At 44.0% G+C, this 576,716-nt stretch overlaps 4 protein-coding genes and 4 long non-coding RNA genes across 16 annotated transcripts; 3 read left to right on the forward strand and 5 right to left on the reverse strand.

Moving 5' to 3' along the window:
- Window positions 1-21,191: 21,191 nt before the first annotated feature.
- HACD2 (3-hydroxyacyl-CoA dehydratase 2) lies at window positions 21,192-132,536 on the reverse strand. Its single transcript, XM_025475030.3, has 7 exons — window positions 132,343-132,536; window positions 128,383-128,500; window positions 102,534-102,552; window positions 57,859-57,947; window positions 32,739-32,860; window positions 30,592-30,770; window positions 21,192-24,266 (listed from the first exon to the last, which is right to left on the reverse strand). The coding sequence occupies exons 1-7, from the start codon at window positions 132,519-132,521 to the stop codon at window positions 24,184-24,186; spliced, it is 789 nt and encodes a 262-aa protein (XP_025330815.3). The 5' UTR covers window positions 132,522-132,536; the 3' UTR covers window positions 21,192-24,183.
- LOC112677162 (uncharacterized) lies at window positions 45,619-48,991 on the forward strand. Its single transcript, XR_003146853.3, has 3 exons — window positions 45,619-45,909; window positions 48,145-48,347; window positions 48,681-48,991. It is a non-coding gene; the product is annotated as an uncharacterized LOC112677162 (long non-coding RNA).
- A 192-nt stretch (window positions 132,537-132,728) lies between the features above and the next one.
- On the forward strand, window positions 132,729-155,482 carry LOC118353161 (uncharacterized). Its single transcript, XR_004811538.2, has 3 exons — window positions 132,729-132,992; window positions 151,901-151,993; window positions 155,349-155,482. It is a non-coding gene; the product is annotated as an uncharacterized LOC118353161 (long non-coding RNA).
- Window positions 155,420-334,854, reverse strand: MYLK (myosin light chain kinase). 6 transcript variants are annotated; one of them, XM_025474981.3, is made up of 32 exons: window positions 334,730-334,854; window positions 329,541-329,708; window positions 287,391-287,598; window positions 274,418-274,466; window positions 273,253-273,418; window positions 272,108-272,273; window positions 270,604-270,622; window positions 268,962-269,488; window positions 268,219-268,425; window positions 264,080-264,214; window positions 260,279-260,431; window positions 247,330-247,467; window positions 245,389-245,586; window positions 244,359-244,608; window positions 238,525-238,596; window positions 236,850-238,090; window positions 229,541-229,657; window positions 219,606-219,692; window positions 204,278-204,328; window positions 203,369-203,496; window positions 201,077-201,230; window positions 195,282-195,584; window positions 186,692-186,724; window positions 186,502-186,595; window positions 185,022-185,225; window positions 179,633-179,850; window positions 178,591-178,714; window positions 170,105-170,257; window positions 166,966-167,089; window positions 161,661-161,790; window positions 160,038-160,166; window positions 155,420-157,483 (listed from the first exon to the last, which is right to left on the reverse strand). In XM_025474981.3, exons 1-32 carry the CDS (start codon window positions 334,757-334,759, stop codon window positions 157,233-157,235), a joined length of 6,027 nt encoding a protein of 2,008 aa, XP_025330766.3. In that variant the 5' UTR covers window positions 334,760-334,854; the 3' UTR covers window positions 155,420-157,232. The 6 variants fall into 6 exon arrangements, with proteins under 6 accessions (XP_025330766.3, XP_048961347.1, XP_048961349.1 ...); XM_049105390.1 differs by having other exon boundaries at window positions 160,038-160,169; window positions 334,730-334,853; XM_049105392.1 differs by lacking the exons at window positions 244,359-244,608; window positions 245,389-245,586; window positions 247,330-247,467; ... (9 more) ...; window positions 329,541-329,708; window positions 334,730-334,854 and adding an exon at window positions 240,078-240,109 and having other exon boundaries at window positions 160,038-160,169.
- LOC118353163 (uncharacterized) lies at window positions 250,476-252,622 on the forward strand. Its single transcript, XR_004811541.2, has 2 exons — window positions 250,476-251,850; window positions 252,283-252,622. It is a non-coding gene; the product is annotated as an uncharacterized LOC118353163 (long non-coding RNA).
- Window positions 334,855-351,301: 16,447 nt separating the features above from the next.
- On the reverse strand, window positions 351,302-424,835 carry LOC118353160 (uncharacterized). Its single transcript, XR_004811537.2, has 4 exons — window positions 424,787-424,835; window positions 424,335-424,476; window positions 358,655-358,919; window positions 351,302-351,550 (listed from the first exon to the last, which is right to left on the reverse strand). It is a non-coding gene; the product is annotated as an uncharacterized LOC118353160 (long non-coding RNA).
- A 26,464-nt stretch (window positions 424,836-451,299) lies between these two features.
- CCDC14 (coiled-coil domain containing 14) lies at window positions 451,300-502,559 on the reverse strand. 4 transcript variants are annotated; one of them, XM_049105399.1, is made up of 14 exons: window positions 502,407-502,559; window positions 495,115-495,170; window positions 494,725-494,797; window positions 494,398-494,467; window positions 494,189-494,308; window positions 486,721-486,957; window positions 486,515-486,609; window positions 484,727-485,225; window positions 482,550-482,691; window positions 469,823-469,905; window positions 458,972-459,190; window positions 458,764-458,896; window positions 458,535-458,622; window positions 452,247-452,385 (listed from the first exon to the last, which is right to left on the reverse strand). In XM_049105399.1, the coding sequence occupies exons 1-14, from the start codon at window positions 502,434-502,436 to the stop codon at window positions 452,344-452,346; spliced, it is 1,887 nt and encodes a 628-aa protein (XP_048961356.1). In that variant the 5' UTR covers window positions 502,437-502,559; the 3' UTR covers window positions 452,247-452,343. The 4 variants fall into 4 exon arrangements, with proteins under 4 accessions (XP_025330754.1, XP_035565909.1, XP_048961357.1 ...); XM_025474969.3 differs by lacking the exon at window positions 458,535-458,622 and having other exon boundaries at window positions 451,300-452,385; XM_035710016.2 differs by lacking the exons at window positions 458,535-458,622; window positions 494,189-494,308 and having other exon boundaries at window positions 451,300-452,385.
- An 11,675-nt stretch (window positions 502,560-514,234) lies between these two features.
- Window positions 514,235-548,883, reverse strand: ROPN1 (rhophilin associated tail protein 1). The gene is made up of 6 exons (XM_025474963.3): window positions 548,659-548,883; window positions 526,990-527,117; window positions 522,384-522,501; window positions 520,929-521,090; window positions 514,911-515,086; window positions 514,235-514,432 (listed from the first exon to the last, which is right to left on the reverse strand). Exons 2-6 carry the CDS (start codon window positions 527,103-527,105, stop codon window positions 514,366-514,368), a joined length of 639 nt encoding a protein of 212 aa, XP_025330748.1. The 5' UTR covers window positions 527,106-527,117; window positions 548,659-548,883; the 3' UTR covers window positions 514,235-514,365.
- Window positions 548,884-576,716: the final 27,833 nt, after the last annotated feature.

Raw genomic sequence — 576,716 nt, forward strand, 5'->3', positions numbered from 1 at the left:
CAGAAATTAAACTGTTTAGATTTATACCCAAATATCCAATAAACATAGGAAAAGGTGACCCTTCCCACTACTCATCAAGAATGCACATTAAAGGGACGCCTGGGTGGCTCAGCAGTTGGGCATCTGCCTCCTCCGGTTCAGGGAGTGATCCTGGGGTTCCAGGATCCAGTCCCACATCAGGCTCCCTGCAGGGAGCCTGCTTCTCCGCCTCTCTGTGTGTGTGTCTCTCATGAGTAAATAAATAAAAATGTAAAAACAAGGCACATTAAAATCACCACTGCATACCCACTAGAAGGACTAAAATGAGAAAGCAAAAATGCAAGTGTGCACAAGGATATAAGAGCAAGGAGAGCGCTTGTTCACTGATGCTGGGAGTATTCATTAGCACAACCACTTTGGAAAACTGTGCCACAGTTCCTACTAAAGTTGTAAGTCTGGGTGACCTCTGACCCAGTAAATCCACCCTAAACCCGTCAAATAAAAACAGGTATAAGAATGTGGCTGGCAAAAAATAATAATAATAATAATAATAATAATAATAATAATGTGGCTGGCACCACTGTGTTTAAGAGATCCAACCAGGGAGTCCGTGTGGCTCAGCGGTTTAGCGCCGCCTTCAGCCCAGGGTGTGGTCCTGGAGACCCGGGATCAAATCCCGCATTGGGCTCCCTGCATGGAGCCTGCTTCTCCCTCTGCCTGTGTCTCTGCCTCATTCTCTCTTTCTCTCTTTCATAAATAAATAGAATCTTAAAAAAGATTTTAAAAAAAGAGAGTCCCAACCAAACCAAAGACATCCCAAAGATCCATCATCAGTGGGATTAATAAATAAACTAGCATATGTTCACACAATGGAACATGACAGAGCAATGAGAACCAACGAACTATAATCACGGGCAACAGCGTGATGAATATACACTCGCACCGTGTTGAGCCGAAGAAGATAGACACAAAAGAGGACATACTATTTGTTTTCATTTAAATAAAGTGCAAAAGCAGGATCTTCGGAGTTAGAAGCACTGTGGTTCTTCCAGCAGGTGGAGAGGAATCAGGAGGGAACACGAAGAGGGTTTTCTGAGGTGGTAATCATGTTTTGTTTCTTTTTTTTTTTTAAAGATTTTTCTTATTTATTTATTCATGAGAGACACACAGAGAGAGGCAGAGACCCAGGCAGAGGGAGAAGCAGGCTCCATGCAAGGAGTCTGATATGGGACTTGATCCAGGACCCCGGGATCATGCCCCGAGCCGAAGGCAGATGCTCAACCACTGAGCACCCAGGCATCCCTCATATTTTGTTTCTTGATTGGGATGCTGTTAACACGTGTGTGTTCCCTTTGTGAATTTTCGTCTTGCCGTACACCTATGGTACGTGGGGCTTGAACTCACGACCCGGAGATCAAGAGTCACTTGCTCCATCGACTGAGGCAGCCAGGCACCCCTCAAACACTTTTTAACATGTATTTACATTTCAATAAAATTTATAAAACAAGGGGCACCTGGGTGGCTCAGTGGTTGGGCATCTGCCTTCAGCCTAGGGTGTGATCCCAGAGTCCTGGGATCGAGTCCCACGTCGGGCTCCCTGCGTGGAGCCTGCCTCTCCCTCTGCCTGTGTCTCTGCCTCTCTCTCTCTCTCTCTCTCTCTCTCTCTCTCTGTCTCTCACGGATAAATAAAATTTTTAAAAAACAAAACAAAAAAACAACAAAACAAGAAACAAATGTTTCTTGTTCTAAGCAGCCAAATGCTGGGGCAATGTGTTTCGTAGCAGTAGACGGCTAACCCGCTTGCCTGCACTCACACAGCCTGTCCGCACTAGGACTGGAAGTGGACCCTGAGCGTGCCTGCGTCCAGCATCCACGCTCTTAACCTCTCCCTGTGCTGTTTCCCCTGAATAGTGGAAGGAGCACAACCAATATTTCAGCTGAACTGAGACTTCCTGGAACTGATGATGAGGCTGAGAGCTGAGTACCTTTGGGCAGGATGCTCAACCGTTCTACGCCTCAGTTTTCTCATATATAAAATGGGGATGAAGGGGTACCCGGGTGGCTCAGTTGTTGAGCATCCGACTCTTAATTTCGGGTCGGGTCATGATTTCAGGGTCGTGAGATCGAGCCCCAAGTTGGGCTCTGTGCTCTGCTTGGGATTCTCTTCCTCTGCCCCTCCCCCACCCCTTCTCTTTCTAAATCTTTTTTTAAAATGGGGATGATATGAACAACCAATTCCATAAGGTTGTTTTGGTGATTAAACAAGTTTATACATGTGAAGCTCTTAGAAACATAGTGAACATTCATTAAGAGTTAATTAACCATTAGGGGCACCTGGGTGGCTCAGTCAGTTAAGTGTCTGCCTTAGGCTTGGGTGGTGATCCCAGGGCCCTGGGATCAAGCCCGCTCAGTGCGGGGCTTGCTTCTCCCTCTCGCTCTGCCTGCTGTGCCCCGTGCTGGTGTTCTCATTCTCTCAAAATAAATAAAATCTTAAAAAAAAAAAAAGAGTTAACCATTATTAGCATTAGAGTAAATAACATATGCAAATATCAAATGAAATAATATTTGGCTCAGCCCACGCTCCTCTGAAAAATCAGTGCTCTCGTTTGCAAAATGGAGATAACAATATTACAATTCCTTGTTGTCAGGATTAGGCGAGCTAGGATAGAGTATGGAACATCCTAGAAGCTTAATAAATGGCACCCATAGTTTGACTACCTGGACTAATAATGTTCTAAGGGCAGTACCTGGAAGGTGGCTGACCAGTAAGTGCGTTACCGCCCAGCCCACGATGGTTCTACTCACCTGAGATACTTCGCGCTCCCCGGCTCTGGGGTCTGGGAGCCTGCGGAAGGAAGAAGGCAGGGCGAGAGAGTGTGGGAAGAGAGCATGTGGGGCACGGGGAAGTCCAGGGTCTAGACCTTTCTCCTGGTCCTTAGGAATGTGCTCCCTTGGAGCACTGTGCCGGCCACTAACAGAACACTCAGTGCTCCAATTAGAGGATTATGTTAACAATCCCAAGAAGGAAATTGGTTCCACAAAAATCCCCAGGTCCCTGGGGCTGAGAGGCTTAATGAGTCCCAGCACAAAGGACGCCACCAATTCTCGTTCCAATTGGATATTTCTTGTAATCGCATGGTTTGCGCTCAAAATGCACTCCAAAAGAAATAAATAAGTAAATAATACAGAAAAGATGGGCTTCACTCTGCAACCCCTATGTGGAAATGTTTGAGAAAATGCGATGACCATCTTTGTTCAAAGATTTGGAGATTTGTGAAACATGTTTGTGTAACTTTCTTTGCCAATTTCTGGTTGAGTTTTTTTGGCATATTCAAGTGCCAGATATCATAGAGAGGAAAACACAAAACAGCCCCCAAATGATATTAAAGCATACTTTTATTTCTTATATATATATTTTAAATTTATTTATTTATAAAGATTTTATTTATTCATGAGAGAGAGAGGCAGAGACACAGGCAGAGGGAGAAGCAGGCACCATGCAGGGAGCCCGACGTGGGACTCGATCCTGGGTCTCCAGGATCACTGCCCAGGGCCGGAGGCAGGTGCTAAACCACTGAGCCACCCGGGTGTCCCAAGTTTATTTATTTACTTTTTAAGTAATCTCTACCCCCAACACGGGGCTCAAACTCACAACCCCAAGATCAAGAGTCACATGGTCCTCCAACTGAGCCATCCCTGGAACATACTTTTAAAAAGCACAATTGCAGAGTACCCCAAATATTGCCGTTTCCACTAAGGTCTGACAGTGTTGGCCGTGGACTTCAGGCAGGAAAGACCTGGGTTATGGTCCTAGCTGGGACAGATCATTTCCTTTCTCTGGATTTTCTTGTCCACAAAGTGTCAGGCTTGGATCTCTCACTGGTTTTCAAACTGGTTTCCTGGGAGCTCCTGGGGTGCCCTGGGAGGGTTCTCACCCCCATAACAGGCAGAGCTGCTCCCCTTTTGTTAGCCTCATATTTTCGTATTCAGATTCTGATTTTTTGCAAAAAGGACCCCTTGGTGGCTCAGTTGGTTAGACATCTGCCTTTGGCTCAGGTCATGATCCTCGAGTCCTGGGATCGAGCCTGACTTCGGGCTCCCTGCGCATGGACAAGTCTGCTCCTCCCCCCGCTCCTTCCACCTCTTGTGCTCTCTCTCCCTCAAAATAAATAAAATCTCTCTCTTTTTTTTTAAGAGATTTTCTGGGGCACCTGGGTGGCTCAGTGATTGAAAGCCTATCTGCCTTTGGCCCAGGGCGTGATCCCAGCGTCCTGGGATCGAGTCCCGCGTCGGGCTCCCTGCGTGGAGCCTGCTTCTCCCACTGCCTGTGTCTCTGCCCCTCTCTCTAGGATAATAAATAAAATCTCTCATGAATAAATGAGAACGAATAAATAAATAAAATCTTTTTTAAAAAAAGATAATTGTTAAGAATTTATTGAAGGTAAATTTCTGTTTCTGATTCAAAATAAAGAGATTTTCCTGTTAGAAAATGACTTGAGCGCTACCTTCTTAGATCATCTCTAAGCTCCGGCCTAGTTCTGATATTGTTAGAGTCAGTGTTCAAGAGGACGGGGGGCAGGGGACAAGGACGACAGAGGACACACAGGAGTCAGACAAGGAGAAGAACTTCCCTAGCAGCAGAGAGCACACATCACCGTCACGCGTACCGTGGGAGGAGAGCTAAGGAGCTTGCACTTGCAGGGACCTCTGGGAACAGCCCCGGGGCTCGGGGCAGAACCGGTCCCACCCAGGGCTGGGGGCGAGGATTCCACAGCGGGAGGATTCCACGGCCCTGTGAAATTCCTATGTGGGCTGAGCAATTCCTGGACGGGGAAAGGCCTGCAAACCACAAGATAAAGCCTGTTTTCCACGCTTCTCTCCTTCTCCCTGAACTGTTTCATCCCAGCTTCCCACCCGGAGTCACGCTCTGGACACATCTATCTCCACGAGCGCCGGACACAGTGCAAGCACCCGGGTGGGGGCACGAGCCTGGCGGGGTCCCTGGCCCCCCAGAGCCAGCATCGCAGACGGGGAGGCGGAAGCCGACCTGCAGGCTGCACGGTCACGGTCACGGTCACAGTCACGGTCCCCTAGGGCGCCTGTCCCAGGGCCCCCAGGGAGAGAGGCCAGAGCAAGAGCCGTCGAGGGAGACTGGGCCCCAGGGTGGCCGGGGTGGGGGGGGGGGCTCCCCAGGCAGCGGTGCTTCAGGGAGGCCCTGCTAGGTAAGAAGTAGCCGGTGGAGTGGGAAGGGTCGCTGTGGCAAGTGAGGCCCCGGGGTCGGGGTTGGGGTCGGGGTCGGGGTCGGGGTCACGGCCTTTCCCTCCAAGGCACACACGTGGGGATCGTGCGCTTTGAGAGGATTTCCAAGTTCTAGGTCATGACTTCGCTGTTGGTTATCCTGCCACCCGGGTCGGCCTCCTCCCCCTCCACATCCAGATTCACTCTTGGCCATGGTACTAGGGAAGGGCTGCCTGGGGGCGGGGGGGCCGGGGGGCCGGAGTGACCCCCCTTCCAGAGCCGGACTGACCTCCACCTCGACGAGGGGCTCGGGCCAGAGGTCCCTGCGATCCTGAGACTGAGGTCTGGGGGAGAAGGGCCTGAGAGCAAGCAGCCCCCCATGACGCAGGGTGGGAGGTGGTGGGGATGTGGGGGTGCGGAGCATGCGGGAGCCACCGCCCTCTACTTTGGGGGGCCCGTCTCATGAGGAGAATCCTTGTGAGGGAGGGCGGGCCGGCGGGACCACATGGCGGGGTGTCCCCCCTTTTCTCTCAGGAGCAGCGAGGCCTCCGGAAGCTGCGGGCTCCGGTCCTGGCCCCTGAAGGAGGCTCTCTGACGTGGTGGACAAGGTGTCGCCTCTGGAGATGGATCTATTAGGCAGACCTGTTGCTGGCTCCCCGTGTGACCTCAGCAAAATTACTTCACCTCTCCGAGATTCAATTTCCTCATCAGTGCAATGAAAACATCTCTTCTCCCAGCGGGAGCAAGGGCCTGACACACAGCGGTTACTGCAGGACAGGGAGTCCTTTCTCTCCCTCCCTCTCTCTCTCTCTCTCTTTCTTCTTCTTCTTCTTTTTTTAATTTTTTAGGTTTTATTTATTTATTTGACAGCGAGCGAGAGGGCACAAGAAGGGGAAATGGCAGGCGGAGGGAGAGGGAGACGCAGACTCCCGCTGGAGCAGGGGGCCAAGGCGGGGCTGGAGCCCAGCATGCAGGGTCATGACCTGAGCCGAAGGCAGGTGCTTAACCAACTGAGCCCCCGGGTGCCCACCTCCCCCCCCCCGTAGTCCTTTCTAGCTACATCCTCATCAGGCTGAGTCAGGGTTCCTCTGGGGAGGGTGTCTAGCCTGGTGCTTCTCTCCGCTGCCCCTCCCAGGCTGGGTCTGCAGAGGCATGGGGTCAGCAGCGAGAGCCCCCCGCTTTCCCATGGGAACGCTTCAGGCTGCACAGGTGGTTCTCGGAGGCAGGTGGCATCCCTTCCCTCCACTGAGTCCCCTCAGCTCCTCTGCGGAGATGAAGGTCAGGCCTCCTGGCCAGGGACCCCCAGCATTTCCGCTGCCTTTCATTAGGCCGCAGCTGTAGTCCTGTTGACCAGCGGGTTTCCCTCCGGTGGGATGACTTGAGGTAGGCAGATGGTGGGGCTTGCAGCTAGAGCAACGACTGGTTGCAGGAGCCGAAGAGAAGGATGGTGGGGGAAGGGTGCCCAGGAGGGCCAGCCTAACAGGAGGAAGGCCCAGCTGACGTGCAAGCTGAGAGCATGGGAAGATCCCCGTGGAGGCCTTGGTCAGCACCTTGCTCAAGGTTTGCTCTGGGACATGCAGGTCATCCCATTAACGTGCCTCTTTGGCTGGGAATGCAGCAGGAGCTACTGCTCCGCACCCCACCCTTGGCCCATGTCAAGCCTCTCAAAGCCCCAGGAAACGAAAGCTTGCACACAGGTGCCCAGTGGGCCTGGACGCAAGCTCCACTAGGACTCATCCATCTCTGCCTCATGCGTGGGTTCATCCTCAGCATCCAACACATGGTCTGCCCAAAGACGTGTTCGGTAATGTCTGTCAAATGAATAAGGGAGACAAGGCCCTACAACGTAGTGGTTAAGAGCATGGGGTCTGGAGCAGGACAGACGTGTCAAATCCCACCTCTAAACTCACCGGCTGCGTGTCAGAGCCCCGTTCTCTTCACCTATGGGACAGTGATGGTGAGGACGGCACCCGATTCATGGGGCCCCCGGAAGAGCAAGCGAGACCGGGCCTGAAAGGGTCAGTGTAGACCGTGGCTGTTGCGCTCGGCGAGTACTATCTGCTCGTATTGTCGTGGGCTGAGGGGCAGCGCTGGGGCCTGACCACTGTGAGGAGAGACACCAAGGGAATTGTCCTATGAGAAGAATGACGCTAGATGGAGAAAGAACTTCCACAGTGGGAATGGATCGAAGGGCTGGAGGGACCCCACAGAGTTCTGGTGGGGCTCCCACAGGTGCCTCCTCTGTCTCCTGGAAAGGTAGAAACCAGGGACAGGAGAGACACAGAAGGAACAAGAGCATGTGAGGTGGGCAGGGCTGAAGAACCGGCTGAAGAACCGGTGGGGTAGCGGCCAAGCCTCTGGCCTGAGTCCGGCTGTGGGGTGAACTTGAGCCCCAGGCCATTCCATTCCAGCCATCCCCCAGCTCTGGAGCCAGATGACCCCTCCCCAGCCCAGGTAAGGAAAGGGGACTGAGCCCGACTTAGGCCTTCAGAGATGCGCATGCAGTGGGCATGTGGGACCTGAGGCCCTTAGCCTGGGACAGGAGGAGCTGAGCACAAGACACTAGGTTTTTTTTTTTTTTTTTAAGATTTTATTTATTTATTCATGAGAGACACGGAGAGAGAGAGGCAGAGACACAGGCAGAGGGAGAAGCAGGCTGCATGCAGGGAGCCCGACGTGGGACTCCATCTCGGGACCCCGGGGTCATGCCCTGGGCTGAAGGCAGATGCTCAACTGCTGAGCCACCCAGGCATCCCTTGTTTTTTTTTGTTTTTTTTTTGTTTTTTTTTTTTTTTAAGAGCTGAATAAGATCCAGCTTTTTATAAAAGGAGTCAATGGCCTGGGCAGAGGAGACCAGCTTCCAACCACTCCAAGCCCTGGGATAAAGCTGGAGGGGGTCCACCAAGGTCCTGGAAGCATCCGTGTGGGCAAGTGCTTTAGTCTGGGTGAGGGGAAGGACATGGGCATGGTTCAGAGCAAGTTCATGGGGTGGCATCTTGAGGGATGAGGAGTGATAGTAACAGCTAATGATTCCTGAGCACTTCCGATGTGCCAGGGCCTGCTCTGAGTGCCGAGCTCGTATTAATCCGTGCGACCTTAATACTGTGTGGCTGCTGCTGCTCTTGTTCCCATATAAGAGAGGAGGAAAACCGAGGGTAGCGGGCTGAGTGGTGTCTCCCCAAAAAGTTTGTCTGGACTCTGTGAATGTGGCCCGATTTGGAAAGAGGGCCTGCAAATAAAATTTAGGCATTTAGGATCCGAAAATGAGAATTCAATCTCATCTCAGGATGAAATAATTTTGAATTTAGGCTGGGTCCCCAATCCAGTGACTGGTGTTTCTATGAGACAGGAAAAGAAAGGAGGATTTGAGGTGCCGGGCACATGGAAGCGAAGGCCACGTGGACACAGAGGCAGAGACCACAAGCCAGGACACCCAGAGCCGCGGGAAACTGGGGGAGACAAGCGAGGATTCTCCCCTAGAGCCTCCAGGGTGAGCCTGAGCCCGGCTGTGCCTTGATTTCAGCCCAGAGTATGAGAAGTTCTTTCTGGAGAACTACTGGCCTTGGTAGACCAGTGTGACCGATCGCCCTTTCTTCCTGGACCCCCCAAAGGTCACATCCACACCACGGGGTGGCCATCGGCTGACCCAGGGGACCTGGTCCCCTCTGCCCTATGCCCTGCCCGCCAGCAACGGCCTCGCTGGCCGCCCCGAGTCCTACAGGCCAGCAGGCCCCTCGGCGGAGGGTCTGGGCTCCCTGCTTTCCCCGATAGCACAAAACCCCGCTGCCCGGCCCGCCCCGTTGGGAAGGAGGGCGACTCACTGTGCAGCCCGGCTGGGCCCTGACGGGGCCATCAGGAGACTTCGGGGTCCTTCGGACGGACTGAGCCTCTGGTGGGGCAGGCCGAGTGTTCGGGGGAGCTGGTAAGGGGCCTGGCTCTGCAGCTCCAGTGGCTTCTCGGGGAGGCTGGGGGACGGGTCTGCTTCTTGTGCAGAAGTCAGGTCTTGGGATCCCTGGGGGGGCTCAGCGGTTTGGCACCTGCCTTCGGTCCAGGGCCTGATCCTGCAGACCTGGGATCGAGTCCTGTGTTGGGCTCCCCGCATGGAGCCTGCTTCTCCCTCTGCCTGTGTCTCATAAATAAATAAAAATCTTAAAAAAAAAAAAAAAAAAAGTTCTTGCTGGAGCAGGGAAGGGACTCAGGCGCTCTCAAGGGAGACATGAGCCGTAAACAAGGCCTGGGGACCCTGCAGGATGGGGAAGAGCAAGGTTTGGGGAGGCTTTACTCTGGGCCCCGAGGGTGAGGACTCAGGAGGTGAAACAGGAGCAGCCCCAGCTCAGGCAAGCCCGGGGTGTCCCAGGCAGCCCCTCCAAGCTCCCGGGGGGAGGGGGGATTATTCCTTGGTGCGGAAGGCCAGCTCAGGGGCTCTGCGGGGCCTGGGAGGACTGTCAGACTCCACGCAGACCTCCTCCTGGCTTTGTTTATATTCCGCAACCACTGGCCGCTGCCTGGCACACCTCTGGTGACTCCCACACTTCCTCTAGGGTCTACGCAAGATGACGGTGTGGCCCCATTGGGCCAGAGTCTGTGGATGTTCTTTATGTGAGCGTGGGACCGACGTCAGTGGTCCCCCGGGGCGTGTGTGTGGGGGGTGTTAAGGAGCCTGGCAGCTTCCAGAAAGGAGGACCCAGGCTGCAGGGGCAGAAGGAGCCGTCTCAGGCATCTGAGTGAAATCCTCTGGCTAGGGCTGAGCAGGATGCAGTACACAGGGAAGAGAGGCGTGGGGACAGTGTCACCCTGCAGGCGCCTGAATGGGTCGTTTTGTTTCGCCGGGACAACAGAGGAAAGAGACATCCTTGTTGGGCCCTTTACTTTCCCTGTGGTGCAGAGATTGACTTGAAAACCAAAGAGGAAAAAAATAAAATAAAATAAAATAAAATAAAATAAAATAAAATAAAGCCAAGGAGGGTCCTTCAGGGCACTGGCCTATTGTTGGTATAGCTTGGCCTGTGCCCTCCCAGGGTGCTGCCCCGGAGCAGCTCAGAAGGCTGGGGATGCTGCTGGATGGGATTTCGGATGGCAGCGGGCCGGGGGCTCGGCACGGGCACCCTGTGTCCTTGGAGCTAAAGCGGAAGCGATATAGTTAGTGTAGTCAGAGAGGGCGGGTTCTGGAACGGCCTCTGGGTTTATATCCAGCCTCAATCAGTCACCTGCCAGGAGACCCCGGGCCAGTTACTTGACCTCTCTGTGCCTCAGTTTCGTCATCTGTATAACGAGATTCTAACAATATTGACTTAATAGAGTTGTTGGGAGAAATACGTGGGTTAGTATGTGTGAAAAAGTAGGAATAGTGCTTGGCACCTAGTAAGTGCTGCACGTTATTAAAGATTTTTTTTTTTTTCACGAGAGACACAGAGAGAAAGAGGCAGAGACACAGGCAGAGGGAGAAGCAGGCTCCATGCGGGGAGCCCGATGTGGGACTCGATCCCGGGACTCTGGGATCATCCCCTGGGCCCAAGGCAGGTGCCAAATGGCTGAGCCACCCGGGGACCCCAGGGCTGCACATTATTAGCTACGGGTCAGCCTTGCGGAGGGGCCCGCACAAGGTGAGTCGCCCTGCACTGGAGGACAGGCCTGTGGGTTTCCATATCCCAGCTCTCCTGCCACCTGGGCTGTCAACCACCCCCCCGGGGTCATGGTGCCTGGAGGCACAGGGCTTCCTGGGGAGGCTGAGGGGTGCTGAGCACAGGCCAAGTCGCTTCTGCCCCGGGCCTCTCTCTGTTACCTCAAAGCCTCAGAACAGCCTTTCTTGCCCATCCCTTTGGTTCCCTACTGTCCCCTTCTACTCCCGCACTGCGGACTTGGGATCGACGAGCACCCCTCCGACCTTAGATTCCTCCCCTCTGCCTAAGGGAGTCACATTGGGGCCAGAGGGTGCCTGAGAGGCCCCAGAGCTCTCTGGAACGCTTCCCTGTTCTGAGGAGCCAGTGAGTGGGGCTGGGGGCGTACGCAGTGACCCAGTGGGACTCCGTGCGTGACGCAGTCCTTTACAAGGCCCAGTGCTCTTTGCCCATGCTGGTACCTCCCAGAAGCAGGTGACGTGGTGACCATCCCCCGGCCTCCTCGGCCCCCCTGACTGGGCTGCAGCTGGAAGGCTCGGAGCTGGACGTTAGGAGGAAGAGAGGCAAGCGCGGCCCCTTCTCTCACCATGTGCCCTGCAGGACGGGGGCCCGGGGGCCCAGAGCTCCAGGTCTCTTTTTTCAAGAGAAGCAGGAAATTAATTTTTTTCTCTTAATTTAAAAATGTCGGTAACCGAAAACAATTTAGAATATCATCTTAGAAAAAGAAGAAATAAAGTAAAAAAAAGCCACGTTCGGCTTGCAGGCTGCCTGGGTGCAAGCTCTGCCCGATGGAGCTTGTTTCCACGAGGAACTCTCAGCTCCCCCCCACCCCCCCACCACCCCGGGGGGGGGGCCCAAGGCCGCAGGAGGAGCAGCGTGGAGTGGGGGTGGGATTGAGAAGTGAGGGCTGCGAGGCCAGGAGGAAGAGGGCGTCCAGATTTCCAGGAAGTTAGTAAACAGACTCAGACCAACGCTGTGCAAGATGCAAGAGACCACCTGCCTCTGAGCACAGAGGTGCCTCCCACCTGTGGCTCCAGGTCACGGGGCTGCCGGGCCTCGGGCAGGAGGAACCGGGCCCAGGAGGCTGAGCCGGGCAGAGCGGGAGGGTTGCTGGGAGGCGGTGGGAAGCAGCTCAGCTTGGTTGCTGAGAAGTGAATCACATTTCCATGTGATGGGTGCAGTTCACACTTTGTAAGGGAACAGGGAGCAACTGGAGCCTGACTTTTCTAAATATACCACGCAAGCCAACAGCCGCCTGGCTCCGAGTTGAGATTCCTGGCGGGAGGCTGGGGGAGCCCTTGGATTCCACACCCCAGGCTGTGCTCCTCCAAGGCGGGGAGAGGGGCCGATGCTGGGAGCTGGGACTTCTGGAAGGAGCCGCTGACTTCCAGTCCTGGTAGCTACGTGCAGGGACTCTGGGGAACTCTCATAGGTTAAGCTGTCCAACCTCAGGGCTTCTGTGGACAGAGGTGGCCACTGGAACCCCGCCGCAGGCTTCCCTCCCCCCTTCACAGGGCTGCCTGGCTCAGGGACCCCTGGTTGTGTCCTCCAAGCTTCCAGGGATGGGCAGGGTCCAGGACACCCTCCCCAGGGCCCAGGAGGGTCGGGCTCCCTGTATTCTCTGATCTCCTTGAAAGTCTACACCCAAAATCACAGCGTTTGTTGGAAGCTGAAGCTCTGCCTTCCTTGCCAGGAAGCTCAGGTCCCTGCAGGAGCATGACATCCTCTGCGCTCCCAGAAGGGCCCTGCGGGCTGTCCCGAAGGCTGCAAGGTGGGGACCGAGAAGTAGGCCGGCTCGGCCGCTGACCACCCGTGTCCCTTTGTCTTCTTGGCATCAGTTTCCCACTCCAGACAGGTGGAGGCTGGAGGTGACAATGCCCCTCTGAGGTCCCATTCAGACCTGAGAAGTCCTAGTTCCCTTGTGTGCGATGTGGGCTTGGGATTTGGGGTACGGGGGGTGCTGGTGTTCAGTGGCAGTTTTCCATGGCGCGGGTGGGGCTGCCACTTCTTGCTGTGCGTGTGGAGCGAAGCGGCCCCACACCGCCGGCAGGCCGCGATCAGTGCCCGGGCTTTCAGCAAGAGCTGGGGCCCGGGGGGCTCTCCTGACCTGGGGAGAAGAGGCAGGGACAGTCAAAGAAGTAGGGGCTGAGGTCAGAGGTGCCCGTGGCAGGTGCACCCACCTGTGCGGCAGGCACTGCTGGCCGGGCCTGGCCCAGGCCGGGGAGAGGCTCTGGTCCTGGGCCGCTGCTGATGCGCCACCCCCGGGCCTGCGGGAATTCCTTGTACCTAGACTCTCAGCAGCTTTGGGAATGAGAAGAGGCGGGGGGTACCAGAAAGTTCTGGGCCAGACCAGCAGCGCTCTGGCTGGAGGCACTCTACAGGGTGCTGCAGTCTGAACAGGGGAGGGGAACCCTCCTCAGGCTCCACCTTCCATTGTGCCCACTGGGCTTCTTGGAGAGCTGGACCAAGGGTGCCCCGGGGGTACAGGGAGAACTAAGAGTCTCCAAGAAGCTGGCACCTGTGTTCTCTGAGAGGCTTCCTGGGTTATGTCTGCCACAGGACATTCATCCTATATGAAGCCCCTGCCCCCCCCCCCCCCCCGCCATGTCCCTGTGTTCCAGGGAATAGGCAGGCAGCATGGTGGAGGGAAGGCCCTGTGGGCGTCAGGGGTCTGTGGGATCAGGATCAAATCCTGCCTCTACTGCTCCTCAGAGAGGCCACGCCTGTGCGCGGGGCGGTGGGTCCAGCGTCTGCCTACACGTGGCCTTTCCCACTTTCTTTAAAGAACTTCGAGTGTCTGGGGGCACCTGGGTGGTGCAGCCAGCCAAGCGACTGGCTCTTGCTTTAGGTTCATGTTGTGATGCTAGGGTTGTGATGTCAGGGTCCTGAGATTGAGCTTTCTGTTGGGCTCTACGCTTAGCATGGAGTCTGCTTAAGACTCTCTCTCCCTCTGCCCTTCCCCTCCACTCGTGCGTGTACGTGTGTGTTCACTCTCTCTCTCTCAAAAAAAAAGAAAAACCAAACTTCCAGCCTCATGATCCTATTTAGTATCTTGTTTTTAGGGGTACCTTGGTGGAGCATGGAACTTTTGCTCTTGGGGTCATGAGTTCAAGCCTCACATTGTGTGCAGAGCTTACTTTAAAAAATTGTTTGTTTATAAGTTTCCCACTAGTGTCCTAAGTCCCAGGGGGAGGCTAAGGCTGAAACTATGTGCCATGGGCTGGGAGGAGCCCCTGCCCTCCTGGAGCTTATAGTCTAGAGACGGTGAGAGAAGGTGGCAATAAGGACCTGGAAGGGGAAATCTGGGCCCCATCACAGTGATTTGGCAAATAAAAAGATTGCTTTTAAAAAAAATTGCCTCAGACATACTTACACTAATAAGAGTTTCACTGTTATCTGAAATTCTAATATATTTTTTAAAAGATTGATTGATTTAGAGAGAGCACATGAGGGATGCCTGGGCAGCTCAGTGGTTGAGCATCTGTCTTCAGCCCAGGGAGTGACCCTGGGGTTCCAGCATCGAGTCCTGCATTGCGCTCCCTGCATGGAGCCTGCTTCTCCCTCTGCCTGTGTCTCCCATGAATAAATAAATAAAATCTTAAAAGAGAGAGAGAGAAAAAAAAAAAAGAGAGAGAGAGCACATGGTGTGAGCACAAGTTGGGGTAGGAGCAGAGAGAGGGAATCTGAAGCAGACTCCCTGTTGAGCACGGAACCTGACTGGACTCGATCTCAGGACCCTGAGATGATGACCTGAGCTGAAGTCAAGAGCTGGAAGCTCAATCGACTAAGCCACCCAGGTGCCTCTGACATTCTAATTTAGAATTAGTTTTCCTTCTGGCCCGTGGCATTGTGGGAGCAGCCAGGAGGAGCACCAGGGCCAGTTCCAGGCCCCCGGGGCAGGTGCTTCCTGGAGGACCAGCAGGAATGGCCAGGTGGAGCGGGAGCGGGTCTCCCGGGCAGAGGGAATGCGGTCTACAAAGTCCACCGGGTGCCAGCCACGGGCCCCGAGGGCCTGGTAGTGTTTCGTGGAGCAAGGGGCGTGGGGAAGCTGGACACATAAGCAGACCCACGTCCCAGAAGGTGTCCGGGTCAGGTTCTGGGGTCTGGACTTCACACCAGGAGCGGCAGAAGGTTGCCGAAGGACTGCACAGGGAGCGACATGGTAACATTTTCATTCTGGCTGCTTTGTGGAGAATGGCTTTGGGGGAGGGCAAGAGTGGAAGTGGAGGGCCAGGTAGGAGGCTGCTGCCCAGAGGAGAGGGCGGGGGCGGAGACGAGAGAGGAGGCAGCAGGGGAAGGAGGTTGATAGATCCAACTGATCCTCAGGAAATAGAATCCACGGAATTTAGCAGCTGATTACAAATTAACTGAGGGAACAGAAAAGGAAAGGTGACTCCCAGGTTCCCAGCTTGAGTGACAGGAGGGTGGGGGTGCCACTCGGCAGGGCGAGGCCTGCTAGGAGGTGGGTGGGAGAAGAGGTCTGTGGCAGGCGGAGCCCGGGATGATCTTGTTTGGATAGGGCTGAGCTCAGGGTGCTTATGGGATATTGGAGTAGAGATGACCAGGAGGCCCGGAAATAGGAGCGAGCTTGAAACCATGCGGCCGTGCTCCTCCTCCTAGCTCCTGCTTCAGATGGTGGGGAGCGGGGGGCACGGCTGGGCAGGGACAGGAGCACCGGAGCCTCTGGCAGGTGGCCCTGGGGCCTGAGCCCCATCCACAGCCCTCCCGGTTTATCTCCGATGCCCAACATATGGGAATGTGGCCTCCTGCTGCCTCATCTTCTGATTCTCGTAGACGGCTTGTACGACATCTATCAATTTAAAAGCATTGGCAAAAAAATAAAAAATAAAAAATAAATAAAAAAATAAAAGCATTGGCAATTAAAAACAACAACACAACAACAACGTGAGCCAGACAGAACGTGTCCAGTGGCCAGACCCGCTCCAGGGGCCTTGGGCTGCCGTGAGCAGTTGGGGTGGAGGCCTCAGGGTCAGGAGCCCTCAGGCGATGCTCTGCAAAATCAGCCCCAAATCACCTTTGGGACTTGTGGAAAGGTGGCCTCCCAACCTCTGTCTCCGGTGGATCAGCTCTGGTAGGTCGGAAGGAGCCCAGGAATCTGATCTCATCAAGCACCCCAAGTGGCTCTTGATGCACTCGAGTCCGAGAACCTCTGAGCCGGGGGGAGCAGAGGAGACAGAGCAAGGCTGGTCACGGAGGCGGGGGGAAGCCAGAAGCGCAGAGATGGCCTCAAAATGATGGTGGCTTCCTAGGTCCAACCTCCTTCTCCTCCTGCCTCCACCCCATACCCCGCTCCCCCGCCCAAGGAAGAGGAAGTGAGGAAGCTACACTTGCTAGTGAGAGTGAATGGAGTCAGTGGCCATAAGGGCTGGGTGTGCGGGGCTGTGGGTCCCTCCTCTGGCTCCTCAACTTCCCAGCCTCAGGCGGCCTGCTGCCAAGCGTCACGGCATGTGCTCAGCGTTGCCGTCTCTTCCCTGGAGCTGGTGGGGGGTTGGGTCAGCTTCTCTCCCTCTCCCAGTGAGGAGACCGACGAAGTCTGTGCAGAAAAATGAAATGAGTGTGGTGGGAGGTGAGCTGAGCAGGCCTCACAATTTCCTTCAGTCCCAGCTACTTACCAGCTCTTGCTAGTTTAGGAAGCGGGAATGTTCTGCGAGGTTTGCCCAGCTTCCCAGCTCACACCACAGTTAACCAGCACACTTCTTGTTGGCTGTCTTGTCAGTGTTTCTTTCGCCTACACCTTTGTTAGGGATGCGTGGAGGAGAGAGGAGTTCAGGCCCAGGATGAGGCACTGCTGGGCCCCTCCCCGGTCTACTCCCAAAACCATACCATCGTTTCTAATATCCAGCATGATGGCTCCCTAATTTCAACCAAAAGACAATGACTGACAAGTGTGCATTGGGTTTCGTAACAGGGTCACGAGTGACCATGAACAGAGCTGGGCCATTGGCCTGGTAGGAAGCACCAGGCGGTAGTGAGATGGGCAGAGAGTGAGAGGTGAGAAGCAGAGAAGTGTTTGTAGCCAACCCTTCCAGGGAACAGGAGGAGGGGGGTTAGCAATGGAGTGCATGGGGGTCAAGGCCAAGGTGGGGAGGCAGGTGAGGGGAATTGCCAGCAAAGAGGAAGCACAGAGAGGGCTGGAGTCAGGGCCCTGGGGCGGGGGGCGGGCAGGGATGAACTTGGAAACACCCAGAGCACAAGGGGAAGTGGGTAGCTTTGGTTAGAGGGTCACCTCTTCCAATCTAATGGTAGGACAAGAAAAGTCCCCTTGCACAGGCGAGGTTACAAATTTGGGGAAGAAAGTTGCAGGAGTTGTTGTCTGATGGGTATTTTCTCTGTGAAACTGGGGGTGCTTTCCTGGGCTACGAGTGAGCCAGAGGTTTAAGCAGCAAGGAGTTTGAAGGGAATCTTGGACAGGGTACCAGGCAGGTAGTCCCAGGCGTGAGAGGCACAGGGAAGGGTAGCAGCTGGACTGACCCCAGCTTGGGGGTGCGGTGGGAGGGCAGGAGGGCACGAGGGTTCAGGTGAGAATGATGGAGTCTGGCACGAGGGGGCCGCTGGGGAAGCTTGTGGGGCCATAGGTGGGGGAGCTCGGGGAGCAGGGTGAGAGAGCTAGAAGCTTCAGCCAAGCCAGGGGATGGGTGTGGGCAGAAAAGGGCAGGGCACAGGTCTGGAGGTGCCCTGGTGCTGCGTGCGTGCCTGCGTGCGTGTGTGTGTGTGTACGCGTGTGTGTAGGGGCTGCTGAGGGCTAGTCCCAGCTGTGTGTGTGCGCGTGTGCATGCGCGTGTGCAGGAGCTGCTGAGGGCTAGTCCCGCTGTGTTACCGTGCAGCCCGGCTTCCCCTGCGCAATGGGCATTGGCTTCTGTGGCTCAGGAGGCCCCCGCGGGCAGCTGACACGGGAGGATGCTCTCGGGCCTTGCCAGGTGCCAGGCCACACCAGGACACAGCAGCCACCCCGTGGCGACGTCGGGGAGGGTGGGTGACGTGCGGTCTCCTGACACCAGGAGCCCCTCGCCCGCCCGCCGCGGCCTGGCCTGGGTGCAGCGGAGGCGGCCGCTGGGACACCAGGGCTCGCGCCCACCGGCACACCCGGGAAAGCAGCCACCGCAGACGCCGGGCAGGGCTGCTGACGCCCGGGCTCTCGAGCGCTTCATCGGTCCCCTTGACGATGGCGGGTCATTAAAAACAAAAACAAGGAAAATCTTCCCAGATCCCTGGCTCAGCCTCCATCTCTTCCTGTTCTTTGCTCCCCGCTGGATGGGTTAACATTCCCCCGGTGGGAAAAGTTGCACCAACAGATTAGCTTTTTTTTTTTTTTAATATTTTATTTATTTATTCGTGAGAGACACAGGCAGAGGGAGAAGTAGGCTCCATGCAGGGAGCCCAAAGTGGGACTCGATCCCGGTCTCCAGGATCACGCCCTGGGCTGAAGGGCAGGTGCTAAACCACTGAGCCACCCAGGTGTCCCCCCCCTTTTTTTTTTTTTAAGATTTTATTTGAGAGTGAGAGAGATGAAGCAGGAGCAGAAGGAGGGGCGGAGGAGAGGGCGACCCCCCACTCAGCGGGGAGCCCGACCCGGGGCTCAGAGCTCCCACCTGAGCCAGCCACCCAGCCGCCCCCAGATCAGTACTTTTCAAGGTGTTCAAGGAGCCTTAGCCCTGAAGATGTTTCTAGGACGAGTGCTGAAAATAGCGCCGGAAAATCTTGCATTTACAACCCCCTCTCTTGGAGATTCACAAACGGCACTCACATGCAAAAAGATCTGAAAAGTTTCGCAGGAGAAAAAAAAACACTTTAATTTCGTTTTAACTTTGTAAGCCACGGAGTTCCAGCCCCCCCAACACACTCCTCCTCGTCATCACTCAGAGCTAATATTCTGTGCAATTTTGACATTCGCTAAAGAAACCACCTTGCAGGAAGTAGACTGTTTCTAGGGACCCCTGCACAATCGACCAGTGCGCTTGTTGGGGATTACACGGACCCCCGGTTAGCTAGCTGGCATGTCCAAAATTGGTGTCATTTAAATAGCTCTCTTGAAGACTTTAAGCCCGTCAAAGAGTGAGAATAATCCATGGCATGAATAGAAGCATTTTACATCTGTGAGAAAACCCACAGCCCGAGAGTCAAGTTAACTCACACCCACAGAGTGTACTGGACATGCTGCAGACAAGCATTCTCGGGGCCAGACGCAGCCTTATAAGGTGGCCTGACATTTTCTCATGGCCCAGGCCACCCTCCAAAAATATCCGGAGACAGAAGAGTGGGAACTGACCTCCCCGAACCTTTTAAAGATTAACAAGCGGGCTCTCCATTAAGCAGGAGCGCTAACACCTGCTTCCCGAGCAGCTCCAAAAGCCCTGCAGGGTCGCTGCCGGGGAAGGTTCTGCAGCGGGAAGAGAACAAATGGATGGAGCCTCGAAACACACAAACAAGCGGGTTTCTTGGTTCAAAAAAAAAAAAAAAGTGTAATTTCCTGGATCCCTCCAGAATATGCTTTAAAATCCGACTGCCTTTGCTTTATATGGACAATAGAGACCCGTGGCTAATTTTTATGAGTTTGCCTTTGCCGTCCTGGGGCTGAAGCCGGGTTCCAAATGTCTCACTTCCCAAGGCCCGATCGCTTGTGAGGTGCTGCCCCCCAGCGGGGCAGCCCAGCGCCAACTATGCAGAAAGGGAGTTTGGCCTTGAACCAGGTGCGGTATCTGGAGACGCATCTGGCTGCATCCACGAAGGTCAAAGACTGATGTGAAAGCGCGGCTGTGCTAAGAAGTCTTGCTCTGGAACTGGTGAGCAGAAAACACAACTCCCAAATATAAAGATTTTATGAAATCGGTACTCGGTGCTTATCTAGACAGCCTCTCTGATACTTTATTTTTGCTCATTGAAGGAGACTTTTTAGGGGTGAAATGCCATTTCTGGGGAAAAGAGATTATTTTTGGTAATGTGATCTGCCCCAGTAACGCTAAGGAGAAGCTTTCTAAGTTCGAAAGCAGAAAAGATTGAATCGTCTCTCACATTTGAGAGGAAGTGTTGGTCAAAGACCCATACAGCTCTCGTAATTCTGGTTCTCAGTCGCAGGCAGGGGAATGTTAATAGGTAGGGCTATTTTTGGTAAGAGTTGCTTAGAACAGTTTCTTCACTACTAAACTGTATGACAATGAGCCAGTCCATTTGTAAGGCTGTTTTTTTTTTTTTTTTAAATAATATGAGGAATTGCAAAGCTAGTCTTCATTCTTGTTAAAGGGAACAGAACAACACACAGCGGTATTTTTGGAACAGTGTGTGTAACAGGAGGTCTCTTAATTATACCAATGGTAATTCCTCAGGCCAGAGCTTATTATGTTAACACAGTACACATAACTGCCACAAAATATGACAATGACAGATTAGAAAGCCCTGGTTTCCCATTACCACCCTAGGATTGTCAAGGTTGCATTTTCTGGGTAGCCTCTACTATTAACTTAACCATCTGTTCCTCAGCTTTAGTTGAAATAATTCTTTTCATAAATGAAATGCCTATCTCTGAGACACACTAGACTGCATACGAGAGGACTGGTCCTACAACCACCGTGCTGGGAAGGAAGGTCTAGGCCATGCTCGGACAGCCGTGAGAAAGAAAATGTTCCCTCTGCAACAAGGGCCACGCTCTTGGACCACAGTGATGGCCAGCTCGGAGAAGGACCTGGTAGGCCCGGCCGTGGGCATGCTACTGCTGCAGGCACATGAGAAACAGATCACTCGGAGATGACTCCCTAGACGATGCCCAGCCCACAGGTGAGGGCTGCACTGAGGTGAGGTCTGGGGTTTAGAGCCAGCAGGACGGAGGTGGCCCGGCGGGGTGTAGGCCCCCCACTGCCTACTGTGAACGTGAGAGTGCAGAAGGCATTTTCAGGAGGCACTTGACCACACCTTGCTTTGCTATAAGATGAGCATTGCCAGGCAACCTTATTTCCCATCTTAACTTCTATCAGAAAAACACACTGCCAAAAACCGAAACCACAACAAACCACCCAGCATTGTAAGGCAAGGATCCTCAATTGTTTTCCGGCTTTCTTAGGTTTCCTCATCACTTACGTGACTAATCCCTCTTGTCCCTCTGTGGCCAGGCTGAGAGGGCTTTGGGTAAGCTTGACGACTGACTGGCAGGAAGAAGGACTTGTTGGAAGCCTCTTAGTATTATAATCGTCTCCTTCTCTTGCAAGTGCACTGCGGACAGCAGAAACAGAGTTTAAACCTATCAAAGAAAGGACTGGAGTCCGTGACAAAACCGAAACCCTTCCATCGTCTTACAAACACCACGTTCAGGCCAACTTAACTGCGAAAAATCACTAGACTCACTGGTCAGTATTTGAAATCCAGGCAGAGCACACACCAGTTTATTTTGAAATGCAACACAGGTCAGTAGTTTATGGGTACAACTTATTACCACATTGACATTATCAGGTAAAAACGCTTCCAAATGCATGCATAGAAAGTTAGCCATAGTCTTGGAACTCCTTATGTCTAAATATACAAAAAATACATTTAAATTATATAATTTTAGTGAATCAAAGACTTATAAAATTACAATTTTGGTTTTCACAACATAGAAAAAATACAAAAATGACTATTATATGTGGCTGTATGATTTTTTTTTTACCCAAATTTCAAAGGAGTAATAGGTACTGGTTTTGATGTTTTATCTAGAAACTCAGAACTGAAAATAACTTGCAGGTCGTAGCACATCATTGCCGATCTTCTGTTATAAATGAATAACCCAAACAAACCAGTAGAGAGGAGGGCACAATCTGCATGTGCCTCTTTATCTCTACACATCTTCTAAGCCCCTTTCTGTGGGAAGTTTGCTCCCGAGGAACACATTCTGTCTGGAAGGACAGTGCTTTATCCCATGACTAACTCTCCACGGTGCCTTTGATGATGGTCAGTATGTGTTAAATGAGTGATCACAACCTGAGCAAACGGAACCCAGCGAGATGCCGATTAGCAGCTTGTGTCTACAGAGCACTACTGCGCACCTCAAAGAATTCTCTCCTGGAAAATGGTCCCCGGGGGGCGGGGGGTGGGGAGTCTGAAACACCCAACCAGGTGGGTGGCGGGGCAGATGATACCTTTGACTACGTCCTGAAATGGAAACAGTCAGCCTAACAAAATAGCCACCGAACGCCACCTCGCACTTTGCAAGATGTGACCGTTGGTGGGGTTGGGTGTTCTCAATTCAGAAAAGACCACTAGCCCATCAAAGGAGGAATTAATTCAGGTTAGAGTTAAAGAAACCAGTTACTGAGAGGGGGGAATGAAGGACATGGCCCGGGCATACCTTACTTATCTGCCACCAGCCTTTTAAATGTTGATGGATCAAAATACACACTGGGGTGGAGACCCTTTCTCAGGAGGGAGTTGCTCGCTGTCTTCTTGCTGCCAAGGTTCAATCTGATGCAACACCACTGTTGGCGACAGACTGTTCTTCGTAACTAGTGACAGAGTCTAACAGAGAGGCCTGGATAAAACCCCCAATCCACTGATCCTGGAAAACCTACATTTTTCATCCCATCTTCTATGACTGTTCCAGAAATGACTGAAAAAAAAAATCTTACCCAAACGAAGCAATAAGACTAATATAACTCAAATTGTTTCTATTTTACAGTAGAAATACATTTTGGAAAAAGAAAGAGAAAAACACATGAAAAATAATCTTTCCTCTATATTTAGTTTATGAAGTACAAGAACAGATTCTAATCTCAACATGCCCAAGTTAAGACTGCTGACTTGAAGCAGAATTTTAATGCTCAATTCAAAAATAATTTTATTATACATCTGCCTGCATTAAATTTGAGGCTCCATACTTTCTTCTCATTTTCATCTTAATTATCAGGCATCTATGAAAATAACATTTAAAAAATTAGTTTTCCATCATGACACTGTTCTAACTATGTAGTATGCTAGTAAGATAGGCTTTTAAAATTTCAAGTATCAACCATTAGAAAAAAAAAAAAGACAAAAAAGAATCCACAAAGACCATCCTATGTTTAAAATCTAATGCAAATCTGAACTTGGGCTTTACATTTTCATTAACCCTTTCCTGAAGAGTCTTAAATGCACAGTTGAGCAATTAAATGGTATGAAGACACGGTGGTAATTAGACATGCCTACGTGACCAAAGTATTTCTTGGCTGCTCGAACACATGGAGATGACACTGCATTTAGCTCATGTCTGCCCAACCGGGACACTCTGCTGCCTCTGGGTTTACAGCTTGGTAGGAACTACACAGGACCATAAATCGGAAAAGTATCCCAACAGGAGAGTTGAATGAAATTGAAAAATAAAAGGGTGTAGGAACCTATTCCTGAACGTTCTTCAGGATTACATTTCTAAAGCGACACCTTCCATGTGCTTCCAATGACAGATTCTCTGTCCCTGATGTGACTAGCCTGGCTTTGGGTCCATGAGTGAGAACAGCTACTGGTCGGTACATTACTCGGAAGTGTTTTGAGGATGATACGGGGAAAGGCACGTGTCATTTGCTTGTGACTGAGCTTTCCCTTTGTGAGAACTGTCACCGTGTTAGAACGTGACTGAGGCTGAGCCCTCGATAGGATAGGTTCTCGACGATGTAGACACACTTAAGTTCAAGCACGTTTCTTAGTGGCAAGTGGACATGACTGAACTGAAAACAAACCACAGGGTTCTAGCTGTTTTCAGATTATGGGCACTACCCTAGGCTTCGCAGACATGCACCTTACACAACTCATTCACTAGATAGGAGGGGGTAGGTCCCAGCCATAACCTCGTAACATTCCAGAGAACAAGGTTTGCCACGTCAGAAATGCAGACTTTCCAGCATGCAGTCAAGCATTTGGAAGAGAGAATGCTGAACACACCGCAGTCTGAAACAACCCTCCTGCACGCTGGGCCTTCAGCGGGCACGACTTCACTACTCAGACTGTAACTCTCGACTACTTAGTGTTACAGATCTTAATTTAGCAGATACATGAAGGAAACAGGAGGATGGAAAATGCCAAATCCCTTTCCAGTGCCATCATAAATATTGGGAACTTCGGGTTGAAAGAGCATGCTGAAATGGACCGGCCAGGATGTTTTATGTAACAGTTTCTGTTGTTGTTGTTGTTACTGTGTGGTGGTGGCGGCTGTTGTTGTTTAATAAAATCCCAGGCCTGTATGACACTGGATTTTGGTTTTTGTTTTATTATTTTTTTAATATTTTAAAAATAGTTCTTACTTATTTTCTATGAAACGTACTGGGAACTCAAAAAGTCTGCAGCATTTTTTTGTCACTGAAAAGTTTGTGTTTTGGGGGTGCGCAGAAAGCAGGAGCTATTCAAATTTCTTGTGTTCTTCAGTGTGAGAAAGGACCTTTCTTCTCTGGTGTATCATGTGGAAGTATAACTGGGGAAAAACTGTAAGAAAAGAAAGAATTGGTTAAGACCACTTACAACTGCATGTTGTATTTAAAGCACATGGACTTGAGGTCCTCTTTGACTCTGCTTTCTCATCCAGTATCCAAGGCAGGGAACATGGTGGGCTTGGGGAACGGGAGGAGCAATGCAGAGACTTACCTTTTCCTGTTTTAGCCGAAGGAGAAGGGTGGTACAGACGGGAGGGACAGGCGGTACCATCACTATGATTACCCATCAAGAGGCCACAGAGCTGCCAAATAACTCTCTACCCTCTCTCTTAGTGTCTTCACATTTATTCTCTGATTCTACAAGGAGGTGACTTCTAGTGATGGACCTGTCTACAGAGGAGGAATGCAAGCCCCAGAGAGGGTAGGTGACTTGCTGGGGGGTTCACAGCAAATTCTTGACAATTCTTGACCAGGCTCTGGGCTCCTGACACTCAGTCTAGTCCCTTCTGTCACCCAAGGGAATCTACCAAAAGTACTTCCTGAGAAACGTTGTTCCCTGAGTGGGAAGACTGATGAAGGGGAAGAAGGCCACGACATTTCATGTGAACATGAAGAAGCCAAACGTGGATGTAGAAAGTCCTTAGGAAAAGTAAGCTAATATCTTAGGCACTAGAGATTCTGCTCTTGGTCATTTTTTTTTCTTAAAGATTTTATTTTATAGGTTTTTATTTATTAGAGGGGGAGGGAAAGAGGGAGGGAGGGAGAAGGGGAGAGAGAGAGAGGGAGAGGGAGAGAGGGAGAGAAGGAGGGAGAGAGGGAGGGAGAGAGCGAGAGCGAGCACACCATCAGGTGGAGTGGCAGGCAGAGGAAGAAGCAGGCTCTCTGCTGATGCGGGGCTCAATCCCAAGATCCTGAGATCATGACCTGAGCTGAAGGTGGATGCTTAACCAACTGAGCCACCCATTTATTTGAGCAAGAGCAAGCGAGCGAGCGAGAGAGAGAGAGAGAGAGAGAGAGAGCAAAAGCAGGGGGGAGTGGCATAGGGAGAAGGAAAAACAGGCTCCCCACTGAGCCAGTAGCCCCATGTGGGGGCTCAATCCCACATGGACCCTGAGATCATGACCTGAGCTGAAGGCAGATGCATAACCAACTGAACCACGCCAGGTGCCCCTATTTATTTGAGAGAGAGAGAGAGAGAGAGAGAGCAAGCTCAGGCACAGGAAAGCTGGGGGAGTGGGGCAGGAAGGGAGAGGGAGAGAGAATCTGAAGTAGGCCCTACACCAACATGGAGCCCAAGAGCCACTCCATCTCACAACCCTGAGATCATGACCTGAGTGGAAACCGAGAGTTGGATGCCTAACCGACTGAGTCCCCTGTTCTTGGTCATTTCACAGATTACTTTAAAGAGTACTGGTTCTCAAATAAATGGGGTGGTTATCACCTCCCCAGGAGTATTTGGCAGTTGGGGGAGGGGACTATATTTGGAGGAGCGAGGTTACGGGCATTTAGCATGTGAGGCGAAAATGCCCAAATCTGCAATGTGTGACAGTTCCCCAAACTATTAACTGCCCCATCTGAATGTCCCCAGGATTCCTGCTGGGAAATGCCAGCTGAAGCTACCTGGCCTTCACAAGGTTATTGCGAACTGGGGGTTCAACAATATGGAACAGACTCCAGCCAGATGGCCTTAAATGTACAATATCCTTCCTTTCCTCCCTTCCCTTCTCAACAGCTCCAATCTGTATTTTGTAGGCAGTAACCTGTATTTCTGAGGAGGTAATTTCTACTACTTCCCTGACAGTTTCTTCTTCTTCTTTTTTTAAAGTAGGCCCCACACGCAGTGTGGAGCTCAATGTGTAGCTCAGACTCACAACCCTGAGGATCAAGACCGGAGCCGAAATCAAAGGTTGGACGCCTGACTGAGCCACCCAGGCGCCCCGACAGTTTCTTCCTTTTTAAATGGGTTCCAAGTTGGCCAAATTTCAAATTCTCCCAAAGTACTCCAAGACATCAGTGGGTGTGTGCACATAGATCTGATAAACTGCAGAGGAGGCTCCGATGCTGAACAGGGCTGCCATCCACTCTACCCGCTATTTGCAGGCAGGAAGTTATTCAGAGAAAAGACCCAGCTTGTGCATATAATTCAACAGGGAGAGAACTATTCTGGTATGAAAGCCAGAAAATTTGACAAGCTCTATAATCTAAAAACTGGAAGTAAAGATATAATTAAACCATAAGGAATGCTAATTGCAATCATTTAAAAATGTGGGGCCAGTCATATTTCTATAGATAAACTTTAGTAAAGGAAAACTTTGTGGCAAAGTACACTAAGGACTTTTCCACTGGTTGCAGGGGTGGTTGAAGCTTCGCTGCTAGTTCAGAGGGTGTGAGGAAGGATGACCTAGAAGGCATTCACCAGGCCCTTGGTGGCAGTTAAAGCAAGATGGGAGAGCATCCTCATCCCCACAGGCAAGGGCCTACTGGCTACCAAGAGGACCAGAGGTCAGAAATGGAGGGTAGGGATGGCCCTTTTAACTTTTTACAACTTCAGAAGTTTCTCAGTCCCCAAGCAAAGGAATGTATGAGGGAGGCCAGGGGAATGGGGGTACTTGGGCTGGAGGTTCTCTACAATTCTGGTAATGACCCCTTGGTGACCAGAGCTTGGGTGACACTGTCACCATCTGAATTACCCACATGTTTAGACTGGACCCAACTATTATGGCTGGAACAATTCCAGATACATGGCTACTATTTTTTTTTAAAGATTTATTTATTTATTCATGAGAGACACACACACAGAGAGAGAGGCAGAGACACAGGCAGAGGGAGAAGCAGGCTCCATGCAGGGAGCCCGATGTGGGACTCGATCCTGGGTCTCCAGGATCAGGCCCTGGGGTGAAGGTGTCACTTAAACCGCTGAGCCACCCAGGCTGCCCCATGGCTACTATTTTTAACCATGGGCTACAATGAAGAAAAACCCCAAGAGAATCTTGACCTGACAACATGCTATCCTCAATTCTACCCTCTGCTCTCCCAGTCCAGGACACATGGAATGGAGATGGCCGCTGTGCACGTGAGTGCTGCAGTAGGGGTGGGGGTTTCTCCACGGAGAGGAAAACTTGGAGGCTGAGAGCAAATGGAAATGCTCTGCCTAAGGCAAGTTTTTTCTCAGTCTCTTTAAAAATCTGAGGTGTGCTTATGGTTACTGACAATCTAGAGAGTGCTCAGCATCTTAGTGTCCTCACCCGACGTCAGTGTTTCTCATTTTTCAGGGTTTTTTTTTTTTTTTTTTTTTTTAAATCCCCACCCCTACTGGGTGGTAAAAGCCTAGTTTTACCAATTTGGAAGCAGGAAATGTAGACAGGACTTAGATGTCTACTGAGTCCCATAGATACTATACATACTGCAGCTGCAGTGAAGTGGGAGAGGAGCACCTTGTAAAGGATTCCAAAGCACCCCAAAACAGGAAACTCTTAGGGCCATGGCTCAGGGGCCACAATTTGGGCTACATGTGCAACAATGCAACAGTTGGGACCATAAAGAAAGGCTGTTACTTTGTATAATACATGTATCTCACCAACTTCCCATTAAAGATGAAAAGAAACTTAAGTTGTGGAAAGAAAACCAAATTTGGTAAAGGAGACTGGATGTCAACAGCAACCCCTCTTAACTCTGCATTTTCTTCTTATAAATACAAAGTTTTGGAAAGTTGGAAATGTGCTGCTGGCTGGAGTGAACTGTACAAACTGGTCTCAATATTAACAACCTAAACAACTAAAAACATCCAGGGCCACTGGCTGAGGCTGAGGCTGAAAGCATAATGAGTGCCAGCAGACACAAATGATTTGTAGCACAAGATACGGTCTGGGCTATCATCTTGAGCCTGAGTGTGGGGTCAGGGATTTGGAGAAAATCTGTCCATCTTTATTTGAAATCAACCCCTTTTCTTGGTCTATAGGAATTAAACTGTCTTAAGGAAGCACGAATATAGACTTGAACCAAGTGAAGCTCTTACCAAAAGGACGCTGAGAACCAAAGAAGGGGAAGGAACCACGGTAAAGAAAGCCAACTTTGGTTGAGAACACCGCCCCCCTCCCCTGCTTTGTTTTCTCTTCTTTCTCACTCTGAAGGCCCAGAAAGAAAGTCCCACAGAACGGGGATTGTTTTCCTTCAGGAATCCTATCACTAGGGAAGACTGCCTGTGCCTGTCCTGGCCCCTTAACTAGACCAAGGTGGGGGGAGGCAGAGGCCAAAGACTGGGCGCTCACTGGTTGGCCATCAGAGCACAAAAAACCTAGGAGGTACCCAGAGACTCAGGCTGTCCTGGAGAGCCGCCCCAGGAATGAAGACTTTCCTTCTCTGGCAGACTAAGAGCTCAGAGCAACTCTGAGGTAGGGGCCCCAGATTTCTGCCAATGTGGCAGCACCCTACTATTGGTTTGACTTTATTACACCCTCCCTGCTCCTCTTCCAGTTATCCAATCTGGCATCTACCTCTCATTCATTCAAACTTTAAGCTGATTTTATTTATTTATTTATTTATTTATTTATTTATGTATGTATGTATGTATGTATGTATGTATGTATTTATGTATTTATTAAAAGATTTTATTTATCACACACACACAGAGAGAGAGAGAGAGAGAGAGAGAGAGAGGCAGAGACGACACAGGCAGAGGGAGAAGCAGGCTCCATGCAGGGAGCCCAATGTGGGACCTGATCCTGGGGCTTCAGGATCACGCCCCGAGCTGAAGGCAGGTGCTAAACCACCGAGCTATCCAGGGATCCCTTGATTTTATTTTATTAAAGATTTTATTTGAGAGAGAGAGTATGCGCTCAAATGCGGGGAGACGGGGGCAGGCAGAGGGAGAGGGAGAAGCAGACTCCCTACAGGGAGCCCAACACGGGGCTCGATCCCAGGACCCTGGGATCATGGCCTGAGCCGAAAGCAGATGCTTAACTGACTGAGCCACTCAGGTGGCCCCTTATGCTGATTTTTAATAAATCCTGTGGTGCCCACTGGGATAATATGTGTTACTCTGGGTGTGGCAAAACTGCAACTGAGAATTATTGCTCTAGAGAGTGGAAAATGAAACTCTAAGGGGACAAAACAAAAAAGATGAACAACCGTAAGCTAATTTTTTATTAAATTTCTTGACTCTTCTCTATTGATGTTTTCTTTAGAAAGCAACTATCTTTTTCAATTTGAAGAGAAAGGGCCTTTGGCCATCATGGTTCCAGCACCAGAGAGGAGGCCTTGATAATTAATAAGGAAGGGAAAATGAATCATTAAGCAGAACTGCTGTTCAAGAATTCCTCCAAGATAAACGCTCACATGAAATCTGGATGTAGTTTTTTTCTCACAATGCATGAAATGTGATTTTCCACAGAAGGACACAAACATGTCGCTTACGATTGTTCGGATGATTCATTCAGTTCACGCTGTGGGCTGGAGAAAAATCCAACCTTCCTATCTGAATTTAACCTGAGGTTTAGGGAAGAATATAGCATCTTATAGACCAAAATAAGATTCACAGTCACAATGGCTACAGAAATAGCTCAATGAGAAAAAACTTTAACTTCATATGTCTTCGGGTAGAACAAAATCCTTTTGGGTATGTGAAAATCAATCCCAGGATTTTAAGTGAATAGCAGAATTCGAATAAAGGACTAAACAACTCTTCCTCAGCAAACAGGACTCACTTCACAGAAGCCTCAGAAATGGCCATTTCTCCTTGTTACTGAGTACACTGATAGGCACTTTTGATTATCTGTATTTAAACCTTTAGCAGTACTATTAAAATAATTGGAAACTGTTCTGAAGAGAACATAATGTCCTGTTCGGATGATGTTAGTGCATATTTCCAAACAAGAAAATAAGAAATATAGAAAAAAAATCTATTTTTATTTTGTTATTTGTTTCTAGTTCACTATTGATACCTTAAAAATGAAGTAACTGTCTATTCTGATATAATGAAAATGCAAAAATATCTTTACAATGTTTCCCAAATACCATAATAAGCCATTCTCAAGAAACAGAAAAAGTCAAGGTAAGGTCTTTAATGGCCTTTTTTGCTTTGCACTCAGTGCGATCCCCCAATAGGTAGTTCACCTTTCCTGGTATTCACTGTTTCAAACCCACACACGGAGAAGGGCTGCATTGTGGCAGCTGTATTGAGAAGCGTTCATCTTTATTCGACTAGTACCAGAGAAAATCCCCTCTGCAGTCAGCACTCAATAAAAACCAAAGCATTCCCAATAAATTAGATTTACGTTTACTTGGATATGGTATAAAATCATCTAGAAACATTTGACTCTAGTTATTGTAGAGCCAATTTTAAAAACGTAAATAAATATATGCGTTAATTGTTTACTTACTTGGAATGTAGGAGATCATTATCAGAATTAGGAATGCATAATAGTCAAAGGAGAAATTGTATTTGTTAGGTAAACTGATGGAGTACAGGCCAGCCTGTCTGACAAAGGGCAAAGCGGCATATATGGTGAGCAGTTCTCCTGACACTCCCATTGGGTACAGCACAATGAAAAGTGTGTACCTGAAATAAAACAAAATATTCATGACTGAGACTCCAAGACAGCGTTAATAAAAAGATACCCTGCCCCCCACATCAGTACTTGTCTTTCAGGAAGCTATCGTTTCTACATTTTCCTATTTACCCACTGTTTGTTTCTTTCCTTTTAAGCCCAACATGGGGGCTTGAACTCATAACCCTGAGATCAAGAGTCGTGTGCTCTACTGACTGAAGCCAGCCAGGTGCCGCTTCTTACCCACTATTTAAATTCAGGTTTTACAAGCCAGTTTTTCAAAAGGGCCTATAGCAGGTACATCTCTGAATGTTCTAAGATAAAATAAATGTGTTTGGTCAGCCTCAAAATTTGGCCCAACTAAATAAATAAATATGGTTTATAGAAGGGTCCTGCTCTGTGGCAGAGGTGGGAGTTGGGCTGGGGGCTTTGCAAAGAGTTGGTGGGGGAGGTGCTGGAGCATGTGTATAGGGATTCCTACACATTGTAGGGATTCATCCCTACAATGAACACCAAGTCTGGTCTGTGGACTGAAAAGAACAGAACATCCAGTGTGCTGCTTATCTGCTACCATTAGTCCAATGTCTATACCTATTATTGTGAAAAATGAAACAGATGCTAATTTTAAAAACCTTCAAAAATTCCCAATAGCTTTTGGTCACTGTATAATTTTTCAATGATAATAATAATAATAAAACCCCACAACCACCATTACCAGGGGAATCCACACAGTTTTTTTTTTTTTTCACCTCAAAAAGTTCTCTAATGTTTCAAAAAGAATTCAGAGAGAAGTTCATCATATGAAACATTATGGAAATCATTCTGAGGTGTAAGTATTGCTAAAGAAACTATCAGCTCAGATTTTAAAGAAGCTCTGGCTCTTTGTGGCTCAGCGAGCATTCTGGGCTCCAAACTTCCAGGTGCACAAATTTGCTGAGAAATCGGTGACAAAGAACGGAAGCCATGTTTCTGTGTTCCTGGGCGCTGCCAACTTCAGCTCTGCTAAAGGGGATGGTGGACCGGGAAGATTCTTCCATTGGCCACGGGCAACCACACACAACCACGGACAAAAGAATCCTTCTCCACTGTGAAGATCAGGGCTTGGCCAGCCTACTCTCCCTGTAACAGGAGATGCTCCCACAATGCCTGCCCAGGTTGGCTAGCAACTGCCATCTCTTCCCATCCTTCCCCTTTCCTAATAAAACTGTGTACTGGAAAAAGAAAGTACAGAAAACTGTGTACTTGAAATGTTGGAAACAAGTGGTTTTAGGTCTCTAATTTAGTCACCAGACTCCTATATTGTCTGGGCACCACCATTTTCCTTCTATGAAAAGGAGGCACTTGAGCCCCAACGACAATTTTGATCCTTTTGCTTTGTCACTCTCACCACAGTCCTCTCCAATTCAGAAAACCGCTCATAACCATCTCATGAATTAGCTCAGATAAACAGATGCACTGTCAGCCTTTTACCCAATTCATAAGTAAGATTACTGGTAAAAATGATCAAAGCAAAATAAAATTGCTGACAAGATAAAACCACATGTAATGTTGGTTATTAATTAAAAATTAAGAATCATAGCTCTTTGGCAAAATGGAGATTAGGAGAACGGGACTTGGTCCAAAAAACATAATGGCAGGGGCTCCTCAGCAAAATTTGACATGAACAAAAAGGGATTACATCAAATCTCTATTGAATAATTTAAATAATCGATCCAATAAAAATACTTATTTAAAACTAAAGTGTTTCTATTAATCAAACTTAAGCAGTGTCCCTTATCCTGATGAAATCCACAGACCAGTCTCAATCATCAATCCCAACTCCTGTCTCATACAATTAAAAAAAAAAAAAAAAAAAAAAAAGAAGTACAGATGACATCATACAGCTTTATTTTTAGGAGACTGGAGGCAATATTTAGCAATAAAGGACAAATACAGTGATGGATCATTTCAAAAGCTCATCTTCATCCCATGTACTTTACCTGGCCCATTTGATGAGGTAAGGCAGATGGTTTAATAGGCTGAAAGTATAAAAGGAGTAACGGATAATTTCTGTGATGGTCCAGGCAATAACAAACAGGAGGACACTGTCTTCACTCTGTACCTGAAGGAAATGAAAAACAAAAGCAAAAGCAAACACATAAAACATTTTAACGAAGAAGCACTCTCCGTGCGCAGTGCCAGCCCCCCGCGCCCTTGCAGAGCTTGGGGGCGGGGGTGGCAGTAAGCAAGTGGCCACAGCACAGGCTAGCTGGCCACATACAGGAACACGTGCCGACGACAACTGTGTAGAGCTAAGTGATTAGGGACAAGGGAGAAGAACTCAGCTTGCTGAGGAGTAAGGGAGGCAGGAACAGGAATTACACAGATGAGTGAGTTTTGTGTGTGGGTCTCCTGTGGAGAATGTGGACTGATGTTGGTGGGAGCCAAGACTAGTTAGATAAGAAGACAGAAGGTGGAAAGCTTGGGGGTTTTGTCCATTGATAAGAATTTTAATTTGATTTGCATGACAACTAAGAATTTGAACATTTCACAGAAGGGGAAGGTGGTGACTGAAACACAGCTGAAGATGAGGCTAATTCCCTGGGTAGGACGAATTCAAGTGAGGGAAGAAGAGCCAGAGACCGCCTGAAAGGCAGGGCCCATGTATGCCCTCCCACTCTTGACTTCTTCCCCCAGATGAAGCTTGGTTTAACTTAAAAATTAAAAATGCAGGACGCCCAGGTGGCTCAGTGGTTGAGTGTCTGCCTTTGGCTCAGGACCTAATCCCGGATTCCCAGGATCGAGTCCCACATCGGGCTCCCTGCATGGAGCCTGCCTCTCCTCCCTCTGCCTGTGTCTCTGCCTCTTTTTCTGTGTCTCTCATGAATAAATAAATAAAATCTTTATTAAAAAAAGTTAGAAATGCTTCCATGCTGACCACAGGAGGGGCAGAAAGCCAGAAGAGCTCTGGAATTTCCAAATTCCTCGGAATTGCTTTTACGCTGCAAACGCAAGGAACTTTAAGCCAGCCAGCCCTCTAGGTGATTGTTAGGGGCCGATGCCTTGGACTGCAAATCTCACATGGACACGTACTTCTGCCACCCTGGCATTTGCTTGGTGCCTCCGCCAGCCCCCTAGCCAGCTTTACGATGGTTCTGGTAGGCTTGAAGGCCAGTAACTAGAAACTACCTCGCACTCAATCCACTCACGTTTTCTTGGATCCGAAACAGGTAGAGAGTTGGGTGTTGCTAAGAAATTCCACTGAGTGAACATAGCAGATTTTGACAAGATGGATCTTCTCCGTCTCATTCCTAACACCTAATACAAGAAAGGTGCAGCATTCTAACCTTAACTTTTCTTCTTTGCATTTGCAATGTGAACAGTTTTTAGCACTTATATTCTTCCTCAGAAAGTGTACATGGAGCGATCCACCTACACAATAAAGTAACTAGTCATTTACATATCTATTAACTAAATTGCTCTGACAAAGAATTTCATAAATGCATAGTTACTAATCCCTAAAAATAATAAGAATTTTACATTGTCAAGAGCAAGAGTACTTTTTGTTTTCCTGGTGCTCTTAGCCAAAGTGAAACCTAAACACCTCTGAAGCTTTCATGTTTTATTTTTCAGTCTGTCCCTAAATCCTTGCTTTAAAACCCATCTATACTAAAACATAATTTCAGAGCACATTTTGCTTTTTGATGTATTTTGTAATCCTCTTCATCTGAAGGAGGTATATTTTACAGCTATGAGATGAAGCCTTGCTTAAAGACCTCTGGGTTGCAATAGGAAGTTCTTCCAATATTTTGCATTCTAATCATCTTGAAAGCAGGGAATGTGTTTTATTCATCTTCTGAGTCCCAAAAGCACTTTGTGCTTTTCACAAGTAGAAGCTCAATAAATGTTTGTGGAGCAAACAAATTCAATTCTCATCAGGTCACTCCAAGACTAAGTTCCTGCTTTTGATACCTGATATTAGTTTCTGTGCAGTCTTAAGTAGCCTTCAGAAAGACACGTAAGAAACAAACACCCCCCCAAACCTTACACTTTGATCCAGCGTAATCTGACTCATTCCTCACTCCCCACCCCCAAGTTAGACTTGAACCAAAAGAACTCTAATAAGCTCAGACTCTGGCTGAATTTGTAAAAGCAGCTGCTCCCAGAGCCCAGCTGTGAAGACCATGTTATAATTTTAAAAAGACAGGGACTCCTGGGTGGCTCAATGGTTGAATGTTTGCCTTTGGCTCAGGGCATGATCCCGGGGTCCTGGGATTGTGTCCCCCATCAGACTCCCCAAGGAGAGCCTGCTTCTCCCTCTGCTATGTCTCTGCCTCTCTGTGTCTTTCATGAATAAGTAAATAAAATCTTAAAAAAATTTTTTTAAAAAGACAGAATAGGGGAAATGGCCATTTCACAGAAATGATATCTTTAGATCAATAGGAAATACAACAGTATTATTAAGAAAGGACTTGGGAAGGGGCGCCTGGGTGGTTCAGTCAGTTAAGCGCCAACTTTTGATTTCAGCTCAGGTTATTTTTTTTTAAGTATTTATTTATTTACTCATGAGAGAGACATACACACACAGAGAGAGAAAGGCGGAGACACAGGCAGAGGGAGGAGCAGGCTCCATGCAGGGAGCCCGACGTGGGCCTCGATCCTGGGTCTCCAGGATCATACCCTGGGCTGAAGGTGGCGCTAAACCGCTGAGCCATCCGGGCTGCCCCTCAGCTCAGGTCTTGATGTTAGGGTCATGAGTTCAAGTCCCATACTGGGTTCCACACTGGGTGTGGAGCCTACTTAAATAAACAACAACAAAAACAAGGGACTTGGGTAAAGCTGGAGATCAAGCTTATTTGATTCGCAATTGTCCAATGACACAAAATAGCGGCAGAATGTAATGAGTTGAAGCTAGTAAGATCAATGTTCTCAAATGGATATGTGTACACCCGTCTTCATAAGAGTATTATTCACAATAGCCTGAAGGTGGAATCAGCCCAAATGCCCATCAGCAGTTCAATCCATAAACATAATGTGGTCTATACATGCAATGACATTAGTCTTAAAAAGTAAGGGAGTTCGGACACATGCTACAATCTGGGCGAACCTTGAACGCAGTTTGCTAAGTGAAATTAGCCAGTCACAAAAGGACAATGATCTCACACATATAGTACCCAGAACAGTCAGATTTAGGGAGACACACAGTAGAAGCAGAGGGTTGCAGGGGCTGGGGAGGGGGTCAGGAAATAGGGAATAAACGTTTAATGGGGGGTAGAGTTTTGGTTTGGGAAGATGAAAAATGTTCTGGAGACAGATGGTGCTGATGATTATACAACCATGGCAATGTACTTAACTGCACATGAACATACACTTAAAAATGGTTAAAATGGTAAATTTTGTTACCACAACAAAAAAACCCAGTAAGATAAGATTTAACCAGGTTAACTATAAAGTTACCGCCACCATAACAAAAAACCAGAAACAAAAGTTACCACAACAAAAAACCCTGGTAAGATTAAGATTTACCAAGGTTAACTGTGAAGTTATACATGATTCAGCTACAACAAAATGACTCCGTTATAGGATGAGGAAGACCTAGCTTATGAATCTAAGAGATGAGGAGTTTTTGATGAACCACAAGCTTCATATGTGCCAACAGGGTGCAGGTGGTTGTTCAAATGACCGACCAAACAACCACGCAAGCAAGCAACCAGTATCTGTCCACATCGATAGTCTCATCCCAATGATTCCATTCCACATAGATGAGATCCCACCCAGGGATCAGAGTAGGTTGTAAGAACCCTTGAACTAGCAAAGCTTACTTTGGAAAAGGAGAGGGTTAACTACTTTAAAATATGCAAATGACATAAGACTAATGGCAGACTTAATAGGAGTAAAATACAGTTCAAAATAAGAACTGTACAAACCAGATGACTAATAAAACAGGCCCTGCGTGAGGCTGTGTGCTCCCAGACCCAGGACACAGCCAAACTGAGGCTGCTCAGGACAAAGTCCTGTGAAGGGTGGAAGGCTGACTGGACAGGGCCGCTGAGGGCCTCCAGCTGCTGTTCTTTAGAGAAGGATGTGCACATAACCTGTACGTGGGAAAGGCATGAAACTCTGGCTAACACTAACTTCCTTGCATAAATGGAAATTTTTTTAGTTGGAAAAAAAAATGAGCAGAGACTTTAAATAGTACTTCTTAAAAATAATGTTTCTTTGTCAAAGAAGGTGAGAGAAGAGAGAGTAACTTAAAGACCTCCCTTCGTAATTGATTGCTGAGGGCATACCGTGGGGACAGCTCCCTGGCTTTATATTCCCTGTGAGGTCTTCAGGGTTCCAGGGCTGCTCCTCTCAGTTGGTTTTCTTCAGCCACTGACACAGGTCTGCACACAAGACAGGTGTGGAATCTGTGCCCTTTAGCTTGAGTGATATACCTTCTATTTTCTTTATTTTTATTTTTGAAAGCAGGAGTTGAGAACATTTTTCTAGCAAGTGGGGAGCCTCCTTTCTATCAAGGGTCAGTGACTCAGAGAAAAAGGATCAACAAGGCTTTAAAAAAAAATCAAACAGCCAGTTTAGCTTTGGAGGGGTTAAGGTCTAGGATTATAAGTTCAACCCAGGGGCACCTGGGTGGCTCAGTCAGTTAAGCAAGCGTCTGCCTTCAGCTCAGGTCATGATCTCAGGGTCCTGGGGTCAGGCCTTTGCATCAGGTTCCCTGCTCAGTGGAGAATCTGCTCCCCTCTCTCCCCCTGCTCTTCCACCCCCCATGCATGAGTGCTCTTTCTCTCTCTCTCAAAAGGATAAATAAGATCTTAAAAAAAAAAAAGTTCAATCCAGTTACTTTTTAAATCAGGAACAAGAAGCACATTATTAATTATCAAGAATAAGAGGCTTAATATGCCCGCACAAAGATGTACTGGCAAAGGGACACATAACATTACCCAGAACGACTAAAAAGTAAAAACCACCCAAATCTCCAGCAACTGGTAAGTGGATAAACAAAATGTGACATAATCCATACAATGGAATACTATTTGGCCACACAAAGGAAAGAAATACTGATACATGCTACAACACAGACGAACTTCAAAAACTCAATCTGCAAATGATCTCTGCAAATGATCTTTTTATACAAAACTTGCAGAAAAGGCAAATCTAGAGACAGCAGATTATTGGTTGCCAGGGGCTGGGTGTGGGAACGGGAATGAGCTTTTAAAGGGCATGAGGGGAACGCCTGGGTGGCTCAGTGATTTAGCGCCTGCCTTTGGCTCAGGCCGTGATCCTGGAGTCCCAGGATCGAGTCCCACATCGGGCTTCCCACATGGAGCCTGCTTCTCCCTCTGCCTGGGTCTCTGCCTCTCTCTCTGTGTGTCTCTCATGAATAAATAAATATAGAAAAAAAAAGGGCATGAGGATCACAGTGAGGTGACAGAAATGCTCTAAAACTGGATTATGGTGACCGTTACACAACTAGGAAAATTTACTAAAGAGCACCTAAAATGGAGAGTTTGATAGTATGTAAATTACACCTCCATAAAGTTGTTTTTCTAAAAAGAATATTTTAAAAATTTTTTAAAAAGTAATCTCTGCCCAATGTGGGGCTTGAACTCATGACCTGCAGATCAAGAGTCACACCCTCTACCAATGGAGTAAGCCAGGCACCCCAATGTTTATGTTATTGCCTTTTTTTTTTTTTTAAAGATTTTACTTATTTATTCATGAGAGACACAGAGAGAGAGAGAGGGGCAGAGACACAGGCAGAGGGAGAAGCAGGCTCCATGCAGGGAGCCCGACGTGGGACTCGATCCCGGGTCTCCAGGATCACGCCCTGGGCCAAAGGAGGTGCTCAACCGCTGAGCCACCTGGGCTGCCCGATTGTTATTGCCTTTTAAGAGAAAAGGAGGCATTTGGGGCAAAAGGGGGGCAGAGATAAAGGATTATTATCAAGGTTTACAAAAGAAAGGAGGGAGACAAGGGGTTGGTTGCCGAAAATGTCTCGAAGCCATGCTTCAAAGCTGCATCTTCACGATCAGGACACAGATGAGGGAGTGGGCGCAGGGCCCGCCAGGAACCCTTCCTCTGCCAGGTGCCTGAGCCACGTACCGGACCCCCCGCGCTGCAGAAGGCAGGTTTCCGGCCCGGCTCTACGAGGGAGGAGGCGCTGGGTGTGGGCGGCTTGTGTAATTTAGCCAAGGGAGTTTACACAGAAATTCAAGCTGGAGAAACAAATGGGCGCAAGAGAAAAACCTTTACACACAAATAGCATCATATGTTTGACTTTAAAAGGCTCAGGGAGTATCAGTACATGAAAAGCTGTCATTTTTATTACATTCAAAGAAAAGCAGATGGTGCCACATAAGAAAATCACTATTGTAGAACCCCCATCCTCCTTAGCATTTCGGAACCCACTGCTTACCACTCGGGTTCTTTCAAAGAAATCCCCTGCTCGTGCTTTATGGGAACTGTTCTTTCCTCTTCTTAATATCCCCTTCATTTGTGAAGAGAGGAGATTTTGGTAAAATCTAAGAGGCGAGGAGTAGAGTCTGTTTTTGGCAGAGCTCTGAGGAGTATGTTTCTCTTAAGTCTGCTCGGGCTGCCGTAATAAAATACCACAGACTGTGGGCTTAAACAACAGAAATGTGTTTTCTCACAATTCTGGAGGTTGCAAGTCCAAGGTCAAGGTGCCAGCATGTGTGGCGTCTGGTGAGGGGTCTCTTCCTGGTTTGCAGCTGGTGCTTTAACACCGTGTTCTCACGGGGCAGGGACCAGAGGGAAGAGCTCTCGGGGGTCTCTCCTTCCACGGGCACCAATCTCCTCAGGAGAACCCCACCCTCGTGGCCTCATCTAAACCTAAGGGCCTCCCACAGGCCCCGTCTCCAAGTATGTAACACCAGGGGTTAGGGCTTCAACACACATATTTGGGGGGAGCACAATTCAACCCACAGCAATGTTCCCAACAGGGTGTTGGCAAACTTTTTCTGTAAAAGACTAAGTAACAAATATTTTAGGCTTTGCTGCCACATGTAGTTTTTGTCATTTATCTTTGCTGTTTTTTACACACTTTAAAAACAAAAACTGGGAGCCTGGGTGGCTCAGTCGGTTAAGTGTCTGCCTTCAGCTCAGGTCATGCTCTCAGGGTCCTGGGATCAAGCCCTGCACCAGGGTCCCTGCTCAGTGGGGAGTCTGCTTCTCCCTCTCCCCCTGCATGTGCTCTCTCGCTCAGTTAAATAAATAAATAAATAAATACATACATACATACAATCTTTTAAAAAACCAAACATAAGAACCATTACAAATTATAGGCTAGATTTGGCCCACAGGCCAACCCCTGTTCTTAGGTTCATTTGGCTGCCCCCTTCTCAATTTTCCCTTCCTCTGACCTGTTTACCTCCATAAATGTCATTCTTCAGTGTTCCTTTGACAGAGTGTGTGTGTCAGGGGAGGGGTTCAATGTATCTACACCCAATGGACACTATGAAAAAAGGAAGTACACAGAAGCATGTCCTTCATGTTATGCCATCTTAAATCTCCGTAATCTCTTTTTTTGTCTGTGGCAAAATACACAAAATTTTTACCACTTTATTTATTTATTTTTTTTTAAGATTTTATCTATTTGAGACAGAGACAGTGAGGGAGCACGCACAAAAGCCATGAGGAAGGACAGCGAGAGAACCAGACTCCCTGTTAAGCAGACTCTGGGATCATGACTTGAGCCAAAGGGAGATGCTTAACTGACTGAACCACTCAGGTGCCTCTACTTTAACCATTTTAAAGTATAAATTCAGTGGTATTAAGTATATTCATCATGTTGTGCAACCATCACCACTATCCATCTCAAGAACTTTTCATCATCTCAAACAAACTGTGTACCTGTAAGTAATAATCCCATTTCCCTCTCTCTCTAGTCTCTGGTAACCACTAGTCTACTTTAAAACCACTAGTCTTTAAAAGTTTGCTTATTCTAGGTACCTCATATTATGTGTCCTTCTGTGTCTGCCTTATTAATATAATACCTTTAAAGTTCATTCATGTTGCAGTGTGTACCAGAATTAATTTTATTCATTCATTCATTTATTTATCTGAGAGGAAGAGAGAGAGTGAGTGATCATGGGGGAGGGAGAGGCTGAGGGAGAGGGGGAATTGTAAACAGGCACCATGCCTAACACAGGGCCCAACAGAAGGCTCCACCTCACAACCCTGAGATCGTGATCATATCAAAATCAAGATTTGGTGTTTAATCAACTGAGCCACCCAGGCGCCCCATAGAATCTTTCCTTGTAAAGGCTGAATAAATATTCCACTTTCTGTACATTATATTTTACTTATTCATTTAGTTGCTGATGGACATTTGGGTTATTTCCACTTTTTGGTTAGTGTGAATAATGTTGCTATGAACAGGGGTGTACATCTGAGTACCTTGTTTTTTGTTCTTTTGGATATGTATCTACGAGTGGAATAGCTGGGTCATATGGTGATTCTATATTTAGCTTTTTGAGAAACTGTTAAACTTTCCACAGTGGCTGCACCATTTAGCACCCCCACCAACAGTACACAAAGGTTCCAATTCTTCCCATCTTCATCAGCACTGGTCATTTTTTTCCCTTTTTGACTGTGGTCATCCTAGTGAGTATGAAGTGGCATCTCACTGTGGCTTTGAAACACAGTCCCTAATGATTATAGATGTTGAGTTTTTTTTCAAGTGCGTATTAGGTCACTTGCATATCTTCTCTTGAGTAATGTCTAGTCAAGTCCTTTGATCATTTTTGATTGTTCTTTTTCAATAATTCCTTTTTAATAATTTGGTGACAATAGCAGTAAAAATAATTATCCTCAATAGTTACTGAAGTCTTACTATATACCAAGCATGTTTTTACATATATTACCTGATTAAATCCCTACTTTACAGATGAGGCAAGTGAGGCTTACAGAAATTGAACTCAGGTCTGTGCTCCCAAACTCTGAACTGTTCACATACACAACACACCCCTATTGTTATGGGAAGAATGCCTGTCTTATGAAACCAAGCAAACTTCACAGGAACCCATATAAAGGAGCGGGAGAACAGATAAGGTAAATGTGACAGTCTTCTAGTATCAAGAAAGCTATTAAGTTCTCCAAACAATGTGGCCCGCCTCTGAAGAAGAGACATTGGAGGGACTGAGTGGAACAGACTCACTGAAAAGGACTGAGTAAAGTATGACACATTCTAGGTCACTGCCATCCAGGGATACCTTGAGTATATCCAAAATGAACTTACCCGTTAATCAACTGACTTGAGATAGAAACCAACCTAAGAACTTGGAACAAACCCTAATGTGTTCCCTACAGTTAGTGTGAATCTTCTTCCCTGAGCCTTGCTTTGTTAATAATCTTCACTGCTTTTATGTTTTAGCCTTGTTTTACTTCCTGGGGTTAGCTTATTCCCAAGACCCCTAAAATCTATCTCAAAAGTTTATTTCTCTTTTCTATCTCTGCTCTGTAGGAATAAAAATATAAGCTATAATTTGAATTCAAAATGAAAACAAACTCATAAAAACAAAGATAAAAAAGAAAATGAGAACAAAGAAAGAATGGAATACCTCTGGTTTTCCAGAGAAGTGATCATCCCAATCATTTCAAATTTGTCTCTGGGTAGGCATTAAGATTCACCTAAGTGTCTCTTTCCCTTCCTCTCATGGAGGAGTCAGCATGGGGGCTGAAAGCTCAAGGTGGTAAAGGGTAGGGAGCCATGTGGACATGAAGACCAGTGGGCCTGGAGGCCAAGGGAATGGACAGAAGAGGGAAGGTTGGGGAGCTACAGACAGGTGTGACCCAGAGGCTAGGCAACCAAGGATAGGGAGGTGGAGGAGAGACAAGAGTGATGGGCAGAAGCGATGGCCAGTGTGGATGGGGGATGGGAAATCAGTTATATGGAATGAGTAAACTAAGCAAAGAAATCAATATGCTAAAAAAAAAAAGGGCTTCTTACTGTTGGAGAGGTATTTACAAACATGGAAGGAAGATGCCAGAAACAACACTAAGGTGTTGGATTATAACTGGAGGAGTCTGTATGAACTCATAATTAAACATACATATGCACACCCACACAGAGCTATATAAATACTTTTAGATGTATGTGTGTATGAGTATATATGTATGCATAGTACATGCATGTGTGTGTGTGTGTGCGTGTGTGTGCGCGCGTGCACGTGTATCTCCTAGCTTTCTCCACTGAGAGGACCTAGAAGCAGTAACACCCCAGTAGCATGAAATGAAGCACCTCAGCTACCCAGATCTTCGTTCCTAAATACCATCTCCCACTGAAAGGAACCAGAGCTCCCTGGCAAAAAAGGCTGATTCCACGGCTGGGGCTGGGGAAGTTCAAGATGTCTGGAAATCTCTTTTGTCAGAAAGTAAAGGGATGTTCAATGAATGAGGGATGAGGGAGACATATCAAAAGGACAAGAAGAAAGAGTTCCCACTGGCCAAATCACAGATAATTTTAGCATCAAAGTAAATAACAGGTTATAATCCATGGAATTGCATAGGAACTCATGAGTCCAAACTGATATAAATGAAATAAAGAAATGAATAAATAAATGGGAGAAAAGGAAAGTTATTCCTAACAGCAGGAAGCCACCTAATATATGTAAAAGAGGAAACAGAAATAGAAGAGCATCATCTGGTAACCACAACAGAGGTGGCTGACATAGGTGGGAGTCATTCCCACAAAATACTAATCAATAAAAAGGGAAAAGATGGTAGGGCGCCTGGGTGGCTCAGATGGTTAAACGTCTGCCTTCGGCTCAGGTCATGAGCTCTGGTCCTCAGTTTGAGCCCTGTGTCAGGCTCCCAGCTCAGGGGGGAGTTTGCTTCTCCTTCTCCCCTTGCCTCTCCCCCTGTTCATGTGCACGTACTCTGTCTCAAATGAATAAATAACCCCCCCCCCTTTTTTTAAAGGGGAAGGTGGTGACTTGGAAGGTGGGAAAATTTTGCAGACACCGACAGGAGCAGGTGATTTGGGTCAACATTACTGGGATACGATGGGTAGTTGTGGCACTGCCACTTCACGTGATGCCCTAAGAAGAGCACAGCACCATTTCTGTAGTATTCTTGCCAAGAATACATGACTTGAACTGGTTATGGGGGAACACTGGATGGATGTGGATTGGGGGTCACCCTATAGAAATTAAGGCCTGTACTCTTTAAAAAGTGTCAAGGACATGAGAGACAGAGCAAGACTAAGAAGCCCTCTGAGGCTGATGTGTGTTAAGAGACCTGACAACTAAATGTAACACGTATGTGGCAGGAATACCATAGCAACATGTCTCTCCTTTCCCTGAGTATTCTAGTGATTAGCACAATAACTGGAGCACAGAAATACTTAGTAAATGTCTGCCATTCTAGAATGGGGAAAAAAAAAAGTGGGCAGCTAGTGAAATCTGAATGGGGCCTGTAGAGGAGGCAGCAGTGTTGTGTCAGTATTTGGAAGGTAATAGAAGCCATCACCTCCACCGCAGGTGATGGAGGAGAATGTCTATAACATGAACTTAAGTTTTTAGGGGTGACAAGACAGCAAACAGCCTGCTTTCAAGGTGCAGAAAAGGACGAGAATGGGTATATAAATACAGAAGAGAAGGTAATGGAATAAATGCAGTAAAAATGCCAAGAGGTGGAGAATCTGAGTTTTTGTACTTTTCTGGGGGCATAATCAGGAGCAAATACAACTAACATTTAGTTTCTAGATATATTGTTTCTGATATGAAGCCTCTGAATCTGCTCGAAGAGGCAGGCTATATGACCACAAAAAGATATAAGAAGATTTATGACAAAACATATAAGTAAGGGGTAGCCCGGGTGGCTCAGTGGTTTAGCACCACCTTCAGCCCAGGGAGTGATCCTGGAGACCTGGGATCTAGTCCCACGTCAGGCTCCATGCAGGGAGCCTGCTTCTCCCTCTGCCTGTGTCTCTGCCTCTCTCTGTCTCTCATAAATAAATAAATAAATAAATAAAATCTTAAAAAAAAAAACATATAAAGAAGAGCACAGAGAGGGTAACTTGTGAAGGAATAATATATTTAATGCTGCTTCTCAATTTATACTGTCTTAGATGGTAAATACCTTGAAAGCAGGTCTAGAAACTTGCTTTGAGGAGGGGTTAGCTTTAATTAAAAGGCAAAAAAAAATTTTTTTTTTAAGATTTATTTGAGAAAGAGCTAGAGAGCATGAGAGTGGGATGGGGGTGGGACAGAGGGTGAGGGCAAGAGAGACTCTCAAGCAGACCCTGCACTGAGCACAGAGCCCGATGTGAAGCTGGATCTCACAACCCTGAGATCATGACCTGAGCTGAAATTAAGAGTTGGACGTTTACCCGATAGAGTCACCCAAGAGCTGCCAAAATCTAATTTTTTTTTATTTAAAGATTTTATTTATTTATTCACGAGAGACACACAGAGAGAGGCAGAGACACAGGCAGAGGGAGAAGCAGGCTCCATGCAGGGAGCCCGACGTGGGATTTGATCCTGGGACCCCAGGATCATGCCCTGGGCCAAAGACAGGCGCTCAATCGCTGAGCCATCCAGGCGTCCCCAAAATCTAATTTTTAATAAATGCTTTAGATTAGGATAATAATAATGATTAAGATAATGATAACTCCCATTTGCAGGGCTAATTATTCCTTAAGTATGATCAAAGTAATTATGTATAAATTTTCGCCAGCTAACTGTGAGACTATTTTAATAAGTATAAAAAAACATTCATTTCTATGTGAAAAGTCAATTATATCTGTTTTGGACCTGAGGACACAGAAAAGAATTCAAAACAGCTGCATAGAACTTTGTCACTAAAATTTTGTGACATGATTAGATGACATCATAGAGAATACACAGCTAACAGTTATTGTATATTTCCTAAATACCACACCCCATTCTAAGCACTATGTATGTATTCCCTGGGTCCCCAAGACTATTCCGTGAACAGACACAACCCGGCGGGGAAGACTGGAACAAGTGACCACAGGTGCCGGGAGCGCCCTGTCCTTCCTCTGCCTTAGCCGTTATCCTACCCTATGGCACTGCTGTCTGCTCAGTTCTGCTCCTGGGCTATGGGGGAAGCACTGTGAGGACGGCACCTATAGGTTTCCTTCTCTCATGTATCCTAGTGCTTCGTGCAATGGCTGGAGCGTAGAAGGTACTGAATAAATATTTGTTGAGTGAATGAGAATGAACAAATGGTGACCCGTCTGCAGTCCAAGCCCGCATATTCTCTGACTTGGTTGGAACAGCCTTGGGTGAGGAGGGCAGCTCCCCAGTGAGAATGAGGCCGGGGGTCAGGGCTGGTGCCTGCTTGGTGACGTCAGCTGAGGGCTTGGGCTGGAGAATAGGACAATTGTGACGACAATCCTGGTCCTTTCCATAACTTTAGTAAAGTTTTTAAACAAAAATATAACTCATTTAGTTATCTACTTAAAAGGGAATTTCATCCTTGATAACAAAAGAACTAAAATGTAATAAATATTGACATGTGGTGATTTTAAAAAAAGTTTGAATCAGTATTAGTCTTATTCAAATGACAATTCATGTGTAAAGTGTCCTTTATGATTAAGCATTTATTAAAAATCCTTGATAGGGTATATATATAGTAAATAAACCAGAAAATACTATACCCTTTTCCAGGGAAAATGTGTTACATTATAAAGAAATATTAATATTTTTTCTCATTTAAAGGAGAGAAAAATGTGCATCCACATAGATTTTTTTCAACCTAAAATGACAAAGGAAACTGGTTAAAAAAATTCTTTCCATGACAACACAATAACTAAGGACTATTAGGACTATTTTTTGATGTAGATGATGGCCTAGTCAAATGTTTTTGGGCCTACTAAAACAACTCTTGGTTATGAAATCAACTTTTCTGAACATGCAACGAAAAAAATGTATAAACATGCAGTCAACACGAAGCAACACTCAATCAATGCTGTACTCATGACAAAGTCAGACATGCAGATTCGAATGCTAAAATGTCCCCAATTAGCCCAACTTTAATGCTGCCATGTAGTCAGCCTATTTCCTAGAAAACATGACAGGATGGTGGTAACTTCCTTAACCAGCCTCTTCTCTAATCAGTACCGCTCTAGCTAGAATCAGGGACCTTCAGACTTCTGGGCTGCACGTCCTGAGACAACTTACTTACCTTCACTGAGCCTCTGTTCCCTCATAAGGAAAAGGAGAATATATGCCTTTGCAAGGTTGTTGTAGGATCAGAAAAACATACAGGTACTTAGTAAAGTGCTAGCAATTTAATAAATAACAGTTGTTATTATTCCATGAAAAGAAAAATTCAATTCAACAAATAATTATTAAGTTCCTACTACCTTTGCTAGCTATGCTGTGACTCAGTGATGGCCACCTCTGTGGCTTAATTACCAAGACAATGTTTTGATGTTGTTTTGCATTCCGTTGTTTGCTCCAGTGTTGCTAAAGAGATGCCACCCCTCCCTCAACTTGAAGGTTCAAATGCCTCTACCAACTCTGGGATGTCTATGGACCTCCTGCTGCTAAGGTTTTCCAGGATTCTTCCAGAGTTGTTTGATTCTTTCACCTCCAAAGAGCCTATCATTTCATGCAACTATTTTCTTCATCCCAACCCAAGCGTGGAGGTCTCATCAGAAATGGGATCACAGGCAGTCCCAACCTGGATTCTATAGGTCTAATCTAGTCTAGAACCACAGCAGTAGGTTACTTACTGCAATCCCACAGGGAGACCTGGAGCATACTTGCCCCTCACTGTCTGCCCCCAAACCTTCAAATGCAGTGTGCCTACTCAACACTTCAGAGGGAAGAGGACTGATTATTGTCAGAAACCTAAATGTCAAACGAACACAAAATTGGCCATACGTATCGTGAAATGGCATAGTTCTTTTGGTTCTATAACAGTTTAATAATGGCAAAATCTTTAATAAGACAGAAAATAAAAATAAAGGCTATAAATACCATCTCCTGGAGTAGAAATATTGCAGTGGTGGTCCACAGTCCTGGACCACAGATGTTCTGTTTGGGCTTGTATGGTGCTTTAAAGATATTTGAGCCAATTTTTATAGCTGGGAGATTACACATAAAAAAAAAATCTAGATTTCTACCTTTTCTTTGAAAAAATTCGTACTGCATAACACTTGGCAATCACTAGCTGAGATGAGCACTTCTGCTCTTGTGAGAGGTACATCCTCCAGCTGCTGGGTTTTTCCTGGACTTTCCCTTCAAACCCACCTGTGGGATAGACATCTGCTACCAGCTCACAGCTTCTGCACAGGTCCTAAAGTGCTACACAAATGTAACATTTTGAAAGGCTTGAAGTTTTAAAAACTATACAATATTACTTAAAAAACTGGTTAGCTTGATTAGCTTTTACAACATAATTTTCTTTTAGGCAATGACCTCAATAAAAGATTCTTTAAACCTGATCTAACAGTCCAGCACCAAATGCAGAACGCAAACGAGACGTACAATTTTCAAGTTTTTGGTTATTCTGGTCATTTTTCGACAGAACAAAATAAGGAAAAGGGGAGAAGATGCCAAGTCTCCTCTTGTTAAAAACAAATGTTTATGGTGGCAATCTGAAGAAAACAAAAGGTAAGTCTGTAATGCATCAAGCCTGATAATTAGTTCTCCCCCACCCCACTTCTAAAATGCAAAGCATACTCTCAGCATGCACCCACACGTATCTGCACATGTACATCAAGTCACATCTTACAAATTCCCGAAGTGCACCAGGATTTCACTTCAGACTTGAAAAGGGTCCTCTTTCTGGAAAATGCAGACGACTTAGTAATATGCTTGATCTTAGTTGTGATGCATCACAGCTTGTAATGAGAGGTGCCTGACTTCTTGATAGGACTAAGTGTGAAACATTATTGAACCCTCTTCCCTGAAGAAACTAAAATGCATTGTGTATATATTTCATAGGAGCAGGGAGTTGCCCGTCATTGTTGGACTCCCAATGAGACCAGTTATCTGCTGCATTCACTGTGCAGGCCAGTTGTCAGAAGGCTGAATGTCCTGGTATTCTTGTCAATAAATATATCTTTAATTAAATTATCTCATACTCCATATTCATGCTTAAAAATAAAGTTATGCTGGAAAAGCTACAGTATATAAAAGGCTGATTTGGCAAAGGAGAAGGTAATTTAAGATATAGTTCCTCCTCCCACGTATTAAAAGTTTTCAAATGAATATTAATCAATGCTTTAGAAATGCCACTCATTGTACTGTGGAACACACCTTTTTAAAAGCAATTTATAGGTAATAATTTTTAACTTTCCTTGACTTTGCTGACATATTTTAGCAATGCTCACGATGCATGTCAATCATCTCACTTTTATAGTGTGAAATGAGAATCTTTGAGCTCACTGGGATAATAATGTTGACTGTACTTCTATGACACCTTTTACCTCAAATAGGATAGAAAAGGGTTATGAAATGGTTTTCAAAAAGGGCAAACCTGGGACATGCTATCATGGTGAGTCCACTGCAGAGGCTAAGTTGCAGGCTCTGAAAGGTGGGGCCCGCATGGCCTTCTGACTCACCAGCTAATCACCTGCTCTCTCTGCAACAGAGAATATCATCCACACTGTTTCCTCAATCTGCAGGTAGGATTTTTATAACAATTTAATCTCAAGTGTTAAAAAACAACAACCCAAAAAACCCTTGATCTAAAGAACACAGCATACCAAGTATACCATATAAACTTCTTTCCACTATTTGTTTTTTAAAAAATCACACAGTCAGGGGTGCCTGGCTGGCTTGGTCAGTAGAGCAGGAGACTCTTGATTTCAGGATCATGAGTTTAAGCCCCACATATAAAATTAAATTAAAATTAAAAAAAAACATACACACACAGTCATGTACATACGAGATCAAGTATATGAAAATCCAATTGATTGAAATCAAGAGAATGGCAAAATTCTCAGCTGCACCAATGTGGCAACCTCCCATCACATGTAGCTATTGTAAATTACATTACATTAAATTAAAATTCAGTTTCTCAGTCACACTAACCTATTTCAAGGGTTCAGTGTGTTTACATATAGCTAGTAGCTATGGTATTCAACAACACAGGTGGTATTCAACAACATTTCTACCACTGCAGATAGTTCTACCAAACAGTGCTGGGGAAGAGAAAATACCTAAAAGACAAATTTTGGTAACCAAAAAAGTTCCCCTTTTAGGCTTGGAATAAAAAATCTACATAAGCACCTTACTGCATTTCATTTTCAAACCATGGATAAGAACTGTTTTGAATGCCAGAATTTACTTCCTGGTAACTGTCCACTGACAATACAGCTCAGCAGCACAGTTCTGTGACGTAGTTTTGCTTCCCCATGTGCTTCTTTAATTCAAACTGATGCCATGTAACAAAGCTGAAACCATGTAAGCTCCAGCCCATAAATAAATCTCGTGGTCTTATTTGGGAAATTATTTCACAACCAAGGTATCCATTTTTTCCTTCCTTCATTCTCATTCCTTCTCCATGACGGTTTTCTAATGTCAGGAGTCAAGCATCTTTGTTAATCTCAGGACTGCAAGGAACCAGATTTGGCTCTAACCAGGCTTCCTACTATTTGCAAGCAGCAGCAATACATAGATTAAGATACTACCCAATAGTACAGAACTGTCTAATGCTTGAAGATGATGCATTCCAACAATAAATTTGTCAGAAATTTCATTACCAAAAATAGGAGCAAATGTAGGCCACCACACTGATGCATCCAGAACACCAATTTTAAGGGGAAAGGGGACTTTAGCATAATATATAAAAAGACTAACTGAACTATACAATGCACTAGAAAACCTAAGATCTGGAAGCTCTGGGGCAGAGGAAAAGGAAGTCACCAGTGCTCAAGTCTGAAAGGACTGGGCGCCTCCAGGATGGTCTGCAACGAGGTAGGCTAGGGCAGGTCTGGCCGCTGCTCCTCCTCCCCTGAGTGAGATCCTCCCCTCAAATGAAAATAACCATGCAGCCTTCTGGGGCATTTGCCTAATGTAACTGTTCCCTCTCATGCCAGAAGTGACAACTAGGAATGGTGGATGTCAGTGTTAGCCCTTGGGGTGAGAGAGCAGAAGAAAAGGTCCTGAGAAGCTTCAAGTGTAGGGGTGTCTGTGGGGCAGGGTCACCACGGGGAAGAGAGCCTGGAGGAGAAAAAGATTAACATGAAAGACAAATGAAACCAATTTCCTGATTTTGTTGCACTTGGAACCTATTCAATGATAAGCTGACAAAGGGGGCTGTGTTCCGCAGGAAGTGTTGGTAACACTGGCTTGGCTGATTTAAGAGGTTTGACTGTTTCTTGTCTTAACACAACTGACTTAACTATCAAAGGATGGTACCGTCAGAGTATAGTATGTTCTGAACAAATGAGTTCCAGTGGAATTTTGCAAGGGTTACAACAGCACTACGACAACGGGAGAAAGAAGCAACATGGACGGCAGAACTGAACTTACAAAATCTAAATATTTTCCAGTATCTTGAAATAAAAATCTTTATACATAGCTCAAGAAAATGTTGGAAAGAGACAGACAGAAAAACACTGAGAGAAAAACTGGCAGTCTGATTTTGCCAAAATCATCTGTGCTAAATATAGGCAGCAGCAGAATGAACCACCTAGCCAGGAGGAAGTACCACCGTCTTCGAATGCCCGTTACTGACAGCTGTGGAAGTGGCCACACAGGATGGCTGTCTCTGTCTAGGACCTGTCTCAAGTTTCACAGTGTCTGATTAACAATCAAGTAATGAGGCTTTCTACCTTGAGGAGAGGTGCTAATTTTAAAAGTGAAGGTGATGCAAATCCACCTACAGAAATATTTAAAATAGAAAGTAAGGGAATAGATGGAATTGGATGGGGACTCTGAGACATTCAGCATTCAAGGGGGTACAAGATACTAAACACATCCCAATGGTCCTTGCTAAGATGAAATGTCACTCTGGTAAGGGTGCCGTGCTGGAAGACAGAGCGGCATGGCTTCTGGTCCAAGTAGAGAGCCTGAGGAGGGACACTGCCCCAGACACAGCACTGAGCTCCTCATCTGATTCATGAGGTTAAGAAGGCGCCCTTCCTGCCTCATGGAAACACCATGCTCACAGATAGCCATTAGGGACGACAACAAGCATGTGCCGCTATAGGACACACTAACGGAAGCAGCAGCCTCGAGAGGTAACAAAGAGCACGCGCACGCTATGAACCCAGCAGAGAAGAAAAACCTGTAATGTGACCAAAATAGGATGAGGAGTGTGGGAGTTAGGGTGTCACTTTACTTCGTATTTTAGTTTCTGTAAGAGTGAAAAAGAAGAGGAGAAGAGGAAGAAAAAGAAAACTGTTCATCTATGAACGAAGGAGCATTCCTTCTGTGGTGAAACCACTTTACAAAGGCTTTCAGAAGTTGCTCAGCAAGAGCTGCAGGCTAGAGGACTTGGTTTCTGAATACCGCTGTCCTGTTTCCACAAACCCGTCTCATTTCACTTTCACAAAAACTCCATGACATCAGCAGGACAGATACTCACATTACAAGGAGAAAAACAAGGCCCAGAATGGTGAAGCCTTTTGTCTGCAGCTGCAGGATAAGTGTCAAAATCAAGACTCATCAACTCCTCACACACACTAAGCCTCCAAGTTCTATTATTCTGAGTTCTAATTATGTAGAGAATAATAAAACTGTCCAAGGAAGGCGACATTTCTTGATCAATCCCAGGAGGCGAAGTGTCTGCGTGATATTTCCTCAGGTGGGAATGGCCTCCTCAACAATCTGCCTGCTGGCTGAGGCCAAGCAACATGAAGCGCATGGCCAGGATCAAGCCCATCCCAGAACCCACTCCAAAGTGAAGCAGCAGGATACCATATTCTCTCTTTTAAGAACAAATGAAAGACAGTTTTGCTTCTTTAATGCTCTGCCTTCCCATCTTCTACTGCCTTCAAGGTGGGCCTCTCAGGCTTTCTCTGACACGCACGTGAGTCTCAGCTCAGCAGACTGTATTTTGGAAAAAGGTCCAGAAACTCCACAGTGCCTTTACTTAGCAGTATAAGGGAGCCCTAGGGCTTTCCTTCTTCAAGACTGAAACCATGGCTCTTGGACTTGAAAAGAATGCTGAGAACTGGTTAGGCTTCAAGTAACTGAGGTAGAAATATGAAGTGAAAAGAGAAGGTCAATTAAAATTACAGCACAACATATGGTATCTTAGGGTATCTGTCCAACCTTAGAATTCATAGAATTACCTCAGGAACTTAATAACAATGATATTCTCTGGCTCTATTCCCAGAGATTCTATATCAAGTGTGTGGTGGGACTTGGAACGTGCATTTTTTCCTAAGTTTTCTGGGTATTTCTGTTCCAAATAGTCCATAAACCCCAATAGAAAAACAGTCTTGGAACTTTCAAGGAGAAAGCTTAGTTAACTGGAGGGATTCATCACAGAGCCACTGGAGCACTAAACAACCGAGGAGCAAGTGGGGAAAGGGCTGCAGACGAGCGCCCAGAGCTCATGTGCGCATTTCACACACAGACAGGTGATTGACCTGACTGAGAAGGCCACCTCAGCATGCACGTGGCATGATGGAACTGCTTTAGAGGCGTGAGTTCCTGGGTCCGAGATGGGGGTTTTCCACTCCATACGGGATAGACAAAGCATGGTCAGCACACAAAAATGAAGTTGTGTTTACACCACAATTTAAATGGTGAGAAGGAAACTCTGATACAGTGGGAAGACTTTGGAATCAGAAGTCCATTTCCAGCTCTCTCATACGGTGGATTTGTGAAGTCACTTTGCTTCTTTAGCTTCTGACCTCTAATTGGAGGCTACAAGAGTGGCTATCAAGAGTGAATGAGCACAATATACCTTAATAAAGCCTTCTATAAGCTATAACATATCCAATAAAAATCAATAAAATGATAAAACTGGAGGTTACTTTCTTAAACACTAATTGCAAGCTTTTTGTGAGAAGTTGGCAAGAATGGCAGATTGGTACAAGGCCCAGTAGCATACCAAGGGAGGTGGGAAACAGCTGACTAGTAAAATCAGGAGAACTCACAGAACATTCTGGAAGAATGCAGGAAAACACTCCTTTTTTCATTGGTGGCAGAGGGTGAGGAAGAAAGGAGAGAAGGGTATAGCTTTATTTTATGCAAGCTATCACTAGTAGGACTGTAAAGGGTATTCACTGCACTTGGGTAAAGTCACAGTGAGAGTCCAGCAACTTCCTTCTCAACTACTGCCCACGTTGGGGATGAGGGACTTCTGCTCCAGAACACAGTGATCTTCTGCTGAGAACTCCAATGAGGATTTGGGTGGCTTCTTCAAAGAGAGTTGGGCCAGGAAAAGGCACAGTGGCTCATTTGTGTATCATGGAATCTGGGGCTCAGCTTAGCTACTTCGGACAAAAGAAGAATATATGCCCTATGAACTTGTCTGTTTTTGAAGGGGGTTATAGTGAGGGATAGAGGGTGCCATTTTTTCACTGCAGTTCACTTTGAAAAATGGCAGTCTTGTTTCAGCTCAATGAGGAGACAAAGGACAGACTCAGAGTGTGAGGAGAAAAAGCCCATCCATGGTGGTCTGATGTGGCAGCGGCAGCAGCAGCGGTGAGCCTGGGTAGAGGATGGGGAAGGAGCCAGTTCAAGCCTGGGACACAGGTGGGAAAATTCTAAAGGAAAGAGGTCATCTAGAATTGCTGATTCCTACAACCTACCTTCCACCCTGAGCTTGTCATTTTTCAGAAGCTTTACTATGCTCATATAGGTGCTCTCTTTAAAAGGAAAAAAGTGGGTAGGCTATTTGCTATGCTTAGATATGAAAAAGTTTTTCAATAGAGACCACAATTATTTCTTTGATATCCTGACACTCAAGATGTCACACTAACTAATGGGTGGGTCCTTTTATACCACAATAGAAAACCATCTGGTCACCTTCTGGTTCTACGATGTACATGACACCATTTATGTGACCAGCACTCCATGGGTAGAGAATTAAAATGACAAGTGAGATGCATGTCCCATAAGACCTCTTAAAAGGAAATATACCTCATATATAAAAAAAAGTAACATCTAGTCTTAAAAGGTATATTAGCCATACCCTAGCACACCATATACAATTACAGAAAAACAAAGGAAATGAGCATGGAAAACATGTGAAGGCCAGAGAGGAGGGGGCAGCAAGAGTATAAATCCAAATGTAATTCAATGAAGGTGAAGAATTCTTGTCCACTCTAGAGGGGAATAGGATATAAAAAGAAACTGAGAATGAAAGTAGAGTAGTATGAAAAGAATTTGAACATTACTATGAGAAAGTGAGATATATTTTATTAAGCAGTTCTTTCTGACATCAATTTCCTTATGTGTTAGTTACATGGTTGTCACCATTAAAGTAAATAGAGTTGAATATAAGAGAAATCAGGATATTTTAATGATGTTTCAGAAAACAGAAGAATGGAAGTTTAGCAGGGAAGCCATAAGTAATGTTATACAGAACATAGTGAATTATAGCTAATATGAGACTCTAAGGCAGGAAAAATAGCATTTGGGCAAGAGCAGGGGCTGAGGAACAGGTGACAGACAGCAGACTAGCTTCTGAAATGCCACAGCAACAGGCTTATTGATGACATGGCAAGAGGGGGGTCAACTATCTAAACAAAATACTGAGAGTTTTGTTTAAAAAAAAAAGGTGAACAAGGAGAAAAGAGCTATGATCCCTGAACAGCAGAAACACTGAATCCTAACTATGTGAGAAAGGAGTAAGTCAACAAATTAATAGGGTGTATGTGAAAAGAAGAGGCCCCAAGAGGTGGCAGAAAGACAACAAAACTAACTGTACCACGTTCTTAAGAAAATGATATGTCAATTATAGTGGAAACTGGGTAAGTGGCTACAGAGAAAGAATTTTGAAAATGTAAATGTAACAAGTATACAACTTACTGCAAAGCTCAAATATGACACTATATGTGAACCATATGAAATGGTCAAATCCATGCATCTGTCAGGCAGTATGGTTACTGAGGACAATAGCCAGGTCCATGTACCTGTAATCCACACAGACAGTTAACAGCTTCTAAACCAAGCAGTCTTACTGGTTGCCTAGGAAATCCTGGCAAATGTTGCTAGTAATATGGTGAACAGAATCGCTTGACCTGAATCATAAGCATTTAAGATTTACCTGTTACTCCCTTTGCCAGAGGCTAATAAGGAGAAAAGGAGAAGAGTGATCACAGAGGCAGAAGAGAGGAGGAAAAAGCAAAGGCCATAAGTAATCTATCAGCTGGAGCATCAGCACCTGGACAATTAATATCTGATTGTTTAGGCAAAACAACCACATGCTCATAGTTGACAAGACCCTGTCTTCATGTGCCTCATATTAAGTTACTGAAAGTACATAATTACCTATTTAAGAATATAGATGAGTTCCTATCAGAAAGAAACTTTAGGTCACTTGAGACTATCAGGAAGTTTATACGTTGTTGGTTAAAACAAAAAAGAAACCGTGTAAATACTTAAGGGAGAAAGAAATACTGGTTAAAAACGATCTGTAGAAAGAACTTTGAAATGAAGAGGTTATATGGAATTGTAAGTAATGATGTAATGAACACTGGATGTTATATGCAACTGATGAGTCACTAAATTCTACCCCTGAAACTAATAATACACTATATGTTAACTAAATTGAATTTAAATTAAAAAATTTTTAAAAAAGGATTTATGTGCCTGGTTTTTTAAACCCCCCCCCTTTTTTTAAAGAAAAAAAGAGAGATCACTTTTTAAAAAGTATGTGATTAAGCAAACAATGAGAGAAAGGGACAAATCAAAAAATAGACTCTTAACTATAGAGAACAAATAGATGGTTATATCAGAGAGGGGATGAGTAAAGAGGATTAAGAGGTGAAGAGGATGAAGAATACACTTATCATGCATGATGAGCAGTGAGTAATGTGCAGAATTGTCGAATCATTATAGTGTACACTTGAAACTAATAAAACACTGTATGTTAACTATACTGGAATTAAAATAAAAATTTTAAAAAGTATGTGATTATTTTTACATTTTTCTTGTACATAAAGCTTAAACATCTTCGAGAAATGAGAGAGCTTTTAAAAAAGCCTTTGGATCAGCAAATTTCGTATGGATGTAACAAAAATAATAACTTAGCTTAAACAGCTTTGGCTAAAAACTCATTAGCCATGTGCATTTTTTCTGTATGTATATCATATGCCAATAAAAAGCTAAAAAAAAAAAAAAGCACCTCATCAGCTGAAACACAAATGAAACTGTCAAAATAAATCCCGAAAAACAAAATGTTTTGACAGGGGTTTTGGAAGAATAGAATACAATGAATACACCAGAAAGAATGCTGCTAATGGATAAGCACATTTCACGAGCCCCAAAATTCCAATACTGCTGGTGATTGGGACTGAAAAATTGAAAAATGATCCTCCTGGGGGCTACAGGTATTCTGCTTCAAGGTGACATTAACAAGAAATAAATGACTTATAAAAAGCAAAATACACACAGGAAAATAATCCCCTTCTCCCATACTAGAAAATGAAAGCTTATTTGTGGATTCATACTGATGGTAATGCTGGCTTTCTCCCAGCATCCCTGGGCCTATCACCCCAGGTCCCCTGAAGAGCACTCCCCTTCCAGAGCCACTAGACTCAGCACATTTGGGAATTCCATTCATCTTCATGGGCAGGGTGGAAACAAGTTTGTTTCTCCTGGTCCTACAAAGAGGACTGCCCTGGACTGAATTAATATCCCCAACTCCCCCAGTAGTCCCATTATATATGGATGCAGATGTCCAGTTTAGTATGCTGGATACAAACAAGATACCCCCAAAATATAACTGAGTTGCAGAACCACGTCCACATTGCCCAAATCTCTATAGGAACTAGGATGACAGGACTTTATCATTTAACCAGTCTTCTCTTTAATAACACTGCATATTTGGAGTATGTTTCCCAATAGTAACCCAATTCCTTCAGTGACTTTGCATTTTGTTTGGACTATACTGATGTGACCTAGAGTTCCATCTTTAGCCATAACACACACGTAAGATAGAAAAGTTGACTAGCGCTGCTGATATTACTTTACTTTATGTAAAAACACTTACCTCTTTGACGCTATGTGTTACTGCCCATATCAGAAAAACTCTTGACATCACCTGGAAAGAAGTCAGGACAACAGAAGATGGAACAATTCCTGAAAGAAATTTTAGGATGGGTAAATAAATGTATATTGTACCAAGTTTCAACACGTAATAATTTTCTGAAACATTCAATTTTAATGTTTAGCTATAAAACTATCTTGAGCAACTGAAACTTACATAAACTGTTTTTTAATACAGTCAATATTAAAACCTTTTTTCCTCCAAAACACTAATATTGCTTTTTTTCCCAAAACTATAACATTGTTAATGGCAACAGCACACCATGGAATCTCAGTACCCTTCTTAAGCCTTTCAAAGTCACTGGCCAAGTGCAATACATTTTACATTTATCGTATAGAGAAAACAAAATCATTGCTTAACCTCTAAAATTAAGACACTGACAGGTCATTTTACAATTGGGTTTCAAAAAGGAACAGGCACCCATTGTAGGGAAATCAACTGTATTTGTATCTAGCAAATTTCTTATGCATTTCTTATGTCCTATCTATATTGTATATTGATGTATTACCTAATGGTTAAATTACCTTTCCTAATTCACTTGAATATTAAAGTTTACTAGTTTTATAAACCATTCTCGCCTTGTTTATTACAGTAAGCATTGGTACAGTTATCCTCCCAATTTCCTGAAATTGTAACACTGCAATCATCTTTATTTTAGATAATCATTAAGTTCTGCTAAGTTTAAATTTCTTTGGCTTATCCCTTCAATTCGCACAATCACAATCCTTATGTAGAGACTAGCCATCACCATTACAAAAGACTCTTGTCTCCTTTAGGTCACCTGAAACTCAGCAATAAGCCATTATCTGTAAGCCTCAGTTTCTCCTTATAACTTTGTACTGGCAAGGAACTGCTCCCAAAGTAGAATCTGGAAGAATTATGGGTATACAGTCCAGCAGCTCCTCCACCCCTACCTCTCTGGGTTTCTCTCTCACCTTAATGCTAGCAGCAACTACGCTTACCAACATCCTGGATGTTTCAGGTTGCAAGTGGGCCATTCCACACCTGCCAGGAACCCTCACCAGGGCTGCAGATCATCCTTCCACTTTAAAACTAACCTCATCTTCAATACAGCCACTGAACTATCCCAGACCAATTTTCATTCTTCCAAGCCTTTTAAAACACATTCAGACTTCTGAACATGTATGAAACAGACAACTTGTCAAAAGACTGTGTATAAATCAGAGATAAAATTGTCTCTATGGGTGTGCCTACAAAAGGAAATCACTTCCTATCTCATTAAGAAAAAGGGATGTGAGATCCTGTTAGAATGTGTTTCTTGAAGATTTGGGCTTTGAAGAGAGATGGTTTAGTTCCCAAAAGCAAGTAACACGGACATGTCAAGATGTTCAATAAATCTTTGTAGAACAAATGAAAGAATAAATATATGGACATGTAGCTCAATGGAACAGAGCTGAGAGTCTAGAAATAAATCCTCACACTTATAGTTACTTGATTTTCAACAAGGATGCCAAGACAATTAAATGAAAAAGTGTCTTTTCAACAAATGGTGCTGGGACAACAGGACAGCCGCATACAAAATAATGGAGTTAGAACACTTCCTTATGGGGTGCCTGGGTGGCTCAGGGGTTGAGCATCTGCCTTAGACTCAGGTCATGATCCCAGGGTCCTGGGATCGAGTCCCACATTGTGCTCCCTGTGTGGAGCCTGCTTCTCCCTCTGCCTATATCTCTGCTTCTCTCTCTGTCGCTCATGAAAAAATAAACTCTTAAAAAAAAAAAGAACACTTCCTTATATCATATACAAGAAAATTAAAGAAAAATGGATAAAAACCCAAATGTAAGAGTTAAGACTATAATACTCTTAGAAAAAAACATAAATGTGAATATTGTGATCTTGGATTAGACAACGGTTTATTAGCTATGACACTAAAAGCACAAGAAAAAAAATAAATTTGACTTCATCAAAATTAAACTCACATGCTTTGAAGGATACCATCAAAAACGTGAAAAGGCAACATATGAATAGGAGAAAATATCCATGAACTGTATGTAATAAAGGACTTCTATCCAAAAAAAAGAATTAAAAAAAATTTTTTTTGGAGAGGGACAGAGGGAGAGAATCTTAAGTAGGCTCTATGACCAGCTTGGAGCCTGACACAGGCCTTGATCTCACAATCCTGAGATCATGACCTGAGCTGAAATCAAGAGTTGGATACTTAACCAACTGAGCCACTCAGGTGCCCCTAAAATAAAGAATTCTTACAACTCAATAATAAAAGACAACCCAATTAAAAAATGGGCAAAGAATCTTAATAGACATTTCTCCAAAGAAGATATACAAATGGATAATAAAGACATGTAAAGATGCTCAAATTATTAGTCAACAGAGAAATGCAAATTAAAATCATATAGAGATATGCTTCACTGAGATGACTATAATCATTAGATGCATTTTTAAATTATTTGTTTATTTATGATACTCACAGAGAGAGAGAGAGAGAGAGGCAGAGACATAGGCAGAGGGAGAAGCAGGCTCCATGCACCGGGAGCCCGACGTGGGATTCGATCCCGGGTCTCCAGGATCGCGCCCTGGGCCAAAGGCAGGTGCCAAACTGCTGCGTCACCCAGGGATCCCGCATTATTATTTTTTAAAGATTTTACTTATTTACTTGAGAGTGAGAGCATAAGCAGGGGCACGGGGCAGAGAGAGAGAGAGCGAGAGGCAGACTCTCTGCTGAGCAGGGAGCCTGATGTGGGACTTGATCCCACCCAGGGCCCTGGGATCATGACCTGAGCCTAAGGCAGACACTCAACTGACTGAGCTACCCTGATGCCCCATCATCAGATACATTATTACAGACAGCAAGTGCTGGCAAGGATGTGGTGATATTGGAGCTCTCATACATTGCTGTTAGGATTATAAAATGGTGTAGCTACTGTCTGAGAGCACCTCAAAATGTTAAATATGGAATTACCATATGATCCAGCAATTCTACTCCTAGGTATATATGTACCCAAGAAAAATAAAAACATATGCCCACACAAACACTTGTAGTGAAAGTTCATAGTGGCATTCATATTAGCCCCAAACTGGAAACAATCAAAATGTCCAACAGACAAATGGATAAATAGAATGTGGTACCTACACAATGGAACATTAGAAATAAAAGTAAATAAAAGTAAAAAGTAATGAGTAATAAAAAGAAATGAAGTACTGATACATACTATAATATTCATGAACTTTGAAAACATGGAGATTGAAGAAGCCAGTGACAAAAGATCACATGTTACATGATTCAGTTTATATGAAAAGTCCAGAATAGACAAACTATAGAGACAGAAAGTAGATTAGTGGTTACCTGGGGCTAGAAGAAGAGGAGGGAAGTGGGAATGACTGCTAATGGGTATTAGGTTTCTTTATGGGGTGATGAAAATGTTCTAAAATGGATTGTGATGATGGCTGCACAACTCTGAATACTGAATTATATACTCTAAATGGGTGAATTGTTTATGTGAATTATATGTGAGTAAAGCTTTTATAAAAAAAAAAAAAATAGGGTGCCTGGGTGGCTCAGGCAGTTAAGCCTCTGCCTTTGGCTCAGGTCATGATCTCGGGGTTTTGGGATCAAGCCCCGCATCGGGCTCCCTGTAGAGTTGGTAACCTGCTTCTCCCTCTCTCTCTGCTGCACCCCTGCTTGTGCTCTGTGTCAAATAAATAAATAAAATCTTAAAAAAATAAAAATGTTATATGAATTAATAAGCACAAAGCCTGGTGATAATATGTAACACTGCTAAAGAAGCTAAATTAGTGAGCCAAACATTAAGTGAATACACTTAGCCAGTTTATACTATAGATCACATTACCAGAAAAACTAAAGATGCATAATCAAAGGCTTTCCTAAGTGAGGTATTAAGCAATTGCTGCTTAAGGAAAGAAAAAAGGATTTCTAGTTTGTTTTTTTTTTTTTAACTCAAAGACTAACTCATCACATAAAAATATTATTTTCCCTTTTATTTCTGCTTTCTTCTTTTGCCATTGAAACAATGGGCTAGACTGCTAATGGGCTGACCAGCACTCCGGCGTTGCTGATATATTTTGGTGGGAATCAAGAAGTCCAGGATCTGGACCTCAGATTTCCAAGTCCAAAAAAACTAATTCTATCCCATTCATGAGCAAAAGTCAGGCTCCTGGGAGACTGACCGAGACTAATCAAATCCAGAGAAGTCTAGTTAATAAACCAACATGTCATTTTATTCACTTACAATAGAAGCACAGCCTTTGTAATAACTGAGTGGTTGGCATTTTATTTTATTTATTTATTTATTTATTTATTTATCTATTTATTTAGTGCTTGGCATTTTAGAGATCCTCATCTTGGGGCACTTTTTTTCTCCTGTGGAAATCACAGTGCTTATTAGGAAGTGTGACTTCAGTGAAGGGATCTGGTTGCTGTGAGGGGTGAATATTGCAATTAGTGGAGCTGGGTGTATAACTATCCCTTCCTTACTATATGTCTTCCTTTGGAAAGTGCTAATTAAAAATTATTATTGCTTCTCTTAAAGTTTTATTTTTTTCTTAAAAGTTTTAATAGCCAAAAACATCTATTCCTTAAGTACATTTCTCACCATTCTTTTCTTCTAAATATACTTTTTAAAAAGATTTATTTATTTATTCATGAGAGACACAGAGAGAGAGAGGTAGAGACACAGGCAGAGGGAGAAGCAGGTCCTTGAGGGGAACCTGATGTGGGACTCGATCCCAGGGCCTGGGGCTCACGCCCTGAGCCAAAGGCAGACGCTCAACCACCGAGCCACCCACCCAGGCATCCCTATATTTTTAAATATAGTTCAATTTCTATTGTTTATACTCATTGTAGTTTGCTTTTCTCACCTAACATTTTGAGAAATTTTCTTACAACATATTCCTCAAAATATTTTAACTTGAGTCATAATATTCCTTTAAGTGGAATGTATTTGTTTATCTATTCTCCTTCTGTGAGACATTTAAATTGCTCAAATTTCTTGATATTATAAATGAAGTAATAAAGTATTACGAATAATACTTAAAAATTTCTGAGGCTTAGAAAAAAAAAGTTTTTTAAAGGATAATTTCCTTGGGATAGTTCCCAGAAGTAGAACTACTAGGTCAAATGCTATGAATGCCTTTAAAGATTTTGAAATACATTGCCAAATTGCTTTCCAAAACATTTGTATCAATATACACTCCCACCAGCAGCATACAAGCCTGGATGCTTTAGCCTACCCTCAATAGTAAATTTAAATCTTAGTAAGTCAGGGAATAAAAAGCCAGTAAATTTAAATGTTAATAAGTTAGGGAATAAAAAGCTGATCAATGCTTTCTAATTTGATACAGAGATGTTTCTGGCTTTGCCTGCAGGTGCTCCTAAATTCCCTATTCAGGAAACTGCCTATTCAGGCACCTGAATTTCCCCCCAAACGATGTCATTCATATCAACTCTCATTTGGTGTCTGTGGCATATGAACCTACCTCAACCAGTCACCCTGCAAATAGAAGTTTTGGCATTAGCCTGACAGCCTAAACTCAAAATGTCTGCCCTACTGAACCAGTCAAAAGACCAGCAGAAAGAAGGACCCTTTATATAAGGAAGACCATCTGAAGGCCAGGATCTCCAAGTTTATCCTTGGAGTTAAGCCAGATCAACAAAAGAAGACCACATAGATGGACCATATTATTTTTGCTCTGAACAGAATTGCTATCACTGAGTTGGTTTTATTATCAGCTGGATTTCATGAGGAGCTGTTAAAAAAAAAATCATTATTTGCTGTAGGAATGGTATGTAGTCTAATATACACTCTATCACTCAAAGTCCCTTACATAAAACCCTACTGGGAAGTCTGTCTTAGAAATCAATGCTAAGAAATATTTATGCCTTGGGGCACTTGGGTGGCCCAGTCATTAAGTGTCTGCCTTCAGCTCAGGTCATGATCTCAGGGTTCCTGGATGGAGCCCTGCATTGGGCTCCCTACTCAGCGAGGGGTCTACTTCTCCCTCTCCCTCTCCCCTTGGTTTATGCTCTGTCAAATAAATAAATAAAATCTTAAAAAAAAAGAGAAGTATTTACACCTCTCCAATCTGATAGGAATTGTATAACTGAATTGCCCTTTTTTATTATATTATCTTAATTTTAGTGCAGTTAACATACAGTGTCATATTCTCAGTTGCCCTTTGTAACATGGTAGTCAGAAAGTTTCAAGCCAAATCTGAAACATACTACCTTATTATGTTTCATGTGGAAATTATCATAAATCCTTGTGGAATGAGAAGTATAGACAGGATGGATCCTCTTTCTTTTCTAGACTTCTCGTAATCAATCCCAATGTGATTGCATTTATCATGCCATTATCCCTTATTTGAACATAATGACACAGTGTTTTTTTTTTTTATTGGCATTCAATTTGCCAACATATAGCATATCACCCAGTGCTCATCCCGTCAAGTGCCTCCCTCAGTGCCCGTCACCCAGTCACCCCAACCCCCTGCCCACCTCCCTTTCCACTACCCCTTGTTCGTTTCCCAGAGTTAGGAGTCTCTCATGTTCGATGACACAGTATGTTAAAACTACCTATACCGCAGATTTTTGGTTGTTGATTATGAAGGTTGGTTGTTTTCAGACAAGGAGAGATTCTGTAATCTTATCACTAGTAAGCTATCACCAGATCAAATTCATTAAAAAAAAACTGACTTACGAGGCATCTATTACTCATTAATTGAATTCAACAAATAATTTTGGAGTACCTACTCTGTGCCAAGTACTGCTTTCCATGCTGGGGATAATAATGGTGAATGAGGTATGTCCCTGCCCTCATTCCTAGCCCTGAGAACTTACACTCTCAGGCTATAATTAATTTGCTTTGGGATAGCTCTTATTTTTAGGACTTTTTTTCTGAAGGTGATGTGAGGCAACTAAACATTTGTAAACAGAATGGCATGACACTTCTTGGTTTCAGAAAAGTTTCTCTAACAGCAGTGCACATCTTTGGCAAGATGAGGTTTTAACTTGAGAAATAATTATAGGAATTTATGTTGAAAGGGCAATGAACTTTTGAAGCAAAACACTGGCAGATAAAAGAAACACAGGCATTTATATGTGTGGAGTGTGTGTGTGTGTGTGCCTGCTGGCGCATGTGTGTGTTAAGCAAAAGCTGTATAAAGGCAATCTGGCAGTCAGTTTGATTCTCCAGAACCAGGGTGCTCTGAGGACTCCTCAAGCCCTGCCGAGATGGGTAGCACTGGAAATCCTCCCTCCTTGGGACAGCCCTCAGATGGATGAGGTTAGTGGGCTTAGGAGATAAGCCACTTATGACCAAGACTGGTTAGGAAAGTCAGGTATAGTCCAGTAGGTTGGGAGCAGAGCAGGATAGTGTTCAGCTGGAGCCCACAACCAGAAAGGAGCCAACCATCAAGGAATACATGGCAAATGGAGGCCAGACCAAAGCAAGGCAAGCGACACAAAGTTGTAAGTGATGGCAAGTGAAACCAGAATCTCCCTACCCCAATACTAAATCCACTGAACTAAAAGCAGGAACATTCAATAACAAAAACAGCACTCACCAGCAGCAACCAAAAAGGAATGGGGTAACAACTGTATGCCATATATTTTTAAAAGTTCTAGCTAAAAAAAGAAAGATTATTGCACACCTCCTACTATCCCTATCTCCCAAAAGTGATATTGGTGAATCAACACAATCTTGAGAATTTTCACCAACAGGCTCAGATTTGGAGAGAAACACAAACTTCTGAGGGGAGTGTGACAGACATGGAGGCTGGAAAGTGACAGTAAAGTGGAGGATGTGACTAACAAGGAGCCGCCACATAGATGCCAAGTCTTTCCGGTCCTACACTGACCTGGAGGACTGGCACAAAGTCCCCTGTGGGAATGGGACAGACTTTTTATGAGGTAGCAGAATCCCAGAAGGAGTAATTAAATCTCAAGAAGGGAAGGAAGAGTTCATGTATTATTAAATAAGTAATTCATTTGCACTGTTCAAAATTTAAAAGTATGAAAAGATAGAGAAATGTCTTCCACCCAATTCCATCCTACTACCACTCAGGTGCCTTTCCCATATGCAACTAATGATTAATTCCTTGTCTATCACTCCAGAGATCTATTTTAGGTATATAACAGCAAGTATGTAAATGAACGTATAAAGACACATACATCCTTTTTCCCAAAACTTCTTACATAACAGGGCAGCATTTTATATACATTGTTCTATACTCTGCTTTTCTTCCCTTAAAAAATATCCTGAAGACCTTTCTTCATCAATACATATACGTGCTGCTTTAACTACTGAGACTGTATGTCTTAATATCTATGCAATCTTCTAAGCCCTATGTCCTCAGCATGTACAAAAATATGTAAAACAAGAAAACTCCAATCCTAAATTGCAGCTCAGAGGGGAAAACAACTGAATAAACATTGTGGAAATGTAGTCAGGGAGAATTCAGTAACATCCATATCAAAGCAAATAAAATGGCCACACAGGGCTGTTCCCACTTCAGAAAGATAGAGAGGCATGGCAATCATACAAATGCAATATAAGAAAAGAAGATAATAAAGCATGCATTACATCTAGGGGAAAGTAAAAATTTAAAACAACTGGAAAGAAGATAATAATTACAGAAAACAGGGACAGCTGGGTGGCTCAGTGGTTGAGCATCTGCCTTTGGCTTGGGTCATGATCCCAGGATCCTGGGATCAAGTCCTACCTCAGGCCCCCTCCCACCCCAGGGAGCCTGCTTCTCCCTCTTCCTATGTCTCTCTCTGTGTCTCTCATGAATAAATAAATAAAATCTTTAAAAAAAAAAAAAAAACTACAGAAAACAAAGGCAATCCAACAAAAGAATGATTGTTATCCCCAAAGTAGAGAAGCGAATATATGGAACAGAAACTATATTCAGGGGGATAACTCAAGAAATTTAAGAACTAAATTTGCTCTGAAAAGAATACACTGTGTTCCAGAAAAAAACTGATAGTGAATAAAAAGAAATTTCTTGGTTACAGAAATACTTCAGGGATCTAGACAAAAAAAAAAAAAAAAAAAAAAGCAAGTTACCTACAAAGTAGTAAGAAAATCAGCCTGGCTTCAGACTTCTCCACAGCAACATCCAATGTCAGAAGGCAATGAAGCAACACTACAAAGTTCTGAGGGAAAGAAAGTATGTTCGAGAATATTATACCCAGCCAAGATGTTACTCTAGCATGATGGCAAAAGGTAAATATCACTAAATATGAAAGAACTTGCCACATGCCTATGCAACCAACCTTAAGAAACACATGCTATAAAAAATTCGGCCAAACAAGAGATGAATCAAAATAAAGAATCAGGAATGGAGAAGTTATGGTCAGAGAGCCCAGGGTAGGCAATGAATCCATTCAAATATAAAGACTAAACAATTATGGTAATTATAGCTATAGTACATAGTATAAATGCTCATAAACCACAATAATATATTAGTAATATAATTTTAAAATGGGAGCCAAGGAAGAAGAGATGGAAGGAATAAGTGAAAATACTAATTTCCTAATAAAATTAAGAGATACTGGGGCACCTGGGTGGCTCAATGGGTTAAGTGTCTGTCTGCCTTCAGCTCGGGTCATGATCCTAGAGTACTGGGATAGAGCCCCAGATGGGGGTCCCTGCTCAGCAGAAAGCCTGCTTTTGCCCCTCCCTCTGCCCCTTTCCCCAACTTGTGCGCATGTATTCTCTCTGTCAAGTAAATAAAATCTTAAAAAGAAAAATTAAGAGATACTGCCTAAAACTAAAATATAGCCAAATATAATTCTAATCTAAATTTCTGGTAACTTTTTGTTCAACTTTAAGGGATTTTAAATAAATATCTCACGGTAGAAAGATTTTATATTTTTTTTTATAAACTCAATGATTTTAAAGTAAAATAGCATGTACCGTATGAACTTATCTTGATTCTTCCATTCATCTACTTTTTTCTTTTCTTAATATATATGTGAAGGAAACCCTCTCCAGAATGGTATTCATCTAATATTAATGAAGATTAGTTATAAAATGGTAGAATTTGGAGTCATTTGTAAACTTTGCTCTTTGTATTTTTCCACGTTGTTTGAACTCCTAACAAAACAGATGAATTAGATTTCAAAAATAATAAAATCATTACTCTTAATGAGAAATTACAAATTTGGCCCCAGCAAAAAGATAATTCTGAAACTGAGCTAATTCCAATTTTAAACAGGAATTTTCTTAAATATTTTCTCTTGGAAAATACTCTTATTTCTCAGGGAAATAAAATATTTCTGGCCAAAATGAAGAAAAGGATAGGAGTGTGGGACTTAAGGAAGATGACTGGCTTAAAAAAAATTTTTTTTTCCTTAATTTTTAAAAAGAAAGACTGACAGAAGGGCAATTCTCCTCTCTATTTTCTATTCTCTATTTACTGTTCAAAAACAGTGTAAGAGTCATTCAACACAGATCCTAAATGCGAACCAATTATTTTATCTAACATTCAAATGAAGAAAGACTAAACAATTTCAATACTGGAGGAAAAAGTGGCTATGCTGTAGAGTCAATACTAAGAGCATTGTGTTACATGAAGAATTCAAAGAATTTTTCATTGGAATTTTACCCCTATATAAGCAATTCTATTTTAGGAGAAAAGCCACAGCATATATACATAGTACATCATCCTGGTTCACAGATTTTCCCTGAAAAATTTTTTGGGGACTATCCATTTTTACATTAAAACATAAAAAAGGAGACTTCAAAAGTTTTCACATTTATGGCAGGCTATTTTGCCTTTACTCTCAAATCCCTGGGGTAAAACTATACTCCACCCCTCTCCCCGGTATTAGGGAAACTTGAGAAGAGCTGGAAAAACACAATGATACATAATAAAAATATAAGGCAGGAAGCTGGGCTTAGGGAAAATAAGGCTAAGAAAAATATCTTGAAACAATGGGAGAAATTAACACCTAAATAGATGCGGAGAGGGCCTGTGTACTTGCCTTTGGGGCAGACCACAAACTTGGCACTGAGCTCCTTTATGGTGGTGAATACAAGGAGAACAATCCAGCTGTATAATTCAGTGCACATAAAAGAAAAAGAACCAGATGCTTGGTTTTTTTGAGATATATCCCTACATTTTAAATGGCTTTGACTATAGTAGTAGTTTCTAGTTTATTAGGTGTCCTTTATACAGTTTACTGTTTCAGATGGCTAGCTGTCAAAGTGTCTGCCACTGGCAGCTTGCTCTTCTACTTAATTGAGGTTCTCACATGTAAAAAGTAATAATAAATTGGCTCCAAGAGAAGAACCAGAGACCTTGGAAGGGAATGAGCTTCTTGAGGACTTAATCAAATATCCAGAGGCTTTTCATTTGTTTACCTCTGGGGCCTCCACTCTTTAGGAATGAGGTTACTGAAATTCTAATCTCTGAATGAGAGCAAAATACAGACATGAAAAAATGAGACATATTTCCCACCTTTCTGAGGACAATAGAAAAGTAACACATTTTGAAAAACATGAAAACATAAAAACATTAGAAGCCGTTCTCTAAGAGAACAAGAGTCAATCGTAAGTCATGGAAACTCTCTCAAACCTCTATATTGTAGTTAGCATTTCTTTCTTTCTCTCTCTCTCTTTTTTAAAAGACTTTATTTATTCATGAGAGACACACAGAGAGAGGCAGAGACACAGGCAGAGGGAGGAGAAGCAGGCTCCATTCGGGGAGCCTGATGTGGGACTCGATGGATCCTGGGAGTCTGGGATCATGCCCTGAGCCAAAGGCAGACGCTCAACCAATGAGTCACTCAGGTATCCCGTTAGCATTTCAACAGCAAATTGCCATCCAATTATTGTTATTGTCCACAGCATCCAGGTATTTTAGACCAGACTGTTAACTGTAGCCTTGAAATACACATATACGTATTTCATATATATTATACAGCAAGATTACATCATAAGCTTCTCTTAAAAAAAGATTTAATAAAACTGTCAAGACCAAATAAAACTGATAGCTGAACCCTTAGATTTACAGTCACTTTTGGCTAAACTTGTGCTAACAATCCATAAATATCCTGAATACTGGGGATAGGAAAACATTTTATTTGCATCTCTATTTTAAAATTTTGTTAAATTTTGTCTCAGTATACTCTGAAAATTCTTTTTTTTTTTTTTTAAATTTTTATTTATTTATGATAGTCACAGAGAGAGAGAGAGGCAGAGACACAGGCAGAGGGAGAAGCAGGCTCCATGCACCGGGAGCCCGACGTGGGATTCGATCCCGGGTCTCCAGGATCGCGCCCTGGGCCAAAGGCAGGCGCCAAACCGCTGCGCCACCCAGGGATCCCTGAAAATTCTTTTTATGTAAACCTTCTCAAAAGGCTGAACCTGATCCAATGGTCACTTACTTGAAATAACACAAGATCTAATGACAAGGTTGAGAAAGTAGAATCATTTCCTTATGACTTGAAAAAACCAATAGTCAAAGGATTTCATTTAAGCAAACCAGGAAATATACTTCTGCCAAACCATGTTCTTTCTCAGAGTTCTACCAAGCCATGTGGGCAGCAAAGGAAGACTGAAGATGAAATTTAACCACACAGGTGGTGGTGAAAGTGAAAGAAGGCTCCCATACGATAGATGCTCTATTTATAAGAGCAGGGAACCACACGGGTTATTCAATATGGTGATCCATAGCTAAGAAACTCTTGGCTGTCAGAACTGGAAAGGATCTATGAGAGCAAGTTCAACTCAACATCTGACAGATGAGGAAAATGAGCTCTGGAGAGGTAGAGTGACTTGCCAAGCTTACAGAGATAGTTTTGAATACAATAAATTAATGTATATGTACAAAATTTAGTGGTTACTCTCAAACGTTACTTATTGATCAATATATAACTGGAATAGAATTAAAATATTTGCAACCAAGGGGTACTTGGGTGGTTCAGTCACTTAAGCGTCCTTGATTTCGACTCAAGTCATGATCTCAGGGTCCTGGATTTAAGCCCCACATGGGCTCTGCACTCAGTGGGGAGTCTGCTTGAGATTCTCTCTCCCTCTCCTGCCCTTCACCTCTTTTCTCAAATAAATAAATAAATGTTTAAAAAAATATTTGCAACCTATAAGATAAAACTTAACCTTCAAAGTATATAAAACAGACACTTATTTTGTCTTTTGAAAAATCAGGATCCTATTAGACAAATGAGCAAAGGGCATAAGTAAATAATCCACGTAAAAATAAACATAAAAATAATATGGAATTATATTTCACAATTAGGAAAAAATACAGTAAACAAGAGTACCTTTGAGTTTATATGATTAACCTAGTAAATGTTAAAAATAATCCTAATACACAAATGTTGATATTATGTTAAAACCACCAGACTTGCTTTGCAAATAGGCATAATCCTTTAGCAATTTGGCAATATTTTTAAGAATTAAAGGACATTCATACTCTTTGAATTAGTGATTGCACCTGAAAATGTACACAAAGCACAAAAACCAAAGACTGAAAAGTCTACATATCGACAGAGATATTGGCTGAAAGATTATTAATATTTAAAAATGGGAACAACCTAAACATTCTCCAATAGGGGAAGCATAATGATACTCTAATATAGTATTTTGTAGTGAATTTAAAAATTTTAAATATCAGTGAATGAAAGATGACCCTGAAACATCTTTTCATACCAGAAAGCAAGGAAGTTATCAAAGATGACTGGAGTCCTGTCAAAAAAGACTTGGAAGACAATCTAAAGATGCATCCAAAGATGGCCAATTTGAGCAGTATTAAAAGAAAACTTACAATGGACTGAATCACAACAGTTCTGCTAAAATTCACAAGTTCAGGGTGCCAGGGTGGCTCAGTGGTTGAATTTCTGCCTTTGGCTCAGGTTGTGATCCCGGGGCCTTGGGATCAAGTCCTGCATTGGGCTCCCTGCAGGGAGCCTGCTTCTCCCTCCTATGTCTCTGCCTCTCTGTGTCTCTCATGAATAAATAAAATCTTAAAAAAAAATTCCAAGTTCACGATGATAAAAAGAAGCAAAACCTTTACTATCTCATGAACATATCTGATTTTTGTTGTTTGGGAGAAGAGGTGTGTGTGTGTGTGTGTGCGTGCACGTGCGTGCCTATCAATATTAGTATCTGCCTGAGGTAGGAAAATTACATCTCTGGTTCTGTATGAGAAGGGTGTATAAAACAACATGAAATACTAGCCTTCATTTTGTTTTAAATTATAGACTAATGTTAATTGTTCTCAGAACTGGATTTTTTTTCCTCAAAATTGAAATGGTCTTTTCTTTCCAATTTAATAAAGTATTGCTAGCTGAAGCCAGTATGACATGCTGAGAGAGATGTCAGACTGATGAGAAACGCTGCCATCTAATTTAAAACCAAGCCCTGATCCTTTTTTTTTTTAATATTTTATTTATTATTTATTCATGATAGAGAGAGAGAGAGAGACAGGCAGAAGGAGAAGCAGGCTCCATGCACCGGGAGCCCGACGTGGGACTCAATCCCGGGACTCCAGGATTGCGCCCTGGGCCAAAGGCAGGCGCCAAACTGCTGAGCCACCCAGGGATCCCCAAGCCCTGATCCTTTTTAAAGAACAATAAAATATACTTCCTATGGGAAGAAAACCCCACAAACTTTCTAATGAAAGTAGTATGCTTTAGAGGATTTGGGGTAGCCAGTACATTAGTCTGAAAACTGGTATATACAAAGAAAGAATGAAGCTAAGAAAAAGAAGTATATATACGTTGTTATGTTACCAAAAAACAGGGAAATAGTTCTACCTCTAGATAAAGGGGATTGTAACTTGGATAAAAAGGAACCAAGGTGTGATAGGGACTTACTTTCCATCCACTGCATACCTTTTTATATCTTTTAAATTTTGTACTATGTGAATTAATGTGAGTTTTGTACTATTTGAAAAATAAACTCTTTAAAGTATCACTACTGAAATTATGTAACAAAATGGAAAATGATTAAATTAAAAAACCCTCAGAAATCATAAGATAGCCCCTTTAATTAAAACTATGTAAAAACTGCATATGCATATAGACCAGGCCCGGAAAAAAAGCAAAGAAAAATAAAATTGTTGCCTAGAATTGCAGAATTTAGGGGCATTTTTCCCCGTTGATTAAAATGAATTTCATTGTTATATCTATTATGTTATTTGTCCAATAAATAATGCTAAAGTGGCATTTAAATGGAAACATAGTATTTTCACTCACTCTGCTACCCACACTTATAGGAAAGCCTAGCTATTTGAACCCTGAGCCCATAATCAAGGCAACTAAGCACTATTTGGAGGGTAACTTAACTCCTTATAGGCAAGAGATCTGAGAAGGATAAAAGAAAAGGTCTACTGAGGGGTGTTCATACAGTAGCTGTTAGAAGTACAATGACTCTGCCCAGCTCTGTTTGCCCATCCCTGCACTAAGTGGGGGTGGGGGCGGTGGTGCTATTCACTGAGTAGGAGGCCAGCAGAACATGGAAAGAGCCTGTCGACAGTGCATAAAAGACACACACTGAAAACACTGCTTGCAGGAGGAGTGAAGCTTGTCAAAGTACTGCAGAGGCTGGGAAAGTGAAGAGAAGAGAGGGAGCAATTATAACCTGAACCTAACAATTCCTCAGCTAAATTTAACTAGAGAGGTGGAATATATCTGCAGCTTGAAAACGATAGGCAAATGAATGTGCAGGTACAAAAGGACCCAACCTACACAGATCTTTAAATGGTCACTGTTTAAACAAACAAACAAAAATCCCATTTTCCTATCAATCATCTGCTATTATTCTGATAATATTTCAATTGTGAGCCCCCCACCACAAATAAATAAATGGCCCCAGGGAGGAATAAGGAAATCATAGGCTCAGAGCAAAACCTTTTATTTTTTGTTACAAGATAAATCAAAGTCAGTAAGGATTTATTAATATCAAACTTTTCCATTAACACTAGTTTAAAAGTTTTCAGCCATGAATAATGAAAATGAAATAGCAATTTCTATTTACCTTTTTAAGGTTGAAATGGAGTTATTTATCCAAACTTTTCTCAAATTTTTGTGTCAAGAGATCTCTCAGTTAATAAACTTATTCGTGCTGAACTATGTTCACACATCATTTCAAAGTATATTACCGAAATACCTAAAATGCAAATACTTTATATGTGTAGGAATGTATACCAAAAAGGTAACGATAATTATTTCTGGGTAAGTTATTTCTATTTTCTTCTTTTTGCCTTTCAGCATGACAGGTTTTTTTTTTTTTTTTTTTTTTTACAATGTGCATGTGTTACTTTTATATAAAGAATGTAAGAAATGGGACGCCTGGGTGGCTAGTGGTTGAGCGTCTGCCTTTAGCTCAGGGCGTGATCCCAGTTTGGGGATGGAGTCCCACATCAGTCTCCCTGTGGGGAGCCTGCTTCTCCCTCTGCCTATGTCTCTGCCTCTCTCTGTATCTTTCATAAATAAATAAAATCTTTTAAAAAAAAAAAGAATGTAAGAAATAAAAGATAAATTCATAAGATTACTTTAGAAATCTTTTTTAAAAAATTACTTGATTTAATAAGACCTTTCCATTTAAAAAAAATTGATTTAACAGCCACCACATTGTAAATTCTGTTACAAATAAAAATGGGTACAATTTTAATCAAAACAATGTGTAATCATTGTCACACACAACTGATTTATAATCAATTTTGGCAAAAAATAACATATAATAAAAAATCTAAATTCAAGGAGCTTTTGGAAAATTTTATTCCAAAATTTTGTTTATTCAAGTAACTACTATTCTAGTATTCTAATGAAGACTTTGCCGGAGAAGAAGATGTACAGGTCATTACTGAGGTTTATGACCAGGTACACTAGGTAGGGGTACTGAGATTTAGAACCATATATACATATTCTCTAGGGATTAGCCAATCTATGTTTTTGCTTCTCAAATCCAACTTTAAAAATATAAAACAGATTAATTATTTGTATCAAGTACTATAATATCACCATATTCTGTTTGCCTAGGAACGACTGGTAGATTGCTATACTGGCTTGAGACTTCAGCAACTATCCAAACCCTTTGTGGCAGCCACCAATAGTTGCTTATTCACTGTGCATTCTCTTTCTCTTCCTCACTAACAGAAAACACTGATCTTATCTGGGGTAGGAGTGTACCCTGCTTAAGCACCAGCTTCCCTGGAATCCCCTACAGCTGGAGGAAGCCAGGGAGCCCAGTTCTGACCAATGAAAGAGAGTTTCTGAAGAGCCTTGCTATGCAGCACTTTCTGTCTGGAATATGACAGGATAACACATAACTCACCATAGTGGTCTTCTAACTATGGGATCACAGAAGTCACACACTAGGGATGGTAGAGCATTAGGAGATATTTCTGGTTACATGGAAAAAGAAACCCTTATTTGGTTAAAGCACAGTAGTTAGAATTCTGGCTACATGCAATCCTATCTATATAATTTCTATCAGAGTTGAAAAAATGAATCTCAAATCTGAAGGGAATTTGGGTAAACTTAAGAGATCAAACTATGTAAGAGTGTGGGACTAGATGATATTTTTTAAAAGAAGTTATTTCGATTATACTTCCCAGCCACAAAGACTAATGGTATCACTAAGAAAGAAAATGGTGGAAATTTGTTGTAATAATTCCTTCTGGTTAATGGTTTTCTAAATCATCTATAAAACAGAGTTCATATCTTTCAAAAAATCACTAGTATTTCATGTCCAAAAACAAAAACAAAATAAACCTGCTTTCTTTTGCAATTTTGACATGTGGTACTCATGAACATCTTTTAAAAACATCTTTCTGGAGCCAAGAATGTGGCAACTCAATGCCGGGTCAAGATCTAACAGATATAAACACAGTATTTACTGAAGTATTTAACTATCATATATAGTTGGTTGTTCTTTAATAAGCCATTTTTCTTTATAAGTGTTGGAATTGTAATTACCCCATCCCCCCTACAGAGATTATTTTAAGGAAAAACTCTCACATCAGCACTGTACTCTTTCTAAACAAATCAGTCCCAGATCTAAGATGAAATGTTATATGAAAAGAGTTAGGCTCTAGAGAGCTAGGAAATAGATATTTTACTGATTTTTAACAGTAAATAATGTACTATGAAGAATTATCTTGCTTTGAATTCCAAAGAAATATAATAAATATTTATAGGCTGAATATGTCAATGAACCCTAAGAATAAGGAACACAGAACCCGAATCCCAAAGCAGGTTGCTGCATAGTTTAGGAGTAAGTCCTTTTCAGGTCAGAGTTTCAGAGAGAAGAGGAATACACTTTTCTCATGGAAAATCATTAGGAAGCTAAGGCCCTTCCAGGCTACTCTCCTACAGGTGAGGTCTACAACGAGTCACCAACTTCCTTTGCTCCTATAATGTACCCACATATTCCTAAAGGACTTATAAAGATGTCCAGAAACTCTGCATTAGGTGCTGTGTTAGACCAAGTATTACTTCATATTATTTGGAAATAAAGAGAGAAACACCATAAGGCTATACTGTTGCCCAAACTGCAACAATATGGAAATCTATTTATTGAGAGTATTCTCCACATCAGTCATGGTTCTACATCCTTCATTTATATTAACTAATTTACTTCTCACATACTCTAATGAGGTAGGGACTATTATTTTCTTCACTGTATAAAAGAGGGAACTGAGATCTAGAGAAAGTAACTCATGTGAAATTACATCATGGGTAAGTGGCAAAACCAGATTCAGACCTAGTCAGTCTCACTCCAGAATCCCTGCTTTTAACTACTAAGCTATAGTACTTCTACCCACAGGAAGATGAAAATCAGGCAAAAAAGGATGTGATGATGTTTAAATATGCCCACAAATTCTTTGATATACCTCCCTTCAAGAGGTAGGCCTAATTCCCTTCCCCTTGATTGTGGGGCTAGATTCAGTGACTGGCTTCAAACAAATAGAAAAAATGGAAGTAATGGTGGTTAACAATAGGAACTAGATCATAAAAGGCATTGTGGCTTCTTCCTTGCCCTCTCTCTAGGATCATCCACTCTGGGGGAATCTACCTGTCATGTTATGAGGGACATTCCAGCAGCCCTATATTACGAGAGGACCACATAGGCCAAGACCTTTGGCCAACAGCCATGTAACTGAGTCATCTCAGGAGCAGATCTCCCAGTTCCAGTCAAGTCTTCAGCTGACCGCAGTCCTGGCTGACATCTGACTGCAACTATGACAGGGAATGAGCTAGAACCATCCCCTACATGGCTTCTGAATTCCAGACCCACAGAAACTATGAGATAGGAAATGTTTGTGATTTTAAGCCACTCAGTTTTGGGGTAATTTTTAATGTATCAATAGATGGAGAACATTTCAGCAGAATCATATTTTCAGTATAAATTGTAGTTAGGTAAGCTATAAATGCATAGTTACTTAATCATTTATTTATTTTATACATTTATTTACTTTTTAAAGATTTTATTTTTAAGTAATCTCTATACCCAATGTGGGGCTTGAACTTAGAACCCTGAAATCAAGAATTACATGCTCTACCAATTGTGCCAGCCAGGCACCTCTACTTAACGATACTGAGAGTCTGTTCACTCTTTGGAAGCAATAACCACTTTGAATCCTGCAGAAGGGTGGCACAACATATCCCTCAAAAGCATAATGAACTGAACTAGTTATTTTCTGAGATTCTACTCCATTTACTTTATTAAAAATTAATCAACATGTGCTAAACACATACACATGTAGAAAGATTACTCCTGCCTCAGATTGTCACATATCTTTTGCTTTTTCTATTTTTTTATAAGCCAATAAAGAAACAATATTCCAGCTCCAAAAATCTATCTATAAGAGCAAGCTATTTGATACCTGCCAGTCTATTCAAGGTGCTAATCTGCCATTATTTATAGACCCTTGACTTCTTTCTGAGCAGCTGTCACTAACAGAACAACTTAGAAGTTCAAAACACTCTATTCAACTCAACTGCCTCCTGGAATTATTAGTCATGCTCCTCAAGGCTACAACTGTGAAAAAAGCTAATGGTGAAATAAGTCTCAAGAAGGATGTGAAAAAGAGCCATCATTAAACACACCAAGATTAGTTGATGCTCACTGACTGATATTCCTTTAAAGCCCTCATTCTTGAGCATTCAGGTCTCCTTTATCAGGCTGAAAGCTTTCCAGGAGTGCTTCTTGCACCCAGGTTTCAACTGTGTGGCTTTCAAGGCACTCCACAGTTGTGATTGGGGATCCCATGTATGTTCAGAAGACAAATCTTGGGTCTCTCTTGGGGTGGAAGGAGAAGGGAGAGAACAGCAAGTTGGCTTCTAGTCTAGGACTATCGGATACTTTGCCTAGTCCATTCTCCTTTGCCTCAAGCTTCAGAAAGGGTACTAGAGGCATGACTAAGACTCATACTTGGCAGTGAGGGGTCTGAGAGTCTGAGAATAGGTAGTTCGGAGAGAACAAATGGAGAAGGAAGTGGAAAAAGAAATGGAGAAAATAGGCAACAATGAAGTGGTAAGAGAAATAAAGGAAGGGGGAATTAGAATTTCAGGGTAGTACATGAGAACAATGTGAGAGAGGATAAATAGAGGCAGAGAAACAATGTCCCCTGAAGGAAAAGAGAGAAAGAGAGATAGGGGTGGGGGCAAGAAGTCAAGGCTTACCCCCAGGTTTCTGATTCGGTAAACTAGCAGAAACTGGTAATGCTACAAAGAGGTCCAGAGAATAGGAGAAAGAGCAGGCTTGGCATACTAAGCTTTATATGAGGCTAATAAGCTTTAAACACATTGAGTTTGAGGTTTCTGCAGGGTAACCAAGTGGAGATTCTAAACAGACAGCTGGGACAGAAACTCAGGGGACAGATGTGGCCCAGAACTAAATATGTGGGGGCCACACTGAAGCCACAGGGAAGGTATGATAAGGTCACACAGAGGAGCCTGTATAAGGGAAGAAAAACAAAGCTAAGGGCCAAAGCCAAGGGAATACCGACATTTGAGAGACACAGGGGGAAAGAAGAGCCCACGTCAGAGTCTAAGGACAGGGGCAGGTAGCCTAAGGCACAGCAAGAGCTGGGATGGATGAGTGAGTCACCCCACCCCAAGGGGCAGCAGGGAAGCATGTCCTCAGAGAGAGCCAGGGTTCCATCAAGACAAGAAAGCTGAGGAAGAATTCTGTGAAGACAGAGGTGAGTTTGTTTATAGTAGAAAAGGGTTCCAAGATGTACTCTTACCTCTCCTGTACTCACATACTGCTTTGATTTCACCCTTTGGGCAAAACTTTGGTCACATTATGCTTCATGCCTGTGTCCCTGGCTCAAGAGCAGGACGGGTATTTGTATTCTCCGTGTGTAGTCAGTGCAGTGCCTGCCACCCAGCAGAAACTCAATACATTTTTGGAGGTTTTCTGAATGGCAACTGGGAAGTATGCATTAGTCAAAGTGTTCAATTTTTTTAAAATTTATTTATGATAGTCATACAGAGAGAGAGAGAGAGAGAGAGAGAGAGGCAGAGACACAGGCAGAGGGAGATGCAGGCTCCATGCACCAGGAGCCCGACGTGGGACTTGATCCCGGGTCTCCAGGATCACGCCCTGGGCAAAGGCAGGCGCTAAACCGCTGCGCCACCCAGGGATCCCTAGTCAAAGTGTTCAGATGTGATATCACTCTTAACCTATTTCTAGGAATTTGTCCATAGAAACTAATGATAGATGTATAAAGATTTAGCTACAGGGGATCCCTGGGTGTCGCAGCAGTTTGGCGCCTGCCTTTGGCCCAGGGCGCGATCCTGGAGACCCGGGATCGAGTCCCACGTCGGGATCCCGGTACATGGAGCCTGCTTCTCCCTCTGCCTGTGTCTCTGCCCCTCTCTCTCTCTCTATCATAAATAAAATAAATAAATAAATAAATAAATAAATAAATAAATAAATAAATAGATTTAGCTACAGGTATAGTTATATTTTGCATATTTTAAAACTATCTACATATTCAACAGACATAAACTAAAGAAAAACATAGACAACTATATAATAATACTATGCATCCTTCAAATAGCTATGCAGATCAACAATAACAAATCAATACAAAACATACATCTTTAGTACAACTAAAGACATAGACAACCACAGGCATGAATCACTGGGAAGCAGAAAAACAAACCAAATTCCAGCAGAGCTATGTTTTGAAGTGCCACCATGAACCTTTGTGGAAAGTAAGCAGTTTGGACAAAAGACATGGGAAGAAGAAGAAAAGAACAGAGGACCTAAATCTGAACTAAAATCACCACCAAAAGAGCCATTTCACCCTAAGTACAAAAACACTGAAAAAACACCTTGTCAATGAGAGCACCAGCTACAGGGGAGGGACTTACGTCCCTGGCACTTGAGTGGTAATCCCAAGAAAGCATTGTTTCTGGGTAGAAATGGGTAAAAAGGGAAGGGACAGGTGCCTTCTAGTGACTAGATGGTGAAGAGAAAAGAGATGGGGAAATTTAGATTCCCACAACACAAAATAGAGCTAAAATAATTCATGGGCATGCCATTTCTCCTCCTAGTAACCTCCTCAAATAAAAGGAGCTCAGTTGAGGGGGCTACACTTCACGGCATTTACAGATAAAAGTTTTCTCAAACTAGGAATATTAAAAACGAATTCAAACTTCCAACCCTTTCCACAAAGCAAATAGATGAAAGCAATTTAAAAAGATGCAAAGCTATTATCAGAAGAAAATAAACAAACAAAAAGATCAAAACATTTCAGCTAATGAAAATGCACTCCACAAAATCAATCACAAGGAAACTTAAACACTCCAGACTGAATTAAATATGCTTAAATAAGCACTTCAGGATATAAAAAATTATTTTTAACAAGAAGCTCAGAAACTAAGAGAACAGAAGTGGACAAAAAACAGGCAGAAGCTAAACAAAAATTGATGGACTCAGGACAGAATGAAAGAAAAAGACAAAATCATGTCTGAAATGAAGACTAATTTCAAGGTGATCAAAGGAGAATAGATTCAAATAAAATTTTAATAAAGGACACTGAAGAAAAGCAGCAAAACAACCAAGAGAATAAAAATGACATAAATAAGTAAAAAGGATTAGAGAAAAAGTGGTTGGAAGAGAGGCAAAGAAGATCCAACATAGAGACATACCTCCTTTTATTGTGTTTCACTTTACTGCATCTCATGGATGTTTTTCTACAAACTGAAGACTTATGGCAAACCCTACTTTGAGCAAGGCTATTGGTGCCATTTTTCCAATAGCATTTCATCATCTTGCATGTCTGTCACATTCTGGTAATTCTTGCAATATTCCAAACTTTTTCATGATTATTATATCTGTTACGCTGATAGGCGATCAGTCATCTTTGATGTTACCACTGTAATTGTTTGGGGGCAACATGAACTGTTGCTCATATAACGTGGTAAATTTAATTGATAAATGTTGTATGTGTTCCAACTGCTCCACTGATGGGCTGTTGTCCTCTCTCTCTCCCTGTCCTTGGGCCTCCCTATTCCCTGAGATACAACAGTTTTGAAATCAGGCCAATTAATAACCCTACAATGGCCTCTCGGTGTTCAAGAGAAAGGAAGAGATACACGGCTCTCACTTTAAATCAAAAGCCAGAAATGATTAAGCTTCATGAGGAAGGCATGTTAAAAACTAAGATGGGCCAAAAGCTAGACCTTTTGTGCCAAAGAGTTAGCCAAGTGGTGAAAGCAAAGGACAAATTCTTGAAGGAAATTAAAAATGCTATTCCAGTGAACATATGAATGATGAGAGAGCAAAACCAGCCTTCTTGCTGATGAGAAGAAAGCCTGAGTGGTCTGGATAGAAGATCAAACCAGACATAACACTCCCTTAAGCCAAAGCCTAATCCGGAACAAGGCCCTAGCTCTCTTTAATTCTAGGAAGGCTGAGAGAGGTGACGGACCTGCAGAAGGAAAGCTGGAAGCTAGCAGAGGTTGGTTCATAAAGTTTAAGGAAAGAAGTCATCTCCATAACATGAAACTGCAAGGGGAAACAGCAGGTGCTAACGGGGAAGCTGCAGCAAGTTGTCCAGAAGACCTGGCTCAGATAACTCATGAAGGTGGCTACACTAAACAACAGGTTTTCAATGTAGGTAACACAGCCTTCTATTGGAAGATGGCACCTAGGACTTCATAGCTAAAGAGAAGTTAATGGCTGGCTTTAAAGTCTCAAAGGACAGGCTGCTTCTCTTGTTAGGGGCTAATGCAGCTGGTGACCTGAAGTTGAAGACAGGGCTCATTTAACATTCAGAAAATCCTAGGGCCCTTAGGAATCATGCTAAATCTGTTCTGCCTGTGTTCTGTAAATGTAATAACAAAGCCTCGATGATAGCACATTTGTTTACAACATGGTTTACTAAATATGTCAAGCCCATCGTTGAGACCTACTTCTCAGAAAAAAGATTCTTTTCAAAATGTAACTGTTCAATGACAATGTACCTGGTCATCCAAGAGCTCTGAAGGAGACGTGTAAGATTAATGTTTTCATGGCTGCTAACAAAACATCCATTCTGCCCATGAATCAGGGAATAATTTTGATTTTCAAGTCTTATGGTTTAATAAATACATTTTGTAAGGATACTGCTGCCATAGGTGGATCTGTATTTGATAGATCTGAGCCAAGTAAATTTAAAACTTCCTGGAAAAGATTCACCTTTCTAGATGCCACAAGAACATTCATGATTCATGGGAAGAGGTCAAAATATCAACATTCACAGGAGTTTGGAAGAAGTTGATTCCAACTCACATGGATGACCTTGAGGGTCCAAGCCCCCAGGCGAAGAAGCAAGTACAGACGTGGGGGAAACAGCAAGAGAACTAGAATTAGAAGTGAAGCCTGAAGATGGGACTGAACTGCTACAATCTGATGATAAAACTTTAATGGATAAAAGGCTGCTTCTTATGGATGAACAAAGGAAGCGGTTTCTTAAGATGGAAACTACTCCTGGGGAAGATGCTGTGAAGACTGTTGAAATGACAACAAAGGATTTAGACTATGACATAAACCTAGCTGATAAAGCAGTGGCAGGGCTTGAGAGGACTGACCCCAATTCTGAAAGAAGTTCGGCACGTAAAATGCTATCAAACGACATCACATGCTACAAAGGAGCTGTTTGTGAAGGGAAGATTCAATCAGTGTGGCAAACTTCACTGTTGTCTTACTGTAAGAAATTACCACAGCCACCAGACCTTTGCAGCTGCCACTCTAATCAGTCAGCAGCCATCAACAGTGAGGCAAGACCCTCCACCAGGAAAAAGATTACTATTAGTTGAACACAAATGATGGCGAGTATTTTTTAGCAATAAAGTATTTTTATTTTTTAAATAAATTTTATTTATTTACTTGAGAGAGAGAGAGAGAGAGCGAGAGAGAGCGAGCGTGCATGCACAAGCATGGGGAGCAGCAGGCAGAGAGGGAAGCAGGCTCTCCACTGAGCAGGGAGCTTGATGTGGGCTTGATCCCAAGACCCTGGGATTATGACCTGAGCCAAAGGCAGATGTTTAACCAACTGAGCTACCCAGGTGCCCCAGCAATAAAGTATTTTTAAATCAAGGTATGTACATTGTTGTTTTAGACATAATGCTATTGCACACTTAACTGATTATAGTACAGTATAAATATAACTTTTATATGTACTAGAAATAAAAAAATTCATTTAACTCTCTTAATTATGATATTCACTTTATTGTAGTGGTCTGGAATCAAACCCACAATACCTCTGAGGTATGCTTGTACATACATTTGGAGTCCGTGAGAAAGAAACACAGAAAAATGAAACAACTGAAATTTAAAACTATAATCCAATAAAGCTTTCCAGAAATGAAAGAAGACCTGAATGTACATATCAAAAGGGCATACTAATTAGCTAGGGAAACTGGCCTACAATGATCAACTCAAAGGCATATCCTAGTAAATGTATTAGATTTTGAAAAAATCCTCAGTGATGTCAGCAAGAGGAAGAGTAGGATTATTCAGTGTTAATTCCCTCAATAACACATCTGAACAACAATGCACAAACAAAAATACCTTCACAAGAGCTAAGGATTCCAGGTGAAAGATTATAGGATCCAGGTAAAGCACGGAAATAAGAAAACATTCACTGAAGAGATTAGGAAGGGCAGTTTCACATTACCTACATCCCCCAATCTCAAGCCTGGGCAATACAGCATGGAGAGAGATACCCCTTGTTGTGGGGTAAGGAGAGTAAACACTCAACTTTATCATAGCAAAAGATCTACACCTATGGCCCCACCTGTAGAACCCTGCACTGGCCCAGTCCCTTCTGACCCAGGCTTTAGAATTACTCCAGTGCCAGGCTAGCCTCCAAAGACCTAGGATCCAGGCCCATTCCCATGAACCAGGCTTCAGGCCCATCCCAATGCCAGACAGGCCACCACAGCCCTAGCTTCCAGGCTGGCCCCTATGGACTCAGGATCCAGGCCTGACACTGCAGTCCCAGGCACCAAGCCTACCCCTGTAGACCCAGATTCAGACCCATCCTAGTGTACTCAGCACCAGGCCCACCTACCCAGCCTGCCTGACTCCAGCAGCAAGCTCCTGTGCAGATTCTCATCAGACAGCCTGCCCAGAATCTCTGGCCAAGTTGACTGGTAGAGGGTTTTCCCTGCCAAAGCCAGTATATAAACAATGGAAAAAACAACTACTTCTTCAAATGCACAGGTATCAATGCAAAGTCGCTAGGATCATGGATAATCAGAAAAACATGACACCATCAAAATAACAAAATAAATTACCTACCAATAATTGACCCTAAAGAAATGGAAAAGTATGAACTGCCTGACAAAGAATCCAAAATAATCATTACTATAAACATAAATGGATTAAAACCTACAGTAAAAAGACAAAGTGACTGAATGGATAGAAAAAAAAGATCCAACTACTGCTGCCTACAAGAGACTCGCTTTAGCTTTAAGGACACATAGGCTGAAAGTGAAGGTAGATATTCCATGCAAATGGAAACCAACAGAGCAGAAAACAGGCTAAAATGTATCAGACAAACAGACTTTAAGTCAAAAACTATCACAAGAGACAAAGATCATCAAATCATAATAAAGGTGTAAACACTCAACATGGGAGTGTCTAAACATATAAAGCAAATATTAACAGAACTGAGGAAAGAAATAAATATTAATACAATAATAGAGGACTTCAATATTCCACTTTCAATAATTGATAGGTCATTGTGACACTTATCCATTAGGGAACAGAGGACTTGAACAACAACTATAGACCAAATGGACCTCATATACACATACAGAACATTCCATCCAACAACAGCAGAATACACATTCTTTGCAAGTGCACATGGAATATTCTCCAAAATAGATCATAAGTTAGGTCACAAAACTAGTCTTAAAAATTTAAGAAGACTAAAATCTTAAGCATCTTTTCTGATCACAATAGTATGAAACTAGGAACTAATAACAGGAGTAAAATTGGAAAATTAGAAACCAAAATGGAAATTAAAAAAAAATATCTTGGGACAAATGACAGTGGAAACACAACATACCAAAACTTACGAGATGCAGCAAAAGCAGTTCTAAGAGAGAAATTGATAGCAATGCTTACAGTATAAAAAAAGATATCGAATAAACGACATAGCTTTATACCTCATGGAACTTGAAAAAGAACAGACTAAACCCAAAGTAAGCAGTAGGAAGGAAATAATAAAAGATCAGAGAAGAAATAAATAGAGACTAGAAAGACAACAGAAAAGACCAATGAAACAAAGAGTAGGTTTTCTGGAAAGATAAACAAAATTGACGAGTCTTTAGACAGACTAAGGGAAAAAAAAGAGAAACTTCAAATAAGTAACATTACAAATGAGGAAAGAGTATAACTGATACAACTGAAACACAAAGGATCATAAGAAACTATGAACATTTAAGTGCCACCAAATTTAATAACCTAGATATAATGGATAAATTCTTAGAATGACAAGATTGAATTGTGAAAAAAAGAGAAAATTTCAACAGACCAATAATGAGCAAAGAGAATGAATCAGTAATCAAAAACCTTCCAACAAAGAAAAGCCCTGGATTTGATGGCTTGGCTGGTAAATTCTACCAAACGTTTAAAGAATTAAAAGCAATACTTCTCAAATTTGTCCAAAAAATTAAACAGGAGGGAACACTTCCAAACTCATTTTATGAGGCCAGCATTATCCTGACACCAAAGCCAAGGAAGGAAACTGCAATAAAAGAAAATTACAGGCCAATATCCTTCATGAACACAGATATATAAATCCTCAACAAAGTACTAGCAAACCAAATTCAACAGCAAAAATCAGATACTATGATCAAGTGGGATTTATCTCTAGGATGAAAGAATGGTTCAACATATGCAAATCAATAAATGTGACATGCCACATTAACAAAAGCATTAAAATCATATGATAATTTCAACAGATGCAGAAAAAGCATTTGACAAAATTCAAAACCTTTTCTTGACAAAAACTCTCAACAAATTAGGTACAGAAGAAATGTATCTCAACAAAATAAAGGCAACATACGACAAGTCCACAGCTAATGTCATACCCAATGGTGAAAAGCTTTTCCTTTAATATCCAGAAAAAGACAAAGATGCCCACTTTCTTCACTTCTATTCACCATAGTACGGAAGTCCTAGCCAGAACAGTTAGGAAAGAAAAAAGAAATAAAAGGCATCCAAATCAGAAAGGAAGAAGTAAAACAGTCTATGTTTCCAAATAACATGGTTTTATATATATAAAAAAACTAGAGATTCTACCAAAAACCTGTGAAAATTAATAATTGAATTCAGTAAAGATGTAAGATATAAATTCAAATATAAAACTTTGTTGTTTATATACATTAACAACAAACTATCTGAAAAAGAAATTAAGAAAACAATCCCATTTACAATTGCATAAAAATAGTAATAATTTTAACCAAGGGGATGAAAGATCTATCTATATGCCGAAGGTTAGAAATACTGATGCAAGAAATTAAAGGCACAAATAAATGGAATGATATCTTGTGTTTGTGGATTGGAGGAATACTGTAAAAATGTCCCAAAGCAATCTACAGATTCAATGCAATCTGTATCAAAATTTCAATGGCATTTATTTTTTTTTTAACAGAAATAGAAAAAAAAATTCTAAAATTCACATGGAATCTAAAAAGACCCCAAATAGCCAAAAGCAATCGAGAGCAAAACAAACAAAGCTGGAGGCAACACATTACTTGATTTCAAAATATACTTCAAAGCTACAGTAATCAAGTATCATGGTATGAAAACAAAACAAAAACAAAAACCTAGCACGGTATGGTCATATAAATAGACATATGGACCAAAGTAACAGAATAGTGAGCCCAGAAATAAAGCCACAAACATATGGTCAACTAACTGATCTTTGAAAGAGGTGCCAAGAATACCTAATGGGGAAAGGATTCAATAATGGTGTTGAGAAAACTGGATATACACATGCAGAAGAATGAAACTGGACACTATCTCACACTATATACAAAAATCAAGTCATAATGAATTAAAGGCTTAAATGTAAGATCTGAAACTATGAAACTACTAGGAGAAAGCATAGGGAAGAAGCTTCTTGACGTTGATATGGACAATTATTTTTTGGATATGATCCTGAAAGTACAGGCGACAAGATAGACAAATGGGATTGCATAGAACTAAAAAGCTTCTGCATGGCAAAGGAAATAATCAACAGAATGAAGAGACTACCTATGGAATGCTAAATATTTGCAAACCATTCATTTGCTAAGGGGTAGATATCCAGAATATATAAGGAACTCAAGCAATTCAATACCAAGAAAACAAATACCCAATTAGAAAATAGGCAAAGGACCTGAAGAGACATTTCTTTTTTTTTTTTTAAGATTTTATTTATTTATTCATGAGAGACACAGAGAGAGAGAGGCAGAGACACAGGCAGAGGGAGAAGCAGCAGACCACTGAGCCACCTGGGCTGCCCTGAAGAGCCATTTCTTAAAAGAACACATACAAATGGCCAACAGGTATGTCAAGAAGTGGCCAACACCACTAATCATCAGGGAAATGCAAATCAAAACCACAGTAAGATACCACCTCACACCTATTAAAATCTTTTCTATTCTTTTCTTAGGTAGGCTCTAGCATGGAGTCCAACGTGGGACCTGAACACCTGACCCTGAAATTAAGAACTGAGCTGAGATCAAGAGTTGGATGCTGGGCAGCCCAGATGGCTCAGCGGTTTAGCACCACCTTCAGCCCGGGATGTGATCCTGGAGACCCAGGACCGAGTCCCACGTCGGGCTCCCTGCATGGAACCTGCTTCTCCCTCTGCCTGTGTCTTTGCCTCTCGCTCTCTGTGTATCTGTCTCTCATGAATGAATAAATAAAATCTTTAATAAAAAAAAAAAAAAAGAAAAAGAGTTGGATGCTCAACTTTTGCCACCTAGGTGCCCCAAAATAACGTTTTACAATTTTTACTTAAATTTTAGTTAACATATAGTACAATAGAATTCAGGAATAGGTTTCAGGAATAGAATTCAGTGATTCATCACTTACATACAGCACCCAGCACTCATCACAAGTGCCTCCTTTAATACCCATCACCCATCTAGCCCATCCCCCACCCACCTCTCTCCATCAACCCTCTGTTTGCTCTCTATCGTTAAGAGTCTCTTATGGTTTATTTCCCTCTCTCCTTTTTCCTCCCCTTTTCCCATATGTTGATCTGTTTTGTTTCTTAAATTCCACATATGAGTGAAATCATATGGGATCTGTCTTTCTCTAATTGACTTATTTTGCTTAGCATAGTACCCTTTAGTTCCATCCGTGTCACTGCATATGGCAAGATTTCATTCTTTTTGATGGCTGAGTAATATTCCTCTCTCTCTCTCTCTTTCTCTCTCTTTCTCTCTCTCTCTCTCTCTCTCTGTGTGTGTGTGTACAGCCCACATCTTCTTTATCCACTTATCAGTTGATGTATATTTGGGTTCTCTCCACCATTTGACCATTGTTGACACTGCTGCTATAAACATCAAGTACATGTACCCCCTTCAAATCTGTATCAAACATAACTATTCTTTTTTTAGGATGTTTATTTACTTATTTATTTTTTTAAAAAATATTTTTTAGAAAGGGGGAAGGAAGGAGGGGCAGATGGAAAAGGGAAGAGAGAATCTTAAGACGGCTCCACACTATGGGCTCAATCTCACAACTGGATCATGACTTGAGCCAAAATCAAGAGTTGGACCCTTAATCGAGACTGAGCCACCCTGGTGCCCCCAAAGTAACTATTCTTAGAAAGCCAAAAGATAAGTGTTGGAGAGACTATAGAGAAGGGGAACACTTGTATACTGTTGGTAGAAATGTAAATTAGTACAGCATTAATGAAAATATGGTGATTCTTTAAAAATTTAAAATAGAACTGCCACATAATTCAGCAATCCCACTTCTGAATACACACCCAAAAGAAATGAAATTAGAATCTTAAAGAGATGTCTGCACCCTCCATCTTTACTGCAGCATCATTCATAATTGCCAAGATAGGGAATCAACCTCAGTGTTTACTGATAAATGGATAAAGAAAATAATATTTCATACACAATCATACACACACAATATATGTATGGGATATTATTCAGCCTTAAAGAAGAAGGAAATCCTGTCATTTGAGACAACATGGGTGAATCTGGAGGTCATTATGATAAGTGAAATAAGCCAGGCAAACTGCATGGTCACACTTATAGGTAGAATCTAAAAAAGTTGAACTCATATAAGCAGATAATAGAATAATTGCCAAGAGCTGGAGAGATGGGGGAAATGGGGAGATGTTGGTGAAAAGGTACAAAGTTTCAGGTATGCAGGATAAATAAGTTCTGGAGAACTAATGTACAATATGGTGCCTAGAATTAATAATACTATATTGTATAATTGAAATTTTCTATGTAGATCTGAGTAGATCTTAAATGTTCTCACTACAAAAAAAAAAAAAAACCCTGTGAAATGATAGATAAGTTAATTAGCTTAACTGTGGTAATCATTTAACAATGTATAAAACCTCACACTGTATACCGTATATGGATACAATTTTTGACAATTATACTTTAGTAAGAGTGGGGGGGAAAAGTCCTTAGGGCTTTCAGGGAAAAGACCAAATATCTAAAAAGATCAAAATAATTAGGTTGGCATCAGACTCCCAAGAGAAACATATAAGCAAGGCAATAATGGAGCACCGTTTTCAAGAAATCCAAGGGAACAAACTGAACTGAGGATTTTACATCTAAATCAGTCCTTCAAATATCAAGGCTACAGAAAAAAGTCTTAAGCATGTGCCAAGTAGAGGAATACTGTGTGCCCACAAGCCCTTCTTGAGAAGCTACTTTTTGAGAAAGGCCATCTGACATGTGACACGGGCCCTGAGTATTCCTGCTAGGTGGGCCAAAAAGGCAAGGTGCTGATTGTTTTCCGTCCCAGTAGTTTCTTAGGTATACGTCTGCATAGAGCAAACTTTGAGGAGGAAGGCAGTATCTACTCAAAAGCAAAAAGCAAGCTTTCACTCACTCTGAAACCAGTAGATTCCCAAGCTCCATGTTCCTCTCTTTTAACACACACCATTGGACACTGCTAGCACCCACTCGACCCTCCGGGCTTACAAGTGGGGTAAAATCTGGGACAGCCCTCACAGTCCCTGACACTTGTGAGGGGTGACTTTCCTCCAGCTAAAAGGTGACAGGACACTTCAGCAAAAGGACAATGAATATTTAACATTAGACCAAGACAAAGGTGAAGACAGGACAGAAGAAAAACATATGGAGGTTATATGTTTGGACAAAGTAAAAATAACGTAAGTAAAAGACTGGGAAGAGAAGGGAGTGGGAATGATGGAAGTAGAATAAGCTCACTGACGGCCACACAGGCCATGGGTGGGGGGCAAAAGATAGCTTTAAAAATTGACAAAATAGGTCACAAGAATTAAAATAAAACAGAGAACTGAAGGGCCTTTAAAAAGGTATAAATACAGCGTCTGATTCTTGATATTGGCTCAGGTCATGATCTCAAGGTTGTGGGATCTGAGCCTCACATCAGGCTTCATGCTGAGTGGATTTTCTCTCCCTCTGCCCCTCCTACTCACAGGCTCTCTGTCTCTCAAATAAGTAAATAAATCTTAAAAAATGGGTACGAATGCAAAGGTAACCACTAGAACAAAACCTTCTAAATGCCAAAACAAATAAAAAACACAGCAAACACATCATGTAAGCAAACACAGCAAATATTACATAGCATCCGCAGCAATTATAAATGTGACAGAAAGGGCCGCAAATAAGACATTTTTTTAGCACTAAAAGTCACAATTCGCAATTAAGATGGAAGAGTTACAAAATACCTATGCACTGAATAATACAGCAACTACTTTTGCTAAAGCAGAAGCTATAGGAAAAAGAAGGAAAATTAGAAACACAGTAATAATTAAAGGCTTTAATTCTCAATCTCAGAGCAAAACAGATCATGCAAAGAATATGTAAGGATACAGAAGATCTAAAAAAAAAAAATGCCCAGCGATCTTATGTATGAATATTGAATTTTACACCTTGATGGTAAATATGAAAAAGGAAAAGTGTATTTCTTCAAAATTGGTTGTGGAGAAAAACCGATCTGGCAATATCTTTATTTTATTGAGTAAAGAACATTATGAATGCCAAACTGGAAGCTGTAGCTCCTGCAGTTTAGAAACAAAACAAAACAGAAATGTATACAGATTGGAAAGGAATAAATAAAACGGTTTTTATTCTCACAGATGATATGACTATCTATGTAAAAAATCCCAAAGAATCTACAAAAATCACTCCAGGAACTAATAAACAAGGATAGCAAGGTTGCAGGGTACAAGGTCAATATATAAAAAGTCAACTGTTTTCCTATATACTAGCAGTGAACAACTGGAATTTGAATTTTAAAAAAGCCATTTGTGATAACATCAAAAAAAGGAAATACTTAGCTATAAATCTAACAAAACCATCTGCCTGCAGAAAGCTACAAAACAATGATGAAAGAAATCAAAGAAGAGCTATTCTGTATTTGTGAACTGAAAGACTCAATATTGTTAAGATATCTGTTCTTCTGAATTTGATCTACAGATTCAATACAATCTCATTCAAAATCTCAGGAGCTATTTTGTAGATATGAGCAAACTGATTCTTAAGGTTATATGGAAGAGTAAAAGAACTATACAAGACTGAAGAAAAAACAAAGTTGGAGGAATTATATTACTGAATTCCAAGACTTAGTATTATCAAGACAATGTAGTACAGGCAAAATAATAAGACACAGAGCCGCTGAATACAACAGAGAGCCTAGAACTAGACCAACACAAATAGAATCAACTAATATTTGACAAGAGCACAAAGATAATTCAATGGGGAAAGAACAGTCTTTTCATTTTCAGTAAGTAGCTTTAAAACAACTGGACATCAAAATGCAAAAAAAAATGAACCTAGACATAGACTGGATGTCTTTTATAAAAATTAACTCAAAATTATCTGTAGAATGCAAAGCTATAAAACTTCTCAAGGAAAACATAGGAGAAAATCTACATGAACTTGGGTTTGGTGAGGATTTTTTAGATTTTATTTATTTATTTATGAGACACACACAGAGGCAGAGACATAGGCAGAAGGAGAAGCAGGCTGAGTAGGGAGCCTGATGTGGGACTCAATCCCAGGACCCCAGGATCACAAACGACCTGAGCCAAAGGCACTGAGGTGCCCCTGGTGATGAATTTTTAGACACAACACCAAAAGCAAGATTCATGAAAGGAAAAAGTAGTTAAGCTAGACTTTGGTAAGATTAAAGACTTGTGCTTTGAGAAGGACACTATTAAGAGAATGAAAAGTCACAGACTGGGAGAAATATTTGCTAAATATGTATCTGATAAAGGATTTGTATCCAAAATATAGTAAGAATTCTTAAATCTCACCAACAAGAAAACAAACAACCCAATTAAAAAATGGGCAAAAGATCTGAACAGATACCTCCCCAAAAAAGATACATAGATGGCAAATAAGAATATGAAAAGATACAACAAATGATTTTGTCATTCAAGAAATGAATATTAAAACAAAAGATACCACTACACACATACTGGAATAGCTAAAATCCAAAATACTGATTGCTGGCAAAGGTGCAGAGCAATGGGCACTTTCATTCATTACTAATGTGAATGCAAAGTGGTCCTGCCACTCTGGAAGACAATTTGGCAAATTCCTACAAAGCTAAACACAGTCCTTTGACACAATCCAACAATTGTGCTACTAGGGATATACTCTACTGATCTGGAAATGCAAAATTATTTTTTTTTTGTCCACATGAAACCAGTACATGAATATTTATAGAATCTTTATTCAAAATCATCCAAAACTGGAAGCAATCAAGATGCCCTTCAATAAGTAAACGGATAAATAAAACTGTGCATCCATACAATGGACTACTATTCAGAAATAAAAGGAATGAGCTATCAAAGCCTACAAAGACATGCATAAATCTTAAAGGCAGATTGCTAATTAAAAGAACATAGTGAAATAGAAACTATTATTGAGGGATGCCTAGGAGGCTCAGTGGTTGAGCATCTGCCTTCGGCTCAGGGCATCATCCTGGAGTCCCAGAATCGAGTCCCACATCAGGCTCCCTGAATGAAGCCTGCTTCTCCCTCTGCTTATGTCTCTGCCTCTCTCTCCCTCTCTGTGTCTCTTGTAAATAAATAAACAAAATCTTTAAAAAAAAGAAAGAAAAGAAACTTATTGAAAAGAAAACAATTATTGGAAAGATGTCCATTGTGAATGGAGAGGAAAATAATCCTCTCCCAGAAAAGCTGTACAGAACTATAAAAAAAGTCATATCACCTTCACACAAATATTCCTAAGCATTCTTGTTCCCTTTATTATTTATTTAACCACTCAACTCCTGCCACAGAGGCATAAATCAAGTAATTCTTTTGCTAAAAGAGAAGTTGAACTTTTCCCCTTTTGGCTCAATGGAATTTAATCAACTCAGTCACTAGGTGGTGTTTCCAGCTTCCTTGAACTAACCTTGCTTTGGAAGTTAAGAACATAAACGAAAGGTTTATTGACTTCAGATCGTCATAAGACATCTCACCAGAGAACTGAGAAAAAAATTTTTTTTTTGGCCTGGCTTTTTAATGAAGCAAATTAGGCTTACTTTTAAAAGACACTTTGGCGCCTTATAAAATATACAAAACAATTTCCTTCAGAGTAATGGAAAAAGTTCCAGTTTTTCATTATCTCCAATATTAATGACTAAGTCATTAGACTTGATAGAAAAAAATCCATTTCTTTGTTTTTTTTTTTTCTGGTAAACTTGTTCATTCCTTACTTTTAGCTATTGATTCATTACTATCTATTTTTATTAGAAGTCCTCCAGAAGTTCTTGAACTTCCAATAGAAAAATCTACTTATACAAGGGTGCCATCTAGTGATGACTATGGGTAAATGCATATTATAGAAACCGTGCATGTGTACATCCTCCCATTTCAATTCTGCTGAGATGTGGCTTTCAAAATGCATTGAGTGGAAAGATTTCCTTGAACTATTGTATTTGAAACAAGTTTCCTAATACTCATACGTAGGTACACTGAAAGACCCAGACTATTCTCCTTTTCTATCACTACTCAGGTAACTGAAATTTATCTCTGAAGTTACATTAGTGTCGTGGAATGTCAGATATTCTCAATGTCCCAACATCAAGTTGCAAGGAATATTAGAGATAATCCATTATCTAGCCCAACCCCTCGTTTATCAGATGTGAAAACTAAGGCCTAGAGAGAGGATGCCTGATTGGTCACAAAACTAGTAGTGTTTCCAATAGGCCTGGTTTGCTTCAGTTTGGTTTCTAAAGGACTGACGCTACAATATTACCCTACAGAGAAGATACTTTGAATACCTCAGTAACAAGTTTCCATTCAAACCAAACCTCCAGCTGCTCCGACAGAGGGTAAAAGTCCCCAGTCTAGGCTCTCTTCATGGCTTTCCCTTCTGAATCCTGCGTGGGCACAGAAACCCTGAGATCAAGTTTTGCCCACTACTCATCATTGGAGGAGCTGCTACAGTGTACTGAGTGCTGGCCAGGTGCCAGGCAGTGCACATGAGCTCTGGAGAAGTCTCCAAGCTTCCCTGCTCAGGTGTTTTGGGCTCCTAATGGGCATGTTCTTTTTCTCCCTTCCCTTTATCTCAGTACATTCACATAGAGCAAGGAACAACTGACAGAGCTGGGTGTTCCAGGCAAAAGAGACTGTACGTGCAAAATTACAGAGGTGTGAAAACAAAGTTTATTCAGAGAACAAGTGCTTTAGCTTTGGGTATCAGGAGAAGATGCAGGTGCTAAAACCATGTCTTTCCTCTTTGCTTCCTGTCTGGAAGGAAGGAAGCAAAATTTGATCAGGAGGCAAAATAATGAATGAAGAGCCAAGGCAGAGGGAGACTAAGCCAGGCTGGTGTGGAGGGCTTGACCGGTTTGGGAAAGATCATGGTTTGACCATGGTCATATGCTCTTCACAGAGAGCTCGGGTTGTTGGGACATTGGGAAACGACTGTAGCTAATAAATGACAAAGGCAGAACTGCAAAGGTGTCAAGGTTGACTTTGGCAACCTCCTATCCAGATCTCTAACCATCTCGCGGCACCCCAGGAGCAATCCAGGGGGAACCTTAGGAGCTTCTAGGTAGGAGAGACAGGACAGCCTGTTGGGAAAGGTCTCCTTCTTCCCTTCCCCATTACCACCACTTCAAACGCCCCCAGGCAGAAAGCGACACCTGAATCTAAATCTATTCCCTTTGCGAGGGGGTCAGGAGTTCCCAGAGTTGAGTACGGGAAGAACAGGGTGGAAGAGTCAGCAAGATCCATGTGAAGCTGTGGCAACTCCCAGTAACAAAAGGGGAGGTAGGTCTTAGATCTAGAGTTTGTACTTTGGGGATATGGGTATTTTTACACTGTTTGTATTTTGATACTCATTCCCTTTCTGCTCTTCTTCGCTATTTGGTAAAGTTCATTTGAAAAATGTCAACTAACCTAAGTGGAACCAAATAAAGTAGCTTTTGTTCAAAGCCATACCCCATAGGACTGGGCAGGTGCAGGGATGGAAACGGAATTCCAAGTAAGCAAATCCAGAGGAGTTAGTCCTTCCCTCGAGGATTGCTTTCCTTCCAGAGTTCTCCTCCACAACAACATGGAATGCTCTGGGTCTGGTTTTAATACGTGAGGATTGTTCCCCCATCACAATGCTGTACTGTAAATGACTGCTAAAAGCTTGACCCTCTTGAAGTGAGGAGCAGAAGGGTAATGGTTTGGAGATTTAATTCACTCTAACTGGTGGAAGAGAAATTACTTTTGCAAGAGATGTGGTCTTCTAGTGCTCATCTCCCCAGTAGCTGCTCCTCTTCCTCCCTAGCAGCATTTGTTACCTAATAAAATCAGTTCTGAAGCCACATGCTATCTACTATTATTACGGCAACTGCAAATTTCTTAAAATTCACTTTTCAAAAATAATAAAAGGTGTCATTAGTTTGAGAGAGGCGTATAGACTGGCATGTACAACAAATATTTGAAATCACAGATCCAGAATATCTTAGTAAAAGGGCTTCTATCCTTGTCTGTTGATGATATCAACTTTAGACATAATACCCTCTGGGCTATGACTGAGTTCCTCTTCTACACTTTTCAATCAAAAGAGAACTTGCAGGGGCACCTGGGTGGCTCAGTTGCTTAAGTGTCTGCCTTGGCTCAGGTCATGATCCCAGGGTGCTGGGATAGAGCCCTGCTCAGTGGGTAGTCTGCTTCTTCCTCTCCCTCTGCACCCCCCCCCCACTCCGCTCATGCTCTCTCTCTCTCTCTAATAAATAAATAAAATCTTTAAAAAAAAGAGAGAGAACTTGCAAACTTATTTAGATTGACAGTATAATTTCCAACACAAAGGTTAATGGAATGCACTCTGTCTCATCTTACCAAGAGTATCTTCAGTTCCAGCACCTCTACCTCTACTTTCTATCCCAACAAAGGAGACCCATACTCTGGGTTAGCTGATGGCCACCCCATATCCCATATACTGCTTCCACATCTAATTTGAAACACAACATAGGAAAATAGGTAATGACTTCTTTCAATACAAAGTGTACCACAAGAATTAAGAAACTAGAACCCTTCTATGTGGTCTTGTGAAGAAGACATGTCTCAAAGTGTTTTTTTTTTTTTTTAATTCTCATTTCTAAAAAGAAAAATGTTGCATAAACATAAAGAACTACAAATCTTAGGTTGAGGGCTGTAACCACAGCACTTAAAAATTTTGTCTCTGGAGCCCCTGGGTGGCTCAGTTGGTTAAGCATCTGCTTTCAGCTCAGGTCATGATCCCAGGATCTGCGATCCAGCCCTGCATCAGGCTTCCCGCTCAGGGGGAGTCTGCTCCTCCCTGCTTGTACTCTCTCTCTCAAATAAATAAATAAAATCTTAATAAAAAAAAATCTTATCTCCGAGAAAAGCAAATATGGCATCATCTCACTCACACATGGAACCTGAAAAAAAGAAACTCTAAACCAAACTCACAAATAAAGAACAGATTGGAGATTGCCAGAGGGTGGGGGTGGGAGAAATGTGTGAAGGTGGTCAAAAGATGCAAACTTCCAGTTAGAAGATTAGTAAGTCCTGGGAATGTAATGTTCAGCATGGTAACTATAGTTAATATTGTAGTCTATATCTGAAAGTTATTAAGAGAGTCATCTTAAAAGCTCTCATCACAAGAAAAAAAAAAACTGTGAGGTGATGGGCAGTTAACTAAACTTATTGTGGTCATCACTCTGCAGTGTATACATGTATCAAATCATTATGTTGTACACCTGAAACAAATACAATGTTAGATGTCAATTATATCTTATTTAAAAAAATACATCCCCAATACTGGTTTAAAATCACTCCCCCAACCCTAAAAAAGAACTCCTGTCTACATTACCAATGGAACAAACAACCTACTTTGAAATAATTGGGGCATGGGAAGCCTTATGCACAGACAGAGGCTTGACTTCTCACAGATACAAGTCCCTTATACAGAATTTTAGTCTATTGTTTCTGGAAGCTCTTTTTGCCAACTTGCATTGTCACAACTATGAGCTAGAAGCAACTCAAACTCCATATTAAGAATCAATGGTTCTGAAGCACTCACACAGAAATTATAACTTAAGAAAACTAAGAATATGGAAAAGTTATACTTACATACATATAAAAATTAAACATTACATTAGGGACAAAAACTTTTAACATTCTGTTATGTTGCTTTAGTTAATAATCACAGCTCCCACTTTGGGGGGTAGTTTTCAGCATTACCATGTTTTAGGCATGCTGATGAACAACCCAAATCTGACTGAGGTCCGGACTTTTCATCAACAATATGTAAATTAAAACCTTCTCAAGGCCCCAAAACAAATTTTAAAAGACCAAATTCTTATAGTGAAAGGTTCCACAAAGCCACAGGAATAAACTTAAGTTGTATGAATAAAAAAATAAGGCACTGGCTTTAGACTAATGCTAGAAACAGCCTATTTATTCTTAATTTATTTTTCAAAAGAACTGAAAACATTTTGAAACAAGTTTTGGAAAATGTCAGTAGAATTTGGTAAGATGAGGACCAAATGTTCACTGAGCTCCCACTAGGTGCCCTGTATTGTTAGATGCTGGGTTACGGGCATGAGTAAGAAACAGTTCTCATCTCTCAAAAAATTCAGTGCTGTTGATTGGGGATACCGGTACAGTGATAGATCATATTATATAGCAGAAAGTATAACAACAGTGAGGTGCAGGATATTCCAGAAAAGTGAGGAATGGTACCCAATTTAGCTAGTGCGTGGTAGGAAAGTTTACTGGAGGAAGAATGGTAAAGCGTTGCCAGCCCAAAGGGTACACTGCTCATTCCAGACAGAGAGCAAAGCCTGGCACAGACAAGAGGCAGGAAGTAGCACAGCAGAGACTCACAAAAAGGTCAGAATGCCTGAAGCATGGAGTGAGAGGCAGGGCATCGGTAAGGCTGGGGAGGCAGGCAGGGTCCAGAGCATGGAGAAGCTGAAACCAAGGAAGGGCTGTAAGTAGGGAAGTGACAAGCTTTGAATTATCCTTTAACTAAATCCCTCAAGGGCTACGTGAAGCATGGGCTTAGATTCACAACTCTTGGTTCTAGGTCTTATTAACTGTGAACTTTGGCAAGATATAAAACTTTCCAAGGGGGCGCCTAGGTGGCTCAGTGGGTTAAGCATCTGACACTTCAGCTCAGGTCCTGATCTCAGGCTCCTGGGATGGAGCTCAGCAGGCAGTCTGCTTCTCTCTCTCCTACTGTCCCTTCCCCATCTTGTGCACATACTTGTACTTTGATAAATAAAATCTTTAAAAAAAAAAAAAACCTTCTAAACTTCAGTCTTGTCACCCGTAAAATGGGAAATAAATGAGATAATGAATGTAAAGCACTGGAACATAGTAAATGCTCAGTAAAAGATAGTCGTATTATTACTATTAATATTATAAACCTAGAAGTTCAGGGAGATTCATAAGGGAGTCTAGATGAGGTATACTGAGCCCCTGAACAGTGATGAAAAAAAACCAGAACAATCTGAAAAATATGCAGGAAACAAAAATGATAAAATCTGATGACCACTTGGCTATGGGAATGTGGGTCAGGGGGAAGGAGGAACAATCAGTGAGCTCTAGGTCTAGGTTAGGTAACTAAAGGGCTGGTGGTTGGTGGTGCCCCTGATGAAAAGTATAGGAAGCAGAACAAGCCTGGAAATCTGCCTCAGATTGAGGAGAAGGTGTGTATTCAGAAGCAGAGAGCCAGCAGGTAAAGGAATGACCTGGAGTCTGGGGTACATGGGTGGCTTGGAGTTAAAAAGTAGGTGTCACAAGTATCTCACAGCGTGAGAAAGAAAGAGATTATCGACAGAGGGCACATTCAGTCAGAAGAGCAAAGAGTTAGGTCAGACTCTCGGAATACCCACAATGAAAAGCCAAGGAGAAAAACAAAAGGCCCCAAGGAAAGACAAGAAACACAAGACAGGAAGAGCCAGAATGGCTCACTAAAACGGAAACTAAAGGAACAGGACCTTGTGAAGGGAGTCATCAGTGGTGCCCCATGTGGTCGAAAAGTCCAGTAAATTCCAAACATGTCCTCAGAATTTAGCAGAAACTTGCTCATTTTAGACCAAAGGGCAATTTTACTAGGACAAGGAGATCAAACTGCTGGGTTAAGGTATTAATGGGAATGACAAAGTGGAAAAGAGTCCACGGCAGATCTGATAAAAGGGACAGAAGGAATGAAGTAGTGGCAAGAAAGGAATGTAGGGTCAAAGGTTAGATTAAAAATTATTTTTAGGGGGATCCCTGGGTGGCTCAGCGGTTTGGCGCCTGCCTTTGGTCCAGGGCATGATCCTGGAGTGCCGGGATCGAGTCCCACGTTGGGCTCCTGGCATGGAGCCTGCTTCTCCCTCCTCCTGTGTCTCTGCCTCTCTCTCTCTCTCTCTATGTCTATCATAAATAAATAAATAAATAAATAAATAAATAAATAAATAAATAAATCTATCTTAAAAAAAATAAAAATAAAAATTGTTTTTAGGATGGCGTATCCTGAGCATTTTGGGAGAAGAAGGTGGATGACAAAGAGTGAAGTCACAGGAGACAGAATCACTGACAGAGCAAGGTCCTTGAGGAACTAAGATGAATTTTTAAGTATCTATTAAGTGTCAGGTTCCATGCTAGGCCCTGGGACACCTGTCCACAAACTATCCAAGCGGATTATGACAGGAACACCAGTCTGTGGAGTGCACCCCTCCAGGGAAGCTCAGAAGGGTTTCCCACCTTACTGCAGGTTTCCCAAACCCAAGCTGTGGCTGCTCACCTTCCTACTCTCACTGTCCAACCCAGTGTCTGGCACCCGCTTGCCAGGCATTCATACGAATGAATACATATACTGGGTTAAGTATATATAATAAAGAAACTTTATTTCTAGGGACAGAAATTGTACAAAGATGTATGAAAATACATTCTAAGATAAAGGGAATTGGGGCATTAAAATACAATGAAATATTAATTAAAATGTAGCACGCATGCTCAGAAAACATGCGTCCTAAGGCAGCTGAAGGTTAAGAGAATGGGGAGAATGGGGCACACGTTCAATCATGTGGAAAAGGCCTGAAGTGGTTCCAGAACTCTGTCCGGCCAAATTGTATCTCCTAATCTGCAAGCTTATGCTTAAAATTCTTTTAACCATCTAAGAAGGGACAAAATTTTCCATCTCAAAATTGTAGATAAAGGATTAAAAAGGAAATGTGTGTGAAATTATGTATCAGCTAACACCTAGTTACTGGTATGTGACATAGCCCAGGTCTCATAACCGCTGGAAAGGCAGCCCATGGGGCAGATGAAACCCCAAGCCCTTTTCAAATCTCTTGCTCAATGGTTCTAAAGCACCGCTTCTTAACATTTTGAGGATCACATACTCCTGTGGGCATCTAATGGAAGTTATGATTTCTACCCAGCTGCCCCTAAAATAAATACAAACACATGCATACAAAATTATACAAATCATGAGAAATCCTTAATTGTAGACCTCTTTCCTAGCAGGAAATTAGCTGAGGTGCAGCTGTTTACAACGAAGATGCTTTCTTCCTAAAGTTAATGGAGCCAGGTATCAGAGTGACCCTGCAAAACCTTCAGGGGATAGCTTGTTGCATGTCCACCTGTGTGTCCTTCTGAACTAAGTCTCCTCATCTCTTAACTCCACAGTGCCTAGAACATATTACGCACCCAGTTAAGTTGTGAATTAAGTTGATAGGACCAAAATGGTTTGGATGCACGGTTCTGGAGTTTTCAGACCTTTGGTGCTTCCCGAGGTCAAGTGAAAATCCTTCTTTTCAGAGACAAGTCTAGACACATAGCAACCACCATGGGCTTACTCTGTATAGAATCTGTCCACTTTCCAATTGATTTCTATCTAATTAGAAGGGTCTAACCCACCCCAGACAAGAAACTATACTGCAGTTCTAGAGCAGAATTTGATGACCTGCCCCTTCCCCTCAAAAGAAACACACTGAATCTGCTTTTACTAGAAATCCCTTACATATAAGTCTTTATACTTAAATTCTTCCAATCCCTCTCACCTAAATTCAGTATTCATCTGGGAGGTAAGCAATAGATGTAGTACTCCATCTTAAACATGGGGAAAGAGCATGTAATATTTAAGTGATCACAGAAAGGGCTTTCTGCATAGCCCAGAACCAGGACCCCAAGTCACATTTTAATAAATTTGCTAGTGCTTCTGTCATTTTTATAACAAGGTGAGAGGGGTCTCTTTAAATTGACAGAGTGAAACAGCTGTGACATTTAATAAACTGTTCAGTGATAACATCTAAGTAGTACCTAACATTTTAGAAACCAAAAGCCATGCCAATGTAAGCAATTTTACATATGATTTAAATAGCTTAGGTTTTTTCAATATTAAGTCATAATCAAATGGACCTATTACTTATGAATTTTAAAAAAAGCAGAATTCACTGTACATAGTAGAGGGGAAATTCCATACTTACCTACTGCACAATGTAAAATCTAGAGAAAAAAGGGGAGAAAAAAAGAATTAGTAAAGATCAATAATAATACAGTTTATATAAACTCACCTTTCAGCATTAGACTTGAAAAACCAAACATTCCATTTTTAAACTTGGCTATTTAACAAAATGTACATTCTTGTTTATTTTTGTTTGTTTTTAGTTTGTGTATCCATAGAAGATTTCATAAGGAGTAAGTCTTTTCCAGTAGTCTGCCAAATGTCAAGGATCTTTTATAATACATAAACTTGTAAGAGCAATAGGTGTACATCTCCCATGCCCCATATTCTACAGAACAGAATTGTCACAGACGACAGAACACAGGGTGAGGAGAGCCTTTGTTGGCTCTTCTTACCCATAGGCCATTCAATGCAGACATTCATTCATCCTACAGAGCTCCACAGTCAGACTCCATTTTGTCTCATCTGGTAACCTCATTACAATTCCCAGTCCAATCTGCTGCCCCAGATCTCTTCATGTTCCAGGCCCATACTGCAAACTGCCTTTGGACATCTCCATCTAGGCGTACCAGCAGCAGCTCACACATGGCATGCCTCTTCAACAAATCCCCTCCATCCTCCCCCTTCATACCTGCTATGGCTCTTGATCGTCAGCCTCCCAGTCTCCTAAGTTCAGCTGTTCTTTCCTTCTCCTTACCTATAAGTCCCACTGGTTTCTAAGCCCTGCCAATGTTTCGGGCATCGGTCCTTCCTGTTTTTATTTCCAATGCCTTGGGTGAGACTGCTATCTTCTTTCCATCTCAGTGGCCATCCAAGTGGTCAATTAGGTTATTCTAAACTGTCTTCTAATGCATCTTGTATATGGCATGGCTTTAACCCTGGTGGTGGTTGTGGTAAAGATGTAATCTAAAGAGCTGGGTTCAAGATGGCAGTGTAACAAGATCCTGAACTCACCTCCTCCAAAGACACAACAAATCTACAACTCAGTATCGAATAATTCCTTCTAAAGGGCCCTAAAAGTTCAATGAACAGAGCCTCCACAACAAAGAATAAAAGGATAGCAGCAAGATAGGTAAGCGGGGGCAGAAATATAGACTTGCTAGGGAATAAAATAAACCCCAGCTATGGTGGGTCACAATTGGGAGGGACTTCAAAAGTGTGAACTTTTCCCAGAGGATCAAAGGTACCAGTTCCATATCTGGCACCCAAATCCTTAGATCCTGCACAGGATAGACTAGCCCCCAACATACAAGGCTCTGAAAATCAATAAAGATCACCTTTAGGAAGACTAGAAAGCTGCAGGGAATGGAAAATCTGCTCTTAAAGGACCATCACACACTCACTCAAACCAGAAACCAGTGCAAAAACACCAATTTGAATAGTACATACACCACAGAAAAATGAGAATTATTTGCTAATCTTAAAAGCATCTGCCTGAAGAGGAAGGAAACAGCAGGGACTCTCCCTGGAAACAGAGATTGGTGGGAGCAATTTTTGCGATTCAAGTCTACCTTACTAATCTGGGTGCTGGTGGGCACCATTTTGGAATTCCTCTAACATTCTAGTAACAACAGGTACACTCCACAGAGTACCCTGCCAGAAATACCCTACATCAGTTGTGGATGCAACCAGTAGCCCAACCACGTGCCAGTGCAGTCCACCCAATATGCCTCAGCCCCAAGCCCTGCCACTACAGAAGGATGCACACAGCTTGCACTGGGGAGACCCCTTGAGGGCCTGGTTCTAGTAACTGGGAGACTGTGTTTCTGGGCCAAATAGTACCATTTCTTGCATTAGGCCATGCATTCAAGACTGGGAGAGGTAGCTGACTTACCTAACATATAGAAACAAACACAAAGAATTAGGCAAAATGAGGAGACAGAGTAATATATTCCAAACAAAGGAACATGATAAAATCTCAGAAAAAGAACTAAATGAAACACAGATAAGCAATCTACCTGATAAAAAGTTCAAAGAAATTATCATACAGATGCTCAGTGAACTCAGCAGAATAGTTGAACACAGTGAGAACTTAAAGAGATAGAAAATATAAAAAAGTATCAAAGAGAAGTTTGAAAAATATACTAGAAGGGCCAGCAGCAGACTGGATGAAGTAGAAGAATGCACCAGGAAGCTGGAAGACAAAGCAATGGAACTTGCCAGACAGAATAGCAAAATGAAAAATTAAGATGAGTGAAACAGATAAAGAGGATGAAGAGGTTCAAACTTCCAGTTATAAAATAAATTAAGTCATGGAGATGAATAGTCAATACTATTTTAATAACGTTGTATGGTACAATTTATGACAAAGAAGGCAAGAATATACAACGGGGAAAAAGTCTCTTCAAAAATGGTGCTGGGAAAACTGGACAGCTACTACGAAAGAACAAAACTGGAACACTTTCTTACATCACACACAAAATAAACTCAAAATGTGTTAAAGACCTGAATGTAAGACCTGAAGCCATAAAACTCATAGTAGAAAACATAGGCAGTAATCCCTTTGACATTTGTGCTAGAAACATTTTTCTAGATGTGTCTTCTCTGGTAAAGCAAATGAAAGTAAAATTAAACTATTGGGACTCACCAAAATAAAAACTTTTGTCCAGCAAAGGAAACCATCAATAAAACAAAAAGACAACCCACTAAATAGAAGAAGATATTTGCAAATGATATATCCAATTAGGAGTTATAAGATATATATATAAATATATATGCCAAAATATATGAAGAGTTTATATAACCTAACACCAAAAAACAAATAATCCAATTAAAAAATGGGCAGAGGAAATTAACAGACATTTTTCCGGAGAAGACATACAGATGGCCAACAGACACATAAAAAGATGTTCAATATCACTAATCATCAGGGAAATGCAAATCAAAACCCCAGTGAGGTATCACCTCACACTTGTTAGAATCAAAAGGACAAGAAATAACAAGTGTTGGCAAGGATGTTGAGAAAAAGGAATTCTTGGGCACTTTTGGTGCAAATACAAACTGGTGCAGCCACTGTGGAACACTGTATGGAGGTTCCCCAAAAAGTTAAAAATAGAACTACTATTAAGATCCAGTAATTCCACTACTGGACATTTACCCAAAGAATATGAAAACATTAATTCGAGAACATATATACACCCCCTGTGTTTACTACAGCACATTTGTCTTGGCTATTTAGAATAGCCAAGACACAGAAATAACCTAAGTGTCCATTGACTGACGAATAGATACAGAAAGACATGTTTTATACACACACACACACACACACACACACACACACAGTGGAATATTACCCAGCCATAAAAAAGAATGACATCTTGCCATTTCCAACAGCATGGATGGATCCAGAGAGTATAATGCTAAGTGAAATAAATCAGTCAGAGAAAGACAAATATCAATAGTCCTACGTGGAATTTAAGAAACATGACAAACAAACAAAGAAAAAAGGGACAAAAACAAAAAACCAGACTCTTAACTATACAGAACAAACTGGTGGTTGCCAGAGGGGAAGGGGTGGAAGAATGGGTATAATAGGTGAAGGGGATTAAGAGTACAATTATACTAAGCAGTGAGTGCAGTGAATAAAATTGTTGAAACATTATATTGTGCATGTGAAGCTAACGTAATACTGTTTGTTAATAATACTTAAATAAAGCTACTTTACACATTTGAAAGAAAGAAAGAAAGAAAGAAAGAAAGCAAGCTAGCTGAAGCCCAAAGGCATCTCCCTAGTTGGCCAAAAAAAGTTGTATGGATGGTAACCAGACTCACTGAGGTGAGCAGAGCACTGCATAATATATAGAATTGTTGAATAACTATGTTATGCCTCTGAAATTAATATAACACTGTATATCAGCTATACTTCAACAGTAAAAATTAAAAGAAAAAGGGTGATGTAACTGATGAAATGTTATAAAACTGTGGAAGGTTTGAGGCACAAAGGAATCAAGGGCAGAATGACTAGCAAAGGAGCTGCAGCAGTTATTTAAGTGTGGTGTGATAATGGCCTGCACTGGATGAGAACTGAGAACACAAGAAAGAAAGAATGTAGCTGAAAATCACTTAAAGAACTGTGGGACTTGGTAATGGAAGCAGACAGTAGAAGGAGAAAAAATTACCCAAACTCCAATCTGAATCCAGGAGTTATAATGCATTGGTTTCCAGACAACTTAATTTCAAGGGCTAAGAAAACATTCACATTTTAAAAGGAGAAGGAGTTGATATAGCTGTTTACTTTGTCAAATGCCCATTTTTAACTAAATATCAAATACTACCATAATCATTTTTTAAAAGATTTGTTTATTTGAGTAAGAGAAAGGGAGAAAGAGGTGGGGGGGGGGGGGGAGAGGCACTTGGAAAGGGGGAGCAAGAAACCCAAGCAGACTCCCACTGAGTGTGGAGCCAGACACAGGGCTTGATCCCATGACTCTAAGATCATGACCTGAGCCAAAATCAAGAGTTAGATGATTAACTGACTGAGCCACTCAGGTGTCCCCACAATCATTTTTTAAGGAACAAAAAATTAGGAAGGATATAACCTGAAAACAAACAGTCTTTTGAAAAAAGAGAAGACAGGAAATTAATTAAAATTCTAAGAACAGTTCTGAGAATGTGAATTCAAGAAAAAAATTAGCAGATATGTCTCTATGTTCTGGCACTTTAGCTGGCTACTTCCAAAATATCTTATAATAATTAACACTTTCCCCAGTTTACATAGCACCTCTACAAATGTGGTTTTAAAAAAGAGGAAAAAATTAAGAAAAGTGAAGATACCTTAAGGGACCTTTAAGACAACATCAAATGGAATCATTCACATTATAGGACTCTCAAAAGGAGAAGAGAGAGAGAGAAAAGCAAGAAAAAATATTTGAAGAAATAATAGCTGAAAACTTCCCTAACAAGGGAAGGAATTGAACATCCAAGTCCATGAAGCCCAGAATTTCAAATAAGATGAACCCAAAGAGATCTATACCAAGACACACCATAATTAAAATCGCAAAAGTTAAGGATTTAGAGAGAAATCCTAAAAGCAATAAGGAAAAAACAACTTGTTATGTACAAGGTGAACTTGAGAAGGCTATATAAGCAGATTTCTCAGTAGAAACTTTATGTATCAGAAGACAGTAGCATGACATATACAAAGTGCTGAAAAGAAAAAACTTCCAACCCAAATTCTCTGAATGATAGCAAAGTTATCATTTAGAACTGAAGGAGAGATTAAGAACTTTCCATGTAAGCAAAAGCTAAAGGTATTCGTCACCACTAAACCTAAACCAGCCTTACAATCAATATTAAAGGGACTTTAAGCTAAGTAGTAAGAAAACAGGAAAGTAAAAATCTCACTGGAAAAGGTAAATATATAACAAATGTAGAGATCAAACACTTATAAAGCAAGCATGAAGGTTAAAAGACAAAAGTTTTGTCTTTTGTTTGTTAAGTTTTGTCTTTTGTCTTAAGTTTGTTTTCAGATAGCAAACTTATCTGAAATTATATTAAAGGAAGCATAAAATAAAAAAGATATAAAATATATCATCAAAAATTAAAAATGTGGGGGTAATAGTAAAAAGGCAAAGCTTTGAATTGTGTTTAAAATTAAGTTGCTATCAAGTCAAATCAGATAGCTATTTACAAAGAATATTTTGTCTGAACCTAACAATAAATAGCCACAAGGAAAAAAACACAGTAAATACAGAAAAGAAAATGAGAAAGAAATTTAAACATAACACTACAGAAAGTCAGCAAACCACTAGGGAGGAGAAAAAGAGAAGAAAGGAACAGGGAGGAACCATAAAAATGCCAGAAAACAATGAACACCAATAAGTATATGCTTATTAAAAATTACTTTAAATGTAAATGGACTAAATTCACCAATCAAAAGATGCAGAGTGACTGGACAAAAAAATGAGACCCATCTATATGCTGCCTACAAGACTCACTTTAAAGACACATACAGGGGGGATCACTGGGTGGCTCAGCGGTTTAGCACTTGCCTTTGGCCCAGGGCATGATCTGCCTCTCTCTCTGTCTCTCATGAATAAGTAAATAAAATCTTTAAAACAAACAAATAAATAAATAAATAATAAAGAAACACACAGAGTGAAAGGGAAGGGTTAGAAAAAGATATTCCATGCAAATGGAAATGAAAAGAAAGCTGAAGTAACTATACTCCCATCAGATAAAATAGACTTTAGGGTATCTGGGTGGCTTGATTGGTTAAACGTCTGCCTTCAGCTCAGGTCATGATCCCAGGATCCTGGGATTGAGCCCTGCGTTGAGGTCTCTGCTTCACTAGGAGCCTGCTTCTCCTTCTCCCTCTCCCTCTGCTGTTTCCCCGACTTGTGCTCTCTCGCTCTCTGTCAAATAAATAAATAAAATCTTAAAGAAAAAAAAAGATAAAACAGACTTTAAAACAAAGACTATAATGGGGCACCTGGGTGGCTCAGTTGGTTAGTGTCTGACTTTTTTTTTAAGATTTTATTTATTTATTCATGAGAGACACACACAGAGAGAGAGGCAGAGACTACTGGGTGGCTCAGTTGGTTAAGTGTCTGACTTTTTTTTTTAAGATTTTATTTATTTATTCATGAGAGACACACACAGAGAGAGAGGCAGAGACTAACGCAAAGAGAGAAGCAGGCTCCATGCAGGGAACCCGATGTGGGACTTGATCCCAGGACTTAGGATCACACCCTGGGCTGAAGGCAGACGCTCAATGGCTGAGCCACCCAGGCATCCCAAGTGTCTGACTCTTGATCTCAGCTCAAGAGTTATTAGTTTAAGCCCCACATTGAGCTCCACACTAGGTGTAAGCCTACTTAAAAATAAATAAATAAATAAATAAATAAATAAATAAATAAATAAATAAAACAAAGACTATATAAAAGACAAAGAAGTGTATTATATAATAGTACATGGGTCAATGCAGCAATAAGATATAACATTTATAAATACATATGCACCCAACATAGGAAGACCAAAATATATAAAGCAATAAGTAACAGACCTAAAGGGAGAAAATGAAGGCAATATAATAATGGTAGGAGACTTTAACACTCCACTTTTATCAAGAGATAGATCATCCAGACAAAAAAATCAATTAAGAAAATACTGGCCTTCAATGACACATTAGGCCTCTTCTCAATTGTACATGGAACATTCTCCAGGACAGATCACATGTTGGACCACAAAGCAAATCTCAATAAATTAAAAGACTGAAATCATATTAATCATCTTTTCTGACCACAATGGTATGAAACCAGAAATTAATTATGAGAAAAAAAAAAAACAGGAAAACCCACAAAAACATGGAGGTTAAACAACATGCTACTGAGGAACCAATGGTACACTGAAGAAACCAAAGGAGAAATCAAAAAGTACCTAGAGACAATTGAACACAAAAATCCGTTACATCAAAATCTATGGGATGCAACAAAAGTGGTTCTAAGAGGGAAGTTCATAAAGATACAAGCCTACATCAATAAACAAAAAAAGAAATCTCAAACATTCTATAACTTTGCACCTAATGGAACTAGAAGAAGAACAAAGGATCAAATTAGTAGAAGAAAGAAAATAATAAAGATCAGAGTAGAAATAAATGAAATAGAGATTTTTTTTTTAAAAGATTTATTCATTTGAGAGAGAGAGAATGAATGGGGAGAGGGGAAGAGGTACAAGCAAAATCCCCACTGATCAGAGGGCCCGATGGAGGGCTCAATCTTATGACCCTGAGATATGACCTGAGGTCAAAGTCAGACACTTACTGGGTTGAGCCACCCAGTGTTTTCTGAAATAGAGATTTAAAGTACAATAAAAAAAAAAAAATTCAATGAAAGTAGCAGCTGGTTCTTTGAAATGAGAAAATCAACAATCCTTGGCTAAACCAACCAAGTAAAATAGAACAGAGTATTCATGTACATAAAATCAGAAATGAAAGAAATTACAACTGATACCACAGAAATAAAAGGGATCATAAGAGACTAGTACGAACAATTATATGGCAACAAGCTTAACAACCTAGAAGAAATGAATAAATTCCTAGAAACATACAATCTTCCAAGAAGGAATCATGAAAAAACTGAAAATGTGAATAGATTGATAATAAGTAAGGAGTCTGAAACAGTAATCAAAAACCCCCCAACAAAGTCCAAGACCAGATGGCTTCACTGGCAAATTCTACCAAATATTCAAAGAAGATTTAATACCAATCCTTTTCAAACTCTTCCAAAAAATACAGAAAGGAAAGCTTCCAAACAAAATTTTTGAGGCCAGCATCACCAATACCAAAACTAGACAAGGACACCACGAAAAAAAGAAATTACAGACCAATACCCTTGATAAACATAGATGTAAAATCCTCAACAAATTTTTAGCAAACTAAATCCAACAATACATTAAAAAGCTCATACACCACAATCCAGTGTGATTTATTTCAGGGATGCAAGGATAGTTCAACATCTGCAAATTAATGTCATATACTACATCAACAGAATGAAAGATAAAAATCATATTATCATCTCAATAGATGCAGAAAAAGCTTTCAATAAAATTCAACATCCATTTATGATAAAAACTCTCAACAAAGTAGGTACAGAGGGAACATACATAATAAAGCCCCTAAATGACAATTCTACAGCTAACATTGATACCTACAGTGAAAAGCTTTCAGAAAAAATACTCACACTTAACTGCTTTTATTCAACACAGTGTTGAAAATCCTAGCCACAGCAATTAGGCAAGACAAAGAAATGAAAGGCATCCAAATCCGAAAGGAAGAAGTAAAACTGTCACCATTTACAGATGGTATGATATTATGCAGAGAAAATTCTAAAGATTCTGCCAAAAAACTGTTAGAACTAATAAATAGATTCAGTAAAGTTGCATGATACAAAGTCAATGTAGAGAAATTGTGGTATTCTATACACTAATCATGAAACATCGGAAAGAGAAATTAAGAAAATAATCCTATTTACAAACGTATCAAAAAGAATAAAATATCAAGGAATAACTTAACCAAGAAGGTGAAGAACCTGTATACTGAAAACTGTAAGACATGCATGAAAGAAATTGAAAAATACATAAATAAATGAAAAGATATTTTGTGTTCATGATTTGGAAAACTTAATATTGTTAAAATGTCCATACTACCCAAAGCAACCTACAAATTCAATAAAATAACTATCAAAATTCTAGTGGCAGGGCAGCCTGGGTGGCTCAGCGGTTTAGCGCTGCCTTCAGCCCAGGGCGGGATCCTGGAGACCCGGGATCAAGTCCCACGTCTGGCTCCCTGCATGGAGCCTGCTTCTCCCTCTGCCTGTGTCTCTGCCTCTCTCTCTCTATGTCTTTCATGAGTAAATAAATAATAAATCTTAAAAAAAAATTCTAGTGGCATATTTCATAGAACTAGAACAATTAACTTTAAAATATGAAACATAAGATCTTGAATAGCCAAAGCAATCTTGAGAAAGAAGAACAAAGCCAGAGGTATCACACTGCCTGATTTCAAACTATATGACAAAGCTATCATAATCCAAACAATATGGTATTGGTAAAAAACAAAACAAAATAAAAAAACAGACACACCTATCAATGGAACAAGATCAAGAGCCTAGAAATAAACCCACACATATATGAACAATTAATCTACAATAAGGGAGCCAGGAACAAAATATAGAGAAAGGTTAGTCTCTTCAACAAGTGGTGCTGGGAAAACTGGACAGCCACATGCAAAAGAATGACCACTATCTTACACCATACACAAAAATTCACTCAAAATGGTTAGACTTGAAAATAAAATGTGAAACCATAAAATTACCAGAAGAGGCAGTAAGGTCCTGACATCAGTTTTAGCAACATCTTTATGGAGCTGACTTCAAAAGCAAGGGAAACCAAAGGAAAAATGAGCAGATGGAAATACATCAAACTAAAAAGCTTGCGTACAATAAAGGAAATCATCATGAAAATGAAAAGGCAACCTACCAAATGGGAGAAGACACTTGCAAACTATATGAAAAGGAGTTAATATCCAAAATGTAAAAAGAACTCATACAATTCAACAACAAAAAAACCAAAGAGCCCTATTAAAAAGTGGGAAGAGGATCTGAACAGACACTTCCTCAAAGAAAGACATACAGATGGCCAAGAGGTACATCACTAATCATCAGGGAAAGATAAATCAAAACCACGAGATATCACTTTATGTTAGAGTGGGTGTTTTAAAAATGACAAGAAATGGGGTGCCTTGGTGGCTCAGCGGTTGAGTCCTGGGATCGAGTACAACATCGGGCTTCCTGCATAGAGCCCGCTTCTCCCTCTGCCTACCTCTCTCTCTCTCTCTGTGTGTCTCTCATGAATAAATAAATAAATACTTAAAAAAAAAAAAAGACAAGAAATAGTAAGTGTTGGTAGAAAATAGTATGGAAATTCCTCAAAAAATTAAGAAAAAATTTATCATATGACCCAGCTATTCTACTTCATATTTATCTAAAGAATATGAAAATATCAATTTGAAAAGATATGCATCCCTATGTTCATGGCAGCATTATTTACAATAGCCAACAACTGGAAACAACCTAGGTGTCCATTAATAGCTGAATGGATAAAGAAGTGGTATATTTATAAAATGGAATACTACTCAGCCATAAAAAAGAGTGAGATCTTGTCATCTGTTACAACACAGATGGACCCCTGAGGGCATTATGCTCAACAAAATAAGTAAGATGGAGAAAGACAAATACCATATGATTTCACTCATATGTAGATTCAAAAAAAAAACCAAAATAAGTAAACAAAATAAAATGAAAACAAACTCATAGAGAATAGACTAGTGATTACCAAAGGGGAAGGGAGCTATGGGGTGGGTGAAAGGGGTAAAGGGGGACAATGGTATGATGATGGTTGGGAACCAGAGTTGTAGTGGTCACTCTGTAGCATATACAGTTATCAAATTATAAAGTCATATACCTAAAACTTATATAATTATAAAAAAGTCATCTGAAGCCATCTATATTATTTAATGATCAAAGCTTTTCTGGATGATAAGAACTATCAGCTATTGTAGTATGTAGTACATTTTAGAATTTATATTTCTCTAGTAGTCATTCTATTGTCTGATCCTAACAACAACCCCAGCAGATAGGCAGGACAGAGACTTTTATTTATAGATGAGAAAACCAAGTCTTAGGAAAGTTATTCGAGGGATGCCTGGGTGGCTCAGTGGTTGAGCATCTGCCTTTGGCTCAGGGCGTGATCCCGGGGTCCTGGGATCGAGTCCCACAACAGGCCACATGCATGGAGCCTGCTTCTCCTTCTGCCTATGTCTCTGCCTCTTGTGAATAAATAAAATCTTAAGAAAAAAAAAAAAAGCTGTTTGAATTCCCCAAGGTAGTAAAGTGATGTCCAGAATCAAGGCTCTATTTCTACTCTACAGATTTTTGTATTATATTATTTCATTGTATTTTAGTTATAAGATATCTGCTGAAGCCATAGTTTGACAAGACGTGGCTCATCTAGAGTATGCCTGATAAGACTATGTGCTCAAACACTACTATTTCACTAAATTTTGAGAGAAGAGGGAGTTAAAGAGGCTTGGATAGAAAAAAAAAAATCAAGCTTCACAAATTTGTTGATAACTGAAAAGAACTATTATGCTGCAAATTTTACCATCTTCTTAAAAAAGAAAATGTTAAGAATCTCAAGTGTGTGAATATTATAAGATAATCTGGACCTCCTGCTGTAAAGTTGAGGAAAATAAAAGATGTCTATAGATATAAATGAGGAATAAAAGACATGAATAAAGAGCATGCTGAGACAAGACAGAAGATGGTGTGCAGACAGAAAACCTAACCGTGTACGTAGCAAGACATCTACCCAGGAAGCTGATTATTAATAGGACATTACAAAAAAAGGATATACAATTGGTCCTTACACAACAATGGCATGAACTACATGGGTCCACTTACATTCAGATTTTTTTCAATAAATACATATTTCTTTTTAAAAAATATTTATTAATTTTAGAGAGCAAGCACATGCATATCGGGGGTGGGGAGCGGCAGAGGGAGAGGGAGAGAGGGTCTTAAGTAGACTCTGTGCTGAGTGTGGAGCCCAGCATGGGGCTTGATCTCACAACCCAGAGATCACAACCCAAACTGAAACCAAGAGCTGGATGCTTAACCAAACGCACCACCCAGGTGTCCCAAATACATATTTCATATTGTGATTAATGAGTAAGATAGAGGTTGCCAAAAGACTAGACATGAAGGGAAGGTAGAGGAAAGAGGTGGAAAAGGCTGGGACAACAGGGCTCTTGCCTATTACTGGCACTCATCACCACACCACCCATCTGGGGGAAACTCAGTTCATTAAGATCTTCATCTGAGAGGTACAAAGGAACTGGATCTGGGGAGGAATCTCAACAAAGTGGCCAGTCACTGGCCAGTGTTACTCAAGGACCACAGAATGATAACCTGCCTCCCTGTAGTAAGAGATCTGGGAGAACTGTGGGGGCGGAGAGCACCAAGCAGAAACGGCCTGCAGAGTAAAGCAGGAGGGCGCTGTCCGCGGTGCTGAAAATTCTCAGGCTGGGAACCAATATCCAAGGGAACTGGCCTCTTGCAGCTTACTAGCGTTTCCCGCAAGCAGAAACGGTATTAGAACCATATAAAGTGGGTCAGGTGAACCAAGTGACCTAGAGGGAAGGTCTAAAGGTGCTGTGCCTTCATCGGTTCTCTGAGATCCCCTGAACTGTGCCTGGAATGAGGTTTCCTACATTCCTGGGAAGAGGGACATGGAGTGGGTGTCACTCCCGGATCCAGCTGTGCTAACTTTTGGGTGAGGACAAAGTGATGTATGGTGCCTCACTCTACTACTGTACGACACAGTAACTGCATTTTTCTCTTCCATATGATTTTATTTTTTAAAAGATTTTATTTATTTTTTCATGAGAGATACAGAGATAGAGGCAGAGACATAAGAGAGGGAGGAGACTCCCTGTGGAGCCCGATGCAAGACTTGATCCCAGGACCCCGGGATCACGACCTGAGCCAAAGGCAGATGCTCAACCACTGAGCCACCCAAGTGCCTCTCTTCCTTATAATTTTCTTACTAACATTTCCTTTTCTCTAGCTACCTTTATTGTAAAAATACAGTAAAGAATACACATAACACAAAATAGGTGTTTACCAACTGTTCATGTTATTGGTAAAGCTTCTGGTCAACAGTAGGCTATTGGGAGTTAAGTTTTCAAGGAGTAAAAAGTTACACATGGAGTTTCGACTGCATGGGAGGTTGGTACCCCAACCTCTGTGTTGTGTAAGGGTCAACTGTATAATCCTTCAGGGCTATCATGTTTTCTTTGTGTGAAAGAATAGCAGGTCTTAGTCCTAGAAGACCCAATCTCCACTTCTGAGTTGCATATATTTTATAATGCCTCTTCTATCCTGAAATGAAATTCACAGATGATAGAATCTACCTACACAGGGGAGCCTGGGTGTCTTAGTTAAGCATCTGCCTTTGGCTCAGGTCATGATCTCAGGATCCTAGAATTGGGCCCCGCATCCAGCCCTCTGCTCAGCAGAGGGCCTGCTTCTCCCTCTCCTTCTGCTGCTCTGCCCACTTGTGCTCTCTGTCAAATTAATAAAATCTTTAAAAAAAAAAAAAAAAAAAAAAAAAAAAAGAGGGACTCCTAGGTGGCTCAGAGGTTGAGATCTGCCTTCAGCCCAGGGCATGATCCCAAAGTCCTGGGATCGAGTCCCACATCAGCCTTCCTGCATGGAGCCTGCTTCTCCCTCTGCGTATGTCTCTGCACCACCCCTCTCTCTGTCTCTCATGAATAAATAAAATCTTTAAAAAGAATCTACCTACAGAATTTTTTTTTTAAAAAATACAATGTTTTAACTGTTATATAAAGAAAAAATAAAAAGTAATTTATTTTTTAAATTATGTATTTCACTATACAAATGTTTGAGGACATAATAAAGCAGTCAGCTATATGTGACAACTTATGATAAATAAGTTTGGATTTAAAAATAAGAATGTCAGAAAGCACCCTGAACTAGTATAGGACAACTGAAGAGCAGAGGTACAGACCAACACTAGAATAAAAAACAGTATTAATATAATGGACATAGGGAAGTAACCTTAACTTAGGCCAAAATAATATGCCAAGATAAGTAGTGGTCAAAATTTAAAAAAAAAAAAAAAAAGTATAGTTTCATTACAAATGAGCCTGGTCTTATTTATTTCTAAGGGGTGTCAAAATAACCTCTAAGTCATGTCATGAGACAAGGTACGAAGAAAGTATCACATAAAGCCCATATGCCAATATTCTGTGAATAGTGCAACAAGGAAGAGATGGGTTTGGTTAAAACAAACAAACCAGTAATGCAAGAGGCAATAAAGCACTTGTATTAACAGACTGGTGATAGTTTTAGGATAAAATTGAAAAACTATGGTGATCCCCCAAGAAGGCAATAATAAGATATATTATTAAAATAGTTCTATCTAAAAAAAAAAATCCAATGAAATCCTTGTATTTCATGTACCTTCACTAACTTAATTGAAGTCTGACCAGGAATTTCAATCTGTTACATAATTTCAGTCCGTTTCATTGCATTGGCAGTAACAACACAATTGCACTGAAATTCTTTTCAGCTAAATATGCAAGTTGGAAATGCTGTAATTCTTAGAGCGCAATGTACAGGGTGAACAAATTACTCAATTATTTTGAGATGGTATCTTTATTTCACTTAGGTTGCCTCATCATATCAACTGTGGTAGGCGAAATTCTAAAGGTGATTCCCTGGGATTCCTGTTCCTTGGTTATCCAAACACTAATCTAGATACTGCAGTGTAAGGATTTTAAAAAAGTAATTGAGGTTCCAAATCAACTGACTTTAAGGTATGGAGATTATATGGGTAGACTTGACTCAACAAGGTGAGCTCCATAAAAGCAGAGCTGGTTGCAAAAGAAGGAAGTGACCTCCAGCTAACAACTAGCAGGGAAGTGAACCTCAGACCTTCAAGACCTGGATTCTGTCGGGGTACCTGGGTGGTGCAGTGGTTGAGTGTCTGGGGTCCTGGGATCAAGTCCCTTATCGGGCTCCCCACAGGGAACCTGCTTCTCCCTCCGCCTGTGTCTCTGCCTCTGTGTCTCTCATGTATAAATAAAATCTTTTTTTAAAAAAGAAAAACCTGGATTCTGTCAACAAGCTGAGTAAGCTTAGAAGCAGATTCTTCCCTAGAGCTCACAGACAGAAGCCAGTCTGACTGACACACTAATTTCAGTCTTGTGAGGCCCTGTGTGGATAACCAAGCCAAGCCCAACTTCTGACTTATATAACCATGAGGTAATAAATAAGTGTTATTTTAAAAACAAGCTGCTAAGTTTGTGATCTTTATTATGCAGCAACAGAAAACTAAGATAACAACTTCCTTCTGACTTAATAAGCTTTTGGTTTAATTTCTCACAAAGACATTTTAGTATCAATACGTCCTATGAAACTATCAATTTCTATTTATAGAGTGGTTAGCCTGGAGCGCTATACAAAAGTCAGGGCAGATGCAGGACAAATCTTTATTGAGTTGGACTCTCGCAGGTGTTCTAAGAGATCTAGTCACAGCAACCCTACTCACTGTGGCAATCAAAACACTCTCACAAAGAAGTTTACCAAATCTCAAGAGGAGCTGGAACCCAAGCAGCTCTGGAGACCTCAGGCATGGTTCATGGATTTAATATGACTGCGTTACTGTGGGCCTCAATCTCTTTCAACTCAAAATTCCAAATTCTTGGGAGAAAAATATCTGACCAGCGCAGTATGGGCCAGGCATGCACCCCTGGGTCAGCCAGCTATGGTCTGAGGAGTCAGGGAGTAGAGATGCCCTTGCTATCAAGAAAGAAAGGTAAAAAAAAAAGAAAGAAAAGAAAAAAGAAAAGAAAAGAAAAGAAAAGAGAAGAGAAGAGAAGAGAAGAGAAGAGAAGAGAAGAGAAGAGAAAAGAAAAGAAAAGAAAAGAAAAGAAAGAAAAGAAAAGAAAAGAAAAAAGAAAAAAAGGAAAAAAAAAGAAAAGAAAAGAAAGAGAGGTCCAGCTGTAGAATTGGGAGAACTTCCAGGGAGGACAAAAATCTCCCAAGCTGGGCAACTCCACATGGCTGCCATACTCGTATTATTATGGGGAGGTCCAGAACTAACCTGAGTTATGTTGATCAGTATCTGCCTAGTTTTGAAAATTATCATACCATATGTATGTATAATTCCATTTTCTCTCAAAACATTGACTCCATGCATTTTCTTATGCTTATGTTTCTTTTCCCTGTAATGAATATAGCACTTACGATTGGAGGGAAACACCTTTTCCCTCTCCTCTAGCTTCTATGAGAAGCATTTTCTCCCAAATATTTCTGGTCTTTCTCTACCTGTTAATCACTTTATCCCAGGAAAGGAAGGATGCCTCATCTGAGCAGTAAATTTAGGAGTAATTGGGGAGTGCTCAACTGAGCTCTACCCTGGGGTTCTCACAAAGAACTCCAAGTTCTCTATTTACTCCATGCTACCCTGGCCGCTGCTGCCTAGGGCAGGGTGGGTGGTAATCTAATTTTAGAGTTCAGTTAGCAAACCCATTTAGCTTACACACTAACACACAGCCTCCAGCTAGGCCTTTATCGCTAATAAAGTTGATATCTGGGATCCTTATGCAATTCCTCTGAGTTACTTCTCAATGTTCAGAGCATAAGCAAGAAAAAGGGGGTATTTATTGGACGCCCTCAAAGAATCTAGTCCAAACTTGTTTTCAAAATCCTTTTACATCCATTTTTAAAGGAGAAAATAGGTGAAATTTCCTTAATTACCATTATTTTCTCTCATTTAATTTTACCTTTTATGTTATTTTCAGCTCTATAATTTGTTAATTCGTTACCCGCTTTATTTTCATAATCTGATAGTAAAATGCTAACTCTTACCAAACTTAAAACTGGGAGAAAACTAGGGGTGCCTGGATGGCTCAGTTGGTTGGGTGTCTGACTCTTGATTTCGGCTCAGGTCATGATCTTGGGGTCATGGGATCCAGCCCCATTTGGGGCTCTGCATTCAGCGTGGAGTCTGCTTGGGATTCTCTTTCTCCCTCTGACCCTCCCCCAGCTCACTCTTACTTTCTCTGAATAAATAAATAAAATCTTTAAAAAAAAAAAAATCTGAGAGAAATTTAAGGTAATCTAATCCAGCACATTCAATGCAGAGAGTTTAAGACCATGTGGCAAAACCAAGTCTCAGTACCCAAATTTCTTGTTTCCAGTGTTCTTTTACATATACTGACATTTCTTAAGTACAATTCTAATTTTACTTCTCTAACATTTCTGCCAGCTTTCCTATGATAATCATTTACCCATCAACTAATTCCACCAACGTGTTTGCCATGTTCCTGCTGCATGACAAATTGTGAACTCTGCCAGTTTCTCTTTGGCTTCTGCTCTGATATCAACTTATCTTATGCTGTATCTGGGCGGTTCTGCTTTTCTTGTATGCTTGGTCATGGCAGACTGGTTTTTCCTTTAGTAAGCTTGTCTTTCATAGCAACAGGCTGCTAAATTATGTTTATGTTTTGTTTTGAGATTTTTCCATTTATTTATGAGAGACACAGACAGAGGCAGAGACACAGGCAGAGGGAGAAGCAGGCTCCATGCAGGGAGCTCGATGCAGGACCCAATCCCAGGACCCTGGATCACGATCTGAGCCAAAGGCAGACGCTCAACCCCTGAGCCACCCAGACATCCCTGAATTATGTTTTTTAAACTGTTTTTTCTTTTTTTTTTTTTTTAATGATAGTCACAGAGGGAGAGAGAGAGAGGCAGAGACATAGGCAGAGGGAGAAGCAGGCTCCATGCACTGGGAGCCCGACGTGGGATTAGATCCCGGGTCTCCAGGATTGCACCCTGGGCCAAAGGCAGGCGCTAAACCGCTGCGCCACCCAGGGATCCCCTGTTTTTTAAACTGTTATTCATCACTATAACTTTTTATTTTGATACAACTAATGAGTCTATTTGTATAAACATTAGAAATTATGCGTTTGTGCTATACTCAGTCATCTTGTAGGTTTACTGTTATTGTTCCTTTTTTTTAACAACAGATGTAAAATTGTTTTTTTTAATTCTGTTTTATTTTTGTTTTTGTTTTATGTGTACTTCATTTTAAATCACAAGGTAATCTAAACTGCTTATATTAATTCCCTTTAAAAAATTTTAATCTTATTTTTCTTTTTTCTATTATATTGTATTACATATTACATTTATTGCATCTTTGTTTTTATTTTAAGATTCAGAGAAGTGGTATATAAGCACACACTAAAGTATAGAGAGTAAAGAGGAAAACTTCCTTCCTAAATATCACACCCCTCCATGGGAAGAAGCACCAGTAGTTCAATATATACCCCTCTATGTCTCTAAGTTCTAAGTTCTTAGTTAAATTTATTTATTTACATAAAAGTTAAATACCCCTTGATAAGTTTCTTTCAAAGTTTCATTACTTTTTATTGTCAAAAAGTCTATCTGTAGAAAATTGCAAGGTTATGTAGGAAACTAAGGCTTTCTCTTAACTTCATGTGGATTTTTTTGTTCTTAAAAGTCTAAGGTCCTAGGCTGTTTTACTATTACATTTTAAGATGTCTTTTCTGCTGGAAATTGCTTACCTTTGTTTTGAGTTTAAAAATTTAACAAATAGGTGCCCAAGAAGGGAAAAGATTTAAAAAGAAAAAAAAAAAAAAAACAGCTCCAGTGTGGAATTCTATATACTCTCAATAACCATACTGAGTTGGTCTTTCAGTTCAGAAAAATTTTCTAGAATCTTTCTTGATGATTTATGAGTTATATGTTCTAGCCTTTTCTATTGCTGGTACTCTTACTTTTTGACAAGATGCAAACCCTCAATCCATTTTCTAGATAGATCAGTCCTATTTCATTATTGATCTGTTGAATTTTATTACTTTCACACATACTTCATGTTTCTGTTTTTTAGATAATCATTTATACATTAGCTAGACCACCAACACATAATATCTCTGATCCACTTGGCAACATACATAATTTATAATATTCTTTTTTACATTTCAAATAATGAACCCTGAACCTTCCCCATAGCTTCTGCTCTGTAATCTATTTAGTCTTAGACTGTAACTGGGAATTCTTACCTTTTCTTGATCTTTAGTACAACCTACTTCTCTGCACTATGGTCTCCTTCCTACTCTCTAGTGATACCATCAATATTTTTAGATCATTAAAAAAAATGTTTGCCCACTCCTTTCTACAGCCATTAGCTGTCTTACATGCTTGAATGCCATATCAATTTTCTTCTATTTGCTCGAGTTGTCAGATAGTGAGACCTGTGTGGGTGGGCTCCTATTTCCCAGAGGCTCCCTCTTCCCTTCTAATGTTGTGACACTTATTAATTACACCAAATTCTATTTGTGAAACCTCTGGTTTTCACATTGTTTTTGAAGCTGCCTTGTCTGAGGTCTGTTGTCATTTCTGTTTATGTTAGATATCCCCACTATGATTGCTCGGCTAGCTTTTCAAAAGTCTTTTAGAGGTCTGTTTTCTTAAGTCTTCAGAATAAAGGCAGTCTAAAATGTATATATAACAGGAGTTTCAAAATTTCCTTTTTAAGATTTTTATTATTATTAATGGGAACCTGGCATGTTTTCACAAGGAGGGAAAATATTATAGATAGTGGTAATGTCCCCAGACAAGTACACAGAAGTAAACTTAACCAATGATATGCCTGAAGCATTATCGTATTAATAATACCACAGAACTTAACCTCCTAGTATCTCTGTAGAAAAAATTCATCTAGTATTTAAGGCAAACATACAGGAAAACTAGTAAGGAGACACAAGATGGGAGCCCATTCCTTCATAAGGACACTACAAGTTCTTAACATTTTGCTGTATTTTAGAGAAATACTCAAAATCAGCTTCCTGTATATATCATTAAAGGGTCTAAAGAGAGTTATGAGGTGAGATACAAGGAGTCGGACCAGATTACAGGGACAGGGCTTGGAAAGTGGTAGTAAGGTAAGAAGATACAACAAAAGCTATCTACTCTCTTCCACTGCTTCTCTGGAATCTGCTCTGCCACTCCAGACCTAGCTGTAGATCAACTCTAGAAAAAGATCACAAGTAAGACTGGGGAGCTGTCTCCTTTCTTTTTATAGGTGAAGGGGTTCCAAACGATAGAAGGATCTGGAAGAGAATGGGAAGGAAAGGGAATTCCTTCCCAGCTGGGCAGAGGTAGGTAAGTGATATATATATAGCGGCGTACATATATTGAAGATGGTCTCTATCAGTCTCAACAATTAATGTCTTTACAGAGCAGTCCTTAAACCACTGGAATCACATGGCCAATCACCAAGGCATGTCCAATCATGAGTATTTAAAATGTCTTTGGTATAATTAGTCTTTTTTTTTTTTTTTTTTTTTTGGTATAATTAGTCTTATGTTAACTAAGTCCAAATTCTCTCAGAAATAATATCATTTTAAAATTTTTCTTTAAAGACTTTTTGTTTTGGGGGTTGAGAAGAGGCAGAGAGAGCAGGAGAGAATCTCAAGCAGACTTTCCACTGAGCACAGAGCCTGACACTGGGCTCAATCCCACAACTCTGAGATCATGACCTCAGCCGAAATCAAGAGTGGGACCCTCAACTGACTGAGCCACCCAGGTGCCCCTCTCAGAAATAATTTTAAGCTGCCATAATATAACATTTTAAGCTATCTTAATATAACATAATATGATACTAAATTCTAATCTTTAACTCAACTCTAACAAAGCTGAAAAGATAGTCTATCCTTATCAATGAATATCACAGATCAAAAAAAAAATGAAGAAAACTTATCCACAGCTCATATGGATGACTTTTTAAAAAGTCATATAATTTACATACCATTAATTCTCCCCTTTAAAGTGTACAATTCAGTGGTTTTTAGTATGTTTAAAGGTTATGCAATCACCACTAATTCCAGAATACTGTCATCATCTCAAGAAATCCTGTACCCATTTAGATTCGTTCCCCATTCTCCCTACCCCACAACCTCTGGCAACTACTAATCTACTTCCTGTCTCTCTGGATTTGTCTCTCTGGACATTTTGCATAAATAGAATCATATAATGTATATATAGTGTTTTCTGTTTTGCTTCTTTCACATAGCACCATGTTTTCAAGATCCATCCATGTCATAACATGTATCAGTAATTCATTAACTTTATGGTATGGAAATTTGTTTATCTATGAATGACATTTAAAAAATATATTTTTGCTATGTTAATTAGCTCTCACAATTACTCAAGATTCATCTCATAATTTGCACATTATAATGTTGATTGTATTCGCTTCAGTACTTTGGTAAATACTAGGCTTTCCACCTAGCACCCCTTTTTCTAGAAATTACCCCTTCCCTTCAACAGTGACTGGTCCAGGAATGAGAACCTGATTCAAGCTGGACAAATTTGGCCCTTCATTGGTAATGTGGGACTGAGAGTAGGATTCTATTTCCAACAGTTGCTCTCCTGATTACAGGAGTAACAATCTTAGGAGCTTTTAACTACTATCATTCTTGCCATGTAGATTAAAAAAACAAAACAAGAAAATCAGTGTGGACGAAAAGAAAGAATCAGAGACAAAGAAAATGAGAGTAGCAGAGATAAGAGATGGAGCAGGAACCCCTGAGTTCCCTGCAGACTGCATCCCTGTCCTTGGATCCCATGGGACATCCTATAAACTTATAATAAAGTCCCCTTACTGTTCAAGATGGTTAAGGTGGTTTCTATAATCTCTAGCCAAGAGCCCTAGTATAACCAATCTATCCAATAAGATTTTAAGCTCTTTATTAACAAGGAATCAACCTCCATAGCACACATTATAGTAACTCACAGACACACTTAATCAAATGATCACCTGTGGAGTAACTTGCAAAATTATCTAAAAAATACAGTCAAGACCTTCTCTGATGAGTATGGAAAAAAAAAATAGGTTTTGTGTCCATATTATAAAAACCTATACTATTGTACCACTGACTCAATATTATCTTTACACCCATTTTGCAAAACATTAATTTCCTCAGAAGTAAAATCACCTATTGTACTACTCCATCCCATTTCCACTTGCCTTGGTAAATGTTTTCAAATCTTTTGAAAAGTATAGGGCTATATTTTTCAAAGAAAATTTGAAATTTCTTGCAAATAGCAAGTAATCTCTATTTTCTTTTTAAGCAAATTCCCACAAAACCTACTAACAAATGACATTCAGGGGTGCCTGGGTGGTTCAGTCCATTAAGCATCTGACTTTAGCTCAGGTCATGATTTCAGGGTCCTGGGATCAAACCCTGAGTCAGGCTCTATGCTCATTGGGAGGTCTGCCTCTCCCTTTCCCTGTCCCTCTGTCCCTCCCCTCACTCGTGCTCTCATGCTCTCTCTAATAACTAAATAAAATCTTAAAAAAACAAAACAAATAACATTCAGCATACAGAGATACAAGTAAGTAACCTCATTTATAGTGGCATACATATACAATATACATATATGATAATGTGATATATGTATATATAAAACAGAATATTACTCAGCCATAAAATAGAAAGAGATCTTGCCATCTGCAATACCATTGATGGTTCTAAAGAGAATTCTGGTGGTTGCCAGAGGGAAGGTAGGTGTGGGATGGGTGAAGAAGGTGATGGGGATTAAGAGCATACTTAACATGATGAACACTAAAGTACTGTACAGAATTGCTAAATTATCATATTGTACACCTGAAACTAATACAACACTGCATGTTAACTATATTAGAATTGTAATTTCTTTTAAAATATTTATTTCTTAAAAAATAAAAAATAAAAAAAAAATAAAATATTTATTTCTTCATGAGAGACACAGAGGGAGAGGCAGAGACACAGGCAGAGGGAGAAGTAGGCTCCTGGTGGGGAGCCTGAGGCGGGACTTGATCCCACCATCTCGGGATCACATCCTGAGCTGAAGGCAGATGGTCAACCACTGAGCCACCCAGGTGTCCCTAGAATTATAATTTAAAATAATGCAAAAAAAATGCAAAAAAGAGAAAATAAAAATAAAAACCATAAAACATTGGGAAATTAAAAAAAACTCAACAGACTCTTATATACAGAAAACAAACTGGTAGTGGCCAGAGGGAGGTGAGGGGAAGAAATGGGTGAAACAGATAAAGGAGATTAAGAGAGCACTTACTATATTTCACCCCTGAAACTATTAACACTAACACTGTAAGTTAATTATACTTCGATAAAAAATGTATAATGACATTAAGCATACGGAGATAAAAATGAATAACCTCCCTGGAATCATTCTCTCCTTTTCTCCTGCAAACAAGATATATTGTCAAACAAGTAATTCCCATAACTAATCTGTAATTCAATGACACTGTACACCTGTAATTATCATATGATGTAGGTTGCAGAGGCATGAAACATTCCTTAATCGACAACTAGGAGATACAGTCTTTGTGAGCCTGCTCTTTGCCCCAGGCTGAGAGGTCTAGTGCTGTCACTGACAACTGTAAAGCTAATTCCCTGCTATTCCTGGGAGTCTTGACTTCATTTTGCCAAGTCCTTTCCCCAAAATCAAATCCAGGATTTGTCACCTAATTGGTTCTGAGTGGGGATAACAGAAATAAAACCAAAAATCCAAAATGTTTTCTTAAATCCCTGTTAAAAATTCTATAGGGATAAATGTGCTAATCCTTCAAAGTATAAGATTTGGTTCCTGAGTGGATTTTGTAAAACATATTAATGTCACTACCTTCTCTAAGACATACTGAAATTTAGAAAATCGTACTTCTAATATTACAAAGGCTTACAGAGATAGAACCCCTTTAAATTATTGAAGAACTCTAATCAGGTACAACTGTATACTGTGTCAAGCAATGGGGCAATTTCTCGTGGCCTCAGCCCAAAACTTGCTTCTCTATAGCTGGAGAGAACTGTGCCGGCCAAAGCTCTGAGAGGCAAAGTCACTCACTCACTATTGGCAGCTTCCAAAAAATTTTTCAAAACTTCAACAAATGGCTCACATAAGGATTTGCTGAAGTTCTCTCAGACTCAAACTGTTAGGGAAGGAAGAGGCTTTGAAATCTACTTTAACCTAATTACTTCATAAATGAGAAGAAGGGGTGGACAAGAGATAAATGACTTGCTCAAATTCAAACAGTTGGTAAAACCAGCAGAGTTAGAATATGGCTACTCCATTCACAGCTGGAAGCTCACTTCCCCATACCATCTGCCTAAAATGTGGAAATATGGACAGTTTTGAAACCTCTGCTTCCTGAGAGAAAAACACAAAAACTTTAACTTTCTGCTTCAAACGTGAAGGTGAGAGGTTAAGCTGTTACATGCCATTTCCTGGAGGTAAAAGGTAGTATCCTTCCAAATGTCATGATGCACTTGCCCTGGAGGCTAAGTGAATGAAACTGAACACCAGATTTTTGCTGCAACGTGAAGGTTCTTTACCATTAAGAACTATGGTAGCCATTGATTCTGTGTGCCCAAAGCTACCCCATTCCTTCTTTTCCATTAACAAAGCCTATAGTCCCTTGGCCAGAAGGATGGGCATGTGTCCTAGACGAGGTTAATCAACCATTTCACATCACAGGCAAGACTGACTGGTCTAAGTAAGGCCAACCAGAACCCTTCTCCAGAACTGTGACATAGATGCTACGAAAAATAACTCCTTCCCCCTCTCCTGCCATGTGGAGAAGGCAGTTTGCAGTAGGAGAGCCTTAGACCAACATTCCAAGAGAAATAGACATAGACAAAGATGAGAGATGGAAAGAGTCTGGCAATGTCAAATCCTCATTCCTGAGGTGGTTCCTTTGATTCAGTAGGTTAACCCCATGTCTTTATCGACTATAAAGCCAGTAAATTCCTTTCTTGCTGAAAATACTTTGAATTGAGTTTCTGTCACTTGCAACTCAAAAATGCTAACATATACTGACCCTAGGAAACAGGACTAGGTATGTTACTCTCAATACATGAGAACTAATAAATGTTTATTTACTTATTTGCATTATATTGAATGTATTTAAAAGCTACTGATTTGGGCAGCCTGGGTGGCTCAGCAGTTTAGCGCCACCTTCAGCCCAGGGTGTGATCCTGGAGACCCCGGATCAAGTCCCACGTCGGGCTCCCTGCATGGAGCCTGCTTCTCCCTCCGCCTGTGTCTCTGCCTCTCTCTCTCTCTCTCTCTCTCTGTCTCTCATGAATGAATAAATAAAATCTTAAAAAAAAAAGCTACTGATTTATCATCAGACTTTTCTGTTGTTTTTTGAGAGACTGTATAACATTTTTCTAGAAATATTTATATTTAAAGTCTGAAAATTTTTTCATTACAATATTCTCTTATGGTTTTAAAAATTGACACAACCACAGAAATTGTATCAATGAACATTTATTTAAGAAAACATTTTTGACAGGCTTTTGGACAGGCTCTACTGTTTTTTCTATCTACCTTATCTGACACCCTACACTCACCAGCTTCATTGTTTCCATTATAAGCTGGCTGGTGAAAGTCTCTGAGTTTGCTAACACTTCCCTATGATTTCCCTAGGATCAAAAACCAAAATCCTATCATAAGCTTTCTTCATGATTTTCAGTAAACATTGAATGTAAAATATATTCCAGTTAACATAAGCTAAATGAGATTTTATTTTATCTAGAATGTCAAGAAGATACTCTAGTCATCAACACAGTATGCTATAAAGCAAGTTTTCAAATTTAAAGCAAATCCAACAGATATGGCTATTTCAATGGAATTTAGTAGCATGCTTTTAATTTTTAACAATAGAAACCAGTAACAATGAATCTCAGAACCTACCTCCAATAAGGCTCCAGTTTGGAAGAATTTCAACGGCTTTTCAATGGAATAATAAAGGCTATGGTAGCTACCCTTAGCCAGGTATGCTCTGACCAGTCCAACTGCTATAACCAGCCACCTAAGGAAAAAAAAAAAAAAAGAAAAGATGAGCAATCAAGAAAAAAAAAAAAGGTAAGTAGGATTGTAGGTAATAGAAAATTTGGCAACAACAGATACTACTAAAGGTGACCTCAAAAATCAGCATCCTGGATTTATCAACTATGGCCTTCAAGTGCCAAGCTGTAATGCACAGAAATGTTGCACCACCAACAGCACCCAACCAAGAGTGCTCTGCAAAAGCACAGTGGCACCTCACCCATCTGGAGCTCAGCTTTTTGGCAAACTTGCCTGTTGAGAACAAGGCCAAAATGAAGAGAATAAGCTAAATTGGTCCTTGAGCAGCTAAATTAAGTGCCAGAAGTCTAAGAGGAGAGAAAAAAGCTGTTAAAGGAAAATTTTAAATGGCCTGTGCAGTCAAAGGGTCTGTAATAATAATAGGGTGGAGGAAAGATGTTTTAAACTATTTTCACAAGTATCTCACAGAAACATACCCATACCCTACTCTTAAAATTGCAAATGAAATAAAAATAAAAGGTTGGTTTTTTGAAGAAAAAAAAAAAAGATTTTTCTTAAAGCTCAATTTTCCAAAATCAATTCAGTAAAATAAGCCAGATCAATACAAAACACAAAACAGGGAAGTGCTTAGGCATATCACTGTGAATGTTAGATTTCTGTTCTGTCCTCAAAAGTGAGTTTCTCAGACCCTGTAATTTTTTAAGTTCCATAGTGAAACAAATGGATCTTTATTAATAAAGTATGTCTCCCTGAAAGCAGTAATAGATTTACCTAAATAAATATACAATCCTAACTAGGCAATGGGATATATGGTCTATGTTATTTCCAGAAACTAATCATACAAAAACATCAAATAAGAATCTGCAAAAGAAATGAATTCCTTAATGGTGTAACTGTCTCAGCATTAGCAGCCTACCAAAAAGAAAAAAAAAAAAAAAAGACTACCTTCCTCTCAAAATTCCAATTTCTCTTTTTGAGTTAAGACACCACTCCCTATCCTCCATCACCAGGAATAAAGGCTTCTTTCCTTCTTTCCCAATGTATCTTAAAATCTCTCTCCAGTCCAGTGCTTTTGTTAATGCCTTTGCCCACAAGAATTCACATATAAATATAGAACACAAACTTCTGGACGTTCTTTTAAAGAATCACTCTCTGACCATTTGTGCGATAAAGAAAACTTGCATCTGCACTATTTCTCCACTGGCCTGTGAATCAAGAGAAATAAGTTCTAGATCCAGATCTATGACTAACAAGTTCAGTGGTGTCAAGCTAGTCAAGCAAATCACCACCTCTCTGAACCTAGGTTTCAACACGGGCCATTTCTGTGATAAAGCAATCAAGTCTATGGTCCTCCCTATATATACAGCTGTGTGAAAAATGCAAAGTGCTGAAATGCTAATATGACATTAGCATTTGGGTTAAAAAGGGTGTGTCTGTGTGTATACATATTTGCTTGCATCAGCATCTGAAGGAATTACAAAATTAGCACTTCCACAGAGAGGGGATCTGGGTGGAAGGGAAGGAGAAGAGCGAAGTTTCACTGCATGTTCTTGGGTATATTTTGAATCATGCACCTGCCAATGTAGTACCTATTTTAAAAATAACTAAAACTAGATGCGCACCATACAGTTCTTTAAACTTCTCTGCATCTTTGAAATTTTTCCTAATAAAATGTTAGAGAAAAAAAATTTTTTTTAAGATTTTATTTATTTGACACAGAAAGAGCACAAGTAGGGAGAGAGGGAGAGAAAGAAGCAGCAGGCTCCGTGCTGAGCAGGGGAGCAGGGAGCCCATTGTGGGGCTGGATCCCAGGACCGGGGGATCATATAACCTGAGGTGCAAGCAGGTGCTCAACCCACTGAGCCACCAAGGCACCCGAGGGGAAAAATATTTTACAAATGAATACAATTTAAAAATACATGGGACTCCTGGGTGGCTTAGTGGCAGAGTGTCTGTCTGCCTTTGGCTCAGGTCGTGATCCTGGGGTCCTGGGATCGAGTCCTGCATCGGGCTCCCCGCATGGAGCCTGCTTCTCCCTCTGCCTGTGTCTCTGCCTCTCATGAATGAATAAATAAAATCTTAAAAAGAAAAAAAGAAAAATAAACATAACGGGCACCTGGCTGGCTCTGTCAGTACAACAAGTAGACTACTGATCCATCTGGGTTGTACGCTGGAGCCCCATCTTGGGTGTAGAGATCACTTTAAAAATAAAATCTTAACAGAAATACCTAACAAGCAGTCGGATCCTGTGACCTTCCCTTCTAAAACTACGGGATCAGAGAACTAGAGGTACCTGGGGGCTCGCCTCACTAGGCAATGGATGGATACATGGTCTATGTTATTTCCAGAAACTAATCATACAAAGACATCAAATAAGAATCTGTAAAAGAAATGAATTCCTTTTTTTTTTTTTTTTTTACAGGTTGAAAAACGGAGGGCAAAGAAAAGCAAACGTGACTTGTCCAAGGTCACACAGCCAGTGATCGTCAGAACTAGAACTGGAGAACCTGCTGTGGCAAGAGGTGGAGCAGGGGCGGCGGAGGTAGGGACCCGCTTGGAGGAGTCTATGCCCCCCCTCCCCCCCCAGCAGCTCTCGGCCTTGCCCCCGCCCCGCCCCGGGGAGTCTCCAGTCCGCTCAAGCTCCTCAAGCTCCGCTCTGCTCGGGTCAGCGGCCAGAAACTTTGCTCGAGTTTCCCCCTTTACCTTTCAGATTAGAGCTCAGCCCGGATTTTGAAAACAGCCGCGCCTAAGTACGCGGTCAGTCCGCGGCCACAGCTGTCCCCACCGCCCCCGCGGGAGGCTCGCGTTCCTGGCCTGCAGCCCGGGCTCCCGCGGCCCCGCAGGACCGGCCCGCCCCCCCCCTGCGCCCCGGGCCCAGCCCCGACCCCGCCCCCGGCCACCCCGCAGGGCCCGCAGCCCGGCTCCGGCGCGCCCGGCCTCGGGCAACTTGCTCCGCGCCCCCAGCCCCGACCCTGCAGGGCGCCTCCCCCTCTCCGTCCCCCTGCGCCCCAGCCCGACCCCCCGCCACCCCGCCGTCCCTGCAGGTCCCCAGGACTCCAGCTCGGGCTCACCCAGCCTCGGGCAACTTGCTCCGCGCCCCCAGCCCCGACCCTGCAGGGTGCCCCCCCGCCCCACCCCTGCAGGGCGCCTCCCCCTCTCCGTGCCCCTGCGTCCCAGCCCCGACCCCCGGCAGGCCCCTGGGACTCCAGCTCGGGCGCACCCAGCCTCGGGCAACTTGCTCGGCAGCCCCAGCCCCGACCCTGCAGGGCGCCCCCCCCCCGCTCCCCCCTGCAGGGAGCTCCCCCAGCCCCGACCCCCGGCCACCCCGCCGTCCCTGCAGGCCCCCGGGAACTCCAGCTCGGGCGCACCCAGCCTCGGGCAACTTGCTCGGCAGCCCCAGTCCCGACCCTGCAGGGCGCCCTCCCCGCTTCCCCCCTGCAGGGAGCTGCCCCAGCCCCAGCCCCAGCCCCAGCCCCGACCCCCGGCCACCGCGCCGTCCCCGCAGGCCCCCGGGAACTCCAGGCTCGGGCGCTCCCAGCCTCGGGCAACTTGCTCGGCGCCCCCAGCCCCGACCCTGCAGGGCGCCCCCCCCCGCCCCCCTGCAGGGAGCTCCCCCAGCCCCAGCCCCGACCCCCCGCCACCCCGCCGTCCCTGCAGGTCCCCGGGACTCCAGCTCGGGTGCACCCAGCCTCGGGCAACTTGCTCGGCGCCCCCCGCCCCCCTGCAGGGCGCCCCCCTCGCCCCCCCTGCAGGGCGCCCCCTCCCCGCCCGGCCGCCCCGCCGACCGCAGGGCCCCCTCCGCGGCCGGCCCCGCCAGCGCCCCGCCTCCCCGAGCCCCGGCCTCACCCCGCCGTCATCACCACATTGTAGATGACCAGGTACGCCGTGGCCAGCGGCCCTGGGCCCTTCTTCTTCCGCGCGCCGCCAGCTTCTCCGGCCGCGGCCCCGGCCCCGGCCCCGGCCCCGGCCCCGGCCCGGGCCCCCCCGCCCCCATTCCCCTTCGCCGCCGCCGCCGCCGCCGCCATGTCGGGCGCCCGAGCACGCTCTCCCTGCGCGGACACCACCGCCCCGGGACCAGGCGCCGCGAGGGGGCGGAGGGAGGGGCGGGGCGGGGCCGAGGCCGCGGGGCGGAGCCAGGGCCAGCGCCCACGGGCCGCCATCTTGAAAGAGGGCAAGGACTCTCCGGGCGCCCTCCGCCCCGCCCCCCCGGCTGGCTTCACACGCCAGCGCCATCTTGGGTGACGGTGATCGCCGCCTCTTGGCGCTCCGGGTTGGAGCGTCTGGCGCCATCTTGGATGCGGTCAGCGTCGCCTGTGGCCTCCTTCGCCGGTGCCGCCGCGTCTGCCGTCTGGAGGCTTCGTGGTCCCTGAGTGTTTTCCTGTCCTTATAAGTGCCCTCTGCCTCCGTGACGGATCGGGAGTATGACGCCCTCGTTCTCCCTTCCCTCCTTGCTTCTGCCGAGGGCTCTGGCCTCGCCGCCGAGCACGTGACCAGCGGTAGGCCGCCATCTTGGGTGCGGGTAGGTTGACGCCGACGCCGCCCCCCTTCCGCCCTCTTCCGCCCCGGAGGCCCGCGACGGAGAGGCTCCCCGGCCGGGCGCTGCTCCGGGACCAGCCCCCGGGGTGAGGGCTGAGGGTTCGGCCGGCCGAGGTTTCTAACCTGGGCTTTTAAATGTCGGAGGAGCGGTGCGGAGCGGCAGGCGGCCCGCGGGAGGCGTTGCCCGACGTGGCACGTGCGGCCCTCGGCCCAGTGTCCGGGAAGGTTCCAGGGCGGCGTCGGTCCTCCGGCCCCGAGCCGCGTGGGCGCTCACCTGTCGCCGCGTCACCTGGACGGGGACGGGGACGGGGACGGGGACGAGGTGTCGGGCCGCGAGGCCGCCGGCCAGGGCGGGGCCACGGAGGAGCAGGAGTCGTCTTTGGTTGGGTTTGATCGTTAGCAGCTGGTTAGCTAGTTAGCAGCTGGTTAGCTAGCTAGCAGCTAGTTAGCTAGTTAGTCAGCTAGTTAGTTAGCTAGTTAGTTAGCTAGTTAGTCGGCTAGTTAGCTAGTTAGTCGGCTAGTTAGCTAGTTAGCTAGCTAGTTCGTTATTTAGTTAGCTAGTTAGCTAGTTAATTCCTTATTGAGTTATGTATTTAGTTAGCTACTTATTTAGTTATTTAGCTAGTTATTTAGGTATTTAGCGAGCTAGTTATTTCGTTTAGTTATTTAGTTAGCTAGTTATTTAGTTATTTAGTTCATTCGTTAGCTAGTTATTTAGTTCGTTATTATTTAGTTTAGTTATTTAGTTATTTAGTTATTTATTTTGTTTGTTATTATTTAGTTAGCTAGCTAGTTATTTAGTTATTCAGTTATTTATTTAGTTCAGTTATTCAGTTAGTTATTTAGTTATTCAGTTATTTAGTCATTTACTCAGTTATTTAATTATTATTATTTATTTACTTAGTTATTCAGTTAGTCATTTAGTTATTTAGTTATTCAGTTAGTTATTCGGTTACTTTGTTATTTAGTTATTTATTTAGTTCTTTAGTTAGTTAGTTGGTGAAAGGCCCCTACCGCTAATTTTCAGACATCTTAAATGCATTGCTGTATACGTGGCGGTATAAAATATTTATTCTAGAAAATGGAGCATCTGCGAGGTTGCACATGGGGGTGGGGGAGGGGGATTCCTGGCACAAAATGAGAGAGAGAGTCGTCTTCTGTGTCCCGGAGACCATTACAGTGGGAGGTGGTGGAAAACAAATCTGTGTCGGTTGGTGAAAGGTGTTCTCAGTTAGGAAGTTACTGCGGTAATCGGGTCCACAGGGATAGTGGTTTAGGCCAGAGCGGTCGTGATTGAGGTGATGAAAATGGCATTGAAATCTGGACGTATTTTAAAGGAGACCTTATTTTTTTATTTATTTATGAGAGTTACAGACAGAGAGGTAGAGGTAGAAGCAGGCTCCCTGCAAGGAACCCGACGTGGGACTCGATTCCAGGACTCCAGGATCAGGCCTTGGGCTGAAGGCAGACGCTCGACCGCTGAGCCACCCAGGGATCCCCGATAAAGGAGGCCTTGTGAGCAACTTTGGGAGAACTGAGTTGTAGAAGAAAGCATTTTGAAGGCAGAAATCAGTGATTTTGTTTTTTTACGTGTTGAACCTGAAATTTTCATTAGACATCCAAGCGGAGAGATGGAATAAAACCAATTAGATTTAGACCAGGTGCAGGCAGAGCTGTTCTTCTGGAGGTTCCCAGGGAGAATCCATTCCTGACTTCCTCCAGCTTCTAGAAGTCGCCGGCATACGGCATACGTTGGCTCACAAGTTGCATCACTTCAGTTTGCCCTCTCTGAACTTTCACCTGCTCTCGTAACAAACAGCCTTTGTAATTACATTGGGTTTAACCAGGTGTTCCAGGATAATTTCCCCATAGCGAGATTCTTAACTTCCATCACACCTTCACAGCCCCTTTTGCCATATAAATAACCTTCTGGGGATTAGAATAGGGACCTCTGTTGGGGGGGCCATCCTATAACCTATTTACAGCCCATTGCCAAAAAAAAAAAAAGAAAAGCAGCAAGCAAGAAAACCCCCAGACTTGAGAAAAGTGATATTATTTTTAAGCCATTATTAAATTTGCCAGAAAGTACGAGATCTCCAAAGTGGGAGCTGCGAAAGGGCTTTTGTTTGTGGTGGTTAAAAACAGTAAATTGAAATTAGAACAGTGATCACTTAGCAAAAGCAGAACAGTGATCACTTAGCAAAAGCCAAAACCAGGATTTATTTCTCTGAGGGCAAATGCTAGCACGAGGGCTAGGATTGAGAGACTAACCAGAGGAGCTTTCTAGGGCCTCTTTTATAGGGATGCTAATCCCATTCCTAATCACTCTCCAAAGGCTCCACTTCAGAATACTAGCATGTTAGGGATCAGGATTTCAACACGTGAATTTTCGGGGAACACAAAACATTTAGATTATAGGTGTTATTTCCCCTGGCAAAAGGGATTTTGCAGATGTGATTAAATCATGGACCTTGAGATACAGAAATTAGCCTGGATTATCTGAGTGCACCCAACGTAATCACAAGAGGAAGGCAGAAAAAGAATCAGAAGGGGGAGTGACTACAGAAGAAAGAGCGATGCCATGTTTCTGGCTTTGAAGATGGAAGCAGGCTTGATACTCACTAGTAACAGTTAACATGTATCACAGTGTGCCTTTCTCATAAAGAGTTTGATAAATTAATTGTAATATCTCCAAACCTACTAGTGGTATATGAAACAATACCACTTTTTTAAAAGTTGGCATTAGAATGTGGAAAACATAACAAGGCTTTTAGAATCTGGAAAACGTAAGGAAATGGATTCTCTCTGTAGCAAGAGATGCAGCCTTGCCAACATCTGATTTTAGCCCAGTGAGACCTGTATCAGACTTCTGACCTACAGAATTTAAAATACTATACATGTATAGTTTTAAGCCACTAAGCTTGTGGAAATTTGTAACAGCAGCAACTGGCAATACAGCTAATATATCTCTATTGAATATCAGTCAAAAAGCATTATGAGAGATAATTACGATGAAAGGTTCTGTTCATCAGGAAAACACAATTTTAAGCATGTACATAATCACATGGTCTCTGTGCTAATATTCCAATTCTGTGTAAAGAATAATAAAACATTATTGGGTGACATTAAGGAAGACCTAAAATAGCTGGAGAGATAGTGCATTTGTTACTGGACAGGAAACAAGTCTAAACTCAGGTTTGACTGCTTGCCGCTTGAAAATCAATACCTGAGACAAGGGATGGAGAGGAAGGTTGCTTTCCTTAGGAAGCCAGCAACCTGGGAAGATGGTGGACTAACATCTCAAAGAGCATCATCACTATCCACGTGAAGTTGGAGGGATATAAAGGGGAAGGTGGAAAAAAAGGGAGGGAGGCTGTCTGCAGGAGAAGTGGATGCCCAGGCAGTCCTATGGCGACATGACCCTGAACAGACTTGCTGGCATCAATGGCAGCTGCTTTCAGATGTAGTCAGGCCTTACCTTCTGGGAAGGTTTGGTCCTTCATTCCTCAAGGCCAATGGTCTGCAAACCTCAAGGAAAGTAAGTTAGTTCTGCTTACAGACCAAGGGACTTCGGTCAGCAAGCAAGAAGTGCATCAGCTTGAAGCAAGTTAACCCTTAAGACCAGTTGGAATTGTTACAAGTCACAAATTGAAAGACTCCATATGGTAGAGGTGACAGTTCTCCCTAAATTAATTTCTAAATTGCATGTGATCTCAAATCAGAATTTCATCAGGCGGTGATTGTTTGTTCATTTTGGTTTCTGTGGAACTTGATAAGGAAATGTAAATGTTACATGGAATTGTAAAGGTCCAAAATTTGTCAAGATATTGGGAGAATTTGATCTATAATATATCAAGACTTGTAAATTATAGTAAATGAGACAATATAGTGTTGGTATAGGAATGGCAAATAGGCTGATGGAGGAGAATAGAGAGCCTAGGAAACGTAGACCCTTTGTGTATGACAGAGATGATGTAGGGGAAAGATAGGCTTTTAAATAAATGCTGCTGGGACAGTTGGATATCCATATGGGGAAAAAAATTTCCCTTCCTCGCAGCACACACACAAATCATTTCTAGGTTTAAATGTGAATGACGACATTTAAGGCTTTTAGAAAGTAATGTAGAAGAATATCTTTATGATCTCAAAGGTAAAGAACTTTAAAACAAGATAAAGTACCAACTGTAAATGAAAAAACATACATTTGACCAGATTAAAATAAAGAACTTCTGTTCATCAAAAGGTAGAAAACTAGCAGAAAACTCTACAAAGTACAGAGTGGGACAAGATATTTACCACACACATAATTAGAAAGGACTAACCTTCACGACATATAAATACTCCCTCAAATCAGTAAGGGATAATCACATTGAGAAAGTGGGCAAAAGACTTGAACTGGGACTTTACCAAATTAAAAAAAAAACATGACAAACATGCAAATATCCTCAACTTTATTGTTAATCAGGGAAATGAAAATTATAACTGTATTAAGACACAATTAGCCATCCTCCAGGGTGGCTAAAATGAAACAGTTTGACAATACCGGTTGTTGGCAAGAACATAGTGCAGCAGAAGCTCCTGAAGCCTGCTGGTGGTGGTGGTGCATTCACTTCAGAAAATGATTGGACATTATCTAGGAAAGTCAAAGGTACACATAACCCGTGACTGATATTCTGCTGCCAAGTAGATGTCCTTGAATGCCCCTAGGATACGTATGCCAGAATATTCAAAGCAGTTTTGTTTATTAGCCCCACACTGAATACCACTCAACATCTTATATACAGTAGAATAAATAAATAAGTCATGACATGTTCTTACAGTGAGTTACTTTACAGCCATGCAAATAAACAAATTGGAGCTCTACTTGACAACTTGGATGAATCCTATAAACATAATACCGAGCTAAAGAAGTAAGGCAGAAACAAATGTATATAGTATGATTCAGCTAAAGTGCAAAATCAGGCTAAAACTATGGTTTTTTAGGGATATATATATACACAGAAAAAGCAAAGCAAAGCAGTGATTACCACCAAAATCACAATAATGGATACTTCTGGATTAGAGCTCACCACTTAGGAGCATTTGATTAGGAGGCAACCCTCTCCCTCATCTCTTTATCTTCATAGAAAAGGTGACTTCTACACAAAAGAGGACTGTAGTGATCATTTCTAGGTTCCTACACAACGGAGACCAACTTAGTTAGAAAAGGATTGTATTGTAAGGTCAGCGGAAAGCTCACAAAAATTGATGGAAAAGCTGATTGAATGAGATTTGGAACATGGACAGGAAGCCATGAGAAATTAGGCAGCCAAAAAGAGAGACCAGATCAATACACAGGAAGAATCTGGTTATTATCCAGCAGCTTGTGTCATTGGCCTGACTACCATTGGACATTGAATGCTGCCATTACTGGTCCCTCTATTACCCCTGAAAGATTCAACACTGCCATTTGCTTCTCTTTGTTACTCCACGGTCAGTCAAGGTCTTTGGTAGGAGCATCTGATTGGAAGGTCACAAGCCCAAATTCTAGAGACATTGTTGCTGGCAAAGGGGCTATTTGCCTACACTTGAGCTTGCTTTTTGGAATTCTCTCCAAATAGTGTGTTTTAAACTGGATGAGCCACCTTGGGTGGCTCAGTGGTTTAGCACCGCCTTTGGCCCAGGGCGTGATCTTGGAGATGCAGGATCGAGTCCCACGTCGGGCTCCCTGCATGAAGCCTGTTTCTCCTCTGCTTGTGTCTCTGCCTCTCTGTCTCTCTCTCTGTGTCTCTCATGAATGAATAAATAAATAAATAAATAAATAAATAAATAAATAAAATCTTTTTTCAAAAAACTGGTTGGTCAGAAATAGAAGACACCCATAACAGGGAATATGAGAAAATATATTCTAGCCCCCCAGGAAGGAGGAAAAAGAAGTATGATTAGTTAAAATCTGTGAAATTCCCTGGGCCATATTTTTACTAGGGTGCAAGACATTGTGCACAGTCATTGAAATGAAAGGCAGCCAGGCTTTTTCTTCCTTCTGTCTTGTAGTCTTGTAGTGTACTATTCTCTCTCTCTCTTAAAAAAAAAATTAATTCCAGTGTAGTATATATAGTGTTATATTAGTTTCAGGTGTACAATGTAGTGATTCAGCAATTATGTGCATTACTCAGTGCTCATCATCTAAGTGTACTCCTATTCCTCATCACTTATTTCACCCACCCCACCCCTACCTCCCTTCTGGTAACCATGAGTTTGTTCTCTATAGTTAAAAGTCTATTTTTTGGTTTATCTCCTTTTTCCCCCTTTAGTTCCTTTATTTTGTTCCTTAAATTCTTTATATGAATGAAATTATATGGTATTTTTCTCTGACTGCAGTTAGTTTGTTTCTAGGTATTTTCTTATTTTAGTGCAATTATAAATGGGCTTGTTTTCTTAATTTTGCTTTCTGCTGCTTTATTAGCATATAGAAATGCAACAGCTTTCTGTATATTTATTTGGTATCCTGCAACCTTATTGAATTCTGTACTAGCAGCACTGAAAAAAATTACCCACAGTAATTTTTGGTGGAGTATTTAAGGTTTTCTATTTATTGTATCGTGTCATCTGCAAATAGTGAAAGTTTTACTTCTTCCTTACCAATGTGGAGGCCTTTTATTTCTTTTTGTCGTCTGATTGCTGTGGCTAAGACTTTTGGTATATGTTGAGTAAAAGTGTTGAGGATTTTTGCATCTATATGTATCAGACGTATTGGCCTATAGTTCTCTTTTTGTTTTGGTAACATCTTAATCTGCTTTTCATATCAGGGCAATGCTGGCCTCATAGAATGATTTTGGATACTTTCCTTCCTCTTCCATTTAAAAAAATGTTTTACTTAATTCAATTTGCCAACAAATAGTATAACACCCAGTGCTTATGTCATCATGTGCCCTCCTTAATGCCCGTCACCCAGTTACCGCATCCCCCCATCCTCTTCCGTTTTTTGGAATAGTTTGAGAAGAATGGGTATTAACTCTTGAAAATATTTTGTGGAATTCACCTATGAAGCTGTCTGGTCCTGGTCCTGGACTTCTATTTGTTGGGAATTTTTTGATTACTGACTTAATTTCATAGCTGGTAATTCAGTTTTTGGAGGCTTATAGGTTTCTAGGAATTTATGCTTTTTTGGGAGAGGGGATGAGTCTGGTTAAAGGTTTATCAATTTTATTGATCTTTTCGAAGAACCAGCTTCTAGTTTCATCGATCTGTTCTGTGTATTTTAGTTTCCAATTTGTTTATTTCTGCCCTAATCTTTACTATCTCCTTTTTTCTGCTGGTTTGGGATTTTGTTCTTCTTTTTCTAGTTCTTTTAGGTGTAGGATTAGGTTTTTATTTGGGATTTTCCTTGCTTCTTGAAGTATAAACTTCCTTCTTAAAACCACTTTTGCTGCATCCCAAAAATTTTAGACTATTGTGTTTTCGTTTTAATTTGTCTCCGTGTATTTTTCTAATTCCTTCTTTTATTTCTTGGTTGACCCATTCATTGTTTAGTAGCATGTTATTTAATCTCCGTGTATTTGTGGTCTTCCCAGATTTTTTTTCTTGAGGTTGATTTCTAGTTTCATAGTGTTGTGGTCAGAAAAGATGCATGATATGACTGCTATCATTTTTATTTTGTTGAGATTTGTTTTGCAGCCTTATAGGTGATCTATTCTGTAAAATTTTCCATGTGCACTTGCAAAGAATGTATTTTGCGCTTTTAGGATGGAATATTCTGAGTATATCTCTTAAGTCCATCTGGTCCAGTGTGTCATTCAAAGATACTGGTTTTGTTGTTGTTGTTGTTGTTTTGCTGTTTTTCTTTTTTTTTTTTTTAAAGATTTTATTTATTTATTCATAGAGACAGAGAGAGAGAGGCAGAGACACAGGCAGAGGGAGAAGCAGGCATCATACAGAGAGCCTGATGTGGGACTGCATCCAGGGTCTCCAGGATCACGCCCCGGGCTGCAGGCGGTGCTAAACTGCTGCGCCACCAGGGCTGCCCTTTTGCTGTTTTTCTGTTTGGGTATCTATCCATTGATGTAAGTTGGGGTGTTAAACTCCCATACTATTATTGTATTACTCTTGATTACTTCCTTTTTATTAGCTGCTTTATGTATTTGGGTGCTCTTATGTTGGGTGCCTATATAGTTATAACTGTTATATCTTCTTGTTGGATTGTTCCCTTTATGATTATATAATGTTTTTTCATCTCTTGTTATAGTCTTTTATTAGAGTGTATTTTGTCTGATTCAAGTGTTGTTGCCCCAGCTTTCTTTTTTGCTCTCATTTGCATAATGCTTTTCCATGCCTTTACTTTCCATCTGCATGTGTCTTTAGGTCTCAAATGAGACTCTTGTAGGCAGCATGTGAATGGGTCTTGCTTTTTTGATCCATCCCATCACCCTATGTCTTTTGATTGAAGTTTTTAGTCCATTTACATTCAAGATAAATGATATTGATAGATATGCACTTAATTGTCATTTTGTTATTTGGTTTTTGGTTGTTTTTGTAGTTCCTCTTTTTTTCTCTCACTCTTTTCTCTCATGGCTTGCTGGCTTCCTTTAGTGATATACTTGGATTCCTTTCTCATTTGTTTTTGCATATAGCTGGGTTTTGTTTAGTGGTTACCATTAGGTTGATATATAACTTATGTGTATAGCAATTTATATTAAGTTGATGGTCGCTTAAGTTTGAATCCATGCCAAAAGCACTAAGTTTTTACTCCTTCCCCTCCATGTTTTAGGTATATTGTGTCATACTTTACCTCCTTTTATTTTGTAAATCCCTTGACAGATTTTTATAGATATACTTAATTTTACTTATTTTGTGCTTCCTACTTTTTTTTACTCCTTCTTCTGTTCTTTTATTTCCACTAACAAGTCCCCTTTAACATTTCTTATAGGGCTGGTTTAGTAGTCATGAATTTAACTTTTGTTTGTCTAGGAAACTCTTTATCTTTCTATTCTGAATGATAGTATTGCTGGGTAGAGTTTTATTGGATGTTGGGGTTTTTTCTTTCAGCTCTTTAAATATGTCATGTGACTCCCTTTTGGTCTGCAAAGTTTCTGCTGAAAAATCAGCCAGTAACTTTGTGGGGTTTCCCTTGTATATAACTGTTTCCTTTGCTTTTAAAATTCTCTCCTTATCACTATTTTTTTGCTACTTTCATTACTGTATGTCTTGGGTTGATTTTGTTGGGGACTCTCTGTACCTTCTAGATCTGGATTTCTGTTTTCTTCCCCCTTTTCTCTCTCTTCTCCTTCTGGGATCTCTACAATGTGAATGTTATTACACCCCATAATGTGAATGGTGTAATTTAGTTCCCTAGGTCTATTTCATTTATTGTTGTTGTTGTTGTTATTATTATTATTATTATTCTCTCCTGTTCAATGTGATTGCTTTGCATTACTCTGTCCTCTAGATTGCTGATCTGTTCTTCTGCTTCCTCTAGTCTACCATTTATCCTGTCTAGTGTATTTTTAATTTCAATTATTGAGTTCTTCATCTCTGATTAGTTCTTTATGTTTTCTGTCTCTTTGTTGAGGGTCTCAGTGAGGTCCTCCACTCTCTTCTCAAATCCAGTGAATATCTTTATGACCATTACTTAAAAATCTCTATCATGCATATTACTTATCTCCATTTCGTTTAGCTCTCTCACTGTGATTTTATTCTGTTCTTTCATTTGGGACATATTCCCCCTTATCCTCTTTTTTTCTAACTGTCTATTTCTGTGTGTTAGGAAAGCAGCTGTGTTTTCCCTGCTTGAAAATAGTGACCTTATGAAGAAGAGGTCCTGTCGGGCCTTGCAGTAGAATGTCCTGTGTTTACCAGGACCTGGAGCTTCAGGAGTGTCTCCTCTGTGTGTTGTGTGCACACTACTGTTGTGGCCGAGCTACTTTTGCCTTCAGTCCTGTCCTCTATGATGGCTCTCTTTGCCTGTGGTAGGCAGAATTGTCCTTGTGCTGTTAGTGGGCCAGTATAGGGCTGCCGTGGGCTTTAGCTGAGTCCAATCGTGTGTTTGCCAGAGATGTGGTAGTCAGGAACTACAGGGTCCCTTCTCCTTGTTGTCCCCTGAGAAACTTTCTTTGGTGGTTGGGGCCTGTAATCAGACCAGATGTCTTCCTTCAGTTAACTACTGGGGCTGCAGTTGGACTTGTGTATGTGGTTATCTTCCCCTGTCTCTGGAGCAGGAGTCACTTTGGTTGGTGCTGGCCCCTATCAGGGCTGCTTGCACAATGCCAGGCTTGTGGCACTGCTTTGGATGGGCTCCAGCCAAGGGCATATTGGAGGAGGCAGGTCTGCAGGAGGATGCCAGGGCTGGATGTCTGTGCAGTGTTAGCAGGGTTTGTCAGGTCCTGGAGGTTGAGGGGTCCTGGAGCTGAGGCCTGGCAAGACGGGGCCTGTCCACAGAGAATATGGGGGCAGGGGCACTGTTAGCCGGCTAGGTGGAGAGTGTTGGCACTGTGTTGGTTCCTGCAGGTGTCCATGTGTTAGGCTAGGGTTTGGCAGAGGGAAATGGCACCCACCAGGTCTTTTGTTCCTGGAGAAGTCTCCTAAAGATTCCTGACCCTCCAGCACATGCTCTGAGAGTAATAAATAACTCTCTTCCCTGTATACCCCAGGCATTTTCAAACTGCTCTTTCTCTGCTCTCTTTGGGGGCTATTTGTTAAGCTGTCTCTTTAAGGATAGGGACTCAGTTTCCAAAGCCCTCCAGAGTCTCCCAGAGTACAACCTGCTGATTTTTATTAGTTCTAGGTCTTAAGTCCTTCTGATTGTAAGAACTTGTGAAATTAGACCCCGCTGATTTTCAAAGCCAAATGTTAGGGGGAGTTGTCTTCCCCGTGCAGTTTCTCCATGCCTGGGTGCTTGGTGAGATTCTGTTTTCCCTCCAGCTGGCTGCATCTCTCCCTTCCATGAGCACTCCCAAGGGTCATTTTGCTCCTGACCATGTCTCCACCCTTCCTTCCTTCTTCAGTGTGACCTCTTCTCTCCATTTAGCTGTAGAGAGTCTGTTCTGTCAGTTTTTGGGTCATTTTCTGGGTTATTTATGCTGATGTTGATGTTACCTAGTTGTATGCGTAGGACAAGGTGACCTAGGATCTTCCTACTCCACCTAGATGTCTTAATTTTTAAAAAATATCAATAGCATCCTGTTTTTGCACCTGGATGTAAATGTTTTCTTGTATTTCTTTGAAGATACTATTTTTTTCTTCCTGTATAATCTTTATTTCTTTTAAGTCCTTTTTGATGTTTGTTGTCCTCTGTCTTTTTTTGTTAGAGACTTGCCTCAAATGGTCAATGGTATTTGATTATTTGTCTATATTTAAGAGTGAAGTACTAAAAACAAGTTTGTGTTTAGGTGGGGCTGTTCAGTGTGGGCCTTCCTGTAAAGTGCTTAGTCACAAGAATAACCTAGGAATCCTAGACAAGTCCGTGATATGCAGAATTCAGTAGAATGTAATTTTAATGTCTATAGCGGTGTAACCCTATCAGAAAGAAAACATTTCGGAATTCTACCAAATCTGGAAAGGTTTCAACACACTGAAGACACATAAGGATTAAAAACGCTGGCTATGAGTATTTATAGAGGTAGATGGGAAAGATTTAGATACCTAATGAGAAGTAAAGAATGAAAAGCCATTGAAGTCATGAAAGAAGTTAGCTACCATCTTTTAGGCAGTGCAGACTTTCAGGAATAAAGGAACATTTAGAACTTAAACTCAGGAACTGGATTTTAGAGTTGGAAACATAGTGACTACAGAAAGGGACTTGATCATCTGAGTCACAAGAAATATCACCAGGATGTGTTGTAGTTTCAGGTCTTATGCCCCATTGAAGTCTGGTTAAAAAGCACACTCAGTCAGCTGAGAAGGCAATGTTCCCCTCAATTGGGATTTGTTCAGGGCTGTAAGCCTGGTTCAATATCCACAAATCAGTTATTGTAATATACTATATTAATAAAATGCAGGGTAAAAATCATGGTCATTTCAGTGGATGCAGAAAAAGTACTTAACAAAATTCATCATCATTTATGATAACTCAAATGAAGCAGGAATGGGAGAAATTACCTCAACATAATAAAGGCTAAATATGACAAGTCCACAGCCAAAATCCTTCTCAACAGTGAAGAGCTGAAAGCTTTTCTGTAATATTGGGAACAAGACAAGGATGCCTACTCTCTCCACTTTAATTCAACATAGTCTTGAAAGTCCTTGGCAGAGCAATTACAAAAGAAAAAGAAGAAAGTCAACAAATGGTGTTGGGAAAATTGGACGGCCACATACAAAGAATGAAATTAGACCACTGTCTTACATGACACACAGAAATTAACTCAAAATGGATTAAGGACTGTCGAACACACAAGACCTGAAACCATAAAAGTAGAAGAAAACATAGGCGGTAAGCTCCTTGACATAGGTATTACCAAAAAAATAGTTTTTTAATCTGACACCAAAACAAAAGCAAAAATAAATGAATGGGCTTACATTAAACTAAAGAGCTTCTGCACAGCAAAGGAAAACATCAACTAAATAGAAATGCAACCTACCGAGAGAAAATATTTGTAAATCATGTATCTGGTAAGGGGTTAATATTAAACACATATAAAGAATTCATATAACTTAATGGTAAAAACCCTGATTAGAAAATGGACAGAAAATCTGAATAGACATTTTTCAAAAAAAGACATACAGATGGCCAATAGGTACATACAATAGGTACAATAGGTACCAATAGGTACTCAGCATCATTAATCATCAGGTAAATGCAGAGCAAAACCATAGTAAGATACCACCCACACCTATTAGAATGGCTGTTATCAAAAAGACAATAAATAAATAAATGTTGGGAAGGATGTGGAGAAAAGGGAACCTTGTGTAGTACTGAGGGAATGCAAATTAGTGTAGCCACTATGGAAAAATTTTTTAAGATTCCTCAAAAAATTAAAACTAGGGCAGCCCAGGTGGCTCAGCAGTTTAGCACCGCCTTCAGCCCAGGGTGTGATCCTGGAGACCTGGGATCGAGTCCCATGTCAGGCTCCCTGCATGGAGCCTGCTTCTCCCTCTGCCTGTGTCTGGGCCTCTCTCCCTCTGTTTCTCTCATGAATAAAAAAATAAAATCTTTTTAAAAAAAATTAAAACTATATGATTCAGCAATTCCAATTCTGGGTATTTATCTGAAGAAAATAAAAACACCCTATGAACCGTATGTTCATTACAGCACTTTTATGATAGTCAAGCTGTGAAAACAACCTAAGTGTCCATTGATGGGTGAATGGATGAAATTATCTTATGGATAAATAACAGAATATTATGAGCATAAAAATGAGTGAATTCTTGCTATTTGCACCAAATGGATGGACCCTCAAGGGCATTATATTAAGTGAAATAAGTCAGACAGAGAAAGACAAATATTGTATGATCCCTCTTCTGTGGGAATCTTGGGAGGGGGGGAACCTCATAGATACAACAAATTGGTTGTTGCTGGAGGTGAGGGTGGGGAATGGGGGAAATGTATAAAGGAGGTCAAAGGTTTAAAAAAAAAGTATTACATCTTGGTAAATTTATAAATCTACCAAATCATATCAGGAAACTGCATTTAATAGTTTAAGGAAGAGCTGAGTTTTAAAATTTGCCACATTAATAGGTAAAATATTAATTTAAAAAAACAGAATGGAGGGCAGCCCCGGTGGCTCAACGGTTTAGCGCCTGCCTTCAGCCCAGGGCGTGATCCTGGAGACCCGGGTTTGAGTCCCATGTCAGGCTCCCTGCATGGAGCTTGCTTCTCCCTCTGCCTATGTCTCTGCCTCTCTCTCTCTCTCTCTGTGTCTGTCATGAATAAATAAATAAAATCTTTAAAAAACAAAACAAAATAGAGTGCCAGGTTGGCTCAGTCAGTGGAGCATGCAACAACTCTTGATCTTGGGTCCATGAAGGCAAGCCCCATATTGGGCATAGAGCTTACTTAAAAAGCAAAAACCCCAGAATGGTTTCCAAGTAATCTTTTTTGAGCACAAAAATCACCCTCAAGTACATAAAATACCAACACTGACAATTTAATGAAAATTGGGGTGTTTTGTTGAGAAATTCCTGTATGACAGTATGTGTGGGTTATTTCTCCATGCTATCCAATTTTTCCAGAAAAAATGCTTCAGCCTCCTGCCTCTGCAGGAGTACCCTGCAATAAGGCTGGCTTCACAGGTGCACACTTGTGCAGTCACATGGCGCTTAGAAGGGTCTCATGCTTGTTTTAATGCCCTGCTATCACTGTCTTGAAATTCTTAATACTTTTTTTTTCTTTTTTAACAAAAGCCTCACATTTTCTTTTTTTTTTTTTTTAATTTTTATTTATTTATGATAGTCACAGAGAGAGAGAGAGAGAGAGGCAGAGACATGGCAGAGGGAGAAGCAGGCTCCATGCACCGGGAGCCCGACGTGGGATTCAATCCCGGGTCTCCAGGATCGCGCCCTGGGCCAAAGGCAGGCGCCAAACCGCTGCGCCACCCAGGGATCCCCAGGCCTCACATTTTCATTTTTCACTGGGCCCTCCAAATTACATAGCTGGTCCTGCCTGGCAGTCAGAGTTCTGGCAGCCAGCCACACAGGGGAGAGGGCTGGAGTTTTGAGGTTTAGTGTGTAGCTTTTCCCTGAGTCCTGTTTTCTGAGTTGCCTCACTCCCATCTCAGTTGGGCCTGTCATCCAGTCCATGGCCTCTCTAGTGTAACCAGAAGATCCCTTTTTCTGCCAGGATTGGGAAAGAGACTGTCAGAGGGGCCATATGGGCTACAGGAGGAGATGGGAGAGAGTCAGTCTAATGCCTCTACTTTTGCCTAGTTCTGTGGTAGGACTCAGTTTTCTCTTTGAGGATTTTTTTCCTGCAGACACTCGCGGAGTGGAAAAAGAACAAAATCAATTACCAATTAGTCTATCCCCCAATTTTGTCAACACTCAAATCTACCGTATCACCTCTCCCATCCTTTGCCCATGTGGGTTCATGCCTTTATCCTTTTACTCTCATTTTCTTGAGGTTTTGGGAGACAGGAAATAAATGCAAGTGTTCAGTCCACCATGTATGGCCACTAGTCTTCATTCAGTTTCCATAGAAACAACTACTTTCCCCTTTATCACTCAATTTTTCTTGACTCCTGTAATAATTAAATTATGTAATTACAGTTACAATTAGAATGAGTAAGTTTAAGAATAAACCCTATTGACTACACTCAGAAGTATATGGGCATCAGTTAATTTATTTTACAGAGGAATGAGAATTGTTAAGTTGGGCAAGTTGGATGAAATGGAAATTAGTTAATTGAGCTTCTGTTTTAAATGAATGTAAGCCATCCCTTAAGAAGGTTCATTATTGAAAGTCTAAACAGTTTGGCTTCTTGGACAACCAGTGTGAAGAGGCTTATCTGTCTTTAAAACTTGCTTGAGCAAGCAAATGCCTTTCTAGGACCAGGCTCTTTTCTGTACTTTATAGGTATAATGAGTGTGTTCAGACTGACTTCCTGGACCCTGGACCTTGATCTGTCCTAATTCCTAGTTATTCCATCCTACCTCTGTCCTGATCTCCTAGTTGGACTTTGACCTGCTTTGACCTGAAAGACCTTGGTTTGCATCTGTATGTTGATACCTTACATTCCCTTTAAAGATCCCCTTCATAAGCACCTGGTTCCTCCAGTCTCTAGCCTTTTAGGAGTTCTTCAGGGCAAAACTGACCTGCCTTTTACAGCTTCCTTCTCTGCGGCAAGTCAGATATCGGCTTCTTTTGTGCTCTAAGTCAGTTACCCACTCATTTGTTTGCTTTCTTGTCTTACAAAAATCAGGGATTTTTCACCTGTCTTCTCCCATATTTGTCTTTGAAGGGTTTACAGCTTTAAAAAAATTATTTTTCCTTTACTCTCAGTTTAGCATGGGTTCCAGAGAGAAGAGAGTGACTGCTTCTTTTCAGTAGGTCCTGTTTGGCTTCCACTCCTGCTATAGTAGCTTCTCATTTTCTAAGCCCTTGGTATCCTGCTTTTCCAGAAAAGGGCCCCTCCATTTTGAGTTTTGTAGACAATTAAAAAAAAGATATCTTCCCAACCATTTCCTGGGACTGCCTAATAGCGTGGGATCTGTTCTGTGGTTAATATGCAGTCAGGAACAAGTCAATGTGAGTTAGCTTTTGTAAACATCAATTAAAATTTAGAAATTTATACATTTCTTCTGAGTTCAATTTGTTGGTATATAGGTTTTCATAATATTGTTACAGTTGTTTGTATTTCTGGTGTTGGTTGCTATTTCTCCTCTTGCATTAGTAATTTATTTGGGTTCTCTCTCTCTTTTTTTTTTTTAAATGAATCTTGCTTGAAGTTTTCAAAGAACCAGGTCCTGGTTTCATTGATCTGCTCTACTCCTTTTTAGTTTTTATGTAATTTTTTTTCTGTATAATTTACTTCTGCTCTAAACTTTATTATGTCTTTCTTTCTGCTGGTTTTAGGTTTTATTTGTTATTTTTCTAACTCTTTTAGGTATAAAATTAGGTTGTTTATTTGAGATTTCTTTTCTCGAGGTAGGCCTGTGTTGCTACAGACTTTCCTCTTAGAACCACTTGCTGCCTCCCAAAGAATTTGGACCATTGTGTTTTCATTTCCATTTGTTTTCATGTAATTTTTAATTTCTTTTTTGATTTCTTGGTTGGCCCAATCATTGTTTAATAGCATATTAAATACCTCCATGTATTTATGCTCATTGTGATGAAAAAAATCACAAGATTTTTTCTTGTGGTTGATTTCTAGCTTACTGGTGTTGTGGTCATAAAAGATGCATGGAATGATTTCAATTTTTTTTGAATTTTTTGAGACTTGTTTTGTGGCCCAATATGTGATCTATTCTGGAGAATATTCCATATGCACTTGAAAAGAACGTGTTTTCTGTTTTAGAATGGAATGTTCTGAATATGATAAATCCATCTGGCCCAGTGTGTCATTCAAAGCCACAATTTTCTTGTTAATTTTGTTTTGATAATCTGTCCATTGATGTAAGTAGGGTGTTAAAGTCTTCTTTTATTATATTACTATTGATCATTTCTTTTATGTTTTTATTTCTTTTATGTTTGTTATTAACTGTTTTGTGTATTTGGGTGCTCCTATCTTGGATGCATAAATATTTACAATTGTTATATCCTGTTGGTGGATTTTTCTATTATTATATAGTATCCTTCCTAGAAGGAAGCATTGGCAAGGATGTAGACAATAAAGGAACCCTCCTGCACTGTTTGTGGGAATGCAAATTAGTGCAGCCACTGTGGAAAATAGTATGGAGGTTGTCAAAAAATTTAAAATAGAACTACCCTACAATCCGACTTGCACTACGGGGTATTTACTCCCAAAATACAAAAACACTAATTCAAAGGGATACATGCACCTCTGTGTATTACAGAGGTGTTATTTACAATGGCCAGCCTATGGAAGCAGCCCAAATGTCCATCCACAAATGGATAAAGATATAATATATACGGGGATGCTTGTGGGGGTCAGCAGTTGAGCACCTGCCTTCGGCCCAGGGTGTAATCTAGAGTCCCAGGATCGAGTCCCACATCGGGTTCCCTGCATGGAGCCTGCTTCTCTCTCTGCCTGTGTCTCTGCCTCTCTCTCTCTCTCTGTCTCTCATGAATGAATGAATGAATGAATGAATAAATAAATAATAAATAGATAAAAAGATAAAATATACATGCACACATATACATACACACACACACACAGTAGACATACTGTACAATGGACTCAGCCATAAAAAGAGTGAAACCTTGCCATTGGCAACAACATGAGAGAGCTAGAGAGTATAATACTAAGCAAAATAAGACAGAAATACCATATATAGAAAGACAAATACCCTATAATGTCATTCATATGTAGAATTTAAGAAAAAAGACAAACGATCAAAGGAAAAAAAACAAAACGAACCAAGAAACAGACTCTTAACCATAGATACCAAATATATAGTTTTTGTGGATGAGAGGAGGTGGATGGGGGGATGAAGGAAATAGGGGATGGGGATTATTTTATCATGATGAAGAAAATCAAATGATAAAAAAAAATCAAATGAGCTATTGACAGTGTGCTCTATAAACTGGGAGATACCACCAAAAATAAAAATTATTATGTCAAAAAAAAAGTGATCTTAAGATTTTCTTAGTAAATAAGAATCTGTGTGCATATCCGTAACACATTTCTCACTTAGTAAATCAGATTGTAGTTATTTTGCCACATGCTTTTTCCTTCCAACTGTACCTGTGTATAGAGCTGTTGATCTTCACACTTTTTTTTCATGGAAGTTAATGTTACTTAAACGGCAAGTAGATCAAAGATAAAGAAAAAAATTAGAGAACTCTTTGAGATAAAGGTATAGCACAATTAAAGCCAAGCTAAGTCTGAGAAGTTTCCTCTTAATTGCAAAATAAGGCTCATTAAGGTCAAATGAGCTATTCTCGTGACTATGAAGAGAGTAGCAATTGGGAGGTAAAACTTTCCCTTAGGACAAGAGGACAGTTTGTAGCATTTCCTAAACTCACAGCAATTCCCTCTTTTTTTAAAAAATATTTTACTTATTCATGAGAGACAGAGACATAAGCAGAGAGAGAACAGGCACCGTGCAGGGAGCCCCATGCGGAACTTGATCCTGGGACTTGGGGATCATGTCCTGGGCCAAAGGCAGATGCTTAACCGCTGAGCCACCCAGGGATCCCAGAGCAGCAATTATTTCTTGAACAATTGCATGGGTACTTTCAAATTCAAAGATCCTTTTCTGGGAGGTGGACGAATTTAAATGGTTATTTTCATCTTTCATTAGTATATAACTTTTTCACATCTGTATTTTGTTTCTGCAGGAATATAAACAGTTACTTGAGAGTAGAGGATGTTTCTGATGTATTTTAGCATCTCTGAGTGCCAGAAGAGTAGGGGCTTACCATCAGGATCAGGTAATGTGCATGACCTCATTTATTTTTATTTTTTAGAGGTGCCTGGTGGCCTACTTGGTTAAGCTTCTGACTCTTGATTCCTGCTTAGGTCTTGACCTCAGGGTTGTGAGTTCAAGCCCTGCATTGGGCTCCATGCTGGGCGTGCAGCCTACTTTAAAAAAAAAAATCGATCTATTTTTATTTTTGAAAGAGAGCAAGCATGTGCATGCATGCTAGCAGGAGAGGTGGGGTGGAGAGAGGCAGAGAGAGAATCTTAAGCAGGCTCCATGCCCAGCACGGAACCGACATGGGGCTGGATCTCATGACCCTGAGATCAGGACCTGAGCTGAAATCCAGAGTTGTATGCTTAACCGGCCGAGCCACCCAGGTGCCCTGAGCTCACTTAATTTTTATAACAACTAAGAGGGAGGAGCTGTTACTCTGGTTTTATAGATGAGGGGACTGAAGCACAAGCTGCACAGCTCCAGTAAGAGACACAGTTGTAACCAACTCCCCTTGACTGATTAACCAGGTTAGCTAAATCCTACCCGTGTATTCTGCAGCATTTGTCTTCAGTGAACATGTCAAGTGCCTTCTGGAGCGAGATCTTAGACTTAATGCACCCTACAGAACAGGTTGTATGACTACTTGCTAATAAATGTTTGATGAATTCGGTCTGAGGCTATCCTTCACGTTAACCTATACCATCTGGGATAAGGATGTGGAGGGGCCCAATAGCTCAACCTATTGCTTCACTATTAGTGACTACTTATGTCTGCCCAAAATAAGCTAGTAAGTGTGAATGACCAAATGGACAGGTTAAGTGATAATTTTCTTCTTCCTTAGTTATCTCCAACTAGAAGAAATCTAGTGCCATGATAATGTGAAGATGTATCATATACTTCATGTGGTCACTAGTGGGGCTATAGTCTCTGACATGAAGCTCTCCCTGCAGAATGTTAGCATTTGGAACATGTCAAGGCCTACAGGCTGAGATTTCAAACAAGCAGCAGTTAGAAATGTAAGGTTGTCTCCAAACACTGTAGGTCTCCTGGGTATTTCCAGTCCCAGTGATCAAAACAACCAATGTTAATGATCGTAGCTGTCCCAGTGGCCCCTCCCACCTCCTTTTTGGTTCACTGCCAAGGAAATCCTGCCCTAGTGACCCGGTCTCTCCTCTGCATCTATCTCAAGTGGCCCCATTGGATGCTCCCCTATCTCAGATAGCTCCAGGTTCCAAAACACTTGAGATTGCTGTCCTGGCTGGTTGTTTCATATCACAAGTAATCTTGTAATTGCTTGTGAATTGCAGGTCTACTTGGATTTGGTGGTGAGGAGCATAGAACTGGTACTTTTAAAATGTCTTAAAAAGTGAAAAATATATACGAATATAAATGAATAATCAAAAACTATAACCGGGTCACCTGATGGCTCAGTGGTTGAGTGGCTGCCTTTGGCTCAGGTAGTGTTTCTGTCCTGGGATTGAGTCCCTTATCGGACTTCCCGCAAGGAGCCTGCTTCTCCCTCTGTGTGTCTCTGCCTCTCTCTGTGTGTCTCTCATGAATAAATAAATAAAATCTTTATAAAAAAATAACAAAAAACCAAAAACTGTAACCTAGTTATTGAGTCTATATTATCCAGTATAAACGGTGAAACTATTTCACACAAACATTTAAGTTCTAATTTCACAGCAATACAGTTAAAATTTGGAGTTCTCATTTTTCCCTAGTCCATCTAGAACAGTGGTGATAGAACTTTACAGAAAGTTTTAACCTGTGCTGTCCAATTATGTGGAAACTAGTCATATGTGACTACTGAATACTTGAAATTGTGGCTAGCATAACTGAGGAGTTGAATCTTAAAATTTATTTACGTTAACTTGAGCTTAAATAGTCACTTGTGCCTTGTGGCTACCATATTAGTCAGAACAGATCTCAAATTTGATGATGGCCTTATAACAGGATAGTCTGTTATGTAGCAGCCACAAAGAACCCTAAAATCGTGGTGAATCATAAGAACCAAGTTTATTTATTTTTTTTTATGGTGAAAAAATTTATATTTAGATTTATAGCCGACTGGAACCAACTTTATTTCTTGTGTTATATATCCATTGGGGGCTGGCTTGGGACCTAGGCAGATAAAGCAGTCACTGTCTTACATGTTGCCAGCCATAATGGAGAATCTTGTACTGGTATTTAAGTACTCTGGCCCAGAGGGGATGCACATCACTTCTCCTCACAACTCAGTGACCAGGACTAGTCACAGCCCCATCTAGCCGGGGAGCCAGCAGTGCTGTGCCATGGGACAAAAAGCCTCAGTAATGACGGCACAGACATTAGAGTCACCCTTTCAAAATACAGAGAAGGAATTCCTAAAGGGTAAAGAAAGTAGTATTACTTGTGATTTCTTGAAAATTGGAGAACTTAGTTGAATTTAGAATTCAATTACCCTTCATGTCCTTGATACTTATTAGCATAGATTTATTAAAAGCCAGTAAGATTTGAAAGGTAAAACTCAAACACTTTGATCAAAAACAAAAAGAGACTATATAGAGTTGACAACAGTCATCATGTCTTTTTAATAGAAATATAGAAATATCATTTAATATGAAGTAATGCAATGTAAACAGCAACCAACGAGTTTTTATGTGTTTGGGATGAAAATGGAATGGGAGAAAATGTTTTTGTTATTTTTCCTGGTGCAGAATATGTATGGCCCTTTTTTCCCTAGCAAGGAATAAAAAGTTCTTTTCTTTAAAAATAGTAAGTTCCTCACTAGGAACATTTGTGAATTGTGGTTGCCTTAAAAAAAGGAAAAAATTGAAATATTAACTGGACAATGTATTGTTTCTCCTTCTAGACTACACTGTGGGTTCATAGAATCCTCTAATTCAGCATTTATTAGCATGCCCGATTCCTTTTAGAATATCTATAATATTGTTTGAAAACTCAAGACCTAAAGGGCTCACCATCTGATAACAGATTTTTGATAAAGCAGGAGCATTATCAGGAATTTCCTCCTAACAAATGTTTCAGTATCAAGACACGGAAAGATAGCACTTGGTTGCCAGTAACAAAGTGCACTAAAGTTACAAATGCAAACCAAGCCCTGGTCAATAATATTAACGATGGTGATTTTGTCACATGCCAAGAATGTCATATAGATCTTAGCATTATGAGGATTCTGTAGATAGCAAACGTCCATGGAATTTGAACTTATCTGTAGAATGCAATTGAATCAAACTGATGCTCAAGAGAGATTTTGTATATAATGTGCAAATTAGGCTTCCTAGTATAAACAAGGTCTATGCGAGTCCTTAGTGAAACACAACCATCTAAGCCATTCCCGCAGCACTGCATTTTTTTGTCGTTTCCAGGATGTATCTGGGTAGTCTCCAGCGAGTGGCATGGGAAGAAAGAGAAGGGTTAAGAGATTGAACAAACAGCGTGCACTGTGGTATCCTTTATTTAAAAACTGTGAGCTAACTACAGTTGTAGTGTTCTCATTTACCATTCTGATGGCATAATAAACTGGGAGAACATTAACACAATTTCAAGACATTAAAAACCTGTAGCAAACACACACCACACATGCGCACACACATGACAACACACATGCACACGCAGATTATAGTCTAAACACAACTAAGTGAAGAAAAGCTTCAAATGCTCTAAATCAAATTTTAAAACCCTTTATTATAAACTGTGGCAATACTGTGGCTATTATGAAAAAAAGTTGTAACTGCTTAAAAAGCAAAAAGAAAAATACTGGCAAATTTGAAACTAGCAGCAAAAAGCAGATAAAAATAGAATGGAAGGTAACATAAGACTAATATCAAAGTTCTAAAGTTGATACTGTGTAGGGTTGTACTGAAGTCATTTCAGATTGTTTCTTGAGGAACTAGTAAGAAGTCCCTTGAAATATGAAATTGCTGCACTTTACAAACAGTGGAAAAGAAAAAGTATTTGGAATGTTACACACACACACACACACACACACACAGAGAAATGTATTAGGCATATCAGTTTATAGTCTTTGTTTATGACCTTCAAAACGTTTATAAAGAAAAATTTAAGTGCCAATGTAGTGAAAGAAAAATTCCTAAAGATGCAAGTCTGAGTGCATTTATCAGGTCTAAGAATACATTTGAAGGCTGGGGGCAAGGCATGACTGATGAGCACATTCAAGAAGAAAACATCGCAGAACCCATAAGGCAGGTAGAGCTCTCTGGAGAGTGTTTAGAATCGAAAGTGTGTTAAACTCAGACTACCCCGAAGGAGATTCCAAAGTACGTGCAGTTCTACAGCCCTTCATCAGTTGAAATCTGTTTCATAGTGGCCGATAAATAATTAAGACTAACTTTTCAGCAAACTGATTTTTCATACATTCAAACACAAAAATCTTTACCACACATGAGAGCTGATATTCTAATAACAGCACAAATACGAATCCTGGTTTCAGAAGAAAAGCACATTAGCAAGGATCTTTTTTCCCCCCACGGGTTCTTACAAAAATGTCTGAAGCTGCTAGACATCTGCGGAGAGGGGATAAGTTTAGATTTCCTACTGATTTTGGAAGAAAAGAGATTCTGTTTTCCTAAGGAAGCCAGCCAGCCATGAACAGGGGACTGGTCTTCAGAATCTAAGAAGCATAATGTCCTTGGTGCTCAAACTCATGGCAAGTTCAGATCCAGAAAAACTGGCAGATGGAACAGGGGAGAGAAATGAAAAGTTTGAATGTACACAGTATACTTTGGAATCAAATGTGCCTCGTAAGTTAGAATGGCTCAACTGCTTTCAGAATGAAGTGCTGCAGTACTGGAGGAGACACGGTTCCCTGGAATTAGGAGCTGGGAGAGACAGGTCTCCATCTCCAGGGACCTTCTGGGCTGAGCTGTGACCCCAGGGCCTTATTTGTCATGAGTGCTTTCAGTTAGGGAATTTATGACTTTACCCAGATAAAGATTTCTTTTGGTTACTTTCTCTTTAATATCAACTGATCAGGCAATTACTGGTAATTTCCCAAAATGAAATCTGGCTGTGCTAGTATCTTAAGATGCCAGCTAATTCACATTAATGCCCATCAATAGCTGCTGCTAGGTACCACCTGCTGTTGCTGAACAATCAACCCTCAAATGACCTAACTAGATAATCTATCACACTAGGTGCTTTTACTATCTTGGATTTTTTGAGCTTTAGAGAAATAGTCTTGGTAATTTCTTTGTAATATGACTTAGAAGCTGCTTCTCTCTGGCTTTGTTTCACTCTTCCTCTTCTTCCTCTTCCCCTTCCCCTTCCCCTTCCTCCATGGTCTCCACAATGAGCTCTGCTGTGCAAGTGGCTTCTCCAAGACTATTGACAGCCTTGCAGGTGTACTTGGCATCGTCATCCCCACAAACATCGCTAATGATTAAAGAGCAGTTCCCATCCTCGTCGTAGTCTATCTGGAAGTGGCGGGACTCCCGGATTGACTGGTCATCTTTAAACCAGACAACTTCAGGGTCTGGGTATCCTGCAGCACAGGGAGAGAACACAAGTTGGGAAAACTGTTATTCAGAATTTCTTATCAATTCATGCAAGCAGCTCCTAAGCAACCTCTATTGATTTCGGGAGTAAAGGAAAAAAAAAATAATGTTTTGGCTTTTAGCATCTCTTTCGAGATTTACATTTGGATATGGGCATATACTGTAAGTAGTAATATCCAAAACTCCACAAAGATACCAGTCATGCCATTTGCCAGCCATGTGGGGCTTGTACTAGCCACCTTTATACAGATCTAGAGTACTACGTGGGACATAGCCCCGACTCCTACCACACACCTAGAGCTAAGTATCTCCTTGGGTGAAAAGAAAATTTCTTACCTTATATAAAAGTTGAATTTAACTTTAAATAAAAAATAAGAGAACAAATGGGCACAAGAGATCTTTTGGGGGTGATGGAAATGTTCTAAAATTGGATGGTGGTGATTGCACAATTCTGTGAATTTACTGAAGATCACTGAATTGTATACTTAAAATGGGTAAATTTTATGTTATGTAAATCATAACTCAAAGCTGACAATAAGCTCAATAATACATAAGTTAGAGAAGCTGATAATATTGCTTAAAAAAAAACAAACAATATTTATCTTAGCCTGATCCAAAGACAGATAATCTACCTATTGTAGATAACTGGAAATTGACCACATTGGGTACACTCATTTTATGTTATTAGTCATGTTTCTGCAAAGTTCATTTAAAAAATATTTTTAAATATATACATCATATATATATGTATATGTCCTATGCCATATATGTATGATGTGTATGTGAGATACACACACATATTGGCCTTTACAAATATATAATGATTCTAATGGACTCTTTCTTACATTTTGGAGAAATATTTTTACAGGAAAAAACATTCCAGCCCCATCCAGAATAAAAAATTACACCTAAGAACTTAAGAATTCTAACATTCTTTTCAAGTAGATTTTGTTTTTATCAAAACTGCAGCCATATGCTTTAATTCCTCCCTAGTGCTCCAAAGTTATGCAAATATGAAGGAAACATTCCCAAAGAGGAAAGTACAAAAATGAGATCACTGTGTTGTAATAATTTTTAAAAAGGAAAAAAGAACTTTAGAAGACCCCCAAGACAGTGGTGATGGTGAGAATTCTGAGCATTGGCCCCAGAGCTTTGAGCAGTACCCCCAATCTGCATACTTCCACATTAGCAAAGGCAACACACCCGCCTTTTTTTTAATTGAATGGAAAAAGAGAAAGATGATGATAGGCACTGCATTTACAAAGCAATTTTAATGACAGAGGAGAAGAACTTTCTTCATTCTTCACTTTGGGTTACTTTGCCCAAAATGTATGTAGTCAGTCATACTACTGGAGAATCTTAGATCGTGGGAGGCATGATTTGTTCTGACTGCTGTCCTGTGCTATGCAGCCTTGGGAAAGTTGCTTAATGAACTTCTGTGCTTTATTTGGTCAGACTGAAATGGGAGATGACCGTTCACTTTGGTTGGCACAGAACAGTCACAGACTTGAGACAAAGAATCCAGTCTTGCCCTAATCTTTCTGGAATGCTGCAATCTGTGGAAACTGAAATTTTTGTGTCACCAACATTGCTAACTTCTCAGGTTCTATGCTAAGATCACTTAAGTTCCCTGGAGCTCTAACAACTCACAATTCTATGGCCTCATTATTCTTGGCAGGCAGAGAAGCATGGGGAAGATGGCATAAGCATCTGGATCCCAGCTCCCCTCCTTTTGAGGTCACAAGGCATGCTCACTCTGCACTTACCAGTGTCACAACTTTTCCCTTGACTGCATGACGTCTTGAACAGACTTATAAGGTTTCCCCTTTTCACATATGTCCTCTGACAGCATCCCCAGAATTAGCTACTCAGGCATTAGACATCATCTTAAGAGACTAAGGCTTGGGATGCCTGGGTGGCTCAGAGGTTAGGGACACCTGAGTGGCTCAGCAGTTAAGCATCTGCCTTCAGCTCAGGGCATGATCCTGGGATCCTGGGATCAAGTCCCGCATCGGGCTCCCTGCATGGACCTGCTTCTCCCTCTGCCTGTGTCTCTGCCTCTCTCTCTGTGTCTCTCATGAATAAATAAATAATCTAAAAAAATAAAAAAAAAGAGCCTGAGGCTCAGAAGAGTTTAGATCATCACCCAAGGTCACAGAGCCCGCAGATGAGGAGCTGAGCCACCAGCTCCCCATTTTACACTCTTCATGCCAACCTTCCTTTGAAACCTCTTATGGGCAGTTCACATGCTTCCCAGAAGCTTGCAAAGCTCATTTCGCTAGGCATGTTCCACAGCCAAACAGGTCTATGATAAACCACTTTTAACTTGAGTCTAGAGGCTGATGTAAGTATGTGAACTAGCAGAGGCGCCCTAGGTGAGTCACTGAATGGCACCAGCCTTCAGGAGATGGAGTGGGAGCAGTGGGCCGAGTCCTCCCCGCCCAGGTATCCCCGCCGCCTGGCTACCCATAACGGGCACAGCAGGGCCCACCAGCCCACCACACCCCTTTTGTAGTCCAGGGAAGACTAGCTAAAACTTACCTTCAATCTTGCAGTCAAATCTAGCAGCGCTTCCCTCCACAACTTCTAAATCACGAATGGTCTTAGAGAAATAGGGTTTTACATGGGGCTTTTCCTCAGCAACAGCCTCAAGGAAAGCTTGGGACACATCTTCTAGGAGATGGGGAAAGGAAACACAGTCAGTTCTTCATTCCCTGTTCTCTTCCCTGGTGTAAAAAAGCTGACTTTTTTTTTTTTTTAAGTTGATACAATTCAGCAATTAACGCAGTTTAGAGGACTGAATCAAGCATACCTTTCTCCTGAGGACAGGTTGGCCTGCTGCCAGATGGTTTTGGCAGGAGAGAGAACTGTGCCCAAACTGCGGAAATGTTTGAACTCCCCCCTTCCCTTATGCTGACACATTGAAAAAGGAAATAATCTTTAAAAAGGATTTTTGGCTGCATTCCATGCTGTTTCAGGATTCAGTGGAGGATATCCAAGGAGGACAGAGCACTCCGGCCTTCCCGGTCTCTGTCCCCACTTTGCCCTCCTCCTGCAGTGGCAGGCTCTTACCTGCTCCTCAGGAAGGAGGGCCTGGGTCCTAGGCATGTCTTCGACTTGCCGGGAGTTCTGGTCCCCATGCTTACGCCGCCTTCACAGTGTATGACCACGGACCAGGGATTTATGATTGGTCCGGGGATAAGCTGTACTTGGAGGGGACCCTGTGCCCTCTGCCTTCCCTTCAGGGTCACCTGGGGAGCACGGATCAGGAGGGAGCAGGCCCACGTGTCGCAGACTGTGCCCCTGGCCCCATCAGAGCAGCCCGGGGGACACGCAGCCTGCCTTTAGGCACAAGAGGAGTCTGGCCCCTGCTTCTCCACCTTGGGACACGGAAAACACCAAGCAGCGGGAGGTGGGCGGGGGGGGTCTCTGGCCACATGAAGTGCCTCAGGAAGACCAGGGCCAGAACCCACATGCACCTGGAGCAGGACGAGGCCAAGGCCTTCACTGAGGAGCTGGCCAGGGCAGCATGTCGAGACGGCGCAAGCGGCTGACCCTACCGGTCTGCGGAGGAGCCCTTTCCGCACGCTCCACCCCATTCAAACGACCCGCTGCACCATCATGAAAAATGCCCAAATCAATAGGGACTGCAGTTCATTTTTTTTAAAGAAAAACACAAAGAATATGGACGGATATTTTTTAAAAAAGATAGTGCTCTCTGTGATTTTTATGTTTGCCTATCCAAATACCAAGAGCACTTTTGTAATGAGAGAAAAGGAAGCTTTTAATGAAGTCTTTGCTGATTCTTATGTGAAATATGGAGAAAAGAACAGCCGAGGTCAGCTGTTTCTGTTAAATAACTTTCCCTCTGAAAACAGTTAAGGTTGGACCGTTAAAGAGGAACCAGTAGACTGTAATAATTGTTGTCAGGAGGCAACCTAAAATTCATTCTGAATTTAACCCTTGTCGTTTATATTATTAAAAAAAAAAAAGAAGAAAGAAAGAAGAAAAAAAAGAAAGAAAAAAGGAAAGAAAGAAAGAAAGAAAGAAAGAAAGAAAGAAGAAAAAGGAAAAAAAGAAACTCCCCAAAGCCTCCACATGTCCCTTCCGTAACCCCTCCTTTCTCGCCGACTGGCTAGACAAGAATCTTCTGGAGCTCCTTACCTTCAGATTCTAGTTTTTCTGCGTTGAGCGGGCTGGTCGGTGATCCTGTTGAGGATTTCCTGCCACTGAGCCCTGAGATCATTGCCATAGAGGACAGTCTTCCGATGGCTCTCACAGCATTGCCCGTTTTCTGGAAAATAGGCAGCGGGGGTTGGGGTCGGGGTCGGGGTCGGGTCGGGGGAGAAGGGCGCGGCGGGAGCGCACTGGGCCCGGAGCGAGGCCCCGCGAGCCGAGGTGCCGCGAGGAGCGCCCAGCCCTGCTCTGCCCGCGCGCTCCGCGTGTCCGGGGATGTGCGCCGATGGAATGGGGCCCGGAGCGATGTGTGCGTTAATGTGACTAAACAAGGTCAACATGAGACAAAAACCCTTTCATACTGCGCTTCAACTCCCATAAAAGGGATAGTTTATATAAAGCAACTGCGGGCTGAGACAGCTCCAGAGACTCCCTGCTGACGGGCCCGGGGGCTGTTTCTCGTAAAACAATGCTGCTGATAGGGACCGAGCGGGAGTTAGCGCAGGACCCAGAAAAGGCTTCCTACGGACTTGGGGCAAGTCCCCTACCCCCACCCCCCTGCTTCACTTTCCTTCTCCGTGTAAGGGGGGCTGCCCGAGGTGACCTCCACGGTCTCATTAGCTCTGTTCATGATTCCACACTTGAGGGCCTTCGAGAACGGCTCTGACGGCCCGAGTGCGGGATGCACGGGCCTTCGGGCCTTCGGGGCAGCCTCTTGCCCGGGCCGGCCCAGGCCTCGAAAGCGAGGCCCGAGGACATGCGGAGCGGCCGAGGACATGCGGAGCGGCGGCTGCTTGGCTTTTCGGAGGGGAGAGGCCTCGGGGAGGACAGGGCTGCCGCTCTCCGATGAGGAGGCCAGAACCGGAGGTGAAGACTCTGCCAGGCGTGGGCCGCAGACCAGGACGTGGCCCGGGCCACAGCACCGGGCCCGGGTTGCCCCTTCGCCCTCAGGTCCCACAGGCCCGGAGGTTTCGGCCCCTTCGCACGTCAGTGCAGCGGCCCGGGAACCGCGTGTGTCGGCGTCCGGGGCGCCCGGGGTGTCCAGGTGCCGTGGCCCGGAGCGCCCGACGGGTAGAGCCCCCCGACCTGGGGCTCTCCGGGAGCCGGGCTGTTTCCATCACGGGCACTAAGGACTCATAGCGTGTGCACGCGCTTCACGCAGAGAACCGTGGTGGCCGCAGCCACTCCTCTGTGCCATGTCCCCCCCCCCTGCTGTGGACTCTTCGTGCACTCCGGACGGACGTGCCCCTCCGGCCATGTGCCCCTCCGGCCACGCGCCCTTCGGCCCGTATCACTGAGCTGTGGTCACGTTCCCGGCCCTCGGTCACCAGGCTGAAGCCGCGTCACTGAACAGAACCCAGGCAGCCCCGGGTGGAGGTGACTGGCGCGGGGAGAGGCACCGTGGCCCTGCAGAGAGTGTACCCGCAGGCCGGGCGCCGGCAGCCGCGCACGCTGTGCTGGGACGGGCCGCTCCCGGAGACCTCAGCCGTGTGTCTGGGTGCCAGCCTCGGCAGCCCTCCCTGTGGCGTGGACCTCAGACCAGGCCGTGCCCCCGCAGAGCCAGACTCTCGGACCCAGCCCTTCTGGCGCTCCATTCTCTTTACCCAACGAGACCGGTTGGCCTGGGCCAGGAGCCTCTCACCTCAGTTCATTCTGAACAAAGGGACGTCACTAGGCAAACCAGTTCCCTCCTGTGCACCTCAGCTTCTTGAACCAGAAGATCTGACTCTCCCTACAGAAAGCCTGTCACGCACACACGTGACGGTGCAGCAGGGAACACTCCCCCCGAGCCCATGGGCTCCCTAATTCCAAACGCCTGGGTCGTGACCGATCAGGACTGTCTTCACTTGTGCGGTGTGGAATAAGGAAGTCTTTCCTCTTCTTTTAACAAAATGACGAGTATGAAGTTGCCAGAACAAGGCAATAAATGAATTAGAATATTCCAGAGAAGGGAGCCAATACACATTAGCAAACAAATAGGCTACAAAGAGGGGTGAATTTTCTATCAGACGTAGTCTTACAGCATATACTTTCTAAAATGGGGAAAAGTAAAATGTGCTTAATAAGGACAATCTTAAAAATAACCTACATCAGATTCAATCTTTGGGAACTGATTTATGAGAAAAAAAAAAAACAGTGGAGAAGTTGTCAGAACTGGAAAAGAAATCTGTCTGTATGTTCTAGACTTCCAGTTTCATGCCTTTGAGCTAAAAACTGGTTGCTGCTCTACAAAGACACTTAGAAATCTTTGGAACATCAAGAAAGGAAGTTTCAATTCGCTAAGTTCCATCCTTATTTTGAGAAAGTCTTTTCCTTGTGTGAGGACAATTGCCAAGGCTGGGTCCCTGGGCTCCAGGCGGGCAGTGTTTGTACTGGACCTCCCTAAGGCCACACAGGCTCCCTCCCTTGGGAGAGCCAGCGAGCGTGACTAACCAGCCTGGGTTGCCTGGACTGAGGGGTTTCCCAGGATGAGTCTCTTTTGAGTATAAAGCTGGGATGGCCCCTGGCACACTGGGGCCAGTTGGTTACCCTAGAGCCAGCCAGCCATCACAGACCCTACGTAGATACCAACAGCTCTGAGACTCTGGTTTCCCCTGAGAAGTGCCAAGACTGACGGCCAAGAGTACTCTCTGCTACGTAGAGTCAAAGTTTTCTTCTCTCTGGGCCCATGGTCCACGCTGAAGTCTTTGTGGGTCTCAGAAAGTGAAGACGGCTGCCCGGAGGCCTCTAGTTCCTAGTCCTCTGCCTCAAGTCTTATAAGCAGAAGCCCGGTTTATCCTTCTCCACTCTCCCTCAGTGCTATCGTTCACATCTTTTTAAAATTTTTTTCCATATAAATAAAAAACATGCCTTCTTTCAGCATAACTTTCCTCTAAGATCAATGATACGATAATTCAATGACACATTACCTTATAGGGATCTACTCTCATGCTACTTCCTTCCTCCCGGGCCCTTTACGGAACCCACACCAGAACGATAGCAGGGAAGCTTCTCTTGTGCACCTGTGTCTGCCCTGGCCCTTCCTCTCCACCGCTTTGTACCACTGTACTTTGCTCTGCCCTACCACCCAGAACCTTAGCTGCTCTGGGAGGGAGCCCCCGACTCCCCCTTAGGTGTGCTGAGGTCCTGGTGTCGCGGGTAAAAACGGTGGATGGTTAGATGCAGCTGAACCATTACCAGTGAAATGATGCTTCAGGGACATCGTGTGCTGCGTGGGATTTTAGAGACTACTTTTGCGTGTCATTTTGTAAAACCCAACCACTGTTTTGGTGGAAAAACCATTTCCAAACCCTGCTGCCTATATGAAGATACGAAATTAAGGTTCCTCCTCAGAATTCCATCCTTTTCTTTTCCTTCTCACTTGCAGGAAACCTTATGGCTAATAACACTGTTAAGAACTAGAAAAAAATTCAAGTGATTTAAAATATCCGCACAAATTATGGTTCCCTGACCCATCGGACTAAAAAATTCCATTTATTTCCTCTCCCGTTTCCTTTTCTCTGCCCTGTCCCCTGGGTTCAGGTCCTTCCTGGCTTCGGTTCATCAACAGATGTGTCAATGCTCCCAGGGGACTTGAGGGATAAAGCTGCTTCTTAACCTACAGTGTCATCCAAGCAAAACCCAGTGAGACTGACTGCACTGAGGACCGCCACACCCCCACACCAGCCACCTTATCCACTCCAGAAATACCGTTATTTCCTTAAGATCTACTGGCCACAGGGTCGTTAATAAAGCCAACTTTGATTTTGTGGACCCCTTTCTGTTTTGTTTTAAGAACATTAGTTACTCTGATTTCACTGGATCCTAAGGATACCGGAGGGTAAGTGACACAGGTGTTCCAAGTCACCTAGCACTTGAGGGGGGCCGGGAGGTCCCCCTAAACCTTCACCGGGGGCTAACCAGGAGCTGACCCTCCACTGTGGAGGAGTCCTGGCTGAGCCACTCAGGGGGCAGCAGTCCCTAAAACCCACACACCCTAAGCCCCCTCCCCCCAGCCTCTGCTGCTCTCAAGCTCTGTGTTGTACTCTTTGAGGGGGTAGTGACTACAGTTTAGTCATGCTGTATGGCAAATTGCCAGTGTCCCAGTTGCCCCTAAAACAGAAATTTCCTTCTTCTCTGCCACACAGGCAAGTTTTAAATGCCCCAGTTCCCCCTGCTCTGTGGCTAAAGGACTCTGCTACTGTCAGGATGAGGTCGTCTGTGCCTTCTCCTCCTCCTGTGCCGTTATCTCCTCTTCCCTTGTTCTAGCCCATTTTCTACGACCACTTTCAAAGTCCTGCCCCTGGCAGCATTTCATCACAGCCATATCCAACTCTAGTGTGACTGGCTCCTTTCTCCCATCCACACTCACATATATGGCTATGTAAGGCTATACTGATAGTTTATGATTCTTGGTGTGCATTATGTCCTTTTATGTCCATTTGCTTCAGTTCCCCGTTACACTATACGTTCCTTGAGATAGAAACCATGGACCCTCCAATAGTTCAGAAATTTTGTATACTAATAGCGATAATACAAATAAAATAGCTGATGACAAGTTCTCTGTGGTTTTGGATGACAGTTTTTTTTGTATCTGCTATTAATCAGAGGCAATTCTGTGTCATTGTTAAGACTGGACTTTGGAGCCAGGCTTTGGGTTTGAATCCTCTCCTATTTACTAGCTACGTGATTCTTGGTGACTTTCCCTAACCTTTCTCTGCCTCGACTTGTCTGAAAAGTGGGGATAATAGTAGTACCTGCCTCCCAGGATTAAAAGACTCCCTGCATAGAAAGTGCTCTGAATGTTCCCTGACATATAGCCAGCCCTTCATATGTATGAACTACTGGTATCAGTTTTGAACGCCTAATATGTGCCATGCAACGCGCTCAAGGCCAGATGAGGATTACTTCATATAATTCTCCCAGCAATGCTGTGACGTTGGCTCCACTACATCCTCCATTTTACAGGTGAGAATATGAAGGCACAGCAAGGCTGTCACTCGGGTGCCCAAGGACACACATAGTAACATACAATCTCCCTGGATGGTGGGGACCATCTCTCTCTGTTTGTAGATCCTGTGCCCTCCTTCACTGTAAAGAAATGTAAGGCCATCCCACTGCCTTTCAGGAGATTACATCCTCCAGGGTTGCCAAAGAGTCTTCAAGGTGACATTGCTCGACCCTGGCCACCAAGACATGAAATGTCAGGCTTGGTCCGAGTCTATTTCAGAAACATGCATTTTGGGATTGAGAGTAGCTCGAAAAAAGCAAATGTGAGGGGCAACATCCGAGTCCAAGGTGACACCCTCATTACCTGCCATTTCCTTCTTGCCATGTACTTCTTCATCCGGTCCTTGGAGAGTTTCTTGGCTTCCATGTTCTTGGTGTCTTTCATGAGCCAGGGATGCTGAAGGCACTGGGTACAGTCCAGGCGGTTTCTGATGGAGGCAGAGATCAGAGGATTTCTGAGCAGGAGGGGACCTCAGAGACTGTCAGTCAGATCAGAAATGGGAGGTCACCTGTCCTTGGTCACACAGGGCAGAGCCCAGGGCTCTCTGTTCCCAGTACATCCACCATGATCACAGGGCCTTTTCCTCCCTTAGTCTAGATTACACTGACTAGACCCAGAATAGGGAAGTGTTAAGGTCTAACCACCAAGTAAGCAACTGGAGTCTTACGACCTTCCTAGGTCTAGGAAGGGTGAGGGAGGACACATCTGGGAATGGTATTCTAGGGTGGGATCATTCTACTGGTCACATGGGGACGGGGGGCTGTGGAGGCCTCATCTTCCTGTCTCCTTGTCTGGTGGAGGGGAGAATAAAACATTAGGTGCAAATCTCTGAGAATCACTGAGCTTTCATGTCTTACGGTGTGGTTGAGTGTCCGGTTTTCCTCATTAAAACTCGGAAGTATGTCCTACATACAACCTATGAATTAGGACCACCTTAGAAACTGCACTCAAATTCATTTAATCCTTCTGAAAGCTCTGGGATTCTAGGAATAATTCAGGGCCATCACTTTCATTGTAATAGGACTAATAAAGCCCAAAGAACCAAATGCTAACAGACATAGAAAAAGGAGTAAAAGTAAATTTGCTTAGTACAATGTAGTGATCTTCAGATAAAGAGATTATGGATTATTTAAATTTTCCTATACCCAAATTTTCTACAATTTACACGTATTAATTTTATAATAGAAAAGTATTTTGGGCAGCCCAGGTGGCTCAGCAGTTTAGCACCGCCTTCAGCCCAGGGCGTGATCCTGTAGACTTGGGATCGAGTCCCACGTTGGGCTCCCTGCATGGAGCCTGCTTCTCCCTCTGCCTGTGTCTCTGCCTCTTTCTCTGTGTGTGTGTGTGTCTTTCGTGAATAAATAAATAAAATCTGGGATCCCTCGGTGGCGCAGCGGTTTAGCGCCTGCCTTTGGCCCAGGGCGCGATCCTGGAGACCCAGGATTGAATCCCACGTCAGGCTCCCGGTGCATGGAGCCTGCTTCTCCCTCTGCCTATGTCTCTGCCTCTCTCTCTCTCTCTCTGTGTGACTATCATAAATAAATAAAAAAAAAAATTAAAATAAATAAATAAATAAATAAATAAATAAATAAATAAATAAAATCTTTAAAAAGGAAAAAAAAAGTATTTTTAAAAGTGCTGATAGGTGAAGGTTTCTGGTTGAAGAGGATATTTAATGTTTAATGTTTCTGGTTTAAGGGTTTATGGGAATCAAGTGTCTTGATAATTGAAATCAGTTTTTTGGTGAATCCATTTTATGAGCACAGAGGGGTCAGCACAGCTCATTACTGAATTTAATTCAAGGTCAGATGAGAAAACCGGGTATAGACATAATGCCTGTTCACCAAATCATCAGTGACTCAAGCTTGGTGGACAAAAGCCACCCTGGACCAGTGTTAATAGGAAGGTCTGCATCTCCGTCCGTGAAGCACTTGGGAGTGAGGCTCGCTCCCGCTAGAAGGGAATCTAGGCCCCCACGACACCCAGGTTCTACCTGGGCCATGCCTACTTCTGCTGCACAGGCTGTGAGAGCAAGACGCTAAGGAGGCCTCACTGAAGGAGTGTAGATGCAGCTTCTGGAGCAGTTTGGCCTGAGGTAGCTCAAAAGCAATGAGAAGCGGACATATTACCAGAAAACCAGAGCCTTCTGAGAGACCCTCCAATACTGTACTTTGAGCAGCTGTGCTCTTGATCCCAAACAGCATTTCTCCCAGAGCAGAGCAAGATGACCGGTACCCTGGGGGTCTGTGGCAGGCAGGATAGGGCTTTCTCCACACAGTCACCTGGCTGCTGCAGCCACCGCCTGCGGATCCGGCCGCCCTTCCTCTGGTCCTCCTCTGGTCCCCGCCTGTTCAACACCACCCACCCTCCTAGGGCAAAGCTTGGAGCTGAGTGCTCCCCGGGGGCTCCTGGGGCCAGGCCCCGCCTCATCTGGCCACCTGGGGACGTGGGCGAGGCACCCAAGGGACCGCGTGCGCTCCCCTGCCAGCCCAGCTCCCTCCCCGGGGCAGGCCAGCTTTCCCACGCACAGCCTCCCACCTCCTGGCTGCAGCCTCGCCAGCTGCCTCGCCCCAGAGGCCTCACCCAGGCCTGGGCTCCAGCTTCCTCGGCTCCCCTGTCGTCTCACGGGGACACTTGCACTGAGCGCCTGTGCGTCTGACCTGCCCTCACGGCCCCAGGCTGTCCGCGCGACACACACGGGCCTCCCACGGGTCACCCTTTTGATGTGTTCCTCGGGCAGCCCCCAAGCGGAGGGGACCTGCACGTCTGCGGCGTGAGGGGGGCCGAGGACACGTGGGACAGGCCAAGCCGGTCTGAAAGCGCAGCGGGAGCAGCACGCTGTTCAGGAGGGCACCCCTGAAGCACCTTGGATAGGAGAAGGCACAGGCCGGAGCAGCCGGGGATGACGGGGCCTGCGAGCGGGACACTCCTGGAGGCGTCACGGCTTCCAAGGCCACAAGCGCACACCCGAGACAACAGGCAAGCTGCCCCTCTCCCGGCAACCTCGCTCAAGTGTTGCTTTTCCAGGTGAGGTTTCTGTGCTTCTAAAGACCCATGGAGGGATCCCTGGGTGGCTCAGTGGTTTAGCGTCCGCCTTTGGCCCAGGGTGTGATCCTGGAGACCCGGGATCGAATCCCGCATTGGGCTCCCTGCAGGGAGCCTGCTTCTCCCGCTGCCTGTGTCTCTGCCTCTCTCTCTCTCTCTCTGTGTCTATCATAAATAAATAAAATTTCAATAAATAAATAAATAAATAAATAAATACTCATGGAGCATCTGGAACCAGGCAGCAGGAGGCCTAGGAAGCGCCCCCCCAACCACTCGCAGCGCCCGCCCTGCTCTCCTCGGGTGAGAAGGGCCCCACGGTGGGCAAAGGACGTCCCTGCTTCTGGACACCAGTCCAGGGAGTGGGGAGGCCGAAAGGATGGAAACGGTAATTCATTACTTCATATCTTTCTTCAGCAAATTGCTGATAAAATCCTTGGCGTCATCCGAGATCTCATCGAACGCCTCATCATCGAAGTCCCAGGTGGCTGAGGTAACGTTGGCTAGGGTTTCATTATCGTTGTCACCCATGAAGGGGGAGAGTCCACTAACCCTGGAAGAAAAGAGCAGGGCAGCAGGTGAATGAGGGTGAGTGTTGGCAGGGAGGGCGGGGTGAGACGATGCCCCCCAAGTGAGTGCCCGCCGGGGTCAAAGGTGAGGGCCCGCAAAGCCCTGCGCCCACAACGCCCTCGTGCCTGCCTCTCCTCCCACCGGAGGAAGGAAGGGAAGGTGCGGCTCAGACTCTTCTCAGTGCTCACTGCACTTTCGGGGTGTCCCTGCCTCCCATCACCACCTGCCAGTGAGGCTGAGAGGAAGGAATTTACTTCAGTTTATGGCTTCGGCAGTTCACAGTAGGGCCCCTCCTCCCTGTCCTCTCTTCTTGCCCGGAGCCCAGAACTTTCTCCAAGGCTCCTGGATGGGAGACTGTCCTCTCCTCTGTGCCGTTGCCACCCTCACCAGGGACGAGTCACAGGACACGGCACTCGCCACCGCACCGGGCTGTCTCTGCTCCCTTCTGCCTCTCCGCATCGTGCCCACCGGTGACAATGACAGGGCCCAGCACGCTCGGGATGCTTAGCAAGCATGGGTGAACGGCAGACTTCGAAGCAGCAACATGGGTTTGGTGATCCGTCCATCCCCGTGAGACGGAGGCACTGAGGCCAAACCAGAAAGCTTCCCTGAGAGATACCAAGGCTGAGGAATAGCACAGTCTGCTCGTTTGCTGGGTGATCTGGGACCACCTCCTAATCGCTCTGTGCCGTGTTTTCCTCCTCTATATAACAGAGAACTTTCTACTAAACTATACAGCAGTCACCACTTTTACTTATTCTACTTCTCTTCCTCTTTCTCCTCCTTCTCCACCAACAGCATCACGGCAGCAGACACTGTGTGCCAGGCACTGGGCAAACAGCTTAAAACAGACGAATTCACTCAATTCATTCAATCTTACTACCACCCTTTCCTAGAACCCAGGGAAGTCATTACCTTAACAGATGAGGACACGGGCCCAGAGTGGGGTTAAGTAACTTGGCCAAGGATTTAGTCAGTGAGATCTGAACCCAGGAATCTCTAAAAGCTAGGTCTTAACTGCTCCTTTAGACGAGTATTTCTATGAAGGCGAAGTAGTCATGGTGCACAGCTCTGGCACGAGGCCTGGTCCATAGCAAGAAGCTCTGCCCATGACTGCAGATACTACACAGCTCCTCCCTGTACAGTTCACCCCCCACTGCCTCACCAATCTGTGACCTTGGGAGTGACACATGTACCAATAACTGAAGCCAAATGAAATCTGAAAGGTGAAGTATCTCCAAGGCAAGTGGGACAGATTTAGTTTAAAGGCTTGATCTCTCACTTCTGTGTACCTCACCTCATACCATCCATGCCTCTGCCATTCAGCCTGACTTAGGGCAACCTCTTGGGCGGCAGGCTTATATAGATGCACAAGGCCCCACCCTTAGAAGGCCCCCGCTCTTGGTTTAATGATCTGCTGCCATCATATTGAAAGTCATAGTCATGTTTGAACAAGTCACTCTACTTTTTAATTTTGCACTGGGCCCCACAAATCACGTAGCTGGTCCTGCCCTGACCCCACCTGAGTCCCACATGATGGATCCAGGGCCTTCATGCCATCAACCTTCCAGATTAAGCCTTCACTAGTGTCCCTTTCCCCCAAATCCTTATGAACCCATCATCATAAACAATAACACAAACCCTTCTGGAGCCGGAGCCGCCTCTGCATCAAAAGGCCTCAGCTTATGAAATACAACAGCACCTGCAAACTAAAACCCACTGAAATACTGTGAGGCAAGATTGCCATGGGAGGAGCCCTCTGGTGAAACCTTTTGTAAAAAGAAAGAAAGCTTTTGCAACGTGAGTTATCTCACCTTAGTCAATATATTTGTGTTTTGGAATAACAGAGTTGTGCAGATGGCACTTAAAATGTCTTAATGCAAGACACCGATTTCCATTCTATTTGGAGAAGGCATGGGGATAAATATTCTCGGTTACGTGACAATGAAGGAAGGGTGGGAGCGTACCACTCCTGAGTCTGCACGGTTAAATGCTATTCCCTCCCCCACCACCTCGGGCCTCAGTTTCCTCTTTTTATACCAAGGGTACTGGGCTAGAATTCCTAGTGGCTTCCGGGTGTCCCCAGCTCTGTGATCCAGTGTGACCTCAGCCAGCCCCATCTAGAAGCAGCCTGACTCTAGTCTGTCAACTACCTGCCTCCTTCTGTCTTTACATTTTCCATTTGAAACAAAGAGGGGTAAGGTTCTGCAGCATTCCAAAGACTGCCGAAAGAGCAGACAACCCTGCTGTGGAATGCTGAGCCGTCCCCTTCTATAAACCTCCTTTCCTAATTAGGGACTGCAATCCTGCAGAGATAGGGCTTAATCTCCGTAAAGTTCACAGTTGAGGAGAGCCTCCTCGTCTCTGGCACTCCTCCTCTCTGGCAGCCCATCCATCTGAAATACCCCCAGCCCTGGCTGGCTCCTTGCCTGCCGAGCTCCCACAGAATTCCTGTTAAAAGAGTATGTCTCTAAAATAAAACTTGCAATATATGCGGAGCATGATGACAAAGAGAGTGTCAGAATTTCAGTAATGTCTCTTGGTGGTGAGATTTGGCAGGATTTTTAAATGTATTTTTTCTTTTTTGGGGCTTTTTATTGCTAGAATTTGCATAAGGATCACGTATGGTTGGGTTGGTCAATCAATAAAAATAAGATTAGCATTAAAAACACAACTACCAACCTGTCTTTCTAGTGTTATCTCATTTTTTAACTGAAGGGGATCAGAGTACGCCGCTCCAAAATATGCCACTCTGGTAGAAAGATTGTTTTGAGCTGAAGACAATTAGCTCTTTGCCCTCCCCTTTCTGTCTAAAAGCAGGACATACATTTCTCTCTGTTAAGGTGACATAAATTTCCATTTGTAAATATGTCCTCTCCCTTACCAGAAAGAGGAGACTCATCTTCATAACAGACCTCCTGAACAACTCTTGTTTACTGCACATTTTCTAGTCACCTTCTCACAACTTACCCCTCCATAAGACCCAAACCCCTTTTCCTTTGTCTAGTTATTTCTCTACAATTACTTGCTTGCTCTTTGCTAAAATAGTACGTAAGCTCCCAATTCTATACTTTCTTGAATCCCATTCCTTTGTGAACTCCTATGCATATGAACATAATTAAATCTGATTTTTTTTTCCCCTCTTGTTAATCTGTCGTTTGTCAGTTTGATTTGCAGGCCTCCAAGAAAAGAACCTAAGAGGGTGGAGGAAAGTTTTTTTTTCTTCCTCCCCAACAAAACCAACAGATTCATCTGGTTTTTACAAAACAGTAATCAGTGTGGGCAAGTTCTTGGATGCTCCACTTTTTTGTCATTTGACATTGTCCTTCACAGGTGTGTACAGAGTCCGTCACATTCATTTAAAAATTTTTTAATTTAAATTCAGTTAGCCAACATATGGTACATCATTAGTTTCAGACGTAGTGTTCACGTTCATTTTTAATGGTCGCTGATAAATCACAAAGGTCATGACTACAAGGAGTTCTGATTTCTTAATCTCTCAGTGAAGCAAAACTTCGCCTAGGGAATCTGATGCAGAAGACTGTTCTGCCTGCAGGGTGGAATGTCAGAACAGAGAAGGGTGCAGAAATATCTCTTATATGATACTTTCTTCCTAGTGTTTTTCAAGCAGCAGATAACCCTACTGCATGGATGGCCAGTGAAAGAGACCACAAATCTACCAGCAGATAGTGCTTAGGAATGTGTTAGTTTTTTATCCCATTTTAGCCTTCAGATCCTCATTTTCTGGAGTGGTGGAAAGATTTAAGGGGGCTGGGCATCACCCAGAGGAAAACTGGGTAGCGTTCTGTGCCGTGATTGAAAAGTAGACATTCTGTGTTAGCTACACTAACCACAGCCCATGTTCCTGAAGAGCAAAGCCTGTAGGTAGTGGCTGGGTATGGCATGGGCTCAGGGCACCTGGAGGTTGCAGGAGCTGGAATCAGAGAGCATGTCTGGGCTCAGCAGTGGGGAGGCCAGAGGCAGCCATTAGTGGTGCTGTTGGATCCCTCTGAAGAACCCTGTGTTAAACCCAAGTCTGAGTAGGCACCTGATACTTGACACTGGGCCTTCTCTCTATGTCACTGGGCTGATGTCCCCAGAAGTTAGACTCTGGGTAGAGAGATGGCCCCGGCTCTCTGGACCACAGGAGATGCTAAACAAATGAGCTGAAGGACGCCTGTGTGGCTCAGTTAAGTGTCTGACTGCAGCTCGGGTCATGATCTCCGGGTCCTGGAAGAGAGCTCCCGTGTTAGGCTCCCCACTTAGTGGGTAGTCTGCTTGTCCCCCTTTCCCTCCCCCCACTTGTACTCTTTCTCTCTCAAATAAATGAATACAATCTTAAAAAAAAAAAAAAAAAGACAAATGAGCAGAAATGGGAAGTCTGCTACTGAGCCCAGTAGGAAGATGTAGGGAGAATGCAGAGCAGTAATTGCCCTTCACCTGGGCTTGGAGCAGGGGAGAGAGAGAAGGAATTAGGGGTGAAAAGTAGGGTGAGAGGGCAGCCTGGGTGGCTCAGCGGTTTAGCACCGACTTCAGCCCAGGGCATGATCCTGGGGACCTGGGATCGAGTCCCATGTCGGGCTCCCTGCATGGAGCCTGCTTCTCCCTCTGCCTGTGTCTCTGTCTTTCTCTCTCTCTCTGTCTGTCTCTCATGAATAAATAAGTAAAATCTTTATAAAAAAAAAAAAAAAGAAGTAGGGTGAGAGAAGGGCACAGAGAAGGGTTTTGATGTCCCCGCAGGCAGTAAGGGAACACTAAGTCCTCAGAAAATAGGGGGGAGGAAAACAGGAAAGGAGGTCTTAGAAAAGGCGGCAAGGCTTAGAACAGCTTCCATGCTGAAGTGTGGCCTAGAGCACTCCCGTCCTCTCTCCCCCTGCCTGAAACCAAGCAGAGATTGCTAACATCGGAAGAATCTCCAGGAAATTCATGAAATCCACCATTTCCTTCCAGAATCAGGGGTGAGAGGGTAGGAAGGCCCATAATCCCTGCTCTGTCTGGAAAACCCAGGGCAGGGTGCGAGGCCAGGTCTCTAGTGCTGGGTCAGGATCAGCCCTGATCTCCCCGAGGGGTTTGAGGAGTTCCTCTAACAAGTCAGAACAACCCACGGGGACGGAGCTGGTCACTTAGGAGGTGCTCACCAAATATGTGTTGAATAGTAAATGAGTTATCACCGATTTCCCCAATTCCCTGGCCTCCCCAACTGTCACTAGTGCCAGAAAGGAGATGGGGAGAGGTGTGTTCCTCTGATACAAATGTGGAAGGTGGCCTTGACAGGGACTATCAGAACGACAATCAAGCTCCAAAGAGAGAGACAAATGGAACCTGAAGACTGCCATAGGGCCTCTTCCAGAGACTTCCAGCAGCAGCTCTGGAATTTTGCATAGCAGGGTCTGAAAGGAAGCAATCTGGCTGGCTCCAGCTTCTGTTTTGGGTACCACATGCTCACTCACGAGGGGAACTCCCAGGCCTGAATCCCCACTGAGAGAACCAACAGGAAAAATCCCAGAGGGCAGAGCAGCCCACTGTGGTGTGTGCAGGAGCCTGGGCACTGGGCGGCTCCAGGAGGCTCCACAGAGCTGACCCGTGTCCATCACGCCTGGCCCCCACCTGCCTCCCTGTCCCACAGACGCCTACCCTCTCCTTGCACCCTGCTGGCCAAACACCCTCAGGATGGCACCCCATTCATCAAAATTATTTTCTCCCTATTTCAAGAAGCTCTTCCCTATTTCCTGGTCTTAGCTCTGAAAGTAATCTAGTAAAGTAATATAACATCTTATCCAAGTTGTTATGTTTCTCCACCTAAAAGAATTTGCCTTTTAACATAAAGTGCTCTAATGGCTCAATAATTCTAGTTCTAGATCAAATATCCAGCAGAGATGCATAAATGTGTCAACTAAAACACATGGAACAGCATACTCGTAATACTGAAACTGGCATCTATTAAGAACACATCAGTGTGGACTGGATCAACTGGATCCATCCACAGCAGGATTCTGCACAGCGCCGAGAGTGAACAGCCTACAACCACACACACGATAATATGAATGGGTCTCACAAACAATGCTGAGCAAAGGAAGCCAGACACATCTTCCTGTATGATTTCTCTTATATAAAGTTCAAGAACAGGCAAAACTAACCTGTGACGTTAGACCTGAGGATGATGGTTACCCCTGAGGGGCAGTGATTACGAGCGGCCCCAGGAGGGCTGCAGGGACCCTAGTAACATGGGGATTCTTCATCTGGTACAGGTGACACAGGCACGTTTACTGTGAAAAATTTAAGGGTAGGCCCTGACCGGTAGGGAGACCAGTAGGGAGTATCCTAGTCTCCCAGACTGTCCTGATGTTAGCACTGACAGTCCCGTATCCTGGGCAGCCCATCAGGCCTGGGGACCTGGGAAGGCTGGTCCCCCTCTAGGACTGCGGGAAGTGGACAGCCATGTGGACATCCTTGGCCTTGGTCACCTCCAAGCCAAATGAAGACCACATCCCTGCGGCAACTCACTCCCAGGTTTGTCGTGAGGGTCAAACAGGAGCCCATGTGAAGAAGACCCACGGACAAGAGCCAGGCCATGGGACAGCGGTATCGGAACAGAATGAATTGACCAAGACTGTTTCTCAAGTGCCAGGCGTCTCCCCCGCGGCCAGAGATCCAGTGTGAGCCCCGTCCAGCATGGGGCGCCCCAGAAGGGGTGGCTGGGCCCGCTGCTCTGCTATTCCTCATTTACTAAGGGAGCCAGCAGTACAGATTGACTGCAATTTTCACTACTCATTAGCTCCCTTTCTCCTGGAGTAGGGCTGGCGTAGGAAGAAACAGGCAAATCCACTCCTAGCCCGGGAGTTTCTTGTCTGCCGCTCTGGGGGAGCTGGTGATGGTGGTGGGGGTGACCCTGAGCAAGGAGGAAGAGGACTCTCTGGGGTACAGAGTCCACGATACAGGTTTAACTGAGGGAGGCTGTCCTGACAGGCCAGAGTGAGAATAGAACTCCCGAGCGTGGGGAAAAGCCACGCTGCACACACACAAAATCACTCCATTTCTGCTAAAGCTTTTCTCACAGGGGCTCCTACATCTGGCCGTGCAGCAAAAATCACCCAGAGCCTTTTTCTCACTCAGGTCTGAGGACCCCAAGGGTCTCAAAAAGCATTCTTAGGTCCTCTTCAAGTTTTCTGTGAAAACATTAAATTTTTCCTTTCCCTTTAACAACAACAAATTTTTTTTTAGATGAATGCATGCATATCTGCACTTCAGGGGACCATCCCGTTACTGTGCGTTGCCGCACAAGATCAGGGGTTGTCTCTGAGGCTAATGACTGGGCAGCCTGGAGTTTCAGGGACTAAATCCATGAGGTCCCACCAAGGTATGTTCTAGAAAGTGTGGTCCTTGGACCAGCACCACTAGCAACCTGGGATCTATTAGAAGTGTGGACTCTTAGGCGTCGCAGACCTTCTGAATCAGAATCTGCAATCTAAGGAGAGGCCTGGATGGTTCGTGCGTATTACTGCTGACAAAGCACCGGTCTACACTACTGACCTCCCCTCTTCTTCTCTAGGGTTAGTAACTGAAATGGATTCCTATTTTGCACCTGGTTTCCCAATTCAAACTACCGTGTGGCTTTCTGTTGTCTGCTGACGGCTCTATCATCAAAAGGGCTTACAATTGGAACATATGCTGGGCTCAGGGATGAAGCTGGCAGTTGGGGTCCCCCTGCCACGAGGATGGGGTGCTGTCTTCTGAAGACAGTGATGATGCCCACAGGAGATGGGCACCTGGGCTCCATGGAATCATCTACACAAGTCGGGGTAAATTACACGGCACCAGCCACATCCCACCCCGGTGACCAAAGACCCCAGCCTGGTCAGCATTAGGGACAGTGAAGGGCCCAGAATGGGGTCTCGGTGTAAGCACTAGCCGAGGAGTGCAACATGTGGGGGGGGGTGCCTGGGTGGCTCAGTCCGTTAGGCATCTGCCTTCGGCTCAGGTCGTGATCCTAGAGTCCTGAGATCGAGCCCCGCATCAGGCTCCCAGCTCAGGGGGAGTCTGCTTCTCCCACACCCTACTCCAGCTTTCCTCTCTCTCCAATAAATAAATAAAATCCTTTTTTTTTTTTTTTTAAGTGCAACACGGGCTGCTTCCCTGGGAAACCAGGAGTGGGGCTGGCCCGGGCGGGGGCGTGGATAGGAGCTGCCACTCTCCTGACTCGCCCAGAGGTGGGGGGGTCCCCCCACCGTGACCCGCCCTGGCCCCTTCCACGTCAGGGCGGCCTGGGGACCCTCCTGCAGAGCTCTCTGCCCCTCCCTCATGTGCCCAGAGACTCACAGGATGTAGCAGATGACTCCGATGCTCCACATGTCCGTGGCATAGCCGATGGGCTCATAGTTGATCACTTCGGGGGCCACAAATTCCGGGGTGCCAAAGAGGACCTTCAGAGACCCCGCATTCTCTGTAGCCAGGAAGGAGAGGGACCCATCACCAGAACGTTCGGGAGGCCGCCTGCGTGCACGGCAGGGACACGGACAAGGCCTGGCCGTGCCTGCTCTCCCAAGGGGATGGCGCAGCGACGCAGGCCCACCAAGGGGTCACAGTGACACCGGCCTCAGTGCTGGGGCGGGGACACGTGCTTGGTGCTGGCCTCCGACGCTCACTGTGTCCTCTCTTCCCTGCCGCCTGTTTTATAAGGCCTTTCCCACTTCACATTCTCGACCACCCGGGGGGCGGAGTGACCGTCCCGTCCCGTCCCGAGGAGACAAGGCCCGGCCGCCGGGACCTGCCCTCTCCAGCAGCGGGTGGCCCAAGCCATGGGCCCCACTCCCTGAGCTGTCCCGGCCGCGGGCCTCTCCTCCGAAGGCCTGGAGGTGGCCGCCGGGAGGCGCGTGGTCCGGCTCCGGCGGCTCGTCGGGAGGCCCCGGGGCCCCGCGGAGCCAAGGCCGGGGGTGGTGGGCACGAGGCTGGGGCCGCCCCAGGCCTGGAGGGACCTGCAGCGCGGCCTGCAGAGCGGGGCTCCCGAACCTCCTGGCCCTCGGGCCGCCGGGGACCAGGAAGGCCCGTGCCCGGGCTCCGGAGGCCGTGCGGACGTCTGCGGGGCACGGCACCCCCAGCAACACCCCAGGTGAGCTGCCCGAGGGGGGCAGACAGCAGGGCAGGGGCCTGGCTCCTGCTAAGCAGCGGAGCGCTTGGGGCGCCTATGTCAGCCCGCGGAGTCCCCAGCAGCCCCGTGGGGTGTCAGTGAGGGACTGAGACTCGAGGTGGAGTCTGGGGGGCAGGGCGGGCTCGGAGCCGAGCGGCGCCCACAGCCTCGGGCTTCCACCCCACCCCGCGCTCCGTCCCCCCGCGGGTGACCAGAGGCCGGGCGGCGCCTTACCCAGCTTTCTGGCCAGGCCGAAGTCGATGAGCTTGATCCTCGTGCCGGTCTTATTGACGCACATGATGTTCTCGGGCTTGAGGTCCAGGTGGACGATGCCCTGCCGGTGGATGTACTCCACGCCCGCCGAGATCTGCCTCATGTACTGGATGCACTCGCGCTCCGTCAGCTCGAAGTCCTCGTCGATGATGCGCTCGAACAGCTCGCCCCCCGACACGCTGTGGGAGCAGGGGGGTCAGACGGGCGGCGGGGGCCGCGCATCTCCGCAGCGGCCTGCTAGGCCGGCCCAGCGCCCCCCGACCAGGAGGGCCTAGCGCCTCCCGGCTCCCCGCCCGAGGGACCCCGCTGACGCCCACTAAGCCGTCGGGGGACTCGGGGAAGCGTCTGGCAGTTTCAGAGGTGACCAGGAGCCGAGAGACCCAGACACCATCTCCTCCGCACACAGGTGACCACCAGGCAGCCTCCATCCCCGAAAGCCTACGGATGCGTAAGGGCCCCTTGCTGGGCTCCAGCTTCGTCTTCTAGTCCGAGGGAGTCAGAGCCTGAACCAGTCCCAGCAGCCGTGAGCATATTGCACGTGGCCGGCAACTGCTTCAATAACCCGGAGCCTCGGCACATTTTCTAAAATCCATGGACTGAACCCGTTACACTAAGGCTCTGGATCCTGACCATGGCGTCTCTGGGCCCACACTGGCATCTCCTACTGGGGACTGGCCCAGAGGGTACCGCGGGCCAGCACAGTGGCCTTCGGTGCAAATGCATGACCTTGCGCCTGAGTCACATGGGTCCTTTCTGTTCCCCTGTCCGGCCCTCTGACCCACCTGCCTTCCTTGCCGCTCAGAAAGTGTAAAGCCTCTCCCTGGTGACTTTTATAGCATCCAGCCACCACCAGTAAGCTCTTCTCTGCAATGGCCTATACGTCCACCAGCCGAACAAGGGTGGGTAGGCTTTGTTCTGGGCCCATCCTCTTCCAAGGGCCTTCCTTTTTTTTTTTTTTTTTTTTTTATTTGAGGGGCAGGGCTGAGGCTTCTCTCTTCTAAGAAGAGCCATCATGAAGAAGGGAAAGAGGTGAGTGTGGATCTTGTCCCCTGCCTTTTACAAGCTGTGTGATCTGGGGCAGGTTACTTAACCTTTCTGAGCCCCGGGTCTCCTTACCTGTCCCCACCACCTAGAGTTGTTAGGAACTAAAGGATGCGTTAGTAAAGCATCAAGCCTGACACGCAGTAGGTGCTCAGCACACATTCGTGACCATTTCACAACGTGTGGCGAGTGCGGGGGATCTTGTCAGTGACCCACTGAGGGACAGACAGACTGGGGCGCAGCATGAGGCCTCCGTGGGCCTCCCAAGGCTGACACTCTCCTGGGGGGTGGGGGGGGGGCTGAGCTGGGAAAGGTCAGGCTGTGCCAGCGACCCCTGGGGCGCGAGAACCGACGCCCTAAGCACCAACAGAGCAGGAGGTCCCTGGGCGCCCAGCAGGTGGCGCCTCTGTCCTCAAGCCCTCCATTTCCCTTGCTCTCCACCAAGGCTCCCAGCCAAACTCAAATTTCCATTCTCAGGCCTCCCACAATCCTTACCATCTCCGTGCCTCAATGTCCTCATCTGGAAGGTGCAGATAAAAACGGTACCGCCTCACAGGGTGCCGTGAAGACTTAGCGAATTAACACAGGTAAAGTGCTTAGAAGAGGGCCTGGCACATAGCAAGTGCTCAATAATGTTAATTACTTTATTATTATTATTATTATTATTATTATTTTAAAGAGTCAGTTGGGGCCCTGGTTGAAAATACAGACTCCCAAGCTCTTCCCCTGCAGATTCTGATTTAGAAAATCTCCGGAGGGGCCTGAAAACCCATATGTTAATATGGGTCATTCTTAGGATTGGGGCAAGCTTGGGAAATACTGGCTTACACAAGAGCCACCCCAGGGAGGCCAGCTGAAATTCACTAAGAAATTCCTCTGAGAAATCATTCCCAATTTCCCCATATAAAATGATCTTTCCATCCCTGGGTTTCCACAGTCTTCTCTGTGTATTTTTTGTATCGGGTCCGCCTTGGCTTAACGTTGTTTGGGAACATGTGTGGGAAAGGTCTGGCTCATCTCTAAGCCCTTTATTGATACCTGGCAATATCTGGCACTGACAAGGTGCCTGCCCCCCAAAAATGTGCGCTTTTCAATTTAAGATATTCTGGAAAAGCAAGCAACCATTATTTGCAGTGCCTTTGGGAATATTTAAGGCAATGAGTAGTAGAAATCTGAGCCATGGAGGTAATTGCCACTGCATTTCTAGAGGTGACCTATTCAATAGAAGTTTAAGTAGCTTCAAATCTATTCAGATACATCTGAACGTAGTCTGAAAGCGGTTCCCGTAGTCCATTTCCCAGGATGGAAGGGATTACAGAAACAGGATTAATGGTTCTACATAGGTTTCTCTTCCAAATACTCAAGACTATGGGTGGAAAGAAGCTGCCACCCACAGGGATGGAATCATGCCAAGCGCCAAGACTGGGCCAGGGGAAACCTATGCTTAGTAAATGAACAGGGAGTGAGTGAATGAGTGAATGAACACCTACTACCAAGGCTACACAATCCCAAGGGATCAAGTTTATCTGCCTCAAAATGTAGACTTTGGCGGGCCCTCGCCGGCAGCCAGGAGGAATGGTGTTTCGGGGGACTCCATACCCAGACCCTCTCCACTCCTTGTCTCATGGCAGCCAGCTGGAAATTCTTTGATAAATTTTGCCAATGGTAGCACAAAAGTGAGGTGGGCAGTGGGTGACTCAGCCTAACTCGTACTGAGCACTCCCAAAGGAGCCCGAGGGAAGCCCTGTGTCTGGGCAACGCTGCTATAAAGACGGGGGCCTGTGGCTGGTCCCATAAGCCGAGGTCAGAAAGGCTCAAGACGTACATTGCTGCTGATTTCTCACTGTGTCAGCGGTGGCTGAGCTGAACGAGGGGACCCTGGAGGACATTTTCATTTTTTGTGCATCACCAGGCACTGTCCTTCTCTCCATCGCAGTATCTCTATCGAACACGGGGAAGAGCTACCCGGGCCCCCGGACACCCGCCTGCGCCCTGTCACGGCCAACCCAGTCCATTTAGGCAGGAAGGGCCATCCAGATGGAGGGCCAGCGCACCCCCACTCTGGGTGAGCTCCTATCAAGGGCCAAGCCCCTCACCCCAAGTGCAGAAGAGTCGGCTGGCATCTGTGCCTGTCAGACTTGCTCCTGCCCACAGGGGAGGCGTGGGGAGGAGGGACGAAAGCCAGGCCAGCTGAAGCCTTCTTACGTTTTCTCTCGACTTTTTCCATCCGGCTTGCCAACTCCCAGTTCCACGCTAAGTATGGTGTTGTGCCCACTGGTGCTGCCGCCCGGCCTCACCCAGGCTTGGCTGCCTCTACCCCCCTCCCCGCACCCTCTCACAAACTTGCCCGAGGCTTAACTTCTAAACATGAGACATTTCTTCACATGTCCCCGCACGCCCACACCGCCTGGACCAAGCAACCTGTTCTGGAATAAATGTGAAGCACTGCAAGCCCACAGGGCCATTGCGAGGATGGGATCAGTGAGGCCACAGACACTCCTTCCCGAAAGCGGGGAGGTGAGTTCTCCAATTGAGAGCAGATTCTAAGACACCAGTGCAGGTTTTAAGTCCTTTACAGTTCCACAGATGTGTCGAATTTTAGAACCGAAAGGGAGTCTGATCCAAATACGCCTCCTCGCTGGAGGGATTTAATAATGACAAAATCGCAGCTCAGCGAACGGGACCCGACTCCAGGTTTCCTGAACGGTAGGGCTTTGCTCTAGGACACCTCATTGTGTGTTAAAAAAAAAAAAAAAAAAAACGCTCACCAAAGATTTTCAAATGGAAAAAAAAAAAAAAAGACCATGACACAGAAGAAGTCACTGTATCATGCTACTAAGAATAAGTCCGGATTATAGAGCACGACGCCTGAATACGTGACTCCGTTTAATCCCCACATTATGCACGAGGCAGCTTGTACCCCCCCCGCCCCCCCCCCCCCGGCCCCTTTTGCTGATGATCATTACACTAAGGATTGGCAAAGCCGAGCAGCTCATTCAAGGCCACGCAAGAAGGGAGAGGCAGAGCTGGGACTGCGTGAGGCTTCTCATGCTCACGCTGTATTCGGAGTTTGTGCTCCCGGCCCACTCTGGCTTTCCCAAAGGCACATGAGCCACAGCGATCACAGGGTGAGGGGAGAAGAGTCACACCGCAAGCCGGGGGGAGACCTCCCTGGCCTCACCTTTCCTGGGAAGGGAGGTGTTTATGATAGAGTCCTCCCCCCAGGACTGAGGTGAAGCTCAGGACAAGCAACTCAAGGATGCTGGAGGCAGTTTCACAACAGCTCTGAAAATTTCAAATGAACATACCCTTTGATCCAGCATGCCCACACTTCGGGGAATTTATCCTACAGATGTACCCAGGCATGAGTGAAAAGATGCACGTACAAGGTTACAAACACCGCTTGTTTGGGAAAGTGAAGGCCTGGAGACCGTGCAACCTCCTCTCAGAAGGAGACCTGCTGGAGTCAACTGTGGCTGATGCACACAAGCACCTCCCGTGCAGCAGGGGGAAGGAGGCAAGCTCACCAGCAACTGATATGTTCCTAACCGGTGAACGAAAAGAAGCAAAAATTTAGACTAGTGACTATGGGGATGCCTGGCTGGCTCAGTGGTCGAGCATCTGCCTTTGGCCCAGGGTGTGATCCTGGAGACCTGGGATCGAGTCCCACGTCGGGCTCCCTGCGTGGAGCCTGCTTCTCCCTCTGCCTGTGTCCCTGCCTCTCTCTCTCTGTGTCTCTCATGAATAAATAAATAAAATCTTAAACAACAACAACAACAACCCAGCCCTGAAAACTCTACTCTCTGGTGAGAAGTCAAGAGTACAAACAAGCACAGAGTGGGGGCCTGCGGAGCACAGCAAGACAGGAGCAAGGGCTACACTCCCACACCTCAAGCCCCCAGCCCTGGGCCCCTCTTCTTTTGAAGGCCATTCAGGAAGTTGCCCTGTGCTTCCCCTTCTACTCCGAAGTCACCCTGAGGTCAGAATGCCCCTGAAGGAGCCTAGGGGTTACCTTGGCACGTTCACAGGGACATGCGGGTGAAAAGGGGGCAGGGGTCCTCAAAGACCTGCCAGATGGTTGTGGAAATGAGGGAGGGGCTGCTGCGGACTGGTGGTCAGCGGTTAGGGTGCTACTGTGTACAGCTCTGCTCTCCCGAGTGGGGACCGTCGGGCCACAGGGGCGGGGTGGGGAGCGTCTTGCATGCCGCGGCCCTACCTGCGCGGCTCTCCGCCTCGGGCCGGAGGGGCTTGGGTGCGGGCAGTGGGGGAGCCTCACGAGGGGCTCCCAGGCCCACGGCAAACCACTCACATCTCCAGGACCATGACGATGTTGGCCTTTTCTTCGAAGGCATCCACACACTGGACCAGCTTGGGGTGGTGGAGGCAGTTCATGATGCTAATCTCCTGCCGGATATTCTCCTTCTCTTTGGCTGAATATGCCTTGAAGAATTTCCCTGCCCAGATTTTTCCAGTTTTCTTTTCTACAAGTCGGAAGACCTGTCCAAATTTCCCACTGCAAATGGAAGGAGCGGGAGAGAAAAGGCAAATTTAGCCAAGCTTTCCATGAAATTGGGGCTGACAAATGAGGGCCTATGGGAGAAATCTAGCCCACCTCTTTTTATAAATAAAATGTGACTGGAACGCAGCCACTGCCCACCCGTGTGCATAGTACCCCCGGCCCCTTTGTGCGTCTCAGCGGCAGAGTGGTAGCTGCCACGTGGCCCGGAAGCCCCACGGAACCTAGACTAGTCTAGAAAGGGCCAGGAAAGGCCCTTTTCTAAGTTTGCCGGCCCGAGCTCCAGGTCCCGAAGCGCACTTCCAGCACAGACAGCCCCACTCTCCCTCGGCTGTCAACCTCAGCCCACGCCCAGGCCCGCGTCCCCACCCAAACACCACCCAGGCTTGCTACTCTTCCGAGCTTATGGTTTCCTTGGGCTGAGGCCTCCACCTTGGCTGAAGGACTTCCCTCCCCTTCCCTGAAGACAGTCCTATGAAGTCGGGGGGACGAAGTCCTCCCGGACTACAGAGATGTTCTGAGTGGCTGCCTTCCTTCTGCTCCACGGTCCACACGGGTCCCCTGGAGACCACCCAGGAAGGCCCCTGCCATCCACTGAGGGAGAGGGGGGTGCAGACTCCTCGTATGCAACTGCTGTGAGGTTGGTGTCATTCCTTTATTTCCCAGAAACCTCCTGGAAATCAAACCCGAGCCCTACCCTCTTGGGCTCCACCGTGCTCCTCTGGGGACAGTTAGGTGGGGGGCAGACAGCCCTGGGTGCTGCTGCTGCTGGAGGGGGCTCAGGGTTAGGACATCCACACTCCAGGGCAGGGCCAGAGCAAACAGTGTGGACCAGGGTCATAAAGTGAGCAGCGCTGAGCAGCTGTACCTTTCAAGGGGGTGCGTTTTCCTGATGCCCTAAAGCTACAACTGCGGAACAGTGAGACGGATCAGGCTCGACTCACTCCCACAGGTGACACAGGAAGGTGACCTCACACGGTCCGACCCAGATCCAGTGCCTCGTCAGCCCGTGTGGGGTAAGGCCCAGGGAAGGAAGGGGCTTGCTCAACACCCTCATGGAGCTGAGCCAGGTGCACAAGCAGCAGCCGAGAGGGCCCCAGTGGGGATGCTCTGGCGGGGTGCTGACGGGGTCCGTGCCACCTGTTTCTGCAGGGGGGTTCAGCGTGGGAAGGCGGCAACCCCCAGGAACAGATGGAAAGGCAACGGAATTCAACGATGGGACCTGCACCACCCCAACCCTGGGGACCCGAAAGGCGCTTCCCGTCCCACTTACGAGCCTAGTCTCTCTTCGATGTCATAGAAGTCGGACACTTTTTGTTCAGTGTTGACCGTCACTGTCCGGTAGTCGACCTCAGGTTCCTTCTCATCTGCAGGGTGGGGGTGGGGTGAGCGTGAGCCATCAGGTTCCTCTCGCGCCCCCTCCACCCCTCGAGTCTACCTGAGGACAGGAAGCCAACACTCACCATCATCCGACACCTCCACTTCGTCCTTCGGCTCTGGGGTGAGACAGGGAGGGACACAGAAGACACAGCGATTAGTACTGAAGGCCCATGGAGAACAGAACCTGCTGGGGACCTCGTCGGGCCTCAGCCCTCCCAGGCCCACGACCATGAGGCCCGGAGCTCTGGGTATGGCCATGGGGGTGGAGCAGTCCTCACGGCAGCAGGGCCAGGGATACTCCTCCCCTACCCGGCAGCTTCTCTACGAGCTCTTCCCTCCATCCCTCCCTCTGTGACCTCATGACCCCCTAGATGCGCCCTTCTTCACAGCGCTTCCAGGCTCTCTGACTTTCAGAACCTACAAACAACCGCGCCGGCCCTTTTCTGCTCTGGCTCGGAAGTCAGCAACTTAAATCACTCCTAGCATCAAATCGATTCATCCATCTGATGGATAAAGGTACATGGGACCCCAGCCATGCAACAGGTATCTTGGAAGTTGCTGCGGGTGTGCAAAGTACGCAGAAGGCACGATCTGTCCTTTTTCAGGGCTTACGGTGTACTTGGAATCTCCATCCCAGGTGTTCTGGGATCACGCACATGCTATCACAGGACACACTGAATACACAGCGCAGGAAGTTGATACCAACTAGGGCAACTCGAAGTCCTTTATTCTGGGAAGAAGTAGCCCTTGAGCTGTGTCTTAAAGGAAATGCTGGAACGCAACGGGGAGGTGGGGCTGAGGGCGCACAGTGAAACCAGCAGGTGTTTAAGAGGTCTGGCGAGAATGGACATGAGCAGCCCACGTGGTTGCTCACGTGGATACGTCAGAAGTGAACGGGGGTGGGGGGTGTTGAGGGGACAGGCAAGCGCCACCCACTTCAGAGCCCCAGGCCTTCCTTTGCCTAGGCATAGCTTTGTCCCTATGGAGCCCCTATGGCTTCTGGACCTTGGCTCCATGCCTCTCTCTCTCTGGGTCCCAGTTTCCTCATCTGCAAAAGGAGGGAGTTGTATTTTTAGGTGATTTCTAGTGTCCTTGGATGGCTCTAGATGCCACGCTTTGTGATGTGTCTTGTGCTCCTTAGTCATAATGTGGGCTACGTCCCACTGACAGATGGGGACAAGGCAGGTTTCCTGGGGAGACAGAACAAAGACCTGAGAGAAGTCAGAGAGAGCAGCCAGAGATTTTACAAAGGCGCAAGCGTGTGCACGTGTGTGTGGGGTGTGTGTGAGTGTGAATAAGACTTGGGGGAAAGGGTGTGATAAGGGACAGCAAGAGAGGCTGTGATTTGTTTAGAGTCCTTTCTAAAAATTTTATTTTTTTAAAGATTGCATTTATTTATTTGAGAGACAGAGAGCAGGAGCAGGGGGCAGGGGCAGAGGGATGAGCAGACTCCCCGCTGAGCAGGGAGCCTGAGGTGGGGCTGGATCCCAGGACCCCGAGACCATGACCTGAGCCCGAGGCAGACACTTCACGGGCTGAGCCACCCAGGCGCCCCTTGTTTGGAATCCTTAAAATGCTGTTGATGAAATGAGAAACTAAACATAAGTGGGACGGAGAAGAATATTCTGTTGCAGGAAGGAAAAAAGCCCTGGGACAGTAAAAAGGGTGAGAGCGATGGGAACTCTGAGATCAGTGCTGGGGTTGCGCAGATGGCGCCGGGACGCGAGCCTAACTGACCCGGTCTTCAGGCCTCAGACTTGAGCGGAGAGAGGGACCCCCTGTCCGTTCACGGGTAATCGGGAGGCACCTGAGAGCAACACCTGGAAGGAGTCACAGCGCAGGCAGAATTGGATTATTCCGTTCCTGGGGTAACAGGCCTTAGGGCATCGAGCTAAAACCCAAGCGTGGGAGCCCAGGTGCTTAGCCTAGTGCTCTGGGCGACAGATGCTGTCCTGGCGGGTGTGGGGGGTGTGTGTGGGGTGGGGGGGGTGTGTGGGGGTGGGGGGTGAGGGTGTGGGGGTGGGGGGGTGTACCGGCTGCAAGCGGGACCTATTACTCTGCGCTCAGCAGGGCCTGGGGCGTCTGCTGCTGAAACTAGGGCTGCGGGCGCTTAGTCACGGGAGGGCTGGTGGGGAGACGGGGAGACGGAGAGGCGGAGAGGCGGGGAGGCGGGGAGGCGGGGAGCCACTGGAAGGGGCAGTGGCAGAAAGGGTGAGTCCTTTCCCGGGGGGGGGGGGGGGGGGGCAGGTGTCTGCAGGTCCTTCCTGCTTGCTTCCTTCCTTCCTCCTTCCCTTCCTTCCTTCCTTCCTTCCTTCTTCCCTCCTTCCTCCTCCCTCCCTTCCTCCTTCCCTTCCTTCCCCCTTCCTCCCTCCCTCCCGTCCTTCCTCCTTCCTCCTTCTTCCCTCCCCTCCCTCCCCCCTTCCCTCCCTCTCTCTCTTCCTTCCTTCCTTGTCCTTTCCTTTCCTTCCTTCCTTCTCCTTCCTTCATCCTTCCTCCTTCCTCCTTCCTCCTCCCTCCCTTCCTCCTTACTTCCTTCCTCCCTCCTTCTTTCCTCCTCCCTTCCTTCCTTCCTTCCTTCCTTCCTTCCTCCCTCCCTCCCTCCCCCTCTTCCTTCCTCCTTCCTTCCTCCCTCCTTTTCTTCCTCCCTTCTCCTTCCTTCCCCCTTCCCCCTTCCCTTCCCTTCCCTTCCCTTCCTTTTTGTAGAGGAAAGGGGCAGGGAAGAAGGAAAGAAAATCTTAAATAGGCTCCACACTCAACATAGAGCCCCACATGGGGCCCAATCCCAGGACCCCGGGGGCATGATCAGAGCCAAAATCAAGCATCAGATGCCCAACTGAATGAGATACCCAGGCGCCCCAGATACCGGTTTTTTAAAAATCACGATGGCCAAGGGTGAGATTAAGGTTACAGACTTTTATCAACTAATAATACCGTAACTTGAGGGAACAATTTCATGTCGTGCCTCACAGAGGACGAAGGCTGCATCTCAAGACGTAGGACGTCACCTCTCAAGACATACCATAAGAGCCACAATAGGTTCAACAGATGTTTAGGGCAGTGCAAGGATGGCACTTCAGACAGGGCTTTAAGGGAAGCAAGGGGGTTGAAGCCATTGACGAAGGATGCTCTCACGGGCTGTGCCCTGGAGACAACATACTGACAATAATAACAGCAACCTTTACTGTCGGGGATGCCCAGTGTCCTGATCCCTGGTGCCCCCATCTGAGAGTGTTCACCCGGTGAAGTGTCACCTTTCTTTCTTTGTCTCTCTTTTTTTAAAATCTATTTATTCATGAGACACACAGAGAGAGGCAGAGACAGGCAGAGGGAAGAGCAGGCTCCCTGTGGGGTCCTCCCATGACCCTGGGATCACAACCTGAGCGGAAGGCAGACGCTCAACCACTGAGCCACCCAGGCGCCCTCCCCTCTTCTTTTTGCTCCCATGCCACTCGTCCTGGTGTGGAATGAGCAGCAGGATGAGAGAGAAAGGAGAAGGCAGGGTTCTGGGCCTGGCATCCTTAGGAGGAACGGCCTGAGCCTCCCTGGCGCGGGGGCACCAGCCATCGGGCTCTCCAATGGCCACACGGAGGGGGCGTCTTGCTGGGAACCCTGAGGGGGCACGCACACCACTTGCACACCAGCTAGAAAGGACAGAGCTGGCCTTCTTGCTCTCACCACAACACCACACCTGCCCTTCACCTCTGCCTTTCTCCCTTGGCATTAAGATGCGGAATGTTCTCCTGATGCTGGGGAGGTGGGGACCTAGATCATCCTCGGGGAATTCATGGCCCTCTTTCTGGCTCACTGGTCCACCAAGACTTCTCCTCTGCTTGAAACAGGCCAAGACTCCAGGCTGAGGTGTCCCCCTTCTTCCTTTCCCTCCTCCTTCTGCCTCCAGTCTGCTTGGAGGGGGACGTGGCCGCAGGGAGAGGGGCAGGGTAGGAGCTGTGGGGAGGTCGCAGTTCAATTAGCCAAGGGAGCGGCGACCCCCTGGTTTCTATCTTTCCGCCACAGGGGCTGAGCTGCAGCAGGAGGGACGTCAACAAGGCATTTAAAAGAGCCACCTCTTCAGAAAGAGCTAGGAGAGCCCCGAGCTAAGCACGGGAACTACTTGGAAGATGCTTCTGAGGCATTTCTGCAAATAGATGCGTCTGCCGCCCCTGGCGTAGTGCTTGGGACAGGACCAGAGCTCGGGACGTCCAGATGAGCTCCTCAGGCCGCCCCCTGGACAGAGGGACCAAGCTCTCCAGGGCCGAGGGCTGCTGTCCGCCCAGTGGGCACTAGAGGGCACCCCAGCCCCAGAGAGGCCCCGGAGCCGCCCGGGTGAGCAGCCGGTGACCCCATCTCTTGCCCCCAGGGGCTCTGCGTCTCTAACTGCCCTCAGGCTTGCAGGAGGCCCTCGCTCCACCAGAAGCCTTTCTCACAGCTGTTTTGCAAACAACTATATATATTCTAGAACTAGGGTGAGGAGCACAAGGGGTGGCCTGGAGCGTTAGAGCCCCAGGTAGGGTGGGACAGACCTAAAAGCTTGGTGGTTGGGGGCAGTGGCTCTGCTTGCTGGGGCCTGGGGAGACAAGGAGGGGAGCTGAGCTGGGTTAGGGAGTCTAGTCTCGCAGTGGCTCTGGCCCACAGAGCCGGGTGGGGACACGCGTGCTTTGTCCTGTACCACCCGGAACAGTGCCGGCACACGGGACGGGTGCGGGATGCACGGGGGGGGGGGGGGGGGGGGGGCGGGGGGTACTGCAGGCAGGGTGAGGGCTGGGGTGCTTAGCAGGGATAGACTGGGGGGGGCCAGCTGAAGTGGAAAACCCAAGCTGCGGCGGCACTGGCGGGAGGGGTACCAGTGGCAATGGGGAAGGGGGATCCAAACTCGCGGGGCTCTGGCTCTGCCGTGATGAACGGCACTGGCCACTGGCCCCCAGGGAGGGGCTACACACCCATCGCCCTCGTGCCTCTTCTGCACATACGCATGCACGCGTGCAAGCACATGCAGCCCCCACACACGTGCGTACACACCCCACTCCTCCAAGGGCCCTTTCCCTTTTACAGTTTAAGAGAGATGACCTACCCAGGCAATAACTAGCAAGCATCTGACCAGTCTCCAGAGGGCTTCGCTTGGAACCCCCCCACCCCCCACCCCAGCCCCCGCCATCCTCTGCCCCTCGGGCCTCGTGCCTGACAACCCTTCTGCCCTCCCCTGCCCCCCAGGAATGCAGCTGGGCCTGCAGGTGGGAGCAGCTTCCAGCCTGGAAGCCCTGGGTGGCCTGGACCCCTCCTCTGGCTCACAGGCTATTTTTGCATTTCCTTTTGTTTGCTCCCAGCCAGGAGGGGCCCTCGGAGGAGAGGCAGAGGACCACAGCAGGGGGTTGCCGGCTGCAGGGAGGAAGGGAAAGGCCACCTGCCTGGAGGGAACCCAGGAACCCAGCTGCCCTAGCCCCTTGTCCCCACAGACTCTCCCTACAGCCCTGGGAGCTGCCATCCAGGCCTCAGGGGAGCCACACCTTGCGGTCCTCAGTATGGGATTTATGAGGGACTCCACAGTTTCTCCTGGTTTCCTCCATAGAGAACCCAGTAGCTTCCCTTTCCAGCTAAAGAACATCTTCTCTCCGCAACATTATCTCCTTCCATATTCCTTAGTGCAACATGCTAAAAACATAAAACTGAGGCCATCCTGGAGCCCCCACATAACCTGCTTATTCCCCACTCTGCTGGTTCCAAAGGGGGGGGCGGTCAGAGGGCAGCAGATGGCAGTTTTGTTACCCGGTTTCCCCCAGCAGACATTTGCAAGCAGCTAGTGGGCAGGAGTCTGGGAGCCCAGGAAGCTGCAGGGAGGCCCAGCGGGGCTGACCCAGGGGCTGGCGTCCACACCTCCATGGCTCCCGAGCTCCAGAGCTCACCGGATGAAGGCCCCCAAGACAGGGCTAGATCCAGAACACTGTAAATTTGGTGTGTTTTCTTCTGGCATCCTCAAATTTCTTTCTGGGGCCTTCATTTAATAAGAAAGTAGAGTCTTACTATCTATTTTATATCTAATTTTTTTTCGCCAAAGAAGGGCATCAAACTGTAATGGCCATTCCGTGCTCATGAGGCCTCTAGTCCTGTGGTGACTTCACACTGGCCCTGTCCAGCTCCTCTCTGTCTCACTCCGTGAAGCGATCTCTCTTGGGGTGTCTTTACCCCTGGTGTCCCTCCTCCTTGCCCCCAACCTCTTCTCCATCTTAAATTCACGGCACCCTTTTGCTTGTCTTCACATCATACACTTTCCACACTCCTGGCGTCTCCTTCTCCCACTTATTCCTTACCCCCCAGGGCAACCACTTTCCACCCGCAGAAATGCTTTGCACTTCACTCGCAAGGATGGCTACATCTGAGAGTCCTCATCTCTCTGCATTTGGCGCTGGCTGCTGTTCCCTGAGGCCTCGCTGCAACTTACTCCTTCTGCGTTTCTTCGACATGGCTCTAGCTTCTCCTGGTGCTCTCCCCCTTTGCCTTCTTTTTTCTTTCCTTCTGGTTTTGCAGGCTCCTCCATTCTGGTATATCCCTGTTGACTTTCCTACCACCCTCTTGGTTAGCTCATCGATGACCATGGCTTTAATGATCCATTAAACATTGAAGACTCCCAAATCTGTAGTTCTAACCTAAACCTTCTCCTGGGCTCTAGGTTCAACCAATCAGTAGTCTGAAGACTGTTGAACCTAGAGCCCTTAGCCACTCAACTGCACAGGAATGAGATGGGAACTTGTGTCTTCTCCAGGACTCCCTGCTGCCTAACCTCCAAGTCTCTAGAAGGCAGCCTGACCACTCCTAAAGGAATACAGGCTTCAGGTCAGACAGCTCACCATTTACATTACATGCTCTGTGATCCTGGGCAAGCAGCTTCACCCCATAAACCTATTTCTCCTTTCTATAAAATGGAGGTAGTAACGGTCACTACTTCATTGCTTCATTGTTAGATGCCTGAAAAGATGCATATAAAGTGCTTAACACCCTCTTAGCCTATAGCAAGTGCTTGATATACGTTAGCCACCGAGAACTGTAATAAATGGCTCTTAAATTTGTGTCCAGTTACTCAAGCCAGGAACTGGAAGTCACCCTGAACTCTTCTAATTTTTCCTTCAACTCTACCCAAAAAGTCACTGAGAATGGTTAGTTCTACAAGCTGAGGCTTTCGTTCACGCCCTTACCATCCCTCACCCAGACTACACCACCACAGAGGCCCAACTGGTATCTTGTCAACTCCAAAGTCATCCCCTCTCCACTTGGGTGCTTCCCAAACTGTCACACACATCTGAATCCATGGGGGTAGATCATGTTGAAATGAAGGTTCAGAAGGGACCAAGGGTGTGGAGGGGCCAAGAGTCTGCACTTACAGCAAGTCCCGGGATCCCAAGACTGCTGGTCCAGACCACACTTTGGGTAGCAAAGCTCTACTTTTCCTCTAATTCTCTTTCTAAAAAGGTGTGAGGGGCCTGGGTGGTTCAGTTAGTTAAGTGTCTGCCTTCAGCTCAGGTCATGATCTCAGGGTCCTGGGGTCGAGCCAAGTCTGGGCTCAAGTCAGGGTGGAGTCTGCTTCTCCCTCTGCCCCACTCTCTGTTCATGTTCTCTCTCTCTCTCAATAAATAGATAAACAACAACAACACCACACACACACACACACACACACACACACACACACACACAGATGTGATCATATCAATCCCCTCCCTGGAAATCTTTGGTGAACTTCACAATTTTACCTACCTTGCCCTTCAGGATTGCTTCCTCCTGTTCTGTCTCTCACGGCATATGCCCTGGCCACACACACGCTTTTCACAGTGCCATGCATTTCCATCACTTTGTACCTTCCCTCATGTTGCTTCCTCCGTGAGGAATGCCTCTCCTTATCTTTCCTGCCCCTTGGAAACCCATTCCTTTTCCCAAGACTCCTTACCTCTTCTAGAAGGCCTTCCTCAACCTTGATGGCAAACTTATTCATGCTTTCTGCTGTGTCCCCTCCTCTCTTTGTTTACACCGCTAGAATCATGTGTTTCCCATCTCATTATACTCACTGTCCTAGTTAGATTTTAAGCCCATTGTCTGATCTTTGTGTCCAAGAACTTGACACTGAGTGGACAGAGAGACAGGAATGCAAGAGAAGGAGGGAGGTGGGTACAGGGGGAAGGTGAAACTTCAGGTTCGTGGGGAGCTCCTGCGTTCCAGCACTGAGCTCCTGATTAACACACTATCGCCTCCTGGTGACAGTGAACTAAAATTGCTGGTTCAGTGGTTTTTGAAGGGTCACAGGTACTTCCTTTCAAGTATGGATTGGGGGCCCCTGGGTGGCTCAGTCATTTAAGCAGCTGACTTCAGCTCAGGTCATGGTCCCAGGGTTCTGGGATTGAGCCTGATGTCAGGCTCCCTGCTCAGTGGGGAACCTGCTTCTTCCTCTCCCTCTGCCCTCCCTGCCCTTCCCCCTGCTTATGCACACTTTCTCTGTCAAATAAATAAAATCTTTAAAAAAAAAAAAAAGAATGGATGAGCATCACAACCCTAGAAATCAAGACTGCCAAAGACTCTGGCAGCTGTCGCTGACATCTTCTCGGTCCCCGGCACCCCTCTCAGTACAGGCTTCTACATACGCAAGGTAAGCCATGCACACTGATGTCAGGCCAGTGATAAAGGAAGGCAGCTTACCCTCCGGTTTCTCTCCCACTGCTGTGAGTTCAGACTCCTGGCTCGGCTCACTGGTTCCATACACGTTGATGGCGCGAACGCGGAATTTATACTCTCGGTCAGGCAGCAGGTCCTGGACGTTAAAAGAGGTGCTGCGGCACGTGGCTAGTTCCTTCCACGTCTTGTCCACCGAGTCCCAGATCTCGACGCTGTAGGATTGCACGGCGCTGCCCCCATCATACGAGGAGCCATACCAGGACAGGGTCAACGACGAGCTCCGGATGTCGGAGGCGCAAGGTGTGCCCGCTGGGGGGTCTGGTTTGTCTGGGGACAGAGAAGCACAACATCACCCAAGTCTTCAGAATTGCAAGAGGGAGAAAAAAAAAAAAAAAAAAAAGAGCTGCAGGGAAGGAACCTTTCTGAATTAGCTTTGACTTGGAAGAGAAGCCCAGAGAACCCAAGCTGACAGCCCTGGTCCTGGCTCTCCGCTCCTTACCGTCACAGTCACACCTATGCACAATCACACAGAAAGCCCCACAAACACCTATTTGCCAGAAAAGAATTCTCTTTTTTTGGGGAGGCTAGTTTTCCAGTCTACAAGTCATGATTTCCTGTACTTTGCCTCAGTCCTAAACATATTTCTCTGAATAAACAGACCTAGGAAGCTTGCCCAGAAGGCGTGGACTGCTTCCCATCAAAACTGTGTTTTGAGAGAGAATTTAATGTGTGTGTGTGTCTCCGTCAGGCCCGAGGCCAGTGGCCTGTGACATAGCGAGGGCCAGTCTTCACTTTCTCTGGGACTTGGGAAGCGCCTGCCCCCAGAGAGCGGCACAGTTGCACAGTGAGCTCTGAAGTTAGACAGATCCGGGTTTGAACATGGCTCGGTCTCCATTCATTACTTGTTAACCTCTCTGGGCCTCAGTTTCCTCGTCTGTAAGCCACGTGGAGAACGGTAGCACTTGGATCACAAGGTGGTTGTGAGAAGTTCTTGGAAAAGTGGCTGGCGTGAGCAGCCATGACCATCATTATTGTGGGGGTTTATTTCTGACTTTATAATGCATAAAATATTACTCCTACCCTACCTCTTTTATCCTCCTAGAACCATTAGAAAATGAGAAAATTTCCAAAGCAAACCACGGTAGCAAATCACACCCAGCCCTGCCTAAGGGCTGGAAAGTGAGCGCAGGACACAAGCAAGCAGCAGCCCCTCTGGCCGGCTGCCTTCCCTTTCACTGCTGCCAGCTTCGGGGCACATCATGGTGGCCTACACTTTCCTGAAGTGACCGAGTTTTGCTGATTTTGTCAGCTGCTGCTCTGAACTAACTTCTCCGATGTTTCGGATTTTGTTTTCATCGGTGGCTGATTTAGCTACAGATACCAGTCTTCAGTAACCTCCGTCCCCCACTCCAAGGCAGTGTGAGGTGTAGAGTTCCCCAAACCAGCAATTAAAACCATGCTTTTCATGCTATGCCATTTCATAAGCTACGTTGACCTCGAGCAAATTCCTCAACTTCCAAGTCTCCAAACTTCTGGTTTGTCTTTTTTTATTTGGAAAAATGGTGCTAACATGTATCTAACCCGCTAGGGGTTTTGTGAACATCAAGGAAGCAAACCCAGGTAAAGTTCCTGATGTCTACTCTCCCTTCTGCAAGGCAGGAAAGCCAAAGAGAATTCCTGCAAACGACTTTGCATCTATCGGAGAGGAAAAAAAACCCCATTCTGTTGGTGTGTGTGTGTGTGTGTGTGTGTGTGTGTGTGTGTGTACATGGCTTCTCCGTCCCGGCTGAGGATGCCTTGCCCTGCAACCACCCATCCCTGTGCAGCCCTAGCCTGGGCCTCGCCTGGAGTGGCTCTGGGACTGTGACAGAGCTACTTCCACCGCTGGCAGCCACTCTGGAGGCCTCCCGTGATGGAACCACTTTCACTGGTTGTTTAAAGTGTTCTCTTAGAAAAACTGTTTGTTCTGAAAGATGTGTCGGTCTTTTTAGAAATATTTCTGGCGTTGGCTAAGATGTTTATTACTCTAAACTCTTGTAGAGGCAAGTGCTTCAAGTCCTCTCAAGACCCAGCTAAGGAAGAAAAAAAAGCCCAAAGAGGGATGAAAGACAGACTCGCTGCTTTCCCCCAAAGAAAACTGCCTGGGAAGCATCTCGCTGGACACATTGAGAGTGCAGATACACGCCACTGACTGATTTTTTTCTCCCCTCTGTGTTGGTTAGGAAAAGAAAACTTTGAGAAATGGGTGTTGCAAAAGAGGTACTATTTGTACCCTACCCTGTTCCAGATGTTTCTTGGCTGAAAGGGTTAGAAAAACTGACAGATGATGTATGTCACCCCCTGTAGCACAAGGGAAGATGCAAAGTTTGAGGAGGGGGGCTTTCATTCCGAGCAAGGCTTCAATGCTTTCAAGGAATCTGATTCCAAATTAAGGATTTCGGACAAGACTCAAGTCTGAAGTCGAGGGGATGGAAGCCCCGACCCCCATGCCCGCCCTTAGGGCCCTGGGCTGCGCCTGCTGCTTTCTGTTCAACAGACAAGAGCCTCACAGACAGGCTGGACTAGCCAGGGATGAAAACCCTCAGAACAGAACAAACGTCCTCAGAACAGAGGGCCTGGGAGCCTCCCTCCACACCAGAGACGCAGCTGCACGTGGGCTGGCCTGGGGGCCCTGGGCATGGCCTCGGAAAGGCAAAGCGAGCGCACAGTCTAGAACCCTAAGCTCCACGCTGCCTTAGAGTTCGCCTCTGGCTCCCTGGAGACTTGACCAACAGAATGGGAAACGCTGAGTCTAGGGGAACAGTCTGACGACACCAGCTTTGGGATTTTCTGTTCAGTCCCAGGAAAATGGAGGAGCTCCTCTCTACTTCTTCTCCCCGGACTGTCTGCCGTCCCTGGCGGTCTCTGTGCACCTGTGCGTGTGAAGGTGCTCTGTGGCATGCTTAAGCCCACCTGGACCTCCCTTCACTACGCCTCAGCAGCCACCTGTGGCTATTAGAGAAGGGCAGGGGGTGTGAGACACCCCCAGCCTCCCAGGGTCATCTCTCCGGATAATCCTGGCCCTTCAAAGCTGAGGCACTTTGCTTGCCAAGAATACCCAGCTAGCCAGGGGCAGAGCCAAAAGGAGACTCCAAAAATTCTCCAGACCCTGGTTCCAGGGGCCTGTTATTTTACAGGCCACCAGGCAGAAAAAGGATCAAGAAGCGTCTTGCTTATTAAACCCACGCCAAGCATTACAAAGGGAAATCTCCTGCCCTTAAAAACCCTGCAAGCTCCAAGCTCAGATAGTAGTTGGGGATTACTGGGTATTTGGAGATTCTCTCTACTTTGTTTTTCTCCTTTAAAGATACGCAAAGAGACCTGTTTTTCTCTTGCTGGACGAGTTGCAGGCAGGAATGCTGTGGGTCGGCTGCTCCCTGGGGCCCCTCCCTCACCTCCCCCCCCAAAGGCGGAGCGGGAAGGGCAGGCCTCGGCCCAGGCTCTCAGAACAGCACAAACTCCTGTGCTGCCTTTGAAAATATAAACCTTTAAAATAGACATCACTCATTTAAACTAACTGAGGGAAAGCCTACTTTTTATTATCATTTTAAAAATAGGAGTCATAGACGAGATGAAAAGAAAGTGGTATTTTAAAGGGCAGACACGAAGGGAAGTTTACTGCTCACCAGGAGGAGTCGTGTTAAATCGGCCTGATTCAGCCGGCCTGCCATGGAAGCTTCCAAAGTGCTCGGGACCCGTCTGCAGTAGGCCCAACAGTTCCTGTTTCATCTCATTTATATTTGACATCTACTTAATAAGCCCCGATCAGATAATGCACAGATGTCCCTAGAGACACGCAGGTAAATCTGGGCCTAATCCAGGTTTACTTTGGACTAATTCTAAATCCGCGGGCTCTGAATGAACGTGGCTTCGCCGGATCCATCAATGCGAGTCCTCATTTTATTGAGCAATTCTATTCTTAGCTCGAGGAGGGGGAGGCAGACAGAAAGCCCGTTCCTCTCCATTCCATTCCCCTCCCAGGACGGCATTTAACATGCTGCTCCTGCCAGCTGGCGGGCAGCCACGCCAATGGCCCTGTCAGCACTGGCCGAGGAGAATGAGAAACGAAACCATAAAAGGCGAGAACCACAGCCCCGGGTGGTGCTGGGGGAGGGGAGCGTGTGGCACCCGGAGCCAGCCAGAGCGGGGGCAGGGGCACCGGCCACAGGAAAGCGGCTCAAAGGAGCTGACCCCCCAGGTCTCCAAGCCTTTGGGGGGGGGGGCAGCTAAGAGAACACCAAGGAAAACTGGAAACCAATGCTTGCTGACCCGTAGGGCCAAAACCAAGACTTCAGGTACAAGTCTGAATGTGGAGGCTAACTGGATCACTAGCACCCTCCCAGGCCCCCAAATATTCTTGACTCCTGGGGGAAGATTACTGAAATGAACATCTGGAGTCGCCAAAGAAAGAAAGGGGTAGGGAGGTGTCTCCTGTCTTTTATAGATGAGAAATCTATTCCCTGACCCCTTAGCACACTGGCCTCCCCAGATTTAAATTTCCTGATCTAAAGAAGCAAACGAAAGGGGGTCAGATGAGTAACCACCAGGCCAAAGGCCTTCACAGATGCGTAGGGACACGGCCTGCCGTCAGTCTGCCCACTCCTGCATCTGCTGTTCCTTTGCTGCCCTGACCCCTCGGGGGTCAAGGAACTGAGCGCAACCCACCGTGTGGGACCAGTTAGGAAAGTATGTTGACATTTCAGGAGAGAGTCGCCAGGGCATGAAAAACAGCTACTGCAATGGAGAGGAAAACGTGAACTTGAAAACCAGTCTGGAGACAGACTCGACTCCATACGGGGCTGCAGGAGGTGAGAAAAAGGGGTGGACGTAGCATTGGGAGGTCACAGTGACCTCAGAAGGGTGGTCCCAGCAGACTAATGGGGGCGGGAGGGAGGCCACAGGGAGGAGAAGCAGCAGAACCAAAGTGGAGACTGGCCCCTTTTGGGGGGGTGTGGCCATGAAGACAGACAGAGAGAGAGAGAGAGAGAGAGAGAGAGAGATGGCAGGGTGGCCAGAGAGAGTCAGGATATTGCAGGAATACGTGGTCCTGCGTGTCGGCTGGGATGGGAGACCCTGGCAACATTTATGGGAGAAGTAGAGGGGAAGGCAAAGACAAGAGAGGGGGCGGGGGGGGGCACAGATGCACAGACACCTGCAGGTGTGGGGCACGGAGTCATGCAAGCTCATGCCTGACGCCTCCTATTTCTCAGAGAAGCGAGAGACCAGGGCCTGCAGGGTGACAGGCGATCACAGAGTCAGGGAGGACGCTGAGCCCACTGACGCCCCCGCCTAGGCATGAGTGGAGTCCAGCGCTGAGCCTCCGAGTCTGTGATCTTCTCCCCCAGTGTGTCCCCACATCAGGCTGGATCGGGGGGTGCAGTGGAAGGCAGCCCCGGCTGAAGGTGAGCATTTGCAAGGAGACTGAGAGGCCGGGGAGAGGGAAGGGAATGGACCAGAGGGAGAGGGAGCGACGGTGCCACGGGAGGAATGGGTCTGGGGTAGTACAGCTCAGGGCTTCCAAAGGCTAGAAAGAGCAGCCAGGAGGGGATTCATAGGAACAGGATAACGCGGTGGGGTGTGTGCAGGGTCTGGGCTTCTCCAGGAGCGCGGAGCCCAGCAAGGCAGTGAGGGCAGGGGGAGGGAACCCGGGAGCACGGGGGGCTGTGGGCAGGGTGCCGGAGGAGTAGGCCCGGGAGGGGCAGCCCCGAGGCCCACCATCCAGCTGGGGGCCGCTGCCTCTCCTGTCCTCCGACCGCGGGCCGCCCCGTCCTCAGACTCACCCACGACAGTGAGGTTGACCTGGGCCTGCCTGCTGCCCAGCTTGTTCTCCACCAGCAGAGTGTAGCAGCCGCAGTGTTCCTGGCGTGCGGCCACGATGGTGAGCCTGCTGCCATTCTCACTGGTCTCCACCTTGATGTGCTCGCTCTCCTGGATCTGGGGGCAGAGAGTGAGGCAGGCACTAGAGACAGGCCAGGAAAGGAAGAGGCTCTGACCTCCACTCCCCCACCCCTAGGGAATGCTGCTGGACAAGCTGCATGGGCCTCTGTCTTGTCTGGACTCCGGACCTCCCCTTAGGGCCCCTCCCCTCCTGCATCCAAAGCCAAGCCTCCCTGAGGTGGTCCAGGTCTGGGGCGAGCAGAGAGGGTGCTGAGTAGGGCCTGGCAGATGAACTAGGTCTACCTTGCGGCCCCGACCAGACTTGAGGATGGTCTCATATCTCTATGGCTTTGGGGCTGGGGGATGGCAGAACACGTCTGGGCAGAGTCAACCACAAAGGCCACCCCAGTGGCATTCTGACCTCTTCTGTGCTGTCTAATCCTGGAGCCACCAGCCACATGTGGCTACTTAAACTTTAATTAGTTAAGTGGGAATAGCCCCAATGTCCATCAACTGATGAATGGATTAAAAAAAACCATGGCACTGCCTCACTCTGTGTCTCTCATGAGTAAATAAATAAAATCTTAAAAAATAAAATAAAATAAAAATTTAAAAACCATGGCATACCCAGACAATAGAATATTACTCAGCCATAAAAAGGAATGCAGTACTGATTTATGCTACAATGGGATGAGCCTTGAAAACACTATGTTAAGAAAAACAAGCCAGACACAAAAGAATACATACTGTATGATTCCATTTATATGAAATGCCCCGAATAGGCAAATCCACAGAGATTGGCAAGTTAGTGGATGCCGGGGTTTGGGGGAAAGGGAGCAGTGGCTGCTAATGGCTCAGGGCTTCTTTGTGGGGTGATGGAAACGTTCCAGAATTAGATCATTGTTATGGTTGCACAGCTGGTGAATATACGAAAAACCACCGAATTGTACAACACTTTAAAAGGGCAAGTTCTATGGTGTCTGAATTTTATGGTGTCTATAACAAAGCCGTTATAATGATTTTTAACTAATAACAATTTGGAATTCTGTTCCTCAGTTGCACTAGTCACACTTCAAGCACTCGATAACCACATATGGTGGTGCCTACTATATTGGATCATGGATACGGAATATATCCGTCACTAGACAAAATTCTTTTTTTTTTTTTTTTGTGGGGGGGTTTCCAAGTTTTATTCAAGAACTCATGCAAAATATTTGAGATAAATGAGTTTTAATCCTCATCTTCCTCCTCTTCCTCGTCCTGGTTAATCTGGAAGTAACGCAACTTGTAACTCTCAACAAAGTTCTTTTGTCCCCAACGGGGACTTGGTCAAATGTCTCTGAAAAGGGAGACATTGCATCTTACTTCAGACGACACCAGTCCAGACAGCGCACAGAGCAAGCAACCTTAGGATGATAAGGCAGGATTCTCAGCTTCATCTTTTGAGACCAACCCTCCATCCCTCCCTGGTACTAGCCTCCCACCTCTGGGCCTTAGGACAATTTGAATGGTTTGGAAAGAGAGCACCGGAGAACTCAGAAGAAATCCTCACATCCCCCGTAAAGTTCCTGATTCAGCGCCAGCCGCTGCTTGGGGCCTTCGGCGATCACATATATGGCCACGTGTACCAATATGGGCTCCCCATGTCCCTTTAAGTTGGTCATTCAGAAAATCAAACATTTTTTTCATAGAGCCATGATTATAAATGGTACGTTCCTGGGCCAGCGAGCCAACGTTCTGTTTAATGTACAATTGATCCGTCCAAATACTCGGATTCACTTTTATCCCTTCAGCACGTGGTAAGTTGACGTTGTTACCACAGAGAGGGTTCGGCGGGCTCGCACAGAACGCTCGCAGGGCCTGAGAGGTCCTTCCGGTCACTGGTTCGATTTTCCTGCCTCTGAGGAGCATTCTAGACTAAAATATCAAAATCAGGTGGGTGGCCTGGGTGGTTTCTATTTTTTCTTTCACACTTTGTTTGGTCACACAGATTGTCTGTAAAGCAGATGTTCACAGTAGATTCAGAAGAAAAGGTTATTAAGAACTCCGACCTGGCGGGTGGGGACAGGACCCTCCCATTTCTAAGGCCCTGCTGATAGAGAGTGATGTTGCCACCGTGACAGGACAGCGTTTCTCTTCCCTTTTGGCCCAGGGCCTGAGAGGGTTGTTCTCGGGTCACTCCCTCCATCACTGACCTGCTTTCGGAACTTCATCCACGTACAGGTGATGGGCTGGGTGCCTGCCACTTTACCAAACAGCTCCACAGACTCTCCTGCGCGCACCTTTTGGTCCTCAGGAAACTGGATGATCTGAGGGGGCATGGCTGGGAGAGGACAAGTGACAAAGTGAGCAATGAGGAGGGAGCCTCAGACAGACTGATGTCACTCAGTGCCGCTGTCCACACTGGTCTGCACGTCTCACCTTCTAGAGCTTTCGGGGTAACACTGAGGACAGCGGCCACTTCTATAGAATGTCCAAACCGACGGACCTGCTAGGTTTGTTCATTATTTTATTTTGGTTCTTTGCAAGTGGCCCACACGATTTACGTGGCATGTGTCAGTTGCTCTGGAATTTGGATCTTACCCTAAATTTTTTAATCTACCTCCTAATTCCTTTATTAATTAAGCAGCACCTTGCATTCGAACCATCAGGTTACCCTGGCTGACAGGTTCCATGTGGTTCATGTCCTCAAATGTCTTTCACTGGGAAAGAGACAAGGCTCTATATGACGAGGACATATAAAGCGGAGCATTAGGACGGCATAAAGTGGATCGTCTCTTTAAATGGCAGCGTAGAGGGCGAGTGTTAGGCAGTTTCACAGTAAGGGTGGGAAAGTCACTAGTACTCTATGATGCCATATGACGTCAGCTAGGGACACTATCGGGGAAGCAGGAGAAAGGACGGGTCAAGTGAGAGAGGGTAGGAGACCAGGCAGTGCAGAGGCTCTTGGGGAAAGTTTGGCCTGAATAATGCAGAGCTGGAATCAGGGAGGGGCACAGCGGTGGTCTCCTGGGACCTTATGCCAGCGCTCAGTCTAGCAGGGCATAGGAAAACCCCCCGTGGCAGATGCCTCTTGCCCCCATTTGCTGCTGGTGACCCATTACCTGCTTTTGGAGGTGTCTTGGGGGCAGGTTTCTTTTTCACAGTTGCATCACCTGAAACAAAGACAGTCACAGATTATTTTCTATCAATTCTGGCTTTTCACAAAGCTCCTGAATCCTAGGACCCTTGGCCGCTGCCCCTGCCTTAGACAGAGCCCTCACTTTGGGTGTGTTTTTCAGATCTTGCACTCCTACAGAGACCACCTCATGACTGAATATCAGTTCTCAGGGGATCTCTGGAGCCTCCATTGAGATAAAAACTCAAAAATGCTTGAGTTTCCATTGTCCATTTCAATGATGATAACTCCACACTCACTCACTATTCCCTCACCCAAACTTCAGGAAACTCAGAAAGGAAATTACGTCAGATAAACCGTCTAAAATTAGCCTTTGGTGCGGATCCAAGGGTCTCAGGCTTCCTTTGGGTCACAGACTGTGGACTAGTGGCTTTCATTTTTTTAGTGTTTGCTAAATGGATCAATGAATGAATGAACAAATGAATGAACCCGCCAAAGGCTCTCTTCTATTCCCCCTCCATTCCTTCTCCAAATAACTTTCTCCAAATAACTCAAATAAGAAAAATTACTCAGACTAATTTCACAGCACAAACCTATTCATTCTGCTAAACAGCAATATGATGAATATGCAAAAGTATCCTCAGCTATCTTCATGGCTTGTTTTCATCTTTCTTGGAGGTCTTTAATCAAAACCTATTTATCCAGGTGGAATGAGAATCTGTGTACACACAAATATCTGTATGTGAATGTTTATGGTGGCCTTGTGACTACCAACAGCTAGAATTTATCCAATTATTCCAGAACTGGAGAATGGATGAACTGTGGTATATTTATACAATGAAATACTACTTATCAATAAAAGGCAACAAACTACTGATACACAGAACACAGATGAGTCTCAATGACTCATCTTTCTCTTTCTCTAAGAGAAGCCAGACTCAAAAGGCTGCGAACTGTATAATCCTATGTATAAGCTTTGTTCTAGAAACAAATTATAGGGACAGAGAAGAGATTAGTGGGGGATGGGACAGGGGTTGACCACTAAGGGACACAAGATATGTTTTAAGGTGGGAGAACCATATCTTGATTATGGCAATAGTTATATGACTACATAAACTACGTACTAGAAAGGGTCATTTTTACTGTATATAAATTATGCCTTAATTTAAAAAAAATGGGAGTCACTTAATCAGTGAGATCTTCCCTAACGACTCTATAACAAATAGCAAACCCCTGTAGCCAGCACTTCTTATCTCCCTTACCCCACTTTATTATACCCCAACATGGCACTTAGCACCATATAATAAACTATACATTTACCTGTTTATTTACTGTCTGCCCTTCTCCTATCTCTGAAGTATAAGGTTTTTGAGAGCAGGGACTTTTTCTTTTTTGTTCACTGCTGTGTCCTCAGTGTGCCTGGACATAGGAGGCACTTGGTAACTACTTATTGAATGAATGAGTGGAGGGAACGTTAGCAATTATTCATCCACAAATCTTCACCTCTGCCGATTACGGAGAAGGAGCACTATGTCATGGCTTGGACATGGCTGTGTGCCCACAGGCAGGTTATCAAACTTTGTGGATTATCAGTTGTGCATCTGTAAAGCAGGGAGAGTGGGGCTGCCCACCTAAGAACCGCACAAGGACTGTGTAAGGAGGTGATCTCTGAGATCACGGAGCTGATGACTACCAGTTACGTGATGAAGCCCAGGGTGAGGCCTGCTTCCACCAAATTCACCCTGCCTTGCCACCATTATCGATCCATCTGTCCATCTCACAGAAATTTACTGAGGACCTGCTGTGTGCCAGGCAGATGCCAGGCAGTACATGCTATTCACCTGGGTACTGAGAGGAAAACCAAATAAATGATAAATCAGAACTTGTCATCAAGGATTTAAACGTCAAGGCATGTGGTCCACAGGAAAGGCGCCTTTTTCCCCCTTTTGTCATAAAGGACATCAATGGGACAATTGGCAAAATTTGCATATGGTCAATAAATTATATGATACTATTGTACCAATGCTAATTTCATGTCTTGATCACGAAACTGTAGTTTTAATAAGAGACTGCTCTTGTTTTTAGGAAATATACACTGAAGTATTTGGGTGTCCAGAATACCACGTGTACAACTTATTCTCAAACCACTCATAAAAATTATATGTATGGATGTGTAGGTATGTGCATATGTGTGTGTGGAGAGGTATGGCAAGGAGAAAGGGGAAAAGTGAGGGAGAAAAAATACATGATAAAGCAAACATGGCAAAATGCTGATATTTAAGGAACTCAAGAGAAGGATATACAGGAATTATTTGTACTATTTTTTGCAACTTTAAGTCTGAAATTATTTCAAAATAAAAGTTATGGGGGACCTTGGTGGCTCAGTGGGTAAAGCGTCTGCCTTCAGCTCGGGTCATGATCCCGGGGTCCTGGGATGGAGCCCAGAGTCCCATCCCCTGCTCAACAGGGCGGTCTGTTTCTCCCTCTGCCCCTTACCCTGCTTTGTGTGTCCTCTCTCTCTCTCTCTCTCTCTCGATAAATAAATTTAAAAAGTTTAAAAGAAAGTTTTTTTAAAAGGTTTTATCCAGGGGGCTCCTAACTCGCTCAATTTGTAAAGCATGTGACTCTTGATCTCTACGTAGTTAGTTCAAGCCCCACTCTGGGTGTAGAGCCTAGTGTTAAAAAAAAAAAAAAAAAGTTGTATCCAGCTAACACAACGCAGTTGTTCAAACAAAAGAAAGTGCACCGTGGGCTGTGCGGATGGCTAGGAAGCGCTTGATGGTGGGACATGGGACAGATTGAGGGCCACAGAACATCTGAGCTAGAGACAGGAGAAGGGCCCCATGGTTCTGGAACAGAGCGGCCTGGAGTTGAGGATCATCGGGGTGATGTTTGGTGGAAGGCTGTCCAGAGTGCAGGCTGGGATCAGAGAACAGTGGTGTGAAGGCAGCATGATAGTTTAAATTAAATGTAAAATTCAGTTCCTCGGTCATGGTAATCAGGTTTGAAGGGCTCAAGAGCCACATGTGGTTCGAGGCTACCACACTGCAAGGACACGGAACATCGCTGTCCTCACAGTGCTGGTCTAGAATCCCAAGTCTGAGAGGTAGGTCTTTCTTCTGAGTGAACAGGGAGTCCTCACACAAACAGCAGTCTAGCTGAGCTTGAGGACCCTTGGAGGTCTCCACATGTCCTAGGGGACAAAGCTATCTGATTAGGGAAGGAAGTGATCAAGGTCCAGCCTTGGCAAAGGCAGCAGCAAAGCAAAGAACTAATAAAAGAGACAGAAGAAAAGTTAAAATACTGTAGGGGCTGAACAAGAAGGAGGTACAAAGATTCCTTAGAGATTTCTGGCTTGGATAAATGAAGAAAATTGTAGAGGCAGAGTACAAAATTTGGGAGTGGAAGAGAGGCATTCGGCTTGGTCCAAGTGAATGTGGTAGATGAAAGAATTTAATCCAATTGGAGGCCAGGAGCCCGGGATCAGGATTCTAGAGAGAGGTTGGTGGAGACTGGAAATGAAAGACTCCAGAATCAAACACGCGATCATAATGGAAACTGTGAGAATGCGTCAGTTCTTTGGGGCAAAGAATGTCGTGAAAGATGGGAAGGGGCCGGGGTCTGATCCCAGGCAATGCCCAAGGGGAGGGACTGGGATGAATGAGAGGGCTGTGAACCTCGACGGATGGAAGGGGGACTGTCCCTGCAAGCAAGGGCAGAGCAGGAGGTGGAGAATGGGCACTGGGAAGGGGGCTTCAGGGATGGCCAGCACTGGGTGATGGGTAAGGTTTCAGAGGGCAGGTTCCATGAGACAGTGGGGTCAGAAGTCACTCCAGAGGAGATTCTCCAGGAAACGGGAGGGAGTCAACTAATCTGACCAGAATTCTGGAGTTGAAGGGACAAGGAGAAACAGGGTGACGGAAGAAGAAATGTCAAGCAAGGCCTCTTCCCAGGTGAGAGAGGAATACAGGTTTGAAAGCAGAAGGCTGGGATGCCTGGGTGGCTCAGGGGTTGAGCATCTGCCTTCGGCTCAGGGCATGACCCCGGGGTCCTGGGATCCCCTGTGCAGAGCCTGCTTCTCCCTCTGCCTGTGTCTCTCATGAATAAATAAAATCTTTAAAAAAAATAAAATGAAAGCAGGAGGCTGGGGCTCAGTAGAGAGGGAGAGCCCCAAGGTGGAACAGCATGGGGAGGCCAAACCCCTTGGAAGTGGGGACCAGATGGGCTATGGAACAGCCATGACAGGCTGAACCCCGAAGCCCTTGTCCTCCTACATCTAGGGCTGCTGGGAAGGGAGCGGCACAACTGCAAGAGAGAGGCCCTCCAGGGAAGATGAAGGGCTCCTACCAGAGCCAGGATCTGACCTCCCGGGGAGAGCGAAAGCCATCTGTTCCCAGGAGCTGCTTTGGGCTGAGCTGCAGCCCCCTAAAATTTATATGTTGAAACTTTAGCCTCCCAGTACCTCAGAATATGACCATATTTGGAGATAAGGGCTTTAAAGAGGTAATGAAATTATGGTGAAGCCATGGGGCCTCAAACTGACCAGTATCCTCTACAGAAGAGAAAATTTGGACGTACAGAGACACCAGGGGTGCGTGCACAGAGGAAAGGCCACATGAGGACACAGTGAGAAAGTGCCCATCTGCAAGCCAAGGAGAGAGGCCTCAGAAGCCAAATCTGCCAGCACTGCTGAACTTGGACTTCAGCCCCCGGGACGGTGAGACAATGCACTTCTGTTGTGTAAGCCCCCCGGTCGGTGGCACTCTGTTGCGGCCCCGTAGCAGACAACACAGCTGCAGATGGGCTCCGGAGGCTGGGAAGGAGCTCGATAGGCCCTGGAACGGCAGGCCAACACCCACTAAGGAGGATCCCACTCCTAGGGGCCCACTCTGCTCTCTACTCTTTCCAGTAAACCTACGTGGCTAGAAGTAGAGCCCCAACTAGTCTCCTATCTTCCCATGTCACAGTTAAATGGATCGAAGGCCAAGGTTTTATGTTTGTTCTATACATTTGCATCTTCTACCGTTTGAATCGGTTAGCATTTGAAGCTGGTTCGGTTCCTATTAGTAAAGGCAATTTTAAATGTTAATGAAGTTCTATAGCCTATGCCATCCATAATTTTATACCAGCATCTGCTGAAATCCATGAACTGAGTTCGGGGCTTAGAAGAACACACTTAATGGCTTGGAAAGCAGAAACCCTTGATTCTAAAACTGGGTTTCACACAGAGAGCTGGACTTAGTGCATAGGGTCTAACCCACAACCTCATTGTCCTTTCTCCCATTGGGTTCTTTCCCCAACCAAATACCAGCAGGGCACCTTGCATTGTTTCCATGTTATGAAAAAGGAGATTGATTCCTAGGTGAATTGGCCAGGCTCATAAAAACCAGATATGGCTAAGGTAGAAAGAGGACCTAAACCTCCCAATGTCCTGTGCGTGGCTGCTTTCTTCCTGTTGCCTCTACTTCAGCTCACTCTCTGCTCCATCCCTCGAAACTCTTCTCTGACCCCTTGCAGAAATGCAGTGGGCAGAGGCTCTGGAGCTGGGCTTGGGTTTAGGTACTGCCCTGTTGCTTCCTGAGCTGTGTGACATCAAGCATGTCCCTTAGCCTTCAGAGCTCTCGATCCCTCATTCACCAAATGTGAAGAGGAGAAGTAAAATTTGTTGTAAAGCACTAAGCGACATTGTAAAGAAGGTATATAGTACAGAGCGCAGGCTCTAGTATCAGCTCCCCCACCCCAGTCACCCCTCTTCCCCAGACGGGTCCCCAGAGGACTTCTCTGTCCATTCCTTCACCTATTCATATGCCCCAGTGGGTCAGCTGAGCTCTGTGCCTACACAGTATCACTCGCCGGCTCCCGGAGCTCCTTCTCCCAGTGCAAGTCCTCAGTAGAGGTAATCCTCTTGCTGATCCAGATGCTCAAACTCTCAGCAATCCCTAGGTTACTAACTAGTTTCTTATCCTCTGGAGTCACCGGTCTCCCTATCTTATGATTAATGTCAGCCCTGTGTCTCATTCCTTTCTCTAACACCTTACACTTTTGCACCATCGTCAGAGAGGAACGTCCTGAAAGGAAAATAAAATCCAACTATCTTTGCAAATCCCGTGGCAGCTATTGGCCACACGGTCAAGCTAGCAGCTAATACCCTCCTTCTGCTTGCCACTCGGTCTGCCCCTCTGATGAGCAGCTCAGTCCCCATTCCCAGACAGTCAGCCCAGAGCAGCAGCTCCTCCTGGCACAGCACTCCTCCCCAAACTCTGATGCCTTTGGGGTCCTTTGCTCACTGCAGCTCTCGGAGTTCCTCTTTTTATTCCTCTCTGCAGGCCTTCATTTTACCTGGAGCCCAGACTTCTCTCCTCAGTCCACCTATATGTCCCACTACTTGATTATCCCCTCCCCTGGCATGGACTGCAAGCCCAGTATGTCCAAAAGCAAAATCAGGATCTTTCCCCCAAACCTGCTGCTTGCCCCTCTCAAGGCCCCCTCTCTACAATCTCCTGTCACTGACATCGGTCAATTCCACCCACTAAATACCTCCTTGGTCTGCCACCTTCCACATCCCCACCGTCACTATTCTAGTCCCAACTATACTACCTCTTCGGCCTCTGGTCCCCTGTCCCCAGGCTAACACAGCCATCATTCTGAGGCCATCAGTCCACTGCTTAAATCTCTCCAATGGCCAGCCGCTGCCCCTGAGGATCGAGTCCAGCTCATCTTATGAGGTCTTTCGAGATCCATCCCAGCTGTCATCTCATCTTCTTTCTTACTCTCCCCTCTCAGGGAACAAGGTCACCCAGGCCCTTGATGCTCAATGTCAGTGGTTTTCCAAATTGAGTGTGTATTACAAGCACCCGGGAAGTTCGCTAGAAATGCAGTTCCTGGCTGTCCGGGGCATGCCCATGCTGCTGGGCCCTGCCTCCCGCTCTGGCAGGAGCTGCTCTATCCCACACTGAATGCCTTTCCATTTCTGTAGTATCAGCCCTCTTGCCTTCAGCTCTTTGCAGACTCTGGTACTTTCTTCCAGCAGGCCTCACCTCATGCATCACTACTGCCAGGCTGCGCTCCATGGCCCCTCCAGGCGGTTTATCTCAGTGCTTGCTCATCAGAGGCATCCCAGTTGCAAAAACCCATGGCCGACATGCACACACCACAGCCAGCTTCCTGGGGACAGCACGGGGCCCAGTTTGTTCATCTTCTGTACTCCTAGTGCCTAGCACAGTACCTGGCACAAGCTTGGAAATCTATTAAGGGAATGTGTGGAGCCCCTGAGGATCTTTGTTACCCTGGGAGCTCCTGAGAACAAACCACCCGAGTCCTGGGATCCTGACGCTGGGAGAGAAAGCTCTGGATCTCGAGTCCCTGTGCAACTTTCCTTTAAAAGGAGCTACCTCCTTGCTCTGCCACCAACTAGATCAAAGCTGTTGGATGCTGAGCCTTCTACTCTAAAGAGGGGACTGAGGCTGGAAGAAGTGAAGCAGCCCAGTGGAAATCTCATGAATCAAAGCCTGAACTTGGAAGCCTGCTGGGAAACCGGGGGTGGGGGTGGGGGCAGGCCTGGGGAAGCCAGCCTCCCGACTGTCCGACTGTCCGAGCAACCCACAGATTGCTTCTGCCCCCACCTATCCAAGCCCTAAAAGACTCCCCGCCTGGTGGGCCTCCCTTCTGCCCCAGCGTGGGGGAGGAGGTCAGGGTCCACAAAAGTTTCCAGACTGCTCAGTTTGAAGGCACAGGAGTGCCTCTCCCATGAATCAGCAGAACAGAAGACCTGAGCAGGCCCTTGGGAGATATTTACAGAACCTTGAAGGTGGGTCTTTCTGCATCAAAAGGGTCTGAGACAATGGAAAGCAAAGGAGACTTAGGGAGGTAGCACGAACAGCCTTGGGTACAGGGACGTCCCTGGATGTCTGCTTCTCTGGGGACATTTCCCTTTTTAGGTAGTTAACTAAAAATAGACATCAAACCCTTCACAATTCCCGAAATCAGCATTAACTTTCTACCAAAGGCTCCTGAAGGTGACTCAGGCTGGGTGAAGTGTGGAGGGAGCACTCACGCACTGTGTCAGGTGGGGGGTTTGGGGGGCGGCTGTGGGAACCCGAGGGTGGAAGGCCGAATCCCACTGCCCTGCACTCAGGGGAGCTCGGGGCTCTGGGTGACCTGACAACCCCCAACACTTCCCCGCCACTGGCACACACCAGGCCCCTCTCAGTATGTCCTTATAGACAGACCTATGGAGGATTATTGGTCATTTTCCCAGAATTAACATCTCTGGGCAAATTGCCTAAACACAGCCCCTCACAGCAAAGGCAGTCGCACAGGAAGATTCCAGAGGAACATTGCTCTTCTTGTTACTGCAAATACTCATCCCCAAGCTCCTAGGACACGGAACGCCAGGATGGTTGTGAAAGAGGCAGCCCGGCACGGCCAGGATAGCAGTGTCAGTGTCCTCCCCAGGGAGGACCCAACCTCCCACTTAATGGGATCATGGGAGACAGTGGAAGAGTGGGGTAGGAGCTGGAAGCAGCCCAGGGGTGGAAGTCACAGGGTCACATGCATGGCAGGGTGGACAGTGAAATCAGGCACTAGCCTTCCTCATGGACCAATACTTTGGTTGAGAGTGGGAGTTGGTGCCAGCTTTCAAAGGCATTTAATAGAAACACCCCAGCTTTTCTTCCAGGATCCCACATCTTCCAGTGTCACTGCAAATCTTATACCAAATCTCAACATGGCAATCTCAGCATTTCCTTCCAGCTCCTTGAATCCTATCATGGTTTAACATTCCCCATGGCTTCAAGAGACTATTTAGAAGAAAAATTGGATCCTGGGGGCATCTTGAAGGAAAACTGGACACAGTTTTTGACATCCCAAGATGCTTTCCAGTTGACATGACTTTTCATATTGGAGAGCAACACACATGGGAGGCCAAGGCTAGGATATCTAAAAGCACCATCTGGGATGGTCCATCATGGCCACTGGAGTCAAAGTGACCAATGTCAGGCCAGTGCCAGGCATGGAATACAAAGGCATGCCCTGTCTGCATCATCCCCAAATCCTAGAAGTGCAGTAGAAACAAGGACCCTTAAAGCATGGGAACTCATGGATCTATTTAAAAAACCAAATACTTATTGTATCAGGCTAGGCATGGACATTTCAGAAATGAACAGGCCCTGATTCCTGTCCTCAAGTTATCAAAGTGTCCTATGCTCATTTATCTCTTATCTAAAGGACCATCAGCTCTACAGACTGATAGGAGGGATCTCTGAGTCTGTTACCACCCTGGCATTGCCACGTCCGTATTCTATAAAACCAGCTCTGAAGCCCCATCGATGCTTCCCTCACACAAGATTCCATTCAGATCCCCTCCGGCTGGAATGCTCTAGACCTGGACCTTCTGCTCAAAGCTTTCTTCCCATCAGGATGTTTCTACTACTGTGTGCCACAAGCCATACTTGCGGTAGCTTCAACCCATCACATATCGGATGATATGAAGGAGAATTAGTTGACCTCACCTGAACTGTGTCACTCAAAAAAAAAAAAAAAAGCCTTTTATTGATTGGAATGTTGTCAGAGCTGGAAAAGGCCTGGGCTCAGCTGGTGACAGTTCTCATCTGACAGGCCCAGAGACCAACGGCTTTGACCAACACCACATCGTCAATCAGAGGCAGAACCAAGACTTTATCCCTTGCTTTCTAGCCTAGTGGCATTTCTGGCCATGTCTTGTGCCCGAGCACTGTCCCCTGAATGGGCATCTGGAGGTCCAACAAGGATGTTGACACTTCCTGGTGCCTCCTCAGCTAGGCATGGTCCTGGATGCTTCTCCCCTGGGCCTGTGCACCTCTTTCTCGTCCTTTCTCCAAAGGTAGAGGGCAACCACTCTGCACCAGAGGAGCGGATGGAGTGTTCCAGGAGAGGGGTGAAAAGTAGCATTAAAGGGTATCCGAATAATTGACAAAAACTGAGCGTGCATTAAGTCGTAGTATGGGTTTAATGTTAAATGTCCTGATTTTATTCACTGCACTGTGGTTATGTTCTTAGGAGACGCACAATGACCTACCTAGAGGTCAAGGGTATGATGTCTCTAATTTATCCATAAATGGTATACGTATATCTAATCTATATGATGCATGGTGAGCATATATGAATATATACATAGTGTATACTTATCTGTATGAATATCTGATGGATGGTGAATATATTTATATGAATACATCCATAGAGAATGCTAGGACAATGGAGCAAAACGTAAATAACTGGTGGCTCTAAGTAATGTGTATACAAGAGTTCCTTGTACTATTCTTGCAACTTTTCCATAAATTTGAAATTATATCAAAATAAAATCATAAAAAAATTCCTCTTGGGAGGCTTGTGGCAAACACCCTGACAGGTCTGAGGATCCAGCCGAGCGTGCCAGGGGCCGCCCTCCTCATTCCCTCGGATCCCATGGCAGCAGACCCTGCCCCCTCCTGGGCTGGGGGAAGCACGGCCCAGGCATGTGTGGACAGCAGAAAGCACACCTCTGAGACCAGCAGGGCACAGGGCGCTGCAGCAGGAACGTGGATCGGGGTTGGGCCCACAGCTCTGATCTTACCAGCTGTCAGAGCCTAGGCAGGACAATTTAGTTCTCTAAGGCTCAGTTTTGCTCATCTGTAAAATAAGAACAACTACCCATAGCTCAGCTGAGTGAGACCCGCCTGAAGTGCCAGAGACCGAGCACCTTACAGGATGCCTGCTGCACGGGTGCTTGGTAGGTGCACAGTGAGCACCTGAGTCGGGGGGCCTTGCAAGTCCCTTCTGGCCTCCATGCAGTGCCTCCCTCCAGTGCTCAGGCAATGGTACCATTCCACTCCGACCATGCCACACTCCTCTCTCCTTCGTAACCTGGCTCAGAGCTCCCCTCGTCCCAAATCACCGCAAACTCCCACTCCTCACTCCTGAACTTGTGAGCTGGTGTCTGGCAGGTCAGCTTGTACTCCTGTCCATCTCCTCCCATCCTGCCCCCTGGGTTGGCAGATGGACAGTGGCCTTCGCCCTCACGGTCCTCAGCCGAACTCCCAGGACTCTCAGGCCACCGTGTGGACATGCGCCGTCTCCTCTCACACCTAACAGCTCGCACACAGGACTGAACAACGCAGCGGGGGTTGGGCAGGTCCTGTGGGGAGGGATCTGGCTATGATCTGTTTGACAAGAAAACCACTTGGCCTTCCCTCAGTTACTGGCAGGAGAGATGAATTTCCTAGTTAGATTAGGTACTTCCCAGCCCTTGAAAAAAATGAACACACACAGACAGCCAGAGCACTCGGGGACAAGAGAATCTGGGCTTTCTCATGGGATCAGAGATGCCTGGGACTGGGGGTGGCTATGCTAAGGGAAAATGCTAAGTTGCAGAGGTGTCCAGAGTGCATGATGTATTTACATATGTATAGGGAAATGCTTAAAAAAATTGTGAATATAATTGAGTAGGTGAGTGGACTGCAGGTAGATGACAAGAGGGCTTCCGGGTGGTATCTGGAATATTTCTATACTTTTTAGCATGTTTAAAGAAGAATGCGTAGATATTTAACTTATGTAATTTTTTAGAGTTAGAAGAAAAGGTAAACTTTCAGGTCAAAGAAAAATGTTTTAATTCATAATATATTTATCTCTATACCAGTGCAATTGTAAAATACAATTTGCATGTGTGTACAATTGGGGTATATACATACATAGGATTTCTTCTTCTTCTTTTTTTATTTTTTAAAGATTTTATTTATTTATTCATGGGGTGGAGGGCAGAGACACAGGCAGAGGGAGAAGCAGGCTCCATGCAGGGAGCCCGACGTGGGACTCGATCCCGGGGCTCCAGGACCACACCCTGGGTCGAAGGCATGCGCTAAACCACTGAGCCACCCAGGGATCCCCTTAACTTATGTAATTAATAAATACTACAAATTATTCCAAAAAGTAAGAGTTTGGAGGTGTAAATCTAAAAGACACCTCCCTCATTTCCTATCTCTGAGCATCTGCCTTCTTAGGGACCTTGGGAAAGGAAGCTCCATGGTGTTCTAGAGGCACCCAGAGAACACCACAGGTTTCTTAGCACAGGTGTGTAAGCAGGTGGAGGGGCCCCCAGAACCACCCTCTCAGTGCCCAGGGGGTGATGGGTTGGGGTGATGAGGGGCTGGGTAGATGGACCATTCGAAGTGGTCATTACTACACATTTCCCTTCCTTTCGGGGTCGGACATCAGTACTGTCCAGAACTGCAACAAGGCTAGAGTACAGTTCGCCTTCCACAGACAGGCAGGGTCTGCCAGAGTTCAACTGGTCACAAATGTGTTTATTCACTAAGGAAAGGGAGACAAGAACCTTCTACCAGCCCTGCCCAGTCCCCCTATGCGGTACCACTAACTGAGCCCCACTCCCCACTCTCTCTCTAGGGGTGAGCACCTTGGCTTCCAGCTCTGTTTCCAGGCTCTTGCTCCCTTCCTAAAGAATGGAGACTGTGGGCTGGCGCCAGAGATAGTCTGAGGACCTGGGCCCCACGGGCCCCAAGGCAGTGCGACACTTAACAGGCAGTGCAGGAGACCCCCCTCTGCTTCTCAAGCCCAACAGCGCCTCCATGTGCTTCCAGCCTGGCTGACCACGCTGCTGGAACTGGCCTAGGAGCTTGAACCAATACCAAAGCCTGGATCCCACCCCCAGAGATTCGGATTTAACTGAGCTGAGGCGCCCCAGCCACAGAGGTTTCAAAAGGTCCCCAGGTGAATCTAAGATGCAGCTGGGGTTGCGAGCCCTCACCCCAGAACTGGACAAGGACAACTTGATTGGCCTTCCCCACAGCCTTCTCTCCTCCAGCACAAAGACCCAGCTCCCAGGGCTGCTCACTGTCTCTAGCCTGTTTTCTCCTTTAGAGCTCTCCCCTCGACCCCACCTCACTTCCCCAGAAGTCTGCCTGCAATGAGGTGCCAGAGCTGAGGACAGGATGCTGCTTGACTCCCCAGCTCAAACTCAACGTGCTCTTGCTTCTGCTCCCAGGAGAGGTGAATGCCTGGCTCAGACCCCTAAGTCACAACCATTGGGTGCTCTTCCGAGATCCCATTTTCTCATAACTAATAGAGCATGGGCACTCTTAGAAAGTAAAACCACCAACCCATGAGGGCACTTGATGGGATGAGCACTGGGTGTTATACTATATGTGGGCAATCGAATGTCAATAATAATAATAATAAAAAACCCCGTCAATTCACTCTTACTAGGTTTTTCTTATAATTATTTGTGCATTTCCAGCAATTTATTAAATATCCACTCCTGATAACCTGAGCTCCCCACTTTGGTTAAATATTCCTTAGACATGATGGTTCCACTTTGGTAGGTTCCAACATACTGAAGGCTGAGCATCATCCCCCTGACAGCTGGCTGGTCTATGCACAAGGAACCCAAGCTCATCATCAGGAAGGTAAATATGTAGCTTTGAAAAGAAGAGAATAATAAAACTAAGTCACCGAATGCTGCTTTCTAACAGAAAAAGAGACTCGGCCATCGAAGTAATCAAGCTCGATCACTTTCTTCTACGAGTAATTAAGAACTTGTCTTTTTCTTTAAACATAAGAGTATTGGGGGAAATGGTCAAGCAACTCTATACCCTCTGTTAAAATTGGGGTTTCAAAGCAGAGTTATAACAAAACTAGACCAGTAATTACTCAGTAGGGGAGCCAGGGCTGTACTATGACTTTTGTGGTCTCTAAGCACCTTTGCCTTCATTAATTCCTTCCTCATTTAAAAAAAGAAGAAGAGGGCAGCCTGGGTGGCTCAGTGGTTTAGCGCCTGCCTTCAGCCCAGGGTGTGATCCTGGAGGCCCAGGATCGAGTCCCACATCAGGCTCCCTGCATGGAGCCTGCTTCTCCCTCTGCCTGTGTCTCTGCCTCTCTATCTCTCTCTCATGAATAAATAAAATCTTTAAAAATTTTAAAAAAAGAAGAAGAAAAAATCCTACGTAGGTATATACCCCTATTGTACACACATGCAAATTGTATTTTACAATTGCACTGGTATAGAGATAAATCTATTAATATTATGAATTAAAACACTTTTCTTTGACCTGAAAGTTTACCTTTTCTTCTAACTCTATAAGATATTGAGATATTTCTGTGGACCTGGGTGCTGTGCCTGATAGATCAGTGGGCCCTAGAGGAAGGGGAGACCCAGGAAGAGGGAGACAGTCCTATATAGTTACTGGAGAAGCTTCTTCCCTGAGCTGCTATTTATACCACAACCTCAACTTGGTTCTTTTTTTTTTTTTTTTTTTAGATTTTATTTATTTATTCGACAGAGAGAGAAAGAGCATACGCACAAGTGAACACAGGCAGGGAGAGTGGCGGAGGGAGAAGGAGAAGCAGACTCTCCTGCTGAGCAGGGAGCCCAATTTGAGGCTCCATCCCAGGACCCCAGGATCAGGACCTGAGGCTGAAGGCAGATATTTAACTGACTGAGCCACCTAGGCGCCCCTGCAACTTGATTCTAAGAGAGTCTATAAGGTCCTTCTCTGAGCAAGGCACGGTGCCCTGGAAGACCCAGTGGCAGCCCTCAGGGAACGTATGGTGGAGGGGGCAGCGGGGTGAGCCACAGACCCCCCGGCAGACATTGGGTCGGTGGCAGCAGGGCGGTGCTGAGTGCTCTGGGAGGGCACCGGAGGAAAGGGTCACTGTCAGCTGGAGCAAGGAAACACTTGGGGATGAGGTAGCTTTTCGGTGGGAGTCTGTCCCACGGAAGAGGTGTCTCATGTAGAGAGGAGCTCCCGGAGCAGAGGCATGATGGAAGACCCAGGGACTTCCAGAGCACCCTGAGGAGCCTCGTCTGGCTTGAGCATAGGAATAAGGAATTGGGGGCAGACTTGGAAAAGAAAGGCCAGGCCAGGGTCAGAATGTGTGTGCACAAGTGTGGCAGGAATGCCAGGCCAGCAACATGTGTGAGGCTCTCTTGTATGGGACTGGGGGTCAGGGGTGCTCTAGAGCCTGGGGACCGCCGGGCACCCCAACCGGGAGTGGTAGGATCAGAGCCACAGCATGGCAAGGTCTACCCAGCAGGAAAGACTCACCTGGGAGAAATCGAGAAGAGGAGTCTTGGTGAGAAGAACAGAGGGCCTGAGTGAGGTGGCGAGTGGATGTGAACGCGGACCCCTCAGGCTGTGCAGAGGCTGGGAGGGCGGGGCAGCGCCAGATGGCCACTGGCCCGGCCACCAGGACTTCACGGGGCTCACCGGGGTGCAGGCAAGGAAGCTGGGGCTCTGATGCCGGCCCTCAGTCCTGGGGTGGCCTAGAAAAGCTGAACAAGTACTTACTCTCTGTTCCTAGCATGGGAGGTAGAGAGCTCTTGGGCCTCCGGGCTTTCATCTCCGGGGCCTTGGCATTCTCCTTGGTGGGAGCATCTAGAACAGAACAGGGGACAAGCATTAGTTGGTTGCTGCCCAAGGGAATGAGCAGAGGAGGCATCTCAAGAAAAACCCCACCTCGACCAAGGTGGTAGCCACCCCCCTGCCCTGCCTGGCTCCCCATTCCGCTCTGGGGGCGCTCAGTGCCCGCTGAGCAGACGGCGCCTGCCCCCGGGCACGTTCCTCCACAGGAGAACCAAAGAAGGAGCGTCCACTCCACTGCGCCTTACAAATTGGGGGGCAGAGCACAGTCGCCCAGGCACGATGGATGGACAGGTCACCTGGGAGCTGGCTCGCACCTTCCCTGCCAGCAATCCCAGCACTGGCCGGGCTGGAGGGGACGCCGGTGCCCTCTGCGGTGCCCTCTGCCACCCCTCTCCCATCTTCGCCCTTCGCCGGGGCTAACCGCTCGGTGTCTCCCACAGCCCGCTCTGCAGAGAGAAGCTCTCCCCAAGGAAGGAGAGCGCAGGGTCCAGGCCCTCGGCTCACGGCCTCGAGGGGGCCTGACTTCTCAGACGTCCCTCTGCAGGTGGCCACTGACAGGCGTCCAGGCCGGGCGAAGGCCTCTGAGCAGACGGCCCGCATGCCGACCGCCCCCATCTGGACTGGCCCTTGAACCCGTTATGGGAGCCTTTGCATTCCTCCTCCAAGTGGACCCCATGAAACTCTGTGGAGCCTTCTGGGTAAACCTGAAGCGGTGCATGGGTGGGTGCACAGCTCCTCAGACCTCTTCTCCACGTTCCCTCTTCCACGTTAATGCCAAGTGTGGACAAGGCCAAGGGAAACTCTCCCTTGTTGGGGCAGATTAACATCATGCCAGGAGGGGTGGGGGGCTAGGCTGGGCCTAAACCAGGCCCCGAGGACACTGGACTTCAGGAAGTTTTGGGGAAACCACCCAGGAACTCAGATAAGAAGCAGCTGGTTCAACTGCTATCACTATGCTCCAGCATCTTCCCCACAAGAAACTCTCTTCAGGGATGAACTGGGAGGGAGCCTCCCCCTCCGAGCCCCTTCCTGCCGTTCCCTTTCCTGCTCCTGAAGAGAGGAAGCTCAGAGGGAGGAAGGAGCGGGTGGGACTTTCCAGCTGAAGCTTGAGACCGCATTCCTGCGGCTTGGCTGGGGAGGAAGGGCCGTCTTGCTGTCCTGCCTCCTAGATGGGGCAAGCCTAGCTGCTAACACATGCCCTTCGCCTGACTGGCTCCTGGGCTTGGAGAGGTTGCCCAGAACTAGGGCCTGGGGATGCACGCTTCCCCAGCGCATGGACTCCTGATGCTCCCATCTGGATGCACTGCTCCTTCTAGACGGCATTTGGGTCTCTTTTCTGCTCCAGAAGGTAGATCTGCCCATAGAACCCCCGCACCCCACCCCCTGCAAGGACTCAAGCTTCCTTCCCAACCTGAAGCCAGCCCACCCTCCATCATAGCTGCATAATCCAGGAACAGAGGTCTGGTGCAGGCATTGTCCAGCTCACCTCCCGGTCGTGGGGGCAATCCCCAGCGGACGTCAGCCTAAAGCTGAATGTGTGTCATGACAGGAATGGTTAGGTGTAGGCCTTAAGGAGTGTCACACCATCCCTAGCAGTGTATGACAGGGAACGGTCCAGGGAACAAAGCTCAAAGAAGTCCTTCTAAGCAGCACTTGATAACCTGGCCCCCTCCCCTGCCTCCATTCCTCACTCCCACCCTTCTGCTACCTTCTATAAGACAAGGGGGGGGGGGGGGCCCTGGGTGGCTCAAGCAGTTGAATGTCTGCCTTTGGCTCAGGTCATGATCCTGGGGTTCCGGGATCGAATCCTACATCGACTCCTGCATGGAGCCTGCTTCTCCCTCTGCCGTTGCCTCTGCCTCTCTCAGTGTCTCTCATGAATAAATAAAATCTCAAAAAAAAAAAAAAACAAACAAACAAACAAAAAAGGAAACCCAGAGGGTGAGTCAGGGGTCCCCACCTTCCATAGCTGACACTGCCTGTGTCCTGTCTCCTCTGTGGGCTGCCCCCACCCCACGCTCCACATGGATACGGATGGGGGAACAAAAAGTCCCAAGGGGCGGGGATGATTTCACTTCTTCGCACTGGGTACTCTTCCCAGGCCTGACGGTCATTCTCAGCTGCAGAAAAAGCCTCAGTACCTATTTGTCAAGCTCTGTGGTTCTCAACATTGGCTGCCCATCAGCAGCGCCTGTACCCAGGTATCGCACTCCCCAGATCCCGGTTGAATCGGTCTAGTTAGGGGCCTGGGTGTCGATATCCAGATGCCCCACAGATGACTTGAGTATGTCACTCCCACCCTCCTCAGGCTGTGTGTGTACATATGTGCATATGTGTGTATCTGTGCATATGTGTGTATGTGCACATGGGTCTAGAGTGGGGGTGAGGCACAGGGAGGGGGGTGGGAGACTATTCTAAGAGACAGGAACACAGATTGGTGCTTTCCTTGATGTTTGAGGGGGGGTCAGGATGCCATAAAGCAGGACATAGGGTAAGTCTAGGGCTCCCTCGTTAGGACTCCCCCTTCTTTCCTTCTTTCAAAACCCAACAGGCAACCCGCCCCAACATGTGTTTGTTTTCCCCTTTTTAAAGGAAGAGGAGGAGAGAGCCAAGTGTGTACAGAGTTCTGTGCTCTCTGGCTTGAACGCTGTCTGCCTGTCTTTCTTCTGGCGAGTTCTGGGACATCACAGGAGGGAGATAAAGAAGGATCAGGGTAGTTGTTGTTGTTTAACTGATGTGTCACTCGAGGCATAAGCCAGCAAAGGCTGAGAGCTGGTTCTCCTGGGTTCCTAAAGGGACATGGGGACTGAGATCCCTTCTCTCCTCTCGGGGTTGTGTGGGCCTTCGCTTCCAAGCATCCTGAGAGTAGAGACCCAGAGAGGTGGGTTCTAGTTTTGGCTTTGTCATCAGCAACCTTGGGATCATGAGCAGAACATTTCAACTGCTCTGGGTCTCTATTTTCCACATCTGTACAAAGGAAATGAGGCTTATTCCCTCTACTGCACAGTGTGAAAAGGCCCAAGGGAGAGAATGCATCCAGTAGTGCTGGGGCCGGGGCGGGGTGGGGTGCGAGGAAGAGAAAAATGACCATTTACCTATCAGCTCATCCCTCATGTCCACCAAATATCCTCGCCTCCCTCCAAATCTGCTTTAAATTGCTGCACCTTCAAAGAGCCCTGGCTGACCAGCCCCTGCCTGCCTCCACATCTGTCCTCAGCTTCTGGACGCTGCCTTTACACTGACGTGTGAGTGTGCTACCCCGCCATGTGCTTTGAGCTTTGTTTTTAAAAGTTCTGTGCACTTTATCTTTCCATCTGAGCACGAGGAAAGGGGCTCAAGTCTCCCTTTCAAACCAGGCACACCCCAGACTTGGAGTCCCCCGGGTAGGGGGGGGAAGTGGGGGCGCTGGCCTCTTCTTCCCTCTGTAGGCCTCCCGCCCCGTGGGGGCTGTGCACACACCACAGGCCACCAGCCTTCCATGAGAACTGCAGCAAGGAGTGGGCTGGAAGGACTGTGCGCTTAATCAGAACCAGCTTTGCACTTGCACGATGCCCAGGGGATAAAAATAATAGTAATACAAGTCTAAGAGCAGCTTGCATTTTCTATTTTAACCAGGTTGTGATGAAACTGAACTCCATTTCTAGATCTGGGCCCCAGGGCTGGAGTCCATTGCTGGCCTGGTTGTGCCCCCAAAGAAAGATGGGGGAGGAAGATGGAAGGATGGAGAGGTAGGGGGCCTCTGCATAGAGTGGAAAACGTGTCCTTATATGGGCAACACCTCACCCCTTCCACTCCTGGGCTAGCTCAGGATCCAGCCCTTCAGGGCAGCATTTTTGCTTCTGTCTTCTCCAAGAGGTTGATTCCCTTATATATAAGCCTAAGGCAGGGGGAACGAGGTGTTGGGAGACTTCTAGGAGGGGGTCCAAGCTTCCAGGAGCTCCGTGATGGGGCAGGCCAGAGGGGCTGGCACAATGAGAAGACAGGGCGTTCCAGGAGGAGACCAGCTCCTTTCTGGCTTTGCTGTTTGGGGCCTGTGAGTCCTTGGCCAAGCTCCCTGAACTCCTTTGAGCCTGACCTTCACCCAGAAAACAGGAATCACACTCACACCAACAGAGGGACCGAGATATGAAGTAACAGCGGGCATTTACTGGGTTCCTTAGTCCCTGCCCGGCATGATGCTAAGCACTTCATCTGCTGGTTTCAGGTTGAACCATACCCTTCGCCAATATTCAAGTGTCTTGGGCCTAGTGGAGGAGCAATTTTATTTAGTTCCATCTAATGCGTGTTAGCTGCCTGCGATGACAGGAAGGACAAATGTGAAAGTGGAGGTAGCCTTGTTACTATGGCAGGGCCCAGGCCAACCAAAGAAGGGGGCGTCACAATCAGCTCAGTCCCCGTCAGAGGGGCCCGATGGTCATGATGGCAATGAAGCATGGTAGTTAGGCACCAAGGCTCATGTTTAAATTCAATTCCCACCCAGCTCATTATTAGCTGCATGGACTTCAGCAGGCCCTCAGCCCCTACGCGACTCAATGCAGGCTTTTTTTTTTTTTTTTTACTATCACCCTGCAAAACCCCCTTGTCACAATGATGAATCACCCTGAGTTGCCAAACCCACTGGCCAATGATTAGACTCATCTTATTCTACTTGGCAGCAGCATCTGACACACTGATCCCATCATTCCTTTTTCAATGAAATGGCCACTATTTGGCCTCTGGACCACCCCTCTCTCCTGGATTTCTTCCTGTCCCACTTCCTTCTCCGTCTCCTTTGCAGACCTCTGTCCTGTCCTGCTTTTCCTCCTCCCGCCTCCATCCACATCCACCCTAGGGACCTCATTCAAACCCAGGACATTCAATGGCCTCTTAGGTGGATGGCTCCCCATATCCGGCTTCCAACTCTGACCTCCTTACTCAACTCCAGGTTCATTGAAATGCCTGCCTGGATGTCTAATGGGCAACTTGAACTTCACAGGTGCAAAATTCTTGACTGCCCCCGCCCCCTATATGCCCATCCAGACAGTAGTAGTACTGTTGATCTGTGCTCTCTCCCTGAAAACTAAGTTACCTCTGACTTTCCTTTCTCTCTCCCCATTTCCAATTCATGGACAAATCCTATCAGCTCTACTGTGAGAATAGATTACGAATCTGATGGCTTCCCACCTCTTCCATGGAGTCTAAGCCAACATCCACTCTTGCCTGGGCCATCACAGCAACCACCCTTGATCTCCCTGTTACCCATCCTGGGTCTGGTCCCTGTGGTCACCTGAGTGATCGTTCACAAGGTCCAGAGTTGGCCCACCACACCTGGAACACAATGTGGTCTCCCTGTCACAGCCTACCGCCTTGAAGATCTGGCTGCTGGTCCATCTCACCTCACTTCCCGCCACTTCACCCCCCTGCTCATGGCTCAGCACCCCCTGGCCTTCCTTCTTCTGGGAATGCTTCAGGCATGGTCTCTGCTCAGAGCTTTCTTCTCACCCTCCCCCTCTCCCCTCTTTCTCCCAGACTCTTCGCTTCCTCAGGCACCTGTTCCAATGTCACTTCCTCAGAGAGGCCTCCCAACCACCCTCTCCAACAGTCACATTCCCTACCACATCCCCTACTTTGCTTCCTTTGTAGCACCTGATACTGCTAGAGATCATATGATACATCTGTTCATCTGGATTACTGTCTCCTCCCACTAGACTCTAAAGTCCTCAAAAATAGGAACTTCTGCTTTGTTCACTGCTTTTAATCCAGCCCCCAAAGCAGTGTCTGGCACCGGGATGAATGACAGCAGGGATGTGCCCACTGGAGCGCCGCCTCCTGCCACACACATGCACGATCCTCCCTGGTCACAAAGCCCTTGATCTCACTGGTAGCTGAGGCCAGGTGCCCTAGCCAGCGTGGTTGCGGAAGACAGCCCAAGTTGCCATGTCTTGGGATTTTGGCCTACAAAGAGTTTTGTTTCCCCACCTTTCACCCAGGTCTGAATGAGAGGGAATGGGTCACTCAGGCCAGATGTGTGGAAGGACTTCCCAGCAGGAAGGGCTATTGCTAAGGGAGACCAGGATCTCTGGGGGAGTGGACAGTGCCATGTTATTCGCTAGACAGAGAGGCCATGCCAGGTCATGGAAAGGGCAGGCTTCAGAACCAGACACATGCAGGTGGGAGTCCTGCCAGGGTAACTCTCATTCTAACTCCCTGTGCGCAGTGGTTCCAAGGGCTTGGGCTTTGGAATCAGAGACACCCTGAAACTCTCCTATGAACCGTCTGCGTGGCCTCGGAAGGCTGCTGAACCTTGCCGAGCCTCAGTTTCCCCACTGAGAGATAATCTACGCCGCTGTTGAATAAACTGAGAATGCACAAGAGTCTCTGGCCACAGCAAACCTTGATCAGCTTTTGTCCCCCCCCCCGGGTGAGTTTTCCTTATCCACTCTGGGCTTCAGGGGCTTTTTTTGGGTACAAGTTGTCACTGGCCTTCTGCTGTACTTGGGAGGAACAGGGGTATGGCCAGAAGGAAGAAAGTGCAAAAGAGCACCTTTCTTTCTCAGGGTAAAGACCCACGTGGCATGATTAAAATAGCCAGGTGTGCTGGATTATAAAGGCCACCTCCCTCTGTCTTTACGACTGGTGGGGAAAAACAGGAGTGTGGCTACTACAGAAAGGCCGATGAGCCAACGTCATTTTGGTGAGGTCCTGAAGTGTATCACTGCATTGGTCACAGATGTATAGTCTTAACGGTGTTTGGCACAGGCTGTGTGAGTGGGAGCTAATGACTGCAGGGGCAGGGCCGGTGTGACGTCAGCATGAGCTACAGGCCCCACCCCTAGTTGAGAGGGACCCCCTAGTCCCTTGGGAGGGATGCAGCCCCATCCAGAGGTTGCGCAGGGAGCTGGAGCTGGAGAGAGCTAGGGAGACCCCACAGCATGAATGAACTTGCAAAATCAGTGATGGTTACTTCTCAGGGCAAGCAGTTCGTCCAGATACTATAATTCATGACTTCTTCTGAGAATTTGATGTAAAACTATGGGCTCTGTCTTCAGAAAAATGCTCTAATCCACAAACACACAAAATTCTGCATATAATTTCAAAGGGTACATGGACTGCACCCCATCCCCACCCCCAGATCTTTAAGTTCTGGATCGCCTTGGGGAGTGAGGAGAGCTGGGAGGATCAGGGGGTGGAACAAGGAAAGGAGACCAGTCCGGCTAAGGGGAGCCCAGGAGGGGAAAGGGTGCCGCAAGGTGTCAGGGGAGCAGTTAGGGAAACTGCCGTCCTTTCTCTAGAGATAGCTCGTATGGCAAGAAGGCCACCCGCATGCAGGACACAAATAGATGTCCAAGTCTAGCAAACAGGGAAAAGAGTGGGTGTGAAGGGGGCTGCCCTTCTTCTCTTTGAAAAACGAAAACCAATGCACTGAGAGTCAGTCCTGTTATCTCAGCTGCTCTCCCTCCACTCCCTTTGCTAGCTCTTCTCCTCTGACCCAGCTCCTAGACTGTAGCCCTAGGCCAAACCAGAAATAAATAATGTTGATCAAGATTAGCAGAGAGTACAAGGGAATCTAGTAGGAGGAGACAAATTTATAGGCAAAAAAAAAAAAAAAAAAAAAAAAATCCCATAAGTTGCAGAAAGAATTCCCCAAACCTTAAAAAAAAAAAAAAAAAAAAACCAAAATCCCAAATGTATTCTATAAGGAAAAAGAAAATTTTATTTTGAAAGCAAAGTCTTTTTTTTTTTTTAGCTTACACCACAAAAATTTATTTTCTCATGGTTCTGGAGGCTGAAAGTCCATGATTAAGGTGCTAGAAAATTCAGCTTCTGGCAAAAGCTCTCTTGCTGGTCTATAGATGGCTGCTTTGCTAGAACTTCACATGGTGCAGAGAGATCTCTGGTGTCTCTCCCTCTCTTATGTTGGTTTTAAAAATAAAACATTAGCTGTTTCTCAAAAAGGTGCTGACATTTTTGCAGATAAGAAGAATGAATTGCTATCATGTCAAAAAGCTACCCATGTAAATAAGGACCCAAAGAGGCCAGAGATTCCAAAGGCAGATATCCTCATTAGCAGGCTGGGCTTCCTTCTAGATTGGCTGCATGCAGCACAGGTCCCAAGTATGGGCTGTTAGAAATGGCTTTTGGGGTCAAGTTCCCAGAAACACTTTTTTTTTTTTTTTTTTAACTGCAGCACCTGTATTGAAAAAAAGCAGGAATCTGACCTGGGTGAGTGACAGCCCGGGTCACACACGGGAGTCTTTGACAGCAGCAGCTCCTACCTAGAGCCCCAAACACGAGTTTCGAGCCCTGCTCTGAGCACACCGTACGCTGACTTATCAGATCTGCCCCTTAGTCCCAGATTCCTGGTGACACACGTTCACAGCACCCCGGGGAGACACACACAATACACTCTACCATTTCAGCTTTGCTGCCGGCTATTGACAATTTCATTCATTTTGCCGCTGTATTTTTTGTTTTTTTTTTTTTTTTTAGACTTCTCTTTTCAAGGCTCTTTTTCTTTTCTTTTCTTTTCTTTCTTTCTTTCTTTCTTTTTTTTTTTTTTTAAGATTTATTTATTCATGAGAGACACAGAGAGAAGAGGCAGAGACCTAGGCAGAGGGAGAATCAGGCTCCCTGCAGGGAGCCCGATGTGGGACTCAATTCAGGATCCTGGGATCACACCCTGAGCCCAAGGCAGATGCTCAACCGCTGAGCCACTCAGGTGCCCCTCAAGGCTCTTTTTCTTAAAAATAAATAAATAAATAAAATAAAAAGATTCTTTTTTTTTTTTTTTTTTTTTCTCGCCTTCCTAATATATCCCAGATCTCCGTTCTTCTGATCAGGAAATCAGATCATAAAAACCGAGAATGGACCACGGTTCCTGCACCTTGCGGAGCGGCAGCGAAACGGGTTGGGACTCCATAACCCGAGTGATCATGCTCAGGAGTCCGAAGAACAACAAAGCTGGTCTTTGAGTTGCCTTATTTGGTCACTAGTTTTTCACGTGTCACTAGTAGTTCCTACCCAGGCATTTCAAGGGCAAGGCATTACTTCCCCCACACTCACTACCTTTTTAGAGGAGACAAGAGAGGGCTCTGGATTTGTAAGCCCCAGGATGGGCTTCTGGCTCTGGCCTGGCCCTGTGGGCCCGGGAGCCTCCGCAGGACGCGTTCCTTCTCAGCGGCCTTAGTCTCCTACCCTTTAAAGCCAGGACGGTAGCCTAAGATCATCCCAAGGCTTGTTCCACTTCTCAGGCTCTAAAGCTAAAGGTCACCCGGAGGAGAGAAAGGAGAGTCACGGACGAGCCTGGCCTCACCCTTTCCTCATTGGAAACCCCACTCAGGCCTGGCAGCCCTTTGCCCCCACGGGTGTCTTCCTCTCCCCCTGCTGTCTTATGATCACTCGGCCCCAAGGCGCGGCCCCAACTCACCTCCTCGAGGAAGTGTCCCCACACGGACCTCCCGCTACTCCGTCCTCACACAGGCCTGACCTGCCAGCACTGACACTTGTTTGTCTCAGTGTGTTTGTGAAATACTACGTAGTCATTTTCCTGTGGGCGTGTCTTCTCCTGCCCTGAGCCTGGCTTCCCTGCTCAGCAAGGTTCTGCAGGTGGGGGGGTCAGGACTGGGGGCGGTGGGGACACCAAGGTGAGCAGCCCCTCCTGTCGGCCGAGGGCAGGGCTGCAAGGTCGCACAGGGCCATCAGGTTGACCTCCCGTGTTCCTTGCTGTCCCATTCTTTGCAAACGATGGCTTGACACCCACAGAACGAATGCCTCGGGTCGGGATGGCCGTCTCAGATGCAGTTCTGTTTAGGTAGGGCTGGCAAGGGAAGGGCTCAGAAGCAGGGCTCTGTGCGTGGCAGTGATGGGTGGGCGTGACCTACCGTCCACGGTGACTTGGCAGGAGCACTCAGCCTGGCCGGCGCCATTCTTAGCTATGCACTTGTAGAAGCCTCTGTCCTCGGGCAGGGCCTTCTCGATGGACAGGGAGCACAGTGAGCCTGGAAGGGAGAGGGAGAACGGTTGAGTGACGGGTATTGGTAGAAGCCCAGTACCTGTCCCAGCACCTGGAACTTGGCAGAGGAGTGCTACTCACCCGGGCAGCGTGTGGAAGCCCGGAAGTCAGCCGTCCTGTGGGAACCAACCTTCTCTCCCTACCAAAGGCAGGGTTCTTTTTGCTGATCACCCGGGTCCAAAATACCTGATCCCTAAATATGTCCCTTCCTGGTACCCCCCTTCCCACCTCCCAGCGAGCTCTCTTATGGGGACATAATGGGAAGATACAGAAGAAGAGGGTGGAATAGTCTCTGCCCTTGGAGAACATCCAATACGATGGACCCTTGGGCCTGCACACTGGGATGTCACCAAGAGAGATAAGCAGTAGAGCCAGATGGGGGTTCACAGACCCGTGTTAGGAAAAGGGGCAGGTGGGATGCCTGGGTGGCTCAGCGGTTGAGCTGCCTGCTTGGGCCCAGGGTGTGATCCTGGAGACCCGGGGTCGAGTCCCACATCGGGCTCCCTGCAGGGAGCCTGCTTCTCCTCTGCCTATGTCTCTGCCTCTCTCTCTCTCTGTCTCTCAAGAATAAATAAATAAAATCTTAAAAAAAAAAAAAAAAAGAAAGAAAGAAAGAAAGGAACAGGGGCAGGTGAGGAAGCCCCACCCAGCTTATAGCAATTATTCTGGGAATGCATCTTAGGAAAGGGAGTTCTGAACAAAGAGGGGGGTGGTGAGGGAGGGCAGGAGTCCATGTCCAGCAGGGACACTGGCCCGTGGGAAGGTCTGCTGGGACGAGAGGGTAGCTATAGCCTGGGATCCTGGGGCTGGCTTCTCAGGAATGGTATCTGAGCTGAGAAGCATGGCCAACGAGGGGCACTAGGCTGGGAGAAGGGCACTTCGGGGCTGCCTCCCTTCAGTGCAGGGTCTTTGCGTCACCTCAGAGATGGATGGAGATGGCTTTCTCTCCCCATGGATCTCTCCACCCCCAGCACACATTTTCTGACCTGGTTGGGGGAAGGAGGAGTCAGGCTGGGCATGCACAGGATCGGGGTTCTGGTTCTTGCTCACCCTAGCCCTCTCATCCCAGGTCTGGTTACTTCTCTGGGGTATCCCCTTGGGGGATTTCCCTTGGGGTGTGGAAGAGGCCAGCTGAGGGCTGGGACGGCTGGGCCAGGCAGGAGGGCAGTGGCACCCAGGTTCCTGCCTTCAGACACACAAACAAGCCAACAGCATGGCGCCTTGCCCAAAGCTGCCCCCGTTGTCAGGGCAGCAGTCATCACACAAGGAAGAGGACAGAGCCAGGGCCATGTGCATCCTGCCGCCTGGAGCCACTGGCTTCGGCTACCTCACCCCCCTCACCTCCCGCTCCCCAAGCCAATGGCTCCTTGGCCTTGGGTGGGCAGAGCTGTGTGCACCCCAGGCCTTCGTGGGGAGCAGCATGGCCAGGAGGGAGGTCCCCAGGCAGTGGTCCCAAAGGGCCTTTGACCTCAAAAAGTACCCTCACCCCCACTAGGCAGGTCCGCAGACCTGAACAACAGGTACAAGGGTATTCAGAGAACCTCGCTAAGGCTGGAAGGGAAGGCAGAGGCACAATGGTTGCCTTTGCCTCCTGGCACCTGCGTCATGTCCTAAACAGGGAAACTTAGTCCTGCCGACCACCTCCCTCCTGCTCACACAGCGCCTCTCTCTCCAGGAAGGCCTCCCTACATTCTCCCACGGGGAGGGCAACGGGTCTCGATCTCTGCCCGCTGTCCTTCGGAGACAGACTTTGCAGAAACTGAACCAGAAAGGACTCAGGCTGGACTTTTAGGAAAATCCACCAAGAGAGTGAGGCCGTGAGCACAGGGATCTGGGATTGAGGGGAACTGTCCTCTCTAGAGAGAACCTTCCACTCATCTGGGAGGGCAGGAAGATGCTAAGATGACCTCTGGCTCCCGAATTTGAGGCTCAGAGGAAACACAGCCCCTCTTGCCACTTCCCTTCAGTGAGAGGCTAAGGCTGTGAGCAGAGACCCCACTGCCAGTGAACATCCTGCTCGAATTCCTGATGGTCCCCCAGCCCCTACCCCCACTGCCTTCAGCCCTCAGCCCAAATGGCACAAACCGCAGAGACTGTGGGGAGCCCACCAGGAGGAGTGGGGCATTTAGACCACAGCCCGCACCCCCTCACCCAGGAAAGCAGCAGAGCAAGCAGCCCTTCAAGCCCGCCCCAAGCCAGGACCCCTGGCCATGTGCGTGGGCTGGGGGAGGGCTCCCAGGCAGGCCTGGAGGCCCTGCTAGCCCAGATTGAAGAATCTGGTATTTCCTGTGGGACAGCTTATTCCTGACCTCCAGAAGAAAAACCGTTTCCCAGAGGTTTTTTTTTTTTGAGAAGCCTCGGCCTGGTGGGGAATTTTGAGAGGGAGGTGAGGGGGATGGGAGCAGTCACCACAGAAGGATCCAACAACTGGCTCGGCTAGAACTGCCCCTGGGAGAGCCCCTCAGGGCCATGGAGTCTGAAGATCCCCTATCTTGCTCCAAGAGTGTGGGAAGAGGGCAGGATGAGAGGGGAGTGCAGGGTGGGTGGGGGGGACCCAAAGCCCTGGAGGCTGCACTCGGAGGATGCCCTCAATGAGCAGTGCCTCCCTGACCTGGTCCCCTTGGCTGTCTGGACAGGATAGCTGAGCCCCAGGTCACCTCCTCCGGGTCGGTGCCTTCCCTGTCACCCATAAGCATCCCCATGATGCTCTTCCATGCCCTGAGTTTATCAGAGCACGTCTCCCAAGGCCACCGCTGAGACACGCTTGTCTCCCACACTGGTTCTCAGAGGGCAGTGACTCGGTCTATTATGAATGTTTTTCCTGAGCCTGGAATGCAGCCATGGTAAAAACAACAACAACAACAACAACAACAAGTCCAAATATATATATATATATATATCTGCCATTCTGAGAATGACCAAGGCACATTTCCAAGCAGGTGACCGAAAGATCTATGCAAGAGAAAGTCACCAACACGTAGTCACATATAACCGACGGTCGAAGCAGGCTGTATAGTTGCTAAAAGAAAAAAGTTCCTACCGCAGAGTTCTCCGGGCGGATCGTGCGGACACGATACTGCCTTGCACGTGGCAGGGGATGCATAGATCCTAGTGTTTTGTAGAATGAACTTATGTGGGTTTTTAAAAAGCCCTTGCAAGCTCCCGCATGAAAGGTGATTAAAAATGAATCATCGGTTGACAACAGCAACAAAAATGAATTCTCCTGATTAGATTGGGAGAGATGTTTGCCGGGGAGAGAAGCCTGGCCTGGGGACAGGAAACAGGGCATGAAGATGAAAGCACAGAGCTCGCCTTGGCTCACGGGCCATCCCTCCCGCTCCTCACGAGGCCGAGGCCAAAGGGGGTGGGGGGCACGGTGCAGTCTCCCCTCAGGCCTGGAGGGCAGGCCCAGCTGCTGTTAAGTGGACACCATCTACTCTGAAGCTCTGGGGAATACAGGAAAGGGGAAAGGGGACCTCCACAAGTCATTCAAGAATTAGCAGTCAACTCCAGCGGACTCCTGTCACACCTCTTCTGCTCTCCTCGGTGCTAAATGGGGTGACATGACCATGTTTCGGGGGGGGGGCCCTGAAGGCTACAAGCCCTCGCCAAGGTACATCGTTCAGAGAAGCCTCCTGAACCTACAAACACAGCGTCCTCTAGCAGTAGGTATGGGGGTGTACATGTGGTTGGTGGGGGAGGAGAGGACGGGAGCCTCTCCTGGCCAAAGGCTGGTGACAAGAGTCTGGCAAGGGGACCTGGAGGAAGTAAAGTTTGATCTTGGAGGAAGTAACAGCACAGGGCTCAGTGCAGTGGAGCAAGGAGGATTCCAAGCCAGGGAAGTGGGGGCAGAGAGGGTGCTGAGTGCAGCACGAAACTGGGGGGACCCTCTTAGCCACGTGCTCCACCTTCCCTCCAGGCCACCTCAAACCATCAGCTTATTTCCATCGATGCCAGCAAACGTGAGACCCCAGTCACCCAGACCCCAGCACGCAGTGGTCTCATGCTTCTTCCTCCTCTTTATCTGCCTCCTGCTCCCAAGCCAGGCAACAAGTTCTATTAACTCTGTCCTTGTTTCTGGAACCGGATGTTTCCTGTGTGTGCCATGGCTACCTTTTGCATCCCTTTCTCCCCAACCCCTTCACAGTAGGCTCCTCCCTGGTCTTTGGGCCCGGGGTCACTCAAAACCCCTAGCTTTGTGTGCACTGCTCCTCATTTCAAACTCTTAGATGGCTCCCTATTGCCTTTAGAATTGAGCTCCTCAGCGTGACACGGCGCGCCCCGGACCAGGCCTTCCCTCCCTGCCGGGGAGACCATACCCCCCCTCCACTTTGCCTAGTGCCCAGAGCCCTGGTCCAGCTCATTCAGCACCAGCCTTCCCTGCACTCTCAGCACTCAGCTCCCTCTTCTGCACCGACCAGCTCAACCTCAGCACTTGGCTGGGGTCGTTTTATCACTGCGAGCGCGTGTCCCTTCCCTCCAGATCAGTGGTGAGCACATCTACTCACACCTCTCAGAGGGCCCGGCTCCCCACAGGGGGGCCTGCTGAAGTGGTCACTGATAAAGCTGTAGGACAGGCTTTCTCCCGGGGCTCCGTGTCTAACCCGGGCTCTTGAAGACTTGGAGGGGGAAGCTCTAGAGAGAAGGCATGGAAAGAAAACGGGGCTGGGATTTTAAGACAAGGTACTCCCTACTGTGGCAAGGCAGCCTGGCCCTGCTCACTCCTCTGCAGTGAAGATACCAGAAACTTGGCAAGCCGAGAGGGCACCTCTAGGCTTCCGGCCTCTTGACAACTATCGACAGCGCTGAGGAGTTAAGAGCCATGGGCATTCCCCTGCTAGATGCCTGCTGCGGCTGCTGAGTGCATCACGAGGGGTCTCTCAGCTGCACCAGTGTGCTGACGTCTAACAAGAGTGAGCTAAGAGGTAACACAGCGGAGTGGTCCAGGCGTCAGAACTCAACGGCCTCATGTTCAATCCCCGCTCTGTGACCAGCACGGCTGTGCAGCCCCGGGCAGGTACTGCACTTCTTTGTTAGGCGGGCAGGATGGAATGAGCGAGAAGCGTAAGATGCCCAAGACAGCGTCTATAGGACGCGGTGTTCAATTCGTGCTATTCTTAGTTCTCAAAGGAAAATTACAAATATTTAGAATATTTTTTCGAAGTCGGAACCGGGGCTGTGTCTACACCCCCTTCCCACCCCTGTCCTAGTGCTTCCCTATTCCCTCCTCTGCTGGCCTTCTTTTAATCATTTCTTCTTCTTTGCATTTGGACCTCAGTGGTCCCTTTGGGGTGGTTTCTGTTGGGAGGCCATCCTGGAGTTTCCCGGTTTCTATGCCCTTTAATGCTGAGTGACAGCAGGTACCACATACTTGAGGCACTCTGGACACGAGCAGCCGGTGTCCAATGGCTCAGGAGTGGTTTTGAGACCAGGGCTGAGGTCTGCTCACATTGTTCAGCTGAGGGGATTGTTTATAAGCAGCTCCTAGGGGCTCTGCAGGTCCCGCACAGGTCTCAGGGCAGTGCGTGGCTCTGGGCACTGCCCTCAGCTGTCTGAACATCAGTCTCCCTGAGGTGAGCCTAGCCAGGGGCCTCACACCGTGCATCTGTCCCAAGGACGGGTGGCTATCCACCTTTATCCTTCCTGGACAGATCACCAAAGGGTAACCTGGGAGACACTCCCAGGCAAGGCCTTCCAACTGGGAGGGACCCACAGGGGTGACCGGGAGGCTGTGCCGTCCACTGCCCTGTACAGCTCACCCCACCATGGCAATCCCCCACGCCTACGAGGTGTGGACCACAGGCAGGCTGAACCAGCAGGAGTGGGGGAGGGTGGGGGAGATGACATGCCGTGTGGAGGACCCTAGCAATCTGGAGGTGACCACATGAAAGAGTTCTCCTAGCGACACAGCAGCAGAAAACATTTTCTCTCTCCCAGTTTTGCTTTTACTCTTTTAACACTTAGATTCAAAATGCTCAGTGGTTCCAGACTGGCTGCCTGAGTTACAGAATGAAGGGAGAAACTTCACTGTGGGCTGAGAGGGACACTGCCTTCTTCAAATGCATCATTCGGGTTTCAGGAGAAAGGACGGAAGCCTGATGAAGGAGGAGAGAGGGGGGTGCGGAGGACAGAAAGGGGAGTAGCATGGCCTGGGGTGTCTCTAACCCCTCAGCTGATCAGGATTGCCCAGGACCTGTCCACTTGGGCCTCTTCTTGGCTGCTGCCCTCTACCCCTTAAGGGTAAAAAGCCACTTGCTGGGGAGCTCTTGTACGCTGCCCATCCAGAGCCACCAGTGTCAGCCCCTAGCTCAGGCCAGGCTCTGTTCCAGCCCAGGTCACCAGAGTGGGGTATGGGAAGTCTGCTGAACCTGAAGCCCCCACAGGGGCTTGGCATGCTTGGTTGAAACATTTCAAACCAAATTCAGGGTCCAGGGGAAAATGCCCCTCTCACTCCCATCTCTTCTCTAGATCTAAACAGGCCCATCTGAGAACTCCAGACCCCGAAAGGCCCCAGATGTCAGGATTTAGTGGCCCCCCCTTCTCCCCACAACCCAAGAATGTGAAATACCAGCAAACAAAAGTCTCATCCAAATTAGGAAGCGAGTGGCTCTGTCCGCCCAGGAGTGTGTGCCGTAGGGGCTGTTTGGGGTTTTTGGCTTCCCCCCACAGATCCTTTCAAACCCACATTGTTATCAAGACTTAAGTTGTTTTGACCCCAAACCTCAGTCCTATGCCATCCTGTCACTGTACACCCTTCTCCAAACCTAAAATGCTGCTGCAAAAGCAGCTCTCAGCTCAGAGACCGCAGTGAGCCCCAGCCCCCAGGTTCCCTCACGCCTGCGAACAGAGCCCTCTCCATGTCAGAGCTGTGCAGCACTAGCTCAGGCCCAAGGTTTGCTCTGAGGAACCGTGGCTGGGGCTGCCATGAAGCACCTCTGCCAGACAGATGCCGAGACCCGGGCGGGTGCCAGAGGATCAGATGCCCACCTCTCACCGCCCAGTGATGGAGTGTGTGCCCAAGGGCCCTGAGCAGAACAGCCCTCTGTCAGGGAGGGGGCACAGAGGCTGGGCATTCCAGCCCAACTCTGGGCTGTGAGTGGCAGTTAACAAACCAAAGCCTCCAGGAGCCCCCAGTGGCCCTGATGGAGCCCCCTTCTTCCCGGCCCTCGCCCTGTTACCTTCTTGGGAGAGGATGATGAACTTGGTGGTCTTGAGTGTCTTTCCATTGAGCATCCAGGTGATGGTGGCTGGAGGGTCAGACGACACCTGACACTGGAGTAGCAGCTTCTCACCCTCTGTCACATGGACATCTTGCAGCTTCTCCTTGAAGGCTGGGGCTGTCCCTTGGTTCTCTGATCTTTTTTCATTATCTGTGGCTCCTGCCTGTGCCCTCTTGCAGTTCACGTCATTCTTAACCTCCTTCTTGAGTTCTTCCTTCCCAGCTGGTTTTAGGATCTCAGCAGGCTTGGCATTACCTATGGGTTTTGGGGTCTCAGCAGGCTTGGCGTTGCCCACAGGTTTCAGAGGTTCAGCAGGCTTGGCGTTGCTTATGGGTTTCAGCGTCTCAGCAGGCTTGGCGTTGCCCAGGGGTTTCAGGGTCTCAGCAGGCTTGGCATTGCCCATGGGTTTCGGGGTCTCAGCAAGCTTGGCATTGCCTATGGGTTTTAGCGTCTCAGCAGGCTTGGCGTTGCCCATGGGTTTCAGGGTCTCAGCAGGTTTGGCGTTGCCTATGGGTTTCAGCGTCTCAGCAGGCCTGATGTTGCCCACAGGTTTTAGAGTCTCAGCAGGCTTGGCATTGCCCAAAGGTTTCAGGGACCCTAAAGGCTGGGCATTGCTCACAGCCTTGGGACTTTCTGCTGCCTTGGCATTCAAGGCCTCAGCGTTGTTGCTACCATTCTCGGCTGGTAATTTTTTCTTGCTACCTAACACGGAGCGGAAATCTGGGGTGGCGGGTTTGGGAAGAGGTGCCTTCTCAGGCACCGGGGTCTTAGGAGTCCCCTTTTTGGCCAGGACCGAGCGGAAGTCGACCTGCTGAGGGCTATGCACCTTCCTCTCTTCCTCTGACACAGTCTTTGGCTTCACTTGCCGCTGCAGGTTGGCGCGGAAATCCATCTGCTCCGCTGGGATCTCCTTCAGGTCTTCTTCTGACACGGTCTTGGTACTCACCTTCTTCCCCAGGAGGTCACGGAAGTCCAGCTGTTCCACCTGCTGCTGGCGGATGGCCTCCTCAGTATGTTGCCGGGTCTCCACGCGCCTCTTCAGCACCCCCCGCACGTCCTCGCCGTCGTCCTCCTCCTCTGGCCAACCCTGTCCTCTCGCTGGCCGGCCAGGCCTCAGGGTCCCATAGCAGTCACCGCCACCACCATCAGCGCCGGCTCCCCGGCTGCAGAGGCCCTCGCAGCTGGCAGGCTCCCTCCCCCTGCAACCAGTGAAGGGAAAAAGGAGAGTAGCAAGAGGAAAAGGGGCCGGGTAAGAAAGAAACGTCAGGGGAGAGCAAATCCCTGAGGGAGGGAGGGTAGAGGGGAGGGGGAAGGGGAGGCTGGGGCTGACCGGGCTGTGTTTATAGAAGGGAACGTTGGTGAGAGGCTCTTGCTTGCTTACTTGGTTTGTTACATCGGTAATGACTTCAGTAGCCTTATAAGGGTGTGTGCAAAAAAAAAATAATAATTCACCCCCCTCTCCTCCCCAGCTCTCCCTCCCTCATCCCCCTTCCAATCTCCCTCTCTTGGCTCAGCAGCCTCAGCTGGAGGATACAAATAATCTGGGGCCGCTGGGCTGGGCCTGCAGGGGCCAGGAGGAGAGTGGGTGGGTGGTGGCCTGGGGCCCCGCCACGCACCTCCTGGGGGCACTCACCGCAGAGGGGCTCCGGTGGGGCTGCTCTGTAGCATCAGGGACACCTGGCAACTGCATTCGCCAACCCGGTTCCTGAAGAATTTGAGAGATCAATACAGCTCGGGAGGCTCTCTGAGCCAAGGGCCTGCTCGGTCTAGGGCTGTGAGGAAGGCAGGGCAAGCAGGAACTTGGCCGCCAGAGGCTGGCTGGCTGGCTGGCTCCAGGGAAGAGGGGGCTACGGGCTTAGCGGTGACCCTGAACACCCACACAAGACCTAGATTTAGGGCAGGCCCTAAATCTGCCCCACTTTGGTCTCCCTTTTTATCCTCAGCTTTTGTATGAAAAGGGGAGGGGGAAATCTTCAGCACAACAGCTTGGACAGACATCCAGAAGTAGGAATACTTTTCTCTAAGTACGTTACAAAAACAACTCAATCACTCAGTCTAAATACAATCACTCCGCACTGAAGTCCAAGCCCCCCAGGGTGTGATGGAGCTGCTCCATGGAGCCTGCACAGCCCTGGGCGTGACCCTGAGTCTGGCTCCGCACACCTTCAATACAGGGGTGGTTGCGTCCTCTCTGCACGGGCCGGATCCCCCCCCCCCCCCGCCCCCCAGCTGCCACCTCCCCCTCTCCCTCCTGCTCACCAAATCAAAAACACCTTCCAATCCCCACCCATCAGCTACTGCCCTCAGATCAGAACTTCCTGGATTAAAAATCAAACAGGTGTCTTCCTGCATGGGTGACCCCTTCTCTCCTTTCTTCAGGTGGGGAGAGCTCTGGACTCTTCAACCCACTGTTAAAACGTTAATAAAACGTCAGTGTCCCAGCGGTGCGTGGCCAGCTGAGGCCCCCTGTGCCCGGGGAGGGGAGGGGGCTGTAGGGGCCTTGGGCAGCGGGACTCTGAGCCCGCACGGCTGCCCTCTGCCCTCTGCAAGCGGTTCTGAGCAGCCAAGGCTGCTGGGGGGGCGGGGGGGGGGGGTCAGGGCCGTGCTCAGTACAGGGACGGGTGAGGGCAGGGCTGAGAGCCACGGGGACTCTTGCTCCGCCTTCCACTCACGTCCGTCACCTGTGCCTACAGCACCCCACTGAGGTACGCAGCACTATTGGGCCCACCGTAAAGGTAAGGAAGGCGCCAGGAGGTCAGGAGTTCGTCTGGGGCAGCGCGGGGCTCCCAGGCCTCCCCCTCATCGCCCCACAAGGCCATCTTACCAGCACTTCAGGGCCTACGTGTGCCCAGGTCCTCCCCCAGATGCGCCAAGCTCTGCGACGGGTCCCTCGCAGGACCCATCTCCCCTCACCTCACGACTTCTCTGTGAAGCCAGCACCGTTGTTATCAGGAACATAAGGCTCATAAAGGTTAAACAACTCGCCTTCACTCGCAGAGGCAACCGGCAGAAAAAGGGGCTGGCACCCAGGCCTACCTGAATCGGGACCCTAACCTTCCCGACCTGCCCTGCCCTGCTCGTCAGTACCAATCTACCGTGGGGTGTGTGTGTGTGTGTGTGTGTGCAGGTCTCTGTGTGAATGCAGATCGACCACACGCATGGATACACACACATGCGGGACCTTACCTGGCGGGCATCTGCATCTGCAGGTCCAGATACAAGTGCACAAGCACGGCCACCCCCACGTGGACAGACACCCGAGCATGTGTTCACGCAGCCCTGCTGACGTATGTGGGCGTCCGCCTTGCTTGCCTGGCTGCCCTCCCTGTGCAGGGCCGGGTCCGCATCAGACACTGGAGGTCCATGGCTTGGTAGGTGGTTTGCAGGGGGGCTGGGGGGTGCTGCTCACTCCCAGGCACGGAGACCCGTTTGAAACAAGGAGAGGTTGCTCTGTGCTGTCCTCCAACCCTCCTGCCATCTGTTGGGGTCCCCTCCTGGCCGCCTCGGTCAAGGCGCAGGCTCTCAGGGGGCAGAGACTGAAGGCTCAGGGAGCCTGGTGTCTCGGCAGTTTAAGCGCCGTGGGTGTCCCTTTGCTCAACGAGCAGCAGTCAGGTGCCTCCTTAGCGCCCGGCCCTGGAAGGTTAAGAGCCCCTCGGGACATCCCAAGCGCTCAGCACAGAGGGCTCACGGGGCTTTGGGTCAACTTGCAGAATAAACACGGAAGGTCATTTGCAGGTGAGGCCCAGCTCCCTGGCACCCTACTTATGTCAGACTGCTGGCCAGTATCAGGCCATTCTTTCCTCGCTATTCTTTCCAGCACAGGGTGACGAGCAGGAGGGCAGGAGGCCAGGAGGCCAAGGGCTGTGTTTTCCCAGTAGTGCTTTCCAACATTGCCTCAGCTGAGTTTCCTCCTGCTACAGGTACAACACAGCTCAGGTGCAAAAATCAGGAGCAGACACTGACCAGACGGCCATGCTTTACCCCAACCAAACCCTTCAGAGGCTTTAAATGGTGAGGCGCCCCGTCCCCTGAGCTGGAGTAAGCTCTAGCTCCCCGTGGGGAAGCAGGTAGGGGACTCTGCTGTCTTCCATCACCTGCCCTAAAGGAGGGAGCACAGGTGGCTTGCTGTTTGACCCATCCCCAGGCCTCAACCTGCGGCACCTAGGGAAGTCTGAGGGGCAGAGGTGGAGAACTTGGGATACCGTGGTGGGCCCAGTAACTGGATCATCCCTCGGGGTGATCTGGGGGGTCATCAATTCTGCTGCCATAAACTTAAACCTCTGTTGGGCCTTTAGGGCAGATCATGAGTTCATTGAGAGCCTACAAAGGTCAGAAAGGCTTGGACTTTGGACCCACACACCAGATCATCTAACCCGCCAGCCCGCCTCGAGGCCATCGGTATCTGTATCTACATCCTCGGTTACAAAGCAAGGCCTGGGGCTGAGGATGAGGCCCCACACCCAGCCCAGGTGCTGCCAAAGAGGCCTGGACTATGACCCCATAGGCTGCACCTTTTACAAACTAACAAAACTCTCTGCTCCCACCTCCCAAGCCCTGAATAAGAAGCCCACTCTGGTTACAAAGCTTCAGAGTCTGTCCCACTCTGAATCTCCCTCCTCTGGAATGGGTTTTCACACGCAAAATTAGTTTAAAGAACTAATTTCCTGGCAAGTCCCAAACTTTCAAATATTTTAGCTGGAATTTTGAACTGACTTTCTGATGACATTTCCTTTTAGACCAGGAGACAAGAGCTAGGGCATCCAGCTGCACCTACCCACAGCCGTAGCAGGGACAGACGGGACCTGCTGCACCACCCACCCCCCCTTCCTCCCAGCTACCCCAGCTCCCTCCTTGAAAGGCATTCTGTGCTGAGTCTAGGTCTGATTTCTGTCAGGAGGGGAACGGGGCCCCTGGCAGACCTGGCACGTCCTCCCCAGGAGAACTTTCCACTGACTTGCTCCTCGGCTGGGGACAAAGCCAAGGCCAGGGCACCAGCTACCCAAAGGAATGAAAAGGCTGGACTTTGGAGAGGGGTCAGGGACGAGAGCTGCGTGGACGGGGAGGCCAGCGCAACCTCCCGGATTCCCCGAGTTCCCACGCACTTGGGAGAAACACGGAATGGGAGAGAAGCCGATGAAAAGACAGAGATGAGGGTTCCAATCTGGGCTCTGCTACTTGCTTTTGGGTGGTCACGAGCAAATCCGTGACCCCGAGACCTCAGTTTCCCCTGTTATTGAACGATGAGTCGTCTTGATAACTTCTGAAGTCCCTTCCAGCTGGGACAGTGTAAGTTTTATGACTGTCCCCAGCTGGGCCCAGACAGTCTGCCTGCCGACGTCCACTCCGGCCTGGCCGACTTCCCACAGCCCTTGCTTTGCTCTTCCCTACCCTCTCCTGCTTGGCCTCTTCAACGTGCCCCCAACGGCCAAGGCCTTTACTCATTTGCTAAACCCTATTGTCCTCGACATCACACATGGAGCATAATTATCCCTTTTGGGTGTTTGGCTCGATGACTGTGAGGACTGTCCCCCAGCACTACTCCTTCCAGGCAGACAGGCTCTCGTCTCCCGTGTCATCAGTTTCTATTATTTGTACTGGCCTAGGGGAGGAAGAGTGTATCTTGTATCTAGGCTGGAGGCAGATTTGCCTTCCTGATAATACCTGGTTTGGATGTAAGGCAAAGGCTGCTGGCGTGTTCTGTGCATACTGCTGATGGTAGCGGAGGACCAGCCAGCCCACAGACCATCGCCACAGCCGACTACAGACATGCATTAGCTCAGCTGAGATCTGCTAAGCCTCACTCAGCCAAGCAGAACTTCCCAACAAATCTCAAGAAATAACAAATGGCTCTTTTTTTTTTTTTAATATATATAAAGCCACTAAGTATTTGAGCTGTTTGTTATGCAGCAAAACATAACTGGTATATGCATAAAGCACTTGGCCAGAAAGGACCCAAGTGGTGGGGCACGCACTGGGGTTTGTTATTATTATAGGAACAGTGCTCAGTCATGGCAGTGGCTCTGGCATGTAGCTCAGAGCCTTGAACATGATGTGCTCAGTACAGGGAAATGATTTATCCAGGAGAGCAAGCCCCTTGCAAAGTGCCCAGGCACCTGAGCCAGGACAGCTCGAAACATCTTTGGCACGTGACACACTCTCCTGTTAGCGGGTTGCAGACAACTGCTCTCCTTCAGTGCTTACATCAACCCTAGGGGCTGGTGTCCTGTCTCCATCAACCCAGGGCTGGCCATAGAACTCTAAGACTAAGACTTAGAGCATTTTAAAGGTAGAAGAACATTTCTGGATCACTTTCATTTAACAAACACTCGATGCTGACTCCGGGCAGGCACCGTTCCAGGTACTGGAAACGAAGCAGTGTGCCTTCCCAGAGCTCACCTTTCCACATTACCTAGGAAAACCATAAACAGGAGGAAAAAAAAAAAAAAAAAGGAACGGGCGTAGTTAACCTTCTGCAGTGGTTTTAAATGTCTACAAATTCTTTGACACTTCTCTCTCCAAGAGATGGATCCTAATTGGCCTTAGTGACTTACTTCCAACAAACAGAATGTAGCAGAAGTAATAGCGTGTGACCTCCAGGGTAGATCACAAAAGACATTAGGTCTGTGGAAGCCAGCTGCCATGTCACGAAGACACTCAAGCAGCTCTAGGGAGACGTCCGCGTGGCAAGGAGCTGAGGCTTCCAGTCAACAGCCCTGTGAGTGAACCATCTTAGAAGTGGATCCTCCAGCCCCAGCCAAGCCTTCAGAGGCTACAGTCCCTGCCAACATCCTCACTGTAAAAATCATTCGGCAAAGCTGCATCATATTCCCAACCCAAAGAAACTGTGAGATGGCAACTGCTGTTCTAAGCTGTTCAGTTTTGGGGACATTTGTTACACAGCAATAGGTAAGTAATACATTCCCTCGATCTTGCTGCTTTTCCAATTTTTTAAAAAGATTTTATTCATTTACTCATGAGAGACACACACACACACACACAGAGAGAGAGAGAGAGAGAGAGGCAGAGACACAGGCAGAGGGGGAAGCAGGCTCCCTGTGGTGAGCCTGATGCGGGACTCGATCCCAGGACCCTGGGATTACTACCTGAGTCAAAGGCAGATGCTTAACCACTGAGCCACCCAGGTGCCCCTGCTTTTCCAATTTTAATCCATTCTTCCCTCCTTCATGTTCTCCACACACCAAACAACAGGGGCACAAAAGCCAGGATGTAATAAGACAGAGGACTCTGGGGAACCAAGCTCAGGAGCTCAATGAACACCTTTGCATATAAGCAGGAGAGACAAAAGCTCGTTGGCAGCACCAACCCTGCCCTTTCTTTACCTTGAAACCCAGCTGCACGTTATTTTGTGTTTCTGCTGGCTTCCTAGTCCCTGGTGGGAATTTTGACAGGTGGTAGGAATTTGTGGGGTAGTGGGTAAAAGGAGGTCAGCAGGACACGCAGACTCACTTGAGCTGGATCTCGTACTGGCCGGCGTGCCAGGGCTGCACATTCTTTAGAACCAGGGTGAACACGTCCTCGTTCTGTAGCACCTCGAAGTGGCCGGAGTCTTTGGAGAGGGCTTTGCCATCTCGCAGCCAGTGCACAGTGGGGAAGGGGTCCCCAGCGATGGCACAGGAGATGAGGACAGTCTGGCCCAGGGAGGCAGTCAGTGAGCGGGGCTTGCTGATGAACCAGGGCTGGGTGCCATCCTGGGGCTCTGGAAGTCGGCAGAGGGTTGGATTAGAGGAAGGCCTTTCAGCAGACAGGGTCCACTAAGCTCTCCATGGTGGTAAGGGTCAAAGACTACAAGTTACCCAAATAACAGCTTGTCCAGAAATCACGTTTACTGGAATATGCAGTTACAGCACATCCTTCCCAAGGCGAATCTGTCTGGGTTATATTCTCTGAGGATAATATCGACATGAATGTGTACACCCAAAGTAGGGACAGGTAGCCCGGAAGGTCCAGGCGCACTGGGCCAGGTGCTAGAGATCTACAATGAGATGAGTATAATTGAGAGCTGTCGCTTGCTTTATGTGTCCTGACCTGGTCTCTCTTCTTAAATATAGGTTCTCTAAAGGCGAGGACCCTAACAGGCTACAGCTCACCTCAAAAGTGATCACTGTGTCAAAGTAATATCGTGTGTTAACCAGGTTTCAATAAAGGGGGGGAAAAAAGCTGTCACTGCCTAATTATCAAGTGCATCATAAGGTTTCTCTCCCAGCACTCTATGCAGCTTGTCACCAATGACCCAGACAAGGCAGGGACTTTGGAAGGCAGGGAATGGTGCCTCCACTCAGCCAGAGCCTGAAACGGAGGTGGGAAGCTGGCCTCTGGGGCTGGAATGGGACCAAGGGAGCACAGGGACCGTGGGGGAAACGAAGGAAGCTCAGGTGCTTTCCTCACCTCCAAACTGCTTCTGGGGAGACTGCTCTAGCAGCATGTTATTTCCTGCCCCCGCCAGTCCCTACCCCGGTCGGCCCGGTGGCGGCCTCACCTTGCACCATCAGTACCGCCTGGGTGCGGACCTCTCCAGCACTGTTCCAGGCTTCGCAGGTGTAAGTGCCTGTGTCCTCTGGGAACACTTCCTGGATACAAAGGCTGTGCTGAGTGCCTCTCTGTTCAAAGTGGAAGTCCTCTGACTCCTGGATCTCATTCCCGTTGTGAAGCCAGATGACCTCGGGGGGCGGATTCCCTGGTTGGGGAGACAGGGCGGGCAGACTGGTCAGGGAGCTGCTTTCCTGGGTCACGTGGCAACTTTGCCCACTGCACCAAATACTAACTTTCCTATGTCTCAGTTTCCCCATCCACAAAACCTTCTAATCACATCTTCCCAGGTTTGTTGGGAGGATTGAATAAATCAATACAGTCCCCCGGAGCAGCCCACTAGAACAGCAGATGAGAGGGCCGCCTGGGTGGCTCAGTCGGTGAAGTGTCTGACTCTTGATTTCAGCTCAGGTCATGAGATTGAGCCCCACACTGGGCTCCACGCTCAACACGGGTCTGTTTGGAACTCTCCCTCTCTCTCTGCTCTCCTCTTCTCTCTCTCTCTCCAAAAATAGATAAATAAAATCTTTAGCAGATTAGAATAGCATCTGGCATGTGGAAAGTGCTCAATGAATATTCATTGTAATTATTTAACAACAGATTTGCAGAAACTAGAAAAGATCGAAGCAAAAAAAATCAGAATTCAAACTACTTGGTAACCCTGGGCGGCGGCGGGGGGGGGGGGGGGGGGGCAGTGTTGAAGCCACACACGTGGCTCCCTGGGTGTGAAGCAAATGCATTTCCTGCTCTGCGCCGCCCCACACGCAGTGCATGCATCCCCAGGCAATGCCATGGTGGCTTTGCAGTAACTCCTCTGTCGATTTTCACCAGAAGGAAAAATCAGCATTTCATTTTGCTACCATACAAAGGCTGGGTCTGAGGGTGAGAGATGGGCACGAGCTCACGTAGTTTCCAAACCCAGCTCAGGGTGGATAGCATTTCCAGGTCTTACTGGCCGACTTTCCTGGGTAGATTCTCGAGCAGTTTGGTGGGGCATAAAACAATGGCCATCCATGAGGGTCTGTCCCTGCAGCAACACTGTGCTCTGCCCCTCCGAGGAGCAAGGCCCCGGGAGCGGGAGCGGTTGCCGAGGGAGGCTGTGCGGTGTCAGGCTCTCTCAAGGAGAGAGAGTGGGTCTGTCCTGCTGGGTTAGCCAGCAGCGGTGTGGAGGCCAGGAGGGAGCAGAGAGCCTCTGATCTGGGGGCAGGTGCATGGTGATCCCTGAAAGGGGGATCCCATCGGCTCTCCCACAGCTCATCTTTATTACTTCTGCAGCTCAAGAAGAACTAAAACCCAGGAGAGTGGCCTCCGGGCTGTCAGGGGAACGGACAGTGGTCAGCAATGAACTGGTCAGCAATGGTCTGGATATGCTTGGGCACAAGCCCATCGAGCAAGTCTGTGCCAGCAGAGGGCCTGAACTTCCCTCCCCGGCCGCTAGGAGCTGTGACAGCTCACACTGGGCTGCTGGTCCCAAGCTCTTGTCACCCTGCCCTGGTTTTAGGAGGACCTCTTTCTATCTTCTCACCTTAATCTTAATAGAGCAACAGAGTCTCTTCCAAGGACGGGCAGTTCTCACATCAGCTGGTTTTGCACCAGTGTTCACAACCTTCCAGCTACACAGGCCCCGCTGTGTTTCCCCACCAGTCCCCAGCCCTCTAGCTGTGGGCATCTTCTTCCTCTGGACCACCATGAATTGACCTTGGCTCCAGAGAATCCTGCCCAGGGGAAGCAGAAAGGAGGGACCAGCAGGCTCCACTTCTTTGGGTCCACGGACTGTCCCGTGCAGACTTTCTGGTGGGTCGATGATCTGAGTGGGATATGGGGGTGCAACGCCCACACTGCAACCATGCCCGTTTTTACATATACCCCAAGGAGAGATGCAGACACAGACCTGACACCTGGACTGTCATGGTGACCTGGCTTCCGTCCATGACTTTGAGGTCAGAGAGGCCCTGCAGGAAGAGGGGTGCGACGGGCTTGCCGGGAGCTGTGCGCAGAAGATACCCACTCTTCCTGTCGCTCTTCTTTTCTGGGTGGCAGACAACAGAATGTGGGGTGAATAGTCATTTATTCATTCGACAAACACAGACTAAATGACTGCTCGGCATACTACTATGTTGAGGCTCAGGCTCAGGCTCCGGCCAGAGACCAGCTGCTGACAGGTGAGGCGTGTGGGGAGGTGCCAGACATCGCCAGGAGCGAGGCGAGCCCGTTTCTCTGCTTGGCATGCCAGTGCTCCTGCCTGGGAGCAGGGAAAGGTGGGGCCTCTGCAGGGCCAAACCCAATGTAGGCTCTGGTTCTTCAGGAGAACTTCAATGCCTGGCATCTTAGGAGATTTTGGGTTTTGTTTTGTTTTTTCTTTAAGTTCACCTACCTTTTTTCAATTAGTGGTCCGCTCACATGGCACAAAATTTTAAAAGCACCAAAAAGTATTTATATAGTCTTCCTTCCACCCCTGACCTCTGGCCATCAGGGCACCTCTCCCCAGAGGCCATCAATATTCAGTTTCTTGTTCATCTTGCCATCGATGGTCTATGTACATAACACACACACAAGCAGATAGGTGTACTCTTGCGTTTTCTTCTCTTAAAGAAATGATAGCACACTACACACACTGACTGATGGCTTAGTTTTTCATTTAATTTTTCATTTAACAATATGCCTCGCTGCCTCTCATAAAACAGAAGTGAAGAGCTTCCTTGTCACCTTCTATGGCTGTGTGATGCTCTATCGCCATCCCATGAGATCTTAAGCACCTCAAGGAAGCCAAAGCCACTACACTTATGAGAGTGACTCGAATGGAAGAGACCAGCCGTCCCAAGCCCTGGGGTTGGCGAGATGTGGAGCGCCGGGACCCCTCACACACCGCCGCACCATGCTTGCTTACAGACCCTTGTGAAAACAGCTTGGCAGTCTCTTAAAAAGTTAAACATGCATTTACCATACGAGTCATTCTACCCCTGGGTATTTACACAGGAGAAATGAAAGCACATAACCAGACAAAGACTTGTAGGCAAACATTCATAGCAGCCTTATTCCTAACGATCCCAAACTGGAAACAACCCAAATGGCCATCAACAAGTGAGTGGATAAAAAGACTGTGCTATATTTATGCAATGGGATCCTGCTCAGCAATAAAAAGAAACAGACTAACGAGACACAACAACAGACAAACCTCACAAAAATGGCACTGAATAAAAGAAGCCAAAGAAAGAGTACATACTGGATGATTCCATTTATATAAAATTTCAGAAAAGGCAAATTAGAGGGATAGCAAGCAGATCCGTGGTTGCCTGGGGCTTACGGGGAAGGACTGTGAAGGGACATAAGGAAGCATTTGGAGTTGATGAAGATGTTCATTTCTTAAAATTGGGCGAAGTTTTCAAATTAAACACCATGAATATATGTACATCAATATTATCTTTAAAAAAAAAAACTGGGGAAAGAAAGTCTCCGAGGGAGGGAAGAAGTACACCAGCTAGTCAAAGACAAAACTAGAACAACTCTCTGGGTTCAGGGCTGGCCCCCTCACCCCCGTTTCAGTTCTCCAGGGAGATGGGGTCACAAACAGGCTGATATTCTTGGGCTGCTCCCCAAGCTGGGCTCTGACCTGCCTCCTGTGAGCTGGGGGGGAAGGGGCAGCAAAAGTGGCTGAGCCAGTGTCAGTGTCCGCGCAGGACAGCCCTGGTGCAGGAGGAGCTCGTGGCTGCCCAGTCTCTGATCCTGCCCTTTACCCTGTGAGCCAGGCGGCTTTGGCCTTCTTCAATCATTCTGTAGCCTTTTCATTTTGTGTTTTGGCAGAAGCAGGAGTAGGGAGGGAGAGGGCTATGGTATCTGTGACTTAAACTCTAAGTTTTGGGGAAAGGGGCTCTGGTATCTTGGGTTCTTATTAGCAAAGGCCATATATACCAGATTTGCAGAAGGCCTAGAGCCATGCGGATACATCTCCATGGTGCTTTATATACCGGAGAAAGATCCAACTCCAAATTTGCCACTGAATTTCTATCTTTTGGTACTTAAAAAAAAAAAAAAAAAAAAAATAGGGCCCACCGCAGAGCTCTCCCAGGGCAGCCTCTGGAATGAGGATGGGAGGGGCTGAGAAAGCTCAGGATGCTGGAGGGAACCCTCCTCCAAGGCAGGTGCATTGTGAAGGGCACGGACCTGGGGCACAAGGGCGGTCGAGGCAGGGGATCCCTACTGTCTGGGACCAGAGGATCAGCCCCAACTTCTTCCTCCGCCCCAGACCCCAGCACTGCTGCCTTTGCCAGAGGGGCAGCCAGGCAGGTTTGCCCTTGACCCGAGGCCCCAGGAGTGGGCTCGGGGAGGCCGCGTCCTGGAAGTGCAGAGATCTCCTTTCTCTGCCTGGACTGCAGTGGCCGGGAAAGTAGGCTGCCTCCGGAGAGTTGAGGAATTTCCTGTCCTGCACCGACGGAGGCTTGAGAACAAAATATTTTTGCCTGTCTAGATTCCCCCCGATTCGTGCTCCTCTGTTGCCGCAGCCAGTGCCCTGTTTCAGAGGTCCGTGTAGACGGGCATTCCTACGTGCTATGGGAGCATCAGAAACCGCTTCGAGCCCCTGGCGGCCCCTCCAGGGCCCCTCCCCTCTCTCAGGTGTTCGCCCCCCCAGGTTTCCTGGCCTGCACCCTATGGGGCGCAGCCCGTGGGGACGAAAGGCCTATCTGCGGCCTGGGCGCCCCCTCGCACGCAGCAGCTCCCGGTCCTCCGCCGGCCACAGGAAACGCAGGGCCGGGGCCGGGCCTCCTGGTCACTGCTGCTCCCCGAAGCTCAACTGCCTCATCTGTGTTTAGGGTCCCAACAGTATAATCTCAGGACTCCGGGGGTTTCAAAGAGCTAACGTGTGAACATACTCGGTAGGACCCCTCGGCACCAACCAGATCTGCGGTGTGAAGCTGACACAGGCACTGATTCCCACCTACCCACCTGGGCTTCATAATTTTGGGGTTTTCAGCTCCAAGGGAACAGAGATGGGGCCCTCACCCAAGGATCGCAGACTGGGGTTTTTTGTGGTTTTTGTTTTTTTTTTTTTTTTTACATGACCCGTGGCAAATATTGTTAGGAATACAAATGTATTGCTTCAAACTCTCCTGAGATACAGGTAAAATGATTTGAGAACAACCTGGCTGCACCCCGTCCGGGAGACAGATGAGTGGGCGCCCGGCCTGGGAGACATTGCGTCTCATGGCACCGCCGCCCCAGACCTGCTCTGTCTTCCCCAGGCCTCAGCCTGCAAGGAGGGCAAAGGGAAGTGACTGGGAGTAAGCGTGCAGAATGAACTTGGCCTCAGACCTACAGCCGGTGGTCACATGGGACCAGCGTGACTGAATCCAGGCTAGTGAATGGCTGAGTCATCCCTAGCACTCAAACACCGCAAATCCTTCACAGGGTGAGACACCGACCAACCCTCCCTACACACACTCGGCACCAGGATTATTACAGAGCCAGTAAGGATCTCAGTTTGGGGGCAAGTAGTTTTCCGTAAGAGGCCTGAGAACAGCAGCCCTAACTAGAATCCTGAAGCCGCAGTCCCAATCCCACGACTCCAGGCTCCTGACGGAGAGGCCAGGGCGCGCTCGGGTGAGTGGCCTGTGCAAGCTCACAGGGCCAGGCCCAGGCAGACCTAGAGCTCATACCCAGGCCTTGTGACAGAAAAGCCAGGATGGTCTGGAGGCCGTCTCCTCCACGGGAACCAGGCGTCTCCAGGGGCAAACTCTCCACAAGGACAGATGTCTTATCTGCTGACCCACATCCTAGGCCCTAGCTAGGAGAGAAAAGCTAAGGCAGAGCAAGGCCAAGCCAGGTAAAAAGGGCAAGACGTGTGTACTTCATTTAATTTCAAAGCCGAACACATTACTCTGTGTCACCTGTCGCTTATGTACTATGGCATCAGTTGATGCTCACTCTTGTGCAGGCTTAGATGAAATCAGAAGACAGATGGAGACTGGTGCTCTGAACTCAGAGATCTGGCTGTGGGATCTGAAGCAAGCTCCCCAACCCACAGTTATCACCAATTCTTGATGATACAGTGTTGATAAGAGTAACAGACACATCATCAGTACAACGCATGATGAATACTGCAGGGTTTTTAGATGATTAAAAGCAGCAACATATGTAAAGCAGCTAGAACAGTCTCTGGCACATAAAAAGTATTAAAATACATGGATTTTTTTTTTTTTTTTTCCTTTCCTAAACCAGCTGACTTTTTTTTTTTTTTTTGGTTGGGCACACTCCATGTGACCATAACGACAATGAGAACAGTCCTTCGTTCCCACTGAACCAGACAGTTCTGGAAGCTGAGAAGACATCGTCACAACACCACCTTGCAGAGTCCAGCACTTCAGGATTCTGAAGGATGTTCGCAGCCTGTTCAGCGTTATCCTTGACATCCCCAGAGGTGGGGCAGATTGTGTCCCCACTAATGTCGGAGAGAGCTGAGGCTCAGAGAAGGGAGCTGGCCCGTGCCAAGATCCCGGGGCTGATGCAGCCACCAGGGGCCTGGTCTGGACGCTCTCCCCCGCCGTCCTGAGAACAAAGGCCAGTCACCTAGATTCCACGGGGAGGTCTCTGTCATCGTTTGCACCAATGCCCAGGTTCCCCAGTGATCCTAGAGAGGGTCTCCCGGCACAGTCTCCGTCTGAAGCTGGTGGAGGGGGGCTAAGGTCTCAGGCGAGAGGCCCCCAGGAGCACAGGGAACCTGAGCCTTCTTCATCTGGGGAGGGCGAGCACTGGCCGGGGCACACAGACGGAGATGGCATGGGAGGGGACCCAGAGATGCTTCCCGGCTCAGAAGGAGCCAGATTAAACAGATTCCAGGTTTTCTCCGCAGGTGTGCTTCCTGCTGCTCTGCTGAGACCAAACCCAGAGAGGGGCTCCCTGCCCTCTGGAATCCAGGAAGGGCCCAGATGCACTGGCCTCAAATTAAAGATTGAACGTGAACTCACCTGTGGCGCTGGTACCTGGTCACCTGGCCAGTGACTCCGTGGTCACTCACAGACTCACTCTGTCATTTATCTGAGTAGCTAGCTACTGGGTGCTCTATTCCATTTCGAGAGAAAAGGAATAGATCAAGCCTGTCCTCCGTGGAAAGACAAGAACTGAGATCAAGAATACTTAGAGGCAAAAAAAAAAAAAAATACTTAGAGGCAGTCTGTCGATGACAGGAATGATGCCATATGCATTAGAGCTGGGACAGGACTGAGAAGGGAGCGGAGCGGGAGAGAGGACGGGCAGAGAGGGGATGGATGGGGGGAAAGGGAAAGACCCTACTGACCCTCCAGCGTTTTCCTCTGTGGCCACTTTTGCTGTTTTGACTCATCGGGAGCTGTTTTTGAAGACTCCTGTTGTGACCTTCCACATTGACTTCTTGCTCCAGTGGAGCAGAAGGAGCACATGGAGAACCCGTCAGGGTCCCCGAGGCCCAGAGCAGGGAGGTGTGCAGGCCATGGCGGCTGCAGGCCATGGCGGCTGCAGGCCTGGCGACTGGACGGGGTGTAGTGGGCGGCCGCCTTACCTCGGAGCGAGGGATTTCTCCACCTGTGAAGTGGAGCTAATTCACAAGTAGCAAGTGGCCTTGTTACGGGAATTAATAAATAAGATGAGCCAGCTTTCCTGACCACTTAGTGTTTTTCTATCAAAATGACGTTCCAGGGATCCCTGGGTGGCGCAGTGGTTTGGCGCCTGCCTTTGGCCCAGGGCGCGATCCTGGAGACCTGGGATCGAATCCCACGTCAGGCTCCTGGTGCATGAAGCCTGCTTCTCCCTCTGCCTGTGCCTCTGCCTCTCTCTCTCTCTGTGTGTGACTATCATAAATTAAAAAAAAAAAAAAAAAAAGACGTTCCACATTAAAAACACTTTTATATTTTTGGAAAGCTCTTATCCAGAGAAAGAGTTAAATACCCACACAACAGGTGCACTTTTCTCATTAATTCGTATACAGTAACCTGCATAGGCCCAGGCTGCTCCTCAAACCTGGGGACACGAATGACACCTTAATTGAAATTAAGAAGCGTCTGCAGCCCAATGGTGGCTGTGATCTAAGTCCTCCTTCAACACTACAATGATCCTCTTGTTCTTCCCTTTGGGTCCTTCCCTTCCAAGGGTTTAGCGGGAAAAACAATTCTAGTTTCTCCCTAGGAGCATTTTCTCCACCCGTCTCCTTTTATGAGCCAACCTGATGCTCCCTGAAGGCTGGTGTTTACGGAGCCGAACTTGCATTAAATACACATGTTTACGCTTTTGAGTAGTTTGCCTTGAAAAGGGCCCTCTGCAGGCTCCCAGCTCATTCCAAAGTTATTTCAGATTAAAAAAAAAAAAAAAAAAGTGGGAAAGTGCTTGAACAAATGACAGACATATAAACAGAGACAGGGTGTTGGTGGGAAACACTCTACCATCTAAAGAGCCCCCCAAGACTCCCCCACAGAAGGGCCCCCGCCTATTGCTGTCATGGCCGTTTACTAAGTCCCACTCTCAGAGCCTCAGGCCCTGTCCATGAGCAGCTTGCCTGCATCCCTAGATTCACAGGTGGTCACCAAATGAAAATGGATTGTGCAATGGCTCTCCCCTCCTTCCTAACACCCCATCTCCTAACGTCTCCCATGCACAGACACACAGACCTCTTGCAGATGCATAATTGGAGAGGAAAGAACTGCTGAGCTATTTTGCTTAGTCATTACAACACAAAATACCATCCCAACAGCAAATCTGATTCATTCCAAACCCTGTTATAATATGGGAATTCAGTAAATCACCAACTGAAGGAGCTCTGGAAGCACAGTCCTCCCTCCTTTCTTTATTTGGTGCTCAAAATCCAGCACGTTCCAGGACGGGTCACAGACTAGCCTCCTTTCCCTAAATGCCATGACTGTTGACTCTAGAGGACTTGTCAAAGGAAGCTCTACCTTCACCCAGCCCCTTCCTATTTGTGGGGTTTTTATGCAAGGTGTAAATCCCTAGGGAGGTATTTGACTTCTCTTCCAACAGAAGTCTGTCTCCTCACCATATAAACCTACTTGGTGATTCAGCAAAACTTCCACTTGTGTGTCACAAAAAGAGCCTTGCTCTGTTGGCTTTTCTTCCCCCCACTGGCTTCTCTAGAACCTAAGAAGCAAATGGGACTAGAACCGTACAAGGAGGAGAATGAAAGGAGACAATGGCGTATGACATTCCCCAAAAGATCTCTGGCCAGTAATGGTAGGGTTGCTGGATGGGACGCAGGAATCATTGCAACCACCGCCTTCTGACCTGACTCAGAAGTTAACAATCAATCTCTCTAGGTGAAGGTAGAGCATCCAAACCATCCAGTGCCCCCTCTTGGTGAGTGCCTGGAAACCACGCTCTCCACCACATGGTCATAGCACAGATCACATTTTTGCTCGTAGGGACACAAGGCTGTAATTCTGGATGGCACTCTTGACCAAGGACTCCGAGCAAGTAAATGCCAGATATGGCAAATAGCGGGCTGGAGAAGTAGACAGTTCTACATCTCCAGTTGTCCAATTGGTAAAATGAGGCTCCAGTTCTGATACGGACGCCTACGTGCAAACATATACACTCAGAAGACTTTCTGTGACATGAAGGACCTGCATGGTGCGCGATCCCGTTCCTGTTGTATCCAAACTATACAAAACTAGAATATTGGTTACAGAATAATTTAACATTTATTTGCTTGCCTTAGAATTTAAGTGACTTTTGGACAGATGTTGTGGGTGGACTAAGGGTCTTAAAAGATAAAGAAGATGTGGTCTATGTGCACAATGGAATACTCCTCAGCCATTAGAAACGACAAATACCCACCATTTGCTTTGACGTGGAGGGACCTGGAGGGTATTATGCTGAGTGAAATGAGTCAATCGGAGAAGGACAAACATTATATGGTCTCATTCATTTGGGGAATATAAAAAATAGTGAAAGGGAATAAAGGGGAAAGGAGAAAAAATGAGTGGGAAATATCAGAGAGGGAGACAGAACATGAGAGACTCCTAACTCTGGGAAATGGACTAGGGGTGGTGGAAGGGGAGGTGGGTGGGAGGTGGGGGTGACTGGGTGACGGGCACTGAGGGGGGCACTTGATGGGATGAGCACTGGGTGTTAAGCTATATGTTGGCAAATTGAACTCCAATAAAAAATAATTAAAAAAAAAAAAAAAGACAAACGGGATCCCTGGGTGGCTCAGCGGTTTAGCGCCTGCCTTTGGCCCAGGGCGTGATCCTGGAGTCCCGGGATCGAGTCCCACGTCAGGCTCCCGGCATGGAGCCTGCTTCTCCCTCCTCCTATGTCTCTGCCTCTCTCTCTCTCTCTCTCTCATAAATAAATAAATAAAAATCTTAAAAAAAGAAAAAAAGACAAACAAAAAAATTAAAACCGATGCTGATCCTTCTTCAATTGATTTCTCTCCAGCTAACATAAGCATTAGAAATGTTTGTTTTTAGTAATTGGAAGCTTATCGAGGGTAGAGTCCGTACTTGATACCACTGGACAGGTTATACAACATCCAAAGTCCCCGAGCATCACTTGGGAGAGAGGTGGCGGTGGCAGCTGTCAGGGCTCCTCGCTGCCCCACCAAGCGCCTGTCACTAACCTGAGAGTGACCGGGCCTCTCCCGACGCTCGCACATCCAGCCACGGCTGACTTCCCTGGCGCCTGGTGTTTCCATTAGAGGTTCTTCATCAAAACAAATACTCTATAAATATGCTTATTAAGGTTCTTTTATTTTTTATTTTTTTTACTCTATGAACCAGTTCTTTTAAAAAAAAAAAAATTTTACCAACATTTTATGTCCTTAGGTGCTTTTACGAGACCCAGTAAGCCTTCAGTTACATAAACACCCACTAAGTCAAAATGGGCACAGTTAGCAAGATAGTAAATCCAGTCACTTAAGAATTTTAGCCTTGACAAAGACACTCCAGGGGGAGATAAATTAAAATATTCTAGCCTGAGGAAGTCTCCCCCTCCCCCACCCCAATGACTCAGTCCAAATACACGGAAATATTTACTCTCCCTCAGATCTTCCTGGGCTCTGCAGGAATTTGGATTGATCATCCTTTGGTCTTCATCTTGGGTGGGGTTGGTGGGGGAAGAATTTCCATTGCTTGGTGGTTAACTATGGGGGATTTTCTTTTTCCCCCTGGGGCAGCGGGAGGACAGAAGGGGTATTTGTTGAGGGACTCTTGAAAGCTAGCTGGATTTCTTGCACACTCCCGCAGGGTAAGTCAGGAGGTGGAGGGATGCTCTGCTGCACTTCTGGGGAGGTCGCATCCCTGCGTGGGCTTTCCTACCTTCACTGGACACATGCTCACGTGTGTTCTACACGCAATAATGAATAAGGCATAGTCCCTGCCTGCAGGGAGCTTACAGTCTGGCAGGGAAGCCAATTAAATAAGCAATTAGAGTAAAATCTCACAGTTAGGATAAAGTGTGTGCTCCTTAGCCCTAGAGGCCCCGCATGAGGGGCCCCTGCCTCTCCCTCTGAACTCATTCTCTACCACTGGCCACCACACGCCTTGCTCCAGCCACACTGGTTATCTCGCTGCCCCTGGTATAGGCCGAACTTACTCCCAGTTTTAGGGCTTTTGCACTTGCTGGATGGCCCTCCTGGAGCACCCTCTCCAGCCCACGGAAGTGTCTGCTCAAAACAGCTCCTCTCCCTGCAGCCTGCCTTCCCCAGCCAGTGTCGTCACCCATCATCCAGAAGGATCCCTTCCACCCTTCTCAGCCAGTCTTTGATCAAAGGAGGTGCTGATCGCTGCACGTCTCCCCATCAGAACGCACACGCCACGAAGGCCCAGCTTGTCCGCCCTGCTCACCGCAGCCTCCCGGGAACCAGGATGGGCACAGAGCGGGGGCTCAGGGCGCGTTTGCTGACAAGTCAGCACAACGGTAAGGGGGGGTTCAGCCAGTAAGAGAGCTCACTCTGGGGTTAGCAGGAGGGCCTCCTAAAGGACATCTGTTGGGAAGAGAGGCAGATTTGGGAGGAAGGGGCTGCAGAGCAGAGGAGGCAGAGAGAGCTGGGGCAAGTGGCGCGAAGTCACGTCCAAGGGTTGGCCCCGCGATTTCTGGATGATGGCAAAAGCTTGGCGGGAGGCTAAAGGAGCGAGAAAGAAAGAGCCCACGCCCCGTGTTTGCCAGGCTCCTCTGCTGAGCCCGCCCACACAGCCGTCCTGGGAACCGCCCCTCCCGGGCACCCACCTGCACCCACCTGCGCACCCAGACCCCAGGGTCTGACCCCAGGGTGGCCAGGGCCTGTAGAAGGGCGCTCTTGGGCTCTCCTGTCCGCCAGACACCTCCCTCCCTCTCACGTTCTGGGGTTCTCTCCCCTTACTAACAACCACTGAACGGGCACACGGAGGGACAGACAACCGCCCAGCCACCGTGGCAAAGTTGGTCCTTTGGTAAAACCACTTAGAGTTGGCATTTTGGATCATTTTACCTTGCTTAAAGGTGGGGGGTGGTGGGGTCTTTTGGACAATCATCGTAGCAGCGCACGCTGAGGATGTCCGCTATGTTCATTAATTCAATCCTCAGTACCAGGGTCTGTGACTATCAGTGTCCCCACGGCCCAGAAGAGGAATGTGTGGCCTGGAGGGTCAAAGGGCACCCCGGTTGCCAGGGCAGCTGGTGGTGCAGCGGGGTTCACCCCCCGCCAGTCCGCTCCACAGCTCAGATGGGACTGCGGCCGGGGCCACACTGAGGGTTAACAGAAAGGCCGGGCTTGGGCAGAACCACGCGGGGCACAGGAGGCACAAATGCCTCTCCTGCAGTCCCTGCTACCCCTCAGCTCCCCCAGAGACCTAGAGCCCCAGGAGCTGCCAATAAAGTCAGAAAAACTCCACAGCTGAGAATGGTGCGGGACGTGGACATGAGCTGCCCAAGCGCCCTGGGGCAGGGAGCCAGGGAGTCGCCGTGCCAGGCTCAGCCTGCCTCACTCCTGTGCAGACAGCCCAGCCCTGTGCCCCGAGCGCGTGGCCGAGCCTCTCAGCCTGTTTCACCATTTATGGTATCTGAGCCTCTGTTTGGCCTTCACAGGCCAGCAAATCCCCACACCAGGAGGGAGTTCTCACTCATGCAGGGCTGTTCTCAGGGCAAACCCAAAAGGCTGCAGCAGCGTTCTTGCTGGGAACCTGTTTCTGCTTTAAAACACGCTTGGATGGGCAGGCCCCCAGGCCCCACTCCCCACACAGACCTGGGGACCAGGAGGACGGCCCCAAAGACTCCTTGATCCTTCATCTGGGGACCCTCGCCTCCAGAGCGACTATTAGCTCAGCTGAGTGTCTTTAATCCAATGTAAACCCAGGCAAGTGGGGGCAGGCACTGGATTAGTGGGGCCACTAGGCTGAAGCTAGCAGGGAGAGTCTTGGGCAACAGACCCATCGCATGTCAGTCTGGCCTTCTTGCCTGTTACTAGGCTTTGCAGTAGGCCACGTGGATGTCCAGGGAGATGAGGGCTACTCCCCGGGCCCAAAAACATGAAGCTCAGATCTGTTCTTGTCTCATGACCGCAGTTTCCCGAGCCTCTCAATGGGCCATGAAACCAGAATTCCAGCTGACAAATTCCCGAGAGGCCAGAGTCAGGCTCCCACCTGGGTGTGAATGACCTTCTTGGAAGGAAGCAGAAGCCAGTTCCCAGGTGAGGACTCCATGCCAGGGCACTTCAGAGAAACTGGGGAGGCCAGGGAGTGTGCCCCTTCTTGGCAGACAGCCTCAGAGAGCCAGCAAGCCCCTAATCCTTAAGGGGTGACAATGCCGGCCGACAGGGCCCAGGCTCTCCCTCTGGGCCAGAGGCTGCACACTCTGGGAAAGGCTCGGAGTCATCGGGATCTGGGTCTGAAAGACCAATCTGACCTACCAGCTTGTGTGCTTAGGCAAGGTACAGAAGCTTTCTGAGACTTCCAGACCCTTCTGTGTAAAAGCTAGGGACAGCACGGCCCTCCCCAGGGCTGCTGAGGTCTAAATGAGAAAGTATTTAACGCAGTAACCAGCACATGATTTTCTCCTTGCCTTTTTCAGTGAAACCATGTCCTGCGGCCTCCCAGAAGGCTGCTCACGTGGTAGGGAGACTCTCCCCACGGGCCCTGAACCCTGGGGGACAACAGAGAGAAGAGACATGGTCTCCTGCTGGGAAAACGGAGCACAGCACACCCGGTCTGAGCACCCGGGCCCCAGACACACACTGGAGCTGGGGCCCAGGCCCTGGGGTGAGGATGGGGAGGCCGGCTTACCTGAACACCTCGGCCCCAGGAAGCATTCCCTGCGTATTGTCACCATGCCCACCGAGACCACAGCCCAGACAGCCCTGTCTTGAGTGCTGTGGCTCCCCTGGAACTCCCTGGGGCCAAGGGCTTGGCGCAGATCAATGGATGAGCATGATAATCAGATTACTGGACACCAGGCTGCTGATGTATGAAAACAAGCCTCGGCAGGTGGGGAGGTGCAGGGTCAGAAGGAAAAGGGGAACGACCTGGGACCCTCTCAAAGCCTCAATGCCAGCACTCTGTTGGCCAGCGGCCCCTAGCACAGGAGGTGGCATTTGTGAGACCCCCTAAGTCCTAGGGGGTATGGGGGTACTCCTCCCAGAGCATCTTTCAGTGTGCGAGGTCTTCTTCCTACCACACTGGGAGCTTCTTGAGCCAAGGGAACCCTTGCCTCTCACCCCTGCATCTTCCCTCTGCCCTGACGGAGTGAGGCGGTGGGGAACTGGCCTTTGCATATTCACTGCGGACCTCTAGAGGCCATTTCCTCCACCTGCCTGCCTTCAGATGCAGTGCTCTTTCTCCAGAGCAGATGTCTGCAGCAAAGGTGCTTCTAAAGAGGTGCCCAGAGGCTCCTACCATGGACGGTGACCCGGGCGCTGCAGGACACCTGGCCCAAGGTGTTCTTGGCCAGACAGGTGTAAATGCCGTCATCTTCCGGCAGGGCATCCTGGATGTGGAGCTCGGCCACGCCAGCCTCGCAGGAGGAGTGAGCGTACTGGATGGGCTGCTCTGTGGAGGAAAGCAGAGGAAGGGGTCAGGCCAGGGGGCTCCCAGGGGCGGGGATATGATCCCTGTCCTCAGTGGGGCTGCTGCTGTCATGTCCCCATGCTCACTCAGATCCACAGGGGGCTGACGACGTGTCAGGCCCCCTCTCTAGCCAGCGGGTCAGACTGCTTGCAGGTGGAGAAGGAAGCAGGGGCTAGGGAGGGAGATGAAGGAGAGGCAGTAGTCTCCTTGGGGTGCAGGAGCAAGGCTGGGGCTCAAAGGACCGTGGGGAGAGATTCTGGAGGCATTCAGAATGCAGGAGGGAAAGGGACATAGTTCTGTGCATTTTGTTTAAAGAAACAGTCCCGACGTTCACATCCTGGACTTCACAGAATTCTGAGCCTGGAAAGAATCTTACAGGGTCATCTGGCCCACAGCCCAGCCGCAGGCATAACAGGCCTCACCCAGACAACATGAGGCTCCTGGCTCCTTTTAGACATCTCCAGAAATAATGATTCCATTTCCCACTGCAGATATTCATCAGAAAGCAAGTGTGTGACCTCAACCTGACGCTGCAATTAGGTGCATTTCGGTGCATTTTAGGGTTCATGGAAAAGATAAATATGGGAATCTAAAAAGGACTTTCGTCTTTTCTTCCCAGAGCCCCTGCCACAGGAGGCCCTTTATTCAGGTCACATAAAGTCCTGCAAGAAGACAGAAGTGCATGCTATGAACCTCAGTGGTTTCCTTAATGCTATATGTTCCTGGGACTTTATCATTGCAGGATGTGAGCTTTCATTTCCAGGGGGAGAAAAAAAAATCTCATTATTGAAGATTCTGGCCTCAGAACAGGAATGTGTCCACTCACCATATAGGAAGCAACTGTCAGTTTCTTCCCTTGTCGGGCCCCAGGGTCCTGGTTTGCACTTCATAAAAGTGGGGGTGGGCGGTGGGGGGAGGGAGAAAGTACAGAAAGAAGTCCTCTCCCTGCAGGGCAATGTTTTCTTCTGCACATAGCAACACGTCGTGTCTCCATGACGGTCTGCAGAGACTGCCAAGCGAGCATGCCATAGGGCGGGCGAGACCAGATACTGCGAGACCAGATACTGCGCGGCCTACTGCACTTCATAAAGGTGGGGCTGGGAGCTGGGAAAGGCAGGGGCCTGGATCCTGCTACCTGCTCTTCACCTTAAAACCTCTCTTCCCTGAGGATACCAGTACGTTCCACGACTGCCATCAAAGTACCCCTGTGGTCAAAACGTGCCAACAAAGTGTTGGAGACCTATTTGGTTACTGGAGCATGACTCATTTGGGCCCTACGCACATGGGATGGAATGGTGGCCCCAGAAGGTGTTGGCTCAGGGCACTCAGAATTGGGAGACACGCAACTGTCGGGGCCCCAAGACCGGTTAAGACCAGAGTTAGCAACCCAGGGAACTTGAGCACGATTGCCCTCTGGTGGTAACGGTGTGGAAATGCCAAGACTGGCCAAGAACAAGAAGGTGGGGTTGCTTTTCCCAGTCCTAGGGGGGACCTGGGGCGGGGGGAGGGGGTGTGTGTGCAAACCAGGAGTCGGCAAATACTGCTCACGGGCCAAATCTGACCTGCAGCCTGTTTTTGTACAGCCTGAAAGCTAAGAATAGTTCTTACAGATTTTAAATCGTTGAAAAAAGTTAAACTATTTCATGATCTGTGAAGATTGTATGAAATTCACATTTCAGCGTCCATAAATAAAGTTTTATTGCAACACTGCCATACTCATTCATCTGCAGAGTGTCCCCGGCTACTTTTTTGCTGCCACAAGAGCAGAGCTGAGTAATTGTGACAGAGACTGGATGGGCAGTAAAGCTGAAAATATTTACTATCTGGCCCTCACAGAAAATGTCTCTTAACCCCTGGTCTGGACTCTGAGCCAGACGGATGTGGAACTCTCTTGCTCAGATCCATTGCCAGTCTTTAACCTCCATGTTCTGTTCCAGCTGCAAGAAGGCTGGGTCTCTGCAGTCACCCCAGGATCCAACAGCAGCTCTGTCTATAGTGAGGGGTGGAGGGAAGGGTGACCTCAATTTTCATTTATTTGCCCAAGAAGATGACACCTAGAAAGACTAAATGGCACCTTCTCTCATTCTTTTTTAAAGATTTCGCTTATGTATTTATTCATGAGAGACATAGAGAGAGAGAGAGGCAGAGACACAGAGGGGGTGGGGGGAAAGAGACACAGGCAGAGGGAGAAGCAGGCCCCATGCAGGGAGCCCGACGTGGGACTCGATCCCGGGTCTCCAGGGTCATGCCCTGGGCTGAAGGCGGCGCTAAACCACTGAGCCACCCGGCTGTCCAGCACCTTCTCTCATTGACCAGAGATAATTTCTAGCAGAGCCTAAGCAAACTCTACCAAACAGGAAGGTCTACAAGTAACACATCAATAGTGTAGAAACAGCTGGGGGCTATTTGATGCATACGTGGCAGGTGCCACTGTCCCTTAAGGAGGCTACTCTGTCAGCCCTGAGAGCTGGCTGAGGTCCGAAACCTGTTCCAGCCCATCCTCCTCACCCATAAAGAAACTGATGCCCAGAGAGGTAAAGAGGGGTGTCCAAGGTCACCAGGCCACTAGATGGCAGAGAAGGATAAGTGCCCTGGTCTCCTGACTGGCAACTCGGCCTTCGTCTTCCCTGTGATCTGCAAAGCAGGGCTTCCCAAAGCAGACCCTGCTCAATTCCATTAATTTTGTGTACCGTTCTCAGTTCGAAAATTTTGGAATTGAAAAGTCTTTTAAAATTTTATTTATTTATTCATGAGAGACACAGAGAGAGGCAGAGACACAGGTAGAGGGAGAAGCAGGCTCCATGCAGGGAGCCCGATGTGGGACTCGATCCCAGGTCTCCAGGATCAGGCCTTGGGCCGAAGACAGGCGCTAAACCGCTGGGCCCCCGGGGCTGCCCTGAAAGCCTTTTTTAAAAAGAGAAGGGTGAGGGATGCCTGGGCAGCTCAGCGGTTGAGTGTCTCTGCCTTCAGCCCAGGGTGTGACCCTGAGGTCCCGGGATCGAGTCCCACATTGGGCTCCCTGCAGGGAGCCTGCTTCTCCATCTGCCTGTGTCTCTGTGTCTCTCATGAATAAATAAATAAAATCTTAAAAAAAAAAAAAACAGAAGAGTGATAACATAGGATAACTAATTTATCCAAAAAAAAATTAATTTATCCAATAAGTAAAAAAAAAAAAAAAAGTTGGCATGTCTCTATAGGACTATAATATTAAAAAGAATTACTGGTCTACGAATCCCAAAGCCAACTGCCATTAAATAAAAGGTGATGTTCCATGAGTAACTTCTAGTATGGGTCACTAATTTGTTAATTTGTTCGTTTATTGAGGGCCTACTATGAGCCTGGCCACATAGATGAGCCAAATTGCTTGTGCGGCCATGTACCAGGCACATTAGCTGTTTTATATTGAGGATCTAAGTTAATTTACAACTGCCACCTGGAAGGCAGTGGCCGTTATTCACATGTGGCAGGAGCTCAAGGCTGAGGGAGGAATAGAAGGCCCCGCATCCCCAGCCAGGCAACGGCGACTCCAAGGTCCCGTGATCTCCCTGTACCTGGTATGGCTCTGAGTGATAAATGGGGCAAGCCAAGTGAGCACACAGGCAGCCAGGGGCTGCAACAGGGGGAACTCACCATTAAGCAGCCAAGTGATTTGGGGCACCGGGGTCCCCTGCACTGAGCACTGCAGCACAAAGTCCTGGCCCTCAATGACAGCGCAGTCCTTCAGGACGCTGGAGAACGAGGGAGCCACCTCCATCACGGCCAGCCCTGCAAGGGCAAAGAACAAACAGGCCAAGTCAGACCACAGCTGACATGTTCCGGTGATGGACCAGTCACCCCGAGCCTCGCGGGCAGGTGCCTCTCTGCCACAGGTGTGGAGACCTGCAGCGTGAGGCATAGAAACCAGCCGGGGCTGAGTCACAGCCACAAAGCAGCCCAGGCCTGGCAGTGCCCGGGGACACGGGCCTGCCCCCTCTCCTCCAGGACTCAGGCACCTCCTAACCTGGCTTCCTTTTGCTGTCCTGGGGCATCCCAGCTCACCTAGTTCCGCTTTACTTTCCAGGGTCCCTCCTCCTCTAACACATCCTATTGTACCTGTGCAATCCTGAGAATATCTTTGCCGGCCCCCTGGTGAGGACAATTCAATTTTAAATTTTCATTTTTTTTTTTTTTCCAATTCTAGGACTGGATCAAATGACAGACTCCCATCTGTCCTACTTTTTCTAACCTAGGCCAATGGTTCAGGACTGCCGGGGGCCTTGGACTCTGCATGACTCAGTTGCCTCATGAATCTGAGGCATATTCTAGTTGAGAACTGCTGAGATGAACTTTCCAGAAGCCCTCTACATTGGTGGACTGGGGAGCATTTGTAGTTTAGGAGTCTTAACCAAGAGCAATAGGGACAGATCATCTCTTCTACAAGCAGAACATGCTACAGAGAGGTCGAGGCGGGTGACAGTCGAGAAGGGGTAACAGGTTTGGTGAGTAGAAGGGGCCTCACCAGTGCCTTTCAGGAGGAGCAGTTGGGGTGGGGGGGAAGCCACATTAGACTGCAGGAGTTTAAGGACAAAAACTGGTACCTGGGGGCTTACTATGTCCCAGATGTGACCATGACAGTGCCATGAGATTGCTTTCTTTAGCTCATTTTACAGACCCAGTTAGTAATTTCTCACAGTCAAGCCCAATGGTGGAGGCAGGCTTTATGACCGGCTCTCTGACTCTCCATCTACCCTTCCTCCTCCACGCCAGGACGCCCCTCCGGGGAGAGTAGGCTGCGGGAGACCAGCTACAGTCCAAATGATGGTGCATCTGATTGGGACTGGCACTGAGGGAAGGGATGGAGAGACTAGATCAAGAGGTGTGGGAAGGCACCTCATTCCTCTTCCCAGCCAGCAACCACTTTCCTCATGGGGCCATGCTTTGGGAGCCATTGAAAAAATATGGACTTCCGTGTCAAACCAACATGGGTTGGAAATGCGCTATCTTCTTCAAGGCATGTGACCTTGGGCAAGTTCTTAAACTTCACCACAGCTCAGTATTCTCATCTGGAAAATGGGTGTGACTAAAGTTATCTCCTAAGACGGTTGGTATAACTAAACGGAACAATAGAGATAAAGGATTTAGCACAAGGCCCAGGACACTGAGCAGGCTTTTGTGGAGAATTAGCTGTTACCATCCAATGGAAGCTGTGCGTCGAGACTAGACCTGTGGCGAGTTTGGGGGTGAAAGACAGCAGAGAGGTAAAGTGGAAGCTTAAGGGGCCACTGAGCAGAAGGAAGATTGTCTTTCCTTTCACCCCAGAGTATGCTTGGAGGGAGAAGAGAGAGGCCTCTGGACAAGGCGGGGGTGGGGAACAGATTGAAGAAATGGTGGGAGAGTGAATCATTAAGTGGGATCTTTGTGGAGAGGGGAAGATCCCCTGCAGAGAGAAGTCGTGGTAAGAGAGACAGTTTTGTGCAGTAACAGGAAAAAAGAGAGAAAGAGGGTGTTGCAGGAGAAGCTGAGAGAACGTGCCTCAGGTGATCCGCATCTCTGTGAAGTCCTCTGGAAAGGTTTTAGAACAGTCGGTATCTCCAAGGGGAGAGGGAGCCCACATGGGCTTTTGCAAATGGCAGAGGAAGGGCTTCTGAAAATCCGCTCCTCCATGCAAGCAACAAGAACACTGGCAAAAAAACAGTCAAAATCCACTTTTTGGGGGGACTTTGGAAATTAACCAACGGCCTACCACATTCTGAAGAGCATTCATTCAAAGACAGAGAGCTGACCGTTGGTGAGAAGAGCCAGCTTTGCGGCATGCTTCATTCCCACCCCGTGTGCCCCAGCGCTGTGGGAGCTTTGAAGATCACATTCTCTTTTCCCCTCAACTTGCTGTAAGTACAGTCTCGATGCACCACTTCCAATTAATAATAATAGCTACCGCTCCAACAAAAGCCTGTTGGTTTTCAACCTCTGGTGGACATGATGCCGCGTGTCCATCCCCTGCACGGAGCCTGGGATGAGGAGGCTCGAGCTCCTGGACTTGTGAACTCAACGGGAACTCCTACCGCCAAATGGAATGGATAGAATTTCTTACAAAGAAATTCATGAACAGTAGTAAAAATCCCAATTTAGAAAGAAATCAACAGCATGCATGCAGCAGGAAACAAGCCTAGCCCCTACCTCTTCCCCAAAATCCCCGGTCTCCCTTGCTCGAGGCAACTTGCGGACCCTTCCAGAAATGTTTTATGCACACATAAGCATCTGTTTGCACATATCTACATCGATTCTTTTCCTTTTATGCAAATAGCATATGAAACACGCAGCTCTGCACTTGGCTCTCCTCCCTTCCTAGTGTATCTTGGACATGTTTCACCATCAGAGTCGACAGGTCAGCCGTATTTGTTTTACTGGCTGCATGGAATCCTACTTTCTTGGGAAACATTTATTATGGCAAATTTCAAACACACACGCTAGTAAAGAGAGCAATATAGTAGATGATCATATACTTGTTTCTCAAACTTAATCATTGTCATCTCTTGGCTGATCTCATTTCATTAATACCTCCACCAGCTCCCACTACACATGGATTATTTCTGAAGCAAATATATCATTTCACCAGTAGGTAAGTCAATTTATATCTCTAAAATACACAGACTTCAAAAAAAAAAATAACCATAAGACCACCATCATGTCTTAAAAACAGCACTAATTCCTTTATATCAAATATCTTGCGAATGCTCAAATTTTCCTGGTGTCCTCTTTAAAGAATTTTTTAAATGTCTCAAAGTCACACAAAGTCCATGGATTGCGATTATTGATGTCTCTTACATATCTTTTCATCTAAGTTTCCTATAGGTTGTCCCTCCGTTCCTCTTTCTCTTACAATTTATTTGTTGAAAAAAAAAATAGGCAAAGGTTATTCGTCCCATAGAACTTCTAACAGCCTGAAATTTGTTGACTCTATCCCTGTGGTTCAATATGTTCCTCAATGGGTCAAGGGTCCCTGAATAGCATTTAAAAGAAGGAGGAAATTTTATAGAGAAATAGACAGGTACAAGGATATTTATCGCAATTTTGTTACAATAGTGAAAAAAATGGGAAAAACCTAAATACTCGACAGTAAGAACAAGAGTAATCAGCTATGCTATTTCATGAAATATTATATGGCCATTAAAACTATGTTTTTGAATAAGATTAAGTAATATAGAAAGAAACAGTATGGAAAGATGCTTATGTAACATGAGCAAATAAATTAGACTAGAAAGCAGTATACAAACAGCACAATGCCGATTTTGTTTTAAAAACATTAAAATATCATTTATTTCTGAGTCATAAGACTATATTGTGTTTAAATCCCCCACAATGAATATGCCCAAGTTTTATAAACAGATATTACAATAAACATAAAAGATGCGGGATCCCACATCATCTCATATGACTCTAAATGCACATATTTAGTGAATGTTTGGTTCTCTGTGGTTACAAAACTGAGTCATGGCACTCCCTTGGATAGCTGAAGAACCCAGAAAAGGGAGCTCTCAGCAGGGCTGGGCGTGGGGGTGGTGGGCATACTTATTCTGAGGTGACTCTGATGGGAACTCTTGATGAGGAGTCACCTGTCCTGGAGCAATGACTTTGGCGTTGGCATGTGGGTGGGGATGATGCTTCTGTCGGGTTGGACACCCAGCATGGGGATGGTAGGAGGGGACAGTCCTGCAGTGTAGGAAGCGCCCCACGGATGCCCGCCCCGCCCCCCAACAGAGAACCCAGGATGACTGGAGGAGCGTACTCACGTTTCACCAGGAGGGTCCAACCACAGGACACCTGGCCTCGGACATTGGAGGCCGTGCAACTGTAGCTCCCACTGTCCTTGGCCCGCACTCTCAGCAAGCAGAGGTAGTGGCATCCACCTTCTTCATAAACCTCAACCATGCCTTCTCGTCTCTTCACGGGGGCACCTTCCAGGAACCAGGTCACTTCAGGCTTTGGGGTCCCTGAAACTACAGGGCCAGGTGAAGGACATGAGGCTCCCAGAGAGTACACTGTGCTTGTGGGGGTAGGGGGGGCGCTGGACCTGAGGGAGAAACTTGGTCTGGTATGAGCTGAGCTGGCTCTCCTACCCCTCACCCTACACTATGGATGAGTACACATCTCAAGATGGAGGCAGGTCCTCGGGAGGAGGGACATAGAGCGACGAGCCAGGTCTGCAGATCAGCCAAAGCCAGGAGAAGGGACCAAAGAGAAGGAGCCCCTGTGGCTTGTTTTTTTTGATGGTGATGGTGATGATGGTGGTAAGAATTAGGACACAGGACTGATACCATATCCAACAATGAACAACGGGTCACTGTTGGGTGTTTCTCCAGAACAAGACATGTTACTAGACCGAGTGCTTCCTATATAAGGTGGCTGCTGGGGTGGGGTGGGTTCTAGTCTAAGGGGCAGGGTGGATACACTGTGCCCACGGAGGCAGTGGCCACCCAGGGGCTACATTGGTGGGGTGGGGCGGAGTGGGACAGTGACCCTTAGCTCTACTCACCCTCACATCTGAACTTGACTGTTTCATCTTCACTGACCTCCTGGCTTTGGGGCTTGCTCTCAAATTTGGGGAATGTGGAATCTCTCTGGCTCTCCATGGGGATTTTTCTGGTAGCAACCTTGTTCACAACCTCCTGGCTTCCCAGGCCAGACTGCCGGGCAGGGAAGGTGGCTGTGGGGGGAGCAGCTGGCCTCTCCCTCTCTTCTCCGGGAGACGAGAGGGCACTTGAGACCGGCGCTCTTGGCTCTGGCTGGACTTTTGCCGCCTGCAGGGTAATGGTGCTGGAAGTCTTCTGTAGGACGGGGCTCCTCAGGGCTTTCCTGGGTGGGTCCCCAGGCGGCTCCAGCTTGGACTCCCTCAGGGGCTGAGGCTGGCTACTTGTGGCCCAGGTGGGGGAGCCACCGATCTGGGTGCTGGAGCAGGGCCACCTTTCCGCTGCAGACTCCAGGTGGTCTAGTTTCGGCCCCTGCGTGGTTCCATTGGTCACCTCCTTCCTGATATCTGAATTGGCCACCTTTGTTAATGACCTGTTGGTGGTGATTGGGGGGCAATGGGGAAGGAGAAGGAGGAACGGAATGATCATTTGGTTACTCACAAGCATTACTCATCACAAGCACAGACTCCAGGCATCAGCAAAGCCCACAGATGAAGACCGAGTGTGAGCAGAAGCCTCTCTCTGCAGCCCTCTCAGCTTCCCAAGACAGAGGGCAAGCAGCCATGCCCGATGCTTCCTCGCCCCTCCTCCCAATCCAGAGCCTGTTCTATCTGCACTTACCCAATCTGCCCTTTTCCTCCCCGCCGCCACCCCGAGGGCCACCCTAGTTCCCACCATGCCACTGCCTCCCCCGTGTCCCTGCTGGCCCTCTCTGATCCACGGTCTACGTGGCAAGCACAGCTGATTGCCCCTGCCCTGAGGACAAAATCGAGCTTCTCAACGTGGCCACAGGATGCCCTGTGTGAGCTGGTTCCTGCTGCCTCTTGGGCCTTGCAAGATCACCTCCGATGCCCACCAGGCTGCAGGGTCCCCCAGTGCCCACCTCTCTCTCCTCTCCCCATTTTCACACGTGCTACCACCCTGCTGGGGACACTGTCCCTGAGCTTTTCTTTACCTGCCTAATAGTACCCTACAGGCATGAGCTCAAACCTCAGGGGTCCAGGGAGCGTTTCTCTGATGCTCTAACCTACATCAGTGCCGCTCGTTACTCTGCCTCAGGCGCTCCGCAGCCTGCAACTTTGACTTTGTGCAGCTCAGTTAAAGCCCTTTCCCTCCACCAGATGTCTGCTCACCCCAGGACCCAGGGTCTAGGACCAGGACTCATGCGCGGGAAAGGAAGCTCTGGAGGCAGATGTGCCACATGGGTGAGTGGGCATCCTTCCCCAGGATGGCTAACTGGTGCTGGCCAGACACCGAGAAAGGTGACAGCACGGTGTCCTCGAGAGTCTCACTCTGGTGGCCAGCCTCTACGGGACCCGTGGGGCACACCGCAACACGAGGGCAACACAAAGCACAACCATGCCCCCCAACGGTCAGTTCGCCCTCCTATACGACGACTTGGAAATTCAGGGCATTTCTCCATTGCAACCTCTCTTTTCTTGCAGGGCATCTCAAGATGGAAACAATGATTAAAAAGCCTAGACGTACCTACTGGTATTGTCCAAACCTGGAAAAAGGGAGAAGGGTAGACTGTTAGCCGACTGTTTTATGTACCAGGAGGAGAAAGTGATAAGACAACATGTTTTTTTATTTCTTTCGGAGTGTTCACCTCCCGGGTTTCCACTTTGCCCCTCGTCTGTGCTCCTCCCTCCCTCAGTCCCTCAGCTTCCCTGGGCCTGAACTGCCTGGTTTAATGTGATGAGCTCATCTGAGCCCAGCTCTGAGACCCCGTGAAGGCCTCCACTGCTGCCCTGGGCCTCCTCTGGTGGCCTCGGCAACGGTACCCTGCACCATGGGACCTGTCCTGCTCACCAGCCACAGAAGGAAACCAATCAAGGGACAAACAAAAATAAACATCTGAAAATTTCAAACCCGAACAGTGTAACTAACGTACGTGTGGCCCTCAAAAATGAACCTCCCCAAATAATTGGCTTTGACAAATATCTGCTTTAAAAACATCCAGGGAAAGTGTAATTTTATTCAGTTCTTCAAAGAAAAAAAAAATACAGTATACATTTTTTCCTGCCAAATGGTTTTTTAAAAAATTTATCATGGACAACTTCAAAGTATGCACTAGTGGATAGAACAAACTCTGAAAGCCATCACTCAGATTGAGGAAATAGCAACATTTCACCTTTTTTATCCTTTTTTGTTTTGGTTTTCAGAGGAGCTTTTTCTGGGGCCATTTAAAAACATGTCCCAGGGACGCCTGGGTGGCTCAGTGGTTGAGCGTCTGCCTTCAGCTCAGGGCGTGATCCCGGAGTGCCTGGATCGAGTCCTGCATCGGGCTCCCTGTGTGGGGCCTGCTTCTCCCTCTGCCTGTGTCTCTGCCTCTCAGATGCTCAACTGCTGAGCCACCCAGGTGTCCCAAGGAAGCACAGTTTCTGACACAGGAAGGGAATGTGGAAGAGAAAAATCATAAAAGAAAAGAGGGTAAGAAAAGGGAGGGGCGTGATGTCAACCCCCTTCCCTGCCCACACTCCCCACTTCCGCAGGCCAACCTTGGCGGAATCAAGGGAATGTAAAGAGGAGACAGATTCAAAGGGAAGCCCTGACAGGGGCTGATGCCTACAGGCGAGAAGGAGGCGAGGGTCAAAGAGGAGCTGAAAGGCCCAGCCTGGGCGAGGAGGAGAAGCAGAATCCTGGGGTAGAAGGAGTTAAGGTGAGGGAACACCTGATGTGAAGGACAGAGTGAATGATAAGTTAAATCTTTGGCAGGTTAAATTTGGGGTGATGGCAAGGTGTTAGCAGTGCCCACTCTTCCAGGGACAGTTAGAAGTACAGAAAGGAGTCTGAGTGAGAGGAAAAGGCTGAAGACACAGGTGTGGGGCACAGCGCAGGGACACGAGTTCAAGATCCTGCCCCTGGAGGAGCGCCCGGGGATGTGGGTGGGTCAGTGTAACACTGATCCGTAATGAACAGCAGCTCTTTCTAGCAGGGTATGGAAACTGGGCAGGGGTTGTGCTGCACTAGCCCTCCCACCACTTGATACCTTGGATAGAAAGCTCAGCCGACATGGAGGCCTTCCCCGACCCATTCACCACCATGCATGTGTACACTCCCACATCATCGCGGCTGACCTCATGGATTTCCAGAACTTGTACCCCGTTCTTCTCAGACATAGACACACGGGCACTTGGCTGCAGGGCAACATCCCCCTGTGCATGGCAAGAGGGTAGCTTGGTCAGAGAAACCTGCTTGCCTTTTGGCTCTATCCTACCTCCTGCCAAGCCTGGTGGGACAGACACCAGGCATGGACAGTAGAACCCTCCACTCTGGGCTCACTGACATGCTCAGAGAGCAGCCTTTGGTCAATCCAAGGGCCCTGACTCGGGGTCCGTGTGCGTGGTGTGGTATCAGGTCCAGCTTAGAGCAGGTGCATTAGCTTGTTTCAGAGGAGCCCTCGTTTGAGGTAGGCATCCTACATTCCTCACTTCGGTTCCACTTTGCCTCCTCCTCTTTTATTCTGTTTGCAGGGTCGGTCCAGGGGAATTAGGAAGTAGGGAAAAGGTGTGCCCTCACTCATTTTGATCCAGGACTTGCATCCATGAGAAAGCTATTCTTGCAGGGCTCGACCCCAAGTTTTTCCCTATGTCTTCTCACTGCCCCTGTTGAACACTCACCCTGCGCCTCATGCCCCCTGATGCCACCCCCCAGCCCCCACCTCCTCTGCTCTACCTTCACACTGCCCAGCCCTGAATGAAATACTCCCAATGGTATTTTGAGGTAGGTGGGATCATCTCTGCCTCATAGATAAAGAGACCAGTGTTCCAAGAGGCCAAATGACTTGCCTGACAGCTCATGTTTTATGAACGAGAGAGCTGTGGTTTGAAACCTAATCCCACGTCTTCAAATTCTACTTTCTTGAGATAGTCAGGTCTTTTCTGACTCAGAAACTTTATGCTGTTTGGGAGTATGTGAGATGAGAGGACACTGTGGGCTGAGTTACAGAGGCACCGTGTGCAAATATGGGCAGGAACAAGCGTGGCTATTGGATGTACAGAGAACCCTGGAAAACCATCTATAGTTTAGCAGAAGAGACTGATTGGAAAGATAGATTCCTATTGGTCTAAGGGGCTAGCCTCCACATTCAGGGTCCCCAGGCCTGGGCCAGAGTTGGAGCACATAAAATCTCACCTTGAGCCAGGTGACCTGTGGTTGGGGCCGTCCGGTGATCTTGCAGGAGAACCGTCCCGTCTGTCCTTCTTTGACTACGGCTCGGCCCAACTTGGTAGCAAACTTTGGTGGGCACTCTCCCCAGATGCTAGGACGGGTCTCCACTGCGGGGGCTGCAAATCTGTCCCTGGAAAGAAATCAGCAGAGGGTCCAGCAGCAAGTCAGATCTTCTCTCTGCCCCAACCCATGTCACTTAAGTTGGGTCAGATATCAGCAATGGGCAGCCTTCCCAATTCTGTGCCTCAAACACGTTTCTCATGCACCCTCTGGAAAAGTCTATGGCACCAAAACTTATTTTCTCCACCTCCTGAACATGCAGATAGACTATATATACTAGCCTCCCTCGTAGTAAGGTAAACCTGAATTCTACTGAGCGCTGGCCAGAAGCCTGGGATTTGGCCAACAGACTGCAAGTAGAAGTGATATATGCCACCTCTTGGCTAAACCCATAAAAACCCATAAAAACCTCCTTCACACTCTCTCTCATTCACCGTTCTGGCTAGATGCAGGAGATTCAAGAGAGGCACCAAGGCCAAGAGACGATGGAATCACAAAATAGAAGAAGCCTGGGTCCTTCAAAGATGATGGTAAGTTCTCCACCTGTTCACGAATACCTAAATTGACTTTGCTTGAGTAAGAAACATACTTTCCCCATATTAAATTGTTGCAATTTGGGGGCTTGTCTGTTATAGCAGCTATTGCTACTTACCTTTACCAATACAGGCTTCTTTTCCATAAGAAGTGCCTACACATTGATTGCCTCCTCTGGGTCGGCTTACTTAAGTCTGACTATTGCCTCGATTGTTGGAGATCCCTGCAGACTACGGCCACATAGCAGACTTTCTCAGCATCTAGCAGCTAGACCAAATGGGCTCTCCACACAGGCTACCCGGGCAGGAGGCATCGTGTGAGTGCCATGTCACATCCCAGTAGGCTCTTGCTTTATTTTTTAAGATTAATATTAAGCAAGAGGGATGCGTGGGTGGCTCAGTGGTTGAGCGTCTGCCTTGCTTTAGTTATTACAACCCAAGATGCCCAAGAAGACTTACATCCTAGATCTGTTTGGTCAGGTCAGCAGGAAAAGCCAATCCCGCCCTTACCCTGGCTTGAATATCCCACAACTTACCCCAAGGTTTTGGAAACAACGGGCTGACCATGCTTCTTCATGAAGCCCCCTGCAAGTGGGAAACAGAGAGAGAGGCTTGAAGAGGTGGGTCTGAGCCACCAACTCACAGCATTGAAAGTCAGGAAGGGTCAACAACAGGGGTGGGGTGGGATAATGATGGAAACAGTTCGCCCTGACTGAACTGTTTCCATCAAGCACCATGGTGGGTGCTTTACATACATCACTTAAGGAGGCTGGTACTACATCATCCTTCTATTTCTTAAACAGATGAGAAAAATGAGATTCAGAGAAGTTAAGTTGCCCACCCAAGTCACATCACCAGTAATAGTGCAGAAATGCATCCAAGCACGCCTGTTCTAGAACATTCAACCATCCTGCTGCGCTGTTACACACCACTGGACCTTCTGCTCTGGGGATTATCTGTGGTTTAAGGATTAATGAACCTTAGTGAAAATGGATTAATAGCTAACACCAGCATCACACGTAAGTTACGTTCCAGATTGACAATTATTGTACATGTATTGCTATTTAACATCACTATTTAGCAACTTGTGTACAGTTTTCATTTCATAATGTGGGTTAAGTTCTTGTCATTCAATAGCCTGTTCAAGCTTAAAAGAACTTCTAAGCAGATAAAGAGAAACTTGTTCTGGGAGGACGTCAAGATGCTGGGGCCCCTCCGACACTGCTGGAGGAAGTGCAAGCCCGTCAGTTCTTTTCGAAAGTATTGGAGCGAATAAGAATCATAAGCTCTAAAGATGCTCTTGTCTTAGACCAGCACCTTCCTTTCTGTCCTCCAAATCAAAGGAAATGATGCTAAACGTAGAAAGTTTACAAAACTGTTCATTTCAGTCTTGTACATGTCACACAGTAGGAAGATAATAAGTGGTTAAATAATGTCCAATTAAACAACCTATCCTGCCATCAAATGTTTAAGGATATGTGAAACATGCAGATATATGTTGACATATCATTTGCTCTCTAGCACACTCCACTTGGGTGGTGATCCTCTGTACTCCACTGGACTCGCCCTGACCCAATGGGTAATCCTTTCCCCTATCAGCAATGGGCAGCCTTCCCCATTCTGTGCCTCAAACACGTTTCTCATGCACCCTCTGGAAAAGTCTATGGCACCAAAACTTATTTCCTCCACCTCCTGAACATGCAGATAGACTATATACACTAGCCTCCCTCGTAGTAAGGTAAACCTGAATTCTACTGAGCGCTGGCCAGAAGCCTGGGTTTTGGCCAATAGAGTGCAAGTAGAAGTAATATATGCCACCTCTTGGCTAAACCCATAAAAACCTCCTTCCTTTTGAAGGAAGAGCACTCAGGTGCTCAATGGCATTTCATATGGGGCCATTCCACTCCCAAGTATGTTCTCCTCCAGACTCTCCTGCTTTAACCGGGTTCCTGTTCTTCTTCAACTACCTTCTCTGTTCTACCTTTGCAGGCGTGCGTGCCCTAGGGCTGAGTCCTGGGGCCTTGCACTGATTCCACCCCTAACCCGGGAGGTCTTAGACGGTCCCATCGCTTTAAATACCATCTATATGAAATAAGTCAATTGGAGAAAGATAATCATCATATGGTTTCACTCACATGTGGAATATAAGAAATAGTGAAAGGGTCTATAAGGGAAAGGAGGGAAACTGAGTGGTGAAAAATTGGGAAGATAAAACACTGAGAGACTCCTAACTCTGGGAAACAAAGGGTTGCAGAAGGGGAGGTAGGTGGGGGGATGGGGTGACTGGGTGATGGGCACTGAGGAGGGCACTTAATGGGATGAGCACTGGGTGTTTTACTAGATGTTGGAAAACTAAATTTAAATAAAATATTTTAAATATCGGGACACCTGGGTGGCTCAGTGGTTGAACTTCTGCCTCTGGCTCAGGGTGTGGTCCTGGGGTCCAGGGATCAAGTCCCATATCAGGCTCCCTTCGAGGAGCCTGCTTCTCCATCTGCCTCTCTCTCTCTCTCTCTCTCTCTCTCTCTTGCTCTCTGTGTGTGTGTGTGTCTCTCATGAATAAATAAAATCTTTAAAATATATTAAGAAGGGACACCTGGGTGGCTCAGCAGTTGAGCACCTGCCTTCAGCTCAGGGTGTAATCCTGGAGTCCCAGGATCAAGTCCCACATTGGGCTCCCTGCATGGAGCCTGCTCCTCCCTCTGCCTGTGTCTCTGCCTCTCTCTCTCTCCCTGTCTCTCATGAATAAATAAATAAAATCTTTAAAAAAATAAAATAAAATATATTTTAAAATAAATAAAATAAATATCATCTATAAGCTGATGACTCCCAAACTATATACTAGAACTTATTCATTCATCAGAGGTATTCAGAACAGTGCCCAAATCCTTATAGGGTTTAAATCCTTGTTAAATAAAGGGATTTTATTGGGGTGGTGGTGGTGGAAGAGCAACCTATGATGACGTTATCTATTCAATGTGATCTCAACTAGGAGAAAATAAAGAATCCAAACAGAGGAAAACAACCAGAAGGAAATACATCAAAATATTATTAATAGTGATTGTTTTGGGGTGGTGGGACTATGACGGATTTATTCAGCTGTATTTTTAAAACCTATAAATACGATGGATGGTAAAGAAAAAAACAAGCTGTGATCTACTTACCAAAAATAAAGAAAAAAAGGGAGGGCTGGAGAAAGAAACTAAAAAGAGGAACAAGAATCTGGAATCCAAGAGGTGAATAGGGCCTCCTATAGTTCCCTGCCAATACCCTAGCATCGGCCACATAGCGAATCACTGAGACCCCTTCTGAAAAATATCTATGTACCACTCACTGCAAGGAGTGAGTGCATTTATCATGCTACTGTATCACTAATTTCATCTTGGAGCAAAGATCTGATAAAAAATTAGACCGACCATCTGATGAATGGGTAAACAAATTGTGGTCTACTCATACAATGGAATAGCATTCAGCCATACAGAGGAACAAAGTACTGACACATGTTACAATGTGGATGAACGCTAAGAAAATTTGCTAAGTGAAGAAAGCCAGACTAAAAAAAAAAAAATGCATGATTCCATTTATATGAAATGTTCAGAAAAGGCGAATGGATAGAGACAACGCACATCAGCGGTTGCCAGGGGCTGGGGAAGGCAATGGGGGAGTGATTGCTCAGTGGGGATGGGATTCCTGCTCAGGGTGATGAAAAGTTTTGAGACTAGATGGTGGTGATGGTTGCACAACATGGTGAATGTATTTAAGACCTGTATACTTTAAAATGGTTAAAATAGTAAATTTATATGTATTTTCGCCATAATAAAAATAGACTAAGCAACTTTTTAAGATTCTTGGGAGCTAAATATCTTAATCCAAAGGTTAAAATTCTTTTATTCTTTTTAAAAAAAAAAGCAAAGCAAAAATATGGCATTGCCTAAAAGAATAGCAAGAGAATGCTGTTTGAAGGTCCTTCTCTATCACGGTGAGAGCAGTTAGTTTATGGTATGATCCAAACGTAAAAGAGCAAGCAGTCAGCTAGAAATGGAATGGGCTGCTTATTTTAATGTGAGTTAACACCAGAGAGCTGACATGAAAACGAAAAGAGAATTTGGGCTAAAATAACTAACAAGGTCTATTTATAGGCAAAAATTTGAAGTTGCAAGTTGTCAGATAAGGCAAAATTAATTTTGTGAAAGTATGAAAATCTGGCATAGTAAGGCTATGGAGGAAAATAAGTGGAAAGGGGATTAGGATAGAAATGCCAGAAATAGAAGAGAACGTTAAGAGAATTGGTGAAGACAGGATCGAGTTAGTGACGGGGGAAGAAAAGGCCAAGGCACTGAAAGTAGTTAAACAGTTCTCTTAGATTTTTCAAGGGCAAGTAAAAGAGAATGCTGGCAGGTTTTAGGAGTGAAAAGTTCAACAGTGAGGGAACCAGCACTTTTTGTTAAAGGATACAGAGAGGCTGGGTTGAGACACAGAATGCTGCCGACAAGGGGAATAATGTGATCAAGATGGTAAGGAGTCGAAATGCTTCCAAAATACGTGGTGATATAACTTACCGTCCACACAGGGACTCTCGACACTGGAAGGGACATAATTAATAATTCTGCTAGGACAACAGGCGCAAACCAGGACTGTTCCAGGCAAACCAGGGAGCAGTTGCCCTATTTGCAGGCAACTTCAGAGTGGATCTTAAGGATTGCTTTAAAATAGTGGCTTTAATCAGAAAAAAAAAAATGCCCATTTTTTTTTAATATAAGGTATTCAGAATTACTTCTCAATAAAGAGAGAAAAATTTAAAAGATGAAAAATATTAATATAGCATAATAAAGGTATTGTTAGGGTAAATGGCGAAGTGGACATACTACATAAAAAAAAAAAAGTATGAAATGACCTTAAAGGAAGGTAACATAGCGAGACAAGTTACAGAGCACTGGGGTATGGAAAATGAAAAAACAGGAGACTCTGTGTGTGTGTGTGCACGTGTGTGTGTGTGTGTGTGTGTATGTGTGTGTGTGTGTGTGGTGGCGGCTCTAAGTCTCCCTTTCCTCCTATCTCCCTCTTCCAAATCGTGATCTGCACCTAAATCAGACTCGTTCTTCCAGAACTAACCCAAGTCTCTCTTCCAAGAAGTCATCACAGACCATTTCAGCCTCCAGAGGCCTCATTCTCCTCTGAGTTTACAAGCCAATGTGCCAATTGTTTGGCAAAGAAACCCACTGCCGCCTTGGCTGGAGTTCCGCTTTCACGGGGCCTTTAATGAGCTGAGGTCCTATCAGACCAACTGGGTTCCTGCAGAAAGGATTCAGCAAAGGACTGTATCTCCCACACAGCACCCCACAAAGTCAACACCTCATAAATACACCCGGATGTTGAATCTTAACTGCAATATAATAATGAAATGTGAGGTCAAGAAAGCCAGTCTCTGCAGGGCAATACGCAACCCTCGCTGCCCTTGGAGCCCAGCACGAAGTCAGCACATTCAGTACAATCTGATGAATGAAGAGGCTAGAACTGGAGCTACTGGCTGGGGGCTGGGAGGAGTAGGAGAAGGGGCAGAGACCCAGGGTGAGGGGGGGGGCAGCGTCACAATGACAACCAAAGGGGGTAGGGGGCAGCCAGGCCCCCAGCAGAGGCTGTAGAGTACGGTGACTTCGGGAGTCACTCTTTGGGGGCAGAAAGAGGCCAAGGCATCTGCTGTATAGCAAGGTCTGGCCCTTCTGTATAGCAAGTAAATGGTGAGGCTTTTGCCAAGGCAGGCTTGACGCACAACTGTTTCACAGCCAAGAGACCCATGGCACAGAAAGAACAATGTTCATTTCTGACACATTTTTATTGTTAACTTTGAGGAGACAGAAAAGGACAAAAAAAAAAAAAAGACAAAAACTCAGAGCATTTTAAAATCCTGATTGATTTTTTTTTTTTTAATAGGGCATATATCCCTACAAAGAGGAAGGGGCATCAAGGAGTGCTGTAAGCTGAAAATATGAAATACCAATGGGGAATATAATTACAGGTCTTTGGGAAGGTGGAAAGTGTAGATGGAAAAAAGATAGTACAAAAGAAAAAGAGAGCACACACACATGGAGAATCACAACAGACATTCTTGAGGAATATAATAATTTAAGACTCAGCCGCCATAAACAGATGTGGGCTCAAAACCCATAACGTCGCCAATGTAATCCAATGTGAAAATAAAAGGGATCTGAGAAATCTGTCCCTGAAAAAGGGTATTGGAAAAAAAGAAAAAGGTGGCATAGGAGCATTTCCTACAAATTCAAAATCCCCAAGAATGCTGGTATCAGTGGACTTGCAGTCAGTAGGGCCACTCTTCTCCCTAAGTCCCATGACATGGGGTCATTCTCTGCTCTGCTGCCAAACTCTGGGCAGCTTACCACCTGACCCTTTCTCTCCCACACTATCAGGGAGTCTTAGCTTGCACAGGGGTTTCATGGGGGTATAGAGAGTGGAGGCTGCAGGACTGGGGTGGCTGGGACAGGGGGGATGTGTGCTTGGGTCAGGAGATGGGCAGGAGGCCAATCTTCCAGAAGAGGAAAGCCAGGCAGACCTAGAGAGGCATGGGCCTTGTTTGGAATAGAGACAACTAAAAGGCAAAGTGAAAACATACAGCTGTTGGCATCCACGGGGCCAGCCAGTGGTGTGGATAAGGGTTATCTTTCTGGGATAACTGAAGAAAAGCTAAACAAGTGACGTGGAGATGAAGGGCAGAGGTGAGTTGCTTTCTATCATTTCATTGGCCGATGTGCTGTTGAAAGATCCAGCACCCTGATCCCTCTGGTTCGGATCTGGGAAATGCCTTCTACAAGGAAACAGAAACATTGGTTTCTCAATTTCCAGGAAATCGATGTTTAAAAGACAGGAGACCAGTGACACCCCCTGCCATACACACACTTTACTGAGATATTTTGCCTACATCAAATCATGTCATTTTTTTCCCTCAATACCCTCCAATGGCTTTCCATTCACCAGGGTCTAGACCCCGACCGCCTCTCCAGGCGTATCCTGACTCTGCTGACCCCACTAACTCTCGCACCATTTATCCCTCTAACATAAGCCTGCAAAAAGCCCCCCCCCCCAGCTCTTTGGGGCTTTATTTCTGGTCTCAGGAGCAGACTCAGATCATACAGAGGACAAGCCAGAGTGATGGAGAGAGTTCATGTCTCAGGAAGAAGCCCTTAAGTAAGGATAGAGGGGGAAGCGGGGGTAAACACTCCGGCTTCAGCACCCTTCAGTGAACGCTGAGTTCTAGGGCCACCCTTACCCGTTAAACCTCATCACATGAGGTCACTCTTCCTCCTACTGTCACAGTCTAGGCAGCCTGCTACCTACCCTCTTTCTCGCACATGGTCAGGGAGTTCTTAATTCTACTACAAAAGTTCTATTTGTTACCTATAGTTTTTCTCTGTACAAAGTAAACTCTCAGGGAGCAGGGACCCTATCTCAGTTGCTCTGCTCTGTCTCCAGTGCCTGACACAGGGAGGAGCAGAGCCGTGAACAGGGCCATGGATGCCGAGATTCGCTCCAAACTCCTAGGAGACCCTCTGGGATGAGGGGATGTGTCTTTGTTATATGGCAGAGACAAAAGTGGGCAGAGCCTCAGAACCCATCCCCTCCAGGGGATGAAGCTGGGGAAAGAAGTCCACAGAGGGGTATCTAATAGGGAAGAAAGAGTGATGGCCAAGGTCCAGAAAGGTGTGGGGGGTGGGGAGGTTGGGGGTGGTCCTAAGTTTTTGCCCTTCCTATTTATTTCAAAGAAAACTCCCTTAGAGGAGGGAGCTCCTGGTCATATCTACTCCCCAGTGGATATATATTCATTCTTTTAAAATTTACTTTTAAAAAATTGTTCATTGCATTCTAATGCAGAGTGGTTAATGGCTTGGAACTTATTTTTCAGAGATGAAAATAAACTTTATCCCCATCTTGTGAAACTATCACTCTTGCTACTCCCCTTCCCCTAGAATTACTCTCAACATCACCTGTATGGCTTTCGAACTGCCCAGTGCACCGGACGCATCAAGCAGGGCGAGGATTACCATGTAAGTTATTTTCCAAACTAGGACTCTTTTGAAAGTCAAAGGATGTTCTATTTATAATGAGGAGGCATAAACCAGATAAATGGTCACACTAGTGACACCTGCCATGACCATGGGCCTGTAAATGGGGCAAGCACCCCTCAGCCATGTTTTATTCTCATCGCCCTGCCCTGCACGGTGCAGGCTGGCACATGGGGGCACCTGTGCTCAGGAGGACCAATCCCTGTCTTCCCAGCCACGCAGAAGGAGGACTGGAAGCGAGCTAGCCCTGGTTATATTATACCTGGTCTCTGCACATCTTCCCTTGGCTTTGTGGCTCCTTTCTCACAACCTATGTGCACGTGTTCCATTCTGCCTTTCTGGCCCATATCACACACCACTGCTTTTACAGCAGCTCCGTGTTATTTAGCTAATATTCCTAATGGGTAGCTCAAAGAGGAGAAATGTGTCAGATTCCATGAAATAATCCAGGAATATTCTAATAAAGTATTTAGTAGGTGTGATGGTTAACTTTATGTGTCAATTTAACTGAGTCATGGGGTACCTAGATATTTGGTCAGACATTATTCTGGATGTTTGTATGGAAGTGTTTTTTTTTTTTTTAAGATTTTATTTATTTATTTGAGAAAGAGAGAGACAGTCTGCCTGCACAAGCAGGGTGGGCGGCAGAAGGGGAAGGAGAGGCACAAGAAGACTCCACGCTGAGCGTAGAGCCCAATCTGGGTTTTGATCTTACGAGGGAACCCCTGAGAACACAACCAAAGTCAAAACTAAGAGATACTTAACCAACTGAGCCACCCAGGCACCCCTGTATGAGGGTGTTTGGGGATGAGATTAACACTGAAATGTTAGACGGCATAAAACTGATTGGCGTCTCTAATGTTGGCGGGCTTCATCCAATCAGTTAAAGACCTGAATAGAATGAAAAGCCTGACCCTCCCCCAAATAAGAAAAAATTCTTCCTGACTGCCTCTGAGCTGGGACATGGATTTTTCCTCTGCTATTGACTTAGAACATCACCTCTTCTGGGTTTGGAGCCTGCTGGCCTTCGCACTGAAACACCATCAACTCTCCTGGCTCTTGGGCCTTTGGACCTGGGTGAGAACTACACCATTGACTCCCCTGGGTTTCTAACTTACTGACTACAGCTCTTGGGCCAGCCTCCATAATCGTGTGAGCGAATTTCTTGTAACGAATTTCTTTCCACATATATATGCACGATCGATTCTGTCTCTCCGGAGTCTCCTAACTAGGTATAAGCACGAGCCCACTGGTTCTCAAAGTATCGGTCCCACTATGCAGTAGTATCAGCATCACCAAGAAACTTGTTAGAAATGAAAATTCTTGAGCCCAGTCCCAACCTACTAGATCAGAAACTCTGGGGCAAGGCCCAGCAGTTTGCAGTTTCAGAAGCCCTTCAGGTGATTCTGAGACATGCTTGCATTAGAGAATCACTGTTTCAGGCTAAATATTATCACATCAGTAATGGGATCCTTCCATGCTACTCAAAATGTGATCCACAGACCAGCAGCATGGGCATCATCTGGGACTGGTTAGAACTGCAGACACTCAGGCCCCGCTCCAGACACATGGAATCAGAATCCACATTTTTAATCATGGAATCCAAATCCACATTTTTAATAAGATTCCCAGGGGGATCTGGGTGTCCCCAAGTTTGCACTAAACAATCCTGTAGGGTGAGTGTGAGCCATCCGGAGGCTTGGATGTCCTCTCTGCCTGCCAGTTTGGCTTACCCTGGGCTCCTGAGTTCAAGTCTTCAAATTAACCCTCTATTCCTTGAAATGACTTGAGTGACTCCCTGGTCCCTGGAACCCAAAGGGCCTTCTCAGACTCAGACCACCACGTCTGGGGCACACCTGTCATTTCAGCACCACCCCTCCACCCCAAGTTCTAGGCTCCCTCTGTGGATGTGATTGCCCAGGACTACTCAGCACCTTCTTCACTTATGTGGGGTTTCTTTTTTTCTCTGTGTAAGCCTTGTTTATCTCTATTCAAGTGGAAGCTTCTAGATCTGAGCTGTCCAACATGATAGGCATTAGCCATATGTGGTTATTGAGCTCTTCAAATATGACTAGTCTAGATCAAGATGTGCTGTAAATGTAAAATATACTTCAAAGGCTGAAGAATGTAAAATATCTCATTGATAATTTTATATTGGCTATATGTTGAAATGATGGTATCTTGGATATACTGGGTTAAGTACAATATTTTATGAAAATTGACCTAACTTGTTTCTTTAAATGTGGCTACTAGAAAATGTAAGATTACATACATGGCTCACATTATATTTCTATGGGAAGCTGTGCTGGAGAACAGGCCTGTGGCCCCTCTATTGGAGAGAAATCTCCTGGAGGCCAGATGCCATGTTTCTTCTTTGCTCTGTACCAAGTCTCTGGGACCAGCCCTCTGGAGGCAGGGGAGTGTCAGGACTGGCCACAGAGAGCCTTTCTGGGGCCGACACTAGGGCTGCATCCCACTGCATAAGATCACAAACAGTCCTATGGTTAAGGCACGTGTGCTCACGGATGATGTTGCATGTTTCCCGGCCCTGGTTACCAAAGAGGAAATAAGATGAGGGAGCACGTTCCTCTACTCTCCATGCAGAGATTTCTCTCTGGAAGTAGCTCTCAGGATGTTAAGAGCAGATTCGAATATCACAAGACTACATTTACGGGGACCTACTATTTGGCACTGGCGCACCCACCCTTACTCAACCCCATGGGGCAGCTGTGAGTTCCAGTTTACAGGAAAGGAAATAAGGCTCTGAAATGTGAAGTTCCTCACAGTTAGAAATGAGTGGAGCTAAAATCCGAGACCATTTACCAACACTGCCTTCTGAGCTTGACCTCTAGGGGGTCAAAGTCTTCACATAGGAATTAGACTCTTAATTCTAGGACCTCTGCCCTTTTCAAGTTAGAAGCGTAGCACAGAGCTGGTGAGAAGGCAGGTCGCTGCTGGATCCCTTTTGTAAGAATTTCCACCCCCTTCCAGGCCCGTGGTCTATGGGGTGATTCTAAGCCACACATCAGTAGAAAATGGCCTTTGATGCAGAAGCAGAATGTATAGAGGGCCACTCACATTTAAAGACACTACATCCTTTAGGCCATTCTCTATGTCCTAGGATCTTAAGTGTCGGGGCCTCAGTCTCCTCACATTAAGACCAAAAGAGTTGAGAGACTTCATCTCCCCTTATTCCTCTATAGCTCTCCTGCCTTCTATCTTCCCTGTTGCCCATATCTTAACTAAGCAGGAAAAAATTTAGTAGGTCATCAGCTCTAACTTCATCAATAATAGGAATTGGAAAAAAAAAAAAAAAAGGTTTCATATTACCCGGGTTTTACATACCTCCTCTGTATGCCTAACCCATTCCACTCCTTTAAAATAGATCACAGAAAACAAAGGCTAGCCCAGGCTATAGAGACCATGGAATTTAAACTCTTTATTCTGTAGAAACAGAGGTCCAGAGGTTTAAAGTTACACATATGACTGGCAAAAGCTGGGACCAGACCCTTGGACCTCTGATTCATAATTTTCCATTTTGCCAGCAATAAACAGAAAGTCCAAAAAGGGAAATTATAGACTGAATTTTTGGGTTCCCACCCAAATTCCTAAATTGAAGCCCTAACCCTCAGTGTGATTGTATTTGGAGATAGGGCCTGGGAGAAGGTTTAGATAAAGGTTCATTGAGGTCATAATGGTGGAGCCCTAATCTAGTAGGGCTGTTGCCCTTATAAAAAGAGGAAGAAACATTGGAGCTCTCGCTCTGCCACATGAGGACACAGTGGTCATCTACAAGCCAGGGAGAGAGCTCTCACCAGAAACCAAACCGGGCTGGACTTCAATTTCAGACTTCCAGCCTCCAGCACTGTGGGAAAATAAGTTTCCATTATTGAATCCATGTAGCATCTGGTATTTTGTTATGGCAGCTTGAATTGACTAATACAATGGGGGAGAAAATAATTTTTATTCGTGAGCCTCAACTCAACGTTTGGATATTGAGAAGTATAGGGGAAAGCACAAGACCAGAAGCCTCCAAGATGAGGGCCATTCAGAGACTCTGACTGGGGGCCACTTTCCATCTGGAATGCTCCAGCCCACAGGCAGTTGAAGGTCATTAAAAGGAATGAGTCACTCAGTTAAAGAATTTGGGGAAAGCATCCGAACTATGTACATTCTGTTCCGTGAAATAGCCTGTCTTTCTTTCCATGATGTAGAGAAGCAGAGAAAGCATTGGCCCAGGTGCACCTCACCCCTTCTGGAACCTTCCCTGGCTACCTTAATGCCCACATACAGTGTTTCTTAAAACGAGGTTGGGAAGACTGTCTCCCGAGAGAGAAGTCAATCTGAACTTCTGGTTTATAAGCCCTTAGAAAGGCCTGTGAGGGTCAAGGGAACCTCATCATATTTCTGAGGGTCTCACAAACCCCCCACATCCTTTCGGACATCGGGCCTTTAAGCAGTAGCCAGTGGACTGAACTGGAAATGTGTTCTCCAGTGGAGAGGCTTCAGCATGTGAGAGGATACACAAGCAGCAGAAGAAACCGTCTTACTTAAGGTCAAATGTTTTTCCCGGAAGTTATAAGGTTGATAGAATCTTTTACGTAAAGAGTGGGGAGAAAAAGACCAAATAATTAGTGTTAACACACTGGTGGATTTATCTCCTATATATTTTTCTGAGTTTTACAATATTCTTATAACTAGGAGAGCATTACTTGGTAAAGATGATGAGAAACACTGTTCATTCATTCTCCAAATAGCTTGGTATCCATCCTGTGCCAGAAAGTTTTCTAGATGCTAGAGATACAGCAGAAACAATATCGATCCCCTCGCCTCCTAGCATTTCTAGTTAGAGATGAGGGTGGAGGAGAGAATAAAAAAAATGGGAAGCAGTGATGGCCCTAGAAGAAAATATTCGGGGGTAGTGAGAGGATGGAGAGTCCTGGGGATGGAGTGGTCGGAAAGGTCCTCTAAGGAAGGGACAGGTGAGCAGAAAGCTGAAGGAAGTTTCTGTGGAAAGAGCTCTTGCTTTGACAGGGAATGGCAGAAGGCCCTGAGACTAGCTCAAGGAAGGGGGGCCGGCGGCAGCAGGACCACAGTGGAGGGAGCCTGGATGAGAGCCTGGAGGGAAGAGGTAGGTGGGTCTAGAGAGCCCCGCGGGCAGTCCCATCTCAGTCTCCGTGTGAGGGGAAGCCATGGGAAGGCTGGAGCAGGAAAGCTGGGGTAATGTGAGTTTGACAGTGTCTCCTGGGAGGCCTCCCTGTATTCACAGGAACCACATTTCCCTCATTAGACTAAAAGGTCCTGAGTTCATGAATGGGCATGCTTTCTCTTGGGGGCTTCTCTTCTGCCCAAGAGAGGACAGAAGCAGGAGCTGCAGACCTTGGGAAAACTGACAGCTCATCTCCCACCACGGCCCTCGCTTCCTGAAACTCACCTTCTACAGTCAACTCCACTGTCACCTGGCGGGCACCACCATCATTGGTGGCTTCGCAGGTATACTTTCCCTGGTCCTCCTCACGGACAGCATGAATCACGAGGCTGAAAGTCCCCCGGATACCACAATCCAGCAGGAAGCGGCCCCCACTGGTGATGGGTTGCCCATTTCGGTGCCATGTCACCTGGGGCTCTGGGTAACCCCGGACCTTCAAGGAAAAGGAGAAAGGGTGAGCGCTTGTACTTTAGGAGTGCTTCCTCTATGCCAGGTGTGGTTCTGAGTGTTTTACACGTATTAACTCATTTAATCCTCCTAACATCCCTTGAAACAGATAAGACTTTTGGGACACAAGGAAACTGAGGCACAGAGAGTCTTTTTGTGGATTTCTCGGTATCTCAAAGGTAGAAAGTGGCAGAGTCGGGCATCTGGGCTCCGGAGCCCACTATACAAGTGACTCAAGCCTGGCTGCGTATTAGAATCACCAGGGGAAGCTTTAAAAAAAAATGCTAGTGTCCAGCTCCTACCTTGGACCAATTAAATCAGGATCCCAGGGGGTGAGGCCTGAGTGTGGACATTCTAGACCAGTGCTTCCTATTTGGATATGCAAATAGATCACTTGCTAAAATGCAGATTATGCTTCTCTAGGTCTGGGGTGGGGCCTGAGCTTTTTCAGTTCAGATAAGGTCTCAGAGGATACGGATGCTTCTGGTCTCCAGAACTCACCTTGAGCAGCAAGTTTCTAGACTTGAGTGGCCCAAGATGGTAGCCACGAGAGCCACACGTGCAACATTCCAAATGTGGCCAGTCCTAACTGAGCTGCGCTGTAAGCGTAAATTACACATCAGGTCTTGAAGACTTAGTATGGAAAAAAGAATGTAAAATCATCTTGATAATTAAAAAATATCGATTACAAGTTGAGAAGATGGTATTTTTTGACATGTGGGGTAAAGTGAAATATATTGTTAAAATTAATCTCACCTGTTCTTTTACTTTTTTAATGCGGTACTAGAAAAGTTACAACACACGTGCCTTTGCTTGATGTTCTTATGGGGCAGCGTGGCTTTAGACCGCACCGTCTCTAATACTCGTTAGCAGCGACCAAAGTGTTAAGCGCTTTTCTAAGTACCTGACACATGTGAGCCTTATAGTAACCTGTTGGAGAGAAGATATTTCTCCAAAGAGGGGAAAATTAAGAGAGAGAAATTCCAAGAAAAGAAGTCACCTTGGGTTTCAGACAAAGAAGTTTCCTCTAACCCCTGAAACAACAGGCCCTTCAGAAGGAACTCGTCTTCAGAGGAGAGGGGTACAGACTGGCCCATCAATGCACAGCCTGGGACCCAGAATTAAGGGATTTTAGCACTGGAAAATGCACAGCAGACAGCACAGAAGCCTCCTGAGAAAGAAGTTGTTTGCATCATAAAATGGTGGTAGCAACAGCTCTTACCCATGTGTGTCCACTGCAAGGCAAGAGACAATGGATATGGACAGAACAAAACCAAAATGTGCTGGGTGACCCCAAGTTGAATTTACAAAGAGAGCCTCCAATGGCCTCCTCACACCCCAGCAAGGTCAGAGAAGATGCTATGTCAGCACAGAGGAGAGAGCATCCATACAAAGGGGAGAGAGCTCGCCAATGCAGAAACAGAAAGTGAACGATCCCCCTCTTGGGTTATCCTATAGTCACCCCGTCAGTGCCACTTTATGCATCTCACAAGGCCTGCCTCCCCATCTTCACTAATTTGTAGTCTGGCCTTGATTAAAAAAAACAAAAACAAAAAAACAAAAATAATCAAGACGTCAAAGCAATATTATCCATCTTATTTATAACTTCTGGAAACAAAAAATCCTTCTCCTATTAAAAATCTAAATCATATTCATGAGAGAGATTGAGTGTCTGTGAGGGAATGCTTAGATTCTGAAGTCACTTTCCCCGGAAGCCGACAATAAAGCACTCGTATCCTCTGGCAGGTGGATGGTGGTGAGGGGTCCATATTCACTTGGCCAGATGAGGTGTAACATCTATTATAATACGAAACAAAGAGTTCGCAGTAGTTGTCTCTGGGTCTCTCCTCTTTTTCTTTACTGAGCAATAATTTTCTGGTATTTCTGCAAATAACATACCAGGCCTTTGTAAAATAGAAAAAAAATTAAATGAAAATATGTGTTTCTTTCTTTTTAATTAATTAATTTATTTCAGAAAGAGAGAGGATGCATGAGTCGGGGGAAGGCCAGAGGAAGAGAATCCTGAATCAGACCCAGAGTTGAGTGTGAAACCCAACGTGGGCTCCATCTCACAACCCATGAGATCGTGACCTGAGCCAAAATCAAATCAGATGCCCAACCCCAGGCGACCCACGTTTCTTTTATATTTGTATATATAAAGAACATACAGCACAAACACTCTTTAACTTGTTGAGCTTCTCAAGGAACTTAAATCTAGCAATGGAAATAAAAGTACAAATAAACACGCATTTTGATGGTGACAAATATTGTGTAGCCACATAAAATCATGTCATCCTCTGATGCTGTGTTGGCACAAAGGTTCATACAAAGGAATGTCAGCATATTTTTAGAAAACTAAGGAAATATACTCTCCTACAAAGGAAAGCCTGTTAAAAGTCTGGTCCTATAGTGAATTTGTGAATCACCATTATCTTCTCCTCTGCCCAGCTGGGTATGGCCAGCCTAACCTTCAGAAGATGATTACATAGCCTTCTATCAGCTTCATAGAAAGGGAGTGTAGAGCACTGTAATGGGAGGAGATAAATCATTAACTACACCAAAGGCATGGTTAGCATTCCATTAGCAAGTACTCTGGCCCCCTGCAGCAGGGCTGACTCCGGTGGCCCAGCAGCCCTGGGGGCATCAATGATTAACTGGGGACACTGCAAGTGTTCCAGACTCCAGGGACTCAGCTCCCTCTGTCCTTTCACTTTCCTCTGGCTTTCTACACTGCCCCCTGCCCCCACCAATTTACCTCTGAAATGTCCTGTTAAAATAAATTTTAGATTTTTAAATATGCTGAAACCGGCGCCTCTTAGAAAATAGCAGTTTGCAGCAGGGGTTTTGTAGCACCTTGCATCTGAAGCACAGGCAAGGATTTCTGGGACCTTGCTCAATTCCGAGGTCTGAATGAATTGCAACTCCAACTCTTATCTTCCCAATAGGAGAGAAACCAATTCAACCACTAGCTAACATTACCTAAAGACAATCAGCTTCACATAAACCCATTTTTATTGTCTGCCCCCCTATCTTGGACAGACTCCTGGGTGGGGAAGAGAAAGAAGCCTGGGCTCATATCCTCGGGACGGGACGCAAGACAACTGCCCTGCCTTCCCTGGGTGTCTTGTCTGCCTTCTTCCCAGGCCTTCAGCCAAGAAGCCACAGCTAGGATTTTTATAGTCTAGTCCAAGGCCATGCTAAAAAAATCACCAATACATTAGTTTCTAGAGGACCTTCACATATAGGGTCTTATTTGATTCTTATAACACATGAGGGAAGTGTCTTAGGTCGGGGTACCCAGAAGCAGAACCTGAAATATGGACTCAGGGAACCACATCTGTGAACCCTTAGCCAACACACCAGCTGGGAATGTGTATACTGGCCTGGTAAAGGGGGCCGGGGCGGCGGGGTGGGGGCTCCAACAGTGTCAGTGACAGCACGCACAGCCAATCATATTATAAAGCCCAGAGAGCTGAGGAAAGAGGCCCAAAGAAGTGATGATTAGTCAGTAAATGGCAAATTAAATGGAGATCTGGGGCCACAGTTTTGGTCTCCAAGTTGAATGGCTGTCTCACTGTAAAATCATGTTTTTTGGTGAGATAAATACTGTAGAACCTAAAGCACTGATAAGTGTCTTTCCCTAATAGACCCTAAATCTCTTCTAGGTAAAGCAATATCGGCTCTCCACTTTGAGAAAAAGTCAAAGGGTCCATAAAAGATATGGCCATGCCATATACAAGTCTTGGGTTGTTCCCCCAGAGTAACAATAGGGCAGTGCAAAAGACTAAATGCAGGGATGCCTGGGTGGCTCAGCAGTTGAGCGTCTTCCTTCGGCTCAGGGCGTGATGCTGGAGACCCGGGATCGAGTCCCACATCGGGCTCCTTGCATGAAACCTGCTTCTCCTTCTGCCTGTGTCTCTGTCTCTGTGTCTTTCATGGATAAATAAATAAAATCTTAAAAAAAAAAAAAGACTAAATGCATGTGTCCTTCCATAATTCAGAAGTTGAAACTTAAATTCCAATGTGATGGTATTAGGAGGTATCAGGATTGGGCCTTTGGGAGATGATTAGGTTGTGAAATTGGAGCCTTCGTGAATGGGATTAGTGCCCTTAATAAAAGGGATGATGAAGAGCCCCCTCACCTCTCCCATGATGTAAGGACACAGCAACAAGACAGCCACCTGTGAACCAGGAAGCAAGCCTACACCAGATACCGACTCTAGTGGTGCCTTGATCTTGGACTTCCAGCCACTGGAACTGTGAGATAAATTTCTACTGTTTAAGCCACTCAGTCCATGGTATTTCTGTTACGGCCACCTGAACAGTCACAGATAGACTGGATTAGTGCCATGCGTGTGCCCAGGACACCCGTAGGATGTTCAGTGTGATAAAGGAGGGCATGCTGAGAGCCAGGACCTGAGTCCTGGGACTGGCTTGGCTTCCTAGCCCCTTGTAATTCCTTCTTTCATCAACGATAAAATAGCCCTTGATACCTAAGGCCCCTTCCATCAGGTAGTGTGCTTCTGCATGGTGACCCACTTAGCTTCTAGTTTTTCCCTCCAGTCTCCTCTGGGTCCAGCCCACAGCCTTCCTACCCTCTAATCCTCCATACAGGAAAGCCAAGTGACCGCAAGGAGACATGCTCATGGACATGGACAGGCAGCCCTGACTTTTTACCATAATGAGCTTTTGGAAACAGCCCCGTAGAGGGTCATTCTAAGGAGAATCATATTTTTTGCCACACTAACCACATTTAATTGGAGGTTGTGTTCTTGAACAAAAGCTTGGGGTCAAATAAATCAAGAGCATAACCAACAACTTGTCATAAAAATAAAGATATAGTAACCATAACCCTTATAATAGTTTAAAATAGTAAAATTGTGCTCCAGCTCCACAAAATGTCCTCAAAAACCTTTACGTCCTCAAAAGGCCTTTAAAGGGAAGAGGGGGGGCTCATCCTGCATGTGCTGGATGAGGAGGAGAAAGTGGGACAGCTACTCAGTTGCAATACTACCCCTACCTGTCACAGTTGAAGGACATTTTTTCAGAAGCTGGTGCTGTTTTGAGATTTACTCACTGGTTGAAAGGGAGACATTCTTAAAGGCACTAAGGCTTCTTGGTTTTCCTCTGACGTGTGTGAAGGGCTTCCAGTCGATTCTGGGATAGGCTACCATAACCCGAGCCCAGGGTAGTGACAGATTCCCTGTCTCCACAGCCCTGGCAAGACTCAGAGCCATACATCTGCTTTCTTAGCTTGGTGGGCAGTAGAAAAGGGGGTGGATTTTGCTGTTTCTGATGATCAATGGCAAGTCCTTTGTTCCTGGACAGGTCTGTCCCTGTACATGCACCACAAGCCCACGAGGCAGCAATGCGGACATATCTACCGGCCAGGTCGGGCAGGAGGCGCATCTGAGGCTCTGCCCCCCTGGGAGGTGGAGGGAGACCAGGAGGAGAGAAACCAGGGCCGCACTGAGGCCACGGTGAAAACGGGCTGCCCCATGGGATGCTGGAGAGCCGGCAAGACAGAGAAAGAAGCCATGAACCGTGAGCTAAAAAATCTTGGGGCCGAGAACAGTAGACTTGGGGGTTGCCAATGAGTATCTGTTTGAATCTCGTTGAGTAACTGAATCGATGCTGGGAAAGGCTGAGCCTGGAGGACAGACATTACGGGCACCTGTCCGGGGGATGCCTACCCTGAGCTGGACAACATCGATGCTGCAACACGACTGTCTACCTGCTTGTAATTCCCTGGCCGCCGATAGCACACGACTCTGAACTTAATTTTTTTTTCTTTTTTCTTTCTGACTCTGAACTTCTTACCCCATTTGGAGGCAGCTTCTTAGATAATAAATAAATTCCCCTATGATCAATGACCTCTAGATCAGGACTGGTGATCTGAAAATGAAAAAAATAATAGGAAATAAACCCATGGTTTATTAGTTAAAGAAGGAATTAGTTGAAGAAGAATCCTTTGCCCCATCTCCAAGTATAAGCTCACTCAGATAATAAATGGATATAAAGGGCACCTGGGTGGCTCAGTCGTTGAGCATCTGCCTTCAGCTCAGGTCCGTGGTCCTGGGGACCCGGGATCCAGTCCCTCATCAGGCTCCCCACCAGGGAGCCTGCTTCTCCCTCTGTCTGTGTCTCTGCCCTGTTCTCTGTGTCTCTCATGAATAAATAAATAAATAAATCTTAAAAAAAATAAATGGATATGATGCACAGAAAAGAGAATGAAAATATTAACACCCCAAACAAATGAGACCACAAAAAATGTCTGTAAAACTGACATCATGGGTATATTATGAGGGTGAAGAGTGAAGGGCGAGCCACGGGCCTGGCACGACCAAGCTGAGGGGCCTGTGTCTGTGTCAGCATCTGGCACACGGCCCTGTAGACAGGCAGGCACTTTGAATAATCCCGTTGCCAAAAGTCAAAAGCCTTCACTGAACACACAGAATCCATCAGGAAGAGGTTACACCGGCCAAAAACAGCAATTAGTGAGAAGCTGAAACTGCCGGATGCACCCTGCCCCTAGTCCAAGTTGTGAAACAAGGAGGACAAAAGCGTTTCTATGAGAAATAAAATCAGAATGTAAAGAACCATTCCTCAAACCGGCTCAGCCAACACCACATATGCCTTCAGGGACAGATGCCGAAAGTCTCCCTCTGTGATCAGCCCACTTTCGCTTTCTCTGGCAAGTTTTCTTTCTCCACGAACCAAGACACAGGCACCCCTGCACCCCGAGACCTGCAAGTCTGAGAACCTCACATTTCTCCCACTGAGAGCACAAGGCAGGTGATGTCTTTGCAGTCTTGGCTTATACCCAGGCCCTCCTGAATCTTCCCCCCCCCCAAAAAAAAATCTATTTCTTTTTATCTAGATCAAGCTTATCAAGGCATGCAACTTTTAAATTTGATTCCATTTTAATGATACAAGAACCTAAAAACCGGGGATCCCTGGGTGGCTCAGTGGTTTAGTGCCTGCCTTCAGCCCAGGGTGTGATCCTGGAGACCCGGGATCGAGTCCCACGTCAGGCTCCCTGCATGGAGTCTGCTTCTCCCTCTGCCTGTGTCTCTGCCTCTCTCTCTCTCTGTGTGTCTCTCTCATGAATAAATAAATAAAATCTTTATAAAAAAAAAAAAAAAAGAAGCTCAAAACCTCCTAAGCAGCCCAACAAAGAAACAGAATCCTAAGTGTAATCAGGTACTTGTCACACTGACGCTCTCCTAGTACCTCCAAAATCCATGTAGCATGAGTGTCCTCCTGTTTGAACTACCAGTTGCTCCGGGGTGGTTGGGGATTATTACAACCTTTCCAGAAGCTTCTTGACACCGAGCCCTGGGGTTTTGCCTTGACTAGCTCTCACGATGGCTTTCAAGGACATGGCCTCTCCAGCGGGTGAGGCTGGCCAGGGAGCTCACCCTTTCTGTTACCAAGTTGAGATACGTTCTCAGATACATTAAAAAATTAATAGGAGGCATGTGACATTGTAGAGGCTGAACAAGTAAGTGCTGTGGCTTGGGTTTTGTTTGACTTGCTCAAGATCTCCAGCTCACCTTCCCCAGTGTAAGCTGCACACCCCATCCCCCTCCACGTACCACATGTGAGTCTGGTGGGAACGCTGGTCGGCCAGTTGCCCCCTGGCCAATATGCGTGGCCTCCAAAAATGGACATATGGTTCCAGCCAGCCAATCAGAGCTCTTCCCTGCAGTTTCAAGTTAGAATAAAGAGATCCCAAGCCGGGAAGATGTAAGCCTAAAGGTGTCTACAGCCATTGTCTCCCATTCCTGCCCCCCCCATTTTTTGCCCCCTCCCAAGAGAAGGAAGCCATCTGTTGAATCAGATGTCACGCACACAGTGAAGAAGAGAGATGGAGACCTTGCCTGACAACTGCGTTGGACTCAGGGTCATAGTATAAGACAGCACATCTCTTTTGCTTAACCCAGTTGGAGGTGGTCTCTGTCACTTGCAAACAAGAGTCCTGGAGCCCTTGGGTGGCTCAGTGGTTGAGCGTCTGCCTTGGCTCAGGTTGTGATCCTGGGGTCCTGGGATCGAGTCCCATGACGGGCTTCCTGCAGGGAGCCTGCTTCTCCCTCTGCCTATGTCTCTACCTCTCTCTCTGCATCTCTCATGAATAAATAAATAAGATCTTTAGAAAAAAACCCAAGAGTCCTGTCTGACTTGGGAAGGCGTACAGCCTCTGGAATCAGACACACCTGTACATGGATGCTGTCTGCACCAGTTACCAGGTGCCTGACCTTGGGCAAGTTATTTAACTTATTCGGCCCTCAGTTTACACAGCTGTAAGATGGGATGATGCCAGTATCCCCTTGTATGGAAAAGTTTATGATCAGATGAGATCAGCACAAGTACAAGAGCACATTAATAATGCCTAAAGGTTAGACCTTTTCCCTCTTCCCTTCAAAGTATTCTTCAGAATAAGGTACCCCAGAACCCATTCAGCTCCCAGCTTTATTAACATGCGAAAATGTCCTAAGCAATTTTAGTCCTTGTAAACGTCTAGGCTTGCTGGGCCTCATCCTTTACAACTCATGGCCTTAAGGACAACTTCAAGGCATTACGCTCTTAACCAGATGAAAACCTAACGCTTGAACTGAGAACACCTTCTGCTTTAGCTGAATTGGCTTATTATTTCCACCAAAGAGGTAAATCCCAATTGAAAAATCATCAGTGGGGATCCCTGGGTGGCTCAGCAGTTGAGCGTCTGCCTTCAGTTCAAGGTGTGATCCTGGAGTCTCGGGATCGAGTCCCATGTCAGGCTCCCTGCATGGAGTCTGCTCCACCCTCTGCCTGTGTCTCTGCCTCTCTCTCTGTGTCTCTCATGAAAAAAATAAATAAAATCTTAAAAAAAAAAAAGAAAAATCATCAGTGTTTTAATGTGACATCACACAGCACATTTGAAAACCAACATGCAGCCTGTAGCGCTGACTGCACCATCCATCCACTCCTGTAGCACCGTGTGCATCTCTCAGGCAGAGACGATCCCCTCATTTCTGCCTCACTGACTAATGCAGCCCTGGAATTTCAAGGGCATGGGTGAGCGTCAGAAAGGAAATAAATCTGGGGTAATAAATCTGGAGTCTCTCGCCAGCCGTGGTTGGACCTGGAGAGACAGACAGACATACTTCACTGACAGCAGATGCAGCAGAGGACTGCTCCCCCAAAACACAGAGCATTTGGCAATGCCTCCTTCCTCACCCCTCCAGCAGTGAAGCACAGATACCGTCGGCTCTGAAATCGGCTGCAGATCATACTGGAAAGCGTCCTGGAAAGGGGGCGCCCTGAGAACTTGAGGTTGCTCTGTGTAAAGGCCGAAATGGGCAAAAACAAGCCAAGGGTCCCAACAACCCGAAAACCTCTTGACTTGGCCCCTTTGGCTTGACTTCTGGTGTTGTCTCTCCAGGCTGCTCCTCGGACCCGACACCTGCTCCCCAGGCACCCCACCACACAGAGCAGGCGCTCCCCCCATTGCCCCAGCTGGCGGGCTGCGAGGCGGGGGGCGGAGCGGGTGCAGTTTTGAACGCGGGACCTTTCCTGCCACTGCATCCATCGGGGCCAGGACGGCGTCTCTGGGCTGCTGTTGGAGAAGACCTGGCGCAAGGGGCAGGGAGCAGCCACGGGAGTTTGCTCCTTTGTGGCACAACGTCATCTCCAGGCTCCAGCTGCCCTACACCGTCCTGGTCTGCAGAGACAATCACGCCACATAAGGAGCCAAAAGTTGGGTCTCGTGCAATGGCAGTGTCTGAGGGCCTGTCAGGATGAAAAACACAATCAAATCTGCTTTTAAAAAAAAAAAAAAAGATTTATTTATTCATGAGAGATGCAGAGAGAGGCAGAGACACAGGCAGAGATAGAAGCTGTAGGGAGCCTGATGCAGGACTTGAACCCAGGACCCTGGGATCACACCCTGAGCTGAAGGCAGATGCTCAACCACTGAGCCACCCAGGTGCCCCAAATCTATTTTTTTTTATAAGACAATACACACACATGGTCAAAATGTCCATTGGTACTCTAAGTCATAACAACAACAAGAAAAATCAGGCCTCTGCTCCACCCCGGCCACCCCCAATTTCCACTTCCTTGAGTGAGTCATCTTCAACTCTTGCCGCTATTTCTTCTGGTGTTTCTTTTCTCCCATGTTTCTAAACAGCCTTACGTAACTACTATTTTATTCTTTTCAGGAATTACTTCCTAATTTCTCTAGATGGAACCTGCGCTTTTAGCTGTCAAATCCCCCGCCCTCCACGAGCCCTTCCCCTAACCCCTAATAATTATATCACCATTTTTGTGTCAACGTATAGTGTTTTTTCATCGTAACTTTGCTCACTGCCAAGCTACAGGGTCTATTACAATTAAATTTCTTGAACTTTCCCTTTTCTCTGGAGTTAATAACTGCCATACTTTGGGTTTTCTTACTTTTTAAAGAACCTCGACTCCTTAGGAGAACTATAAGCTTCTCAACAATGGTCAAGCACATCGCATAACTAATGCGTCACTTGCTTTTATTTTTCCCTCCGTTGGAAATATCCTTCCTGGAATACTCTGTCCTCCTCCAGTCTACACTAGATGCTAAGCTTGGTGCATGGTGGTCCTTCCTCATCCCCAGGGCATTTCCTGGGATCTGTTGTCATTTTGGCTGAACACAGCCTCTTCCAGTGGTTTCTTAAGAATGAGTGCATAGAAGGTTACAACTTTCAAACCTGGCATTTCTGAGTGTCAATATTCTGACTTTACACTCAGGAATGGAATTCTAAATGGAAAATTTTCTTTCTTTGGCATTTTGAGGGCATCGTTTCATAGAATTTGAAGGCGATGGGGCTGGGATCCAGGCTACTGAGAGATACAAAGATACAATGCCACGCTGATCCTTTATCTCTCACATGCTGCGTGTGTGTGTGTGTGTGTGTGTGTGTGTGTGTGTGTGTGTGTCTATTACTTTTAAACTCGTAGAATTTTCCCTTTATCTCTGACGGTCTAAAATGTCATGATGATTTGCCTTCGTGCAGTGCTTTCTTTGATCACTCACCATATTGGATCTTTGGTAATAGGTCTTCTCATTGCTGGCAACGCCTCTCTTTAATTCTTAGGAATTTGTGTGTTTTGACAATTCGCTCTCCGCTGTGTCTTTTTTTTTTTTTAATGTTCTTTTTATGGAACTCTTGTGAGTTGGATATTAGCCCAACTAGATGACTTTCTACATTTCTTTTCTCACTTATTTTCCTCTTCCCTATTTTTGTTCTCTACAGGAGCTTTCCTTGTTTTATCTTCCAGTTTATTGAAGTTACCATTTTGACTATCACCAACTTCAAAAACCTCTTTCTTTTTCGGCTCTTCAAAGCTGTTTTGAATAATATCCTCTTCTTGTTTAATGGAAGTAATACCTTATCTCTAAGGGAAGATAAAATTTCCTTAACGTGTTCTGTTTTCTGTGGTGTGTATTTCTACTTGGTTCCTTTTTTTATTCTTTTTGTCTCGTTCATAACGGAGGCTTCCCTTAAGCATCTGATGATCCTTCACTGGTTTCTCATATGTGAAGAAATAAAAAGATCCAGGCACACAGGTGGGGCCTTGTCAATGTGTGGGACCTTCCAGTAAAGTGATTGGGTAAAAACCCTCAACTATCAATATCTGTGGATCTTCTCTCTTGAGATGATCCGTTTCTATAAAGGAGACTCTTGCTGCTTTGGTGGTGGTGTTGGGGACACGGAAATTACACCTGTCTACCAGCAACCCTCCAGTTTTCAGCTCTACTCTACAACCTAGGTTTTGAAAGTGCTTGATACCTTCAATTCCTCAGTCATTTAGGAACTCTCCAGCACAAGCTGACTTCTTTTCCTTGTTGTCCATTCCCCGAACTACAGGCACAGCACAACACAAGATGCTTTAAACCCAAGCCAGCCAATCATCTATTCACTTTCCATTGTTCATCAGCCTGCTGACATCTCTCTGCTGCTGCTTATAATTTTATAATTTTCATTTTCTTTTTATAAAAACACATTTTAAAGATGGTCATTAAAAAAAAAAAAAAAAAGCCACAACAGAAAATACAGAAAATAACAAGTGTTGGTGAGGAGAAACTAGAATCCCTGTGCACTGTTGGTAGGAATGCAAACTGGTGCAGCTACTGTGGAAAATAGTATGGAGGGTCCTCAAAAAATAAAAAATAGAGCTACCCTATGACCTAGCAGTTCCACTTCTGGGTATAAAGTCCAAGGAACTGAAAACAAGCACTTGAGTACGGTTCATGGCAGCATTATTCAGAATAGACAAAAGGGGGAAGCCACCAAGCGCCCATTAACAGACAAACACAAAAAACAAAATGTGGTACATATGTAAAACGGAATATTATTCAGCCTTAAAAAGGAAGGAAATTCTGACACACGACACAGTGAATGAACCCAGAAGACATGCTGAATGAAGTAAGCCAGGCACAAAAGGACAAATACTACTTGACTCTACTTTTTTAGGAGGTGTGCAGAATAGTCAAATTCATGGAGACAGAAAATAGAATGGTGGTTGCTGGGGTAGGAGGAGGGAGGATGAGGAATATTGTTATTGTGTAAAGAGTTTCAGGTTCATAAGGTGAAAAAAGTTTGGGAAAATGGGTGGTGGTAATGGTTGCACAAGAGGGTGAATGCACTTAATGCCACTGAACTGGACACTTAAGCATGGTTAAAATGGCCAAGTTTACGCCATGTACATTTTACACAGTAAAAAAAAAAAAAATCAATGAGTCTTTTCCTGATTTATTTCTAATTCTATTTTGTTTCGAATATCTTTAAGTTTTTCCCTTGCCAAACACTACATTGCCTATAACACAAGAGCTTTATGTTAAGTATTAAAACCAAGAAATAGACATTTGAAAAAAAATGACATTCAGACCAAAGTCACTCCTCTATTTAAAAATTTTCCAATGGGGGTACCTGGGTGGCTTAGTGGTTGAGCATCTGCTTTTGGCTCAGGTTGTGATCCTGGGGTCCCGGGATCGAGTCCCACATCGGGCTCCCCGCAGGGAGCCTGCTTCTCCCTCTGCCTGTGTCCCTGCCTCTCTCTCTGTGTCTCTCTGTGAATAAATACATAAAATCTTTTAAAAAAATAAAAAATTTCCAATGGCTTTTCACTGTATAAAAGTATAAGCATAAAATCTAATCACAAGGCCCTGCGAGACCTGGTCCCTGCCTATTTCTGCTCCGCTCCATCCTTGCCCACTTAGTTCCTGCCACATACGCTTTCTCTCTGGGCCAGGAAATAAGATGAACATAGCAGGTTCTCCACCCAGGAGTGCTCCCGGTGCCAGATGACAGGGGTATGCAACCTGCCAGAGCGTGCACAGTCAGTGCCACAAAAGAGGCTTGCATGGAGGACTGTGGGAGTGTGGTGGAGAGGGAGGAGCTCTGTAGGTGTGTGCTGCTAGCTGAGCAGGGAATCCCTGGAAGTGCCACCTTCCAGTATGGCACTCTGTCACAGGGAGCTGGGCCCAGGGACTGAGAGGGCTGGGTTCCTTCTGGCAGCCCATCAGGGACCCCATGGTAGGATGGGCTAAGAGAGAGGCCCCATGAACCAGGGAGGATCCCAGGCCACAGTGGTGCAAGGGCAGGCTGGCAGGGCCCTGGGGCTCCCTCTACTTCTCTGAACCTCTCTGCACAGACAGCTCCAGTTTAACCAGAGCAGTTCTCCTTAGCTACTTCTGCTTAATCCATTCCACAGTGAAGTTCTTGCACAAGCTGTTCAGGGATTTTAGGTCAGGGCCCCAAGGGACACAGGATAGAGAGAGAGAGAGAGAGAGAGAAAAAACAATTGGCAAGACAATTGGCAAGACCCTCAGATGAGGTCCTCTTGTGAGCAAGCTTATGCATGTGGTGCTTCTCTGGGTGTTTGCTGGTGGCGTGTTAGGGGCAGGAGGATACCAAAGGGGTTTGAGTCCGAGTTCAAAATACACATTTAAAGCACATTTAGACTTTCCAGTCTAAGCCACTGAAATTTCTTTTCTGAAGAAGCATCTGGAAAAAAGGGAGGGAAAAGCTGCCCAGTTATTTAGCAAAAATGAAACTCAAACTTTCCTCCCCCCCCCCCGCCCCTCCTGTCAATGTCCCTTTCAACTATGTGATCCTCAAAGATCCATGGGACTGGGGCCTAGCTGAGCTGGCACCCAGCATCTTCATTCCCAGAGGAGGCCAATGGCACGAATGGCAGCTATAGTCACCAACTAGAAGGCAAGGCACCTCCTGCTCCCCAGAGCCCGTGAACAGGGTCAGGGAAACCTGCTTTGGCCTGGCCAATCCCTGGCTGGTGGAGGGGGATGCGAAGCCAGTCCATTTCACGGACTATTATAAGAGAAGCTCAAGGGGGGAGCTACTGGGAGCTCTCTGTAGCCCAAATAGGGCTTCTCCCCCCACCCCTAGAACATTCCTAATTGAAGGAGGATGGTGAACGGGCCATCTACATAAAACTTGGGCATCTGCTCTTTTCTTGTCATAGAGAACTGGAAGAAATGAAAAAAGTGCCATCATTAGATAAAAGCTCTCATTACTAATCTGGGTCAAGGAGTCTGTAGGCAGTACTCTCCCCTGCCTCAGTGTAGGTACGAGGTGCAGAGGCCATCCAGCTCAGAGAATGCGAGCCTGAGCAGCTGTGAAAAGTGGGTGGATGTGCTGGCACCAGCGTGACCCTACATAAGGCCTTTATTGCTGGAAGCAAGTCAGCTGTAGTCACCTCTGGGCCTGAGGGGAAAGGGTAGGAATGGGTGGTGTTGGTCCCGTGGGAAGATCATCTTCAGGTGGGCACAGGAAGGCTCTAGAAACTTGTCGTGTCCCTAGAGAGTCCACTTGAGCCCAGAAAAGCTTAGCTCCTTCCATCGCCACCACTCACCTGCTCAGGGAGGCCCCAGACCCTGCAAACTCCTGCAACACTGCCTGCCTGTCTGCCAACACTGGAGCCCACCACAGCCTTGAACAGGTCGCGGGTTCTTGTCCTGGAGGAGGAGAGGAGCCAGGCCATTCTAAGTGCAGAAGGAACGGGCTTGCCTGGGGCCAGGGGCTCCTGGCTCTCAGCTCGCTGCAGGACGCAAGCATGAGAGCGGTGTTTATTCCAAAGCCGGTTTCTGTTTTAAGAGCCTCACAGCTGGGGCCAGGGCCAGGGTCCCATTTCCAAGGTTGGTATTTTTTCCTTCCTCTTGCTGGACAAGGAGAAGTGGAAAAAACCGATGCTGCTTTGGCCCTTAGCTTCTTTTGAACTGATTTTGCCGCCCCTGGCAAGCCACTATTGCCAGCCATGGCAGAGAATTCTCGGCTCTGACTGCCCAGCTGGGTCATCTGAGGGGAAGAGTCATGGCACAAAGGAAACCCTGACCGGCACGAATCACCAAGGCCTGCTCTAAGGCAAAGACCCCTAACAGCCCTCAGGGCTCAGGCCACTGCTACTCCTGACCCCTGGCCACAAGTTGATAGTGCTTATTTACAAAACCCAGAAAATATCCCGAAGTCTGCGCTAAATGCCAACACTGCCAATTCTCAGTTAGCTCCCTGTTGCAAAAGGTGATCCTTGTAGTTTTATTTCTATTTGTCTACAGGATGTGTCATACATCAGCCTTATCCTCCTAATTCCGTCCTTTCAAAAACACTCCCCACATACTGTTAGGTGAACAGGATAGACATCCTAGCAATATGCGCGGCTGGTGGAAGCAAGAGAAGAACAAATCCAAGACGCTCCATCCTTCCCTTCTCCACCATGTCCCCAGGACCACTCACTCCCTCTGCAGAAAGTCTCTTCCCCCATCCAGCCCTCACCTCCCTACCTCCTGCACTTATGCTATTATCTAAAGTGACTACATCTTTAAAACCAGCAGACACTTATCTGATCACAATACAGACTGTTGAAAATCAGTCCTGTCTCAGAAAATCTGGGGCAACTAATCACCATTACATCACCTTTCATATTTCTTTCTGCCCTACAGCAAGCACAGTGACCATATTTTCCATAAAATCAGGACACATTATCTGACAGGAGATTTATGGGCAGCCTCCAGGTGCAAGAAGTAGTCGGTGTTCTAAAAGTTTCAACATTAAAATACTGGAGCTCCAAGGGTATTTGGATGACTTTACTGGAAAAAATGAGAATATTTTAAGTCAGAATGGCTCACAACAATCTGGGATGACAGCACCTATACTATTAACACAGGTTACACTTCTGTTTATTCCAGGCACATTTGGCATAATTCCTTTTTAGACTTTGTGTTACTCAAGAGGAGGATCTAGACATTACACCTCTTTTGAAGTTTTCTCCATGCCCACCGTGGCTACTAAATCCACTACTGAGTGGATGGTTGACTAATTTCTCTTCTCTTCCAGCTCATGTGTCATCTCAGAGACACCTTTCTTGATTTCCCAAACAAAGGCATGCTGTTGCACTCTCATGGCACTGTGTGTTCTTCCTTCATGGTCTCATCACAGTTTGCAGTTCATTCTATGTATGGTTATTCTTATCTGTCTCAGCACTAGCCTGTATCTGCCTATGGAAAGAACTATAATGGTTTGGTTCCCCAATGAATCACCAACTTGGCATTCTGCTTGGTACACAGTAGGGAATCCATGGGTATTTTTAAATTAATGACACAGTCTCTCTGGTAGGTCCCAGGACGCCATAGTTCTCCTTTGCATCAACATTCTTATTAATGACTTAAATGAAGATGACAAGTCTGCTCAGGAGAACTGAAGTTGGCATCAATATGGTGGCACATAACATGTTAGCTCACAGAATCAACCTTCTAAAGGAACAAAGGTCCAAATAAAAAGAAATGAAAAGAGAACAAGTCATGGGAAGGTTCTAAATCCTCAACTAGATAAAATCAGAGGTGGGGGCAGCTTCCATGTAACAGGAGCAGGCAAGAGTCTCCTATCTAAACATTCGCCTTCAAGCCACGTTACCACAGCACGGTGTCCAAGTGAGGAGAAGGCTGTCCTGTTCCACCTAACCAACACTAACAGAATGCTTCCAGGTACAAGTGCCTCATGTTAATAGGACATTGATGACAGGGCTCATGGATCTATGAGGTGATCAATGCCCAGCTGGCACCTTGCAGGTACTCAACAGATACTTATTGAGGGAACATAAGGATTCATTGATAGAAGTAGTTATACTTAGCCTGACTCAAAACACTTAAAACACACTAAAACTGACTTAAAACACTTAAAACACATCAAAAGACGGGTATTAATATAGAAGGGTCTTTAATATATACAGAGCTCTTGTATAAAAGACTCTCTATGTTGTGTAGGTCCAACATACAGAGAGGTAGATTTTTGGATCATACAAGGAGGGATAACGGTGCCTAAATAAGGAAAGGGACCAAGTGTAACATTGTGGATCCCCATCCACATAAGTGTCCATAAGGAGGCTAGAGAACCATCTGGCTGGGATGTCATCAAGGGGTGCCTTCTGACCCAAATCCCAGTTTTCTAAGAATTTAGCAGAACTGAATACATTAAGGTGAGAGAGAACACGAAAGAAATATTCCATTTACACTATAAATAAGCTTCGTCCTACAAATACAGACCTTGGAATGATATGTTTTATGAAGAGTTTCATAAATTTACTCCCAAGGCTGTCTGGATCTAGTATGTTTTCAGGAGGTATTTCCTCAACCTTTCCAGTTTCTTATACTGAACTTTTCACATTTTCAGTTTCTCTTTTACTCAATTTTGGCAATTCCTATTTTATTAGAAAACAAAATCTGTTTCTTTCAAGATTTTCAAATGTATTATCAAAGTTGAACATGAAAATCTCATTTTTGTCAACTCCAGATCAGTGGTCAGAGTCTCATTTCTAAATTTTGTATTTTTCGTTGGTTGGCCTGGTTGGGTTTGGCTATTTCTTATTTCCAAGACTGGTCCTTAAATGTATTAATTAATATCATTTTCCTACTTTATAATGAAGTTATTTCTCCTCTTATAAATATCCTGCTTCTGCTTTCCTTTGGTTTGTTCTATTCTTTGATTTTGTGAGTTGAAAACTTGGTTTGTTCATTTTTAGTATTTTTTGTTCAACAGTAGAAGTATTAAAGGCTACATGTCCTCTGATATTGGCTTTAGCCTCTTATAAACTAACCACTCAAAAAGTAAGATTGTTTTCATATCCAGTAGCTATTACCAGTTAGAAAAAGTATACACACAGTCACACTTCATCCAGGAATAAACTTAGGAAGTGCAACGTTCCCATATGATGAAAGTTTTAAAAGTTTCTAAACAACTTATGAGAAGTTTAAAATAAACACTGAAAACTCTGCCCTTGGATTAAAAGTAATCAGTGAGATTACACTATTAGATATGGAAATGTTAAAAAGCTACAATAATTAAAACCATTCTGGTTCTGAAACAAGAATATACATATTGGTTAATAAAACAGTCCAGAAAATCCTAAAATAAATTCTATACGTGAGACCAGTATATGATAAAAGTGGCTTTAGATGAATGGGAGAAATAAAGATTATTAAACATGGATCATTTGGGGGAAAAATCATATTTAGGATCCCTATCTCACACTATACACAGAAACATCCATTTTGTTTGAAATATTAAAAGTAAAAGAAATACAGATATAATCTTAGAGATTCCAAGCTTGACACCAATGGCAGAAACCATAAAGATATGTGACCTCATAAATTTAGAACTTTGTACAGAAGTAAAATTCTTTTTTTCAAAAGTAAAATTCTAACCAAAATTAAAAGGCATCAAACTAAAAATATTGAAATTATACACAGAATATAAAGGTGAGGTTTTTAACATGCAAAATGTCTTTAAGACTAAATAAAAAGAACACATAAATGAAAAAGCAAAGGATATGAACAAGAAGTTCATGAGACAGCCAGATATACAAAAAATGTTTCATTTAAAAGTGATGACAAATGTAAAATAAAATGTGATACCTTTCATTAGAGCATGCTAACTTAATAGTTAAAGTGATTACTAGCACTTATGGGAGTAGGGGGAAAATAAAAATTCTTAAGTGGTGCGATGTGAGGGTAACAATTTGAGCTTCATTTTTCTTACCTATAAAATTAGCATAGTAATGCTGATCTTATACAGCTATCTTCACAATTTGGAAATAGCTATCAAAAGACTTAAAAAGATTCACTAGGTCTAATATCTGTCTTAGGAATTACCAAAGATGTCCATGATGATAAAATTTAAGTTCTTTAAAAGATTAAATATTAGAAACCCAAGGCCGAATATAGTTTATTTAAAATACTTAAAAACAATAAGATAAAATACTCAACATTATTAAAAATTATAATCTTGAGGCATAAAAGAAAACACTCATTAAATAAGAAGTAAAAAGGGAGCTTACAAACCATAGTTTAATATGTATACTATATTTATAACCATATACTTTCTTCCTATCATAAAAAACTCAGAAGTTTTTTTTTTACAAAAAAATGTAAAAGCTGTTATCTCTAGTGGTGGATTATTTGCTTTTCCATGTTTTCTGTATTTCCAATTTTCATCTTTATGATGAATGTATTATACTTTCTTGAAAAGCACCAAAACCAAAAAAAAAAAAAAAAGAAAAAGGAAAAGCACCAAAACAGGTGAAAAACTAACTTAGTGAGGTTCAAATTATGCAAATTTGCTAGGAGCACGCTTTCACGAAAGTAAATTAAGAAAGGGACTTGCTGTGACTAGAAGCCCCCACAGAAAGGAAAACTGAGAGGATGGCATGTCCTACTTGAAGAAAATTCGGCTGAAATGGGCGTGGGTGGTGACCAACTGGAATAAGATGAAAGGGGCTGCGGCTGCAGCCGAGCAAGCAGCAGGCTCCGGGGAAGGCCCTGGCCCCGGGGCTGAGGCTTGCACACGGGTGCTTGGAACGGTGTCCTCATTCCCTAGCTGGAGCCCCGCAGGATGGCTGAGGCGACTTCAAAGGACAACAGAGTCCATGTGCCACTCGCCCAGCAGACAGCCCCTGCCTCTGCCCAGAGAACCTCGCAACGGTTAACTCATCCTGCAAGGACTGGAGTCCGTGCTTAACTGCAAGCCCTGAAAGAAACACTGACCGGCAGGCCCGGCCAAGTCCCTTCTGGTTTAACTGGTTTCAACCTTTGAGCTGGAGTCTGCAGCCGGGCAGAGCCGCCGCCGTCCCCAGCCGAGTCCCCAGCCGGGGCCGCCGGGGCCCTTGGCAGAGTCCCGGGCCTGAGCTGCGTCCACAGAGCGGCCCAGATCCAGGGCAGGGAAAAGCAAGGAGAGGCTGGGCGCCAGCCTCCTCCCAGCTGTTTTCAATAAGGCTCCACTTCTGAGGTTGCTGGCAGACCTCTGGAAAGATCTGAACCAACCTCACATAATGTTTTCCATCAAGCCCACAATGAAGTGATATTCTCTTAACTCATGAACTGCACACGAAACCTTTTTCTTGTCACTCCTCAGCTCCTCTCCTAAGCAACCTACAGACAGGTCAGGCCAGGGTTACGATGCTTCTGTAGGGTCACTGGAGACCAGAGCAGAGGCCTTCCAAGGCAGTTACCACTCCTACTCCTGCTACACGGGACGAAGGGGATGGACACCTGGCCCCACTCGCACACATCACTACATTTGATCCCCCCAGGCGCCCTGGAAGGTCAGTAGTACTATGTTAAGTTTACAGGTAAGACAACTGAAAGTCAGAGCAGCTTAATTTATTAGTATAAGATACCCAAATTCATGCTTTTTCCACTATAGCCTTTCAGGGAGTAATAGGACCACAGGCAAGAAAGTTCCAGACATCAAAAAACTATTCCAATACCACCTAGGCTTCTGATAAGATTTTTCATCAGCGCCCCCCACCCACCCAGGGAATATTCTTGAGAGCATAATTAAGCACCACATCTTATTTCATGACTGAATAAATTAATGACTCCTGGAACAGCCTAAGATGGATCCCACCTTCTCTGTGAGGTCTTGGGAATGCTTCTTGCCTATAGCGTTGGTCACATATTTTATAGTATTTTATACTCTGGCCAGAGAGCATAGGGTTTTGTTCAGTACCTGGTGTTTGCTCATTCATCACTCAACAAAGGCTTATGGAGAAACCTTCCCAGGTACCGTGCCAGACATTTGTAGGAGATGCAAAGACAATGAAGGACCAGTCTCCACTCAGGGAGTACCTACTTTTACAAGGGGAATAGAGAGGACAGAGTCAACATAGCAAGTCTTACACAAGTTATGTGCAAGTCACATGTGTGCACATGGTGTCACTTCAATCAGGCTGCATCAACGCAAAGAACAAGAACCCAGTCTTCAGTGTTTCATGTCTCACAGGCCCTAGTACAGCATGTGCTGCATGCCTAGGTCAGTACAGAAGACATGGAACCAAAAAAAGAAAAAAAAAGAAGACATGGACCCTACCTGAGGAAGCCCCCTATCTGCTGCGTGGAAGGCAGTGTCCACCCCTAAGGGCTCCTTGTCTGGGACCCAATGAAGACATATTGACAAATATGCTCTGAATAAGGAGATGATTCCAATGGAAAGATGAAAATTAGTGGATATGCAGGGCAAGATCTGATGTGTGGAGAGGAAAAGAGAAAAAGAAGAACAAATTGTAATTCAAGACTTGAGCCTGTGTGGTTGGAGGAATCTCTGAGCTTGAAACTACGAGAGCTATCCCAGCCCTCTCTAGTCAGCATCTGACACCAGGACACAGAAGCCAGCACCAGGAGGTGAAGCCAGAGGACAGATGCAGACTGGGGCCCCGGGAAGGAGTCTGGCTTGGAGAGCAGTTTGGCAGACATAGGGAGAATCAGACAGTAAGCTGAGGCAGGAAGACGCTGGTGGGAGGGCATGTAAGCAGACAATCCGAGTGTGCATGTCGCAGATCAAGGAGCAGATGGGCCATGGAAACTGGTGCTCTCTCTCATCCCTTACTGATGGCAGTGCAAGCCAAAGGCTAGCCTTTCGGAAAGTACTGGAATTTAAAAGCGCCCCAGCCTTTTTTCCACTAATCCCCCTACTGTAAACTAACCAAACCCAAGAAAATAATATTAAACATGGAACTGAAGGCTTCATATACCAAGATGTTCACCAGAATCCAATCTATAAAAGGAAATATTAAAAATCATCTAAATAACCACCGGTGGAGGAATGACTCAGTACATAGCAGTATATCAAATTTAATGGAATAGCATTAAAACTATGTTAACAGCGGTTTGAAAGATGAGATGTTGGGTGGAAAAAAAAAAACTATTTTGGCAGGATACAAAATAGTATGAATGATTTTAATTATGACTACAGGTTATTAATGATTTATTATATGACTGTATGAAGCAAATGCACTTTAAACAATGCCACAATATGGGAGGTTAGTATCCTTATTTTATAGATAGGAAAGGGACTTCGAGAGTAAGTAGGCAAATTACCCAAGGTCACAGCTAGTAAAGGACAGGCCTGAATTCAAAATCAAGTCTGACCCCTGCCCCTATGAATACTACAGTTATCCCTATGTTGACAACAAAAAGAAATCCTCAGCTTAGCAAAGAAACACAAGAACCATCAAACAAATTATAATAGTGACTCTATAGCAAGGGGGAACTGTGATGGCTTTAACCTTTTTTTTCCTACTTCTGCTTTTCTTTTCTTTTTTTTAAAGGCTTTCTTTCTTTTTTTTTTAATTTTTTTATTTATGATAGTCACAGAGAGAGAGAGAGAGAGGCAGAGACACAGGCAGAGGGAGAAGCAGGCTCCATGCACCGGGAGCCCGACGTGGGATTCGATCCCGGGTCTCCAGGATCGCGCTCTGGGCCGAAGGCAGGCGCTAAACCGCTGCGCCACCCAGGGATCCCCTACTTCTGCTTTTCTAAGTTTTCTTAAGCATATTGCATTTTTTACTTTAAAACATTCTTAGAGCAAGACTTTTAGGGCCCTGTTACGGCAGACCAGTGATCCCGATCCTATTACTGGTATAAGTCCTATCATTTGATTAGGCAACTACTATGTGCTGGCACACTCCATGGTGTGAGGTAGGGATTACTATTCCCAGCTCATCTACGACATTTAGAAAACATAGTAGAAGAAATTCACGCCCAGATCTCTTGGCTGCAAAGCCCGTATTCTTTCTACACTTCCCACAACCCCACTGCACAGAGGTTCTTGGTGCCCTGCCCTGACGTTTTATGACCATGGGAGTCTTGGCAAGTATGTTTACAAGCACCAGGCTGGCCAGTGCTCTCCGAAGAAGTAGTCAAGGTAAACCAGGCCTCCCGGAGGAGCCAATGAACCTTTGGCCACAGCTGGAGTCCTGTCTACTTATCGCAGCTTCTACTCCTGAAACTTGGGAAAGGTCATGGCTCTCACCTGGCTCAGGGCCACAAAGGAGATGAGGGAGGGAGGGAGGGAGGGAGGGAGGGAGGGAGGGAGGGAGGTAAGTAAACAAACAAACAGGTGAAGGTCTGAGCCACTTTGGGAAAAGCCAGTTTGAGTTCTGGGGAGGAGAGGATCACAGGGCAGAGGACCGTGACAGAGCCAGGGTCTTCTACTCTTCTGCCCAAATCTTTCATCATCTTTCACCACCTTTAAAATCTAGATCATTCCCCTTATTTACACACAGATAAATACATACATATCCACAGATACACGCCATCTGGAGAGCTCCCACCACTTATCCTGTGGTGGCGTCTCCTGAGCAACTGGTTTAAGTTTTTAAGGACAAAATGGTTCTTGTACCTGATCATGATCTTTAGGAAGGTTATATATAGTCAGATCGCTAGCCCATCTTTAGCAACTATACACACTGTACAGCACTCACTTCTGTGTGCTATTCTTACCCCATTTTTTCCCTTTACTCTTTTCCGATCCCTCACCCCCTCCATCCCAGTAGAGGATCCTAACCATTATAAAACTTAATCTTATGTGGGGGTAATAGCACCCGGGGGGGGGGTGTGAAATTGGGGTTGGGGAGGAGGGGCAAAAATCTTTCTTTTTAGGTATGAAGCATATGCTTAGATGCTCTCATCTGCTAATGTACTAAATATATATACGCATGTACATAAGCAAATACAGAGTATAGTAATATAGAGCCACTAATCTATGAGTCGATCATGTGCTTGAGCAGCCCATCAGTTAAGAGAATACCTTCTGGATCGTCAGATGTATCATTCCCACAAGGCAGGTGACGCCTCCTCTTCCACTGTTTTGGCCACTCCCACACGCTCCCAAATGTGCAGCAAAGCCCGCAGCTGTGACCTTTGCTTCCAATGGTCCCCCTTTGGTGGTTTATAGAATAACCTGTAGGGGATGTGGATGTATTCAGATGCAGATTTCTCGGTCTAACCCCAGTGGGTCTAGGGTGGGAGCCTTCAAGCACCCCAGTGGGTTCTGATGGACCCCTTGTAAGAGCAACTCTACAGTATCTCTACTAATGACTCAGGCCCCTAGGTGTCCAGATTTCATCCCATAAATAGCCATACCCTGGCTGCTGAAAATGCAGGGGTAGAAATGGGGTGTGGGCTCATCTGATTTTGTTATAAAAGAGCTTTGCCCCAGGTAAGTCAGTAGTCAAGTGCCAGTGCTCGTGTTATGTGTGTGGGGCTGACTGGCACTAGGTCATTATGTTCATGACTTCCAGAAACCAGTGTCTCCTCTCTTCTTCCTGGACGTAACCTTGGCAGGTCACCCTGCCCTCTGGCATTCTGTGAGGTGGCATCTGTCCCTGAGAAGCCTGGCTGTGGGGGCTGCAGGCCAGGGAACCAGTCCCCACAGCCTCAACTTCCCCTCACTGCTCACGGATGATGCAAGCCCCGCATGACAGGCTGTGGAAAGTATGTTCAGGAGCTTGGCTCCTCTCAGCCTAATGCCTTTTAAATCAGGATCCAGATTTGATTTGCTTTTCCTTGTCTTCCAGGTCCTTTTTTTTTTTTTTTTAACTCCCCTGTCAGGCGTCCCAGGGTTTGGGGATGGGTGAGCCAAATCCTTCACACTTCACAGGCAACCCTGCCTCCCGAGCCTGTGCCTGCCCATCTCAAATGCCAGCATGCAATAGGCCCCACCCTGCTCCCGCTGTCATTGGCCCGTCCTACACCCTGCTGGAGTCTTCTGAGAGGGATGGGCCCGCATCTCTTAGGAGTTGCTCAGGGACCCCATGTGCCAGCAGATGAAAGAAAACGAGCGGCCTGTTTCAACCTCACCACCACTCAGACAACTCTGCCAAGGCACAGGTGTCCAGTCACTGTCACCTCCCTTTCAGGTCACACGGCTCTTGAGCAGAGGTGGAAGACAGAGATTCAACTTGAAGGAGCCTTCGAGTCTGACATGCAACATCGACACTCACTTCCTACCTTCTCAGCACGTCAGAGTTCAACGGTACGTGGTGTGGGTGTAGACGGGTGGATTTGAAGCCTTGGCTATTTGAGAATGTGAATCCGTTACATGTAGGGAAACTCCTTTAGGTCCTCTCTGTCATATTTTTATCCCAGGTCTACCAGACATCCTCCCCGTAATGAATGTTTGGTCATGTGATTTAACCAGCCACGGGGGTCGGCCTTCCTAAGTGTCATAGCTTCATGGAGCACGGGGCACACTCATGAAACCACTAGGTCTCTACCCTAAAACCTCATTTAAATTTTATTTTTATAGCAGGAAGAGGCACTGGAGTCATCTGATCTGAGCTCCTCATTCATGGATGAGAAAAATGAAATCCCAGGGGCTGGAGAGAGTTAGAAGCAAACACCCAGGCCCCTGACTGCCAGCCCAGCCCTCCTACTGTCACACTAGTCCTAAGAAAAACCAGTTCCCTATGACAACCAGCAAACTTCCAAGCAAAGATGCTTGTGAAGGATGGCATCTGAGCATCACCAGGCTGACCACAGTGGCCCAATGTATTTAAATCTATCCTTGTTAGCTACAATCTATCCAGGCCTTACTAAAAACCTACCATGGGCAGGGCACCATCCTAGAAGTTCTGGAGAGCACAAAAATGAGTAAGAAATCGCTCTCAAGGGAGCTCTCTCATTCTAGTGACAAGCATAGAAAAAAAAACAAAACAAAACAGCACATAAAGCCAAAGATATACAGTGTCAGAAGGCCTCAGGTGACTCAGAGGGAGGAGGCCATAACGGGCAAGAAGCAGGATGGGCTCCCCGAGAGAAGTGGAAGAGAGTCTGGATAGCGCTCTTACAGATTTGGGGTCCAGACTCTAGCAGAAAGATGACAAGTCAGAGGCAAAGCCCAGGACCCGCTCAGGGACAGGGGGCCCAGGTCCCAGGGCAGTCAGGAAGAGCCCTGGACTGGCCCCGTATAGTGGAGAACAATGAACGTCGGGAAGGGAGTCCGTACTCTAAACCTGAAAGCTTCTGGGTGGAGAAGTGCTCAGAGAAGAACCTCACAGTAGATGAAGCCTGGAAGGGGCTGAGTGGGGAGCACTGGGAGCCCTGGCAGGTTAGCCCAGCCCTGGGGGTGGGAGCCATTCTTCAGCTCTACCACCCAATAGCGGATGGGCTGATGTAACTCAGGGAAGGTGATTGGAAACTTGACCAACTTTGGTTCAGGTCGTGATCCCAGGGTCCTGGGGTCAACTCCCATATCAGGCTCCCCACAGGGAGCCTGCTTCTTCCTCTGCCTATGTCTCTGGCTCTCTTTCTGTGTCTCTCATGAATAAATAAAAATAAAATCTTTAAAAAAAAAATAAACTTGACCAATTCTTCAATTCAGGTCTCCCTGAGAGCATCATGCTCTGGGCCTTCATTCATACATTTCATTCCATTTAACTCTGCTTACTTTTCCCCAGCTGCTTAGAAACAGGAGCTGAAGTAACTAGCACTTTCTACCCTCTAACAAACCCAGAACGGCTTTGTGCACTATAAAATGCTATACAAATGTATGGCACATTATGGAAAAATAAGAAGTTTCACTGATGGATGAATGGGTAAGGAAAATATTATTCAGCTATTAAAAAAAGGGAAATCCTGTTATTTGCAAAAACATGAATAAAACCTGAGCGTATTATGCTAAGTGAAGTCAGACAGAGAAAGACAAATACCATATCATCTCATTAATACGTAGAATCTAAAAACGAGCTCATAGGAACAGACGTGGTTGCCAGAGGCAGGGAGTAGAAGCTAGGCGAAATGGGTGAAGGCATTCAAAAGTGCAAACTTCCGGTTATAAAATAAGTAAGTCGGGATCCCTGGGTGGCGCAGCGGTTTGGCGCCTGCCTTTGGCCCAGGGCGCGATCTTGGAGACCCAAGATCGAATCCCACATCGGGCTCCCAGTGCTTGGAGCCTGCTTCTCCCTCTGCCTATGTCTCTGCCTCTCTCTCTCTCTGTGACTATCATAAATAAATAAAAATTAAAAATAAAATAAAATAAGTAAGTCATGGGATGTAATGTACAGCTGGGTGACCACAGTTAATAATACCATATTGCAGGCACCTGGGTGGCTTAGTCAGTTAAGCATCCAACTCTTTTTTCCTTTTCCTTTTTTTTTTTTTTAAGATTTTATTTATTTACTCATGAGACCGAAAGAGAGAGAGAAAGAGAGAGGTAGAGTCACAGGCAGAGGGAGAAGCAGGCTTCATGCAGGGAGCCCGATGTGGGACTTGATCCCGGGACTCCAGGATCACACCCTGGGCCTGAGCTCAGCCCAGAAGGCAGGGGCTAAACAGCTGAGCCACCCAGGGATCCCCGCATCCAACTCTTGATCACAGTTCAGGTCTTGATCTCAGGGTCATGAATTCAAGCTTGGCATCCATGTTTTGCATGGATCTTACTTTAAAATAATAATAATAATATATTGTATATTTGAAAGTTGTTAAGAGAGTAGATCTTAAAAGTTCTAATCACAAGAAAAACAATCTTGTAACTATGTATGGTGATGGATGTTAACTAATCTTACTCTAGTGATCATTTGCAGGGTATACAGATATTGAATCATTATATTGTGCACCTGAAACTAATATGTTATATGTCGTTATATCTCAATTTAAAAAATAAGACATGATCATGGGGTACCTGGGTGGTTCAGTCGGATGAGAGTCTAACTCTTGATTGTGACTGCAGGGTTGTGAGATCAAGCCCCATGTCGGGCTCCACACTCAGCACAGAGTCTGCTTGAGACTCTGTCTCCCTCTGCCCCTCCCCCTGTTTGCATATGTGTGCTCTCTCTTCTCTCTCTCAAATTAATGAATAAATCTTAAAAAAAAAAAAAGACATGATCAGAACAAAATACAAAGAAAACTCCAACACCAAGATGTTGGAACTGAATAAAATAATAAAATGTTAAAGATGGAAACAACTGTCAAGACTGTTTGGTTCAACTCCCCACCTGCTTTGTAGATCCCAAATACTACAGAAGCTCACAAATGAGAGTCCAGCCTCCTTGAAAATTTCCCGTTCTAAACTAATACAGTGGCTGGCTTATAGTAAAGTGCTCAATAAACATTTTTAAGTGAACCAAATCCAAACACTCTGAAGGGTACCATAAATAAAAGTAGAACATTAATGACATAACAGATTAAAATTCAGAAAATCCATAGGCTGAACAAATCATCTTTCTTTCCTACACACCTACCAGGACCTGGGATTTGGGTATGTTTTTAAAAAACTGACATACAGTCACCTGGGTGGTTCAGTCTGTTAAATGGCTGCCTTCAACTCGGGTCATGATCCCAGGGTCCTGGGATCGAGTCTTGAGTTGGGCTTCCTTCTTCTTGGGGAGTCTGTTTCTCACTCTGACCCTTTCCTCATTTGTCCTCTCTCTCTCCTCCCCTCAAATAAATAAATAAATAAATAAATAAATAAATAAATAAATAAATATTTAAGAATTAAAAAAATTGGCATATGAAATAGGAAGCACACACAATAGTATATAAATCATAAAGCTTCAGATTGCAAAGGGCCTTAATGGACATCTAACTTGTGATCTGATACAAGGGAATCTGAGACTCAGGGAGGTTGAGTGGTTTGTTGAAAGTTTTAAGGCAACTTCAGAGAAATGAGAACCTAAGTCCAGTGTTCTTTCCAAACATGTTATGTTAATCATCTAATTAAATTCTAAATTGTAGAGTGCAGAATACAACTCTTCTAGAACGTGGCAATGGAAAAGAACACAGTGAGCGGAAAGAGGCTTCAGAGAAGAGAAAAAGTCTAATTTTCTGTAACCAAAATTGATAACCCATTAGTTGCAAGACTGTTGATGATGGGGATCACATTCTCTTTTTCTGTGTAGTCCCAGTTTCTAGGGCACAGAGAAAACTCATGTTAGCCAATTTTTAAGGAAGCATCATCTTAATTATTAAAGTTAGAAGGAAATTGCATATTATAAGAAATGTGAGCATCTCAGGTCCTGCAGAAACTGTATCTATGCCAGACCATACTGATACCTCCCATGCCCCTGCTCTCATTCTAATAACAAATCTCTCTTTCCCATGCCAAACCTGGAACTTCATACCTCCTCCCTTGGGCCACCATGAGCATATAGTTAGAGTAAGGAGAGCCTAATTTGGTCTCTCTCTCATTGCTCATCTTGCCACAGAACTCTGTTTCCATTTCAAGGCAGATAGTCATAATAACTGGAAAAAAGTAGTAGGTGCCTAAAAGCCTCCTTAGTAAGGAGACAGATGCATCCAGAAAGCATCAGCCTTCTTTTTACTCCCTAATAGGTAAACTATCGATGTGAAATTTAAAAAAAAAAAAATACACACACACACACACACACACAGACACTTAGGGGCTACTGGGTGGTGCAGCCGACTGAGCATTCAATTCTTGGTTTCAGCTCAGGACGTGATCTCAGGGTTGTGAGATCAAGCCCTCTGTTGTGCTCCGCACTCAGGGCAGAGTCTGCTTGAGATACTCTCCACTTCTCCCTCTATCCTCCCCCCACTCATGCTTGCTCAGGCATGCATGCTCTAATAAATATTTAAAAATATGGGCAGCCCAGATGGCAGGGCAGCCCAGATGGCTCAGCGGTTTAGCGCCTGCCTTCAGCCCAGGGCCTGATCCTGGAGACCTGGGATTGAGTCCCATGTCAGGCTCCCTGCATGGAGCCTGCTTCTCCCTCTGCCTGTGTCTCTGCCTCTCTCTCTCTGTCTCTCATGAATAAATAAATAAAATCTTAAAAAAAATAAAATAAAAATAAATAAATCTTTAAAAATAAATTTTAAAAATACACTTAACCTATAACAAAAAAAATGTCTATTGACATGGTTCCAAGTACTTTCCCAGTTTTAGGTAATGATTATGTAGATGCTTTTACGCAGTAGGATCAGAGTGTGCACGGGGTCCTTGCTCTCCATCTCTTTCCATTTTGCATCATTCACACTCATTTCCATTGATGGATGTAGCTCCCCAAAATGACAAGATTATGCAATATCTGCCATGTTGACTTGTTTATTTAGTCATCTCCTTTTGAGCACAGACTAGTTCCTTTTTTTGTTTAGATAGTGCTCTGAACATCTCTGTACCAACTAATTTTTCCTTCCCCATTAATGAGTTAGAATATGGTGTCAAAAGCAGATTCTTGGCAAAACATATCAATGGTTTGATTGTTCCTGTAATATTCTGTTGGTCTGAGCCTCAGAAAGGCTGAGCCAAGTGGTGCTCCCAACAAAGGAAACCTTCACTTGTCTCCTCATAGGTCAACAGTGAGCTCCTGGCATCTTGCACGTTGCTGGTTTTCAGGTACACACATACTTTAACTTCTGTTTAATCGCTCCCACTGCTGTGCAATGTGTTTTGATGCAGTGCTGTATATTTTTCCACATCCAGACTTTGCCTATGTTTTTTTTGACATAAACTGAGTGTTCATCTTTGACTATTTATCAAATGGAATCTGGACACCAACTCAGACAGATATATCAAGCCAATTTTATTGTGTTTTTTAGAAACTGCAGGAAGTCTTCCCTATCTATTGTTTAAAACTTCAAGCAATGTGCATAAAGTAAAATGTGAAAGTTGAGGGCAAAAAGTTTCTTTTCCCTCCCTGCAACAGTATCACTCTCCAGATATAACCACTGAAGTCATCTCTCTATTCTTATCATTCTTTTTTTTTTTAAAAGATTTTATTTATTTACTCAGGAGAGACACACAGAGAGAGGCAGAGACACAGGCAGAGGGAGAAGCAGGCTCCATGCAGGGAGCCCGATGTGAGACTCAATCCTAGGCCCCCAGGATCACACCCTGGGCCGAAGGCGGTGCTAAACCTCTGAGCCACCTCGGCTGCCCTATTCCTATCACTCTTATCTGTAATTCTAGCTAGAACATCGTGTCTATTTCTGGGTTTATAGATTTAGATGGCGGATTCCCACTACGAGTGATGAGTTTCGATGACTTACACTGCCTCCCCCTCGCCAGTCCTATGTTCATTGGTAGGTCTTCTATTGGACATTGATGGCAAGATCACGAATTCAAATGCGTACAGAGTCTGGGCAGGACACCCAGCTACAGGCAGTAGGTGGAGTCAAGGAGGGTCATGGCCCTCCCTGCCTACCTTTTCCTCTCCCGTTAGCAATATGAACATGGCTAGGGAAAAGGCAGCAGACAACTTGTTTGTGTATTGGGGGATGACTAGGAATGGGGAGGACCATAGCAACCTGGCAAAGATGCCCTCAGATGCAGGCAGCAGCACCCACTGCCCAACTGCTGCCACGTGGAAGGACTGACAAGTCTTACTTTGTGAGCAAAGCCATTCAGAAATAAGTTCTGGTGTGTCAGCTTTCCATTTGCAAATCTTAGCTCAAATTTTTTAAGAATACCACTGGCCAAACACAAAAGGTCTATGTGCTGTATATGGCCGATCAGTTGACCATTTTGACCTCTGTCATTACAGTTTTAAATCACGTACTCGAACATGTTATTTGATCCATCTGTTTTAGATGGTATCTCCTCACTTTGCACTCTGTAAGTGTAAGATGAGGACATTAGTGTCCTTAGAGTTTTCTCGTTCCCTCTTTTCCCGTCTCTACCTTCCATTCACCATTCCTTTACTTTTGGCTTTCCAGAGCTTACAGTTTACTTTCTGTTCTGTAACTATAACTAACACTTTTGAATTTGTCTATGGGTTGATTTTAGAAACAGGACAATCTTAAAAAAAAATTTTTTTTTAATTATTTGAAAGAGAGAGAGAGCGAGCACGTGCATGAGCAGGAGGAGGGGCAGAGGGAGAAGCAGGGAGCAGCCCAATGTGGGGCTCGATCCCAGGACCCTGGGATCATGACCTGAGCCAAAGGCAGATGCTGAACTGACTGAGACACCCAGGTATCCCTGCAGGACAATTTTCTTGATGACATTATATTGTATAAATATTTTCTTCAAACATCTGGTGGTGGGCAGCCCGGGTGGCTCCGCGGTTTAGCATGCCCAGGGCATGATCCTGGAGACCCGGGATCGAGTCCCACTCGGGCTCCCTGCATGGAGCCTGCTTCTCCCTCTGCCTGGGTCTCGGCCTCTCTCTCTCTCTCTCTCTCTCTCTCTCTCTGTCTCTCATGAATAAATAAGTAAATCTTAACAACAACAACAAAAAAACATCTGGTGGTCTTGAATTAACTATAATCTATAATAATTGAAGAACTAGTTCCCAAATGTAGGTAGCTGGTGTGGGTTCTCCACCTCTTGGGTTAAGTCCTGTCTCCCTGAATGAAGGGCCCAACCGCACGCTCAGGGCACCTGAGCAGGACACACCTACTGGCAGGCTTCACTTAGAACATCTGGGCCTGGAGCAACTAGACAGTCAGCATATCCAACCATTTCACCTGCTGGCAAAGTAAAAAGACATTCTTCTGAAATACTAACATCCATAGAAAGAGCTTTAGTTTTCTCCATATGGATATATTTTTAAAAGATTTTATTTATTTATTCATGAGAGACAGAGAGAGAGAGAGAGAGAGAGGCAGAGACACAGGCAGAGGGAGAAGCAGGCTCCATGCAGGGAGCCCGAGTGGGACTCGATTCCGGGTCCCCAGGATCAGGCCCTGGGCTGAAGGCGGCGCTAAACTGCTGAGCCACCGGGGCTGCCCTCCATATGGATATTAAGTAAACATCCTTTAACCACCCTGACCTCTGTCCTACAGCCCACTCCTAGTCTCCACATGCTTCTACCTCACATATGAGGCTCTCACTCCTGCCAAAGCCTCACCCCTCAGATGCAGTGGCAGGCAGTGCTGACATAGCCTTCCATGCAACCTCGAGAAAAAAAATCTCTCACCCCTCACATCCCCTCCCCTGTTCTCAGTACAGCTCTGAACTAATTCTCTTTGCAATTCCCTATATGTTCATTTCAATGGCATATCTGGAGGGAGGAGAACCAAAAAAGTCTGTTTAGTCTGACATTTTGAACCAGAAGTGGCCACCTGCTGACAACTGTGGTGGCTCCAGCAACACATTTCCTATTCTCCTGCTTCTCCCGTGAATACCATAGGAACTCTGTAACACCTAGGCAGACCACCACCAGCCTCCTCGCCATGAGAATTCCTGAGCCCCCTGGAAAGGACAGCTAGGGAAACTTTGGGAGCACATTCAAGTTAGCTAGATACCAAGATCATCATTCTTCAATGAAAGTGGAAGACAACGATTCTTTCATCAGAGATTACATATTCCTTTGAATGAATCTTATGCCCTAAGTAAATGCTCAAGAATTTAATATCTTATTTCTATTATAAATGGATCAACTATTTTTGGGGGGGATCAACTATTTTTAATATATCTTCTGGCTGTAGTCAATGGTTTTTGGAACTGACTTAAATATGAGTGGTCTCGATCAGCCGTCCAACAGGGATGACAGAAATGTTCCATAATCTGCAGCTTCATGTGGATACGGAGCACTTAAAATGTGAATGGTGTGGCTAAGGAACTGAATCTTAAATTTTATTTAATTTTAATCTTAACCTAAATTGAAATAGCTACATGTAGCTAATGGCTATTCTACTAGATAATACAGCTTTAGACCTCGAGGCAACTCATTCTCACTGAGGACAATGAACAGTAACTGATAAAACTGTAAACTGATAAAAGTAAAAAATGAGTCATACATGTAAGTACTATAGGAATCTAGAGAAGGAATTCATCCAGAGAATGGAGGGTTAGAAAGTTCATGGTTTTTTTTTGTTTTGTTTTGTTTTTTATGATAGTCACACAGAGAGAGAGAAAGAGGCAGAGACACAGGCAGAGGGAAAAGCAGGCTCCAGGCACCGGGAGCCCGATGTGGGATTCGATCCCGGGTCTCCAGGATCGCGCCCTGGGCCAAAGACAGGCGCCAAACCGCTGTGCCACCCAGGGATCCCCAGAAAGTTTATGTTTAGATCTATGTGTCAGTGTGAAAAATAAATGCCAAAAGATGTGAAGCAAAAAAGACCAAGTTGCAGATTAGTATACATACATGGGTCCATCTGTATATATAAAAGCAAATGCAGATACACACTTCTATTTGCAAAGAACATTTCTGGAAGGATACATGAAGTTGACAGTGGTTACCTCTGGAGAGAAGCAGCACAGTTCAAGGCAAGGAACTTGTTTACGTTGTTTGAATTTTTATTTTACAGATAGTTAAACATTTAAATCATTTTTTTCTCTATAACAAAATTACTTTAGATAATTCACAAATAATACATTTTTAAAAGGCCAAAGCAGACAACTCTTTCCTGTGGTTATTACTCACGAATGATCTTATATGATTATTGGAAATATTCCACATCCTAGGACCATGGCTCTTCTGTACTCTAATAAAATGCTTTTAAAAAGAAAGCATCCTTAAGGAGAGTAGCATGGAGGAGGCAAAATTTAATTTGGACTCCTATGCTGGATGAGATGGAGAGGAGGAGAAAGGGCATTCTTGATAAAGGCACAAGAGGAAGGGTGTGGATGTGTGGGTAAACAGTGAGGGCTCTAAAGGGCCAGAGATTGGATGGGATAAGGGGAGATAAGACCAAATCCCAATGAACTTGACTGGCAAGAGGTCTAAAGCCTTAGACCCTACCATCTTGGTTCTTGGGGGCACCCATCAGGTGACAGGCATCATGCTACTCCTAGGGCACAGTGATGAATAAGAAACAGTCACTGAGTTCAAGAAACCAGATGAGACATGTGACAGGAATGGCATCACCTAGTGTGAAAAATACAAGATGTGGGGGCGTCTGCCTTCAGCTAAGATCATGATCCCAGAGTCCTGGTTTCGAGCCCCACATTGGGCTCCTTGCTCTGTGGGGAGTCTGCTCCTCCCTCTCTCCCTGCTTGTGTTCTATCTCTGTCTCTCAAATAAATAAAATCTTAAAAAAAAAAAGAAAGAAAGAAAGAAATACAAGATTTGGACCCAAAAGTACTGCCTCCATCACTTACTGATATAACATTAACAAGTTTTGTAATCATTCTGAGCGCCCAGTTCCTCTATAAAAAAAAAATGGGAGCACTTGGGTGGCTCAGTGGTTGAGCATCTGCCTTTGGCTCAGGTCGTGGTCCCATGGATCTGGGATCGAGTCCCACATTGGGCTCCCTTGGGGGAGCCTGCTTCTCCCTCTGCCTGTGTCCCTACCCCACTCTCTGTGTCTCTCATGAATAAACAAATAAAATCTTTTTTTAAAAAAAATGGGGATAAGGCTACCTTACCACGGGGATGAAATGACTAAGTTTACATGCCTGACCCCAGAGGGCCCCAACAATGCCACTAGTCTGCCTATCACACCCTGCCCCCATTCCAAACCCCAGATCGACAGGAGATAAAATGCTTATTTACCCTTTCTCCTCAAAAAGTGAAACCAGAACAAAGTCCCCGTTCTGTGTCCTGTGGGCTGGGTGAGCGGGGCTAGGGCTGGCTGCACTAGGAGGAGGCAGCCAGGAGAGCCAGAGGCGCTGGACAGCCAGGAGCTGATGGCAAAGGCCTCTAGGCAGCGCTCAAGGGCCTCCTGCAAGGCTGGGGGACATTAAGCAGGAGGTGGGACAGTCAGATCCGCACTGCAGGAAGAACAAACTGGAGGCACAGAGTCAGGAGGCAGGAAACAGGTTTCCCACACCACTGCAAACCCTCCCTCAGTCTCTCTAAACTCCCACAGCACCAGCAATTTGTTGAACTATTCCAAGCCTCTAATTCTACACTGTCCTATCCTACTGTGGTACATACACACATTTTTTTTTTTTCTCCCAAACTCCCATCAAGAGTTCAGGAGGCACAGGACAAAGCAGATCCTTTACTCGAATTTCTCAAAGTAACCGAGCGCTTCTGAGTTAGCAGTGACCTCACCGGGCAGAGGTCAGCGTGGGATGGACACGATCACTGGCTAAGACAGAAACTGAGGACTTACGTGCTCGGGGGTCAGGTCTTCTCTGTTCCCGTCCTCCACCCTCTGCAACTTAAATATAAACATGCCTTGATGAGGTGGGGTTGGCCCTTCATTGCGAAGCAGCTTCAGTCAACTCGGAGACCCGGGTCTAGATGGAAGCCTCATTTGGGCTGGAATTCTCAGGAAACACTAGGAAGCATCGGCTCATTCGATTCAGCGCGGGCAGCCAGGGCCGCTCACCATGTTTGCTTTCTCTGATGAGAATGAATTCCAGGGCAGAGGGGAGGAAGTCTCCAGTAATTTCAATATATTTCTCCACCATCTTGCCCCTTTCATATTTGACTCCGTGTTGGGGGAAGCGGCCTATGGGCACTTCAGCCGCCCCTACAGTAATAGAGCTGGAAGAGTCTCCGTCAGCCCCTGGCGTGGTGCAGCCTTGGTTATCTGCACAAGGAGCCCCCACCCTGGGGCTCAGCCAGGCTCAACAGTGATGACACAGTGGAGCATATTCCTCTTCTCACCCTAGCGGCATCCTGCACGACAGAGTCCCACATCTGAGTTTTGTCCACTGTCTTCTTTCCCCAAGCAAACAGCTGCCCCCAACCACCCTGCTCGGGCCTAGCAGGCCTTCTGGCAGGAAGAGGCCCACACAGGCATGGAGTGGGTTTGGGTCCATTTGGCAGACAATTCTGAGATCCCTGCTACTCAGAACATGGGGGATGGTGTGGCTCCAGTGGGCACATCCTTTAGGCAGACAGATCCTGGCTGTGAGGTGGGGATATAGCCCGATGAAGGAGCCAGGGCTTCTAGAATGTGGGCTCAGGTTGCCTGGATCTGGAGATAGGACCGAAGAGATACAGATCCAAGGTTGATGAGTTCTTGAAAAGATAATCTCCAGTTGAGAGAGCCAAGAAAATTTTTTAAGAGGTAGGCAGCTTTGGCTTAATCAATAGACCCTGATTGAATAGTGGTTTTATAATGACATTATAGAAAATGTCATTAATAGTTAAATGATATTAACTCACCTCCTAACTCTATGTGGTTGACTTCCTCTCATCGATCCTAGACCCTGTCAGTTCAGGCCAGATGGCCAGAGCCAGGGAGGAATGAATTCTTCTAGAATGATTTAATTGCAGGGCCACTAACAACTTAGAATAAGGTACTCTCCTCACTATTGGTCAATTTGGTAAGGGTCTCTCTTTGGTAAGGTTTTTTTTGTTTTGTTTTTTTTCTTTTTTTTATTGCAATATAACTGACCTCTGACATTATGTTAGGTTCAGCTACATAACACAATGATTCGATATATGTATATAGTGTGAGATAATCACATTAAATCTAACATCCATCACAACACAGCTATAAATTTTTTTCTTGTGATAAGAACTTTGAAGATCTACTCTCTTAGCAACTTGTAAAAATACAGCACAGTATTATTAACTACAGTCATCATTCTATGATATCTCCATGACTTCTTTATTTTATAGCTGAAAGTTTGTACATTCCTGCCTTTACCCATTTTGCCTACACTCCACCCCCACCTCTAGTAACCAGCAATCTGTTCTCTGTATCTATGAATTTGGTTGTTTTTTTATCTTTTTTCTTTTCTTTTTTTTTTTAGATTCCAAGTAGAGAGATCATACAGTATTTATCTTTCTCTGATCTAAAAGAATTTTTTTCAGTCTTCTCTATGTCTTCTTCCCTATTTATTCCCATCAATTAAAAAGACAGTATCTCCACTGCATCTCATTGGGTGTTTATCAGTTAGGAACACGTTTTTGTAAAATTTCATGTGTGAATAACTACAGCCAAAGATCCTATTTTAAAAAGTGTTTAAGCTGTAGGATTTTGTGTGTGTGTGTGTGTGTGTGTGTGTGTGTGTGTGTGTGTGTCTCTTAGTTGCTTGTCATTATGCTCCCTTCACTTCTGTACCATCAACCTATGCCCACCCCCACCAATTCTCAATGTTCTGGTTTGTTGCCTCATGGGTTTTTTTGTTTGTTTGTTTTTGTTTTTGTTTTTGTTTTGCCTCATGGTTTTAAATTGGCTGCTGAGCACCAGGTATCATACCTGCATTCAAGGCAGAAAGCAGAGGAGAGATGGAACATGAGAACACCAGTGATTTTTTTTTTTTAAATCAGAAAAGAGCTTTCCTGGAACTTCTATAGCCAACTTCAGCCAGAATGGGTCACTGAGCCACCTCTAGCTAGAAAGGAAGCCTCTACAATGGCTCCTAGAGTAGAAAAGATCAAGGATAAAGGGAATTGGTAATGGGTTATGTGTTGGCTGTCCAAAAGGTCTGCCATAAAGTGGAGAAGCCCTAACGGATGTGACATACTGAGACCTACAGGGCTGAACATCTCATAGTTTGGAGCTTCTCAGATGTGAGCCATAAGAAGCACCTGTGGTCCTACTTTAATGTGACCAAGTCTTCTTGATAGAAAGAGGGGCTTTATGCCTATGAATATAGGTATAATAAGGAAATGAGGACAGGGCAGCAACAATTTTCTCTTTCGGAAATAAAAACAAGAAGTACAAATTTGAACCAACTTTCTAATTACCAGCTTTGGAAGGCAGCAGGAAGCAAACCTTTCTAACTTCCTCACACCCTGGTGTCTGCTGTGTTTCTCTGCAGTGATGGAAAGGTCCTTGTGGTCCCTGTTCAGAAAGAGCTGGGACATCCCAGTACCCTCTACACCAGGCTTTAGGACTCGAGCTGGTGGTGGCACTTTCAAGAGGGCCGTAGATGGAGCTCCTGGGAGCTGCCACAAAGAAGAGAAGGGTTCATGCTTGCTGCAATGAGCACCAGCCTGGGCCTAAGCAGTAGCTTGAAGGCTTAATTTTAGAAATTCATTCATAAGAGATTCTGCAAGAGCCCAGTTAATGAAGAGCTGAGGTCCTGATGTCACTGTGAAGACACCAGGATTGGTTTGGTACAGAATGAGCACCTGGAACAGGATGTGCCCCAGCACCTGGACGGCAAAGTCATGTGGCTGCAGCAATGAAGGGTAACCTGCATTGGAGGAAGAGAACCATGGGCTACACTCAGTGGGTAACCTTGTTTGGAGCTCAATCTTTTGTAACTCGCAACTCCTGCTCAAAGCCCACGTCACTCCAGGTTAATTCCAGCTTGCTTCTCCCTTCTCTGTGGGCATCAGGGCAGGAACACTCCCTGTTCGACTATGTCTCTGGTAGCAAAACAACCGGCATCCTCATTCTAGAATCTTCTAAGGTGACTCTTCCCTACTGCAAAATATCCCTCTGCCCTTTGGTATGGTGATTATACATACTTGCAGCACACTAGTTTAAGAGCATTTTCTAGGACAGCCTCTCCCTCTGTGTTTCCACTCGCAAAGCTCTCAGATGGAGCTAGATACTCCATCTAAGATCTCTCTGGAACTGTCTTCCTTCTGTGTCTGCTATCCACCAGCATGCTGCCAAGGTGTTGTTCTGCATTAATTTCAGGCAGGTTGGAAGGGGTAAAGTAGCTCCGCAGGCTGACTTTTAAGGAATGCATTCACTTTGACATATAATCCACACGCAACATAGAAAGTCATCTTTCACCAATAGAAGCAAAATGAAATTTTCAAACACAGAATTCTGTACTTTTAAAAATGCTACAGTCAACATTGTGAAAGCATTCGACCCACTGAATTGTTTATCTTATGACAGTTAAGTTTATGTTATGTGGATTTTAACTCATTAAAAAACTACTGTATTACTATGCTTCTTAACCGTATGAAGTGGTTTTACCATTTTCTCCCTCAACTTATTTTCTTTTCACATTCCTGTAGGCCAGAAATACAGAAACCACCAGCTGTTTCTTCTCAGATAAGAAAACCCAGGTCCATAGAAGGTGTGAAACCAACAGGAGGATGACCAACTAACAGAGAACTTAGTTGGCTGATGCCTGGGTCAGTGCTCATTCTACAAGTTTCCAAAGCAAATAACTCCAGGGCATGGTCCCTTCGTGACTTCCAAAGGCAGCAAAGGAAGTAGAAGTACCACCATGCTACAGAGGAAGCTAAGTCCTCTCTTCCTCTCCACGTCTGCCAGGATTTAAGAACAGGAATTCATCTGTCAGAGGCAGGAGTGCAGGAAAGAAGGTACTGGAGTCATTTTTGCTAAGCCATTTTTTTCCAGTTCATTTTTTATATATTATCTTTTAAGTATAAAGTCAGTGTTTTATAACACACTCACAAAGTGGTCCAGCCACCATCGCTGTCTCATCCCAGAACATCTCCATCAACCCCAGTAGGAACCCTCTGCCCATTAGCAGTCCCTGCTGCTCCTCCCTGGCTCCCGGCAACCACAAATCTACGACCGCTTTGCCTATTCTGGACATCTCCTACCCAGAGAGGCATTCAGCATGTGGCCTCTTGTGCCTGGCTGCTCTCACTTAGCAGGATCTTCTCCAGCGTGCATCCACACTGCAGCATGGATCTTCGGGTCGCTCCCTTTCATGGAGTAAGCCAAAGCTAAGTCCCCAGGGATTCTTTCCCTGCTTCTTTCCTGCCAGCTGCCGGGATGTGGGGGTAACCATCAGGGCAACAGAAGAGAGCCTTCATTCTGGCAGGGCCCAGAAAGAAGAAACAGACTCGCCCAGCAGCGTCACCAACATTCCCCACGATCCTCTTCAAGGGGAATATGTGACAAGGACCATGATGTCCGACTCACTGGCGAAGAGTCTTAACTATGAGACTGCATGGGGCGCACATCACATGCGGCCTATGCACTCTCCAGATGGTGAGGGCCATCCTACACAAGGCCAAGCCTGGTGCTGGAACAAAGGTAAGGCCCAGTGTCACTTGGGATGAGTGACATGCTTGCTCCCTTTCTTCTACAAGAGTGGAGGGGCCTCTTAAACTGTAGATTCATAACGCAACCTATGAATTTCTCATCACCTCAGCTGTCTTTTTGCTCAGGTCAAAGGCTTCTAGCCTCTCAGGTGTTTCCTGGGGTGGATTCCCCATGTTTAACTCAGGACAAATAATACCCGCCAATGTCCCGGACTCCCACGTGCATCTCCCCATCAAGCTGATGATGTGACTTCCTGGCGGCCTGAGCCAGCAGTGTCACAAGTCTCCCCACTGGGGCATAACCTTAGTATTCTTACAGCGGTTCGTCAATGTCCCTGCCATCGTTTTCTCTGTTCTAGCACAGGGTGGACAAGGAGTTACCATGCCTAATTTGCAGAAGAGTAAATGGAGCCCCAGTGGAGCAAAGGACCCGTATTCATTAGCACAAGGGACTCCATCTCCCACCCGGATGCTCTGGATGCACCAAGCAGATACATGAGAGGCTATTTCACAAAACGCTCCTTTGAGGGAGGAAGTGAAAGAAAATTTACAGCCTGTTCTCAACTGTCCAGCTTTGAGGACACATATTTCAACCCAAGCTGCATGGTTCCTGCCACCAGCCCCGGTCATCAGCCATGCTTAGGCAGCACATACCCAGAACATGCCCTATGTTAACAGTAAAACATCCCAGCATCCCTTCCCAACCCAGACCAACGTCAACCATAAATCAAACAAGTTGCGTAAGCTGAGAGACATTCACTTGATGTGTGGGTGCGGAGAAAACCAGGCTTCCACAAGCTCCAACCTGCTGGGGCATGGGCCGGGGAAGTGGTGACGACCCTGCCCCATCTCCTCTCCGACCTCCCCTCCAGCCACACTTCTCACACTTCTTACCCTCCCTTCAAACTTGGCGGTGGCTCCTTCTCTGATGCAGAGGTTCCGAGGGGGCAAAATGAAAGCAGGGGCCTCTGTCGGGGGTGCAGACCCGGCCCTCGAGTGATCCACACTGACGGAGGTTTTAGAAGCCTGTGTCAAGGCGGCCAGCTTCACATCCCCCATGGTCTGCAAACAGGAAGGAAGACCAGGTCAGATGAGACAAAGTGCAGCCCCTCGTCCCTGTGCATGGCCAGTGGGCGCCCCGTCAGGTCAGGGCTGGCCTGGAGCTCTTCTCTGGGAATGAGAGGCTCTGTGTCCTCCACATGCAAGGCTGCCAGGGTGAGGCTCAGCCCGCCCCAGCACCAGCACCAGCACAGGGCCACACACCTGCCTCCCCTACACCCTACAGAGAACTTCGAAGAAAGGGGGCAGCTAGGGACACCTGGGTGGCTCAGGGGTTGAGTGTCTGTCTTTGGCTCAGGTCATGATCCTGGGGTTGTGGGATCGAGTCCCATATCGGGCTCCCTGCAGGGAGCCTGCTTCTCCCTCTGCCTGTGTCTCTGCCTCTCTGTGTGTGTCTCTCATGAATAAATAAAGTCTTAAAAGGAAAGGGGGCAGCTGGAGCAAGAATGGAGGGACCAGCTGATCTCAGCCCTTCTACAGCTGACATCTAAAGCCAGTATTTAATAATCGCTGGCTCTTCAGGATCAACATGTAAACCAGGCACTCACAACAGAAAGTAAAAGCTGCTTTTGCCTGAACTGTGAGAGGTCACAGGCTAAAGAAAAACAGGATCCATCTTCCCAGAAAGGAAAGAGTTTGGGGTTAAAACAGCAAGGATCCTGGCTGAGGTGAGGAGAGGTGAGAGCGAGCGGATGAATGAGGGAAGGAAGTGGGTCTTGGGAGGACATCCCACTTCTGGGGACCAGATGGTGGAAAGCCTCGCAGGTCACAGAACGTGGCGTTCTAAGATTATTCAGGCTAATTTCTCCATTTGCCACCGAGGCCCGGAGAGGGTAAGTCACTAGCCCAAAGAGACAGAGCAAAATGATGGCATCATTGGCAAGAATACCTCAGGCTCCTGGCTCCTGGCACAGGGCCCAGTCAGGCCTGGACAGGATGTCGATGGGGGCTGGCAGGTTAGCTGGAGCAAAGGGACTTCCTTGGGATTGATTCCAGAAGTGGAATTAGTAACAGGTGCGAATCTGAGTTCTTGGTGGTAAGCAGCAGAACAGACTCTGGCTGTCACAAACAGAGAAGGGATTTGTTGGAAAGATGGGGAAGGAAGGGCTCCCCACGTCCACAGGAAAGAATGGAGGACAAGGCTGGGAAAACGGGCAGTGGTTGAGAGAAGCCGGGGAGCGGGAGGGGGGAGGGGTGATGAGACCCTAGGTAGTCGCTGGACGTCCACAGCCACCACCTGGTGGACAGCTCAAGTACCCCTGCTCTAGGTTCCAAGCCAGGTGGGAGCCTCAGCAGGCTGGGACAGCTCCAGATTGGGTATCGCATCTCACTGGCCATGGAACGGTGGTGTCAGGGGCATGTAATTAGTTTGTTGAAATTTCTAACATCTAATAAAAATAAGTAGGGATACACCTTTTAAAGCTGAAGCTCAAGTAACAAAGAGCCAGGTTTGTTTATAACAGAGCACGTCCTCTGCTTGACAAACCCAGCTCTCTTTTGCCAATAAGGTATTAGCTGCGCAAACAAAATCCTTTCCAAATGATAAGCCTCACAGGTTCACAGCGGTAGATGACAATATAAGCAAAGCTTCTGTAGCACTTAGCCTCCACCAGAAACTGTTCTAAGCACTTTTTTTTAAAATTTTTTTTTAATTTTTATTTATTTATTTATGATAGTCACACACAGAGAGAGAGAGAGAGGCAGAGACATAGGCAGAGGGAGAAGCAGGCTCCATGCACCAGGAGCCCGACGTGGGATTTGATCCCGGGTCTCCAGGATCGCGCCCTGGGCCAAAGGCAGGCGCCAAACCGCTGCGCCACCCAGGGATCCCTAAGCACTTTTGAATAACAGCTCATTTGCTCCTCATATAAACACTATGAGGTGGATAATCCCATCATCCCCATTTTATGGATTAGGCACGGCAAGATTAAGAAATTTGCCCAAAGTCGTGGCATTTAGTAGGGGCCAGGACTGGCACTTGGACCCAAGAGCTCCTACTCTTAACCACCGGCCCTCTTACCCCCTTGGATGTGGTTAGAGATGGCTGGTGGGGAGAGGGGTCTGAGGTTGGGGTAGCAAGTGAGAGAGCTACTAGCATATACACATAAAATTAAGGTTTTCTGCATGTCAAAATATACCATCAACAACATTGAAAGACGGATGGGATAAAGTGTTTGCAACAAAAACAAAGGACTGGAATACTTTACATCTGAGAAGGAAATGGCCCCACAGATAAATGGGCAGAGGCTATGACTCAGGCAGGTCACAGAAGACAGACAAATGGCCACTGAAACAAACGGACATGGCCTGACCTCAGTGAGAATCCAAGAGCGCAAATTAAGAACAAGCTATTGTCTTTCTTAAAAAACTGACCACACTGACATTTAAAAGGCAAGATAACATAAGACTGCGGTGAGGCGGCACAGTCACACCCTCCTGGGGGGGCTTATAAATTGCCAAATTGTTTTCCGGAGAGATGGCATCAAAGAGATCCTTAAAAAAAAAAAAAAAAAAAAGGTCCACTTCTCCTCCCAGAAATCTTACATTTAGCAATACTGGGAAAGAATCAGAGATGCAGCATAAAATTCATCTCTAGGAATGTTAATCACATTATTTATAGCAGAAGAAACTGAAAAATAACCCTGTGAAGTAGAAACAGAAATGAAGGGCAGGCCGGGTGGCTCAGTGGTTTAGCGCTGCCTTCGGCCCACGGTGTGATCCTGGAGACCCGGGATCGAGTCCAATGTCGGGCTCCCTGCAAGGAGCCTGCTTCTCCCTCCTCGGTCTGTGTCTCTGCCTCTCTCTCTCTCTGTGTGTGTGTCTCTCATGAATAAATAAATAAAATCTTTTTTAAAAAAGAAAAGAAACAGAAAGGAAGACCCAATTAAGTATCTAACAGTGAGAACTGGCTGGAAACAGTGCAATATCAGGCAGCTGTATGAGTGAATGTTTACAAGGAAAAATAATGAATGATCTAGGAATTTTAGACTCAAAATAAGTTTTGTTATGGAATACTTCATTCATACAGACATACAGAAAAGCAGGAAGGATGATAAAATGAGCACCTCAGATGCCTATCACCTAACTTCAACAATTAACACCTATCTGGTCCAGCAGCACCACCCAAGGGGGCAAACCCCACAGTCCAGCAAGGCCGCTCTGACTGTGCTCCTTTCACAAATGAGGACACCGAAGCTCAGAAATAAAACCTGTCCAAGGTCACAGAGCTAAGAAATAGAAACCAAAACCACACCTGACCTCAGTCATACCCTCGAGAGCTCCTGGAGCATCCCATGACCCAGACAAGGCATTTCCTGCTGTCCCCAGTAAAGGGACATAAAATAGGCAGAGGGTGGGGAGTATTGCCTCCCCTTCTGCTCCTAGGCCTGGCTTTGAAAGACACAAGACGGCCTCTTCCCATCCCCCCCTGCTTTCTGGGGAGCTAAAAACGAGGAGTGGTGACATCAGGTTCAGGACCCTCTCCGCATATTATCCTGATCCAAGATCTTCTGAGGTCTCTATTTTTTTTTAAGATTTTATTTATTTATTCATGGGAGACAGAGAGAGAGAGAGAGGCAGAGACACAGGCAGAGGGAGAAGCAGGCTCCATGCAGGGAGCCCTACGTGGGACTCGATCCCAGGTCCCCAGGATCGCGCCCTGAGCTGCAGGTGGCACTAAACCGCTGCACCACCAGGGCTGCCCCTTCTGAGGTCTCTAAATCTCCTGAAGGCCCCGGATGCTATCATCAAAGGGAGGTTGGCTTCAAAACACAGAAGCCTATCCCAATGGGAGGTCTGGCTTCATGGTTAGAAAAGGAACAGGCAAGTCCTTCTCCCTAGCCAAGAGACATCCAGTCCCCCACAAGGTGGTTGCAGGGAGTAGTTACTTAACCATCAGGCGAACAGGCGCAGGGCCCAGTCCCAGGCTGGCCAGACACACCAAACAGCTTCGCTCAGCCCATCGCCCCACCCACTGCCACCAGCAGCATAAACAGAGTTTGTCCACATTGACAAATAACGGTTACGGACATAACTGGGATGTTCTATCAAAAAAATAATAATAAATCAGGGGTGCCTGGCTGGCTTTAGTCAGCGGAGCATGCGACTCCCCATCTTGGGGTTGTGAGTTCAAACCCCCATACCGGGCATAGAGATCATGTAAAAAACAAAACCTTTAAAATAATAACAGTAAATCAAACCAACCATCCTTATTCCCTTCTAATGTCTCGTCCAGCCTGCTGACCACATTCCAGTCGAGAACACCAGAGGGGCTGGGTAACTTTTGCCATAATTTCTCTACTGGCAGAGCAGTGCTCAGTGGCTGGAAACACACCCAGCTCGGGGGTTCGTTCAATACCAGTTAAATGCAGATCAAAGGACAGAGAATTCAGAAGTGAAAAAAAAAAAAAAAAAAGGAGGGAGTCAAAGAGAACTGGATGAAGGCCCCCCTCCCCCCATGCTCAGGCCAAAGCTCACCTCCAAAGTTTTCACGAGTAACATAATTCGTTAACCATCCAAAGCAGCACTAAGTTAACTTGACTTTAATTTGATCAAAAGCACTTTAAATTGTTTCTTGAACCCAGAAAAGAACAGTTTTCTACTATGGCCAAAAGAGAGTGAACTGCGGCAGAAAGACCCAGAAGAAGTGTTAAAGCTTCGGGACGAAGTTATACAGCAGAACAAGTTCTGAGAAACCAGCAGTCTGTCCTCTTCGCTCCCTCCCCAGGGCTCATTTAAAACGATCGCGGTCTTTAAGCAGCTGACCTGCAGCAGGGCATCCTGGCGATAGCTGCACCTACCCTACAGGTGGGGCCGGGCTCCCAGCAGCCTCTGCACGGAGCTGGCAGAGGGGCCAGCGAACACCCAGTGCAGGGGCCCCAGGTCCCCCTGGCCTGCAGTCAGCTCCCGACCACGGCCCTACCCGCTCCCAGTCCCGCAGGAGCCGCTCCTGGGCTGTGGGCTGTGCCAGGTGGCCTGGCTGGGACCACGGGGGCCAACAGTGGGCCAGGGCCGCCGTGCCTTACCGTGGCCTCCTCCCCGGGCAGTTCTCCCATGAGTCGGATGCGTGGGCAGCTCCCCCGCGGGACCGGAGAAGGAAGGCGGCCCAGGGGAGCCGGACGCTGCGCGGCCCAGGGCTCGACTCCAAGCCAAGGGGCGGCCGCCGCCTCTGCGCGCAGATGTTGCAACTTGCCTTGGGCCGGGCAGCCAGCTTCACTCGGTTCAGGGAGATCTGTTGTTCTAATCCGCCCAGCTGGGGTGACCTTTGAAACCCCTGGCTGCCAGCTGTAGAGGCGCTCAGTGGAGTCCCGGGGAGACCAGGAGGGGAAGCTCACAGGTCTCTACTCGTTCAGAGCTGCCGATTCCAATCTCAGTGTGGAGCAAAGGGAGGATGCTGCCAAGCGGAGAGCTGAACCCTTGGCGGGGGGGGGGGGGGGGGGGGGGGGGGGGGGAGCTGGGCACACCCCCAGCTCCACATCTGGCCTGGAACGTCACTCACCCCTTGGCACATCTGGCACGGGATTACCACATAGGGCTCATGGGGATGTGAGCCTCCCGAGACCCAGCTCTTTCCTCCTTAAGCTGAAGAAGTCCTGCTGATGATCCCTGGAGTGGGAGGCAAGCCCAGAGAACAGGCGGACGGGGAACTCCCGTGCTGCAATCGTCGTCGGGAACCCGGGCTGAGATCTGACCCAGGCTCCAAGCATTCATGTCACACACAGGGCCTGGTGGGGCTCGTTCTGGCCCCCGGGGAGCTTCAGGACTGGTCCTTGGTGCGTACTACTGAGGCACGGTAGCAGGTGATGCCGGCCCCGTCCTCCTCCAGGGGACGGAAGGATTGCCCCAGCTGCACAGGGATCTCTCATCCTATGCGGCTCACGCCACGGGACGAACTGCAGATGCCTGCCTGAATCACGAATGACAAGGCTTTAAAGCCTTTCCGTTTGGGCCCTTGAATAACTGGTATTTTTGTGACACCCAGGTAGCCCCTCACCCTCTGGCTCAGCAGTTCTCAAGTTTTTGGTCACAGAGCCCCTTTATGCTCCTAAGAATCAGTGAGGATTCCAAAGAGCTTTTGTTTGAGAGTGACTGCTAGCGGTATTTACTGTATTCAAAATTAAAACTAGTAATTCACTCAAAAACATTAATAAGCCCATTTGATGTTCACATAACACTTTTCAAGGAAAAAGATTTTTCAAAGCAAAAAAACAGTTTAGTAAGAAGAATTGTTCATTTCTGCAAATTCCTGTAATGTCTGGCTAATAGATGACAGCTAGATTTTCATATCTGCTTCTATATTCAGTCTACTGTGATACCACTGCACTTGCAGCTGCTGGAAAGCTCCACTTGAGAGAGAAAGAGGGTGAAAAAGGTCAACGCCATCTTATTACAAAGATGATCTGGACCTCTGGGCCCCCGAACGAGTCTCAGGGATCCCAAGGATCCCCTGGGGGCCCACTTTGAGGACTGTTGCTTTAACCCAGCCCCCTAGCCTCCCCATCACCATCTGCTCTCCTGTCTGTCCTCCTAAAAATTCACAACCAGAAAGGGAAAAGTGGTTATACGGGATAGTGGAGTGTGGTTCTGAGGAATGGGGGAGGAGGAGGGTGAATCGATATCTAATTTGGTTCCACATTTTCTTCCAAAGAGAATGGCTCAACAAACATGCGCCGGAGAGATCTGAAGCTGAAACAGATACTGCAACACTGCACATAGACCTCTGGCCCCACAGAGGATAGGTTGGTCCCATTAGCAACATGCATCAAATCCCTTCCATCCTATCCTCTCTGTCTCAAAGATCAGAGTTGACAGTCACGTAGTTGTGTGGTTCTAAGATTCACATCTGCCCCCCTTCCCCCACTGGAGCACAAACTCTACTGGGTCAAGATCCCGTGTGTTCCACTAACTGCTGTATCCCCAATGCCTACAGTACTTAAAATACCTTTAAGTCAACTAAGCCCTTGGCCAAGACTGAATATAAATCCTAGACCTCTGGAAGCCATGGTAGATATTTGGATATTTTATGGCTAATAAAGGAAGACATAAATCTAAACAACAATGCTGCTTACCAATGAGGAATGGAGGTAAATTCGGATCTAAGACTTCTTACAGGGAGGTCTCCGGTGGTGGCAACAGGACTGGAAAGTCATTTTGAACTGGACAGAACCAAGGACTATGACGTGGACAAAAACGTGGGAGGCATGCCTATCAAACCTGTGGATTACACTACACGAGTAGGAACAACTAACATGCTCAACACAGCTCACGTGTTAAATACAGCCATGAAAGGTCAGCAAAACGGACCAGTTTGAGAGGAAACTTCAATGAACAAATTTTTCAAATTGAATACTTAGGCTTGGGAGCAAAAATGGGGGCGCCTGGGTGGCGCAGCTGGTTGAGCATCTGACTCTTGGTTTCCGCTCAGGTCATGACGTCAGCGTCATGAGATAGAGGCCCCATCTTGCGGTCTGCGCTCAGCACAGAGTCTGCTTGAGACTCTCCATCAAATAATAAATCTAAACCAAACCAAACCAACCCAACACAACTACCCAAGTACACAACGGCTAATTGGAAACACTGCACATAGACCTCTGGCCCCACAGAGGATAGGTTGGTCCCATTAGCAGCATGCATCAAATCTCTTCCATCCTATCCTCTCTGTCTCAAAGATCAGAGTTGACAGTCACGTAGTTGTGTGGTTCTAAGATTCACATCTGCCCCGCCCCCCCACTGGAGCACAAACTCTACTGGATCAAGATCCCATGTGTTCCACTAACTGCTGTATCCCCAATGCCTACAGTACTCATGAGCACATGATAAGTTCTCAACAAGTACTCGTGGAATACATGAACAGAATGTTGGGCTAAAAAAGTATTGGGAAAACAAAAAAACCTCTCCCAAATTATGACACCATTTAACTTTATTATATAGGGAATGCTAAGAATATTGGAGAGTGGATGTAGGGAAATAAGTGGGCGAACAGGTCACCACGATTAAAAAAATCTGCTCTTCTGGAGTCTATAGGTATTTGGTTCCAGACGCCTGGGTGCCAGTCTGGCTTTTAAACCAGGCATGTGAGTCGTGCATCCTTTCTACTCTGCTTCTCAGTCTTCCAGGGTGTGAAATGGGGATGATGATGTCCTGCCTTGGAACCTTGGGTAGACTGAGTTTCCCGCCGGCATTTCCAAGCAACTTGGATCCAGGTCCCCAGCTTCCCAAGGGAAAGCACTCAGTGCAAACCCTGTCTGAGCTCTTCCCTGGGCCACCAGGCCGACTCTTCCCTCCCCTGGACTTCCCAGGCCTTTTCTCTAAAAAAGCACGTGAAAGGAGGGGCTGGGGTTCTGCAGGCAGATGAGCTGCCCACGTCAGCCTGGCCACATCAGCAGAGCAGCAGACCACGGGCGGGAGGAAGATGCCGGCTCAGCGACACTACTCTGAGTGCCCACATCTTTGGCAGAAAGTTATTTTTAAATGTTCTTAAAAGGGGAGACACGCACATGCACACACACAAACACACACACGCAGATCAAATCAAATAAACACACCCAACCGCACACACAGCGTGAATGAGCAAGGCCTGGTCTCTTGGAGCTGCTCTCTTCCTATTGGGATTCTTGCTTAATTTGGGATTTAATGAGAAAAGGCTGAGAGAAGCTTTTTGCAATAAAAGTCACATACAAAAAAAAAAAAAAAAATCAAAGCCAGAACCAGAAACTCTGATTATAAGTAAATTAGCATAAGACACATTTCCATCACAATCCAGCAACGATCCTAAATGTTCATTCATTTTGTTATCAGGTCTTATTGCTACAGGAGGAAGTTTGAGGTCACAAGTGTGTTGATCCAACCATCCTCTTCTCCCTCTGTTAAGTCATACCAACTGTGCCCAGTTTTTTAAAATCCACAAGATGAGCACTGTGATACCCATGTAGAGGGGTCAGGCCCTACCACCCTGTGTCTGTGGGAGCCCAGAAAAGCACTTCGGGGAACAGGAACAGTACTCAGGGTGTCCATCCCCGGGATGCCCCGTGGACGGGAACAGACCGCTCAACAGTCAGACGCCGCATTTGCCGCTCCACTGTGTGGCCTGAGGCAAGTGAAAACCTCTGCGTGTCTTAGGTGACTCATCTACAAACAGGGCTCCTGCTAATACCCTGCCACCTGCACGCTGCCACGGGGGTCAGCAATGTGGAAGAAAAGCAGCCCCAGCCCAGTCTCTGGCAGAGAAGAAGTGTTCAACCTGTGGCAGCTGCTGTGGTTAACATCCTCGTTGTTGTTTCAAGATCTTTCAGAAGCTCAGAGGATCGAAGCAGCCTTGGCCATGGAGGAGGCCACAGGAGAAACCGGGGGTGGGGGGGTGAAGGGACATCTGAGAGACACTCAGCAACCCTGGTACTCACTGTGGCTGCACCGTAACCAGCTGTGCGATCTTAAGGAAGTCACTGCCCTTCTCTCCCGATGGATGGGCCTCTCCAGACACTTCCCGCCCTAGTCCACCTATGTCTCTAGGACTGCCACCAGCACGACATAGGACACCTGGGCAGGTGGGAAAGGCTTGGCAGAGAGAGCCAAGCCCACAGCAGGAACCTGATGCAGGACACCAGGAGAGGAGGAAAGAAACTTCTGTTCCCAGCCCACCACGCAGGGCTTCACAGGCTGGGCAGCCGAACCAGGTGGGCACACCTGAGAGACGCCAGCATCTGCCATGAGGACAGAGACGGGGTCAGGGCTAAGGACGGCCACTATTCTTGCCATTATTCCAGCTTCGCAGCCTCTGGCCAGCTCCCAAGCTGAGCCTCTGATTGGATGAAGTCTGTCCAGAGAGAAACTGGGGCAAACGCTGAAGAGGGACGCCCAAGGTAAAAAGGAGAAAAAGAGAGAACCAATAATAGCTATTCTTTGGTGGGCACGTACTTAAGGCGACTTACCTCATTTAATCCCTTAGAATGGAGAATATTAACAGCAAAATTAACGGGGCAGAGTGTTGGGCAGTATCATTCACTCATAAAGTAAATGGAACATGTTCCTTTTCTTTCTACTACTTTATTCTTCTCCCGCCCCCGCCCCAGTTCAGCCAATATCCAGCGCCAGTGTCAGAGGGATGAAGGAAGATCTAGAAGGGGGGGGGGGGGGAGTAAAGGAAAGGTCACCCCTCTGTGCCACAGTCTGCTCTTCAGAGAAGCCCAGGAAAGCTCTGGAAGAGAAAGCCCAGAGCGGAAGTGAGCCTCGCGAGGCTGCTGACCACTCTCTGCCCCAGCAGGGGCTCTGAACAGCCTCTCTAGCTCCACACTGGCGCGCTCCATCCCTTCTTCCCTAGCCAGCGCTAAAGCACCCCTCTAAAAATAAATAAATAAATAAAATAATTAAGAAAATAAAGCACCCCTCTGCCTTGTGCAGGCGGCTGAATTGTGGCAATGCTCTGAAGGGACAGGAGTGGACGACCTTGGGCTGCTCTAAGAACACAGACGTACAAGAGGGATGAGCAGAGGTCACCCAGGCCTGGCTGCTGGACCCGGCTCCTGAGGCTCCGCTGCACACAGTTCAGGGGAGATGCCAGCCTGTTTCTGGCCTGTTTCTTCTGGGAAAACTGCTCTGTGGTTGGACTAGCATCAGTCTGATCTGAGGGGAGACTGATGCGAGGAGACAGGACGAGGAGGACGCCTTTGTGGGAGCCCCGTCGTTCCATGTGAGAGCCTCGGGTTGGGCCGGAGTGTCCCCCAAGGAGTGTCCCCCAAGGATGGGGCAGCAGGAAGCGCTGCCACCAGGAGGGCCTGTGGAGGTGCAGAGCGCTGGTAGGAACCAAGGCAGGATCTCTAGATCCTCCTGGGGCCTGGGGCAGTGCCGTCACCCATCTGGCTCTAGCGTGTGCGTGCTTCGCTCAGGCTTCCCTTACCGAGAGGCCTTGGGACGCTTCTCTTGCAAATCCTCTCCCACGTGACCCAGCGGAGGAAAATGAGGCACGAGCCAACCTGATGTGTCAGCTCCCAGGGGCCCCGATTTGAAATTCAAGTTTGCAGCTGGTTTCTGTTTGCTCCCACCAACACGATCTGAATCCCCTGGCTGAAGCCAGAGGCCTGGCAAACTGTTCCGGATTTCCAGTGCGCCTTCCACCCTTGACTAGCGCTCAGACGAGAGGGCAGGTGCGAGAGAAGCAGAATGAGGAGGGAGCCAAGGCTGGGTGTCTCCAGCATGCCAGGAGCGAAAGCACTAAATCCAGCTAGGTTTCGCCCATGCAGTTTTCAGGCTGGTTGCCTCGGCTGGAAAGAAAGGACCAATTCCTCCTCGGGGGTCAAGCCCAGAACTGCATCAAAAACACAGCTGGGGTAACCACCCATCCTAGGACAAGAGCAATAACAAGTCGGCAATTCAAGAGCAAGCCAGGTGGTGACAGCCAGCCAATGGACTTTGACGAAGGGGTCCCATCCTAGGCTTTGTGGTCAAAAATGCCTGGGTGGCTCAGTGGTTGAGTGTCTACCTTTGGCTCAGGTCATGATCCCTGGGTCCCGGGATCGAGTCCTGCATCAGGCTCCGTTGGGAGGAGCCTACTTCTCCCTCTGCCTGTGTCTCTGCCTCTTTCTGTGTCTCTCATGAATAAATAAATCTTAAAAAAAAAAATGCCTAGACTTGACCCTGCCTCTGCCACTTAGCAGCTGAATGACCCTGCATGGTTTACTTAATCTCATTAAACCTTAATTTCTCTGTAAATCTGTTTTGTGGCGCTCTGCGGAGATTAGAAGCAACTTCAAGTATCTAACACAGAGCAAATACTTGGAATAGCCAATACATTGTAACTGTAATACGCAAAGCAACTTCTAACATCCCCTGGCACACAGCAATCCCTCCCTCGAATATGAATAGTTGATAATTATCAAATAATTGATCATTATTTACCAATTGATAAAATAGTCATTATGAAGAATAAGAGGTATCACGTTTCACTTAGATGTTCTAATTTATCTAAATACTGCCCTATTGCAAAGAGCAGATTACTCCTTCATGTCTGAATGTTGACTTGTTTTTATCAGTTGTCACTGGCCAGACAATATGCATCACACCCTCCCTCCCCACCTCTGGCTTACTATAAGCACTCTGGAATATGGCTAGACCATAGAACACTGAGGGTTGCAAGGGGACCTAAGTCATCTAGTCAAACCGCCTTTCCTTTATTTTCCAGATGAAGAAACTGGGGCCCAGAGTGGACCAATGTATCTTCAAAGATGGATGCAGGGGCCTCTGAGGTTCGTGCGGCATAGCCCAGGCCCATCGAGGCAGGTGAGCCCTGCGATAGAAGCTGATGATAATGCGTGTCTAAAAGCAACAAAACTCACCTGAAAAGGGGGATCTTCTTGAGTCACAAAGAACAGTTTGAGTCAAGAGAAGCTGAGAGAGTTACAGTCTTTCAACTGATTGAGACCAGGTTGTGGAGGGTGTAGAGGATGGCAACGCTCTTCACTTAATGCTGCCAAGAGGGTTTTTATTTAAGATTAACATTAAGCTACTGACAACTTACACAATGCTTTCCCAACCCAGATCTCACCTCAACTTCACAATATATATTGAGATATGTTATGATTCCATTTATTGATGGGAAATCTGAGGCTCTAAGACCAAGTGACTTGTCTGAAGTCATAGAGCTAATAAAGCGAAACTGGAAGCCAATCCTTCTGAACTCCAAATCCTAGCTCTATTTGGTAACATGCTCAAGAAGAATTCATCAAGATACGTTGAATCTTATTATTATAATAAATACTGTAATAAACACAAGGCCCAAAAGGAAATTTCCAGTGTGGCAGCTTTGGTGATATTCTCTTAGATTTATTGGAATGCTATCTGATGGGTACAAATTTGACTAATGTAGTTAATCCCTTGCCCAGGGAAAGCCCCTTATATTTGTCCTAAAGAAATGGGTGACTTCATTTCAATCCCTAATGCCTGAGAGCCCATGCATACTAGCTAATCTCTAGCAAATGTAAGCAGGCCCCTGTATACATCAGTAGATCTGCCCCCCTCCCACAGATGCTCCCTCTTCCCCTTCACAGGCTCTGCCCCAAAGCCTGCCGCTCATTTCCAGGCTCCCTTCCACTCCCCTCCCATTGGCTGGGCACGGCCCCAGACCTTGGCCTTGGGTACTACATCAGAACTGCCAGGAGGAGCATACCTTGGCAGAATGACGAGTCCTATGTTGCCACATGCAGTTCACCCCTTGCCCTCGCCCACCCTCCCATGATATGAGGGCCCATCCCCAGGACAGCTTCCAGCTGCAGAAGAGAAACAATGGCTTAGTGTTTCCTGGAACTTACCTGGGGTGGTGGAGGGCTGCCAACCCAACCCAGCCAGGTTTATCAGCCCATGGGCCAAAAGGCAGGCTCAGACACAGCCCTGCTCTTCCAGCCTTCCTTGGCCTTCACTTGGAGAGGCTGCATCTTCTCCCCCCTTCTGTTGCTTCCACCCCTACCCAACACTGTCCAGTCCCACTAGGAGCAAGGGCACCGAGAGCCTGCCCTCCGAGGTTCCTTCCAGGTTCTTGGGTACCACTTACCCTAGGAACCTGGGATGCTGCTGAGTAGGATCTTAGAAACAATGCAATCCCACCTCCATCCCCACAGGGGCACCTCTGTGTGCCTTCTGGGGACACTTGAGGCCATCTCATCCCAGAACATCAACTGTACTCAAAGATCTGGAGGAAGCATTTTTCTATTAAAACCAACATGTTCAAAAAAATAAATAATAAATAAAACCAACACATTCTGGGACACCTGGGTGGCTCCATTGGCTAAGCATCCACTCTTGCTTTCAGCTCGGGTCAGGATCTCAGGGTCATGGGATTAAACCCCTGAGTTGGGCAGGGTGGGGAGAGCTCGCTCAGCAAGGAGTCTGCTTGGGATTCTCCCTCTACTTCCCCCTCTGCCCCTCCCTCCCCACTCATACTCTGTCTCTCTCAAATAAATAAATAAATAAATAAATAAATAAAATCTTTTAAAAAACCCCAGCACATGCACATTATTGCATAAAATGACAACTAAGGGACTTACAAATAGATGTAGGACTTCAAAGAAATGTGATGCTTTCCACAAGGTGCTTCAGGCTACTACGCCCCAAGCCCCTATCCCTAAGCACATGTTCTTTCTCCACTTCCCTTGGGGATGGCAAAGTCAGAAAGTTGGAGAAGCACCAGTCCAATCTAACCCTTCTGTTTCACATAAAACAGAAGCCTCAGGTCCAAACAAATGAGAGGACCATGATCACAAATATCCCTGTTACAAACAGAAATAGCCCACCCATCCACTGCTTCCTGGGAGCCAGCTACCATAGCGAGGGTTGTTACCTAACTTTCATTTTCAAAACAACTCTATGTAATAGGTATTATTTTCATTTTGAAGACTCAGAGGTTGAGCAATGGCTCCAAGGTCACAGAACTCACAGTAACAGCTATTTCTTATCAGCTGGCTTTAAATCTGGGTCTGTGGCTCCAAGGTTCAGACCCTTGGTAACAGTGTCACACTGTTAGAGATGCCACGGGGAGGATCTTGGAGGGGTTGGAGTCCAAGGTCTTGGTGTCTTGTCCTGGCTCTGCCAGATGACTGACTCACAATCACAGACACAAGGGGACATTTGCTCACCTTATCAGTCTATAGATAAGAAAATCAAGGCCCCGAGAGAAGGGCTGGCTTAAGGCTAGAGCTACCAAATTTCAGGGACAGGATCAGCTAACAGTGACCCCTGGGAAAGTGCGAGAAGACCTCTAGCATCTCTCCTGGATGTGTGTTATCTGTTTATACAGATGTACATCATTTCTAATCCGATGTGCACATCCCGTCTGGCTCTGTGAGCCCAAGCACCTGCGGGGCCCTCACACACTCTGGTCTGCAGACAGCAGCTCAGACAAGCTACCCTTAACCTCTCCTGGGGGACCTGGATGAGCATGGTAAGGGAGCTTGTGTGACAATCACCAGTCACTTCTGGCTCTGAAGTGACCAGCTAGTCTGCTTGTAATTAGGTAAGTCTTGTACACCAGGAAGGAGAACGTATACACGGTAGCCAAAAGCCACAGCCACAAACACGCACACTCCGCTCAGCAAGGAAATTCCAGAAGTTCATTCATTCCTGTGGTTCACGTCTATAAGAATCTTCCAGATCCCAACCTCAAGGTCATGGATGTTTGTCTACAAAGCCAATCCCATGGCTGGACAAAAGCATGCTGACACGATGCAACTCCCTCTTCACTACTTAGAACGTTTATGTTATCGAGGCCACATGTTGATCATCTGGGCCAATCAAGCCAGGTTCATCGAGTTTGTGCTGCCCGCAGAGAAGAACCCCAGTTTAGGGTCAAAACACACAGTCTGTCCACATATCCACCACTACGTGTTTCTGGACACCTACGATGACGACTACGACTGTAAATAAGGTAAGAGGTTATATCAGAGCGTGCTAGACACTACATCCTCCCCATATAATAACGTAAGTGCTGCAGGAAGACTGAAAACACATCCCTTCCTTCTGACCTCATCCTGCCAGTGGCCTCCATTTGCCTCCATGATCTCCCTCCCTCACACCCTGACTGCCCTCCCCACCCCTGTACTGCCTTCCCTTCCTCACTGAAGTCGCCACTCTGTGGGTGAAGGGTTCAATCTGCAGTCCTTGAGCACCACAGGTGGATGGAGCATCCTCTGGGTCTGGAGCTGGGATCTGCTGAGCCCGGGGCCTCTCTGAACCTCAATCTCAGGTTTGGACCGGCAGTGTGTCAGCAGGAACACAGCAAACTGGGACTGACCTCCTGGAGAGGGGAACCTCTGCTCAGGGGTGTCGACTCACCTGGCTCTCAGTGGGGAGGAGAGAGCATCTGTCCCTCCCAATCCTCTCTCAGAAATGGAGACAACTCACATGCAGAGGGAAAAGCCTTTCCCCACAGGAGGTCCCATCAGCTGCCAGAGAAGGAAGTGCCAGCCAACAGGAAGATCAATGGGCCACCACCCCGCATTAGCTGGGAGAACACAGACTTCGAGGATGGAGGACTTGGAATCTGACTGGAGAGGCCAGATTAGCAGAGGACAATAGAACCACAGAGGCCAGGAAGGTAGGGTTAGAAATAAAACAGCTAGTGGAGCATTGGCCTGCTCACAGGCCCTAAAGCCCTTCGTGGTTTTCCACCCCTGAACCGAGCAATTCTCCATCCGGTGTGGGACACTCAGCCAACACGAAAGCTGCAGTGTGTTTCCCAACACCGGCGTAGAGGGAGACACGGCCCCAGCATCTGTGGGGCGTTAAATGTTCTCTCCCCCATTGGAACAAGATTGACACAGGACTCTAAAGAGAAGTACGCTGTCTGCCATCACTGCAAATGGCCATTCTACTTGTTAGACCATTTTCTTCTAGGCAACTTAGGCAAGCTTCTATCCAGTGGGCACAGCAGCCAACCAGCTAGGCCTCTCCAGATTTGGTTGGTTAGGCCTAAAACGGAGCTCCTTGTGTGCATGTCCACACCAAATATATGTATTAAGTTAACAATGCACATCTAACTACTAACCTTCATTTCTATTTATTTTTTTTTATTTTTTTATATTTTTTATTTTTAAATTTTTATTTATTTATGATAGTCACAGAGAGAGAGAGAGAGAGAGAGGCAGAGACACAGGCAGAGGGAGAAGCAGGCTCCATGCACCGGGAGCCCGACGTGGGATTCGATCCCAGGTCTCCAGGATCGCGCCCTGGGCCGAAGGCAGGCGCCAAACCGCTGCGCCACCCAGGGATCCCCTAACCTCCACTTCTAACAGTTGTATAACATTTAACAAAATGCTGTCACCCAGGGCAGCCCGGGTGGCTCAGCGGTTTAGCGCCGCCTTCAGCCCAGGGCGTGATCCTGGAGACCCGGGATCGAGTCCCACATCGGGCTCCGTGCATGGAGCCTGCTTCTCCCTCTGCCTGTGTCTCTGCCTCTCTCTCTCTCTCTCTCTCTCTCTGTCTCTCATGAATAAATAAATAAAATCTTTAAAAAATAAAATAAAATGTTTTAAAAAATGCTGTCACCTGGAGCTTTTATCATTAATGCTTGATGCAGAGAATCTGTTTTTGCTCTTAGTTTGGTGTTTTAGCATTACCCAATATGACACTTTTCTTGGAGAAAGCAGTTCCCAAGGCCCAGGGTCTGATACGGGGCGATTCGGGACATTATACCAAAGAACTCTTGCCATCAACTCTGCTCTGCCTCACGCCCATCAGCGAGGGCTCGGTTCCGTTTCTCTAGCGGCCTTGTCCCGCTTGGTTTTTGGGCCCAAGAGAAAAACTGAACTTCACTATTGATGGCACCTGCTCCCTGTGGCATAGATAAAATGCAATAAGGGAAAGACCAGAGCTGTCTTGTTTAACACTGTTCCAGTTTAAGCCTTCACCATGGTACTTTCTCCCCCATGAAAAGGTCGGGTTCTCCCCCGAGACCACTCTGGGAAGCTGGGATTTGCAATGAGCACCTGCTTGCTCAGGTGTCCTCTCTCAGCTGACCTCTGAAGGTTCCTGTCAAGTAGGTATAGCCTGGCCTCCAAAGCAGAGCTCTCTCTCTCCCTCTCTTAAGTGAGGCCATGCTCTTCTTTCCCCTTCTGTCTTAACTGAAGAATTAAAAGAGCATCCAGGCATCCCTATAAGTCTCATTTTTAGCAACTGTGCAATATGCTGCCAAGTGGATGAACCATAATTTACTCAATCATGCCCCTGTTGTTTACCATTTAGGTTGCTTCCAATCTCACTAAAACAGATGACATCACAAGTCACAGTTTCATGAACACAACTTTTCCTTCATTCTGGATTATTTCCCCAAGATATATTTTACGAATTCCAATTACTGGGTCAAGTGCATGAACTTCCTTATGGCTCGTAAATCTGGGTCCCCTTGATTCATGTCAGCCTGCTACATATGCTGACTCGTACCCACCCCCCCCAATATTCTCTCATTCCTCAGCTCCAGTTTGAGCTTGAGCTCCTTGAACTGGTGCCAGGGCTTAGGCAGGGGCCAGGTCCAGGGATTCCTGCACAGTTTGGAGGGATGTGCACTTAGATACCCAACCAAGTTAGGCAAGGCTTGGGAAGTGAGGCAAGTGTTGAGCAAGGCAGGAGAGGATCCAACTCCAAGGAGTCATGAAGTTCAAAACAATTGTTGTTATCGAGCAAACCATCAGGCCTACTGCCCCGTCCTATATAATGTTGCCAGTGGGGGAGCCCTGGATTGCCACGGGTAGTCTTTTCCCTGCAGCTGCATCCTGCTCGAATCTCAAAGTCCCCACTACTTGGAGCCCTTGCTAGCAGGGGTCTAAGACATGAGCACCCGTCCAGGACCAAGTTCCCACAAATCTGTGACAAAACACAAAACTGAGGATGGCGCCGGGTTTTCCATACACCCAGCGTGCGTAGTTTAACAGACGCATCTCAGTTCACGTCCTTCATACTTTGTGGTCATCAACATATTCTCTCATTTATTTGTAAAATGTCCGTGGCTTTGTTGCACTGGCAGTTCGTTCACTCACCACATACTTTTTGAGAGCTTGAGAGCTCTATCTGCCAGGTGCTATTACGGATCCTGGAGACGGTGGTGAACACAACAAAGGCACCCTTCACCAAAGCACTTGGATGGTCAGCTTTTCTGCCTGTAATGTAAGTGCCTGTCATTAAGCTTCTGATTGCTCGGGCATCCACTTCAAAGACGTCCATCTCAAACAATCACATGGCCAGCTACAGGACTAGATGACGAGCCAAGTCGCCCCACCCAGGTTCCCTTTTTAGAGAGCTGTGGTTGGCTTACACAACTGGGCCTTTGACCACTGGCTTTCCCCTTCCCACACTTTAATTCCTGCTCTTATGTTTTAAATACACCAATAAAGAGTGACCCTGTGAAGCCCTAGGCCCCCACCTTGGTCCCCAAGAAAAGCAGAACATGAGGACAACTCTCTCTCCCCACATGACCTTGTTCTGTGGCCCCAGGCATGCCATGTACCCTCTAGGAGGTAAGTAAGTAATAAATCTTGTCCTTTCTAAGTACCCTGATGGTTGCTCTTGAGTTGTGTCTCGCAACTGTAATAAGAACCACAAGGGCTGGTCCCAACACAACATTGGCCCTGGTCAGGGAAATCTGTGGGGGCTCGCCACAAGCAATATGGGCCCAGGGGAGAGCCCCCATGGGTAGGCAGACAGGAAACACGACCCCTGCTCAGCAGAGCGCCGGCTCGGACTGCCAGGCTTCGTGTCCACGGCCACAGCGTGTGGGGCGCCAGGGAGCTCGGGTTTATAGATCTCTGTATCCCCATGGCAGAGAGTTCTTGCTGAACAGTCCGTGCTCATTAAACATTTGCTGAGGACAGCACTTCAGAAAGACAGGAACACTTCCTGGAGGGCGAGTGGGGACGCTGGGTGCGTGCAGAGCCGAGGGCCCGCAGGCGGGACGGAGGGGGCGTGAAGTCAGCCAGCTGCCTGCCTTCCAATCCCCGCTCTGCTGCAGGACCCTCAGCAAACTCTTTCACCTCTGGGTCCTCACTTGTGAAACGGAGAGGATGGCAATGGTACTTGCCTCAAGAGGCTGCGAGGACGCAAGCCCTCAGCAAGCGCTGGCCATAGGAGAAGCCTTCCAGAAAAGCGACCGGGCTGTAGCAGTAACAGTGGCATCGTTTGGGCGCTAAACCAGCTGATTGTGTCAACATTACAGTAGGTGAAAAGGTCACAGCCCAGGGAACCAAACTGAAATCGAAGATGCGTTTGGCCACAGAAGTTAAGGAAGTAACAGGGAAAAATCAAATTTGTATAAGAAAGATGAAAAAAAAAAAAACTAGCTGGACTTTCTCTTCCTTCTCCACGGATGTCAATGATAGGAACTGATAAAATTTCATTTATGTCAATAATAGAAACATGACAAAATGCTCCTGCCAAACCCGGGTCTCTCCAATGGTGGGTGCATGCCAAGACCTAACCACAAATGGCCAAGATGAGTTGGGGGAAGCAGAATTCTGATACACAGTTCAGGGACTTTCCCAAAGTATGGACATTCCACAGACAGATCATTTCCGGTGCCACAGAAAGCTTTGGAATTTAAGAAGTCTGAGGGAGGGTGGGGAAGGGTAGGATACAGATCGTTGGCCACAAGCAAGCACAGAGACAAAGGCCCACGTTTGCGGAGGTTACTCTTAGCTCTGCAAGTGACTGAAATGGAATGCTGTGCAGATTTAATATCAGTGGCGCAGATAAAACAATGTCAGCAGACTGGATAATTAAAGATTTTTGGCTTACTGCTTCCCCCTCTCACTTTCTGGAGGGAGGTTAAGAGAGAAAATAGATGAGTCCAATAAACCAAGAATTCCTCCAATTTATGAGTATATTTTTAGTTACTCCTGACATCTGGGATAACAGAGACATTATTTCAGGATCAGACCTGATCATGCCCTTTACACTGGGCTAAACATCTCTCTCTAAAACCCTTTGATGAAAATGTAATTATTTTAAAAATATACACAGGCTAATCGAGACCATATTGAGGAAGTCTTTAGCTTCCAAAAGAAGGCATTCCTGGCTGAGTGCAACAGATGCCATTAAACCAGTTGCCACCACCCACTCCTCACCATCTTCCCAAATTCCTCCCTGGACCTGCACCTGGACCATACCTGCTTCGCCTAGGAGTGGAGCTGCCCAAGACAAGAAGGGAGTGACCATGGGGTGACAGCCAAGTCCTTACAGAGTAGCACTGGATCTAAACACTTGTTCCCACTTGCTTTTTAAAGCATGGGCTATTGACAAGGAAACAGTGAATCACAGAACCACAGATACATTTAAGAGACCACAGGGATCTTTTAATTCAACCTCCCACCCAGTATAGGAATCCTGTTCTGTCCTAAACTGGGCAACAGCGGGCCTGGTATGTGTGTGTGGACACTTGCTAGGGCCTGGCCAAGCCAGGAGGCTGGTGATTCAGGCTGGGAGAAGGATGGGAACAAAGCCATCAGAGTTAGAGGCAGGACTGAGCCAAGATCTTGCTGGGTCCCTCCATGAGACAGAGCAGGCTTCCAGCTGAGCCAGACTCTCCAGCCCCTGGGGGTGGACTGGATTCTCCAGTTAGGACACAGCCTCATCCACGTAGGAATCCCCTCTGGGCATGTCCGACAGTACAGAATTCTCAGAAAGGGGAGAAGAAGGGATGTCAGTGGAGGGAATTTGGGTCACTGTATTCAGCAGGGTCTGCTCTCTTAGGAAACGTCTAGAGCACCTCATTACAACCTTCCTCCTCCATCACTTAGATCCTATAGAGAATAGAACAGAGGTGCTTACTGAGGGGCCATGGACAGATCCAAGCCAGGGCATCCCAGAAGGCAATCTCCCAGAAAATCCTGCAAGAAGAAGTTCCCACACTCAGAAGCAGCCCATTCCACCATGGGCTGTGATATGCCTCCCCTTACCTGGACCCCATTCTGCCCCCTGGGGTCACGCAGAGTAAACTCCAGTCTGCCGTAAGACAGGTCTACAAATATTTGATGACAGTCACCACTTATCCTTCTACAGAAGAACACACTTGGTCCTTCCACTATTCCTTTTTTTTTTTTTTTAAGATTTATTTATTTATTCATGAGAGACACAGAGTGAGAGAGAGAGGCAGAGACATAGGCAGAGGGAGGAGGAGGCTCCATGCAGGGAGCCCGATGCGGGACTCAATCCTGGATCCTGGGATCATGCCCTGAGCCGAAGGCAGGCGCCCAACCACTGAGCCACCCAGGCGTCCTGGTCCTTCCACTATTCCTACCAGGCATGGTTTCCAAACTCTCTTCCACATCTTCAGGGCACACACTGGTTTCACCAGGACTCCCCTGGCGTGACCCCGAGGGCTGGAGAAAGAGCACAGGAGGAGAGCGGCTAAGCTCGCAGCCTGAATCCCAGCCCCAGCACTCACTGTGCCTCAGTGTCCCGCACGCCTGATAATCTGCGTTACGAGAACAACATCAGTCAGTTCACAAGGGCTCTTAGAGCTGTGAACTAATAAACAAACATCTGACTAAGCTCGGGCTACTTTTTAGCACAACGCTCAGCACATAAGAAGTAGGTAGCATCTACACAAACCCTGTGGCTGGAGATTCCAGTCCCATTACTCTCCAGCCTCCTTACTGGTAGAGCAATAGTACCACCTCCGTTGAGCTTTGACGAGGTAAGGGACTAGGTCTCCTGGTCACTGCCTGGGCCCTAACGAGGAGGCAAGAACATTAGCTGCCTCTCCCTTTCTACTGCTGAGGTGGCAGGTGGGAGCCATTCTCCGTGGGTCTCTCCCAGTTCTGCACACCTTGCAAGTGGAAGCATGGACTGCCTCTGTTCTAGACTGTCTTTTCAAGGGTATCTGTATCATAAATGAGAGAGATGGGGTCTCCCTTTGGAGCAAAGCACGGGTGTACCTACTGTCCATTTTACAACATTTGAGTTCCCTCAGCTCAGGATTTCTCTCCACCGTCACCCTATGGGGATTGGGGCTCAAAGAACCAGTGTGAGAAAATACTGGTACCCAGGTCACTGTTATCACTGTGAATCAAAAAGCCCTTGGTCCCTAACCCACAGGCCCCGTCTTCAGCCAGGAGCCACGAAACCGTGGGAGGCTAACTCAAGAGCTTGCAAGCAAGTGAAAGCTCAGACCCTCCACAGTTATTAACCATAACCTAGAGAAGAAGTAGCAAAATACACTCTCCCTGTAGTCTTTATCTTTTTTTATTTTTTTTTATTTTTTTATTTTATTTTTTTATAGTCTTTATCTTAAACTATCATCAACCCCATCACATTTTTGTCCAGGTTTATATTATTTCTTTTTAAAAAAAAATTCTAAGTGAAGGATATTTTTCTTACTTATTTCCTTATCTATTCATGTTGATTTTCACCTTCTTGATTTTAACCTAAAGTTCCATTTATTTGAGGTCCTTCTGAGACTTTGGAGGGCTTGGAAGGAGACATCTCTTGAACACAAACCTCTCCCTTTCAAGTTCCCTTGTCCGAGATGCACAGACCGTGGTATCTCCTCCCCCCACCCCACCAGGTACACCCTCCTAAATCTAGATTCTCATCCTCAGTATCAGATACTGGGTTTATGTTCCATAAAACGTACTGACCAGCTTCTTGCCTTCATTCCACTTGAGAATGAAGTGTGCAAGAGAAGCACAAGTCCTACCACCAGCCCAGGATGCCCCTCACTCCCTCGTCGGCCTCTCCTGAGAACACTAAGTGGGCCTCTCAGGAACCACCTCACCCCCGAAGACGTGAGGATGCTTGACCTGAGGGACATGGCACGGCTGGAGCTCAGCAGGATGCCAGCTGGCATGGTTCGGAAGGTAAGAACACCACTGACGTCCACGTGGGAAATCTGGCTTAGAGCTGCTATAGCTGTAACCAGGGCAAGCCACGGTCTGAGCAGGCCGCTGTACGGCGGGGCACGGAGGTGGAGATCCCGCCCTGAACGTGCTCCAGACCCACCTCAGGCACTAAGAAAAGAACACAGTCGGGGATAGTGTTGTGTAATACAATTTCAGCTCATCACAGGCAGCTTAGCGGGAGGCTGGTAGATGTGGAAGCTGTCAGTGGTTCCAAACCTCCCCAGACTCCATGAATTAACGGGATGTGATCTCTACCCCCTGCTCCTTGCACCACTTGTTCACATCAAGGATTCATGTGCTTTCCAGCTTTCTGTTGGCCATTCAGCTAAGCCACCAGGGATTTTTACCCTGAGATCATGACCTGAGCTGAAACCAAGAATCAGGTGCTTAATCGACTACAACACCCAAGCGCCCCCCACCCCATAAGCTACAGTGGTTTTTATAACTTTTTCTCTTAGGTACTTTCTTGCATTCTGTAATTACCCTCCCTCTCCACTACAAAACTGGGAATACCTAGGTCTCAGAATCTGGTATTAAGTTATGGCTTAGTATTCTTTTCAAAAATAAACACACCAATAAAACTCTTGAACTACAATGCTTTCCCCTTATTCCTCTTCTTAATTGGGGGGGGATTATTTTTAGATATTACTGTTTAAAGATTTCTTACAATATTTTTAGGCATGACAGGGTGTCCCAAGATGTCAACATCTGGTCATAAGTTATTTGCAGGATTGTAGCATAGTTTTCTTTCCTTTGAAAAATAATCTGTGATGGTTTTAATGGATATTTAATGAATAAAAAGAGCTTTTATCTTAACATAATTTTAGCAGCACGCTTGAGCTTTATCAGACTCCGTGATCAGGATTGTCTGGAAAAACTGAGTACTTAGGTTCCCAGGATAGCTCCAGGGAATGGACCCTTGGCTTGCAGGCTTATTACCACCTTAACCTCTGCAGGGCCAAGGATCTACCCTCATCCCACAAGCAGGGTCTCCTTTATGTTGTCGAGAGCTCTCAACTTCTGGTCCTGTCTCATCAAGACGGCCTCTCAGCTCTTCAAAGCTCTCAACACACCCCAACCACAAACTATTCCTATGCTTTCCTATGGTCCTATGGGTCCTCTGATTTTGCCATGTCTGTGTATGAGACAAGAGACGGGACAGGGTCCAGATCTCATCCCAGACTCCTGATGGCCAGAAAGCTCATATTTCTCCCTATGCAGATTAACTCCTAGTGTGCCCAGCCCTTGGGGATCTTCGAGGCTATTCTACCACGGACACTACTCTCGGTCAGAGATGGCCAGACTTTCAGGCCCAGTTACCGCCCCCCCCCGCCCTCCCCACAGACACAGAACAATGGAACCCAGTCAAGAGAAGAGGCCAAGACTGTCCCAGAGCATCACCAAAGAATTCTTTCCCAGATACAGGTCCCATTGGAAGTCATGAGGGCCTCCTCCATCCTTCTTAGCCATGGCAAAGATCATATATACTTTGCAGAGACAGCAGGTAAGGAATCCAACTGCTACAGCAATCCATGGCCAAAGAGCTCCTGATTCTTCAGTGCCTCTCTTCCTCAGCTATATGTTTACATTTAAGAGGTTGATAGTTCCCAAAATCAGGAATCTGATACTCCTCTGTTTTCCTTTCTGCTCTTCCCATTTGTCTTCTCCTTTTCTACCCAACTCATTCTACTCAGGGTTGGAACATCACTAGCCTCTTTGCCCAGGGTGGGACTGGTCCTGCACCTTCCTCATCAACACTGTCCCCACTGCCCCAGTGATGAACAACTCTGCAAGCAGCTTCCACAAGGAAGTGACCCCTCGGTAGGCAGTTCAGCCACAGCTTTAAGTGGCTCCAAGTACAAGCAGGAGAATATTGAAATAATCCTTGGCTTTGGTGAGTTCACAGTCTAACGGGGGGAAGACAAGGCCCACAGGCACATAAGAACCCAGGCAGTCATCCTGAGGACACTATTTCCAGCCTGATAATGTATTTAATGCTCTCAGCCGTACTGGCGCAGTCAGTCACCACTCCATCTGAAGACACTCTCTTCTCTCTGGATGGGGGGCGGGGGGCGTGGCTGTACACTCCTCTCTTTCCTCCTTCCCCCTCTTCCTGGTCTCTAAGTGATGGGCCTGCTCATTCCTCAGGGATCATCCAGTCCCACAGGTTTACATGCATTGGAAGGTCAGAGATTCCCAAACCTATCTTCTGTCCCAACCTCTCTGCCAACCTCCAGAGTTCTATATCCAACTGCCTACTCCACATCCCCAATGGTTTATGTAACAAGATGTAACAGGATCTCTCACCTTTCTCCAGCCAAATGTGCTCCTCCTGCAGCATTTCCCACCTGGGCCAAAGGCTCCGTCATCCACCCAAATACTCAAGCACAGGAGCCACCCCCACCCTCCCTCTCTCTCCATCCAATCCATCAGCAATTCTCACTGGTTCTACCTTCATTCTGATCACGCCTCGCCACCCCTACGCCACCAGCATCATGTCCTTAGACCCCTGCAGCAGTCTAACTACCTCCCTGGTTCCACACTCCTTCCCTACAGTTAGTCGATTCTCCACTCAGCAGTTAGATCGTGATACTCCCCCATTCAGCGCCCTCCAATGGACCCATTACCCATGGACTCAAATCCAAACTCCCTACCATGGCCTGTAAGGCCTTACCTCACCCAGCCCTGCCTATTGCTGCAAGCTCACCTGCTATCACGCTGTGCCTCACCCTCCTCTCTAGAGCTAGCTGGCCTGTCTGCTGTTACTCCGACCACATCAAGTTCACTCCTGCCTTGAGGCCTTAGCAATGGCCAGTTTCTCTGCCTTGAATAGAGTTGCTCCTCCAGATCTGAAAACTCACTCACTCGCTTCACTATGTCCTCTGCTCCCATCTCACCTCCACAAAGAGGCCCTCCTGCCTACTTGGCGATCCTATGTAAAATAATTCTCTGCCCTAATCCCTCCATCCCCTTACCCTGCACTACTTTTCTTCATTGCACTTTAAAAACATTGCCAGATATTACTGTCCTCCTCTCTCACTAGAAGGAAAACTACCTGAGAGCAAGGACTTTGCCTCCCTCACCACCAAGGACTACATGATAAATGAACAAATGTCATGTCTGGTACATTAATCAAATCAACGTTCACCACATTGACATGGATTATGTTCTTTTCTTGGGAAGGGGATCAAATTTCTCATAGAAACATTAGTATAAGGGATGGTTACAATATTAACCAAGGCCCTAATGCCCAACTTTTAAAGAAATAACATGAAACCCAATACTTAATTACAAGTTACATGTCAAGCAACATAAAGCTTTCTAAAATACATGTGCTTTCATTAGAAAAGACGACTCACAATGAAGCCTATGTGAATATAATTTGATGCAATGTGGCATCACAGTTCATTGTTCAAAGTAATTTTATCAAAAAGCAGAAAGAGCATCATCATTAAAGGTATGGAATTCAGAGGAGATTTTCCACAGGCATCTCTGAAAAAAAATGTATGGATGAAACTAAAGATTACTTGCCCTTTTGAGAATCTATCAAGCAACATTTGTATCTTGCTAAAGGTGCCTGAATGATCTGTGAGCGACCCATTAGCTCCGATCCTAGGGGACCCGGGACGAGGGCACCAAGTTCCGGCCTGACTCTGCAAGGACCAGGTGCATCACTGCAGCTCTGCTCTAGAGGCCCCCTTCCCTCATCCGTGCAGAGAAAGGAGTGCTGGATGATTTCTGCAGTCCTGTTCGCTCTAGGTTTTACAATGAAACTTGGACTACCCTCCTCATCTCCTCGCAAATTTCTCTGTCATGAGCATAAAATTGGAAACTCTACAGAAAGGGCTCCCTGCATAGCCCACCCCTCAGCACCAGTGGCTCTTATCTTCACCCTGATGTTAACCAAGGCAACCCTGGCTTTAAAATAAAGTGCTTGCATTAATTTTTCCATTCTTTGATCTCCTGCTTCTGCTGCCTCGCAATGTCAGAGTGCCTTAAGGCTCTGCCTCTCAAGGGAGCCACGCTCATACATACACAGTGGTCACTTTGATCCAGCCTCCCTTGAATCCCAAAATAATGGCCCCCCATCCCAGCCACACGTTCTGTATTTTCTTTCAGGCAGCAGTAGGACACTGCTTTCTCCTTTTATCTGCCACTTTAGAGTCCAACCTCATAGTCACTTTTTACAAATTCCTTTAAAATTACAGGATCTATTTTTTTTTTTTAACAGAAGGCCAGAACACTCATACTTCGTTTTGTCTGCCAAAGCAGTCTAAGAAGGTATTCTCTAACTTCAGTGATGGCACCATATACTTCAAAGCAGCCTTAGAACCACAGGGGGAAGTAATCAGTGTTATAAAATCGTAGGCTATGCTTCTTTTCACTGATTCCTCTTTCTCCTCCCTCCTTCTCACTTTCTTTGCTTCACTGAATTGGTTGGGTCCCCAGCAGCCTCCTCACAGTGAGAGTGGACAGATCTCTCCCAGGCTGATGCTGGAGAGGGCGGAGGGTGACAAAAGAAAACCCATCTTGGTCACTAGCCAAAGCTACAGAAAGCAATGGACCCCCACTCTGAAATTTCACATGGGAAATCCCAAAAGATCACTCAGACTTTTGAAATGTAATTGAGAGGGGTGCCTGGTGGCTCAACAGGTTAAGCATCTGCCTTCAGTTCAAGGCATGATCCCAGGGGCCTGGAATCGAGCCCCAAGTAGGGCTCGCTGCTCAGCAGGGGCGTCTGCTTCTCCCTCTCCCTCTGCCCCTCCCTCCTGCTCATGTTCCCTCTCTCTCTCTTACACACTCTCTCTCTCAAATAAATAAATAAAATCTTAAAAAAAAAAGGGGGGGAGGGCGGGCGGGAATCCCTAGGTGGCTCAGCAGTTGAGCATTTGCCTTCAGCTCAGGCAGGGCGTGATCCTGGAGTTCCGGGATCGAGTCCCGCCATCGGGCTCCCTGCGTGGAGCCTGCTTCTCCCTCTGCCTGTGTCTCTGCCCCTCTGTGTCTCTCATGAATAAATAAATAAAATCTTTAAAAAAGAAATACTATTGAGAACACTGACCATCATACAGTCACCCACGGAGGCACTGCCGTTGTGAGGCAGCCTCACTCTACTCTATGCCTGCTGTCAATGGGACAATGTCACGACGTGTCGATGACTGTGCCTGTGAAGCAGGGCCGGTGGGGGCTCTTGGTCAGGACCTGGAATAGCTTGGTCCCACAGCTAACACAGAATTCAACCCGTACTCCAATCCCAGTGATGGCTGCTTGCAAGGAACCAGAGAGTCAAAGGAAAAATCAAAACCAAATGCAGTTGACCAGAGCAGCCTCCCGGAGCAGCAGGAGAAAGGCGTTTTGGGACAGTTTGGAAGGACGGACTACCAGCTTGGCAGTGTGGACAGTTCCCAGCAGAGGCCAGAGCACCCAGCAGATACTTAATCTTGTTTCCTGGCTGGCTCAATGACCGTTCCCACCGACTTCACCAGTTCTAGAATGCAGACCAGGTAAGCCAAGGTCAACAGATAACACTAAGGCGTGCTGACTTCACTCCCACCTGTCTGGGCACCCGGCCAGGTGTCAGCTCACCTTGTGGGCGCTGGTCTCTCCTGGCCACCCAGTCACCCTCTCCGCCACGTCCTCAGGGTGGGCTGAGGAGGAACGGTCAACAGCACACTTTAAACCCTGCCCACTCAGCAACGTCTCCTCTGCTGTTTGTTGTGGCAACTGGATGGTGAGCACACGGCAGGACGTCTCGGAGGTCTGTCTCCCTGCGGGCTCCGGGAGCCCTTGGCCAGGGCTGGTGCTCTGCACTGCAGCTGGGGCGGCCTACTGGGGACCGCCTGGCCGGTGCCTGGTGGGAAGGAGGAGAGGAAAGCCAATTCAGGGGCAGGCGTGCACAAGGGAGCGGGAGCGGCTGGGAGGATGCACATCGCTCCCACAGGCTGTGTGGAACCGTGGAAACGTCCTCAGGACAACAGGTGATTTTATTATCGTGTGTAGGAGGTCAGGGGTTTAGAGTTCAGGAATAATGGTTACCAGGAGGACAAGAACTAGGTGCTTCTTTCCTCCAGAGAGGACAGATGCCAAAGAACTAAGGAGGGTGGAACTGGGGTGGGCTCACAGGGTGGGGGGAGAGGCCCTGGCAGGGGTGAGGGAGGCCACGGAGCAGGCGGTGGGCCCTCAGCAGTGGAATCCCCGCTGTGCTACAGTCCTGCAGACAGATGTCTTCCCCCCTGGACAAGGCGCTCTGGCGAAAGCTGATCCCACAGTCACGGCCCCATCTGCACCTGCTGCTCCTGGAGATCTGTTCGGCCACAGAACCACGTGGGAGCCCCGTCAGGATGGTGTATCCTCTAAGTAATGGTTTCTGTGCTCGTGGGCGAGGCCAGGCAGTCCAGCCAGCTCAGCCCCCCTGCTGACACTCACCTCAATGACTCCCCGACCTTGGGGAGGGCTCAGGGATACCTGTGGGTCTTTGTTCCTTGTCCCTTACTCCACTCCCAGCTTGGGCGCGCCTGGACCTCCCTCTCACCAGGGACCTTTTCACTTGCTGCCAGCAAGAGAGGCCTCCAGGCCTGCTGCTCCTCTTGTGCCTCAGGCCCATGACCCTGTCCTGTGTCCCCAGGGGCCTGGCTGCTCTGCCATGGGACTCGTGTGCACAGCTGAGTAGGCCACTCTGGGCTATAATCCTTCACAACTCAACCTGTACCAAGGACTGCTTCTAAAAGGAACTGAAGTCACTCGCAAGAAGATGCAAAATTAAGCTACTGATTATTTAAAAGTTAAAAATGTATAAAAGCTGAGAATATATGCAAAATGGTTTTCTATACTAATTTTGCAACCCTATCGAGCACTACATCTGTCTCTGAGTTCCCTGACATTCGTGACCGAAAAAAAAAAAAAAGTAGGAAACAGAATAGGTCACGTAATTCTCCTTGGCAGACAAGGATGCAAGGCTACTTCATCAGGAAACAGGGGCCCTCTGGTGTATTTCTCTACGGAGATGGGACTGAGCATCATGATGGATAATTCCCCCCGGGTGGCTTTCAGAAAGAAATATTCATGATTCAGAATATTTAATATCACTTCAGAATATTTAATATCACCACTTTTTAATATCAACATTTAATGAAAGCAAGGAAAATATTAAAACGTGACTTAGGATTTTCACTGGGAGCTAAAGCAGTGTGGTTTGGTAAGGGGTCTGATAACTTAATGCAAGACATGGTGTTTTTCAGGAGAAAGCTGTGCTGCTCTCATCCCATTCACAGGGAAAGTGGACAGGAGAAGGCTGGAGGAGGGGAGCACCGGGATGTGTAGTGGGATTACTAGTTGCCATAAGGACCACGGACAGGGAAAGGGGGAAAGGATGCTGAATATCCCACATTAAACACAATTCTCATTATAAAGAAGTGTTCGGGCGCCTGGCTAGCTTGGTAGGTTAGGGGTCTGCCTTCAGCTCGGGTAGTGATGCCAGGGTTCTGGGATCAAGCCCTGCATGGGGCTCCCTGCTCAGTGAGGAGCCTGCTTCTCCCTCTCCTGCTGCTCCCCCTGTTTGTGCTCACTCTCTCACTCTGTCTTAAATAAAATCTTTAAAAAAAAGAAAAGAGAAAAGAATTGTCTCATCTAAAATGCTAATAATGCCTCTGTTGCGAAGCACTGGAAGGTGAGTCAGAAATTAGCACGACTCTTGTAAAACCTGTTCTTAAATACCAATAATGTCTTCATAGAGAGCTGACAGCAATGGCTGCAGGAATGTCAGCTCTGGTGAGTCCAGATGAGGGGGATGCAGGCTTCTGACAACGTCAGTCCTACTGGTGGTGAAGGGGCTAGAGCCTGACAGGCACCACTGGCTACACAGACAGCTGGATAGTGGTGAGCTACAGGCACACCTGACAGGTGTGGTCTGTCCCCAGGAAAGGGACAGATCTCTCCTGTTTTTTATTTCTTCATATGTCTAAATGAGGACACAGCTGGGACACCAAAACTGGACATCACGTTGCAGGAGAAACTATTTTAGTCCAGAGCACTGGTTCCCAAAGTGTGGTCCCTGACCAGCATCACCTGGGAACTTGCTAGAAAGTTCTACAGTTCCACAGACTGGCTGAATCAGAAACTCTGAGGATGAGGCCCAGCCACCAGTGTTTTAACAAGCCCTCTACGTCAATCTGATGCAGGCTCAAGTTTGAGAACCTCTAGGTCAGGGCTAAAGACGGCAGTCAGTCACAAGAGATAGTTTAGAAATGCCACCTCATCCCTGTGTAGCGATTCTAATACACTCGCAGAAGGAGGGGTGTGTTGCAACCTGTCTGTTGCAGCCAAATGATCAGACATGGAGGGCATGAAGAGGGAAGATCTAAGTGAGAAATCAGGGAAAAGAGTAAATTATCCAGGGCCAGCCTAAGTATCAAGTTTGATTAACCACCCGAGAAGGATTTTGTTTTTATTTTAACTCGTATTCCTCCATAAATAGTCAATGTAATTATATGGTTCAAAACTCAAAAGATACAAAAAGGTATAGAGTGGAAGATCTTGAACCTGCCCCTTCTCCTCGGTACCAAGCTGAGTCAGCCATCCCATCAATGTCTTCCAGGGATATGTTATGAAAATACATCTATTTTTTCTTTGAGAGGGAGAGAAGGAGGCAGGGAAAGAGGAAAAGTATGAGCAGGGGAAGGGGCAGAGGGAGAAGAAGAAAGAGAACCTTAAGGAGGATCCATGCTCAGAGTAGAGCACAACTCGGGGCTGGATTTCACAACCCTGAGATCATGACCTGAGTGAAAATCAAGAGTCAGATCTTCAGCCAACTGAGCCACCCAGGAGCCCCCATACATATATTTTTATCCCCATTTTTTCTTAAATACAAATAATAGCATACTATACACATCCTTCTATACTTTGCTTTTTTTCGCTTAATATGTTTTGGATAATAAGAACCACTAAGAAGACTTCTGACCATCTGGAAACATATAATACCCCCGGGGGTACATATGTCTTCCCTGCAGAAAAGGAGCTGCTAGGCTATCATGTGATTCTTATGGATTTCCTGGTAAACTCCCTGTAGGGAAACTGTCCTGAAATTCTCAGCTTGGAGAACTCTCCACAAGTATTATAACAGAAGGAAGTGATATGTAAACTCTTAGGTCACTAAAGTCCGATAGTGACACTACCAGATAAGAGCAGCTCCTAGTGGGCTAGGCATCCTAGAATGGACAGTGGAGAAGAGGCTGAACCCTGGAGAGAACTCAAAGCAATGACAGAACTTGGAACATTTTTATCTGTAAGACTAAGAACCATAAATCACATTTTATCTATAGGAATTAACAAAATGCATAAAAGGATAAAGACAGGAACTAGACATGAACACTTAATACAGCCAGTTTTCAACACTTAGAATCAGATATAGAGCACAGAATAAAATAATATCCACAATCTCTAATCTTCTACCAGTTTGTGTTATAGTAACATTTCCTTCAGAATTACTTTTTGTTCTTCTTTCACCTTCAGTAAGAGGTCTTGTCCCTCTTTGACTCCTTCCAGACTTTTTATCAATGCAGCCTTTGAACCTAAAGCATGAAGGTTTCTTTTTAACAACAGTTTTATTGAGATATAATTCACATACCATATAATTCATCAATTTAAAGTGTGCAACTCAGTGGCTTTTTAGTGTAGTCACAGAGTTGTGCAGCCACCACCTCAATGCGTTGTAGAACATTTTCATCATCCCAAAAAAGAAACCTTGTACCCACTCACAGTCACTGTCCATAATCCCCCAGGCCCTAGGCAGTGACCAATCTACTTTCTGTTCCTCTGGATAAAGAACATCTCAATAGGCTCACTGGCACAACGCAACTGAAGAAATAAAATCAGTGATCTTGAAGAAAAGCCAACATAAATGATCCAAAATGGAACACAAAGTGTGCATCGTGGGTGGGGGGAAGGGAGGAGATGAAGCATCTAAGAGCTAAGAGATACTATGAAATGGTCTAACGTGTGTAATTGGAATCCTAGAAAGAGAAGAAACAGACAATGGCACAGAAGAAATATTTGAAGAAATAATGGTCAAGAACTAAAAATAATAAAATACAACATACCACAGATCCAATAAGCTCAGAGGTTCCAAGCAGTAAAAATAAAAAACGAAAACAATTAAATACACCTAGACACATCATATTCAAACTCCTGAAAATCAAAGACCAAAAGAAAATCTCAAAGGCCATCAGAGCAAGAGAGAAAACGTTACATGCAGGGTAAGAAAGACTAGTATTAAATCACATTTCTCATCTGAAATGATGCAACCAGAAAATAATAAAATAGAATCTTAAAAGCACTGAAAGAAAAAAAACTGTCAACTCAGAAGATTACTCATGAATATCTCTCAGAGATGAAGGAGAAATAGCAATGTTTAAGAATAAACGAGCTTGGGCAGCCCGGGTGGCTCAGTGATTTAGCGATGCCTTCAGCCTAGGGCCTGATCCTGGAAACCTGGGATCGAGTCCCACCATCAGGCTCCCTGCATGGGGCTCACTTCTCCCTCTGCCTGTGTCTCTGCCTCTCTCTCTCTCTCTGTCTCTCATGAATAAATAAAATCTAAAATAAAATAAAATAAAAAATAAAATAAAATAAAATAATAAAATAAAATAAATAAAATAAAATAATAAAAATAAACGAGCTTGAGAGATTTCATTACCAGCAGACTTGCACTACAAAAAAAAAAAAAAAAATTAAAAGAAGTTCTGAAGGCAGAATGAATATACTGAACAGAACTAGGATCTAGATAAACTAAGATCTCTAGAAGTGATTAAAATAAAGGTAAATATAAAAGACATTTCAAGAGACAGACTTTTAACTACAGAAAACAAACTGATGGTTACCAAAGGGGATGGCTGAAATAAGTGATGGGGATTGAGGAGTACCCTTGTTGTGATGAGCCCTGGATATTGTATGGAAGTGTTGAATCACTATATTATACACCTGAAACTAATATTATACTGTATATTAAATAATTGGAATTTAAATTAAAACTTTCTAAAAGTTTACCTTCAAATCAATTTTATTTACATTGATTTAATTTACTTGTTCTTAACAATTATGCTTAGACTACCCCCAAAAAACTTCATGAGGTTTTAGACAAAGTCAACCATTTTTCTACTTTTTTTCTGGCAAAGTTTGCAACAGAAATATCATGAACTTATTTGACTTTTAGCAAGCATAATCAAAATAAAACTTTTATATTAAAAAATAAAGGTAAAAATAAAAGACATTTAAAATTTTTTTATGTGCTCAAAAAGATAATTGACTGTTTAAAGTAAAAATAGTAGTAATTATACTGTGGATTTATAGGATACATAAAAGGAAAATATATGATAACAGTACAAAAGTAGGAAGGATGAACTTGGAATATAATATTCTAAGTTTTTTTTTATAACATACATAAACTGGTATAACATTATCTGTGATTTAAAATGTATGTTGTAGGGATCCCTGGGTGGCTCAGAGGTTTAGTGCCTGCCTTTGGCCCAGGGCGTGATCCTGGAGTCCCAGGATCAAGTCCCGTGTCAGGCTCCCTGCATGGAGCCTGCTTCTCCCTCTGCCTGTCTCTGCCTCTCTCTCTCTGTCTCTCTGTGTCTCTCATGAATAAATAAATAAAATCTTTAAAAAAATGTATGTTGTAAACACTAGAGACAACATTAAATTTTTAAAAATAAATATAAGTAGTAAGTAAGCCAATGATGGAGATAAAAAGAAATAATAAAAACTCTTGATTACTACAAAGGCAGGCAGAAAAAGAGGATAAAAGAAACAAAGAAGAGATTAAGTGAAATATCTAGACGATAGATTTTAATCCAACCACATTGATTATTACATTAAATGTAAATAATCTAAATATACCAATTAAAGATTGTGAGATTGGATTAAGAAAGCAAAACTCAATTATATGCTGTCTACAAAAAAAGTCCACTTTAAATATAGAGATTGAAGGGTGCCTGGGTGGCTCAGTCAGTTACGGGTCTGACTCTTGATCTCAGCTCAGGTCTTGATCTCAGGGGATTGAGTCCAAACCCCGTGCCGGGCTCCATGTTGGGCATGGAGCCTACTTAAAAAAATAACAAAAATAGAGAGATTGGTTAAAAATAAAAGGGTTTTTAAAAAGGCATAAATGTAAGTAGTAATCAAAAGAAAACTAAAATGGTTATATTAATATCAGACAAAGTAGATTTCAGAACTGGGAATACTAGTAGGGATAGAAAGTAAATTCATTATGATGAAAAAAATCAATTTGCTAAATATAACATTCCCAAATATGGATGCACCTAACAAAAGGACTCTGAAATACTTATTCAAAACTCTTAGAACAGAAAGAACAACTAGATAAAAATCCACAGTTGTAGCTGGAGACTTCAACATTCCTCTCTCAGTAATTGATAAAACAAGTATACAGAAAAAGGATACAGGGAGCTGAACACCGCTATCAATTAACTTTACTGAATTGACATTACACCCAACAAAGCAGAACATACATTCTTTTCAAGTGCATGTGAAATATTCTCCAAGATACACTATATTCTGGGCCACCAAACAAACCTGTATCTTTAAAAAGTGAAATCATAGAGAGATGCTCTACAATCATAATGAAACTAAACTAGAAGCTAATAACAGAAAGACATCTGAAAAACTCCTTATATATTTGGAGACTAAACAACACACTTCGAAATAACCTAAAGATCAAAGAGGAAGTCACAGGATATTAGAAAATATTTCACATTGAATGATTTGAAAACACAATGTCCCAAATTTGGAGGGATGCAGCTAAAATATAGAAGGAGGGGTGCCTGGGTGGCTCAGTCAGTTGAGCGTCTGTCTTTGGGTCAGGTCATGGCCCCAGGGTCCTGGGATTGAGCCTCTCAAGCAGGGAGCCTGCTTCTCCCTCTCCCTCTGCCCCTACTCATGTGTTCTCTCTCTCACTCAGTCTCTCAAATAAATAAATAAAATATTTAAACACACACACACACACACACACGAATTTTAAAGTGTAGAAAAAAATTTATAGCATTAAACTCTTTCTTTCTTTCTTTCTTTCTTTCTTTCTTTCTTTCTTTTTTTCTTGAGTGAGTGAGCATGAGTAGAGGGAGAGGCAGAGGAAGAGGGAGAAAGAGAATCTTAAGTAGGGCCCATGCTCAGCATGGAGCATGACACTGGGCTCGATCTCACCACTTTGAGATCAAGACCTGAGCCAAAATCAAGAGTTGGATGGTCAACTATCTGAGCCACTCAGGTGCCCCAGCATTAATCACTTATATTAGAAAAAGAGAAAATTTTCAAATCAATGATCTAAGCTTTCCCTTCAAACAATTAGTAAAAGAAGAGCAAATTAAATTCAAATTGCTCATTCATTACTGGGCATTTACCCCAAAGATACAGAAGTAGTGAAGCAATAGGACACCTGCACCCCAATGTTCATAGCAGTAATGTCCACAATAGCTAAACTGCGGAAGGAGCCATGATGTCCTTCAAGATACGAATGGATAAAGAAGATGTGGTCTATATATACAATGGAATATTAGTCACTGGAAAGTTTGAACACCTACCATTTGCTTTGATGTAGATAGAACTGGAGGGTATTATGCTGAGTGAAATACGTCAATCGGAAAAAGATCATTATCATATGGTTTCACTCATATGTGGAATATAAGAAATAGTAACAGGGACTATAAGGGAAAGGAGGGAAACTGAGTGAAGAAAAATTAGAGAGGAAGACAAACTATGAGTGACTCCTAACTCTGGGATATGAACAAAGGGTTGCAGAAGCGGAGGAGCGTGTGAGGAGATGGGGTAATTGGGTGATGGGCACTAAGGAAGGCACTTGATGGGATGAGCACTGGAGTTTTACTCTATGTTGGCAAATTGAATTTAAATAAAATATTTTTAAAAATTCAAATTGCTCAGAAGAAAAGAAATAATAAAAATAAAAGCATAAATTGTTGAAATTAAAAAAAGAAAAAAGCAATAAAACCAAGAGTCTGTATCTGAAAATATCAATAAAATTTATGAGCCTATAGCCAGGCTGATCAGGGAAAAAAAAGAAGGAAAATACAAACTATAATAGAAATGAAAGAGAGAATATTACTATACATCCCATAGACTTTTAAAAAAGTAAATATGAATGATTTTGTGCTCATAAATTCAAAAACTTAGGTTAAATAGACAAATTTCTTGAAAGGCACAAATACTAAAACTCAAGCAAGAAGAAACACATACCCTGAATTAAAGAAATTTTATAAGACCAACATGACTTGATATGAAAATTAGACAAAACATTACAAGAAAAGAATACTACAGGCTAACATTCCTCATGAACATAAACACAAAAATCGTTAATGAAATGACACATCATTATAACGTGGGGTTTGTCCTGGAAATGTACAGCTGGTTGAACATCTGAAGATCAATAAATGTCATCATATCAACTGATTAAAGAAGTAAAACTATATAATCATTTCATTAGATGATAAAAACAAAAGCACCTGACAAAATTCAGTTTCTAATAATGGTTCTGAGCAACTGCTTCAATAAGAATGCAAAAAACTGCAATGCCCCCTCAAAAAGATACAAGCTTCTTGAGGGATCCAGAAGTTCCCTCATGAGAAAGGTCTCAGGTGCTGTTAGAAGATGAGTGTGAGGGGACAGATATATGGTAGAGTCTTCAACATGTAATGGAATTACATGAGAAAGCTGGTTACTTTTAGGCAGATATCTACTGAATAAAGGAAGAACTCCATTATTATCAGACCTCTGGGCAAAGGCAGATGCTTCCCATTTGAGGTGGTGAGATTCTAAAACCACAAGTGTCCCAAATATCCTAGACAGCTATCTGTAAGGAATGCAGTAAAGTCTACCTCAGATGGGAAAATGAACTCAATGACATTGAAACTTCTTTCTAGTGCTAAGACAGAGTAGGAAAAAAAAAATCCGGTTGTCTTATGTAATATGTTTGTTAAGAGTCAGGTAAAGGAGTATGAGACTCATCTACATTTTAAAAATCATATTGCTTATCTTCATGTATTTTACACTAGTAACTTAGCAGAGATATATATTTCTATAGTATACCATGTAAAAACATTTGTTTTCATATATTTCTCTCTCTCCCTGCTACTTGCTCTAAAGAGGCTGTGTTAGTCTTGAGCCCATGAATATCTTCAACCATTCACATTGTCAGTTCCCTTTCTCTCTGCCTCCAGACATCCTTTCTTGAAAAAGACCCACAATTAGGCCTACTCCTCTTTCCAGTTACCACCCTATTTCCAGACTTCCTTTCCACTTAAATGTTCTCAGTGACTCATCAACACCTCCTGCCACAATTTCCCTTCCACCCACTCCCTCTTTAACCCCCTGCAATCAACCCAGTTGTTATATGCAGCACATGCATGGTCAAAATACATGGATTGGGGGGTTAAGAGTATCGTCAGAAAGACACAGCATTTGCACTCAAAGAGCTACCTAGAAAAAAAAAATCAACATAAATTCTCCAAATAACCATTAGGCAGAGATTAGAGGAAGGAGTTGTATAATACAGCTGATATTTATTAGGTACACTGCAGTATTAGATTGTGTCTCGTGATGACCATCAACAATTTCTCCATTCCTGTGCACTCATTTCACTTGAACTCCAATTGTGTAAAAAAAACAATAAATGTAACTAGACCAAATTCACCAGTTAAAAGATGCATACACTCACTCACATAACAGTTACAAGCTTTTTTACAAGATGAATCTAACACTGAAAGAAGTTGAAAGAAATGAATGGAAAAAAAATTTTTAAATATGTCAGCCAAAAACTAACCATAAGAGAGCTGGAATAGCAAAATTAATGTCAGACAAGATAAACTTTAATGTAATTAGACAAGAGAATCACTACAAAATGATAAGAGGAATGAGATAAAAACATAGAATTTATCACCAGCATTGGTTTTAGGAAAACAGTCTGGTAAATGTAATGTAAAGAGAACAGCTCAAAATCAGAATTCTACACAACTTAATGCAATCCCACAATTATTTGCAGAAAAGCTCTCCAGTTTGTTACCATGAGCAACAAAGCTTGATCTAACAGACATATGTAGAAGAACTTTGTACCCAATAATTATAAAATAAAATATGCATTGCAAGCACACTTCATTTTATTGTGCTTAGCTTTACTGCACTTTACACATACCACATTTTTTACAATTTGAAGGTTTGTAGCTATCCTGCCTTGAGCAAGTCTGAGGACACTGTTTCTCCAACAACATTTGCTCACTTACATCTCTGTATCACATTTGGTAATTCTCACAATATTTCTTTTTTTTAACAGCTTTTAAAATTTTATTTACTTTTAATGAATTTATTTTTTATTTTTTATTGAAGTTCAATTTGCCAACATATAGTATAACACCCATGCTTAACCCATCAAGTGCCCTCTCACAATATTCCAAACTTATATTTGTTACAGTGATCTGTGGTCAGTGATCTTTGATGTTACTAATATCATTGCTTACGGGGTGCCACAAACCATACCCATATAAGATAGCAAACTTACTCAATAAATGTTGTGCATATTCTGACTGCCCCATTGACCAGTGATTCACCTGTTTCTTTCCTTCTCTTCAGGTCTCCCTATTCCCTGAGACACAACAATATTGAACTGAGGTCAGTTAATAACCCTACTATGGCCTCTAAGTGTCCAAATGAAAGGAATAGTCATATGTCTCTTACTTTATTTATTTTTTTTAAAGATTTTATTTATTTATTCATGAGAGACACACACGGAGAGAGGCAGAGACACAGGCAGAGGGAGAAGCAGACTCCCTGCAAGGAGCCCGATGTGGGACTCGACCCCAGGTCCCCAGGATCACACAGAGCTGCAGGCAGCACTAAACCGCTGCGCCACCAGGGCTGCCCTGTCTCTTACTTTAAATCAAAAGCTAGAAATAACTAAGCTCCAAGTGCTACTCCAATAAGCACACGAAGGATAAGAAGAAAGTGTGAGTGTGCTTATTGGACACTTATTGTGAGTGTGATAGAAGACCAAACCAACACTCCTTAAGCCAAAGCTTAACCCAGAGCAAGGCCCTAACTGTATTCTATTCTAGGAAGACTGAGAGAGGTGAGGAAGCTGCAGAAGAAACACTGGAAGCTAGCAGAGGTTGGTTCATGAGGTTTAAGAAAGAAGTCATCTCCATAACATGAAAGTGCGAGGGGAAGCAGCAGGTGCTGACAGGGAAGCTGCAGCAAGTTGTCCAGAAGACCTAGTTCAAGATAATTCATGAAGGTGGCTACACTAAACAGGTTTTCAATATAGACAAAACAACTTCTAGTGGAAGAACATGTCATCTACAACTGTCATAGCTAGAAAGGAAAAGTCAACGCCTGGCTTCAAAGCTTCAAAGGATAGGTTCTCTTGTTAGTGGCTAATGCACCTGCTGACTGGAAGTTGAAGCCAATACTCATTGACCATTCTCAAAATCCTAGGGCCCTCAAAAATTCTGCTAAATCTACTACTCTGCCTATGCTCTATAAATGAACAACAAAGCCTCAGTGACAGCACATCTGTTTACTACATGGCCTTCTGAGTATTTTTAGTGCATTGTTGAGATCTACTACTCAGAAAAAAAAAAAGATCTGATGAAGAGGTACAATGAGGTTAATTTGTTTTCAGGGCTGCTAACACAACATCCATTCTGTAGCCCACAGATCAAGAAGTACTTTCAAATAATCAATACCACAAAAACAATTGTAACAGAATGTTATGAAAATCTATGTCCCAACAAACTGCACAACTTAGAAGAAATGGATACATATCTAGAAACATATAACCTATCAAAACTAAAGCAGAAAGAAACTGAAAATTTGAACAGGCCAATTACACCATGAAATTGAATCAGTAATTAAAAAAACTCCCAACAAACACAAGTCTAGGATTAGATGGCTTCACAGGTGAATTCTACCAAACATTTAAAGAGAGTGAATACCTATTCTTCTCAAACTATTCCAAAAAATGGAAGAGGTAGGAAAACTTCCAAATTCATTGTGTGAAGTCAATATCACCCTGATACCCAAACCAGATAAAGATACCACAAATAAAGAGAATCTAGGCCAGTATCTCTCTTGAACATAGATGCTAAAATCCTCAACAAAATACTAGCAAACAGAATTCAATAATAAAAAATTATACCTCACGCTCAAGTGGGATTTATTCCTGGGATGCAAAGGTGGTCAATATTCACAAATCAATCAAAATGATATGTCACATCAATAAGAAAAATAAAAACCATATGATCATTTCAAAATATGGAGAAAAGCCATTTGACCAAGTACCACATCCATTCATGATAAAACCCTCAACAACGCAGGTTTACTCAACATAAAAAAAGGCCTTATATGAAAACCCACAGCCAACATCATACTAAATGGTAAAAAACTGAAAGTTTTCCCCCTAAGGTCAGGAACAAGACAAGGATGTCCACTGTGACCATTTTTATTCAACATAGTACTGGAAGTCCTAGCCACAGCAATTAGACAACATAAAGAAATAAAAGACATTTAATGGATAAGGAAGAAGTAAAACTCCCAGTATTTGATATTTGAGATGATATGATACTCTATAGAGAAAACTCTAAAAATTCTACCAAAAAGCTAATATAATTGATAAATGAATTCTGTAAAGTCATGGGATACAAAAATCAATGTACAGAAATCTGTACCTTCCTATACACAAATAATGAAGCAGCAGAAAGTGAAATTGAGAAAAGAACCCCATTTACAATTGCACCAAAACCAATAAAATATCTAGGAATAAACTTAATCAAAAAGGTAAAAGACTTGTACTCTAAAGACTATAAAACATTGATGAAAGAAATTCAAGATGACACAAAGAAATGGAAAGACATCCCATGCTCATGAGTTGAAAGAACAAATATTGTTAAAATGTCTATATTACTCAAAACAATTTACACATTTAATACGATCTCTATCAAAATACTAACAGCATTTGTCACAGAACTAGAGAAAGCAATCCTAATATTTGAATAGAAACAAAAAAGACCACAAATAACCAAAGCAATCTTTAAAAAGAAAAAAAATAAACTGGAGATATCACAATTCTAGACGTAAAGTTATATTACAAAGCAATAGTAATTAAAACAGTATGATACTGGTGTAAAAATACACACATAGATCAATGGAGTATAATAGAAAACCCAGAAATAAACTCACAATTATTATTTTTTAATAAATTTATTTTTTATTGGTGTTCAATTTGTCAACATGCAGAATAACACCCAGTGCTCATCCCGTCAAGTGCCCACCTCAGTGCCTGCCACCCAGTCACCCCCACCCCCCACCCACCTCCCCTTCCACCACCCCTAGTTCGTTTCCCAGAGTTAGGTAAACTCACAATTATATGGTCAATTAATCTTTGACAAAGGAGGAATGAATCCACAATGGGGAAAAGTCTGTTCAACAAATGATGTTGGGACAACTGGACAGCTACATGCAAGAGAATGAAACTGGATCATTTTCTTTTACCATACATAAAAATAAACTCAAAATGGACTAAAGACCTAAATGTGAGACTGAAACCAAATGTGAGACTGAAGAGAGCACAGGCAGTAATTTCTCTGACATCAGCTATAGCAATATTTTTCTAGGTATGTCTCCTGAGGCAAGGGATATAAAAGCAAAAACAAACTATTGGGACTATGCCAAAATTAAAAATCTCTCCACAGTGAAGAAAAGAAACAAAACTAAAAGGCAACCTATGGAATGGCAGATAATATTTGCAAGTGACAAGTCTGATAAAGGGCTAGTATCCAAAATATATAAAGAACTTAGAAATCCCAACACTCCAAAAGCAAATAATCCAATTTAAAAAAATGGCCAAAAGACATGAACAGACATTTTTCCAAAGAAGACATCCAGACAGCCAAAAGACACATGAGAAGATGCTCATCATCACTTACTATCAGGGAAATGAGAAGTCAAAACTACAGCGGGATATCACTTCACACCTGTCAGAATGGCTAAAATCAACAACACAAGAAATAATAGGTGTTGGTGAGGAGAATAAGGAAAACTTTTGTACTGTTGGTGGGAATGAAAAATGGTGTAGCCACTGTATGGAGGTTCCTCAAAAAATTAAAAATAGAACTACCGTATGATATAGTAATGGCACTACTGGATATTTCTTTTAATTACAAAAAACACTAAGGTGGTAAATGAACCCCTGTGTTTATTGCAGCATTATTTACAATAGACTAACTATAGAAGCCAAATGTCCATCATTAGATAAATGGATAAAGAAGATGTAAGATATATACATATATAAAATGGAATATTATTCAGTCATAAAAATAATTGAAATCTTGCCATTTGCAACAACATAAAGAGAGTTAGAGAGCATAATGCTAAGTAAAATAAATCAGTCAGAGAAAGATAAATACCATATGATCTCACACATATGTGGAATTTAAGAAACAAAACAAAGGAGCAAAGAGGGGGAGAAAAGAGAGACAAGCCAAGAAACAAACTCTTAACCGTAGAGAACAAACTGTTGGTTACCAGAGGGAGGTGGGGGCTGGGGGGAATGGGTGAAATAGGTGATGAGGATTAAAAAGTACACTTATCATGATGAAAAAAAAAATCCACCCTCAAACTTTAGATTAAGCTCTATATGAGCTACAGTGGCTAAGTAAAAATCATATGGAAAAATTCAAACATTTTAAAAATAAAAGACTGGTTGCCAATCTTCAAATTAAAAAAAGGGGGCAATTTTAACTTTCAAGTCTTATTATTTAAGAAATATATTTCATAAGGCTATTGCTGCCATAGACCGTGATTCCTCTGATGGATCTGGGCAAAGTAAATTAAAACTTTCTGGAAAGAATTCACCATTCTAGGTACCATTAGGAACATTTGTGATTCAGAAGAAGAAGTCAAAATAGCAACATTAACAGGAGATTGGGATGACTTTGAGGAGTTCAAGACGTCAGTGGAGGAAGTAACCACAGACGGGGTGGAAAATAGCAAGAGAACTAGAATTAGAAGTGAAGCCTGAAGATGTAACTAGATTGCTGCAATCTCACGACAAGACTTCAATGGATGAGGGATTGCTTCTTATAGTTGAACAAAGAAAGTGGTTTCTTGAGATGGAATCTACTCGTGTTGAAATGACAACAAAGGATTTAGAATATTTAGTTGAAAACCAGCAGCAGGGTTTGAGACGATTGACCCCAATTTTGAAAGAAGTTCTACTGTGGGCAAAATGCCACCAAATAGCATCACATACTGCAGAGAAATCATTTGTGAGAGCAGGAAAGGTCAATCAAAGCAGCAAACTTCACGGCTATTTTCTTTTAAGAAATTGGCACAGCCATTCCAATCTTCAACAACCACCGCCCATGATTGCTCAGCAGCCATCACTGAGGGAAGACCCTCCACCAGCAAAAAATATTACAACTCACTGGAAGCTCAGATGATCATTAGCATTTTTTTTACCAATAAAGTATTTTTTAGTTAAGGTATGTATGTTGCTTTTTTAGACATAATGCTATTGCACACTTAATAGACTACAATATAGTGTAAACACAATGTTTATATGCACCGGGAAAACAAAAAACTCATTTGACTTGCTTTATTACAGTGGTCTGGAACCAAACCTGAAATACCCTGGAGGTATACCAGTATTCTTTGCAAACAGGAAATATTTTCAAAAATTAACCTATAAGAGGCCATAAGACATGTCTCAATGAATTCCAAAGAATCATATAGTCAATACTTAACAGAAAAGATCAAATTGTCTGTTGGCTTTCTCTATCAATATCTCATCCCTATTCCTTGTTGTACTTCTCTCTTTTGGCATCATATGTGGAAGTTTTACCTAGTCACTCATTTATTCAACACATTTTTATTAAACACCAAATGCCAGTTACTGTTCTTAGTGTAGGGAATATACTAATGGACAAAGCAAAACAGCCAAATATCCCCCCTATGCGGATTTTACGTTTTAGGGTCACCTCAGTCACCAGACTGCAAGCGCTTTAAGGTAGAACCATGTCGGGTACAGATTTGGCTGGCTCCCAAAGTGCTGCTGGGCCACACACTAGGCTGGTTCTGATAGTATAGGATGTACAGACCCTGATACTGAAGACCAAGAGCTTGGTGGGGCTTACAGTGTAGTGTGGTCTTGCGCTACTGCAGTAAGAGTGGAACATGGCTCATCAGGGACAGAGCTGGGACCAGGCTGAGTGTCAGAATCTAGACACCCCTCACCACCCTTCTACTGGCAATTCTATAGCTTAAGTCTCCGTGTTCCAAGGGTCAAAGCAGACCCAAGTCTAGGAACCATATTACCAAAGCAGAGCTGCAGAAGCCCAGATGAGTGTCAAAGTTTTCGAAAGCCATGAAGTTTAGAAGGAACAATCAGCCAGACAGATGAAACCAGACAGATTAGAAAAAACAAGCATTTCTCTTAATAAATTCTTGTAAATTGGGGTGTAGTTTAAAGAGGACAGACAAGCCAAGGGACCAACGGCAAGTGACCTTAGCCTACGGGTTTGCCTGGTTGTAAGGCTCTGTTATCCTTCCCTGGTGAGATAGAAACAGCTGGATTTTCTGAGCTAGCAGGACAAAAAAGAAGAGTATGGGCGGCTTACTGCAAATAGATCCATATTCTAAGAGGCAAAGAGCAAGATGACTGGCTTTACAGAGAATTCTATTCAGTTCCAGAATGGGAACTTCAGAATATTCCCAAAAAAGAAAAGGGCCTGAAAAGGACAGACACCTCTAGCTGCTGCTGCTTTTTGTCTTCTCCCTCCTTCTCTTCCTCCTCCTCCTTCTTAGTGTGTACAATGTGATGGTTTGATATATGTATACATTATGAAAGGAATGCCACACCCATGAACACATCTGTTACTTCATGCAGTTAGCATGCACACGCAGGTAGTGAGTACACTTCAAATGTACCCTCTTAGCAAATTTCCAGTATACAATACGGGATCTATTAGGTGGTATATTGGTACTGGAACTCCAGAACTTGTTCATCTCAAGACTGAAAGTTTGTACCCTTTGACCAACATCTCCCATTTTCCCACGTAGGCCCTACCTCTGACCCCTGATAACCACCATTCCACTCTCTGGCTCTCCGAGTTTGGCTTTTTAAGATTCCACATATAAGTGAGATTATACAGTCCATGTCTTTTTCTGTTTGGCTTATTTCACCTAAAACAATCTCCTGCACTTTCACCCATGTTGAATGGCAGGATTTCCTTATTTTTAATGGCTGAGTAATATTTATGTGTGTGTGTGTGTGTATGGGTGTCACATTTGCTTTAGTCATTCATCCATCAATCAACACTTCAGTTGTTTCCATATCTTAGGGGCTGTGAATGCTGTTGCAATAAACATAGAAATGCAGCTATCTCTTCCAGATACTGATTCCATTTTCTTTGGATATATATCCAGAGGTGGGTTTGCTGAATCTTATGGTAGCTCTATTTTTAACTTTTTGAGGAACTGCCATACTGTTTTCCATAATATCTCTACCAAATTACATTCCCTCCAACAGTGTACACAGGTTTCTTTTCCTCCATTTCCTCACCAGCATTTGTTACTTGTCATTTTAATAATAGCTATCCTGACAGGTATGGGGTGATACCTCGCTATTTTGATTTGCATTTCTCTAATGATTAGTGATGTTGAGCTGTTGGCCATTTGGATGTCTTCTTTGGAAAAATATCTACTCAGGTTCTTTGCTCATTTTTAATTGGATTATTTAGAGGTGTTTTGCTATTGAGCTGTATGAGTTCCTTAATATATTTTGATTATTAATCCCTAAATAGATATATGGTTTGCAAATATTTTCTCCCCTTCCATAAGTTGCCTTTACATTTTGTTGATGGCTTCTTTGAAGCACAAAACTTTTTAGTTTGCTGTAGTCCCACTTGTTAATTTTTACTTCTTTCTCCTGAGTTTTGAGTATTATATCCAAAAATCATTGCCAAGACCAATGTCAAGGAGCTTTGCCCCAAGGAGTTTTCTTCTAGGAATTTTATAGTTTCAAGTTTTAAGTGTTTAATCCATTTTGATTCTTGTGTAGGGTGCAAAATAAGGTCCAATCTCATTATTTTGCATGTGGATATCCAGTTTTCCCAACACCACCTACTCAAAAGACTCTCTCTTCCTCATTGTGTATTCTTAGATCCCTTGTCAAAGATAAGTTGCCCATATGTGCATAGATTTATTTCTGGGATCTCTATTCTATTTATATGTGTCTGTTTTTATGCCAGAATAACATTGTTTTGATTGCTATACCTTTGTAACACAGTTTGAGATCAAGAAATGTGATACCTCCAAATCTGTTTTACTCTCTCAAGATTGCTTTGGCTAGTTGGGGTCTTTTGTGATTTCATACAAAGTTTAGAATTCTTTTTTTTTTTCCTATTTCTGTGAAAAAAAATGCCATTGGAATTTTTACAGGGATTGCATTGAACCTGTAGATTGTTTTTGGCAGTACTGACATTTTAACAACAGTAATTCTTCCAATCCATGAACACGAGCTATCTTTCCATTTATTTGTGTCCTCTTCAGTTTCTTTCATCAATATCTTATAGTTTTCAGTGTACAAGTCTTATGTCCTTGGTTAAATTTATTCCTAAGTATTTTATTCTTTTTGATGCTATTGTAAATGGGGTTTTTCTTAATTTCTTTTTTGGATAGTTCATTGTTCGTGCCTCCAGCTTCTGACATAGGTTTTAATGAAGACCAGTTCCATCTGCAGGGATGCATCTCTTTCCAAGGGCCACATCAATCCAGAGAGAAAGACCAAAACAAAAGCCCCACAGCAAGAAACAGGAAGGAAGGGAAGCTATTCAAACTCTCTGCCCCTGGCCTCCATGGTACACAATAGCTGAGTCCTCTACTGGAGAATCATGGCTCCAAAAGAATCCTTATGACCTGGTGTTTTCTGGGATTTAAGCCTCTGTTTGAGCACTGTCACTATGGCGACAAGTCTGGGATGCTCTGCTCTAAGTGAGGGAGCTTATCCCTTCAAATATGCTTCTTCAGTTAGCAACAAAGGAATTCACTGAACCTCAACTAATCTCATATTCTTCTGGGAGACCTCTCTCAAGAGGCACTTCTCCTCCCTTGCCCCCATAAACCTCCCAGGTTTACACTCTGCTCATAAACAACCACATTTATGTAGTGATTTACAGTTTACTTTGACTCACATCACCTCAATCAAGCCCTGAGGCGTCCTCTTCAGTCACACAAGCCTCTTTACATCAACCAGAGACAAAGTAAGGCTCTTGGTTTTAGAGAGGCCTCCCCAGGCAGGCCAGCAGACGTGAAGCCTGCAGCTGGGATGGGATGGAGGAATTAGGGGTGGGAGGAGTGAGCCAACCCTTGTGGCTTCTTCTTTTCGAGAGGGAAGAGTTCACAGTGGCTTGCAGCTCTAGCAGGCCAGATGCCCACCTCCTTCCCCCACCAACTACCCCCACCCCCCAAGCTCTTCTCAGCCTGTTCCAGGCTGTTGTAATGCCTTGGCTCATGTTCTACATCATTCCTAGCCCCAGCTGTTCCAAGAGCAGCAGTCAGCTTGGGGGAATTTATCCTCCCTGCCTTCAGAGGGGTCTTCCTTAATTATGAGTTCTTAGAGCCAGCATGGCTTCCTGTAAATGTAAGAGGAGAACTCTCCTTTGTTTTTCTCTACTCTATGACAACACTATTTCACTGCTGGCCATCAAACATGTGTAGGTTTTTCCCTCACCAAGCAATTCTCAGATACTAGCTGGGTGTCCTACAATTTAACCCAATTCTGACACTACTTGCCTGGAGATGGCATCAGATCCCACAGACTGCCGCCATTACAGATGCCAACCGCAAGTCCAGGTTGTTGTTACCTGTACTTCTGACTGGCTATAAATCAAAAGTACCCACAAATCCCTCCTTGGGTTTGATCATCTGCTAGGAAAGCCCACAGAATTCAAGAAAATAGTTTACTTACTGGATTAATGGTTTATTACAAGGAATACTAAAAGACACGAATGAACAGTCAGATCAAGAGATAAGTAGGGTGAGATCTGAAAGGGTCTCAGGCACAGGAACTTCTGTACCCAGGAAGTTTGGGATGCATCACCCTCCTGGCATGCAGATGTTCACCATCCTGGAAGCTCCCCAAACCTCATCCTTTTGGGTTTTTATGGGTTTTCATAAAACCTTTTATGGGTTTTCATTACATAGGTATGATTGATTACATCATTAACCATTGGTGATTTAAGTCTATCTCCAGCCCTTCACCCCTCCCCAGAGGTCAGGAGGTTGCCATGAAAGTTCCAACCCTCTAATCACCTGGTTGGTTCCTCTGGAAACTACCCCCTTCCTGTGGTTATTTAGGGGCTTTCCAAAAGTCACTTCATTAACAAACTCAGGTGTGATTAAAAGGGGGTTGTTGTGAACAACAACAAAAAACCTACTCATTTCATCTTTGTGGTCTAGAGCTCTTTCAGGAACTGAGAACAAAAGATGCCTTTAGAGCTCCTATCACTTAAGCAATAACAAAGGTTTTAGAAGTTACTCCAAGAATCATGAAAAATTCATTACATCACAATATCACAATAGGCCTCCCTCTTATTAGTTTGGGGACCTTAGGAGATCCATTTAACTGTTTCTAACCCTGTATCCTTGACCTCGTCTGTACAATGGGGGCAGTTACATCTATCCAGAGGGTTGGGCTAAGAATGGAGGGACACAGATGCATTTCTATCACTCTTAGTTCCCTCACTACCCCAGCCCATGCCACCCTCAGGGGCAGGTGGTCTCCAATCCAAAGAAGGTTCATAACAAAGATAAAAACATGTACCAACCTGATCTTGACGTCTCTGGCTTCAGGGTTTTCAGTCACCTAAATCATTTCTGGGTGATACGTAACTCTTTCCCTCTGGTTTTCAAAACAAACAAGAAGGATGTTCAACCTGCTTTGTCCTTATTATGAGAGGCAATGTGGTTGAAAACAAAGATCATCAGAAGAGGGAATAACTTCTACGTTCCTGTCATCCCTGATCATTGAATTTCTCAACCTTGCTGGCCTCTAGGCATTCCTTTTGAAATAACTCCCCTGTCTTACCTCCACTCAGAAAGAGGATAGATAGGGTGCTCTTTTAGGGGCCCCTTCTGGCTGTAAGATCTCTGAACCTTGGGTGACTACCAAACAACTCATTAAATGGAAATAAAGCTGACCTCACAAAGAGACTGGCCTTGCTTTTTTTTTTTTTAAGATTGTTCTTGAGTGAAGTAAGCCAGTCGGAGAAGGACAAACAGTGTATGTTCTCATTCATTTGGGGAATATAAATAATAGTGAAAGGGAATATAAGGGAAGGGGGAAGAAATGTGTGGGAAATATCAGAAAGGGAGACAGAACGTAAAGACTGCTAACTCTGGGAAACGAACTAGGGGTGGTGGAAGGGGAGGAGGGCGGGGGGTGGGAGTGAATGGGTGACGGGCACTGGGGGTTATTCTGTATGTTAGTAAATTGAACACCAATAAAAAATAAATTAAAAAAAATAAAAAATAAATAAAAAAAAATAAAAAAAATATATATTTTTTTCTTTTTTTTAATGATATATTTGAGAGAGAGAACGTGTGTATATTCATGCATGCAAGCTGGTGTGGGGAGGGGTGGTAGAAGGAGAAAGACAAGCAGTCTCCATACTGAGTACAAGCGCCACGTGAGGCCAGATCTCATGATCCTCAAATCATGACCTGAGCCAAAATCAAGAGCCTGACGCCCAAACAACTGAGCCACCCAGGCACCCCTAAGTGTGTTCTATTTATTTTTTTTTTTTAATTTTCATTTATTTATGATAGTCATACAGAGAGAGAGAGAGAGGCAGAGACACAGGCAGAGGGAGAAGCAGGCTCCATGCACCGGGAGCCCGACGTGGGATTCGATCCCGGGTCTCCAGGATCGCGCCCTGGGCCAAAGGCAGGCGCTAAACCGCTGTGCCACCCAGGGATCCCCTAAGTGTGTTCTAAAGTAGGGCATATGGATGTGCAGAACACAAGAAGGCCAGAAGCATTAAACCCATGCAGGAATGACCTCAGAGACCTATTAAGAGTGAATCCACATAGAAACAGAGGTCAGGATAGAGAGTGGAGAGGACGGGAATCAGAGGAAATGGCTATGAGGGTCATTTAAGAAAAAACAAAATCCACCCCCACTTTTAAAAACCTATTTGGAAACAACTAGATTTTTAGAAAAGTTGCTAAGATGATACAGAGAGTCCCTTTAACTAATTTCCCCTAATGTTAACATCTTACGTTACCATGGGTATAACTGTCAAAATTACAAAACCAACATTGGTACATTACTATTTACCAAACTCCAGACTTTATTTGGATATTACCAGTTTTTCCACTAATGACCTTATTCTGTTCTAGGATCCAATCAGGATACCTCATTTCATTTAGGATAAAACATCTTTTAATGGTGAAAGATTTCTAACATAGAGATAAATAGATCTTTAATAAAAAGAACATCAGACACACATACAGCTCTTTGCAAACACTCTCTTCCTATTTTCACTCCCTTTCCTTTCTCCCCAGAGGTAATCAGTTTACTCTCTGTTTATCATTCCTAGGCATGTTTCCATAGATTCATAAAAAGACAATATAAGCATAAATACTAAGTATTATTGTTTTCCAGGCTTTAAAACTTAGGTAAATACTATTCTTATACTATTCATATCCTTCCAGAAGTTGCTTCTTTCATTCAATGTTGTTTTTGAGATTAATCTGTTAAGAAATACAGCTATGGTTCTTTTTACTGCTGCCACATAATATGTATAGTATTTCATTCTAGGAGTACGCCACTATTATTCTCTAATGGACATTTAGATTGTTTCCTGTTTTTCTGTTGCAATAAACATTTTAATGCATGTCTCCTGGCGCATACAAGAAAGATTCTCCATCTAGGGTTGGAATTTCTGGGTTAAAAGGTGTAACCAAACTGTTTCTTAAAGCTGTCGTACTGATTTACACTCCTTTCGGCAGTGAGTGAGTCTAGTTCTCCATATCCCCATCCATACTTGGAAATGCATTTATGTTATAAATTAATTTGGGGAGAATTGGTATCTTTATAATAGGTCTTCCAGTTTATGTACACAGCCATTTTCTCCATTTATTAAGGCTCTTTTTTTCTTCTCAGTAATTATAATTTTCTATAAAGATATTCTCATACCTTTTTTTAGTTAGGAGTACTTCTAGATATCTTGAGGCTTTGATTACTATTGAAAATGGGATCCTTTACTGATTTTCCTAATTGGTTATTACCGATGGATAACTTTGATATGTTGATTTTTTTGTCTAGGGAAATTGGCAAGCTCTTATTGTATATTTTCTACTTAAAACCCCCAGGGGGCAGCCTGGGTGGCTCAGTGGTTTAGTGCCGTCTTTAGCCCAGGGCGTGATGCTGGGGACTTGGGATCTAATCCCACATCGGGCTCCCTGCATGGAGCCTGCTTCTCCCTCAGCCTGTGTCTCTGCCTCTCTCTCTGTCTCTCATATATTAATAAATAAAATCTTTAAAAAAAAAAACAGGAAAATCATATTATTAGCAAAAAGAACATTTTGTCTTTTTTCAACATTCACATAATTTTTCTTATCTTATTGCATTGGCTAGAACTTCCTGTATAATGCTGAATATAAGTGGTGAGAAAAGGCTGACTTTACTGAAAAGGACTTTTCATGACTTTACTGAAAAGGAGCCCGAAGTCTTCTTGTTAAGGTTAGTTTTTGCTGTAATATTTTGATAGTTGCTTTTTATTGAGTTAAGGAAATGCTCTTCTATTTAGTTTCCTGAAAAGCCTGTTTTCACATGAATAAGCACTAAATTCTGACAACTGCAATTTCCGTATTTTATAAATCATAGGTATTATTGACCTGTTAGTATACGTTTTATTACATTAACATATTTCCTCATGTTGGATCACCTTAATTTCTTGCATAAACTCTACTTAGTCAGAATGTAAATATTTGGAATAGATTTGCAAATATTTCATAAGCATCTGTTTATAAATGAGATTGATTCATAATTTTCCTTTCTTGTATTCTTGTCTGGTTTGAGTATTTAGTTATATTATCATTGTAAAAGTAAATAGCTTAATTTTCTATTCACTTAAACAGTTTGTTAATGTTAGGATTATCTACTTCTTGTAAGTTGAATAAAGTATAGATATAAACCATCTAAGCCTGATAGTTTGTGGAGTGGAAGTTTTTTCATTATCAGTTTAAGTTCTTTAATGATTTTTGCTTTACTGGAGTTTTTTATATCTTTTGAAATAGCTATGGCAAATTATATTTACCTAGAAAACTTCTGTCTTTTCCCAATCCAAATTTTGGCATAAAATTCTTCACAGTATGTCTTCTGATTTTCATTATCTATTTCTTAACTGCAGTTATATTTCTTTTTCATTCAAAATATTATTTGTGACTTTTGTGGGGGGGGGGAGAAGTCTTGCTAGGGATTTATCTATTTTATAACTTTTTTGATCCTCAAAATTGTTTTCTATTTAATTTCATTTGTCCTCCTTTGTTTCCTTCCTTCTCTTTTCCTAAGGGTTTATTTTGTTCCTTGTTTATCTTCTTGAGAAGGACATGTATAGACAATAACAGCTGCCTACATAATATTTATTCTCCATTTGTTCTTACTAACATAACTCTTATTTAGTTTGGGGAGGCAACATGCCAAGCTAAAAAAACAGACAAATCATGCTTCCCAGACTCCCCTGCAGCAAGGAACTGGTCTATGTCACAGTTCTTAACACAGATACATAAATAAAAGTCACAAGGTAGGGCTTCCAGGAAAGCTCTTTAATTAAAGACAGCAGACCCAGCTGATGTATGCCTCTTTTACAACCTGTCCTTTTTTCCGTCATGCTTTGATTGCGGACACAAAGCTGGAAGGAAAGCAGCCATCCTTCAACTAACTATGAGGCAGCAGTATGAATATAAAAGCTAAGTTGAGATGAATGGGAAGTTAGAAGATTCAGAGGCCCTGATGGCATCATGGAACCTGCACATCTGCCTTGGACTGTCTAACATCAAATTTCTTGTTACTTCTTGTTCTCCTTTATACACAGCCCAATATACCTTTAAATGATACAATATTTAATTTATTTCTTCATATTTCAAATTTATGAAATATACACAGCCCAATATACCTTTAAATGATACAATATTTAATTTATTTCTTCATATTTCAAATTTTTTATTAATTCATTTAAGGTCATACATTTTCGTTAAAGAATAGCTTTATGGACTAAACTAAGAGATCAACTGTGCTGGCCCAGACCAGAAAGACCTCCTAGCCAACCTAGAGAATAGTGATATAAGTAAAAATAGTGATATAAGTAAAAAGTCTCTAAATTTTGGAGTGGTTTGTTATGCAGCAAAAGCTAACTAATACAGAAATGAAGAATCGGGTGCTGCCATAACAAAAAACTAAAACATGTGGTGCGGGCTTTGAAAGAGAAAGTGGCTAGGAAAGCAATAAGGAAATAGTGTGCAAAGGCTGAAAAAAAAAATGGAAAGAAAACTGCTTCAGCAGGCTTGGAAATGATGAGTCATGTTATATAGGGATAGAACAATTGATAAAACTAAAGCCTACAGTAACTTTGAGGGGGAGGAGGGAGAAAAAACGAACCTACTGGACTTTCAGTTACAGCTAAGTATATCTCCAGATAGAATTTGGAAAGTGTTAGGTGCTCTTAACTGCATATGATAAATTTTAGCAAGACAGAGATGAGCTAAAGAAGGAAATGTTCAGTTTGTAGCCAGAATTTAGATGGAATACAGAAGGCCCAGGACCTGTGGTTGTTGGAAAATAAAATCCTCTCCTGTCTCCCCAGTCCCCTCATATTTAAATAGTCTTCAAGCAAAAGATTCTCAAAGTAAAAGGAGACCTTAGGACAAAGAGCAAATAGAGGGCATGGTCATTTGTTAAGATCTCTGACGGATTTAAGGAAATGCTTACTATACTTTCTTAGCTAGAAAAAAAAAAGGAATCTTAAGGGCATAACAGAAGCCTAATGCCAAATTGCAGTGAATGAATCTAGAGGAGAAAACAAGCGTGGGTGTGGCTTTTGTTGTATGAGGTGGGCTACAATCTGTTATATAGAAAGCTTGAAATGTTTTAAAGAAAACTATACTAGTGAAAGTACTGTTCATTTGGACTAGAGGGACTCAGGTTGACTGATCTTCAAAGAGGTCTTCGGCTCTCAATCATCTATGGCCAAGAAACCAAGGAGAAAGCTACTGAACTGTTAACAAGGCCATTTCTTATCAAAATAAAGGAAAGACTTCTGGGGGTGGGGGAAAACTAAGGGGCTAGAGAATGGAATCAAGAGCTCTGGAGAACAATGGACTGGGAGGATACTCCCAGGAAGCAGAATGGGAGTCCTGAGCAAGGGTGATTCTGTGCCCCAGAGTAGGGTGACCTGGCAACATTTGCCATGGGGAATTCTATGTGTCTCCTGTTCTTCCATTTTTGGAAGGGAAGTACCTATTCAGTTAATCTGTCCCTGTCTCCACTGTATGTTGGGGGTGTAGAGAGCAGGTGACTTCTCATTTTAAATTCACAGATCTCTGGATCACGAGGAGCCTTACCCAAAGAACTACATGTAAGGAGCCTCATTCACATCCTGATGTGAGAAGATCATGAGGTCAAAGGCTTCCAGACTGATGCTATAAGTAGGATGAGACAGAAAGCCTGGAATGAAGATGAGCAAATTTTGCATGTGGGAGAAATGTGAATGATTTGTGGCCAAGAAGCAGGCTGTGGCAGATTCAAAAAAGCAGCCACAAATTCTTTTTCTCTTACTGAGGGGTGGAATCTATTTCTCCACTCCTTGAATCTGGGCTTGGCCAGGTGACTCGCGTTGGTTAACAGGACAGTAATAAATGTATCACAAGCAGAAGCTTGAAAAGTGTTTGCACAATGAGGCTTGCTTTCTGGCTGCATTTGGAAACCTAGACAACCATGTGAACAGCCCCAGAAGACAATATGTAAGATGAAAGGCAGTTTGAAAGAGAACTAAGGCATCCAGGAGACACACAGTTGACTTCCAGACATAGAAGTGAAACTATCCTAGATAATTTAGCCAGCCACCTGCCAATCACAGATGTACGATAGCATCCAGTCCAGATCAGCTGAGCTGGCGCAGATTTTAAAGATTGTTAAGCCAACCCAAATAATCAGGAGCTAAGTAAGATGGTGTTTAAGTTTTATAGCCGTTACATTTTGTAGTTGCTTCTTATGTAGCAAAAGTCAACCAATACAACTATATTTTTTTTCTTACAAACTCTATAAATTTCCAACTCTGAATATGGCTTTGATGTCCTTTCCCTCCCCCATCCCCACTGAATAGCCTACCCTGTATTGCTATTGTTGATTAGTTTTCATTTCAATTGTGGGTTTTTAAAAAAGATTTTATCTATCTGACACACAGTATACAAACAGGGAAAGCAGTAGGCAGATGGAGAGGGCAAAAGAGGCTCTCCATGGAGCAGGGAGCCCTATGAGGGGCTTGATCCCAGGACCCTGGAATCATGACCTGACCTGAAGGCAGATGCTTAACCGACTGAGCCACTCAGGTGCCCTTTAATAGTGATTTTTAAACCACATACACACTTGGAAATTTTTTTCATAGTGAACAGTTAAATAAATATAAATACATTTTATCAATTTCTGTGTTCACTTCACCATTCTCTTATATTGTATCTTTTCCATTGTTTATTTTTTTTTCTTTCTAAAGTATATCTTTTATAAACTATTGGAACTATATCAAAATAAAAAGCTTCTTCATGGCAAAGAAAACAAACAAAACTAAAAGGCAACCTACTGAATGGGAGAAGATATTTACTAATGCCATATCAGATAAAGGGTTGGTATCCAAAATATTTAAGAATTTCTAAAACTCAATAACCAAAAAAGTATATAATCCAATTTAAAAATGAACAGAAGACTTGAACAGTTCTCCAAAGAAGACATCCAGATGGCCAAAAGACATGAAAAGATGCTCATTGTCACTTATCATCGAGGAAATGCAAGTCAAAACTACAATGAGGGGATCCCTGGGTGGCTCGGCGGTTTAGCGCCTGCCTTTGGCCCAGGGCGTGATCCTGGGGTCCCGGGATTGAGTCCCGCCCCGGGCTCCTGACATGGAGCCTGCTTCTCCCTCTGCCTGTGTCTCTGCCTCTCTCTCTCTCTCTCTCTCTCTCTCTCTCTCTCTCTCTCTCTCTCTCTGTGTCTATCATGAATAAATAAATAAAATCTTTAACAACAACAAAAAAACTACAATGAGGTATCACCCCACACCTGTAAGAATTACTAAAATCAACAACACAGGAAATAACAAGTGTTGGTGAGGATGTGGAGAAAAAGGAACCCTCATGCACAGTTGGTAGAAATGCAAACTGGTGTAGACACTATGGAAAACAGTATGGAGGTTCCTCAAAATGGTAAAAGTAGAACTATCTTATGATCCAGCAATCACACTACTAGGAATTTACCCAAAGAATACAAAAACACTAATTCAGAAGGGTAAGTGCACCCCATACTTAGAGCAGCATTATATACAATAGCCAAGATATGGAAGGAGCCCAAGCGTCCATCCATTGAGGAATGGATAAAGGAGATATATTTATATATATATTATATACATATTATATATGTATATACATATATACATAATATATTAATATATATATAATGAAGTATCATTCAGCCATAAAAAAGAATGAAATCTTGCCATTTGCAATGAGATGGATAGAGCTAGAGAGTATAATGCTAAGGGAAATAAGTCAGTCAGAGAAAGAAAGATACCATATGATCTCACTCATGTAGAATTTAAGAAACAAAGCAACAAGCAAAAGGAAAAAAATAAGACAGCAAGAAACAGATTTTTCATTAGAGAGAACAAACTGATGGTTATCAGAGGGGAGGGGGATGTGGGGATGGGTGAAATAGGTGATGGGGATTAAGGAGCGCATTTGTGATGAACACCAGGTGTTGTATGGAATTGATGAAGCACTATATAATACACCTGAAACTAATATAATGTGTTAACTGGAATTAAAAATTTTTTTTAATTTGTTGCAATAATATATCTCAATAGTTCTTTTAGTGAGAGTCTTTGTGTTTCTACTCACAGTCTTTGATTTGTTTTCATTCTCCTAGGACAGTTTATTTAGGTATAGTATTCTAGATTCAACACATAGAAGTTGTTTCTACTCTCTTAACCCTTCTTACTGCTGCTGAAACATGTAGCTGTGTGCCATTTATTTACACATAATTTATATCTTTAACCTTGATTTGTAGTTGGTTGTTAGGGAATGCATGTTTGTGTCCCTCTGAAACTGATGTTGAAGCCCAAACCCTCAAAGTGAGTATATTTGGAGTCAGGGATTTTATGGAGGCAATTAAAATAAATGAGATCATGAAAGTAGGGCCCTGATCAGATAGGATTAGTGTCCTTAAAGAAGAGACAGGAGGGACGCCTGGGTGGCTCAGAGGCTGAGCGTCTGCCTTTGGCTCTGGGTGTGATACTAGGCCCCAGGATCGAGTCTCACATTGGGCTCCTTGAAGGGAGCCTACTTCTCCCTCTGCCCATGTCTCTGCCTCTCTCTCTTTCTGTCTCTCATGAATAAATAAAGAGGATCCTTTTTTAAAAAATAAAAATAAAAAGGGTGGTGCCTGGGTGGCTCGGTAGTTGAGCATCTGCCTTCGGCTCATTCCCTCTGTTTTCTGTGTAACTTTTATTAAAGAATGTCAATGCCTTTCAGTTCACCTTTCATATTCTTTCACATTTATATATAAATAATAAATATATATACACACACACACACACACCCATACAATCTTGTTATTTATGCTTTTTTCCCATAATTCCTTATTTTTTAAATGAAAATAATGTTTTTTTTGTTTTTAAATGTTTTTTTTGAAGGGGTACATCCTCTACCTACTTACTCTAAATTCTTTTTCAGACTATTCTATGAAATAAATTTCATCTGGGACAATTTCCTATTCTTAGGGCTGATCCTGTATTGCTTGATTTGTCATTTGCAATTTCAGAGTTGCAAGTTCCTCTTGAGTTTGTTCTTCTCCTTTTGTTATTTTGTCCCCTTCACTCCTCACCCATTTCTCCTTGATCCTCGAGGGTTCCAGTACAGAAGCAGGTTGGGTGTTGCAGCCCCACAGGAACATGGCGGCCACAGTCATAGAATCAACAAGCAGCTGGGCTCATTTCCTGGCAGCAAGGTCGTGTACTTGTTCCTTGCTTTCCTCAGCCCAAAACTTCTTTTTTCTTTTTTTTTTTTTCTCAGCCCCAAACTTCTGACTATTGTAGTCTCAACCAACAGGCCTCCTTCCCTCCCACACCCAGGCTTCTTTCATGACTTGGTGAGCTTTCCTTCAGCCCTTGGCTTCAAGCTTGACTCTGGGTCTCAATGCCTGCAGAACACCTCTGGTCCCTCTATTTCATAGCTGCCAAATTCTGAGCCACTGCCTTCCTCCAACCCAGAGCACAGCAAGCTTCAGTCCCTGATCACCATTTTGCAATTCTCATTTTTACAATCCACAATGATGATTGCTTTGTAGCTGAGGCTGTTTATACCCATTGTTTCTCCCTCTTTCCTTTTGTCCATAAAATTCAGTTTAGAGCAAAAATGGTTTTCAAAATATAAACAAATGTAAATTACCAATCTGGTCCTCCTTTCCAAAGTTGCATGTGCCCCCAAAATGAAACTTTAGAAAGGGTGGAGGGGATCATCTGTGGATGCCAATCCTTTCTCCCTGGATCTACAGAAGCATCATCACCTCACTAGAGGCTCTCTGTTCGAAAGATAAGCATGGTGATGAGTACAAGTAGACTCAACCCTGCTCTCTGCCACCACCCACCCTGGAGATTTGGAAACTCCTCCTCTGACATCAAGCTTCTCACAGATCATAGCAACTAAAATGGAGGACTTTGGCAAGAACTTAAAAGACTAATCTTTCCTATTCATTTAAGGGTAAAAATTTCAGGCAGAAAAATCAATGGAAAGAGGAAACAGTAAATATTGTGATGTATCGTATCTCAAAACTACAAGTCCATCTTTTTAGGGCAGAACTCGGTACATTGGGGCATGGACACCTGAGTCTCCAATGTCTGTGGTATTGTCCTTATACAGTTATTAGACAAATAAAGAAACATAACCTAGTCTGGAACCAATAAATGAAGAACCCATAACACTGAAGTAGTTTTCCTTCCTTTTAACCTAAACAGAGTTCTACTTTGCCTGTGAGCATGTAAGGAGAAATTTAGCTTTCCTTTGGAATGTTTTCCTCTGTAATATACCACTATGACTCTCTCATCTGTGTATCCAGTGGGATCTTCCCAGTATTGGTCTCTCCAGAACGCCAGGTAGGATGAGATGAGGCACTTCAATCTCCGTGCTAACCACCAGGAGGTTACTTCGTATGAGTGCTTATTTTTGGTTTCACTTTTGTTAATCTACCTAACACAGCCAGTTTTCCTGGCGACATTTAGTTACACTATCCATTCAAAGATCATGTGCTGATAATGATAATAACGGCTCCTACTTAATGGGGACCTTCTATATGCATGACAATACCTTTTACATACCCATTTAAACCTCACAACAGCTAATCATGCCAAGTAGGCCATGTTATTCTCATTTTTCAGTAAGAGAAACAGGCTTAGAGAAGGTCACTGATTTCTCAAAATCACATAGGTTGGAGCTTGAATTTGCAGATGACTCCAAAACCCATAATCTTTTTGTTATCGCAATCGGATACCTGTTCTTTGGTATATAGAAACTGTGTGTTATGGGTTATGGCCCCAGGTTTTCAACACTGAGGCAAAACCAGCCTAAAACAGCCTGTCTAGGCCATCACCCTAGGCTGTATATATTCATTTCCCCCTCCCACCTCAATTCTGTCATTTGTGCTTCCAGGGCATTTGCCTAACAACTCTAAGCTATAGGCAGGATGCAGACAGAAGCACCAAGAACCTTTGAGTCCCTACTGGTATTGGATTCTGGGCCTTTCTCAGTCAGTGCCCTGATGCTTGGTAGTTTTCTTGCTGCTGCTGCTGCTGCTTGCCCGGACTCTGTGGTATTGGCCTTGGCCCTGAAGATGGCATAATAGCAGAATGCAGTGGAACTTGGAAGAACTAAGTGGTTTCCAGAGTAGGAGAGGCCTCAGAGTGCTAAGGAAAAGAAAATTGGAGCTGGTTCCCCAGAAATGTGGACAGGTTCTAACTTTTCACCCACTCCTTCAGCCTTTTGTAATTCCCTCAACAGCCTAAGATAGCCATTGCCTTCAGTTTACCAAAATGCTTCTCCCCAGCCCATACAGAAACCTCTTTCCAGTCAAGCTGGCTTCCAATCGAAGATGTTAAAAATCTTCTCTCAATGACCTCATTGGATCCTAGGACATGGGCTGGGCAGGGGATATTAGTCCCATCCAAGCAAGATGACTCAGAAAGACTGAGATATTGGCTCATCAGCAGTAGAGTCAGAACTAAAATTCCTGCCCTCTTGACCTAAATCCAGTGTTTTTGTTGATCAAACCAGTACATTATTTATTGCCCTTCTTCTGATCTGACCTTAGCCTCTGTAACACTTACCCCTACAACTGCTTTTAATTGGGACCTCATTTTTCACTTGGATTACCCTAACAACCTACTTAGTCCCCCTTAAACCTAGCACACTAGCATCCATCCCCAAGTCATTTTGCACTTCAACCAATGGAACTTTCTAAAAAGCAAATCTGGTCATGGTACTTCCCCTGGTACGATCTTTCCATGGTTCTCTACGGTTTTTGTTTTTGTTGGTTTTTTTTAAAGATTTTACTCATCTATTCATGAGAGACACACACAGAGAGAGAGAAGGGCAGAGGCACAGGCAGAGGGAGAAGCAGACTCCATGCAAGGAGCCCGACATGGGACTCAATCCTGGGTCTCCAGGATCAGACCCCGGGCTGAAGGCGGCGCTAAACCGCTGTGCCACTGGGACTGTCCCTCTCTACAGTTTTTTAGGATGAAGTCCAAATTCTCTAGAATGGTGTAATGTGACCTTAGCCCAACTCAGTTCACCAAGTACCACCCACATCCTCCCACATTCCCTGTGATCCATACACCTCACTTCTGTACCTGCTCCTCCATTAACTTGAGCCAGATTCTTCCCACTTGACCTCCAGAAACATCCTTACCTGTTGTCTGTGTAACCTGTCTTATGGCAGGTTCTCCTAGAATGCCCTCCACCTGTCTTGTTTAGGAAACTCTCACAGAATCTTCCGTATATAGCTCATCCACCTCCATGAGTTCCTTGAGGGTTGTATATTGTTTTTCTCTGAGTCCCCAGAATGCAAAAGAAACTCTAGATGATACAGTAGTAGGTTAATAAACAACATATGGCTGAGGCCTAGGCTCCTGCCTTACATAATTTATGTGTCCTTCCTTAATCACATAAAGCTTCAGATTTGCCTTTCCCTAAACTTTCAGGTGTTTGATACAGGCTTCAAACAAAACCAACGCATCTAATCCACCTTCCTGATAGGCTTGCCAACATAATTACCGGAAACCCTGGCTGGAGAGTCCAGAATCAGATTAAATCAACACGTGATGATCACCCACTGTGTGTCACAAACTCTTCTGTCCTCTTCAATTGAACAGGCATCCCTTAGAAGACAATGTATGGAAAGGTCAAAGAGCATAATAGCCCTTTTACCAGTCAAAACATGGATAGGCCTTGTCACAGCCCAATCCCCCAAAATCACATTTGTGTGCACATAGAGATTTTAAATCTGTCTTTTCCAGTTTTTACTATGAAGCTATATCTATAGTAGTTTAGAGTAACAGCCTCTGCTGTTTGGTTTCAAATCCTAGTTCTGCCACTTGCTAGCTGTTAACTATGTGTATGTTATAAAACTTCCCTCTCCCTTGGTCTTTTTTCATCTATAAAAATGGAGATAATAGTACTTGTACCTTATAGGATGTTGTAAGGATTAAATGAAATAATGTGTTCAGAGCACTTAAACTGGACTTTGTAGTCACTTGATAAATGTTAGCTAGAGTAGAAGCCCTTTTAAATAACATCTGCTCACCCGAATCACCCTTATGGCCAACTCTTTTCATTCCTCTCTATAAGATACTGATGAATGCCACATCTTGCTGGATGCTCAGGGCTAGCAGAGTGCTCCCTAATTCTCTAGTTCACCCGCACACTTCTGAACTCTCCAGGTAAACTGTTTTTTGCAAGAGTGAGCTGGCTCGTCCCCAAAACTCCTTGTGCCGATTGTATTAATTACTAAAGTGATATAACCAAATTTATATATGTGTCATATAAAGTAAATTAAAATATGAATATAAAAGATAAGTTTCAGTGAAAATTAAATGATAGAGATGAATTGTTTAAAAAACTACTATGGAGGGGCACTTGGGTGCTTCAGTCAAGTTAAGCATCCGACTCTTGATTTTGGCTCAGGTTATGATCTCAGGGTCATGAGATGGAGCCCCCTCACTGGGCTCTACACTGGATGTGAAGCCTACTTAAGATTCTCTTTCTTCCCCTCCCCTGTTTGTACACATGCACTCTCTCTATATAACAAAACAAAACTACTATTAAATTAGGTGTGGATGAAACAACTGTAAAAACCTGAGAGAAAAATTATAAAATCTAGAAGGTTCTGCATTTCAATTGCTTTAAAAGAGTCCAAGTTCCCAAAAAGGGGGGTGCCTCTAAGTTGCATTCCACGCTAAAAAGATTCCAACTGGAAAGTATAGAAAATGTGTTATAGACATGGTATACACAAGAAAGATAACACAGACTCCCGCTGGGGGGTTCACAGGCAAAGAAAAGGTACTGGCCCCACAGTGAAAGTTTGGCGACTAAATGTTTAATATGTTTGAAGTTAAAATGTTTAAAGCATGCAGGCTTCACGTTTTCATCAGCTGTTTCAAACAGTCTATCAATTACTCATCCTCATCATACCTCCAACACAGTCTATCCCTGATTATTCAGACTCCAAATCCATGACAGGCTTGGATTCTTCCAAACATATGGTAACTAAAATAACATCGTTGAAGCCAACTCAGCCTGAATCCATCATGTCACTTGTCAGCCATTTCCAAAAAATCTAATCCATGTTCAAAAGATGAAGCTGTGCCATCACACAAGTCATTAAAAGGACTGTCCAAATATCACTATGATATAAAGAGCTTCTATAACTTGAGAAGAAAAAGATGAAGAGTTTGATAGAAAAATGAGCTAAGGATAAGAACAGAATTTACAAGTAGCCAAAAAACACAGAAACATTCCCAATTTCACTAGAGGTAAGTAAAAATTAAATTAACAATGAGATAGCCATTTACTACTCATTAGATTGACAAAAATTTAAACGTGGGTTATCATCGGGCTTTGGTAAGGTGCAGGCATCAAATGGTTACCAGTCATTTCCTGTAGGTAATAGAAGCAGCAAGTTTGTATACATATATAAATTAAGTGATGGGACTTTCAATATTTTCAGATGCAGCTCAATGAAAAGCAAAACGGAAAAGTTCCATTTCCTCCTTCAGAAGGAAAATAGAACTATACCAGGCCTTAAAGGCAATTCTAAAGCTAAAATCCCAAAGACATTTTGAACAATGCCAATGACCCTGGAGGAAAAGGTGATAATACATACTTTCCAAAGCAGACTATTTTGAAGGACATCAGTGATTTGGACTCTGACTTCCAGCATACTGGATAAAATACCCTCCTCCAACTCTGCAGTCCCTTCTTGGAGGGCAGGGCAGCCCTCTTCCCCTGGCAGGCCCAGCTCCTGACCAGAGGCTTGACAGGAGCCATTACCCCGAGCAACAGCACCACTCTATTCTCAACTTGTGGCCTTTCTCCACACGCTCTGCACAAGGCTTGGACTGTACCGGGGTGGACAGTGTACCTCTCATTCTTTGATCAGAGCACTGCTATGTCTCTGACCTCTCATGCTTGAAACAGGCTTGCTGGTACGTGAGCCCTTAGGACACCCAGCGCCTGCAATAAAACAGAGACTCAGCTTCTCTTGGAGACCCACTGAGCCAAGGACATAGTGTTCTATCTATACAATGAAACGCAGATTTCCCAATAAAAGGCAAAATTCTTGACTTCAGGAGGTTGAATAGAAAAGAATTCCAGCTGGTTAAATTTATGGCACTGAAAAAAGCCCCGTCTGAGAATAATTCTTGTATCTGAGCCCAAGATGCTGTAATCTTGCCATGGATTGTTAAAATATTCACTCACAGCATGCTCTCATCCTCAAAGCCGTGCCCTGAGACGGTCTAAATCGGTCAATAAACATAGTGGTTCAGTCTTGCTGCCTCCGCTTCTGAAATTAAGAATATTTTAACTGGTGCCAGGGCAAGATGGACAGGAGGCCATATTTAGTTAAAAACTGGTTGGACGCAATGTGATTACATGTTAAGATCATGACAGAAATGTCCTCCTTCCTGCTCTATATTTGCAAGAGGAAAGCTATAAAATACTAGCCAGCTGGGCCCTGCAGACCTAACAGGGTAGGCTCTGGAGCAAGACGGCTGGATCCACACCCTGGCACCATCACTTCCAGCCATGTGCATAAGTCTCCTGCTGTCTGTCCCTTGGTTTCCTCGTTACCCAGAAAATAGAAGTTACTAACAGAACGCACCTCACAGGGTCATCACAAGGGGCAAATGAGTTCATCCATGTAAAGTACTGCCCTTCCATCAGGCACTCAAATCTTAGCACAACTGGAAGGAAGAAGGTAGTGGGGTTGGAGATGCTCAAGGGCCGACTGTCTATCATCGTTTGACAGCCGATGTAGGATGCATTTATTCATCATATCCTCTGCTCAAGCTGTCTCCTGGCCATTCCACGCGCTTGGCCACATACAGCTGGCATTCACCACATCCCTCTTCATGAGCATGTCTTATCCCTAACCAGATCATGAGCTCTCAGAGACAGGGGCAGTGTTCTAACCCAGCATGGAGTCTGGACTCCAGTCTGGACTCAATGAACACTTGACTGACCCTGCTTCCTGGTCATATGCAGAGTAGACTGAACTCAAAATATTAATCATACAAACTCCAACTAAATGGGCTTTTCTAGAAATGCATCTAGGTCCTGCCTGCAGGTTCATCAAAACCAGAGGTAGATATGGATTTCTATGATTCTCTGGGCTATTCCTCCTGGAGGCAGGGGGGCTGTCTTACTCACTGTCGGGGAGCTGTCTGCTCGCCCTGAGCCAGAGCATCCTGTCAGCCTGCTTCAAAGCTCCAGGTCATGCAGAATCTGGGCAATGATATCCTTCCCAGGAAAGTGTTCAAGGCCATGATATCCTTCCCAGGAAAGTGTTCAAGGCCACGTTGGCTCAGTGTCACCTATGTGGACTACCTCCTATATCACCTTGAGTTTTTTAGAGATCAGCTCCAGGTCACAATCCTTCCTTCTTGCTCTGACTTTTGGGCCATGTGTTCTAAAATTACCAAACTGTGCAATTTAAGTTGGAGAATTCTGTGTTGTTGGAGGTCATTTGTTCATTCAGCAAGCATCCCTGAGGGCCTACCGTATTCCTGGTACTGGGAGTGAGGCACAGAAATGGGGCAACTTCCTTGAGCTCACACAGTTAGGGAGCTGCAGGGCTGCGATCCGGCCTGTGATCAGGTTTGTCTGGCACAGTGCAGACACCATAATCAAGATGCTTGCTGACCACCTTCTCCCCATCTCACTTAATCTATCACTCTTTTCTAGCTTTATGACTCTTGCTCACATCACACTTACCACCTAGATTCAAAAGATCTAGACTAATTGGATCTTGCCCATTTCAAAAAAAAATCTTCTGGACCAGAGCGGATGTGAAAGGGTACCAACCCTAATGCCGAACAAAAACAGTGAAGTTCAGTCTGGCCTTAATCATGTCCTTTTTCAGCACAACCCCATGGCTTGGCTGCCACCTCCCTCCTTCTTTTACCTTCTCCCCCGTGTGCCCCACAGGCTCCCTCCCCAACTCAGCCCCAAACTGCTCAGCTCCCTGCGGGAGCCTCCACTGGGCTGCCTCAGAGTCTTTGGCGGGAGAAGAACACAGAGTATTATGATGAAAAATACAGGCTCTGGGCTCTACCAGCCATAGGACCTATGAACAGGTTCCTCAACCCACCTCTATCTCAGTTTCTCCATGTGCAAAATGAGGATAAAAACAATACCTAACTAAAAAGAAAGTATTTTTCCAACAAATGGGCAGGAACAACCAAATACCCATCAGAGGAAAAGAATCCTGACCCCCACCCCCCACACACACACCTTAACATCTTATGCAAAAATTAATTGGAGATGGATGATAGACTAAGCATAAATACTAAAGAAACTATAGAAAACTATAGAAAAAAAAAACTAAAGCTAGGAAGCTTGTAGAAGACCTTTATAATGAATAAGCAATTTTCCAAAGTTTCTGAGCCCACAGGAAAAAGCATAAAAAGCATAGAAAAAACATAACTAAAGAAACTATAGAAAATATTAAAAACTAAAGAAACTATAGAAAACTATAGAAAAAAAAAAACTAAAGCTAGGAAGCTTGTAGAAGACCTTTATAATGAATAAGCAATTTTCCAAAGTTTCTGAGCCCACAGGAAAAAGCAGCCTTACCAAAAATAATGATAAATTAGACCTCATCAAAATTTAAGCCTTCCGTTCATCAAAAGGCACTGTTAAGAAAATGAATAGGCGAGCCACAAGTAGGAAAAATATTGGTGAATCATGTATCTGTCAAAGAGCTGGTACTCGGAATAAAGAAAGAATTCCCACAATTCAATAATAAAAAGACAACATGATTTTTAAGAAGGCAAAATATTTTAATAATACTTCAGAAAGAAGATATACCGACTATCAATAAGCACATGAAAAAGTGATTAATATGATTACTCAACTAGGGAAATGCAAATGACAGCCATTTTAGGACACTGCATTCCACCAAATGGCTAAAATTTAAAAGACTGACAGCACCAAATATTGAGGAGGATATGGAGCAACCAGACTCTCATATGCTGTTTGTGGAATTGTAAAAATGGTACAGCCATTTTGGCAGTTCCTTATAAAAAGAAACCTAGACCTATTATACGGCCCAGGGATATTCTACTAAGTATTTACGCAAGAGAAATGAAAACACATGTCTACCCAAAAGAGGCCTATATGAGAATGTTCATAGCTGCTTTATTCAGAATAGCTCAAACTGGAACAGCCCGATGTCCACCAACAGATGAAGAAACAAACTATGGTATAGCCATACAATGGACTACTACTCAGAAATCCAAGAAACCAACTACTGACTCACACAACAACATGGGTGAAATCTCAAAAACATTACAATGAGTCAAAGAAACTACAAACCAAAGAGTACATACTGAATGATTCCATATATATGAAGTTCTAAGAAAGGCACGATAATTCTATGATCTAAAAATCAGAGCAACGGTTGATTGGGAAGGAATATGCAGGAACTTTCTGGGGTGCCGGCAATGTCCAAATCTTGAAGGGGCTTGGGTTGCATAGGTGCGTGCTTTTGTCAAAAATCCTACAATGGTATGCGGAAGATATGTGCGTTTCACCGTATGTGAATTTTACCTCAAGAGAAAAATACAAACAACTACTGAAATGAATTGATGGTATGTACGCATGCTTAGGTATTTAGAGGGAGATGCACTAATGTCTGCAACTTTTAAATTTGTCACAAAACAAGATGGTCTGATGGATGGTAGAGGGATGGATAGATAAAAATAGGCAGATATAGGTAGATGATAATGCAAATACAGTAAAACGTTCATTTTAGAATCTGGGTGGAGGGTATATAGAAGTATTCACTATACATTTGTCTCAAGTTTGCTGCACGCTTGAAGTTTTTCATAATAAAATTATGGAAAACTGAACCCACAATATAACACTGTGGTATCATTGTTTACGCTCTCTTTTCTGTCACCGCTCACATGGTCTCCAACACCTGCTAACTTTGCCATCACTCATGTCCTTCCCCTTGTTGGCTCTCCTGCCATCTCCAGCCAGGGCCAGGCCCAGGTCCTGCATGTGGATTGCAGACCCACTGTCCTCCCTATCACTGGTGCTCTCCCCACTTTAATCCATCCTGAATATCACAGCCCTGGCAAGTGCCTAGTTCACAGTTCTTACTATGTGAACTGTGCTGCTTGACTCTCCATCAACTTACAACCTCTAAACCCTCATCCCGCAACAAGAATTATTGCCTTATTCTACTACTGCCCTACAGAAATGCAGAAATGCTTTGCTACAGTCAAACCAGACTACTGCTTAACCCTTGACACAACGGACACCCCTCTCATCTCCACACCCTTTCCTCTTCTCCAGGAACCTATTCCTGAGAGGCCAGAAGCCAAGCCACAGGTCTGAGCAGATCTGCATCTGACCAGAAGCTGGTCAGAAAAACTTTTGGCCTTAACAGACACATGAAAAATGCTCAACATCACTCATCATTAGGGAAATACAAACCAAAACCATGAGGAGATACCACCCCACACCTGTCAGAATGGCTAAAATTAACAACACGAGAAACAACACGTGTTGGTGAGGATTTGGAGAAAGTAGAACCCTCTTACACTGTTGGTGGGAACGCAAACTGGTGCAGCTACTCTGGAAAACAGTATAGAGGTTCCTCTAAAAGTTAAAAATAGAGCTACCCTATGATCCAGCAATTGTACCACTAGGTATTTACCCAAAGAGTACAAAAATACTAATTCAAAGGGATACATGCATCCTGATGTTTGTAGCAGCATTATCAGTAATAGCCAAATTATGGAAAGAGCCCAAATATCCATTGACTGAAGAATGATAAAAAAAAAAGATATGGGAGATATAGGGGATTCCTGGGTGGCTCCATGGTTTGGCGCCTGCCTTCGGCCCAGGGTGTGATCCTGGAGACCCGGGATCAAGTCTCATGTTGGGTTCCCTGCATGGAGCCTGCTCCTCCTTCTGCCTTTGTCTCTGCCTCTCTCTCTCTCTCTCTGTCTCTCATGAATAAATATATAAAATCTTTAAAAATTTTTTTTTAAAAATTGTACACCCTAAACTAATATTACACTGTAGGTTAATGAATTGGAATTTAACTAAAAACTTTTTTAAAAATTTAAAAAGGAAACTTTTGGCCTTGAAAGATCCCAGGCTCCCGTAGATATTAAATAGGGCTGCGCAGCACAGAAACCGTGTACTCCCTTTGTTCCTTCATTCACTCTCTAACTCACTTGCTAAGTACTTCAGGTGTGCCAGATAATCTCCTGTGGGCTGCAAAAGAGGTAAAATGACAGCACCCCACCCTGAAGGAACTCAGTGAGGGTGAGATGGAAGTGTAGTCGAAACTCACGGTAAGGCCTGGCCTGAAGGTGGCAACACCAGAAATCTCACTCAGGGTTCATTCCAGACTCAGGCCAGGGAGACTGTTACACGATCCCCCCATAGCAGTTTTAAAATGAAGCCTCAAAATCTCTGACACTCCTCCCCTCGAGGTAGGGAGAGCAGATGTTCCCTCTCCCTTGAATTTGGGCAGGCTTGTGACTGCTTTCACCAGGGGAGTATGCTGAAAGGGACACTATGTGACCTCTGAGGTCAGGTAATAAAAGATGGGATAGCTTCCACCTGGCTCTCAGGGAATGCTCATCCTCCCAGTCTGTCTCCTTCTGGGGACACTCCTTCTGCAAACCCAGTGCTGTGAGGAAGCCCAAACCACATGTGGGCGCTCGGGCTCCATGTGGCCCAGCTGAGCCCAGGCATCAGACTGTAAGTGCATTCATTCCAGCTCCCACCCATTTCAGGCACTTGAACCATTCACATCTTCCCAAGCCATGTCCTGTTCCAATTCCTGACCCACAGAAGTCCTGAGCATAAGAAAACAAATGCTATTCTATGGTGCTAAGTTTGGGGGTGTTTTAGACGACCCCTTCAAAAGCAGGAACTACTCATGGCAGGGCAGTCTAGGTTGGGGGTTTGGAGCCAACAAAAAGTGACACTCTTCCAAGATCATATCCCTTTTAAAATCGTATCCTACATATTTACAATATTTTCACTTATTCAACTTTCAACAAATATGTATTGGGTGCCCAGTATGTGACAGTCACTGTTCTCTCATTACATAAAAGCCCTGCCCTCTAGGAGCTTACCATCCACTAGAGAAAACAGACAATGAGTGGGACAAATAGATAAAATATAAATCATGCTGGATAGGGATTAAGTACAAGGAGAAAAATGAAAACCAGGAGAGGGGACATGAAATATTAGGGGTTGGGGTGAAATTTTAGAAAAAAAATGGCCAGGAAAGGCCTCATGGTCGAGGTGACTTGACCAAAGTCCTGTTGGAGGCCTGGGCCGGGAATTGCCAGGCGATCTCTATTTGTCCCCTTCCTGTATCAGCTGCTTACATCACGTCGCCTAGACAGACTTCACAATAAACCCTAATGTCAAGGAGCTTGGACTTCTTTAAAACGTTAACTCTCAAATAAGAAAATGTGATGCAGAAGGGAAAGGGCCCTCAGAGCCACCTCATCTTTCAGTGGGAAAGCTGAAGCCATGGTGTTCCGGCTGGTCTAAGACTTAGCATGAGACCCGCATATCTGACCCGCTCTCCTTTCTTCTGGCTACTGGCTCCTTAAAAACCACTTTCTCTTGGTCATGAAGTTCTTCGTCCCATGGTTGCATCACCCCAGCCAGATGCACCTGATCCTCCACAGCAGTTACTAGACACAGTCTGGGACCCATCCTCAGAGTAGGTGGGGTGCGAGAACGTGAGAACAGAGGCGGCACTGGCCCTGGACAATTGCCAGCTTTCCCACCAGTGGCACTACCACTGCCCTTAACATCTCCGTCAGCACCCCCTCCACAGTGCAGTCTCTGATGTGGAAAATGGATATTTTCCATGTTCTCTTCTTACCCCCTCTGTTGTGGGTTGAACTATATTCTCAAAAAGTCACGCTGACTTTTGAAATTAGGGTATTTGCAGATGTAATCAAGTTAAAATGAGGTCAACGTGGATTAGGGGGGGTCCTAATCCAATGCCTGGTATCTTTCAAGAAGAGTGAAATTGGAACACAGACACAGAGAGAAGGCCATGTGAAGATGGTGGCAGAGATCAGATGATGCATGTATAAGCCAACGAATACTTAGAAATGCCAAGGACTGGGCAGCCCGGGTGGCTCAACGGTTTAGTGTCGCCTTCAGCCCAGAGCCTGATCCTGGAGACCCAGGATCGAGTCCCAAGTCAGGCTCACTGCATGGAGCCTGCTTCTCCCTCTGCCTGTGCCTCTCATGAATAAATAAATAAAATCTTAAAAAAAAAATGCCAAGGATTGCCAGCCATCATCAGAAGCTAAGAGTCAAGGAAGTATTAGTATTAGTATTCTTCTCTAAGTCTTATGAGGGAACATGGTCCTGCTGACATTTATTTCAGACTTCTAGCCTCCATAGCCATGAAAGAATAAATTTCTGTTGTTTTTAAGCCTCCCAGTTTGTGGTGCTTTTGTTATGGCAGCACTAAGAAACTAGTACACCCTCCTACATAAAAAGCCTGGAGCACCCATGGTCTATGGATATAGTCTTTCTCCCTGTATTTCGAGGTCCACAGCTCAGAAGCATCTCCCACCTCCCCTCCTCCTTTAGTCCTACCTGCAGTGAATATGCAAAGACCTCCCACAGAGCCCAGAAGAAAGCCAGTGAGAGGCCAGCCATTCCCAGTGTTTTCAGTACAATTTGCTGACCGGCTTGGTCTGTGTCTTGCTGTAGGCGCAACCTATTTTATAAGGTTTGGCTCCAACCAGTCTAGAATCCGTTTTTAACCCTCAGGAAGACTGACTGACGGGACTGCTGAAAGATCTCAGAGAAGTACCACCCATGGGAGATAGATCACTCTCAAGGGTCTAGTAGTGGCCTGTTGGGAATCATCCGTCTAAATGGCTATTGGGCAACATGGACCAAAAGCAAAAAAAAGAAGATCATACCTTTTGACATGGTAATGCTGTTCTTGGAATATAATCCAAGGAAATGACACAACAGAAAAAAAATAAACCATTTGCACAAAGATAATTATAGCTTTGCTACTCACAATAGTAGGATAAAAACTGGAAACATTAATTGCAGAACAGTTAAAAGAAAGTACCATAGTAATACCTAACATTTCCTAAACCCTTAGTGTATGGCGGGCACTATGCCAAGCACTTCACTTGGATCATCTGGTTTAACCTTCACAAAAATTGTGACTTATCTGTATTATCTCCATTTTAGAGATCAAGAAACGTGTCCACGGGTCACATAGCTAGAAAATGGTAAGTGGCTATTTTATGCCCTCTGCTTAGAGTCATGACTATTTCTGGCCATGTGAAATTGGGGAAGTTCTTTTTAATTTTCCTAAACTTCAGGCCATCAGCTGTAAAATGGGAATAAGAAAAATACCAAGTGATTGACAGATTGAGTACAAAATTTGCAAATACATTAAATAAGCTTGAAAGCATTATCCAAATGAAAAGTACTTATAGCCATTCAATGATAACTCCAAATATCTCATGTGGCAGGAATCTAAACTGTATCCTATCTTTGCATGCCAGGTTGAACAGTTTGAAATTTTATCTTTTATGGAGAAGAGAATCAACATTGTTTTTCAAACCAGGGGTGTTGTAAGCAGATCTGTGTTTTAATGCTGTTTTAAGGTGCAATAATATAAAGTTATCATAGAGTGACAAAATTGGAACCTTATCTATTTCTGAACTTAAACAAGTTTTATGAGTTCTCTCTAGTAAAAGCCCTGGTCTGATTCCTTCAGACAGTGTGCAGACTGGACCTAGAAGCAACATTTTCCTTAATTCACTGACTTTCTGCAAGAAAGGAGGAATGCAAAGACCCCACAGCACACAAAGAGGTTGGTGGGGGGAGCAGTTCTGATGGCATCTGTTGAGGACGGTCCTCGCCCTTCCCTCACTAGGTGGTCATAAGGATGGTGTGAACACGTTCTGCTGGCAGTAAGGTCCTACACATGTACAAAGGCAGGTTATTATTGTCGCCGAGTCCTAGGGGCCTGGCACCACCAGATCCCAGCAATTACTCAATCGGTTCCACTGACCAGGGTCTTGCACAGTTTCACAACCCCACTGCCATCCCAGTAAGTCAAGCTGAGACAGAAGAGCCAAACAATCCAAAGCATCACCCAGATCTGGCAGTTAGCTCCTCCTTGCTCCGGAGCAAAATCAAGAGACTCAGCTCCTGAGTCACCCCTACTCATCCTTCAGCCCAGAAATAACTGAGAAGGGAGAAAGCAACTGACACTCCCTCTCCGCATCCTAGTCTTCTAGTGGATTTTCCCATCATGTTTGCAATTTGTTTTGCACTTCTCCAAGGACTTGCCCACATCCCCTGCTTTATATTCTTCAGTGTACCCCCTCATCTAACGCAGCCCAGGAGAAAGAGTGAGGGGCTTCATGTCAACCTCACAATGTTGGGATGCTGTGAGCATGAGGGGTGCCTGGGTGGCTCAGTTGGTTGGGCGGCTGCTTTCAGCTCAGGTCATGGTCTGGGGGTCCTGGCATTGAGCCCTTCCCTGCTCAGCAGGAAGCCTGCTTCTCCCTCTCCCTCTGCCCTTCCCTTACCCCAGATGGTACTTGCCCATGTTCTCTCTCTCTCAAATAAATAAATAAAATCTAAAAAGAAAAAAGAAAAAAAGAAAAGAAATGAGTAAATGAATGTTCATAGTAGTTAAATAATTTCCCAAGGTCATCAACTAATAAGTTGTTGAGCTGGGATTCAAAACAATATCTTGTTAGTTACAAAGCTCAGTCCCTTCCCATCTAGCTCTCCTAATCAATGAGGACACATCAGCCAAGATGGACGCTAAAATCTACCTGCACAAAATCTGTCTGGTGCACCACCCTCACCCCCACCCCCTCCGCCCCCACCACAGCCATGACACTATGTGGTCAACACAGAGCAGACCACAGACATGAAGGTCTGGAGTCTTCACCTTCAGAAGCCAGATGCGCCAAGCCCTCCTGCTCCACCTCTCACACACACAGACACTTCTCTATAGGAGACCATGGCCCAGGAAAGGGGTCAGCCAAGCCCTTCTGGAACACCAGCACTGGGCCAGCCTCTAGATGCCTGAGCTCTTGGGCCTGGCAGCCACTGTACCAACCACAACCCTCAGTAATTAGGAAGCAGCTCCCCACAGACCAAACTTAAGTCATGTTTCCAAAATAGCCTCCAAAATGAGAGATGAGCCTGTGCCTGCAGTGACAGCACTTGGGCCCAACTCCTCCATACAACCTCCATTTCCTCTGGGCCCCTGACAAAACTATAAAGGGGGTCTGGCAGAGGCATGGTCGTTTCCATCCAGCCATAAATGTTTAGAGCTATCCAATATATATATGCTTGATGGGAGATGAGAGGTGGTACTTTTGAGGTCCTCTTCCTGAGAAGCTCCCAGCTCAGCGACAACACAAGAAACAAAGACTGGACCAGGTACAGACCAGATGCTCTAAACTAAGTGGAGTTTATCTAGAGACTGGAAGGCTGGTTCAACATTTGAAAAGCAATCAGTGTAATTCACCATTAACTAAAGCAGAGGTAGGCAAACTATGGCCAAATCCAGCCTGTTGTCTATTTTTATAAACAGCTTTATTGAAACACGGCCAGTCATGCCCATTCATTCACATATATTATCTATGGCTGCCTTCCTGCTACAATGGCATAATTAAATACGTGTGACAGAGGAGGTACAGCCTGCAGAGTTGAAAATATTTACCATCAGCTCTTTACAGAGAAAGCTTCCCCACTCTTCCTTTAAGCCATTGGGAGAAAGACCTCTTACCCATAAAACTGCAGCAACTCTAACTCCATCTATCCTTTGCTCTACAGACCAGGTTGAGTGGCCAATAAGCATTTCAGACTATTAGCTGGAAGACCAGACCATTGCCTTCATAAGGGAAGTAGTCCAAGGGTATGACTCCTGCTCCTCTTTCCCCTGGTCCCACCCACAAGCAAAAGCCTCTGCACTCTTGAAGAATCTGGCACATGCTTTTACTGAAGATCTCATAATAAAGGCTTGGAGATAGAAAATTTTGTTCTATGTCTCCATGTTCACCTTCCCAACCCAGTCACCCCAGAAAGAAGAACCCTAGAAAGAAAGGGAAGGGAAGGGAAGGGAAGGGAAGGGAAGGGAAGGGAAGAAAAAAGAGAGAGAGACAAAGAGAAAGGTCTTAAACCAATGATCTAAGCATCCACCTTAGCAAACTAGTAAATCAAAGCAAGGAGAAGAAAAGAAATAGCACAGATAAAGTAAGGAATCAATGAAATGGAAAATGGAAAATAATAGAGAAAAAAATCAGTGAAACCAAAACCTGGTTCTTTAAAAAGATGAATAAAGTTGAATAAACCTTTAGACAGGCAGAGACCAAAAAGATACAAACTATAAATATTCGGAATGAAAAAGGAAACATCACTATAAAGACATTAAAAGGATAATAATTAAATACTATAAACAATATGTGCCCATAAATTCTATATTTTAGACAAAAGACAAATTACCCAAAAAATCACAAACTATCAAAAATCACTTAAGAAGAAACAGATAACTTAGATAGCCCTATATTTGTTAAAGAACTTAATTTGTAATTAAAAACTCTCCCAGAGGGTTACCTGGGTGACTCAGTCAGCTAAGTGTCTGCCTTCAGCTCAGGTCATGATCCCAGGATCCTGGCATCAAGCCTCACATCCACTGGGCTCCCTGCTCAGCAGGAGGTCTGCTTCTCTCTCTCCTTCTGCCCCTCTTCCCTGCTTGTGTTCTCTCTCTCTCTCTCAAATAAACAAAATCTTTTTGATAAAATTTTTTTAAAAAGAAAGCTCTCCCACTAATAAATTCCAGATTCAACTACCTTCACTGGCAAATTCTATCAAAACTTTAAGGAATAGGGATCCCTGGGTGGCGCAGCGGTTTGGCGCCTGCCTTTGGCCCAGGGCGCGATCCTGGAGACCCAGGATCGAATCCCACATCGGGCTCCCGGTGCATGGAGCCTGCTTCTCCCTCTGTCTGTGTCTCTGCCTCTCTCTCTCTCTCTCTCTCTGTGACTATCATAAATAAATTAAAGTTAAAAAAAATTAAAAAAAAAAAAACTTTAAGGAATAAAAAATAACAATCTTATATAAACTCTTTCAGAAAACAGAAGATGAGGAAACACCAAAATATGAAATACAGCTGTAAGTCTAGCAAAATGTGTTCAATATTTATATGTGAGCAACTATAAAACATTGACAGAGAAATCAAAGGAGACTTAAATAAATAAAGGAGAGATATAGCTTATATATGTATTAGAAGACCTAATATTAAGATGTCAATCCTCCCCAAACTGATCTGTAGATTCAATACCAATCAAACTGCAGCAGGATTTTATATAGATGCCAGTAAGATGATTCTGAAATATATTTGAAAGAAAAGATCTAGAAGGGCTAAAACAATTTTGAAAGGTAGAACTAAGTCAAAGGACCCATACTACCTGATTTCAAAATTTACAATGAAGCTACAACAATCAAGACAATGTGTTATTACTAAAGGATAAACACATACACCAATGGAACAGAATAGTCAGAAATAGACCCATACATATATGCTCCATTGATTTTCAACAATGATACAAAGGCAATTCAATAGGGGGCAGATAGTCTTTTCACTACAGTGCTAGAATAATTGGACATTTATATGCAAAAAAGAACCTCTACATATACATATATATATATATATATATATATATATATATATATATCCATCATGTGCAAAAAAATAACTCAGAATGGATCAGACCTATATATAAAACTGAAAACTATAAAATATTGCAAAGAAAGTATTAGAGGAAGAGGTTGGAAGATGGTAACTGAGTAGGAGGATCCTAGGCTCACCTCAACCCACAAATACAACTAGATAACTACCAAATCATCCTGAATACCCCAGAAATTGACCTGAAGACTGGCAAAACAAACTCCACAACCAAAGGTAGAGAAGAGGCCGCATTGAAAAAGGTAGGAAGTGCAGAAACATGGCCTGGGAGAGAAATGGATCATCCATTGCAGAAGAGGGAGCTATGCTCACAAAGAAGGGTGACACATAGACTAGCACATAGGGGAATACACGGGAGTGGGGTGATGAATCCTCATAGCAGTTGGCTTGGAAAATAAGAGGGGCCAAATTTTGTGAGTTCTTACAACCAGTGGAGCTTAAAGCCAGGAATTTAAAGGTCAGCAGGAATAGCTGGGATAGAGCCCAGTGAGCACTGTACTGCTTTTGGAGAAAAGGCAGGCAAACAACTCAAGGACATACAGCATGGAAACAGTGATCTGAAGAATGCCTTGGACACAGAGTAGAGAGGTTATTCACTCATCTCACAGCACAGCCCCAGAGAGGCAGCATTCAGAGAGACCCCTGCGGGAACAAAGGAACTGGCTGACACCATTTCCCTGCCCCACCCCTCAGCAAAAACACAGAGCCAGCCTCAGGAACCAGTGCAGCACTGACACTCACTACCTAACTTGTTATGCCAAGTCCCGTCTCTCTCCCCCGCAGTCTAGAAGAACCACCCTTCCCAGTCACCCTTGCCTCAGTACCAGCATAGTGGGCACCCTCCCCCAAAAGACCTGCCCAAACACCTGCCCACACTATGTCTTCTGATGCAGGAGTTTTACAGAGCCGTGGTTCCAGTGGCAGTGGGGACAGGTCTCATTTCAAACACTGACCAGAGCACACCTACTTAAAGTGTGCCATATTCAGGCGAGGGACTGTCCACAATAGGCAAAGAGAGCCTCTGCAGAGGACTGGCCTGAAGGATGAAAAATGAGGCAGCCAAGACAAAAGAGCAGAGTATATGCCACACATATTGGAGATGTTTCTGAAAGTGCCAAGCCCTGGGAAACAGGGGACACTACACAGCAGGGCATTACAGGACCTCTTCTTCATAAGGTCTTACGCTGGAGAACAGGAGACATAGCTGATTTTCCTAATATACAGAACCAGACACTGAACCTTAGACAAAATGAGAAGACAGAGAAACTAATCCCAGTGAAAGAATAGGACAAGGTCATACACAAGATCTAAGGGAAACAGATATAACAGATATAAGCCTGATATAAGCCTGATAGAGAATTTAGAGCAATAATCATAAAGATACTCATTGGACTTGAGAAAAGACAGGAAGACAGGAGTGAGACCCTTCCTTAACACAGAGATAAGGAGTAACATAGCAGAGATAAAGGACTTGACAAATAAAATGAGAAACACGCTAGATGAAATGAACAGTGGGATGGAAAAAGCAGAGGAACAAATTAGTGACCTAGAGGACAGAGTAATGGAAAGTAACCAAGCTGAACAAGAGAGAAAAGAATTATGCAAAATGAGAGTAGACTTAGAGAACTCAGTTACTCCATCAAACATAGTAACTCGTATTATAAGAGTCCCAGAAGAAGAAGAGAAAAGGGGGCAGAAAATTTATTTGGAAAAATACTAGCTGGAAATTTTTCTCTTTTTTTTAAAAATTTTATTTATTTATTTATGAGAGACACAGAGAGAGAGGCAGAGACATAAGCAGAGGGAGAAGCAGGCTCCCTGCAGGGAGCCCGGTGTGGGACTTTATCCTAGATCCCAGGATCATGACCTGAGCCGAAGGCAGACTCTCAACCACTGAGCCACCCAGGTGTCCCTGGAAATTTTTCTTTCTTTCTTTTTTATTTTTTTTATTTATGATAGTCACACACACAGAGAGAGAGGCAGAGACATAGGCAGAGGGAGAAGCAGGCTCCATGCACTGGGAGCCCGACATGGGATTCGATCCCGGGTCCCCAGGATCGTGCCCTGGACCAAAGGCAGGTGCTAAACCACTGCGCCACCCAGGGATCCCTGGGAATTTTTCTAATTTCAGGAAGGAAACAGATATCCAGATCCAGGAGGCAGAGAGAATTCCCATCAAAATCAACAAAAGAAGATCCACACCAAGACAAATTGTAATTAAACTGACAAAATATAATTATAAAGAAAAAATGTTTAAAGCAACAACACAAAAGAAGGCAGTAACTTACAAGGGAAAACCCATATGGATAGCAAGATATTTTTCAGCAGAAACTTCACAAGCCAGAGAGGAGGGGCAGGGTATATTCAATGTGATTAATGAGAAGAATCTGCAGCCAAGAATATTCCACCCAAAAAAGCTATCATTCAGAATAGGAGAGATAAAGAACTTCCTAGCCAAATAAAAATTAAAGGAGTTTATGACCATTAAAAGAGCCCTACAAGAAATATTAAAGGGGACTCACTGGGTGGAAAGGAGAAACCAAAAGTGACGGTGTAAATGTAAGAAAACACAAAACTAGTAAAAAAATGAATATTTCTGTAAAAAATCAGTCAAGGAACTCACAAAATAAAAGAACATAAAATATAAGAACATGTACCTAAAACATGGGAAGGAAAGGAGTATAGGATGGTTTCAAACCTAAACAACCAAAAAAAAAAAAAAAAACCTAAACAACCATCAACTTAACATAGATTGCAGTATGCAAAAAATGTTATATACAAACCTAATTGTAACCATCTATCAAGAACCACTAATAGATAAGCAGAGAATAAAGAGAAAGAAATCCAAATATATCAGTAAAGAAAATCAGAAAAACATAAAAGATAGAAAGACAAGAAAGGATCAGAGAAAATCTTCAGAAACAATCACAAATAATATGAGTATATACATATACGTATACTTCAAAAATTACTTTGAATGTAAATGAACTAAATGCCCCAATCAAAAGACAGAGGGTGACAGAATGGGTTAAAAAACAAGACCCTAAAAAAAAAAAAAAAAAAAAGAACAAGACCCACTGGGGCACCTGGGTGGCTCAGTAGTTGAGCATCTGCCTTTGGCTCAGGTTGTGATCCTGGGGTCCTGGGATTGAGTCCCACATCAAGCTCCCCAGAGTGAACCTGCTTCTCCCTCTGCCTATGTCTCTGCTTCTCTCTGTGTGTCTCTCATGAATAAATAAATAAAATCTTTAAAAAAAAAAGACCCATTTATATGCTGCATACAAGAGACTCATTTCAGTTCTAAAGTCACCTGCAGATTGAAAGTGAGGGGATGGAGAAATATTTATCATGCAAATGGAAATTAAAAGAAAGCCAGTAGCAATACTTATATCAGACAAAATAGACTAAAACAAAGACTGTAACAAGAGACAAAGAAGGACACTATATAATCATAAAGAGAAAAATCTGGGATGCTATATAATCATAGAGAAGATCTGGGACACCTGGGTGGCTTAAGTGGTTGAGCATCTGCTTTTGGCTCAGGGCATGATCCTGGGGTCCCGAGATTGAGTCCTGCAGGGAGCCTGCTTCTCCCTCTGCCTATGTCTCTGTCTCTCTCAATGTGTCTTTCATGAATAAATAAATAAAATATTTTTAAAAAAAGAGAGAGAGACAACAATCCAACAAGAAGGTATAACAATTGTAAATATGCCCCTCAACTTGGGACTCAATCATATAAACCAATAATAAACATAAAGGAACTCATTGACAATAACACAATAATAGTAGGGGACTTTAACATGCTACTTATGTCAATGGACAGATTATTTAAAGGGAAAATTAACAAGGAAACAATGGCATTGAACGACACACTAAAACACGGGGATTTAACATACATATCCAGAACATCCCATCCTAAAACAGCAGAATACACATTCTTTTCAAGTACACATGGGACATTCTCCAGAATAGAAGATGTATTAGCCCACAAAACAAGCCTCAACAAATTCAAGAAGATCAAAGTCATACCATGCATCTTTTCTGACCACAATGCTATGAAACTTGAAGTCAATCACAAGAAAAAATTTGGAAAGACCACACATATATGGAAACTAAATAACATGCTACTATACAATGAATGAAACAACCAGAAAATAAAAGAAAAAACTAAAAAGTACACAGAAACCATGGAAATGAAATGGACACAATGGTTCAAGACCTTTAGGATGTTAGCAAAAGCAGTTCCAAGAGGGAAGTATATAGTAATACAGGCCTTCCTCAAGAAGCAAGAAAAATCTCAAATAAACAACCTAACCTTACACCTAAAGGAGCTAGAAACAAACAAACCTAATACCAGCAGAAGGAAGGAAATAATTTAGAAAGATTAGAGCAGATATCAATGATTTAGAAACTACAAAAACAATAGAACAGATCAGTAAAACCAGGAGCTGGTTCTTTCAAAAAAATCTATAAAATTGGGGTGGCCCTGGTGGCACAGCAGTTTAGTGCCGCCTGCAGCCCAGGGTGTGATCCTGGAGACCCGGGATCGAGTCCCACATCGGGCTCCTTGCATGGAGCCTGCTTCTCCCTCTGCCTGTGTCTCTGCCTCTCTCTCTCTCTCTCTCTCTCTCTCTCTGTCTCTCATGAATAAATAAATGAAATCTTTTTAAAAAAATCTATAAAATTGATAAATCTCCAGCCAGACTTAACAAGAAAAAGAGAAAGAACTCAAATAAATAAAATAAAAAATCAGAGAGGAGAAATAACAGCCAACATCAAAGAACTACAAACACTTATAAGAGAATATTATGAAAAACTATACGCCAACAAATTGGACAAGTAATAAGAAATGGAAAAAGTCCTAGAAACATATAAACTACCAAAACTGAAACAGGAAGAAATAGAAAATTTGAACAGACTGATAACCAACAAAGAAATTGAATCAGTAATCAAGAAACTTCCAACAAACAAAAGTCTAAGGCCAGATGGCTTCATAGGAGAATTCTAACAGACATTTAAAGAAGAGTAAATACCTATTCTTCTCAAACTATTCTAAAAAAAAAAACGGAAGAGGAAGGAAAATTCATCCTATGAGGCCTGCATTAGTCTGATATCAGAACCTGATAAAGACGCCATAAAAATGGGAAACTGCAAGACAATATCTTTCATGAACATAGATGCAAAAATCCTCAACAAAATACGAGCAAATTGAATTCTGTAATGCATTAAAATAATCATTCACCACAATCAAGTGCAATTTATTCTGGGGATGCAAGGGTGGTTCAATATTCACAAATCAATCAACATGATACATCATATCAATAGGAGAAAGATAAGAAACATGACCATTTCAATGGACACAGAAAAAGTATTTGACAAAGTACAACATCCATTCACAATAAAAGCCCTCAAGAAGTAGGTTTAGAGAAAACATACCTCAACATAATAAAGGCCATATATGAAAAATCCACAGCTAACATCATCCCTAATGGGAAAAACTGAGAGCTTCCCCCTAATGTCAAGAACAAAACAAGGATGTCCACTCTCACCACTTCTATTCAATGTAGTACTGGAAGTCCAAGCCAAAGCAATCAGACAACACAAAGAAATAAAAGGCATCCAAATCAGTAAGGAAGAAGTAAAACTTTCACTATTTGCAGGTGACATGATAATATATATATATATATATATATATATATATATATACATACACACACACACATATACACACACACAGGAAACCCTAAAGACTCTAAAAAAATTTGCTAGAACTAATAAATGAATTCAGTAAAGCTGCAGGATACAAAATCAACGCACAGAAATGTACTGCATTTCTATACACCAATAATGAAGCAGCAAAAGAAATTAAGAAGCGAATTCTATTTACAATTTCACCAAAACCAATAAAATATCTAGGACTAAACTTAAAGAGGTGAAAGACTTGTACTCTGAAAACTATAAAACGCCGATGAAAGAAATTCAAGACGACACAAAGAAATGGAAACACATCCCATTCTCGTGGATTGGAAGAACAAATATTGTTAAAATGTCTACTACCCAAAGCAATTACATATTTAATGCAATCCCTATCAAAATCCCAGCAGCATTTTTCACTGAACTAGAAAAAACAATCCTAAAATGTGTATAGAACCACAAGACCACAAATAGCCAAAGCAATCTTGAAAAAGAAAAGGAGGGACACCTGGGTTACTCAGTGGTTGAGCGTCTGCCTTTGGCTCAGGGCGTGGTCCCGGGATCCCGGGATTGAGTCCCACATCGGGCTCACTGCATGGAGCCTGCTTCTCCCTCTGCCTGTTTTCTCTGCCTCTCTGTCTCTCATGAATAAAATATTTTTAAAAAGAAAAAGAAAAACAAAACTGGAGGCATCACAATTTTGGACTTAAAGTTACATTGCAAAGTTGTAGTAATCAAAACAGTATGTACCTGGCACCAAAATAGACACATATATCAACGCAACAGAATAGAAAACCCAGAAATGGGCCCACAACTATATGGTCACCTAATCTTCAACAAAGCAGGAAAGAATATCCAATGGAAAAAAGTCTTTTCAACAAAAGGTGTTAGAAAAAAAAAAAACAAATACAAAAACAAAAGGTGTTAGGAAAACTGGACAGCAACAAACGAAAGAAACTGAACCATTTTCTTTCTCATACACAAGAATAAATTCAAAATGGATTAAAAACCTAAATGTTAGATGTGAAACCATAAAAATCCTAGAACAGAGCACAGGCAATAACTTCTTTGACATCAGCCACAACTTCTAAATAGACATCTCTCCTGAAGTAAGGGAAACAAAGGCAAAAATAAACTATTGGGACTTCATCAAAATAAAAAGTTTCTGCACAGTGAAGAAAACAATCAATAAAACTAAAAGGCAACCTCCAGAATGTGAGAAGGTATCTGCAAATGATATATTCAATAAAGGGTTAGTATGCAAGATATATAAAGAATTTATAAAACTAAACACCCAGAAAACAAATTTTAAAATTCCAGAGGACATCAACAGATATTTCTCCAAAGAAGACATCCAGATGGCCAAAAGACACATAAAAAGATACTCAACATCACTCGTCATCAGGGAAATGCAAATCAAAACTACAACGAGGGATCACCTTACACCTGTCAGGATGGCTAAAATCAACAACACAAGAAATAACAGGTATTGGTGAGGATGTGAAGAAAAAGGAACACTTGTGCACAGCTGGTAGGAAAGCAAACTGGTGCAGTCACTGTAGAAAACAGCATAAAGGTTCCTCAAAAAGCTAAAAATAGAATTACCTTATGATCCAGTAATCACACTACTGGGTATTTACCCAAGAAACACAAAAACACTAAGTCAAAGGGATACGTGCACCCCTATGTTGATAGCAGCATTGTTTACAATAGCCAAGATATGGAAGTAGCTCAAATGACCATTGATTGATGAATGGATAAAGAAGACATGGTATATATACAATGTCTATATTATTGTTCAGCCATAAAAATGAACGAAATCTTGCCATTTGCAACAACATGTATGAAGCTAGAGAACATAATACTAAGGGAAATAAGTCAGTCAGAAAGATAAATACCATATGATTTCACTCATATGTGGAATTTAAGAAACAAAACAAAGGGAAAAGAGAGAGAGAGAGAGACAAACCAAGAAACAGACACTTAACTATAGAGAACAAACTGATGGTTACCAGAGGGGAGGAGAATGGGGGGATGGCTGACATAGGTAATGGGGATGAAGGAGTGCACTTGTCACGATGAGCACTGGGTGATGCATAGAATTGTCAAATCACTATATTGTACACCTGAAACTAATATAACACTGCATGTTACCTAACTGAAATTAAAATAAAAACTTAAAGTTTTGGACAAAATCTTAATGACCTTGTATTAGGTAAACAGATCTCAGATACAACACCAAGAGAATACATCTTTAAAAACTGATGTTGGGATCCCTGGGTGGCGCAGCAGTTTGGTGCCTGCCTTTGGCCCAGGGCGCGATCCTGGAGATCCGGGATCGAATCCCACGTCGGGCTCCCGGTGCATGGAGCCTGCTTCTCCCTCTGCCTGTGTCTCTGCCTCTCTCTCTCTCTCACTGTGTGCCTATCATGAATAAATAAAAATTTTAAAAAACTGATGTTAAAAAAATAATAAAAATAAATAAAAATAAAAATTGATGTTAGACTCATTAAAATTAAAATCTGCTCTGCAATAATAGTCACTGTTAAGAGAGTGAAAAGACAAGCCATAGACAGTCAGAAAATATTTGCCAAACTGGTACCTGATAAAAGACTCATGTTCAGAATATAAAAGAAATATAGATATAGGTCTCAAATCTCAACCATAAGGAAACAATCCAACAAAACCCAGGCAAAAGGTTTAAACAGATACTTCACCAAAGAAGATACATAGATAGCAAACAAGGCAAATAACAAAGATGCTCGACATCATTAGTCATTAAGGAAATGCAAATTAAAACCACAATGATAAGGCTATACGTATTAGAATATCTAAAAATTTTAAATCTGACAAATACTAAGTGCTGACAAGGATGTAGAAAACTATAACCCCCGAACATTGCTAATGGGAATGCATAATGGTACAGCCACTTTGGAAAACAGCTTGATATGTTATTGTAATACACTTACCGTACGTACTACCAGCAATGAAATGAAAATCTATGTTCACATAAAAACCTGTATACTAATATTTATAGTGAGTTATTCATTATCACCCCAGACTGGAAACAACCCAAATGTCCTTCAGTTGGTGAATAAATACCTTGTGGTACATCCACACAATGAAATAAAACTCAACAAAAAGGGGCAACCTTACCGAACACCCAACAGTGTGGATGAACCTCAAACACGTGGTGCTAAGTAAAAAAAGGCAAACTAAAAAGGCTGCATATCCTATGACTCCATTTACATGACATTCCCGAAAAAAGGCAAAACCATAGAGATAGAAAACAGGTCAGTGGCTCCTAAGGTCTTTTAGGAGAGGAAGACCTGACTACAAAGTACATGAGGCAATCTTCTGGGAAATCGAATCCTGCATCTTGATTGTGGTGGTGCTTATAGGACTATATATGCTGTCAAAACTCATAACTGTATACCAAAATAAAATAGGTGGGTTTTATTGCATGTAAATTATACCTCAATTTTTTTAAAGTGAGAAAGAAAAAAAAAGTGTCTAAAAAGGATTCCATCATGAGGCAGTGTTGAAAAGAAAAGCTATTGTGAATCTAAAACAACACCCGCCCCTTGTCAAGCAATGGAATCAAATGGCAGCAAGAACTGCCAAATTTATCAGAATATAGACTTTTCAAAGCTAGAAAAATTTGGTATTACTGACTCATGTGCAACACATGATCAGTTGGGTACTGAACAATAATTTTTTCAAAGCTTCTGGTTAACTTTCAGAAGATATTTGACTTTTAGCAACATTATTTACTTCTAGAAAAACCCGAACTGTAAGTTTGACCTAAAGAAAACATAGATAAAACTCTGGTATTATTTAACTTCCCTCGGAATTATTCTGTTAACCCTAAAAGGGCTTAAGATGTCAGAATCAGGGTCACATACAAAACTGGCCAAGGACAGCAAAGACAATAATTATGGTTCTCACTTATGCCCATAAATGCAATAAACCCAATAAGATATTAGAAAATCAAAGCCCAACGGGGTATTTTTTTTTTAATTATACATATACATCATGACCAAACATTTACCTAAGAACTTATCCCAGGAATTCAAGGCGGAGTGAACATTCAAAACTCAAGAGCACAAATTAGGAAAAAACAGTATTTCGTTTTGAAAACATGTGTAACTGTCATAGACAAACACAATTCAGAAGGATCTCAGTATTTTGATTGCGATAATGATGAGGAAAGTGGCATATAATTTTACGAATAAAGGCATACTGTAATTTAGAAAATTTTCTAAAATTGTGTATATTAAAGGAAATGCTTTATCCCTAAGAAACTATGGAGTGATATGAATCTTACAGCCTAAAGTAACTTGGAATCAAGAAAATATGCAGTGTCATCTTTGACCACACAGCGATTATCTTTCTCTTCCTCATTAGCTAGCCTGTGTTGATTTCTGTTAATTTTAACAATCCTTCCTCATACACAAATCACAGAAATAATCGCATAATGAAAAATCCACCAAAATGGATTCCCAAATCTGGTTGACACAAGAAACACCTGGGGAGCTCTGGAAAAACAGAGATTCCCTGACCCCACCCAGGTAATCTGGGCTGGCTACACGGGAGGCACGCATTATTTTACTAACAAGGCTCCCACTGGGACTTTGTTATCAGCTAGTTCTGGAACCAACACCAGGAGAAAATAGAGGCATTAGGCACGTCCTTCCTTTGAAGTTTCTTCAATGTAGTTATAGATCTAAACTTTTACCATAAAAATAAATAAATAAATAAAAGATTAAAAAAAACATTCCAAAATAATAAACGATTCGTCACCACCAAAAGAATTTTGCAGGAACTCATTGCTACAGAAGTTCGAACAACGAAAAGAATTTGAAGCTGAAGAGGTCAGAGCCAGCCTCCATGTTGGGGCAGTGCCTGACAGGTATTGGGAATTTAATTAATTCCCTGAATAAATGTTTAAGGATAGAAGGACGTGTTAGTCAAAGAGCCGAGTGAAGAATATTCCAGGAGAAGATAAACTCAGGAGGAAAGTGTATACATTAGGTTCAAGGACAATAAGTTAAAGGATCTCTCTGGTGTGGGAGTCAGATTATAGAGGCCCTTGATTTTCAGGGTAAGGTTGTCCTGTGAGAAGCAGGGACCCGCTGAAGGTTTCTTTTTCTTTTTCTTTTTCTTTTTTTAATTTTTTTTTTCCACCAAAGGTTTCTGAAGGTGGAGTGAGGCAGTCAGTCTGGACTTTGACAAAGCTGGGGCGCCTGGGTGGCTCAGTCCGTTAAGTGTCTGCCTTCTGCTCAGGTCATGATCCTGGGGTCCTGGGATCCAGTCCCACATTGGGCTCCCTGCTCAGCAGGGAGTCTGCTTCTCCCTCTACTCATATTTTCTCTCCCCCTCTCTCTCTCTCATGAATAAATATAATCTTTAAAAAAAAAAAAGATTAACAAAGTTACCAAGTGTAAGATGTATTTGTGCCACAGAGAGGCTCTGGTAATACTCTAAGCATGCACTAGCAAAGGCCTGGTTAGGAGCAATAGCAATACCCAAGTAAAACCAAGGGATCCTCTGCCTAGGATAACCAGAGAGCCCACCGGAGGAGGGACTGAGCTGCTGAAGTCATCTCATCTGTGACCAGCAGGAGCCCTACGTGGCTGTCCCATCACAACAAAAGGTCTAAGAACTCCCTGAAACACCACTGGTTGGAAGGCGATGGGGTAAAGTTAGTAGCGGTTGCATTAATTACACCATGCCTACTGTGAAGACAGAAGCTTCTGGTAGCAGTGAGAGGCACAGGGTGAGCGCTGTGTTTCTCCAGGCACTCTGACACAACCGGTTGCCTCTCCATTTATACATTCATTTCCTCAAGGTTAGCAACCAAGCGGCTACAGAAATGGTCGCTCTGCTGACCCTAATATGGATATATCGAATGGGAACTTACCCTGGATAATGGGCAAGGGTAGGGCTAGGTCCACCGTAGGCGCGTTCTTTTTTTTTTTTTTTTTTTTTTGGGGGGGGTGTAGGCGCGTTCTATGACTAGGCTTAGCACTCAGCTGGAAACATGCATAAAGTTCAGGAGAGAAATTAGGATGGTTATACCTAACCACGAAGAAGAGATAACCGCCAAAGGTGGGTAGAGGAGTAGAAAGTGCCCTCTTGCAGAACAGCAGTGGGAAGTCCCTTAGAATCTTTTGCTGAGCATTTCAATTCAGCCCATTAGCAAGTCCTAGAGTAAAGAAGGCGGCCTTCCAGCCTCTGGAGGACCAGGTGGAGATGATGGAACCAAATTGCATCTAACCTCTGGCCTAGGTCAGGCCCTCCCACCGCATCACCCATCACCATTGGAGTAGGGTGATAAGAACTCTGGCTGCTTCCGGTTCCGCCACCCAATTGCTTGGCCTCAGTATGATGCAGGTGTCAGGTGGACCGGTCTCCTCCAGCCCTAATGCCTGCCATTCCAGAACCAGGAAATGAGCTACAATAAATGAAGCATGAGAAAAGAACATAAAGCCCTGGCAACCCAAAAGTCTTCCATGGGTCTGGCTGTGGATTTGCTTCTCATTATTTTTGATCCAGGGTAAAATTAAAACAAAATTTTTCCAAGAATATTCTGGGCAGCAGAGGGAAAAACAAGCCTGGAATGAAAACCATCCCCCAAATAAATCTCAGAACAAGCAGGCCTGCATGGTTGAGAGCTCACCGCAGGGTCAAAGGTGTTGCTTCAGGGTCCAACAAAGGAGGAGTTGGAGCTTTTGGACACTAGAGCCAAGTGTTCCCACCTTCCCCTCTGCTGGTCAGTACCCGCCTCCCTTCGGGGTCCTGACCCCTGGAGTCATGCCCACCCTCCTTTCTCCTCATCTTTGAGGCCTTTTCACTCTGGCTCTGAATATTTGGCCACCCTTAAATTCCCCTGAGTCTGTGCACAGAACTTGTCTCTGTTTTCTAATTTTTCATAAATATTAGCCTTTCCCCCCACATAGACTCGAAGTCTCTTGGGGGTACTACCTTTGTTTCATAAACTTCCACAGGGCCAGATGGAGGGTAGGTCTGTAATTAATGTTTGTTGGCTGAGGAACAGGCCATTCTACAGACAAAAAGAATACCACTCTATGTATGGTAATAGTTACTCCTTCTGTGCCTCTTATATTCATACATTCATTTAATTTTTCTAACCACCCTTGTCCTCAGATGAGGAAACTGAAGGCACTCACAGAGGCTAAATACCATGCCCAAGAATCAGAGCCAGCGAGTGAGCCAGAGGGCTCTGAACCCAAGTTTAACACCAAAGATCACATAATACCCTCGTGCTGCTACCTCCTGCCAGAAATCTGAAGGAGAGCTTCTCTGTACTTGACATCTCAGTCTCTGAAAACAAAATAAGTAAGTAAATATATAAATGGCATCCTCAACTATGAAAACCCATAACTGTAGTTTTTTGGTTCCCAAAAGACTATGAAGATCCTAGATTAACAAATCAGCATCAGATCCGAGGGCCCAGAGTGGAGAAGGGGGTAAAGAGGCAGATATAAAAGAAAGGGAAAGCTCTCTTCATTGCTGTTGTGTCCAGAGGGCTCTGCACTCAGGACCCAAGAGGAGAAGAGGGGAAGGGAGGAAGGGGACAGAAGTACCAACGCTGGGGGGATAGAGACAGTGGTGGGGAATTCAAAAAGTTGGATCTATACAGATATTGCCACAGTTCCTTAGTGGGGTGCCCGTTGTGAGTATTCACCCTCAGACACCAAGGGACAGTGTGCAGGAGGACAATGAAAATAGGGTGGTGCGAGCATCTGGAAATGCAGCCTTATCCCCAAGAGCTGCAAACAGGGAGCAGTTCTTACTGGCCCTCTTCCTGCCCCAGCCCCCCTGGCCTGGCTTTCATCTCACAGGGTCTATGGCCCTGGCACACCAGGCGGCACATACAGGGCAGGAAGGACACACCTGCAGGTGTGTAGTGACAAACGCCGAGGTCTCCTCACCTTGAGATTGTAAGAATTGCACTTGCTTACCATTTTGGCTTAAAATGAATAGAAAAATAGGAAGTCAAAACTCGATGGAGAGCTAGGCAGTCAGCTGCAGAATGGCGCAGGTGGGAGAGGCGAGTGGCTGGCTCCGCAGACCCCGGCCCGGCACATTCACCTTCTGTGCTTGTGGGGCAAGAGGATGGGGAGTGAGGGGAAAGGGGCGGAAGCCACATGGCAGGGGAACCATCCCAGTGACACATGAGATATCCCCATTCTGGATTACTTCTGGATGGTTTCTTCATTGCGAGCCCACATGCCACCCAGGTGTCCACCTGCACATTTCCCCTGCAAATGGTCCTCTCCAGCGTTCTCTGGGTGTCCCCTCTATAGGTCAGAGGAAGATGACGTAATAGTCAAGATTGGCAAAGACTATGGCTTCTGTGGGAAAAGTCACTTTCTGAGGCTTGTTCTCTAAATTTTACTACATTTACAGAAACGATAGGTAGGAAGCTTTTAAAAATGAACGATTTTCCAACCTGTGCGTGTTGGTTTGAATTGGGGGAAGTACAGTTGGGCTTCTAAGTGGCCTTGGTGTTAATTTCCAGAATACCAAGAAGTGTTGTTCCCAGAAAGATACTGAATAAAACTCCACATGTTTGTGAGTTATCTGGATCCCTACCTGCATTCTGAGCCTCTTAAAAAGCAAAGAGAGAGAGGGATCCCTGGGTGGCGCAGCGGTTTGGCGCCTGCCTTTAGCCCAGGGCGCAATCCTGGAGACCCGGGATTGAATCCCACGTCGGGCTCCTGGTGTATGGAGTCTGCTTCTCCCTCTGCCTGTGTCTCTGCCTCTCTCTCTCTCTCTCTGTGACTATCATAAATAAATAAAAATCAAAAAAATAAAAAAAAAGCAAAGAGAGAGAGAGAAAAAAAAAAACCCAACTAGTTTTAGACTCTAGATTCATATTTTGGGGGGAAAGGCAAGGGGTCTTGCAGACACTGAATACATGATGACCCCAGTGTTCATAATCTATTCCTTTGAGGCTGGCAAAAACAAACAAACAAACAAACAACAACAAAAACCCAGCCAAGATCAAGACTCCTCCCCCATCTTTGGCACTGCAAGACCCCTTAGTTAGCATCATCTGCCACCAGCTTCATCTTCTGACAAGCCTTCCCAGCAGACTCCCCTGGAACTGCCAGCTAGGGGCCCCTGCCTTGCAGCGAATGTACTTCTGTGTCTACCAAGCTTCAGGCAGCAGCAGGTGGACCCACATGACCCTGACCTTATCAGTTGCACCAGGAACTTCCCAAGGGTCTAGGGTGCTCTATACATATCCCCCGGGGCAAACAGTCTATTGCTGAGGGGGTCAGCAAATCTCACACAAAGAAATACTACAAAGCCCCAGCCAGCAACCCCCTCAGGTAGCCAGTTATTGCACAAAAGATACCAAATGAGAAAGGATGGACCAGCACAAACCCCTCACCACTGTAGGGTGGTTCTCCAGGCTGATGCCTAGTGGCGTGTGAAGACCAGCATTGTTTCATATTATCAGTAAATGGGGAAAAGACATGTACACCCCAGTGAAAAGGGTCTTGCACGAGTCCCCCAGAGTACCCACTACTCAATCAGCATCCAGTGTCCAGTCACTCCCCACCTAGAGCCAACTCCCCAGGGCTCAAGACCCTTGGCCCACTGAGGGTGGGAGACAAAGGGGGAAGCCTCACTCTGGGCAACGGGAGGGAACACACTATGGTGGCCTAGGGCACTATGGTGCCACAGCATCACCCTCCACAGTCCCTGCAGTGTGAGGAAGAGACAAAGTCGGACTCACAGAAGAGAGAAGGGAAGGAGGTCAAGAATTTAAGGGAAAGAAAAAGAGAGCAGGAAAAGAAAGTGATGAAAACCAAAACTTTATTTTGCTAGAACTCAAAATGCCCTTTAGGGACCCAACAAGGTTACAGGAAGCACCTACAGTTCCCCCAGGGACTTGTATTGTGGATATCTGAGGCTTTGAAGTGTCAAGGGTTCCCCCAAATGGTCCTCTCCAGCCGTCCCATTTGGAGATAATTTATTGACAAGCTATTCACTTTGACATAAAGGAATCCACTAAGCCAGGGAAGAACCCATGGCCCCACTTGCAAAGGGGGATTTCGCTCTAGGGCAGGCACCTAAAGGCTGGGGTGCCTGGGGTGAGATGGGGACATTGCACATAATCTGCTCTTTGCACCTGGAGAGAGGAGGGATGGTGAAAAACAGCGGCCTGGAGGCTGGCACCATGCCCACTTCCCAAGTGTAACCCCCCAACCCCCAACCCCGACCCCAGTGCAGTTCCCTGAATTGCACTCTAGGCCCCCAAGGCCTGGGTCTTTCTCCTTCAGGTTATCATATACAGGGTGCTGCTCCCAACCAGACACCTCGCAGAAAACCTGTCCCCATCACTCCACCTCCCCACCTACAGTGCCCCCCTAACAACTCAGTCCTTCGGGTCTTGAGGGGTGTTAGGAGCCACAAGTTCCCAGGAAGAGTCTCCACCTCAACCGCAGGAGCTAACGCATCCCGGGGATTCGTTACCCCAAACTTTCGGTGAGCAAGGACCCCTCAACCACAGAAGCTCGGCGGGAGGGGCCCGCGGAAGGAGCTGCAAGGCCCCCGACCGCGCCCTGGGGACCCAGTGGCCGCCCCCCGCCCCCCCCCCCCCCCCCGCGGGCGGACCTTCCAGACTCCGGGCTGGGAAGACCTTCCCGCGGCGCTCAGTCCTCCTGCGAAGGGCTCGGACCGGACCGGACCGGGAGGGGCCCACCTGTCTTCCTCGAGGGCTTCCGCGATGAGCACCCGGTCGGGACAGCCGGCTCACCTGAGGTCCCCAAAAGAGAAGTGCTGGCTGCGTCGTTCCCTTGCGCCGCCCCCACCACCCCATCCCTCCCCCACCTCCCCCATCCCCATCCCTCTCCCGCCCCCACCCCAGTCCCTCCCCCACCTCCCCCATCCCCATCCCTCCCCCACCACCCCCGTCCCTCCCCCCATCCCCATCCCTCCCCCGCCCCCTCTCCTACACCCCCCTCCCCTCCACCTGGGGAGCCGGGGTCCCTCGCCCCGACCCCCACCCTCTCCGAGGGACTCCCGGGGGCCGCGCCGGGACAAAAGCGCGGGGCGCGCTCACTCACCGGCGCGGCGAAGGCGGCGGCGGAGCCGGGGCACCGCGCTCGGCGGGGCGGGGGCGGGGCGGGGGCGGGGTCGGGGCTCGCGGGGCGGCCGAGCGGGCGGGGAGCGGGGAGCGGGGAGCGGGCGGGGAGCGAGCGCGGCGGCGGGGAGCGCGGAGCTCGCTCGGACCCCTCGGACGCCGGCGGCGGCTCGCACGCGCTCGTTTGCATGTCGTTTGCATGTCGTTTGCATGTCGTTTGCATGTCATCTGCATGGCATCTGCATGTCGTCCGCAGAGCGCTCGCGGAGTGGACCCGAGGCCGCCCCGCCACGCCCACCGGCGCCCGCCGCCCGGCCCGGGACAAAGGGGGTCGCTCGCGGGACTCGGCCGCGGCCGTGGGGGAGCCACGCGCCGGGCCGCTGCCGCCCGCCGGGGACACACTTGTGGTCCTCGGGGCCTCGGGGCCAGTCGCGCCGAACACGGAGTCCGCCCGCTTCCAGGGTTAGGAGGAGTTGGGCGCAGCTCGGTTCCGTCGGCGAAGAAATAGGGGAAACGAGCTCTTACACCTGCGGGTTCTGGGGCTGGGAACACCGCCCTTCTCTAGCTGCAGAACGGGGCAGGTGACTTCGGACCCGGTACTTGGTTTTCCCACCTCTAAAATGGGTTGACCTAAGTGCCTCATAGGAATGCGAGGTTTCAGCGGCTAACGAACTCTCAGGGAAGAGACAGTTACTGTTAAACATATAGTCACTGTTACCTTTTTTTTTTTTATCTCCAAGATTTTTATTAGAGAGCGCAGGTGCACACAAGCAGGGGGAGAGGCAGAGGGAGAGGGAGAATCGCAAACAGGTTCCACACTCTGCAAGGAACCCAGCTTGGGGCTGATTCCCAAGACCCTAAGATCAGGACCTGAGCTGAAATCAGGAGTTAAAGCCCCGGCAGCCCGAGTGGCTCGGCGGTTTAGCGCCACCTTCAGCTCAGGGCGTGACCCTGGAGACCCGGGGTCCCACGTCGAGGTCCCTGCGTGGAGCCTGCTCCTCCCTCTGCCTGTGTCTCTGCCCCTCTCTCTCTCTCTCTCTCATGAATAATAAAATCTTAAAAAAAAAAAAATTGAAGCCTAACCAACTAAGCCACCCGGGGACCCCGTTCCTGTAAACCCTTAAATATGCAAGCATGGTCAATGTCTGCTGAACCTAGAGCCAGCCAGATGAAGGAGAGGGCAAGAGGGAGGGAGAAGGGGGAAGGAGCTATAGATGCAAAGAGAAAATGTGCTAAGGTTACAGAGAGTCTCCAGAAGGTTCCCGGGTTTCCCACCCAGCTCTGCTGTCAGGCCAACTAGCCTCAGCTCTGAGAAAGCAGTTCTGCATCTTCTTTCTCCCCAGAAGATCCAGTTTTGAATGCATTCTTTGAAACGTCCTCTTGGGAACATTCTGGAGAAGCAAAAAGTGCAACTAGCCAATTCTTCAAAAAAAAAGAAAAAATGAAAAGGAAAAAAAAGGAAGGAAAAGGGAAAGAAAATAAAGTGCAAAAGGATGCAAAGTCTGTGTTGTGGTGGGAAAAGTCCCAGATGGGCAGGCCTGGGTGTTAGACCTGCTTCTGGTCCTAGCTTTGTGCACTTTGCATAAGACACTGTCTCTGGGCCTCAGGTTTTTAATCTGGAAAATGAGGAGGGTCCATGGGATTTCTTAATTTTATTTTTCTATGTATCTTCCACCTCCACCTCTGAAACTTTAGCTCCAGGGTTCCTCTGACATCTTCCCTTTGTTGTGTGTTAATCTCTTACTAGGATACCTACAAGGTCTTTTAAAAAAAGGTTTTTTTGGCTTGCCTAATATTTACTTTGCACCCGAAATGACATATATTGTAGAATTTCCTGATTTGTTCACTTGGATTGTGAGGTAAATATCTTTGCAGTCACCACCCAGGTCAACAGAGAGAACTCTGACAGCCATCCGGGAAGTCTCTCCATTGCCCAGCCCATAAGGGCCCCCAATCTCCTTCCTCCCAAAAGCAACCACTAGCCTGGCTTTTATATCATCACTTTTGCTAGTTTCTTTACAATATTATCTCCCAAGTGCATCTTCCCACTTATTTGTTTTTGCTTTTGTTTTTGGCTTGATGTACCTTTTAAGTCTTTGTTACAATTACCAGTTGAAGAATTTAGGCCTTTTGACCTGTGGAGTTTCCCCACAGTCCGGCAATTGAACTTTTATGGGAGCAGTTCAGCATATTCCTCTCCTCTGCATTTCCTGGAAATTAGCAGCTGATCCAGAGGCTTCATCAGACTGAGGCTTGATCCGTTTTACAAGACTTCAGGTAGTGGGGTGTCCTTTGATCAAGAGACATGTGATACTTGGTTTTGGTTTTTTCTAAGGTTAGCAGCTGTAACACTCAATTCTTATATCCATGAATCCTATGAGGATTGCAAAATGATATTTTAATTCTGTCATTTTGTCTTTACTTATTAGCTGAATGCATTTATAAGGAGACGTTTCCCCTCATCTAGTATTTGGTTACCAGGAGATAAGTTCATATAGTAAAGTCAGGATACATATTTGCTTCTTTCTTTTAATTTATTCCAATTTCAAGATGATCTTGTCAAGACATTGTCATCCTCAGAATGTAACTTTTAAGTTTCTTTCTTAATATTATTAAAAATTCATGGATTTAAAAATATTTGATAGATTTTAATCTACTGAAATTGCAGTCCTTATTAAAGCTCAAATTATTGCATCTTTGGCCAGTAGGTAGCTTCCTTCCTACCTGATATGACAGGATGTTCCAGTCTCATCATTTACATTTGCTGCCCGACACATGGAATCATCCATCTCTCCAAGAAGCTCTATTTTCTTTTCTTGACATTTTAAGATGACAATATGAGAACTGGCGGTATTCATTACTACTAGATTGGTGACTGTTTCTAGGACTTTCCAAAAGATAGAACTAGGTTAGAATACTTCATGAGTTCATATTAATATTTCAAATTCAATTTCAGAACTACAGTGTTTTTATGTAACCTCTTCTATATTATATGACCTTTTCTTTCCTTTCTTCTATGTGGAAAATTCTGGTTCTCAAGAATAATGGATTGGAATATTTACTAATTTGAAATTTATTCATTTGCTTTATTTCACATTAAACATACAATAATCTCAAAGTAACAGTATTAAGACTACCACCACTGATTATGATTCTTGAAAAGCTATTTTGCATGTAGTATCTATTTTATTATAGTTGTATTCTTTCTATATTATTAGCTTCTATAGCCATTGCATACTATAGAACTTTTCATTTAACCCTCATTTGGCCTTAGTTCTATAGGTAAATATACATTTAATGCTCACCATTAGTTCCTTATTTCTCTCTATTCTAGTCATTTTGATTGTGTGAAAGCCTGTCCTCTAGTAGATTCCTTAGAAAGGGCTTATGGAAATAGTATTCACTGAGTTTTTGCACACTGATTACAGTTTGCCTATGCCATTTATAATCACAGGTCAATTTTGCTGGATATAAATGCTTGGCTTGCATTTTCTTGAAAATCTTAAATATATTTTGCAACTTATTCATAGCATAAAACATTGCTGTCAAAAAGTGTGATATAGTTTACTTTTCTTTCCCTTTTAAGTTAGAATCTTTTTGCATAGATACCCAAAGAACTTTGTCTATTTTTTTAAGCCCAGTGATTTTACTAGACAATGTCTATTGGTCATTCTTGTTTGATGTTTCCTGAGTAATCAGTGTGTTCTTTCTTTCAAAATGTAGCCTCAAATGTATATATTTAATTTCAGGAAAGTTGTCTTTTTTTTAAGGTTTTATTTAGTTATTCATGAGAGACACACAGACAGAGGCAGAGACATAGGCAGGAGGAGGAGAAGTGGGCAGCCCGGGGGGCTCGGCGGTTTAGTGCCGCCTTCGGCGCAGGGCGTGATCCTGGATTCCCCAGACCGAGTCCCGCATTGGGCTCCCTGCATGGAGCCTGCTTCTCCCTCTGCCTGCATCTCTGCCTCTCTCTCTCTCTCTCTCTCTCTCTCTCTAGTCTCATGAATAAATAAAATCTTAAAAAAAATAAAGAAAGAAAGAAAGAAAAAGAGAAAGAAGAAAGAAGAAGGAAGGAAGGAAGGAAGGAAGGAAGGAAGGAAGGAAGGAAGGAAGGAAGGAAGGAAGGAAGGAAGGAGAAAGAAAGAAAGAAAGAAAGAAAGAAAGAAAGAAAGAAAGAAAGAAAGAAAGAAAGAAAGAAAGAAAAGAAAAGAAAGAAGAAAGGAGTAGCAAGCTCCATACAGGAGCCCCATGCAGGACAGACGTTCCAGGAAGGTTGTCTTTAATTATAGTTTTTAATATTTATTCTGTTGGTTCCTTTGCTTTGGATTGCTTTCCTGGGGACTTTTATTATCTGTATGTTGGACCTCCCTCTTTTGCTGTCTTCAATATTTGTACTTTCCCCCTCAAGTCCCTTTAATTTCTTTACTCATTTCCTCATTTTGAAACTTTCCCTCCTTCTTATTTTCTCTTTCATTTAAGGCTTTATTTGTTGGGCTTATTTGCTCTTTTGTTCCTTATAGTTTAATCTTTATTTCCCCAAATGCTTTTTTAAAATTCTAATTCTTCTTTGAGTTCTGATCTTTTTGTTGTTGTTGTTGTTTCTCTAATTCTGTGGTGTGTTATTTGTATATCATTCCTCAATATCTTTTAGCCGTTTTAGAACATTACAGCTTTGATCTGATTTTTCATCATATCTTTCTGGCAAGTTTTCATTGTGGGCATATTATTGTTTCTTACTCCTTTTTATTTTTTATTTATTTATTTTAATTTTATTTATTTATTTATTTATTTATTTATTTATTTATTTATTTATTTATGATAGTCACACACAGAGAGAGAGAGAGGCAGAGACACAGGCAGAGGGAGAAGCAGGCTCCATGCACTGGGAGCCCGACGTGGGATTCGATCCCGGGTCTCCAGGATCGCGCCCTGGGCCAAAGGCAGGCACCAAACCGCTGCGCCACCCAGGGATCCCTCTTACTCCTTTTTAAAGTGAGTTTTCAATAGAGTTGACCTTACTAATTTTCCATTGCTCATTTTGACATGAGTTTTGTTTTCCTGAAATTTTAGAAGGAGGTTTGGTTCAAAATGCTTTTCTAACTTCACAGAGCTCACCATGTTTGTTGTTTCTGTGTGGTGTTAAAAAAAAAAAAAAATGGTGGGAGCACCTTGAATGGCTCAGTCAGTTAAACGTCCAACTCTTGATTTCGGCTTCGGTCATGATCTCAGGGTCATGGGATCAAGCCTTGCATAGGGTTCCATGCTGGGCACAGACCCTGCTTAACATTGCCTCTACCCCTGCCCGTACTGTCTTTCCTCCTCCCCCACCCCCACCCCCAAAAAAATTGGTGCCTGAATGTCTGTGATTTCCTGGCTTTGTTTCTCTCACTCACATATATCTGGCTCTTCCTTTTCATTGCACTTTAATTTTCTCTATCATGTCCGTTTTGTTTTGTTTTTTCACTTTTCTATTGTGGCAAAACATACATAAAATGTACCATTTTAACCATTTTTAAGTGTACAATTTAGTAGTGTTAAGTACATTCACAGTTTTGTATAATCATTGCCAGTATTTCCAGACCTTTTTCATCATCCCAGATAGAAACTTTATACATATTAAGCAACAACCCCCCCAGACCCCATCCCCTCCTGTCAGTTTTGGTTTCTATCAATTTGCCTTTTCTAGATACCTCATATAGTTGGAATCATACAATATTTGTCTTTCTGTGTGAGTTTTATTTAACATAATGTTTTCAAGGGCCATCCATGTTGTACCACGCACCAAAACTTCATTGCTTCTTATGGCTGAATAATACTCCATTGTATGTATAGACCACATACCACATTTGGCCTATTCATTCATCTATAGATGGACACTTGGGTTGACTCTACCTTTTGGCCATTGTGAACAATGCCACTATGAATATTGGCATTCAAGTATCTGTTTTATTTCCTGCTTTCACCCCTATTGGGTTTATATCTAGGAATGGAATTGCTGGGTCATACAGTAAAGTCTCTTTATTTGAAGAACCAGTAAAACTTTTGGAGGAACCACTGAACTGTTTCCATAATGTTTGTACCATTTACAATCTCACCAGCAATGCACAAGGGTTTCAACTTCTCCACATCTTCACCAATATTTTAAAGATTTCTTCTTTGACCCATGTGTTATATACAAGAATGCTGTTTAATCTCCACGTATTTTAGGATTTTCCAGTTATCTCTCTGTTACTGGCTTCTAGTTTAATTCCACTGTGGTGTGAGATCAGATGTATGATTTCTATCCTTTTAAATTTGTTAAGGTATATTTTATGGTCCAGGATATGGTCTCTTAGTGAATGTTCCATGTAAGCTTGAGAAGAATGTGTATTCTGTTATTGATAAAATTGTCTATAGATGTCAAATTTATATCCAGTTGATTGATGGTGTTGTTGAATTCAAATATGTCCTTACTGATTTTCTGCCTGCTGATTTGTCCATTTCTGATAGTGGTGATGAAGGCTCCTATTATAGTCGTGGATCAATCTATTTCTCCTTGCACTTCTATCATTTTTTGCCCCATGTATTTTTTTGCTCTGTGGTTAGGCACCTACAGGTTAAGATTATTAGGTCTTTTTGGAGAATTGATTCCTTCATCATTATGTAATGCTCCTTTATCCCTGAATACTTTCTTTGCTCTAAAGTCTATTCTTTCTGAAATTAATATAATTACTGCTGCTTTTTCTATCAGCCTTAGCATAGTATATCTTTCTCCAGCCATTTATTTTGAATTTCTATGTGTTTTTATATTTAAAGTGTGCTTGTTACAGGCAACATATACTTGGGTCTTATTTTTTAACTACTGTGAAAATCTCTGTGGGGATCCCTGGGTGGCCCAGCGGTTTGGCGCCTGCCTTTGGCTCAGGGCGCGATCCTGGAGACCCGGGATCAAGTCCCACGTCGGGCTCCCGGTGCATGGAGCCTGCTTCTCCCTCTGCCTGTGTCTCTGCCTCTCTCTGTGACTATCATAAATAAATAAAATAAATAAATAAATAAATAAATAAATAAATAAATAAATAAAATTAAAAACAAAAGAAAATCTCTGTGTTTAATCTGGAATATTGGGACCACTGATATTCAAAATAATTGTTGATTTGGTTGGATTAGTAGCTACCATATTTGCTACTATTTTCTCCTTGTTTTCCTTGTTCTTTGATCTTCACTGTGAGAACAAAGTTGAGCTACTGGAGGTAAAAACTTCACAAATGTGTGGGCCCCTGCCCTCTCCATGTCTGAGTTCCTCTGAAGGTTTTAACTCTCAGAATTGTCCATACTGAGCTTCCATCAATTTGTCAATTACAGTTTGGTTTTTCCTATGCTGGCACTCATTAGTGCTTCTGCTTCTGGGTTTCTGCTCTGGTAAGTTGTGATTCTCTATATCCACTGGTCTATCTCCAATATTGGAAGCAGCAGTTTTCACAGGCAGTTTGCCCTGTGAAATCACTTCTCTCACAGACCTAAGAAGAATTGTTGATTTTTGTTTGTTCAGCTTTTTATTTATTATGATGAAGATTTCCAAACTTCTTACATAACAGATCAGAAACCAGAGGTTTCCTATCAGCATTATTAATTTTCTGGGTTTTTGAAATTTTATAATAGCCATCTTAATGGGTATGAAGTATATTCCATTATAGTTCTGATTTGTATTTCCCTGATGACTAATGATATTGAGCATCTTTTCATGTGCTTATTGATCATCTGCATATTTTCTTTGGAGAAATGTCTGAATTATTTTGCCATTTGTTAACTGGATTGTTGGGGGGGTGTCTTTGAATTGTAGGGTTTTTTTTTTATATATTCTTGATACTGATCCTTTGTCAAATATATGTTTGCAAATATTTTCTCCCATTCTATGGGCTGGCTTTTCATTCTGTTGATTGTATCCTTGGATGCACAAGAGTTTTAAATTTTGATGAGGTACAGTTTGTTTTTTCTTTTGTTGCTTGTGCTATTCATGTCATAAACTACTACAAAATCCAGGGTCATAAAGACTTTCTCCTATATCTTCTTCTAAAAAAAATTTATAGTTTTATCTCTTATATTTAGGTCTTTAATCCATCCTGAGTTAATTTTTATATGATGTTAGGTAAGAGTCCAACTTCATCCTTCCACATGTGGGTATCTAGTTTTCTCAGGACCGTTTGTTGAAAAGACTATGTTTTTCTCATCAGATGGTCTTGGCGCCCTTGCCAAAAATTAATCGACCAAATATGCAAGGGTTTATTTATACTGTCTATTCTATTCCATTGGTCTATATTTCTGTTCTTATGCCAGTTTCATACTGCTTTGATTATTGTAGCTTTGTATTAAGTTTTAAAATCATCAAGTGTAAGACTTCCAACTTTGTTCATCTTTTTTTTTTTTTTTTGAGATTGTTTTGACTCTTGGAGGTTCCTTGAGATTTCATGTAAATTTTAGGATTTCTTTTTCTTTTCTACAAAAACCACCATTAGGATTTTGATAAGGATTACATAGATTGCTTTGGAAGCATTGTCATCTTAACAATACTATCTTGCAACCCATGAACACAGGATGTTTTCCTATTTATTTAGGTCTTCTTTAATTTCTTTCAGCAGTGTTTTACAGTTTACAGTGAACAAGTCTCGCCTTAGTTAAATTTATTCCTAAGTATTTTCTTCTTTCTCATGCTATCGAAAATGAAAGTATTTTCTTAATTTCCTTTTCAGATTGCTCATTGCTAATGTATAGAAATACAGCTGATTTTTGTTTATTGATTGTGTACCCTGCCCTGTTACATCAGTTTTATTCCACTTCGAAAAAATTCTTCTTAGAAAGAAGCCAGTACTAAAAGGAAGACCTGTTTGGTCATTTTCAAGAGTTAATGAGAACTAAACTGTACCAGTCCTAAGCTCTGGTTAGTGATTGGAAATGAAGAGGGTTTACTCAAAGTTATAGGAAATATATCACTTAGACTGAAAAATGGTATGGCCCAGTCACACAAACCTAGCACATATACCTGGTTTGTCAAGATGAAATAAATATGCTTCAGAGAGAAATTTGTGTTTTGCTTCCTTCAGTGTCCTGAAATAATGCAAGTTAGCTCCACTGCCCCTAAGCAAGAAACTAGTTGTAGAATATATTCCTTTCCTTGGTGGAGAAGGGGTGTCTATTTATGTATACTGCTTTCCCAGGAAGTTTAATCTGCAAGCGCTGGCCTCCATCTGTCTGTGCATATCCTCTGCACTTCCTATCTCTGGATCCTTTCCCTGGCCTGGCCCCCTTCACTGCTGGCCCTTGTTAGGAAAGTTAAAGGAGAGGGGAAGGGAAAAAAGAGAAGTTAAAATGTCACAATTTATTAATCTCTCATAAGTATAGCATAATAAAGGTTAAAGACTTGCTGGTTCTCAACTCTGTCTTCATGTTGGATTCACCTGTGGAGCTTTTTAAAAAACTTATGTCTGTATATCCTCCTCCAGAAATTGATTCAGTTGGTCTGGGGTGCAGCCTGGGGATGATTTTTTTTAATTCCCCATAATTCAGATGTGAGACCAGAGTTGAGAACTACTTAAAGCTTAGGTTAAAACCATAACAGAAAGAACAATTTAGAAATCAAACAATTGTGCTTCTAGTTGTTTTTCAGTCCGTAAGGCTAATTATTTGTTTAAAGACCAGTACTTTGACCAGAAGAATTAAAAAATGAAAATACATAATACTGAACTGCAGAAAGTGTTTGTGTACTTGTTCCTGTAGTAAATATCTATAAACTGATTTTCTGTACAGTTGACCCTTGAACAACATGGTTTCAACTGTGTGTGGGCCCACATATATGTGGATTTTTTACAGTACAATATTGTAAATGCATGTTCTCTTCTTCCTTAATAATATTGTCTTTCAGGACACCCTAGGTGGTTCAGTGGTTTAGCACCGCCTTCAGCCCAGGGTGTGATCCTGGAGACCGGGATCCAGTCCTACGTCAGGCTCCCTGCATGGAGACTGTTTCTGCCCGTATCTCTGCCTCTCTCTCTCTGTGTGTCTTTCATGAATAAATAAATAAAATCTTAAAAAAAATTGTCTTTCCTCTAGTTTGTTTTATCATAACAATATAGTATATAATACATATAACATACAAAATATGTGTTAATCAACTGTTTATGTTATTGATAAGGCTTCCATTCAATAATAGGCTATTAGTAGTTAAGTTTGGGGGGACTCAAAAGTTAGACATGGATTTTCAACTATGTAGGGGGCTGGGACCCCTAGTACCCCTCCCCTCACACTGTTCAACGGCCCAATGCACTTTATTTTTTTTTAAGGTTTTATTTTTTTAATTTTCCCTTTTTATTTTTTAAGATTTTATTTATTCATGAGAGACACACAAAGAGAGGCAGAGACATAGAGAGGGGAGAAGCAGGCTCCATGCAGGAAGCCCCATATGGGACTCGATCCCAGGACTCCGGGGTCACGCCCTGAGCCAAATGCAGATGCTCAACTGCTGAGCCGCCCAGGTGTCCCCTATTTATTTTAGAAACAGAGAACAGGCATGCACACAAGGGGGGAGGGTCAGAGGGGGAAGAAGAAGGAAAGAATCCCAAGCAGACTCCATGTTGAGCACAAGTTCCACAGAGGACTCATCTCACAACCCTGAGATCATGACCCTGAAATGATGACCTGAGGTGAAACCAAGAGTCAGATAGATGCTCAACTGACTGAACCACCCAGGCACCTAAAGAGTCAACTGCACTTTAAATCCTATTATTTCATGCCTTGTCATTAATATAATTGAAAAAGCTAGCCTTAAAAAAAAAAAAAGAAAGAAAAAAAGAAAAAGCTAGCCTTTCACAGGAAAGTATTTGACTACAAAGCCAGTAATTAAAATATAACTCCTAACTCCAGAAAAAAATGTTTAAATTATTTTTTTAATTAGAAAAGTCACAATTCTAATTTCTAGGAAAAGAAATAAAGGAAAGAACAGTATAGTAGGTAGAAAATAAAGGGTAGCCATCATCTTACCCACAGCTGCACACTGCAATCCTCTACTGAGAATTTCTTGGGTATCTTTCAGGAAAGGGCTATTTCACTATATCACTTCTTCTAATAATAACTATAAAATTTATTTCAAGATATTATACTTAGTATGATAGAAGCAAATTTAATCCAAATCAATGATTTCAAGCCGTAGAACTCCCAGAATTTCAAGAGGTGATCAGAATGGATAGAGTGGGGATTTGGGCCAGGCCCCTAAGCACCCACCCGCTTCTTGTCCAGAGCAGCTCTGCTTTTCTTGATTTTATATACTAAACTTTCATGTATGACATTGCAAAACACTTCAATCCTTTGTTTTATATAGTCAGAAAGAATAACAACAGTTTAAATAAAGACAAATATGGACTCAAGTGATCACTTTCTATACTTTCACATTCTATCTACCATCCTCCCTCACATTCTACTACTAAGCCTATAGGTTCTCTATTTTCTCACCTTCCCCACCAAACACAATTGTAGAAGTTTATCTTAGAAACTACAGAGGGAAGTGCTATTAAAGCACAGCACAGCAAAGACCACATTTAAGGACAAAATGAGTACATGAAAACCATGGCTGAGAAATCCATCTATTGTGTAAAACAAAATTTGGGGGCATTTTATATGTAAGTCCCTTGATTTATGAATTCTGTAAGCTCAATTTTCTGCATTATGAGAGTCTACAGCCAGATGAGATCATCTATTAAAAGTTCCTTTGAGGGAAATGGAAATGAGAGGGTATGGGACCATGGACAAGTAACTTAAATTCTTCTGGCACTTAATTTCCTAATTGTTAAAAATGAGGTACAGGTGAAATAAACCCCGACTGCTCCATAGGATTGTTTTGAAGGTTGAGAAGATACACTGCAAAGCATGCTAGCAGAGTGCTTGATACATAATAATTGTTCCACAGATGGTAACTATTATTCTGTGGAGTATCAATTATTCAATCTTGCCATGCCAAATTCAATACTCTGGCCTCTGGTGCGCTGAAATTTTTTCCATTATTTGTGAATATACAAAGTGAATGAATGGGTACATTTACTATATTACTTACCTGTGGAAAAAAATTTTTTAAGGTTTTCATTGCAAAGCAAACCAACCAAACTATATTATAATAACAAAATGGAATTTCTAAGAGGTGGGGGAACAATAGACGAAATCCTTTTTGGGGAAATTCTTCCTCTGGATTACCTCTGCATGTTTTATAATGGTCTCCAACAGGTCCATGTACCCAGCAGAAAAACTGGTTAATTAAGTCAAGAGCTGTCACATAAACAGAAGCCTGACATTAGAAAGTTAAATAAAATAGCAGCATTCCAGGGTTGTTGGTCTTCCAGGGCTCATCTGGTCCCTCTCTCTACTACCAGAAAGACCATACCTGAACGGTCTTCAGTGCAAATCCTCCTTTCCTTCCTGGTAACAGGAGAAGCAGATTTCAACTCAGCTAGGAGTTCCAGTGACTGGACATTCTGCCTGGAAAGGTTTTTCTTATGTCTCTGTAATTATTAATGCTGCTAATAAAATCCTCTCAAATTATGACAGTGACAGCAATTCTAAGTAGTTACAGATTTAACAAGATAGACTCAGGATCTATACTGAAGAAAACTGGGGCAAAACCACTATTGAAACACACAAAACAATATTTGAATAAATGGAAAGTTATATTATGTTCCTAGAAAGAAAGAAAATATGAAACTGGTAATTCTAGGGATGCCTTGGTGGCTCAGTGGGTGAGTGTCTGCCTTTGCCTCAGGTCGTGATCCCAGGGTCATGGGATCCAGTCCCGCATTGGGCTCCCTGCGTGGAGTCTGTTTCTCCCTCTGCCTGTGTCTCTGCCTCTCTCTCTCTCTGTGTCTCTTATGAATAAATAAAATCTTTTAAAACAAGCAACTGGTAATTCTAATAAATTTAATATATACATTAGATGTAGTTCCAATTAGAAGTCCAACAGTGTTTTTCTTAGAAATAGGTAAAATGGGGGTGGCCTGGGTGGCTCAGTCAGTTGAGCGTCTGACTCTTGGTTTCGGGCTTAGGTCATGATCTCCGAGTCCTGAGATGGAGCCTCCATCTGGGCTCTGCACTCAGTGCAGTCTGCTTCAGAATCCCCTTCTTTAAAAAAAAAAAAAAAAAAAAAAAAGAATCCCCCTCTTTCTCCCTTTGCCCCCTCTGACTTATCTCTCTCTCTCTCAAATAAATAAATACATAAATCTTAAAAAAAAAAAAGAGTAAAATGATTCTAAAGTTCACACAGGAAACAAATGCCAAAGAACTAATGCAACTATAAAAATGTAAGAAAGGAGAGAGTATATATTCGGAGGGGCTTACTAAGATACCAGTCATACAATACACTTTTACAAATTCAAATCAGTAGGGCATTTGTGGAACAGAAAAAAAAAATTGATAATTACATGATAGTGGTTATCATAAATGTGCTAAAGTGGTAGTTCAATGGGGGAAAAAATGAACTATTTAAAAAAAAGCGCAGGCACAACTGGCTACCCATCTGAAAGAAAATCAAAATGGACTAAATTTAAAAGGAAATTGCAAATGAATTAAAGATTTAAATGTAAAAGAAAAATAATTTTAAAACTTGAAGAAAAATATCTAGGAGATTACACATGCACAATCTATGGCTGGGGGAGACTTTCCATATTAAGAAACAGGAAACTACAAAATACAAGACAGGTATATTTGACCATATACAATTATATTGTAAATATACATAGCCAAAGGTACTAAAACAAAGTTAGTAGCAATCAAGATGTCTGGAAAAATGTTTGTGCTACTATATTCTCACAAAGGATTTCTTTCTACACAAAACACCCTTAAAAACTGATAAAACCAGCAACAGAAGAAACCGCGACACAAATAAACAATTCACTAGTTGAAGTCAAAAGATCCAACAAACATGAATATGCCAAATTCACTAGAAATTAGAGAAATAAAAATGAAAGCAACATAAAATTACTTGATACCCATCACAGCGGCATGCATAAAAATAGCCACTGATCAATTAAAGTATCAGCAAGAATCACAATTGCAATGAATTGAAACACATCAAATAAATGTAATTTATGGACTCATAATGACACTAAAACCATTGAAGGATGCCTGGGAACCAATTCATTATTTCAAAAACTGGTAAAAACCTGGAAAGAACCTAGCATTTTTCTTGTCTTATACATATAAACTGTATCATTGGGTAACCAAACAGCAGAGGTGAGAAAGTTTTTACAACATTAATGAAAAAGGACAGAGTTGGACTACCATTTTGCAACCTATGTCTCTGCCTTCTCTCCATGTCTCTCATGAATAAATAAAATCTTTTAAACAAATAAATAAAATAAAATAAAATAAAATAAAATAAAATAAAATTATATGAAATGGGAAATGGATAGGACAGGATTGGCCATGGTGAGATAATCACACCCTGGGCTTAAGGCAGATGCTCAACTGCTAAGCCACCCAGGTGCTCCTGGAGTCAAAAGTTCTTATGGTAGCTACCCGATGCCCCCAAGTTCCAGCTCAAGTATTCAGCATGACTCTGGAGCCAGTCAGCATCTTCCTGACTATGATAGACACAGTGGTTCCCTTGGGGAGACGGGGGTTCTGTGGGATTATGGTGGAAGCCACTCCTGGAAGCCCAGTCTAGAGCTTGCTACTTGGGTCCCTCTAATACTTTCATAAGTCCTGAGTTCCCCACATTAAATCCTTCTCTACTTAAGATAACTTGTTTCTATAATATACAATGAACCAAATTGTTGAGTAAATTCTAGTATTGTATTTCTGTATCATGGAATATGAAGCAGCCATTGGAGAGAATATCTTGGAGGCATACTAAATGACTTTCTGGTTATCAAGAGGGATTTTTATTTCTAAGAGTGAGAAAATAAAAATATAGAAAAGTAGGCATAACATGACCCATTTTTGTGAAATAATGATTAACTCCCTAAAATGTCTATGAACAGCAGGATCTATATAGGATTTTATGAGCATGGAGAAAATACTGGATTATGAATAAGGTTATAGACATATAATTAGGGAATAGAAATATGGATGAAGAGGAAAGGTGTTGAAAAAATAGCAAGCATGATATGATCCTATATATATGTTTACTTGTGTATGCATATTGCATGCACAAAGAATGCTTGAAAGGATAGCATGTTAGTCTCAGGATGATGGGATTTTAGGTGGGATTCACTTTCTTTATAAATTTATATAAAGATCAAATTTTTACAGTGATCATTTTTAAGAAGATTTTATTTGAGAGAGAGTATGCACACCTGTGTGTGAGTGGTGGGCGGGGCAGAGGGAGAGGGGGAAGCGGAGAAGCAGACTCCCCATTTAGTGGAAAGCCTGAAACAGGGCTCCCAACCCTGGACCCTGAGATCATGACCTGAGCCAAAGTCAGCAGTTTAACTGACTGAGCCATCCAGGAACGCTTCATTTGTTTTTGTTTTGTTTTGTTTTGTTTTGTTTTGTTTTGTTTGTGGGATCAGAAAATATCAAGGTATTTTCATTGTGGAAAAAAAAGGCAAAAAAAAAAAAAAAAGTAATTTACCATAATAGCAAAAGCTGTAAGGTACCTGCAAATAAATCCCACAAAATTTTAACAAGATCTTTATGGGGCAAATAAATGGAGCATTACACAAAGTAATGAATTAAAGGTCTCAGAATAATAAAGATGGTAATTCTCCAAATTAAGCTAGAAATTCAAAGCAATTCCAGTAAAATCTCAAGAGGATTTTTCACGGAACTTGACAAACTGATCCCTGAATTCACACGGAAGAGTAAAGGGCCCGGAATATAGCTCAGACAATTTGGAAGATGAAAAAGGAGAAAGAATCATCCTATCAGAAATCAAGACATTATAAATCTGCAATAATTAAAAGCATCATATTGCACAGAGGCAGATAACGCATAAGTCAAACAGACTTGAGAGAGTGGCAATAGACCCACAGATATTGTAGAACTTGGTGAGAGACAGAGGTGACATTACCCATCAGTGGGAAAGACAACATGGCAAACAAACACAGATTGTGGGCCTCCTTTCAGAATTCACCTTAGAAAGGCTACAGAAGCGATGGGTGGGTTAATGACAAAAAGAATATAAAAACATTGAGAAACATTCAAGAAGACAGGAAGCGGTTTTGTTCAAGTATGTATTTGGGAAATGGTAGCTTAGAATAATAAAAGAGGACAGGTTGTGGAAGAACAATTTTATTGTGTTTTCTTCCCTCCACACTGTCCTGGGTGAGTAACTGCTCACCTGGGCCCCTCTGTCGGGCAGGACAAGAGTGACGCCAGGACAGGGCTACTGGATATTAGAATAACATGGCAGAGCTGGAATGTGGCTGGTGGAGAGTGGGTAACCACAGGTGCAGATCAGTGTTGGGACCTCTGAGCAGTCCTTACTCCCATCCAATCCTCAGGAAGGATTGAAAAAGAACAGAGCTGAGGGAAGAGTATGGGCAAAGCCAATTCATGTGGGTGGGTAAAGAGGGAGTGACTACATCTAGAGTGAAATAACAGAAGTCACCAGTCTAAGGACTATTTCCTGCCACTATGACCACCGCCCCATAATGTCATACACATTGTATAAACTCATCATGAGAGGTCGTAAGAGTATGGATTTCAGTCTCTTCTCCAAGGTATGCATTACCTGTGTCTCGGTAGCTAGTGTTCCCAAGGTAATATGAAATTATAGGGGGAAAAATTATACAAACAAGGTGCATATAATTAAAGGTCCATGCTAAAGGGAACAGAATCAATAGATCAAAGATTTAAAATATACATAATAAATTAATTGAACGAGATTATTATCAAATGAGATAATATGAGTAATTGGAAATGTGAAGCAGGGGGGGATCCCTGGGTGGTTCAGCCAGAAGACAGCAGTGTACTATAATATGCAAAGAGCTGAAGGAAAACAAGTTTGAACCTCGGATTTTATATCAAAATAAGGCTCTAAATTTATTGATTTTTCCCTTCATTTCTGAGATGGCTTAAGTTTTACCTTTCTTTTCTGAGCTCTGCTAGTTCCTTTATCATCTCCTATTGTCTCCTGTTGTCCCTAAGCTCTTGTTTCTCTGCTTAATGCTCTTGATTTGAGTAAACAGCTGTTTATAATTGTTTTATTTATTTTCTTAAAGGTTTTCTTTATTTATTTATGAGAGACACAGAGAGAGAGAGAGGCAGAGACATAGGCAGAGGGAAAAGGAGGCTCCATGCTGGGAGCCTGATGTGGGACTCGATCCCAGGACCCCAGGATCACGACCTGAGCCAAAGGCAGAGGCTTAACCACTGAGCCACCCAGGTGCCCCTATAATCCAGTTTTCAAAATTCATGGTCAAATATTTAGTCGCAACTTTTATCTACTCTTTGGCAACATTTTTCTGTTAAGTGTTTTTATTTTTTGTTTTTTTATTTTTTTTTCTTATAAGTGTTTTTAGTTTATGGTTTCATTTTTCTATTTCTTTCATATTTTTCTCCTCAAAATATTTTAGTATAGATTCTCAGGGATTCCTGGGTGGCTCAGTGCTTTAGCGGCCCGCCACCTTTGGCCCGGGGCGTGATCCTGGAGTCCCGGGATCGAGTCTCACATCGGGCTCCCTGCATGGAGCCTGCTTCTCCCTCTATGTCTCTGCCTCTCTCTGTGTGCCTCTCATGAATAAATAAATAAAATTTTTTTAAAAAAAAGATTCTCTGTCGATCCTTCTTGGTGACTCAGTTTTTGAAGCACATAAGGAAGGTTTCCCTGGATCAGCTATCTGCAGAGCGCTTGTGTGTAAGAAGGGTTGGAATTTTCCTTAATGCTCAAGAGTTCAGTGCAGTGATTTGTTTAGTGTTTCTCCACACAGTAACAGGCATCTATCTGTGTGTTTCCCTCCAACGTAAAGCCTGTGGATCTTCTTCCCGTGTCATAAACTAAGGATCTAAAACTTCTCTCTTTGAGTGAGCTGGTCACCGTTGAGAAGTGTGCTTTGCTAGCTCTTTCTGCATCTAGACTCATGGCATCTACCCTCTATTCCCTCTCATCTGCGCCCTGCTTGACAACTTCCACTTTTGGCGGTCCTTCTCATCTGTGGCTTGGTTTTAGAGCTGTCTCCTGCTTTCCCTCACACGTGGAGTTTGTACTCTTGTTCATCTTGATTTCTACAAAAGAAGGGAAAAGATTCTACGATCCCACATTGAAATCCAATGGAAACTATTATTTAACATGAGGGTGAAACTAAAATATTCAAGTCCTCAGAAAGTCACCACACAAAGATACTCTCTGAAAGTGACATCATCCAGGAGAAAAATAAATAGGGAGGGCACTGAAGTTAGCAGTATTAAAGGAAGAAAGAAACAACAGCAATGCAAAGCTAAAATTCTGTATGACATCAGCATGGTTTGAGTGTCTATCAGAGGTACGTGCCTAGTTCCTTTGGTATTGGGAGTTCTCTCCTTGGAAAATAAAGCATTTGAGCTGAAGAGAATTTGAAATTAAATCTCCTCATTTGGCAGTTTCTGGTGCCCTAGGTCCCTCAGAGGCACACTTTGTCTCATTTACCTTTACATGCTCAGTGTGTAGCACTCAGTAGAGAGATGATAAATTATAAATGAATGAAAGTCCTATAGAATATGAAGACAATCACTTGATCATCGGACTCATGATTCAGAGCTCTTGCTCTTCTAATGCACCATTATTAAAATAAACCTATCCCCAGACTTAAATATCACTGCCTAAGTGTCTTATATTCATCAGTGATCTATCTTGACCTCTTCCCAAAATTTGGCCAAAGATACAAAACTACAATTTAAGTTCTCAGGAGTTGTTTTATGCATTAGTCATCCATTATTACAGGAATCTGATCAGATGGATTTTTAATCCAGTTGGGATGGGGGGATGGGAGAGGTAATGAGAGAGGGCTCAGTTCTCTGGTGAAAAAAATTATCATTAGCTTTGTGTTGGGAGAAGAATGGAGGAGTGGCATATAGGTCACTGCTCTAAATAGTGAAGGTCCACTTGCTCAAATATTTATTTATTGACTTGTTCTAGTTTGTGTCTCATATTCCACCAATATCCCTATCCTAAGACAGCAAGTCTGATAGTATTGACCTAAAAAAAAAAAAAATTCATTTTCTCTCCATCCATTGAGGCCCTGGATTTGAAAATTTATTTTTCCTTTACTCCTTTCTTCTTGCCAAACCACAAACAAACTACTACCCTCGAAGAGGGTCTGTTCTGCTTGTTTTGGAGCTGCTGACTTTGGAAATATTTGATTCTGGTATCCTATCCCCTTCTTGGCCTAGAGCTCCCAGCCAAGTGCAGAATAATCTGGAAAGGATGGTGGGGTAAAAATATGTACCTTGGCTGTGTGCTCCCTACTGAGCAGCAGATATTTCTTGTTATAGATCTAAACAAACGTGTAAGCCTACAGCTCCAAAGGGGACCAAATTTTCTCCTGGATAGTTTATACCTCTACAGGTCTTCTTGAAGTGCCCATGAAGAAATGAACCCTTTTACCCTCTGGGCAGAGTAGATGGTAGTGCTGGGGTCCCGGAAATGACAGAACTCATCGTGAATGCCAGGATCCACGGGAGAAAAACTCATGTAGCTGTCCCTATTTACTTTAAACACAGGGGTTTTTGTTTTGTTTTTAAGATTTTTAGAGAGAGCGCGCCTGTGAGAGAGAGAGAGCGTGCGCAAGGAGGGGGTGGGGGAAGGCAGAGGGAGAGGGAGAAGCAGGCTCCCCACTAAGCAGGACCCTGGGATCATGACCTGAGATGAAGGCAGACACTTAACCAACTGAACCACCCCAGCCCCTAAACACAAGCTTAAATAATGACTTTTGATGGAATTGGTCAAGTGATAGGTGGGAAGACTGTTTTACTAGTATTATGCCACATGCTACAGAGATTTTATTTTTTATTTTTATTTTTATTTTTTACAGATTTTAAAAACACGGTGTGCCTTTCATAAAGCAAAACTTTAAGTATCTAGCAGAGTATATATATATATACACACACATACATGGATCAATTATATATAGTGATCATTATCATCTATTTAGTGTTATAATTCACAAGGCAGTTTCTACCTATGTTATTTAATCCTCATAATAAATTCCAAGGGGAATTCCTTATTAGACAATGATAGTAGAGAAAGAATGGCTTACAGTTAGATTCTGGTGACAGATTTGGAGCTCTAGGGGCTTAAGGGGTCATAAGAATTATCTGCTCTCAGGGAGACAAAATAGTGAAGATAGACTGAAAAAATCAGAGTATCTCTTCAAGGAGTTAGTTGTGTGGCTTTGAGCAAGTGTCCATTATTTGGATTTCAGTTTCCATATTTCTAAAATGAGACTAGTGAATCATAGGTAAAAGGGACCTATAAAAGTCCTGTAAAAAATAAAGCAAAAATTACCGACAATCTTCTTTATACCAGGAGTATTTTGAACTTCTAAGTAGGGAATATTGATAGAAATGGTGATGTTCAAAAATTAGTCCTGAGATAGAATTATTAATAGAGGTATCAGTAGTTTCAGAGGTTTTTTTTTTTTTTTTTTGGATCATAGGTGACAAATAATGATCTCCCTTCTATAAATCTTCTCTAGAGTTGGCAGGGCCATTCCACTGATTAGGAGAATAACCTGTCTACTTCATATATGGTTCTGAATACCATGAGCAGAACCTTCACAGTCGACTAATTGAAAGATGTCGTTAAAATGCTAGAATACAATATTAAATAGGAGGTTAAATCATGGAGTGACCAAAGAATTTTTAGTCAAATCCCCACAATATATAACTGTAAAACAAGGTTCATACAGAAAAACAGTAGCAGAACCTGAACCTCGGTCTCCTGATCTCCAGTCTGCCTCGTTTCATCATTCTTTATGGCCTTAGGAGCAGACCTAGCTTCAAGGACAGATGAGTTTGTGTTAAGTGTGAAGTCTTTCTCTGGGCAGCTGAGACCATTTGTTTGGTCAGAACCTGAGCTTTGAAGAACTGCTCACTTCTAGCTGGTCAGGAAGGAACTGGGTCCCCCTGAGCTATCCTAGCACGATGCCACTCAACATCAAGAATGACAATGTGAACACTATCTGGAAAGGAACTACAGCCCTATTATGACCTGTAGTAGAATATAATGGCTGAACCAACCTTAACAGGATTATAGGAAGTGGTAATCTGACTGCATTCTGCTTGATAAATCACATCTGGAGTTCATCTGCTCACTACTGGATTTAAGTTTTAAGACACTGACAAAGTGCAGGACATCAAGAGAGAGCAAGCAGGATGGCGAGGGCTCTTTAAATGTTGTAAGTCACAGGTTATACAGTGCCCTCGTTTTCAAAGTGCTCTGGGAGGATAGGATAAGCTGGTAGGATGAATTATCCCTGCAACAGTGACAAAGTTAAATGTTTCACCGTATCTCCTTCCCTCCTAAATATCCAAAAATCTGTGGCTTCTCCACAGCACAAGTAGCATGTGGATACTTGCTCAACAAGTGGATTTTGCTTCAGAAGTTAATAATGGGAATAAAGAATTAAAAAAACAAAATACAGGGAGGCTAATGCTAGGGGCTTGGATGTGTGTAATAAAGCTACAAACTGTTCCATGAATTTACCAACATGGAGAGAAAATCAAGTGAAGCTGAGATGACTGTTTGTCAGGGGTTAAGTCAAGTCCAGCAATTGTTAGCTGCCTACGATGGGATAGGCACCAAGTGCCATGGGAAGTGTCAACGATGAATCAATGCTAGTCCCTGATTGGAAGAAGCATACAGGGTAGGAAAGACTGACATGGAAACAGATGCCTGAGTCAATAGAGGCATGTACAAGGGACAACAGTAGCACCATGGAGTCTGAAGGAGTAAGCGTCTGTCAGTAGGAGCAAAATGGTAGTCCAGGCAAAAGGAATATACATGGTGCACTCAGGATTCCATTAATAGGAAGCATCACTATAGAAAAGATTCCTTCATTAGGCAGAAGTGTGAGATAGAGGACTTTTAAAGTCTTCAACAATTCAACTTTAAGCCCTTCAGAAGTTTCTAACATCTTACAATCTCTGATAATAATTTTCAGGGAGTTCCTATTCAGACCAGCTGCTTAAAAGAGAAAGAAAGAAAAGAAAGAAGGAAGGAAGGAAGGAAGGAAGGAAGGAAGAGAGAGAGAGAGAGAGAGAGAGAGAGAGAGAGAGAGAGAAAGAAAGAAAGAAAGAAAGAAAGAAAAGGAAAGAAAAGAAAAAAGAAAAGAAAGAAAAGAAAAGAAGGAAGAAAGAAAGAGTCCAGTTCTCTACAAATGGTGTATGAAAACATCAAAATATAAGGTGAATTTAAGCAATTCTGAGAAGGAAATGTAGAATCAACAGATCTAAAAAATGATTAAGGAAGTGTTAGCTTATAAATCAAGTCCAGCTTTATCTGGTGGTATGCTTAAATTCTAGATTCCTAAACATAATTTTTGAGAAAGGGCTTCTTAATCTAATAATGGAAACTTGAGCCAATTGTCAATCACAACTCACCGAGTATTTACTGCTCATGTTGCGAGGTGATCTCTTTACTAAAGATTCCTTCATTCAGTGAATAAACGAAACATTTTTTCCAGATGGTTGAAGCAGGCCTTGAAAACTTTCAAGGCACTTGACATAGATGCCATTAGTGAAAGAAAAGATTTTTGCAAGATGTGCTGAACTCCAAGGGGAAGTAAAGGAATAATGTGTACAGAGTACTTCCTTGGCTTCTTTAGCCCTTAAGATCTCTGCACTTGATCACAGGACCCGATTCTTTCATTTTCAGTGATACTCACAAACCCATTTTGTCTGTACATTACCTCCACAAATCCAAGACAGGACAGAACAGTGACAAAATGCTGGAGGACAATTCTTTCCGATTCTACACTCAATATCTACTGAGGAAACACCGAGTTTACCCTGTCAGAGGCTGGGGGATACTCCATGAATCTGATTTTCAATTTCTGAGACATCTGAAAAGACTTTGTGCTGGGGGCTGGGATTTGGGGCCAGACTGACCCTTCTGAGACTATGAAGAGGCAGTCCCAGTGGCTTCTTGTGTGAAGACCTAGAGGACTACCGAGAATGGGCATGCTTTCCCTCCTTTTTATCCCACTCTCCATTATCAGTACTAAGACTTAACTTGGAACTAGACCAAAACTTTTTCATTTGAGATGTTGCTCGGTGTTACTCAAACTGATCAAACTGGAGACCCTGGAGTCATCTTTGATTTCTCTTTCATTTCCTATTAAGTCACCAAGCCCATTAAAAAAATGTTCAATTTGTCTCTCCTTTTTTGCTTTTATTGCCAAAGGCTTGTCAATATGTCTGAACTACTGCCACAGCTTTCTAGGTGGCTTCCAGCCTCCCCCTCCTCTACTATGTATAATCACTCTATGCAATTTTGAGAATACCCAGTTTTATCTGGTCCAGGTCCTCAATTTAAACAAAACAAAACACCACCACCAAATATACCAAATACCCAAGACCTCATGGTTAATGATTCCTCCTCAGCCTGAAGCTCAAGACAGTCTAGTCTGACCCTCTTTTTTTTTTTTAAAGATTTATTCATTCATGAGATACACACACACACACACACACACACACACAGAGAGAGAGAGAGAGAGAGAGAGAGAGGGGCAGAGACGCAGGCAGAGGGAGAAGCGGGCTCCCTGCAGGGAGCCCAACGTGGGACTTGATCCTGAGACTCCAGGATCAGACCCTGGGCTGAAGGCAGGTGCTAAACCGCTGAGCCACCCGGGCTGCCCTGACCCTAACTCTTCTAATTGTGCTATTATTATCTACTGCTACCATTATCGTATACAGTTGACCCTTGAACACAGGTTTGAACTGTGCAGCTCAACTTACACATGGAGTTTTTCCTGATAAATACAAGATAGCATGGTGAACATATTTTCTCTTCCTTGCAATTTTCTTCTCATTTTTTTTCTAGCTTATTCTAAGAATACAGTATATTAATAGAGTTAGGCTTCTGGTTAACAGTAGGCTATTAGTCAAGTTTTTGAGGAGTCAAAAGTTATACATAGATTTTGATTGCATAGAGGGTGTTGGGTGTCCCTAACCCTTGTGATGTTCAAGAGTCACCATAGCAATCCTTCTCTCTCTGTTAGGTTGGTATATACATCATCCTTTTAATATACTACTCAACCCCTATGATTTGATAATACTTTCTTACAAGGTAAACACTGTGAGGATATTTACAGGATTATTCAAATCCTACTCGTTCTTAAATGTCAAAATGAAGTTTCTTCTCTTCTAGGCCTTTCTGTACTATTTCCAAGTTTCTTTCTAGTATAAACTTCTATGAAGCTCACTGTCTATCCCATCCTTTTTTTTTTCTATCCCATCCTTTTTTGCTAGAATCTCATTCCACCTTGAAATTTATTCAAATTATTTCATGTTTTTATGCCATGTATGTGTCTTATATTGAGTAGTAAGCTCCTGGTAAGGTTTCTCAAGGATTTTCCAGTCTCATTCATTTTTTAATCACATTGTTAACCCCTAATTAAGTGAACCGATAAAGCATTTAATAATTTTCTTTGCATGAAAGAATACTCATTTCTATTTTAAGGGCAAAATACAATGTTCTCCTTGTATTATCATATAATAATCTTAAGATTTTACTTCTGCATATGAGTAACAATTCATATGGGAATAGATAGATGACACAGTTATCTTCCTTGATGTATTTTATATCTCTAAACTGTGCTTTGTAATTTACGTTGCTGAAGAGTTGTGGCTTGTTACCTCCAAATACACCAATGAATTAATTTATGAACACTGGAAGAAACATTAGAAATATTAATGGAAAATTCTATGAAAAAACCCTAAAAATTCATTTAATATTTTTAGACTTAAGACATCCTTATCTAGGGACTCCTGGGTGGCTCAGTGGTTTAGCACCACCTTTGGCTCAGGGCGTGATCCCGGGGTCCCAGGATCGAGTCCCATGTCAGGCTCCCTGCATGGAGCCTGCTTCTCCCTCTGCCTGTGTCCCTGCCTCTCGCTCTGTCTCTCATGAATAAATAAATAAAATAAAATCTTAAAAAAAAAAAAGAAAGAAATCTCTATCTGTAAAATCTGAACATGTCAAAGAGATTGTATCTGGGTCCTTCAGAAGTTGTAGCACCAACACTTAAGAAAAGGTCCCGGTGCCAGCAGAACACTTTAATGCTGAAGCCTGCCCAAGAACCATGCATAAAGACACCGGCAGGTGATTATGAAGTATTAGTGATCGCATAACCCTCAGTCTCCTAGCAGCCTGAATATGCTGCTTACATGGACGAGGTGATACTGAGTAGTTAAGAAGTACTAGTACAGAGAAGCAGAGACTAATTTCGTTTATATTATTTATAAAATAAAGGATGTTCTTAGCTAAAGGGCTGAAAAGGAATTACATTGGGAAAGGGAGAATTATAACCAGTGCAAGATTTACAACTCCTTGCGGCATTTCAACGGCTCAGGGAGCTAAGCGTCTCCCTTTGGCTCAGGTCAGGATCTCAGGGTCCTGGGATTGTGCCCAGCATCAGGCTCCTTGTTGGCTGGAGAATCTGCTTCTCTCTCTCCCCCACCTGCCCCCCTGCTCATGTACATGCTCTCTCAAACGAATAAATAAAAATCTTTTTTTCTTTTAAGATTTTATTTATTCATGAGAGACATACAGAGACAGGCAGAGACACAGGCAGAGGGAGAAGCAGGCTCCATGCAGGGAGCCCCATGCGGGACTTGATCACCAGACCCAGGATCATCCCTGAGCGGAAGGAAGATGCTCAACCACTGAGCTATCCAGGCTTCCCAAATAAATAAAAACCTTAAAAAAACCAAAGAAAAGATTTAAAAACTCCTTTATGTTCAAATATAATAAGGACAAAAAACAAACATCTCTCATTTATTTAAAAAAAAATCAAACTTCTCAAGTTAAGACTTATCTATTAGCATTTCTTTATCAGTCTGACTTTATTTTTTAAAGGTCTTAAACATCCATTCAGGATAAAAATAAATAAAAACGCCAAGGTTTTCAGAAACCATTTGCTAATTCAGGATGTTATTTACATTTTCTTGGACCAATCAATGTTTTTTAAGAAATGGACATACTGGCATTTTTTTTCTTACAAGAAATATTTATATCTCACCAACAACACTAGCCTGCAGCATAGAGCATCCCATATAAAAACACAATGCCATTAAAAAACAAACAAGAATCCGGAAAGAGAAAAGAAACTCTAACTTGAATATGATAAATTGTACCCAGAGACGCCCTTTTCACTATCCTTTAGGACAACCAGAGAATCCTTCTGACCTGGACCCTCAGCCCAGCAGGGTAAATAAAGACCTCTAAGGGTGATGTTCTAAAATAAAATATTACTTACAATACTTTCCCATTTATCGACAACTTTCTTCTCTTAACAAATGTCAATTTCTTAAGACAGCTTGTACATATAAGCTCCAGACTGCCAATATAGTCCAATAATAAATTTATTATTCATACAATTATCATACATAATTAGTATAATATAAAATATCATTTCTCTAAAGAAATTGAAAATATACATTCAATGTAGCCATGTTCTATTCTTAAAGAGAAGCACTCAATCGTTTTTCTTCCGAGTTCATTTCTCCAGAAGACCAGTCCTTAAGGACTTCTGGAGTCTAGCAATATTGGCATCCAGTGCTGCAAGGCCATTGCGGAAGTCTTGTTCATCACGAGAAGTGAATGTTGAAAAAGAAGAGATGCTCCAGTCAGACATTAAGTCAGAATTTAAAAAGCTACCATCAGAGACAGCACTACTTCTCACTTGAAAGCTGCTGCTCTGACAAGTGGAGGGGCCATGACCCGCAGCGAGTTCTGGTGGCTCCTCAGGGGCAGCAGGGATCTTGCAGATGGCTTCTTTTATTTTCTTGAGGAGCTGCTTGTCTTTCATATCGGCTGTTCTGGGAAGTTTCTCAGGTGCATCTTCTGCTTCCTTTTTGGAAGAGGAACCAACTCCAGGTGCACACGATTTATTTTCTTTCTCAGAGACACATCCACTGTTGCCGACCAGCTGTGGTGAAGCCACAGTGATCTGTGGCTGAGGGGATAATCTCTTAGATAGTGGTGATTTCTTTTTAGATGTGCTTCTAGCAAATGGAATGTAAATTGTATTATCCAGATTACACCCATCATCTATTAGAGTTGTAATTTCGCTGTCCTCCACCAAATCCTGTTTTGAAAGGGTAGGAATGATCCCAGGGGCTGATGCTTCCTCCATGCTCTTTGTATTACTCTGTTGAGGGCCTTTGGAGGGCAGAGCATTTTCATAAGGTCTATCTGGCTCTATGTTCTCCTCAGTGTTAACCGCAGAAAGTGGCTCTGAATGTGTAAAATTGTGATCTGTTTCTAACTTACTTAGGTAGCTCATTATGGAAGTATGAGCTGGGATTGGGTCATGTTGAGGTTGTTTTTCATAAATGTTCAGAAGTGCTTTGGTAAGATTCCCAGACTTGCAGCGAGCACTGTCCATGCTAAGATCTGAGAGAAGCCTTGCCATACTGCTCTGTAAAGTTCTGTTAAGAAGAATTTAGTACACCAATTATTCTTTGTTTTATCTGTTTCTTTCATTTATTTATTTATACCTCATCTTTAAAAGAATTTGAAGCAAGCGCCTGGCCTGGTTTATAACACTGAAAAAAGCAACTAAAAGCACAAAATCACAGAGTGCACTCTGGAATGAGTAAATTGCAATAACAAATAATTAAGGAGATCTTGGTCTGTATCAAATCTAGTACTATGATATTGAAAAATACAGGTTCAGAAATTTTTTTCTCTTAGGGTATGAAATACTTTGTTCTTAAGCAACATTGCAAGAATGGTGTGGATTCTGTTAGTAATTAAATTCTTTCTATTTAAGTATACATGCAAAGGACACTGGGAAACAATACTGAGAAAAAAGGACAGAGATAATTACCTGGTATAATTAGGAATGAGCAACAACTAGGTACCAAGAGAAGTGTGATATTAGAAAAAACACTCAGGATTTGAAGTCAGAAATGGAATAAAATCCTATCACTAGCTGTGATCTTGGGCAAGTCATTCAACCTTTCTGAATCTCCAGTTCCTCGATTGCAAAATGAAGACTTTTGGAATTACAATGAACATTAAATAAGATAAAATAATAAAATGTGAAGGCCAAGTGTTCAGCACCACTTCAGGCTATAGAGGTGTTCGTTTGATGGCAGCTTTTATTATTAGTCCTATTAGAGCCATTTTATTTTTTTTATTTTTTTTTTTTTAAATTTTTTTTTAATTTTTATTTATTTATGATAGTCACAGAGAGAGAGAGAGAGAGAGAGAGAGAGAGAGAGGCAGAGACATAGGCAGAGGGAGAAGCAGGCTCCATGCACCGGGAGCCCGACGTGGGACTCGATCCGGGGTCTCCAGGATCGCGCCCTGGGCCAAAGGCAGGCGCCAAACCGCTGCGCCACCCAGGGATCCCTAGAGCCATTTTATACCAAGCTTTTGGTCCTTTTGAATTGAATCATGTATAGATTCTTACATATCAATAAAAAAAGAAATATGTCAATTTTTAAAAAAAATACAAAGGACATCAAAGAGTAATTTTAAAAGATTACAAGTAGCCAGTAGGGATGTTTTAAAAAGTTCACCTTCTAACCAGAGAAATTCCAATTTTTAAAATGATGTTTTTCTTTTTTGGCCTATCAAATTACCATGGTAAAATAAGAATAATGCCTACTGTCAGAGAAGCTTGAAGAGGCAGGTCCTCTTCAAACGTAGTGGGAGCATACGCTAGCATAACCCTTCTGGAGAGCAAACTGGCAAAACATCAGAAGTCCCAAATATCTGTATGGCCCACTGATTTGCACTTCTAGGAATTTATTCTACATATATGAGCCAAGAGGCAGTACCCAAAGATATACTTATAAATATATAATTTATAATAGAAAATAGATGGATTTAGTATCTCTATCTTTAAACACAGTAGAATGATTTAGATAAATTATGCTTTGTTGCACTACAGCCATTTATGGTTGTGTTGTAAGGAATATTTCCTGATGGAGAAATGTTCATTATTTAAGATTAAACTCAAAAGAGCAGTCCGTAAGTAACATAGATACATTGCTATTTTTGTAGAAACAGTCATGCATATCCAAACAAAATACCACAAGGAAATCTTTATACTACAGCAGTGATTTACCTCTGGATATAAAATGAGTGATTTTTTTTTCCTACAGAAGGAAAAACTAATTTTTTTCCAACCTGGCTTATGCTGTCATCTTAAACCTATTTTGAGTTCTGATTGCTCTCCAAATGGCAAGGTCTCCTACCACTTTTTCTCATACCTCTCTCAAGAAGCTAATGAGCTATTATTAAAAGACAAAAAATATATGCTATGAACATACCTTTTAAAAAATGCTGTAATGAATAATCACCCACTTATTAATTCCAGCAGACTACATACTGGAATTTTCATTTTTATCTTTTTTTTTCTTTTCTTTTCTTTTTTTTTTTTAATTTATGATAGTCACAGAGAGAGAGAGAGAGAGGCAGAGACACAGGCAGAGGGAGAAGCAGCTCCAGGCACCGGGAGCCCGATGTGGGATTTGATCCCGGGTCTCCAGGATCGCGCCCTGGGCCAAAGGCAGGCGCCAAACCGCTGCGCCACCCAGGGATCCCTGGAATTTTCATTTTTATGTGTTTTTAGAAAAGCAATACTTATGTTAAGGTTTCTTTCCAGACTTAAATAAAAATATTATCTTTGCTGTGAACAAAATCAGTGATGAAGAAAGGAAGAAAGGGACAACGACATTAACATGTTTCATCTCTGGAAATTAATAGTAATCACTAAACTTCTGATTTAAACAGAATATGAATCATTGTCTCTGAAGCTAAAAGAAAAATCTCTGGGATTCCTGGGTGGCGCAGCGGTTTGGCGCCTGCCTTTGGCCCAGGGCGCGATCCTGGAGACCCAGGATCAAATCCCACGTCGGGCTCCCGGTGCATGGAGCCTGCTTCTCCCTCTGCCTGTGTCTCTGCCTCATTCTCTCTCTCTGTGACTATCACAAATAAATAAAAATTAAAAAATAAATAAATAAATAAATAAAAGAAAAATCTCTGTAAGAAATGACAATATGTCAAAATTATAAAGAAGCAATATGAATACCTCAATAGCTATGAAGTGGATACATTTCTGTTTCTGTTATTTGGGATATACCTAAACACACTGATTTTTTAATGCTTAGAAAGCTGACATATCTTTATAATAAGAAATTTAAGGTTCTTTCTCAGTTATTTATAAGAGTATACTAACTTAAATAAGTATCAGCACTTATAAGAGTGTTCTTAGAAGCTATTAGAATACCACATGTTCACTGAAAACATGCATTTTCCTCACATTTTAATGGTTTTATAACGTGTGTTATAGTGAAATTTTGAAAAAGTGATAAGGGTGTATTTCAAAGTTACTGAGGGTTAGAAAAGGAAGAGAGAGATAGTTTAGGGTATTTGTTTAGAATAAATACATGCACCTTCTAGTCCCATTATTTCTCCCCAACTGTCTGAGAAAGGCATTCAGAAATTTTGTGAAATCTTTAAGAGATTATTTAAAACACATACAAAAAACACACATCTGCCTTACTGAGTGTGTGACTACAGGGAAGAAGGAGGAGGCCAGCTGAAGATTTAGCTATACTGGCAGGGGCTGCTGCTTTACCCTTTGTCAAAAGTAAAAGTGGTCACAGAAGCCCAGCTCTAGTATTGGAGTTATTCCTAATTAACTAAACTGCACAGGATATCACCAAACATACCATAAATCACCAGCATGGGTGAATTTAGATGCAATTAAGCTCAAATATGAACTTTTTGTTTTGTTTTGACAAAACAAAATTTGCCGTCTGTGGGTATGCTTAGATTTTGAAGCTGTTACTGAATCTTCAGAAAACATAGGGGTAGTACTAAGTACTGTGCTAAGCTTGCCCACTATGTTTCTATAATCATTTATAGAGACTATTTAATCTAATGGGTGACCTAGTAGTCGTGACATAGGATTTATGCCCAGCATAAAAAGCAAAGGTCCTTGATAACAATGGAGAAAAAAACTGACAGGAAACTCTTGAGAGTCTTAAGGAAAGCAAAACATTTACATTTAACATTTTAGACACAGTCTTTCCTAAAAGCAGATAATATACAAGAAGTAAAGACCTTTTTCATCTCCTATGCTTATATGTTACAGTGAATGTTAAGAAAAGGCTCTAGTTGCAAGTGAATCATTCTCATTCCAAAAAAACACTACAAAAGGCAGATTGTGATTTTCAAAGAATGAGCAGGTACAAAGGTAGAACAATCTTTTAAAAACATGTCCTTTTCTGTCAGAGAGAAGCTGTGATTTTCAAAACAGGAAGCAAGGTTAAAGAGGGAATCTAAAATCTTGGCTCCGGTGCCAGCTTGGGCACTGACTGGCCATAAAGTCAAGCGAAGTCCCTTCATTTCCTGGGGCTTCATTGATGCTAATTTCTATAATAATTATACTATTACTTGCTATGAAAACTGTCCTTACATTTTTAGTATCAATTTTCTTCACAAATGCACATGTTAAATAGTATTTAGTGAGTTTATTCTTAAAAAAGCATGTATCTTCGTATATCCATCATCAAGCTAAAAGCTAAAAGCTTGATGATATGGATATTCATAAATAAACTAAGATTACATATTTTTGTATTTAACACATATATATTTAGAACATGATATATAATAAATGTTTATTGAATAAATGAATAAACAAATGAATCCATCTATTCATCTTTACATCTCTCAGGCAAAAAAAAAAAAAAAATGCTAAGGTTCACTTAGACTAAATTACACATGGAGTTGTTACCAGGAATAAGCTATTTTAGTGAAGGACATGCCATGTGCAAGAGTGAGAGAAAACCTGACTAGGATTAAGAGGTGTGCGTTCTAGTCCCAGATCCATTATTAACTTTAATATTTAACTTGCCTGGTCTCAGTTTCTCCATCTATGAATATGCAGATATTAAAATCTTTCCATCATAGACAAGGACAAATAAAATAGATATGGGAGAGAAGATTTGGGGGAAAAAATATCAAAGTACATTGTAAATAAAAGATAACATCAGCTTCTTATTTCATGCTCATCAAGGAGCTAGGTTTAGTGGTATGAAGTAAAGACTGAGAAGAAAAGCAAATTCTCAGGCAACTAGATCGTCTGCTTCAATTCCTGCTAGAGGCTAAGCGCCATGCCCCTTATACTGAGATGTTCCCAGGGACACCTACACAACTGCTCATGGAACCTGACCATGCTGACTTGCTATCCTACTTTTCTTTTCCACATGGACTCTACACCACATGCATTGAGTTTATTGAAATATAAACTTGAGTTTATAAGTTTATTGAAATAAAATTTATTGTTTATTGAAATATAATTTATATACTATAAAATTCACGCCTTTAAAGTATATAATTGAGTTGTCTTTAGTATATTCAGAGAGTTATATAATCATTACCTCTATCCAACTTTAGAACATTTTCATTACCCTAGAAGGAAACTCTATTCCCATTAGCACTCACTCCCCTCTTCTCTTCTTCTCCCAGTCCCTGGTAACCACTAATCTATTTTTTGTTTCCATGGGGTTGCCTATTCTGAACATTTTATATTAAGTGGAATCATACAATATGTGGTCTTTTGTGACTGGTTTCTTTTACCATAAATACTCGATAATAACAGAGTTTTCATCCCAAAATTACTCCTCAAAAAAAGAGGAGATACTTTTCTTTGGCAACTTTATAAAGGCTTTCATAAGGAGGGGCATTCTCTCACTTTACATTCTCTCACAAGAATGGTATAAGCCAACATTTTAGAAACTCTGACTAGAGCCTAATTAATTATAGCACAACATGTATATACAAGTGTCTTTTGCTCTTCCCCATTGTTCAATAAAAGTTTGAATGAAATATTAATGTGAGAAAAATGCAGTATTTATATATTAACATAGCTTATATAGAATCATTTCAAATGTTTGCAAAACTAGTAAATTAAGTATTATATACATACATATGTATCATTATTTCATCTATTTCCCTAAAAGTTCATAATTCAAAACAGACCTTCTCATTTGAAATATAAAGGAGATTGTTTTATATTCAAAATTGTTTTATATTTGGAATGATGAACTTGCAGGATCATGTAAATGCAGGGCCACGTCTGATGATATTCAGGCCTAAAATCGCTGACTTCTCCTCTGGGATTTAAATAAGTAGTTAGAAATCCAATTCTTAACAAATGTTTCAAGAGAAAACTGAACTCTGAAAGTAAATATCATATAAAAATTGAGTGGTGTGATTTTATTTATTTGAGAAAAGACATGTTAGGGAAGCAAGGGCTCTTAGGGATTCCTGCCAACTCCCTCACTTTCGTGATGAAATCACTGGGACTCAAAGAGGCTAAGTGACTTTCCTAGGATCATCTGGCATGAGGGCATCTGTGATCAGGGCCTCATGGGAATGATTTCTTAGTGTTCCTATCAACCCTAATCATGCCCCATTTTACAGCTGAGGTTTAGAGAGGGTAAATAACTTGCTTAAAGTCACACAGCTAGTACATGCTAGAGCTGGGATTTTCAGGTCTCTCTGGCTTCAGAGCCAGAGGGCTCCTCTCCATTTGCTAAGTTAGTCTTCAGCTTACTTTTAAAAAGCTGAAGCTCCTTACAAGCACCCTTTTCCAGGAATCACATGGCTTAAAAAGCACCGAGCCAGGCTTGGCATTTCTAAACCTAATTAGAGCAGAAGAAAACATCATTAGAAATTACTGACAAAATAAGAGGAAAGAGGGAAAAAGAGCAAGTCTAAAATGATTTTTGAAGTCTATAAATAATCTGACAAGAGGCATGTTATTCAAATGAAGTCAAAATTACCTGGTTAATTCTCTCAGGCGAGTTACTTCAGCATCACGTTGACGTAATGTTATTCCCAATATTTGATTTTCCTTTTCAGCAGCTTCTAACTTAAACTGGGAGCTTTTCAAATTGACTAAGGCTTCCTCCAATTCTGAAACCACAAGAAAGTTTCAGTTTCCTCATCCTTTCTAAAAAATGTGACCATAACTACAGTTCAAATACATACCAATTTTTATTCTTGTTGTCTCAATGTCAAATTGCTGTTTATTTTCAAGTAAAGTTTGATCTTTCTCTTTAAACATACCAGCAAATTTTTTGTTTTCATCTTTCTGATTTTCAATCACTTTTAAAAGTTCCTCATTTTTATTCTGTAGTAATTCCTGGCTCTTCAGTGACTCCTGTAATTGGTTTTGCAGGGACTTGTTCAATGACTGAAGGGAAAACACTGCAAGACAAAGCAGATCAAATAATTGTTGCCCAAATTTAAAAAGCACAAAGTTAGAAAAGATCTGTTTTTGAAAAAGATCTGGAATTTATTGATTTTGCTTTACCATTATATATTTGAGCAGTTCTAGGTAAATACTAAATATATTTTTAAAATTTGATGCATTGGTCATATCTTTCTTCCTCAGTTGATATCTGGGGCATTAAAAAATTTTTTTACCCTTATTAATGAAAGAATAATTCATGCATAAGGTAAAAAAAAATTCAAACGTCATGACATACCAAATGATTCTCAATGAAGAATCTTCCAGCCCACCCTACCTTCACTCTCCTCCCAAAGGCAATCACTATTACTAACTTTGAGATCTTTCTGGAAAAATACTTGTGCATATAACATATTTATTTAAAGACATGAATCATACTGTACCCATTGTTTCTAATCATGTCCTCCCCCCGCCATTAGATCAATATGTATCAGCACAAAGATCTATCACATTCTCTTTAATGGCTATAAAAATATACAGCACAGAGCAGCCCCTGTGGCGCAGCGGTTTAGCGCCGCCTGCAGCCCAGGGCGTGATCCTGGAGACCCTGGATCGAGTCCCACATCAGGCTCTCTGTATGATGCCTGCTTCTCCCTCTGCCTGTGTCTCTGCCCCTCTCTCTCTCTCTCTGTCTCTATGAATAAATAAATAAAAAATCTTAAAAAAAAAAAGTATATAGTACATTCATTTAACAAATGCAGCCTCGAGTGAAGTCTTACTAAGTGTGAGGCAGGGTATTAGAATCTGGTCAGACATGGTCTCTGCTCTCAAAGAGCTGATAACAAACAAGTTATTATTAATAGCAATACATGCTCTCAAGGGAACAATAAAGTAAATGAGCAGAGACCAGAAAGAGATTAGCTATGTAGAATGGCAACCACCCATCTCCCCACGTCCCATTTTGGCCTCTTTTTCCCACCCCTACTGTTTATTCATAGGGGAATCAGAGTGACTTTTTTCTTTTTCTTTTTTTTTTTTCAGAGTGACTTTTTTCAAAATTACTTTGGTGAAGATGACACTTTTACGAAATATGTGTTCTGTATTTTTCTTACTGCTTTGTAAGAGCTATTTATATATTAAGAAAATTAAGCCTCTGTCATATCCTGTATTATGAAAAGTTTCCCCCATTTTGTTGATGCATTTTTAAATGTGTTTACAATTTTGCTGTGCAGAAAATGAAAAAAAATTCTGAGGACAAATTTTATTATGTCTTCCTTTGTGGCATCTGAGTTTTGTCAGGCTTAGGAAAAGATCCCAAGAATAAATAACAAAGAAACAAATAGGTCTCATCTTTTCCTCTGGTACTATTATTTTTTTCTATTACTATTATTTTTTTCTATTATTTTCAACTCTACGATTCATAAGCACAATTTGACAATATCTGGCAAAATTCCAACTGTATATATCCTTTGACTCAATAATTCTACAGCTAGGGATCCCTGGGTGGCTCAGAGGTTTAGTGCCTGCCATTGGTTCAGGGCATGATCCTGGAGTCCCGGGATTGAGTCCCGCATCGGGCTCCCTGCATGGAGCCTGCTTCTCCCTCTGCCTGTGTCTCTGTTCCCCTCTTTCTCTCTGTGTGTGTCTCTCATGAATAAATAAATAAAATCTTTAAAAAAAATAATAATTCTACAGCTATAATCTACAAAATGCTCACACACATGCACAAAGACATGCATAAGATTTTTACTACAGCACTGTTTGCACTAGGGAAAATACCTACATAGAAAACTTCAAAAAATACATTATGATGGAATCACAGAAGCATAATATCCAAATAGTTCCTAAACAGAAAGAAAAATATCCATTACAGATTTTACTGGGGGGAGGAGGAAAGCTAAGATGGTGGCATAGTAGGACCACCCTAGGCTTGCCTTGTCCCTTGAACACAGCTGGATAACTATCAAATCATTCTGAACACCCAAGAAATTGATCTAAGGACTGATAAACTGTACAACCAGAGGGAGAGAAGAGGCCACATCAAGGAAGGTAGGAAGTGCAGAGAAGAGGTTTGGGGGAGAAACAGGTTGCTGCAGAGGGGAGGGAGCCTTGGTCGCAGAGAAAACTGAGATAGACTAGAGCGTACAGGGGTTTGTGCAAGGCGAATACTTCTCCAAAGCCATTGGCTGGGAAAATGAGAAGGGGTTGACTTTCATGAATTTTTTACAACCAGTTTTTTAAACTTCTTTAAGCCCAGAGGTCCCTGGGTTTGGCTGGGATAGAGATCTGAGGGTGTCGCCCTACTCCTGGAGTAAAGGAAGGCAAGTAACCCAGGGCAGAAAATATGATCTGAGGACCCCCAAAGGGGCATAAGGAGCGACTGTTCCTACTTCTTGAAGCACATCTGTGAGAGGTGGTTGCCTCTCCATGGACAAAAGAGCCAGTGGGCTCCACTTCCCTCCCCACCCCTCAGCAAAGGCAGAAACACCTGCTGAGGGCGGCTAACCAGGACATTGCCTGTTTGACCAGCTTGCTCCAAATCCACACCCCCTGTCCTCTGGCATGACTGCCTTTCTGGGTCAAACCTGCATCAGTCCCAGTGCAGAAGACCCTCCTCCAGAAGACCAGTGCAGGTCTTTACCACACCAGGCCCCCAAAGTTTGGAGTTTTACAAGTCGGCAGGCTTGGCTGGAATAGAGCCCAAAGTGCACTACGCTGCTTCAGTAGGCAAGTAACCCAGACATGGACACCATAAAAAGAGCAATCTAAAAAATGCATAGGATACACAAGGGGAAATTATCCACTCTTCTGAGAGGGCCCCCTTAGAGCAGCAAGTACAGACTCCCCTCTCTGGGGACAAAGGGAGTGGCTGGTGCCATTTCCCTCTCCCACCCCTCAGCATAAACCAATTCATCACCAACACCGGCTGCCTAACCTGCTTACACTAAGTCCTGCTGTACATTCTGCTGGTACTGCTTTTCTCGGGCAAGTCTGTTTAAGGACCAGCACAGCAGGTCCCTTCCCAGAAGACCAGCACAAACCCTGGCACACACCACGTCTACCAACCATAGAGTTCTAGTGGAAGTAGCATCAAGTCTCATTTAACAAGCAAACCAGAGATACCTACTTAAAACTTGCCACGCTCTGGCCAAGGTTCAAACACTGCCCACAGCAGGTAAGGAGAACCTCTGCAGACAAATGACCTGAGGAACAGAGCAACCAAAACACAGTGGCAGAAATGCACGCAGCACACACCAGAGACACTCCCTGAAGCACCAGGCTCTGGACTAGACACTACGTGACCTCTTCCTCAGAGAGCCATTACTCTCAGGACAGCTTTTCTAACACAAGAAGATAGAGACCTAGACAAAATGCCACAATGGAGGAATTCATCCCAAAAGAAAAAAACAAGAAAAGATCATGGTCAGAGATTGAATCAAAACAGATAAAAAGAAAAAGAAACAAATATGTGCCTAATGGAAAATTAAAAAACAATAATCACAGGGATACTTGCTGGACTTGAGAAAAGAATGGAAGACTTCAGGGAGGCCCTTACCACAGATACAAGAGTTAAAACGCCATCTGGCAGAAATGAAAAATGTAGTATCTGGGATGTGAAACCATCTGGACCACAGGTATGGAAGAAGCAGAGAAACAAATAAGTGATACAGAAGATACAATTATGAAAAAAATAATGATGCTGAACAAAAAAGGGGAAGAAAAATGATGGATCACAAGAGTAGACTTAGGGAACTCAGTGACTCCATTAAATGTTAATAACATTTGTATTATAGCAGTCCCAGAAGAAGAGAGAAAAAGGGGAAGAAGGTTTATTTAAGGAAATAAAAGCTGAAAATTTCCCTGATCTGGGGAAGGAAACAGACATCTAGGAGGCAGAGAGAACTCCCATCAAAATCAACAAAAGCAGAGCAACACAAAGACATATTGTAGTTAAATTACAAAATACAGTGATAGGAAAAATTCTAAAAGCAGCAAGACAAAACAAGTCCTTAACTTACAAGGGAAGACCCATAAGGCTAGCTACAGATCTCTCCACGGAAACTTGGCAGGCCAAAAGAGAGTGGCATGATATATCCAACATACTGAATGGGAAAAATCTGCAGCCAACAACACTCTATCCAGCAAAGCTGTCATTCAGAGTAGAAGGAGAGATAAAGAGCTTCCCAGACAAACAAAAACTAAAGGAGTTCGTGAACACAAAACCAGCCCTGCAAGAAATATTAAAGGGGACTCTTTGAGTGGGAAAGAAAGACCAAAAGTGACAAAGGCTAGAAAGGAACAGAGAAAATCTCTAGAAACAATAACAAAACAAGTAATAAAATGGCACTAAGCACATATCTGCCAATAATTACTCTGAATGTAAATGGACTAAACACTTCAATCAAAAGACATAAGGTGTCAAAATGGATTAAAAAAATAAGAGATTCATTTTGGATCTTAAGACACCTGCAGATTGAAAGTGAGGGGATGGAGGGGGGCACCTGGGTGGCTCAGGCGATTGTCAGACTCTTGGTTTCGACTCAGGTCATGATCTCATGGATAGTGGGGTCAAGCCCTATTTGTGGCTCTGCGCTCAGTGGGGAGTCTACTTAAAGATTCTCTCCCTCTGCCCCTCCTCCCACTTGCACACACTCTCTAAGGTAAATGAATAAATCTTTTAAAGAAAGAAAGAGGGGAGTCTGGGTGGCTCAGTGGTTGAGTGCCTTTGGCTCAGGTCGTGATCCCGGAGTCCTGGGATCGAGTCCCACATCAGGGTCCCTCCAGGGAGCCTGCTTCTCCCTCTGCCTATGTTCCTGCCTCTCATAAATAAATAAGTGAAATCTCTCTAAAAAAAAAAAGAAAAAAAAGAAAGGAAGAAAGTGAGGGGATGGAGAAATATCTATCATGCAACTGGATTCAAAAGAAAGCCAGAGAGTAGCAATATTTATATGGACAAGCTAGACTTTTCTTTTAAGTGTTTTATTTTTTTTAAGATTTCATTTATTTGAGAGAGATCATGAGCAGGGGGAGGGGCAGAAGGAGAGGGAGAAGCTAACTCCCTGCTGAGTGTGGAGCCAGACATGGAGCTCAATCTCAGGACCCTAAGATCATGACTTGAGCCAAAGGCAGACACTTAACCAACTGAGCCACCCAGAAGCCCCCAAACTAAACTTTAAACCAAAGTTATGTACTGTATCATAATAAAGGAGACTATTCAACAAGAAGATACAATAATTGTATTTACAATTTATGACCCCAACTTGGGAACACCCAAATGTATAAAATAATTAATAACAAACATAAAAGAACTCATTGATAATACAATAACAGTAGGGGACTTTAACACCCCATTTACATCAATGGACAGCTTATCCAAGCGGAAAATCAACAAGGAAACAATGGCTTTCAATGACACACTGGACTAGATGGACTTAACAGATATATTCAGAACATTTCATCCCAAAGCAGCAGAATACACATTCTTTTCAAGTGCACATGGGACATTTTCCAGAATAGATCACACACTAGGTCACATATAGACCTCAACAAGGAGAAAAAGATTGAGATCATACCATGCATATTTTTTGACCATAACAGCTATGAAATTTGAAGTCAACCAAAAGAAAACATTTGGAAAGACCACAAACACATGGAGGTTAAACAACATGTTACTAAAGAATGAATGGGTCAACTAGGAAATTGAAGAAGACATTTAAAAAATACATGGAAACAAATGAAAATGAAAACACAATGGTCCAAAACCTCTGGGATGTAGCAAAAGCAGTCCTAAGAGGGAAGTATTTAATAACACAGGCCTTCCTCAAGAATAAAAAAAAAAAATCTCAAATAAATAATTTAATCTTATACCTAAAGGAGCTAGAAAAAGAAGAACAAATAAAGTCTAAAGCCAGCAGAAGGGAAATAATAAAGATTAATGTAAAAGTAAGAGATATAAAAGCTAAAAAAACAGATTAATGAAACCAGGAGCTGGTTATCTGAAAAAAATTAATAAAATTTATAAACCTCTAGCCAGACTTCTCAAAAAGAAAAGAGAAAGGACCAAAACATAATCACAAAAGAGAGAGGAGAAATAACAAGCAACACCACAGAAATATAAGCAATTATAAGAGAATATTATGAAAATTATATGCCAATAAATTGTTATTTTTTTTAAAAGATCTTATTTATTTATTCATGACAGATAGAGAAAGAGAGAGAAGCAGAGGCACAGGCAGAGGGAGAAGCAGGTTCCATGCAGGCAGCCCGATGTGGGACTCAATCCCGGGACTCCAGGATCATGCCCTGAGCCGACGGCAGACCCTTAACCACTGAGCCACCCAGGCATCCGACCAACAAATTCGACAATCTGAAAGGAATGGATAAATTCCTAGAAACACATAAACTACGAAAATTGAAACAGGAAGAAATAGAAAACTGGAGCAGACTAATAATCAGCAAAGAAACTGAATCAGTAATAAAAAAATATCCCAACAAACAAAAGTTCAGGGCCAGAAGGCTTCACAGGGGAATTCTATCAAATATTTAAAGAAGAGTTAATACCTATTTTTCTTAAACTATTCCAAAAAATAGAAATGGAAGGAAAACCTCCAAATTCATTCTATGAGGCCAGCATTACCCTGATTCCAAAACCAGTCACAGACTCCACCAAGAAAGAGAACTACAGGCCAATATTCCCGATGCACATGAATGCAAATATTCTCAACAAAGAGCAAATTATATCACATAGTACAGTAAAAGAATCATTCACCATGATCAGGAGGGATTTATATCTGGGCTGCAAGGGTAGTCAATATTCAGAATTAATCAATGTGATACACCACAACAGAAAGCCTTTCTAAACAAAAGAAAGGCTAAGAACCATATGATCCTCTCAATAGATGCAGGAAAAGCATGCGACAAACTACAACATCCATTCATGATAAAGTAGGTTTAGACGAAACATACCTCAACATAATAAATGCCATATATGAAAATCCCACAGCTAAGATAATCCTCAATGGGGAAAAACCAAGAGCTTTTCCTCTGTGGTCCGGAACAAGACAGGGACATCCACTCTCATCACTGTTATTTAACATAGTATTGGAAGTCCTAGCCTCAGCAATTAGACAATACAAAGAAATAAAAGTCATCCAAGTTGTCAAGGAAGATGTCAAACTTTCACTGTTTGCAGATGACATGATACTGTATATAGAAAACCCCAAAGACTCCACCAAAAAATTGCTAGAACTGATACACAAATTCGGTAAAGTCTCAGGATACAAAATCAATGTATAGAGGGATGCCTGAGTGCCTCAGTGGTTGAGCGTCTGCCTTTCAGCTCAGGGAATGATCCTGGAGTCCTGGGATTGAGCCCTGCATCCGGGTCCCTGTGGGGAGCCTGCTTCTCCCTCTGCCTATGTCTCTGCCCCTCTCTCTGTGTCTCTCATGAATAAATAAATAAATAAAATATTTAAAAAGAAAAAAAAGAACAGAAAATGCAGAAATGAACCCACAACTATATGGTCAACTAGTCTTCAACAAAGCAGGAAAGAATATGCAATGGAAAAAAAGATGGTCTCTTCAATAAATGTACTGGGAAAACTGGATGGCAACATGCAAAGAATGAAACTGGACCACTTTCTTACACCATACACAAAATAAGTTCAAAATGGATGAAAGATCTTAATATGAGACAGGAAGCCATCAAAATCCTAGAGGAGAACATGGGCAGCAACCTCTTTTACATTGGCTGTAGCAACTTCTTACTAGTTAGGTCTTCTAAGGCAAGGAAGACAAAAGCAAAAATAAACCACTGAGATCTCATCAAGATAAAAAGCTTCTGTACAGTGAAGGAAACAATCAACAAAACTAAAAGGCAACCTTTGGAATGGGAGAAGATATTTAAAAATGACATATCTGATAAAGGGTAAGTATCCAAAATAAAAAACGTACCAAACTGAACACACCAAAAACAAATAATCCAGTTTAAAAATGGGTAGAAGACATGAATAGACACTTTTCCAAAGAAGATATACAAATGCTAACAGATACGGAAAAGATGCTCATCACTCATCATCAGGGAAGTACAACTGAAAACCACAATAGGGCAGCCCGGGTGGCTCAGTGGTTCAGCGCCGCCTTCAGCCCAAGGCCTGATCCTGGAGACCTGGGATCGAGTCCCGCATGGCACTCCCTGACTGGAGCCTGCTTCTCCCTCTGCCTGTGTCTCTGCCTCTCTCTCTCCCTCTCTGTGTGTCTGTCATGAATAAATAAATAAAATCTAAAACAACAACAAAAAAAGAAAACCACAATAAAATATATCCTCACACCTTTCAGAATGGCTAAAACTAACAACACAGGAAACAACAGGTGTTGGTGAGGATATGGGGAAAGGGGAACCCTTTACAGTGTTGGTGGGAATGCAAAACTGGTACAGTCACTGTGGAAGACAATATGGAGATTCCTCAAAAAGCTAAAAATAGAATTGCCCTACAACCCAGCAAAACTGTACTACCCAAAAGACACAAAAATACAGATTCGAAGGGATATAGACACCCCAATTTTTATAGCAGCATTATCAATAGTCAAATTATGGAAAGAGTCCAAATGTCCATCAACTGATGAATGGGTAAAGAAGATGTGGTGTGTGTGTGTGCGTATATATAAAATGGAATATACTCAGCCATCAAAAAAAAAATGAAATCTTGCCATTTGCAATGAGGTAAATGGAACTACAGAGTGTTACGCTAAATGAAATAAGTCAGGGAAAGACAAATACCATGATTCCACTCATATGTGGAATTTAAGAAACAAAACAGATGAACATAGGGGGGAAAAGAGATAAACCATAAAACAGACTCTTAATAAAAGGGAACAAACAGGGATGTCTGGGTGGCTCAGCAGTTAAGCATCTGCCTTCGGCTCAGGGAGTCATCTTGGAGTCCTGGGATAGAGTCCCACATCAGGCTCCCTGCATGGAGCCTGCCTTTCCTCCCTCTGCCTTGTCTCTGCCTCTCTCTGTGTCTCTTGTGAATAAATAAATAAAAATCTTTTATAAATACATACATACATTCAATTAAAAAAATAAAATGGAACAAACAGGGAATTGTAGGAGCAAAGGTGAATAGGGGAACAGGTTTAACGGGTGGTAAATATTAAGGAGGGGACTTGTGGTAAGCCGTGGGTGTTGTATGCAAGTGAAAAACACTAAATTCTATACCTGAAACTAATATCACACTGCATGTTAATTAACTGGATTTAAATAAAAACTTGAAAAAGAAAAAAAAGAAAAATGGCTCTACATGTTGAGTAAATACAAGTTTCTGAAAAACATGTGCAGTATAATCTCATTTTTTTTTGAAGATTTTATTTATCTATTCATGAGAGACACAGAGAGAGAGAGAGAGAGAGACAGAGAGAAGCAGAGACATAGGCAGAGGGAAAAGCAGGCTCCATGCGGGGAGCCTGATGTGGGACTCGATCCTGGGACTGTGATCACACCCTGAGCCGAAGGCAAGATGCTCAACCGCTAAGCCACTCAGGCGTCCCTGTAATCTCATTTTTAAAAAAGAAAAAATACATATATAGTTTTTTTAGTGCCAGGCACACAGTAAGAACTCAGTATTTGTGAAACAGATTAATTCTATATGTGCAGGAGACATGTGAAAGGAAATATAGCCTTTAAAAAAACAGGGCTGTATTATTAGGATGTAATAGCACAGATCTTTTAAAATTTTTTTAAATTTAAATTTAATTAATATAAAGTATATTATTAATTTCAGGTGTAGAATTTAGTGACCCTTCAGACAAGATTGGGCACATTCAGGGTGGTATGGCCATAGACTTTAGGGACTCTTCAGTTGCATATGCCCTCTTTTTTTTTTTTTTTTAAAGATTTTATTTATTTATTCATGAGAGACACAGAGAGAGAGAGAGAGAGAGGAAGAAAGAGAGAGGCAGAGACACAGGCAGAGGGAGAAGCAGGCTCCATGCAGGGAGCCTGACATGGGACTCGATCCCGGGTCGCTAGGATCACACGCTCTGGGCCGAAGGCACCTCTGAGCCACCCAGGCATCCACCTGCATATGACCTCCTTAATGGCCATCACCCAGTTACCCCATCCTCTCCAGTGACCCTCAGTTTGTTTCCTAGGGTTGAGTCTCTCTTATGGTTTGCCTCCCTCTGTTTTTATCTTTATTTTTCCTTCCCTTCCCCTATGTTCATCTGCTTTGTTTCTTAAATTCCACATATGAGTGGAATCACACGGGATTACCTTTCTCTGACTGACTCATTCTGCTTAGCACAGTACCCTCTAGGTCCATCCATGTCATTTCAAATGGCAAGATTTCATTCTTTTTGATGGCTGAGGAATATTCCATTGTATGTATATACCACGTCTTTTTTATCCATTCATCAGCCAATGGACATTTGGATTCTTTCCATATTATGGCTATTGTGGAGATTGCTAATAGCATAGATCTTTTATTTTTGTTTCTGTGCTATTTTAATTTTTAGCACATATTATTCCTATTTTTTCAAATATAAATTAAAAGAATTTTTGAAACAAAGTGATTAAGAAAGCTCAATTCTTTATCAGTATTTCTAAAACAAAGAATTTACTATCAGTTCTTTGAAGTTCTTTTACCTACATTCAAGGTTGCATTCCAGAGCACCAGATGCCTTTTGAGTTTTTTCTTGTTCTCTAAGTTGCCGGTTCAAAATTCTCAGTTGCCTAAAGGAAATAATAAAGAAACATGAATCTATGAATCCCAAACTCATTTAACAGTGTACATCTAACAGGCTATTAAAAAATACAACAGCTCCCCTCTGGTAACCATCAGTTTGTTCTCTATAATTAATGGTCTTAGTTTGTTGTTCTTTTTTTCCCTTTGCTTGTCTGTTTTGTTTCTTAAATTCCACATATGAGTGAGAGCATATGGTATTGTCTGGCTGGCTTATTTCACTCAGGTGAGCGGAAGGGGGGCAGTTTGAGGGGAGAAGGGGATAGGTATCAAAGAGAACGTTTATCATGATGAAAAAAGGATTAAAAAATAAAAAGTGAGGACAATACAAAAGATGGTACCCACAAGGACTGCAGAAATCCATCTCATCCCCAAAACAAAAGACAAAAACCAAATAAACAAAACAAAACCACATTACTGTCATTATTCATAGGGCCTGACCTAATTTTTTTAAAATAAATTTATTTTTTATTGGTGTTCAATTTGCCAACATACAGAATAACACCCAGTGCTCATCCCATCAAGTGCCCCCCTCAGTGCCCGTCACCCAATCACCCCCACCCCCCGCCCTGCTCCCCTTCCACCACCCCCAGTTCGTTTCCCAGATTTAGGAGTCTTCATGTTCTGTCTCCCTTTCTGATATTTCCCACACATTTCTTCCCCCTTCCCTTCTATTCCCTTTCACTATTATTTATATTCCCCAAATGAATGAGACCATATAATGTTTGTCCTTCTCCGACTGACTCATTTCACTCAGCATAATACCCTCCAGGTCCATCCACGTTGAAGCAAATGGTGGGTATTTGTCATTTCTAATGGCTGAGTAATATTCCATTGTATACATAAACCACATCCTCTCTATCCATCATCTTTCAATGGACACCGAGGCTCCTTCCACAGTTTGGCTATTGTGGACATTGCTGCTAGAAACATCGGGGTGCAGGTGTCCCAGCGTTTCATTGCATCTGCATCTTTGGGGTAAATCCCCAGCAGTGCAATTGCTGGGTTGTAGGGCAGGTCTATTTTTAACTCTTTGAGGAACCTCCACACAGTTTTCCAGAGTGGCTGCACCAGGTCACATTCCCACCAACAGTGCAGGAGGATCCCCCTTTCTCCACATCCTCTCCAACATTTGTGGTTTCCTGTCTTGTTAATTTTCCCCATTCTCACTGGTGTGAGGTGGGATCTCATTGTGGTTTTGATTTGTATTTCCCTGATGGCCAGTGATGTGGAGCATTTTCTCATGTGCATGTTGGCCATGTCTATGTCTTCCTCTGAGATTTCTCTTCATGTCTTTTGCCCATTTCACGATTGGATTGTTTGTTTCTTTGGTGTTGAGTTTAGTAAGTTCTTTATAGATCTTGGATACTAGCCCTTTCTCTGATATGTCATTTGCAAATATCTTCTCCCATTCTGTAGGTTGTCTTTGAGTTTTGTTGCCTGTATCCTTTGCTGTGCAAAAGTTTCTTATCTTGATAAAGTCCCAACAGTTCATTTTTGCTTTTGTTTCTTTTGCCTTCGTGGATGTATCTTGCAAGAAGTTACTGTGGCCGAGTTCAAAAAGGGTGTTGCCTGTGTTCTCCTCAATTGCACCCAAAAGCATAAGATACCTAGGAATAAACCTAACTAAAGAGGTAAAGGATCTATACCCTAGAAACTATAGAACACTTCTGAAAGAAATTGAGGAAGACACAAAGAGATGGAAAAATATTCCATGCTCATGGATTGGAAGAATTAATATTGTGAAAATGTCAATGTTACCCAGGGCAATTTACACGTTTAATGCAATCCCTATCAAAATACCACGGACTTTCTTCAGAGAGTTAGAACAAATTATTTTAAGATTTGTGTGGAATCAGAAAAGACCCCAAATAGCCAGGGGAATTTTAAAAAAGAAAACCATAGCTGGGGGCATCACAATGCCAGATTTCAGGTTGTACTACAAAGCTGTGGTCATCAAGACAGTGTGGTACTGGCACAAAAACAGACACACAGATCAATGGAACAGAATAGAGAATCCAGAAGTGGACCCTCAACTTTATGGTCAACTAATATTCGACAGAGCAGGAAAGACTATCCACTGGAAGAAAGACAGTCTCTTCAATAAATGGTGCTGGGAATATTGGACATCCACATGCAGAAGAATGAAACTAGACCACTCTATTTCACCATACACAGAGATAAACTCAAAATGGATGAAAGATCTAAATCTGAGATAATTTTTAAAAAACTATCTGGGACAGCATAAATTTTCCTCTCACAAGAAAAAAGATGACTGCTCTTATTTTTCCTCTTTCCTTTTTTGTTCTCTTTTTATTTTTTTTAAGATTTTTATTTATTTATTCATGAGAGATACAGAGAGGGGGGGGGGCAGAGACACAGGCAGAGGGAGAAGCAGGCTCCACGCAGGGAGCCCAATGCAGGACTCAATCCTGAGACTCCAGGATCAGGCCCTGGGCTGAAGGCAGGCGCTAAACCGCTGAGCCACCCAGGGATCCCCTCTTCTTTTGTTCTCTTAATGATTTCCTTGTCTTTTTTTTTTTCCAATCTCCTCCGTTTCCTATCACCTCTTGCTATTTTCTTCTTCTGTCTTCCTTCTCTGTATTTTGATTACTGTACAAACGACCTACTTTTTAAAAGAAATGTCACAACTATGAACTAGAATACCTACAGGGACTGACTGCTATCAGACATGCTCCTGCTTGGTTTGTAAATCTATGCTTCTAATAATTTCTTTATGAGATGGAAAAGTTAATGGCCTTATTTTATTTTTTAAAGATTTTATTTATTTATTCATGACAGACACAGAGAGAGAGAGGCAGAAACACAGGTAGAGGGAGAAGCAAGCTTCCTGCAAGGAACCCGATGTGGGACTCGGGCCCGGATCCTGGGATCACGCCCTGTGCTAAAGGCAGATGCTCAACCGCTGAGCCACCCAGGCGTCCCAATGGCCTTATTTTAGAAAAGTGAATGCTAGTGACCAGCCACTTTGTCCTGCAATGAACTTCACAATTTGTGGCCACTTACAAATGAGAACATACCAAAGAAACTACAAAAATGTTTACTTCTAAGAAGTTAATGCTAAAAAAAAGTTGTCTCTATTATCTTTCCAAAATTACCTAAAAATATTCTGCATTATTTGTTATTGAATCCAAAATGATGGCACCCTACCTCACATCATTTAATGTACTAATTCCATATATATTAAGGAGGTATACATAAAATAGACAAAAAAACAAGACCAACTATAAGTTTTAGGTGGAAATCTATGATTCCTAAGCAAGACTCAAAATCTACCAACCATCAAGGAAAAGAGTAAAAGACACATATATAAGAGACAAAAAAAAAAAAAAAATCCATAACACTTCAAGAGCTCCTGCAAATCAGTAAGAAAAGGCATAAAAATGTAATTCACAGAAGAAATAGAAATGGCCTATAAGCATACAAAAAAGTGCTCAGCTTTACTAATATGAAGAAATGCAAAGTTAAAACAGGAGATATTTTATGGCTGCAGGATTGACCAAAATAAAAGGAAATAACTATTTTTTGGTGAGGCAAATGAATTATCTCATTCCATTTGAACAGCTATTTGACAGTATCTAACAAAATGTAAAATGTTCTTATCTTTGACAAAATAATTCTAACTCTAAGTTATCTAGTCTCAGAAATATAATTGATCCTTGAACAACACGGGTTTGAATGGTGCAGGTCCACTTATGCACAGATATTTGAAATATACGCACAGTACTATAAATGTAGTTTCTCTTCCTTGTGATTTTGTTAATATTTTTTCTCTGGCTTACTTCATTGCAAGAATACTGCATATAATACAAATAATGTGCAAAATATATGTTAATTAATAATAACATCCAACGCTATTGATAAGGCTTCCAGTTAATAGTAGGTTATTAGTAGTTACGTTTTGAGGGAGTCCAAAGTTACACACAGATTTCTGACTTTGTAGGGTGTAAGGACCTCTAAATCTTGCATTGCTCAAGGGTCAACTCTAGCTGTACATGTGCAAAAGCATCTACAATCTTCAGATATAGATACAAAGATGGTCACAAAGCAATATTAATAGTAAAAAGTAAGGAACAACCTACAATGCTGCATCAATTGTGGTATATCCGTAAGAAATACTAATAACACACAAGTAGTTTTAAAAAAAGATATATCTACAGGTACTGAGAAGGAAATATCTTCAAGACTCACTGAGAAGTAGAAAAAAGGAAGCTACAGAACAACAGTATAATAAAATCTCATGTTTGTTTTAAAACAATTCTGCTCTTCTGAAAAGTTCTCTCTTTAAAATAGTCATCTAGAAAAAGCAGAGTAGACTGGTAATCGAGAGCTCTAGGTGGAATGCTTCTTTTGGTATTTTCTAGGAGAGCAGAAAGTACTGAGGTCCTCTTACATACCCAGTGCGTGAGGGAAGCTTTGCTTGACAATCTTCTTGTACTTATGTGCCTGATCAGATTCTTCTCTTCTCTTCCCCTATGTGGGCAACCTAAGATTTCATCCCTCACTGTAAGCCTCTCACTCCTATCTCCTCCTCTCAGTAGGATACTTTCCTATTTTCACTAAAAATAACATGGCTTGGGGACAAACTGTTACCCTGCTGCCCCAGGGTGTACAGATTCATCCATTTCTATATACTAATCCTCACTTCTTTCTTCTAATCTTAGAGAAAGGGAGCCTCATCAACTTTCTGGATCCCATCTTCTCCTCTACTGTAAAGGACCCTGCTCCTATTCACACTTCTTTTATGGTCTCCACCTGCAGCTTCTCCCTGTTTACTTGCTTCATGTGGCTAAGCTGAGAAGCATAATAAAAGTGCTTCCATATTTAGGAAAATATTCTCTTCAACCCAACTGTACCATTAACTACTCTCCTTCCTTCTCATTCCCAACTTGCAGGGCTAGGCTTTTAAAACATGACTGTCCTATTAAAAAATGATAACATGATAAAAAAATAACAAAAGATAATCTTTTAGAAATGGATAGTTATGCTTTTAACAAATATTATGTATTATATTTTCATGTACTTGATTTAAACAAAGGAAAAGAACTGCTGACATTTAGGCAAATATTTCTTTTTTTGGTTTACTCATTGTTTTTAAATATGGTTTTACTGAAATGAAACATATGTAATAAACTGCATGTAAAGTATATAATTTGATAAGTTTTAACATATGATGTGGTGAAACCATTGCCACAATTAAGATATTCATCACGTCCCCAAATTTCCACATGCTCCATTTTCATAACAGCCCCTTTGCAACCAACCACTGATTTACAGATTAGTTTGCATTTTCTGGAATTTTATACTATATACTTATACAGTATACAATTATCTTATAAATGGTATCATACAATATATACTTTAACCTGCCGTCTTTCACTCAATATAGTGATTTTGAGATTCATCCATGCCCTTGCATGCATCAATAGATCCTTGCTTTCTGCTGTTGAGTGGTATCCTATTATAGGAACATACCACTATTTGTTTTCCCAATCACCTGCTAACAGACATTTGGGTTGTTTCCCATGAACATTCACAAGAAGGTTTTGTGTGGACATATGCTTTTACTTCTCTCAGTACATACCTAGGAGTGAAATGACTGGATTATATGGTTTATGTTTCACTTCTAAGAAACTATCAAACTATTTTCCCCAAGCAGCTGTATCATTTTTTATAGTCCCACCAGTAAATTATGCAAGTGCCAGTTCTTCCACACCCTCACTAACATCTTGTGTGGTCCTAAATTTTAACCATTCTAATGGGTATGTCGTGTTATTTCGTCATGGTTTTAGTCTGTACTTTCCTAATGATTAACAATGATGAACGGATTTTCATAGGCTTATTTGATACCCATCTATATCTTATCTGATGTAGAGTCTTTTAAAATATTTTGCCTGTTTTCGGAGTCGAAATAGTTCTTTATACAGTCTGTATGTACAAGTCCTTTATCAAATATATGTATTGCAAATATTTTCTCTGTTGCCTCATTTTTAGTAATAGTGTCTTTTGAAGAGCCAATCTTAAATTTTGATGAAGCCCAACTTAACCAATTTTTTCTACCTACATTTTTTGTTATATTTAGGAAATCTTTCCCCACCTAGGATTTCTAAGATTTTTTCTTATGTTTTCTTTAAAAGTTCTGTATATTTAACTTATATATAGTAAGATTTGTGATTCAAATTCATCTATGGTGTGAGGTAAAGGTTTAAGTGGTTGTCCTTTCTTTTTCCCCCCTTTTTTGTATATGACTCTCCAATTGTTCCAGCACTATTTATGGAAAAGATTATTCTTTCCCCATTGAATTTCCCTAGCATCTTTGTCAAAAATAGGTTACTTTTATTTTATTATTATTATTTTTTAAAGATTTCATTTGAGAGAGAGAAAGCACTAGTGGGGTTGGGGGGAGAGGGAAAGGGAGAAGCAGGCTCCCTCCTGAGCAGGGAGCCAGACCCCGGACCCTGAGATCATGATCCAAGCTGAGGCAGATGCTTAACCAAATGAGCCACCCAGGTGCCCCTAAAAAATCAGTAACCTTTATATGTGAGTTTATTTCTGGACTCTATTCTGTTTCAATTGTATATCTGCCTATCTTTACACCAATGCCACACTGTCTTGATTACTATAACTTTATGTCTTGAAATAGGATAGTACCAATTTTGCTCTTCTTTCCCAAAGTTGTTTTGGTTCAGTTATTTTAGATTCTTTGAATTTCCATATAAATTTTAGAATCATCTTTCCAAAAAAAAGATGGGAGTTTTCACCAGAATTATATAGAATCAATAGATCAATTTGGGGAGAACTAACATCTTAACAATAATAAATCTTATAATCTATGCATCCAGTTTATCTTTCACTTATATAGGTTTTTAATTTCTCTCAGCAATGTTTTATAGTCTTCAGTATACAGGTCTTACACATTTTAAATCAAATTTGTCACTAAACTGATATTTTTTGATGTTACTATTAATAGTATTGTTTTTAAATTTCACTTCAAACTGTTCATTGTCAGTACATAGAAATATAATTGCCTTTTGTATATTGATCTCATATCCTATAACTTTGCTAAGCTGACTTATTAATTCTAGTTGCTTTTTTGTAGATTCTGTAGGATTTTCTACAAAGACTGTCATGTCATTTGTGAATAAGACTGGCTGTACTTTAAAAAGCTTTTATTCCCTGTCCTTGATTTATTGCACTGGTTAGAACCTCCAGCAAAATACTGATTAGAAATAATAATCACTACTTGCTAGATATCATTTGGACATTTTTTAAGCCCATACAGAGAGAAAAAATATTACTTATTAGCCAAATAGATAATATTATAAATACTATTACAAATACTATTATAAATACTACTTTGCAACATTACAAATATTTTTATAGATACTATTTTTATAATATTACAAATACTATTTTAAAATATGACATATTGAATTTAGGATCACATGATTTTATCTGAGGGAGAAGTAACAAGCGAAATCAGGACTAATGAGGTCTAGGAAATATTTCTCTACTTCATAAAATAGTATTTTTAAATAACCTTAAATAAAGGAAACAGGACTTAAGAACTTTTGTTTTCGAATTTATATTGTCAAGGTTACTAATAAATTCTATTTTGTAATCTTAATTCCCATAGTTGTCTTAGTTCTATGCATAGATTTAATGTTTATCTCTAAACACTTTTTTTTAAGATTTTATTTATTTATTCATAGACACACGGAGAGAGAGGCAGAGACACAGGCAGAGGGAGAAGCAGGCTCCACACAGGGAGCCCGATGTGGGACTCGATCCCGGGTCTCCAGGATCACACCCCAGGCTGCAGGCGGCGCCAAACCGCTGCGCCACCAGGGCTGCCCCTAAACACTTCTTTATATGAATTCATTTCTTGGTTGGCTGGAATTTGCCATTCAACAACTTTTTTGTTATTTTTAAAGGAGTCCAATGGTGCTTTACTTTCTAAATTCATGAACACTTGGGATTATGACTGTTGCCTTTACACTAAAAGGACTGCTGGGCCACATAGAAGATTCTTGGGGACGTTCTTTCTTCCCCTTAGGTCTTTGTAAATAATGTTCTATGATCTTTGGGCAATGAATATCCCTGTAAAAAGGCTAAGGCCAGCCAGCCTGATGTTTTTCTCTTTACACATCTACTTTTATTTTGAATGTCTAATAAATGTTAGTTTTATTTTGTCCTTAAGATGTGGTGACTTAATAGTTTATGTCTTGGTGTTGATCATTTTAAGTTTTTCTGGGATCATAAGTGCCCTACTAATCTGCTGACACAGCTCTTTAGTAAATTTCTCTTTATTTACATATCTTTTAACATTGTCTTTAATCTATTTGTTTTGTTTTCTTAATCAGGAATAATAATAATGCTAAATTTTGCATTCTTTGTTTCTCTTTCATATGTATCTCCTTTATAATAATTTTTAGTTATTCTCTATTTTATTTTGTTTCTTCCACCTTATCCACCATGCCTTCAGTCATTTAACAAACATTTATCAGAGTGAGTGTTAGGCACAATTCTCAGCACTGGAAATAACAGCAGCAAACAAAAGAGACAAAAATTTAACCTTCTCAAATTCACACAGACAGAAAAGAGAACAGATGTTACCAGAACCTAAGAGAAAAGGAGAAAGGGATTTACTGCTTAAAGCAATCAAAGTTTATGCTAGAGATGAAAAGTTTTGGGGAATAAACAGTGGTTATGGGAACACAGTGTTGTAAAAGTATTTAATGCCCCTGAAATGTACACTTACAAAATGGCTAAAAAGATAAATAGGTCATATATATTTTAACACAAATCAATACATTTTTTTTAAAAGGACTTGGGAAGAGGAATAGTTAATGTTGGTAGGAGACACTGAATTATGAATTATTTAGTAGCAAATGAAACAAAGATTTTGGGGAAAAAAGCAAAACCCCCAAAACAACAAAATCAGCATTCATATTGTTCAGCTTCCAGTGGAATATAAGCATCCTAATGGAATATAAGACTCGTGACTTCATGTTTGTTTTCATTTTTTAAGATTTTTTTGCTTTTGGGGACACCTGAGTGGATCAGCGATTGTCTTCCTTTGGCTCAGGGCGTGATCCCAGAGCCCGCCTGGATCGAGACACACATCGGGCTCCCTGCAGGGAGCCTGCTTCTCCCTCTGCCTGTGTCTCTGTCTCTCTCTCTCTCTGTGTCTCTCATGAATAAATAAATAAAATCTTTTTTTAGAAAAAGATTTTTTTTTTTGCTTTTGTTTTCCTGAGCTCATCTAATTCACTTTTCTTCTCCTTTTTTGTCTTTCCTTCTTTAAGGATTTTCTATTCTCCAGCCTCTAAGAAGAATTCTACAATCTTTAACTTCCTTGAAACTATGAATACTGTTTTAAGTTTTCTGGTTTTCTTTAAGCAATTCACCTGGTGATGTTTATTCTCGACCCTCTTTTATCTCTTTTGTCAGTGTATTTACTCTGAATGCTATGTAAAGATCTCTCCTATAAATTCTTTCTTCCCATGGCTTTTGTAATCTCTCTCCTGGGTTTCCTGCCACTTCCCTACTTGCCCCTTCTTGGGTTTCTCTCACAGCTTCCTGCTCCCATGATCTTTTCTTAAAAAGCTGCTATTCCCCAGCAACTCAGTCTTGGCTGGGTTCACATTCTATATCTTCCTGGTGAATTTACCACTTACATGCTGATAACAAATCCCTTGGGTTTTAATCACCATTGTCTCCAGTGCCTACAACAGTGCCAAATCTATAGTAAAAGCTCAATAAAAATGTGTTCAGTGAATAACTCCCAAGTCTGCATTTCTATCCTGGGTCTTGTTCTGTGTTCCACTTATACCATATATATCTCCAGATGGTCTAAATGACAAATTTGGCATTTCTAAATCTTAACTCACTGGCTCTCCTGTATCTTCTATTTCAAAAATAACATGAAATAAACAAATAAACAACATATTCTTCCGTTAGTAGCTTCCATTTGGGAGAATTATGTTACCATCTGTCAAATAATCAAGCCAAAAGACTGAATGCCATTCTTGGCTCCTCCTTCTCACTCTTTTCCTTTTTTTTTTTTTTTTTTTTTGTTCTATGTGAATACATAATGGTCTCATATTTGAGTCTAAAGTTAGGAAGTAGTCATGAATTCCAACTTGCCCTATAAATATTAAGGAACTCTCTAGCTCAATGGTTTTTAACTGGAAGTAGTCCCCTCCCAACCCTCATGCAGGAAATTCCGGGATGTGCCAGAGCTTTTGGTGGTCACAATAAATAGGGCACTATAGACATTTCGTGGGTTGGGACCAGGAATGTTGAGCATTTTATCAGAAGTCCCAAATAAAAACTGTGCAGCCCAAAGTGCCAAAAATGTCCAGATGCCATAGAAATATTGCACCTGGCTATTTTTTTAAGCCACAAGATGGCAATAAACTCCAAGTCCTGAAAGATCACTTATCCAGCTAAACAGAAACGCGTAGTTTCTAAATGTCCAAACAGGAAAAAAAAAAAAATTGTTTTGACTGAAAATTCCAAAAAACAGTTTTGAATGAATCTATGTATTCCAACTTTGATTTGTAATGGAAATTATGGATGATTCTTTCCAATAAAGTTACCAAAGAGGCACAAAAATTTCTAACCCTCTGCTGGAAAGCTCATTCTACTAAAAAGACAAATTGACAAATTATTTGGTTTTCAAAAATTTCACTTTTAGAAGGTCAAGTGAACAGTGAGAATAGCATGCTATATAATCTTGGTCCTCTAAGAACATAGATTCAAAAAGATGTGGTGACAAATTGGAAGATTAAGGTTAAACATCGAACTAACACCTTTTAAAAAACTTAAAAACAAGCAGTAGACCAATAAAGTATTAAGTCTCATTTTCTTGAGTGGCTTATAAATTAACTCCCAAAACAATTCTAGCATGTTCTAAAGAAGGGAAATAAACAAGAACCACTTATACTTCTCACAGTCACATGTTAAAACATAATTTTCTGATGCTTAAGTTCTGGTATGCTTATTTAAGAAACCAATAATTTTAACAGTCATACCTTTAAAAACATGCTTCTTTCAAATAGCTTACAGTATGCAGTCTGCTAGTCCATAAAATATACTTAAATATTGAAGTACTGAAGTATAAATAAGTTAGATTCTACTTCCTAGCAGAAGCAATGCAGGAATAGAGAAATTAAGATAATTTGTTCTCTAAAATCAAACTACCCAGTTTGAATTTTTTTATATATGTGACTTTGAACAAGTTACAGGGCCTCTCTGTGCCTTGGTTTCCTCATTTGTAAATGAGATAACATAATACCCACCTCTTGGAGCCATTCTGAGAATTTAAAGAGATGACATATATAAAGGACATAGGCTAACCCATTAGAAACATTCAATAAATGATAGCAATAGTATTAGCTATTACCATTACTATTATTTATACTTGTTTTTTATTTTTGAAATGCTATTATAGGTCAGAAATGAAGACAGTATTATTAGAATTTAAACCCAACAATCCCATCTTATATCACACTATCTTAGAGACTAATGACCTTTGGAGAAATACTCCTAAGCAAGTAAATCTCACTAGATGTCAAGCCTTTGCAGGCTCCAGATCCATAAATTTGAGCTACTCTCCAACTAGGAATTCTATTTTATTGCTTTCTAATTTCTTGAAAATGTTTCTGCAGGTCCTTGCAGTTCCTATCTGGTACAATGTCTACAGCTCATGCAACCATAATACGCCCTCAAGACACACTCACACTCCAGGGCCTCAGAAGCACTGACTACATATTCTAATTCCCTGCAAAGTACAAACCCCGCAGTAGTGGCCTTGGCGACCATCACTGAAACATTCGGAGTGAGGATATTCCTAATAATATTTAAGTCCTTTCCTACATAGGTTAAAAAAGCCAAAAGAAAAAATAAGAATTTAAATGAGTTTTTTCTATGTATGAGCATGGTGTGGCTACTGGTGCTCACCCCATCAGGTTCTCCTTTCCTCCCACAGAGTGTATGGGCAGTATGGGAAGATTTTATGCCCAAATTTTTGCAATTAGGCAGGGCCATATGCCTCACTTAGCCCACAAAACAGAAGTAGAAGTGAGACTATCGCTCCTGGGCTGGGGTGTATACAGTTGGTGTGCCAGACCCGTGTTCTCTTTTCCTTGAAAAACATGTATGAAACAGTGGCCTCATAAGATGGAGGGAACCTAAACCCTCAGTCATAGGATGAAAGAGGGTCTTTGATGACCCATGTCAGTCTTGGCATGAGGGAGAGAGAAACCTTGGTCATGCTTCCCCACTGATTCTGGAGCTTGTTACTGCAGCATAGCCCAGACAAGTTTGACAAATGCCCTGAGGAACTTCATTTTCCTCTCTATATCCTGCCAATCAAGTGACAATGGAGGGAAAGGAGTTGGGAGAAAATATGTACTAGTGAGCAGAAGAAACAGAAGAGGAGTTAGAGAACGCTGGCAATGTTCAGACATGGAGAAGTAAAAGTAGAAACACAGTAAAACAGTGAATCTATTTTTCTTACGGAGTCCTAGATAACTCATCTGGCACCTTTGTTCCGGCCATAGGACATCTTTGCATATGACAAAAATATTCAAAGAACGATTCGTACCTGCGTAACTGAGCATTTTCACTTCTTAGTGGTTGCATGGCCAGTGCTATTTCAACTTGGATATTTGTGTTTCCACTTATTGCTGGAAGCAGAGATATACAGGCGTCCAATTCTGTAATCAACCTTTGAATTTCTGAATCCTCTATAAAAGGGAGAAGAAGTAATAACAATACCATAAATTGTTTTTGGATAAGATTATTCATGGGTATTACTAAATAAGAAATATTTTCAGATATGTACATGTTTGCTATAAACAAACAACTCAATTACTTATCAATGTGATATATAAATCCTACTTTCCTCTTCCCTACTGTATGCATTTGCTTATTCAAAAGAATTCTAAAGAAATTAAATTCAGTAAAGATTAATCTTCTATCATAGGATTCTTAGTGACTTTTTTCTGTTGAAATTAAATTCAGTAAAGATAAATCTTCTATCCTAGGATTCTTAGTGATTTTTTTCTGTTAAGAGTCTAGTAGGAAGATAGTTGACATGTCTCCTGGCTCACATTCCCAAAGGACTACTGGACTCCTATCACTGCTAAAGGGTGTCCTATAATTGATTACAGTATTGACATTTACAACACAACCTTTGCATCCTGACATAAGCAAATAATTCACTTTAGGTGATTCAATTTGGCAAAATATTGAGGGAAGATCTACTCTGATAAAGTTTTATTATTTAATTTTATAAAGTAGATTTAAAATAACCAGGCATACCTCATTTGGTGCTCACTATCAAAAACAGTACCATTTTTGCTATTAACTGTGGGGAGTGGATGGTTTGGAAGGTGGCAAACAGACACAGGGAGAAGGTGGATTTTAGATCTTTTGTCCTTTTATATATTTGCCCCTTTATTCAAATTTTCTGTGGACTGAAAACATTTAATAAATACTAACTCTCTTATACTCAAAAGAGGTAGAAAGTATATCTATCCTAAATTACAAAACTTTACTCAATCCCATGGGTATTTTAACACCCTGATGTAAATAAAGTACATATACAAAATAAACATCTGTGACAAACTACTGAGATGTTCCCTACCAATCCTTTGTACAGTGGTTTTGCTCATAAGCATTGGAGGCAGAGACCTGGGATCCACCATTTTGAAAGCAATAGAACTTTAGTCAAATTATTTAACTTCTTGAAGTCTAGATTTCTCCAAGGTTAAATGGAGATAACACCATGAGATAATACCTCAAGGGGTTGTTGTCAGAATTAAGTGAGGTAATGCATATAAAACACTCAGCACAGAGCCAGGCACATGGTAAATACTCAATAAATGACACCTGACATTGTTACTCTTACTATTCTTACTATGATTAAGTATTTGGTTAAGAAAATAGTAATAAATTGAAGGTCTGAAAACACGGAGATTTTAATATATTAAACCTTCAAATTAATAGTGCATTGTTCTTCTAACACATTTTAAGATCTGGGATTTCTTTTTGTCAGACTGCAAATATTAGGTATTCAGTTAGTGCTTCCACAATCAATTACTGTGGTTTCTAAGATGACAAATCTCTAACTCACTCCAAGTGAAAGCTTTTATTTAGCATATACACATAATGAAAATAAACGACTACAACTTGGCTCAAATACCTCATAACTCCATCTAGACATTTTTCTTGATTTAATTTTTTTAAAAAACCCTAAAAGTAAACTGAAAACGACGTTAAGAAGTTTGGATTACTTCTCAAAGTCAGATCTGTTAAACCTTTTAACAACTGGTTATTAAAGAGATGATGGGAAAAAAAATCTCTGCATCTTTTTAAATAGGAAAAATTACCAGTCTGTTCTGGGCATTAATTACAATTACCCTCTGGGCTCTTCTAACCCCTAAAAGTTTATGGCTACCAATTCTCTTTGGCTGAATCTTTTCAAGGTCCTTTTGAATCAAGTAGAATGAATACACACTTGTAAGTAAAAGACTGTTTGACACTTTCTTATACATTTCAAATCCACAGGAGACAAGAGGGATCAAAACCTAAAAAATAATAAAATAGGCAGAACTCATTTCCTTATTAGCTCAAGATATATTTCTATGGAAAATACCACAAATTCCATATTGGCTATTCTAAATTATAAATGATGACTAAATAATAGGACACTGCTATTTAGGATATTTAGCATAGGACACCATGCTTCAGAAAATTATTCTAAAAGTGCTCATATACCTTGCTCTGCTAGCAGGGCCTTGAGCTCTCCCAACAAATACTTTATAGTTCTGGCTTTTTCAGCACTCTGGTTCACATTTTTTGCCTTCTGCACATCCTTTATTCTTAAATCTCGCATGTGTATGTTTAAATCCTTTCCTTCGCTTGTGACTTCTGCAATTTGTTCTTTGGTGCATTTGTCTTCATTATTGGACAGGGAAGCTGGCGGTAACAGAGTGGGGCTTCGGTGTGTCTGACTGGCCGGATAAGAATGCAATAGATTCATGTATGTTTGAAAACACTTTAATAAGTCTGGTTCCTTAGGAACTTCTTGTTGTGGGAGAATTCCATTAACAAGACCCAACTGCTGAAATGATGGAATAGCTGGTTTGTCTGTTCTGGACAGGCTACTTGGAACTCCAAGACCAGTACTGATGGAACTTTGTAGAATATCAGTACAGTTCATAGAAACTGCTTTACCCTGTGATGCAAACTGGTTATCACCATCAGTCTGAACCTCCTATAGACAGAAAAAAACAAGCCTTCAAAAATGTGAGCACTGACTTATAGGCATTAACGATAATAAATTCAAACCAGAAATGTTAGAAAATGATTTTTGCAGGATGGAGTTATAGATTACCAGCAAGTAAGCTGGATTTTCCCTGAGCACAGTATTCTAGTTTTTTAAAGCTTATTAATTAGTTCACTCTGCACTATGGAAACATTATAAGGTCATGACTAAAATAAACTCAAATATCACACATGGTTTAAAGGTATCAAAAATCAGTCTACCTTGGGATGAAAACAAACTTCCACTTTGGAAAACTGCATTGCAAGAAAATAAGCTCAAACATACAAAAAGCTTTTGCACAAACATATTTATAGAAATATTATGGTAGTAAAAACCTGTTACTTAAATGTCTAATCATAGGGGAGTAGTTACACAGTTTACAGTATATCTACTAAATAGAGTATTATAGTATTAAAAACTTACAAAAGGTATATATTAGAAGAAATAGGTTTACAATAAAGTGCTAAGTAAAAAGGTAGTAAATAAAACTGTATAACTTACTTATGACTATATGTATATATATATATATATTTTTAAAGATTTTATTTATTTATTCATGAGAGCCACAGAAAGAGAGGCAGAGACACAGGCAGAGGGAGAAGTAGGCTCCCTGCAGGGAGCCCGATGTGGAACTTGATGCCTGGACCCCAGGATCACGCCTGAGCCTAAGGCAGACGCTCAACCACTGAGCCACCCAGGTGTTCCATTATGACTGTATTTTTAAAAGAAAGCAAACTTAAATAAAAACCAGAAAACAGGGATCCCTGGGTGGCGCAGCGGTTTGGCGCCTGCCTTTGGCCCAGGGCGCGATCCTGGAGACCCGGGATCGAATCCCACGTCGGGCTCCCGGTGCATGGAGCCTGCTTCTCCCTCTGCCTGTGTCTCTGCCTCTCTCTCTCTCTGTGACTATCATAAAAAAATGGAAAAAAAAAAAAAAAAAAAAAACAGAAAACAAAACCAGAGATTTAAATGATTGGCAAGTACTCTATCAATATGTTAACAGCAAATGTGCTTAAGTGATAGGCATGGGTGATTTCTTTTTTTCTGCTAATATCTTTCCCTTTCCCCCTTTCACCATTGACCTTAATGAAGAGTAAAACTTCTAGTAAAATATAATTTTTGAAAAATTAAGTATTTACATCTTAGGGCATTATGATACAATCAAATTTAATTTCTCTCTTAAACTGACAATTTCTAAAAGCAAATAATTATCCGTATAATGTATAAACTGTACCCACAGAATCAACCATTGGAAGGCAGGATGGATGCTGAAGTAACTGGACTGGGGTGGAGGAAGATAAACCGTAACTAGAATGTAGAGTTGCCTGAGATTCTAAAAGGTAAGAGGGAGAAAAAGTTATCACATCTCATGCTGCTTTTACAGTAAGTAGGCAACTTAATTAAAGTTTATATTCATGCTTTTTAAAACATCATTCATACTAACCAGAACCAGACATGGTGTGGTAAGGTACAGCAGGAATTCCATTAGAGTTGTTCTTTGAAGCCAACTCATTCATCAGTGACATCTGAGTCTGCACATGCTCACAGAGGGCTTGGTAGATTATGGGTGAATACATTCTATAATGATCTTGCAATGACCAATTTTGTGGTATATCTGATGAGTCTCTCTCACTTCCAGCAGAAGCTTCATTAGGTATACGTTTTTTATTACCTGAAGATACTAATATGGAAGAAGCAAAAACAAATTCTTGAAACACGAGTCTTCAAAACTTTTACCATAAAATATTAGGGAAGAAAAAGACTCTCAGAAATAGCTCAATTTATCATATACAGTATAGAAGGGCTTTACTACTATCACCCCCTAAAGAAAATTACCTCAAATTCTCTTTTAAAAATAGTTAGTAAATTGTGTGAGTTCTCCAGTCAAAAATTATCTGTATTACATCTTTAAAATATTTATTAAATGGTATTTGTAAAATCTCTCAGTTACAAGGCCCCTCTTTAAGGGTGTTATTTCTGAAATCCAGTAAAACTCTTTCACCTTGCTCCTTCTCCAGTTCATGCCCTCAGGGGAAAAATAGAAAAAGAGAGACAGAATTCTCTTTAACAATTTTGATGCTCGGATCATTAAAAAAAAAAAAAAATCAGGGGAACCCTGGGTGGCGCAGCGGTTTGGCGCCTGCCTTTGGCCCAGGGCGCGATCCTGGAGACCTGGGATCGAATCCCACGTCGGACTCCCGGTGCATGGAGCCTGCTTCTCCCTCTGCCTGTGTCTCTGCCTCTCTCTCTCTCTCTCTGTGACTATCATAAATAAATAAAAAATAAAAATTAAAAAAAATCAGAGCTTTGAGAACAAGAATAAAAGTGTGATTAATCTACACACTGGGCCCCCAGACAAAAATCTTAACCTGGCATTTAAAGTTTCCGAAGCCTGAGCACCACAACCAACTTTTCCAACCATCGTCCTAACAACTCCAATTAAAATTTTTCATTCTGGTCAGACCAACGTAGACACCCAAAAAGCTTCTCTCACCTTCCTGTAACATTACTCATGATGAACCATTCCTTCCAATTCAGTTCTATCCATTCACGAAGGCTCATCTGAAGGCTTCCCTTTTTCAATCCTTCTACTCTTATGACTGCTCTTCACCATGCCAGAGCAGTGTCTCTGTGCAGCATATACCACTTGCACATTGTGCTATATTGCTGATCTTCCATTTTCTTGTCTGACTAAAGTATAAGCAGAGTCTTATCTGATACTTCATTATTTGCCCCCATAGAGTCTTATATTAGTCTACAAAGTAGTACAAAGAAGAAACCTGCAATAAACTAATGTATGAAAAACCACGTTCTATAACTACTCTATAGATCAGTATCAAAATCTATTTCCCTAATTAGGTCCCCTTCACAAACTTTTTTAAAAGGTGAGAATATTCTTGGTAGATCATTGGTTATCAGGTACAAAATAAATTTAGAAAATACCTAGCTTTTGGCAGGACCTACCCAGCCTAAACATATATTCCTATGATACAGCAATTGTGCTCCCAGGTATGAGTGCTCGTGACTACCAAAAGATGTGTACATGAATGTTCACAGCAGCTTTTTTCTGCAGTAGCTAAAAAATGATAACACTCAAATAGCTATGAAGAGTAGAAATGCATAAATTGTGGTATACTCATGCTGGAACACTATACAGCAATGGGAAAGAACAAATTACTGGTATGTCCAACTGCCTATAGGAATCTAACAGACATAATGTGTGAAAGATGTCAGACACAGACTACATAGTATATAACTGTGTTGCAAGAAGTTCAAAAACAGGTTAAGCTCTCCAATGGAGATAGAAGCCAGCAAAGTGGTTAAAGATGAGGGGTGGGTGGTGGTGAGACTAATGACGAGGCAGAGGCATGGTAGGGTGCTGAAAATGTTGTGTCTTCATCTGGGTGGTGAATGTATGGGTGTATGCACATGCAAAACTTTATCGAGTTGTGCACTCGATTTATGCATTATTCCTTAATTGTTTAAAAAGTGAAGTTTTAAAAATTTGTATGAACTTCCTCAATTATATATATCTTATTGAAAATAAAAACATTGCTAAAAGCAAGAAACTTATATGTAAAGCAATAAGTTAAAGGCATATTAACTACTATAACCAATGAAGATAGACAAAAAATTTAAAGAAAAAGACTACTAAATTACTATTATGAGACCATGAAAATGGATGAGATAGTAGATGCTTCTATTTAGACCTGAGGTGTGCTTCCTTTTGAGATGATCTATTCCTGTGAATATATTTCCCAGGCCTGAGTACAAGCTCTAACAGTTATTAGTTGAGTAACTTTTGGCAAATTCTTAACCTCTCTTGGCCTCCTCTTCCTCATCATAAAAATGATTATAATAAAGGCAGCACCAACTTCTAGCACATAGTAAGAACTTAATAAATGTTAGATCTATCACCAAATTGCTGCAAAGTCACTTAGAGAAGTAAATACTTCATATTCACATATCTTCCCATCTGATACCAACACTATACCTCTAAACATGTGCCCTTTACCATGATTAAAGCCAAAAGGAGTAAGTTATTCTTCACTATCTGAAGAGACACGCTGCAACAAATTGGTTAATAAACATCTGTAATGGTCTGTTAGATAAGAATTGTCTGACTTGGTGAATTTTAGATTTTACACTCACGGGTTACAAGCATTAAGCATTGGCTCCCATTCACCTTCAAGGGATGGTTTTTACAATTTCTGATAAAGCTGAGCTACAGTATCATGCCTTTGATAACAGATGTCATCATTCAAAAAAAACTAAGAAACTCCAAACATATTTCTTAAAAAAAATCAAAGCCTTAGAATTAAAATGACTTAATTTATTCCTTTATTAACCCAGTCTATATAAAATTCTACTGATAATGCTGAAGATTTATATTTAAGAGGCAAATCTTTTTTTAAAAGATTTTATTTATTTATTCATGAGACACACACACACACACAGAGAGAGAGAGAGAGAGAGAGAGAGAGAGGCAGAAACACAGGCAGAGGGAGAAGCAGGCTCCATGCAGGATGCCTGACTTGGGATTCGATCTTGGGTCTCCAGGATCACGCCTGAAGACGACGCTAAACCACTGAGCCACCCAGGCTGCCCAAGAGGCAAATCTTAAAGGAAATTATTCCAGGCAAGTTAAAAACCATAAATGGATATAAACGATTGCATTTATATTACTACAAAATCATTTTAAAATTTAAAAAACCACCAAATCACCACCAACAAAATGAGCCTGTTAATACACAAATACAAATGAGGTACATTTTCTTACTGTTGTTCATTAAACCAAAGCATCCTACACGAAATTGTTACCTAACAGACGTGGTAATACGTCTAACTGGCGTCCGTCAATAACTAGAATCATCAAAAGGATCCACTCATCATTCAGTCCACAAGACTTCTTGCATCCTAGCTGCTAAATAAGCACTACTGCTTGGATATACATGCACTGTCTGATAATAAGATAATTTCTGCAACGCAAATGCAGAACAAACAACACTGCAGGTAAGAGTTGCTAGATGCTTACTATAATTTGAAATATGTAAAAGAACACTTGGCCTTGATGGGGGCAATCAATGCTCCAAGTATCCTGCCTCTAGTGGTTTATTTCCCCAAGGTAAGGGCAGCAATATATGTATGTTACTAAAAGCAGAGCCATGTGCCCACAGCATTCAACAGTTATCAAATGGAAAAAGTTGCTTATTTTAAAAATATTTTTTCTGGGGCACCTGGGTGGCTCAGTGGTTAAGCATCTACCTTTGGCTTGGGTTGTGACCCCGGGTCCTGGGATCGAGTCCCGCATCCAGCTCTCTGCTTCTCCCTCTGCCTGCATCTCTGCCTCTCTCTGTGTCTCTCATGAATAAATAAATAAAATCTTCAAAAATAAATAAATAAAAAATAAAAATATATGAAAAATATTTTTTTTCTTTAAATATCAGGAGCACTCTGAAGAAGCTCAGTGCATTTCTGAACTGTCTCTGACTTACTCCCAGGTATGCTCCAAGGTAGGTGACCTTGACCCCACAGACCCTCAGTGATCAGACAGGTTCAGATAGAAAGTACGCAAGGGCTGAGGCATCTGGGTGGTGCAGTCGGGTTAGGTGACCAACTCTTGGTTTCAGCGTGACTGGTGATCTCAGGCCCTGTGCTGGGCTCTCTCTCACTTTCCCTCTGCTTTTCTGCTCAGTGTTCTTTCTGTCTCTAAAATAAATAAATAATCCTTAAAAAAATTAAAAGTACACAAGGAGGCCACACCCCAAAAGATGGTTAACATAAAATAGTAAGATGATGTATGTTAAAATTAAAATAATACATAAGATACTAATTAACATGCTGTAATAAGTTCCTTAAAGTTTTAGAGTCTAGGGACCCAGGATGCATATTTCTCTCATCTGCTCTGCCAAATCCATCCTCTACCCGTCTCCACCCTGCTCTCCCTGGGATGCTGATCTATATGGATTACATCGTTAAGAGACAGTCCTTCGTGGGTTTCTTCTGCTCTCACACATCTTGCCCAGTATACAAGAAAGTAAGGCCTTGACTGAAGGTCTTTACCTGGGCCATTTCTCAGGGTTATATTTGTAATGAAAAACCTTGAGCGAGAAGATAATGCTTCCCCTGAGACAAGTACAGGTTTGCTTACTGCTCCCTACCAAAGCAATGGATTTCCCAAACTCAGTGTTCCTTGGCTGAAACAAACCTATAGGATAAGCAGCATCTACCTGGGTCCATCACATTAGCCCTTTGGGAATTGTAGTGGGAGTACCAACAGAAATATGCTAATGTACATGTTGCTTACTTTATTTACTGTGTGAGTAATAAAGTCCTTTGTCTCTGACCCAGGGGTCTTGGATCTCCTACCAGCAACCATGACATAGTAAGATTAACTTATTAGCCTGTAAGACTAAAAATCAAATCCCAGACCTGATACACATCAACAGGTCACCACTTGGGTCCCACCCACTGGGAATCTTGGAAGTACCAAAGAAAGAAGCACCATAAAGTCAGAGTACTTATTCCTAACTCTCTCTTTGAGGCAGTCTTGGCTGGCTTTGTTCCTTAAATCAAACTCATTGCTCTTCTCAAGGCAGCCTACTCTATTCAACAGTATCTGAGTCCCGGTAATCTCTCCCCAACCTCATCCCTCCCTTAAGGCTTCTGCTGCTGTGCTTGCAATGGATTAGCACAATCCCTCATAGTTTCCCTATACCCCATTCACACCTTTGTAATGAGTTCCTTCGTAAATAAACCCCCCTTGAATTATCTTAAGAGTGTTGCCATCTGTTTTCTGTTGGAACTCTTGACTAGCAAGCAGTTAAGCTAGGATCTAACACGTTGCTACCATGGCTCACTGTCAGCCACATACATTCCAAATGACAGTTCCCTGAGAATGGATGTCCTGGACAAGAAATAAACTGCCTTGAGAAAAAGAGACCAGAGGAATGCCCAGTGGTGCTACCATCCCTTTATTTGTCCATTGGGCCCTGGGAAATGCCTCTACTCTCAGAGTTTAGACCTGGGGTTAGCACACTTTTTCCTTAAAAGGTTAGAGAATAAATATTTTAAGCTTAGCAGACCAGGTTTCTGCCACAACTACTCGATTCTACTGTTACAGCACAAAAGCAGTCCTATAAAATACATAAATGAATTAGCATGGCTGCACTGCAATAAAACGTTATTTATAAAATAAATAACAAAACATTAATTATAAAATAACCTAGGCTGTATTATACTGATCCCTAGTTTAGACCGATGTTACCCAATAGAAATATAATGGCAACAAATACACAATTTTAAACTTTCCAGTAGCCATACTAAAAAGTAAAAATAGGTAAAACTTGAATGTTGTCCTTATATCAACAGATCCAAAATATTAACATTTCAACATGTAATTAATGTAAAAACTTGAGATATTTTTGTAGTAGACCTTTTAAATCTAATGTATCTGATCTGAATTTACATTTAATAAAATTGATAGTTGAAAAAGTGGATTCATATATCCAAGTTATTTCAAACATACTGAAAAGTATTCTAATAACTGGATCAAGTATCTGTTTTCAAATTTAAATTTAATTAAATAACATTTGAAATTCAGCTCCTTAGTTTTTCTAGCCATACTTCAAGTGCTCAATGGCCATACGCATACAAATACCTTCTTCAACAGGGCACGTCAAGATACTATGAAGCTACAAGTGACTAGCCTCCTAGGCAGATTAGTAAGTAGTAAGATAGATCAGTTCTCCCTCTGCCTTAGTTCTCTAACTCAGGACTTTCTGGAATATCAACGTCTACTCCGATAAATACTCTACTCTCATTTTCTTAGCCTCTTTGCATGGATCCAGATCTCTTAACATCTAGGGCTATTGCTGTGGATGGTTTTCCAGACTTCACTTCTTGTCTAAACTGATTCTAATCATGCACTGCTGTGCTAACTAACATTTTTGGCCTGCTTGAACCATGAAACTATTCGTCTCATTCTTGTGTATCTGAATTCCCATTGTGGATTTTTTTCATCTCCATTTTGGGCTATCTTGTTCTATAGGGCTCCAGGGGACAATATAATCAAAACTTGTTCTAAACTGTTTGGTGAATTATTACATTTTATAAAGTCAGCAAAGTTAATGGTGAGGGTGTAAAACATCCTAGGCTATATTCACCATCAATCACTGGAAGGCCCTCTTTCCTTAGCTATCCAACTTGGAATTTTTTTTTTAAGATTTAATTTATTTATTCATGAAAGACACACACACACACACACACACACACACACACACACACACAGAGGCAGAGGGAGAAGCAGGCTCCATGCAGGGAGTCCAAGGTGGGACTCGACCCAATGTCCCCAGGACCATGCCCTGGGCCAAAGGCAGGCACCAAACCGCTGAGCCATTCCAGGGATCCCCCCCTCCCACTTGGAATTTTACTTTCTTATACACCATGTATTCTAACTGTGCAGCTAGTTCAACAGGTTGAGTTACTAAACCTACTGATGATATATACACATAAAATGATTTTAAAACAATTAGTATCTATAAGTATGCACATGAAACACAACCAATTTATGGTTATTTATGGAATTAAGTGGCAAGGAGAACAAAGATAACTCTATATATACCTCCTAAATGTCATTCTGAGTTAGAACCTTTTCTTCTAAAAACCTAGTCAGTCACTTTTTCTTTCTTCTTGGGAAAGGGACAGTAAACCAAGTAACTACCCAGCAATTAGAAGCAGAATAAAGAGAAGCATAAGCACACACATATACACCTGAATAAACTGACCTCTACATCCAACATGGGGCTTGAACTCACAACCCCAAGATCAAGAGTCACATGCTCTACCAACTGAGTCAGCCAGGTGCCCCAAGGATTATATTTAAACAAAAAGGAAAAAAAAAAAAAACTTACAAATTTCCTTCCGGACTCCTGAAGGAACATGTTTTTCATGTCCTTTCTTTTTAGATCCAAATCTTTTGCCTTCTAAAAATCTGGGATTATATCTATTTTCTGAATATGCTTTTTCTGAACCTATTAATAATTAAGACAAAAATTCATTTGCATTAAGAGAATTATTTGAGAAAAGTGATTAGCAAAGAGGTATATAAAAATTTAAAAACCTGAATCTTCATTTCTCAAAATGTCCCGCAGCAAAGAAGCACAACCATCAAGCCCCTGTACAGTCTCAGTCTGTAAGGAGAAAGTCATTTAGAAATTCATACACAGAATTTTAGTGCAGGAAAATAAAAACCCAACAAATTATGTGGTTTTAAAATTTCTTTTTTCAGGAGCAATTTATTATTGGTAGAACACATGTTTCAAAGCAGAAAGTCTTCAAACTTCCTTAGTGCAATCAACACTTTACCTCTGAAATGTTATTCCTTCTTAGCTTTTATCTGAAGATTAATTAAAATAGTGTGCATTGTATCTATTCAGTTTAGTCTTACCTGACTTTCTGAATCAGAATGGATAGCATTGCCAAAATCTGCATTAAAACGTGATATCTTTCTTAAACGGGTCCTAGAAAACAAGTTCATTAATATTGTCACAAATACTACAAAACTTTCTTCCAAAACGTATTAATAGTCATTTTCTTCCCAGCGAAGGTTTGATAAGAAAGCTTGTCCATAAGATAGATTTATATAGAATTTTATAGTGACTATAAAGACTGTTAAACACTAAAATGATCAACATGGGTAGATATGGAAGTTTCTTCCCCAGAGTTTGTGAAGGTAGAGACCCATTTTCCGGGGTAGGCAAAATTTAGTGTGGCCCAAAGACCTGAAAAGTCTCTTGAGATTTACGACTTAAAGTTGTAAACTCCTGTAAATACTTACCCTCTCTTTCCATTGGTTAATTTAGCAGGTCCAGTGTGTTTTCCTGAAGATAACACCTATGATATAATACATTATATTATAGTAAATATACAAGTATTTTTCAATTATATTCTCAATAGGCTGTCTTGACAAAACCTGAAATGTTGTTTCCTTTTTGTGGTAAAAACACAACATAAAATCTACCATGGTAGCCAGTTTTTAGTGTACAGTTCTGTGGCATTACATATATTCATGTTGCTATACAACCAACATCCACCTCCAGAAACTTACCTTGCCAAACTAAAATTCTGTACCTATTAAACATTAACTTCCAAGCACCCACACTGTCCCTAGCAACTACCCTTCTAGTTTCTGTCTCTATGAATCTGATTACTCTAGGAAACTCATATAAGTGGAATTATACAGTATTTTTCCTTTTGTGATTAGCTTATTTCACTTTGCCTAATGTCTTGTAGCAAGTGTCAAAATTCCTTTCCTTAAGGCTGAATAATATTCCACTTGATATACATTATTAATTTTTTATAAATGTAATATATCCTATAAATTCATAATTACTATTGAACTCTTATTAATAAATTATTGTTCTACATCAAATGTCAAGCAAACAGCACAAGCTGAAAATGAGGCTGAGGCATTATTTTAACCAGAAGTACCTATGACAGTAAGTCTGGACTATACTCAATCTCTGAACATGTTCTACATTCCCCGAGTCTTCAAAACATAGAAGTTAATTCAACATATAGCACAGAATTCATAAGTATGATTCTGTTTATCCACATTATTTAGGGTGTCTGACAAAACCAGCCCATGAAAACTCTACTACTCCTCTTTATCTACATCTTTCTTTTTTTTCTCTTTTTAAAGATTCTAGTTATTTATTCACAAGAGACACACAGAGAGAGGCAGAGACATAGGCAGAGGGAGGAGAAGCAGGCTCCCTGTGGCGACCTCGATGTGGGACTCAATCCCAGGATCACACCCTGAGCTTAAGGCAGATGCTCAACCACTGAGCCACCCAGACATCCCACTTTCTTTCTTTTCAAACTCCTATAACAATATTGTTTATTTTATTTTTTTATTTTTTATTTTTTTTAAAGATTTTACTTATTTATTCATGATAGACACAGAGAGAGAGAGGGAGGGAGGCAGAGACACAGGCAGAGGGAGAAGCAGGCTCCATGCAGGAAGCCCGATGCGGAACTCGATCCCAGGTCTCCAGGATCATGCCCTGGGCGCTTAAACTGCTGAGCCACCCAGGATGCCCACAATACTGTTTTTTTTTTAAATAATTTCATTTTTAATGTAAAATAAGTGGGCTATCTTTTGTGTACAACAAAGAAAAAAAATGCACTTGCTTCAACGAGCATCCAGTATCTTGAAGTTAGCAAGAAGTTTGTTGTTTGCCTCTGGGGAGGGAAACTGAGTCTGGAGGACAGAGCAAGGAGACTTTCCGTGGTATATCTTTTTAATATCCATTAACCTTCTATAAGTATGATCTCTATTTAAAATATAACTTTTAAATGATGAATTAAGTTCCCTACTCACTCCCTTATTTCACCCTTCAGAAGTAGTCACTGTTGGCAGTTACATTTATGGTTTTTCTTGACATGTTTACATGTTTCATCCCAAGATAGCTTTGAGCAGGAACAACTGAACTATCTGGAGTTATGTGCAACTGAGAATACATCTTAAAAATTGGGTTAGTAGAGTCATACTTCTCCTTGAGATAACTTGGGGTATGATGAAGTCATGAGGCCAGCCGTGAGAACCAATGTTGTAGGAAATAAGATTCTATGTAGTGTTGCTCTGCTGGTCCCTGCAGGACACCCTAAGGGTCTTTCCTTTTGGTACATACATATGTTGGTATCCTTGCCAGAACCAAAATGAAATTCCAAAACATGGTGCTGCTATACTCTGGACCAAGTCCAAAAACAACTACCACAATTATTATCTTTCAAAATTAAAAAAGTATACAGAGGTAAATGTATGGTATACTTCTAGGATTACAAGATATTTCCCCAAAAAATATACATGAGGTTATGTTACAGAAAATCAAGTAATGAAAATTACCTAGGATAACAGCACCTTGCAACAGTAACTATCATAATGGCACATTTCCATCAAAACTTTTTAAAATTGTTTTAAAATAATACAAAGAATTTCAGTATACACTTTATCCAGATTCCCCAACTATTATTTCACTATATCTGCCATGTTCTCTCAAAATATATTCAGTAACAAAATATATACAATACAAAAAATATATTATTGTTTTTCTGAACCATTTTAGGGTAAGTTGCAGGTATGATATTATTTACTCCTAAATATTTCCTAAAAACGAGGTCATTTATATAACCATTATAATTATCAAAATCAGGACATTAACACTGATACTATATTATAAACTATAGACTTTATTCACATTTTGATGATTATTACAATACCGTCCTTTATTTTTCAAAAATGCCAGTCCATGTGCAATGCAGGATCATAGGTTGCTTTACATTGTCACACTTCATTAGTCTCTTTAATCTAGAATAGCTCCTCAGGTTATCATTTCATTGCCTTTTATAACCTTCAAGCCAGGATGCCCAGACATTTTAGACTTGTCTGATTTTCCCTCATGATTAAATTCAGGTTGTAAGTTTTTGGCAGGAATACCACAAAAGGGAAGTTTTGTCCTTCTTGATATGAGAACGCACATGGTATGAGTTTGTCTCATTACTGGTGATGTAAACTTTGATTATTTAAGATGGCGTCTGCCAGATTTTCACTCTAAGGTTCCTATTTTTACCTTTGTATTAAGCATTTCATGGGCAGATACTTTGAGATTATGCAGACTTCCTATTCATCAGACTTTCACGGAGTAGCTTTAGCATCCATTGAGGATTCTTGTCTTAATCTACTTGTTTGGGAAATGGTGAATTCTGTAACTTACATGATTCCTTTTCAAAAAAAAATTTTCTTAAAAGATTTTATTTATTTATTCATGAGACACAGAGGCACAGACACAGAGGGAGAAGCAGGCTCCCTACAGGGAGCCCAATGTGGGACTTGATCCCAGGACCCCAGGATCACGAGCCAAGCCAAAGGCAGATGCTCAACCATTGAGCCACCCAGGCGCCCCCTTACATGATTCCTTCTACATTTATTAGTTGGTCTTTTTATAATAAATTTATTTTTTATTGGTGTTCAATTTGCCAACATACAGAATAACACCCAGTGCTCATCCCGTCAAGTGCCCCCCTCAGTGCCCGTCACCCGAAATTCACCCCCACCCCCCGCCCTCCTCCCCTTCCACCACCCCTAGTTCATTTCCCAGAGTTAGCAGTCTTTACGTTCTGTCTCCCTTTCTGATATTTCCCACACATTTCTTCTCCCTTCCCTTCTATTCCCTTTCACTATTATTTATATTCCCCAAATGAGTAAGAACATACAATGTTTGTCCTTCTCCGATTGTATTAGTTGGTCTTGAACTCTAGGTAAGCACTCTTCCTTTATTGTTTGTTGGTATGGACTGGTTGATTCCTATTTTATTCAAAGGGTTATGATCTATTATCATCATTATTTATTTTGATGCTCCAATTGTCCCAGACTCTGTCAGTGGTAGTCTCTTCAGACTGGCTCTCATATCATTTTAACATGTTCCCATTATTTTTTTGAGTAATTCCTTACTTTCTGTGACAAGGTGCTCTGGGCTCATCCTTTGGTTTTGGTTTGTTTTTTCGTTGTAGTAAGAACACTTAACATGAGATCTACTTTCTTCATAAATTTTTAAGTGCATAATACCATATAGTTAACTACAGGCATGATGTCGTACAGTTCTCTAGAATGTATTTATCTTGCATAATTGCAACTTTACACCCACTGAACAGAAATTCCCCTGCCTCTAACATCTCCATTCTGCTCTCTGCTTCTATAATTGTGACTACTTTGGTCCCTTATGTAAGTTGAATAATGCAGTATCTACCCTTCTGACTGGCTTATTTCACTTATATCCTCAAGATTCATCCATGTTGCATATGGCAGGATTTTTTTCTTTTTTAAGGTTGAATAATATTCCATTGTGTGTATATAACACATTTTTTTTTCTTACCCACTCATCCATCAATAGACATTTAGGTTGCTTCCACATCTTGGCTACTGTGAATACTGCAATAAACACAGAAGTGCAAATAACTCTTTGAGATCGTATTTTCAATTCTTTTGTATAAAAACCCAAAAGTAGAATTTCTGGATCGCATAAGAAGTCTATTTTTAATTTTTTGAGCAACTGTCATGCTATTTTTCATTGCGGCTGTACCATTTTACATTTTCACCAGTAGTTTACAAGGGTTCCAATTTCTCCACATCCTTGCCAATGAGAATTGTCATCCTAAAAGGTGTGAGATGCTATCTCGTTGCGGTTTTGATTTGCATTTCCCTAATGACTAGTAATGATGAACATCTTTTCATGGGCTTCCTCGCCTTTTATACACCATCTTTGAAGAAATGTCTATTCAAGTCTTTTGCTAATTTTTTAATCAAGTTACTTTGTTTTTTTGCTTTTGAGTTGTAGGAGCTCCTGATATAGTTTGGATATTAACCCTTTAGTAGACAGAGGGTTTACAAATCTTTTTTTCCATTCCATAAGATACCATTCACTCTGTTGTTTCCTTTACTCTGCAGATGCTTTTTATTTTGATGTATCCAGGCTCATCATATAATTATCCTGCTTCAGCTGTGGGGTTGACCATTCCTCCATGAAGGCGTGGTTCCTTTTAGTGGATGATGATATTCCTTTAAGTACATGATAATATTTAGAAACCAAGGTATTGCTACTGGGACTTCCAATCTTTTTTTTTTCCTATGAATTATTTCTTTAGTCATAATGACTAGTTAATCACAAAAACTAAATCTTATGATTTTATTTTTAAATCTGTTTCCATATTAGCATACCTTCAAATGTTTTTTTAATGGTTGTATAGTATTTCCTTGGTGTAAATAATATAACATGTCCTTGGATTGCTTCATGTTTTTCACAACTGAAAAGCCTGAAATAAACCTTTCCATACGCAGAAAAAAAAAGAAAAAAAAAAAAAAGCCTTTTCATAGTCAGGATTAAAAGCTTATTTATTTGATGAAAGGCTATTATTCATTTATTAGCCCTTGATACGAATTACAAAAACACTCTCCAAAAGGCGTGCCCCAAATCACAATGCATGAGACAGTCATTTTGCTTTATGTCACATTTAATTCCATTGGGTGTTATCATTTAATCTTTTTTCTTTGCTATGTGAGAAAAGCATAAGCATTTCTTACAAGTTCTATTTCCTACCAACAAGTACAAGATAAAATTACATTTGTAGAATAATTTAGAGTATCCCAAAGACTTTCATTTCCATTTAAACCACACCCTATAATAGAGTGTAATGTCTGAAAGAGTGGACTCTGGCACCAGCTCTTGGGTCTGAATCCCGCTGCACCACCAATGAGTTCTGTAACTGTAGGAGAATCATTTGAACTTTTCTTCATCCCTCAAATTCCTCATCTATAACATGGAGATGGTAATAATATCTGCCTCATAAGGCTATTATGAATATTAAATGAATTATGCCTACTATGTAAAAATACTTAAGAGCAGCATCAACCACACAAGTGCTATCTAAATGTCAGGTATTCTTATCCTCCAGACGGTGGTAAACCGTAAGGGGGGCCAAATTTTGCTGCACCAATTTAAGCCAAGAGAGAGGCAGACGTTTCATCAGGTTCTCTCATTTTTAATCTTCCCATTTCTTTGAGAGACATAACCTGATACCTACTTACACCTATTTTATAGCTAAGGGAAAGGAGGCTTAGACAAGTAAAAAGTACTTGGCTTGGGATGCCCCGGGGCGGGGGGGGGGGGGGGGGGGGGGGGGGCTCAGTGGTTGGGCGCCTGCTTTCGGCCCAGGGCCTGATCCTGGAGACCTGGGATCGAGTCCCATCACAGGCTCCCTCCGTGGAGCCTGCTTCTCCCTCTGCCTGTGTCTCTGCCTCTCTCTCTCTCTCTCTCTGTGTGTCTCTCATGAATAAATAAAAAAAATTTAAATTAAATTAAAAAAAAATAAAAGAAGTGGAATCGGAATCTGCAGGTGACGGTGTTCACAAACACTGTGTTTCTCCTCCCTCCCCCTTGCGGACTGCGCATACTGGGCATACTGGGAGCTCGTTCAACCTGAGAGGATGATCTACAAGGGTGGGGATGGTGGGCAAGTACTCACGAAGGAAGTCTTGAGCCAAGTCTTGGGAAAAAAAAAAAACCGTGTAAGATCCACACTAATGGGGAACACAGCGTTACAGGTGAGTTGATAAGTGAAGGGAGATTGGGGAAAAAAAAAAAAAAGAAATAAAGAAGGGGGGGGGGACAGGTGGGTGTATTCAAAGAGGAGCAAGACCACTGTGGATAGCGAGTGTCTTTGATTCAGTACCTGAAAAATCTAGGTGCCACGTGCTGTCCTAGGCTTTGAAGATAACAGAGAGAAGCTGTGGAGTAAAGGGAGTAGACAAACAAGGCAGCAACTGTCTGTAGGCTGGAAAGCGTCCCGAATTAGGATTAGCACGGAGCGCACGAGGCGTGGTGGCAAGAAGCCCCCGAACGATGGGGATGCGATGGGGATGCGATGGGGATGCGCGAGCGCCGCCCTGGAGCCCTGGAGCCCTGGAGCCCTGGAGCCCTGGAGCCCTGGAGCCCTGGAGCCCAGGGGCGGGAGGGGGGCGGGCATTCCAGGCCGGGCAGAGAAGGCGCAGACGCGGGGACAGGAGGGCGCACGGGGGCGCACGGGGCGCTGCGGGACCAACAGGCCACAGGGCTGCGTGCATTCGGGACGGTAAGGAATGCACTGCTGGGGTCCAAAAACAAACAAAGAAAAACAGCTGTGTTGACAGTCCAAAGAACCGAGACCTTTACCCTGAAAAAGCAGCGTTCGTGTGTTTGTTTTTTGGGCAGAAAAGTGAACTCTTCGGCGTGCATTTGAGAAGGGCTGGAGGCTGCTGGCGCGGGGCGCGAAGTGGGGGCCCTTTCTGCTCTCTGCACCTGGTCCAGGTGGCCAGCGGCTGGGGCGGAGGACCAGCGACCTGCGGCGCCGACGGCGGAGCGGGACTCGACCCCGCACGCCCGGACGCGGCCGGGTCGCTAACGTTAGGGACCCCCCCCCCCGCCCCCCCCTCCCGCCCCTAGCTCCGCGCGTCTACCGCCGCCGCACGTCCCCGCTGGTACCGCCCCCTGAATCCGTCTCTAGCCCACGTGGACCCCGCGGGGCCACGGCCCTCACCTGGCCCGGCCGACATCCGGACCCGACCATCCCTCGCCGCCGCCGACGAGCCCCGCACCCAGGGGAGCAGAGCCGCCCGACGAGGAACTAACCGCCGCGGACTCCCGGCCGCCCTGGGCCCGCCCCCGAACTTCCGCTTCCGGGAAGGAGCCCGCCCCACGCCGCGCCTCATAGTCTCGGGAGAGCGGAGAGGAGGCCTCTTCGGTTCCCCCGCGCGGCGCTCTGGGCGTGCGCAATAGACCCCTCCCGGCCGCCGGCTCGTCACACACAGGAGGGAGGGAGGGAGAAGCCCACAGAATGCGAGTGGGCGGGGCGGGGGCGGGGCGGGGGCGGGGCCGGCTGGAGCCGAAGCGGGTGCTGGGCCCTGCTGGGGCGGGGCCGGGGCGGGGCCGGGGCGGGGGCGGGCGAGGGTGGGCGGGGCCAGCGGGCGGGGCGGGGCCGGGGCCTAGGTGGGCGGGGCGCGGAGTGGGCTCCCAGCGCGAGCAGGAGCCGGGCTCCTGAATCCCGGAAAGCACCGAGTTCGGGGCCCGGTCGCGAGGGTTTCTGGTGGCGAACGGCCCCCCTGAATGCGCTGGGGGAAGTGGCGACAGGACCTCGCAGGGCCTTGCAGGGGAAGGGACTGAAGGAGAGGGCGCATAGGTTTCCGAAGGAGTTGGTTCAGCTCCGTGTTTTGAATGAGTTTACGCGCCCTCACTCGATTTTGCATGATTCATCATCATCTTTGCATGATTCTGATGGACATTTCGAAATTATTCACTGTAGCCCTTGCACCCGGAATGGTGCTTATTAGTTGGGATTTTTGCTTTACTTGCGTGCATAGTTGTTTACTCTGCATTCGAAGTAATGACCCTTAATGAAGAATGACCCCGCATGCTTTTTTTTTTTTTTTAAGATTTATTTATTTATTCAAGAGAGACAGAGAGAGAGAGAGGCAGAGGAGACACAGGCAGAGGGAGAAGCAGGCTCCATGCAGGGAGCCCGACGCGGGACTCCATCACTTGACCCCAGGGTCACGCCCTCAGCCGAAAGCAGGTGCCAAACCACTGAGTCACCCAGGGATCCCCCCTCCCTATTCACATTAGCTTGCTTCACAATTTTTTTTTTTTTTGCTTCACAATTTTTAATGGGGACTAGTCTTTGCTTAAGACGTTGAGTTTTGGGAAATCAAATTGGGGAGAAATTAAATAACCCAACTGATTACATTTTTAATAGGAAGAAGAGCTAAGAGGTACATTTTGAAAGTCTTAATTACAATGAATGTAAAAATCCAAAGACTAGAATACTGATTTCGGGAAACTAGGTGTTTGATAAATTTAGCTTTCTATTGAATTAGACTGGAAAGACCTCTCTCTTCTTCATCCCTCTCCTATAAGTGTTTAACATAGTTACTTGAGATTACAGGGGTTTTTCCTGACGTTGACTTGATTTTTTAAAATTTACAGTCATTTTTCTTAGCACGTGCTTATTTTAGAAAATATAGATAAGAAAGAAAAAATCGCCCTATGATCCCAGAGAGTACCACTCTTAGCAGTTTGGTACATTCCCTTCTAGATTTTTGCCAACTGTGTATATATGTATAAATATATTAAATATATTAACAACAATATATGATGCATATTACTGTAACGTGAGTGTTTAAGTTTCTCATCAACATCACTTTTCAGTAATTTGCAATTATATATACCTGGTGTACCATTCTCCTCTTTGGAATTTTATACTTCTCCTCTCCATTTTGTCTGCTTTTTGGTTTTTCCTATTTTCCCCTGTTTTTAGTTTTTAAGGTAATAGCTTCCAGCCTTTTGGTCTTTATTTTCTCAACTCTTTTATTGTGGTAAACTGCACAAAACATAAAATATACCATCTTCACCAATTTTAAGTACACAATTCAGTGGTACTAAACCTATTCACAATGTTGGGCAACCATCACCACCATCATCTCCAGAACTTTTTACACCTTATGAAAGTCAAACTGCATACCCATTAAACAACTCCCCATTCCACCTCCCAGGAAGCCCCTGACAACCACTATTCTATTTTGTCTCTATGATTTTGACTACCTCAAATAAAGGAGATCGCACAGTATTTATCCTTTGTGACTGGCAAATAAAATAATTATTTGTCTTCAAAAGTTCATCCATGTTACAGCATGGACATCTGGGTTGCTTCTACATTTTAGCTATTGTAAATATTGTTGCTGTGAACACGGGTGTGCCAATATCTCTGCCAGACCCTGCTTTCAATTTTGGGGAGTATATACCCAAAATTTCTGGATCATATGGTAATTCTATTTTTAATTTTTTGAGGAACTACTATACTCTTTTTCCACATGATTGTGCCATTTTATATTCCCATTAACAGGGATAGGATTCCAATTTCTCCACATTCTCCCCAACACTTAACTTCCATTTGTTTTTTTTGTTTTTTTTTTTCATTTTTGATAGTAGCCATCCTAGTGCATGTGAAGTGTTATAGTAATTTTGATTTGCATTTCCCTAATGGTTACTAATGCTGAATATCTTTTCATGTGCTATTGATCATTGATCATTCCCTTCTTTGGAGAAATGTCTATTCAAGTCCTTTGCCCATTTTTAAATTTAAATTTGAGTTAACATACAGTAGAATATTGGTTTCTGGAGTAGAATTCAGTGATTCACCACTTACATATAACACCCAGTGCTCATCACAACAAGTGCCCTCTTTAATACCCGTCACTCATCTAGCCCATCCCCCACCCACTGCCCTCCATCAACCTCAGTTTGTTCTCTGTTACTAAGAGTCTCTTATGGTTTGTTTCCCCACCTTCCCCCTTCCCCTATGTTGATCTGTTTTCTTTCCAAGTTCCACATATGAATGAGATCATATGGCGTTTGTTTTTCTCTGACTGACTTACTTCACTTGGCATAATATACTTGAGCTCTATCCACATCATTGCAAATGGGAATATTTCATTCTTTTTGATGGCTGAGTCATATTCCATTGTGTATATATACCACATCTTCTTTATACATTCATCAGTTGATGAACATTTGGACTCTTTCCATAGTTTGGCTATTATTGATAATATGGCTATAAACAGCAGGGTGCAGATGCCCCTGCAGATCACTATGATTGTATCCTTTGGGTAAATACCTCATAGTGCAATTGCTGGTTTGCAGTTCTATTTTTACCTTTTTTGAGGAGCACACCAGTTTGCATTCCTACAACAGTCTTTTGCCCATGTTTTTTAAATTTATTTTTTATTGGTGTTCAATTTGCCAACATATAGAATAACACCCAGTGCTCATCCCATCAAGTGCCCCCCTCAGTGCCCATCACCCAGTCACCCCCACCTCCCTTTCTACCACCCCTTGTTCGTTTCCCAGAGTTAGGAGTCTCTCATGTTCTGTCTCCCTTTCTGATATTTCCCACTCATTTTTTCTCCTTTCCCCTTTATTCCCTTTCACTATTTTTTATATTCCCCAAATGAATGAGACCATATAATGTTTGTCCTTCTCCGATTGACTTATTTTACTCAGCATAATACCCTCCAGTTCCATCCACGTCAAAGCAAATCTTTGCCCATATTTTTAACTGGGTTGTTTGTATTTTGGTTGTTGAGTTTTGGAGTCCTCTACATATTATGTACATGAATATCTTATTGGATATATAATTTGTAAATATTTTCTCCTATTCTGTGGGTTGTCTTTTCAATGTCTTGGTATAGTCTTTTTATGTACAAAACTTAGGGTTTTTTAAAGATTTTATTTATTTATTCATGAGAGGCACACAGAGAGGCAGAGAAATAGGCAGAGGGAGAAGCAGGCTTCCTGCATGAAGCCTGATGTGGGACTGGATCCCAGGACCCTGGGATCATGACGTGAGCCAAAGGCAGATGCTCAACCACTGAGCCACCCAGGCATCCCATCTTTTCTTTTCTTTCTTTCTTTCTTCTTTCTTTCTTTCTTTCTTTCTTTCTTTCTTTTTTTTTTTTTTTGCAAAACTTTATTTTCATGAAGTTTTCAGTTTTTCTATTTTCTCTCGTTGCCTGTATCTTTAGTGTCATATCTAAGAAATCAATGGCAAAGCCAATGTCATGAAACTTTTGCCTTTGGTTTTCTTCCAAGATTTCTATTGTCATAAGTCTTATATTTAGGTCTTTGATCTATTGATTTTTAGTCATTTTTTATGTGTGGTGTAGGTAAGGGTCCAACTTCATTCTTCTACATATAGCTAATCAATTTTCCTGGAATTCTTTGTTCAGAAAACTCTGTTTTCTTCATTGAATAGTCTTGGCATCCTTGTCAAAAAATCATTTGACTATATATTTGAAGGTTTTTCTCTGGACTGTCAGTTCCATTGGTCTGTATATTGGCCATTATCCTAGTACCACACTTTTAATTAAAGTAGCTTTGTAATAAGTTTGAACTCAGCAATGTGAATCATCAGCTTTTTTGTTTTCTTCCAAGATTGTATGGGTTACTCAGCATTCCTTGAGATTCCATATGAATTTTAGGAAGTTTTTCTATTTCTGCGAAAACTGTCACTGGGATTATGATAACAATTAAGCTGTAAACCTCTTTGGATAATATTGACATCTTAATATTATTTCAATCCATGAACATGGGATGTGTTTGCATTTATTTATGTCTTTAATTTATTTTATCATTGTTTTGAAATTTTCATTGTATAAGTCTTTCATCTCCTTAAGTTAATTCCTGAGTACTTTATTCATTTTGAAGCCTATTGTAAATGTAATTGTTTTCTTAATTTCATTTTTGATTGTTTATTATTAGTTGTATAGAAATGCAACTAACTTCTGTCTGTTGACTTCATATTCTGCTATTTTGTCAAATTCATTTATTAGTTCTTTTTTTTTCATTTATTAGTTCTAACAGTTTTTGGGTGGAATCTTTAGGGTTTTCTACACATAATATCATATGCTCTGTGAACAAAGATTATTTTGTTTCTTCCTTTCCAATTTGAATGTGTTTTATCTCTTTTTTCTTGTTTAATTGCTCTGGCTTGAACTTCTAATACTATATTGAATAGAAGTAATAAAAATGGGCATTCTTGCCATGTTCCTGACCTTAAAGGAAAAGCTTTCAGTCTCACCATCGAGTATGATGTTTGCTGTGGATTTTTCATGTCGGGTTTTTATTTTGTTGAAGTAGTTTCCTTTAAAAAAAAAAGATTTCATTTATTTATGAGAGAGAGAGAGAGAGAGAGAGAGAGAGAAGGAGAGAGAATTTGAAGCAGACTTCACACAGATTACAGAGCCCAGTAGGGCTCAATTCCACAACCACAAGATCATGACCTGAGCTGAAACCGAGAGTTGGACACTCAACCAACTGAGCCACCCAAATGCCCCAAAGTAGTTCCCTTCTATTTCTCTTTTGTTGAGTGTATTATCATAAAAGGATGTTGAATTTTGTCAAATGCTTTTTCAGAGTAGTTGAGATCATCATGTGGATTTTTTTCCTTCATTCTGTTAATATAGTATATTGACCATTTTTCATATGTTGAGCCATCCTTGCATCCCAGGAATAAATCCCACTTGGTCATGGTGTATAATCCTTTTAATATGCTATTGAAATCAATTTGCTAGTATTTTGTTGAAGATTTTTGCATCAATACTCATAAGGGATATTGATCTGTAGTTTTCTTGTAGTGTCTTCAGCTTTGATATTAGAATAATGCTGGTCTTAGAAAATATATTATAAAGGGGTCAGTTTTTTGGAAAAGTTTAAAAAGAATTAATATTAGTTCTTTTTTATTTTTTTTAAAGATTTTATTTATTTATTCATAGAGACACAGAGAGAGAGAGGCAGAGACACAGGCAGAGGGAGAAGCAGGCTCCATGCAGGGAGCCCAACGGGGGACTTGATCCCAGGTCTCCATCACACCCCAGGCTGCAGGTGGCACTAAACCACTGTGCCACTGGGGTTGCCATATTAGTTCTTTTTTAAATGCTTGGTAGTATTCACTAGTGAGGCCCTCAGGTCCAGGACTTTGTCAGGAGATTTTGATTGCTGACTCAATCTCTTTATTAGTTATAAGTCTATTCAGATTTTCAATGTCTTCATGATTTAATCTTGATAGGTTTTGATTTCTGGGAATTTATCCCATTTCGTATAGGTTATCCAATATGTTCATAATACTACCTTATAATATTTTTTTATTTCTGTGGAATCAGTCGTGACATCTCTACTTTCATTTCTGATATTTTAGTAATTTCAGTCTTTTCTATTTTTTCTTGATCCATCTAGCTAAAAGTTTATCAATTTTATTGATCTTTTGAAGAATCAACTTTTGGTTTCATTGATTTTCCCTACTGTTTCTCTATTTTCTATTTCATTTATCTCTGTACTAATTATTATTCTTTCCTTCTGCTAACTTCAGTTTCCGTTTTTTCTTCTTAGTTCCTTAAATTATAAAGTTAGGTGGCTGATTTGTGATTTTTAAAAATATTTTATGTGTTTACGTATTTATTTTAGAGCAAGCGCCCAAGAAAAAGCACACTCAAATAAGGAGAAAGGCAGAGGGAGAAAGAGAGAATCTCAAGCAGGCTCCACTGGGAGCCTCAGTTTCGTGACCTTGAGATCATGACCTGAACCAAAATCAAGAGTTGGATGCTTAACTGACTGAGCTACTCAGGTGCCCCAGATCTTTCTTTTTTTTTTAATGTAAGCATTTATAGCTCTAAATTTTTTCCTGAGCACTATTTATACTACTTTCGCACAATTTTTGGTATGTTCTGTTTTTGTTTTCATTTAATTCTAAGTGCTTTCTAATTTCTCTTCTGATTTCTTTTTTGATCCATTAGTTGAGTATGTTGCTTAATTTCTACACTTTTGTGACCCTTTCATTTCTATTTTTGATTTCAAACTTTATCCTGTTGTAGTTGGAGAAGTACTTTGTATGATAATCTATCTTTTTAAGTCTATTGAGACCTAATTCATGGCCTGACATCTGGTCTAATCTAAAAAGTGTCCCATGTGCATTTGAAAAGAATGTATATGCTGTTGTTGGTTAGATGTTCTGTATATGTCACAATGGAATATTACTCAGCCATTAGAAACGATGAATACCCACCATTTTTTAATAATAAATTTATTTTTTTTGGTGTTCAATTTGCCAACAAACAGAATAACACCCAGTGCTCAACCCGTCAAGTGCCCTTCTCAGTGCCCGTCACCTATTCACCCCCACCCCCCGCCCTCCTCCCCTTCCACCACCCCTAGTTCGTTTCCCAGAGTTAGGAGTCTTCATGTTCTGTCATTTGCTTCAACATGGATAGGACTGGAGGGGATTATGCTGAGTGAAGTAAGTCAATCGGAGAAGAACAAACATTATATGGTCTCATTCACTCAGGGAATATAAAAATAGTGAAAGGGATTATAGAGGAAAGGAGAGATAATGAGTGGGAAATATCAGAGAGGGAGACAGAACATGAGAGACCTCCTAACTGTGGGAAACGAATAAGGGGTAGTTGAAGGGGAGGTGGGCGGGGTTGGGGGTGACTGGATGATGGGCACTGAGGGGGGCACTTGATGGGATGAACACTGGGTGTTTTGCTATATGTTGGCAAATCGAACTCCAATAAAAAATATATTTAAAAAATGTTCTGTATATGTCAGATTTACTTGGTTTATTGTATTACTGAAGTCCTGTATTCATCTTTTGTCTAATTATTGTATCCATTATTGTAAGTGGGGTATTCATGTCTCCAACTCTTATTATATGGCTATTTATTTACCATTATTCTGATGGTCTGTTATTAGTATTATTCGGGACTCAGCCCTCTAGCCTGATATGGAACTTTAGGTCCCTCTAGTGTCACGGTTAGTGACTCTGCTTGGTCTAGGCAATGTTTTATAATTTAGAGCATTGGGCCAATAGCTTTTCTCATTGGCTCACTTCTGAAGTGTGAAAGTCTTTATTCATATAACCAAGCTCCAGTTTATAGAAGACAACCACAATTGCAAAGTATATGAAAATCTAAAAACACAGTTAAGATTTATAGCCAAGATACAAGATTCAAAAGGAAAGAAGCTGTGGACTGAATTATAAATTAAATATTAGAAGAATGAGCTCAGGTTCTGCCTAGAAAAATCTGACACTGCCCTGTTGCTTTTCCTTAAGCCATTTAGTGCCTTCTGGAATTATTTCCAACCCAAGATTTCTTAACCTTTTTGATCATATATAATTTTGATAATTTTTTTAAAACTTTGTTTTTTCCCCCAGAAAAATGCTAATGTGCACATTTCATATAAATATGTATATATAGTGTTATCAGAAACCTTCAGGAACCTCTCCAAGGATTTTAGGTTCAGAATCCTATTCATGCCTAATTCAAAACCAACTTTCCACATGTGATTGCCCAGCTCTTTCTGTTGCAGGGCACTGGTGATCTTGGATGTTGGTTAACTAAGGATAGTTAGAGAAACTACCTGATTACGCAGGATCAAGGAGAAAGAATAAGAAGCACAGAGAAAATGGAATTAAGCCATAATCTTTGCATTTCCCACTGAAGCTTTAAATGTATCTGTAGTCTTCACTTTAATCAAAATAGCTTAATTTAGGAAAGAAAGAGCCCACTTCTTTTTCTTTATAAAATCTTGATTTTATTCCTTTCTGAATGCTTTTCTTTTTAAAGGAGGAACATAACCACATCTTACTGAGGGGTCTCAGTTTGACAGCTTAAGTGAGGTCATGCTAGGATTCAAATATTTCTGGTCCATGATAGGAAGGCCAATGGGATGGATCTGACAAGGGTCTATTAGCAGCAAGGACCAAGCAAGCCCCTTTGGAATGATCTCATGTAAGGAAGAAACTGTTGGTTTGGGACAATGTTCCAGGGTTTGAGGGTCAAGTGTGATTTGAATACACATGGTGTCAGTCACTTATTGCCCTGCAGCTCCTATTCGACTTGTGCCTGACATGAGGAAAGAAACAATTGTGATGAAAATGCTAAAATTTTGTTTTATTAGTATCTCTGTAAGGTGTTGTAGCAGATGGTGGTGGTACCCCCATGCAAATGTGATGACTTCCTATCTGAGAGCTTTTTATTTCTACAGCAAAAAGAGCAAGCCCAGGCCTTAAGCCAGGCAAGCTGGAAATGCCAGTAAGTTAATGCCTCTGGAAACAACCCTTAGTCAATGACAGATGGGAATTTGGTGAGGAAACAGCCTGCAGCCAATGATGAAGAGCTTCTTCATCCCTCAGATTGAGATAATTCTTACATGTGTTCTACTCTGTCTCCCAGAGTCCTCCAACATGACTGGGCTTTAGGGATAAGTAGCTTGATAACACACTGTCTATTGGCTTTCTTTCCATCACTATATTACTTTTCCTACTCCCTTTCCATTCTTCCTGGGATTGCCTCCTAAATAAACCACTTGCACTTAAATCTTTATCTCAGAGGCTGTTCCTGGAGAGAAACTACTAGAAAAGGCATTGAGCAAATACAGCAACCCAAGCTTGGGAGTCAGACAGACCTGAATTCAAACTCCTTCTCACCATTGACAGTGAGCAACTTAATTTCTCTAAGGCTGTTTCTTTATCTGTAAAATGGGGAGAATGATATTGACTCTACAAGGTCAGGTTGTAAAGACAATTTTGAAAATGTATGTAAAGCATTGTGCATAGTGGCCGTACATAATAAGTGCCTAATGCATCTTGGCAATTATCATTAATACAGTATTGATGATATATTTTTTATGATTTTTATTTATTCATGAGATATACAGAGAGAGAGAGAGAGAGAGGCAGAGACATAGGCAGAGGGAGAAGCAGGATCCCTACGGGGAACCCAATGCGGGACTTGATCCCAGGACCCCGGGATCATGGCCTGAGCCAAAGGCAGATGCTCAATCACTGAGCCACCTAGGCATCCCTGATAATATTGTTAATACAGCACAGGGCAGGTTGAGGCCAAAGCTGCCTTTCACCTTCGGGATGACCTCTGAAGTAGGCTGGATGGCAGATGTGCTATTACAGGCTGTCTCTAATGAGCATCTGTGGCTTAGCTGTCTCAGTGGCATAGAGGAAGCATTGTCACAGTAAGCCAGGGCAGGAGAGGGAAATGGGAGACATCAAGTGGTGGCTTAGAAGATGAACAAGTGGCACTGCCAGTTGTGCCTAGTTTCCACCAATGGCCACAGTACGATCAGTGACTTGATATCTGGGGCCAGTATTTGCTTTGATGGCAGTTGTTTCATTAGCCTCACTCTTGGTGGATTATGCTCAGGGCTATTGAGGTTTAGTTTCTAGTTTCAGTCTCTTTTCTCAAACATACAAAGGCCCCTTCTGCTTTACGTTTTTGGCCTTGTTTTAGGGCCTTTCAAGGTGGGGCTATTCCCTCTGTTCCCTTTCACTACCCACTCCCTACTCCCAGACAAGATCATATTTGAATTCTTTGATCACAGTGAAAGAGAAACCGAGAGACTGAGGCAGGTTGAAGTTACAATTACAGTGCCAGGTTTCGCCTCTAGGGCTTTCGACTTTTCCAACAGCCTAATGTGCCAGAGTGGATATAAATGATTGGCTGCTTTGGCTAAGGTGCAGATGGCAGGGGGGACCTGGTTGTTGCCCACCCACTGCTGGTGTAGCCGGATGACCAGGGCAGATAGAATGTGTTTCAGCTCTTTTTATTACTTCACTCTAGACTAAAATAAAGGATTTAATGATAACATCCCTTCACAATCTTCTCTTGCTGATTGAGACACTAATAGATGAATTTCTCCCCCATTCAGAAGGAGGGTATGTGTATAGGAAAAGGTTGCTAACATGATTCTTACACAGCTTTCAAGAAAGAAGTGCATTGCAGAGAGAAGGAAACCAGCAACCTTGGCACACCTGGCCTTAAGAATAATAATCCCACAGCCTGTTCATCTCATCTGCTTCCTGGAAGAAAGAAAAATCTTTCAATGACCTTGTCAGAGGTCTTCAGCTCACACAGGGCAAGTCCTGAGAGGGTCCCATTACATCTGTATATGGTGTCAGAAAAATCTGCTGACATCCTCACTTTAATACTTATCTCTGAAACAAGTTATGTATGGTTCCTCGTGGAGTGACTTGCCTTTAAGTGATTTGAGTTCAGGGGCACCTCGGTGGCTCAGTCATTTAGGCTCAGGTCATGATCTCAGGTCGTGATATTGAGCCCGGGTCAGGCTCCGTGCTGGGCATGGAGCCTGCTTAAGATTCTCTCCCTCTCCATCTGCCCCACCTCCCCCCACTGTGTGCACGCTCTCTCCCCTCCCCTCTCTAAAAAAAAAAAAAAAAGGAAAAAAGTGATTTGAGTTCATGTCTTGTCTTCATGTTAGACAGTGAGCTCCTTGAGAGCAAAAATTCAGATATGATTTATTTGTATATGCCCAGAAGCCAGCGTAGCTCCTACCGGGGGTTGACAGTTTTAGCATGAAGACAAAACAAAACAAATGTTAAAAAGTTATTTGCTTATCCAAAATTCAAACTTAACTGGGTGTCCTGTATTTTATCTGGCATCTTATTCTTCACATTTAGCTAACCTTAACAAATATTAGTGAGTGAGTGCATGAGTCAATGAGTAGCACCGTACCAACAAATGGGGGACTAAACTGATAAAAATGTGGATTGACTATGGAGAAGATACTTGTCCCAGTTATGCTTAATAATCACAAAACTGTGTCTGGTTAACACATTCCCTATGAAAATCTGCCAGCCTGGCTTCAACTGGAGATACATTTTCTAACCATGCTTTGATGGCCACCTTTGCTCAGTGTCCATGTGGGAAGAATACTCATCTTCTGTGAATGTAGGTGTTTCGTTCCAACAATTTCACATCTTAATTCTGCACATTTCCGAGTTCATATGTTTGCCTAATTGTTTATTCGTGTGTGCCAGTTGTACAAGAAAATTGACATTGGATGGTGCCTGGGGTTTGGCCATTCTGAAACCCAATCATCTGTTATCTTCCTTTAAAATGGCCCAAACTGTGCTTTTACTCCAGCCGAACCCTAGGGTTTTGGGTAAAGTCATTGACCTTGATTAAACCATCAGGACCAATCCTGTTTGGGAAAAATGTATCCGAGGTTAGTTCATTGAACAATCAATCTTAAGAAAGACAGTATGTTAACCCTCCCACTCCAAATGAATTCTGTGTGGCTCCTATCCTCATTGCCCTCTTTTTGTCTGATCTCTGGGCAGCCCGGTCCTTCTTCTCCTTCTCCACTCCTCCCCTACTTGGTAAACATGAGTGTGAGTCAGTGTCACCTGAAGGGCTTGCTGAGACACCTAGGCCTGGGTCCTGCCCGAGTTTGTGACTGGACAATTTCAGGCGGCAGCCTGAGAAGTGGCCTTTCCAACTCATCACCAGGATCACTGTCCTATACTGTTCTTCCCGTCTCATTTGGGTTCTTAGTGCTTGTTCTTCACAACATTGCTCCGTCCTCCGAGCAGTGTAATACAGTAACCTCACTGTATCATGGCCTGCTAGGTTTGTTTACCCAGTGTTCTTTCCCCTCTGATGGGTAAAAGTTTACTTACACTTCCTGTTCAATGTAGTTCAGCATTCTGCTGACATGTGAGGCAGAGATCTCCCCGTCCACTTCGGCAATATATGTGTAGAGAAATTGGAAGGTGCTAAATGGGATCCGAGGAGGTCCACTGTCATGGTCAGATGATAACACTTCACAAACTATCTTGAGTGTTTTGGCAATGGTCTAAAAAGTCATAAGATAAAATGAGAAAGTCACTATTCCAAACTAAATTCCTAAGACCAGTTTAAAGATTTTATTTATTTATTTGAGAGAGAGAGAGAGAGAGAGAAAAAACAAGCAGGGGGGAGGGGCACAGGGAGAGGGAGAAGCAGACTCCCCGCTGAGCAGGGAGCCCAACTCAAGGCTTAATCCCAGGACCCAGAGATCATGACCTGAGCTGAGGGCAGATGCTTAACCAACTGAGCCACCCAGGTGCCCCCTTAAATCAGTTTAGATACAAGAAAGAAAACAAAAATATTGCTCTCATAAAATGAAGTGAGAATGATGTAATACTCTGGAAAGCTTGAACTTTTTTACATCCAAATATCATTTAATTCAATCTAAAAACTATTGATGTACTGGGTGTCTTTCTTTTTTCCTTTCTTTGTTGGAGGGATACTCTCAAGGAATTAAGTTTACAAACTGCTGAATAGTTTAAGATATTTATTACTTTGATTAGAATAACCTCACTAAGGGAGAATTTGATTTTACATTCTAAAAAATCAAAATTACTTCTTATTCTTATTGCTCTCCAATCTTACCTCTAAAGGGTTGAGGTAATTAGTCTAGCTCACATGCTTGAGCAGTACTTGGACCAATGCCACATAGAGGGAAGGAGGGAGGAGAAGGGTAAGTCCTTGGGAAGACATGAGCCCCAGATATAGGAAAAGTGACATGGAGCATTAAAGCCAGTTCTTCTAAAACATGTAGATCCATCTAATCAGAAGACCTAGTATTATAAATAACATAACATTCACCTTGTTGTTGCTGGGGAAGAATTAGTAGATGATGGGTGCCAGAAGGTTTATGGTATAGGAGCAAACACTCTTTACAATGAAACTTCAGTATTAAAAGATCATGTTCAGAATTAGGTTTTACTCACCTTGTGTCTTTAAATAAATCTACTCTTTTTTTTAAGATTTTTTATTCATTTATGTACTTAAGAGAGAGAGAGCGCGCGCACGAGCAGGGCAGGGAGGAGCAGAGGAAGAGGGAGGAGTAGGCTCCCCACTAAGCAGGCAGCCCAACATGGGGTTTGATCCCAGGACCCCGGGACCATGACCTGAGCCGAAGGCAGACATTCAACAGGCTGAGCCACCCAGGTGGCCCAATATACCTACTTTTTATATAAATTTCACAAGTGAAAGAATGTTGAGATTATGGGATAAAAGAAAGAAGTGATCTGAAAAAAGGATTGCTTAGTTCTGAATTAGCAAACATAGGTCAGCATGTATATCTTGGTAGTTTACTGAAACCAATGATGTGCAGATTATCCTTAAACACTTTTCAGGGATCAGTGAAAAATGAGTCCTGACTGTTGTACTGGGTGTGCCTGGGTGAAGGAAAAGGCAGCTGTTATGCCCCCAGAAGGCTGGCCAGCATTTGTTCCTCCTCTGCAGTTGCTGTGGCCTGTTCTATTCCCATCCTCCCTCTGAATAGAATGGATGTCTGCGTGATGCTTCTTTAACTGGTGTGTGTTACCCAGGGGTGGAAGTAGGGATTGTCAGAAGATATATGAGGATGCTGAATATATTTGACTGTCTTCCTATGGTGACAGTTTTACCTGATGACAAGTGACTTAAACATTTTTTGCATTAATTATTAATTGTAATTGATTTAATATTTAAATTTTGTTTCTTTACATTTATAAAAATTGCTATTTTATGAAATGGAATTATCAATGTATATGAATTTTAAAATGATAAGCCACATTATGTCAAAGAGATTTGGGGTTTGCAGCAGGTCATTTTCGTTGACTCTCCCTTGCCCTTGGGAGTCCTCACCTGGAAACTGCTGTGAAACACTTTATGTAGGAGTGTGCCAGGCACTTCTAGGAAGGAGGGGGAGAGGCAGGCAGCCAAAGACTGGGTCAGTGAGATGGAGGGATGTATGTGTGACTCTAGGTCAGCATGACAGGGGGTTTGGGGTAGATTTGCAAGCATGCGTGCAATGAACTCCAGAATCTCTATTCATAGCTCATCTTCTCTGCTTCTCCTTTAAAAAAAAATCCCCTACTGCCTTTGTTTTGCTGTTCTTTCCCTTTAGGCTCATCCAGATTGGGGTGCTGTTAAGGGCTGAACTATGTTTCCCCAAAATTCATATGCTAAAGTCTTAACCTCAGTACCTCAGAATGTGACTATATTTGGACATAGGGCCATTGGAGAGGTAATTAAGTTAAAATTCAGTCATTAGAGTGGGCCCTAATCCAATAGGACTGCTGTCCTTCTAAAAAGAGGAGATTAGGACATAGAGACACCAGATAATATGCATACACAGAGAGACAGCCATGGGAAGAACCACGGAGGGGAGCCTAGGTGGCTTAGTCAGTTAGGTGTCTAACTCTTAGTTTCTGCTCAGATCATGATCTTAGGGTCTTGTGATCAAGCTGCTCATCGAGCTCAGAGCTCAGCAATGAGTCTGCTAAAGTTTCTCTCTCCCTCTCCCTCTGCCCCTCCCTGAACTCACTCATGCTCTCTCTCAAATAAATAATCTTTTTTTAAAAAAAGGAAGATAAGAAAGAAAGAAAGAAAGAAAGAAAGAAAGAAAGAAAGAAAGAAAGAAAGAAAGAAAGAAAGAAAGGAAGAGAGAATGGCCATTTACAAGCCAAGAGGAATGACCTGGATCATTCAGATTTCCAGACACCTGGATCTCAGATTTCCAGCCTCTAAATCTGTGAGAAAATAGATTTCTGGTGTTTAAGCCACCCAGTCTGGGGTACTTTGTTCTGGCAGCCCTACAGCATCTTTTGTTAACCATTCAAACACAAACCTTTAAGTTCTACTGTCCTCATAAAATTTTAAAGTATTTTTTAAAAATTTTATACATGGTTGAATGGATAAAGAATTCTCTGCACTAGAGCTTTTTGGAAAACGTAAATAAATCTAAACTAAATAAGAATCTGCATTTTGTTGCACAAGATTTTTTGGTCAGCTGGGGGATCCACTTCATAAACAGAGCCCTTAAGCATCTGCTGAGACTCACAAACCCAGAGGTGAAAGTCTCAGAAAGTGAATTATTTGCCAACAAAACATGTCCTTCCTTCCGATGAACACAATATTCCTTTTCTATAATCAGTCCCAGTGGAACAGGAGGGAATATAGGCTAGTCTAGAGGAAGGAGTGCTGAGAGGGAAGAGGAATACAGGTCTGCACGCCACAGGCTTTTGTTTGTTTGTTTTTTAAATTTTTATTTATTTATGATAGTCACACAGAGAGAGAGAGAGAGAGAGAGAGAGAGAGAGAGAGGCAGAGACACAGGCAGAGGGAGAAGCAGGCTCCATGCACCAGGAGCCCGATGTGGGATTCGATCCCGGGTCTCCAGGATCGCGCCCTGGGCCAAAGGCAGGCGCTAAACCACTGTGCCACCCAGGGATCCCCGCCACAGACTTTTGAATCATGGGTGTAGACTAGGAAAGCTCAGGAAAGTACTTGCCATTAGATGAAGGGAGGGAACTGGTTTTTCTAAATGGCATCAGGATCATGGTTAGCTGGTGAATTAGCAAAGGAAGGAGAAATCCCTGGGCTTGCCTCTAAGGATGTAAGGTTTAACTAGAATGCAAAGCCTCCACCAGATGCTCATGCCCTCATACCTCCACATTGAAGTTCCCAGCAATAGTCCAACAAGAAACAGATGGGTATAATGCACCTGGTTCCTGGATTCACAGGGCGCCTGTATTTACAGACTAGCCCTTCAGGCTGACTTCACCTAGGTGTTCTGGAATGTTGGGATGATGAGGGGCACAGTCAGATACCTCAGGACCTCACTGTGATCCAAAACCAGACCTGAAGGTGTCTCAGTGGAAGTGGAGAAGGTGGAACAGAATCGTAGAATATTAGAGATGAAAGAACTTCATGGAACATCTGATCCAAACTCTTTGTTTTGGAAAGGAGATAGAAAGATACAATCCGCCTCATGGTTTCCCCTCCCCAATCTGGGAGGCAGACATGCTGAAGTAAACCTAGCAGCTGTGCTGTGAGCTAAGCAGAGGGAAGAGTGGAATTTAGTATTCCATAGTCACTTTTGGTTACTTTGAGGTATGTGGACAAGGAGAGGACTCACACATCTCTCACAAGGTGGTGAGGGTCTGGGAAGTAGAGCCCTGGAGCCAGGGAGCAGAGGAGGGCGACCTGAAAGGGTTCCGAGAGGCCCTAGAACCTGCCAGAATGATGATGAGCACGGAGGCTGGGCAGGGGGATGGTGGTGGTGCACCATGCTGTGAAACAGAAGAGACCCAGGACTTAGGCTGCAGGCAGCTAGGACCACACAGATGGTATTTATCTCCATGGATTTCAAAGGACCAAGAGTTGCGGGAAACCCTTTGCTTGGTGGCTCTGTGGTCCTGGAGTCACCGTGTCCTTATTGCACATTCCACTGCCGTCTTGAAAAGCAGAGTAGTGTGGAAAAATCTGAGAGTCTGGGCATTTACCTTAAAGCCGTTTCAGGTACTAAAATTCCTGAATTGAATTGAATCTACTTAATTCTTACTTAACCCTTTGTGGGTAGGGTACATCAGGAAAATCAGAATTAACAACTGATGGAATAAAGTATGTTCCCCCTCCCACCCCAGACATCTCTGAGCGTAGCGTGGAGTAAATTTGTGACCCTATGAAAATTTAATAACATTCGTCCATTTTTTATTTTTCCTTCTGGACTTTCTCCAATCATTGGGGCTGTTCCCACAGAAGTGTGATAGTGCTGATAGGCAAAACATCTGCCCTGGCTGTATTTTCCTCTCCTCTTGGAGGAGAGGAATTTATTCATTATATCATGTTACTATACGGGTCAACGGAGACAAGAAACTGTGAATGGCCTCTCCTCTCCTTTCTCTAAAGAAATGATTATTAAGAAAGTTGCGGGGGGAAGCCCATAGGTAAAGCTGAACTACATAATATTTCTCAACTTTTGTCAGAAACAAAAATGTCAGACATGCATCCCAAGTGTATTTAAGAAGAAAGAATAAGATGGTGTTTAGATTTGTTGACTGATTCAAACTACCTTTGTGTACCGTTTGCTTTTGGCAGAGGCAATAATTTTCTCATTAACTTTCAAATTTGCATATATTCTGGGACTTTTAAAAAACCATGTTTCTGATTCATTTTCATTTAAGCTATTAAAATGGTGTTAAGCAAGAGTGAGTCCGTATGTAAGATGATACCCAAAGCTTTTAAATATACATATATTTATGGACTGGGTGCAGTATCTTTTTCTTTAAAACAGAAACATTCCTTTTCCAATTGTAAATCAAGTCAAATTTAGAAAAGGCATGAATTTGTATGAGCATCCTACATCCATGCTGATGTCATAACTGTAAGTCTGGAAATAGCCTCATTTTTCCTTTCCTGCTCTCTCATCTCTGATTTTTGTATCCAATTATGCTTATCAAATAGTAGTTTCCTGTAAGGCTGCACCTCTTTTTTAAAGGCTTTATTGGTATATCTTCTAGGTGCCTGGAACCTGAGTGTAAGCACATCTGCAGCTGGCTCTTGGTTATCTTTAGGAATATGAGTGGAGCAGTGATGGAAATAAATCTGAGGGCAATGATTAAAATTCATAAATAATCCAGAAGCCACATTCTAGTAAACCCTCCCCAGGGTCTGATGACAGTTTTCCCCTCTCTCCTCCTCCCCCCAGCTTCTGGCTGAGGAGCAGAGGATTGACCTAATTCAGAGAGGCATGGAAGTAGACAAGACAGGTGTGCTCGTCCTCAGCTCCAGAGACTGACTGTGTGTACAGACAGAGATACTACTCTTCTAGGCCCGGATAGAGCTTTTCCCGTAAGGAACAAAAACCAGCAAAGCTCACTTACAACTCCCAGAGAACTGCAAGCAAGAGCTAAAAACTTCAGCCATTCAATCTCCTCCGTGAAGCGGCCCACGTTCATCACACTATTAAACAGATCTGTTGGGAGACTCAGCACCTTCCACATCTGGGCCAGCTCATCTGCATGGATGATCAGTCTGCCAGCAACCTGCAGACCAGGGGACAGAAGCGAGAGAGTGAGGCACAGGATGAGAGAATGCCCCTGGAGACACTGCCCAGCAAGGCCCAGCAAGGCCAGCTGCCGCCCGGCACACAGCGGGGTGGGATGCATGGGTGGGGGTGGGTGGGTCAGGGCAGGAGGACTCTTGGCAGTTCTCTTTGCAAGGGTAGAGAAATACTCAGTGTGGTGTTAAGCATGCTGAGGTACAATTCAATCACTTTAACTCTGGGTATCAAAATTATAGGGAAATAAATAATATCTTTATATTACATTTTATCTTTTTTCTGATGTTTTTATTGTCTGCTGTTTTATCCTCAGGCTGTCCCTGTAAGGCAGATGGGGCACCTGAAAATACAACCAAGGGGGAGAGGGCTTGTCTGGGACCACTACTCGGTGGTGAGAACAGAACCAGATGTTAAGTCTCTTGCTTCTATGCTCTATGGAGTTCTTTGCACTAGACTTCACATGCAACTCTCATGCTTTCCCAAGAAAGGGTCTGGATGCCTAATAGTGCTTGGTCCCATGTGTGTCAGATCTCTGCCATGTGTGTTGCATAAGGTATTTGGCGATTAAGAAAAGATAGGGAACAAATGGCCAGTTGTTAGCCAACAATGTGATAAGACTACCGATGCCCCAATGAAGCATCACCTTCCCGAGCCCTCTGATTCTAGTGAAACACTAAGCCTCTGGGAGCAAGGTTGTTGGCTGTCAATCACCCCAAACCTTTCTGTCCTGGATTTAAAGCAGAGTATAGTGGTACTAAACCATATTTCCTGGGAACTGGCCAAACTGCAGCTCTCTTGAGTCAGACTGTCCTCATCCATTCACTGGAAAGCTCCCAGAGTGACGTGGCTGTGAAGAGAGCCAGGATTTTCCCTAAAAGGCAAGCTTAGGTCTGCACCTGGGGTAACTGGGGAACTAAATTATGCCTGTCTCCAAACCATGACTGGCATCCTATTATGGTCTTGAGCAGTAAGGGGGGCGGTCATGGTAAAGGGACTATGGATCTGCACTTTTCTGGGGAGGAGGGATTAGTATTGAATTGAGCCCCTGGACACTTTGCCAGCTTCAGGGAAAGCTGGGATGACCCCTGCTAATAACTCAGCTATTTCAATATCATTCCTATTTCCCCAAGAGAAGATTTGCTTCCAAGGCATGGTTTAGTGAATTGTATGATACTGAGTGGCCAGCTGGCTGGGTGGAGATGGTGGGCTTGTGTCTGTACCCACCTGGCCTCAGCATGGCCCATCCTCCCCCTTGCTGCTGTGGTCCGGCCCTTACCCGAGAATGCAGGATCTTTAACAGCTCAGGTGTAAGCTCTGCCCAGTTAGACAAAGCCACTCGCTCAGACCGCTCTCTCACTGGAGGAATCTCTCCACGGGACATAGCCCCGAAATAACTGCAAGAAGAGAGTTAGGGGTTGGGGAGGCATCGGCTGCTCCAGGGGCCTCTGGCTGTTTTGAGAACCCCCACCCCTTTTTCTTGAGGGAAGGGGCTGGAGGACAGAACACTTGGTAGGAGCTTCTAGATGCCAGATGTTTCGTGTAGTTCACTTACCTACAGGAAAGGCCTGAGTGTGTTACTTGCCACTCAAGGTATAAAGAACACTTAAGGAGTAAAAAGGTTAGTTTGTCTCTAAGGATGAGGAGTAATTAACACAAATTTTGGTGTGGAATTCCTTGAAGAGCACTGAGTCTGGGATTTTTTTTTCCCAGTCATGCTTCTAAATGTTTTATATATACACATGTGTGTGCCCACGTATACATACACACATAGACATATAATATATAGTAGGAGATAGATAATATATATGTATCAATGTATTATACATTATATAGTATCAATATCAATGTATCAATAATTATACATTATATAGAACGCAACATGTACGTGGACGTATATAATATAATACATAAGATAACAGTAATTTGTGTCTCTCCTATCATGTCTATTATATATAATACACATGGTTATATAATTTCTAATATGTGCAGAGATATATACATATACATATATACATAGATTATATGTATTATATGCATTATATAACATATATATAATAGGAGAAAGAAAAATCATTGTTAGATTAAATCCCCCACTCTCTTTTATGGAGGAAGAATCCTGGTACCTAGAGGAACTGTTTTTCAAACATAAAATGCCTCTTTTTAGTAACATGGCTAGTGACATACTTTTTTAAAAAATATTTTATTTACTTATTCATGAGAAGCTGAGACACAGGCAGAGGGAGAAGCAGGCTCCATGCAGGGAGCCTGATGTGGGACTCAAACCCGGGTCTCCAGGATCATGCCCTGGACTAAAGGCAGGCAGGCACTAAACCCCTGAGCCACCCAGGGATCCCAGCTAGTGGTGTACTTAAAGCTGATTATCAGGTAGTGGGTACTATGTAATCGTGGTAATAAGTAATATACAATCTTGGAAAAAAGTTGGAAGAACACGAGAGTCACCTGTACAAGAAAGGGGAGGAGAGGGCGGTGCTCTCAGCGGGGGGCCAGGAAAGGTTCCAGCTGGAAGTAGTGAAGCTTGGGCTTCAAGGGAGAAGAGAGAGAAGGCTGGCAGGGCACCCAGAGAGGCTCAGGTGAGAAGCCACAGGGGGTGGGGATGATCTTACATGGAGTACGTGAGGTTAAAACCCTTCTCTATCTTTCCTCAAAAATTTTAATGAAGTCTACTGCCCACTGACGCTTAGTGACTCTGAGTACAATATGGAAAAAAAATACTGAGTCCTATTTCAGGATTAGATAAAAAAGGTATTAGGGACGCTTGAGGGGGTCAGTGGTTGAGTGTCTGCCTTCGGCCCAGGGTGTGACCCTGATGTCCTGGGATCAAGTCCCACATCAGGATCCTTGCAGGGAGTCTGCTTCTCCCTCTGCCTGTGTCTCTGCCCCCTCCTCTCTCTCTCTCTCTCTCTCATGAATAAGTAAATAAAATCTTTTTTAAAAAGATAAAAAGGTATTAGATAAAAAGGCCTGGGCGCCTGAGGCTGAGTCGGCTAGCATCCGACTCTTGGATTCAGCCTGACATCATGGCTGGTGGGATTGAGACCCATGGTGGGCTCTGTGGTCAGCAGGACTCTGCTTGGATATTGTCTCCCTCTGCCCCTTCCCTCGCACACACGTTCTCTCTCTCTCTCTCTCTCTCTCTCTCTCTCTCTCTCTCTCAAAAACAAATAAATAAATATTTTTTTTAAAGATAAAAAAGGGCTGCCTGTAGCAGGGAACCGACATAAGGAATGGGTCACTGATGCTATCTGGAAGGGTCTGTCCCCATCACAAGCCTTGTTATTACCTTATCCCCGGATCCCATGCCTCTGCCCCTCTCTGCTTTAGTTTTCATGAATAAATATTTTCATTATTTTTCTCCAGATCCAGTAGCATAAAAAGAATACAGAGGGGATTTTGTAGAAGCCCAGAGGGTATTTTGCAGAAGCCCGTACTAGGGTCAAGCTATACAATGGTGGGGACGAACCATCGCCTGACTCTATGTCACAGAGCAATGTGGTGCTAAAACTAACAGGGACCAAAACAATACCTTCCAGGTACCCCTTGGAGGTCAGCAGTGGGGAGGGCAGAAGAAATGCTGTCTGGATACCCTTTACCATGTGCATGAGCGATTTCCACAGACAAATCAGTTTGGGGGTAAGTGTGCGTTCAGGGTGACAATAGGAGTGGGCTGTAGAAATGTGGGTGGCATAGAAGGGAGAGGCAGAAACACAGCACCTCATTTGACCGAAGAGACTTCCCAGGGAGAGGGTGACACCCAGCAATGTCTTTGGACTTTTTTAGCCAGGCTGGTGAGAGAATGTGGAAATAGACCATAGCCATGGATTTAGTACCCTGTGGGTCATTTAGCTTCATTCACGATGAACAATTCCACGATTATTCATGTACATTAGACATTTGTGTGGTCACACACACTACAAGGCCAGTTTATGTCTTGGAGGTGATTTCTTCACTGACAGCACACACACAGGGAGATTCTTGCTCGTGATGAATCAAGCACATATTTTGTCTTGGAAAGACTTTGTGGAGTCTTCACAAAGTGCTACAGGCTTGTGAGTCACATAAAACTTTCTGATAAGTGCTTTTCATGTCTGAAGAGATGGAGGGTGCTCTGAGGTCACGCTCCCTTTTTTCATTGTAGTTAAACTACACACTGATTCTTCACGGATATCTAAAAAATTTATAGCACATGATACAAAGCGGGAGCAAGCAGGCTACAGCGGTGGAATGTTTTCTCCCATAAATGTCAGGGACAATGGCAAGAAATGTCATTTTTCTTGTTATAAAGCAGCAGCATAATAAAATGTGTGTGGGGGGGGTTAAACTATGGTATAGCTTAAAACAAAGTCTGTCTGGGTAGGCCAAAAAGAAATTAGTCTTCTGATTAGACAGTGCAGGCTTAAGAGATAATATATGAAATTTAGAATGGAAAACTAAACAGTGTTCATTACTAGAAAAGCAATCCCATTATGTCCCTTTTTACGAGCGCCACTGGCTTATTTTTCCTTCCGTCTGTAAAAACTTCATCTGGACCCACGGCGGGAGCAGGATGGAGTGGCCCAGAGCCTGCCGGGCTCCCCTCGGGTCACACTGCGTGCCTTCTCAAGGTGTCCACACCTTCTAGCCACCTGCTCAGATACCTCAGGACATTCATCCTCCCCTCCCCCAGCCCACCAGCAGGCTCAACCACCTGACTCCCCCTTGCCCACGGAACCGCTGCTAAGGAGGTCACCCTGAAGCGGCCACACGCGCTGAAAATGATCCGTGTGTGTGTGTGTGTGTGTGTGTGTGTGTGTGTGGTTAGCTCCCAGCTCCAGCCTCAAGCCCCAGGCCCCCGGGTCCCCATCACATTCCCAGCTCAGACACCTTGTGTGGGCGGCTGGCTCCAGGGCAGCTCCTGAAAGCCCCGCCCCCTCCGAGTTAGAGACCCACGTCCCCCCCGCCGCTCCTGAAAGCCCCGCCCCCTCCGAGTTAGAGACCCACGTCCCCCCCCCGCTCCTGAAAGCCCCGCCCCCTCCGAGTTAGAGACCCACGTTCCTCCGGCCCCCCACGCTCAGTTTTGCAGCCTTGTGCACTGCGTGGACATCTGCACGTCGGAGCCAACTCGTTCCAGGAAACACTAAAGAAAATAACAGTTTCCCGCAAAGACAAGCCACGGGAGGTCTCTGGTTGGGGCCTGAATGAGCCCGACTCGCAGTGCGGGGCCCGTGGGGTGGGGGTGGGGGTGGGGGCTCAAAACGGCGCAAGCGCAGAGCTGCGTGCTGCTCCCTGGTGCTGAGCCCCGGCCCGCCCGGGTTTAGGGCCGCGAGGGCAGGCGGGGCAGCTGTGCGGCTCCCGCGCTCCCTTCCCCCGGGCCCCCAGGGCGTCGGGGGCAGCCGCAGGTGCACGAGCGGCCGGGCCGTGGGGCTCTAAGTCACGCTGGCCGCCGCGGGACCCTCCGCCCACTGCGCAGCTGGGTCGCTTAGGGGCGGGCGGGGGAGGGTGGGGGAGGGCGGCTCGCCCTCGGCCCGTGGGAGGCATTTCTGCGTGGATTTGAAAGCAGCAAAGCAGGGGATGGGGGGGTGACTGGGTGACGGGCACTGAGGGTGGCACCGGGCGGGGTGAGCACTGGGTGTTGGCAAATGGAACTCCAATAGAAACATATACATAAAAAAATATAAGATATGCCAAATTGGAAAAAAAATAAAGCACCAAAGCAGTCCGAGAGCCGAACATCACAAAGATTGTGCTAATCGGCCCCGACTGCCTAGGCTGCAGCCAGGACTACCTCCTCAGCGGTGGGGATCCCCCCTCCCCGCCCCACCTCCACCTCCACCTCCACCTGCGGGGATGGGGGGTGCTGGGGCACAGGTGGGAAGGGTACGTACTCCGCAGCCCACTGGATGAGGTCCTGCGGCTGGGTGCGAATGGCGGCCTTGGTGAATTGCTTCAGCAGCTCCGGCAGCTCTGGGGGGATGCATATTTGCTTGTCTGTCTGAGGCATTGATGGGTCGACCTGTTGGCAGGGGAAAGAGAAATAAACAAATCGGGACTCTATGAATCATAAAATGACAGGAATCCTGGAGAGAGGCCACTCAGCCTCGGTTTGACCTGAGATCTGCTGGGGCCTTCACTACCCCCAAGGTGTAGGCATTCTGCTGCTACGCAGATCCAAAGTCAGAAAATGGGTTACTGATCCTCGCTTTTTGTTCTTGTAAATAACTATGCCCTTTACAGAAAAACCACACAGTACTTCATTTAACAAGCAGAGAGCAGCAAGAAGCAAAAATATCCCCTAATGATGTCACCCCAAAATATTGGATGTCTCCTTCCAGAATTTTTTCAGTGTAAATATGTTTGTATAAATACGATTAAAAGGGGATCTCTGGGTGGCTCAGTGGTTTAGTGTCTGCCTTCTGGCCAGGGGGTGATCCTGGAGACCCCGGATCGAGTCCCACATCAGGCTCCCTGCGTGGAGCCTGCTTCTCCCTCTGCCTGTGTCTCTGCCTCTCTCTCTGTCTCTCGTGAATGAATAAATAAAATCTTTTTTAAAAATACAAATAAAATAAAATCATGCACAGCAGCATATCCTGAACATCTTCCTTGTCACACACACAAAACTCTTAGAGCAGAATAAGTTGTAGCAAAATTTACTCTGTGAAACCTCTATATTATTTGAGTAGATTATTTCCAAATAAAAATAATCATTAAATGGCCATTTGGTGAATATGTCTCCTTACATCGACATGTATTTATCTGTTCTAATTGTAAAAGAGAAAACTTGTACATTTCATTCAAAAAATTCTGGGACAAATTGAAACAAAACGTAAAAATCCATAGATGGTACACAAGCAGCAGGTTAAAAGATTTTAATCTTTTTTAGCAGTCTGCTGCTAGCAGAGGAAAAGAGACAGGATAATCCAAAAAGGCCTCATCTTCAAAACACATTAGACAAATCCTAGCAAACACACCTTTCAGATCAGATTGCCTTGCTGAACTTGGAAGAAAGTGAGGGAAATCCTTAAGAGCCAAATAAAGTGAGTAAAGCAGAAACCAGACTGATAAGCAAATGAAGAAAGAAAGGGACAAATGTAGATGGTAGGAATTTGAACCTAAGACGAGGCCTTAGGCCCACTAAAGGTGGACAACTAAACTAATGACTCTCTTATTCCCACTCCCCAAATCTGAGACCCTCCAAAGCTCACACACCCTCAATGTAAACAGTAAAAATATCTACCTGGGGTCAGTGATGAGGAAACAGAAGGCTACTTGAGGACAAAGCACACAAACGACAGCCCCTCCCTCCGCCCTCCACATCCACACCCTGTGGGATATGTGTGACCTTCCTGGGCACTCCTTCCTGCCCTAAAGCTAAGGGAAAGGAAAAACAAATAGTTAACTTTTAGAGATTATAGTCTATAGGCATGAATCTCCCTCAGTTTATAAAATGTCTTAGTGATTTACAAGAAAAAAAAAAAAAGCATTCTTATCAATAACCTAACTTGCAGAAGGAAACTCCCAGCTATCTTAATGTTAATGCTTTACTAGAGGGAAAAACAACCTTAACTTGACAATGGCAAGGCCTCCAATATCCTGTAGGTCCTCTTGAGCATACAAAAATCCTTTTAAAAACCTCCCTTTTCCTTACCTCCCCCAACTCCCAAGTGTATAATCAGCCACCCCTCACAACCCCTGGGCAGCAACTCTTCCTGCCCAAGGGTCCTGTCCCCGTGCTTTAATAAAACTACCATTTTGCTCCAAAGACATCTCAAGAATTCTTTCTTGGTCCTTGACTCTGTACCTCACCCCACTAACTTCACCTATATTTCAAAACTACATAAGGCAGGAGCAAACAACACAGAAATATGTCTTCATTGTTGCTTCTTGTTGGGGCTACATAGTCTCCCATGAGTCTGTTGCCACAAACTAGGTCTAAGTTTTAGATTTATACCACTGACCTTGTTGGGAAATCCCAAGGCAAGAAACTAAAGTGGCCTCTGGTTGATGGTGATCCATTATCGTTTATTTTTATTTTTAAAAAAAATTTTTTTTTAATTTTTATTTATTTATGATAGTCACAGAGAGAGAGAGAGAGAGAGGCAGAGACACAGGCAGAGGGAGAAGCAGGCTCCATGCACCGGGAGCCCGACGTGGGACTCGATCCCGGGTCTCCAGGATCGCGCCCTGGGCCAAAGGCAGGCGCTAAACCACTGCGCCACCCAGGGATCCCCATTATCGTTTATTGAATGTTCTTTTATTTGAAGGAAGAAGAGTACAAATATATAAATTTTAGACTTTGTGAAAAGTCAAGTATGCATAGTAAAACTTCAAGAGTAATTACTGTAAAAATAATATAACCAGTAGAAAGGAGAAAAGGAGTTAAAAACAACAACACAACTTGATCAACCCACAAGGCAGCAATAAAGGAGTGGGGAAAGCATAGGAAAAGTAGATGAGCAACATGATAGAAAGGAATCCATGTATGTCAGTAATGACAATAAAAAGAAATGGTCTTAAGGGTGGCCATTAAAATACAGAAATTATAGACTAGATTTTTTAAAAATCCAACTATGGGCACATCTGAAAAGACATAAGGACACAGGAAGATTGAAGGTGGAAGGATATATGGATAAATAGGTGAATGAGATCAAAAGAAAGTTGATGTAGACATGGTAATACCACGTAAGAGACCTCAAGGCAAAATGCATTATTAGGAATAAGGAGGGTCAGCATATCCTATAAAAGCTTCAGTGCATTGAGAAGACAGCACAGTTGTGAGTATGCCTCAGACACCACCATGTGTGAATCTAGCAATGTGGATGGAACGGAAATGTACTGTTTAGGGTTACACATATATGTCATGACATTATAACAAAGACCAAGGAACAATAAACACAAATTCCAAATTTGTGTCCCCTCCGTCGGGGAGGGAGAGGACTGTCATCAGGAAGATGCAATAGGGGTAGTAATACTATTAGTGATGCTCTATATTTTAAGTTGGATGGTAGCTTTGTAGATGTTTGCTTCATTAGCTTTATGCCTATATATACATTATGCACTGTCTTTTCTGTTTTTAAAAGATGTATTTATTTATTTATTTATTTAGAGAGTAAGTGGGGAGGGAGGAAGGAGAGGGAGAAAGAGAATCTCAAGCTGACTCAGGGCTAGTTGCAGAGCCTGACACGGGGCTCAATCCCAAGACCCTGAGATCAGGACCCGAGCCTGAATCAAGAGTCAGATTGCTCAACCAACTGAGCCACCCAAGTGCCCCTATTATGCACTTTCTTTCCTATGTGTGAAATAGTTCATGATTTAAAAGTTACCACTACAAGTAGATTGTTTTTGGTAACTTTTTTTTTAAGATTTTATTTATTCATGAGAGACAGAGACAGAGAGAGAGGGGCAGAGACACAGGCAGAGAGAGAAGCAGGCTCCATGCAGGGAGCCCGACATGGGACTCGATCCCGGGTCTCCAGGATCACACCCTGGGCTAAAGTCGGCTCTAAACCGCTGAGCCACCCGGGCTGCCCTACCTCTCCATTTTTGGCCAAACAACCTCTAGTAAGCTCTCCTTTTCTCAATGCCCGGTTCTCCTTAAATCTCTTGCAATTCCTTCCGCTCTCACCACCCCATTTTTCTCTTAAAAGTCATCAATTACATCTATTAACTTCTGGTCTGAGCCAGATACTATGTGAAGTATTCTGCATCCATTTTATCTCTTAATCCTCAAAATATCCCTGTGAGGTAGGCTGTTATCACCATTTTACAGATGATGAAACTAAGAGAGAGCATAAAACTTTTGAAATGATGCACAGCCCGGAAGTGGCAGAGGCAGGATTTGAACACACACGGTCTGATGTGGGAGGTGGCCTGTTAAAGAGGACTCTCCCGTCCTCCTTGAGGCTTTCTCTTCCTTTGGTGGCAGATTCCACTCTTGTTTATTTTCCTCTGCACTCTTCCTCTGTCATGGTAACTTTTTCCCTCTTTCCGCGTGTTAAGCACAAGGTTGCAAGCTTCCCAAAGCTTTGTCTTCAGCATTCTGAGCTCATGTCTTCCTGTCACTCTTTTTGGAGACCTCACATCCTCTCATGGCCTTATCTACCACAAAACGGTATGGATTACACTTGTTTCTCCATCCCTGACCTCTCACCCGTGCTTTCGTTGTTCACTTCCTGTTGCCCTCCAGGACACATCACCAAAATGTATTCCCCATCTCCCAACTAGGTCCCCTCCCCAAATTTGTTTCTGAACATCCTGCCACCGTTTTCTCAGTCATTTGGCCTCAAAGCCTGGGGCCATCCATTCTCTTCAATCTGTCGAATCTCACTAAATCCCATTGATATTTCCTTTGAAATGTTTCTCCAGTTCATCCCTTCGTCTCTACTCCTTTTATTCTGGTGCAGCGCGTCACCACCTACTGTGCAGCCTCCTGACTGGAGCCCTGTGTCAGGCCATTCCCTGGCCTATTCTGTTCGGTGCATACAGATCGGTCTTCTGTGCTGCTGCGAGTAGGTCAGAGAGCCCTGCTCACAGAATGGCCATCAGATCCTGGTTTTCAATGTTCTCTATGATCTACACACAATTTTAAGCTTTCTGCTAGTAGTTACCAACACAACGTTCTAACACGTAGTCTACTCTGGTGTCCCTCCAAGAGATGAGGACAGTAGCGCTTGCTCATCCGTTGTTAACAGAACCCTTACTTTTCTATTTCCCTCAGTACATTGCTACTTCTGGCTGGTTTACCCAAAGTGCTCTCTTTTTTTGCATCTATTCAAACTCCACAAGCCCCTAAGTTTCATCTCGAGTCCTCCTATGCCATAGGCCTTCCTAGAACACTTGGGAATCATCAATTATTACTTGTAACACATATTTTACCGCTTCATCCCATACTGCCTTCTACAGATCTCTGCAGTTGAGCTTTCCATAAGTGGCCACAAGGCAAAATGGGTTACGGGTGTCTCCAGGAGACACGGATGGTTGTAAACTTTATAGTGATCCAAAATTTACAACCATTTTACAACCATTCACTGATTCGTAATAGTTGAAATTATATTCAGAAACTGTGTGGCTCAGTCAGTAAGCTTCCAGGTTTCAGTAATTATTGTGTTTTCGTGCTTAAGGTTTTATGCATTAGCACCTGCCAGAGGAGATGCTTGTTTAGGGTTTTCCCTTTTATCCATATTAGAACCATCTCTGTAAGTCTGCTTAGTATCGCTGAATTGTTATGTGTTTATTATCAGCGATAACCATTTGTGCATGCGTTTCAAATATGCGTAGTTCTTCCTTTAATTTAATTTGGTCTTATTTTTCACATTTTTTCCCAACAATGAAGGCATATGTATGTGCTTCATCATTATCCTCACCACTGGCTCATTGTTTGAAATTGTGATTTGATTTATACAAGGCTTGGCTTTTGATGTAAAATATTCAAAAGCTGATTCTCTTTTTAAAAGATTTTATTTAGTTATTTGACAGAGAGAGAGCGCGCGCACAAGCAGGGGGAGAAGCAGAGGGAGAGGGAGAAGCAGGTTCCCCACTGAGCAGGAAGCCTGATGTGGGGCCCCATCCCAGAACCCCGGGATCATGACCCAAGGCAAAGGCAGACGCTCAACCAACTGAGCCATTCAGGTGCCCCACAAAAGCTGATTTTTAATGAAATATTATAATGATATTACATGTTTATAGAAATAAAAAAAGTTTCTAAAAACAAATAATAATGGAAAATAATTTAATTGGTTTAGTAAAGTTCAGGTCATAATGAGAGGGTTCTGGGATCCAGCCAGTGTCCAGCTCTCTGTTTAGTGGGGATTCAACTTCTTTCTGTCTCTCTCTCTCTCTCTCCCCCTCTCCCTCTGTCCCTCCCTCTCCCTCCTTGTGAACTCTCTCTCAAATCTTTAAAAAAAGAAATACAGCACTTTGATTATTAAATATTTCCAAAATTCCCACTTATCAAATGCTTAATTTTTCAAAAATTTCATGTGACTTATTTTATTTTTTAAAAGATCTTATTTATTTGACAGCACAAGTAGGCAGAGCAGCAGGCAGAGGGAGAGGGAGAAGCAGGCTCCCCACTGAGCAGAGAGGCCCCATGCGGGCTAAATCCCAGGACCCTGAGATCATGACTTGAGCCAAAGGCAGATGCTTAACAGACTAAGTCACCCAGCTGCACCTTAGGTGATTTATTTTAAAATATTCACAAGAAAAAAAATATTCACAAGAAGGGACGCCTGGATGGCTGAGTGGTTGAGCATCTGCCTTCGGCTCAAGGGTGTGACCCCAGGGTCCTGGATCGAGTCCCACATCAGGCTCCCCACAGGGAGCCTGCTTCTCCCTCTGCCTGTGTCTCTGCCTCTCTCTCTGTGTCTCTCATGAATAAATTATGAATAAATAAAAAATCTAAAATATATATAATTCATAAGAAAATGGACATTTTCTTTGCAAATAGATTTGTTATGGTCAAAAAAACCCCCATAGTCTCCTTAATACTTTCAATGAATTATTTATTTTCCTATCATAACATATAATTTAAAATTAACTAGTAGTAGTTTTTATTAATATTATTATTTTCAGGATTATTTCAAAGTTAGATTTGTTTGAGAATTTTTGTTTTGTCTGCCTAAATATCTTATTTTCATGGGAAAGTTATCAAATAAAGAAAATGGTGCCAGGAAAATTATGCCAGGGCCTTAATAGAAAATGTCTATATTAGGGATCCCTGGGTAGCTCAGCAGTTTGGTGCCTGCCTTAGGCCCGGGGCGTGATCCTGGAGTCCTGGGATCAAGTCCCACGTCGGGCTCCCTGCATGGAGCCTGCCTCTCCCTCTGCCTGTGTCTCTCCCTCTCTCTCATGAATAAATAAATAAAATATTTTTTTAAAAAAGAAAATGTCTATATTACATTTCTTCAGGGTATAATTCTGAAAGTTTCTGGTCTCAGGCGCCTTAAAAGTTATTGAGGACCCAAAGAGCTTTTGTTAACATGGGTTATATCTATCAATATTTATCATTTTATAAATTAAAGCAAAAAATTTTTAATATTAATTTTCAAATAAAAATAAATCCTTTACATATCAACATAAGTAACATTTCAATGAAAAATAACTATAATTTCAGAATCAAAAAACCCCTTAGTGAAAAGAGTGGCATTGTTTTTTTTGTTTGTTTGTTTTTTGTTTTTTGTTTTTTTTGAGTGGCATTGTTTTACATTTTTTGCACATCTCTTAATGCCTGGCTTAAAGAAGACAGTCAGAATCTCTTATCTGCTTTGCATTCAATCTGTTATAATATCACACATCATGTAGCTTCTAGAAAACTCCACTGTATATTCTTAAGGAAAAGAGTAATAAGGCATATCATGTCTTAGTATTATTATAAAAATAGTTTTAACTTCATGGACTCTACTCCCCAAAGTCTCAAGACTCCTTGAAACCACACTTTGAAACCCACTGTTACAGGAAACTGTTTACAACGGTATTTTCAACAGTAGTTTACACCAGATTGGATTCAAGAAGCCAATTAAAAGGTCCCATAATTAAGAACTCAAGCCAAAATGTCTCCCACAATTATAGAATAACTCATTTTACCAACCTGCCTGGGAAATGACCGCATGTTTGGGACCGAATGAAGGCAAGGAAATATATAAATGCTACTCTGGAATAATACTATTAGATGATGCACTGATGACATTCTGTCCAAGACTAATTAATCAAAGCATTTCCTTGCAGAGTGGTGAATCTGCGGATGTTAAGTCCCTGTGTTCAGTTAATAGCACTAGTTAAAATCCCTGGAGAGGAATATTTGGGAGAATACGGAATGTTTTCCCCAAACGTACCAAAACAAACTACTCCGGATGATGTATATGGAGTAGTAACTGAGTACTTAAAACAAATCAGATGTTCTAGATTACGCAAGCGGAGCAGTTCCTGCACTGGTGGGAAATCTGTGATGACAGGGAGGTGGGAAAGCTTTACACTGTATCTGCTCTCCACGCAATCAATGCCTGGGATGCAAGTAAGACATTGTTTTGCTCACAATGGGCTCTTGTCTGTAGTTCCCCTGTAAATGTGAATTCCATGTTAAAGGATGTTACTAATAAAATCCAAGCCGTTCTGCTTCCGTCTGTTTTTAGCTTTATGTGAAGAAACTGTCTGCTGTTTCCTACCAAGGAACCTACCAAAGGAAAAGCTTTTTCTCTCTGGAGAATAGGAGCTAAAAGAAAAATTGGAAAAAAAAATGTCAATGATATTTAATGTAGAGTTGTTGAGTATTGTCTTCGGAAAATTGGCTTACTTGACATTTTTGAGCACCAGAATGAATTTAATCAAAATTTCAAGGAGTGTGTGAAAATAAGTATACCAACAATGCTCATGGATTGAAAGGAAATGTGAGGTTCCGTGCAGTTCAGTGGGGAGGTTAGCTTATACTCTAGCTTTAATCCTAAAGACTAGCAGCAAAACATCTGTTAAGTGTCACATTATTTAGAAATAGATGATGTGAAAAAATTGAAGTGCATCAGAAATCTACTCACGTTATCAGGAGAATTTCAATGAAAGAAAGAAGGAACTAAATGATCCAGATTCGGGTTAATAGTGGGAAAGGAGTTTCTGTCAATTGGAGAAAATTCAGTAAATACCTTTCTACTATTTGCCAAGACACATCTGTGAGGCAAATTTTTCCACTGATGGTAGCTATAAAAATTTAAAGAGAACATCATTAAGAGATTTTTGTCAGGAACCTCATGTTTTCATTTCAACACAAAACTTGATATAAAGAAAACTCATGACAAGAAAGCAAGCTTGTCTCCTCTTTGAAAGGCTTTGGAATGTTTATTTGGGAGTTTCATTCGAAGTAAACAGTTACATCTTTATTGTGCTTCTCTATTTTACTTTTTATTATAATTATGTAATCAAAATATATTGAATTTTTGTATAAGCTCCGTATACACCTGCCAATACCCTATAGTTTACCCTAGCGTGTGCATTACATGTATTTCTTTGTGCGTCATGACATGAAAAAGGTTGAGGAAACTCCAATACTTCTGTTGAAAAGCTTTTAAGTTTTCTTTCAGGGTTTTAAGATTATGTGTTACAGAAGAAATTCTGGTGGTTATTGAGACCAATTTCTAGTAAAAGCTGAGATTTATATAATTGAAAAGGAATGTTCATTAGAAAGTAAACTGTACAAATATACTGGTTGCTAAAGGAAAAAGTAGCTTTTGGTTTAAATTGCTCACCTAGAGTCTAAGAAGCCAGCAAGAAAGTTTGAGACAAAATAGCTAAGCGGATAAACTTCCTTTGATTGCAAGGAAATAGAGTTCACAGAATATCCCACAGGCCAAAGACACCTGGTACTTTCTAAGGAGAACAGGAGCCACAAGAAAGAAGTAGAAACATCTGACTAATCACTGGCAGAAACTCCTTCACTGAGGAGGCATTTGGAGGTGGTGTAGTTTCGTGCTAGTTTATTAATAGGACCTGGGATTCCCTCTTGAGGATGGAAGCCACTTGCTGGGTTGTTAAGGTGTGTGTGTTGCGGGGCGGAGGTCTTTAAGATTTCTGACACCTATAAAACGAAACCATGAGCAAATTTTAAGATGGTCATGGGATTCTAAGATTGAGATCTGCTGAGTGAGTTTGAAAGAACAGAAAAATTCTCATCTATTACTGATCTATTTTTATTTCATGAAGCATTACAGCATCATAATCTTTTTAATATCATCCAGGGCAGCACAATCCAACCACGCCTCGCCTCTACTCTCAAACTCCACTGTTGCCTCTGCCTTGCTTGATCTTTGCGTTCTCCAACAGCATGACTCCATTTCTTTTATAATTTTTAATTTATTTTTAAATTTAAATTCGGTTAATTAACATATAGCGTATTATTGTTTTCAGAGATCAGTGACTCCTCAGTCTCCTAATAACACCCAGTGCTCATTATATCACGTGCCCTCTTACTACTGTCCATCACCCAGTTGCCCCATCCCCACCTCCCCTCCAGCAACCCTCAGTTTGTTTCCTATGATTAAGAGTCTCCTATGGTTTGTCTCCTTCTCTGATTTTGTCTTGTTTTATTTTTCCCTCCCTTCCCCTGTGATCCTCTTTTATATCTTAAATCCCACATATGAGTGAGATCATATGATAATTGTCTTTCTCTGATTGACTTTTTCACTTAACAAAATACCCTCTAGTTCTATCTATGTCATTGTAAATGGCAAGATTTCATTTTTTTAATTTATTCACGAAAGATAGAGAGAGAGAGAGAGAGAGAGGCAGGCAGAGACCCAGGCAGAGGGAGAACCAGGCGCCACGCAGGGAGCTTGACATGGGACTCGATCCCAGGTCTCCAGGATCAGGCCCTGGGCTGAAGGTGGCGCTAAACCACTGAGCCACCCGGGCTGCCCCAAGATTTCATTTTTTGATGGCTGAGTAGTAGTAATATATATTAACGTATATATTATACATTACCAATATAGCAATATATATATGTGTGTGTGTATATATATACCATATTGTCTTTATCCATTCATCTGTCGATGAACATCTGGGCTCCTCCCATAATTCACTGGCTATTGTGGACATTGCTGTTATGAACCATGGGGTGCAGGTACCCCTTGGATCACTACAGTTGTATCTTTGGGGTAAATACCCAGTAGTGCAATTGTTGGGTTGTAGAGTAGCTCTATTTTCAACTTTTTGAGGAACCTCCATACTGTTTTCCAGAGTGGCTGTATCAGCTTGCATTCCCATCAACAGTGTACAAGGGTTCCCCTTTCTCTGCATCCTTGACAACATCGTTTTCTGAGTTGTTAATTTTAGCCATTCTGGCAGGTATGAGGTGGTATCTCATTTAAAAAAATATATTTTATTTATTTATTCATGACAGACACACAGAGAGAGAGGCAGAGACACAGGCAGAGGGAGAAGCAGGCTCCATGCAGGGAGCCCAACGTGGGACTCAATCCAACAGCCCCAGGATCACACCCTGGGCTGAAGGCGCCACTAAACCGCTGAGCCACCGGGGCTGCCCTGGCATCTCATTTTGGTTTTGATTTGTATTTCCCTGATGGTGAGTAATGTTGAACATTTTTTCATGTGTCTGTTGGCCATTTGTACTTCTTTGGAGAAATGTCTGTTCATGTCTTCTGCCCATTTCTTGATTGGATTATTTGTTCTTTGGGTGTTGAGTTTGATAAATTCTTTATAGATGTTGGATACTAACCTTCTATCTGATATGTCATTTGCAAATATCTTCTCCCATTCTGTAAGTCGTCTTTTGGTGTAGATTGATGCCTCTGCTGTGCAAAAGCTTTTTATCTTGGCGAAGTCCCAATAGTTCATTTTTGCTTTTGTTTCCCTTGCCTTTGGAGATATGTCTAGCAAGAAATTGCTGGCTGAGGTCACAGAAATTTCTGCCTCTGTCTCTGTTAGGATTTTGATGGATTCCTGTCTCACACTTAGGTCTTTCATCCATTTTGAGTCTATTTTTGGGTATGGTGTGAGAAAATGGTCCAGTTTCATTTTTCCACATATGGCTGTCCAATTTTCCCAATGCCATTTGTTGAAGAGACTGTCTTTTTTTTTCCATTGGATATTCTTTCCTGCTTTGTTGAAGGTTAGATTACCACAGAGTTGAGGGTCCATTTCTGGGTTCTCTATTCTGCTCCACTGATCTATGTGTCTATTTTTGTGCCCATACCATACTGTCTTGATGATCACAGCTAAGCTTAATAGAGTTTAAGGTCTGGGATTATGATGCTACCAGTTTTGGTTTTCTTTTTCAACATTCCCTTGGCTATTTGGGGTCTTTCCTGGTTCCATACATATTTTAGGGTTACTTGTTCCAGCTACGTGAAAAAAGTTAATGGTATTTTATAGAGATTGCATTGAATGTACAGATTCCTCTAGGTAACACAGACATTTTAACAATATTTGTTCTTCCAATACATGAGCATGGAACGTTTTTCCATTTCTTTGTTTTCCTCAATTTCTTTCATGAGTGTTCTACAGTTTTCTGAGTACAGATCCTTTGTCTCTTTGGTTAGATTTATTCCTAAGTATCTTATGTTTTTGGTGCAATTGTAAATGTGATTGACTCCTTAATTTCTCTTTCTCCAGTCTCATTGTTAGTGTATAGAAATGCAAATGATTTCTATGCATTGCTTTTATATACTGCCACTTTGCTGAATTCCTGTATGAATCCTAGCAATTTTGGGGCAGAATCTCTTGGGTTTTCCACATGGAGTATCATGTCATCTGCAAAGAGTGAGAATTTAACTTCTTTGTGGATTTGGATGTCTTTTATTTCTTTTTGTTGTCTGATTGGAGGCTAGGACTTCTAGTACTATGATGAACAGCAGGGGTGACAGTGGACGCCCCTGCCATGTTCCTGACCTTGGGGAAAAGCTCTCAGTTTTTCTCCTTTGAGAATGTTATTTGCTGTGGGGTTTTTGTATATGGCTTTTATGAGATAGAGATATGTTCCCTCTATCCCTACACTATGAAGAGTTTTAGTCAAGAATGGATGCTTTACTTTGTCAAATGCTTTTTCTGCATCTATTGAGAGGATCTTATGATTCTTGTCTTTTTTTTTTTTATCAATGTAGTGTATCACATTGATTGATTTTTGGATGTTGAACCACACTTGCAACTCAGGAGTAAATTCCACTTGGTCATGGTGAATAATCCCTTTAATGTAATGTTAGTTCCTATAGGCTAGTATCTTGGTGAGAATTTTTGCATCCATGTTCATCAGGGATATTGGTCTGTAATTCTCCTTTTTGGTAGGGGTCTTTGTCTGGTTTTGGGATGAAGGTAATGCTAGCTAGTCTCACAGAAAGAGTTTGGAAGTATTCCTTCCACTTTTATTTTTTGAAATTGCTTCAGAGAATAGGTATTCATTCTTCTTTAAATGTTTGATAGAATTCCCCTGGGAAGCCATCTGGCCCTGGACTCTTGTTAGATTTTTGATGACTACTTCGATTTCCTTGCTGGTTATGGGTCTCTTCAGGTTTTCTATTTCTTCCTGTTTCAGTTTTGGTAGTTCATACATGTCTAGGAATGCATTCATTTCTTCTAGATCGCCTAATTTGTTGGCATATAGTTGCACATAGTATGTTCTTATAATTGTTTGTATTTCTTCGGTGTTTGTGATCTCTCCTCTTTCATTAATGATTTTATTTACTTGGGTCCTTCTATTTTTGTTTTGATAAGTCTGGCCAGAGGTTTATCAATCTTTTTAATTCTTTCAAAGACCCAGCTCCTAGTTTTGTTGATCTGTTCTATTCTTCTTTTGGTTTCTATTTCATTGATTTCTGATCTAATCTTTATTATTTCTCTTCTCCTGCTGGATTTAGGCTTTATTTGCTGTTCTTTCTCCAGCTCCTTTAGGTGTAAGGTTAGCTTGTGTATTTGAGACCTTTCTTGTTTCTTGAGAAAGGCTTGTGTTGCTACATGCTTCACTCTTAGGACTGCTTTTGCTGCATCCCAAAGGTTTTGAACAGCTGCGTTTTCATTTTCCTTTGTTTCTATGAATTTTTAAAAATCCTTCTTTAATTTCTTGGTTGACCTATTCATTCTTTAATAGGGTGCTCTTTAGCTTCCATGTATTTGAGTTCTTTCCAAGTTTCTTTTTGTGATTGAGTTACAGTTTCAAAGTATTGTGGTCTGAAAAATATGCAAAGAATGATCCCAATCTTTTGGTACCAGTTGAGACCTGATTTGTGACCCAGTATGTGTTCTATTCTGGAGAATGCTCCATGTGCACTCAAGAAGAATGTGTAGTCTCTAGTAAATCTAAAAAAATCTTTAAAAAATCTAAAAAAAAAAGAAGAATGTGTATTCTGTTGCTTTAGGATGGAATGCTCTGAATATATCTATGAAGTCCATGATCCAGTGTGTCATTGTTGTGTCATTGTGTCATTGTTGATCTTCCTTAGATGATATGTCCATTGCAGTCAGTGGCCATTGAAGTCCCCTACTACTATTATATTATTATTGATGTGTTTCTTTAATTTTGTTATTAATTGGTTTATATGACTTACTGCTCCCATGTTGGGGGCATAAATATTTATAATTGTCAGATCTTCTTGTTGGATAGACTCTTTAATTATGATATTGTGTCCTTTCTCAACTCTTATTACAGTCTTTTGTTTAATTTAATTAATTTATTTTATTTTACTTTATTTTATTTTATTTTATTTTATTTATTTATTCGTGAGAGACACAGAAAGAGAGGCAGAGACACAGGCAGAGGGAGGAGAAGCAGGCCCCATACAAGAAGCCCAATGTCGGACTCCATCCCAGGAGTCTGGGATCAGGCCCTGAGCCAAAGGCAGACGCTCAACTGCTGAGCCACCCAGGCATCCCAGAGTCCTTGGTTTAAAATCTAATTTGTCTGTATAAGGATTGGCACCCAAGCTTTCTTGTGATGTCCATTAGCATGATAAATGGTTTTCCACCCCCTCACTTTCAATCTGGAGGTGTATTTGGGTCTAAAATGAATCTCTTCCAGACAGCTTTGTTAATCCAATCTGATACCTTATATCTTTTGATTGCAGCATTTAGTCCATTTACATTCAGAGTAATTATAGAAAGATATAAATTTAGTGCCATTGTATTACCTGTAAAGTCACTGTTTCTGTGTATCATCTTATTCCTTTTCGGTTTATGTTACTTTTGGGCTCTCTCTCTCTCTCTCTCTCTCTTTTTTAAATATTTATTTATTTATTTATGATAGACATAGCGAGAGAGAGAGAGAGAGAGAGAGAGAGAGGCAGAGGAGGAGGGAGAAGCAGGCTCCATGCCGGGAGCCTGACGTGGGACTCGATCCTGGGACTCCAGGATCGCGCCCTGGGCCAAAGGCAGGCGCCAAACCGCTGAGCCACCCAGGGATCCCCACTCTCTCTTTGCTTAAAGGATCCCCTTTAATATTTCTTGCAGGGCTGGTTTAGTGATCACAAATTCTTTTAGTTTCTGTTTGTCCTGAAATCTTTCCTTTTTCAAAAGATTTTATTTATTTATTCATGAGACACACACAGAGAGAGGCAGAAACATAGGCAGAGAGAGAAACAGGCTCCCCACAGGGAGCTGGACATGGAACTCAACCCCAGGACTCTAGGATCATCTTCAGCCCCAGGCTGAAGACAAATGGTCAACCACTGGGTCACCCAGGCATCCTTGTCCTGAAAGTTTTTTTTATCTTTCCTTTTATTTTGAATGGCATCCTTGCTGGATAAAGTATTCTTGGCTGCAGATTTTTCTCATTAAGCACCCTGAATATATCATGCCAATCCTTTCTGACCTGTCAGGTCTCTGTGGCTAGGTCTGCTGCCAGTCTAATGTTTCTACCCTTGTAGGTTATGGGCCTTTAGACCTGAGCTGATTTCAGGATTTTCTCTTTGTTTCTGAGATTTGCAAGCTTCATTATTATATGTCAAGATGTTGACTAAAGTGTGTTTGGTGTACTAAAATTTTCTAATCTGCCATGCCACTGCTGTTTGACTACCAAAACCCTACCAGTTTCTCTTTCCTCCAGAATAGTCACTCTACAGGGGTCAAGCACGATCCTCAGTCCACAGCCAGAGTTGGCAAATGGCCTCAGGGAAAAATAAATGGCTTGTGATGGTCAGCTCACCTTGGAGGGGCTCCACACCCTCCTGGAATTTTAATCCATCTAGTCCTCATTGCTTTTAATGGTCTCCACCACTTAAACATTCGCAATATTTTTAACAATATATTTTCTAGAGTTTTAAAATTTGTTGCAGTTGGATTCTTGAGCTGCTGAACATAAGGCTCATTTTTGTGGTTTCAACCAGAGCTCTACTCTGATGCCTCCCAAATCTTCCACGTATACTTTCAACCACGCTGTAAATGAATCAGCCAGCTAACACTACAGAGCTCTCCTTTCCCATAAAAGCACTGTCAGTCCCAGACAGACTTTTACTCTCTCAATTGCCTTGTCTGATGTATCACGGCCACTTTTGACCCTTTCTGTTTCATTTCCCACTTCAGTCCCTGAGAGCTTTTTAAGAAAACCATCAGCTAGGAAAACAAAAAGGAACACCTTTTAAAAAAGGAAGGAGTTTAATTAGACTTACAATGTAGTTCAGGATTGATCTTCAGTTTACAAACAAAAGAACTGAAGTGATTGGCACAGGGTAACAGTTTATATTGGAGCAGGTGCAAGAATCTGTGTCTACACCATTGCTCTTTCTACACTATACCATACTGCCTCCTTCTAAATAATGCACTAACACATTATGGGTTTTTTCTAGGACAGCTCTCATCTCAAATATTATGTCCTGCTGTTCCCCTAAATCACTGAAATATCCTGGATATTCCCATTTGCATCATGAAGAGTACATTTTTAGCACATTGAAGTGGAACAAAACTTATTTGTCAGAGTATGTCCTAATTTCTTGTCTCAGAAGTATGGTAACTGTCTAACTATATTCCATATAATTGCAAAGAATGGAATAATGTCCAGTATAAGAAAAGCCTAAGAGTAGTCAGGGCTCATTCATTATGTCATTTAATCTTCACAACACCCTATAGGTGGGTAGGTTTTAATATTATAATCATTTTCCCAATGCCAGGAAATTGAGGTTTCATTTTCCCAAGTAACCTGTCTTAACCACTCACATTATCACATTACTCTCAAAAACCTTTAGTAGCTTCATTTCTTTCCTCATCAAAATGATGTCCTGTCTGACTTCCAAGTTCTTCACAATTCATCTTAGTCATAAGCTTTGCCTCTCCAACTTTATTTCACAGAGATCTAGATCATTTTCTATCCTGGGCTATCCATGGTCAAGCCAACCTGGCACTGGATGCCAACAGCAATATTGCTAAGAGCTGTCCTACCTGACCTTGTCCTTTTTTTGAGCAGGAGTTTTTGGCTTGGTTATCAGCAAATTTATCAAAATTGCTTATATATCATGCTAATACCACCTCTTAGAAGTTATGAGTTCCACATATTTATCATTTAATAAGTTAACAGGTATCCCTTTTGATTTATCTTAACTTAGCCATGCTCATATTTTATTTTTTATTTTTTAAAATCTTATTTAAATTCAATTTGCCAACATATAGTATAACACCCAGTGATTATCTCATCACATTCCCTCCTTAATGCCCATCACCCAATTACCCCATTCCCCCACACACCTCCCCTTCTGCAACCTTTGTTTGTTTTCCAGTTAGGAGTCTCTCATGGTTTGTCTTACCCTCTAATTTTTCCTCACTCAGTTTCCCCTCATTCCCCTGTGGTCCTTTTCACTATTTCTTATATTCTGCATATGAGTGAAACCATATGATAACTGTCTTTCTCTGATTGACTTATTTTACTAAACATAATATCCTCCAGTTCCATCCATGTTTATGTAAATGGTAGGTATTCATCCTTTCTTGATGGTTGAGTAATATTCCACTGTAATATAGACCACATCTTCTCTATCCATTCATCTGTCAAAGGACATCGTGGCTCCTTCCACAGGCCATTGTGGACATTGTTGCTATGAACATTGGGGTGCAGGTGTCCTATCGTTTCATTACATCTATATCTTTGGGGTAAATACCCAGTAGTGCAAATGCTGGGTTGCAAGGTCATGCTCATATTTTAAATCCCCTATGTTCATATCATGGTACACAAGCCCAGAGATGCCGTTTAAAGATGATCATATTAACTGTGCTCCCTGAAGTCGTCCTAATTTTGGGATCTGGTATACAATCTGGGGCCACCTTAACACTCGTTCATTAATTTATTAGCCTTCATTTTTTTCAGAGTGAAGGATCAGAATAACTCCACATCATTTTCCTCCTCTAGCTTGTCCTCCTTACTTCTGATTTCATTATAGCACTCTTATGATTCAGAAACTCAACATATGTGAGAACTCTGAGGGAATGCACCATAGTTTTCAATATAAGATAGAGCTATGTTTTTTTTTTTCCTGTTTCCTTTACCATTCCTGATGATGTTCAACATTGCACTTGTCTTTTTCAACACAAAAACACTGTCCTTCACAGCGAGGTGATATAGAACACTCACAGAGCAGGGCAAGCTCCAGTGAAGAAGCACTGTTGGTTATTAAACAGGAGACCAAGAGTCTGGTCCTAAGCTTATCTTTGGCTATTTATGTGGTCTAGAGCAAATAATTCAATAAAACCTTACGTATCAGGACCAGTGCTGAATACTGGGATATAGAAATAAATGAGTTGGGGGCCTAGGTGGCTCAGTGGTTGAGCATCTGTCTTTGGCTCAGGTTGTGATCCCAGGGCCCTGGGATCGAGTTCCACATCAGGGAGCCTACTTCTCCCTCTGCCTGTGTCTCTGCTTCTCTCTGTGTGTCTCTCATGAATAAATAAAATCTTTAAAACAGAGAGAAAGAAATGAGTCATCTGTTCCACCCTCAGAAGCTCGGAGGCTAGTACAGAGACTGGTAGGAAAGTGATTAAAATAGGGTATGATAGGGGATCCCTGGATGGCTCAGTGGTTTGGTGTCTGTCTTTGACCCAGAGCATCATCCTGGAGTCCCGGGATTGAGTTCCGCATCAGGCTCCCTGCATGGAGCCTGCTTCTCCCTCTGCCTGTGGCTCTGCCTCTCTCTCTCTCTCTCTGTCTCTCATGAATGAATAAATTAAAAAAAAAATCTTTAAAAAATAGGGTATGATAGGTATTTAAAAGTCTGCACTAGATCTAGGAAAACAGAATCTCCTAGATAAGACATCTAACATTTGCAGTTAGGAGAAAGTCATCAGAAAATACTTCCTGAAGAGTGATATTTGAACAGACTTGGGGAAGCCCGTTTGGTTCATTGCTGTATGCTCAGTCCCCAGAACAGCGCCAGTATAGAGGAGGTACTCAATAAGCACCTACTTACTGATGAGAGCAATTTTGTAGGGCCAGGACCACTTAGGCAAAGGTGTGAAGATATCAGAAAATGTGGTGAATTCAGGGAAGTGTGAGTAATGATGGAGGGTTAAGGTGGGCAGTGGTGGAGTAGTTGGGCCTCGGCATGGAACTGTAGCCCAAGTCCAGAATATAAAAGACCTGGAATTCTGTGCTAAAGCTTTAGAACCTTATCTTGAAGGCAACAGGGAGCCACTAGAGGATTTAGGCACTAGAGTCACACAATCAGATTTTGGTGTCAGCTTGATATGCCAGTTATCAATTTATTGCTTCTCAGCTCCAAATTCACCCTGCATTGCTTCCTTGGCAAGAATGGAATTAGATCCTTTAACTATTTCTCCTTTGTCAGCTGGCCCATCACACTCTGTTGGTAGAGATACCGGAGGAGGAAAGGGTTTCTTCTATGGAGTCCATGTGCTCTGCTTGTTGGGCATGAAGAGCATGCAGTTTCCCGGTGCTGCAATCCCATAGCGCGCAGCTTCTCCAGCCTCTGGTCCCTGCGTGTGTAACCTCTTGCGTGCCTGACTGCTGCAGTGCCTGGCAGCCAGCAGTGCCCAACGGCTACCAGCTTCTCCTGGCACCTCTCTCGGGAAGCTCTGCAGCAGAGTAGCTGCCACTGAGTTTGGACAGAGAACAATAATCACCCGCGGTCATATTTTTTTTATAAATGGCTTCTTCCACATTCTAGACTGTAGATTTTTGCCTGCATGGCACCTCAGCAATTTCTCTACCATTGGGTGAACTGTGGCCACACCCTCTTCGACAAGCTTAGCTCCTTCTTGGGTGATCTATCTTGAAGGTAGTGGTTGCTTCTCGTATTAGTGATTCTTGTGTACTGCTGATCCCTTTTTACATCTTACTAGCCAATCTTCCATTATTCCAATCCCATCGTAGTTAAAAATTCTTTATGTTGCACTTTCTTTGTTAAACTTGTATACAATTACAATTTCTTTCTCTTTCTTGGACTTTTTCTTTCTTTCTTCTTTCTTTTCTTTTTTTTCCTTCTTTTTTCTTTTTCTTTTTCTTTTTTTCTTTCTTCTTTCTTGGACTTTGAAACACACACTGACTGATCAACAGCTGTGTCAATGGGCTGAGGGGAGTGGAGTGAAGCTTCAGGTAGGGAGCCTGGCTAAAAGAATATGGTGGCAATTTTGGCGACAACTTGAGAGCATCGTTGCCTTTTGGGGATTGCAATGGGGAGGGATAAGAGGGGCAGGAGCTATATATAGTACTCGGTACCCACTGTGGGAGGAGGACAAAGGAGTATAGGGTGACTCCCCACTGTTCAAGCTTGGATGACGGGGTAGATGGTGGCACTGTGGTACAAATGGGGAACCCTGAAGGAGAGGCAGGTCAAATTCTCCTCCCAGGTTCCCTTTTACTCTCAGGAGTTCCACGTACTTGTGAGCCACTGAGATTTGAGAGAGTCCTTAGGTTGAAGAGGCACCAAAGCCCAACTTTTTTTGCCTTTGAGCAATATAGACCATTTGTTCAAATCAGATAAAATAAGTGAGGCAAGGTCCACTGTATCTTATTAGTCTATGAGTCTAATGTTTTATAAAGTTCTTTTCTACTCTTAAAGCTCTCGGTATGACAGGCCTTCCTCATTTATTTATTCCAGGCCCCCACAACTCTTTAAAATACAACACATTTCCTTTTTTTGTGAAGCCTACATGCCTCCCAAGGTGGAATGGCAGGTCAACACATATGTATCGGGTGCTGCGGAATACAGGTCTTATCAAATACATAATATAGATTTGTTCCTGGAATTGCTCTTTTGGTTTTATTGGTGTAGGTTAAACAGAGCTTCAGTTATATTAACGAAAGGCTGCAGTTACGTGAATGGAAGGCTCCAGACACCAGAATCTCAGAGGCAGGTTGTATGAACAGCTCTTGGAGCCAAGGACCAGACAATCGTATATGCTTGTTTGGGCTGGGCATAGGAGGTGGTTGGTTTTAGACACATGGTTTACCCTTGTTTGGAATGACTCCCCCACTGTTTTGCATGTTCTTAGATCTCAGCTCAGCCTTCCTTGACCTCTCTGTCCATTGCATTATACCTTCTCAGAGCACCAACGTACCTACCTTCTCCTTGACAGCACTTAGCTCAGCTCTAATTTTACATTATTTGTGTAATTCTATTGACATCTGCTACCCCCAATAGACTAAACTTGAGGGTAGGGGCAGTCAGTGTCTGCTCACTATAGAATCCCCAATGCCTCACCTGGAACCCAGTCAGTGATCAATGGATATTAGGAAAATGAATGATTGATAGCAGTTTTTAAAGTGCTGCTCATACCCATGAACCCATGACAATTCCCATCCCCAAAAGATATGGGAAAAAAAAAAGTGGTTTGGCTAATCAGGAGAGGACTCTGATCCCAGATTCTGTTCTGTTTTCAAATCACTGTCCTCTGTGTAAGAAATCCTCAAATAGTAGCTCTGAGTACAAAATACATATATAGCCTGGGCAGAGAGCAATCCTCACCCGTGATCATGATCTCTTGAGGATTGCAACCCTCTCCTCTGGCTCTGCAAACAGGAGATATTCAAAACCCAGGTGGGCCCAGGGGCTGCACTCTTCCCTCAGCCCCCCTCAGCCCTGGAGGCGCTCGGGACACCAACCCTCCAGCCACCTGCCCTCTAGGGATGCTACCTGAGGCTGGCTCCCAAACTTGCTGTCTGATACGAGGCGACACCTCGCGTGCAGCCTCAGACGGGAGGTGTGGGGGCCGATGCAGTCCCACGCACCCTTGGCGAGAGGAAGCCGCAGAACCTGGGCGGGGAAAGACGGTACCCGCTGCCTCTAGGGACAGGGGAGGTGGGGCGGGACCAGGCTTTGTTAGCGCTTGGCCTTCCCTGGCAACCTGGACGCCCGCTGCCTGGCAACCGTGTGGGAGGGACCTGGGCGCTACGTCACAGAGACGGCCCCGCCCACAGTCTGCCGGCCCCGCCCACCTGCCCACTCACGGCTTATAGGCCCCGCCCACCGCCCCGCGCCCCGCCCACCGCCCTGCCGGCCCCGCCCACCTGCCCCGCTCACGGCCTGTAGGCCCCGCCCAGCGCCCCCTCGGCTCCGCCCACCTGCCCACAGGCCCCGCCCACCGTCCTGCCGGCCCCGCCCCCGCCCCGCAGGCCCCGCCCCTCCAGCCCTTCCAGCAGAGTCTGGATTGCGGAAGATTTGGGCCGCAGGGTTGGGATTGTTGGGAACTGCTCGCAGTCTTGCTTGGGGGGTGGGGGTGGGGGTCAGCTGGCCTGGCCGCGTAGGGTTAGGGCTGGGGGCGTCAGGACACCTGGGGCCCGTGTGGCCACGTGCAGGGGGCCTTGTATATTAGAGAGCCGGAGTGGAGGAGCTTAAAATGATCCTGGCTTGTGGCACGTGGGCAGGTGGGGGGAAGCCCTTGCGGGTCATAGGAGCGAGCACTTCTTGCAGCGCTTTGTGCGTGTGCGTGTGCCAAAGCGATTCCTAAGTGCATGCCACGTGTTAATGCTTACACTCTCCCCCTCCCTGCATGAGGCGAGGACTCTTACCCTCTCCGTTTTTACAGGTGAGCCCTCAAGTAACTTGCCCAAGATCTCAGCAGGTGCTGGGTTGGGATTTGAACCACGGTGCGAGGTTCCAGATTCCTCACTCTCAATCTCTATGATCCTGAAACAGGGGGGACAGAGTTCGTGTGGCTTTGCACAGAGCTCAGGGTGCCTGAAGGGACAGGGAAAGAAGGGAGATAGTCACCAAGTAGCATGACATTAAAGTCTCACAGTAACTCCGGAGATAGGTAGGTATTTACCTTCATTTTACAAATGAGGAATAGGTTTGGGGCGCCTGCGTGGTTCAGTCCATTGGGTGTTTTACTCTTGGTCTCATTTGAGGTCTTGATCTCAGGCTGCTGCTTTCAAGCCCCATGTTGGGCTCTTCCCTGGGTTGTAGAGCCTACTTTAAAAAAAAAAAAAAAAGTTAGAAATAAGAAATAGGTTCCAAACTTTGAGTAACTTGCCTGTGGTTAAGCAGCTGACAATAAGGATAAAATTTGATTCTAGGTCTTCTGATTTCAAGATTTTTCTTTTTCTTTTTAAGCTCCCAAGAAGGCAAGAAAAGCCCCATCTTTCTCTGCTCCACCTCTTGTCATTTAACACTTATTTTAAAAAAGTGCCCTTTGCATGATCAAGTCTTTTCAGTCCTTTTACACGCTGGTGTGCACTAGTCTAAATCTTTGAGTTAGTTCATCCAGGGCCTTCAAAGTTTTCTCTAGTTGTGGGATGAAAGCCGTTGTCTCTCCTTAAAGCAATTTCGAGCATCAGTGAGTAAGCTCGGGCTGGGTGTTTGGTTTATGTATGCAGAAGGCTTTTCAGAACCTTCTGTCATCCATTTGTAACAGGCCCTGTGTGTTGGCATTTGTCAGAGTTTTGCAAGTCCTTGTATTCCTGGAGAATCCTGGGTGATCTGGGCATGGTCGCTAGATCATGGGTGATCTGGGGATAAAAGAAGCCTACCCACTGACCGTCACCTGCCTTCCTGAGCTCCCAGTGGAGGGGCCACCAGGCATTGGCAGCTGCCCTGCAGGACATGCCAGGACTAGGCTGGAGGTTTGAAGAGGAGAAAAAGGGTGCTATGGCCAATGGGGTCCGCGTGCACATGAGGGACGAAGGTGTGCATATCTGTTCCTGCTTTCATGTGGAGGACATTACGCAGAGAGGAATGAATAATAACGATCTTCATGTTGGAGAAGGGGTGTTTCTGGTAAAGCAGTGGCCAGCTGGAGATGGAAAATGAAAAATGGATTTTTAGTGTGTGACAGGTTAAATGGAAGGGAGGAGTTTTGTGATACCAACCAACGTGGCCTGATGTCTGTCTGCACAAGGTGGGTTGATGGGCAGAGGTGAGGTCTTCCTTGATCTATCAATTGATAAATACAACAGATTATAGTGATGAGAATATGACTTTACAAGGAGATGATAACCACGGAATTCAGGGACGTTGCTTTCTTCTGAGAGGCAGAGGGTGGGAGAGTGAGGAGCACATAAATAGACATGATTGGTGGTGGTCCAGCTCGTGGTGTGGTTGGTGGTTTTGTGGGTGTTCATTGTGCTTCAGAATTTATATGTTCTCATATGTTTCAGCTATTACATAAAATCTAAGTAAACTCATCAAATGGGTCACATTATTTCTATTTTCTTGTGTCATTGGGAATTGAATGTACACCTTTTCATTATTTCATTTATTCCCATCAACGTACAGCTATGCTCTAGTTTCTCCCATCATAGTCCCCTGCAGCTTTGCCCCACTGCTCTGCTCCCCTTTACTGCTCATTAACGGAGTTGTCTGTACTTGCTGCCTCTAATTTCTCCTTCTAGTCTCTCTTGGATCTAACCTGAATCAGGCTTTCATCCTCATCACTCCACTGAAACTATTCTTAAGATCCCCAAATGACATGATGTTAAATCAATGAAGTTTTTCTCTTATCCTCAACTCAACCCTCAGTGACATTTGACCCTGATGATCAGTTTCTCATCCTTGAAACTCCTTCCTTGGTTTTTCTCCTTCCTCACTGCCTCTTCCTTGCCATCTCTTTTGCTAGTTGCAGTGGGCTCTATTTTAGTGCCCCCTCTCCCAAATCCATATTTTGAAGCCCTAAATCCCAATGTGATGGTATTGGCGGTAGGACTTTTGGGAGGTAACTAGGTTTAGATGAGGTCATGAGGGTGGAGACCCTGTGATGGGCTTAGTGTCCTTTTAAGAAGAGAGAGGGACCAGAGCTTGCTCTCTGATACATGAGTATACAGCAAGAAGGTGGCTATCTGCAAACCTCGATAAGGGCCCTTCCTGGAACCACTGTGCCACCACTTTGATCTTGAACTTCTGGCCTCTGGAACTGTGAGAAATTACCTGTTTGTTGTTTAAGCTCCCCCCAGTCTGTGGTATTTTGTCACAGAAGCCTGAAGTCAGCCTCTGGTTCTTTCTTCTCCCTGTGATATCTTCATGTCAGGGGGTCCTAGGATTTACCCTTGGACTTCATTAGCCACATGTACTCCCTTTTTATCTCATCTGGTCTTATGTTTTAGATACTAAATTTATATCTCTAGCCTCAATTCTTCCCCAAACATCGACTAGAATATCCCACTGTCTACTTGATAAGCTCCACTGAGTGTCCAATAGGCTTCTCAAATTTCCCATGTCCCAAACTACGCTCCTGATATTCCTTTCCAAACCCTTTCCCTTCCAACTCCTCCTCTGCTTTATTGTCACTCCATACTCTATTCTTTAGATTCCGTTTTGTTAATTGGTCTATATTCACTCACTGGAGTGCATGGGTTTTTGTTTTATTCACTGTGTGTTTCTGGGGCCTAGAATAGGGCTGCACATGTAATGAGCACCATAAATATTTGTTTGCTGAATAAAATCCATTTTTCCTTCTCCTTCTACCTTTCTTCCCGCTCCTTCTTGATTTTAGGAGGCCCTCCTGAGAAGTGATACATGGGTGTCTGTCCAGCTTTGCTAGCTGAGGGGGCTAAAGTTATATTTGACCAAGGAAGGATCAGATGTGGCACCAGGGTTAAGAATCCTGACCAGGCTTGGTACCGTGGCCATCTCAGCTCAGAGTCAGCTCTATCTACCACACAGGAGCGTGGCTTATATTGTAGTCCACTTTTCTAGATCTGAAGTTTGCCATTTCACAGGAGGAAATAAGTTATGGCCCTATCCTATGGGCTGCTCTAAGGAGCAGCAAGGGCCATACCACAGCCAGCCTGCCCAGGCCCTGCATACACGTGGGGCTCTGCTGTGTAGTGTGGTTGTCAGTCTCCTCTGGAGCCGATCCACCCTACGGACATAGTCTCTCTTCATACCTCGTGTTAGTTTTCTTTTGGTACAAAACAAGTGATCACAAACATAGTAGCTAAAATTTATGACCTCAGTGTCCCCAGGGCGGACCCTCTGCTAAGGGTCTCACCAGGCTAAAATACAAGTGTTGGCTGTGGCTGTGAGCTTGTGTGAGGCTTGAGGTCCTTTTTCATGCTCACTGATGATAGGCAAAATTCAGTTCCTTGTCGTTATAGGACCAAAGTCCCTGTTTTCTGGCTGGCTGTTGGCCAGGAACCACTTTCAGCTCTTAGAAGCCTCCCTCTGGTCCCAGCAATGTGGTCCTTTCATGACAGTTCACAGCATGGCTCTTTGGTCTCTTTCAATCTGTTTTAAAGGCTCGGCTGATCAGGGCGGGCTCACCCAGGACAATATCCTTTTTGAGAAACCCAAAGTCAACTAATTAGGGCCATGAATTACATCTGAAAATTCCCTTTTGCCACAAAACGTTAGTCATGAGAGTGAGAGCCCATCACGTGCACAGGTCCCACCCACACTCAAAGGGATGAGATTATACAAGGCATGCACACCAGGGGGCTGGAACGTCAAGGGGCATCTTAGAATCCTGCCCACTGCGAAATGCATCTTTGTGGGGAGGGGGGAAGCCCAAGAAGGTCCGCCACCTTTCTTCAGAGAGAAGGACAGAAACAGATAAGCCTGGCTACCCTTTGTGGATTTGGATCCTCAGATCTTCCTGCTACGTCTGTGTGTAACCTTTCCTTCAGGACTCTAGAGGACAAGCTGTTTATTCCACCTAAATGAAAATGTCCACCTCATCAAAGTCTACTTGTTTTTTTTTTTAATATTTATTTATTCATGAAAGACACAGAGAGAGAGAGAGAGAGAGACAGAGACAGAGACAGAGACAGTAGGAGAAGCAGGCTCCCTGCTCTAGGATCATGACCTGAGCCAAAGGCAGATGCTCAACTGCTGAGCCACACCCCAGGTGCCCCTCAAAGTCTACTTCTTTAGGGATTTAAGTGATTTAAAAAAAAAAATAGAGGACTGTTAAGTATGTGGGAGTGGGGAGAAGGTTCTTCTCTTGTCTTGATGCTTGTGGCTTCTGTGGCACCTTTGATTCTCCTCGGGACCGCTCCCACATTAGGGAAAGATGATGGCTTGTGGTAGACACAGCCCTGGGGTGGATGGGCTGGTGAGAAGGACAGGGACTGGGCTGCACTGCCTTCCCCTACAGAAAACTGCCTAGTTTTCCTGCCTCTGGTGCCTGCTATTTCCATCTCATATTATTCTAAATATGCACATCACCCTGTCCCCGGCCAAAAAAAGAGAGAAAACTTCAGTGGTTGGCTTCTCCACCTTCCTCCCAGAGAACTTCTATCCATAGGCGGATAGAAGCATGTCTCTCTGTAGATGACTCAAATTCGCACTTCTAGTCCCAGCCTCCCTCCTCAACTCAGTCCCTTGTCTAAACGCCCCAGTCTGCCTTTAAACAAGTTCACAGAAGACATCATCCTTCCTCAAGGCCAGCTGCACACATTCCTAGCTCTGCCAGTAGAGACATCCTCCCTGTTATCCAATCTACAAACTGAAGTCACCCTCCGCCACCCTCTTTGCCCCTCCTCATGCAGCCTCCCCCGCTCCCACCCCATACAGGGTCTATGGCATTGGTCCTTTCCTTGTCAGTGTCACTGTGCCACACTGGGTCTAAGCCCTTAGCGTCTCCTGTCTGCACTGTGTTTCAACAGTTTTCCGCCTCTTGGGGTCTTTTTCCTTTCCTCTTCCCATGATTTTCAATTGGGGCAATTTTGCACCCTCCCCAGAAGACATTTGTTAATGTCTGAAGATACCTTCGGTTACCACACCTGGGAGTGGGTGCCAGCATCTAGTGGGTAGAGGCCAAGGATGCTGCTAAACATCCTACAGTGCGAAGGCCAGTCCCTGAACAAAGAATCATCCAGCCTAAAATGTCAATAGGGCTGAGACTGAGAAATCCTGCTCTGTGTCTATTCCTCCAAGTTTCCTGAATGTTATAGCCTGACTCTCTTTTTCTTCTCCTCCTTCTCCTTCTCCTCCTTCTCCTCCTTCTTCTTCTTTCTTCTTCTTTTTTTCTCTCTTTTTTTGTCTGACTCTTCTTAAGAAAATGCATTTTGTATACATTGACTCCTGACAGAAAAAAAATTTCCCATTTTCTATATATATATGCCTGTCTCCCTCTGTCTCAGATGCCATCCCTCTTTGTTTCTATGACAAGAAATTTCCCCTTTCTTAGGACAACTCAACTGAGTTGAGCCTGATGGCTCAGCAGTTGAGCGTCTGCCTTCGGCTCAGGGCGTGATCCTGGGGTTTTGGAATCAAGTCCCGCATTGGGCTCCCCGGAGGGAGCCTGCTTCTCCCTCTGCCTGTGTCTCTGCTTCTCTCTGTATCTCTCATGAATAAATAAAATAAAATCCTTAAAAGAAAGAAAGAGAGAGAGAGAGAAAGAAAGAAAGAAAGAAAGAAAGAAAGAAAGAAAGAAAGAAAGAGAGAAAAAGAAAGGAATGAAGGAAGGAAGGAAGGAAGGAAGGAAGGAAGGAAGGAAGGAAGGAAGGAAGAAAATCTCCCCTTTCTCTTAAAGCTCATAGTACGGTGTCCAGCCTCTGTGCTGGGTTAGTCCATCTGTCCTTCTGGGTCCACTCTCTGCTCTTTTATTTTCTTTTTCTTTTTTAAATATTTTATTTATTTTTTCATGAGAGACACAGAGAGAGTCAGAGACACAGGCAGAGGGAGAAGGGGGATCCATACAGGGAGCCCAACGTGGGACTCCATCCCAGGACCCTGGGATCACGACCTGAGGTCAAGGCAGACACTCAACCGCTGAGCCAGCCAGGTGTCCCTGTGCCCCAGACTGTGCTTCCTGGCTCCCATGCCCTCTAATTTCTGGATAGGTTTGGCCTGTGGGAGGTATCAGCAGGTGACCACAGGTTGGGGCTCTATTTCCCAACCTCACCCTGAGCTTCCTGTCCCTCTGCAGGAGGGCGCATCCCGTCTGTCACTGCACCAACTCTTGTTGGGCTCCTGTGACACTGTCCTTGCATCTTCAGGCCAAGGGTGGCAATGACTTTCCTGGGTGGCTAGTCCGGGCGTTCACCACCATGATTAGTAGGCTTAAGTCTGCCTACACCTCACTCAGTATTTCCTTAGTTAAACTTTCTCTAGTTAAATCCTTTGAGCGTGCCATCTGCTTCCTCCTGGATCCTCAGTGCCTCAGCAGTCACTTGAGGATTCGCCTTTCCTTTGGTGCTCGTGCAGAATGTAGAGTCGGGACTGTTCCCCTGTCATTCAGGGTATATGCCCCATACCGCTGTGATCCACTTACATCTAGAATTTCCCGTCTTGCCCAAACACATCGCAAGCTCCTGCGGGTGGAAGCTATTGAATGTATCATGCACACCCTCTTGGCATAGAGCCGGGCTCAATGAACATTTGCCAAGGAAAATCTTGATCAAATGTATTGGAAAACCACCTGATTTCATAAACAGTGCTCTGAACTTAAATTACTTCCTTTCATACTATAGGTATTAGGGGTGATTTGAACTCGACTTCTACACAATGTTTTAGAACCAATGGAGGCATGGGCTTTGAGACTTGAGATTGGGTGCTCAGCTGCCTTGGGCACTCTCTTCCTGCTTCCTGGTGGCATTCTGTGTATATGTAGCTGCTGGATAAGGGACTCGGAGTCAAATCGGGGGTTTCTGTACTGGCTTCCTCCCTTGAAACCAAGACTGTCTTCAGAACTCTTGAATGCGCTATCCTACTGCTGGTCTGAAGGGACCAAATGTTTCACCTGCTGCCTGAGTCTAAGCCTTGGTCCTGCGCTGTGCCCCAACATGTGCTTCATAAATGTCATTTTTGTCCCACCAGTCACCTCGAGTTTTTATTTAAATATTTAATGAGGCAAAAATTGTTGTAAGTGCCTCCTTAGGGAATCTTGGGAAAGTACAAGGATGTAATCAAACGGCTTGCAAATTGTACTTATTTATTTATAACTCTAATTTGAAAAGAAGAACCAGAGTTATGAAGGAGGATATTCACATTTCACAGACACCTTATCCTCAGGAATGAAGGGTAATCATTCTTATTTATTTATTTATTTATTTATTTATTTATTTATTTATTTATTTTTAAAGATTTATTTATTTATTTATGAGAGAGAGAGAGAGAGAGAGAGAGGGAGAGGCAGAGACACAGGCAGAGGGAGAAGCAGGCTCCATGCCGGGAGCCCGACGTGGGACTCAATCCCGGGACTCCAGGATCGCGCCCTGGACCAAAGGCAGGTGCTAAACCGCTGAGCCACCCAGGGATCCCGAGGGGTGATCATTCTTAAGGGGGTAATGCCAAGTCATTTCTTAGAGTTATTGCTTCTGACCCTTCCTGCATTGTAATAGTTGTTTGTGTGGGCAATTAAAAAAGCCGTTTCTTCTGCTGTCTGCTAAATATGTCTTTGTCTGGCTGATTCCACTGTGGAGTCTCAGTCTGACCTAATGGTTACTTACTGTTGTGCCAAAAATCCACACCCAAGTTCTGTTCCTTCTGTACCAGAAAGATGAAGAGCATGAATAGACAGGAGTGATAGGCATTCTGGTCCACAATCCACCTTGATTTCATGGAAGGGCTTGGAAAATATGAGGCTCATATGGGCTGAGCAGGGCTCCACTGTGATTTTCATGGGCAAAAAAATATGAAAGCTTGTGTTTTACAACTGTGTTGAGAGAATGACAAACACATGATCTATTAGAACATTTTTGTGGACCTCTAAAAGTAGTGTGGTCCCTTGGCACCGTGTCTCTTATGCCTAATGAATGTTAGCCCTAAGGAATGGGCAGTGGGAAAGGAAGGTAGCTTGACTCCCTTTATTCAAGATCTAAAGATACCTGTATTCCAATCTGTTCTTGGCAGTGCCTAAGTTGGGAGATTTTGATCACAAATGAGGTGAATGGATGATCTTCTTTTGACAGGTTTGGCGTCTGGGGAGGAGTGGGGATCGGTGGATCATGAAGCTCTACTACCAGATATGGGCTGCTGATGTCTTCATCTTGTCCGAGAGTGATGTTGCCTTCTGTATAGGTCACAGGTGATGTTCACAGTCTCTACTATGGGAGGGTCCAGGGTGACTGTTCCATTTCACAGATGGGGAGCCTAAGGCATGATAAGATGAGCCTGGGTGGCTTTTTTCACTGTAGCTGACTCTAATGCCTTGCTGCTTTTTTGGCAGTAGAAAGAGGAAGCACTTAAAATAATTTTTTTCTGCCTATAAAAGTCATACTGGTTTATTATGAAATTTGGAAAATAAAAGAAGTTGAGAGGAGATTATTAAGAAAAAACAGACTCTTTTAATCTTACCTCCTAGAAGCAACCACTGCCCACTGCCCCAAAATGTTGTATCAATGGGTGAACTAAGTCCCAGGGGGACAGGACTACTCATTCCCAGGAGCCAGCCCAGCAGTGCTGGTCACTGTGGTCAGTTCTGCTTGATGTCACCCTCAAGTGTAAAATGGTTAGATTTCACTGCACCTCCCACCCCCCAAGGCTTATAAAGGATAATGTTAACCAAAGGAGGTGGATTACAAATCTTACATACAGGATGATATAAAAGGTAAACAATTGAGGAAGCCAATAGGTAATTGTGTCAACAGTGGTACCAGTGGTACAAAAACTCCTGTGTGGGCGAGGACCAGCTTTCTAGGGGGATGGCAGCTTTTCCCACCGCATAAACCCTCCCTCACAGGCAATTTCCTGTGCATGGGAAATTTCCTATGTGATTTCCAGGCAGCTTCCTTTGAATAGCATTGCTGCTGTTTCTACCCCTAGAAGAGTTCACTAGCGATGGTGACGCCTCCATGCATAAACCCCAGGCCTTTGGAGGTAGCTGTCCTCCTCCGTGTCCTTTCCCCCGTGCCCACCCATGAAGCAGCATTTTTGGCAGGCTCCTATTTGTATTCCAAGGCTGGCAATGGGTTTTCCTAGCTATCCTCTTGGGAACACGATTCTATTCTGTACATAAAAGCAAGGATACAATTAAAGCTACGCATCAGGGAGCAATCAAGGGAACTAACAGCTCCACGTTACTGTGAAGAGGATGCCACTGAATGAGGACAGTTTCTGCAGCAGCTTCTCTTACTGCAAATGCAGGAGAGCAGCTCCCAGTGCCTCTGCAGACCCTCAGAAGCAGAGCCTTCCCAGCAGGCGGGAATCTGGCTCATCGCAGAGTGATGAGGATCTGCAGACAAAATATTTTGTCTTCCTCAGTGGCCTGGTCCAATGTCTTATGATGTTTCCCTTATTTCTAACCTAAACCCTGCCTGCTGAGATTTCATCCCATATGTTTTCCTTGATGAAGACAGGGAACACTGGCCCGTGTATCCTCATCTGATAACCTTCTAAAGCTTGAGGGTGGATTTGTCTCTAAAGTGTCTCCATCAAGTCCAGAATACGAGAATGACATGTTAAGAAGCTAGGTTGAGGGACACCTGGGTGGCTCAGGGCTGAGCACTGCCTTTAGCTCAGGATGTGATCCCGGGGTCCTGGGATCGAGGCCCAGGATGACGGGCTCCCTGCGTGGAGCCTGCTTCTCCCTCGGCCTGTGTCTCTGCCTCTCTCTGTGTGTCTCTCATGAGTAAGTAAATAAAATCTTTAAAAAAAAAAGAAAGAAACTAAGTTGAAATGGCATATCCAATAATTTCATTAAAAATATTTGTTTGAGCACCTACTATGCAGGAAAGAAATAGGCAGGGAGACACAGACTGAACCAGCGATCATCAGCCTGTGCTACCTCACATGCTGTGTTCAGGGGCCCTGAATCATCTTTAGGTTTTGTTTTTAAAGTGAGCTTTGAAGGCAGATAGACTTAGGTTGAATCTACTTACTCTTTTTAGGGCGAGCTGCCCACCCACCTGAGTCACAGTTTTGTTATGTACAAATGGGGATGAAAATCCTATTTTAGAGGTCGTAGAAGAAATGAAATAAATTAAGCAAAGCACAATTCCTTTTTTTTTAAGAAAAGATTTTTATTTGTTCATTTGACACACAGAGAGAGCACAAGTAGGCAGAGCGGCAGACAGAGGGAGAAAGAGGATCCCCCACTAAGCAGAGAGCCCCATGCGGGGCTTGATCCCACGACCCCGGGATCATGACCTGAGCTAAAGGCAGACGCCTAACTGACCAGGCACCCCAAAGCACAATTCCTAATAGTGGAAGACACCCTGTACATGTTGTTTGTCCTTCAGGTTTTATAATGATTTGGTGATGGGGACATCAGAGACATTGGGCGTTATAAGAAACTGGTTTTTGTTTTAAAAATGTGAACTTTTAGAGATGACTGGATGGCTCAGCAGTTGAGCGTCTGCCTTCAGCTCAGGGCATAATCCCGGGGTCCCGGGATCGAGTCCCGCATCGGGCTCCCCACATGGAGCCTGCTTCTCCCTCTGCCTGTGTCTCTGCCTCTCTCTCGATCTCTCATGAATAAATGAGTAAAATATTTTTAAACGGAATTTTTACATGTGTTGGTGACTTTGTGGATCAGATATAATTCTACGTTGGCTTTCCACAAACTCAGTTATGACCTGTTATTAATTTGCCAACATTCATTCACCCAGGGAATATTTCTTAAGTATCTTTTATGGTATAGTTAATGTATGTTAGGAGAATAACACCCACCTTTAATATAAGCTTGGTCTAGACATAATCAGGAAGGGAAATCTGCCAGGAAGAAAATCCTATATGGAAGGAATTTCCAGGACAGCGGAAGATGGGCTCAGAGAAGCACAGCTGCCATCAGAGACATTTCTCAAATGCTGGCAGAAAAACTCCTAACCAATGCCTGACTGCAGAAGAATCCTGGGAGCCTGGACTTGTCTCTTATTCTTGAATTGCATTTATTCTGGGAACCAAGCAGAGTGCTGTGTCAATCTGCTAAGAGGGAGGCAGAGTTATAAATAGGATATGTGCTGGAAATAGGAAATAAGATGAAAGATGGCATTTGGGGCTTTCACGGCTCGTCCCCTCACCTCAAGCAGAGGGAGAAAAGCCATCCAATTTTGGTGGGGGCAAGAAACTCAGGAGCCATCGCTCCAAGAGAAGTAGAAGGGAGGGAGGAAGTGGGAAGTATGATGGTGGTGAAAAGCGAAGATGTGGGAAGAACTGAGTGAGCTGCCAATGGTAGGAAGGTAAGCCGGCCCCGCAGGCGGTTGAGATGACATCAAAGAGTAAAACTCAGTGCCAGGACAAAGAGTGAAGGTTTTACCCAGCTGGACAGAGACCTGAAATAGCAAGATAGTAATCATACACGGGAGAGGGATAAGAAGAACTGAAAAGCGTAAGCCGTAAAAATGGAACTAGGTGGCAAGACAAATATGACTGTGGCCGAGAAGACCAGGCCTGTTCAGTAGCATTCCCAGGTAGCTCCATTCACCTTCTTCCCCAGCACTCGAGCTGGGTATCTTCAAAGGCATCAGTGAATCCATGATCAGGGTGGGGAAAGGGTGTTCTAGCGATGGCTGAGGGAGGCCGTAGTGGAAAAAAGTCTTGGAATTGGAGGTGGCTCAAGTCCCAAAGTTGCCATCAACTAGACATAAGACCTCAGTTTACCTGACCTCTGTGAGCTGGTTTTGGATATAGACTCTGCTGTGAACTGCCTGTTGATCTTGAATGATTTCCTTCCCTTATCTAGACTTCCTTTTCTTTTTCCATACAGTAATATAGTGTAGACTGGGTCCTAAAGGCTGATGCCAGGTATAAAATTCGACACCTTCATACTTGGAATAAATGCTTAGGGTGAGAGAGAATAGTAACCTCTAATCGGTTCTACAACAGGCCACAGCCCTCTCAGAGAGCACCCAGCTTAGATGCTAGATGAGTGGATTGCCTTAAGTCCTGTTCTAGCCAGAGTGTGCTCCCTTTTAGTATTGCAGAGTCATGCCTTTTATCAGCTCTCTATTGCACAGGTGCCAAGTTTGGACCTGTGCTGCTGGCATCAGTGTTAGGCCCTACAGGAGAGTTTTTAGCAACTATCCAGCCAAGATATGGTCGGAAGGAGGCCTATAGATAACATGAAAGAGGCATAGAGGGAAACACTATAAAAGCACCTGCCAAGAAAATGAGATATGCTTAGTTATCTTGTAAATAGAAGGTAGGGAACTGTAGGTATGGTTCTGCTTTATTTCCCCAAGTGATCTCTTTCTGAAACCAAAACAAGAATTTGGGGGGAGTCATAGGTCAGAATACACCCAAGTACATTAAGGGTCAGAAGTGCACTATGAAGTAGTTTTGTCCAAACTCATGGTGTATGTAGGAACTTGCCTCCTTTTAGCTTACATATTACATTATTAACTCACTTCATGCTGTAATGTGTCCTCCCATTGGTCCATGTGCTTTACTAAGGTTTCATCAGCCCTGTAAAGAGTATCTCAGTTACCCATAGAGATTCCGTTGCTTTTACTCTGCCCCCCTGCCCATGTCACCTCTTCACTCCCCAAAGGAGCTAGTACATAAAACTGAATCCCCATTAGAGAGGAAAGATTGAATCCTATCAGCCTTTTTTTTTTCTTTTTTTACCTTGTCTGGTAGGAGAATCCTCAAATAATTCAAACCATACACATTTTCAACAAGAGGTATGAATCTGGTTGGGTACTGGGTTACTCAGTCGCTGTCTGGGGGTGGGGAACATAAGCCTTAGATGTTGGCCTAGGACTCCTGGAGACTCATTATTATATTAAGGATTGTAATATGTACCCCCTTCCCCCATTTTGGGATGAATGTGAGTCTTGATCAGAAACCATCCTTATGGGAAACTATTACCAGTAGGCAGAGTGTCCCCTCTGTTACAGGTGTTTGGTCCTAGTGACTAAGTGGGGTGTTGTGAGTGGCTTATTGACTACCATTACCTCTTAGGAGGCAAGCCTCCATCAGGATGAATTGGTGGCAGCGTCCGACTGAATACTGCTTAGGATTAGAGCTTTCTTTGAGTTAAGGCCTTGCTCCTCCACCTGCTTTCCTGGACAGGGAGTGTCAGCATCGACGGGGAGCTTGTCAGAAAAGCCGAGTCTCAGGCCCCATGTCAGACCTACTGGATCAAAATTGCATGTGACAAGATTCCCATGTGATTTGCATGCCTGTTACAGTTTAAGAAGCACTGGGTTAGAGTGCTCCTATAAAAAGGATATAAATATCTCTTCTAGAGGGTTACTATAGGCCAGTCATTTAATATAACGAGGACAGTTTAATCAGATTACGTCTCATTTATTCCTTAGCTAAAATCAGCCAGGGTGGGAATTTTGTTTGAAAGAGAAGGAAAAAATTACCCAACCTCTAATCTTTGACCCTACTGTAGCCTTAGCTCTCACCACAGAAATCTGGCACATAGTAGGACTCAACGAGGTTTTCTTGTTATGTGGCTGAATAATTGGTTCACAATCAGAGAGAAAGTGTGGTTTTGTGGTTTTGCTCTTTGCCATGTGTAGAGGTGTGGTAGGCAGAGTAATGGATCTCAAAATGTCCGTGTCCTAATCCCTGTAACCTATGAATCTATTACCTTATACAGCAAAGGGGAATTAATCAGCTGATTTTCAGATAGGAAGATTATCCTGGATTATCCAGGTAAACCTGATGTAATTACAGCAGTTCTGCAAAGGGGAAGAGGGAGGCGGAAGACGAGGTCAGAGCCAGGGAAGGAATGGGAGAAGAATTAGACTTGCCTTGGCTGACTTTGAAGCCAGAGGAAGGGAGCCCTGAATCAAGAGGAACATGGGTCATCTCTAGAAGCAGGAGAAGGCAAGGAAGCAGATTCTCCCTTAGAGCCTCCAGAAAGCCCTTCCGACACTTTGCTTTTCGCCCAGTGACCCCCGTGTTGGACTTCCTACCAACTGAATTTATACCATTTCAAGCCACTAAATTTGTGGTATTTTGCTGCAGCATCAATAGGAAAGTAACAGACTACACCAGAAAACAGTTAGTTTGTTCATTTTGAATATGAAAATAAACATGGAAACAACGTGTGTGTATGTGTGTGCGGGTATGTGTGTGTGGATGTGTGTGGATGTAATGATCATCTGTCTATATCTGACTTTTTTCTTCTTTATATCCTTTGGAATTCAGGTGCACAAGCTTGCATTAATCCCATCCTCCCTTCACAGAACATCATCATCTATCCATGGAGGGACTCTCTTTTTTTTTTTTTCAAGAAAAATATGTTTATTTTATTGTTTTTTCCCCTTTATCCACCATTCCCAATCCCACTGCCCTCCTCCCATAGGCATCCACTCAAATTTATTTAATATGGTCTTTCCAACCCATCTGACAGATGTTTATTTAGCTAGATGAGCACCCTTACCCTTACAAAAATGCACAAGGCTGTTTTATGTGGGTGTGTAATATATAAATGGAGTCATGCTATAAATCTCATTCTGCTTTTACTTTTTCCTCTCAACCCTGTTCTTGAGAGCAATCCAGATTGCTGCATGGAATTCTAGTTCATTATCCTGGTGTATACACATACCACATTTTACTTGTACCTTCCTTAGAGATGGACATCTGGGTTACGCCCAACGGTGTCGCAGTGAACTTCCTTAAATACATCTCCTTGTGTTCCTAGGAAGAACTTCATCAGGTGTATACCCAGGGGTCAGCTGGCCAGATTGTAAGGTACTTGACCGTCCTTTGGCCTATACCATACTGTATGTCCTTCTGTACCAGCAGCGAGCGAGGGGTTCATTTCCCCACTTTCTCGCCGACACTTGGTAATATCTAACCCCCAAAGCAAATATAGCTGTGGGCAACAACCAGCCGTGAAGGGAAGTAGAGATGACTTAGTGGAAATCATGTGTGAGCGCATAATGGGCAGGGATAAACTAGAAAATAATTCTTGGAAGAAGAGAGTATTATAAGAAGTGACAGTTGTGGTTGGGAAGGGGGAAAGCCTTTCAGGCAGAGAGGATGTGTGCAGGGCTCGCAGGGGTTCACCACCACCAGTGAGTGGTCCTTGGGGGCTAGGAGCTCCCCCTTCTTCTGCCGGCAGCTAGCTGGCACTCAGTCCACTCTGCCTGCAGCCCCTGCTCGCCCTCCACCCAAGGAGCAAGATCTTTCTGAACTTCTCTGAGGGCTTGAGGGCTCTCAGCTTCCAACTCCCTCTCTTCTGTAACTCTGTCTTTGGCACCTTGTACATTTATAGTTTGACAAAATGTATAAAACTGATGAGTTTTGACAGATGCGCACCCCTGGGAAATCACCAACCAGCACAGTCAATTCACAGAACATTTCCATCATCCCCAAAACATTCCTAGTAGGCCGCATACCTTTCTCTCTCCCCCTAGCCCCATGGATCCACTGATAGGCTTTTTGTTACTCTAGGGAAGTTTACATTTCCCAGACTTCTGTGTAAATAGGATTTTTAAAAAGACTTTATTTATTTGAGAGAGGGAGAGAGTGGGGAGGGGCAGAGGGAGAAGGAAAGAGAATGTCAAGCAAACTCCACACTGAGCGCAGATCCCATTGCAGAGCTTGATCTGGCGACCCTGAGATCATGATGTGAGCTGAAACCAAGACCCAATGCTTAACCACCTGAGCCACCCAGATGCCCTGTGTGTAAATAGGATTTTACAGTATGTACTTTTCTGAGTTTGGATGTTTCTTCACTCAATATACTTATTTTGAGGTTCATTCATCTTATTGGCATATCAAAAATTTATTCCTTTTTATTGCTGAATAGTATTCCTCTGTATGAATATGTGACATTTTCTTTATTCACTTGTTGAGAAACATTTAAGTTATTTTCTGTTCGGGGCTATTATGATTAAAGCTGCTGTGAATATTCATGCACAAACTTTCATGTTTGCTTTAATTTTTGGGTAAATAGGAGTTCAATGACTGGATCAAATGACAGATAAATGCTTTACATTTTAAAAAACCGACATTATCTTTTTCAAAGTGGTTGTACAATTTTGTGTTCTTAACAGCATTATAGGAGAGTTCCAGCTGACCCACATTCTTGCCAACAGTTGGTACGGTCAGTCTTTTTAATTTTTTACCATGTGAGCAGGTGTGTAATATTTTGTTGTGGTTTTAATTAGCATAATGAGTAATTTACAATATGAACTAATGATGTTGAGCTTTTCTTATGTGCTTATTGGCCATTCATATATTCCTTGGTGAGCTGTTGCTTCAATTTTTTTTGCCCATATTAAAATTGTTTTGTTTGTATTTTTATCCCTGAGTTGCAAGACTTATTTTGTTCTGGTTATAAGTCCTTTGCCAGATTTGTGTATTGCAAATAATTTCTCTCATTCTGTGGAATAACTTTTCATTTTTTAAACAGTGCCTTTCAAAGAGCAACATTTAAAAATTTTAATTAGGTCTAATTTACCATCTCCTTTCTTTTTTAACTGTCCATGTTTTCTATATATTAAGAAATCTTTGCCTACACCAAAGTTGCAAAGATTTTTTTCTTCTATTTTGTTCTAGAAATTGTATAGTTTTAGATCTTAAACCACTTGTGCATAACAGCTTCTTCCTTTGATCTCTGAGATTCTTGAATCCATGGGTTTTTCCTAGAAGGGTCAGTATTTTTATCTGTAATGGGAATAAACTTTAGGACCTAGTTGGAGTCCCGTGAATACATCACCAGCCATTTGGGCTTACAAGTGCATCAACATATAGAAAAAAAATTCTTTTTAAATCCTGTTCAGTGGTTCTCCCCTACTTATGTACCACAATGTAGAAGATGGTCTGGAACCCAAAGGAGATTCATATCTCTTCAAAGAAAAGTGGGCAGGTATGTCAGGGGCTAATCTGGCTAATGGAAGAGGGGAGGTGTTTTGTTCAAGTTCCTGGGGAAAAAGAGGAAATCAGGAGGGGACATGGCATCTCTCCTGAGTATTTATGATGAGCCAAGTCCTAACAATTCAAACAGGATCTGAAGAATATGATCTTCCCAACCAATGCTGTGAGCAGAGGAACATAAATGGAGGTATTACCTTGGTAGCAGTGGAGGAAAGTGTTCTACTCAGGTAAAGTGTCCCTACTTTGCATAGACTCAGTAAGACTTTAACCAGGGAGGACTCTGGGAAATATAGTTCCTTGGGGTTTATAAGCTTTAGGAGTTCCTTGGGGTTTATAGTTCTAGGAGTTCCTTGGGGTTTATAGTTTTAGGAGTTCCTAGCGCCACCAGCCTTGGCATAGATGTCAGTGTGGTCACAGAAAAAAATAAGTGGGGACAGAGATGAAAAACAAGAGAAAAGCTCTTGAATGCATAAGAGACCTCCCTTGAAAACTCTAAAAAACATAGGAGTAGAGGGTTATTGCCAATAACAAGACAGAGTCCCATGTACCACCTTGGGGGGAACGTGGCTTCTTCCTACCTTTGGCTTTTGAGAATCACTGCTTGTAATGAGAAATACTAGTGATGTGGATCCAGAAAAAAAGTCTGAGAGACACTGCAACAGGGGAAAGAGGAGGGAGTGGTCACTTGGGTCCTTGACTTAGTCATCTTCTTGGCCTGGGACTATGGAGTCAAGTTCACATTTAGCATGGCGTTGTACTTCAAGAATACCTGGAACAGTTGCTTGGGGGGTAAAGGTACACTTAGTTTCCTTCCAACTTGGCTTTTTGTCTGGAAATATGGAGCAAGGGTAAGAGACATAGAAGCAGACCCATCTCCCTCAGGCCTTACCATTTCAGTGTGCTCCAGATATCTTCCTGTTACTGCCAGGATCTGCATCTTGGTGCTTGAGGACTTCATCTGGAAATCTGGAAGGTCACCAGGCTTGAGGTACGTGGCAGTTCAGACACTCTGGAAGATTGAATGTACTCCATCCCCCAGAGCATCTTTCAACCCATAAGTGATGGGAGATGATGTATAAACATCCCAGCAATCTCATCCTCTGGGTGGGATAATTCTGAGGTGCATGTTTTACATTGTTCCCCAGCAAGATTGAGCTACAGTTGTCCACTGTGTGGTTGGCTTCATAATTCACTTTTTATTGGCTGTCTTCCCCTCCCTGACTCATTTCCTCACTCTCTTGCTGGTATTTCCTTGGAATAAATCCCAAATAAACTACTTGCTCTCAAATCCTTGTTTCAAGGTCAGCTTCTAGAGGACCCCAGACTAAGACAATTCTCCAGGATGTTAGCATCCCTACACACACTTTGCCAGAGAGCTGCTAAAGAGAGACACCCTTCCTCTTCCTCTCTCTTCTCATCTAAGACAGTAGGGCCTGCACCCAGAGATCTGTGGGCATGCTGTGTATACTGTCCTCTGTGCAGGCTTGGGGCTGTGCATACATATTCACAGGTGTTGAGAACTCTAAAAACGTAAGAGTAGATGGTTATTGCCAATAACAAGACAGATTCTCATGTACCACCTCTGGGGGGAATGTGGCTTCCTCCTACCTTCAGCTTTTGGGAATCACTTCTTGAATCTCCTCGTTGTGATGTGATGTGAAGTTCAAATGAAAAGTGACCACCATGGAAAGAGTTGACCGAGATGCTGTATTGATGGGGGCAGGGGGAGCCATCTTTATGGAGAATGCCGTCTCCTAAACTGTGTTCCCTGGGGTTCTGGGAGATGCTTGAGAGATTGAAACCCAAAACTCAAGTTCCCCTATGGTCACACGTTTAGGAATTGTTCGGCTAAGCAAAGACTATTTTAGGGTAGGACTTCTCAAGGCCTTTAACAAGACAAGGTGCATTGTGATCTCTGAGAGATGGTGTTATCCAAATCTCTCTGACCATAGACCTTTTGAGAAGACATCTATTAATACCCCACTGAAAACATTTTGGGAATATATGTCTTTCAATCATGAGTGTTTCAAAATGAGTCTGGCTTTCATCCCAATGGTTCAAATGTCTTCTCTCTTCTCCTTTTTTTAAGATTATTTACCTACTTATTCATGAGAGACACACAGAAAGAGAGAGAGAGGGAGAGAGACAGGCAGAGGGAGAAGCAGGCTCCCTGCAGGGAGCCCGATGTGGGGCTCAATCCTAGGACCCTGGGATCATGACCTGAGCCAAAGGCAGATGCTCAACCACTGAGCCACCCAGGTGTTGCATGTCTTTTCTCTTCTCTCTTCCCTGTGAAGCTAGACTTTGGGGGCTGTTACTCCTTATTACATTTAAAGTCCCATAATCATCATGAGACCCAGGAATTGCCTGGCCTGTGTAGTCTCTAGACTGTGTTCCCATACATTAATCCTCACACAACAACCCAGAAGATCCTTCTAGATCCTTCTAAATCCTTCATCCTAATAGGTGAGGAGACTAGAGTTCAGAGTTTTTCCCAGAATCCCTTGGTAGTACATCCGTACTAGAAAATTGAGATTTGAAGAAAGCAACACAAGTGAATGACTCTGATTTTTTTCTACAAGGTCTGAACTTTGAGTAAAGATTCAGTTGACAGAGCAGACTTTTCTAAGACTTTGGGGTTTGAAAAGGTCATTGGACGAGGCCCAGAAAATAATGAAAGCACATCAGTTCTCCAAGTATGATATTTGGGATTTGTCCAAGTGGTCTGTGGGCTGCATCCATTACACCACAGAAGGGAGATGGCATCCTGAATAAGATTAGGGCTTCCAAAGCAAACGCTGAGTTTGAATTTTTGCTCTATCATTTACCAGCAGCGTGGCTTTGGGCAAATTATTTAAACAACCTGAACCTCAGTTTCCTCATCTGTGAAGCAGAGAGAATAGTATTTCTCATGGGGCTGCTGTAAGGATGAAATTAGTAAACCTAGCCCTCTTCACATAGGAGGTGCCTGGCATGTAGTAGGAATGAAAAAGAAAAAGTAGCTATTACTAGGAGAATAGTATCCACAATTTTTACTTTCTGGCATGAATTAATCATCTAACAAAAACCAGACATCATTTTTGTTGGTGCCTTACTAGAAACAGTGCTGTTTGCTAATGACTTCTGGCAGTAGTTTTTTAAAATTGTTGTTGTTTGTTTTGGGTTTTATTTTGTGTAAAAATAGGACTGAGCGAGATAGGTCTTTACAACATTTTTTTCCTCCAGCTACACAGCCCGTCAACACTCCCTCACACTCCACCCCACCCCCAGAAAAGAAGGAAAAAGAACAAATTGAGAACGTATGGAACCACAACTTAGAAACCTGAGCGTTTTCCATTTCAGCTTTTCTTGGAATAATTTGATGAAAAGCCTGTGCTGTGGTTTTAAATGGCATTAGGGTGCCCATCTTCTGTCCCTACCCCTAAGCTCCTGAACATGATTTATATTTCCCTATTTTAAGCTAGTGCAGATTTATGAGACTTTAAACACCATAGTTGAAGTTATTGGAGGTTTAAAGGGATTAAGCCGGTCCAGCAATACCTGGGGGGTGTATAGGTTGTTTAAAAGATTTATCAGCATTTCCATGTTAAAATCCACTTTTTGAGGATTCCCGTAGTCTGGGTCTGAATCTATTTGTTTTGGACAGAGGAGTGAATTTTTAGGATTTCTCTTAGATGGCAAAAAAAAATCCATCCCTCTATTGCTTCCTGCTTTGTTTTTCGGGCTGTGCCTCTGTCCTTCACCTCTTCATCTTTCATGTCAAGCTTTCATGTCTGTCTTCTCTGGGGTTTCCTTTCTTCTGTTCCTATTTTCTCTCAAGATGTTACTCTCTTGGTATTCCTCTATGTTCAGTTATTCACAAGCTCGGCCTCTGACCCATAAACCTAACAGCAGCTAAAGGAGTCTGACACTTTCCTGCTCTTGGATTCTTGCTTGGGATGGGGGAGGGCTGAAGTGGGTGATAGATGGCTGCAGAGGTGGGAACGCCTCAGGCCACAGGGGTGACACATCCCCGGGTTTACACCAGAGGGTGCAATGACTCCATGGCTGAGAGGGGCTGGCTGGAGTCTGGAGTTTCCAAATAAAGTGCCCATTCAAGGCAAAGAGCACAAAATTCCTAGGCAGTTAGGTGTAGGAGAAGCCGTATTGAGTGACATTGAAAATAGGTTCAGGGCACAGAGTGGGCACACGCTCTTTGTCACAGTCTACCAATGCTGTGAAGAGCCAACATTCTTCTCATTGCCAATTATATTCTCATCCACCTCCGCTTCTTACCTCTCAGATTTCTTCCAAGTCCTAGCTCTGCCCACCTTGTCAAATCACTGTGGGTGTAGGGAACATGAACTCATTTTAATATCAGCCTGAACCAGACATCACTAGGAAGGAAATCAGAGAAGCTATTCCAAAGTCAAGTAAAAATAACTTTGGTGAGTGCATACTCTATGATTCCATTTATATGAAAACCCTAGAAAAGACCAATTTGATCTACAGTGACAGAAAGCAGATCGTTGGTTGCCTGGGGCCAAGGTAGGGGATGATTAAACGAGATGGGGCACAAGAGAATGTTTTGGGATGCTGCAATTGCACTTTGTCTCAATTATGGTGATGGCTGCGCAGGTTTATTATACCTTAAACCTCATTAAAATGTATAGCCAGAACAAGTGTAAATTATACCTTGATTTTTAAAAATGTATCTTTTGTGCATCCACACTCCTCGGCCCTCTATCATCACAGACAATGGAGAATTGAATACCAATCTTAGAAGGTTCTCCAATCCGTGCATGGTTGTTCAACCGGCCTATGCTGTGTATGTATACAGGGCATGGAGCTAATCCAGAGCAGTAGATCAACACCTAATCAGTTATGATTGACTTTGAAATGCTTTCTATGCCTTCCATTCCCTGAGTACAACCTGACTGACGGGGCAGGAGGGAGCAGACAGCCAAGAAATGTGGTGGGGAAGCCAGATTAAACAGTTACCAGGGAGAGACAACAACAGGGTGAATGACCACAGAGATGATAAAGAACTGTTGACTTTGTAATGTGAACTGTGCATTGTGTGAAAGTGTAAGGGGATTGGTGAGGGGGAGCAGATGCTCATTAGAAATCAAACCAACCACACCGAATGGTCCTGGCGTCTGGATAACAGGAGGTCTTCACCAATTCTTTCTTTTCCGCATCTCTAATTAAATTTTTGATACTGCTCAAATCAGGCAGAGTGCCCTATTCATTCCGACATCCAAATATCCACTTTAAAGTTGGCCAGGCTCGCCTAGAGGATGATGTAAATAGATCAAGGATGGAGTTAAGATTTAGAACATTGGAGTTTTGTCCCTGCTGTGTGACCTTCTGAAAAATTACTTAGCTTATTTATTTGTTCATTTATTCAATAAAATTATAGAGCATCTGCTATGAATCAGGTGGTTTGCAAGACACTAGGGATAAATGACTCTAGGCATCACTTTCCTCATTTATAAATGCTCATTCTGGGATCCCTGTACCATCCCATCATGGCATTGATGGATAGTATGGGTAGTGATGTAATCAGGCCCTGAGATCCTCAGGGCTGTGCCTCAATGAGAAACCTGCCTAGGAGGCCTCCCTCACTTCTCTGATCTGTATCTTTCCAAAGGGTAATTCTAGGCCACTTAGAGAATCTCTGCCATAACAAGTTCCATGGAAATGAAATTAAGCGTTTTAGTTTTGTTTGTTGAAAAAAAAAAAAAAACTCCCTTAAAAAAACCGTCTTAGGCAGTTTTTAAATTAATTCCTTATTGCTTCAAAGCACAAACTCATATATAGTTATAAACTAAGTTTACATTTGATCTAATGCAGAGCAGTAGACCAGGGCTTTTGTCCAGCTTTCCTCCCTCATTTGTAGTGTTCCCTGTCCTACCCGCCCCCTCCCCAAGTAAGATTTAGAAATCACCATGCGCAAAATTGCTTCTCTCTTCCTGAAGCCCTTCTCACACTTATCTTCAAGCATACAAGATCTGTTCCTTTTCGGGTCATCAAACCAACTCTTAGAAGAGTCTGACAGAGTAGGATTTAAACTCTACTCTGTCCATTTATAATATGTGACCCAGGGAAAGTTCCCTAACCTTTCTGCGCCTCATCTGGAAGTGGGAACAACAATGCTACTTGAGTAACAATGTCTACTCGAGTGTAGTTTAAATAGGATAACGGATATAAAAATACCTACCATGGTGTCTAGCCAATTGCAGAAAAACAATTGGTGGTTGTTATTAAAACCAAGCAGAAATAAGGTTTGGGGATTAAAGGGGAAAAGTCGGGATCCCTGGGTGGCGCAGCGGTTTGGCGCCTGCCTTTGGCCCAGGGCGCGATCCTGGAGACCTGGGATCGAATCCCATATCGGGCTCCTGGTGCATGGAGCCTGCTTCTCTCTCTGCCTATGTCTCCGCCTCTCTCTCTCTCTCTGTGTGACTATCATAAATAAATAAAAATTAAAAAAAGGGGGGGGGAAGTCCTCCATAAAGTCAGAAGTATTCTACTGATTCTTGGAGTGGAGGAACCAGGACTTTCAGCCTTATTGGGTGGGTGGTGAGTGTGGAGGATAGGACCATCAGATTGTTAAACTCATACTCCCAAACTGGAAGAAGGGTTGACATTCTATGAGGTAAACTAGGTCACCCATATACCCTTGACCCAAGAGTGGAAGAGTTTTTCTCTTTAATCTATCCTGCTGTAGGAGGAATACTTATATGGAACAATGATGGAAAAAAGGTTGTGTCTCAGCTAGCTGTGATGGCCACATCAGCAGACGCCACATGTCAGATTACTTCCACAGTCAAATTACTTCCACATTCCCCTAGGGAAAGGTTCAGATCTCCTGGTCCTTTCCAAAGAAGGCACTGTTCCACCCAATAGGTCAAAATTAGTGTCACAAAGAGGGCTGAGAACCTGAAGATAGAGTATGCCTGCTGATCCAAGAACAACAGACAACTGGCTCAGGCTGTGATTAAAGTTGGTTGGAATTCACAGCCGGCAGAACAATGACCACATTCATGAACTGAACTTCTGCTTACTCTCCTATTCCAAAGTCCTTCGGCTTCCTTCCACATGGACAGCCAGCTGTGCTGAGAGATTTGTGTGTTAGCACCTGGAAGTGTTGGATGGACTTGATTACTGTGTAATAGAATCTGACATGAATGACTTGAAAGTATAGTAAAAGGGTGCAAACCTAGTTGTGATTACTGGGACACCCCCCCCCCCCATACCCCTAAAGAAAAGCCTACTAGATTGTAGAGGTCCATATGGGTGGGGACCGTATCTGTCTTTTTTACTGTTTTATATCTGGTATCAAACATAGAGCTTTTTGAGAAGCCAACCAATTTGGTTTGCCTGGGACTCTCTGGTTTTAGCACTAAAAGGTCCTGCATCTCGGGAAACCCCTTTGTCATGGGCAAACTGGGATGATGGGTCACTCTAGCTTGGCACAAGTAGATGCCCAAGAAATTTTTAGTAGATGCTCAAGAAATTTTTGTCAAACAAAAGATATTAAATAAGCGATAGAAGTGTAACCGGAATTAGAATGCGATACATTAGATGAACTTCTATGGATAGGAGTCTACCTTCAGGAGACATGGATTTGAAGTTGCTTTTGGCGAAAGCGGCATGCTATTTTGATGGTATATAGGGCCAGTCTTGCTTAAAATATCGTCTCCTCTCTGTCCCTCCTTTTGAACTTAGTTTATACATGTGGGACATCAGTCAGCAATAGGCTGCACAGTTTCAAAACTGTCAAAACATGGTGAAAATACAGCTAGGATTTCTAAAGTCTTTTCCCATTTGGTAACTTTCTCACCCTATCTACATAGAAACCAGGTGTTTTAAATTGATCCATAATATACACTTGGGAAGGAAGGAGCATTTCTTCAATCAAAGTAAACAATCCTTTATTGAGTGATCGCTCTGGGCAATGTGCTGGATGCTACAGGGCATTCAAAATGAGTGAAATAGGATCCTTGCCTTTAGCAGCTCTCAACCTAGCAGGGGTGTGTGTGAATAAACATGCATAAATATTTATGACATGAAGCAGGCTTGATACATGCATGCTATTTTAACGATTTCAGTTGTGCCCTATGTGACTATGAGAGACTGGGAGATCAATTTTGAGATGTCATAGAATGTCTTCCAAAAGGAGGTGGGATTTAAGGTGGGCTTTGAAGAAAGCATAGGACGTCAAAAACTGCCTATGAGGTTAGGAGAAAGCAACTTTCCAGGTCGAAGGAAGAGTATGACAAATAGTTGCATTAAGCTACGCATCACATAAACCTGACTATAGGGCTTTAACTAAATGGAGGCATATTATTTTCACATAGCAAGAAGTCCAAGACTATGCATTAGCTCCCAGGTGGCTTCAGTGTCTCAGGCTCCTTTTCTCCTTCTGCTCCACCATCCTTAGCTTGTGGTTTTGTTGCCTCCTGACCCCAAGATGGCTGCTTTACCTCCAGCCTCCTGTTCGTAGACCAGGTAGGAGAAAGAAGAAGGAAGGAAGGAAGAAAAGGAGAACAGAGAAGGAGAAAGACATGTGGGAGAGAAAGGGGAGGTCTTTTTTTAAAAATAAATTTATTTTTTATTGGTGTTCAATTTGCCAACATATAGAATAACACCCAGTGCTCATCCCATCAAGTGCCCCCCTCAGTGCCTGTCACCCAGTCACCCCCACCCCCTGCCCTCCTCCCCTTCCACCACCCCTAGTTCATTTCCCAGAGTCTCTCATATTCTGTCTCCCTTTCTGATATTTCCCACTCATTTTTTCTCCTTTCCCCTTTATTCCCTTTCACTATTTTTTATATTCCCCAAATGAATGAGACCATATAATGTTTGTCAGAAAGGGGAGATCTATATGAAAAGGGCAAACACTTCCCCCATCTCCCGAGGTGACTCTGAGTTGTGTCTCACGACAAGAAATGGGTTACATGGCCACCTCTAGCTACAAAGGAGCTGGGCTGGTGAGCATTTTAGCTGGGCACGTTGCTCTTCTGAATAATATGGCAGTTCTCTTAGTGAGGAGACATGGATTTGGGGTAGGGAATCAGAAGTGTCTGTGCCTTGAGCAGAAAGTTAGGGATGGGGACAGGGCAGGGACTTCTGGATAAGTGAGAATGAAAAGTAGAATCTTGTGCATGAGATGGAGCATGAGTGTGTATGTAGGTGGGACAAGATAGACCAAGATAGCTTTGGAAGGTACGGTAAGGAGTAATCGGAAGAAGATAAGATTGGAAAAATATGAGCCAAATGCAAGACACATGGGGCTTATATCTGGCTCTTTAATTTCTCTGCAGAAGGTCCAGAACAGCCTAGATGACCCTGTTTCACATTCCGTGAGGTGACATTCATCCTTTATTCCCAGCCTTTGTCCTCCTCAGTCTCATGTTACCAAGCACCTTGGATAGAGATAGAAAAACACCACTTTCAAACTTGTACCTTCATGTCATATAAGAAGATGATAATGGAAACGCTTGAACTTTTCTTTCCCTAAATTCACTTGTTATCCATACTTCAATTTTATATTATTATTATTATTAATTATTATTATTATTCCTGTATTCTATTGATCAACTCCTTTAATTCCCTTGGGTACCATACTATATCAACCTTTTCACCATGAAACAATTGTGAGTTGTGTACTGCTAAATATTAGGGAAAAAACGTGTATATAGAGATGTGGAAGTACAGATACATATTTCTGTATATAGGTTTATAATTAGTATTTAGCAATGCTCAAATTGTTTTTTATACACACACACACATACACACACACACACACACATTTCCCATCCATAATTGTCTTGAGAGTAAGATTTATTTTTCAGCTTTGCAATTTCTTTTTTTTTTTTTTTAAAGATTTTATTTATTTATTCATGATAGTTACACAGAGAGAGACAGAGAGGCAGAGACACAGGCAGAGGGAGAAGCAGGCTCCATGCACCGGGAGCCCGACGTGGGATTCGATCCCGGGTCTCCAGGATCGCGCCCCAGGCCAAAGGCAGGCGCCAAACCGCTGCGCCACCCAGGGATCCCAGCTTTGCAATTTCTTTTGTATCTTGGTGCAATTTGCTTTGGTC

The sequence above is a fragment of the Canis lupus genome, chromosome 33, assembly GCF_003254725.2.
Source record: "Canis lupus dingo isolate Sandy chromosome 33, ASM325472v2, whole genome shotgun sequence".
NCBI classification, from domain to species: domain Eukaryota; kingdom Metazoa; phylum Chordata; class Mammalia; order Carnivora; family Canidae; genus Canis; species Canis lupus.

Bases quoted from the DNA above. Each gene is read 5' to 3' on its own strand.
- HACD2 (XM_025475030.3), bottom strand. From the start codon at position 132,521: ATGGCGGCGGCGGCGGCGGCGGCGAAGGGGAATGGGGGCGGGGGGGCC. The intron at 32,861-57,858 runs GTAAGTGTTTTT...CATTTCCTTCAG, and splicing joins TAACACATAGCGTCAAAGAG to GTACAGAGTGAAGACAGTGT. The intron at 30,771-32,738 runs GTAAAGTACATG...GTTTTATTTCAG, and splicing joins TACCTCATCAAATGGGCCAG to GTACACACTTTTCATTGTGC.
- MYLK (XM_049105390.1), bottom strand. From the start codon at position 334,759: ATGGGAGAACTGCCCGGGGAGGAGGCCACG. The intron at 272,274-273,252 runs GTGAGATTTTAT...TGCCATGCACAG, and splicing joins CACAGGTCACCTGGCTCAAG to GGGGATGTTGCCCTGCAGCC. The intron at 170,258-178,590 runs GTGAGTCTCTGG...CTTTTCTTCCAG, and splicing joins GGAGTCATCTGCTACATCCT to GGTTAGTGGACTCTCCCCCT.
- CCDC14 (XM_025474969.3), bottom strand. From the start codon at position 502,436: ATGGTCGGGTCCGGATGTCGGCCGGGCCAG. The intron at 494,798-495,114 runs GTAAGTATTTAC...CTTGTTTTCTAG, and splicing joins TTAACCAATGGAAAGAGAGG to GACCCGTTTAAGAAAGATAT. The intron at 482,692-484,726 runs GTATATGAGCAC...TCCCTTTTATAG, and splicing joins GGCCCTGCTAGCAGAGCAAG to AGGATTCAGAAATTCAAAGG.
- ROPN1 (XM_025474963.3), bottom strand. From the start codon at position 527,105: ATGCCTCAGACAGACAAGCAAATATGCATCCCCCCAGAGCTGCCGGAG. The intron at 522,502-526,989 runs GTACGTACCCTT...CTCTTCTTGCAG, and splicing joins CTCATCCAGTGGGCTGCGGA to TTATTTCGGGGCTATGTCCC. The intron at 514,433-514,910 runs GTAAGTAAACTT...TTTCCCAAACAG, and splicing joins AACTACATTGAACAGGAAGT to GATTGGTCCTGATGGTTTAA.